At 39.7% G+C, this 464,961-nt stretch overlaps 14 protein-coding genes and 2 long non-coding RNA genes across 39 annotated transcripts in view; 12 read left to right on the top strand and 4 right to left on the bottom strand.

Moving 5' to 3' along the window:
* Positions 1–4,664: 4,664 nt before the first annotated feature.
* Positions 4,665–12,395, top strand: LOC139632160 (histamine N-methyltransferase-like). The gene is made up of 7 exons (XM_071496992.1): positions 4,665–4,784; positions 5,567–5,713; positions 7,413–7,465; positions 8,348–8,455; positions 10,396–10,526; positions 10,697–10,790; positions 11,558–12,395. The coding sequence occupies exons 2-7, from the start codon at positions 5,577–5,579 to the stop codon at positions 11,917–11,919; spliced, it is 885 nt and encodes a 294-aa protein (XP_071353093.1). The 5' UTR covers positions 4,665–4,784; positions 5,567–5,576; the 3' UTR covers positions 11,920–12,395.
* Positions 12,396–13,351: 956 nt separating this feature from the next.
* Positions 13,352–18,452, top strand: LOC139632242 (histamine N-methyltransferase A-like). The gene is made up of 7 exons (XM_071497105.1): positions 13,352–13,480; positions 13,648–13,790; positions 14,628–14,680; positions 15,152–15,259; positions 16,826–16,956; positions 17,365–17,458; positions 17,565–18,452. The coding sequence occupies exons 2-7, from the start codon at positions 13,657–13,659 to the stop codon at positions 17,915–17,917; spliced, it is 873 nt and encodes a 290-aa protein (XP_071353206.1). The 5' UTR covers positions 13,352–13,480; positions 13,648–13,656; the 3' UTR covers positions 17,918–18,452.
* Positions 18,453–48,582: 30,130 nt separating this feature from the next.
* On the top strand, positions 48,583–61,425 carry spopla (speckle type BTB/POZ protein like a). 3 transcript variants are annotated; one of them, XM_071496258.1, is made up of 12 exons: positions 48,583–48,741; positions 49,916–49,998; positions 52,454–52,571; positions 53,222–53,343; positions 53,739–53,890; positions 54,010–54,137; positions 55,457–55,634; positions 56,187–56,242; positions 56,452–56,574; positions 59,108–59,250; positions 59,360–59,413; positions 59,934–61,425. In XM_071496258.1, exons 3-12 carry the CDS (start codon positions 52,494–52,496, stop codon positions 60,076–60,078), a joined length of 1,179 nt encoding a protein of 392 aa, XP_071352359.1. In that variant the 5' UTR covers positions 48,583–48,741; positions 49,916–49,998; positions 52,454–52,493; the 3' UTR covers positions 60,079–61,425. The 3 variants fall into 3 exon arrangements, with proteins under 3 accessions (XP_071352359.1, XP_071352447.1, XP_071352533.1); XM_071496346.1 differs by lacking the exon at positions 48,583–48,741 and adding an exon at positions 48,973–49,012; XM_071496432.1 differs by lacking the exon at positions 48,583–48,741 and adding an exon at positions 49,645–49,663.
* A 1,495-nt stretch (positions 61,426–62,920) lies between these two features.
* Positions 62,921–83,591, bottom strand: nxph2a (neurexophilin 2a). Of its 2 annotated transcripts, none has more exons than XM_071496556.1 (3): positions 82,979–83,591; positions 82,679–82,828; positions 62,921–65,858 (listed from the first exon to the last, which is right to left on the bottom strand). In XM_071496556.1, the coding sequence occupies exons 2-3, from the start codon at positions 82,721–82,723 to the stop codon at positions 65,115–65,117; spliced, it is 789 nt and encodes a 262-aa protein (XP_071352657.1). In that variant the 5' UTR covers positions 82,724–82,828; positions 82,979–83,591; the 3' UTR covers positions 62,921–65,114. The 2 variants fall into 2 exon arrangements, with proteins under 2 accessions (XP_071352657.1, XP_071352739.1); XM_071496638.1 differs by having other exon boundaries at positions 63,804–65,858; positions 82,998–83,494.
* Positions 83,592–89,720: 6,129 nt separating this feature from the next.
* On the top strand, positions 89,721–95,258 carry LOC139631626 (UDP-glucuronosyltransferase-like). The gene is made up of 5 exons (XM_071495997.1): positions 89,721–90,667; positions 92,075–92,206; positions 92,445–92,532; positions 92,878–93,097; positions 94,702–95,258. The coding sequence occupies exons 1-5, from the start codon at positions 89,807–89,809 to the stop codon at positions 94,982–94,984; spliced, it is 1,584 nt and encodes a 527-aa protein (XP_071352098.1). The 5' UTR covers positions 89,721–89,806; the 3' UTR covers positions 94,985–95,258.
* Positions 95,259–99,093: 3,835 nt separating this feature from the next.
* Positions 99,094–101,464, top strand: LOC139632085 (granzyme B-like). Its single transcript, XM_071496871.1, has 5 exons — positions 99,094–99,238; positions 99,463–99,610; positions 99,844–99,982; positions 100,306–100,566; positions 100,747–101,464. Exons 1-5 carry the CDS (start codon positions 99,187–99,189, stop codon positions 100,897–100,899), a joined length of 753 nt encoding a protein of 250 aa, XP_071352972.1. The 5' UTR covers positions 99,094–99,186; the 3' UTR covers positions 100,900–101,464.
* Positions 100,658–104,842, bottom strand: rabl3 (RAB, member of RAS oncogene family-like 3). Its single transcript, XM_071496755.1, has 8 exons — positions 104,694–104,842; positions 103,540–103,631; positions 103,129–103,258; positions 102,923–103,037; positions 102,672–102,822; positions 102,054–102,125; positions 101,466–101,504; positions 100,658–101,276 (listed from the first exon to the last, which is right to left on the bottom strand). Exons 1-8 carry the CDS (start codon positions 104,737–104,739, stop codon positions 101,220–101,222), a joined length of 702 nt encoding a protein of 233 aa, XP_071352856.1. The 5' UTR covers positions 104,740–104,842; the 3' UTR covers positions 100,658–101,219.
* Positions 104,843–105,002: 160 nt separating this feature from the next.
* gtf2e1 (general transcription factor IIE, polypeptide 1, alpha) lies at positions 105,003–116,547 on the top strand. Its single transcript, XM_071496129.1, has 6 exons — positions 105,003–105,152; positions 105,674–105,970; positions 106,380–106,537; positions 112,986–113,181; positions 113,486–113,724; positions 114,907–116,547. The coding sequence occupies exons 2-6, from the start codon at positions 105,681–105,683 to the stop codon at positions 115,359–115,361; spliced, it is 1,338 nt and encodes a 445-aa protein (XP_071352230.1). The 5' UTR covers positions 105,003–105,152; positions 105,674–105,680; the 3' UTR covers positions 115,362–116,547.
* Positions 116,548–137,881: 21,334 nt separating this feature from the next.
* On the top strand, positions 137,882–268,987 carry stxbp5l (syntaxin binding protein 5L). 10 transcript variants are annotated; one of them, XM_071495173.1, is made up of 30 exons: positions 137,882–138,916; positions 158,878–158,975; positions 196,480–196,561; positions 202,030–202,130; positions 210,202–210,336; positions 218,012–218,075; positions 220,804–220,887; positions 224,434–224,557; positions 227,143–227,218; positions 228,550–228,704; positions 229,464–229,536; positions 230,472–230,619; positions 231,250–231,317; positions 232,261–232,301; positions 232,984–233,198; positions 233,494–233,669; positions 234,140–234,265; positions 236,922–237,073; positions 239,893–239,961; positions 241,248–241,313; positions 246,694–246,798; positions 250,135–250,188; positions 252,840–253,019; positions 259,656–259,757; positions 260,807–261,046; positions 263,291–263,654; positions 264,234–264,399; positions 265,212–265,323; positions 265,545–265,765; positions 266,105–268,987. In XM_071495173.1, exons 1-30 carry the CDS (start codon positions 138,749–138,751, stop codon positions 266,144–266,146), a joined length of 3,807 nt encoding a protein of 1,268 aa, XP_071351274.1. In that variant the 5' UTR covers positions 137,882–138,748; the 3' UTR covers positions 266,147–268,987. The 10 variants fall into 10 exon arrangements, with proteins under 10 accessions (XP_071351274.1, XP_071351435.1, XP_071351351.1 ...); XM_071495334.1 differs by lacking the exon at positions 239,893–239,961; XM_071495250.1 differs by lacking the exon at positions 250,135–250,188.
* A 2,485-nt stretch (positions 268,988–271,472) lies between these two features.
* poglut2 (protein O-glucosyltransferase 2) lies at positions 271,473–279,859 on the top strand. Its single transcript, XM_071494827.1, has 10 exons — positions 271,473–271,939; positions 273,745–273,950; positions 274,057–274,262; positions 275,051–275,128; positions 275,465–275,637; positions 276,831–277,068; positions 277,490–277,699; positions 277,901–277,990; positions 278,263–278,367; positions 279,711–279,859. The coding sequence occupies exons 1-10, from the start codon at positions 271,746–271,748 to the stop codon at positions 279,726–279,728; spliced, it is 1,518 nt and encodes a 505-aa protein (XP_071350928.1). The 5' UTR covers positions 271,473–271,745; the 3' UTR covers positions 279,729–279,859.
* A 183-nt stretch (positions 279,860–280,042) lies between these two features.
* Positions 280,043–282,001, top strand: tex30 (testis expressed 30). The gene is made up of 5 exons (XM_071495065.1): positions 280,043–280,195; positions 280,382–280,618; positions 280,729–280,780; positions 281,107–281,321; positions 281,762–282,001. Exons 1-5 carry the CDS (start codon positions 280,142–280,144, stop codon positions 281,921–281,923), a joined length of 720 nt encoding a protein of 239 aa, XP_071351166.1. The 5' UTR covers positions 280,043–280,141; the 3' UTR covers positions 281,924–282,001.
* A 1,387-nt stretch (positions 282,002–283,388) lies between these two features.
* On the top strand, positions 283,389–287,032 carry nepro (nucleolus and neural progenitor protein). Its single transcript, XM_071494949.1, has 9 exons — positions 283,389–283,533; positions 283,678–283,832; positions 284,047–284,135; positions 284,467–284,595; positions 284,779–284,856; positions 285,025–285,329; positions 285,718–285,776; positions 285,885–286,099; positions 286,184–287,032. Exons 1-9 carry the CDS (start codon positions 283,449–283,451, stop codon positions 286,509–286,511), a joined length of 1,443 nt encoding a protein of 480 aa, XP_071351050.1. The 5' UTR covers positions 283,389–283,448; the 3' UTR covers positions 286,512–287,032.
* A 4,167-nt stretch (positions 287,033–291,199) lies between these two features.
* ralba (v-ral simian leukemia viral oncogene homolog Ba (ras related)) lies at positions 291,200–307,137 on the top strand. 3 transcript variants are annotated; one of them, XM_071494534.1, is made up of 5 exons: positions 291,200–291,336; positions 302,881–303,070; positions 304,215–304,423; positions 305,060–305,237; positions 305,398–307,137. In XM_071494534.1, the coding sequence occupies exons 2-5, from the start codon at positions 302,957–302,959 to the stop codon at positions 305,518–305,520; spliced, it is 624 nt and encodes a 207-aa protein (XP_071350635.1). In that variant the 5' UTR covers positions 291,200–291,336; positions 302,881–302,956; the 3' UTR covers positions 305,521–307,137. The 3 variants fall into 3 exon arrangements, with proteins under 3 accessions (XP_071350635.1, XP_071350812.1, XP_071350720.1); XM_071494711.1 differs by lacking the exon at positions 291,200–291,336 and adding an exon at positions 291,383–291,488; XM_071494619.1 differs by lacking the exon at positions 291,200–291,336 and adding an exon at positions 291,596–291,611.
* A 64,233-nt stretch (positions 307,138–371,370) lies between these two features.
* On the top strand, positions 371,371–394,462 carry LOC139618389 (uncharacterized). Its single transcript, XR_011689754.1, has 3 exons — positions 371,371–371,638; positions 392,413–392,525; positions 393,772–394,462. It is a non-coding gene; the product is annotated as an uncharacterized lncRNA (long non-coding RNA).
* An 18,536-nt stretch (positions 394,463–412,998) lies between these two features.
* Positions 412,999–434,609, bottom strand: LOC139630733 (uncharacterized). The gene is made up of 3 exons (XR_011693217.1): positions 432,504–434,609; positions 415,943–416,035; positions 412,999–414,079 (listed from the first exon to the last, which is right to left on the bottom strand). It is a non-coding gene; the product is annotated as an uncharacterized lncRNA (long non-coding RNA).
* A 9,987-nt stretch (positions 434,610–444,596) lies between these two features.
* Positions 444,597–464,961, bottom strand: part of lrp1bb (low density lipoprotein receptor-related protein 1Bb) — a 247,003-nt gene continuing 226,638 nt past the window's right edge. For 7 of the 10 annotated variants that reach the window (XM_071493395.1, XM_071493567.1, XM_071493484.1 and 4 more), the window contains 10 exons: positions 464,902–464,961; positions 457,463–457,624; positions 456,730–456,904; positions 456,305–456,409; positions 452,606–452,719; positions 450,598–450,674; positions 449,912–450,002; positions 448,756–448,906; positions 446,829–446,903; positions 444,597–445,834 (listed from right to left, as the gene is read on the bottom strand). The exon at positions 464,902–464,961 is cut by the window's right edge and continues 105 nt beyond it. In XM_071493395.1, coding sequence (XP_071349496.1) covers positions 445,694–445,834; positions 446,829–446,903; positions 448,756–448,906; positions 449,912–450,002; positions 450,598–450,674; positions 452,606–452,719; positions 456,305–456,409; positions 456,730–456,904; positions 457,463–457,624; positions 464,902–464,961 — 1,151 coding nt within the window. In that variant the 3' untranslated portion in view covers positions 444,597–445,693. The remainder of the gene's footprint in view (positions 445,835–446,828; positions 446,904–448,755; positions 448,907–449,911; positions 450,003–450,597; positions 450,675–452,605; positions 452,720–456,304; positions 456,410–456,729; positions 456,905–457,462; positions 457,625–464,901) is intronic. The other 3 variants (XM_071493827.1, XM_071494254.1, XM_071493738.1) reach the window with 2 other exon arrangements.

Below are 464,961 nucleotides of genomic sequence, written 5' to 3'. Positions count from 1 at the left end.
TCAAACGCTTGTGTCATGGCCATCTGATCTGTGGCTTAGACGTGGGCTGATCTTGTCATGTCCAATTTATCTCATTTCAGCAGCTCTCAAGACATATTTGCAGGTTTCAATGAAGATGTGTGAACAGCTTGACAATGGCAGTGTCTAGTTTTAATCAGGATTCATCCATTACAACCAAGCTGGATCATTCTAATAAAATGCAGTGTGCTGTGGTTTGGCACAGCAGAACGAGAGCATAATGAATATTTTGTAGGAAGGATGCATAACCTTTTAAAGTAATGAATGTTTTTTTATCATTTATTACTAATTTACCATGTGCTTGTTTGCACCCCAGCAGAGTGATGAAAATAAACCTGTCACTGTATTTTCCCGAAAGATTGTTCTCTGATTTTTATGGTTGTATTTAACCGTATTTGTGGAGTTCAGACCTCGTCAGACGGTAGTTTCTGAGGCGAAGAGTGCAGCAGGATGACAGAGGAGGAAGCTGCTCAGCAGAAGACACCAGCTGGAGTTGAAGCAGAAATCAGCAGTCACATGTTGTTTGATGCTCCATAACATTATGACACATCAAGGTTTGAATACATCAAGGTTTAAATGCCTGGGTCTCCCCTCTAGCCTGTTAATCAATAGAGCTGAGGAAACCTCTTTGATGAAAGATGAAATGTCTTGAAGACCAAACGGCAAGTGTAGTTGCCTATGACTTAACTAACTTAGTACATAAGAAAAATATGTTTGAGGATGGAGGGTTGTTGTGAGTTTTGAGGTTTCCAGAAGATGAATCCCACTGACTGATTTTGATCCTGTAACTTAAGTTCCTGAGGTTGGTACAGATATCCATGTTCCCCTCAGGATGTATCAGATTTAACTTTGGTGATGCCTTAGCTGCTCATTTAACACCATCATCAGGTCAAGCCAATGCCATTTCCAACAGCCTCGGCTGCACTTTTTTGTGTTTAGTGCTAATTAGCAAATATTGGTATGCAAACCCATTAAACTGAGATATTGAGCATGGTAAACGTTATACCCAACCATTCAGCTAACATTAACATGTAAGGATTGCCATTGTGAGCATAGGAGCATCATTTATCTCAAAGCACCACTGTGCCTCAGTACAGCGTCACAGAGCTGTGAGCATGGCTGTAGGTGTTTGGTAAATATGAAGCACAGCGTTATATAATCATACAAACAAAGTAACACTGTTTAGCTGCTGTGTCCTGTATACATAGCAATAGCAGTGCATGTGTGTGTGATTGATAGAGAGAGAGAGAGAGAGAGAGAGAGAAAGGAACAGATGGTTGTTTACTTGTTTAAAATGATGAATATCTGATATTGAATTAGTCAGTGTTCGTCAGACTGTGTTTCTGCTTCATCAGCTGCAAGAGGGAGTTCATTCTAAAGATGTGAGCCTGATAGAAAAACACTTTTCCACCCTTTGACTTTATGTCTTATGTCTTTTTGTCCTCTTTTAGGTGCTATTTTCCTGACAATATGAAGAGCAGCACCCTGGGATCCAGAGCATGGAGGTGGCACATGGAGAACAGATAGATAAGCTTGTGCAAGCTCATGTAATCAATAAAAGGACTTGGACCTTCAGCCTGAACTCAGAGCTAATGAAAGGAGGACAAATTGATGTAATAAGGTTAAGCTTCCTACTTATAGTTCATATTCTATCAGCAGCCTCTCTTCAATATGCTGATGGATTAATGATTTACCATACTTTCTAAAGTACTACCATGAATTCTCTTGGATAGGCTTCAAGAATACATAATAACCACTGACAATCAGTTTGCTTTTAAAAACAAACACGGCACAGATTTGTGTACATACGCACTCAAGGAAGTTGTTAGTCAGTGCAGAAGGCAAAACACTGCAGTATTAATGTGTTTTCTTAAAGTGTCTGACCGAATTAACCGTGTAAATTATTTGTCAAACTACTGGAGGAGGTCCTCCATATTTGATAAGGATCCTTTTGGTATTTGCATCACACCATGCAAGTTAGATGGGGTAATAGTATATATATATATATATATATATATGGGGGGGTCTCATTAACCATCTGATGTATGCTGATAATTTAGTCATCCTATCTTCTTAAAGTGCTGGCTTAGAGCAGCTGTTCAGAGTAGGCCTATGCTCAAGTTATGGTGTGCAGTATGACATTAGATCTAACTCTAAAAAGAGTGTTATCATGTGTGTCATCATGTCATCATTCATTATGGCAGACCAGGTGCTAAATGTAGTGAACAAAGTAAGGTACTTCGATCACATCATCAGGAATGATCGATGCGGTGATGACGATGTGCAGTGCCAGTGTTGTGAACTGTACACAAGCCGACAGGCTGGCGAACGAATTTCATGTCAACAGATGATTTGAAAACAGCCCATTTTCAGAGCCCACTGCGCTCCACTCTACGCAGCCCATCTGTGGTGCAGTTATAGTACAGCAAAAAAGAAAAGGCCTCAGGTGGCATAATAATATAATAGTATATGTTCAAACAAGACTAGGTCAAAACCGTGGACCGCCTATTGTCAAATCCTCATTTTATAACCGTGACATCGTCTGACAAAAATACCAAACACATACATTAAAGACAAAGAGTGTGCTGTGATTTCAATTATATTTCCTTATAAAATGTTCACTCAGAGAAAAGGTTAGAACAGACAGACTATCTTTAATATTTACTCTCTCATACCACACACAGCCTCCTTCTGGAATCCACAATAGCTTATCCTCTATTCACCTCAACTCCACAACATAAAACTTTTCCTAGAGGCACGTCTTTATTTCTAACTCGCTCTGTTTGATATGTATAATTGGTCATAGCAGTATTTTAGTGGGAAGCCTCATTTTCAGACGCATTACGTGTTAATACAAACTCAAAACTTCCTGTAATTGTTTCAAATTAAAAACCCTCTAGCAATTTAGTGGATAGAAACCCTTTACTTCTTGACGGGGCTTTTATTGCTGTGCTGCAGGAGGCATATAGTCTCATCTCTGGTTGATGGTGTTTCTGTTGTTTACATGCTCTTCAGACCTGCTAGTTTCTTTAGCAGTTACCAATGACTTCTCTCTCTCCCTCCCACTCTCCAATTTCTCTTTTTCAGTGTATTTTATGTTCAGTCATTCCTCTGCCTCTTTTAGGGATAACAGTAGGCTATGTGTAAAGAAATACGTTTATTTGCTGTAATGGAGTGCTCCTCCCCTTCTCTGCAGTTCCCGAGCAGCTGGGAAACCAGAGCGGCTCGGCCTGCCCATAGCAGCCCTAAACTCCTGGGTGGCGTCCATATACGGTCCAGCTATGTACTGGGTTTATACCTAATCTTGTTTAAGAAAAGTGGTGGTCAGTCAGTCATTCAGTCAGTCAGTCAGTTACATTCCAGATTATAGGGCTGGCCCCACTGTTGCAGTTCAGCCAAAAAGGTCAGATAATAGTAATAATTTGTTTTCTTCGATTCAGAGAAATCGTTATGATCCCTATTTTCCTCAGTCAGGGATCCAGTAAACCAAAAACAAATTAAGATACAAATCCAACTGTCCCATGAAAAGCTGTGGTAATAGTCAAAGAGGATTCCTTGACTTGTTAAGGATTCAAAGAGGATTCCTACATGATTGAAGAAATGTGTTTATATAAAATAAAATGTTTTTGAATGTAAAGATGTGCCAAAGTACCAAAACAAGGTCAGTCTGTTTCTTGGGGTCAACAACTGGAGGAGTCACTGAGGTGCTTTAGAAATGTCTAAAAATGGACTGTAATTATCTTCTGTCCAAACAAAACATCCATGTATACCACTAGGCTACTAATTCATATCTGTCTAATCACTCTCCTCAGGATTCCCTCCCTGGATTAAAGTCTCTTCAGATGGGCTAAGTGTCCTAATTACAATCTAATTTGGGCTCTTGGCCTAGTTCCTGTCTATGTGACAGTATAACAAGTGGGAAATCTTGGTGTCACAGACACACTATAAGACAGCATTTATAGTCTCATTTTAATACCCAACTGTAGTCTTTTAATACACTTCACATTACTGCTGACTCTATGAAAGCATGCCAAAGTTTCTCCGATTTTAAAAAAGATCTTTCCAGATACAAGTCTCCATGCAATGAAAGAATCATCACGGTGAGACATGAAATAAATCATAATAGCTACTGCGTCTGTTTTTATTCTAGTCAAAGTTACATTTTCTTGGTGTAGTCGTGCAGAAGTGCAGGGTTGTACTGTGCTGATATACAACAATAATGTATCTTTGACAAAGGTAAAACTGGCTTGATGGTTTACTGAAGTCCAGCAAGTTTTCAGTATAGTTTCGTACAAAGGTGTAATGGAGACAATAAGCGTGCAAGTATACATTATCATTTCTGTCATTTTATATTGAATATTTCAGTCACCTCTGTTGAAGCTGTTGCTCTTATAGTCTTTTTTTTTTTTTGTATTTCTTATGATATCAAGGCACAGATTATAATCCAAATAGAAACTAAAGAGTTACCCAATCACCCAAGTTAAAGCGGACTGGAACCTGCTTTAACTCTCTGTTTTTCAAGTCAGACTTTTACATTTGTGAAGACGCAGTATGTCTTTCACCGACTGTACGGGTTTAAAAATGAATCACAGGTCAGCAAGTACAGAGGTTTCTAGTTTGTCTGTAGTGCTCGACGATTGGATTGATTTTTCTTGAGGATTTTTTTTTTTCCTGCCACCCTTTGACCCCACCGGCGGAGGAAGCTGTTACTCCGGTGGGAGGGTTTTCTTCCAGCCTGCAGCTCTCTACGGACGTGAGCCCCGCATGTAAGTGAAAAATGTCGCGTCATGTCTCGATCTGTCTGCAGCTTTCAACACCACATGCACGGGAGATTCACACCCAAACAGACGCCGTGGCATTTCACGGATCGGCTTCCGATCAGCTGTGCACATGCCGAGGGACGCGACAAGCTCTTTACCGCCGTGTGTGTGTGTGTGTGTGTGTGTGTGTGTGTGTGTGAGGGGGGGGGGGGGGGGGGCTGTCTCTGTTTCCGCTGCTGCCGCTGGAGACGTTTCTCTCACAGCTTCTCTTACAGCAGAGATTCAGCTCCAGCGCTCATACAGCAAACAATAATAATAATAATAATAATAATAATAATAATAATAATAATAATAATAGCAGCCCGGCAGCGTGAAGTGCGCTCTGCGATGGGAGTCGAGCTTGATGGTTATTCGCCTTTCGATTTCGAGGGAGGGGTCAATATGCAAATGGTGACTTCTTATTGGAGAAAGTGTTTGTTCGCTAATATAATACATTTACCAGATGTGCTTGTAAATGAAGTTAGGTTAGTGCAATGTACAGTATGACAAAAATCGTGGAATAAAAACCTCGCGGAGCGGATGTAAATAAATAGTTGGGTGTTCAACAGTGAGTTTGGCTTTGAACAGGTGATGGGAACTGATGTTCACCTGCAACAGCAACTGTCACTGAGCTAAAATAAAAAGAAAAAAATGAAGAGAAAAGTGCACTCGCATATTTTGCTCTTCGTTCTGACTTTCCTGCCTGTTGATGGTTATTTATTTATGTAGGTATGTATTTATTTTGCCAGACTATGTGCCATGGCATCTCCACTGATGAGTCTGGTAAATGATGATAGCAGATACCAGAAGTCCTTCCAGCTTTTTCTGGAGCGCTCCTCTGAGCATCAGTGTATGCAGGACTTCATCCACAATAGGCTGCCAGACATATTGGCCAGGTATTATAACACACACACACACACACACACACACACACACACATACACACACACACACACACCTGGTATGAGTGAATTCACACGACCACACTATTGACACAACAGAATATAATAAATCAGAGTGAAGCAGAATGTAATATATTAGAATAGAATTGTTAACAGCATTTAGATGATATACTGTACAAATAGTAGTATAGTAGAGCTCTATTCTTTGACCAGCACAGAAATAATCAAGATGAAGTAAGTATAACCCTTCATACAATATTTAACCACTCTACATTTGACAAAGCTGCAGTAATTTGTGAAAATTAGAGTTGGACCAATATAACTGGCTGATATTGGTTAAGATATTTTGGTATTTGCATAAATGGAAGCTACAAAAAAAAGTAGTACAAAAATAAAGCACCAGAGGCTGACAAGTTTATTTTTCATCTGTAGAAATGTTTATCTCAGTATGTCTTAAACAAGTTAAAGCAGATTGAAGTGTTACTTTTGTTTGCATACAGAATTTAATAATTGCCAGTATATGGTTACATCACCAGAACTCTCAAACATGCTCAACAATCTAGTACGGTTCAAACTGCGGTCAACATGTAACTTGTGATTGTTGCTGATTAACTAGGTGATCAGATGATGAGGCAGGAAGCCGTCTTCATATTTAAGCAGTGAAGAGGGGATACATGAAACAGCTTTTGTTGCAGGGCATGTGAATTTCAGGAATAATAAAAGGCAGTTAGGAAAAAAATAAATTAAGTAAATTAACTCCTGGAGTGTGATTAACACGACACATAATGCGAGAGTGTCTGTGAGAGGAACCACTTATTCGTACTGAAGAGGATCGTCCTCATACACCCCCTCTTACTGCAAAACAGACCTTTGTCAAACTTGTACATGTGTTGTTGTAACAAAATTATCCAGTGGTTGAAAATAAGTTTCTGCCTCGTTAGCCATTAGCTGGCAACTATCCAAAGCATGCAAACTTCAAAGAGAGCGCTACATGACCCAAATCCAAATGAAGGACGTACAGGTATTGCAGTGGACTTTTTAAGAATCTGTATATTTTACTTAACAGTGCAAACAAACAATCAAGTGACATAACTTGTGCAAATCCACCAACAAGCACTGCGTCCTAATTATTACTGCTGAAATCAGTCACCAGTTTTATAGGACTGAACTCAGTCCCAAAACAGAATATGTAAGTACTGTTACTGTTTGCCCCACAACACTAAATAATTGATTACCCAAATGTACATATATTAACCAGCTATACAGTGTGTGTGACCGCGAATGACAATTAGTGCATGTATATCTCCTCCTGCGTTGTTTATTTTCTATCTTTATATTAGCTTTAGGTGGAGAGTGTCATGCAGGAGAGAACCAAACTCTCTTCTCCGTGACTGTCCTCGAAGCAGATCACAGAGAAATCTGGAGAGCTGTGACTCACAACTAAATTAAAAAGTGTAATAGAGTTATTAAAATCAGGCGGTGAGTGACAGAACATGCCACGGCAACAATCAAAGTCCCGGTGTTTGGAGAAGCTTCAGACACAAGATCAGGACACCTCACATACCCAAGTGTCAGGAAGAAGTGACAGTTACAAGCCCAGAAGTGTGACCCACATTCGGCAGGTTGCAGGATGTGAATTCCAACACTTGACTGTTCTGAAGACTCAAAGTGTGTTTTCTTGCTCTCCCCTCAGCATTGGAGACGGAAAGTCCCATCTAAATGTCATTGGAGTTGGAAGTGGAGCTGGTGAGAACACACAATATAGGACACTTTCACTGCTGAACTTATCTTATGTTCTATGTGACACAGTAAATAGATGAGCGTCCTCCGCAGCAGACAGCTGAGGTGAGGAGGCGGCGTTGAGTCGGTGAATCAGCCTGCTCTAGCGGTTCCTGTTGCAGCGCTGTCATTTATGGCTGCAGCAGTAAAAACCTTTACCCTTATTATCACTGTCAAGGGTTTGTATGCATCTGTCTGGCTGTCAGATTAATCTTTAATGTCAGTCACAGACAAAGTGACCTCAACAGTCTGCAGCTTCACTGAACATTGTTTCTAGTGCTCATGACACAGCAAGGTTAATTTGTTCCTGAACAAACCCACTACTTGCCCATGAGTGCTGTTACACTTTCCCCTATGTCAAAGCCAATCCTTTCAATTTACCTGAGCTGTCATAGCAGTATCATAATGGAGCAATGATACAGATTCTCTAAAGGACTGTAAAATCCAATCAGATGACTACAAACTCCTCCGTAAGGCATCATTCGATCTAACCAGAAAGATTCAGCATCTGTCCACATCAGCTTCTTACTCCTTTTTACATGGTAACTTGTCAGCCTCAGAAAGACCTAGAACAAAACCATCTGCCTGTGGTTAAATGATATTGAAAGGAATATCATAGTGATAACTCACTCCCCTGGTATTGCAGCATAAAATGCATCATTTGCCAAACTGTCTAGAGCCATTAGCTATTTCCTGCTTAAATCTGCAGCATCATTTGGGCTGGAGCATCATGATGATCCGTTGGGTGACTGAATGTAGTCTTTATGTAGTCTATTTTTTTTCTCTTTCTTTTTTATTGACTTGTAAGAAATAGATGGCTTTTAAAATCAAAACTATTGGTGCCTGTAGGTAAGATTGACCTAGAGATGCTCTCCGAGCTCCGTACGAAGCACCCTGGGGTGACTGTGGATAACGAGGTGGTGGAGCCTAGCAGCCAGCAGCTGCATAACTACAAAGGTACGGCCTTTAGAGACACACACTCACAAACCACAGCTTTATATTGCATCTGTAGTGCAATAAAAAAGTATGTTTCAGCATTTAATTAAACCACAAAAAAGGTATCTTCCTACATTTAGTTATATTTTTTTAAGCTGAAAAGGCCTGAGTTATACTCGCTTGCAGAGATGTAGTCGTTTTCATTTATTCTCTTCTTGGAGGATGTGTTTCATACACGCGCCGTACATTGACGTCTACGTGTTGCGTGCACTCTGAATCAAAAAGATACAAAACACGTTTGGTTGCCATCCACACGTCCTCACACAGTCTGCTTGGAGAAAGTTTGTTTTCCTGCTCGTGCAACAGTTGGTACCTTTGTGGCTGTAGCTGATTTGTTGTGTCAGCGCAGATTGGTGAGTACACAGACGTCCACACCAGAGCCTTAAGTACAACCTAGGATGATGAAATTTACATCACGCAGACCCTAGCAGACCCTTGCAGACCCTTGCGTACTCGCATATGCGTAAAGTATAACACTGGCTGATGCATTAGTAATACAGTTATTCATGCATCAGTTGGAGGAGGTCCTTTAACAACCAGTCCCACACTCAAACCTTCTGAACTTTGAGTAAAACTCTGAATCCCTACAAGCTCCGAGTCTGCTGCCCTCCGACCAGTAGATTCACATACTTGTACTACTGTTACCACCAATTATTCACACGTACACATCATATATTCACACCTAATGAAAGTTGTAGTTAGAGTGGTGGTCCTCAGGTTCCTCATTTTTATCTTTTAGGTCCGTGTTCGATGCGCTGTGAGTGTTCATTATGTCCTCGCCCTGCCCCACTTCTCTTTAGATGTCTGTTGGTGTCTCTCACAGCGCAGAAACTGTTGACACACATCTGTGGGAGAATTCGTGCTGTATTGTTGAAATCTTTTGTGATTCCAATACTTGCTCATACTTGCCCACTTTGAATCAGCAGCTCACAGAAGGTCATAGCTGTAGAGCTGCAGTATTTAGTTTAGGTATTGTGTAGCTTGGATGGTATGACTCACTGCATTCAGTCTCATCCAGACAGGCAGACAGGGCACAGTTCATCAGGTGTACAATATCTTTCATTTATTGTGAAGTTTCAAATTTGTCATATGTCATACTTTTATCCTCCCTTTTCCTTGTGCTTTGAATGCCGGCTCTGTTGTAGCATGCACCATAGGTTACACAATAAATTAAAATTAAGCAACCCTGCACTGTCACGCACCTGGGGGCTGCCACTGGGAGGCCCATTAACGCAACGCAATGTCCTTGTATTAGTCAGAGCTCAGGCCCTAATGACTCCATGAAATATCTATAGGCTGAATCGCAGTTTTGTTGGAAAACAGTCGTAGATTATTTGTGTATTTGCACATGAAAAATGTATCTCACTCAAAACCTTGATCATATGCCGTCGTTGAAGATATACTGCAGCACGACCAAGAGTTTAAAGCACAGTTTTATCATTTTGAATTTCTTTCTCAATTTCTTTCTCTTCATAAGAGACTTAATAGAGGAGGGGGGGGGGGGGGGGGAGGCGCACACACACACACACACACATCCAGATGGTGGTGCCAAGTGGTATCAGTAGTAACGCAGCTGAGTTGTTTGTTTTGATAGCAGAGGTGCAAATTACAATGCGACAATGCAAAGTGTCAGTTGCAGATATTGTGGCCTGAAAACCTAAAAGTCGGTGTAGAGAGCAAAATCTCATAGTGTTCTATCTTTATGTTCTATCTGACTGTGTAATGCAGTCAGTTTTTCTGAGTTAAATAATTATGTTATACTTTCCCAAAATGTGTGATACGGTGACATGTCAGTTTACACAAAGCAACATGGAAGAACACAGATTCTGATTTTTGCCACTGTAACATTTGTGTGTAAATATGGTGACGTTTGAATTGCACCGTTTGTTGCCCGTGTGCAGTGTTAGTGTCGCAGGAACCAGGTTTAGATTACATCAAATTTACCTGGAACAAGATGACTGCCTCAGAGTTTGAGGAGCACTGGAAAGTGAAGAAGATGACAAAGAAAGCTGACTTCATTCACATGATACAGGTTGGTGTTGGCGACGCAGCGCTTGTGTATTTTTTGACACATCTAGGTCACATTCATTTGGTGGCGCTTCACAGCAATTAATCCCATTAGAACATCTGTCTAGCATAGCGTTATAATTAGGTGCTCCGTGAATCCAGTTACCAGCTCATTATCTGTGGTGAAATCGACAGATGCTGTACTATGTGAAAGATCCTGGAGCTACCATCAGCTTCTTCCGCAGTCTCCTCAACCAGAATGGGAAGCTTCTTATCATCCTCGTCTCTGGTAAGAGAATCTAATCTTCAGTCGAGAAATTTTATCTTTTTCTTTTCTCTGGTGTGTTGTGGTTGGTTATGCTGTATGAAGTCATTGTACTTACTGCTCATACATACACTGAAACCAGTTTAACAGTGTATCTCAGTAAAAATACTACTAACACAAACATGCATTCTGGTACATACAGTACACATTTCTCATAGAGGAGCATTTTATTTTAGTAATTAGAATAATTTCCCTTTGTTGATGTGGCTTTGTTTTCATTAGTAGTATCAGTAGACCATCATCCATTGCTTGCAGCATTTCTCAAGGGATGACAGTGTTGGTTGCTCCACCACGTTGGTCCAGACTGAAATCTACCAACAATTTTTAATCAGTTTTCATGACATTTGACACAGACATTCATGGTCCACAGTCACTGAATCCTACTGGCTTTGGTGATCATATAACTTTTCCTCTAGTGCCACCAACAGGTCAAAATTTGTACTTATTCAGCAAATATTTAAACATCCAGTGGATGGTAATTAGAAATTGTTACACAAGCTAACAAACTAAACTAAGACGGCAACAATGGTGAGCATTACCTGCTGAACATCTGCACATAAACATTGTTGTTGCATGTTGATGTTAGCATTTAGCTCAAAGCACCGCTGTTCCAACAGTACTAGTCAAAAGTTTGGACACACTTTCCCAGAATAGTGTGTCCAAACTTTTGCCTGGAACTGTAGGCACATGACTACAGACTCTAATTCATGTTTTCATGTCATCTATTCCAGGGGAGAGTGGCTGGGGAAAGCTGTGGCGGACATACAGGGCCCAGCTTTGTAACACAGAAATAAGTCAGTGTGTGACCACTGGAGACATCAAGAGCTTCCTGGACTCCAAGGGAGTGAGCTACCAGAGCTACGAGCTGCCGTCTCAACTGGATATCACCGAGTGTTTCACTGAAGGGGATGAGAAGGGAGAGCTGCTGCTGGATTTTCTCACAGAGGTGCTGGACTTCAGTAACACAGCCTCACCTGAGCTGAAAGCTGGCGTCATGGAGTTGCTTCGGCACCCAGACTGTAGTGTGGAGTCCAACGGCAAAGTGATCTTCAACAACAATCTTGGAGTGATAGTAATAGATCAGCTCTCTTAAAACCAGTTTGTTAGTACAGAGAATGTGAAATTTGCAGTATATTGGTAACATAGTTGTTGATTTTTTTTTTAACAGGTTGATTGATCATAATTGTATATTGTATATTGAGCTGTATATAATTAACAAGCTTTTAGCACATGTGGGAAATACCTTGTTTTATGACCTGATCTATTTCCAGGAATCTATTTTGATTTTGAAGTTTTATAAGAACACTTATTTTGGGTTTTTTCAGTATTATTTATTAATTGTGTATAATCTTCTATGCTTGTGCAAATAGAAAATAGCTTAATAGTAATTTTTTTGAAACACAGTTTGTTGTTGTCAGTATTAGTTTTAATCAGCTTCAGATTCTAACATCATAGAATTTTAATGGGCTACAGTTGGCAGGCTGTGCTGCCAACCCCATTACACTGCTGCTTCTCATCGGATCAAATTACTTTGGAAATATAAAAATAAATGTTAAATTGAACATTTAATGTTTTCCATGGGGGTTGAACTCTTAATTTTAGATAAGATGAACACTCCTGTGAGAGTGTATAAACCAACTAGTCAAGGACAATCTGGGTTTTACACAAAATGTGATAACTCTATACAACTCAAACGTAATTATACTCCAAAAACACCAGTGATACATACATGCAATATACAGTCAGGTCCAAAAGGCTGAGACCATATTGAGAAAGTGGTCTGGACTGTATTGCTTAGATAAACACGAGCATGACAGCAGCTGCTCCGAGTCTCTATCATCACCCAGGTCAGTTATTCCTGATTTAGCTGAAGTGCTGGCACCATCTTGAGGGCAGCATCAGTAACTGAACTGTAAAATACAGGAGCGGCCATATAAAGAGTCCAGAAACAAAAACACACAGGTATCTGCAGTAAATTGGGATTATCTGTGGCTGCTGCAGTTTATTCATTTTTTTTAGGTTGTGTTCAACTGCTCCACACTGACAACAAGCACTGGAGCTGAAACCCAGATCTTTCTAAGGGAATGTGGGTGACCAATGTACCTCCTGCAGGAACGTGTTCAGATTGTAGAGAGGCCTTGTGGTGTTGCTGTTATTCTTCTATCCGATAAGATAAACATACTGTCACTGTGTCCATAAATTAAATTTCTGTCCCACAGATTTGATCAGAAGGTTGAAGTTATCCATTGCTCCAGTAATTTCATCTTTTGGTTTTAGTTATTTCACTTCGTTTTTAACAGGCATATCACAGATTGTTGCATCCAAGCCATATTTACATTTAAAGGACCTGCCCATGACATTGCAGCTATCAATATTAGCTGATGTGTTTCATTTCCACTGCACTGCCTAAAATTCCATTTAAATATATTCTTATAAAGGACCAATGATAAGGCTGATCGGGTAATTGTCATGAGAGTCCAACAGGAATGTGGCTGCACAGCTGCAGTTGGCTCAGCCAAAGTTCATCTTTCAGGGGTTATGCAACACATTTGGGAAGGAGCCAGTCAGCCTGTGGGAGAGGAGTGTTGAAGCCCTGCAGCTTGTAAGAGTGGGAGAGCGATCGACTCAGTGTCCTTAGCCTCCATATATTCAAGGTAATTGTCAAATACTTACAATGTACAATTGGTGTTTACTTAAGTGATTTAAATTCAGCACAGCAACTTCTTAAAAACAGCATAACACATTTTAGACAGCTTTAGAAAATATGCTGTAACTATGCTTTACATTTAATTTCAAGCCTCTGTGTGTCAATACATTGCAGGGATCAGTCATGGCTGCAGAGGCAAAGCAGACGTGTTATGAGGGCAGTTCTGTCCAAAGCTTTCAGTTCTACTTGGAAAAGTCAGGAGAACACAAGGCCATTCTCGAGTGTGTTCAAAGCATCCTGCCAGGAGAATTTAAAAGGTACAACAAAAGAGGCTTTTATCATCTTTTTTACTATTTCACTACTCCCAGCAGAGGGGTCATGGGCGCCTTCTTTCTGTCTTTTTTGTGCTTTTTGAAGGAATGGATCACTTAGCTCATTATCTGAGGTCTCAGTTAATGACTTCTCTCAAAAGTTGGAGAATGTCAAATGGAGATGAAATTGCTCATGGTTTCATGCTGGCACGGAGCTGAGAGTATTGTGAACAAATTCGTGATGCCAGTTCAACTGGTCAAAAGCCCACTTTTTTCATGTTTGTGCAAATAACCCTGATGACGCAGAGGCCAGGAAGCACAGTGCAATTTTCTTACCATTTTGGCATGAAATATTTTTGTTTTTCAGTGGTAAATTTTCATAGAAATTTAAATGCAAATAAAAGTCCAACTTTAAATATGTTTATGGCAGAGATTTGTACCGGTAATGCCATCCACATCTTCTTGCAGGATTTATTCTTAAGTCCTTGTAAATTCGTGCCACCATAACCATATAGGCTTTCTATGTGAAGTCTGTAATTCTGTTTATGTTCTACCATGAATACACATTGTTTAATTAGAAGGGAATGTACGTAAATTTAATAAATATGACATAATTTGCACACACAAAGTCCACAAATGCATGTATTAAGAAATATTAGGAACCCTCTTAAAAGATTCAGTGAATAAATGCCAAGTTCTCTGTATTAATCAACAACCTAGTGACACAGATATTGGATAGTACAAGTGTTATGTGCTGTCGTGTAATTCACAGTTATTTATCTTATTATTTCTACTTTTAAATTTTTTTAAATTTGTTTTTCTTTTTTCTTGTGTTCGACATAGAACTGGAGCAGGTAAAAGCAGCCTGGATGTTCTTGGCATTGGAAGTGGTGGAGGTATGTGATGAAATACAACAACTGGTAATGGCTGCATGAACATATATTGTTGTAGTGGTTTGTTGTAGTAGTTTTGGCTTAGTTACCTTCTATAAACCAAAAGGGCTCCTGTTAAACCAATCATCATCCTCGTGATAAGGAGAATTCACAATAACACGCACTACTGAGCCCTATAGAGGTCAACACAGGTCCGAAGATACAATGATTATTGCACAGTGGCCTCATCAAAGTCATTACTCATGACAGAAATGAAAAGACTATTGAGCAAACACAAACTGTCTCTCTCTCTAACACACACTTGAGCTGCGTGAACTGTATTTGACATGTTGACCTTTCATTAGTTTTGATTGTTTCAGAAATGTTTGCAGTACTCAGTTCAAAAACTTTGGGGGATCGATGTTTTCACATTGAAGCAGCAGTACTCTGAGGCAGTGGGATTTCAAAATCTAAAGACTTCCTGGTTTATTCCAGGGGAGTTGGATGTCCAGATGCTCTCTGTACTGCAGTCTACATTCCCCGCTCTTCCTATCACTGCTGACATTGTGGAGGGCAGCTCTGTACTCTCAGATAACTTCAAAGGTATCAACGATTCAAAACACTATTTGTCGTTTTCTGTCTTCCTTGTCTTCCTTAGTAGAAGTAGTTTTAGCTGTTTTTTTTTTCTCAAAAATGCTTTAAAAAGCCTCTTCTGAAGAAACACAGTACAGAACAACACACAATTTGATCGACTGTTTGGATGTAAAATGGGTATAATTATAAAATCTGCTTGTACATCTGCATCTGCAGTAAGATAAAACTGCAACACTCAATAACTCATAATGACAAAATGAAAACATGTTTTTAGAATTTTTTATTAAAAATCCAAAAAAAGTATCTATACCTTTAGCTGTGACTCCAAATCGTGGTCAGTCGCATCCTGTTTGCTTTAGTTATTCTTGAGTTGTGTCTTGAACTTGACTAGACTTCACCAGTGGCAAACTGTATTGATTAGCCATAGTTTAGGTGTAAATCTTTGAGTGTCCGGACTGAGTAACCAGGCAAGAATAACACTGGTCAGAGAGGTGACCAAGAATCCAATGGTCACTCAGACAGAGCTTTAGAAGTCCCCTGCAGAGGTGGGCAACCTGCCAGGATGACCACCTCAGCAGCACTGCATCTATCAGACCTTTATTGTAGAGTGACGAGATGGAAACCTGTATAAGGCACATGACAGCCTGCTTGGAGTATGCCAAATGGCATTTAAAGGACTCTGTGGGCATGTGGAAAAATGTTTTTGACCTCTTTGGGCAGAGCTCCAAACACTATGGCTGGCTAACACCAGGCACTGGGAATCACATGGCTAAAACCAGGTAGGTGGGCTTCTCAGCAGCAGGGATGGGGAGACTGGTCAGAACTGAGGTCCTTAAAAGAAAACCTGTGCCAGAGTGCACGTGACCTGAGACTGAGCCGACAGTTCACCCCTCAGCACAACAGTGACCTGAAGCATACAGCCAAGAAAATGCTGGACTGGCTTTGGGACAAGTCTCAGACTGTCCTTGAGTGTCCCAGCCAAAGTCCAGACTTAAACCCCACACAACATCTGTGGAGAGACTTGGCAGTTCACAGATGCTTGAGAGGACCTGCCAGGACAAATGGGATAAACTGCCCACATCCAGATGTGCATAGCTTGTAGAGACTTACCCAAGACGACTGGAAAGTGTAATTGCTGTTAAAGGGGTACTGGATTTAGAGTCTGAACACTTTTGTACATTTTGATGAAAAGAAAAATTGCTTTAATTTCTAAAAACATGTTTCTCTTCATCATCATGGGCTATTGAGTGTAGATTGATGGGGAAAATGACCTTTTTATGGATTTGAAATTAAATCTATAACACATTAAAGTGTGCAATAAGCGAAGGGGTCTGAGCACTTTCTAACATAACACTAACTTTGGTACCCACAAAGCTTCGCAGGTCAGTTGTGGCGCTGCATGCTCCTAATGGATTGCAAGCAGCTAAACCTTGTATTAGTTATGTATTGATCATAATCTGTGCTTAGATCATTGCTTGTTGGATGAAATGGTTCAATGTACTGTACATACATTCTGATATACAGTATATCCGTGTTACTGACTGCTTTCTCTCCTTTTTTATGTCTAACTTTTAGCTCTGGTTGCAAAGACCACCAATCTTCAGAAGATCCAATTCGCTTGGCATGTCATGAACAGTGAGGACTATGAGAAGCAAGTGAAAGCAAAGACAGACATGAAGAAATTTGACTTCATCCACATGATTCAGGTGTCATTGCTTTGCTTTATGGACATTCAGTTTAAAAAATTATCTAATGTTAAGAAGATTGTGGGTTTGCTTGCCTGGGGAACCCCTACAAGTGAGGTGGACTAAAGTTTAAACAGTTGGTAGAATATCAGTTTCTCAATTTGTGCAAGCAGTTTAATTTATTCAGTTCCCTATAAATCCTTTGCTGCTCTTTGAATTCATCGGGGGAACATTTTGAGAGCAGAGCGCTTGCATACCAAACAGATGCATACAACTATTGCACCAACTAGTCAGACATCTTCTCCAACTTAAGTGTCCCTATCATCCCTACAGTGAGCGAAAACACTTCTGAATATGTGCTTGCATGTATTCAATCTTTCTTTAATTTGAAAATTCAAATTGAATGTTCCCCACAACTCTCCTGAACAGATGATCTACTATGTGGATAACCTCGCAGAAACTATCAAGTTCTACCACAGTCTTCTGAAAGACAATGGCAGACTTATGATCATCATTGAAACAGGTAAGTCGAACTGGATTTTAATTCACTTTATTTGTCTGCCATAAAACAATTTCGGTTTAGATTATTGCAATATATAATATATAATTTTGAATGTCATACTATCCAGCCAACGGTGGCTGGGACACCCTGTGGAAGACTTACAAGAAGGAGCTCTGCGTCGACGCCATCACTGAGTACCGCTCATCAGCAGAGGTGATCGCGTGCCTGAGGAGCCAAGGTCTGAAATATGAGGAGCACATCATTCACAACACGTTCGACATCACTGAGTGCTTCAACCCGAGCAGCACGACCGGAGAACGTCTGTTGAATTTCATGACAGCCAAAGATCACTTCTACCAGTCCTTCACCCCAGAGATCAGAGCAGGCATGTTAGACCTTCTCAGAAACAAGTGCAGCACTGAAAAAGATGGCAGGGTGTTCTTCAACAGCAGTTTGAGCTGCATACTCATTAATGATTGAGTATGACTCTTCTTGCATCCAATTATCCCTTATCCATTTGATCAGATGAACAGTATAGCTGTGTCTCACTTCAGAGGCTGCTTTTGAAGAACGGTTGCATCACAGCAGCACAACAAGGCTGTCGCGTTTCGAAAGCCCCTTTAAAGGAAGCTGAGAAGTGCGTCCATTGTTTTCCTAGTAATAAAGGATCCAACAGGTGGATCCCTTGTTGAATCCCAAGATTCATTGCCTGCCAGTGATGAATCACTATGGAATCACAAAAGGAGAACATGGCGGGTTCCACAAATGAAACAGCAGTCAGAGTAGACCAGACCGTCTCAGCCTTCGCAGTCTACAATGGCTAGAAAGCCTCCTTTGAAGGATGCAGCCCCTGAATTGAGACACAGCTTACATTAGCCTGTTGCTAAGATTAACTATGTGCAGTAGTTTTCAGTCTTTGCGGCCTATATTCACCAAACTTTTTATGTTTACTGAAATTATCAATGAAAACAATCCCGCCACTATTTTGTGATTAAAATGGCTTCCATTGACTGTTCACACTTTGCAAAGCTTTATATCTTTATTGACTGGCACACAATTTTAGCTATGCAGGAATATTGAATCAGCCCTCGGTTGGACTTCTTTCTAACATGTGAAGAAGTTTTCTTATTATGTCCTATAATATTAGAGCTATTATGATCTAGTTAATCATAGTCATCATCATAGTTAATCAGACCAGTTAATTTGCTTCTTTGAGTTGAGTTGAGTTGAGTTGAGTTGAGTTAAACTTTATTGTCTCCATGGGGAAATTTGGCTTGGGCACAGTGCATGGTTGCTACATAAAGCACTGCAAAACATAAAATGTTACATAACAGTAACACCAACAACAGCAGCAAAAGAGATATAAAAAAGGAAGATAAAGTGCAAGTGTTAGTTAGTGCTTAGGTGCGAACATTTATTGCACCTTGGTCTGTTGCCCCTTGTTCAGTAGCTTAATGGAGGCTGGTACAAACGGTTTGACGTGCACCTTGGTACCCGGAGTCTTTTACCTGATGATAGGAATTCATATTCAGGAAAGAGAGAGTTGAGGTTGAGAGTCTGAAATAATTTTTTTTTGCCTGTTTCATAACAGCCTGCTCGTACAGGCTTTGTATCGGCTTATGTTCTCTCTTCCCTAGGAGTTAGTGGCTAAAGACAGACAGGTTAGAGGCTAAAAACTGAGCTAGGGGTGAATATTAGACTTACATTTATCAGGTGTTCAGAAACACTGCTCCAAATGAAAACTTCCATCTGATACTTCTGTATCTGCTGTATGTGTAAGGAAGCAAGTCTGCAAAATCAACATTAAGGAGTGATTTGCTAGTTTTGTTTCACAGCTTGTTCCTACTGGTTATCAGTTAGAGGAAGTATAAGCACTTAAGTAAGTCACTGCTGTCAGGTACCTGACTAGCTAGGTGGCAGTTCGTGTCTCAGAAAACTTTTACTCACTTTTACATTGTGACAAAGCAAATCCAGAGTACAACACAAGCTTATCGAAAATTCATTATTTCCTGCTAATACACAGCTGCCAGACTAGTTTGTTTTCTTAGAAGATGAGAGCATCTGTGGCCTAAACTATACCCACTGTTTATAATTTCCCACAGTGAATATGGGTGAGAAATGAATTTAAAAGCAACACTAAGGAGGGTGCTGCAAATTTCTTTGTGACACGTATAATGCTAATAAATGTTCAGTTTCATTAGAGAGACCTGGATTAATTGTAAAAATGACAGACTTTTAAATCTAGAGTTTCCCTCTGATGCCGCTCACCATGAAGCCTGCAGGTGGTACTACATATCTGAATGTTCAGGGGACCCTGCAACTGTGCCGTGATGCAGTTTGTCCAGTAGATGGCACTCTTCCCTCACATTTAGATATGACAGTACAGCCAGGAGTGAGGACACCAACTTTTATTACACATAACCAAAAACAACATGTCTAATGTGTGGAAAATAATTCTCATGGAGTCATTTGTTATGTGACTACTGCTTTTGAAGCTCCCACTCAGCAGGCTCACACTGAGACATTTCCACGGTAACGGTCGCACCAACACCATGCTGTTTGCCGTGGCTGCGCGCACACACAAAATCACGTCAAACTGCTGAGGTCTTGTCTCAAGCCATCTAGCAAATGTATTCTGGCTGCTCATTTACCTCATTAGCTTTAATAGGTCAGTAATTGAAATTCATCAGAAATTCTTGTCAGTGCACTCCCCCCTGATGTCAGTGGGCTTTCAGCACCTGCTCAGGCTCCATTACCGGGGGTCCTCGCTGGGCCCTCTCATACCACAGAGTGACAGAGTATTAGTCACTGAGATAATCAACCTCAAGACAGTGTTTGCCGCTAATGCTCATCAAGAACTATTTACCTCGCATGCCAGTTGGTGGCTGATCAAAGAAGAAGTTCTCTGCTAGATAAATGTGATGAAATGTTAACAGATCACCTCGTTTTCCTGGTGATTGATTATGCAGAAGTGCCGAACAGCTGGATATCGTTTTTATTTACTGTCTGTGGCATGCTTATTCGCCGATGACACAATGACAAGCCATGTCTCCCCAGCGTGCCTGATACATACAGAGTACATTTACATCTCCCCGTGAACCTCGTCAGCATTATATGGTGCAGGCGATGCACCGTACTGAATCCATAAATACTTCCCCATCAAGATACGGGTCAGGCTCTGCAGCCGTGCCAAATGTCCACTTGGTTGTGAGAGCCGTCTTCTTCAGCACAGCTTTCTTCAGTCCATCTGGCCGACGATCAGGGCCGAAGCTCCGGCCCCTGGCTCTAAGGTGCTTGTTAGTGTACATTCACTCATCCTTAGTGTAATGAGGAAACAGGCCGTGTGTTCAAAGTGTGGATATTATTTTTATATCTTCACTTCAGCATGCTTTAGTTGCTTCGTTTGATGCAGTAACTTTTTCCCACAATATGGTCCATGTGTATAAGCTGTTCATTTTATAGTCTAATAGTAAGCTAGGTGTTATTTATAATGTAAGTATTATGTATTTTCTGAGAGTCTACTTGTTGCCTTTCAGTGCTGAGACTCCAGGTAAGCCAAGGCCGCCTTCATTCTCCAGGAATAAATTAAATGAATTAAAAGGTTCGGCATCAAAAGGACAAAAATTTTGCCATTAAAAAAATAAAACCTACACCATTTAAACACAAAACTAAAGCAAGATGTTTTGTAAACAACTGTTCAAAACATTTTTCTTCATAGCACTTAAGTGACTGGCTCTTTAACACCCACTGCACTTAACAAAAAAATTAGTAAAGCTTCTTGGTATTTTGTTGAAGATAACTTTGTGGCTAATGTTTTGACATCGACCGGATGTTGATAGCTGCGCAATGTGGTCAGTGTTGACAGAAATAACAACAGGAAAGTTGATATGACATCTTTTATTTTCCGTGTGTGGACCTGCTTGATTAAGAGTCATAATTTTGTAGAGTCACTTCCAAATGATTTTTCTGCTGATAGTTTCAGAAGCTTATTAAATTAATAATTACCAGACATAACATCAATTTGTGAGAAGATACAGGCATTAAACATAACCCTGGCTACCATCTGCATATTTATGACTCCACTGCCTACATCCCACTTACTTGTAAAGGCAAAACACTGATGGCATTTTGGTATTCTTTTCTGATATTCACAGTTTGGCCAAATTGACTCTTCAGATGTCTATCTTTTTTAATACAGCTCCTCTCCCCTGGTCCCCTCTGTACGGAGAGCCGATATCAGGCCAGAGGCGTCTTCTGTCAGCCATCTTGTCAGTGTTTAGACCCCTCTGAGACCAGAGCAGGACATAAACTGGCCCTAAAATACATCACATACTCTGTAATGGGCAGAGGCTGCGGCCAGGCCTTGAAATATAGCTGTGATACTGGTGCTGTAAATGGCTGCCCTCTGTGGCATATTTCATTCTGGAGAATTAGTCCTGTTTAGCAGCTGCTGTTATATAGCTGCTGTCCTCCATAGTCCGACAGAATGTGGCCCTTTGATTGATGATTCTGAGGATTTTGTCTCCTTTTTTAAATTCTGTCTAACATGAAATAAATCGGTCCCAAAAAAAAAGGGGGAGGATGGAAATTCCAGTTTTGGAATTGAGTCTTTTTCTCTTACAGATGTTGATTTGTGCTGCACAAAAAGTGACTCGCAGGCTTAAATCAATCCAATGTGATTAACCACAAATCAGAAATGGTGGAATAGGGTGACTCTGCTCTAATCAAGTTTACCTTTGTCTGTCTCATTAATCTAGTGATTCGAGGCCTTATAGTCTGATCTTCAGTTTCGTTCCTGTGGGTGTGAAAATGGAGGATTGCCACAGATAAACGATGGCACCATATTTATGCTGCATGCCACATATTGAACTGGAAGTATGAGAGATAAACCAGGCCAAAAAATGCCATTAATTGACCCCCTCGGTTCAGACAGTATCTTGACCAATTACAGATAACACATCGCATTTAGTGAATTCATAAATTATATATTTTGGGTTAAGCCTTTTGTTTTTTTGGTTTTTTTTGCTGCAAACTGTCAAACTTCTTAATGTGGAGAGGAGAAGTTGAAGTGAAAAATAGGCTGCTTCAGAAGAATTTTATATGTGCCTGACAAATGGTGATAACGATTTTGAGAAACAACTTGATATTGACTCTAAGCCATACTCTTTTAAGCCCATATTTGCTCATTTGATAAAAAGAGTCACTGTCACTTGTTCACTTTGTCAACCGGGAGAGTTCCTGAGGGTGTGATCCTCCTTAATTACACTCAGTGACATTTACCCTCACCAAACGCCCCAGTTCCCCTCACATGGTGCAGTGTTTGGGGGCGTGCTTGACGCTTACTGTTGTGCGATGTGGAAAAAAAAAAAAAAAAAAAAAAACCTTATAAAAAGCCAGTTGTCTTTCTCATGAAGTTTTAGCTGAGATGACTAAGCTTAGATCCTCCATGACCAAATCTACTGCTTAGATAATTTTTTTCAGTGGATTCAATAAATGAAAAAAAAAAAAAAAAAAAAAGTTTCAAGGTTTAGTGATGCTGCTGCAAATACAGACATCTGTGAACACTAAGAAATTCTGATTCTACCCTGACTTGAAATGGCCAAATTAAAGATATTGAACATTACCATACTGTCTATCGGTGGCTTCATTGTATCAGCAGAAGCCTTTAAAATCTATTATCAGGTGAACCCTGCTGTGTTTTATTACTCGTATTACTAAGGGTGATGTCTGTCTCTCCTGCTGCTCTGTTAGCGAACAGACTCAGAACTTGCACTAAAAACCGATCATGACAGAGCAATCCTGCCAGAAGTTAATACCGGTAGCAGGGATATTTGTACTTAATCCCTGTCATGAGAAAAAGAAAATAAGACCTTACATTTCCCTGCAGATCTGCTGTGGATGTTATTATTCTTCCGTGCATTAATCAGCCTATATCCCGTCTTTTGCTTTTATTAAACGCTCTTTCTGGCTCACATCAATTCATTGTCTCTTAAATATCCTCCTTCTCATGGGTGTGTGCGCTTGATGAAGTTGGAAACTTTTTGGAGCTCTATTTAAAGTGCGGGTCCCCCGAGCGACCCCTCTGCCTTAATAACTTACGATCAGGTTCCCCGGGTCCTTACGTTTTATTTGGCCTCGCCAGTCTTCACGACTAAACGGATTCTAATGAAATGTTCTGCTAAATTGTCAAACGGTTCTGTTTTCCATCCATAAACAAAGGTGTTTAGTCCTGGTGAGAACCCAAACACAATAAAGATGGTTGTTTAACTTGATAAATCATGGCGCAGGTGATTGGGCGTATTCGCTATCTCATTTAGGAGCTGGGAGTCATTCTGAAGCTAGCTCACTTCTAATGGAGACAGGGGCAGTTTGAGGAGTTTCCTTGCAACACTGATTACCAGTGGGAATCAATGCAAATTTGTGTTCAGTGTTTCTGATGCAAATTTTCTGTAGAATTCAGGCCCACAGATGGTGGCATTTCATTTTATTTCCGCAGAAAACAGGCAGAGGATTTTGCAGCAAGTTTATACGTCAGCTGCCACTCTACACCTGCTACATTTGTTGCAGCCATGATCAGATATTTGTGTGTGCAGCATTTTTTTTTTTTTTTTTTTTTTCCCCTTCTCAGTTCTCACAAGGTTCGATTCCACTTGCGAATCAATACAGGTATTGATGGGCGTCAGATAAAACCATTATGGCAACCAGCTGTAATTTTTCAGCAGAATTGATTTCATTTTAAATGATCCATGTACATCCAGTGGAGCACGCCACCACTGAGAGTGTGTTTTACCTTGACTTCATGCGAGAGAGACATTATTCATCACCAGGAGAATGTCCCATCTTCACACCCCAATAAAAAGCAGAGTAATGAAGCTTCTGTGGGCGCTGTCACCCCAACACTGCTTTATAAAGGATGACACAATTATATTTTACCAGCTCACCAAAAATGCTGACAAGCCTTGGTTCAATAAAATGCAATCTGTAGCGAGAGAAGTATGCTGGTTTCTTTGCTCTGGAGTCATAGCTCATGAACTACAAGGTGTCGTCGCCTTGGGAAGCTCCTCCGAGAACGTTTTCTCCTGGCAATTAAGCCAGAAAAAAGTGGGTGTGTTGGTATTGGGAATAAAGAGTGATATATCAGTATTTGTGATAGATCAGTTTTGTCATGCTGTCTCCTATTCTGCGCAACATATTTTTTCTTGCTGGGAAATAGCTTCACAGGTCTGTTCACAGGCAAATTTGATCTCAACATTTTCCCCTCTCAGAAATGCATAAACAGGAATGACATTTGCCTCTGAGCAAACAGAGGCTAATGCTGCATTACCGTCAATCAGTCAACTTGGTAAATGTTTGTCTAAAGTATGATGGATGATGTGTCGACAACATTAAAAGGCAACCGCTTCCTAAACCTGAAATCTTGCATATTCAGAGACAGCCAGCGTGATGCTCCAGACAGCCGACCGCCGACGCCCTGCTGCTTGACGCTTACCAGCGGCAGGATATGGCTGCTACTTAGCGGACGGCATGTTTTTTCCTTGGAGAGAGACACATCTGGCCTTGGATAATCTCTCCTTAGTCTTCTGCTGTGTAATACATGCAAAGCTCTGCTCCATGTAATTCCCCAACTGCTCTTTTTTTTTTTCCCCTTGACAAGGGTGAAAAGACCAGTAGTATGAAGTGTATTGCATGTTTTTTTCTAACCCACTCTCACTGTTGCCAGGGTTAGGGTTACATTATATAAACGTGAAAAAGAGTAAGAGTTATAAAAGTACAAATAAGACAGGATTTTTTTTGTGTGTGGATATTTTCTGATTTTACTCCTGATTCATAAAAAGCCAAGCCAAATCAGAGAAAAAAAAAGTGCTCTGGAGAGCAAAATACAGTAATCACTGGGAAAGTAATGGCAGCTGAAAATGGGGAGGAATTGTATATGCCAGTTATTCATTAGCATTCCTGATCGCATGCGAGTCATACATAAAAATGTCATAATTATGCTTTGTGAAAGGAAATCAGAACAAAATTGAGATTGTACATCATGCAATGTTAATGGTAATGAAATGAGCGGTGCGTGGCCAGATGCCTCGAGCCTGAGCAATATAATATGTACTAGCAGTGTCTCACTTGTTTATTTATTAACAGAGGAATTGTCTGCTTCACTTGCTATCACTGAGGCTTGACAGCTACAGAGTCCAGGTGATGCATGAGCCAATATGTGGACTGGAGAGAGCTCAACGTCGCACATCAATATGAAAATCAGTTTCTGGTAGAAATAGCCTGGGGCCGTACATCCAGCCTCAAAAAAGTGACTAATCTTAGGGTCATAAACCCTGCACAAGAAGCCCAGGGTCTTTTTAGAGAGACAGAACTCAGAAATGCCATCATTTTCCATCCCACAAGCCAAGGACCTCGCTCCTTGCATTAGCAGATTTCTTTTAATAGTGTGTGAAATAGCAGGGTTGTGAGAACTAAGCAAGAGCAAATAAAAGAGAGAGTGAAGGGGATTGTGAAAGGTGACCTTAGTCTCTGGAGCAGCAGATTAAAAACTTCAAATGCTCTGCCAGAGGCTGTCCTAAAGAAACAAAAAGACCACAGGCACGATGTTACAGTAGATGGAGGTGGCTGCCAAATATCATCTTCTTACAGAGAGGGATTATGAATTTCACAAGGCAATGGTGGTCCCATTGGTGAGGATATTAGTTCACATATTGTGGTTCAGATCTGCATATATTTCTGTTTATTTTTTCTTCCCCTGACTTTCAGAACTTGGTAGCAGTAGTTGGGTTCTGAAACAAACCACATTGTTCAAAGTGTCAATTTTCAGTTTTTATATGGAATCTTTTCATGATAAGCTGAACATGACTTACATGAGGAATCAACTCAACTGAAGTGAGTGATATGTAAAGTGAAATATAATGGTCCTGTTTAGTGTTAGCTAACAGAACTGACTCTATTGCTTATTGTTGCAGAATCAGCTTCTTTTTTTTCACATCTATCTTTGATTAAATAGGCACATATTTTAACAGGATTGTTGCCCTGTAGTTTGGACAATTGTAAGGATAAGAAGCAACACTGAAAATGTGTTGGGAAGGTACAGTTCAAATTGTTTTCAAGCAGAAGTTGTCTCACCCTGGTAGTTTAGCAACAGCTTTGTTATGAATGAGTGCACATTGCACTTTATAGGTGACCAGGCAGCACTTCTCCAGTCCTTCCAGTGGCTTGATGATAACTCCACTCTCTTAATTACAGACTTGGCTTCCCAGAGAAATAAAAAAGAAAAGCAAGAAAATGATTTTACTCGTGAGGAAAGTGAAACAATGGCTCTCCAAATCCTTGAATGGATTTCTATCTCAAAGCTCATGGTGGAGACGGTTTGAACTGTAGCATCGGCGGGTGCTTTAATTACTGTTCAATGACTTTACTCTGAGTCCTTGGCCTAGTTTAGATTCCTTATCAAAAAACAGCCATGCACTGAGAGAAGATTACTTTTTAAACTTTGGGAAGAGGGGAGCGCAGACAGAAAACAAGCTAATGCTGTTGCACAAATACATGGAAGGGGACACAGCCCAGAGCCATTTGGAAAGCAATAGCCCATTCCAAGATGTGGCATCGGGCTGGCATCCACACAGCTCTTAAATTCCTTTTCTCGAGCCAGATGGCTATGGAATTACACATTTTTTAATCTAAAGCATGAACCTCTCTAGGCTCGGGGAAATCTTCTTGGGATAGCCATTTTGGATTTATTTGCAGAGGAGACGGTCTCTTGCCCTGGGGGCCACATTTGATGGTAAACATGAAGTTTGACACTGAATGTCCTGACTCCTCTTGGTTATACTCTGAGTGATAAGTCAAACCCACAAACTTTCCCAGCATTCTGTAAATGGAGCCAAACAAACACCGTCTGGCTACTAAGTTTGAAATACACTTAATAGCCTATATATTGATATTTGAATATAAATAGGTCTTTAAAAACTCTCATGTTTAATTGATACAAAAACAAAGGGGTGTTATGTGGAGACTATTTCTTGACATGTTTGTGTTCTCAAGATAATCTGGCTTTTACAGTTTGGTTTTGTACAAATTAAACAAAGGAGACGAAGAACATATTATGAAATAATCATGTTCTTCAGTGAGCTTTAGAGGTGCTGGTAGGAAGAGGCTGTTACGGTTGGACAGAGCCAGGCTAATTTGCTAAGTTTAGCTAACTGACTGCTGGGTGGTTTCTTGCCAGGAGCAGGTAGTGGTAATTTTTGAGCTTCAGCCATCGTTGTGTTTACAAGACAAGAGGTTGTAATAATCTTAAAGTGATGATATGGGCTAGCTGGTTAGCAGGATGACCGGTAGAAGAAAAGACATGATGGAGACCAGAGTTAACATTGGCGTTGCTTTCCACCACTGGAGAAAGCTCTTTGTGAGTAAAGGAATGAAGTTTGATGCTGAACTTGTGATGTTTCTTCTAAACTGGTAAGTAAACAGCTGTTAATGCTAACTTTGGCTTTAAAGCAATAGCAAAACTTACAAATACAAGAGGTATCAATCTTCTTATCTAGATCTGCGAGGAAACAAATAGGCTTATTTCCCAAAATGCTGACAATTTCCCTTAAACTTTGTTTAAACATTTTAATCCCTGTTTATTTTGTTGTCTTGCTGATTTTATCACCACACATTACATATTTCATTGTTAAATCACTTTTCTATAACAAGTATTTGGAGCTGACAAGTGCTGAGTGGAGTGTTGTTTGACAGTGTTGCTTAAAGCACCTGTTCAAAATGTGTGTGAAACCACTCGAACTGGTGGAAACACTGGCGTAGTGTTGATTGCTACACTGACAGTTACACAGACAATCTAGATTTGTCATATCTACATCTCTCAATATACATGCTGAATCAATACTGCTTTTTTATTTTGCCCAAAAACCAAGATGATTTTTGTACAATGGGCTTACAGTGTGTTCATGCACACAAGCCCCTGACCTGCAGTCGCTGACACATGTAGTTGAGGGGCTAGTCTTTTTTTTATTTGAGGAGACATTTCTAATTTTGTCAACAAATGAAAAGTCTGTGAGGTTCTTGGGGGTCTTTCCACACCGCTCCACTCGCAACGTAGAGCAATGCACTTAAAGGTTAATTAGAAAAATTATCTGTTGAGCTGAAAAACAAACGGTACCATGGAGTCCCCCTGCTGGTAGACGAGTCAATCTATGGCAGGTCTCCTCACTGGTCCACCTGCGATCTGTCTCCGTCACTCTGCTGACAGTCCCTGCGGCCTGCTGAGAGGATATGCTCCATCGCACCGCTGTGACTAGCCTGCTAATGAATACAGAGGAGCCCAGGATGTTCAGACGCCCACAAAATGGCTGGGAAGACTCCTCTGGCTGCTCAGATCATTCTCCGGCCGGATGTCGGCTCAAATGAAGCGGAACATGGCTACCAGACTGAGAGTGCAGAGAGGAATGCCACTCTGCACGGACAGTGATTGCTCTTGATGTTTGAGATTTATTCAGTGAACCCCAATAGATCCCTAGGGCTGAGAGAATGGGTTGCACTTTATGGTTTATCCGATAGACGGGGTTTAATCTGTATGAAGATTATGCTGTAAAAAGGGAATATAGAGAATGGGTAAAGAAACAACTTTCACTGGAGGGTACCTTGCTCATGGCTGACTTCAGTCCAAATGAATGCATTTTCATGGTACATTAAAAGTTTATATTAGGATTTAGAAACTGGAAAGGATATCAAGATAGATAGAAAGACATTTACAGTAGTGCCTGATTTTGCAAAGCAGTGCAGGTAGCATTTTAACCTTGTCTCAGGCAATTGAATCAGCTCTGTTGGGTTCCTGCAGTAAAGCCTGCATGCAGAAACATAAGCTTATTATAATGAAAAAGGACTATCTTGTCACACAGCTCCTGTAAGACCTGAATTTCTCAAGAGGACTTGGTCATGTGTTTAGCCAAGACACAACAATAATGTTGAAAGATGAATATATCAAAGATCAACGAGTTAATGTGCACAAATTACTATGAAGCTGTTAGATGACTTCCACTTGATTGGAAAGCGGACTTGTTTGGGTCTGGGTGCTATGTCACAGCTTAATTTATTGTCCCCGCTGACATTCACAGTAAGCCATTAGAGACCCTGCTGCATCCCTCCTTTCATTAGCAAACCAACACCAGCATTTAAATATGACCTGACCTACTGTACCATCAACACAGGAAGAGCAGGGAAAGGGAATGAAGTGCAGGAAGCTCATAACTCAACACCACGTCATTTATTGTCAAATACTTCACAGCCTCCTCTTAAAAGTTTTTTGATATTTTTAAGAGGCACAGTCTGATGTTATTTCCCAGTTTTAGGTATAAGTGCAAACCAAAACTGAATAGTGGTGTGATGAAGCCTGGCCAGAGGGTCTGGGAAGATGATAGTAGTCTAAAGTGTGTGGTGCAAATGCATTTAGAGCATGTCCATATAGCTTTTGTTATTTTAACAGTGGAATAAATTGCACGAATCACAATGTTGGAATAGTTTATGTTATATTATGAGAAGCTTTCCTCAATATCAAATGTTAGCTGGGCACATCCTGCTTAGCACCGAGACTAATACCTGTTCTGAGAAGAATCAAGGTTGATTTCCTCATCTAAACTGCTACAGATAGTCAGGATTGTCCAGTCGCTCTCATTACCAGTTCAAGTGAGATCAGATTTCTTGGGGATGAGGCCATATGTTGGCATGGAGAGTCAGTGAAGTGATTGACAGCTGACCACAGGGAGCCTATTCCTCCAGGCGCCACAGGTACACTGATGCCTGTCACAGCAGAGACACACACCTTCACAAATACACACAGTCATGGCCGATATTATTAAATTTATTTTTATTAAATCTAAGGCAACAGGCAGTCTGTGTCATCTGCCTCAGACATGATAGATGTGACACAGATTTGCTTGATCATATTTGTGTATTGTAAAATTGTTCAATACTGCACTGGTTGTCTATGAGAACCTTTTACTTAATGTGTTCTCATAAGCTCTCAGGAATGTATATACTGTCTGTTTGGGTTTAAATTTCATATTTAAGTTCTCAATGAAACATTAATATATTCTGGCAGAAACACTAAATACTAATAAATGCTCATTTTTTCATATGAACAGAAAGTTTACACATACTTATACAAAATACTGGTTCAAAGTATATGCTAATACAATTCTACTGTGTGTGCTTGCTTAATGCTGCATTTAAGACTAACTTAATTTGAATCAATGTGGGTTATTGCAGATATAGCAAACTAAAAGCTCTGGACACTACACACCCAACAGATGTGTGTATGCACACATGTATGTGTGTATGTATGTATGTATGTATGTAATTGTATTTGTGGATGTAAGAGTTACCATACATCCAGAGAATATGAACATTTCAACAAATGGGAAGTATTAATCCCATTTACAGTGGCTGCTACAAAAATGGGTTAGGATTAGGTTGAATGCCACTTAGCAGCATTTGACAGCTAGCAGCAAATAGACCTGATATATGAGTTTTTAAAGCAATGTATAACATCTGAAAGAACTCCCAAGACACCAAATCATCTGTGCTCAAACTGCTGCAACATCAGTCAAAAACACAGCGCAGTTTGAAACTAACCAACAGGGATGTGACACATACTTATAATAAGGTTTTGAGTGAGATATAGGCTGTAACCTACTACTTTGTAGAGGTGTTCACTAACTGGGCATCTACTGGTTATTATAACATTATAATCACAGCTGTTGCTGACATATGGCAACAACAGTACCTTAATAAAAACATCAGGGCAGAAAACACAAGATGCTAAAACATGGTGTAAACAAAGCAATTTTGTTTAGCCAGATTATTTAAATGACTTATGTGAAAGTGAGTGTATCCATGACAGTAATACTAGCTCATTAAATAGGACAACTGTTTGTACACTCAAGTGTAAACATTTGTTTTCTCCTTCAATATTTAAAGCTCCACATTAGACGTCTTTTGAGGAATATAGTTATCAGAACCCAGGAATTCATTTGAAAGGTACAACTTTAGTATTATTTGTGTTTAATGTCCAAAACTATGAAACTAGGACCAAAGTTGTAATAAACCAATACTCTTAACGTTCTCTCATCATAAAGTTTTGGTTGTTTGAAAAAAAAAAAAAAAAGGATCAGACTTTTTTGATTATTTATACAGAAACCAGTATGTTGCAGTCCAGTCAGTTTTATACAGCCCAGTGTCACAAATCACTGATTTCCCTCAAGGGACTTCACAGCACACAACACCCTTTATCCTTGACACCCTAAATTCAAATAAGGAATCTGATGTGAGACAACATCAAGTTACTGTAAAACAAACCATGTAACTACCTTGAGCTTTTCCCCAGTAATCTGGGTTCGGGAGATTATTCAAAGTAATATTAGTAATATAATTGTAATATTATAGTCATATGTTGTTATGAGAGAGAGAGATTACCCTACACTTTTTTAAACCACTACCAGCTACTACAACTACAAATTACAACTACCAAGTAAAAAATCAATGTAAATACAGCTCCAAAAGTAATGACGAGACAATGTTCACGCTTAATGTACAGACTCATGCCATTTTAAAGAATCGGACCAGTTTAATACAGTTTGCCATCCCCTCAGTTACATACTTTCTAGGCTCCAAGCTACAGTCGTAATTCTCACACAAACTTTTAACAGTGCATACGGTAAGTACATGTTAAATCAGCAGGGTTGAAGTTGCAAATTGTCCCCAGAAGACCATAATAATAGTCCTATGAGCGACGACAACCACTTCATTTAGTTCTGCATTGACTATGATAGGGCTCATTCACTGCGATCCTCAAACGACATTATATTACGAGGAAGACGGCCATGTCTTGGGTGTGACAGCATGGGGGTGTAAAATCGTGTCCCCTTTCATCAAAAGAGTTATGATCAGTCAAGTTGGGCTCATAACAAATAGCAGGCTTTGCGCTTTTATCAGCAACGCCGTGACCCTCAACGCTGTGACCTCATCATTAATATGGGAAGGCCGGATGATAGATCAAAGCATGGTTCAGTGGAGCATCCCTGGGCCAGAGCTGGCCTTGAATCGTTCATCACACCATCCCTATGGGGACTTTACGAGGGTCTGGGGAGAAAGGACGCTCTCCAGGCTGTCACATTTGTTTTACCGCTTTTGATAATGGCTCCTTTTTAAAAGATGATGCACACAGGAATTTCTCATTAACACATAGCTGCAATTTTAGCTGTGACAACATCCTTTCATGTTAATGAAGTTGGACTGTGACAGAGTGGTTTCAGTGTTCATTGTTGGGACAGTTTGGCTCAGGCTTGAGTCTGTTATGCTGTACAATAGCAGGCTGGGAAGTCTAAAAAGCTAAAGATTGGCTAATGCAGCTGACTGGGGCATTAAAACATCCCAGCAGCTTGCCCAATGAGTGTCGGCATAGTGAGCAAGACATTTTTTATTTCTTGTCATGGATGACTCAAAAATGATTACATGAAAAGCCAAAGACACAGGGGGAAATGCCATCTATGAGTTGCCACCTATGTGAGTAAGCAATTTGAAAGCAAACACAGCTTATCTTTGTGTATGCATCATGTGCATCTGTCAGATGCAAACAATTTCAGTGAGCTTGCCACACCTAAACCTATACCATGCGGTAATGCCATGCACTAAGAGCTTGGAAGTAGAAACACATAGAGCTGGTTAAAAAGTGCTTGAGATGATTTTCCAAGAGTAATCTAGAAAATGCTGCCTCTCTTTAGCAGTGGGGGAAAAAAAACCTGCAAAGAGGAAACAGTTGTGCAGGCAGGTGTCAGGTCACAAGGGTGTTTAGGCTCTGAGCTGAAGCAGGAAAGTGGCCAGGGAGTCTGACCCTCTGTGTCACTCTGCATGCTCATGTGGTGCCACATCAGGTCCCATCCCAAACCAGTTAGTGACAGGGACTGGACTATTAAACCATTTAATACCAACGATAATATAAGTCAACTGCAGAGTGAGCCAGGCATCTCTGACAGATGTTTCCTGCTAAAGGTGGGGGGGGGGGAGTGCTGGGTGGATTGGGAACAATTTCAGTTTCAGTCGTAATTGAGTAAGACTGACCTGATTTCAAATTAAGTTTACTTTTACTTTTGCACACTCTTAGTTTTTTGTTGGTGACTCTGAGTCATGGATGCATACAATCATTTTAAAGAAATATCTATGGCTGCCATTAACAATGTGTCATTCATGCTACCTACACCTTTATGTGGAGCCAGGAGATAAATATCATTATACTGTATCAGTTCAAAATAGTTTCTAAAGTTGGATCACCTCCCTCAGTGTCAGTCATGTTGAAAAGGTTATGCATAGCCCAAGGGGCAACTTGATTTAACAATTATTGAGGAGATTCAGTGTTACGTTTCTGTTTTGAAAGAAACACAAAAGTGAAGAAAGACATTTTCACAGTTTTTTAATATTAAGTATGTTAGCCTGGTGCTGGGAGACACACTGGATCGATAAAATCAATATTATGATATGATACAAGATATTGCCAGGGATGACATTGTAGCATACAGAAGCTTAAATGTTACCTTGTCTTCCTCTTAAAGGCTGCATTATTATTATGTGATAACATTTGTGATTATATTCAGCTTTGAAAATGAATGCATCTGTCTGCTTGACTACATCACTCACACTTAGACTGACTACTCTTTAAGAGCAGCAACAATCATACCCATAATTTTCTGACATTAATTGACAATGAGGCACTGAGTCAAAACATTTTCTCAATATCACATATTTCTGTTTTAGCCTTCTATGCATCTATAGGTGATTAAGGGTCAGCTGCTGCAACAATAGATTCCCTCACAGCCTCACTTTAAGTTTAGATGAGACGATCATTGATCATTATTGTTTGCTTGGTGGTTTCCTCGTAACCACTAATAATCTTTCTCATCATTGTAAAGATTACAAATTAACAGTTTTTACGCAGTTACATCCACTTACATGTCGTTAAAATGTTTTACTGTTTCATGATGTGTTACACATGCATCTCTACATCTATCACATGGCTTTTACTACTGTATTTGTGCACTATAGTTCTTTAAAATATAACAGTTCATCTACAGGCTATATCAATAATATGTGTCACAGGTTATAAACAATAATTTTGTACACTGAAGAACATTAAAATACATTTTACCTAATAGTGTAAGTGTATAAGTACATATGAACACTGCTGAAATGCAATGTTTTATACTGCCTAGTGTCATAAATCACACATTTGCATTAAAGGCCTTGTGTTGTTTGACAATTTTAAATTGCTGAAGTTGCTTAAGCTTCTTTGTTTTTGATTTTCTGTTTCCACAGTGTTTTAATCTGTCATGGATAAAGGATTCATGAGTCTTTGACATAAAATGTTACTGTAACAGAAAGGGGAACTATTGAGGGCATTAAAAAAAACATCATTTGAAAATGATAAAGGGGATATGCAGACATATGTCAACTAAGCTGCAAGGTTGGAATATTAAAACAAACCTTGTATTTGTGGGGAGTGACAAAACATTGCACAGGATTGGTCACATTGTGGTTGTGTTTTCTGAGCTATTGTCACATCTTTTGCTCAGCCTCAGCAACTGTCAACCATAAACATTCAAGTGATTTAAATAGATACAACAACTTGATGAATTTACTCTATGTGATTTAATGTGACTTTAAAAACCTCTTCAGCACAGGTTTCTTCCAATTTCTGATTCTGTGTCTGGTTCTTCTAACATTTCATTGACTCTGTGTGATTATGGTTGTGACTGAAATATTCACATCTAAGATGCATGAGTGCAGCCTGACATATTGTGCGTAGTATATTAGTTCCGTGCTTAACTGTCTATAATACTTTGAATTATTCTCAGTGCACAAAATGCAGCTTCAGATGTTGTGATTCTTTCTTTCTCTGGGTTAAACTTGACTCACTGCTGATCAGTAGTCATTTAGATTTAAATGTTTTGTTTTAACAACAGCAAACTGAATGGTGTCTTGGCTATGAGCTATTTTGCAGAAAAAATAAATAAATAAATGAAAACTAAAGTAAAATGCCTTGTGGAGTTTACATGACTCAAAATACTTTTCCTGAAACTACTTTTGAAATCTGTTATAAGAGTCACCCAACATTTCTTCTCATTGGCCGACACGACTTTATGTTTTGTTAAAGTCCAGCCAGCCATATCCCTCAGGCTGCTTTTCACCTACGATAAGAGGGACAGTTTCTTTCAGCACAGACAGACATAGCTCAACTCCTACAGGTAGCAGCTGACATGACTATTAGTCTTTCTTCTGGTACTTGCAGGTGTCAGACTCGCCGGTGCTCACTTGTCAGAGCTGCTCTGTGTGCTGTCTGAGGTGATTCATCTTCTTGCCAGCATCATTAACTTCCTTGTGAAAGGACTGGCAGAAGGAGACTCACAGCAGAGCTCCAAAGAGTTTATGTGCCTTGTCAGGAGCTACTTTCCCTCCTCTATAATCAGATTGAAACTTCTCACTCTTTTATGTACTTTTTCCGCTTTTAATTGTTGTTCTCTGGCTTCCATATCTCAGGATGGAAGACCGTGTCCTGGAAAGCCTTCTGTGAGAGGTAGAAATGCAATATTTAGCTAATTGTTTAAAATGTTTTGTGAATGAAATAATCTCATCCGGACACCATTCAGTAATAGAACGAATATTGCAATTATGATTAAAGAGTTAAGAAAACAACTAAAAATACAAAGATTAAATGCAGTCATATTTTTTAATGCAGACACATTTATCATGAGTAAAAACTAACAAACAAATGGACAATAGCATAAACACCCTAGGCACTATTCTATTTTGTAATTTCCCCATTAAACTAATGGGTTTCTGTGTTTCACCATTAATTGCTTCATTTCTGCTGCAGATGTTTATTTCTGCAATGGCATATATTGACTGATTGTTTGCTTTGTTTAGGCTCCTAAATGAAACCATTTAATTAGTGATTGAAACGTAAAGACCTGTCAAATTAACCCCTTTTTCCAGTACATTACATTTCTGCATTAAAGCAAAAATGAATTCTTGCACAGGCACAAGACACTGGTATATAGGTCAGACTGGAAACAAATGATAAGTCTGGGCTTGATGAAGCTCTCAAAGATGTCATCATGTGCGACTGTGCACAAGAGCAATGGCCTGAAGTAATGATGATATATTTACAAAGCATATCTCCCGCTTTATTAAATGTAGCACAACACTCAGGAGTTTATGGGAGTCACTGAACCCGAATCTACTTTTCGTTATGCTTGTATTACTGCTGAAAATGGTCAGATGTTTTGTTGGGGGGTTTTGTCGTTGTTTTTAAGAGATTCTCAGCCTCTTGAAACCTTTATTAAACTTTTTTCTGAATTAACAGCAAATGAGATATGTTAGATCTCTGAGATTTTTTTCTTCAGGGAGAAAATAAAAGGAAGCTAACCCCCTGACCCTTTCCTTCAGAATGTACCTCTTTTTCAGGTGCTTGATAACAAGTTATTATCCAATATGGCAGCCTTTTCAGAGCCAGTGAGAAGTGGCAGAGGGTCTGTACCAAGGTGTTATTAAGCTGGAGTATGGACTTTTAAGGATTGCTATGGACTGTCCTTCAACCTCAGAGTGGTTTATTATGAAACCATACGGCTTCAGATTCAGTTTGTCTTCTTAGGTTATTTTGCAGGGGAAAGCCCCCACTTCCTAATCTTGCTGTCTGAGAGGAGATATAGATCTGAACTCTATAAATGTTTTACTGTCAGATATATTCATTTCATTTTTCCCATTATTGCCTATGGCTTTACCTGTATCAGTAGAATTTAATAATACCAGAAAGTACATGCATTTTTTTTTCTTTTTTTTGATCTGATGCAATTGCAGACTGGTTGCTGCAGAAGGAAATACACTCAGCTTTAATGGAGCTGTCACCAATAATAGCTGTAAGTTCATTCTATGCAATATTATACAGGTGGTACTATGTGTCAAGTGCAGGGGATGATGGTGAAACTGTTGTTCCCTGAGCACTGCAGATGATTCTCGCTCCTTGTTCAATAATGCAGCTCATAGAGAATACACGCCCATTTGTTTAGAGCCGTTGTTTGCTCTGTATATGTTGCAGACGATTGAGCCAGCAAACCTCCTCCTTGAATTTACTGTGTTCGTTAATAGGGTTATAGGAGGGGAGTGAGGGAGGGAGAGTGCTAATGGGGAAAACAGTGGATACAGGGGGAGTTTCATCTCTTGTGTCTCCACTTGATTAGTTTAACAGCTCCTTTGATCTTTAGCTGTGATTGAAGTGTTTAAGTGGAACATGGGGGGCAATGGCAGAGCCAGAGAGCAGGCGCCGAGTAATGTGCCACCAAATGCCTATGAGGCACAACATCTTAATGTCAGGGGGAAATTAAAACACTTTTCCATTACCAAGGCCCTTGAATCTTAATTCATTTGTCCACACACAATACAAAGTAGGTGACAAGGTCAGTAAATACTCAATGAATAAGATGTGAATGGTGACCTTTGAGAGAAGGGAGAATTGAGAATAATTTCAAAATATGTGAGAAGGAGAGTTCACGTATTTCGCAGTGACTAAAGCCGGCAGGGGCAGTTTCCATTAATTAAAGCCACTCCCGGCAACTTTTCACATTCACATCTACAAATGGCAGTGAGGGGAAACTTTTACAATTTTAACCTCAGTTTCCAGAAATCCTGGTGATGTCAGCAAACAGCACAGTCATGCTCACCAACCTTAGTGCTAGTAAAAGAGTGGCAAAGAGTGAGCCAGCGGAAGCACTGTTGTTGAGTCTGTTCATTGTTGGCAAGTACAGTGGTTCCTGACCTCTTTGGCTTATGTCCCCTTCAAATAAAAGAGTCTATAATTATGATCCACGACAGCTCCATGTCAATGTCTTCTCACCTGTTCATCCAAATAAGTCATTTTTTCCTTTGCTTTGTTTGAATACTTCTTGAATGCTTCTCAAAACCCTTTGTCATTTTTCAAACAGTGGGTCCTATATTTTGTTCAGAGGTAATCAAAAGCACGCTTCTTGTTTGCCGCCAACAACTGTCAATTTTTGTCAGCTGGAATGACAGCTGTTTCTGTTTACGAACAGCAGTTTGGTGGCTCCATGAGTGGCTTGAAAACAGCATTGCTCTTGTATTGCAGTGTAGAGATAGTTGATCCAAGTATAATCCTATGATTAGGAAACATATATGTATGTGTAATCTAGTTGTTCTCAAACTTTTTCAGGCATGCTCCCCTTATTGCAATATAAAATGCAGCATTTCACTGCACATCAGCTGCTAGCAAAGACACTATTTACCACTGGTAGTCATGACTGAGATGATGAGATGATGAGAAACAATCAGAAGGCGAGAGTGGATGTCTGTGTCATTGTTTCCAGAAGCCTCTGTCTCTGCCCGTCCAGACCACAGTGCAACCCCAGAGATGGCAAACTAAAACAGCATCAGCAACATTTCTAAAAGTCTGTTTTACTGGCTTGAAAACTCTGGGGTAATGTTGACGCCAGGCATAAATGTAACAAAAAGAGATGCGTTTTAAAACTAACACATATTAATGTGGACATCACCACCTCACAAGATTTCTCTTCCTTTGAAAAAGCTCCGTCCTCCAAGTTGGAAATTGCTGGTTTAGGATAAACTCCATAGTTGGTCAATAGAATTTCATTTGTATAAACAGTTTTATGAAGTTTATTTAACTGAGCAGAGAGTCTCTCCTCTGCTGGAGTATCTTAACAAACAGTAAAAATCTTGCAGTGGTTACTCAAACATCAGAGCAAATTTTGTCATTTGTCACGCCATTACCTTTTTGTGTGCTGACCAACCATGTGCCATCAACTCTTGAAAACCTGACACTGTCTGGAGCTGTACTAGTCATAAGCTTGAGGTATCTTCCAGACACACTTCACAACACAAACAATTTGGTACCTGTAATGTTATGTCAATACCACCGGACAGAAGACAGATGTTGTTATTACTTTGTCATTTCAACATTTTCGCAGCAGTTGGAGAACCTCAGAGATCCTGTTGCCCTGCACCAGAATGTCAACTAATGACCGGACAGTTGGAAAAGAGCAGCAGATTTGTTACTGCTGACAGAAAGCAGTGATGGATACAAGAACTGGTGAACATCCACAAAACAACAGCCTGCAGACAGCCTTAAAGGTCTAGTGACACAGTAGCTGCACAAGGTGTTACTGCAGATATAAATACATGCCTAATACCTGAAAGTAATAATAATAGAAGTAAAACATCACTTTAAATGAGTTCAAACATCACCATTAATAAATCAAACCAATTATATAGACAAAGATATTTTCATTGTTTTCTAAAATAATGTCATTCCTCACTACTGTTGGCACTGTTTTTACTTAAATACAAACACAGTATCACACACATATTAGTTCACACACTGGGATATTTAATTGAGTGTAAATCAGCAAAACATAATACGTTATATTAGATTGCTATCTTTGCCTGTTAATGTGATTTTCCTCATGTGGGAGCCACAGATGAAGCCTTCACTCTTCCATTCTGAGCAGCAAACAACAGACCCTGATTTATATCATTTAGGTTCCAGAAAATTCTCCAAGCAAGATTTTATCACAGCTGAGTGTAGAATCACAACATCCATGTTCATGTTAATAGCAAGAATAAGACAACTATCTAAAGGGCTGCAGATTCATAATACATCTATAATAGCACTGTTTTATGATGGACTTATCCTTTAAAAACCCTTAAACATTTCTCTAAAATTTTTCGGACATGTAGAGAGTATAATTTCCACTGTGGTCTCAGCTGGTCCCAACCGTAGCCAACCCACATGTCACCTTGAAAAAGAACACAATACAGTGTTAAATTGTGTATGTCACCTTGACCCAATACAGCATGAAGCACAAGGCTGCCAGACTGACTCTGACTTTTGTCTATTTCTTCAACAGTCCATGCTGTGCTGCCCATTGTTGAGCTTGTTGTCTGTTTTTGCACAAGCTTAAATCAGAGGAGATTATCCACAGATTCTTGTTAGAACTCCAATCACTCCAATTACATTTGCTCCAAAGTGACTTTTCCCAGTCATCCGGCCAGGGATTTCTTTAGCCATCAATTAGAAACGTCGCTTCTAATCTGAGCCTGCTTCCCAGACACTGGTCATTTCCCATTAGAGTCATTTTCCCCAGGATCCCGTGGAGCGATAGACATCTCCGCCGCTCAATAGAGGAGACGTGGAGGAGACCATAATTAAAGAGGTGGCATTTACTCTCAGTCAGGCTCTCTCAGAGATCTGAATCTGCAATTACCTTCCAGAAAATAGCATTGTCAGGACAGGACCCACGTTAATAATGGCCCCCAACTCTGGGGCAGGGTACAGAATGCAATCATTTCCACTGAAGCCGCACTTTGATTGTTTATCGCTTTACCCAGGGTTATCAGCCACTCTACTGTAGCGAATGTACACAGAAGGAAATAATCCTGCGGGCCACTAGCTGGGCCATTCAAGTATTTTGCTGAGCAGTGACTGTGCTCATAAAGGGTAACTTTAACACCATGCTCATAAAGGTTGTAATATCATGGCTAGGATTCACCAACCAGCCATCACCAAGTCTCACTATCTATATACTTGTATTGCTCTCTCTCTCTCTCTCTCTCTCTCTCTCTCTCTCTCTCTCTCTGCCTATCTCTCACACACACTTTCTATCTCACACACATACTGCAAGTGTACAGACTCCCTTAAGCCGCTACCAACCCGTGCCTGATGCCTGGCTTTCCAGATACTTTATCAAGTGCATAAGGACCATTTGCACAGAAGGCAATTAAAAGCTTTAGTGGTTCCTGCAGGCAGAGGGGTAGTTTGGGGGCCCCAGTCGACACATGAGCCAGCACCTTATTGGAGAGGGCTGGCTTTGTGCAGCAAAATGGCTTCAGTAATTTATACCAAATAGACTGCAGGTAGGGTATGAGAGCCAAGAGGAACGCATCTGCATTAATCAATATGAAATTATCCTGGACATAATTTGTGGAGGGCAGCCATGCACCTGCCTAGAAATGTGATCGGGGGAAGCCTGCACATAAACAAGTGACTAAACACTGCTGCAAGTCTGGTGGCCAGAACAAGAAAAGAGATCCAAAATCAGATCCAATTGTCTGTCAAATCCCAAAGAAACAGAGGACTGAAAGGGGAGAAATGATGAATGTACAACCATGTTGAAAGTACTGATTTATGAAAAACACTGGCTGCATCTGAAGTCATCAAGCTTTATTTGAGCTGAACAAATTTAAAGTATAATTCTCAGTCAGTTCAGTAAATGTGACTTTTAGATGTCCATCCAGAAACAAATGCAAATCTATTAGCGTGGTAAATTCTGGTGGCAGAGATAAGCGCGTCCTTAAAATGACCATATGCTAAGGTAGCGATAGTGAGGATGTCCAGCGGATTATCGCGTTTGCATATCTTCTAATCAATCCACTTGTGGCGTTCATGTGTAAAGGCCAAGATCACAGTGTCATGATTTTGAGTCAGTCATGTGTTCATTTGCCTCAGACTGCAGTTCTTTCTTTGTCCTAAAGATACTTCTTCCTTCTCCTGGTATGCTCCTCCACCGCAGGCTCCCAATGTGATTAGTGTCAGTAAATAGAGGAGAAGCCGAGGGTATTCTGGACATGGTCTGCCCCTTCTTTGGCAGCTGGTGACCTTCCTGGTCTATGCGCTCCATGACTCTCTCCAGCCTCTTTTTTCAGGTTTTAGACAGCCCAGCTCTCTTTATCACTCCCCAGGATCAGCAATTGCTCACCGACAGTCTCTCAGTAATGCATCCATGCTGGGTATCTCTTCAGTGCACAAGTGTGTGCTTTGCAAATGCAATATACAAGGGGTGAATACAAGAGAGAGAAAGAGTGGGGAGGAGAGAGTTCAGAGGATTTCAAGTACCATCCCAGACAGGAATATTTTAAGCTATAAAATGTTTCTTAAGGCAAGATTTAAATAGCATTTCACCTGCACTGAATTGTCAGTAGTAGAGAGTAACAGGAAAATACAAAGAGAGAGAGATGGCTCTAATGTGTCCGAAACTGCTGGGCGTCCATGATGTTTAAGATGGCAAGATTTCCATGTAATGTTGTAATGTTCAACAGACTATTAACTCTGACTATCTTATTTTGACAATGTAATGAAATTCTGGTGTTGAAATTAAATTCTAACAGGGAGCAGGCTTTTTTTTAAATCATCATAATGCAGACTATAACCTTGAGACTACAAAACAAGAGCCACAGTAAAACAACAGGTTGTGTTAAATTTCAACATTCAAGTTCTTGGTGACTCACAAGTGGTTTGCCAATTATGCAGAGTGAAATACTGGAAAACATCTAGAGCCCTTCCTGTGATACATGGTTCATAAGCATAGTAGCTCAGGCTTAATTGGTTGAATTCCTCTCTTGGCAGACAGGGAACTGTACCCCCAGGCATAGATAAAAAGACTTCTAAACTCTCTTTTGTGGAGCGAGGAGATGAAAGGGCAGAGAAGACAGGAGCTTGTGAGGAAGAAGCCGGTCCCAGCAGCCAGTTAGTGTGCAGGTGTAGCAGACCAGAAGAACGACAGGTTATCATGAGCTCCATGCCTGAGAAATGAGACGCCTCGTCAAGTCATGATGTCTTATTCCTCTCTCAACTCTCGCACCCAATCACCCTCACTCCTGACATGACAGACGGCATGTTGTTTACAAATATGAGACGCTGACTGTACAACGGTGCCTGCTCGGATTTAACAGCCTCGTTTTGCCACACTTAATTTTTTTTTTTGAAAACAGACACTTTTTTTTTACATGACATAATATTTGTGACTTTAGTTTTATCGTGCTTTTCCTCTAAAAAATGATTCATTGTAATGTGAATGCAAGCTTCCAATCTTATATTGTGCACAAATGACCACACCATCTATGGATGACAGAGAATGATAACATAACAATTACATTACAAAATGGGGGAACAGTATTGGACTCGTAGCATTTTATGCACAACCATTCAAATTTAATAGAGTGATCTTATATAGATCAACCTAGGATACTGCTGTAGTATAAAGAGTATAAAGATAATTTGTCTTTCATTTATTTTACCCTTCATCTGATGCGGCTGCAAACACCTTCAAATCTGAAGCTATTATTTAGCTCTTTAACTTTTTCATTGTTGTAAACTGAAACCAACAAAACATGTGTCATTGTCTGAATACTGTATGCACTGCACTAAAGCATATGGATAATATGACAGATACTGTGAATGCTGAACTGATGATTTTTTTTTCTAATGTTTTCTAATGTAATGTTAGATTTTCATTTAATATTTAGATTTATTATTGTCATTCAGATATTGCATTTTGAGTTAATTTCATCATCTGCTCTGGGGAAAAATTAACTAACTATTACACTAAATTTCACTATAAATAACAAAACAGTCAGTGTAATTTTGTGCTGTGTTTTTTTTTGAGCTCAAGTGTGGCAAAACTGAGCTGTGAAGAGCCACTGCCCTGTCAGAGTATGACTAACCAGATGCGGTTGTATTCTGCGGTTTGAGTAACATTCACAAACAAGCATGCACAGCTGGTTCAATACAAGACCCGGCTGTCAAATGCACAAAGAATCATGGACAAATGATCACATTAGGTTTGTTCTCTTTAATCAATTGAAATATGGAAGAATGTGGTTGAAATGTGTTCATCTTAAAACTAATAACTGTGGTTCAATTTCTCAAGAGTGTCATAGTTCATTTGATAATCAAACCAGGAAAAAAAAAATGTGCATTTTGGATAAATTAGTGTCTCATTTCCATACCAAGCGGCACTATTAATAACATGGAGCAAGTGTGCAATTTCTCTCACTGCTCCATGGGAAATGAGCTATGAAGAATAGCAATAATTGTCAATGGACATCTTGGTAACAGAGCATCTGCTTCATGCTGTATAATCAGCCCTGTCAAAATCCTGAAAAGGCTCAAAGATTGTTGGGAAAGAAAACAAGGAAACCACTTAATGAAGAAGAACGAAAATGGAAACAAGTGTAATTTAATCTTGTTTGGAGTTTCATTACACTCACCCTCATGCAGTCTCCTCACAGTTAATTTTCTGCCAACTCTGATGTTAAACTGTGCTGTTGTAACACTGGAGGTATTTGGCTCATCATACAAATGTAGCTTTGAATTGTCAGATTTTTTTAAATAGGTCTTGGTTTTCTGGCTGTGTCAGAATGTCTCACAGGGTGCAATTATAGGCAGAAAGACGGATAGAAACATTACAATGTAATTATACATGCTAAAAGCTGTTTTTTAGGCCTATTACTTGTTTTATTTTTCGAAGTATAATACATAGCAGTGCAGGAAACCCTATTATATGTATAACTGCCTGCTGAACAGCTCAGTTATCTGCTCTCTGAAGAAGGCAAAATTTCTTGTCATTTTAGGGAGGGTCAAGCAAATAAGGGGGAAAATGGTTTTAAACCCTTTTTCAGTGATTATATCTAAGTATAAGAGCTCTGGCTCAGTGCCCAGGCTCAATGGAGCTGCACATTTCAAATATGGGATGAGAGTGGTAATCTGTTCAAAATTCAGACACAGACCTTCATCGATGACATGCAGCAAGACTGAATTCATTTGATCTTATATAACAGAATATAAGCAACCTTCAGTCCAACTCTGGAATGTAGACTTTTGCATTTCAAAAAGGTGAATCTCCAGCATGACTATAGTCCTCTGTGTGACACTGCACTGCACATTCAACACAGTTGATACTGTAATCTAAAAGCTGTACGTGCAGTTGGTGAGGAGAAAATGGATTACGGTGGCTCAAGCTCATTATGTATTATAAAGTTATTCAGAAATCTGTCCATGGATTATGAACACTTCAACTCTAGGCAAGCAGCCCATCTCTGAAATTCAAAGTGCTGCAAGACACAGAAGTTGTGCTGGACTTCAGCTGCCACTGCAGCTGTATATTTGTTGATAAGATAATAGATAATAGTAGAGACTGGGATTCCATGAGGCAACATGTTGTCTGACTTTTCTCTTGCCAAGCTAAACCTTACAACAACCTCTCCCATCTGTGTATGTTTCGAACCAACTGATAATTAACATGTCACACGTGTTTCAGTGTCATTAACACAGGCAACATGAGAGGTGTGCATATTTCAGATACATCAAATTCTGATGCATGAGGTAAAGGACACCTTGGATGTTACAGAGGCAAAATTTATGCTCTTAGTCGAAGGAGATACTAATTTCCCACTTTGCATATTTTTCATGAAATATTCCATACATTTTCTGACAATCACTGTGATTAGTTTGGCAAGGAGATTCAAGGTGATCCAGTAGACAAAGTTAATGACAGCCTACAGAATTATTGGCATTTCATTACACTGGGATTAGATTCATCATGTTACATGGACATATTCAAATGAAAAGTCCACGACGAAGACATCTGTGGCTTATTTTGATGTTTGGTGCTGTATTTATCCTTATTTACATAGATAAGACATAGATAATAACAATAGTCACCCCAGTAATCACCAAATTCACCAGTGAATGTCACATTTTGATGTCTGTCCCTCAGACTCCAACATCAAAAAATTGCAGTTTTGTACCAAAATTCAACCATAATCCACAGAGAAAACAATCACAAGGGATATGTTTCATACATTTCATTTTCTGAGAGAAGCACTGAAAACACATAAGTGCAGATAGAGAAAACTGAACACATACTACCAAAACTAAAGTGCGAGCACTTCACAAAGTATTCATTCACTGCCTCAGAAGAAAAGAAGAAGAAAAGATGTATTCATCTTTCACAATAGGAAAAATATTGGGAATAAAGAATTTTCTTCAGGACTGCTGACAATCTGATCAACTAGTGGCTATTTTCCATATCCACCTTCTCAACAGTCGCGTATTACCATGTATTTTATTACTTAGATTTAATCAAATTAGATGAAACTGAAATCTCTGAGCTTTTCTATCATCTCCATTGTTCAGTATGATGACTTGATTTCCAAGACACTGAGAAAAAAAAGAGCGTGACCGATGTCACACTCCATTTTTCTCTCGACATGACCGTGTTCTGATAAGGTCACTGGGGCTCGTCTTGTCACTGTAGTTTTTTTCTTTCTGCTCATACGTTCTGTCTATATCAGTCTTCATCACTGAAGGCATTGAGCACTTGTCAGGAATAATATCGGGGGTATTTTGAAATCTTCTTAATTAGAACAGTATTGTAGATTGGAGGTGGAGGAATGTCACAGCCATTGTTTAAAGAGATACTCATGCAGGGGGCTATTCATACTTGAGGAACATATCAGAAAGAACAAAGACACAGAACAGGTATTCAGTGCCATTCATTCTGAAGCCAAACAGGCACTAAGAATAGAAACAAGACAATCAAACTGATGTGAAACTGATGAAAAAAACCCTCTGATTTATTTATTTTTTATTTTTTTCAAAGATGTAATTCTCCATGTGCACACACTGTGCCGCACACCCACTAATTCAGTGCTAGTGCTTTTAAAAGAATGGCAGATAAATACAATTAAATTATTATTCCTGGGCCTCACCATTCTTCAATTGCTGTACGATGTTGTCTGTGGACACATTCAGCAAGGCCTGTCTCCCTGCCCTTAAATTAAACCGATTTAAATTCCTGATAAGTATGTCTTTATCTCTTCGACTGTGATCTTATCATCCATCCCTTCTACTTCAAGATGGGTCACTGTATCATCGCTATGATATTAAAGACATTTGATGTGGGCCCCAGTATCAAAATGTGACATTTTGCTGCTGTGTTTACAGTATATTTGACCAAACCGAGACTGGCTTAGTTAGGTGTTTGTCATCACTCTGAAGTGCAAAAATTCAAAGATTGCACCGTACTTTGTCCATGAATGTAGACTGATTGGTGCTGAGGAGCCATTTATCGCTCATAGTGCTGAACAATGTCCATCCATCTGCGAGGGAATTAGTTATCACAGGCCTACAGGGAGTCTTTATGGCGTATTGTTTCAGAGAATGACTTACCCCAAGCTGCTTTGTGTTTGCTAGACGAGAAACATCAGAAGCAGACAGAAGAGACAGTGGCTGAGAATGAGCTGCATTTGGGGGTTTCATCTATCGAGACTCCTTTCTTTCTTTATTTTTTCAGTGTCTGTAGCCTATGAAGATGGGCTATTATAGGCATATAATAGGCAGATGATGAGCACACCTACTCCTTACATGCATTGTTTGCATTCCATATGAGGACCTTCGAGTGTCATGTGAATTAATAAATCTTAAAATCACTACTATATGTATGATATCAACCCTAACCAAAAACATGAACCTCTAACCCAAATCCTAATCTCAACAGCAAAAACAAACTCTATGCCTAAAATGGCCCTTTAAGGAAGAGAGGATCCACACAGAGAAACCACTTCCCAAAGTATCTACAGTCTGGGAGTCTAAAACTAAGGTTTTTATTCATTTGTTTTATTAATTCATCCCATTTATCTATTAATTATAGAGCGGGAGAGAGTGCAAAAGAAGGACACCCACTTACACTAGTCCTGATCAAGTGATGGAAAAATATAACAGTCTCTCATTTCCATGTTTTTTTTTTTTTTTTTTAGAGAAGAGGTAAGCAGTTACCTGTACTTAGAGATCAAAATAAAAGCACTTAATCTGTGGATTGTTCCCTTCTAAATGTATTGATCTTAAGGTTAATATGGAACTAGGTCAAACTACTGGATATATTTTTTGGTGTCTTGAAACAGCAGTGCACTAGTATCATATAATCTTTTTTTTTTTTTTTTTTTTTAATACAAAGTTTGGCTGAATAGAAACAAAAACATAGCCTAATAGTATCCTCACAAGGTGCTTCAATAGAGCTCTTGATTTAATGCACCCTATTACTTTCCTATTATCATCTTCATCATCATCATTATTATTATTATTATTATTATTATTATTATTATAGTGGTAGTAGCTGTAATACTAGAAGTGCTTGTCTGGATTAGTTGAAAAAAATTAGATGGACCAGGATGTTGTCCAAATTTCGCGCATGCGCAATATGTATATTTTCTAGCCTGTAAAGATACCAGCCAGCTAGACAGATGTAAGCTAGCACAGATATAAATTAGACAAAGAAGCCTTGTGAAGAGACTGAGTGAAAAAGAGTATAAAGTCACCGAGGGTGAAAGAAGCGAGTGTGACACAAAGCTATATGCGTTATCCGATATATATGGAAGTATGAAATTGAAAGGTACGCCGTCACCGTGTCTTTTTAAACTTTTTGTGAGCATCAGTGCAGAGATTAGCTTTGGCTAGCTGCTATTTAGCCACCGTTGTTTTCCCACCGGCAGACTGTACCAAAACGTGAGGTTTTACGTTAGCTTGGTTTGTTAGCATCTTGCCACAGGAATCAGTGAAGGCCCTTTGTTTTACACTGGGTAATGCGGGGTCTACACGGGACATTAACAATTTAAGTTGAGCTATCGTTAGCTAGTTTGTGTTGCAACAGGGGAGTAACTAACGTAAGTCTGGCCAGATAAATGAGGACGGGTTTATTGTTAACAAGCTAGCTCATCAGCGTTAGCTGTATTTGCGGTCCAAGGCTAAAGTGAAGTTAACATTAATCTTGCTAATGAGAACATTCATGTTAGCTTGGGTTAGCTAAATACGTATTGCACTCATAATTCACGGATTCGCGAAATCGAATTATTCTCCTTTTGTATTGTTAACATTATTCTTGGTTAAACTATCTTAAATGTTTAAAGAAGACATATCGTGATATAAAGCGATGTTGATGATGGTTTGGGAAATAGTGTTGACACTTTAGCCGATGTTACGCTAACATTGAGCTGTTGCTTTCTACTGATTTCGATTGTTTGTATTAAACGTAGTCACATCTGGTTGCATCTAGAATAGCGTATAACACTAGGCTGGAGTAAGATGTAAAGCTCAATAAAGATATGATCATTTAACTTTCAACTAATACAAACTAGCTAGATGCCTCTCCGGATAGCATCACTTCTGCTGTAGTAAATGCGAGGTGGCGCGACCCAGCTAACGTGTTAGCCAAACAAAGTTGCCGGTGAGTCTTGAGTTAGCTAATTTAACTGACTGGTTTATGGGCCGACCAATCAGTTACAGGCAACGCTTCAGTTAATACTGAACATGGCAAGGTATGTAAAGCCTACACTACCTGTGTGGGCTGACAATCTGGTTTCTGATCATCTTAATTTTTTTAATAACGTGGCTTGAATTCTTGAATGGTTTGAAAGCTTCTAATGGTGCCACTTGGATGATTTATATCCCCAGGTAGATGTGGCAGCTCTGGTTTATTGTGAGAACTGTGAGTTTATAGCCAGATGCTTCAGTAACGTAGCATCACTTTATTTCCATTTTCAAGGTCTAATCTCTTTCTTTATTTCTAGAGTGGAACATGGAGATGGGGCCATGAAGGATCCTGTGATAACTTAGAAAATCTCCATCATTACACATTTCAACTAGTCAAGAGGTGATGATATTTTTTAATTTCATTACTCATGTTGCATGATTCACATTTCATATTTAATCATTATAGCTAAAGGTGGCAGCAGTGTGCTGTGCTCAACTTGAGGGCTGTTTTCCCAAAATTATCCTGTTTCATAAATAACACATCAGGTTAGCACAGACTCTAGATATCCTTTTTGTATCCTTTTGTAGTCCCTGCTGGCATGGTTATAAGTGCACATTGTCTCACAATCAAAATACTTTTAGCCTCAAATGGAATATTGAAAATACAAAAGATGAATGAAATAGAATTTCATTGTAAACAAATTTAAAAGCTGGAAATGTGTGGCACCAAGGATACACACACATAAACAACCAGTCATGCTAGATAAGTATGCATGTATTTGTGTGTGTGCGTGCGTGTGTGTGTGCGTGTGTGTGTGCGTGCGTGTGTGTGTGTGTGTGTATACAGTTCAGTTTTACTCAAAGAAGCAGGAATTCTGTGATGTATATTGTAAATCACATTGTGGGACACTCAGGCAGAGGGAAATTGAACTAGAAGAACAGTAGTTCAGCACTGTCATCCTTTCTTTTGGCTTTGATCTCTTTGTGTCATCTTGCCACGGAGGCATCTCTGTTGTATGTAATTCTTGCATCAAGCAGTGTGTTTGTGTACAATATGTTAAAAGTTTATGCAAAGCATATTTTTAGAGATACAGTTGTGTTATATTTGTAGGTTTTTGCCTCTGTCCTCATTTGCCAGTTTTTGAAAATGTATTCAACCGTCTAGACCAAGTTATACCGGTTTTTAAGAGTTTTTAACAGGAAATACCTTCACTCTGAGATGGCTTGATCAGCGGGATGATAGGGGTTTAGAGGCTTTTACATCAAGTTTGTAAGAAAGGTGAAATGAAATGTGCAGACTCTCCCAATAGTGTCAGTTGAGAAGGGAATGTAAAACACTTTCAAATGCTTTACTGAACATGTACATTTCATGTTTGGGCATGAAAATGTATGACTAAAACAACATGCAACATTTTCTGTATCACCAGTATCTGCACAGGCTTGCTGACCAGGTGTTACTGAAAAAATGCTATTTAGTAACTAACCAATTCACCTCACCAGTGAGTCAAGAGCATTACATGAGGAGTTGTTTTTCCATTGCATGTTTTAAGTTGAATTATCTAGATTCCATTCATGTGTGTCTGTTGTCCTTTGTTTATTTATAAAATGAATCGGAAACTAATTCTCAATTCTCATAGAGACTATACTCAAGTTATGGGAAAATCTATGCACATGATTACAGAAGTGGCAACTAAAGACAAAGTGTAACAGAACGTCTCCCCGGTGTCACAGTTAATTTGCGATTAGCAGACTGCCCCATCTGGCATAATGTGCCATTTAAAAACTTACAGTTTAAGCTGCACCAAGCATACATACATTTAGCTGCACCACTGTAATTGACAACAGTCCAAATTTGTACAATGTTGTTTTTCTTTCTAGCATGCCACCAACAGAGGATTGTGTCACTTATTTTAAAGTCCCTTTTGTGTATTGTATATGTATGATGTGCATGCAATATTATGTGAACAGTTCTTCCTTGTGGATTTCTCCCTCATGAAAATGGATTATTACTAGTTGGTCAGAATTATGGTAAAATGCTTTCTGATACAATAAATGAAGGGGATGAATTTATGCTTTTCTGTTGTTTGCCATTTGTTGAGTGTTCCAGGAATTTTTTTAATAATTCTGGAAACTGTTAATGTAGTATATTTCCTCAGTGGTAAATGAGACATCAGTTTTTACTTCATCTTTACAAAGAGTGTCTGTCTCACTGTAGTGTGGTTCCTCTTTGGTTGCCTTTCAGAGGTTTCAAAGGCTATTGATTGATTTGAAATTGATTTGCAAGTTATGTCTACAACTCCCTCAGTATGAGGTGTTCAGAAAGTGATGAAATTAATGATTTTTCCCCCCACCTTCAAGGACATGAACATTGGTTGCGTTTCTCCACTGTTTGTGTCTTGTTGCCGTTTTTGTTTTTGGACAACCCCTACTGCCCAAACATGCTTTGTATGCATTATGTCAACACTGTGATTTGATAGCTGTGAGGATGTGTATTTATGTGGCCACAGACAGGAACTGCACATTTACAGAAGCTGTCAGTAATGCATTCTACATTTCAGTAGGTACTGATTTTACCACAGACCACACAACACACTAATCACTACACTTGTGCACTGAATTCACATTGTTTCACTTTGCAGTGAGACTGCAGACTTTTTTTTCCCCATCACAATCACAATGCAAGCTGATTAGAATTCCTAGGAAGGGTTTTGCCTTCTTGAGAATTTATTTTCCGGGCTTATTCTGTCCAGCCATATTGAACCATTGGTTTGAAAAAGTGAATTCATTTCATAATTGAAAGTTATGCTTTTAATTTGTGCAAAACTGATGACACTTACTTTTCTTGGAACAATTAGTGCTTTAAGGACGTGAGTGAGTGGTACTTCTAAGCCGGTGATGTCACGGGTTCCCACCCCTCCTCCTCCTGGGGAGATGTCAAGTGGACCTGTGGCAGAGAGCTGGTGTTACACACAGGTATGGGCATAATGGAACTAATTGTATCATGATATGTACACAAAGATGGCCGATTATGTTTGAGATTCAAATTAGATTGAGGTGCAGCTTTTTAAATAGTTTCAAACCATGTCACAGTGTTGAGCACTGTTTTTCCCTCCCAACTTACTCGGACTCATTTTTATTTTTCCTTCTCTTGTTAATATGCCTTTTCCCAGCTGACAGTTTGACATGTCCATAGCAATAGACCAGGTGTCACTAATAATATTAACAATAGCTCTGTTCTATTGAAGTCCCCTTGTAAATCATGAAAGTGTGACAGTGAGTCAGCATGAACTGAAGCAGCTAAAGGGAATTCAGCCATAATTAGTTTCATTATTTACACCTGTGCTCTTCTGACTGTGACATAAGAAAATAATTGGTATAATTCAAATTACTGTAGTTTCAGACCCAAAAGAAGACATGCTTTACTATAGTGTCAGAGCAGTAAGAAAGTCAAACATTTTAGTTATTTTGGGAGGTAAACTGTCCAAGCTGTCATAATTAATTTTTCAGTCCGAACTATGTTAACGGTGTGTTGACAAAGTGAAATGTTATTACTGTATTTGAAAAGTGGAATGGAAAGAAACAAAGGTCTGATGGTTCTGTGTGTTTCTTTTTCTGGTTCCAAGGTCAAAGTTGTGAAGTTTTCTTACATGTGGACCATAAACAACTTTAGTTTTTGCAGAGAAGAAATGGGCGAGGTGTTGAAAAGCTCAACCTTCTCCTCTGGTCCAAATGACAAAATGAAATGGTTCGTACTCAAATTAAAGTTCTCACTGAAGTTTATTTATTTGCAGGTATTCTGTGGCTGTGAAAGTCCTTGATTATGTGTGAATAAATGTAGGCCTTCGAAGTTTTGGAATTTCATATCCATACTTGAATGTATTTTTGAATTAATCTATATTGAGCAATTTTGTTACATCCAGTTTCACGTCTTGAATTTCCTCTAACAAATATGAAAGACTTCTGAAAAGTGTGAATATTGTATTTCAGTGTGGAAACACAAAAGTAAAAATAATTAGTTTTTCAAAACAAGAGAGACATTCCTGAAGCCTCGTTACAGTGTTGTTTTGGCAAAAGTGATAAAAGCGATTATGACTGTCTTCTCTAGTTTTTAAGATTACTAATGCGCAGTTTACTTTCCAGGTGTCTGCGAGTCAATCCGAAGGGACTTGATGATGAAAGCAAAGACTATCTGTCATTGTATTTACTACTTGTTAGTTGTCCAAAAAGTGAAGTCAGGGCAAAGTTCAAGTTTTCTTTGCTGAATGCTAAAAGAGAGGAGACAAAAGCGATGGGTGAGTGCAAGCAACCAGGAACGTCACCACATTTATATTTGGTGTTGCTTTTATGGCACCACCTCTGTTTATTATCAAAGGCAATAACAAGACTTTGCATTTTTTCCTTCTTGTTACAGAAAGCCAAAGAGCATATAGATTTGTCCAAGGTAAAGACTGGGGCTTCAAAAAGTTTATAAGGAGAGATTTCCTCCTCGATGAAGCCAATGGACTCTTACCAGATGACAAGCTCACCTTGTTCTGTGAGGTAATTGTTATACTGTTGCTTTCCTGTTTGCATAGAGCCACACTTTCCTCACTCCTACCCGTGGTGAAGGTGGAATGTGGAACTTTACAAAAATGCCCTATTGACATGTGAATGGGAGAGGAGTATTTTTAGTCTTTGTTTTCCCATTGAATCAGTCACTCATTTTGGAAGGTCATTGATTGGGCTGGAACACATTGCTCTTCTCATCTGTTCACAGAAAACGACAATCTCTCAATTCTGTCTCCTTTTTGGAGATACTTACCATCCTGTAAATATGCCCTGTTCTATGTTGTTCAATGACATAGAAAGGATTTGGAGTTTGGAGGTACATTATTAGTGAATTGACTGCAGTGTCAAGGATATGGCTTTGCTTAAAAGTAATTGTGTATAAATTATGGGAAGAAATGTGATTTACATCTCTATAAGGGCACAAAGAAGCTGTGTTGTCGGACATAGCTTGTGGCATCATTAGGTTATTGAAAAGACACTTCTCTTTGCTGACTGGCTGAATAAATATGATGATGCATCATAATGTCAAATAATTCTGTGCAGCTTCTGTTAGCTTCATTTTCCTGTGTACTAGTATCATGTTACTGACCTGCTGTTGTGTTGTATGTGGCATACAAATCATTGAATTGTTATATTGACTCTTTGCCATCAAAAGCAGATCATTGTTGTATTGAAGCATTTATACCAATATTGTTACCTTTTGTGAATTAAAACTAAAGTCTCTTAATTCTTGTCATTGTGCATTTACACCTGAGTGTAAACTGTAGTGCCATTTAACTCCAAACATATTGATGGCATTTGCTTCAAATTACATTAAAATCTTAGGAAGTGAAATGCTTCCTCCTTTTCCCATTATTTACAATGACACTTGTTCTGGAAATAATTGAATTCAGTCTGTCAAGAAGAATAAATGTCTCCTAAATTGCTCTCTTTAGGGACAAGTTAAATTAAGTTTCAATGAATTTTGATGTAAATGCAATTGGCTGAATACTGCCAGGACTAGACGGTGTGCCAAAGAGCAGTTCCAGAAAGATCCAGCAATTTCAGTGAAACTGCCGCTTTGAAAAATAAATTACATTCAAATTAAAGACAAATGCTTTTTCTCCTCAATAAGGTGTTTCAGCAAAGTGAATTAATTTTGGTTTCAAGTGGATGTGTTTTCACAAACGAGTTGCTTTCACTGTTGAGTCCTTGAAATTAAACACTCTCCAATGCCCTTAGACATATTTGCTGCTAAATTTGTTAATATGTTTAGCCTTGATGAGTCTGTTTCAGTGTGTGGTTCTCCCTGTGATGTTTCTCATGTACAGGTAAGCGTTGTGCAGGACTCTGTTAACATTTCGGGCCAGTCCAACATGAACATGCTGAAGGTACCTGAGTGCCAGCTGTCAGATGACCTGGGGAACCTATGGGAGTGTTCACGCTTCACAGACTGCAGCCTCTATGTGGGAGGGCAGGAGTTCAAAGCCCACAAATCCATCCTTGCAGGTAAGACTGTCCTTGGCCTCCACCACTAGCAGCAACTAGGAGAGAATCCCCCAAACTGGCTCCAGCAAGACATGTCTATGCGTTTTCTTAATACCCCTCTCGTGGAGCACCATAAGCACCTTGAAAGGCTACAGAGGGTCTGTGTTCCTGCTTGATTTGTAGCGGCCTAGTTCTGCAGTGGGCACTAATCCACCTCACTACCCCTGCTTGGCCCTGCTCGACCCAGATGATTGTAGGATCCAAGAGATTGAGAGGCTGGCTCTCCTCTCAGGCTTGTTTCCATTAGACACGGTGGCAGCTGCTGTAGTCAGGGGGAAATGCTGACAAAGTGGCAGCTTTACAGATTTTGCAACATTTTAGAGCTGTGATAGTTCAGTTGTAATAGTTTATGTTTTGTGCACTTCTTTTGTGTGAGACAACTCTGTCATTATATGCTGTTTTCTCAAGGCTTCTTTCTTCGTCACATGATTTGTTTTGGTTTGCTAACATGCTTGACATGAAGTCAACTGGCCTTTATATTTATTAGTGTCCAATTTATTTGTTTTATTGCAGCGAGGTCACCAGTCTTTAACGCTATGTTTGAACATGAAATGGAAGAAAGTAAAAAGGTAAGAATAACTGGTTCTAATAGCTTTTTGTTTGTTTGTACTTTCTTTCATTTATGACCATAATGGTACAATGCCACACAAATGTTTTGCCATGTATTTAATGAACACCATCCTAACAGTGGTAATGAAACTCATCACCCTCTGACATGGATGTTTTTCAGTTGCCAAGTTCTTGTGAGTGCTCAAGTAACCTTTGGTCATTTTTGCAGAACCGCGTTGACATCAGTGACGTTGACCCAGATGTCTTTAAGGAAATGATGGGCTTCATCTATACAGGAAAGGCCCCAAACCTGGAGAAGATGGCAGACAATTTGCTGGCAGCTGCAGATAAAGTAAGTACCCAAGAAACTGAAACTTTTGTTCAGATGCTTGGAAACATCTATCCCCCACTTCTTTTTAAAAGCAGGAAAAAACCATTTCCTTTATTTGTGGCGTAGTTTGGCCAATCATTGTGAATTAAAAGCATTGCAAAAATGTTGCCTGCTAAATCCATTGTTTAGTTCTGGTTTTCATACTCTGACATCTGATAATGGGGGTCTCTGTCCAATCATTTCTGAAACTTTTCGAAACCAGCAATCCAACTTCTCTCTAGCTCTCTTTTTTGTTACACAACTATTTGTGGTACTTTGCATGTGAAGAATCAAGTGTAACACTATCAATGTCTTCTAGCAGACACTGTTTGAAAATGTGCGCTGTTATACCTGCTGTATATTTAAACAATAACATGTTTCCCCTTGGTGACAGCTGACAGCTGACTTTTCACTCTACCTCTGAGTGTGACCGTTCGGATCATGTATAAACACTTGATTTCCGCCGTGGCCGGACATCATGTCACTGTGTTTATTTGGTAACCAAATATTGAGACCAATGTTTCTTTGTCTTGGCTGATAATATCAGAACACAACACTCTTACACATCAGCTCTTATCAAAATAATATGAAAGTTTGAGTACTTATTGAAAATGTATTCTTTCAGTTATGTATCGGCTTTTTTTATTTTATGGCTTCAGTTTCAGACTTGTATATCATCAGTAGGTATTATTATGCAGTTAGTATTAACATCAGGCCACTTAATCACTGAAACAGTCATGTTTAGATGTGATATAGTCAGGGACATGTACCTTGCTGTCTCTCTGTTTGCCTTCATCTAATGTGAAATCTTTTCAGGCCTGAAGTTAGAGAAATGTTGTTTACTTATTCCTTAATTTTCACCCATTTATATAACAAGAAAAAACATGTAACGTATAATTCAGTATAGCTCTTCAACAAATACTGATGTATGTTTTGATGCTTACAATCAACTTCTGTGGGGACTGTTAGATGTAGTCAACAGAGCTTATTGAAGATAGTTAGTGATGTTGTGTCTCTAATACGCAGGCGTGTGGCAGTAATGAAAATTTCTTGTCCATTATCTTATGAAAACATACTTGTCTTAAAACAAAAAAACTTCACTGAAGTTATTGTGCTGTTGTAAAATAACTTTGACATAAGACAGTTCAATACAACACAGTCAGATTGCATTGATGATCAGTACACTTTTACAGCTGATAAAGCAATGTCTCCCCTCTTTTAGGGCAAGTGTACTATGAATATCGTATTGATCATGGAGCAAGAACCTTAATTCCCCCTCCACTATCACCCTGATGCTAAATTGATAAATTTGCACCATGTGGTGAAATCTTGTAATTAATTTTTTTGGCTGGACCGAAACGGCAGGGCCAGCCCTATAAACACAAATTTCACTGACTTAGTGAGTGAGTGAGTGAGTGAGTGATGGTATTTCCACCACTGCTCAGCAGAGTGCCGAGCCGCAGTCTACCAAGCCACTCTGGTTACCCAGGTGCTCAGGAGCTACAGGGAAGTAAGGGAGCGTCTCCAATACACTGAGCCTCGCTTCCATTACAGCAAATACACTAGTTTAATTACATGTGTATATATATTATTAAAATAGGCAGAAGAATAACTAAAAACACCTATCAGAGAGAGAGAGAGAATATAGAAGTCATCGGTAACAAGGCTTCAAACTAACCGCTATGACCAACTCTGCATATCGAACAGGAGTTAGACATAAAGACCTGCCTCTAATAAAAGTCTGTTACGTTCTGGAGTTGGAAGTAAATAAAGACTAAACTATTGTGGATCCCAGATGGAGGCTGTGAGCTGTGTGAGAGACAAAATAAGCATAGTCTTTCTCAGAACTGGCACTCTGGTAGCTGACCTGGTAGAACGTGCTGTTTGGGCTAAGTCTTTGCCCCAGCAGCCCGGGTCCTAGTCTCCAGCCTGCGGCCCTTTGCTGCATCTCTCTCTCTCTCTCTCTCTCTCTCTCTCTCTCTCTCTCTCTCTCTCTCTCTCTCTCTCTCTCTCTCTCTCTCTCTCTCTCTCTCTCTCTCTCTCTCTCTCTCTCTCTCCCTCCCTCTCTCTCCCCCCCTCCCTCCCTCTCTCTCTCTCCCTCCCCCCAATTTTTCCATCTCTCTCTCTCACAATGACTTTAATAAAGTCAAAAGCTTCGAAAAAATAACTGAAAACTGCTCCATCTTACCTAACTTTCATTTTATAAGTGAGTAAATACAACTGAAATCACAGCTCAGTCTTTGTCTTTCGTTCATGTGTTTGGTGATTTTTGTCCAGCCACATACTAGGTTTTGACCTAGTCTTGTTTAATATTGCAGCATGTGTTACATGAGCTTGATGGTTGGTCATTTTGGATCCTGGTCATTTTTTCCTCATTCCTAGAGAAGGCAGCTTTTAATAAGAACAGTTGAGACAAAACCTCAAACCATGAGCATCCTCATTGAATCATTGATGTAACTGCTGCTGTATATGTGTGTCTGTGCGCGTATGTGTGTGTGTCCCACCGCCACCCCAGTACGCTTTGGAACGTTTAAAGGTCATGTGTGAAGAGGCCTTGTGCAACAGCCTTTCAGTGGAGAATGTGGCCGACACCCTCATCCTAGCAGACTTGCACAGTGCCGAGCAGCTCAAAGCACAAGCCATAGATTTTATCAACAGGCAAGTATTGCAAAAAAAAAAAAAAAAAAAAAAAACTCGAGTGATAAATTCCTGCTGCCATTTCTGTTTACCAGCCCTGAATGCTTACCTTTTTATCTCCTTGCCATAGGTGCAGTGTCCTGAGACAGCTGGGCTGTAAAGATGGAAAGAACTGGAATAGCAAGTATGTAATTAGCTGATATATGTGACACAAGATTAATAACACGCTCTTATCTCTTCCCCCAACCAGATGCATTAGAATTCATTGTTTTAGCCCAGGCAGACAGAGTGCTATTTGCCTTTTCAGTTTGAAGCTCCATATCTTTGTATCCATGTTATTAATAGACTCATACCTGCATAAACCCTTGAAATGGAAGATTTGTAGACTTTTAAAAAGAAGGGAGGTGGTCGCTATGGGAAGTTTTTCTTTCAGATCATGTAGTGTGTTATTAAAGGACACTTTGAAATGTTGAACTTAAGTCTGTCTCTGCTGTATTCAACATGTGACGACGTTGTAATCCCGCATTCATTTCAACCCATGCACATACATAAAGCACTAATGGCCCTTTTCAAGTTTCACTGTGAAATTCACAAATCAAGTCCTCTTTATTTGCTCTGCCATTACGATGTCATTTATGTTTATTGATTTTTAATGTGCACATTCTTATGTCTGAATGTTAACTTCATTCTGCCTGTGCTTACAGTCATGCTACAGATATAATGGAGACTGCAGGCTGGAAGTCAATGATCCAGTCCCATCCTCACTTGGTAGCCGAGGCCTTTCGAGCCCTGGCTTCAGCACAGTGCCCACCCTTTGGTCTTCCCAGGAAGCGTCTAAAACAGTCGTGACTGCCTGACTGTGCCCCAGGACTTTACTGGAGGTGTGAAGCATGGGTTTACAAAGGAAGGACTAGCAAGGGTACCACTCTTATTTCCACCAAAACTGAACACACTTGAAAAAAGAAGAGTGGAGCTTTCTGGCCAGGAATGTGGGGAGGCTGGCACGTGGACGACTGACATCAATGCATTGGGAAAAAATCGGTTCAGTCGGTGTTGCTTGCTTGCTTTGCTTCCCCAGCTGAATTCTGTTCAACCCGGGTAGCAAGTCAAGCTGTCTGCTACTGTTTTTTTCCCGTAATTTTAAAAATGGCCTTAATATATCTGCCATTGCTCTGGAGCTGCTCTAGAGTACTTTGTCTATTTTACTCTGTGCCTGCCTTGTCACAAAGACCAGGCCTCCTCCAGGTTGCACTAGTTCCCATGAATAGTCATTTTGATATGGAGTTCTATAGGAACGTAACAAAGGTTTAACTAAATGGGAAATATTATATATATTTGTAATGTTTAGCCCGTTTTGTGACTAGACATTAAAAAGCATGAACACTTTCAGTGCAAGGTCAGTTCTTTACACTTTTTAAAAGATGTGTATGCCCCATATTGATGGCACCATTTCTATGTAAATGACAGTTGAACCATCTTCAGAAGACTAGTGTACAAGAAAGTCTGTTCTATTGCATATTTGTGGGGAAAAATAATCTGCCATTATCAAGACCCAGTGTCAAACCTAATGATTCATGTAAGACAGAGAAGTGTCTGTACCTTGGCCCTAATATATGAAAACATTGGAAGTATATGGAAGTATTTACTCAGTCTCCCATTTGAACGACATATTCCAGATCATACGTCTGTGAACTGTTATAGATTAAATTTTAAGAATTTTTTTCCTTAGTATCGCCAACTTGCAAATATATATTCTCAATATATTGTGGTTAACTAAAAGTGGAGAGACTAATGCATGGTCATGTTATTGTCAAAGAAAGTGTCCAAGTACCAATTTTGTTTTTAACAATTTATTTTCTGCAATTATCTGACATATTTGTGCAGAATTAAATGAATTGAGTATGTGCAAAAACTTCCTCTAACATGCTTGGATATTTGTAGGATGCTGAGCATCACTTCTACTGGCAATGTTATTGTGTGTTCGAATGGGGGGGTTGTCATGTTTATTCAGTCCGTCTCGTATGTAGTGTGGTGTGACAGACACTTCAGAGGATTTTGTAAATTAAAAGAGTAGCATCATTTTTACATGATATTACTCATCATTCAGCGTCATGTTGAGATGTTGGAAGCAAAAAAGATGAAGTTGTTGTCTGCAAGAATGCCTGCATTAACCCATTAAAACATTTTCCAGCAGTATGAAGTGCCCCAGGTTTGTTTATTTATTTTTAACAGGAGATTGTTTAACTGCGATAAGAAATTCCATTATGAGAAAGAATTATTATTATCCACACTGTCTTTTTAATGACTATATTAATTGACGTGGTTGTCGGGCAGAGGCGATTTGTTTTCTTCTTCTACTGGTTTTCTTTTAATATATATATATAAATATATATATATATATATTCAAAAAAAATGCCTCAGTGATAATGAAAAGAAAATATGCTTCAACTGCATTAGCATGGAAACAAGTTTAATGTTGGACCTTTTACGACACATGAAAGACATTTTTTTCCCCTCATGTTTTATGCGTGAAGGTTCGGCAAAGCCTCTAATTAAAGTGAATGCGAGGCAGCTCTTTCCTGCTGGAACAGAGACGTCTTCATCAGCAGCTTGCTGATCCTCCTCCACCCCTCTCAGCACAGATCCTAGGAAAATACCTGATACCATCTCTGCTTTAGGACGCCTCTCCAGCCTTCTATCTTCCTCCTCCTTCACTGTCTGCAACCGACCGTAACACTTGAAAGTGAAGATGCCTGCAGTGGCGCTCTCAAAATTGAAAATTTGTTCTGTAATTTGGATCGTTAAATAAGCAGTGAACAATGACACTGGGTCAGAAGTTTAGATGCTTGAATATGAGCTTGTTAATATGAAAATGTCTCCGTTTTATGAGGCTATAAAGGGAGGCTGCAGCAGAGGACAGTGCTCTGGCTTGCATAAAGAAGTAACAGGTTGAGACAAATCAAACAATTCCTCTATGGTGCTCCCTGCATCCCTGGAGGTATTCTGTGATAAACTCTGTTTTTAACGACTACTTTTCCTCAGCCTTATTCTATTAAGTACTAACATGAACTGTAGCTGGAGAGGGGATGTGGCATCGTTGACAGATTTTGCAGTGAGGTGAAAAGGAGATTATTGCATTTTTAATGAATTTTCCCTGTGTAGTTATTGACTGTTAATCCAGTGTGCTTAACCAACAAAAACTGATGTTTACCACTGATGAGAAATTGTAGCTCTGCATTTGTAGATTACTGGTGTGTTAATTGTCAACAACGAACAAATTGAAAGTTGATCATTATGTGTTTAATAATTAATAATATTACCACTGAAAACCAGGAAAAATGAAATGTATGTAAACATTGCTCTTAGTTTTTCAAGGATTTGAATGTGTGCAGCAGGAAAAGCTGGTGTGACTTGATGCCTAAGGAGTGGGTGCCTCACCCTGATCAGATAAGAGTAATGGAAGCGAATGAAAAGACCCCTGTCCCTGATGGCCACAGCAAAATGGATGTGCTCCCTGAGGTGTACCTCTGGTATCATCCACGCCTGTGGACACAGATTTATTGCCCATTAAAAAGCTACACTGAAATGTACCTCTTAAAATGGTGTGTTTATCCTGTTGAGAAGTTGTTGTAGGAATGAAATGAGACAACCGCGAGCACCGACAGGCTGGAGCTGACTCAGTGTGACAATATGCTGTGAGCCAAGTTCAAATAAGGTTTAATGCCATAAAAACCTAAATTGATCTTTACATTTTCATTTTAACAAAAGTAACCCCCTATGAAATCAAATATTCCAAAATGAAAATTTGTACTTACACTATACACACAGCAGTGCTCTTATTCGTATTTTACAGGGGGAAACCGTTTAAACAAGATAAAGCTAGCAGAAATCAAAATAGGTACAATCTGCAAGGATTACAAAAATGGAAATCAAAGCAATCTATAACTAGCAATAAATATAACATCTATCTACATGATATCTCTGAACAAACACCAAAAAATAAGGACCAGTATACTCATTGATATATTTCTCTGGAAAAAATAAGAATAAATTGACATCATTTACTCTGAAGCCATAATTAAACACGTTTAGTTTTAGAGTTACACGATAATACACAGCATTTTCACAAAGGAGTAGAACTAAAACATCAACATAGATCAACTCGGATTTCGGTGTTTCCTTATCATACACCTCTCCACGTGTGTGATGTGACAGGATCATTTACAGTAGATGGGGAAAGACATGAGATTCAGCAAACAAAGGAACTGACAGAAATATCTGCCTCGCGATTAGTCAGTTGCACATGCCCCGGCCTTAAACTCCTGGGTATGTGCTAACAACACAGCGTATGGCAGTCAGTGTGTTGAATCTTTTTGAACACCGCCTTTAAAAAATGTTTTTGTGATTGCTAAGTCAAAACACATCACACCATTTATTATGAGACTGGATGTTATCCACTTTTACACAAAAGTTATTGGGTTTAAGCCTGCTGTACAACTGGGAAATGTCTGACATTTTCAAACTTTGTAGTCCCTCTTCTCATTAAAATTCCAGATGGATTCTGTAATTTTAACTTTCTTTTCTTTTTTTTTTTTTTTACTTTTGCTTTTGGTTCCTCCACTCTTGGTCTTAGGTAAATGAAATTTCCCAGGCTAATTAAAGCCTATTAAAGACAGGTAATGTCAGGGCTTGTGGCAGGACCATGACAAAGTGCTGATAATTGTCTGCCAGGCTCACTAAATCCACCTGTCCTGCAATTATCGCTCCCACCCCCCACCTCTCCTGACACATTAATCCACTGCGGGCGTTGCACGGCAGGCTGATGCCTCAAAGTGCATCCTGCAAACACAGATGTTGGATTTCAGGCTAGTTTAGCATACACATGCCTTATGATGATTGTAGCAGAAAACCAACACATTTTAAGGAGCAAACAAGGCAGCAGCCAGGTTATACATGGATGGGTACCTACATATGTATGCGTAATAATTTACGATCGTGCTGTCAGGTTGCTTTTGGATTAGATTTGTTGGATCGATTTATTTTGTCGTGGCCACTTACAGTTAGGTTCAATGAATCAATTCTCTTCATTTCAGTCCCCACAAGAGACAGATAGCAGATAAAAGATCGGTTGAAAGGCCATATTAATTATTCAGAGCTACTTGAAAAAAATGCCCATTAATCACACTAATCTGAAATAATAGAGACTGTCCTGCCTGTGTTCTGTTAACAGGTACAAATGGATGTTAGCTCCACTTTGAAGACAATGAGCAGACCATTTTGACTAATCAGTCAAAATGTAGTGACGTTTCAAATGGGGAATATCCAATTTTATGCCCTGTTGAATAACAATTCAAATGTCTTGGTATTGTAATTATTAACATGATTGGAAGCCTTGTCATTTTTCTTCCTATACCTGACTGTTTAAATTAGGTGAGGAAATTGTTTGATTATTCTAGCATCAATGCAGCGTTGGCAGAGAAGCCAGCTATACACTTCACACTGAGAGGCTGCTTGCCTATGGTCTAGCCTCGAAGAAAACATCTGGACAACATACTAATTATTCCTGTGGTTTACACAGAACATGTGCTGCTGTGATGGGAAGGAGTCACTCAGGGTTGGTAGCTAGCTCTGAATCCCAAGTCAACCCCTAACACCAAGTCCCTGGACACCTAACTAGCTGAAGTGTTAGAGCTGTGTACTTGTGCAGTACATACATAAGTTTTGTAATAATGTGCTGAATCTCTCCGGTGTGTGTCCCATTTTAAGTTGCACCTCACGCAACATGTCTCAGGTATTTAGGTATTTCGGGACAAGGAGCTTAGAAGTTGACATTTACATTATTTGAAGGTAAAACAAAAGGTTGATGCATGCCAACAACCGCTAGGTCATCCTGTGGAGGAGTAAGGTGTGTCACTATGGTAGTTGTAGTCAGGGCATACCTTCTGCACCAGTTTATAGTCTACACTGTAAAAGGCTATATAGATGCATATGACTTTAAAGGGTTTCGAGCACAGCCAGGACACGTGGCTCTGTGTATGCTCCTGAAAGCACGTTTTGGACGGGTCAAAGTTGCACAAGCCATTCTTCTTGTTGCGGTCCGTCTTCTCATACTCAATGCGACAGTTGAATGATTTGGTGTCTTTGGTCTCCAGCGTGGACTGCTGGGCGATCTCAAACTCCACCACCTTGGACGGCGGCACTAGGCTGACTGACACGTTCCCCAGGCCGGTGGAGTTGTGGCGGAAGTAAACGCTAAAAGTGCCGTTCCCGTGGTCCACAATCTTCCCTGTGATCAGCAGGTTGAGTTTGACAGTCTTGATGTTGGAGTGGAAGTCCCCCCACCCAAACATCTTTTTGAACTTGCCAGTCTTGACGATGGGCCTGCGTTTAGTTCTGGCCTGTGCACCCTGAACATCTGTCTGGTTAGATAACCAGTCCCAAAAGTCCTCCATGTTCTGTAAATATGTTATTTCCCTCATGTTGCTCTTGAACCCAGGGGAGCCCCTGGCAAACAAACGCAGGGGGTTGAGGATCCGTGGACTGGCTCCCGTGGGAGAAATCTTCTGTTCATTACTGTCTCCCCACTCAATGAGCTCTGTGACCCCTCCATGCACCTTCCTGCATGTGACCTTCAGAGAAAACAGAGCACAGGTACACAGAAAAAGAATAATAAGTGACACAACATATTTAGATCTTTGTAATTTCAAACAATTAAAGTTTGTTTGTTATTGTCAAGGAAGAAATAATCCACAGATACACAGGCCGTGTATCTGTGTACATACTGGAATACATTTGATGTTTCCAGTTTGTTCAGAAAAAGTCAAAAAAGCTCAGTGTATTTTGTGCAGGCAGTGATGCCTTTCACAGACGATAAATCTAACACAAAACAGCATTAAATTCAGCAAATCACAGCACTGTTCACGCTGACTGACAACTTATTTGCGGTAATTGCACTGTAAAAATGCCACAGCAGCAGCTCAGCAATAAAGAGGGAGAGGGAAAAAACACCATGAACATAGAGCACCATTTGTCAAACAACTTAAAAGATTAAAGAATTCATTTAAGGAAATTTAAAGCTTTACAAAAAGTTCTTCAAACAGATGCAGCACTTCAGTCAGACTGGTACAGTCGTGCTCAGTCTTTGAAAATATGATATTTTATTGAAAATACAAGGAGTTCAGGACAGCCACTTGATTTCCTGGCACAATAACATTGATTAAAGGAATCAAGTTGCCTTCCTGAACTTTCTGTACTTTAGAAAATGTAGTTAAAATAAAATTCACCACTGACAAGTGAAGATCGCCAACTTTCATTTTCATGCAGTGTCATCTCATGAGTGAGAACCTAGTCTACTAAATACTGGACACATGACATTGAGTGATTATTCACTCTGTGATAACAAAAACAGCATTCAGCTGTTTATCAGATGTGAATAAATAGTTATTATTGCCTAGTGCGTAGAACACCAATACTAATGTTTAGTTTTACAAATATATCTACAGCTCACAGAAAATAATGGAACATGGGTTCCTCCTAAATGAAAAAAAAATGTAAGATGTAATGTTCTCACTGACGTGAAAAGAATAGTTCCACGTTATGAGAAATATGCATATAGCTTCCTTGCTGAGAGTTAGATGAGAGGATCAGTACCCCTCTCGTGTCCGTATGGTGATGTAGCTTTAGCCAGCAGACACTTAGCTTAGCATAAAGAAAAAGAAGGAAGAGCTGGGTGGCTCTGTCCAAAGTAAAAAAATAAAAAATAAAATGCCTAACAACACAAATTTGCATGTTTTCTTTGGTCAGAGCCAGGCTAGCTATTGCATTGTTTCAAGTGTTTATGCTAAGCTAAGCTAACTGCTGGCTGGCTGCTGGCAACAAAGCATATTTCCCAAAATGTGAAACGTACTCCTGTAAACTCAAACACTAATTTGGATTTTTACAATTTCTTTCTTCACAATTTATTACACACATTCAAAACATTTTCAGCTTTCAACCTTTAAAGGTTTGACACCACCACAGCACCTACACAATGAGCCTGACTTGTCCGTCCTCTGGGATCTTTAATAAACCACAACTTCACCAACCAGCTTCATCAGCTTTTTCTACCACACAGTCTAAACAAATGGCCTTTTGTTTTAAACGTTAGTGGACATTCCCTTGTTCATACAATCTTTAAGATGCTTTTGTGTGTGTGTGTGTGTGGGTGGTGGCTATGAACGATGGCAGGCCTGCACAGCACAGTGTGAACAACGTTGCCTGGGCATCTACTTTACAGCAACCAGGATGAAAGAGAAAGAAGGTGCAGCTGGTCAGAGCAGTCTCAATGAAGACAGAGCAGGTTTAGTTCCAACAAGTGTAGCGGTATCTACACCAAATGGCATCAAATGTAATTGTGTAAACATACATACACTTGCAATGAAGCTACTCCTTAAAACTAGTAACACCAGAGAAGGGGACAAAAACAAGAAATTTGTACTGAAGTATAAGGGAAGCTTTTCGGATGCACTGATGAAATTCTGCAGAGCTCTTACTTGCATAAAGCTGCTAATATTTTAGGACGTCTTGTCAGATTACATGACAATAAAAATCCAACCTGAGCTGGTCTCAGATCAGTAATGCTATTCTTATAAAGTCTATGCATATGAACTTTGTCTTGTAGGGGTTCCCAACAATAAAATCAGCTTCCAAAGTAGTGTGGTAAAGTACGTTCCAAGTGCTAATCCCGAGGCAGCAATGAACTATGATCCCTGCTTGTGCCTTAAAGCCTTTTAGCTTCAGGAGCGATTCCTGGTCCACTTCAGATAAAGCTTTAATAATTCACGGCAATAAGCTTAGCTAGTTTTATTAGTAATTAGTAGTGCCGGCTTTCCCCAGGCCCGGTTGTAGGGATCACTGAGAGAAGCAGATGTTGAAAGCGCAGAGCAGCGGCTGTTTGAATTCTCACTGAGCTGCTGTGCGCTACTTCCAGACTAATTATAATTTTGCTGTAAGCCTAACTGAGGCACATGTGTACAAAGCTAACAAACTAGGTCTGTCTGCCACAATTTGTTTTGTTATGCTCACACTTATAAACCGTAGAGCCTTTACTTTATTACGTTGCTCATGTCCGGGACAGTAGTAACACTTTAATGTAGTAAGCAGAATTGAATGGTAATCTGGATATGCAATGTGGAATCAGTGTGTCTCCCAGTGAGCCCGGCTGATCTATTAGCCCTCACAATGCTTAAACAAGACAGTTGCTCCCTGTAAACACGGATGAATGAGGCAACGCAGTAATAATGTCCCTCTGCGTAGCTCATCACGTCCACAGTCATTTAATCAACCAATTCCAGTGTCAGTATTCCCCGCCGATGCTGCCACTTAGTAATACCTTGTGCGAGCTCGGCTGTTAATTTGATTAGACTATTAAAACATCACAATAACAGGCAAAGCTGAACATACAGTCTGCAGGACTGTGGGCTCCCAACGGGAACATTTCTGGCACTTGTCTTCCCACCAGCCCGAGCTGTTATATCCGTTTCACATTGGGTGTCATGCTGCGCAGCTTCAGAGGTGAAACTGAATTTTGTCTTTCAGTGTAAATCTCAGGTGAGCTTTGTATCGGGTGATTATAATGGAAATGAGAGAGGAGTTTAAGTATGATGAGCAACTGGGGAAATTGCTGTGACAACAAGGGGATCAGCAGAGGGATATCTAATACTTAAATGCCCCAAGAGAGATGAAGCACTGGGAACTTGAAAGCTTGCGCTGACACGCAGGCTTTGGTTTCTTTCTGTCTCGCTGTCTCCCTGCACACATGCAGCACCTACACACACACAAACACACTTCCTTCACTGAGGCGGAAGTGGTGTCTCTTAAAAACAGACTAAAGGAATCCAAGTTTTTTTTTTTTTTTTTTTTTTTTTTTTTTTTTATATAACAAGACGCTTTGGGAAAAAAAAAAAAGGAGGCAAGGTCTGATGAAGGAGAATCTACAAAAGCTTAATTAAGATTTCTTAATCGGTGCTGCTGTGCTAGAGGCATTTCAGGGCGACTTGAAACAAGACATTATTATGATAATAACTGCAGACTTATGGAGCTCAAAACACCAGACCTCATTTCAGCAGCAAAAGGGAGAGTGCTGCAGATATGTCTGTGTGGTTTCGCTTCTTCCTTTTCCTGTAAGTCCTAAGCAAAAACACAGAGATGTGCATGAACCTTACACACACCCCTCCCAGCAGAGATAGCACAGTAAATAGTCCCCTGCCGTCATTGGCAGACCTGCCTTATAAAAGAGTGTGCTTAGATATATAGTGGTAAGCATAAGGGTGGATGGATTATAACTGCTGTCAGTAATTTTAATGGCCACAAACAAAACAATGACACAGTTTTTTAAAAATGTTTTCTACTGTAGCTGCTTATGGTTCATGTTTCCAGTTTTCCACTTAATATTCAGTTATGTTGAATTATAAGGTCTCTGCATTTTACATTATGGCGACTAGTAATCTGAAATTTCTTACACTAAGTCATTATCACTTTGCAATATATCACTGTAATTTATACCTCTGTAACCTCAGGTGCAAAGGCTCTGCATTACATTGTCAGATTTGAAGCCAGTGTATAATTAAAGGAGAAGTTATAATTTGCGACCTGAGTTTACATTCTGATTCTTTTCATTCTGATTCTCAAAGAAATTGTCTGAAAGTAAAGATAGTGGACTATTGGTCAGATTTCTAAACTAAAGCTCAATCTATCATGATTATTTTGTATTCATCTATTGTTTAAGGCAAGCAGACCCACCGAATATAATCAGTTTAATTTTAAATATTAAACTCATTTGCACGAAATGTTAAAGAAAAGCTTGATTAATAAATAAAAAAATGCTATGAATAAAAACACTGTGTTTTGGCCCAGCATTGTCAATACTACATCAGGCCACATCTACTGATATATACTGTATGAGAGCAGGGCAGATATTATCTTCCAGTTTCATCTTATCACAGATTTAAGGGCATGAGCCTATACGTCAGCTGATAATCAATAACAAGAACTTGTAGTATGAAAATGCCTAAACTATGTCTGAAGTCACTTAGAAACCGTGTCAGCGTTACAATGTTTGTCCTCCAGAGAGCACAGAAAGGTTTATCTTTGAACTGTACAGTGACCCACGCACATATCTTAGCCGCAATTTCTTTAATAACCAACTTTAAAGACATTCTTGTTTACCTTATGCATTCATATAAATAAATAATATTGGCCACTATATCATGGTCAGAGTTTTTGTATATCATCATTTGCATCATTAATTTGTATAGTTGTTTGGGCACCTGTGGGCAAATTACCTATTTTGTTGATTTCTGAAGTGAAAAGAATTTAACACAACCCCTGAAGCAAACAGACGTTCAAAAATGAGCCTTTGAATGTTAATGCACTGCTACTTTTTATTTTATAGACTTGTGAATATTGAACAGTATTTGTGACATGTACAAACATTTGGGCGTTCTTCTGCTTATAAAGAACATATCTATCTCGTTGGGCCTCCATTGACTCATTAGGACTTGTAAGGCAGGTCGAGGGTTTCCATTAGGAATCATCAGCTAACGATAAATTCTCTGACTCTTCAAACTGATGCTACAGAGCAGGAGAGGATACAAAAAGATATCAAAGCTCTTCCAGCTTGAAATTTTCCACTGTCGGAAATGTCATTAAGAAATTGCAGTTAAGGGGGACTGTGGAGATCAAGAACAGAACTTTAAGTTAAAACTGCACATGAGCTGAGCAGACAGGCAAAGCAAAACCTCCATATGACTGCAAAGGAGCTGCAGAAGGGGAAACTTCACCTTCTGTCTCATCACAAACATCAACGTCTGAAATCTGCAAAGCCACGTCTGGATGAACCAGAGGCCAGTTTGGAAACAAGAATTAAGTTGAAGATGTGTTTTGAGAAAAATAGGAGCAGCATTTGATGAAAAGAAGTTAAGCCTGGGGTTGGAAATATGCTGCTGTGGGGCTGTGTGGCACAGATAGACAGAAGAATGGATTCCACTAGTTATCGGCGAAATCTGGATACAAATGTCCAGCAGTCAGTCCAGAAAGTGAAACAAGACAATGATTCAAAACCCACCATCAACTACTTCAAGAAAAGGAAGCTGAAGCTTTGGGAACGGCTCTCACAGTCCCCTGATTTGAACATAGTTGAAAATCTGTTGGTGTCTCTTAAACATGCTGCGAGAGCACAGAAGCCTAAAAATATTTCAGAACTTGAGGTGATCAAGAAATAAAGAGTCGAGAAACTCTTGGCTGCCACAAAAAGCGTTTGCAAGCTGCTATAGGGCATTACTACGTACTGACTCAGCAGGGTGCTCACACTTTTGGATATGCCACATTTCATTTATTGCTTAAGTTCATGAAATAAGAAGTAAGAGTGCATTAACATTTGAAGATGTCTATTTTTAAAATCTGGTTGCTGTGGGGGTTTGATTTACTTTTCACTTCAAAAATCAACAAAATGCAGAATTTGCTTGGTAGACTTGAGTTTTGGAAAGTTCATCCTCTACAACATCCTTAAAGTACACGCATTAGTCTGCCTGCCACTGACAGGCAGGTCTTTCTTAAATCATTATACTTTGGGCAGAGTTGCGTAAATTACCTTTAATCTCCAGCCTTTTTGTCTTATTTCACACGCAGTTATTCCTCTAGATCTTTTTGTCACATTCTTTTTTTGTACATGTGTCAAAAGTGCATTCACAGCTCAGTGAAACAACTCTACATCTGTGGACCTTGGTTGTAGGATTAACTGCAAAATTACAAAATAATTTCTGCAGACAGGCGCCCTTTACTTTTAATGTGTTTTCACAAACTACCTTGAAGAAAACCTGTTAATGTTAAAACATAAAATCTGACTTAAGGCTTTAAAGTGAGGTATTAAATTACATGGGCTGCATGTAGGCCGCTGTTCTCTTGTTTTCATGAGCACGTTTTTCATATTTCTGCTGTCATTTTTGCATCCTCTCCCTGGCTAAATGTAGGAAAGATAAAACCTACATGCCTTCAATGTCACCAGTAGAGTACGATCATTGGTCATTTGTAAAGGTTCCATCCTTGTGACACATGGACTGTATATTTGATTTAATGGTGTATAAATCAATACTAAACAGAGGTTTTAGTGGAACTTAAATACTGACAGTGGCCTGAGCAGCAGCAAGCTACACACTGAGTCAGGATGAATCTGCCTCGACATTCATCTGTAATGAGCATTATGGAGCTGGCTGTCTGCTTGTCCCGTGGGTAGACATATCTTTTAGAGGCCTGACATAAAGGTAATTGCCACGGTGACCAGAACTAGCCTCTAGAACGTTATTAAGAAGCCAGTGACATCTGGCTTCTGGATCATCTGAAGAGATGCTGTTAAAATGCATTTGCAGTGAGCAGCCGGCGACATTGTGCTCGGCAATGATGGGTTCTGGGCCGCGGGCAGGGCTGCAGTCCTGTGTTGATGGTGACGATGGAGTCTCTCTAAAACTGGCACAGTTGACTTGTGAGGCCCCCACCCATGATCTGCGATCTGCTACGTTGTCTCTGTCTGTTTCTTTCCTGGGTCTCTGTGAGAGCGTCTTCATTACCAAGTTCCTTGTATCAGTGAGCTAAAATGATCTGTTTTTCAGCTTCCCGTTGTTGATTTTTTTCCAGCACATAAGGTTGGGATATGCGTCTGGGGAGAATTGGTTTCAGGCATCTTTCTCACAATAAACAAAATGGGCAATTAACCTGCTCATCAGTGCAAGCAGAGCAGTTCCAATGATGCACTCCACTGTTCTTCATGGATTTATCTGTGCAAATTGACCTCACTTTGGTGGTGCAATTCATTTCTCTGCTAATTTTCTGTGTCTGAAGCTTCATTAACTTGATGCGCTCATACGTAGTAAAAATCTGGACGTCCCACGGAAATTACACCGGCTTCACCACTGCCTGCTGTATTACTTCCTCGGCACCATTGCAGCACAACACCTGCCATATTAGAGCTTCTCAGCCGGTGCTGCTAGCATTAGACCACAGATTGTTGCAGAGCTGGATTGACTGCGGCTCCTTGCTTTCAAGCATCTAACATGACAAGCCGCTCCACTCGCATTAAAACCACTCTCAGCCTGCAATCCCCTGCCCCACGTCCTTCCCCAGCCATCCACCTGATGTTACAGGGCATATCATTTGTAATGATTCACACCCAGAGCCGGTTCCAGGAGAGAAGGCCCTGGAGGCGCATAGGCAGCACAGAGCGAGAGTCTACACGCTGCTGAAGAATAGATTGGTGCTCTGATCGCTGGAACAGCTTCACGCTCCAGAGCCATCACTTTTAATCAGAGGCTGTCCAGGGAAACACATGGCAGGCACTTCAGCGCTGTGGTGGATCGCAACAGCAAATCCACACCAGGGGCACCTTACCAATCACAGAAGGCTATGGTTAGGGTGTGTGTGTGCATACAGCATATCTACTCCCCTCCAGTATAATCCTTGAGGCCATTACCCCCTGACCTCTGTGAGAATGAGACAGACTACAGCGTCTAATATCTCACTCCTGCTTAAGATCCCATATTGAATGTGTGGCTTAATTCATCATCTACATACTTGAGGTTATTTCTGGTGAATATCGAGAGCAGCCGGGATGTAATGATAATTGCATTTGGAGCCTACTACGGGCATAATGTGTTTCTTTGCTTGTTACATGTTTTGATACAATACATAATATATGAAAGACTATTTATGTATGTGGTTGTGTAGTGCGAAAGCCAACCTCCAAAGGCCTAAAAGCTCCTGTCACCACCTCCGTAAATTTACCGGCCTATGACTGCCTGAGTGTTAATGATGACAGGAGAGGTGTTGACATGCTGATGATTTCATGAGTGTAATCCCGGCAGTTTCACCAGTTCTGCACACTGCTACAACAACTTTGAGCACACACTGAATAATAATTGTGCAAATTTGGTCTATGCACTGAAATCTGTGGCCAAAATGATTTAATGTTAAGACAAAAGTAAAATGCATGTGACTGTGAAGATTTTCAAACAATATGCCGCTGCACCTGCTTAGCGCTGTTGCTGCCCTTTTTCTTGCTGCTCGATGCTGAGAGCTCAGTTATCCTACAGCACCACAAACGTACAGGCCAGCCACTTAGGGAACGTAGCCTAAACCTTCACACTCGTGGAGCTGTGTAATGTTTGTTACTGTCTAGTGCAAGCATCAAAATTAAATAGGCATATGGAAATATGTTGTGTAAATTAAAAACAGATATTACAACTTTACATAAAGACCTCCTATTTAGCGTTTTATGTAGTTCACAAACCAATTAATACATGCTTTGATAACACAGTATAACGTAGAAACATTTTTAAATGTAAAAGAATATTATATTATTTCAGCAGCATTAGCTGGGGATGAGTTCGATGCTTTGGATTTCAAGTATAATGACAACATCAGCCAGTATTCATTTTATGATTGTGTCCTTAAGCAAGACACTGTATCAGTATCACTTGTAGTGTGTTGATCTGATGCTGTCCCTGACCTCTGACCTCTCTTACGGAGCAATACAGAGAGCAGCTTTATCTCCTTTCCAAGAGATATGAAATATGAAGACTGCTGGAGTTCTCAATGGAGGGTCCCCGTCCACTTAATTCCTGTTTTATTCTGACACAAACAAATACATTCCTAATGAGCTCTTAAAGTTATAACAGTATCTTAAAGTGTACTAAACTAAAATGAGCCGTGTTTGGGAACTTGTTTTTGTACACTTGTTGTGGCAAAATATTATCTGATTGCTCATGATGTCACTCGAGGCTGCTTGCATATCATGATTAGCATAAATTATAGCACATAACATAACCCTCCCGTGGCTCGCATAAATCATATGATGTGAGTCATTAGTCATGTTTATACTGTCAGTGATTTTCTCCTCTTGCTCAATCACACAAGCTCCTGTTTTGCTCTGCTCCCAACGACTGGCACTGACTGAAACGATGGCTCACCTTGACGGACTTTTCTTTGTATTGCTGTTTGTATGAAGGTTTTCATACTGAAGCATATGGAAAAATCTGAGAGTATTTCCCTGCAGGAGCAATACACTGTGCAAATCACACACAATTGCCTCTCCTGCAGTGTGGACGCTGCCAACGCGGAATTGTAGAAACGTGCTTCAGTGTTTCCTGATAAATGGAACAAATTATGGCACAGTTAGCTCCGGTCTCGCTGGCACACTTTGTTTGGATTCTAATAAGTGGCCAGGTCTCCTGTTGGAGCTCTGAAACTGTCACATCTACTAAGTGGTCTGCCCTTTTAGTCTAAAGTCACCTACATGGTTACATGTAATCTGTATCATCTTTTTTTTCTCTTGATCAAAAATAAATGTCAGTGACTTTGTCAAATTGATTGACAACAGGAATCCATTAGACTCCAAATTTCCATCAGGGCAGCGCAGGTGTCAGGAATGTGATCTTTCAAGAAAACCAGTTCATCTCTCGTTAAACCAACTCACAGGGAACTGCGCTGGTAGCAGATGCAGCAAACCAGTGTCATTATCACACAACATGGCACATAACTGCTCTTGTATTATGGCTTTAGTGTTAAAGCCAGCTTGCCCCATATTCACTTTCAGGCCGCAGGAAATGAAAGATGATTGTAGTATTTCTTTATACAGTAATTGCTTCAAGCTCTTGAGTGTGTTTTATCATATTATTTGTCTTCAAAAATGAATAAAAACAACTTTTTTTTCCTTTGTTGAGGTAAAATGGTTTTTTGAAGGTGGATACCAGTTTTTATATTGAAGCTGCCAATAGTTGCGCTGCTGAAGTGCAGCATCTCTTAAATTAAATTCTAAATTGGACCACTCATGCACTCCCAAGATGTTTCCCCCATAGTCCACTTATCAGGACAGAAAAAGCCTTTAAAACAGCATCAAGCCTCAGGGACTCTAAAACTGTCAGTGTATTACTGAACAGCAATGAAGTTACATATTCATATCCTTTAATTATGCAAAAGTAGAATACTACACATTAAAAATACTTAAATTATAAGTTTACACAGCAGAACTGCCCCTCTCCATCTCTGCCCCTTTTTACTAATTTATTACTGAATTAATATTACAGATACATCAACATGTAAGCAGCTTTTTAAGAGGAAGCAAATTTACTGTTACCTATATGCGCTACTGGGCAGTTTCATCTATAGCCATGCATCACATTTTATAATAAGCCTACCAATTATTATGAAAATTGTAATTATAACTTACATTATGTTATAACCTGTGACTATAGTTTTCAAATAAAATTACTACAGAAAAAGTAAAATGCTTCATAGTGTCAAGTATGTGTAATTCCATTCCACAGCTGTTTGCAGCTATATCACAATATCTATTTAACAGTTGCATAAATTCTAAGATGCAATGACCTGTAAATGAAGAATTTATCTACACCCATCAGCAATAAAACAATGACTCAAATAAATCACAAATTGAAGGAAGAATGTTTTTTTTTTTTTTTTTGAATATTCACTGTTGATCCAAATCCTCCCCCTTGCATGAAAATCAATAAAAATCTAAATTGTATTGCTGCATTGACCTCGACCCAATTTGAAATAATCTCTGCCTCTTGTCAGTTTGTGAATTAACTGCGGGAGGTGACTGACATTCTACTTTTCACTTACATCGCCGGCAAGGCCCGGGAGGTGAAAGTGGGAAGTTAGTGAACGTGGCTCGGGGTGGGAAATTTAAATGCAGCGATGATGTCAGGTGTTCAGAAAGTGTTAACAAAGATCCCACCAGGAGAGAGGAAGCAGAGCAGATGGAGGCTCTGGGACAAGAGGCCTCCAGGTAATCTGGATACTTGTGTTATCTCAGCACCTGTCAACATGTGACAGCAGCAAAGCCCTGAACACTTCACTTTTAGGCAGGCGTTACCTTTCAACGCATCATCAGTTTCATAATCCCCTTACATGGTCAAAGCGCCATCTCTTGCGCTGGCTCCTGACACCTGCAGCGCACCTCACTGTGTCAGATAGCAGGGATTCAGGAGGATAATACCACAAACCATGGTGGACTGAGTGTAATTATCGTTCTCTTGACTAATTTCTAATACCTTCTACTTTGTATAACAATGGCGTATGTGCGTGTAAAACTCCTACTAGAAGAGGAATGGCATGTTATTCTTAAATTAATGCTTCAAGCTTCTGGTTTTAGTTTCTCTTCTTTCATCCCGGGAAGACGTGATCTAAATGTTCCTCTCACCAAGATTTTTTTTTTTATTGATGTTGTTGTATTGACAACGTTTTGTCAATTTTATGTTTTCGCCTCCTCAAATCCGTGCTGCATATGATGCGAGTGTTTTATTCAAAAATGTTTTCGCTTGATTTGCTCAAACACACGTCCATTAAATTTGACAGAGCAAATGTTTCTGTTCTGGAAGCAGATTGCGCTGCGGCTGATTTTACAGAAACAGCTCCCTTTGAAGAAGAAACAAGAGTTGGAAAGACGTTGCTTCCTTTTTCTCTGAGTAGCTCTGAAGACAGGTACTTCACAAGAAATATACAAAGACAGAGCGGAGCTGACAGTGCTTTGTTAGGGCTGAAAATGACAAGCTGAAAAGAGAGGCCTCAAAGCCCGGAGGCAGAGGAGGAAATGCAAAACTGAGAATAATCAGAAAGGAGATTTATTGTACTTATTCTAAAGCTGTCACACCTCGTCTTTTACAGGAAAGCAACGCCATTTTAATTAAAGAGGTCAATCATTCTCCTGCTCTCTGACATGTCTTGTGATTGCCTTTTCCATGAACCAACCAGGTGCTAATTAAGAACTTTGTATGTCAGAGTGTTTGGGAAATATGAAAGCGTTCAAAGGCAGAAACTTTGCTGCAGTGCCTGCTGGAGAGGTGGTTTCGTGTGATTACGGAGCTTATTATGAGTTTGGTAGTTCAAACATAAATGGGGAACTCACGGCTGTGACAGCAGCGAGACAACTGTTGCAATGTTTGATTGACTAAAAGAAAACGCGATAAAACAATTCCTCATTCATACACAATCTAGACAAAATAGGTGCCGCGTATGAGCTGATGTCCACGTTTTGCTTTGTTGCAGCTTAGCAGTTCAGAGCAGTGCAGAGCGCGTAAGAGCTGCTAAACATCGAGGTTGTGCATCAGAGAGTGTAGGATGCTTCTGACCCTGCAGAGTGGTAATCACAATGCTATAAGGCAGCAGAGCCTCCAGATCTAACTCCGCCTCGGGCTGCACATAGCCCATAAAAATTCATAGCTGTGGACCAAGATCAGGAGACTCAACATCGTATTAAACATAATGTTCCCTGCACCACAGCCACCAGAGTGGGTGCGACATCTTCTGAGAGAGCTGCTCAGCGCTTCACTCCATTCTCAACCGTTCACATCATATGAGAAGCTTGGGGAAAAGTAATCGTGCTGTTCATAACTGCTTGAGTTAAATCTTTAATGGTCCATCCAGCCGCCAGATTAGGGTTATTGTGAATGCAAAGGGCAATTGTGTCACACCTATCAATCATTAGAAGCTTCTTTCTCCTCATTTCAGGACCTTTATGGATTTATTGCCTATTACGTACAGAACTATGATCGATGATTAGAAAAGGAATAGGTTCCAGGGCTCAATACAGTCAACACCACTTGTAGTTGCTGCAAGCCACAATTGAGGAATTTAAAGCGAAGAAACAACAACCTTTCCCTCAGAGGTCTGAGACAACATACAGGCAGAGGACTTCAAATGCCACAGACGGTATTGTTTATGAGGGATTATCTAGTCAAGCCTTCTGGCTAGAAAGATTGTGACCCCAATACGAGCACCGATACACATCAGCACCATGTAAGCTCCAGAATGATTCCTGGAAGGCAGCACATGCATACAAGGCCCCTCCGCTCTGTCAATCCACGTTTAATCACTTCCACAGAAATTTCTACTGGTCTGCTTGACATTTTCTCTCATATTTTTCTCCCTCCCCACCCAATTTCTCTGGTGGGTTTTTGAAGACTTAAGTTCCACTCTTTTTTTTCCTCCCCCTCTCTTTCTTACAAGGCAAATCCTGGGCGAGGTTGATGTGAAGACCAGGCAGAGCAGGGATGTGAAGAATATAAACACAATTTTTTTTTTATTGTCCAGAGGAAAAGGGAGGGTGCAGGGGGTTGGGCGGTGGGGTCTGTAAAAGAGACGAGGACCTTATCACAGCCCAGCAGCTCTGTAATTCGCCGCCATGATAAAGTGGCAGCGCGGAAAACCTTACAAGGCTGGCACAATCCAAAGACGGATTAGGTTTTTCTGACATAAGCTTCCTGAAAAACTAATCAATCAGCCCATGCAGTATTATCAGAAGCGTGAGATTAAAGCGCTGCTCCTAATCCCCCCACTGTACATTTTATTACACTTCCCAGTGTTAGTTGCCTTTAAATACACATAAATAAATAATAAAACCAAACCTAATTGAGCATGGGGAAGGGGAAAAGGGTTAAAGAGCCCTTAGAGAGGGAATTTATGTAGAATTTGTGTTTTGTTATGAAGACAGGGATAAAACTGTTGTCCTTGCCACAGCCCTTTTTGACTTTGAATGGAGCCTCACTGTCTCACTCCAGCACTGCAGAGAAGAAAATACAAGTGGGAATAAAAATCCCTTACAACAATATTAGCAGCTAAAAAATGACCCAATTCAAATTCATATTCAAGCTCTCTTGTTCTAACTCTTTCTGCTGATGGGTGAACAGATACATTATGAAGTAACTACATGTTAATAAATACATAAATAACTTTTGAAATTTATGCCAAACCCTTTGAGAAATGACTTGTAATCCCTTAAATCAGTGCACATCAAAGTTGCAGAGATGAACTCAGAGCATATAGCAGACCCAGAGGACAAAGCACGTCTAGCTTACTGGAAACCAGCTAAGCTTTGTCTCTTTAATGCGTCACAGTCTTCCATCAGGACGCTTGCTCCTTCCCTGCACAGTCCGACCCTGGGCGGCGTTTACAGTAACAGAGAAGGTAGCGGTGCTTTTAATACCGAGCCTCTTGGCATGGGCCACGTAGATGTTTTGTCATGACATAATATTACCAGAGAGCTTTTACCCCGGCAATAAGACACAAAGGTGTAATAAACTTTGTCAATGTCTTCTCACACTTAATCCCAACCAACGTTGAAAAACCCACTTTCGCTGCAAGCAATCTGTGGAATAGAGGCAGGGCTCTCAAGTCATCTACATTGTTCTGCTGTCATTGCACAGAGGATAACTGCAGCAGATGTCATGAGGAAGAATGGATTCTCCCAGGATGGCTTTGACCCTCTTATTTGTCCCTGGGGTATGGCACAGATGCTGGGGCTGGGGTTTCATTTTCACCATTTGATTCATGCTTGGAGTGTCTTTTGTATGAGTGTGTGTAAAGATGTATGAGGGAGAAATGTGTTTGTGTTTTGGTTTCTTATTTTGGATGACCGCTCCAGACACTGAACCTCTGGTTAAAGCAGAATATATCCCTCCATATTAAAGGTTATCCTGGCAGTTCAGTTGGACCCTGTGACACCATGTGATGCCCTGGGTTGAAATGTGGCCTTGCAACTTTGTCCCATGTCATCCTTAAGAGACACTGGAAGGATGCTTAAATGACCCTATGAAGCAGCCATGCTGAGAAAAAACAAAGATTGGTCACAGCTGAAGGAGTTTTGGGCGGGCATATTTCACGCTTTCTCCGAGCGTCAGCCTGGTATTTTAGTGTTCTTTACCCTCAGAAAGGTGGAGGGATATTGATAAGGGCCAGAATGTCCCCAGTCAGACAGTGGTGGGTCTGCTGGGAGGGAAGCCACTGAGGCATATGAAGCGAGCCTCTCCAGGGAGGCAGCCTGTCCCCCTCTGTCCCTCTGGAGGCAGAGCTCCCAATGGGCACAAGGCTGATTACAACAGCAGCCAGAGCAGACAGCGGTTTGCCGCTTCATCTGCACAGTTCAAGGCTATCTTTAAAGAAGCCCTCTTTGAGGATAGCACAGATGTGAGGAACCTCTTCAGTCACATGGCATTTTCTGTTCAGGTCTGATCACGGCACGAGCCCGGAAAGCAAGGATGATCATGATAAACACCCCCCCACCCCACTGTTTTCAACGAGAGGACAACATGAGCAGCTGCTGGGAAAAAAGAAAATGAAAACTTTATATTTTCCTAAAGCTCCCAATCTTTCTTTGGAGAGCTTATTCCTGTAATAAAAACAGAATTAGACTGCAGAAAGATTATGTCCAGAAGCTTAAGACAATCAGTTTCTGGTGAATACTAAATAATTTCTCATGTGTTCACTGGGACTTATGATTCCATCACATTGTGTAAGTTATCAAGGAGGAAGAGCGCAGGCCTTGAAAACCTGTGAGTACTGCAATTTTCACCTATTATTCTCAGTCTTCATTTCGTTTCCTTTTAGTTATTTTTTTATACCCTGGCCTCAATTTCAGTACGGCAACAACACTTCACAGGTGTCGGGGCTTCAACACAGAGGTTAGAACTGGTTCGTGCTTGGACGCAAAATGGATTAGAATGATCCTTAACCACAAATATGCCTGAATGAGGGAGGGTGTATATTGTTGGTTTTGTTGAGCCATAAGTGACAGACGCAAAATACCAAGTCCAAAATATAAGATATAATATAAAAAAAAAAAACACCACCACAGAAATAAACTGTAAACTACAAGCTGGCACATCAATAAATACTGCTTCATATCCAGTGAATAGTAAATTGATGGATTAACCACATTACCTCAACTTCTCAATTAAGAAGTACTAAAGAAATGTTAATTATAAACTGTAATAATACTCATTACCTCCGAATGTAATGTAAATGTGTTGTACATTCTACAAATATACATGCAATTTTTTTTCTTAATCTGATCGAATGTCCTGAGAAAAGTCACAAAAAGGACAAATGGGAATAATTAGTTAATTCAGATGCTGCTAAAGAAGTTAACTGCATATTGTGTAATTAATATACCATGGCTGTTGGCAAAGCTCGAGTCTATTCTGAACAATAAATGCTGGCGGCTGTACTGAAAAATGTTATGTTTGTTTCTAAAATATTTTGAACAGGGTCCAGATGTGAAACACATCAGCCTAATGGTGGAGGTGCTGAGGAATGCTCTTTGAGTAAGAATTCAGGTTCATGGAGGTGAACAGCATTTCACTGAATAGACTGCAAGTTCAGATAAATTCAAAGCAAGCTCACCCCCCCCCCCCCCCCCAAAAAAAAAAAAACTGATTGAAGAGTGCTAACAAATTTGCTGCTGATGACTGCGTCAACTAATTACATGCCAGGAATTTATTCTATTGTCTTTTGGTATTAAGGCTATGTGGTGACTGATAAATCTGCTGTTGCATGAACGCCTCCTGAGCGCCTTTAGGCACACTTCCCCGGGTCTTATCTGCTGGCATTGAGTATCCTCAAACCTCACCTGGTGCAGGAGGAAAAGGAACAGGAACGTTTGCAGAGCACTCATCTTCAATGACTTCTCGACTTATTCAAGATGAGCGGCGCTTACACCCTCTCTGGAAGATTTGGGGAGAGGCAGACGCACATCCAGCTGAAACATCGCTGTGATCACCTGCGAGAAAGATCCACGACGTTAAATCACATAAAATAAAAAGAGAGAGAGAAAAAAAAAAGAAAACAATATGTGGTTAATTTTAGAGGGGGCCGCAGAAATGGGACATTTGAATCTAATCATATAAGAAAATGATGAACTTTTTCTTACCGTTTTGCAAAGGCAATACCTCAGTTAGTTGAGCAAGGAGACTGGAATCAGCATTGTTCAATCCACTTTCGGGCAAAGAGTCCTTAAATCCTCTCAAAACGTCTCCGCCTCTCAGGATGTTGAGTGAATTCTCCCTGAGCAGCTGGGACTCTCAGATCTCTCTACAAACAAGGTTCAGCGGCGCAGTTGAAAACAACACAACACTCCTCTAAGTTGCGAATCAAACCAAAACCGAGGTAAACTGAGGGCTTTATTTTCCCCTACTCACTCCGGAGCACTGTTTTTAATAAGATGTCGATGCAGGCGGCAAAGTGCGGCCAAGTGAGCCTGTATCCCGGTGACAGGACTGCAGCCGGTCAGACAGCTGTCCGCTCGCTGTGCGCTCTCCTCAGCTCGACTTCAGTGCGCAAAATCCTCCGCCGCGCGTCTGAAGACTCCAAGGTCGGCGCGCATCCGTGCAGAGAGTCAGCCCAGATCTACCTCTGAAGTCTTACTCTCCCCATGTTGGAGACAAGTAAGAGCCTTGATGTCACTGTTATCGGGTTTTGTTCAGCAACACGTCCACATGTTTAACCCTTTAAAGGCGTCGACGTGAAGCCACGACTAGTTTTTCTGGATGCTGATGAGCTGGTGATCGGGCCTACAAGTCCAGACACATTCAGGCAAATGTAACCATGGCTGCCCTGCACCCCTGTGGCCTGTTTTTGAATGTGTGTACCAATATATAAAACTTTGACCCAACGCTTTTTAGGATTTGAATCTATGCATTACTGACTTTACTTACACAGTCGTGTTTGAAAGGGCTGTTTGAGTCATGCAAGTAAAAACGCAGTGGTGAACAGTATTTATTCATCCGAGGACCAGCTGACACAGCAGCCCTGACCACACAGTGCAGACAGCAAAAAGGTCAAACACTGACTGTGGCTGTGCGAAGGAAACAGGGTTTTTTTTTTTTTTTTTTTACCGTGGACCGTGGACGAGACAAGTTATTTAGGGATCTACGTGACTTTGGCTCCACCATGTGGTCACAGTCAAAAGTGTCACTATACAGAAAAGACTAGGGTATTGGTTTTCATTTGTCTGAAATAATTTACACACACACACACACATCTATGTGCTTTTCTATATATATATCAAGTTTTACCCCACTCTGTAAATTATTCCAGACAAATGGGGCATGATATCTGAAGGCGGCCTTCCTAAGACCGGCATTTACTGCAGCAACGTCTAAAGTCAGCCAGGCCTGAGAGCGTGTGTTAAAAGTAGAATGTCTTGGGCACAGGAGTGACGATAAATGAGGTGATCATTTTTGGAGTAGCCCTTTATAAATGAATAGATAATCGTGTTGATCTGGGCCAGCCCATCTTGTGGTACAAGACGCAGTGATGGGTGCTATATGGTGGTAAATCCTAAACCGGAGTGATAGGCAGCATCCAGATGTTTCGGGTTTGAAATGGGAGCATGTCTTTAAATAACACCTCCATAATCCAATGCAGACAGAAAGGTCACCTCACAGTGGTGCGCAGGACCTGTTCCTACACAGACTGCCATGCTCCAGCCTTAATTTGTGATTCAAGCTGTCTATGTGAGTTTTTTAAAGCTTCAGTTTATACCTTGCCGTTTAAAGAGTCTTTTTATATCACGTGCTGATTGTTTGTCTAATCAGTGGGAACCTCTACATTTAAGCTTTAATGACAAAAGTCAGGCAGTGATGCATTACAGGCCAAGCACAAAGGTGAAACAGAAGCGTTCAGGGAAAAGTGTGGCAAAGTAAAATGCTGAGCCAGTATCAGTTTCTTTCTTTTCTATGCAAGAATAGACCTTTGGTGACAACACTCCCCCTGTTAAGCATTAATAAGCAGCACATAAATGTTTAATAAATGCTTTATAGCACAGTGAATCGTTATTGTAACTGTTTATAACAACTGTAACTCCTCTTATGGGGAAAACAAACTGGATGCCAGAGTATAAAATGCTAATGAATGACAATATAGTGAAACACAGTTGTAATAAAAAAAAAAAAAAAGACAAATGCTTGAAAGTTGTTTTCTGATTCGTCCTAGTTCCAGTCACGTCTCATCTTCTGGGAGCTGCCATGAATTTTATTTCATAAACTGTATATTAACTGTATGTGAGTTTATTTGTGTCACAGGCCCAATTAGTAGTTTTCTTTGACCGTATAAATTTGAGGTACATTTACATGCATTATCAAAAAAAGTTATCTTAGCCTATATGTAGCTTCATTTTACAGCCCAGAAAGCTTTACTTGGTAGTAGTAAGTGCTTTGATTGGCCCTTATTGAAGGTAGAAATCCAAACAGACAGACCAAAGCAAAGTGTTTCAGTGGAATGACCCTTCACTGTACTTATGACATGTTTGAGTCGAAGCAGGAGGAGAAAGAAAGGGAGGATGTGCACACTGCTTGTGTGTACACAATCATACTTATCACCTTTTAATCCATTTAGCTCAAATGTGAAAACCACACCATCTGAAAACAGCAGAGACTATCCCACAGTCTTTTACTTTACAGAAATGTGACATATATTTGCACAGTCAGGCTTACAACCGACAATGTGCGGAGCAACACCCACTGTCCTGAACTCTAAACACTGATATGAGGCTGCCGGTGACCTTACACATAAGCTGGATCTCAGCCAGTGGGAGTTAAACACTGCTGTAAGGACCCATGTGATGAAATCACTTGATAACATTGTGTAACTGATTAATACACACACCGGTTGTTTGCAGTCTGAACAACCCAGATGAAAAAACAAGTCAGTTTTTATAGTTCCACTCACCTAATAATCAACTAAGGCTATGAAACAGAAATAACAGGACTCGCTCTTTGAAATTTGGCATAAACAAAGAGAGGATATGAGATATTCGTCTGTTTATGTGACAGCATTACAGCGGCTTGTTGAAGAAACAACCACCCCCCCGTGTCCTCCCTGTCTCAACCCTGTTTTTGATTGAACAGTGCAGTGTTCAGTGCTTGAATGTTTAGTGTGTTTAGGCACATTGCAGCACGGGGAATGATAATGTAAGCCAAGTAAACCAACAGAAAAAAACATTTGCCAATATCTGCTCGGGGGTGTTTTTATGTCTTTAGCACCACCATCTGGTTGAATAGTACACTTCATAGTTTTTCAGCATCATCAAAACTACACTAGTTTCTCGTTAAAAGATTGTTGTTCTTGTTTTTTTTTCTCTCTTTCCACACGTCATCAAAGCAGTTAAGAAGTCAGATGTTCCTCCCGTTTAAACATTTTAATTAGAAATTGACTGTGAATGGAAATACTTTGTTCATAAAATGGTCAAAATATGAACACAGTGCACACAAACTGTGCAAGTAAATAGACAAAATCCCTAAAAGCGCTTTTAGCCGCATGATTGATCTGGAATTAATTATGTTTTTTATTTAGCCGTGTTGGTTGTCTGCAAACTGACAAATAACACAGTGTCTTCCTATTTTGCAAAATGTCACATGTCCTCGGGTTGTCAGCGGGTTGTCTGGCTGGATTGTCATCTTTTATGAGCACGTTAGTGTTTCTTTCATATTGAGATTTGTTTCATTTTTATGACAGCCTGTCTGTCAGCTACACACGATGATACTGCATGTTGTTTGAAGCCGAGAATGTTTATTACATGAGCTCTGTCTTGTGGTGATGGCATGAAAAGTTGAAAAATGTTACTTTAAAATATGTAAAAGATAAAGAAGTGCAGTTTTTTTTTTTATTCCATACTCTCAGTTAAAATAGTCAGACAAGATGTCTATATGTGATTTGATGTTTTCAAATCGCAACCCTTGCTATTGCAGAACACAAACATCACTCTACACACTGTGTTTACACAGGAAGCACCTTCGTGTTAGCCAGAGTGTGTTGTCCCAGAGAGGAGACACATGATGCAAGTTTAATCAAAGAAGCTGTCTACACTATTTCCCCATCTAGGTGCAACCCAAACCCATACAAAGTAATGCTATGATAGTGTTTTGGGCTATGAGTAATTTAACACGTCTTTGAAGTGCACAGCAGCACTTTGACTGGATAGACCCTCGTTGCTGCTGCTGTTGAGGTGTTGCTTTTGCTTTGTGGCCAGTGTACACAAGGTCATAGGCTGTGTGGAGTGATGCTCACCTACACACAGATATACCACAGCAGGAAACAGTACCCCCCCCCTACACCCGCCAGATGAAGTGTCAACAGAACAAATTGTAAAAAAAAAAAATAAACCTCATCCACGCAGGCGGCTGAGAAGTTGTCAAACGGCATTTTTGTGCGTGAAAACACTTCTGTGTTAGAAAAGCTCCTGCATGCGGGTGCCGCTGCAACATGAAGGTAATGTTTTTCATTTTGTATTCATATAATATCAACCCAAGCACAGCCCCTTTTTCTCTTATTTCCATGTCAGAACTGTTGAAATGTCCCCCCTCATTGCTCTGTGGGTTTCCTTTGTGGAAACAGAGCTGAGCAAAAGTGGGGGGACGACAGGAAAACTGGATATCTGTGTCACACTTCATGCCACAGGCATCAACCTTCAGGTGGTGCTATCACTGAAGTCAGTAGGGTTCATCCTCTGGGAGCCATGAAAGCCAGTGTAATGGCAGTTCATCCAATAGCTGCTGAAAAATTTCAGTCTTGTCCGAAGTAGTGGACTGGCTGACAAAATGACAGATGACAATGCAGTTTCTAGAATACAGCACTAGAGCGGCTAAAAACCTTTAATTTTATATGAGCCTTCAGATGCAGCATTCAGATTTGTAACCACTGCTAGGATTGTTTGTATTACAGCCTTTAGGTGCGCGCAAGGCTTATTTCATTTGTTTGCCACTCCTTCAGCCTCTTTCAGACATGCACCTTGCTTTGTTAATGTGCTGGAAATGTTTCAAGATGGTTTCATGTTTGAATTAGTCTCCTGGTCCTCACTTTCCTCGCTTTTCCCCACGCAGGAGCAGTCTGACCGTAGGGCCTAGTCAAACTTCCATAACACTTACCACGGCTTCAATATAAACAAAAAAGCCACAAGGTTAAATAGCCAGAGAGCTATAATATCACTGAAAAAAGGGGCTGAAAAAAGTTTTGCATGTCAAATGGATTGTTACAGGGATTTTTCAGTTTTGCTGCTTAATCGCAACAGTATGTGCAGTCATGACTTTTACTGCGAGCATGGAACTTGTCAAACCACTTAAGTTAATAAAAAAAAGATAAGGCAACAGATTGTAGACCAAATGAAAACACAAGTTATTACATTAAGCCTATGGCTAACATTACATACTGTAGTTGCCTCAGTGCAAAGATATCTATTTAGGTGTCCATATCCATTAGTCTATTTTCATGGAATTTCAGTGTTTTGTGAACAATAAATTCTAAGAAAAACAAAATATCTGCCACTTCGTATTCGGGTAAAGATTTGGGGCGTTGCATTACTTTTTTGGGGGGATTTCATAGTCCTTAGCCAACGTTTTTCCCACATCAAATTCATTTAAAAGGTCACTTAACTAAATAACAAAAAAGTAAATAAATGAATAAAAAAAATATAGAGACTAAAATGTTCTCACTTCCCCCATGCGGTCTCTCACCATGTTGGAGATGAATGGGATTTAGTTTGTGGTATTGTATTAAAAAAACAACACCTCTTTCTAGAGACAGTGCCATTGTTAATCTAGACAATCCACATCCACAGAACACACACTATGTCAACAATAATGTCTACGCTTTCATTGAAGCTACATGAAAAACCATACCCATTCCCCCAGCCTCATTGGGCTCCTCCTCCATCCTCCTCACATATTTTTTTATTTATTTATTTTTTTAACAGGAGAAGGTGGTTATTCAACTACATGTGTAAAAGCATGTGTGTTGATCTAGAGATAGTTTTTAACATGAAATGAAAACAAAGCAGGGCCAGCACTTTCCAGGACAGGAGAATTCAGTGTTGTTTATATCATGGCTCTATAAAGGTGAACCCCCGATGACCTTCTATCGTCTTGTTCTTTACTCATTTGAATGAATAATTCTTTTATTCAATCACACTACCGGTGTGGCAGCTATCCTAAACAGGAGTGTATAAAGGTGAACCAAGTTGTAACCGAGGGTGAAATTCCACACATTACAGAATTGGTTTGATGTTATCATCGCCCTCCAAAGAGGAGGGTGTCGGTTTCCTATTACAACTGGCTTCGCACGCCACCGCTCTCTCTACAACAGTTGTAGGTATACGTGTGTGCGTGTGACTAGAAAGAGAGGGGGGAGTAAAAGAGGTTAAAAGCAGACACACACAACAGCTCATTGCACGCATGTGTCTGTTTTTTCAGGAGTAAGATAGCAGGAACAGCCAAGATAAACAGAGAGGACTTTGCACAAATTAGTAGGCAGAAGGCAAGCTGCAAACATGCATGGCCACCATGACTTGCAGATCTTACTGACCGTGAGAGTCCACTGCTGAAGTGTGTTTAATGTTGGAGTCACACAAGACACTAAACCTCTCTGGTTACTTTTTTCATTGTTGGATAAGCATACTGTATTTCTTCATTGCGAGAGCTATATTATGTCACTTGTAAATGTTTGAAGTGTAAAAGAAAGACTAAAGTGAGAAAGACATAGGGAATGATTAACTGGAGACAAACTTTGAATGCTAGACCTCACCACAAAATCCACTGGGAATCTCCACTCTCTCTGTCTTTCCTGGTTACATAATAGCCCGCCTACAAACTCCTGCAGAATTTAAACACACACACACACCCACACATGCACACACATAAATGCACCTCTTAAAGACAGGCACCACTAGCTCTTACAACAAGTCGGCTTGCACAACTAAGAGGAGGCAATGAGCAGTGGGGTGTGGTTTCCTACTCTGGGACTGGTGGTCTGGATGTGCTGCCTCAGTCTGGGGCCCGTTCAGGGGGGGAAGGTGCTAGTTATCCCTGTGGACGGGAGCCACTGGCTTAGCATGAAGATACTGGTGAAGGAGCTCGACCGCAGGGGCCATGAGGTCTTGGTGTTGGTGCCAGAAACCAGCCTTTTGATCCACAGCTCAGAGAGTTTCAAGACTGAGATTTACTCAGTGTCATACACCAAAACAGAGCTTGATGGAAAATTCAGCCAACTGAAGGATGGAGTGTTCCTCGAGCCACCAGGAATCAAAGATTTGTTTGTCAATGTGGAGCGTTTGGTAAACTTTACTTCAATGCAGGTGAAAGGTTGTGAGAGTCTGCTTAACAACCAGCCTCTAATGAGTCAACTGAGGGGAGGGGACTTCGAACTTGTGCTTACGGACCCCTTCCTTCCCTGCGGCTCCATCCTGGCTCATGAGTTCTCCATTCCAGCCGTTTATTTCCTGCGGGGACTTCCATGTCAGCTGGATATGAAGGCGAACCACTGCCCCTCTCCTCCTTCCTATGTTCCTGTGTTTTTCTCTGACAATACAGACACTATGACCTTCCCACAGAGAGTCAAAAACCTGGTCATGTCTTTTGTGGAGTCCTATATGTGCAGAGTAATCTATGGCCACTTTGATGAATTGGTCAGCAGGTACTTTGGAGACAACATGACCTACAAGGATCTTCTTAGCCATGGTGCTGTCTGGCTTCTCAGATATGATTTTACTTTTGAATGGCCCAGACCTCTCATGCCAAACATGGTTTTAATTGGAGGTATCAACTGTGCAAAGAAAGCTCCTCTGCCAGCGGTGAGTATGTAAAAAATGTATGCCAGAATAAACAAGCATGCATCACATCTAGATTCACTTATGGCAAATCACATATATGTTCTTTGAGCTGAGTCAAACTAAAGCAATCCCCTTAATCTTCGATGTAATGAAAACTACAATGAAAATCAGAAAAGCTCCACCAATTAATAGTTATGTATTAATTAATTACTGATCAAGTGACAGTGCCCACCACGAAAAGGGCCACTCTTAGTGATGGCCCCATGAAGAATAATCATCCGATTCTGTAGTTCTATAAAGCATTTTAGTCCCTTGTAGTTCATTGTTTTGGTTGCACAGCCTGCAAATTTCTGATGTTATCATCCCTGTTTTCAGCTGCAACAGAATAAGCTTAAAGTATGTTAAGCAAAAAATTCTCTGACAGACAAAGTTAGCCGCTAATTATTGAAAACAATGGAGCATCTGGCAGGTGTAAAAAAGTGTAAAAGTAGATATTTTCACTGAAGTTAGCTGAGAAAAAAGTAGAGCTAAAATGTGTTGAAAATGGGATTTGGGACTTGGATTCACCGAGTGGACATCACTCCAAGTGAGTGCTAATTTTGCCCCATGTTTATCTCATATGTAAAAAGGTAACTGCTTTCTAACACACTGGCCAAAATAACTTCATGAGGTGACAATATGTCCACTGAATGTGTCATTTAGCTTCTTACAGACTTCAGGGCCATCAACTAATGTAGGTTTAAATCTTAGATCAATATCATTGTCAATGACGTAAAAGACTGAACATACTTGTTTTGCTTAGGTTTTCCTTATATCTCATATCTCTTTGCAATATGTTTTAAACCAATCAGCAGCTGTTCTGACCACAGTGGGTTTATATGCTCTTCATTTTAGAGACCTGCAAAATATTGCACTGAAAGATAAAAATGTTACAAGAATAATCTTTGATTCTGATTATAAGATCATTATTTTGAGTGCTAATCATGGGTTACCAACCTTTGGCACATAATACTGTGAAAGAACGGGTTTGTCTGCTCTTCTGAAAGATTCAGTGTTAAATCTGAGCCAAGGAAGGCTGATTTCTGGACTACAGCCAGTGTAATCTATGGAACTAAGAAAGGGAGAGGAGCCCTTATTAGCAGGTATCAAGTAGTCTACCAAAGCAAAAGATTTGTTGATACAAGCACAAATTAGATTGTGCTTTTAAGATTACTTACTTGGGTGGATCTTTCCTGAAACCATGTCAATCCAATGAATTCCCTTCGGTATGTTTGAAAATAATGTAGGACAGCAGATAAGATGGAAGTTCTATAATGGCTGGATCTTCAAATACTGAGGTTTGTGCACATTGATCTGTGCCCACTAGATCACCTTACCACACATCCGTGCATTCTACAAACTTTTGTGTTTTCTCCAAAATCCCTGCAGGACTTGAAGGAGTTTGTGGATGGCTCAGGAGACGATGGATTTATTGTCTTTACCCTGGGCTCAATGGTGTCCACCATGCCTGAGGAGAGGGCTAAACAGTTCTTTGATGCTTTTCGGCAAATTCCTCAAAGGGTAACTATTCCCTTCAGATAAAACATTAATATAACCTAAGTTTCTAACTACACAAGCATGGCAAATGTTAACACATGAGCCAGAGACTTTCACACTCAGCATAAAGCCTTAATCGGTCTGAGCTGTGGGACTTTGTCCCCTGCATTGCCTTGTTGTAAACATGCCAAACACTCTATTATTGCAACAAATTGTTTACACATCATGTGTTAAAAATGAAGAGGTATTTTCTATGTTTCAGGTGGTCTGGAGATACAGTGGAGTCACACCTGAGGATGTACCCAAGAACGTCAAGCTTTTGAAGTGGCTACCTCAGAACGACCTCCTAGGTGTGTTTAGTTTTATCCAGACAAATGTTGTGGTGCTATCTGTCACGTCATAAATTATAACAAAGGTTAAAAAATGGTTTGTTACAGGTATTGATATGCATAGTTATTTCAAAACTGATAAGTTGGCAAACTGTAAATATATTAATAAAATAATTGACAGAGCCGACTTTTCTTCAAATGTCACCCCACTAACCCTAACCCTAACCCTAACCCCACTGTTATTCAGTGATAATATTTTATCATTTTCAATTTCAAGATAACATTTGATCATTTAGAAATACTTTTAAGTGATTGTGTTGTATTAGGACCATGGCATTTACCTTGAACTTCAATGTAACTTCTCAGCCCATCCCAAGGCTAAAGTTTTCATCACTCACGGAGGTACCCACGGTATCTACGAGGGTATCTGTAATGCCGTGCCCATGTTGATGTTTCCACTGTTTGGGGACCAGGGAGACAATGTACATCGCTTGGTGGACCGTGGTGTTGCAGAGACGCTCAGTATTTATGATGTGACGACTGAAAAACTATTGACTGCGCTAAATAAGATCATCCATGATAAGAGGTAAGACAACGAGATGTTAATGAAAGAGAACAGTCTCTCAGTTGAGTATGGAAATCATAAAATTCACCATTAAACAAAAAAATACTATCAAGGCAGGTAAACAGGTAAACACCAGGAGGTGGCAAATTTTTCTTCTTATTTGTTAAAAAATGTCTGTCTGTCTATTTGATTATATTTCCAGGATTAGTTGTCAAATACCTGCACACCCACACAGGTATTTTTACACAGGTATGTTGCTTAATTAGATTCCTATCTGCACTGTGTACCTGACAAACACTGCTCCATAGCTCCACTAGTGGTACCTTTACGCATATTTCTGTCCAAACTTGACCTGAGCCCCATACACTGAGTGTAAGCTGAAGCTCTGAGTTTGTGTTACCCTGTTATATTGTTACCATGGGCACAGCTTCCCTGTTTAACACAATAACATGTGTGAGCACCTTTTTAAATGACCGTCAAAAGCCCAACCCGAACCAAAACATCATTTCTAAATTTTTGTCTGAAACCAACCCGACCCAGGTGTGTCCCTCCAGGCTCGGGTCCAGTGTCCACCCTCTATCACGAGTGCAGCACAGAACTTCATCTTCTGATTAATTCATGGAGGTTGGTGACCTCCCAGTATCAGTGTTGGGCAGTAACACGTTACTGAGTAACAAATCACAGAAATAGAATTACTTTCCCCAGTAACGTGAGGTGTAAGGGATTTCAATTTCTAAAACAGTAATAAAATTACTGTTACTAATCCTATCAGCATTGCGTTACCAGAACGCAATTTGCTTTTTGTCCTAGGTAGGCTATCTTATGATGACGTCAATTTGCTGATGACCTGATTAGCACAGATGCACCTCTTGCAGTTGCTAGTTGTCTGAAGTTCAGACTCCGGCAGCTGAGAGCTGGTGAGGGAGCTTCTGACAGAGAAGCGGCCTCCGTGTCCACTACGTCACTCAGCCATGATGAAATGGACTGTTATGCATTTGAGACGGAGTCCAGGGACACGTAGCTACTCGACAGAAAAAGAAGTAATGGACCACTTGAGGTTGAGGAGATTTGAGGCTGAGACTCTGAACAAGTTCTCAAATGTCAAAAACATTGACATGATGTAGCTACAACCTGAGCTACGACCCGAGGAGCGTTTTTTTAGTTTAGGAGGCTTGGTGCTCAGGAACAGGCTGTCTGATCAGAAGTTTGAGAAGCTACTGTGAGATATAATCATGATTTCTCTTCTGAACATCGGGACCTTGTTTAATATGTTGGGGCAGGACCCTAAATATGAAATGTTTCATATTTTTGGAAAATGGAAGTAGTGTAGTATGATGAGTAATGTAACTAATTACTTTTGATATGACTTAATAAGTAAACTGATATGATTACTTTTAAAGGAGTGATAGGCTAAGTAAAAAAGGAACTCATTACTCGTCCTGGGCAACTTGCCCAGCACAGCTCCACCCAGCATCAACATTAGCAGAGGGCTACTCGGCATGAATAAGTGAAAAGGCCTGTGTGGGTGTGCAGCTTTAAAAATCCAGTTATCAAAACCTTTGGTTCTACAAAAAATCACAAACCATTGATCATACTATTAACTTTTTATTTTGACTCCTCCGCAGTTACAAAGAGAAGATAGTGGAGCTGTCTCAGGTACACCTGGACCGTCCCGTTGAGCCTCTGGACCTGGCTGTTTTCTGGACCGAGTTCACCATGAGACACAAAGGAGCTACGCACCTGAGAGTAGCTGCACATGAGTTGAACTGGGTTCAGTACCACAGCCTGGATGTCATTTGCTTTCTTGTCATAATTCTCCTAACTGTTCTGTGGGTGACACTGAAATGCTGCTTGTTCTGCACCCGCAAGTGTTGCAGAAAGGGAACCGCAAAGAGAAAATCAGAGTAATATTTTTAATGCAACATTCTCTAAGGTTTATAAGTTCTGTGAAGAAGTGAATAATGGGGGTTGAAACACTGCAGTTAGATTCCACATTTAAGTACTGTATGTGTGTGTATATGTGTGTATTTATGTGATTTTGTAAAATTTCCCAAAGTGCCATTACTACATAGTCTTAAACATACACAAGATGATGCTGGAAATGATTGACTGAAGACATTTGGAATGAAGACAATTTGGAAAACAATCGTCCAAGTAAATAAATGTTTTAATTAATTGCTCACTGGCTTTAAATATTTTTGGAAGAGGAACTTTAAAGCTTCTCCGGGTAGTGATTGTGGGGATTGTCGGGAAAATGATTTTGCTGGCTACAGTAAAAAAAAAAAAAAAACTGAAGTTTTGGTTATTGTGTGGCTAATTGCTGTGTTTCTTACTTACAACACATGGTCTGATACATTATTCTGCCTCTACAGACTTTTCCTGTAACTTCAGCCAGTGGAACACACCCTTTCACAGCTATACTGGAGCCCTTGGCACAATTACCCTCAGAACAGATAATCACATGTCTGAACTTAAGCCATGAAAGTTGGTGTTTCACTCGCTGCAAAGAGACAAAGAATATCTGCCTTTAACTTGTACCTTAAATTCAAATAGTGCATTTAAATCATCAATTTGTTAGCTACCTAACAACTAGCTAACACAGTGTCTTATTGTTAATACATGTCACATATACAACTACAGGAGTCAGTGGCCTAATCCTTACATTATTGAGTTTAATTAACTGGCTGTGTTAAAGCTGCACTAACAAAAAAGAAGTATTGGAGGCACAATTAGCCGACATATACTGTATGTGACCCCCAAACCCCCACCCGTTCTTCTTGCTTTCCTTTGTTTTGCTTTCTGTTCTTACACTCTTTGAATTTTATCAGTTTTTTTTTTATTTTCATCAAATTGTTTTTAGGCTACAGGCACAGATATGCAGTACATGTACAGATGGATGTAAATGTACAGATATAGATATATATGTGACTTCAAGTGTATGTTTATATTAATGTACTTTAAATGAGTACATTAAGGAATAAGATGACAACCCATACTTCTTCATATCAACATCTTGTGGGATTATTTCCTGAATAATAATCCCCCATTTTTCTGGGGCACTCAGAGTCTGTTACTAGGGAAACAGGGGGCTGGTCATGGTTATTTACAAAGTGATGCAAGACTTTGAACTGGTGACCTTTCAGTCAGTTTTATTTGATACCCTCAGGCTGCTATGGGTTGGCTATCAGCCCAAGCTGTGTAGATTACCAAACAGTCAATTATCCTGCCCTTGAAGAATGGTTATTAAGACACTCTTGGCTTTTTTCCACCTCCTTGACTATAAGGGAAAAAAAAAAGTGAAGCTGTGTGGATGTATTGTCGCTTCACTTCTACCTTTTCAGCCTGCACTCCATCAGTATCGTGGTAGAACTACTAAGAAGGTCTCCAGTCAGTGAGGGAGGAGGAAATTATGTAATATTGGCTCTAACTTGGTTTGTATTCAATGAAACTTAAAATGCAGTCTATCAGAGTAAGATGTGCATGGTGATCTAGAAAACCACAAAACCTCACTGTTAAATGTGCTGGTAGACTGCATGAAGAGACATAAAATATGTTTTTCCAAGTTGTTCCTCATACATCAGAAAGGTTTATTGCTGAATGGATGAAAAATAATTATTATTCATGACACTTTTGGAACAAGACACATAAAAATTCAGGATGATGCCAGAACCCAGTGGAAGTTGGGACCTGCTCTATTTTAATTTGGACTGAAAAACTGTGAATTTTTTTGGTGAATCTCCTTTTCCTGGAGAAACATTATTAAAATGATCACACTTTGTGATACAATTCTCTTCAAATGTCACAGTGCCAGACCTGCCCTGTAAATGTTACACACTTTCAGTATTAACATCACAGCTGCCGGTGGCTCATTGTGATCATTACTGTGGAAATTCCACAGTAAAACAAGAGTTAAGTTCACATATCGGGCAACCCAAAGTGGGATGCAGTAGTTTGAATAATGCTGCCTTCTTACTAACTACTGAATTTATGCCCACCACTGTTTGTTAGGCTGTGGTTTGCACATGCTACAGAAGCTGCAGCTTTTGTTGTGTGGCTTTGCCTCTCTGCCTGCCTTGCAGAGGGTGGACTCATGCTGGTGCAAACCTCATAGTTCTAGTATCAGTATCATGTAAACACTTTCTGTTCTTACAGACGCTATTTATGCGTAAGGTCTTTACCTTACAATATAAATAAAACTGAATTGAACGTGTGTAGAATTTGCATTGTACAAACTGCACAGGTGGCCACTGAAAAAGTCTTAAAAGTTGCTATGTCTGTAAGTTGGATTTCTCTCCTGTTTAATTATACATTGATATATTCTAAATGTTTCCTCTTCACCATAAAACTGAACTTACATTTAACTACACTGCTATATTAAGCGTTGTTCATTTGACATCCAAATATGAGTTCGAACTCATTTACTCAAAATAAAACTACAACCAAATTAACAGAACGTACAGACAACCCAACTAGACAACTAGACAGCCATCTCCTCCAGATGGATGTCGACTGGTGCACTGAAACCAGAACTCTGTGTACAAATCCTCCTAAGATTCCCTGTTTTGTCGATGTCACTTTTATCTGTAAGTTATTGTGTACTGTATATTGTTCTGTTTGACTGCATGTAAGGGCCAAATAACTTTTCCTGAGGGTGCAAAAACATGAGAATTACTTGCATTGAGTTACAAGCCTGAAAGGACAATGAAGCACCAATATGGAAACTCTTACTAACCTTGCTAGCATGTTTTGTAAGTGCTAATTATTTTTACCGCTACTAAAAAAAAAAATGAATGTGAGTTTCTGTGACTCACTTCAGTTGTATTAAGTTCTTCTTCTCAGTGGTGAGCAATAACAGCAAACATCTGCAACTTCACAATAAAAGTCAAATGGACAGATTTTTTTTAACCTGCCTTCACGCCACTGTACCTGGTAACAGAGATCTCTGCACAGACCACTGCAACTTTTGTTACAGCCATAAATACTCAGAAGTTAAACAACTTACCAGATGAGGACTGGATGAATTTCATATGCACACTAAAATGATTCCATCTAGTGCACTGTTTGAGGCTTATCGCCGTCTTATGTTTAATACCTCTAAGGCCATGTTCAAAAAGACACTTGTGTGAAAGGTTAATCAGACATCATTCCTCAAAATTCCTCCAAAGTGTGTGGCCTAGTATTCTGAGGTATATAGAATCCCCACTAGAATTTTGTTTTCAGTAAATGCTTACTTATTGGTTGTGGAATTAAAAAAAAAAACATTAAATATGAAGAATTAATATTAATGGCTTAAATGGACTTCTAATCTACCCCTGAGGACAATTACAGTAAGTCCTGCAAATACCTCCAGCAGATGAGTCCTTAGCTTATCAGAGTGGGTACAGTGCTTAAATAGAATCAGTATGTACAGCCTGGATTTACAACCTGGGTTCAAAAACTGTACTTGTTTGCTAACATGCAAGTCTGTCTTTTGAAAAACGATCAAGTGGCAAGTGAAAATCACAAGGGTTAGAAATTACAGGGTTATTCGTGTGTGTAGTTTAGTGTGTAACGTTCCCATTGTGGTCAATGTGGCCTTGTCACAGTTTTCACTTGACCATTTCCTTCACACCTTAAACACCCTTCCTGTAGAGTAAAGTTATTCAATGGACAAGTTAGAAAAAAAAAAAAAAAAAAAAAAAAAAAACAGTCAAGCACGAGAATAAAAACTGTTGTTATCTAACAGTTCATACAAGCAGTAGATAGGACAATCAGTCAGGACCTAAACCTCTGGTCACAAATCTGATCTTTTCTTATTGTTTGTTTGTTTGTGTTTTGCCGGTAACACAACCATTCCCCACCTAACGGCAGAGTGAGGCGGTGTATAACACAGAGAAGTTACATATTTAGACTCGTGATGATTTAACGTCTGTGTAAGCGAGCCAATTCAGATGACAAGTTGACAGTTTAATCTGCTTTTGTGAAGGGGCCTCACACAACTCCTCTCAGCAAGAATGATTTTGACACTTGCCCACAAAGTTTCCGTTGTGGGTGTTTTAAGTTTGACTACAAAAGTAGCAGGGGGTGCGCACCCCCTCACCAGACTGTTCATCCTTTACTTCTGTACGACCATGATGCGCGCCGTCTGCATTATTCTTGTCTCTCAGCTGTTCTCCCTAACTGGTAAGATGATGAAATTCCTTTCAAAATTATTACTGGGAGAAGTGATTATTAATAATTCTATAATAATGGCGGTTTTTAAGAATCGTTGCTGATTTTTCTTTTACTGGCTACAGAGTAGGTTGCCTCTTTGCTTTTTTCATTCCTTAATTATAAAAATAATTTGGTGTCTGAGGACTTTGTATTTTCTCATCTGCGTATTAATTTACCTTCTCTCCTCATGTAAGGGGCTACTGAGAGTGGCATAGTAGGTGGGAAGGTTTCAAAGCCTCATTCTAGACCCTACATGGCATCCCTCCAGGTTAATGGACAACACTCCTGTGGTGGGATACTTATTCGGGAGGACTTCGTTCTAACTGTAGCACACTGCAAACAGTGAGTTCATTTTGCATCAGTACAAAATCATAGAGCTAATATGTGTGTATGTGTGTGTGTGTTTAACCTAAAATTTAGAACAAGACCAAATGGAATTTGCTTTTTATATGGTGATTTGAAGTTTTCAAACATATTTATATTAGACTTTATCATCAATGTTTTTAGTCTCTTTTAAAGTGATATGTTTTAAGTATAACTAAATATTTTATATTGTTTGTTCCCTGGTTTGTCAGAGTTCAGCATATGACAGTGGTATTAGGGGCACATGACATAAGTAAGAAAGAAAAAACTCAGCAATGGATCAACGTGGCTGAATACTATCCACATCCACAATTCACTGGAGAACAGGATTATGACATCATGCTACTTAAGGTAAAGTAAAACTGTGTAAAATTTCATATCAAACTTGAGCTTAAAGCTGAAATCTGTTGTTTTTGGTCTACAACGTAGCTGATGCTAGGATTTCCGTTCCATTGTTGTCTTATGTGGAGCTGAAGATGTAATATGTGATTTCACACATTAGCACTGAAGCAGGTGAAGATGCTTTACTTACTATGTTGCTTTATGAGGATATAAACACACACTATCATGTCTGACAGATGGGTAAACTGTTTCATGAAATATATATACTAAAATCACTAATGAGGTAAATACAACTGCTGTGACTTCCTGTTCTGCTCTGTTCTGTTTCACAGTTAAAAAACAATGCCACACTGAACAAGTATGTGAAGCCCATCGGTTTACCTAAGAAAAATGGGAAAATCCCTGCCAATGTTAACTGTGTCGTTGCTGGCTGGGGCAAAACTGGAGTCGGGAAGCCTTCCTCAAAAGTACTGAAGGAAGCCACGGAGAAGATTCAGTTCAGCTTTGAGTGCAAAAAGATATGGCAAGAACCCTTCAATACTGATCATATGATATGCACCAAGTTTAACAAAAAGAAGGGAGGAATTTGCCAGGTAATTAAACAGTATATGAAGTAAACCAGAAAATAAGCAACCAGTCATTACATACAACAAAACGCACCAATAATGCTGCTAACAATAGAAATGTTCACAAACTCTTTTCTTTTATTCATGGAAAAACAAATGTCATCTTTCCACAGACTAAATCAAGTCTTTCTTTTGCCTTTTTCCCAGGGTGATTCCGGCGGACCACTTATCTGCAACAGCAAGCCTCAGGGTCTAACAGCTTTTACTTTGCGAGATGATTGCAATAATCCCAAGTATCCCCATGTCTTCACTAAATTACATTTCTTTCTTCCCTGGATTAAGAAAATCATGCAGGCATAGTGGAATGTTGCATGAGACAATACGCTTTGTTTCCTTTTTACACAATTCCTGTGCAAGTTTTTTCAACTATATACATATTTTTTCTTTATTTTTTAAAACACATTTAAAAAATTCTACCTTTTGTGGCATAGGTTTGAGTCTTTGTAGAAAAGCAGATGAAGACGTGACTGAACAGCAGAAAGGAGAAACAAAAGTATAACAGTGGTGGGCAGAGGGAGGACAGGTATAGAAAGTGTTTCGGTGAGTGTGATGGTTGTGGTGTAAAAGCCCACACACATTAAGGCCAAACCCCAGACCACTGCTGTAGCATTCATGCCTTGTCAGTCATAGTGCAAACTTTTGAAATTGAACCGTTTTCTGTCTGTGAAACCCGTCATCTGCAGAGAAAATGAAACAAATGTGCTGTTTTACAGGAAATGCCTCCCTTAAAATTCAGTCCGCATCAGTCACAATTGAATTCTGATCTTTGCTTGAAAATTTCCTTTTACCAAAATCATTGTGACATTCTGGTTTGTTAATCTTTCTTTTCATGACAGGAATAAAGCCAAATGAAATGTGAAACTCACCTGACTTGGATCTCTTGTGAAATATCTCTTCTCTATTACCTGTTAAGAGATTGGTTGCAATGTTCTGAGTTTATCTTGATACAAAACACACAAAACCACACTGACTGAAAGAGATTCCAACTTGATTCTACACATTAGGTATAACGCAACAATCCAGGAAATTAACAAGAAACTTTAGATGGTTATTATTATGTCACTATTGTAAACTTCAAAATTAGGCCTATGTGGCAAAGTCAAAGTTGTTATTGAATGTTCTACACAGTGATATTCACTTTGACATTCAAGTCACCAACAAAAAATATTGTTCACCCCTTCCCTAAATATAGCACAATAATTTCAACAAGGCATAAAACACCAAATCATCATAAATTAAATAATCACTGCAATTGTCAGATGCTATTCATAGATCAAAGGAGGCCAAATGATTTTTGTCTAAATGCTAAATATCTGATAGTTTTATGCTCCCCTCAGTAAATCCACACCACAAAGATATAACAGCGTATGTATCAACTGTAGGTACTTTATTTACTGTAAAGACGATCAGAAACAGAAAATAACAGCATGTTGTCTCATTTCTGGATTTCTCACCTTGTCAAAGAACCTGCTAAGCTTCACTGCATTTGATGTGCCTGCGGCGAGGTATCTCGGGTTAGTGCAGTCCTTTGAAAACAAAACAGCACATCAGCCACAAACACCTTTCTCAGGTGAACTCTTACAGCTTTATGTGAAGAGCGTGTGCTTGATGACAGCTTTTTGCAAATTGTTCTGTTGGCATGCATTTTTGTCTGCAACATTTTTTCTACATTTGTGATGAAAATTTGGCATGTATTGCTTTCACCCATGGTGTCTTCTTTGAAAATACCACCAGGTGTCACCAAAGTCAGAGATTTTCAAATTATACACAGGGGCTACAGTGTTACTAAAGGGCTCTTTGATTTCCTATTTTTGTGACCAGTTATAATCCAGAGATTTCATTATTTTTCATTTTATTTTTTTATATTTTACTTTTTATTTACATTTTTACTGTCAGTTGATCAACCCAAAAAGGGAATTTCTTTTTTTTTTTTGGAACATTTCTGTAACAGGGACCCTTGAATGTCAAAAAGCTCTTTTTTTAGAGACACAGATGAAGCCAGCAGTGTCACAGACTCCATGACTGAAAGGGCCTTAAGGTCAGAGCTTGTAAGAATGAAAAAGCGAACCTACGAGATTGATCTCCTCTGCATTGAAGTCTTCAGACAGAAAGGCTGTTCGGGTGAGAACTTCATTGCGTTTGGTCTCTGGGATCTGGTCAAACTTGGTGCCAATTAGCAGCAAAGGCACTGGGTTCTCAGCAAACTGCTCTCTATCATAGTCACTGCAGGGAGAAAAAACATGACTGAACTCCCCAGTAACCAACATTTTCAGTGATTTATCAGCATCTTCAGTTTTGAGAACTGTGTTAGTGTGTTACTTACCCATTTGAGACAATGACTCCTGTTGGAGAGGAATCCTTGTTCAAAGCTTCTAGTGACCAGCGGTAAAGATTCTGAGAGGATTTCTTATTTGTCAAATCATGTACCAAGATAATTCCTAAAACAATCGAGAAAATGACAAAACATACCTGAATAACATATCTTGTGATTTCAGGTTGTTTACGTAATTATATGAAATTACCATTTACCATTAACCGAATTGTAGAAGACCGCTCTGGTGCTTTTGACACTGCTGGCACTGCCCACAGATCCTCCTACATCCCAGAGTTCAATGTAGTAGGTCTTCTCCTCTGGGGTTCCCTCCTTATAGTCTTGAACCTGTAGTTGAGTGATTATTTCAATCCTCTATAGCATCTGTAACATTTAAGTGCTGTACTCATTTATATCTAACTTGAATGTGCTGAATGATATATTTGGCTGACTTTAAGCATATATTGTCAAGTCAGTGTAATAAGTGTCTGATATTTATGTTATTATTCCTTTCACCAAGTATGGTTCCAACATTTTCAATCGTTACATATTTAATTTTGTTATTTAGCAGCAGCTTAAGTTTTATCCCAATCAAATTTTGTAAATTAGGAGGTGTCCAGCCTGCTTACCCGTACATCCACAGAGCAACCTACAGTCCATGATGGATTTCCTAAAACCTGATTCTGACATAGAAGATGGACCAAGGAGGATTTGCCCACCCCTGCAAAAAATGCAAGAAATATGGGTAGATGATTGACAATTTTGGTGGGATTAATATATACTATATATAATATATAATAGCTTTCAGTCACATTCACTCTCGATGTAATGGTATGATATTACTCCTACTACTGACTGCAAAACAATGAAGAAGTGGTTCACTTTTACAGTGGCAAGAAAAATATGTGAATGACCTTGTTTTTCAGAATGTATTGGTCATAAAATGTGATCTGATCTCTGATGATTTTAGAATATTTTAGTTAGTTTTGTAAACAAAAAATAAAGTTTCAGTTATTTAACTTTTTTTTTTTTTTGAAAGCCTATTTGTATTTCAGTTAATGATTTTTATTTATTTTTATTTTTTTACACATAGGACTGAACTAATGAATATCTAAACCGAAATCACTCCATAACCCTCCAATCACCTCCAATCTGGTTTCACTGACTGGACACCAGGTTTGACAACTCCTGATGGCAGCTGAAGGGTTCACATACTTTTTCCAACCTTCCCTGAATTTTTGATGGACGCCTACAATGCAGTGATTTTTATTATTCGTTAAAATAACACTCATTATCCATCATTGACGTAGATGAAGATCTGACCATATGTGAAGACAAAATCATATATAAATGAAGATAATTCCAAAGGGTTCACTTACTTTTTCTTACTACTGCATGAGATGATAATAAGCCTCCGTTAACTACTATTTAATTCGGCTGACATGTTTCTATATAATTTCAACTTTGGGGTGGATTCGTCTTATAGTAAGGCTAGTTCTTCCGCGCAGAAGCACTACTTAAATCAGCGGCGACCATGCGGTGAATTACAGGTGCAATGATTACACCTGTAATTCACCGGGATACATGGCAGTTTTGTTGCGTAAGGTATACAGGTTTACAGAGCCAGTGACACAGACAACTGACAAAAGGTTAGGTCCCTTAATTAAAGATCAATGGGGTTGCAAACCGGACAAAATCCATCCAAACCAAAGAAATGTTTTAATAAAATAAGCAAATATCTTTATATAAAGAGTATTAATTGCGAAAATGTCACTTAACTTACCAGAATCTCCTAAAACTAATACTTTGACTCTGTCAAGGGAAGCCATTTTTTTTTTTTTTTTTTTTTTTTTGGTGACAGCAGCGTCCCGGAAGAAAACAGTATAAGTCCCGCCTTCAATGTCTAATCTGATTGGTTCCTACAAATTATCGGTCTGACACAAAGCAGAACCATTGGTTAAAATTTACATCAGTCAACAGTATTTTGTTTCCGTTGGCTATTGAGGGAAAATTTACAGCTCGGCCAATTGAAATTTACGAAACCTTTCATTGCGGTTTTGTTTTTTCCTTCCGGGACTTTCTCCTGAAAATGAGGAAGTACATAAGCTAACCTCATAGCTTGAAGCATTTGCACACTGGGATGTGCAAATGTGTGAGTTTTAACTGAGTTTGTTTGAGACCCAGTCAGCCCGCACTCTGAAATGGTGGCTGTACACTAGCATATTGCTGGACCATAAATCTGGTAAGATACTGGTTAACTGGCTAACGTGTATTTTTTTTTTTTTGCAAACTACAGAAAATTAAAATAAAGTCAGACAATGGCTTATTGGTAAATCGACTACCGTTTTACTGTCATTAGCCGACCACAGCTTGCTGCTAGTCGCTGTTACTTGTCTTTGTCTTGGTTAGCTAGCGTTAAGCTACCGGTAAGTTACGTTACCGTTACCGTTAAGTTATGTTAATTTAAAGGTTTGTCAACCACTTAAGCAGAAATGTTGTGTGTAAGTAAACCCAAGATGGAGGGGGAAGGGACGTAATTCAAAAAATATGAATTTCTCTCCTTTCAGATTCCCCTCAGTGTATTGGTTCTGCTCAGAATATTTTTAATTTACATCAAAATTTTATTTAATCTATTTACCTATTTATTTTTGTTTAAAGTAGTCTCAGGCACTCATCTCCAGCATTGTCTCCCTAAAGTCCCTGCCCTCTGTCACATATCTTCACACATTTCAGCCTTTTCATAAGCTTCATTTCTCTCCACAGCGGAAAAATGATAGAACCAGAGCTACTGACCGAGGTCCCTGCAGCACTGAAGCGGCTAGCCAAGCAGGTTGTAAGGGGCTTCTATGGAGTGGAGCATGCCTTGGCTCTGGACGTGCTGATCCGTAATCCATGTGTACGTGAGGAGGACATGCTGGAGCTGCTCAAGTTTGACCGTAAACAGCTGCGCTCAGTGCTCAACACTTTGAAGGCAGACAAGTTTGTCAAGTGCCGTATGAGGGTGGAGACGGCTCCTGATGGCAAGACAACAAGACACAACTACTACTTCATCAACTACAGGTTTTTTGGTTAATTTCTAATTATTGCTTTTAACAGTGTCCACAGTGTCCAAAACACCCCCTGCAGACAGGTGGAGTTTTATTGCGGCTGAAGCCTTGGGGATAAGAGATGGGTGACACCACATATCCACCTTCCAGGCATTTGCATTATCAATCTGCACATCGTGTTAGCAATGTTTCAGCGATCTAAGCCCATAACACACTCAGAATGCTTGGTGAAGTTAATCTAGGCGCCATTGAATCTCCCCTATAGATGAAATGCACTCTTGGTGCAGAAAAGTGTACATTTAATATCATAGAAGCCTTCATTTTAATGTTGTTTTTCTTTCTAATGTCATCCACGTCAAAGACAGTTTATCCGACCATGTCCATTTGCTGCCATCAACAGTTTTGTCAATCTCATTTTATAGGGTGCTGGTCAATGTGGTCAAGTATAAATTGGATCACATGCGACGGCGCATCGAGACAGATGAGCGAGACTCCACCAACCGTGCTTCCTTCCGCTGCCCTTGCTGCTTCTCCACCTTCACTGACCTTGAGGCCAACCAGCTGTTTGACCCTATGACAGGTAAACCTTGAGAGAAGTACAAAGTATCGACAGTTCTATGGCACACGGTGGTGTTGATCTTCAGTATACTGGAATATGAGAAGGTACTTTGGCAGTTTTGAGGAAATTTTAGCTTACTCTGTTAATTTCCCTATTGGGATAAATAGAGTATTTCTTATCTTATTATTTACAATGTTGTGTTATGATTGGATGTACCTTTCCTAAGGGTGTCATATATTTGTACTGAAATGCAGTGTGCAAAAAGCTGATTTTTGTACATCCAGTTTTGGATACACAGATAAACTGCTTTCCAAAAACTCTTGCTAAAAATCCAAATAAACCAGGACCTAAATCCTGGTTCAAGACCTAAAGTAACTTCTCCACTCATAGCATACAAAGAAGCACGACCTGTAGATCTGATTCTCCATCATAAATACTAATGGTTATTTCTTAGGTCATTAAAAGTGTTTATTGCTGAATGAGTAGTTTGGGTTAGGTGCAGCAATTCAGATCAGCAATGCATACATAGAAACATATATAGCTCCTCTAAATTGGTTGTTGTCAAGGCAGAAATGTTACTAGAATCTCTTTTTGTGCCCTGAGCTTGTTTTACAATAATTAAAAAAAAATATAAACTGTCAGTAATCCATGTCCTTTGTGGTGTACAGAGCAGTACACCTCTAGATGGCAGTCAGTGCTCAGTTTAACTTCAGTGAAAATATGTACTCTAATGGATTCATTAATAACAGGTTCATTCAGTGCATCAAGTCCCTAATAAAAATGAAATTGCAGCACTTATTAAAAAAGATGGTTGAGCCACGAACAATTTTTTAAAGTTGCGTTGTCTCTTACTTGCATCTTCTTTCATTTCAGCTTTAAACAAAAGTCAAAAATATTTGCGTGTCTGCAAGCAATTTAATTGTTTGGTTTTTGTCTTTAATGTGTCCATGTGCGACGGCCATGACTTGCTGATGCCAGTGTACTTACAATTTTCTCCAGCCTGCTTTGTGAGTGGTGTTTTTAGAAATGGCAAAACAGGTCTGTGTTTGCTATTAGCAGTGGAGAGATGCAAACTGAAACCCATATTGGGTCTAATGATGTGTAAGTGGTCCAGTGTAAGATAGCAGGCATGTATTTTCTGCAAATTAACGGCAGTGTGTTCACTTTATATGTCTGTTAATCCAGCTCTATGACCTGTGTAAATTAGGATGTCTCATTAGTATTACACAGTCATATACTGTGTCTGGTGTCTTGCCAGTTACTGTGATTTATAGCTAAAACATGTAGGTGACTATTTAACCTTTTGGTATAGGTTTCAACATGTGCACTTAAAAAAACTAGATAATACAATTTGTTTATTTTATTTTTACATTTTAGATAATCAAAACTTAAATACTTCAAATAGTTACAGTAATCAGTCCATCACTAATTATTATTTTGCTGATGAATAACACTTAAGTACTGTATTTTGACATGCCATGATCTTTAACTCCTCATTGTGCATGTTTCCCTCAGCGATGTCTCTAACAGGGCAAATTCAACATAGTTTTACTCACAAAATGCATTAAGGAAAACCAAAGTGGGCATTGTCAGCTGACTCTGTTCCCCACCTGATGCTGAAATAGTTCAGTGTAAGTTTGACACATCGATCTACAATTTCATTTATATCCTGACTAATGTGCATGATTTGAAAAGGAAGACTTAAATAATCATTTTGTAATTCACTTTTTCCGTTACCTTTGAAATTGTATATCATTGAATGTAGCCGTTCCTAAGAGATGTGTTGTTTTCCTAAATTCCCGCCACGATACAGTACAAAAGAAAATGTTTATTTTCCATTGGATGAATTAGGCTTCCTCATCACAGCAGAAATGAACAAACAGCCTTTAGGCCTTAGGTCCTCTTTCAGCCTGCCAAGAAGTATTTTAATCAAGCTGCAGGGGTCCTTTTATGCCTTAGTTAAAAATAATAATCATACCTGACAATATGATGGGATTGGATTGGCCAGAGTGAGATCTGAGACATACAGGTTGGTTGACCATGTTAACAGATACAAACAGGGCTGATTCCCATATTGATTCATCTGCTGCTATCCATCATCTCAACCTACAGTACTGAAAATCACTCTTTGTTCCTCTCACCCGCCCCATCTTTGCATTTATACACTTTTTTTTTTTATCTCCGTCTGTCCTTGTCACAGTCCGATTCCCACCCTGTCTCAATATGGGCTGGCAGCTGTCCAAAACCTTGCTTCTAAATGGGCATCACATCGCTCACTTATCACTAGGAGTTATCCATTATGTTGTGTTAGTGCAAGTGTTTGACAGGTGAGCAACAGAAGCAACCAGAAAGTCTTAATCATCTTAGGCAGAGCGTGGGTGAGGATATGCAGAATTTAAAGGGAGGATGAAGCTAAATATAACCATGGCAGTATTGTAGATATAGTCTCCCACTTGCACTTTTTAAAATCATTAGTTGACTGACAGAGCGAAGGAATGACCACCTCACTGGAGTCACCAGAGCTTAGTCAATTGAATATTAAGTTCACTGAAATCTGTAAGGCTACTGTTCAATCATAAAAAACTTTTGCAGGCAGATGCATGTGGTATTCATGTTGTAATAGAAAAGCTTGTTTCAGGATTAATTTTCAAGGCCTGGGAAAGATAAGTTGCAAATGGTAAACTAGAGTCAGGCAGTTCTAAATGCATTTAGAAAAGTGTGAGGAAAACGTAATCCTCCTAACAGCTTTCATCTTAATTCAAATAACAGATTTCCTGATGGTGCAAAATTCCCTTTAAAGACTGAAACAAAGCTTTTTAACAGATAACAAATATCTAATGATACTGGTGGTTGTATGTGAGATGCTCAAAGACTGTGGCTTATCACTGTATTTATTTTTCTGCAAGTCATCCACCCAGAATTTCTAGGTGTGGATGGTGCTTTCCATTTCCGTGCATCACCAAGATATGCTGTCTGTCATCTGCTAAAAATGCACGAAAATGTGCATTTGATTGGAATGATACTGCTACAGAAGAACGTTGTGCTTGTGATGATGATTGTGTACGTTTGATACTGTGAGGAGAGCCCGTCCTCTAAACTGTGTTCATTCATGAACTGCATTCATTCTTGAGTCTGTCAGAATAAGGCACCAGCTTTAGACCGTCTGCCAATCCTAAGGTTGATTACTGATCAGCCAGCATTGTTGCTAGGATACACTGATAGGTGGTGCCACACAAGCGTTTAAAAGAAGATCTCAGATGTTCATGATTTAAATTTAAATCACTGTTTGCATCGGGTGAATAACAGTTGGAAATAGTTAATTTGATTTGGATGGGAATCAGAAAATTAGGGTTGTGTGTTGCTACCATTTTAATGGATATAAATCACACATTGACTTGAGCTGGAATTCTTTTTATTTATATAGTGTGTTTTCCAGTTGGGTCCATCACATATTTTCTGAACTATCGTACTTATTTGTTTTCATCATCATTTGGAAGTGAAATTACTATTTTCTTATATCTCAGCTCCAGCGCAGCTTGACAGGCAAAGAACATGTTTATAGAGATGTTACATAATGCACAGAAATCAATATCTGTGGTAACCTATTATACTACAGCCAGTATGCTAAAGCTTGGATGACTTTTTTCAGTCAATATAATGATTTGAAGTATAAGTAAGAATGAAAAAACAGAATTAGAGCAAGTTTTAAGCTGTGGAGGAAAGCAGCAGAATGTGGGCGTATCTTCTTAGTCAGGGATGAGTTGTAAAAACTTGTTGCCCAAAATGCTGCATATAACTACTTCAGGAAAGAAAATGCACCGTAATTTCACATTGAACAGCCGGTGTAAATTTCATGCCGCAAAGAATCCGCATCCCCTGCTTCCTGGTACTGTTCGAGAACAGTCAGCACCTTCGTGGTGATACATTAACAATCATCTTGCCAATTCCTTTGCGCTTGTCTCTCGTTTCGACATATCTCAACCGGTATCGAATGTTGCTGTGAAGGCAGTAACCCCACACCCAGACAGAGGCTGACAAAATGAGCGCCTGGAGCTCACACAGTGGTAGTCTGATGGACCGGCTGCTTCTGCAGGGCCAGCAACACTCACTGTGGCCTCACTGGGATAGGAAATGACATTACTGGTCTTCCAGCTCACTCTGACCCACAAAGGAGAGCCGAAAACCCCGCAGCTCTGAATTTTCACAGTGTGCTGTGTGAATGTTTAAGACATGCATTTTTGTACTCATTGCACCTGACGTGTTGTCTGCCCGGCTTTTGGTGGAAAAATGGCAGTTTTTTTTTTTTTTTGTTGTTGTTGTTCCTAAAATGTTACTTTCTTTTATCAGTGGGTGCCGTCTGTTTTAGACTTGTATGAATGCAATTATCAGCATGTTTAAGGTGGAACACAAACTCTGTGTGATTCAGAGCACCACTGGAAACGCTGGGCCTGTCTCATTACTGTATACGAGACCTCCTCCATGCTGGAGTGGTATGAAGTGAAGTGTTTGCATTCTTTCAGTTATTGCGATGGCGAGTCACAACAGTCAGAATGATTTGCAGTGATGATGTATTTGCTAAGACTGCTTTTATTTTCACAAATCTCTCTAGCATCAGAAAAAGCTCAATGTACCTCTAAAAATTAACTTAATCGTTTCCAGCAAGTTGCTTTATTCATAAATGCTGAGAATGTCCTCATATGGCACAGGCCTAGTGTTTTATTCTCTCGCTCTGTGGATGTCTTTCCTAATATTAGCACAGTACTATGGTACCATGGACAGTTTTCCTTCTCTTTCTGACACACACACACACACACACACACTCTCTCTCTCCTCCACACACACTTTTTTTCTCTATCTCTGTCACACACATAGACACAACGCAGATATGGGGTCTGTGCTAATGCTGGAACAGCTCCCATTACTGAAGCTGAAATCAGCCAGAGAAGCAGATGGCCAAACATGCCCTTGTCTTACTGGTAGGAAGCAAGGTGCGTGTGTGTGCGTGTGTGTGCACGTGTGTGTGTGTGTGTGTGTGTGTGTGTGTGTGTGTGTGCGCGTGTGTGTGTGTGTGTGTGTGTGTGTGTGTGTGTGTGTGTGTGTGTGTGTAGACAAGGTCCTATAGCACCCCCAAATATAATGCAATGTTTGTAAAAATTATCCTCAAAAGAGGTCAGGCCCAGAGCAGTTTGTCCTAACTGGTTTTGCCCTTAGGTCTATATTCCTCCTTAGTTATTAAGTCATGGTCCCCACACTTAAACGCTGAATTAGTTTTATGGCACAAAATGAAAACAAAATTAGACGCAGAACAATTCCGGCGTAAACAATACTTCAAAATTTAAGCGTCGTGACATAACATCTTACTCACCTCAAATATAGTTAGTTTGAACAAAGTTGATCCTCATCCTTGTCATAGAGTCCTGTAGTCCACTTTTGACTGTAAACAGTGTGTTTTGTTTCAGAAGTGTTGGGTGGTGGTTAAAATATTTTGGGGTGGCATCTTGTATATATGGTCAGGGATTTGACAGTCTTGACAATTTTCTGTTAACGTGCATTATTATAAAAGGGAGCGTGGAACTGAGGTATCATAGGATTCATAAACGTGGAACTGTGCAGAATCCTACAGTTCACAAAGCACAGCAGTTAGAATCGTGATTTATAGTGGCAAACATTTTGACCCCTTATACGATACTTATCTCCAAATGAAATTGGACACATACACAGTGATGTAGCACTCATGACTGTCAGTTTAGTCATGACCTTTGACAAAACAAAGCATGTACATTTGACGAGACACACCACAGTCCCAGCTACTTGTTTGTGTCAGTGGTTCTTTAAAAGTTAGCGTGTAATCTGGACTGAAACAGAATGCAGTGTCTGTAGGTTCAGTTTTGCAAATCTGCACCCACTGAGCTTGATGTCAAAACTGCCCTGTTATCCGCAACTATGAATATGAATAGGGCAACCTGGCCCATACCTACAATGTTAATTAAAATGCAGAGGCTTCACAGTCACTCACAAGATTGTATTCAGCCCCTGATGATGATACATAATGGCCGGTCTGAAGTCGTGTCATTTCATGTGATGTGCTGTCTCATCCAGCTCCCACTTGTTGTTGATGTAAAGTGCAAAGTGACACAAAAATAATAGGTTTTTGCTGTAATCATCAGTCCATATTCAAAGTGTGTCCTCGTTGCTATCAGTCAGCTGCATCCTCAGTTCTGGCTGAGAGTCCGTGTCGTGAGGCAGCACAGTGGTGCAGCGGTTAGCATGAAGCATGAAGGTTTGGGGTCCAACCCTGCTGGCCGGTGTCTTTCTGTGAGGGGTTTGAATGGGTAGCCCAAAGAGGCAACCCTAAACTGGCAACTCTGAACCCTGTACGCGTTGTTGGTAGCTGATATCTGCTTTGGCCAGATGGCTTACCTAAACATCCCCTCACTCATTTTAATCACAGTTCTTTCGTTACCCACAGGCACATTTCGCTGCACCTTCTGCCAGACGGAGGTAGAAGAGGACGAGTCTGTCTGTCCTGATGCCAGGACGCTGGTGGCACGCTTCAATGAGCAGATCGAACCTATCTATGTGCTGCTACGTGAGACTGAAGATGTCAACTTGTCCCATGACCTGCTGGAACCTGAGCCCGCTGAGATCCCTGCTCTCAAACAGAGGTCAGTTGTGGACAAGGCTCAGAAATGCACCGATTTATTCCCCTCAGTCAGCATCACGGAGGGGTGGGGGTCCTGCTGAGTCACATCCTGTACCAGTTTTGCTGACAACACATGGGAGTTCACCTCTGTTAACAGCAGTAATTGCTGCAGTGATACTGGCTCAACTTTACAACTGTGCCACTATGGAGTTCTATTCTATTAAGCCACTGTAGCAGTTTATAAATGACATTCTCACAATTATTCATGTTTCATTTAACTGATGAAGATCATTGTTTAAAGGACATTTGCTCAATCTCTCCTCTAGCCGTGAACGTGCAGCAGCATCCGGAGTGAACTCTGCAAGCGGCCCACACCGCGAAGCCTGGTCTAACAAAGGCTCAGCCTATGCCGACCTGTACACCCAGAATGTGGTTATCAGCATGGAGGAGCAGGAGGACCAACAGAAGCAGGCCAATGAGGGCAAGGCACCTAAGGAGAGGCCCGTGTGGTTGACCCAGAGCACCGTGCAGGGTGCTTACAACGACTCTGATCTCCTCAAGAACCGTAAGTTGTCCTTGCACTACGCTCAGCCACTATGCCACCGTAGAATTTATATACCTTTCACATTGTTCTGATGGCATACGTTTTTGTTTGTATAAAAATTAGACACGTTTTTGGAAGCCAGTCTAATTTTGTGAGTTGGAGAGAAAAATGGAAATAATTAATTTTGACTATATGAGTTTACAAGCCTCATAGACATTTAAATGTTCTTCATTCATTAAATAACAACTTGTCCTTAAAGAAACTCTGGATTAATGCGGAACCCAAAGCATTACACCCACACTGGTGTAATTGATGTTCCATTTTAAAGCAAATTCACTTCTACAATCTCAAGATCTGTGCATTAGAAGACATTAAATTCAACATTAAATTCCCTCCCACTCTCAGCTGCTGTTTTCACTGTCATTACTCCTAAATGTTATTTCCTGTCCACGGCACGGCTTGCTAAACACACAGGCTTTTTCAGAAAACGATAAGATGATGGACCACGACAAGCTCAGTCCAGACCCACACCTGTGGCTGCTCCTCTCTGACCTTTCATTTCAATCTCTGCTCTCTTTGTAGTTGAAACTGGCTATTACAGGTCAGCCCAGGTTATCTCCTGCTGTCAGAGTGCTCTTTCACCAAGCTATCTTATGCTGACATTGTTTCTTCACCCCAAGGGCATGCAGCAATCAGGCCTTGCCAGACGCCCATTGAAACATAATTGCTTAATTGAAATAATCAGACTTGATTAGTGCATGGATGAACAAGGATTGCTCATTAATAAAATCCATTCTTGTGGAAATTGCATGAATTACGCCTTCCGAATGTCCTATTTCAGAGGTGCATCTGTAATGGTCTTGTTGCCCTTTGGAGCCTGGAAACAGACAAGTCATCTGAGGGTGTCGAAGTTTAAATAAAGCTTTTATTCAGATAGTCACTTGCGATAAACAGGGATGTCTCAGTCAAGTTTTTTTTTAGGCCCCAATCCTTCCACACTGTGTATCTGCTGATTAAGAGTCTGGTTTTATATTTCAACTACACCAAAATATCGATTAAATGTTTCTGTCAGGGTGACATAACAGCTGTAGACTACTAAATTTGACACTTATTCTTCACAAGCTTCCAAAAACTGAAGGTTCTGTTTTAACACTATTAATCTGATTTAGTTGAAAATGTTTCTAATAATTGTTGTTTCCTCAGCTGGAGACATTGTATCCGAAACCCAGGACGGAGCAGCTGCTCATGGAATTAGTCAGGCTGATGAAAATGAGGAGGTGATGCGCGCTCTGCTCATCCATGAGAAGAGGGGTGCAGCGGCAGCAGGCGGAGGTGGAGCAAGCGCTGCTGCCAGGGGACTCGCCACGGCCACAGCTAATGCCAGCGACTCAGAGAGTGACACCAGCGAATCAGACGACGAGTTTCACTCAGGTCCCCCCCCTGCCGCGGCTGCTCAGCATCGAGCCAACGAGGAGGAGGAAGACGACGATGATGAGTTTGAGGAGGTGGGGGATGAGCCGGTGGTGATGGTGGGAGGTCGGCCGTTCTCATACCGAGAGGTGAGCCAGAGGCCAGAGCTGGTGGAGCAGATGTCTGCTCAGGAAAAAGAGGCTTACATTGAAATGGGACAAAACCTCTTCCAGGACATGTACTTCTGAACACACACATACACTTCCAAGCATACACTATTTCCTGAATACATACTTCTGCTGTTTCACACTGTCAGTGGTGTTATCAGAGAAAATGTTTGTGGACGCAAGTAATCAAGAGGAAACAAGACGCTGCTCAACAAGTATTGACAGTCAGCTTCATGCTCCTGCTTTGTAAGGACCAAGGGCCTGCTTTGACAGTGTTGCCTAAGTTAGTATTAGTTTCTGTCTGAAGTATTTTTGAAAGTTACCAAACCAAAAGGAAGCTGACCAGCTACAGTTTGTGCACAAGTGTCAACAAGTGTCAATTTGTTTTTTTGGGTTTTTTTCAGCTGTAAGTTTAACAGGATTTCTACGCCAGTCACGTTTTTAGCTGTGGTTTCAAGTTCAGTCGCTCACCTGATACATCAGGCAGAAGCAACAGTAGCATATTTTTCTCATGCTTTAAGTCCATTTTCACCTGTATTGGACTGAGTGCAAAGCAGTACTGTGGCTGAAGACACTGATGAAGGACTGAAGCAGCTACTGCTGATGTGTTGCTTTCTCTATGCTGCTGGTCTAGACATGGTCTAATATTTTGTCTTTTTCTGAAACATGTTACAGACAACAGCCAAAATTTAACAGCTCATCTCAGGCAAATATTGAATACAACAGAAAAAAGATATGGGTAAATTATTGTAGTCAACAGTTAAACAATTGTTATTTAGGGCAAAGCACTGCAGTACAGGCATCTGAACGGAAGTGTAACAAATGTGTTAACGTAGAGTATATAATTGGAAGAATTGAAACATTGTGTGCACACATTTAGACTTAGAAGCAATTCAGATTTATACGTGTGGGAGAACTGTGACATTTGTCTTCTCAGATTGTGGACTGACTCAAGTAAGAGTGCAGCTTTACATTATATCCCAACACAATTTACAGGTAAACCTCATATTCCGCAGTGTGCTCGTGTGTCTGGATACAACTTCATCCTACAACATGTTCCTACATTAAGACCTCTTAACACCTTGTGACGGCTAAAAAGGCAGATTTGTTACCATTTGAGATGATCAGTAATATTCAAAGATCTCAGCAGCAGAAGATATGAGACTATGATGACACAAGGTGTGAATATAAGTTTGAATTCAGCTTTTGATGATTTTGTTTTGTGTTCTCTTTGTAAAAATAAACCATTTTCTTTTCGTTTTCTCTCCTCCTTCTGTGAAATATCTGTTTGCTTGTATTCTCTACACAGTATAATGCCTCCTGCTAATATCAGGAGGCCAGTAGTCCCTCCACATTTCTCCCTCTAATGCACAAGTTAAACTAATGTGATGCTCTCATTACAGTCTGGCACCAAATCCACTTCTGCTCAGTGCTGTAAAAGAGTTTCAAACCCCTTAGGTTTTTGCACTATTTTTGTGTTTCTAAGTGACTTTTCAAGTTAAATTAATGTTTAACAATACAATGTCTTTATAAAATACATTAATTTAAAATGTAAAATTTTTTGAGTAGAACCTACTGCTGTCACTTAATAATAAAACTTAATAAAATAAAAACTGTGGGAAGTTTAACTGTTAAATATGAATCTAAATAACAACTTTCACTCTGTAGATAACACTGATGTCCAATTCATTTTTTAAAGGTGACAAAAGTAACATTTTAAAGGTTCTGTAAATGAGATTTTTAACAATAATAGAGCAGAAAACAAATATTTTCTGTGTAGAGATATAGTGGAGTAACGGAGCCATAAGCAGAGAATGAGCTTCTCTGTTCTTTGTCTTGGTGTCCCGTCTGGTGGTGCAGGCATGTTAGTGCCAAGCAGCAACCTCCGGGGCTGAAAAATGAAGCCAACACAGAGGTGCTAAAAACAGCTCTTCGACTGGCCGTTTGAGGCTGGCTCCAAGAGCGAGTCAATCCCCATAGACTCCTATGTTAAAATGCATCTTTACAGCTTGATGCAAAAAACGGTTTTGGTCACTATAGCTAATTTCCCCTTTCATGACAACTGCATACATGCATGTTCTCCCCGCGTCTGCGTGGGTTCCTTCGGGACATTCCAACTTCCCCCCACATGAATTATTATATAACTCACCTGTTCAAATTGCATATGCATCTTTATTTACAGTCTATGGTTAGTGCATGCTGTTAAACCGTTGCTCCTCCCACTGTCTATAAACACGCCCACAGGTGAGATGGCACCTTGCATTGCACAGCGACCTTCAAGAATTTCCTTCACTGACGAAATGTTTTCGTCTTTAAAAAAAAAAAAAAAAGGCCTCGGACAAAGAAAGAGATAAGACCAGAGCACAGGCAGACTGACCATGGGGACTACTGCCTCAAATCCTGGTCGGCTGGTGGAACAGTAAAAGATCCATAAAGTTTCATCAGTGTCATCCGTGCGATCAGTCCCAGCAGATGAGTCCCAGTCCAACCGTGGAGCCAACACTGACCTGCCCCATGAGCTGCTTAATGGCTCCAGTCTGACTCAGAACTGGCTGTACTACACCTCGGTGTGTAAGCAACTTGATCTTTTCATCAGTGACTGGCCACAGTAGCCATGTTAATGTTAACTAACTCTCTGTTACTAATATTAAGTGTTTGGCAAATGTTGCAGTGCTAGCATGGGCTAATGGTTGTAGCTGAACTGTTGTTTGTTGGCTCTCCTGTACACAACAGCTATTCAGTTGTGCTTCTTGGGTGTTTAGTGGTTTCCTCCACTTGGCTTGGTAACACCTCGCTGACTGAGAATGTGGGGGTGGGACGAAGCCTTTGTTTTGGTCTGAGATGCAGGTGGTTTAGTGCAACATTCAGTGACATTGTTATGGAATCCTTACAGTTATTTTTTAAAGGTAACATTTAAAAAACACTATATTGCAGTATTTACTCATTTTACTATACCTACATACTACCCATCATTAGAAATGTATATCCACTTTTTTTTAGGATCTACTCTGGCTTTTCATTGTTCTAGTGTAGTCATTATCAGAATTGGACAAAATCTTAAAATTTAAAAGAAAAGGAAGAGAACTCTGTGTTTTAATTTGACAAAGGTCACAAGGTCATCTTCCTGATGACACCTTTCCTGTCTTGCCAGGTCACATCCAGGTGACAATTATTTATTGAGGCATTGCCTGCCAGGCAAACCCACTCCCAGTACTCGTCCGGTTCTCTTCCAGCAGGGTGTTTTGCAATGCAGTTTTCCAAATAATGACAGCTTTGATGTAACCACAGTAACCTACAGCACCGGGTCACTCACTCATAATGGGGGCAATTTCACCTCAAAACATAAGTCTGAATACTGATGTTGGCCTGACATTTACAGAAAATAGGCCCTTTTCAAATAAAATGTTAAATGTTAAATCTGCCATAACACCCGCTGTAGTGAACGTGGCCCTCCCTGTATCTCTTCGTGGATCTTTAGATCATGACGCAGACTTATCTATCTATCTCGGAGCAATATTTACTGGAGTAAAAAAATCATTGGTTTTTACCAACCCAGGTCTTCAGGGTGTGATTTTATCTAATTTTCTTTTGACCTATTTTTTTAACAAAAAGGCTCTGATGAGCATGTATCCTGGCCAGTACCGAAGAGCAGACAGGCAAAGTAGTGAAGTGGGTTGTGACTGGTGAAAATCGTTATTCAAAAGAATGCTCATGTTGCTCTGTTTCTACTGTGCGAGTAGTGTGTAATGTGTAATTAGGCAACCGTTTGTCACCAAGTGAGCTATAGCTCTATTGTCTGCTCTACAGGCCCGAGATAAAAGCAGCTTCAAGCAGATCGGTGCCAGAGGAGCACCTGCTGGCTGAGTCTTCAAAAGGTCTTTAAACCCTTTTGTTTAGGTTTTTATCTTTGCATTACCCACTCCCTCGTGTACTGCACAAGCTGCTGATGTAGCAGACTGACGTACTTGGCATTATTCTTCTTTTTATCTTATGTCTTCATACATTGAAGTGTTTGCAATGCTGCTTTTGCACTTGACAAGCAGACACTCCAATACAACATTTACACAATTTTCAACGTGCTAAACATTACTAGAGTCAAACCCCACCAGTGTATTTTGAGCTCTACAAACTGAAATGGCTGACATGTGTGCACCTGGAAAATTGCTTGGTTTGGATGTGTGTTTCATACACTGTACATCACTCATACACTTTGGCGAATTGAATTCAGTTCAAAATGTCAACCTCTGTAGAGGAACTTGGTGAGGTCTGACACCTCTCAGGTAGCCCTACAAGCCCATACATTCCTTTTAAGTTAGAGGATGGACACCTGTAGGGCAGAGCATAAAGGTCAGGATGAAAACAGGACCTGGCCTCATTAAAACATCCCCCGCCCTTCAGGACAGCTCAATTAAAAAGCCAACTTCATGCTGTTCCATTGATCTGCCAAGGCAAGGCTGAGAGTGGGGAAGTAGGCTTGGTTATAGGGAGGGTGAACACAACTCAGTAGGGATTCCACAAAGCTGTAAAAAATCAGGGGACCTTGGAGATCAGGTGCAGCATCGTGACATGGTTGTTAATTAGTTTAATCATGAATACTGGAGATCATGATTACTGGAGATCGAGCACATTGCTAGTCAGCTCTCGACTGATGACATCTTTTAGTTTTTCCTCCCTGTAGTTGTCTATTGATTGGGACACAAATAGTCATACGTGCACATGAGCTCATTTGTTTGTGAAAGACTAATAAGAATAATTTAACAGAGAGGGAATTAAGGTTGCCGTCCAGGGAGCAGGCGGTTATTTCACTGGGACGGGGTTTGGGAAGGCATGGCGCACAGCTCTTTTTTCTGTGTAAGTGTGTGGGTGGGTGGAGACTCACAAAGGCAGATTGTAATGACTCACGCTTCACGAGGTTTGCCTCAGAAGATTACATAAGCTTTGATTGATTGGAGGTGTCTCTGTCACTCTTCATCCAATGAAGCCCGAAGAGTAATGACTTAGTGACTGACCCAGTTTGTCTGCCATTCAGCCTGCAATTCTCTCTCACCACCTGCTTTGAAATCTGAGAGCTCTTAAGAAGACTAAGAACATATCCTTTTATTCTTACATTTATCTTAATGTATCTTGGGAAGTGTAGGGAAGGAAATCGGATGACAGATTAAATCATGTACAAGCTGAAATTTCTCTTCAACACAATCAATTTCTAGCCACCACTTCATTAGAATAGTTGCAGCACTGTTAGATCTGGAAAACACATCCTCTACTTGTGCAAAATTGAACTTGGCTTAACAGCTAGAAATATTACAAAGCCTGCTCCACCTTGAACCGGGGTACTCAGCGCACTTTCACACCATCCTGGTGAAGCTTGCTACTTGGTAAAACGATTTTTGCAACTACTCCTTGTGCAGCATGGAAGGCGCTCTCCAGCCAGCAGAGGGAGTTTTCAGCAACAGCAGTGTGGAGAGATATCCATTCCAGACTGGGACATCTGGGACAGCTGCTCTCCCTTTTACACAAGCTTTTACACATTTTGCAGTGTGTTTGCACCTTTGGCCCGGCCATGAAAGACTGGATTTGTGGCAGTTTTTCTAGTTTAATTTTACTGATCATCCATTTGTCAAAACAAAACTAAGAGCTCTATGATGTCAGCAAGCTAATGTACTCACATTAACATTGCTAACATGCTAATGTTAAGCAGGTATAATGTTTATTGTGTTCACTCAACTATATTCAAGACAAGCTATCCAATAGTTGAGACGTCTCAATATCGAGTTCAACTGGGGACATTTGTTGTATGTCATTCTCTGTCACTCTCCCCTTATTTCTGACATCTGTTTGCTGTCAGATCCTCTAATAAAGGCATTAAAATGTCAAACAAAAAAAAAAAACAAAAATTGAAAAATCACAAATATCAACTCCATAGTGGCGCCAGAGGAAATGTCAGGGGATCATCGAAGTTTCCTGACATTTCATCAAAGTTGTCAGGATTCATCCCCTGGATACCATGGATACCTGTTCCTCATTTAATAGTAATTCATTGAATAGCTGTTGGGATATTTCAGCCTGGACCAAAGTGGTGGACCAGCAGACTGACTGACATAGCCATCTTTAAAGCCTTATTTTAGCTTGGCTAAAACTGTATCCTACAGATCAGATAAGAATGACATAAATTCATTCTATCAAACAGTTTACCACAAAAAACATGACATGCACATCTACTTCTGTTAAGTTTGAAAGTTGTAGACACACGTGCAGAACTCAGAGGTAGATTAAAAGTTCAAACACTACAAGTTTATTGTAAGATTTGGTGACTGAGTTCATCCATGATAGTGGAGCAGGCGCTAGTGAAAGGAAGGTATTGGCGTGGCCAAGGTCTAAGCTCGAGCTTGGCACAGGAGAGAGATTAAATCTGAGAGTGGCACAAACCAGGAAGTCCAGAGATGGCAAGGACACAACCCAGGTTAGAAGGAAGAACCTCTTGGAAAAACTAGGAGAATCACTGAACGATGGAGTGAAGGACCAGGGCTTATATGCTGCTGTTTCAGGTGTAGTTAATGAGCTGGTGAGTCAAAGAGAGGAAAAACAACAACACAGAGGAAGAGAAAAAATGGAAGGAAACGCTAGGGGTGAGGAAGAGGTCCTGGCCTAACCATGACAGCCCGCTGCAGGACCTGGGAACAAACAGCGTCTGGAACAAATGGCTGAACAAGAACTGGAGGGAAGGTGAAGAGGCACTTAACTGAGGTTATTAAAGGCCTGGTCTGCTTCCAGAGCCCAGGAAAATGGTATGGAGAAGGAGGTTAACTTAGTGCAGGGAGCTGCCACTCTGCTGAGATCCTTAATGAAATGACAGTAAAAGTTAACAATACCCAGAAATCTTTGAAGCTGCTGATGTTTGAATGGAGTAAATGACTCTACCACCACCTTGACCTTCTCTGGGTCGGTATTCATCTGCCCACTCTCAGTGATGCTGGATGTTGGAATGATGGAATTCGCATTTCTCTCCCTTGACAAACAGCAAAATCTTTAGTAAAATATTTGGAAAAAAAGTGAGAATATCATCCAGGTAAACAAAGACAAAACAGTCCAGAAAATCATTAACAAGAGCCAGAAAAAAATGTGGGTGGATTTGTGAGTCCATAAGGATGACCAAGTCTTCAAAATGGCCAAGGCGTGTGTTGAACACAGTTTTCCACTAGTCCCCCTCCTCACCAGGTGGTATGCGTTCCTCAAGTCCAATTTGGTAAAGATGGTGGCTCCCTGGAGTGGCTCAAAGGCAGAGGTTATCAAAGGTGAAGGATATTTGTGCATGGATGAGCGGATGTGCCTTTCTTGGACACAAAAAAGAACCCAGCACCAAGAGAAGAGGAACAGGGGCAGATAATACTTGCAGCCAACTAGAGGAAAGATGAGGTGGCTCAGGAGGAGCAGCAGCAGAGCCCTTTGTGGGTGACAATACAGACTCCAACTAACAGTCCTCTCAGCAAGCCAGTCAATGTGTGGGTTATGTGGAGTTTACCTGGGGTCGCCAAGAATCAGTTGGGTTTTAGGGGTGGACATGGAAATGAATTGAATGCTCTCTCTGTGATTTCCAGACATGACAAGAGTTACAGGAACTGTGCAGTGAGAACACACTAGGGATGAGGGAGAGATCCTTGTCCAACCATTTCAGCTTTTTAGGGAAATATCTAATATCTATCTATCTATCTATCTATTTTGTGTGAAAGGGATTGTGGAAATGAGTGGTTGTGTTGCTGCTGCTGGCCATGCTGAGCTGCCAATGCCGCAACCATGACAAATATCTGTCCTTCTTTAGAAGCTGTTAACCTTTTGTGGAAGCATCTCATATCCACTTTGAAAAGAACAACCATTATTCACTTTATTTATTCATGAGAGTCCCCACACTTTACCCACACCAGCCAAGGACAGTAATGCATCTGAGGGGGTGCATTCACTTCGGCCTGACATGCAGTATGACCCTCTTTACACACAGTATTAACAGTAGCTCTAATGTGACTAAATGACGGTTCCATTGCATCCTGTTATATGAACATTTGAGTGGTGGAGTCAAAGCAATGGAAACCTTTTCATTTTGTTTCTGTTCAAAGTGAATATGTGTGGAGAGATGAGCCTATTTTCATAATGACACATTGATATACTTATAATAATTAACTGTCTTTAACCGGTCTAAATAACTGAAGAATGCGGAATTTGCCTTGGGCATCATTACCAATGTGGAGCATGTATAAATTAGCTTAAGTCAATATTAAAGCTAACTACATGTGAAGGTCCACTGACTGTTAACAAATGCATTTTTACCCATTAGATGGGTTTTTGCTTCCAATCAGTTGCCCCTCAAAATGCTGAGAGCTCTCAGTACATCAAAGGATGAAGTAAAACACAGAACGACATAAAACACCACAACACACACGGACATGTTAAAATGTTTATTACAGACATGACCAAATCAAAAGCTGCACCTTGAAAGCAGCACAGAACTGATTACCTGTGCACACATAACGGTGTCAGTAGGACAACAGATACTACTAGTGCTACTATAACCAGTGGTGCTTATAACATTGTTAATTTATATCTCCGATGACATCCCAGAGCACCTTGCAGCCTGAGTAATGTGGAGGAGCCTAATCAATGAACACTGATGAAACAGCTGTGTCTCTAGTTCTTCACATGCCTTTGTTTGTGGGGAAGTGTCACTGCTTCTCCTTCAAGCGAAGGGACCCCTGAGAGTTGATTTGAGTGGACTATTGACCTCTGATCATTCCCCACTCCATAGGGAGCTGGGGCTATCACTCAGTCTTCTCATGGCTGATTAGCGTCTGAGTGATTTTCACTCTCTGCTCTGTTGTTCTGTACATTAGAAACAATCATACACGTGCTGTGCTGTGCTGTGCTATTAACAGGTGTTGTTAAACAGCATCCACAGCCTATTGTGGGAGGAGGAATAAAAAAAGCTGATCTACATCTTGTTTCCATAACAGCAGACCTTTTTGTTTCAGCATACCTATTGCTCGCTTGTTTCGAGGGTGGCCAGACGTCCCCACTAAATAAGAGGAGTTTCAGTTTACTAACATTAGTCCCAGTTGTTCCAGCAGGGAGATGCTTTGTCCTGATAATTAGACTCAATTTATGTCTTCTTTTGAATATATTGTTGCCGAGGCAGGCTAGAGGCTAGAGCAGAGCCATGAGCAGATTGGATTAGTGTTCTGAATGGACACTCTCTCTCTGTGTCTGTTCCCCTCCCTCTCACTGGTGTGGAGGACAGAGGCGTCATCTTAAAAGGAGGTTCACTGCCTTTATTCTTGTCTTGACCAATGTTTTTGAAACAAATTATTTTGCTTTTATCATCTGATCACCCACTAACATCTGATCTCAAAGTGTAATCTGCTGAGGATAATGGATCTTTCAACAATCAGAATCAGAATCAGGTTTATTGCCAAGTATGTTTTCACGTACAAGGAATTTTTTCTGGTGATTGGTGCAGAGCGCACCAAAACACCGAGGCAGCCATCTGCGGCGCCATTAAAATATTCAGTTCACAGTATTGTCATCAGTATTGTTGTGGGAACAAGCTGGCCTCCTGCAGAATATGTATCCCCCTCCTCCTCCATTATAGATGGTTTGCTGAGAAATAACTTGGTTCATAATTGGAATTGAGGTTTAAACTGTCCTCTGTCATGGAAACAAGTGTGTCATGTAGATTGAACTCAAAATGTACGCATAACCAGTCAGCTGAAGGACAGCTCAACAAAGCACCAGTCAGTCGTACACTTCAGTCATGATTTTTGTTGTCAAACCTGTCATCTCCTTGTAAATCATTTTGATGTACTGTACTGCAAATGCATCTGTATGACCTTACGTCATATATTAGAGTAAGAGCAGGAACTTGATGATAATGTATTTACACTTCTGTGGCACTGAAGGTACAATCAACATCATGATTTATCTATTCGAAATATGACACTGCTCTGTCCATTCATATACAGATATTTGTGGTGAAAACTCTTATTATTACATAGTCTGAGTAAATGTACAGTGTCACTTACATTCAAAGTCATAACACTTTTGAGTATCATTAATTATCCTGAATATACAGCATGTATAGGGCATGTAGGTTCAGTGTATTGAAAATGCCATGGGTCTATAAATAAAGGTTTTAACAAAGCAGTTGATGTATGACACAATCTGTTCCAATTAGCCACACACCTGCACAATCTCCTCTCTTCGGCCTCACCCTCACTCTGTCTATTCATTTTGCCAGAATATGTCCTGCTGCACCTCTCCACCAGTTGCCCTTACTGAGTTTCCTGCTCCATCTAGTTACCTGATCCAATCACCCACCTGCTCCACTGTTCCTGATTCTCTTATCAGCCTCCCGGTGTGTACCTGTTTGCCAAATTGTCTGGTGCCACAGCCTGTTATCTGTCTGACTCCTGTCTGTTGCCTGTGTCCGGACACTGCTGCCTGCCCTGCTTTATCACCTGCCTGTTGATCTTTGATTTAGTAAACTGCTTTTTTTCCTAAGTGCCGTTGTTAACCTGTTAACCCTTGTTCTGGTGTCACTACAGGCCAAAATATGCACTATGTGGGCAATGAGATCTAAATGCTACTTTGACACTTTGAATTCTACAGCGGTCCAAATCAAAACAACCCAATTTAGACAAACCATTTTTAATTTCATTCTCTAATTTGTCTAAAATTTTGACACAAAATTTGAAGCCTTATGTGTTAACCATGATATGATGTATGTGAAGGACTGAAACAGGAAGTGTAAAAGCACAAAAAAACCAAAAAAACAATTCCACTGACATGATCTACTTTGCCAGGAATTTGTTTCTCTCTCAATTCACTTGTTTCCTCTTCATTGTCTGATGTCAGTCTGGCTTCACACCTCCTATTCCACCCACCTCCGGGCCCTACGGGATGAGTCCCATGAGTCTGTGGCGTTGACGTCACCACCTCATTATGTCAGTGGTTGTCCAACAGGGGGGCTTGTTTCTGTGCCACCAAACAAGAGCCTCGTCTCTGTCTCCTGGCAAAATGAACCCGTCATTCCACAGAGGAAGCCATGTATTCATAAATGTGTGACTCATTCATCACTAGTGTCTTCACATTAACCCAGGTTGTTGGAAAAAAATGGAGCAGGGTGCACAATGATTCAACAATGAATTCAAAACATCCAGTCAGTCATGAAGGATGAAACATGATATGAGTAATATTGAGATACACTTTCACTCACAGTGAGTTAAATGTTTTATTTTGATCTCCAAGTCAAATCATTCTAGTCTAATTAAGGGTAGAGAAAAAGGCTTTTTTTTCTTCATCAAACTGTTTTAATGCAGACAAGGTAGAGTGAGTTTTAGAATGTTTTGCACTTCCATTGCCAATCTTATGCTGATATCCGATAAGACTGGACATACAATAAATTAGATTTCACTAACCATCAGCTTTTGATCAGCATCTCTATACAGCAGTTATCAAGATTTCAATTAAATCTAAAGAGATCACTTGACATTTACAAATGATCATGTACACAGAGAGACCAGCAGTTTGGTGGCACATCTTGTCAGTGATATATAATTTGCCAAGTGAAATGTTTCTATGTTTCTCACACTATTTCTTTTCCAGTTTGATGTCATTCTCTCGGACATTTTATCCTACTAGAAATCTGACAGGGCAAAACGAACACAACTCATGCATTATTTGGTTATGTACACATTAAACGCTTTGCGATTAACTACCACTCATTAGGCACCTTCAAAAAATGTAGTGTATCCCATAACCGAAAACACAGGTTTTGAAACTGTGATCATTCCCCAAATCATTGACAGTTTGTTAATTAAATGGATCTCAGTCAGAAGCAAAGCCTAATTTATTAAACCTTTCTGGGGAGTTTGAAGTTTCTCTACATCAATAATGGCTGTAACAGAACTCTTCTGAAGATAATTCAGTTGTGATCATTACAAAACACTCTGTAACTCCTTTCTTAGGGACCGTATGTATCTGTGCTTAGCGAGATCTCCAACAGAGATCCATCAGAACACACCTGATTTCTTGGAGATTTGAGATGTAACTCTCTGTAAGCATCTTACATAAGATGACAAAAATCCCCCAACTATTATTGAACCATTATTGAACTGGCTGTCCTGATGGGCTGATCTGACTGGAAACAAACTCTCCCCACCAGGCTGCCATATGGCTGCTCCAGCAAATCACACATGGACACATTCAACCAGCCATCGTCATTCAACAGGCAGGAGACCTCCAACTCAGGCCCGTTTGCACTCAGTGGTGGTTTAATAATGTGGTTTCTTGTTCAGGATTGTGAAATGTTAGTCATATGTTTGGTCATTACTGGCTACCATAGTCTTGTGGCTGTTGCATCCCCATAGGGCAGTAGAAGTCGATATAGGTCATACAGTCATTGACTCCTGTAAATCAATACAATCTCTCACTGAACATTTCTTTTATTGGTCTTACTGAAAAGTGAGGATGTGTCCCTGGGGTTCACGGTCCATATTTTAAGATAAACGAGCGTCTAACACAGCATTAGGCAGCTTTTGTTCCCTTATTATGTCTGAACCAGCCACAGCCGCTCAACTCACTATCAGACTCTCCTCATTCTGTCCAGCTCATTGAAAGCGGTGTTTGTTATATGCTACTAAAACAGAAATTTTAATAAACAATGACCATTTGTAAAATATTACCATTTCTCTCCTGACAAATCGTGATAAGCCAGTCTGAGAATGGTTATGCTTCAAGTCTGAGATTTTAGGTATTAGCATTATAAAGGATGTCAGTGTGATTTTGAATGAGTTTTTCCTCCTCGTGGAGCAGAACCCAGTGGCTTCGGTTTCATGCCAGATGTCTATATGCACTCATGCAGATAAGCTAACACATTAACGGGGCTGAGGAGCTGAAGTGAAGATCACCATAATAAAGTCAACGGTGCTTCAAATGGTTGCCCCCGTGATGTTGGTGTTTTACATTTTGATTGGCAGACATCAGGGAAACCTTTGGCAGCCACGGCTGTTAGCACCAGCTGTGTAGAACTATTCTTTAGCATGCACAACAGGTCACCGCTCAGCCCGCCTTCATTCTCATCAGGTTATATTTGAAGCATACACATGCAGTCTTATATTTATACTATCAGATTGTTTCCAGGCACTTGATTAGTTCAAATGATGTCTTGCTGTCTTGTTATCCTCAGAAATTATGGGAAAAAATGAAATACTAAGAGCTGAAAGGTGAGTCATCCTGTCTGAGAGGATTTAACATTTCAGCAGTGTCCCTTCATGTCGTGCTTTGCTCTTAAAATTTGTCATGTACTTGACTCTGTGTCACGTAACATTAGATTTATGATCAGTTATCTGATTTACAAGGGATGTTTGAGAGGTGACTGGGTAATGTGCTGCGATGGTGACACTGGATCAAGGTCACAGCTGGCTACTGCCTCCTCACTGTGTCCCCTACTGGTTTTTACAGGTCATGGGCTGTTTGTGGTGAGTCTAGTCAAGGTCACAGCTTTAAAAATCCAACCTGTAATCCATCCAAATGTGCCATACTGGATGCAAAAAACTGTTTGATGATAGAAGTGAGAAAATGAAACCATCCATTTGTAGCACCAGACACTTATTTATCCTATAGGTAAATCACACATCGTCATGTTGTATTTCAAAATGATAGGAGGCCAGTGGTCACCTCATATCAGAGGAAGAAGTAAGAATTTATGGAAGATTTAATACAATTTTTAAAACCTTTAAAAGTCCTTCATATCAAGATCAAATCAGGTTTTACCTCTAGACTGCTAGGGGGACTGTTGGGTTGTTTTGGGCGCTCATCTCAAAGAAAGAAAACCTCCAGTAGTGTGGATGTCAATGATTTATACTAAGTATAAAGAGATCATGGCACAGTGTGAGTTTATTCTGTTTTCTACTTCTCTGACTATAGACTGGGCAGGTAATGACATATAAAAAGCACCTAAGAAGAAAATAGTACAGTGAAAATGTATTACCATTATCCTTTTTCACATCATCCTCTGCAGATAGTGCCACCCAGCAGGATTAGATGAGCACAGTGGGGATGATCCTCTGCAGACGAAGAAAAAGAAGAGGGCCAGATCGATGGATCTTGTCCCTTTGTGTCCTTGCTATCATGCTGTCTGGCTTTCTGTGTTAGTTAAAAGTAGCATGAAAAAGTCTGCATGTATATTTGTGAAATGAAGGTGTTCACTGAAAAGGCTTGTATTAAATACACCAAAGAGTTATTGCAATGTCTTCTACATTAATTTGTGTAATTAGTCCCACAGTCTGTTCTAAATCTGCAGTTCTTTTAACAACAGAGAGATGTCAGTGAGACCTCTTGTTGTTTGTGATTGAAGAAAGAGAAGGACCATGACAACTAAATAGGGCTTTGTCAAAATGATGCAGATTACATTTCCAATTTATGTAAAATGTGCAATAAAATGATTGTTTTGTTGTCATTGTCAACACACTTGTACAGGCTGTTAACGGAGTGAGGAGAAAATAGGTCAATACACAACTTCCTGTGGGGAGCGCAGTGCACTGCACACCTGGTGCAGGTGGCGCTACCTGCTGTTCCCCAACGCTTACCCCGGAGACCTCCTGAAAACGTGTTGGGGACGTGAATAAATCAAACACCAAAACACCAAAGAATAGTCCCAAAACCTTGAATATTTCCGCATGTGAACGCCAATGCGCCGGTCTTTCACCACAGTCCTGACTGCGAGCTGAAGAGAGACAGCTGCTGCCTCCTGTCCTCTGTCCAGTTGAAAACCAGGTGAGTTGAAGCGCACATTATTTGCTTGTTCAGATACTTTCCATAAAAACAATTTGGGGTTATGAGAATGTTGTCTGATGTTTCCACTGCACTTTGGTGCGTATTTTATCATTGTTTTAATGTTCTGAAAGGAGCTAATCGCTAGCGCTAGCCTCGGTTAGTGGTGTGTCATAATAATAATAATAATAATAATAATAATAATAATAAAAATAAGCACCAACTGCTGGTGCGATTAGTCTGACAGCTCATGGCTGTGTTAAATACAACGACCATGTGTTTGTGGGATTAACTTTAGCCTTAATGTTCATAGTACAGCTGTATTGTTGAACTGAGCTGGATTGGTGAAGATGTATGTTGGAAAGTGATAATTAAATTCATATTCACGTTTAAGAGGAGTATATTCAAATGTGGGGTATAAAACAGTTAAAGTGGTTAAAAATAATGTATTTGTTCATACTAAAATGCACTTTGTATTGTGACCCAAAGTAATTCATGATAAATATCTAACTTGTCAATATTAAAATTCCAAAGGAGGTCACAATAAAGGGTAATTCATTTCATATTAAGTGAAGTATATCCTTAGTTATTGGTTTGTTGTTGGCTAATGAGGTCTAATGTCAGACACAGAGAACAGAGTAACTTATCGTTCTGCACTGTTTGTGTAGATCGGTCTGTGACAAATCTGTGATGGTGAGCATGGCCCGTGAGACTGTGGATGAAAGTGGAAACCGTGTGGCCAACCGTAGGATCAGTCCACAGAAGACATCTGACCAGCTTGATTTATTCACACAGACCCCAGATAAGGACGCGTGCACATTATTAACTCTACCCGGGGGTAGTAGTCTCAGTCAAAGGTGCAGAACATTCAACTCACACAGCTGCACGGGGACAAAGGGACTGAACTCTTGGTTTTCTGACTGCAAAGGAGTGCTGGAGTTGAGGATTTCAACTTGAGGGGGACTGAATATTTATTTTTGTACTAAATTGCGGTGCTGTGTAAATTGTATTGTTGCTGTAGAGCAATAAATCTATCAACTGTTCAACATCAGTCTAACTCCTTTTGTGAGTTTTTAAAGGCAGCCTGCTCCTTGAACCTAGGTAGATGTGAGCATAGATTAACCAAACAAACAGTTCTGTTTGTGCAGTGTTTCCTTAATAGGCACAGAGAGGAGGAAATGAAAAAGTGTCTTTCTTTTATGAGTATTGGCACTTATTTATGTGGCTAGTTATCACGAGGAAATGCCACTGGTTCCTTGGACTGAACGTGACTCCGGCTATCTCTTCCACTAAAGGTTTTTGTGTTCTTGGGGCTATTGAGTAACTGAAACATACCATGTACACTCGCTCTGAGAGAAATATCAAACATGGTTTTATCAGCGTTGAGATAAGAAATAAATCTTGACCCTAAAGTAAAAAAGGAAAGTGGTCATTACTTGTCTTCATCTTTTGGTCAATAATGAATCTCGAAAATCAGGTGTTCATTTACCAACTCATTTATATGGAAATGAACAGTCCCTGAAGGATCAGCCCCGCCTCTCATGCCCCTACTTCCTCCACCTTGACTCAATTACCAGTGATCCTATGGACAGCAGTGAATTCTTAATTGGAAATTGATTAAAAAACAACTTTTAGTGGCTTCACTTAGCTCCTAAACTCTGCTCCTATGTACTTTTATCAAATCACGCAGCAGGTATTAATTGGGCCCGAGTGACTTACAGATTGGTGGGTGGTCTGAGTCAGTGTTAATCACCTCAGTTAGCGGTGAGAGCTGGAGGTGGGGAGGTAAGGGGGGTCCATAGAGTGAATGGAAGTAATTATAAAAGTTCAAGCTTGAATGTATCTGATTCAGTGTGTGTTTTGATGTGGTCTTTTCCAACCGGTTTAGATGTTTCCCTTTTTTCATGAAAATTCATGGCACTTCACTCGCGGTGTGCACAGTGCAAGCTGGATATTATTCATTCTCAAATAACTTTACACAGGCTTCCACGTGGAATGGGCTCCGTGCTGAAATTTGCATGCAGCCTTCGGCATGATGCACCTGCTCTCAGCGCACCTGCTCCACTACCCCGACTGACACCTTCTCCGGTTAATGAAGTTGTAGACATTGGGAATGAAATTCAGAAACGAAAGATTTTAAAAGTATGAGTGAATAAAATGCAAGAAATTCTGAAGATGATTGATCGATTTTATCTTGTACATTTTGTTTACAACCACAAAATAACCCTAGAATAATTCGAAGCGAGTGGCAGAGCACTGAAGACTGATCACTTTCTGACACACTTCCTTTCCTACCTGTCTTGCCTTCTTTATTTGCTGTTGTCTCGTGTTTGATCTCTGTGAGAATCCCTTGAAGACTTTGCTGACTATTTTAAAATCTTCAAGAATGACATGCTACTAGGTAGAAAAGCTGCGTCTCGCTGCAGGGATGTACTCTGTTGTATGTGTAACCACACCCAACAGTAAAGTTGGGGGGGTTCTTTTCTAATCTAAAAGTAGTCAGATGTTCACATATTCAGTCAAGAACTACTGGAATAAGTACCCTCCATGTGTTAGTTCACTTTTAATTGCATGAGTTCACTTCCCCCAAAATACAGATAGATGTTCAGTTGCATATTCCCTGAGGTTACTTCTTGAATCAATATACATAAATTCTACAATGTGCATAAATGTACATAAATCCTATGTCTGACCTGCATTTTTGTAAACTTAAGTCTTATTTTTTTCACCATAGCATCAGTGATTATGATCTTCGATGAGATCACAGAAAAAAACATTTTTTGAATGCTCTGCATCTGCATCTTCACATCAGAGATGACGGGTTGATAAACAGTCGTAACTTCCTATGTGTTCAGTCAATAAAGAGACAGTCCTATACCGTCCTGTGAGAGGTGGATGAAATATTGATCACACATCTAGTGTACTGTGGACTGTTTGTTTTCTTTATTGCAGGATGGTGGATACTCAACCAGTTATGTGTGATTGATACTGATTTTCCAACACAGACTGTTACTGTTACCTTACAGAGTAATTTCATTCGATGCTGCTTTATACTGGTTTTTACAACATTTATCTGAAGCTTATAGGCAATGTTTACTTTGTAGATAAAGATTTTGCATTCAAAGCACACTACGAGCTTGGAAATACAATAAATTGCTACAGTAACAAACTACCCAATGATGTACTTTGACTTTAGCACCACCCAGACAACATTAAAATGCTGCACACAGGTTAAGACATCAATAATTTAAAACCACAATCTGTGATCCAAATGTAAACCAAAGGTCAGCCCTGCCCACCATCAAAAATTTAAAACAGAGAAGTGGAACATGCTCCCAAAGTGATTGACAGGTCTTTTGATACAGTAATGAACACTCACCAATGGCTAAATGTTTTATGATGCTGTTAAGGTTTTTTGTATAAGTTTTGTTCGTGAATGCAACAGGACAACAGGGTGTGTCTCTAGAAATATTAGGATAACCAGCTGTTATGATTATCATTATAAATGTTAAATAGTTGATGATATTGATGCCATATTCCTTTTTCTCAGTGGCTGGACCAAAGCGGACTGACTGACAGACCAACGTTGCTGTCCAATTGAAAAGACGAGGGTCCATTGTCAGAGGTCTTTGTATGTGGTTTACAGTTCTTTGCGCACTAAAGAAAAAAAATTGTCACTAACAATTTAGTTTTGCCTTGGTGCGCCAGGGAGCGAGGGGTCACAGGCAGTCCTGGCTGTCTGTCATTTACAATCACCTAACATGGCCTTAATCAATAGTCACTTAAACACTGCACTTGGCCTTGGTGTGTGTGTGTGTGTGTGTGTGTGTGTGTGTGGGGTGTGTGGGGTGTGTGGGGTGTGGGGGGGGGGGGGGTAAATTCATTCTGAGCTCAGTTTGGACAGGCTTTTAATTACATCTGTTCTTAAAAATTAATCAACCTCAGCAAATCATCTCTGAGATGAAGCTGACTGTACACGGGGTCAGTATTCCCATGATACAGAGGTCAATCATGGAACCATTGTTCAAACTTGCCATTTACCCTCAGTCAGTGGTGAATTGTAATTATCTTAGTGACCTTTAAAACATTCTTAAATTGTTCTTGATTACAGCCACACATCTTGTTAAAAAGGAAAAGAACAAGGAACAGTGTAGGAGATATTTTGTGAGGCGTGACAATGAAACTGCCAACAGCAGTTTAGGTTATTATCTGTCTCCTCCTTCACAAAATACTGAATATTGTCATGTCTTGTTTTTATTTCTGTTGTTTTTTTTATACTTCAATGGAAGCCACACATTATCCCTGGCCGTAGATTAACTAGCAGCTAAATTACCACGCACGATCCAAAACAAAGCTCTTTGTGGGTGCGTGTTTGTGTTGAGCACCATCGAACCAAACACAATATCAAGTTCATGTTCTGTATTTGTGTCTGCTCCCCCATCACTTCAGGTGTTGTAAACAGTACACGAACATGGTGCGCACACACAGACACAACCACCACCTTCATGTCTTTTTATCTCTTCAGCACAAAACATTAAATGATTATGATAGAACTGCTTTCGAGCACAGTTTAGTGTAGCAGTAAGTGGACAGCTCTGGACATCCTATGTGAAAAGCCCCCTGAGGTTGAGTCCTTGTGTATCGAGAAACAGCAAGTATCATAGCTAATGGGCTGTCGTGTTTTTTGTGTAGTCGTGCGAGCCCCTCTATTAACACTAATATTAATGATAAATAATAAATGTAATATTTTCAGCCATTCCCCTGCCTTGCCACTGGCAGGGAAGCCTACCGTGCATCTGAACAGAACACGTCTGATGTAAACCTAATGGACAGTAAATTGCAATGTCTGCACATCACGGTTCAAGGTCAATATTTTCTTTCAAACACTCTCCCAGCTCTATTTAATTTCCCTAGCTTAACGTCGCATAATAATGAAATGGACATAGTGTACTGCAAGGATGCATAATTTCTGGTAGAACTGATGCTAATAGGACCTTGATGTGAGGCCTATTCTCACTCTGAATTAAACCAGTTGTAATTGACTGCAGGGTACTCAACACAAACATGCACGCACAAAGAGCTTTTACTATATGGCCTAATTTAAGGCCTAATTTATATGGTTATATGGTTATATGGCCTAATTTAAGGCCATATAGTAAACCATCATATTACTGAGATTCACAATACAAATGTTCACAGCTATGAAAAATCTTTTTAGATATTGTGTCATACAGCCACTTTTCAGTTGCAGATCTTCTTTGGAACAAACAAAAGAGCTCTTTGGAGGATAATTTAGGTATCTGCAAAATGTGTGTTGGTGAAGAACTCGGCTTCACTTAGTAATATAACAGCTGAAAGACGGATTATTTTCTATTCATACTAGCAGCACTCCATACACAGTTGTATCAAACCTTTAAAGGACCATGCCAATAATTTTACATACTTATTGTATCGATAAAATCATAGTCTTACTTTACAGTTAGAGCACTTGTAATCATCCACGTTTTAAAACCCCATATTCACAATTCATTTGGTCTGTTTTCACATGGATCTCTCCATCAGCTGCAGCAGAGATCAGCAGAGAGAACCTCTGTGAACTTTGAAACTGTATGAAACTAAATACTGCATGACTTAGTCTCAATGCAGTCATGCCATGCTTCATGTGCAAATATAATCCAATACGTCAAGTTTTTACAGAAGGTTTAAAGTCTCCCCAGTCCCCACCGTAACTTAAAGTTGCTGTGCTTATGCCGTTTTCCCTGTCCAGGTTCCATGTTTGTCCCCTGTGGCACTCCAAAGGAATCTTGTACACCATGAACAGTCACTTATCAGGTACTGATCTTTTTAAATCTATAGTTTTTATTTTCTTTTTTTTTGGAAGAGTTTGGACGGTAGAAAACCTAACCAAAGATGAAAGAAAGACCCTAAAGTCTCAACACTCACCCACACTCTTGAATGAAACCAGTACACCTCTTTGGTAGTGTATTGACATCTGCAGAGCATGCAGTCTTGTCAGCACTCTGGCACAAACCACAAAGTGTAGTCCTCGTATCATTTTATCTTAGATTGAAGGATAGGACAGACCCACCATGTCTGCTGTGCTCCGACTCTGTAACATCAAGTATTGCCTAGGGACAGAAGCTGGTGATGTAAGTGCTTATGCAATATCACTGGTCCTGAACATTCGAATAAGGCAATTATAGATAGGATTTCTTATTATATGACAAATATTCTAGTAGGCCTACAGAGAATATTTGTTTTTTCAGTGTATGTCATTTTCTCTTTTTAATTGTCATACGTGCTAACATTGTTTCCATTATCAAGAGTGGGCTCATTAATGATAGCATTGTGCATCATCAACTTTATTTATTTACTTAACTGAAAATCATCATTTTCATCTCTGACTTCGGAGTCTTGCCGTCTGGGTAGCAAACAAAAATGTGAGAAATGGCCAAATTCATGTTATACTAAATTTTCTAGATTTGATTTTCTGATAACATAGTGCTGTTTGGTTGCTGACCCTCTCGGTTACTAAAACGGGCAATGTTGGCAACTGCACCACCAGACAACAATAAATTAACTTCAATAATTAAAGTAAGAAACAGGTGGAGGGAGTACCTGTGAAGCCAGTTTCAAGGCTCATCTAAATGGTTTCCGTACTGTTCTGAAATGAAGAGACATCAGAGGCTGTCTGGAAGGTAGGAAAGCAATCGACACACTTACGATAAGCTTTCAAAAATGGTTTGTGGTCTTGTGAAGCACATTTTCTTGGTGGTTAATGGACTAAAACATGTAAAACCATATTTTAGTGCAATGATGTATTGTGAAGAACTGCTCAAAACGTATGAATTGTTTGAAGCCAGCAATACTAGCAAGACATTTTGAGAACCACACTGGGATTCTCTTTGTCACTGAAAATGTCTGTAAAACCACCAGCAAAGGTTATTTCCTGCTAAATGAAAATTAATTCACTGCCTGTACTTATAGTAAAAAAAAATGTTACTGCTTTTCAACGCTTTATTTTATCATTTTTAAGTAAATTTCATGCAGGCAAATGATTTCCATTGTATTTCTCCAAACATCCGTGGTAAGTGATGTTGAATTTGAAATCTATGGGACCTAGGACCTGGGCCCCGAACAGAACCTAGCTGTGGCCTACATAGTGGAGGCAATTACGTGAATACATTGCAGCATCTCTGGAAACAGCAGTCATTTGTTTGTTACAAAAAGAGAGAGAATTGATTTTAAAAAGCCAGACTGCTCTCACAGTGGTGTGAGAGGTGAATAGCTGCACTGACCATGCTCAAAATCAAATACTAAAATCCAGTCGAGACAATGTGAAATGGGATCTGTATCTTGTTGTTTGTTTGTTTTTTTTTTTGTTTTGTTTTAAGAAGTTCAGACTTTGGCCCGATTGTGATATTGATAAATGAACTCACTTTGCAGACCCTGTTGATGGAGACTTTCTAGCAACCTGGCAGGACATTGACAGCTGCAAATGGATCCAGTTCACAAAAACCACAACACAGCATGCCACCCACAGCAGGACGTAGCTTAGATATTTTCTGTGCTTGATTGTCCACTCAGACCTCACTTTAGAGTGTTGTGGAGTTGTTTTTATTTATTTGTTTATTGTGTTGTTCTTCATTTTGTTTCTTTGAATTAGACCTTTCACCCAATCGTTGGAGAGGGAGGGCGGAGAGGAGAGAGAGAGAGAGAGAGAGAGAGAGAGAGAGAAGAGGGAGGGGGTAGTGAAGGGGAAGGGGGTGGGGGGCGGGGCTGGCTGGTTATGGTTTTTCAGCACCGCGGACAGCTCCTGTCTCCGGACTGCGGGGAAGCGGCAGCTGGCCAGTGGGCTTCAAAAACCCGGCTCTCCGCGATAGATAGATTAACCTCCGGTTCACGCCGCCAACGCACCGCGGTTCTTTTCTCCCCCTCTTCTCCTCCTCGATGCTTGAGGTCTCTCCTTTTTTCCCCCCCGGCCTGATTGTGGACTGCATTGCCTATGCGTCTTCAGTCTGTTTCCTCCTCCTGCTCTTCCTGTTCCTGGCAGCCACGGTGCAGTGAAAGTACTTTTTTTTGGGGAGGGGGAGTGGATCGACCTGCTCCAAGTTTGTTTTTGTTTTTGTTTTTTTCCTTTTCTTTTTTCTTTTTTTTTTTTTTCTCTGTCCATTTAAGTCTGTAGTTTGGTTCTTTTGATAATGTTGAGGTGTGGGATTTCTCTCAGAGCCCAGGCGTGGATGTTACTTTAGGATGCAGGAGGATGAAGTTGAGTGGTGTCAGTAGCCGTCGGTGCATGCTCTGAGATGAGATAGGCGACCTGCAGCTGCAACATCGGCTGTAACCCTCAGATCAGAGCGGGTCGGACGCGTTCATTTTTTTGTGGACAACAGCCAGAGAGCAAGATGAGGTGCGTCTGTGACTTTTTAAATTGCACCTAAGGGAGAGAAAGAGAGAGTGGGTCATTTCTAGCCTGCTGCCGCTGCTGCCGCCGCTGCCGCCGCTGCTGCTGCAGGGAGCGACGTTTTCTATCTTTAGCTGCCTAAACGAGTTGCATCCGAGAGGAGACCGGGAACTCTGGGAAAACAAAGGAAGCAGAGCGGTCTTTTATCTCTCCATCCTTTACGCGACACGCATAAAAGCAGAGGTAGAAAATGAAGAAGTTTCGGAAGGTGCTGGACGGCTTGACCACCTCCTCTCCGGGAGGGACGGTCGGGTCCCCGTCGTGCGGCAGCGCGGCAGGGACTCCCACCGCGGCGCCGACTCCCAAGGAAATCGACGTCCAAGAGACGCTGGTGTCGGAAAACTTTCAGCTGTGCAAGGTGGGTAAATGAAGAGCTTTGTTCAGTCTCAGGCGGAGGAGGGAGGTCCACAGTCAGTAACAGAACAGCTCACCGCATCTTTTTTTTTTTATTTTTTTTTTTACAACGCTTATAGACAAATGACATCTGCGGCCGTTTATAGAGACATTAATGACGGAGAAAGGGGTCGTAAAAGTTGGACCTGGACTGAGTTGAGCTGCTGCTGTAGATGTGTTGGCCTCATGCTGAAAGTTGAGCACCGTGGGCAGCTCGGCTGAGGATGGAGGCTGTTTTAGGCAAAGCTCCTGTTCTTATCAGCCTCAGTGGCTTTTTGTTTCAGGGGCCTGGACGGCGAAGAATTGCGGTTATTCCATTAGTCACCCATTGTTCATCTACATAAAGCTTTACCCCCGCGGACATGTGTGCACAGCTGGTGAAGCTGGCATATGTGTGTGTGTGTGTGTGTGTGTGTGTGTGTGTGTGTGTGTGCCCGCAGGTTTTGGGTGCACTCCAGCTCCCGCCGGTATGTGCAGCAGGCTGTGGCCACAGTGTCTGCGCCCCGTCATCAGCGCTGTACAGGCTGCAGCAGCCCACACACATGTGATACAAACAATCTAAAGGAAGTCAATGAATAGCAGCCTCCCCGTTGCATCAGCAAGCAGCACAAGTGATGTAGGAGCGATGACATAACTAGTATCCCTCCCTTGCATAAAAAAAAAAAAAAAGAAGTGCACAGCTAGCCAGCGGAGGGACCCTGCAGTGCTGTCCTAGCTGATGTGCTTTTCACTGAGGAGGGAGAGAATGAGGGAGGGATGTGGATGGGTGTTGGAGGTGTGTGTGTGTGTGGGGTGGGGGGGTATTTATAGCTGCCTCTGCCGCCCATTGCAGCCCTGGATGAATTTTGGAGCTGACTGCAGCGATTATTCCTCACTCAAAAAGAAACAGGGGTACATCATTTTGGATATGGCTGTGAATAATTCATTGAGAACCCAAGAGAAACCAGGATGTTTGAAGCTGTATTATTATTGGGTAGAGTGGCTTTTTCTTATATATATATATATATATATATATATATATAAATGCTGGGGGAGGAGGTGAGTGAGGAAGGAGGTTGATTCACAAGCTGAAAAGGATGCTGCAGAGCACCCTCAACAGGCAGTCAGGCAGGCAGGGAGGAGAAAGTGCTGGAAAAGAACAGCATGATTGCCTGGTCCCATGCAGGAAGCCGCTTCTCCTCAGCGAGTGGCTAAATGCACGGTTGTTTTTAAAGACACTGAATTGACTGAACTTCTCATGAAAAAGCCATGAATGTACAAATATGCTCTCCATCCCACCACCACATGTCTTCAGTGCTTTTTATTTGAGTATGTGCAGGTGCGGCTTGTATGTCTGTATTTGTGTGTGTATGTATGTGTACTGTATGTGTGCATGAAAGGAAGTGAGAGACAGCCACAGACGGAAAGGGAGGAAGAGGCGGTAAAGCTGCTTTTGCGTCTGTCAACTAATTTTCCTAGTGCAGACAGGGTTCAAGGTGGGATGGAGATGTTGTATGTGTGCCCAATATCCTGTCCCATTCTTTTCTACAGACAGATCTTAATCTCCCTGTGAACCACATGCCTGACAACAATATTCCCCTCAGAAAGAGCTTTAAAACCAAGCTAAAAACTTTGAAAACCTATTTGAAAGTAAAACTTGAACAAAGCCAGTATTTTCGATGGAAGTGTGAGTGTAGATTGTCTTTCTAACCATCTAATAAGGGATACTGCTCTATTATGTTATGCCAGGCGGAATGTGGGGGGTATATGTGCACGACAGGGGACCTTATAAGAACCATGTAATGAAAAAAAATCTGTCTCTTCTCACTTTCTTGCTCATTCACTGAGCAAGCTGTACACAGCAAAAACTGGTTTGTTCTCACTCAGGTTAAAATGAGATTTTGTGTAACTCTATAGTAGAAAAAACAAAGACGATTACTGTACATCTGTCTCTTTTATCTGCTGGATGAACATGAATTGGTGCATTTCCTGAATGCCAATCAAATGCATGGCAACATTTCTAACTCACTTCTAACTCAGACATGCATTTTCATCTTGAGTAAATACAGCAGAGGCGAATATGTGACAGTCATCTAAAGTGGCTATTTCCATTCATTGTCCCAAATATTTTTAGATAGGATCTGCACCTTCTAATAGGGACATAAATCTGTGAGCTGGTGCAGTATGTGTGGGAGTGTTTGGCATCCTGGCTAACTTTTCAAAGTTAGTCATGACTTCTGTCCTCGCCGTGCAGTGTGGGAAGATGCAACAACTCATATACAGTATTTTTTTGTGTTAATAGTCCAAACAAAGTGCAGTAGAACATGGTAGCTTAGTAAAAATGGTGAACCCTCCCTCAGAATCGGGGAATGTAAGGAACCCAGGTGGATGAGAGTCTCATTGAATCTATAGGTTAATTTCTGTTTACAGCATAGTGGGTTCATTTTGTGTTAGAGAGAGACAGCGGTGGAGACAGAGAGGAAATGGGAGAGGGAGAGAGATTGAATTAAACTGCATTTGTTGGATGTCAATTGAATTAATTGATCTGAATGATACACTAAAAATGTATTTATGAGAATGAATCAGGAACTTTTATATTTACACATAGACGTGTATGAATTTGTGTGACAGTAAAGCATGTAGACAATATATTGATGTACTCCATCCCACCATCAGTGCACTCGTGGCAATGTTAGTGTTGTGTTGGTGTTATGATGTAATGAAAGTAGAGAGGAGGACAGCAGAGAGCTAAATGACGGTTCAGGAGTAGGTTTTATATTTACTGACTTGCTTTTTCTCAACGCACTCAGACAAGAGTTCAGACCAAACTGAGTTGAGTTCACTCAAACACAGGAGAGGAAAAATGGGAGAATATTTAGATTGATACCCATCACCCAGTATCATCAGCAAGGAGTCTGATTGGTCCCAAAGCCATTTTGGAGCATGACAATGGCCCTGAACACACATCCAGAGTCATGAAAGAATACATGCAGGTGACAAGTCAAAGGAAACACCAATATAACATGTCTTAGTAAGGTGCTGGGCCACCAGAACAGTTTCAGTGCTCCTTGGCTTTGATTCTACAAGTCTCTGGACTCAGCTGGAGAGATGAACACCATTCTTCCAAAAGATATTCCCTCACTTGGTGTGGTGGAGAGTGCTGTCATGTCAGTGTAAAATTACCCATATCTGTTCAACTGGGTTGAGAGCTGGTGACTGTGAAGCATTTGACTCACATGAGTTCATACTAGTCAAACCATTCAGAGGCCCCTCGTGTCCTGTGGATTCATCATGTTGTTTCTCCACTCATTTGTCAAGTTCTTTTTTTCTTTAATGTGTCACCTGTCTGTAACTTGTCAGTGAAATGTCAGTAACACGAACAACAGAAAGTCCTGCAACTGATGGTCTGGCCCCCTACGTAGTCCTGAACCCATCATGGGGTCAGGCTGGGATTGCATGAAGAGACAGAAGACACTGAGACAGTCTAGATCCACGGAGGAACTGTGGCAACTTGATGATACTCAGAACAACCTACCGGCCATGTACCTTGAAACTGAGAACTGGTGCAGTTTTAAAGGCAAAGGGATCTCACATCAAATACTAGATTGGATTGATTTTTTTTCCTGTTTACTGCACTTTGTACAAAGTTAATAATAGTTGATAAATAAAAACTCTGCATGGCATTTTTTATGAAAGCATCCTCACTTCACTTTTAGCGAACGGTTCTGTATATTGATAGTGTGTGGCTGCAGTTTCAGTCTACAAAGCCTGGAAACAGGGTCAAAGGGGCAAGATTTATAGGTACATGCAGTGTTTGGAGATTGCAAAGAACAGACAAACAGAAACTGTCGCCAGTGAGAGAGGTCAGAGGGAATGACCAGACTTGTTCAAACTGACAGGAGGGCCAGAAATATTCAAATAATAGCTCAGAAAAAAACCATAAAGGTATCTCTGAAAACGTATCAAGCCTCGAAAGGGGTGGGCTAATCAGCAGAGGCCATATTGGGTTTGCTAAGAACAAAAAGAGAAAGCTAGTCATCAGAGCTGGATGACGGAACAGCACGAAAACATTCCACAATTCAACAAATCTTGATCACTGGTGTGACATGCTGATGACAGGATCAGGATTTGGTGTAAACAGCTTGAATCATGGATCAGTTCTGTCAAGTGTGAGTGCTACAAGCTGCTGGTAGTGGTGTAATAACATGGAGTGTTTGCTTGACATGCTTCATGACAGAGGAGCCTCGCTGCAGTGCCATTCATACCGTATGTAAATATTGCTGCCACCCAGGTGCCTGCCTCTCAGATGGGCACTCATCATCTCAGCATGAATCCAGGAACACAACAGTAAATTTGCTTTGTTGTCCTGCACACATTCCAGATGTCTGACTAGTGGAGCTTCTGGAAAGTGTTAGAAGACAAAGTATGTTGCATGTTTGCCTTTCTAAAACCTCTGCATGAACCCAGAGACCTCAGCAACTGGTTGAATTTATGCCTCATTCGTATAGGGAAGGGACAAAATACAAGAATGAAACAAGGGCTCATCATTTCTGTTCTGTTTCACTGACAGTTTCAAGTATTTTTTACAAGGAGTTGCTAAGTGAACCACAATGTTCTCACAGGCTTTTCTGTTCTTTCTGTTTAAAGTTCCTCTCCGGACATGTTTTAAACTATGTAAAATATACTTTGCTATGATTAATGTTTTATTTAACATGGTTGAAAACAAAAAAAGAAAACTGGGGGTGGAAGCACATCTAAGCTGACTTCCTCCTGTTGCTTGTGCTGGGTTGACAGGTGAAAGAGCAGTGCATATCAAGATGGTTAGTGGAGGAAACAAGAGACTCAGCCACATGTTTGTTCCCAAATGTCCGCTGTCCTCATCTGGCCAAAAAGTCAGTTATTGCAGGTTTTTTAAAAAACCTATAATGTACCCTAAACACAGTAGGCTACAAACTACAACAATAACACAAAATTAAGCCTCAAAAATGACCTTAAAATCAAATAATCACTTTTCCAAAACGGAGTTATCAAAAATACTTAATCATAGGCTTCGTATTAGTAGTAGGATTATTGCAGTGAATTCTTAAAATGCTGTATACAGCCTGTATATCTGAAAATAGAGACTCATACAGTTGGAAAACCACTAACAGTCACATGTTTGATTCTAATCATTGTCAGCGTCTGTTATAATGACTGTCATTTGCATTCTGTGAAGTCTTACCCTCGACTGACTTCATCCATATTCCATGTGCCACTTCTTTTTTCGAACTCCATCACCTTTCTGAAAGTTGAGCTCTGGCTGTCGACCTGAAAGCAAAGAAAAGTGATGGTTTCCAAGTGGTTTCTGTGATAAGCATGGTTTTAATCCCATTTCTTGTCATTTCTGAGTATACTTCCAGTCACAGATGTATGTAAGCTGATAAAAGATATAACTTATTCTGACAGATGAGCACGCACTTGAATGCATCTCTGGTTTGTGTAGTTTTAGCACATCAGGATCCTTCATTGCTCAGCGGTACAATATATAGAAAGGACCTTTGTGAACACACACTATTAAAGGTAGGGCTGCAACTCAGGTACAGCCTGGGCAAATCAAGGGTTACATCAGTAAAGCCACATGGCCACTCCAAACCTTACAAAAGGTTCCAGTGCAGTTCCCTAAGAGGTTTTGCAGTGCTTTATTGGCTTCTTAGAGAGAACAATCATTATACACGTGACATAAACATATGTTGTGTAAGAAGAGGCAGAGAAATAAACAATGTTCCTGGTCTCAGATCTCTGCAGTTGTAGATTCATGTCTGAACTCAGTGAGGTTTTAAGTATTTTTAATATTTTTGGATCTGGAGCTTGTTAAAAGGTGCACTGCTGAGACATCTTGACCCCATTCACATTTCTAATCTCCTTTAATAAATGATTAATCTCAAAAGGGGATGTATGATTACCCATAACACCAGAACAATCACATTTCAAATTAGATTTCCTTATAAAAACATCCTTTCTATGCTCATTAGGACAATCAGATATGACTCATTTTAGACTGTAGAAGAAAAGTTGCCTTGTGGCATATGTTGAAGCTAGCCATTCAGGAACACTAATGGGCACTTTGCTAATGCAATGAAAGACATTTTAGATTCTGTCAATCTAATGTCCATTTTTGGTGTGTAACGCTGCTCTGTAACAGTCTAATGTAGGGTTGTTCTTTCATGGGACTTTTAGCATTTGCTGGCACCATGTGTCCATGGTTTGCCAAGTGGGTTGGTTGGTCCACCATTTTGGCCCAGACTGAGATACCGCAATGACTTTCAGATAGATTGGAATTCAGACATCTATGGTGTGCCCCTGGTTTTTCTTGTAGTGCCACCAACAGTTCAAATTTTTCACTTGTCAGCGTGTAATAACTGGTATTGCCTTTTCTTCTGGTGCCATCATCATGTCAACATTTCAGTTTGTCTAATACTTTGGTTTATGACCATGTACTTGCCAAATTATGTTCCTATCAGCCTCAGCTGTACTACTGTGTTCAGTGCTAATTAGCAAATGTTAGTTTGCTAGCATGCTAAACTGAAATGAATATGAGTAAACTTTCTACCTAATACATCAGCATGTTCTTGTGAGAATCTTATCATGCGGATGAAAGCATCACTTTGCCTAAGTAAACCCACACAGATTTTTTTTTAATAGAATGAGATTTTTCTCATAATGGTAGCTTTGTCTTGTTATTCATCTGATACGTGCAGGACTCAGATGAATGTATTTGGGAGAATGAGGTGCTAATTAGTTACCTGCATTGATGAGGTCTTTTAACCAACACTATCCTATGTCTCAGCACATATAAACACACATATACTCCCACACATACAGTACTCTATACAATATATTGATTGCTGTAGACTTGTTAGTGTTGCATTGAAATATAGTGCTGTTATTTCACACATTTTCACCTGAGTGTTAGTCAATGGTAGGGAGTAAATGCTGAAACTGTCAGCAGTATGTACTTTATGTACATAGTATAAACTATGACCAAAATGGTTTTAGAGTAATAATTTAAAGGTGAGGTGCAACATTTTGCCGAAGAAAACATTTTCTTTTTATCAAACTTATGGTTGCAGTTCAGAGGTCAGGAACTTGGGCCCTCCCTCTGTCCCTCTCGTTCTTCTCATCTCATCACGGCATGACACGTGGGCTTGTTAAGATGACATCACCTCACTCCCTCTGCAGCGACCCCATGAGCTCTCCACGGGTGTGATGACTCAGTGGGTTGACTTCCAGCTTGTCTCACATTACCATGTGTCGGCTGCCTGTCAGAAGCCACAGTGTGTGATCAATTAAGGAGGAGTTGATGTCAGGCTGAGAAGAGAAGATGGGGGAAAAAGCAATAGCAAAGGAGACATGTTCAGTAAACTGTGTACAAGTGAGACACTTGTACACACAGTTTAAAGAAGAACTGTGTGTATGGCAGGGGTGTGTACTATTCAGTGTGTGTGAGAGAGCCAAAAGGAATAGCTTCTGTTTGATTGTGTGTGGGCTTTCATAATGCTTGGTCCATTCGGACAGACTGTCTGCCTCACCTCAAGCTGTGCAAATATAATCGAGTGAGCTTTTCAAACAGCCCTTCATTTCACTCGATTTCCCATCACTTCACTCTGATGAAGTCTGTTTTCATTTTGCAGTATTTGATCAACTACCGCAGTATTTCTCTTTTGTGTGACGTGTGGCTCCTACTGAGAAGAAAATGTTTGTTAAGAAAACCACCAAATCTTGTTTTCTTATGGGGAAAGACTGTATCATTATCATTACCAGTTAATGTACCAAGGTAAACCTCGAGGCAAGGCAACCTCGAGGCAGGGCCTCAGTTTTTCCTGAAAAATCAAATGCACATTGCCCTTTTTTTGTTGTTGTTTGTTTTTCATATCATAATGGCTTATGTTTCCATGGCTACATCAGTCTAGGGAGAACGGAGATGGTGGCAGATGGAAGGCAATCACCTTAAATCCACTGTTGACCCACAAGATCAGTTTTGTACAGAGTGTTCATAAAAGGAAATACATACATGATAACAACAGAGATGCACTTCTTCATGAGCAAAATTCACAGCTGAGGTTTTTTACCATCTGCTGTCGCTCCTCCATTCTTTAACTTTTATTCATCATGTGGCTTCTTGTAAAGAAACATCTATTTCAGTAATGCACATTTTCATAAATGTAATGCCCTTCTGTGCACTTACTGTGGGAGAAAATATGAGCAAAAACGATAGAAACACAGCGTTTTAGTGCATGACTAAGACTGCTGAGTTGAAACCTAATTATGGAAAGCAATCCACTTGGAACTGCAGTGCTGCAAAGCTTAAACCAACACTGGGGTCCCCTCCCTGCCTCCCTGAGTGGTTAGTGGATCCCTCTGCTCTGAAGAGCTCAAGCACTCGGCAAACCTCATCTACTTGAAGTCTCTCCTAAAGTATCTGAACAGTATATGTACAAACTGGAGTTGAGTTTCTTTTCTTTCAATCTATTTAGCAATTTTACAACAAGCACAGCTTTGTTCATCTTGTGAGTGCGTTTTAGTATAATAATATAATCAAAACATAGTATTAAAATGTTATCCACATGGGGAGACAGTACTGATGATTGGCAGCAAAAATCTGATGTTGTTAACTAATATACAGTCAACAAATGTGATTCATCTCATTTTTCATAGGCTACATACATTCTGCCTTGTGCAATATGAGAAAGGCATGCCTCCTGTGTGGCGCTCATCATCATTTTTAACATTTTAAAGATTTTGCTAATTGTTTTACACACGGAAAGTCAGGAGAAGGTTCATCATTTTTTGAGAAAGCTAAAAATGTCTTCTAAAACGGCTGCAATTTAAAACCCATTACTGCAGATACATTTGGTGAGACTTGAAGGACCAATTGGGAAGTTTTGCCATAGCTACATAGCCATTGTTAGCATTAACAGCGGTTTACTCAACAGCCTAGAAAAAACATTGCGAGTTCAGCGTCAGTGAACTTTATTCCTTTGCTGTCTCCAGCGATGCAAAGCCACACCAATGTTGACTCTTGTTTGGCTTCTATTTCTATCACTTCTTTTTTCTTCTGCTGAAGTTAGCATAATAACCAGCTAGCAGCAGGCCTCACTTTCCAACACTGAGTCACTGTATTGTCCAGTCTGCCTTGAAGAAGAAGCGCTGCTCAGAGGGTAGCTTCTTAAATCAAAATGCAGTATTATTACAAATAGCCTGTTACAGTGAACAGCTTGTGTTAATCTTCTTCACTTAGAAATGAAATTTAACTTAACTGACAAGGAAAATGCATTTTTAACCCACGAGTGGACTCAGTTTTAACATCTGACCCACAGTGCCATGACAGTGTCCAAGCTAATCATACAAGCTAACCATTAGCTTGAAGCCTATACAAAACTGATGACACGAGTTTCAAATTGTTTCAGGCAGTTATTCAAGCCATAAAAGAAATTACATTTTTAGTAAACATACTTGTTTGTATTGTTTTGAAAACCAAGCATGTGTGAATGGGAGTTCTTCTCAGTTATCACAAGGGGGAGTGACATGAGGCTACAGTGTTGTGGGTAGCATCATGTGACTAGTTTGTCCGCTCTCATGCCTGAGGCATGATGCTGATCACATGACTGATTCACTGACATGCCTGCCGTTGTTGTTAAAAGGTTAAACTACATATACAGAACATACACACGTGGCTGGTTACTGACTCCATGACTGCATAAGAAACACGGCATGAAGCCCCAGCATATAATCACAACAATCACCTCCACACACACACACACACACACACACACACACACAAACACACACAATTGCTTTATAGTTATATAATAGAAATTATGTAGATGCGGTTGACAAGCTCAGGCTTTCAGCATTCATCACATTTGTTAAGGGGTGGTGTCAAATGTTGCCCAATAAATACAACTGTATGCTGCAACCGTCTGTGCAGTATTTTCCTATGTCCTGGAGCATTTGTGTGGTTACATATACATAAACCTCACCACAGTCAAAAATAATCATACAGTACTTTAGATGTAATATAAATGCATAAAAATATGCACAGATACAGCAAGCACACAAATATACTCTGGCCACACACATAACAGTGTGTAGTCTGCCGCTCTCATACAAATGACCCCACTACACTCAGCAGGGAGGGAAGCTTATTAAGGCTCATTCATTTGTTTTCATACTTCCAAGCTCTCACACAGCTTTCTCACCCTGTGTGCATTTGTGTGCAATTCTGTGTGTGAGTGTGTGTGCATGTTTGTTTGCATTCATGCCATGAAAATCTTGAATCACTTTATTCATGGATAGCAACTCTGCAATAAACAGTGAGGCTAGTTTTTAAAATCAGAATCTGATCATAGCCATGCCTGCCTGCCGCAGCACACCCTGCTTTTGTTATAAATTTGCTCTCTCTTTTTTTGCTGCCAAGCCATCATTCCTGTTGTGGTTCAGACCACCTGTCAGTGAAACTATGTGGGTGTTTCTCGTGTTGTATTTCGTGTTTTTTGTGTACTTTCTGTTGATGAAGTGAGTTTACTTATTATATTATTATTTGCACCCCCTGCCATAGTGGCTGTCACTGTTTTTTTTAAACTCCTCCTTTTTTTGACAAACAGGTAATGTATATCTCATTACCTCCTTTGCCTGAGAAATTTTCACAGAATGTGTCAAGTAAATAACATCATCCTGGATTTGATCCCATTATTTCCTTATTATTGTTTCTTTATATTATATCTTAATCAGGTTTGGTACCTATGTGAACCACATTGTAATGTACTGTATTATGCAAGTGGTACAACCTCTCTCCATTATTCCATAACCAGTCTGTTAATTGGAGGTAGAACTATTTCTCCTTCCTTTCAATGTCTTGAATGGTATCTGTAATGAGAAAGGCCTTTGCGCATTTCAAGAGATCCAAAAAGTTTTTCTCAGGTCGCCCTTCTGCTTTTTCTGCTACTTACTGCTCAGGTCAGCTTTAAAACCTAGTGCTACCACAAAACACTATCCTCCATCTATTCATCCAATAATTTGTTTCACAATTACAACAAGGGCATGGTCTCTGTAGTTTATTGATTTCTATTTCAAGCCTCTTATGACTCTCTCCCAATAGATATGGTCTGGCAGTGAGATTTACCTCAACCTTTAATTTGATTGGGATGTTATGGAGAAACATTAAAGGCACATCTCATAATCCAGACCACCAGCAATTTCATTTTAAGCATTTCCACAGAAACTACTTTACACCTCCTAAGTTGTATCTAATTTGTATACTTAGAGACCACTTGTGCAGCCTTTGCTCTTTGAAGGCCTCTGGCACCTTTATTCACACGATGCGGAGCTGCCTGCCAGTGTTTTGCTTCTGAAACGAAGTAGCTCTAAAACTGTCCCAGCTCTTATCTCTAACAGAGCCCACAACCCTGTCTGTTCTTCTTTTTAATGCATTAGAGAAGGATCCTGTTAGCTGGTGTAACCGCTGCTAAGAAGACGGTTTCTAGTCGCTGCCAGACTCCTCATTCTCTCATTGTTACACAATGGATTCTTTCCTTCTTGTACATTATATATCTGGAGCTTTCCACTGCATGTGTGAATGGTGCTGCTTGAACGCATGGTCAGTGTTTGGTGTGCATCTTTTGTATCCATGTCCAACCTTTGTATCATGGCAGTGTTACGTACCTCGTATAATCCTCTCCTCATCTTTAGCTCATTCATTTCTTCATAATGATATAGGCCCACGCATAGTTTTTGACAATTGGTGAAAAAATGAGTTTAAATCTGGGTTGTTACATCATTCTTCAAACTACCTATAGCAGGTTCCATTAAAAAAACTGGTACATACACAAAGTCAATCAGCTGCCGAAGACACATTCCTTTTTTCCACTCTCGCAGGTTTGAATATTGTACACATATTGGATTTAACTGTAGCCAGAAATTGCATTTTGTCTTTCACTGGACAAAAAAAAAAAAAAAAAAAAATCACCCTGGACCTCACGTACACCTGATGCGCACCTAAACAATAAATGATAAACTCTTGGTTAGAAAATAAAGACAAGATTGTGTCTGATAAGAAATAAATGAGATTGTGATGTGTTGTGTAACCACCGTGTGTTTCCAACTCATTTCACACACCCCCTGATCTCCTCTCCCACTCCTCCCCTCAACATCTTCTCTCCTTCCCACGTTCTGATATGCCTCTTTTTTTTTTTTGTTATGGGCTGCTCCTGACCAGATCAAAGGAATTTTAGAGCAACCTCAAAATATCTTCCTTCAAACACTGGTAGGGGAAGCCACGTGTATCTCTGTTTGTTTGATGGGTGCTCTGAGTCTGTAAAGTAAATTGGAATGGATGAATGTGATGGGAATGCTCTACTTTTCTCAGCACTACTGTCTCTCATCCTGACATTCAGCCTTAGGGAGCAGGTGCTAAAACACCTGGGTAATGCAGAGGCAGAATTTGAATGCATACAGGAAACACGTAACTTACACAAAGACAAACTGTATGTATTGAAATCAATTGAAATTGCAGGAAAAACCAACACAAATTATTTTAATAAAGTGTTGGGCCATCACTTTGGTGCTCTTTAGCATTGACTCTACATGTCTCAAAATCTACTGGAGGGATAAACGCCATTCTTCAAAAAGACGTGCCCTCGTTTGGTGTTTTGATGATGGCAGAGCACTGTCTAACATGTCAGTCCAAAATCCCCCACAGATGTTCTACTGGGTTGAGATCTGGTGACGGTGAGCATACAACTCACATGATTTTCATACTCATCAAACCATTCAATGACCCCCTCGTGCCCTATCGATGGGGGCATTTTCATCATGGAAGAGACCACCCCCATCAGGATAGAATGTTTCATCTTATAATAAAGGTTATCACTCAGAACAACTTTGTATTGATTTACAGTGACCCTTTCCTTTAAAGAGACAAGTTGACCGAAACCATGCTGGCAAAATGCTTCCCACAGCCTGATACAGGCACCGGATCCCCTCGCTGTAGGGGTCAAACATTCAGCTCTGGACCATTCTCTTGGTGTTCGCAACACATGCACTTGTCCATGGTGATGGTGATGGTGATGGATGACTCACATCACTGTAGATCAGTGCCTATGGTTTTTGCACCACTGAGCGCTTTGTAATCAGGGGTTTATGCACTGCACCCGTACTATAAAATCCCTCTCTATGTGACTGTTGACAGACTGTTCTTGCTGTCAGTCTGATCAGGTCCTGGATTGTCACCTGAGGAAGAGTTGCTCATCTGTTTTTATTCATCACAGTCATCAAATGTGTGCTGTCGACCGCACTTTCCCCAGTTTACTGACGGCGTCTTTCCCATAGATCTGAATGTCACTTTAGTCACTGCTTCTACTGAAACAGGAGCCAGTTGTGAGCAGGTTTTGTGACTGAAGCTCCTGTCATCCATGCCCCAACAATGAACCCTCTTTCAAACTCACTTAGAGCTTTTCCTCTTGCCATCTTAATACAAAATCAGAATCAACTGTGCCTGCTCAGCATTTTTATACATGATGCCATGGAGCATGATTAGATGTTAATTGTTAAACTGTACCATGCACCGGGCCTGTGTGGAAGCGTCCTCATTCTTTTATGCTTCTCAGCTCATTCAGGTTTTTTCTTTAATTTCTCAACAGTCTGATTATGTACCGAGGACATAACCCAGTATATCTAGAAAGACCAGACTCCATTGTATTAAGTTGTGTTTTCTTGTGATCACGGAATTTATTTACTGCAACAGAACAGCATCAGTTTTTGTGGTCATGGTTCTCAGGTAGCATGTAATTTATATAACATATGATAATCATAGTACTAAGGAAATATCTAGTCACATAATATGATAAAGCCGTTTTCTCTCGTCAATATAATCGACCTACTGCAGCTTCAAATTAAAATGCATAATAACTGTAGGGAGGGATGGAGTGCTTGTGGCGGTTACTTTAGAGACTATTACTGGTGCTGTCAAAATATCAATTTCTTAATGCACATAAATTATGACAATGCAATACAGATTTTTTGCACTACAGATCCAATCCATATCACGTGTTTTCCAGCTCTATCATTCTTTTGAAATACAGTTATTGTAGGCAACAATTAGTGTTGTTAGTGAAGCCCAGGGGTTACTATAAGCCTGTCACTTTAAGAGAGTGCTGGGCTTGTGATTTTTGTTGCTTTTATCAGAAAGCAGTTTTTAGCCTGCTGCACGGTTCTCAGTCCGCAAACTTGTGAACCTGCATCTGCCCAACAACTAACCAGCGGGCTCAGGAGGAAGTGCATTCAAAGTATCTGCTGGTCAGAGTTTTCTTTGCCACGAAAATGGACCGGACAGAAAAGTTATGTAAATGTTTCGTAACTTCAAAGAGCTAGCCTCAAAAGTAGAGGCATCCAAACTGCAGTTGAAAGACCAGAATTCAGACAATGACTGACAGACCGAACTCTGCAAAAAAATCTAAAGGTCAATCACCACTCTCATTTCAATATCACTGAAAGATGTAATAATATGCCCAAGATGCAGCTGGCCACCAACCTTGTTATTTGTTTGTGACGTCGGAGGGGGGGGGGGGGGTCCAGACAGGGGGTTAGTGAAAAGTCAGTTTTATTATCTGCATTTCTCTCCATTGTTTGCATTTTGCATTTCTCTTGCCTTCCTCTGCTGGCCGCACATATGCAATTCTCACTATGCATTATTCACCATTTTTTATTGCTCTTGCTTCAAACTGCAAATCACAAATGGTCTCTTCATCCTTTCCTCCATGTATTCTTGGTCTGTGCGCACAGCACCTTTCTTGTGATTATGTTGTTGTGTAGATAAATGTATCAAAGAACTATCAAGGCCAGACTGCAGAGTCTGTTCAGTACATTACTCATGTGCCCCACTATCTACTGCTCCTGCCGTGATGTTGCAGTGTATTGCCATGTGCCATACTGAAGGGCGGAAGCAATGAATCAGTGACATCTCATTCTTCCTACCTGGTTAACAATCATCCTACACTGCTATAGATATGGACAAGAGGTGTAAAGTAAGTTCAGGTTCATTCAAGAGAGAACTACAAGCCATAAACAGCTGTTTCAATGTGTCCCCTGCTGCTGATTTTGAGTGAATATTATGAACACTCTGAACGCTTACAGGGTAATGTAAGCCCAGTGCAGTTTTTTTTTTTTAAGTTTGTGTCTGACATAGTGAAAACGTTTTGTTGATCTATTACATGAAGACTACTTGGTAGAGCAGTTAGTATTGCGTACCTGTAGGCTAGTGGGACTAAGAGGAGCATTTATTCTGTGATGTTATTTGGCTGTGACATCAACCACATGACCTCAAACTAGCCCTCTGAAATGCTGGCACTAATAGTGCTCACTGTTCTTGTCTTTCCACTGCAATGTCCAGCAATCACTTGTCAGTGTGTGAATATGACTTTTTTTTTTCAGTTGTGCACTTGGTGAAGTCTGGTTTTTAAATACCTACTCTATATCTGGCTGGTAAAGATTTTTTTTGTTTGTTTAGAAACAATGTTGATGCCTTTAAAAAGATACAATCAACTCAATTTCCTCAGGGTTGGTAGATTTATGGTTTATCAATCATTCATTTGTGCTGACATCATTCAGGAACAGCCAGTGCTGGCTAAGAATATGAAGCCTGCTCCCTGAGAATTATGTACTGGAGTATCTGACAACAAGAAAAGCATGAGGAGAGACTAAAGATTCTGTTACGGATTGGTTAACCTTGGAGCTTAGCAAATCTGGGCAGGACTCAGCACTTGTACTGTTACTTTTCCACCTTTGCACACTCACACACACGCACTTTGTGAGAAAAATGCACACACTGTGGAATGCTGAATCTCAGTAATAAATAGTGTTAGCAAATGTGAAAAAAAATCCATGATCTGTAGTCACATAAAGATAAGAGAATTTAAAGTCATATTTCCCTGTGTTGATCCGTGTTTGGAGGTATAGCTGCTCTATGCACAATTTACTGGCAGTGGTAGACGTGGGTTCTGCTTGCTATTTATAGAGCCAGGGGTCTAGACCAGCTCTGCAGCTGAATGCTGTGTGGAGAGAGAGGATGGTGGGTGACATGAGGTGGTATTAGCCTTTGGGGGTGCGGATGTCTGTTTGGGGTTATCTGATCGAACATCAGGCTTGTGCGCGTAAAGATTGTGTATGTGCGGAGGGGGGAAGACACAGCACAACAGAGAAACAGGGAAGGGGAGGAGGTGGATTGAGAGCGGAGTTGATGTAATGCAGCCTCTGGCAGCCATAACGCAGGTCCTTTGCAGCAGGTCAACATTTGCTGCACAGCTGACTGCATTTCTAAATGTACATCTTGGCTGCCTCAACTGCTGCATGAATGCACCTTTAGTAATTCCATAGTGTTTAGTTTTCCATTGTTAATCTTTGGGCTGTCTTTGACGGGGAATGATCACACAAGTTAGTAAGATATGTTGGTAAACAGCTGCCTAATCAATCTTAGGTAATTAGGTACCTCTATTTCAGGCAATGTAAAACTGCAGTGACATAAAGTTGTGTCTCTGCAGATAGATAAATAAAAGATAGGTAGAGGATGGAAGTATGGGTGAACCTGGTCACACACGTGTATTCACAAATACACACACTAAAAGAGGGAGAAAATAGCTTTATGGCTTTGACCTTAAAATATGTATGAGCAGCATGGAGATCCGGCAGAGTAAATGTATTTCTCATCCACTTCTCGGCTGTCTTGTATGTATATGGGGAGGGACTCTCCTGTATCCAAGCAACTGTGCACCAGAGTCAGGCCAGAGAACTTACTGAGGTCGGTGTCAAGATCTGGAGGATGAACGTGTTCTTCCTTCCATATTTGCAAAGACAAACAAAAGACCCACTCTTTGTAATTTGTAGTGTCTGACTCATTTGGTTAATAAAAATTCCCCTTTTGATCACAGTTGCAGTCAGATTAGTGCTTTTAAGTGTTGGTTTGAAACAGCATTGCCAGGATAATCTGAAGCTCTCTCCATTGCCTAAGTCTCAAACATTTATTGCCTGACAACTGGGATAAAGATTCGACCTTCTTTTTCTTTGGAGACGGGGAAGGGAAGTGATTCTTAACGATAGGATGAAAGCTTGTGTCAGCTCCCATTCTGCAAACTTTGTGCCACCTGCTTTTGAACCCCTTAAAATGTTGTAGTCACATCTGTCATTGAGTCCCACCCCAACACCCTGTTTCATGCGTGAATACACCAGATCTAGAACGAGCTTTGAGATTGTAATTCGCTTCGATTTTAAAATGGCTTAACTCTATAAAATGCATGTGGATGTGTGTTGAGGTTTTGATGCTGGGAGTTCATCTTGCGTATCTTAATGTTATAAGCCAATGCCTTTCAGAGGCATTAACTGAATTATTGTGATAGAATTACATACATACTCAATAAATGTATTCAGTGCTATTAAATAGCCACATGAGGGAAAGGATAATTATTTGGATAGTTTAACATTCAAGCCTTATTTAAAGAGAAGGAAAAAAAGTAGTACTTAAAAAGTACTAGTTCTGCTCATTCCACTTGAAAACTGCAGTGTGAAGAATGGTGGTGAAAGAGAAACAGATGAAGAAGCATTATAACATTTGCAATGCTATGGAAAAAAACAGCAATTCAATTCAAGAATTCTAGTTAGTCTTTGCTACTGTATCTAATCTGTAGTTAAAAAAAAAAAAATGACAACAAAAAAACATTATTGAAAATAAAAACTAACACTAGAACCCAGTAATTATTGCACTGTGCTCTGTGTGTGTGTTGCCTATACACTTTGAAATGTTTCATTTCATTCCCTATGAATTCAGTTTCAGATATATTCATCTCATTATTAGATGAGGCAAATGGACTGTATGATGCTAGGCTTCCTGTTTTTATCTCATACATAAAGGTTGTTTATATTATTGTTTACTGCTCCATTTGCATGCAAGGCACTCATTGGTCTAAATGTAGCAGTGGAACCCCGCTGCGTGTGTGTTAGTGATGTGACAGATATATGTGCTTCTGAAGGTCAGGTCCTCTTAATTGGTATGCTACAGCGCGCGCACACACACACACACACACACACACAAACCTTTTCACTCTAAATATAACATACACAATCTAAATAAAACATGTCATCTGTTAATAAACATTTAGCCCATGTAGACACACAGAAGCTCTTGTTTACTGTATATAAATGGGAAATTTGTGCAAGGCACGCACACACACAGCACATGAACACAGACACACAAAGGCCGACCCATCCTCTGGTTGTTGTGTGTTGTGTTCAGCGAGTGTCTGCGTTGTTTCTCATTTTCCTCTCTTGAGTGGGATCACCGCTGAGTGATTTCATTCTGTGTTCTAAACCATTTCATTCACCCGCAGACTCTCACATTATCTTTCCTGATTCGTGCCTTATGCTGTGTTAATGAGAGCGCAGACGATCCAGAAAGCCAAACAAAGGTGTTTGTCCCGGTGATAAGGTCGGGGGTGGGAGTCCTTATTGACCGACTTCTGTTCTATCCCTTTAAATCAGTGTAATTACACTCATGTTGAGCAAGGTTGATAAATACAGGGGCATATGATACGCTGTTAGTTTGCAGTAGTAAGTTACGTGTATTACTTTCATGAAAGACCCTGCACACCCACACTGGTGTTTTCAGTTGTGGCTGGTTAGACCGCTGCTCAGCTTGAAGGTGAGCAGTGCTCTGCTGGGAATTACATAATAATGATAAAGGTGTAAATCACTCTAACATGAACAATAAAGTTATAGGAACTCTCCTGTTAACCTACAGTACAAAGTCCCGACAAAAGGTCTTGATAACCAAAATAAGTAAAATCACCCATTACCATACTTCATGTGGGAGTCATTTTTTCAGTTTTTAAATGAAATTATGATCTAATATTTTGCCTTTTCTGTTCTTAGCTGTAACATTGTTACAGTGCTTAAATCAGTATGTTATCATACTGCACTTTGCTGGTAAACTGTAACACAACGTGGCAATGTTTCCATTCAACATTGCTGGTGTCCATGTCTCTACATCCCTGCAGAGCCGATTACTGTGAGTGATGCACTGCCGGGAAATGTAATATGACTAATTGCAGACAGCTGCAGTGCATCTCAAAAGTGTGAGCGTCAGACATTGTTGTTTTGTCTAGTCAGGCCTTGGAATATGAATATTGAGGCTGTTTCCCTTTCAGTTCAATCCAGATGCAACATGAAGAGAAGGTGCAGCTTCTTTGCTAATTACAGTGCGAAGTCTTCATGTTTTGATCTTAGAGGAATGTTAACCTTGTTAAGGTCTTTGAATTTTACTAAGCTTTCAGTTAATTGAAATTCTGTCGCATATTTGTTTTGTGATTATATTCATAAATGTTAAAAGGTCATGCAAATGTAACTATTAGTAGGAATGTGTGTTTACAATAATGTATATGGATGGATTTGTCATTTGTTTAGTGCCAGTTGTGGACTAAAGTAGCATAAGTAAACACATCAGTGCTTTACCTCTGCAGGTTCAAACAGGTAGCATTATTAAAATAGCAGACTGTCACCACAGCAAGCTTAAAAGCTTTTGTTTCATAGGTGGCCTAAATTAACAGACAGAGTGGCAGTGATACAAATATTTGTTGTTAATCACACCGTGCACGTCCCTGATGTTATTAGTCATCTAAAACCATTAAATCAGAAAAGAATAACATTTCAGAGCATATAGTCAACATTTTTTTCTTTTTACAAGAGCAAAAACTCCAGTTTTACAAAATGAGGAAGCTTCATCCGGACTCACCACAGCAGAATGTCGCAGGGGCAGGCAAAATCATTAAATGATAAAATCAGTTAATTACCATAAAAATTTTTCTAATGTTTTTTTTTTTTTTTTTCCGTGCAATTACAAGACTGTTCTGTGTTTATGTTTCCCTGCAGACGGTGCGTCATGGTTTCCCTTACCAGCCAACTGCTTTGGCCTTTGACCCCGTGCAGAAGATCCTGGCCGTCGGCTCAAGAACAGGTGGCGTACGGATGTATCCTTTACTCGTCATCTGCTCACTTCCTCCCTTCATCTAGTCTGGAGACACACTTGAAAACTGCACAGACTGTACATTGTATTGTACATTATACAAAACAATGAAACATAATCTATCATAGTAAACATAAAAGGTTCTGTAAATGACAGCTGTTGACTATGTAAAGATGTAGTGGAGTAACGTCGTTTATATTCCAAGCTTCTCTGTTCTTTGTTTTGGTGTCTGCTCCGGCAGCATGGGCATGTTAGTGCACGTGCGTCCCTCCCTGTTAAACTGTTGGCCCCCCCCTTTTATAAACACACAGGGACGTCCCACACATGAGATGGCACAGTGCAGTATGCAACGTTCAGGTGAAAGTAACCTTCCAGAATTTCCTCAGCTGAAGAAACTATGTTTTACATACAGAAAAACAGAAAGAGCCTCTGACAAAGACAGAGATTAGACCAAAGCCTAGGTGGAGTGGCTAAGGAGACGACTGGCTCAAATCCTGGTCGATCGGTGGACCGTCAAAACATCCATTAAGTTTTCTCGTTGTGTGTTTAGTGGCCAATTTCACTGGGCTTCGTAACACCTTGCTGACTGAGAACAAGAAGGGAGGGGGTAGTTGTGGCCAAAGGGAGGCCGTAGGTGTGGCCGTTGAAGCATTTGTTTTGGTCTGTGATGCTGGTGCTCCAGTGCGACATCTTTTCAAGAACATTATGCATAAAAATATTTCACCTTATAAAATGAATCATGGCGGTCCTTGTTGGTCTCACCTTGTCCGACACTGCTGTGTGTAAATAAGAGTACACTTAAAGAAGCAGACTTAACTAAGGCATATACAAATTAAATGAAAACAATATCAGGAGGAATTACAACATTATTCACAGAAATGGTGTCTACACAAACCTGTGGCACTGGTATACTGTCTCCAGGCAGGCGCCTCCCCTCCTCGACCCCTCCTCCAACTCCCCTAATTCTCATCCCTCTTTCCGCCCTGTCATTTCATGGTGCTCGGCTGTCATGTCGCAGGCTCAGAACTGTCCATCCAACAGCCCTTCCCCTGGGTCACCCGGTCACGGGGAGGGGAGAGGAAGTGTGAGTGCAACCCAGGTAGGAGATTACACTCTTATAAATACCCAGGCTTCCCAGTATCCCTTTAGGGAACTTAGGCAGCAAACAATTATTGATGCTGCTGCAGCTGCACTGCTGATCCTGCTGGGGTAATAGATTGACGGACTGAATGATGTCTGTGCTGAAAGAAATGGAGAAAAAAAGATAGTGACAGATGGAGATGTAACATTGTTTGAAGTATTTGAAAGACAGGGAAAAGAAATGGAGAGTAGGAGGCTGAATGTTGAGAAGAGAAGGGTAAAGGTACACAGATGTGTTTGATGACACAAGGAATAGCTGATGAAAAGAGACAAATGTGGCTTGGTTACAGATGAGCTCAGCCAAATGGAGATATTTGATATCCATTATGTCTCCCTCTCTCATAATCCATCCCTTTTCTCCACATCTCTCTAATGAATGCCTGACTGTAAAGCAAGGCTGAGATTTCAGCCGGATTGAAGCCCTTGAGTGACTTAGCTTTTGTATTGACATGCTGCACACACCTTCCTCTGCTCCCATGTGGCCTGTCAATGATTTTCTCTTTCAATTGCATGCTCTCACACACACAAACTACACAAATCTATTTTGCTGTTTCTTATTCTGCTCTTTCCTCCATCGCCTTTTCGAGGAGCGCCCCCTCACCATTTCTGCTTTTATTTATTCAATTCACCTTTCCTGTGTCCTTCACAGCCTGTCTTCCTTTTCTTCCCAGGGCTTTGAATGCCTGCCTGTCATCTTCTGTCATAATCTCTCCTAGTTTTTTTTTTTTTTTTCCTCTGTTCCTCTTTTTTAATTCATTTCTCCTATGCAGCTATATTAGTGCTGTACATAGTGGTAGCCACTGCAGGAATTTCTTATGCTCCATTCCTTCTTCAGAAGTGATACAAGAGCCTTTTTTGCTTTTATTCTGCTGCACACACAACCTACCACGGATATTTCACAATTTCACCACATTTTCTTTTTTTTTTTTTCACCTCGTATCTCCAGGGAGGAGCAACATGTAAAAACAAGCAATTTCAAACTAGCATCTTGTCTTTTCTGTTTGTCTGCTGTCACAGACCCTTCGATACTCTTTTCTATTGTAGCAGCACTCCAGTGTTTGGCAGAAATATATATTTTGTTGTTGTAAAGAAATTTGTTTTCATCTCCTGATGCTTAAACTTAAACATTGACACTATTGATTGACTGTGTGGGGCTTTTTCGAGTGTGTTGTGCGTAGGCTTGAGTGAAAGTATGTATGTGTCAGTATAGGCAAGAGAGTGATCAATATATCTGAGTTTCCATGGAGTCTGGTTGCTTTGTCAGAAAACATTTTGTTCCCTTCTTAACATGTAATTTAAAACTTAAATAAAATACATTTTCCTCAAGTGACATGAATAATAACCTGGACAATAGCTCCAATTGAAGTCTTATTTTGGAAGGGTTGTTGATCAGTGAATTAACATTTCCTACTGCAGTGATTCATTTAGTGAACTTGGCTCGTTTCAACTACTCTGAGCCCCTGTTCCGACCTGGCAGACGCATTGAGGACGCATTTGAGATCCAACCACTCAGACCACATTCAGAGGTGGTCTGGGCCACATGTAGGCCACATCCTTTAGTGGTGTGAATGCAAATGCATCTATATTAAAGGACCGCCTTCTCCACTGACATCGTCTGCCACAGTCTAATTAGTCCTGCCCACAGTTTCATAATGAACTGAAAGTATTTTATTTCAAATGGCTAAAACCCGTTTTCATTGTAGAGCAGTGCAATGATTTGCTCGACCCCTCCTTGTCTCAAAAACAGCAACTCATATGTCTTTGTTTGCATGTAGAGTGGGGAAGTGAGATTTGATCACAAGTTGTGACTTGAGACGTGGAGATGCATTTTGATGCCAGGTCTGAACAGCACCTGAGATAGACTATAGCCTGTCTGAACCATGTCTATGTCTTTTAGGCTGCCTGCTTTCCAAGGCTTCAAGGGTGGGGTTAACATGGCTTAATGCTTTGTCTGCAGTAGGACTCAAAGGACATTACAAGGCTTAAGCTTATTATGATCACAGTGAGTGCAGTGAGTTTAAGAAAAAGCTCATCCTCCTCATAATATAATCTTAGATTTACCATTATTACATGTAAAACTGAAAAATAAATGGCTTAGTGTTTAAAAGCTAGCTTAGTATCCCTGATGATGTTGTACCCAAGTGGTAGCCCACAGTGACGTCACCCGCTGGTTTGTGAACTGCTGTTTTGAAGCCTCGAGTTTGCAGTTTGGCTGTTGCCATCTTGGTTTTCTGAAACCAGAAGAAACCATATTTGGACGCGAAGGTGGAGCTGAGGAGGAGTGAGGGGTGTGTCTGATCTGCTCTGTACTCTATCCTGTATCATTGTGTATGATACAGTCTGTCAATCATGCGGTAGCCCCGCCCCAATGCATACCCTGCTTTATCATCTATTTTCCTCTAAATGGGACCATAAGTAAAAAAAATGAACATCATGTTGTATTAAAGAAGACTTGAAACAAGCGATTGTGACCACAAACTCATTATGAAAATGTTTACTGAGCTCATAAATCAAGTGAGAAGTAGGGCCATTTTCACATAGACTTCAGTACAGTCGGCATTATTGCAACCAGAGGAGTCGCACCCTGATGGTCATTGGATAGAATGCAGGTTTAAGTTTTCCACCTGGGCTTCACTTTTCAGTCTATGGTTGTGTCATTTACATTGTCCATGTTAAGAGTTAATGATATGTTTACTTAAATCCTGCTGCGGCACTAGCGAAACACTAGACCGAACAAAAAAACATCAACAATTATGTTTGTGCATTTGGTGAAGATTGCTCTATTTGATTGGCTATCTTTTGCATGCTGGTTTATCTGACAATGGAGTTAAGTCAAAGCAGTGTCAAGAATTAACCATACTGCAGAATTTCTAAAATCGCTGCTGATTTGCTTTTCAAGGACAGATCAAATTAGTAGAAAAAGCACTAAAGAAGGGAAGCAGGTAGAGAGCCCTTGAAAGAGACAAAGGAAACAGAACATTGAGGAGGCAGGCAGCAGGGTTTATTGTTGCATGATGTGATAAAAGGACATAGCAGAAGTGGTTGAAGATAGTAGTGTGGGCAGAAAAGCATCTGCTGCATGATAATGACATAAATAAAACATGCTTAGATTATGTGAAGTAAAAACTACACACCCACAAACCCAAATCCACAAATTATAGAACTTACATTTAGGGCTTCACAGTACAGAATACCCCTAACATTAGTATATTATGGGGAAAAGGCTATACTCATGTTTATATTTACTATATTCACTGTTCTGCTCATGATTATTTTAACTGCAGGATATTTTTGTAGTAATTTACACCCTTCTTGTTGTTAAGTCTAATGGTGCTGTGTTCTGTTGTTCAGGAATATAGCAAAAAAAAAAAAAAAATCCATATGACATCATAGGCTATCTGTATCACTGTATATGATATTCTACACTTAACAATATTAGCCTAATTGAAACAGCAGCAGAGCCAATCAGGTGGGATTTGTTAATTTTCCCATGATTCCCGTCCCTCCTCTAAACCTGTAGCCCCCTCCTCCTTCCCAGTTTTGTGTAGTACATTATCAATATTGTCATTGAAGACATTTTACATGTCTTCAATAATCATCATCAAGAAACGCTGAAGGTGCCACAATTACAGATTGTTGTTTCTTGTTTTTTTGACAGTATTGTTCAAGTGTAGTGTGTCTAAATGTCACATTTATCATGAACCAAAGAGGCAGTCACTGAAGGACTGGTCCTGCTCTGGTGAATGGTGCATATTGACGATGTCATCAGGGTTGGTGCAGTGGGTTGGCAATGAGGTTCTCTGCAGTGGGCTCCTAAGGACGCTCCTCCTTCTGCCTGGGACGAGATTACCCAGATATGCTGAGAAATTGGTTTATTGAGAGCAAACGGAGCAGAGAGGGCGTTTGACAAGTGTGTATGTCCATTTGTGTGTCTCCCTCCCCTTTTTCTGTGCCCACACCTGTGTGTCTGCTTGCTGAGTGTGCATCCGTGCTTGCCGTCTACCAGTGTCGGTATTGTCGCTGTGTCTGTGCACAAAATATGTACGTGTGTGTGTGCACGTGTTTGTCTGTTATTGGATTGTGTGTCGGCGCAGTGAAAGTGGATGTAGTTTCAATGAAGGGTTCAGATAATAGAATTGTCCAGCGTCTGATAGACAGTCGCTTCTCATAACAGTCAATCAGATCTGAGAACAGGAGAACAGGAATGAGGTGAGAGACAGAGAGAGAAATTGAAAACAATGGTGGGAGGGAGGAGGAGGACAGAAAGAGGGTTTCTGTTTGAGATCAACAGCTTGTTTATAACACATGTGACTGTTAACATTGATCACTTTTTTTTCTTTGGGTCTGGGTGAGTTAATGTTATATAATTTACATTTAGGTGTAATTCTAATTAGTGTAGTGTGTAACAGCAGAACACAGTTCGTTGGTTCAACATCAGTCTAATTATTTTCATTTACTGACATTCAGTAAATAGATATCTAAAAAATCTTACCAATATCATGATATTGATTAAAACCGTGTGATACACCACTACCCAGATAGCAAGATACATCTGGCCAATAATTAGGCCACATGCTTGTGTTTCTTCTGGCCCTGTATATGCCCCGGTTCCACAGCCCGAGTCTGGCCCATATACAGCATGATTTTCAGATGCCACTTCCACATCTGGACCAATTCTGGCACACACACAGAAAATCGTCCGGCTGTCAGCCAACACCAGAGGATAACAGCCAGGATCTACTGACATGTGGAAGTATATGGGCCAGACTTGGGCCGTGGAACCAGGGTGTATTCTGGGCCAGAAGTTTCGTTTTCCTATCCGGGTACATATCACTGCTATTTAACTATAAAAAGTGGGCAGATTGTCAGTTTGTTTCTGAGCTTACCTTGATATAAGACAAGTTAAGACACATTCAACTAAATTTGTCTGTGTCGGAATATACATTCAGTTGCCAGTTTATTAGTTAAATTGTTACAGTGACCATAAAGATGATCTTTAAAACCCTCGTTAAGGCAGGATTTACTCCAGGACTGTATTGCATTAGTCCTAACTAGGTGTACCTCATAAACTGGCCACTGAGTGTTAATAATAAGATGCTGTGTGGAAAAAATGTCTTTCATCCTGATTCATAATGTCTCTGGATGTGATATCAACACTGAGGATATCAATAGAATCAACTAAAGCTGATATTGCATGTCTTCCTCTATCAACTCAAGGCACTGCCAAGACTTTTGGCTGCCAGAAATTTGCTGACAGTGCTGAGCGATCCAGATAAGTTAGTCAGCGCTGACTCCTCCGCTTACTGCTCAGTAAAAAGGTGACTACAGATTTACTTTTAGGGACAAATTCTCTCTCCAGCGGACACATGTTGTTCAATGACCAGCAGCGAGCAATTAGTAAACCTAATTTGGCCAATGGACCATGAGCGGGTCGTGGGAGGAGGTGACTGTAAACACACAGCAACTGTTTCAGTGCATTATTAATCACTCAGTCTGACTGTGTGTGTGTGTGTGTGTGTGTGTGTGTGTGTGTGTGTGTGTGTGTGTGTGTGTGTGTGTGTGTGTGACAGCACAGCTTTGCAGTGCCAGTTTGACAAACAATAACATCAGATAGTCATCAATTAAGCATTCATTGTTGTCACACTGTGTCATTGGCTTTGCTGATTGTGTGAGCAGGCCTGCAAGCATAATAGCTGTTTTGCTATCAGTAACTGAGTTACTGCAGAAGGCTGGTGGTGCCATAATCAGATGCTACCCAGATTAAGAGTGTTGGTGCATTTGCCCACATCATGCTCTATTTACGTAATTTCTGTCACCAGTGTTACCATAAAATCTCCACACTTGAGCTCATTATCAACACCCCTGTTTCCATGGATATGAGCACATGAACACATAATCACAATGAGACAAGCACAGTCCTGCCTAGTGACTCAGTCTTTATTGAATTACATGAAATAGGATTTGCAGCCCATTATTTGTAAGCTAGAGTAATGGCAGTTTTTACTGGCACCAAAGGTGAGAAAGCCAAAGTGCTGCTCTAGTAGTCAGTGTAGAAAAGAGATGAAGAAGCAATTTTAAGCTATTCATAAGCACACACTGCACTCTGTCCTTACTTTACCTTTGTAGGGTGCACGATTATAGGCTTAATGGCTCTACCCTGTACTTTACCTCAGGATTAAGGGAAAAGTAATGTATGCAAGTATGTAAGCAGTTTATTTTGAATCAGAATGAGGTACAGAAAAGTACACTTTTTTTATCACTGTTTAATGAATGGAATTAGGACTGCAACTAATGATTATGATATTTTAGTTTATTATCATGTGAATATTAAATGGTTTGATTAATTGATTAATCGTGTTGTCAATACTACCTGAAAATAACAAATCATATTTAAAATAATTTGTAATGGGACCCAGGTACAAAGTTTGACAGCAGATGTGGCCATATAATTTAATAACATTTCTATATCTTGTACTTATCCTACATTGTACATCCTGCTATCAAAACCTCTACATGAAAATGCCCTTTGTAAAATGAAGATGGTAGCAGATAATATCCAGCTCGTGACCAGAGTTTATCTGTTTCATGTTACTCAAACTAAAGAACTGCTGTGTTCACCTCAAGTGTCTTCAGGGTGACTGAAAAGAAAAGAAAATTGTTGGCATTGGCAGATGAGTTTATAACACTTTTAAATAGGCTAATGCAGAGCAGCAGAGAACAGATGGGTTTCACCTTTACGCTTTTGTAAGCGTTTCTGAGACATATGTGGGTGTGACCCTTATGAAACGGCAGCCACAGACCTGCCTGTGTTACATACCCAGCCGGTGCAAATCACTGAAACCACATCCTCTTTAGACAAAATTATTAATGTAAAGAATTAATAAAAGATATGGTACAAAGAAAAAATAACAATAGCCATAAGAAGAAATGTATATTTCACATTATCACAAGATAAGTGAACAATAATGAAAGCCTAGAGCTGAAATGCATCTGTTTCTTTCTACTGCAGTACATTAGCCCATTAAAAGTGTTATATACTTAGCTGTGAGTTCTGATGACTTTTTTAATGTCATGTTGTCTTAACTTGTATTTGCTAATAGGCTGAATCCACAAGCTGGCAACCCTTTTTTTTTTATGCTCTCATTTTGTATTTTGTCCCTCCTTCTTTTAATTAGTTGCCGTCTTTCCTCGAGGTTCCATTAACACTGGTATTTTTGGTTTGGTTGGGAGACCGCTCATTTCCTTCTGGCTATATAATGATCTCATTTATAGTGCTGTACCATCCAGAGGGGGAAAGAAAAGCACCCAGTGCCCCATGATGCACTGCAGTTTGTTGGTCTCATTCTCTATGACAGTCTTTCACACTTTGTGTCCAATTGCTTGTGAATTCCTTAAGATTCCTTCAAATTTGGCATAAATGTCCATTTGGAATCAAAGACGAACCTGAGCTCACAAAACATGTTTTTGGCCTCCTGAATGTGATATCTTAAAGCGAAAGAATAGTGAAAGAAATATTCACTTGGACTCAAGGATCAATTGCTTTTAATTTGGTGGTCAGAGGTCAAGGTCACTTTGACCTCACAAAACACACTTCTGGCTTCACTTCTCACAAATTATGCCACAATTTACCACAAATGTCTAATAGGATAAAATAATGAAGTGATGACATTTTGTATCCAAAAGGTCAAAGGTCAACTTCACTGTGACATCATAATGTTCAGTAAAAACACTTGTCATTATTAAATGCTGTAACTCAGGAAGGGGAGATTGTGACCACATGTGCTTCAACTTGGCAACATAGCAATATTCTTATTTTTATAATATTCTTATTCTTTCTTTGTACAACTAAATGTGAAAATAAAATAGTGAAAAAAAATGTCAGTAGAGCTTGATTGGATTAATTTCATCTTTAGCCACTAAGGTGTCCTGATGCTAATTATGATCCTCTGTACAGAGAAATTTGTAGAAAATTGAACATTGTAACCTTCAAGATGGTTGGATTTTTTCCAGGATTGCTGAATTACTCAGCATTAGGTTTAGCTAGGTATACCAAAAAAAAAAGGTTGTGAATTTCCTGCACTCATCCTTCAAACAGTTATCTGTGTTCACGTTCTGAAATGGTCTCAGAAATGATTATACTACTCATCGTCTCCATCCTTCTCCTCTTTATCCTCATTGTCTTTGCTCTTTGGTGCTTTACTCTGCTCGGGATGACAAGGTAGACAAGTAATGAAAGGTCAGCTGACTATTAATAGCAGCATTGCGACTGGTCTAGGAAATGCCACTGGTATATGTTCACAGTTCACTAAATGATACATTGCAAAATGTAGACAAGATGACAGGAGACATTTTCAATTCCACTAGAGTTTCACACCAGAACATCAGTCAGCTGTAAGGCACTGAAGTCATGTTTTTCCATTTGTCTCTTAAAATCAAAGATCAAGGCCTTTTTTTTTTTTTAGATGTTTGTGGACACTATCCACTGACTCTTACTAATCATACACGGAGAAAATCATCACTGAAGAGCAAAAACAATTAGACAGGCTTGTCGCAACATGACTGACTGACTGAGCTACTTCAAGCCTCAGTCTGTACACAAATCTAGGTGCTTGTCTTTAAAATTCACTATCTACCACAAGCAGATGTGTACAACCATACTTACCACTCTTTGTTTGCTCTGTCTTGATTCACACTTTAGTACAGGTTTATGGAAACCTGTATATCGAAGCAGTGTACATAAAACAGAAATGTTTTTTCTCTAAAAATGCAAAAAATGGGAGTCACCTAGGTGAGATCTGGAAGGCTGACCTTTGATTTTATCTGATGTGTTAAGACTGCTTGCTAACCTTTACTGCAAAAAGGTCACAGAAGCCTTCTGTGATTGTTGCACTGTGTGATTAGTGACTGTTAAAAGTCAGAAAGTCAGAAAAGAGTGGGAATGGGAAAGGGAAAGGGGCAGAATGGTACATGAGTAACTGTTAGAAAATCACTGACCTGTACTCAATAGATAAGATAATATTTTCTCTCTGAACGGAGTAAGTAAGTAACAGTGTTGCTGAGATGTGTTACTCATCAGCCCCCTGGCTTATGAGGCTGTGAAAACTCGCATGTACCAGCACATAAACAAACAGAGAAAGTCTACTGATGTTTTCTGCAGGAAAAACACATGAGGGCCTCTGAGTAAGGTAGCATCCTATTGACTGTGCTGTACCCTTCAGCTGAGAGAAAGTTGAAATGGAAGCGAAAGGAGGTATAAAAAGAGTGTGTGTATGCATCAGCATGCCTGCATACATTTATGTGTGTGCGTGTTCATGCATATATCCGAGGGTCGGTGCCTTGAGTGGGTAGAAAGCACAAGGTGTGCGGAGAGAGAGATGGAGATGGATGGATGGATGTCGGGCTTTATTTTCCTGGTCCAAAAGCAATGGATTACTGCAGACAGCAACATTTAAGGAGGATAAAAGTAGCAAATGTGAATGTCCGTGGTTCTCACTAACACCCTCACCTATGATGTATGATAGTGATATTTTTTCCCACCCCTTATCTAAGGGCTGGGTTATGCTTGAAAAGAAGTACTTTGTATAGAGTGCTTTGCAACTGTCAGAAGACAAAAGTATTTACATCTGTTATGAACAGCCACATTCAAAGGCATAATATGGGGATAACACTGCACATTTTTTGAAACCATCTCTTTTGGAAGGTATTCATAAAGTTGAACACATTCATACACAATTTTCAAAAATGTCAAAATATCACAAATATTTAAGTGTGTCTCGTGCATCTGGCAACAAAAATACCAAGAGTACACCTGCATGGCCTCAGTGTAATGTATACAGCACTTGGACTATGCTTCAGGTTTCATGCTTTCATTTACAAAAACTGAGGTCTGCAACGTCAGGTAATCAGATTTCTGTTTGAAGACTCTTAAACCATTTAGAATTACTCCCACCCAGTAAACTCCAAGCCTTAGTTTTAATTACACGGTGTAGACCATCCTCAGTGTGGACTGTGTTGGTATTTACCACTGTGCCTTCATATCATCTCCGTTAGAATGAGTTTATGTTCATGTTCGCGTCCTCTTCCCTCTCTCACACACTATCACAGTTTACCACAGTTACAGTATGTTTTAGTGGGAACCATGCAAATGAAGCCAGGATCTGACTGGATGGTGGTCATGCTGTTATCATCACAAACCGCAAAGAAATTCTGTGAATGCAATTAGCTGTGCTGCCAATGCAATGGTTCATGTAATCTGTAAGTCTTTAATAAGATCAGATTACATGTCCCTTTGAATTATATGATTCGGCTTGTTGGACGATGCTTGGGATGTTTATTCCACGTGACTGTGAGGAGGCTCATCTCATCAGAGGCAGAGAAAGCAGAAGGAGTGAATGACGGGAAAAAAAGGATGTTGCTGCTGGAGTCTGTGGCAGATAGGAGACAAAGAGCTGCTCTGCATTCTTATCTCTGCACCCAGTGGTGTCACGTGTAAAACTGTGTGCTTTGCAACACAATGGAAAATTGGTCTGTTGGATCTATGTCTGTATTTCATTACAGTGGGACTGAAAAGTCAAGAAGTAATAAGAACGATAATGAGGGATAGCTTTTCAACAATTCTTCTCCATTTTAAGTAGTCTAACAAATTTTAGGAGATTGCCATGCTAGTCCCATTAAGTGATGCAAATGTAGAATCATCCGTGTGTCTCCAACATAGTGCTTTATTTCTCTCTTACACAGAATGTTTAATTTGGACATTTCAAGGCTGTAAACCAAACCATCGAGACTTCAAATATTAGGTTTTCTCTCACTTTTTTGAGTTTGACAAGTGTGGCTCGTAATGCTATAACAAAAGGTAGAGTTTTGTCTGGCTCTTATTACTTACTGCACATCCTGCAGTGATATGTTTTCTATTGACTTGCTGTTTGTTCATCTGAACATAAATACCTGTTAAATTCAAGGCATTCACGTGGACTGTTCCTGACTGGTGCAGAATGGATTACGGGATACTGAGGGCCTTCAGTGTCAGGTAAAAGCAGGTTGCACTCCCCTGTCTGGAGAAGCCATTTAATGCATTAGGCCTTGCTGGCTTGTTATAACTTATTTAGTCTAGAAATGGAGGATCCATCCCCTCATTTAGGTGTTGTCTGACACACTCACAGTATCTGAAGTGTGGCTGGGTGGGGACTGATTTGATATCTTAAGTCTTTGACCTAAGTTGTTCTCGCTTGCAGATATGTGCATGAGCAGCTGCGGACAACATGGATGTTTAGTTGTTTTCATTTGTACTTCACTCAAAAGACACACGGATCGCTATCTACATATTCCAGGCATGCACACTATGAATCAAATCAGTGCAAGCGGAAGAGCTGCTTCGTCTGATGTACATATTCTTTTCAAGATGAATTGTAGAGCTGAGGCTGGTGGCGTACCTCCTTACAAAGCCTCTCTTCAATCTCAGCGTCCAGCTTGTTTTCCAGTTCGTGAACAGTTGTTACCCAGTGGAGCACATGTGCAGCTGGTGCCCTTGTAATGTAGTGGACACGCAGACATGATCCCATCCACCAAAGATGTCTGACTAAATCAAATTAAATAAATAAATTAAGCTCTGTAATGATTTATAATATAAGGTAATTATAGTTGTGCACTTTATTTGCAGTAGTTTTGGAATAACAATCATTTGTTTTCTGAATAATATTACATTTTTCCAAGAAGATGGTGTGCCTCTTGAAAGTGTTTTGATACTGCCACTGACTATAAGATTCAATACATTATTTCCAGTTCAATACAGTTTTTACTTAATGGTCAAAGTCTAATGGTTTCTCTGTCTGCCTGTGTTTCTTTTGTCCCTATACTGGAGCACAGGGCCAGTATGTGGAGCTGTATGGAATTAGAGCAATAAATCATGTATGTATGTGATGATGACCACCTCTGTGATAGTGAAACACACACACACACACACACGCAGTACATTTATATTATACAAGCACATATAGAACCATTCTCTCACACTGCTCTTTCCATGGGAGTCTGGAAGGCACTTAATGTAAATGAATTAGCAGTGGCCTCCCTGTAAAAGGTGAATCACGTAGCAGAGATTGAAAGATATATGTACTGGAGATTTTGCCATAGATTTGATGGGTGCTATCTTTGGCTGTTTTGGGTCATTCATGGACAATCACTGAGCAGGATTTTTGCATTCATGTGATGAAGTACCTGACATTTCCAGGTGTTTAATTCAGTAGATTAGCTGAAAGAAAAAAAAAATCCCATCTTGTCATTTTTTTTTTTTAATTTTTTTTAAGAAATCATAAGTTATTTTGTATCAGGGGGCATTTTTATGCCTTTATATGATAGGACAGTGAAGATAGACAGGAAACATGGGGATAGAGAAGAGGGGAATGACATGCAGGCAAGAGTCGGGCCGGCCGGGAGTGGAGCTGGAGACTCGATGCTCAGTGCATTTGTGACCATTTGGTATATGAACTAACCACTTGGCTTTCAGGTTGGCCCCATCTCATTATTTGAAATCTCCTAAAAATACTTTACATAATACTGTATGTTGTTATTGTCATATAAAATCTCATATGTTGTGAAAGTAAATATTATTCATATCCAAACTGGCTTTTACCAAAGCTAGCTGCAGTTACAGTTAGTGTTTATCATCCCATCAGCCAAGGGGGAAAACGCTGGGCTCATTCTATATACTATTGTCCACGTGGTCAAATTGCCACAGGGTTTGGTCAGTGTATACTGATCTTGTGTTCTTACATTAGCTGCCAAAAGAGAACTGGAGACTGAAGGGGCACAGCTTGTTGCACTGATGCAGAAGCCATGTTCAGTGTTGTGTGAGAAGGTTGTAGGCCTTGAAGTACTATACAAAAGGAGACTTGGCCTTGTGATGTTGCTATGGACACATAAATGCTGTCTGTCATGGATAGCCCAGATGTACTTGTTTCATTTATCAGACAAAAGAGCACTGGAAATCACATCACTTCTAAATTTGGTAATAAACAACATGAGCAGACCTTACTGATAGACCATAATAACCTCAGAAATGTATGGTGTTAGTGCAGTGTGGTCTATGGGCCTAGCTGTTGTGTACATCCCTGTGACAAATGTCTCAAAAAAGACAAAAAGATCGATGAATCAATGGACCAAAGTAGAAAAGCGTGTTTGGCTTTGCTTTTCAAGGACAGTCGTCGAAACTTACTATACCTGTCAATGCTTAATAAGTAAAATAATAAGAATAATACTAATAATAAAACGTGTACTTGGTGAGCAAAAAAACGGTGTTGTGACTGTGTCATCACAGTGTCACAAGGTGAGACAGTGCTTCATAGCACATCATATCTCATTAATTCATCCTGTCTATCACCAAAACAACAGACCCTCGCCAAAGGGCTTTACCAGTGCCAGCTGCCTCCCTTCTTAATTTGATTCCTCACCTCATTGCCCGGGACTGGAGCAGTCAGTCATTGAGCTGTCCAGACGTTTTGTCTAGACATCTGCTTGTGAAGACAAAGGGACTTTTGTTGTTTTTCTGGTTTTCGGTCTCCACCACGAGTCTGTTTGTTTGTGAGATCTGGCCAAATTGACTGCAGGTGCAAGAGAAGGACACATTTTTGTCTTACTCACCTTTTGAAGGACTGATGAGAAGAAACAGGTGAGAAATTATGCAGCAGTGAAGGCCATTGTTGGAGAAGGTAGTGGAGGCTAAAGCTGAAAGACACAGGAATATTTATCATATTTATCATATTGGGGGAAAAAAAGGTGAAAAGTGAATGTCAGGAACATAGTCTCTGGCTTCAAGTTATAACTTTCTGTCGGATAGTAAATGGCTTCATTTTCTTGTAAGTTCCACGGGATACGGTGGATTGTTCTGAAGCTACCCAAATATTTTCATCTTTGCAATCTGTTTCATATGATATGGTTTTGACACATGGATACAGTATGTGGCATAAGTATTTTTAATTATTCTAAAGTGCCAGTAAAATGACATGTGGAGAATCTTCTGTAGGTTCTTTTGGTGCAGGATACCACCCACAGTACAGTTGCGCCGGACCGTTGGCCTTCACCCACACCTCCTCACCTCCTCACCTGCATCAGTGGGAGCAGGATGTGGGAGAGATAAATAAATAACAGAATGCTCTTTTGCGAATGTAAACAAAACTTTTTGACAGCTGACATCCAAACACACACGTCCATCCCATGCTATTGCTCTGCTCGGTATCACTGTGCGATGCACCAATGAATAAAGTCAAGTGTCGTTTTATATAATGGAGGGTGAGCTGCTCGCCCCAAACCACATTTGTTTGGATAATGCACTTGCATACATGTGATGATTTCTAAACACTGATTTCTGAACAAGATAGTTTACAAAGTGCAGTGGCCTAGCATATTAACACTAACAAATTCAAGGACATGAGTGAAGACGGTTAAAGGTTTTGGGTCCTGAGTTGTAAATGCCATTAGTGACACCTTTCATATGTGTGGTGGAATGGAGAGAACTCGCTGCAACACTTGAAGATTACTACCATGATAGTGACTGGTTCCTTTATTGCTTCCCAGCTTCTGTCACCTTGAGAGTCACTAAATTCCAGATATATGCAGCTCTGCTCCAAAACAAAAGCGCTATTGAAAGTAATTTTAATTTATCCTGTATATTAGAGGCTGTTAGCCATGAATTAAAGTCTTCTTCTTTACACTGTGTTGTCCTAAGCAAGCATACAAGTAAAATATGTACTGCCTTTTGAACAAGTGATTTTTCTGACTTTATACCAGGCCCTCTTTCTTGCCGGTCATGCTTCAGAGCAGAGTGTAGATTGGCGAGAACAAATGCCTATTGCCACTATTTCTGCTGGCTTCCATGTCTTGTGCTTGGGCCGGTAGGTAGCTCTTTAATCTGCTCTCCTGGCCCCTGAAAGATGAGGGGGAATGATTAAAAAGGGCAGATCAGGGAGAAACAAATTCCCAGAGACAGATGGGAGGACACTGCAGGGTCAGGCTGCGAGAGAGGGAGATGTGGAAAGGAAACAGTGGAGGATGTAATGGAGAGCAGGAGAGCGAAACAGAGTTGTGGCTGATGCAGAGCGGACTGAAAAGCAGGGGGGCTGTGGTCAGAGTCAATTCCCCGGAAATGGACATTTGTGTAGGCTGTGTTGTTGCCTCATTAGACTGGAGGTGATAATTCACAAAACACAGCAGCACAACAAGCACGCACACAATCACAGTGCAAACTATTGATCCACTTGAGGAGAAAAAAAATTAACCTTGTTTCTTGTGCGAATCAACCTCCTGTTTCCTGAATGTGTCTGACTCATTCTGGTTGTTAAACAAGTAACGAATATGAAATCAAGTTAAACTGTGCTTGGAGAAAGTGGAAGTGGAACTTGTTTAAAAGAAAAATAAGATCTTAAGACTTAATGTGAGGCTAAATGACAGGCTGAGGTTCTTTCAACCATTATCTGTTAATGTTGGAATCGAACTGAGGAATTTGGTTCACCTGCACCATGTGCGATGGTCTTTCTCCTTCACCGTGTGATTTAAAAGCTTTAAAAGTCAGTTTTGATTTGCTTGGGGTGTCATGACTTTAAACAGCGGGATCACAATGAACTGCTAGACTCTCTGTCTTTCCCATCTTCAATCAGTGTAGCTGTGTCTCAGTGTCAAGTGCTTTTGTGAAAGTTCCCCTTCTTTCTCCATTCCCTCCAATATTCCCTCCTCTCCTCCCGCTCCTTTCCATTGAAATGGGAGATTTGGTCTCAGTCTCTGGTCTCAAATGTCCTCAGATGGGGGGAATGAATCATGCCTCAAAACGGCAGCACTTCAGTCTCTCAGTGCTGCGTCTGTGCGTTCACGCTCCCCCAAACACGAACTGCGCGTGTACACTTCAGCGTGCCTACGAGTGAGAGCAAAAGCAAGAGAGGTTTGGAAGAGGTGTTTGTAGGCTCTTTAGAAAAGGATGCACGCCTCCAAGCGTAAGCAGGCGATTGGTGTAGGCGGATACGTGTGAACACAAGGGTGAACGCAGAGACACCTGCGAGGAAAGGAGGAGAGAAAGAGGTTGGAACAAGAGATGCGTTTTTGGCAGTGTCGCAGAGTTGGGCTGATTTATCATCCCACATTGTGACTCACCATTTGTCAACCGTACAGTTTATATTTCAAAGTAGCTACTGAAGAATAGAGAGAGAGAGAGAGAGAGAGAGAGAGAGAGAGAAGGGGGAGAATTGGGAAGGAGAAAGAGAAGAGGGAGTGAGAGAAAAGCTGCGAAAAAGATATTTTGAATTTGAGAGGAGAATGCAGAAAGTAGGGCATTAACTTTTGTGTTGCTGTTGCGTGCTAAACAAACAAAGCTGTATAATTTCAATAAAAATGATAGCTCAGGGTTTTTTAGTCTTAGATTAGTGGAATCCATTAGTTTGAGTGTATTGTACGCTGGCTTGATGTCTGGTGAAGGGTATCTGATCTCGCTGTGTCTGAATCCATTGTGTGATGATGATTATGATGATTATTATTTTGAAATCTTTCCAGATAAAGCTTTATCAGGTTGCACAAATCCCTGATATCAGGTGAAAGTCACGTAACAGTCTTCTTGATGCAATTTGATGAAGAACCCATTTACGCATCTTCCGCATCAGACTGTAGATCCGAGAGCAGAATGTGAGGATGGTACAGATAGTATATTATAACCTTGTTACACATGGTTGGTTGACAACGTGTGTGTGTGTGTGTGGGAGGGCTGCAGCGTTTGGGCGACTGCCTTAAGCAATCACCAACGTGTGAGCCAAGTAATAATGTGTCACTATTGGAAATGTGTACAGTAAATACCTGGCAAAGATTCCACTTGTTTTGTAGTATGGTTTGTTTGTACACTTCTCTGCGTGCTCATGTTGTGGTAAGTTTATTGTATATTGAAAACGTGTATAGTTCTAGATGACCGTTGCACACATGCACACTCGAACATAAGTGTGCACTTGTCTTCACGTGCCGGATGACTTTTCTGTTTCCCTCCACTCAGTGTCTCACATCTGACTCCTAAAAGCACTTGATGAGCGCCACAGAACACTTAATGGTCACCAAACAGAAAATGCTTTATGGGGTATTTATGATTGCGTCTCTCTCGGGGTGTTCCAACCCGGTCCCCCCTCCCACTGCTGCATGATTGCCTCCGACAGCTGTTCCATTTGCCTCACACGGGGCTGACATAGTTGTTGAGCTTATTTTGGTATGCAACATGTGATTCTTTCTTCAGGCATGATAAAAACTGAGGGCCACACAAAGGGAGCTGCGACGACAACCTGCAGCGTCTGATCAGCTAAACCTAACCAAATACACACCAAATGTCACTGAATGTTTAACAAAGGAAAAACCGCAGTGCAGAAACTCAATTAAAACTGCTTTTCTGCTTATAGACGGTGCACATCATTTGACTAAACCCTACACAAACAAGGCTAGACAGGTGCGCACACACTTTAAGGAAACAAAGACAGCATCACCTACAGGGGAGCAGCATCAAAGATTCAGCAATAGAGGCAGGACAAATACGCGTTACGTACATAATTGTACAGATGAAAATGGCGTCTGATTGGACAAGCTCAGTCACTGGTCAAGCTCTACCATCTGGCAACAAGCATTACTAACAGCATGAGCCACAGCTGAGTGCTACAGACAGCTGGATCTCTGCTGTGTAGCACCACAGTTAGCAGCGCCACAGTTAGCAGTCCTGACAAGTGCAAAGACACTGGAGATTCTCGCAGATACTCTGGAGCAAGACAGGAGTATTGACACCTAAAGAGAGGATCAGTGTGCACTAGAATAGGCTTGGCTCATCAGTGAACCAATCACAGGAAAATTGGATCCTTGACATAACAGGCCACATGGCAGGAATGGAGGATGCACGTGTATACACTTGTATTCAGAGGCAATGGCGGTTATCAACATTTTCTATACTGTCGGTCTTGTGTAGAATTGTAGTCCTTTTATTTATTCATTTTTTTGTTGTCATGTCTGGACAACTAAGAACTGCAACAATTTGTGGGTGGAAAGGACTTCAGTAAACCTCAGAAAAAGAAGAAGAAAGGAAATGAGAGATTCAAAACAACATCTTTTTTTTTTTCTTTCATTTTGAAGATAAATGTTTGTATCTCAACATGAGCAGTCCCTGTCACAACAGCATAATATCCCATCCAAAACAACCGATGTGTAGTATTGAATTGCAGACACTCATATTCTGCAGAGGATGAATCCTAATGACTTTGCTTATCCCTGGAAAAAAACAATACTTTTAAAATGGCACTGGTGCCTGAACCAACCTGAACAATCCTAAAAAAACAAACAAAAAAACCCCACAAAATCATGCTCATTGACGTCAAAGAACTGCTTTTTTTTTATTGCTAAGGCTAATTTGAGCTTGAAATAGAACAATTTTAATCAGAGATCCAATGTAATATACTGTATAATAATAATAATGTATTTGTATAGCACAAGTAACAAAGTGCTTCACATGAGTCAAATAGAAGGCATCCAAACAAATCAAATAAAACATCCAACAAATCAAGCAGAATATCCAAACAAATCAAGGTGAAGTACAAATGAAATTGAAAAGACATCATGGCGGTGCCCTGCTGGCGACATGGAGGAGGGATCTTAGAAAATATTAGCTGCTAACAGTTCACCTGAACACACAGTATGATATTCCCTCACTGTGTCACCAGGAACAAACTACATATGAAATACGCAGCATGGCAGCACGGCAGCACGGCAGCGTGGCTTTGGAAATGTTAAACATACATGTATCACTCCCCCGCACGTTTGCATGTGCACATCAGCTAATCTCAGTCCCCATGCACCAAGGATTATACTTGTATATTTACATTTTCAAAGTATAAGTAGCAGCAGGAAACCCCTAAGCTGTGCTGCGAATGGTCTTAAATACATTAATTTTCTGCTCTGAGGCAGAAAAGTGATTATGGGCGTGCTACCTCACATTAGGTTTTAAAACCTTGAGCCTTTTGTAATACCTCAGCACATCACAAAAGTAAATTTATGCAAGCTTCTGTATATACAAGCAGTAATAAGCAGTGCACTCGTTTGTTTTTGTTTCACTTAACATCCACCACTTCTCTCTTTCCCTCATCTTTTCTATTTTCTGTGAAGGCTAACAAGTCATGGTCCTTGTTTGCACATTTTAGCCTCTATACCCTCCTTCCTTCTTCAGCACATCTCTTTCCTTTATTATTTTTTCTTCTATCAGCCTTCTTTCCCTCGCCACCTCGTTTGCTGCAATGTCTGCCGTTTCTGTCTCTCCTCCCAGTCCCCTCCGTCCCATCTTTCTTTCTCTCCATTTCCCTTCATTTAACTATGTTTTCATTATCTTCCCCTCTCTACTCCTACTGTCACCCCCATTTCTCTTTCTCTACAGTGCCTCTGCCTAGATGGGGAGGCATTGAGGCAGGCAAAGAAGCAGTCTGGGCTGGGCTGTGGGTCATAATGATGGTGCTGGCTTCTATAAAAAGCCTGCAGGCAGCTGAATCGATATCTCCTGTTGTCAAATTGCACGTTACCCAGAGAGAGCGACAGAGGATCTTGAGTTTCTATTGGCTGCTGCTTCTGTGTCTGTGCTCCGCGTGTGCGAGCGTGGTTCTTGAATCCGTGTGATCGTGACTCTTGAGTGGTAGTGCATGTACTGTGGCGTGGCAGCCTTGGCCACAGCAGGACCTTGTATTAACCACACTTAATTCTTTGGAGCAGAAAATCTTTCTGGGCTTGTCGTGGTGGCGCTTGATAAACAGCTCTGCCCTGCATTTCACAGGCCTGAAACCTGCACACCTATGTGGCATATCATTTTTGAAATCATAAGAATTTTCTCCTTATTAAAATGTCTATGTACATGCGTAGCTGAGATTGTGACTGCTTGTATGAAAGGCTAAAGATGTTTTCCCCTGGGTTGGCTTTGTCGGGAGTAATGGTTGTAGCGAGTTCACACTGAGGGCAGCGAGCCATGTGTGATCATCTGTGCTCGATACAGCAGTTGATTTGTTGAGGATGTCTGGTGCTTTTATATGGAAAGGCAAATTTTGAGACTTATGGTTTTTCTCATTTGATAATCAGCAGCCAATGTAATAAACCCTCCTTTAGATAATAACTCTCTTGGGTCAACCAAGGTCTTTCAGTGCCTGTGCATTTTGTCTGTTGAATCTGTGTTGTCTGTGGAAGTGAAAAGCCACCACATTTATCAGACTTTGTCAAACCTGCTGAATTGAGACGGACATTAGATTTTCAACAGATTTCTTCTTTGTTTTATTTTATATTATTCTATTTTTAAATTATCATGAGGTGAGTTATTAACTCACTTAACTTAAATAGTTTTATTCCTTCAGCATCTCTAATAAGACAATTCCTTCCTGTCCTCATATTTCACTCTGGCTGGTTGAGGGCTCTGACTTGTTTAGGTAAGTTGAGTTTAAGAGATAAGGACTGGGTCTATGCAGTGTCTTCACAAATATATGATAAACCACTCTATGGGTTTTTTTTGTGTGTATATGTGTGTGTGTGTCAGATACATTATTCATCTACACAGTGATTCTGTTGGCTCATTTGCTGTTTCACTGTGATTTGATCGGGACTGACATGTATCCAAAGTCTAACTGCGCTGACACTGTAAATTTGTCTGAAGGTTTTTCCATTTTATCACCTGCTGTGTTCGAGCTAGTCAGCAGGTGTGGACGTCTGCATGTGACCATTTATTTTACATTAGCACACAGAATCCTCATTGGCTGTTCTGTCCTTTACTGTACATCTTGGCAGTAGGAAAATATTCCACTAATTAGAACCATATACTGTCTGATTATATTTTCACCAAACTGTGAATTGACTTATGCCTTTTAAGAAACAGAGAGATGTTAGGTTTCTTCATTTTTAGATGCAGGTTATTGTTTGGGGAAAGCCATAACTGATGCTCTTTGAAAGAATAAACATTTCTTTTGTGTTTTGTGACAATATAGAAGAAGTGATCTTCTTGGTCATTAACACGAATGTGCACGTTTGGAAATAATATTCAGATAAATAGAAAAGCAACACACACAATAATACAGGAATGTATTTTATTATCACATCCATGCATAGTTGACCACTCACTCTATCTGCTGTCATTACTGTCTTTAACAACTCTGGATACGTGAAAAATAGAATATCTGAATCATAAAAATGTGCTTGTATACTTGTCTGTGTTATCAACACTGAATGAGCCTCAGTACAATAATTTCATTTGGTTCCTGTACAGAAAACTATAACATGCACAGATTCAAAGCTGGACTTGGTTATGTACAGGGGCACTGATTGGTTAATGTAAGAAAAACAAAACACAAAAAGAGCTTTATATAATGAAAAAAACGAAAGTAACTTTGCCTTTCACCACATGCCTGTGTGCTGCTCTCTGCCACCATATCGAGTTGCCAGAAAATTCCATATGCAAATTCCACAAATTAGGTACTTTAAACAAACTTAATTTAAAAAGTGTCACTTTTTACATTGTTATTTTGTAGACAGAATTGCCCCAGGCTCATCCTGACTTTTCCCCACTTTCAGTCTGGGCCATTTGCAGTCCATTTCTTTGACCTGTCAAAATCTCTATAGTGGAGACATGTTTCCAGCTCCTGGAAGACCAGTTTTATTGCCTCAAAGCAGGTTATCTGCAGGTTAATTACTCACTGAGCTGCTCTCTGAGATGCAGCCAAGAGTGTACAAATGGTGTTCAACCCTGGGCACATGCGTGTAATTGCTTAGGCACAATAGTCATTTGTGCCAGCGATGTCATGCAGTGGCCCACGCAGTGCCACACCACTGGCATTATTATATACATTACATGTTTATAGGAATTAAATAGATTTGATCATAGTATTAAATACGTGTACTAAAGGCAATAATCTAAGGTTTTGGCAAATAAACATCCAGAAACAGCAGATTACTGTAGACACCAACAGTAACACCAACACTTGTTCTGTTTGAACATAATTTACAGGCTGAGCTAAAACCACAGAGAGGGGAAGGTTCTGTTGTTCTCAGCAAAGATTATAGTCCACATGTAAACCCCCCAGGACAAACCTTGATTTGGTAAAGGTGAAGCCATTTCCTACCCACCTCCTCAGATGAATATCTTCGCTTTCTTACTGTTTCAGGTCATGGTCAGTTACAGATCTGTTCCAGTAGACATCAATAGGTATGTCAAGGGGACTTGAACAGTGCAGGTGTTGCCACCAGCACAGGGTTCTTGCTGTTCCTCTTCAGTGATAAGAACTGTATTATCGTTCAGTCTCTTAGTTTTCTACTACATCCTCTCTTTTTAGGGCCATAATTGAAATCAGGACAAATTACTAGGCCTTGTATGCATGGACTACCAGTTTTTACACTGTGCACAGCAGCAAGATGTGAATACACAGCACCACAAACTGCAGCGACAAGCAGCTGGTTGCGTTTGGCTGTCCTGTCATGTTATCTGTTCTGAGCACAATGTTACTAGATGTTAATTTGCAATGCAGTGATCTACATAATAACGGAATAAACAGAAGCGATAACAGTTTAAGATGTTTATATGCTCACTCCAGCACTATTACACTAATAATTCTTCTTTATCACATCATAGTCACAATTAAAAATGCATTTTAAGAGCTAGAAGTATAACACCACATATGTCAGACAAGTTGAAACAGAGGTTAGATTTTAGATGAGACAATTTGTAGGAATGAGAAGAGCATTTTTGTTTTTTGTACATAGGTACATAGTAATGCTATTTTGCAGATGCCTAGTGTCATTTGTACAAGTCCTAATTGGCTTTGTGATGTTCACAGAGAGATAATTTTGGTGAAAATGGTGAATATTAATGATTTTTAGCATGCCAATGTTAAAACAAGGGCATGACAACTTTGTTATCTCAGGAACTTGTACAGAAGCAAATCAAAGTGTTTTACACAGAAAATACCTTGGAACAGCAGTTCAGGCATAAAGAAAAGGATGCTAAATTAGATGTTGTAAAAATAAAATGCAATAACAATGCTAAGGAATGAAATTAAGGCATTAAAGTTATGATATAGTTACAATGCAATAATATATTAAGAAGTGTAATAAAGGAAACAAAAGTGCAGTATGGGAAATAAATCCACCAAAGACACGAGAGCAGTTGGCCAATGGTAATCAGCTGAACTTTTATTCAACACAGATTGTGGCTCATGTGTCCTTGAAATGATAGAGGCGTTATGCAGAGCGCAGATGTGCTTCAGCATTTTAATCACAATGATGTGAAACAGTCAAGCAGCCAATTACATGCACACATCTTCAAATTATGAGGGTCTGAGCAAGACAAATGCCGTCTCTCACCGCTCCCACCACATCCGAGGGGAGCAGTGAGAAGAGGCAATATAGAGCATTATAAGATGTGTTCACAGGGTGATGTTTACACTATTCAAGGCCTTTTTTGTGAGTGAGTTATTCCTTTCCCAACAAACACCAGCGAACTGATTAATTGAACATTCTTCATGATAATTATATAGACATTAACAGAAAAAAAGAAAATCTTTTTTTTTTTTGATCCAGCAGTAAAAAAAAAATAAAGAGGTTTCAGCTGCTCTCTCCCTGTTTGACTTTGCAGTAGCTTCCAGCTAACACACGGGAAAAAAAATTCTCTCTGTGGCAGGCATGGAGCTGGGTACCATGGCAGTGAAGCAAAAGTAAAAGATGTTTCCATGCCACAGTAAACGCTCTTTCACATGGGTTGAAATTAAACCTTGGGGGAATACAAAATGTCAGTATGTTAGACAAGACTCCAGAAATAATAGGTTAGCTATGAAAGTAAGATTTGGTTCGAGACCAGCACAGCCACTCCCTCCGATGACTGATTGTACATACGGTATATATATTTACATGTACATATATTTGTCATCATGGGACATCTGTAACACCATGCTGAGAAGGTGTCTTTTTTTCCCCCTCAAAAACTGAAAACATGAGCACAATTGCATAAAATGGATTTAACATGGTGTGCTCTGTGGCACAGTCCTAATCCATGTACAAATTAACTGTTGTGCTGTGTGCATGGTGTATATTTGTGATTTTTGATTGTAAGCACTTGATTCTTGTATGTGCGAGTAATAGCAAACGTTACAGCCTCATTCACACAGGCATGATATGTACATTTGTCAACATACAGTATGAGCAGCTAACTACAGAAAGAGTCACCTGCAGGTCGGGGATTAAAGCTATAAATAACTTCTCCACATTGTCTAAAAATGACTAGATCCACAGGATGTTGTGTATTTTGTTGAGTTGTGTACTGACATCGTCCCAAAGGTTTCAAGCAATTTTCAAACTTACCAAAATCCTTGATTTTAATCAAGGTAACAGTCTGTTTCATTTGGTCACTGTCAATTGCATCATATCCCCTATGTGCATGCGTCATGGCTATTTATCCAGTTTTATGCCACATTTTTTTTAAAATACATTTTTTAGATCTTGATCATTTCCAACAATGTATTTTAGTCATCAGACGTCTGGATCTTAAATTGTCAGAGAAATAAGTCCATCAAACGTTAGCGGCAGCTCAGCTCTCAGCCCCTCCGGGACGTCCTGTGTCTGCCACACGTCAATGAAACTCTGAGTTTTAACGTGAAACTGCTTTATTCAGCGTGTTAACTGGTTACAATCACCTGGTCTGTTTGTTTTGGAGAGAAAGCAATGTAATGAGTGCTAATGCACAGAATCGAATACAATATGTACCACCCGCACAGATACACAGATAGACCCAAACTCACACACACACACACACACACACACACACATATGCTGTGCACACACCTTTTTCTGTATCCACTCGCTGTGAGATGTTGATGTTCAAATCTAAATTGCCCAGCTGTGTCCCCACTGCTCCACCAGCATTATTAAACACACTCGCAGTTATTATACACCCTCCTTTCACGATCTCACACGCACACGCAAACACACGCACACGAACAGAGGGAATAAGAAAGGCAGGCAGTGATGGAGGCAGGTTAAGCTTAACTGTGATTTATACAGGATGAAGTTTTTCGAGTGTGGATGGGGGAAATCAAGAGGATAGCAGATCAATTAGACTGAGAAACAAAGTCTCATATTGGGATTCATTTAAGAGAAAGCCACAGTGGTGTAATTTTGAGTTATTTGAGTCAACACTGAGTTTAAATGTCAGCACTTTGACTGACCAGGTATTATAACCACTGCTGGTTGTAGCATCTGTAATAACATCCAGAGGTTTCTGTAGTGTTTTGAAAGCTGAATTTTGGTTTTCCTCTTGCTCCCATCTCAGCTCTACCCAGTTGCGCTCACTTTGACTCTTATTCAGATTTTCTGGCTCTGAGGTGTGACAAGTAAGTGGCCGCCAACAGCAGTGCAGAGAGGCTGAGATGCCTGTCAATCAACAAAACAAAACATAATTCTCTTTAAGGATTGATAATGTAAACTCTTACTGGAACAGTGTTCTCAAAATAGTCTCCGACACCTCTTAAAAAGAATTCAAGTCTCTTGCAGCCGGAACCGTAGCTTAATGTGCCGCCACTTTGCCTTCACCACATGACCGTGGATGGCTATGGCCAAATGGATTGTGAACTATATTTAATGATAAGGTTAAGAGTGGACTTGCAGTACTTGAGTTTCAGTGCCACTTTGACCAAACCTGATTCTATAAATCCAAGAGAAACAGAGTATTTGCTCTCTATAATTGAATCCTGAATGCTCACTCTGAAATGCTGTAATAACTATGCCTGCTGTGTATGCCACAAGAGCCTAAACGTCATGTGGGTCCGGCCTAAAGCAACGTCAGTGATCTTTTCAAACTTCAAAACTCATCATGTATTATAAATTTTGTATGACTATCCTTTACTAAAAAATAAACTCTAATCTCACAGCACACAGCTCTGCTCAAATCAACAGCACAAAAATGTAGAAATATTGCACGTTTTGTCTTAGTTAATGATGAGTAAGTGAACTCCAATCATCTGATGCCTCTGTGTGACATGTAGCTGTGAGCTGCTGGTGACAGTATATAAAGTAGACAGAAATACAGAGATCTGAGAGTGGTTAGAACAAAATAGAGGCAGATATCAGATTTCAGGAAAGGTTAATCCAGTATTAACACTGAATCCGCGCTCATGTGGTTGACAGACAAACCTTTGAGCCATTGACAAAAAGCAACAATTAAGATGAATTATGCAATTTTCACTTAGTTAATTCCCAAACTCAGAAAACGTTATTCAGAAAAATACTCGTCTGAATGGTTAAAGATAAGGAATTACAGTTTGTCTCCGTGGAAACACATGAGGTCAAATAAGTCTCATCGCCTCACAGGCTTGATGCGATGACGGTGAACTGTATGTCACTGTATATATATGTGTACAGAGGGCGGAGATTTGGATTCAGCCTCAGTATAATTTCATGCATTATAGGGACTTGAATGCAGATCAATGAATGAAAAAATGGATTTGAGGATGTAACATAACAAAATGTGAAGAAATGAAAGGGGTCTGAACACTTTCAGGATGCACTGTACATCAATCTTTCTTTGAAAGTAGAAAAAAAAGCAGTAATCAGCAGTTCTCTAACAAAATAATGAGAGTTTGTGCCTACAATCACAATCACTGAATAATTCATTGTACCTGCTGTATTTTACCGCTACAAACACACACCTGTTGTATATTTGTTCATGTTATTCTGAAACAGTCATGATTTTTGTTTTTTCCACTGATTACAACAATGACAACAAAGTGGGGGCAGAACTGAGATCCATAGTGTTTCATGTTGATTGTGAGAGGATGCCACAAATAGGGGGCACCATTTCTCATGGTTTTCAGGAGAACTTTGATAAATGAATATCGGTTGATATGATCTGTGTGACTTCTCGATCCAATGGATCATAGCGGCGACAGATTGGCACGGAGCCAAGCTTGTAACCAAAAAAGCCAGACAGATTGGCACAGAGGCCAAAAAGCAACGTGTGACATGATCCCCTGAAGTTTTACCCCCTGGGGGCTGGTGCACATTTCAGGGGCGTTACCCATCCTCTCCTTTCGTTTCAGCTAGAGGAGCGAGTAACTTGACCATAAAACATTAAAGGACACAACATATAAACCCAATGGCACCAATAATGACGGAAACATGGATTTTATATTAGGCCCACATCCTTCAAAACCTTAAAGTAATTATAATACAAGTTTTTAACTGATCAAACTACATAATTAATGTCCCCTAATATTAAATAAGTGTGGGTTACACAGCTGCCATTTGACTATAATAGTAATAATAAGCACATTGTGGGTGTCTGTAGTGTCTGTTACCTTGTGTGAAGGATGTTGACAGTATGATAATATGAGAGACTGTTAGATTATCTTTCAATTGTGCTATGGGATGGAAATCTGGATTGATTTATTACATAAAACATCATATAGATTTACTCTGAAAGGAGTAAACTGCTGGTTATGCACCAGGGATGTGGCTTATCTAAAGAGGGACAGAAGAAGAGTAGGAAACCTTAGAGTGTGTGTGTGTGTGTGTGTATGTGTGTGAGATAGCGAGTCCAGGATTCACACCTTAGTGTTAATCACAGTCCTTTTGGATTTATTTTTCTTTAGAAATAACAATCAAATACCAATTCAGAGTCTTATTGTTAAAAAAAAAAAAAAATGGAGATTTTACTCCAGTCTTTTGTTGATCCTCTGGAGATGACCATTTGACAAGGTCAGTTTGTGAAAGAAAGGTCATGTCTCTGTTTCCTATCAGTTTGATAGTTTGATGGTGGGAAGAGTAAGAAGGAGTCCGCTTTGGGTCCATAACTCTGCAGGTCCTCATTATGAACTTCTTTTAATGCCTTGTGACTGATACCAGGCCCGGGCATGTTCGCTTAATGCGCCATGTGTTATCACACTGTTCAAGGTGTTAAATGAGGCTGTTGCTAACCAGCATATCACACTGCATATCCATAAGGTGTCTTCACATAAAAATGTTATTCATGCCTGCTCGCAGAATCATCTTGTAGGAACCTGGCATTAAAAGGCATCTTGTATTCAAATTATACTGGCATAAGATTTTAGCCTAATTATATTTACACTTAAGGTCCGATTGCTCTGTCACATCCTGCTCTTGTTCGTTTGCGTGGTCCAAACAAACAAACACAAAAAAAAAAAAAATAGAAGAAGAAAATGGTAGCCATCCGTTAAGCTGCGTTATTGTGTTTGCTTGCCTTTTGAAGCAGGGGAGGAAGACATCTTTGACAACTGGAATGCCAAAGACATAAACACAGACAAATGCTGTTTTAAGTAGCTGGGTCATGGCTGCCAGCTGCAACCTCACTGGTTTGAATCAGTCGGACATGATTATATGTGCCCACTGTTGTATGTGTATTGACAGCTCGATGACATTTACACTTGTGTTTAATGTGGTCACAATGAATACCTGACCATTTCCGGAGGTAGTTTTGGACGATCAGATAACCCATCCCCAATGTGTCTTTGGTGTATTTACACCTGTGCTTCTGTGTTGTCAGATTGCAAGCCGATCACCCAAAACACACTTTAATGCCCACTGTAAATGAGGTAATGGACATAGCTAATTTTGTGATTGTGCTGTTTTTTCATGGTGTGATATTTAAAGTTTTTACCCTAAACTATCCACACTGTTGTGGTTATTGTAAATAACAGGCATTCTAGTGTCCTTCCTCCACCAAATCTTCTATCCACCTTTGTTATTAAAATAAGACACAGGTGGTGTGGGGCTGACAGAACAGGAGGGAAATACCAGGTGACTGCAGAGAGGTCTGTCACAGTCTGTGATTCAGCTGTCAGCATGAGAGGAAACCAGACATGGCGGATTATACCTGACTGGCTACATGGTTCAGACACAGAGGCCAGAGCATTGTTGGTCTTTATGGATTCAGTGCTAATACTGAATCATAAATATTGAGACCTTAATTGTTGCCGTATTCTTGAGTCTGTCTGTCTGTTTGATACTGTTTTTAATCAGCTGCTATCTCTATAGGGTGTCCAGTGTAACTGCATGTCACTGACTCATTTATTCTGATTCAGTTAGTGCCGCCACAGTAATTAAATATTGCATGAAGGAGGTGTTGAATTTTTTTTTTTTTTTTTTAGTTTTTTCAATTTACTCACTTAGTCATCACTATCAGCGTCATCACATATTCTTAGCCTTTATATGCTTGCGAGGAAAGAGTCAGTAAGGATTATGGGCTGTGCTGGAAACATTCAGGGCTTGTTGGATACAAGAAGACGAGGATAAGTCTGGCTTCTAGTTTACAGTGATTACTGGGGTAGATTTACCCTCAAAATTCAGATTTTATCACTTGTACCTGGGTAACTCATTAACATACAATTTATACAGAGGTTAGATTGATGCTTTACTGTTTGTAACCACTGAATGTGTTTGAATGTAACGGTATCTCAGGTTAAATGTTTGACTCAGTTCACTGATTAACAAGTTTCAAGAGAACAGGCCCAACCCGTCTAAACTAGTCGAAACTGATAGGTTGTGTTGGAAATCTCTGCCTATTGACTATGTAATGCTCTATATCTACTTTGTGCCATTTCATTTGTGTTGAGTGTGAGAGTTATGCTCTATAGAGTTCCCTCATAAATTCCCACAGTGGAAGAAATTAGTGTTCATGGCATGAACACTGCTTTGTTAAGAAATGCCACCATGCAGAATGCCACATTTGATAGCTGTGAAAATGAACTGCATACTGTGGATGACGTTGAAGTCAAACAAGTTCAACTGCTCCGGAGGATAGAGGAAGAACATTGCAAGAGTCTGTGAAAGATTGCTGAGGTATTAAAGTGGACAACAAAGACAGGTCTGAGCTGAATTAAGGCTCTTATTGTGAGTTACAGGCAGGTTTGTCCCCTGCTTTGTCTTTGTGTTTGGCCAATTATCTACTGACTGGAAGTAAAGGGCTTTACATGATCCTTGTGTTTAGTTGCGTTGCTTGTTCATCAAACATCATGGAGATGAGAGCCTCCTGGTGTTGATTGGTCTTTTCTTACTGTATTCATTGCTGCCTTGAATGTTTATATAAGTAATTAACTTGTGGGCAATTTTAGTCAACCCTGCTGTGCAATTAAATTTTTCTCCTCCCTATCCTTTCCTCTGTTGTCTTTGCTTGTTGTCACTGCAAAACAAACACAAACATGTGCCATCTTTTCTAGCATGGGACTTACTATATGTGTTGCCTTCCCCGCTGAGATAAATACATGTTCGTGATTGGAGCCTATTGTGTGCCGCATGTTTCTTATTTTATAAAGTTTGCTGATAGTGGATCTGTGAGAGTGATTTATTTCTCGTGGCAGCACTTAATGCAACCATGATTTTTGTTAAGTGCATCTTGAACCCACTTTTACACTGTGTTTTATTTTCATTCTGGCTGATCAACGTAAAATGTAATGGCAAACAAAAAGGAAACACACACAATAAAAACAATGAAGTGCAATTACATGCTGCAGTACGTAGACCCGAGCTTGCAGCCAACTGTGTCACGTAACAAGAGCTGTTTGTTGGTTAAATGTTAATGCACGCTGTACCTGATTTTCCTCTTGCTTGGGCTTTGAAGCAGAAAATGAGCACAGATTTAGAAGTGATGCTTCTTACTGTGTGTCCTCCACTAAGAGGTGCACACAAAGAGGATAAAAAAGAGGATAAAGATGAGGAAAGCTGATCTATTCGATTCATAATACTGGACATCACATCACTAAGTTATTGAACATTTCTTCTGACAGGAAATTCATCCCCTCTCTGCCTTTCCTTAAAGATCTCACCACTGTGGTTGCAGCTACAGAAACTGTGTGTTTTATCTTCTGGGGATACATGTGCAGTTGTGCGTCTGACACAGCCGATCTGTGATCAGACATATTTTGCAGAAACGCCTCAGAAATGTGGATTTTACTGTATAACCATATTACTGTATAACCATATTAAGATGTTTTGTGGAAATAAGGCCCTGGTTTACCCACATCATCCGCTCACATCAGAGGCAGCTGTTAAACAGCACACGTTTTAATTTCAATTCACGACATTCATTTGCTGTCACTTATTGGTTTACCAAGCAGAAATCACCCAATAACAGCAGGCAGCCCCCACACTATCTTATTGGCATTCTTTACTGTCAGCTGGCAGCAATACAGTGTTTGTCTCCTGTACGGATGTAGGCGACTTCACCTTCACGTCAGCTTTGTGTTTTGACAGCATCTTATGCGTTTTGATGTGGTCCCAAGTGTGATGTGAATTTGAATGGGTTGTGTACAAAGACTTGCCTGTCAGGGAGACAATGATGCAGACTGAGAGGGAGATGATTGAAGTCAGTCGCGAACCGTTCCCTTTCAAGTCAGCCCTTGAATCTGACACATATGCACCAGTTCCTGCGGTTCCTCTTTGCTGGATGACTGGACTGAGCAGTGGTCATTGCATTGCAATGTATTACAAATTCTTTGCCCTAATCTGTGTGATATATCCACCACTTTACAGGCCCGAACATATTCAATTTCCTATGTGTGGATTTTTTGTGTCATCATTTTCCATCTTTCAAATAATTGTGATTGTGATAGTGAAAACTATTGTAATGTATCCAGAAAATTACAACCAGCGCAGGCTTATGTCACTTAAAACAAGCCTCAGTCACACTGCATAACACGCTCACAAGCAGGTACCTCTGCCCTGTTTTTATTTAAGCCTTTTGTGCAGCTGTGTGAATATTCAGAGCAGAAATACATATAGGCAGTGTGACTAAAAGGACAGACCTGATTTCCTTCAATTTGGTAGCTCAACATCGGTGCTTGAGCCTAAAAGGCTGATTTTTTTTTTTTTACTTTGTTTTTCTCACTGATGTAGTTCAGATGATTTAGATGAGAGGGAATGAAAAAGACGTGGCAGATGAAGCGACGGGGGAAGAAACCATTTGTTATATTCCTATTTGATGCTCTGTGCTCTTTAAAACCTCCTCCACATCTTCATGGAGTTTGGTCTTAGCCTGCAGTCTTCGTTCTGTTGGAATTTCATTACAGGGGATTGTGGTTTCCCAACAATCCGAAGTAAACATGTTAATTAATCTCAAAATCAATGGAGCCTCCACTGGCTGCAAACAGTAGTCAGTGTATCACTATAGCACAGCTAATGCATAGATGTGGTTGACTGTAATGTATTTAAGGGATTTCCTTTTTTCCCCCACTTCAGAGGAGGCAAAATATTTATGCAACACATGATGGGAATACAAAAATCTGAGATGGCATTGTATGAATAATGTATGGTAACCAAATGGTTACCAAAAAAGTGTGTGTGTGTGTGTGTGTGTGTGTGTGTGTGTGTGTGTGTGTGTGTGTGTGTGTGTGTGTGTGTGTGTGTGTCTCTGCTTTGACTATTATTTTGGGCATCCTTGCCCGAGCCGCAGATGTGCAGCACTCTGTAGCACATGCAGTACATGGAGGGTGCAAGCAGCACACACACACATACACACATACACAGGAGACAACTGTCTGGGTCACAGTTTTTTAGGAAGTGCCCTCCGCCTCATGATGTCTGCCGTCTGTCATGATGTCTCATTACATCATCAATTTGATCAAAAGTAGCAATGAAACAAATTAACATTTTACAAATCTCAATTCAAATGTAGTGGCTCGCACCTTATGAGAACTAAATCACGCAAACTGATTTCATGCATTTAACACAACCGCACAGGGTTATTAAGCTACCCTTGACCAAAGGTCCGGCCATTGTACTGTTTTTTTTTGTTTTTTTTTTTTAACGACAAATTTCACATCGTGCGGCACTGCCTGTTTCCTCTATGGAATAACAGTATAGCAATATAGTCTCATATTGTCAAAACTACACATAACATTTCTATAAAAATAGATGTAAATATATTGTTTTTTCTTGTTGAAGAATATTGTACATATTCATATATAATTTAAATGTATTGCAAATGTGGTGATATTTTTACCACAACTGTTAAATATTAATGATTATATTTTACAGTATATTGTAGATACAGAATCTAATACCATTCACAGGGTTACAGTGCTGCATGTGGTGTGTAGACATAGAACAGCAGGTTTACTGGACTTGGATGTGATTTAGATTCAACCCAAAATGTGTCCAGAAGTACGGCCAGAAGAAATACTTGTTGCCTACGTGTTTTTATGACAAATGTTTTACAAAAGTTAAGAATGATTTTGACATAAGACTGAAACATAGCCTTTGCCTACAGTCATGAGCATTGTGAACCGTGAACTGTCCGAGTCTTTCCTCCCCAGTGCATCTGAGATCAGCAGCCTGGTTCAGCAGTTCACTATATCAGAGTCCATGGACGCTGCTGCTGCTGCTGCTGCTGCTGATGTGATAAGTCAGTCTAGCAAGACAGTCTGGACGTTTCTGCCCTGCTGGTTTCAGCGTACATTGTGAAACTGAAATGAGATGTGCTGCATACCATCAGCCTGATCGAGTTCATGAACATATCTGCTATATGTACAACGTTACTGAACATATCTACTGTTGCATGTTTGAAATCCTAACTTTATGTTCGTTTATCATTTAGTAATGTTTTTTCTGATTTATGACTATAGTGCATACATTTAACATACAATATCACCTTTACAGATTTAAAAAAAACATCACTGCCTTTCTGCAACATTTGATACATTGTGTGTCCACACAGAAATACCTCTGCACTCTGCAGCAGGTTAAACCATCCTTCTGAAGCCTCCTACTCTCCATTCTTACTCAATTTCATATTCATATCGATCTACATTTTCACTGTCAGACAACAGAACAATTATTTGATTGTGGCTCATACATGTTAAACCTGCCCTGAGCTGTTTGCAATGTGCTGTGCGTAGCCATTGTTGCCAAGTGAGTTGGATGGAAATCTCTAGAAACTGTAAACATCATGAGTTTTATTTAGGAGCTTTATCATATTTTATACTCGCATACAATCATAAAATGTAGCATAAAAACTGTCCAGTTGAAGTAGGTGTTATCCCAGTGTTGATATAATAAAGTAAAATCCCATTCCCCGGATTCTTCAATAATAATAATAATAATGGAAAGTGCCATGTCATATGAGTAAAATGGCTTGAATTACAAATAATGGTATTGTTATTAGTTTTTTTATAATGTGAATAAACAAGAAGTGACATAGAAGGAAATTGAAAACAGACAAAACTGACAAACATACAGACTTTTTTGCCGTAGCTTATTTGGGGAAAACTTCTGTTCTTATTTTTTAATTCTTTAAGATGTTCTTTTGCTTTACAACAATAAACAAAGTTGCAGTTTTATACAGAGATATCCACTTACCTGTTATTAGCTCATACTAAGACAACAATTTCCCAACATCATGACTGAAATGAATAGATAAGGTGGTTCAAGATTACACACACACACAGAAAGATAAATTAAAAGCCAATAAATAAAAGCTAATTAATTGTGAGACTCGTCAGGGTTGTTTTGTTGATTGCAGATCTGCGCATATGTGGTCCTGTGCTTTACCTCGAGCAATTCTGAACAACCTGTAGTGGTTAAGTAAGTCCTGCTGTAGCAGGTCCAAATGGCTCTGTTTTCATGTTGTGTCATGTCCCCCTCCCGCAGAGCTCCACCTGCATTTAGGGATGTGCTTGGGGATTTTGCTTCCTCTGGTAACCGTCTCCTAAACAAATCACATGCAGATTTATTGGCTGTTGCTATTCCTGTACGCATTCAGTAAACACTGAATATTCAAGCATGGGTATAAAGTTAGAATGTGTTGTTTATTACAAATTTAGGGAAATGGCTCACTGAGAGGAAAAATAATTCAGGACACAAAATCAACCAGTGGTTAAATTGGCAGTTTTTGAGCGTGTGCAGTAAGATTAGTATTTATGCTGTTAGTTAACACTGTGTATTCACTGGACAGACTCAACATGAACAGTTGGTCCATGTTACCACCAATCACACATAAAAGCTCAGTGTTTAATTTTATTTATTCATTTTTATAATGAAAATCCTTCTAAGGTCTTCCAGGTCAAATTATATTTCAAAAATTTTAATTTGTAGTAGACTGAAGGTGTTTTCATGGGATAGTACACCCAAAGCAAATGTGTACTAATCTGGTGAAAACCTTGTATTGATGGTCTTCAGTGATATTACACATGTAAGATACTGATTGTGTCATTTGTTGGTGTGAACTTATTTAGTTATTAAGCTCCCCTGCTCTTGACAACAGTAAGAGGCACAGGCTACTAGTGTACTTAATGTTTGTTCTAAATTTGGTGAATTTGTTTTTTGTAATGCAAAGTGCCAGATTATTTATTGTGAAACAGGACTGGGCCTGGTATTTGGACACTATCTGGCCAGTTACTACATGGATTGCATGGCCATTAATGTTATTTGGCTTGTTTATACGCACTAAAACAAATACCTCTGTAAAGGTTATGGTGTCCAACTTTCGTGGAAACTGTTTCAGTAATGATGCTCACTTTGGAGGGTGTAGTTTGTGGTGCTGTTGTGTTGCAATACACTGAGAGGCTTTTTTCTTATATTTAGTTTAATGAAAAAGGATGACGGAAATAATACCATGTTTCCTATAAGGGAATCAAGTTTTAAATGGAATTAAATGAAGGGGGTTGACATTTAAAATACATCTATTTCTGTAAATTGGATGACATGAAACCTTTGCACTGGTGAGGTACACAGCCAGGCGCACACAGCTCCTCACCTGTGCTTATGTGGATGCGTGGATGTTCCGCTGTGAGCTTGACTGCCCTGAGGTGGGAGGAGAGGCACGGCTGGTGGTGTGTCAGCCATCATCAAACAGCACAATCCACTTGGTTTCGAATCCAGTCATCCTTTATGACTGGATTTGACGTGGCCTTTGACATTACCTGCCTGCTTATACGGGACCAATCGCACAAGTCACTGTTGCATTCTGTGCTATTTCAGCTGCTGCGCTATTACAGTTGGTGCATGTACACGCTCTCAAAATATTGTAAGATCATTTTCAGGTTCAAGGCTTGTTTCACATTGAGAGGTTGATGAACTGATGACACAGAAAGGACCTGGGTAAGTATTTAAACACAGGGACTACACAGGATGGCAGGTGAAGAAACTTGTCGTACGACCTCTGACCCTTTACCTTTTGTCGGAAAAGTTTATTAGTTCATGTATTACTCGTGTATCCATCACAGTGTAACAGTGTCAACAGTAAAATACTTAAAGTGTTGATTGGATGCCCCCCCCCGATACAGATATTTACTGTTTTTGACGAGTTGATATACCCATAGTGCACTTCTGTACACACTTCCTTGACTCTGTGATGCCATCAGACTGGGACGACCCGGGGTGGACTGCTTCTGTCAACATGAGAGCGGAGCCGCTGTTCTTCAACTGCAGTTCCTCATCAATGAGGTAAGACAGACTCCATTACAGTGCCGATGTCTTTAAGCTGTGATTTAAAAAAATCTGATTGGTTGAATCTGATCTTCTGGAGGCCTGAAGTGGAAGTGACAACCATTTACCCACAAATGATCATAACCATGTCACCAACAACCTTGGATCAGCCGTCGTCATCAAAGTATGGGGGGCCTTTTGTATTTTGCTGATTATCATAATAATGATGGCAATTACCCCATTACCCTTTTGAATGGCTTCCGGATGACAGTGGGGTTGTATTAATTGACCAGATAGTAGAGTGGAATTATGTCTCTGTATCTCTTCTTAGTAGCATTAATTCATTGTGCAATCATTATTTCTTATTATGGGATTATTATTATTAAGGGATTTTTTTATAATAAATACCCCCATGCACAAGACAGTTTCTTCTAATATCTGACACCTGGAATTCATTTTAGCAAATGAGGCAAATATAGCACCTCTTAAAAGGCTAAGACTTAAAAAATGCTGCAGATTGGCCTTATTACATTTCTATCTGTTTACCAGTGCAAAATTATGGTTATGGCTGCAGAGTTAGACAGTGAAATGGATGCCATGTCATGTCAACGCATGAATGATGCGTTCAATTTCACACTGTTGTTGACTGTTGAGGGTTTTGGTTTCAGATTTAGAGAATGGAAAGGGATGGATTTTTTCAGTTGCCTATGGAGTAAAATTTGAGAAGGAAATCCATGTCTTCAAAAGTGCATATTGATATATTATAGAGTTTTTAGCATCCAGTCCTATGGAGTGGTTTTCTAAATCAGCTCAAAACCTGGTTGTTTCAGGTGGAGGAGCTGATGTCAGAGAACGGCAGGAGAGTCAACACTATTATGAACCACTGAAGTTAAAGGATCATTATGATCACAATTTGCTCAAATACACAGAGTTCTTTCCTCTCAGTTTTCCCTCACTGTCTGCTTTTCTCCTGACAGACTCGTACTGTGTGGGCTGACACATGGCAGGGCTCTGCGTCAAGTGGTTCATTTTAAGACTTCAACAGCAGCTTTGTCAGTCCGCTGCAGTTTTGATGCTACATTTTGTTTACTAACGAATTACTGTAGGTGTATTATAGAAATACAAGGGTCCACATGTTAAAGAGCAGAAGCCAAGTCACATGGATCGGGAACAGAGCTGTCTCTCCCCTCTGTGTTAGGCTTTCTTGTTTCTCCTTTATTCTGCTCTAATCTGTGTGTTCCTCCGGCCTCTCTGCTTTTTTTTTTATTTTTTCTGTACCCACTCTATTTCTTTTTAAGCCCACTGGCTCTTTCAGCCCACTTCTCCATCACTCATTGGCCTACTTGTGATGTGTCTGAGGCAAATAGCTGTGGATGGGCCAGTGTGTGTGCGTGTGTGTTTGCGTGTGGGCTTGGACTTAGCGACTTGGTGTTTCTGTGTGTATGTGAACGTGTTTATGTGCCATTGACATAGTTTAGTTTGTGCATGTTTGCTTGTGGTATTTACAGATTATTTTAGCACTTTTCATGTTTAGTTTTTAACTTGCATGGGTTTCAACATATGTGTGTGTGTTTGCGTGCTACATGTGTGCATATACGCCCCTCACACTGACTATTATTGGTCTTCCCATCGTTTGACAGGTTGACTAATAGCAGTGCTCTGTGTCAGTGCCCTCTCTGGGATTCAGTGCGTGGGCTGTCAGCTGCCCTGCTAATGGTTGACTTGCATATTCAGACCAGCCTCTTGACAATCACTGAGGATTCGGTCACACGAGGCCACTTCTTGCAGGTACCTGTCACTGTTGAGCTTTGTCAGGCGTTAAGAGTATCTATCTTCTCTCACACAGAAGTCACGTAATTCACATGTAGTTGCCAGCCGCATGCAGTCATTATCTCATACCTTGTCATCCTTATCTCTAAGCCTCTCTCTTGCTATTTGATGTGATGAGAATTTTTTTCTCTGCCACAATGTGGAGGGTGTGAATAGACTAATTAATGTATTTGTTTGCCTATTCTGAATTCATAATTTTGATTGATGAATAATACATCTAAAGAGGCTGAAGGGGCTGTTGAAGGTTGGTGATGGGCAGTGGAGGGAGAGATGGATTGAATCGTGCTGAGGGAGGAAGGCTGGGTCGGCAGGAGCAATGTCAAGATGCAAATTTCTAAACAAGACATTAGGTTTATATCTTCAAACAAATTAAAAAATCTGCAGAACGGATGAGATACAGTTAATCGTTTTAGTTGTAGTTACCAAAAAGAGTTTTATCAGTCTATACAGTCCATATATGAGTCTACTACTACACTGACAGACTAACATCAAAAAGAATGAGTCATATTACTGTGGTAAAATTAATGAGGACAAGAAATGTTATTTTCTGATCACTTTGCCATCTGCTGCATTAATGATGTACGTAGAGACAGAGATCAGTGCGGGTAATTAATTCAAGGGACATTCAAACTTCCCAGTTCTCTGAACTGTTATGTTGATTAATAGTTTTTAACAATAGCGGCAAAATAAATTGCAGGGGAAAGTTTTTTGTTTTTTTTTTACATATTGTTAACAGTCTCCTTTCCTCACAGACACTTGAAATAAAGAGACTCCAAATTTTACTACCTCTGTAGCATAATGATTCATTTGTTTTGAAGAAAAATAGAAGTCTCCATCTTCAGCGTAAAATCTGATCTTCTCCATGTGCAGAGAGGTAGAGAGGGACAAGGAGGAGTCGCAGGAGAAAGACAGATGAAATACATGTTGAAACTTACAGGCAACACACAGACACACAGACCTGATCAATGCTTGGCCTGAGGTTGGAGAACTAAATTAGCTCACTGCAGCTAATGAACCAACACAAAGCTTTGATATCACAACTTGTGCTTTTAGACTTTTCAGGTATCGAAGGGGTAGACGTATTGTATGAACTGGAAGCTGTCAGGCAGGAACTGTTCCTTATCTGGCTTTTTCAGGTCAGGAGAACTTTGATCATTTCGGTTTTCATGCAACACCTCAGGCAGCTCTCTTAAGAAAGAATTGGCTTTGTATCAGGCCCTGTGTTGATTAATGCACATTGATTAACTAACCAAAAATAGATTATCTGATACACAGAGCATTTAATAAGAGACATAAACAGTGATTTCATTTGACCAGATGAACACAAACATGAAAATGTCCACATTTTAAGTCATAAAGTTTAAAGAAGGTTTACCAGACCACCAACGCTTTGTTATTTGAACGCAAATAAATGCACCTACAGCCGTTTTCCAGATGCTTTTGTGGTGCAGTTTTCTGTTGGGGCTGGTGACTGTCATTTTACCTGTTCTGTGCACTGTACTTGCATCTGATTGCCTGTGCTGCCATCAAGTTGTCAAGATAATTCTACCATAACAGAGTTTCAGACCCGGCTCTCACCCTGTTCGGCCCTCATGTTCTCTCTTCTCCACATCTGGTATGATTGCTTCATTAGCTGCTGCTCCACCTCCTCTGACTCCAGCTCACTCTCTGCTCCTATGCATGCTTCAGTCTTCAAAATGATCCTTTTATGTTTGTGAAGCGATTATTGGCTGTATAGAAGTGACAGAAAGGATTATGGAACTTGATGTTGAGTAATGCTTGCAATTCTGTGTTGAATCTCAGCTGAGTTATATCTGTTCATCTCCCCTCTATAATCCTCTATGTGTATTGTAAAATCTCTAACCAGGTAGAACACAGCTCAATAATTCATTAAATATCTTCAGTTACTTTGCTAGTGTAATCCAGTCTATAGCACTGGCATTTTTAATTACCAGTTAGGCAGATTAAATAAATAATAAGGTAGAAATAAGTATAAAAATAGAAATATCGTGAAGAAGTAGTAGAAATACATTTATTGCATCAATCGAAATAATAAGTAGAACAGTTGCAGCAACAGGTCAGTAAATACTCTTACTGAATATGTGCAAGGAATGTGATGTCTGGATAAATATGAGCTGCAGTAAGGCTAATTAAATGAAATGACAATAAAGATAAAGTGAAATTATAGGCCACCTATATACAAACTAAACTGTGTCAAGGTCAGATCAAGAAAAAAATGATTGAGAGCAAATACAAGAGCAAGAACCATTGGAAAAAAATAATGAGACAACATCACCTTGACACATTGTTAATAAAATGAGCTTCATCTTAGTAAGTGCCACCAGAAACAGAGAGACCAGCCCCCAAAAGTAAATGATCTTCCCCATGAATGTTTGCACATTTAGGGCCAAGTGGAGCAGAAATTAATGGGAACGTAATAATTCCACTAATGCAAAAATCATTTTAATCCCAGCAGGATGAAATTATATTATTAGATGGGGAAGAAGAAGAAGATAAGATTATGTAAAGAAAGAAAGAAAACCCAATCATATCCAATGTGAGGCAGGCAGTAAGGCAAGTAAGATAATCATCATCATCAACCCCCCATCAGTCAAATCTGACATGCGATTGGAGAGGGTACCAAACAAAATAGAGCGCAGCAGAAGATAGATGCTCAAATAATTGTCATTTATTATTTCTTGTCTGATGATTTGTTTAAGGAAGATTTATCTTGAACGAGCCTCCATTAATCACGTTCAAAATGCGGCACTGAAAAGTGAAGCTCATTCATTCTTATTTAGAACCTGGTAGACATATAAAGATTTTTTTTTTACCAGACTTTATTAATCTTTTTTTGCATCAAAGATATTATGTCTATGGCTAATTTTTGAACAGGTACAGAAAATAATGATAGAGAAGAATGTGTGTGTGTTCTTCAGTCTGGTTAACATCTACTACATCTCACTGTGCAATGTTTATCTAGTTTAATACTTACCTTTAAATAACTGAGAGATTGTGCACCAGATATTTTTTGCTATGGAGAGTGAGTGAAGGGAAAACATTCACTCATATGGAAAACAGTGGAAAGCAATGTTTTCATCCTCCCTGGCACTGTACAGCCTTTAATCCCATGATTAAATTTGTAATCTACAGCTAATTCTCCCTGGGCTCCAGTGTATAAAGTGATGCCCTGGTAGCAAAACTGCTTCGGGAATTACACTGAAATTACAATTTTCTGCCCTCAGAAGTAGGACTGAAACCAGATGTCATTTGAGAATGATTTGTCACTTTCTTCTCACAGTTTTTCATATGATGTCTGCATGTGCAGGCGGTTGGGCTTCAGAGTAAATGTAACATTAGTTATTTTCTGGGCCTCCTCCTTTTGGAAGAGCATATTCTTCTCCTAATTGTTTATTTTTTGCTTTTTCATCTCTTACATGTGTACTTGAGAGATGCTATAGCTACTGGCTAAATATTTGCTTTGTGTGTGTGTCTTTGGTGCCTTGCACCTCAAACCTACTGTGCAGTTAGTCTAATCTTTCACAGTCTTATCAATCAGCACTACAGGACTTGTGTTGAATCCAAAAGGCAAGGTTTCCTCTGTGTCCCTGAAATGATTCAGCACTGATATTCCCTTTTCTTCTTTTGTCCTTTAGGGAGCGTTGGTCACAGCCTGTGCAGACGACACGCTACACTTGTGGAATCTGCGTCAGAGGCGGCCGGCTATCCTCCACTCACTCAAATTCAACAGAGAGAGGTAAGCACAGATTCCACTAGATAAAACACACACACATTTGTTCAGACAGCCGCACTCTCTCATGCTGTATACAAAGACACACCGCACACCCTCCAATGAAAGATGGATGTGACTGCCATGGATCAGTATGTTTAATTGCTGGTACAGGACTATATAGCCTTAAACACCCATCTCACTGACATCACACAGTAAAATGTATATATACAGAGTCAGGTTGTCAGGGATGAGCTGCACACGATGTATTCTGCATCCCCTCATCTTCTGCATCTTGACTAGAGCAAGATCGGCTGGCAATTGGAATCAGCCGGTTTTCAGCTTGATTAGCCTTGATCGGTGACCGGCCGATCAGTCCCACATATATCCGATTCTGTGCCGGTCACACATTCCACTGCAATTCATGTTGTGCATACAGTGGCACAGGCACAGCCACACACACACACACACACACACACACACACACACCATGTTGTTGGCGTGGAAGTTCTTCTGGAACAACCATGAAAACATTCACAAAAAGAAAAGTTTGCAAAGGGCAAAGCGGCTAAAACTAGTGCCACACCACTTCCCTCACCTGTGCATGTGTGTCCACACTGCTGGAGTTGCTGCAGTGCCGTGGGTAATGGCCATCAATAATAATAATCATCCATTGTTGATGAGTTTGTGAAGTGAAGAGTTTTACAACTTTTCACCAGAAAACATGAACATGTGATTGAAGTCTCCATTAGAGGAAAGTTACAAACTGTTTGTGCCGCTGTCAATCATAGTTCTAAGAAAGAAAATCTGAGTCAGCCAAGAAAATTGAAATCGGTGCATCTCTAAACTTGACACAGTCACAGCTGTATTGAGGCTGTTAGCCCTTATGTAACACATTTATTCCCCAGAGAGCTCTGTCAGGAGTCGCTGGTGCCACAGGCAGTGTCCTCTGGCTCACACCACATCCCCGACCACCCTGCAGATATTGGCTGCTGGAAGCTAAGCTGCAGCATCGGCAGTGGTTGGAGCTCCTCCACCATTTTTTTTTTTGATTAAGTCTGGAATACAGCAGACAGAGTCGAGAAGCAGAGTGCTGAGAGGATGAGTCCAGCTCATCTGACTCTGAGCCTTTTTCACCATGCCTGATAAACCTGACAAAGAAGATCCACTGGCTGGAGTCTCCTGCCTCCATCTCAGCTGGCGACTCCATCTGACCCACCTCCAAACCCACCTCCTTTGACATGTTGCCACCTAAACCACTGAGCCACATCAGCCAGCTTTCACATAGTCACTACAAACTGCATCAGCAGAGAGAGCTAGTGAAATATTTTAATCAGATGTTGCTATGGCAACGCAGTCGGCCAGGACGTGATGGTTGATGGGTTGACTCTAATCTCGATTATTATGGGACAAATGAACAACTTCTGCAAAGGTGTTTGAAATGTCAGGAGTGTTCATTTTATTGTTGGGGTTTGGCAGATGTAGCTGAGTGTGATGGTCCAGCGGCGGCGACACAGAGAACTCCCGTCTTGGAGCCCTCCTCTCTATATCTGACTCCACCTGAGGGTCCCGGAGGTTAGAGGACACGTTGTTACTGTTATGTTGCTTTTCCCATAACAGCTAAGATGCAACGGGACAGAAGTGCTCAATGAACTGGGAAAAACATGACCACTGCAGAAATCTGCAGACCCAGTGTGTGTGAGTGAAGCTGAGAAGACCCTGAGTGTGTTGGGTAATTTGGCAAGTCCCTCCCTCTCTGTTATCAATTCCATGTCGAAATTGTAAAAATTGTTATGTTCTCTCCAACTAGGCAAAATTTCATCGACTCCCTGCACCCTCTACTTCCCTTTTCCTTTAAGCAGACGTGGTGTCCCCGATGTATCTCTCCTTCTTGATCTCTGCTCGCCGTCTCACTCTCTGCTTAATGCCCTCTCCTCTTCTGTAGAAGAGCAGTGTGTGGGATGTGGTTGTAAGCAAGGCCTTTGCTCTTTGCTTTTCCCCCAGCAGTGACAGCTTGGTCTCTGCTCTCCACCATTAAACTTTAATGGCGAACAGTGACTTCTAGATGCTGATGCGTGGTTTTTTAAACCTTTTCCCCCTCTCTCTGCCTGTGGAAACGCTCTGAACACTCACACATGTCACTCATGTCTGGCTATACACAGTAGTGACTCAGATGATAAAAACTACACCTGTGGTTATATTCTTAGAGCCCTGGCTGAGTTGTTTCAGAAACAGGTTGTTAATCCTGGGGAGTGGCCTTCCACCATTTCTGTTTACATGATAAAATAGCAGGTTAGGGGTGTGTGTTGGTGAAAGGAGCAAAGATCCATTTCACTCTGGTCAGCATTAATTGAGCTCTTGTTGTTTCTACTATGTCATGACAAGTGTTTGCCAAGTCTAAAATAGAACAGACTTTTTACATTGCACTTGCTCCAGTCCTAGGTAGAGCTCTCTAATTTTTTTTTTGTTGCTTTACCACTACATGCTCAACGCAAGTGCATGTACAGTGTCAAGGACCTTACAGAGGTTGGGTGTTTGGTGAGTTCATCCTTTAAGTAGGTTTATAGTTGCCACTGCAAAATGTGACCAAATATGTGACCAATATGCAGGGCCTCATATTCCAGTTTTGATGGAAACCAGAGCAGAAAACAAAGCCATATAAAATGATCCTGCTAAATAACCTTAGACAGTTTTATTCTGTAAAACCAGACCGGTGTTTGTATGGGACTTACTGGGAGCTGTGGTCTTGAACCCACTCCGCTGCTCTGCTCCTCCTGTCTGTTGTCTGCAGAACTTTTTACTTTGTTATTCATGTAAAATGAATCAGCAACAGTCCACTGCTGGCTGCCCCAGTGTATAAGAAACGATAAAGATATCAACACAAGAATGAACAGAACATCATTAAACGGTGAGCGAGACATGTGAGGGAGATGATGGCCACATAGGAGCAGAGTGGGCCCAGCAGCCTGCTCCACTGGGCCGAGCACCACAACACAGCCACAGCTATCTCACTCCCTCTTGGTCACTCTCTGTCTTTATCTGTCTCTGTTTCTCTCTGATGTTTTATTTCTTTCTTTCACATTGAACCAATTTGTGTAGCAGCCCAATGGGAAAACTTTCAGCTCTCCCAAAGGCCACTCTGACACTGCTTTGTTTGCAGGGAAGAAATGAGGCTTACAATACGCAACCTTCATTTGACCGTGCGCCTTGTTATGTCTCAAAGTTCATCTGAGAGATAATGGGACATTGCTCTCATCAGTACTTTTGAATGTGCGTGCACCAAAAATTTGCCCCTTCCCATACATTTTATAACAGACAAAAGCTATAGCTATATTGGTGATTAGTAATAACCACTAACTAACAACAAAGTAAAATTCTGTGGACTTAGAAATGCAGCTAGCTTCTTTTACAAAGAAAAGCTGACAGTCTCTTATCCATTGAGGCAAAGGAAGTTCAGACATGCAGGCAGAAATGAAGTGAAGCGACCTTCATACACAATGGAAGTATATTTGAAAAGATTTATTCACAGCCAAACACAAAAGACAGGACAATACAAAAATTAATGATAACACAAACTTTATAGTAATAAATCCCACATTCTTTTTTTTTAAATGCTCCCTCATATTTAAGCCAAACTCATATAACAGACACGATTAAGGTAGTTTGAGGGTTTTCTTTTCATTTTCCGTTTCTGTTCATATTTTCTGCCTTTCTATTCTTTTCAACTGAAAGTTTATTTCCACTGTGTGGCACCCGTGTCATGGGCAAGGAGGTTTAATGAAAATAACTGCATTCTGACTGAATGTGATGGAATATATTGCTTTTAAAAGGCACATTAAGTGCAGCACTTTCCCTACTAAGTTTTCTTTGTCAATACTTTACTGTGTAATTCTTTGTTACTTTTGATTAGTGCTCGTCATAGCAAACTTGCCCTGCTTCAGTCAAGGACTTTGTCTTAGTCACAGGACATGTTTTCTTTCTGCCGGGACTTTCTACCATTAGAGAGCAATATGTTTTTTTCCAAGAGACAGAAGAATCTCAGTCCTGCCATAAAACAACATCATAAAACTGGAGTCGGAGAAACAGAGCCTTAAAGGATAATGGACTGGAAGAGTTATTAAATGCATGTACTGTCTGGAAGTTGTTAAGGACAGAACTCAGTGTCTCTGTAGTCCAGGGACAGGCTTCCAGTCATTATGAGAAGTGTAGACTTTTTAAAGAATTTTATGAAATTCATTCTAACCTTGATAACTCTTAAACCTTTAAGGTCATTTCAGACAGCAAGCAGTTGCATCTGCTACCTTTATTGTTTCTAATGTAAACAGGTGGAGAGAAGGCAGCTGCTGCTCTACTATATATGGGTCATATTAATTATAATAATAACATTTGCTGGTAGCAAAAGTTGCAAAATAACAGATAAAAACAAAAAATGAATATATCGGTACAATTTTTTTTCATATCATTTCCAAGAAGTTACAGGGCATAGAAAGATAATTTAATGGTGCAGGAATGCACATTTACAAAGTAGATTTTACATTTTAAGGAAGTCACTGAGGCAGCAAAATGACTTTCAGTAGGAATGCTGTTCAAAAGGTTTTGAAGCTCTGGCAGGAAATGCACAGTTTTAAGTCCATATTTGGGGGATTGCCAGCAGAGTGTTGTGGACGTTTTTCTGGATGTAGCTGGCAGACAGCTCGCTGTGTGAAAGTCTCTGTTTTTAGAAATTGAACAACATACCCTCACACACCTTTACACTCTAACACTATGATTTTTGGCTCTTTTATTCATTCGATGATGATACTGGTCACTGTAAACCTGTCCACTTGAGATTTTCTGTTTTAGCTTCATAGCCTGGCACCTGTACCCGTCACTGTGTGATGCACATAGTATGCCCACACAAACACGGATGTGAGAGAGGTTAGGAAAACTGTTTTGCTTCAGAAGTGTAAAAAAAAAACAAACCTCCTTTCTACCTGTCTTGTGGTGCGATGAGGTAAGAGTCAGAACCACTCGCTCCCAGTTGCAGAGGAGTGAATCATGCTCTAAGATAGATGAGGAAAAAAGGGAATCATGAGTCATCCGTCAGAGGCTGGGCAGTGACTTTCTATTTAGCTCTGTGTCTCTAGGCTGAACCTCTGACAATTAGCACACTAACACCTCCTCAGAATCCCTTAAGAATAACCCATGAATCACTGGAATCACTTCCTTCGTTGACTGTCATGGCAAAAGGAACGTGAAGTCTTTCAGTCCAAATAAAATGTACCTAACAATGCACGAACCTGTGACGCTTCCTGTAGTTTTGAGCACAGTGAAAAGAGTCAGTGTAAACATGTGCGGTTTCGATGTATCACACATGACTTGTTCTTGACACACACGACTGTTCTTCGCTGGTACAGGTAGTAATTGTAGAATTGCTTAAGTAGTTGTGTCACATCTCATGCAGAGCAGATGGCAAGGTCGCCCGTTCCCCCAATGATGTCACCAATTCAATTCATCTCTGTGTCTGTTTACTTCATTAGGGGTATTTGCTTCTCAGCTGTTTTGGCAGTGGCTGGTCAGCTGGAGGCTAAACCCATGTCTCCTCCTGTCCTCTTTGATTGATAATTATAAGGCTTGATGATACAGCCTGGTCCGACTGTCTGAAGTCAAAAGCATGCTTTTGACTTTCCCTGTTTTGCCCTCTACATCTGTATTTGCCACTATTTACCTCTTTCCGCGTCCTTTCATCTTCTCATCGTTTTTTTCCATTGATTTTTTTTTCTTTTAAGCCTTGTCTTTTATTTGATATTTACTGTGACATTTCAAGGAGGTAATCAGTGCTAAAAGGCCTCTCTAAATATGCCTCATTCAAAAACCCTTTTTCACATGGAAAATATCAAGACTCACCGGGTTTACTGCCGATATGTTTTCTGAAACATGGCAATTTAGATGGAGCTTGTGAAAATGGTTAGACTGAATCTCATCTGTTGCTTTTTATGTTAAAAAATCAGATGTAATAATTCCGAAAGGTTGATCCCAAAGCATCTGTAAACAAAGAAATATGTGAATTTGGCTTGTTGAGGATAAATGCATGTTGCAAATACAGAAGACTGTATAAGCCTCTGTCCCCCCCCCCCCCCCCCCCCCCCACCTCACCAGTTTGGATATTGTCTTCGCCTCAAGCCCTTAAAATCCTTATTGAATTGTCTTCCATCTCATTTGTCTTCTATCTAATAATCCAGCCTCTTGCTGGGTAGGTGGCTTTGGGGCTGGAGCCCAATGATCCTCCACATCTTTCCAAGGTAATCAGCATGGACAGGAGTGACTTAGAGTGTGCTCGTCTTCGTTCCCTGGTTAAGGTGCTTACAAAGATGATGAGAGTAATAATGGTTTAAGCAGCTTGGTTTCATATCAAAATTATTTTGTATCCATAACCAGTGTCATGGAAAATTCCCAAAGGTTTTAGAGAAGCCATGGAGACTTCCTCTCTGCCTGTGATTGATGGGGACATATTGTATATGTATGCAGCCTCCTCTGTGTCACGGAGCCTTGATCCAGTGTACCATGCATCAGTGCGTTTTATCCCTAATGCAAAGTCTCTTATTCACCATTGCACTCTGCGAGCTGGTGGGCTAGACGTCACTGACCACTCACAGAAAACAGCTGTGGTATATTTTTATCTAAAAAGTGATAAACTTCCATCTTACCTCTGTACTCTCTACTGCCTCAGCTCGGGAAGCTATCAGCTCTCTAGATGGTTGCTTTTTAATGCACCGTGGGTTTTGACAGATCTGGGGAAAACTGAATTATTTTTATTATGCACCTTGGGCGTGAAATAATCTGCAGAAAGAAAAACAGAAAAAAATAGATAAACTTATATCCATTGACAACTTGAGGGGCATCATTGAGAAAGTGGTAAATGAGACATGTACTTGTTTTCCATTAGAAGACATCAAGCTTTTTTTCTTTTTTTTATCTCAATAGGACTCCCTGGTAAAGTCTAGGTTCATTTGAGAATTTATATTGTATATAAAAAAAGACTGTGTGGAATGATATTCTGCATTTAATAGTAAAGATTTTATGCTATTTGAAGCTTTGAACAGAGGACTAGTGATCATGTGTGAAATGGTGGACCAGTTTAGCCTGTGGTGCAGAAATGTAACAGAACAGAAAAAGTTCAAGCCTCTACTTACTTCAGGCAGTTGTTTTGAAAGGCTCTCCGAAACACTATTTATACCAGCAGGGAGTGAACTTACAGACTGAGTGCAAAAGTTTTCCGAGTGGAAACATAAAGGGCAGGAGGAGAGAATGTAGGCGATGGTACCTACACATAAGGTACTGTGGAAAGAAACAGATTTTCACCTTCCTGCCGAGTGCTAAATTAAATCTTGATTCAGAATGAGTCAGGCCGTCTCCACTGAGTGAGTCAGTGCAGGGCCTCTGTGAAGAGGGGCAGTTCTTACCATTGAGCATCATCTTAGGATTATGGTTCTGATGGTGACGTGATAGGTACAGTCTGTCAAGTGCCATGTACAGAACATACTGAAGGTTGGAGAACACAAACAACATTGCAAAGCAGGCAACAAGAACATTAGAATGCAGTTTTAATCCTCTTGTCTGTTTTCCAGCAGTTGTTTCTTTGAATAACTGTCTCCTTGCCCATGTTTGTTTTATCAGTGTTTGAGATTCACCAAAAGACAAATCTTAAAATAGGCAAAACAGGAACATGTCATTCCTGCAAAATGCCTCCAGGTTTAATTTTAGTTGTATTTTTGAAGGAATCACTTTGTTTTGAATTACAGTAACTGAACCGCTGATTGCACATGAATAAATACACATTAATAAAAGCTACACTGATTTATCCGAATCATATCCACACTATTATTTGCAAATTGACATGCACTTAGATTTTCTGAAAGTAGAATTGTACATAATGTTCAGAGGGATCAACTGCAGCCAGATCAATGTGAATATACACAAGAGTGAGAGGATACACTGTTTAACCATACTCCGTAGAAACACTCACATCCACCGACGACACGGCTGAAGGAGAGACCCCTTTATGACTGCTCTTATTCTAACACTAAGTCTCTTTCCTCCTCTGTTTCTTGTTCTCCAGGATCACGTTTTGCCACCTTCCCTTTCAGAGTAAATGGCTGTACGTGGGGACGGAGCGCGGCAACACACACATCGTCAACATCGAGTCCTTCATTTTGTCTGGATATGTCATCATGTGGAACAAGGCCATAGAGCTGTGAGTAGCTGCTGCTCCAATTGGTGGAGATGACAGAGACGATGACAGTTATTGTAATTACAGTGACAATGTAATGACCGTGGTGGTGGTGGTGGTGTGGATGGCTTTGGGTCAGGCAGCACATCGGTGGTGAAATAATGAGTGAGTTTTACTTGGGGAGCGGGGTATGTGTCAACAGTGCTGACATACAATAAGTGTAATTGTTTTATAAGCAATTACAGATGTCCCAAGAATCACATCTTTGGAAGCTAAACTCTGTTGTGAATTTGTAATGAAATAACTGGTAATTGTTTTGGTAGCCATGCAGCATGCAGCCCCATAAAATGCCATTCCTCATTATTTCCTGGGAAATCTTTAATTACAGACTCTAAAATTAGGACAACAACAGGTGTTAGTATGGAGAGAAGTGAACACCAGTAGCTTTAGGTGAATATGTAAGTGGTTCTTCAGATTGCACACACACACACACACACACAGAGTTAAATATAAGCTCTGTATTCAAAATTATTTGGTGTGTAATCATTTTTGTGTACTGTTAATGTTAGCCCATTTCTCATTTGTATTCAAATGCTAATATTCAGCCATATACAAGTGAACCATGCTGTTACTTGGTAGACTGAACCATTCTCAGTCATTCTGGACATGATGGTTATGTCGCTGTCTAAGAAGCAAATACAGCCATGAATTAATTCATATTTTACATAATATGAAAAACTTGAGAGTGAATCAACTTTCCTTCAACTTTGAGACACATTTCAACAGCTGGCTGGAGACTAAATGAGTCATTAAGATTAATACATTTCATAGTGCGTCACAGAAAAAAAAAAAAAAAGAAACACAACTGCATCATATCAGCAGCCTTTATCCTTCCATTGCGGTAATAATCCCAGCAATGGCCATTCACAATGCTGAATAACGGCCCATAAAGCCCATTTGGGCTTAATATTACTTACAATAGAAAACCTTAATAATTTTTTGATGTGCACTTTCCTTTGTTGCAAGTGTTGACTGTGTAGCTGAATTATGCTGCAGACTGACAGCACCATCAAGTATACAAATGATGCTCAGTTGTATTGTCTGCCCGTTTGTTTCTCTTGGTTTCACCCACCTACACGCCATTACCCTGACAAGTCCCCTGCTGCAGTGTCAGTCACAAGTCACTCTCATACCAAGCCATCTTGTTGCCTTTTGACAGCCCAAACTATGGTGAGCAGTCACAACACTGTTGTGTATGTGTGGGTGGGCTGTCCGCCAGTCATCACTGAAGTCTCTTATGTTTATTATTTTCATGTTCAATAAAATTGTGTTGTTATGTGCTGTTAAATGTTTTCTTGTTTGTTTGTTTTTTGTGTTTTTGACAATCAATTAGTTTATATTTATAAGTATTAGTATATATAGTATATTAGTATATATACATTTATAACATGAATAATTTGATTATTGTTTATAACTAGATCAAGGTTATAGTGTTATTGAAGCTTTTACATAGTCTACAGTAATCTTATGTCCTCAGCACTTGAGTTCATGTGATTTCTTTAACAGTTAACTTTGTATTTGCTTTATATTTATATTTGATAAACTCTACATGTCCTCACTATGTACTTCTTTGGTATCTTGTGACTGATGCCAGGCCAAAGATGTCTGCTAAAACATTTCTTGATATGTTGACATCTATGATTTTGAACAATTTGATGCAGATTCAGATAATAATCTGGACCAGATGACAGTAACTTCCAAAAATGTCAATAAGGGAAATAATGCAAATGTGAATGATTGCTATAGACACTACGGCTAGTACACTTGTAGTATGGCAGAGGATAAATGTAGCATACTATATGTTAAATATGAAGTGATTTCAAACACAGTGCAGATAATAATCTGGATCTGACAGACGTGTAGGACTGTTTGGCCTTGGCAGAGGTATCATTCTAGTTCTTTAAGTATCAGCGCTAATAAAATGTGGTGTAGTATCATTTTTAACAGCAGCGTGTTACAGTGCCTCTCTAGTACTGGTGCTGCCTGCACTGAAAAAAGACTGCCTCATTGACATCATAAGATATTATTACACATTTATGAAGTAGAACAATAAATATAATTAAATAAGAGCAGAGGCACCATATCAGACACCAAAGGCCACATATTTAGCGGGTGAACCCACTTTTTAAACATTGTAGTAACCAAATGAATTATGAGATTAAAGGCCTCAAAATCTGACAAAATGTGACAGTGACTGATCAATCATATTAAACATTAGCTTTCTGGTAATTAATAGATGAAGGACTGTGTCTGAAATTGCTCCTTATTTATTATATAGTGCACTATATTTATCCTCTGTCATACTGTCAGTGCACTAACCCACCAAACTGGCTGACAATAAATAAATGAGGAGCCAGCATTGCCAGATGCCCCAAACTATTTGTAGCCTTCAGTTCATATTAACCACGCATTTGTACAGAAGTGACTAAACAGGCAGAACTACTAAATGCCTTTTAGATTCTTAATAATCACATATCAGACAAAGACAGCAAAGTAAAAATAGCAGCAGAGCATAAAGTTGGGAGAGCGCACAACCATTTGAACACTGGGTATTTGTACTCTCTATATTGTGTTTGAGCATAGACGAAAAAGCATAATGTAATCTCCATTTTCTAACCGTCAGCACTCTGTACCTTTCTGAAGTGGAGTTCATGGGAAGTTGAACTAGCAGAGAGTGCATCTCTTCTCATCAACACATAGAGCGACTGGGGAGTTTCATAGTTTGGCTGGGGAGGTTTTCCACCAAACATGAATAGGGATGAGGGGGGACTTTCTGTTTTTTCTGCGGTGTAACACTGAGCAAGGGGGAAGTCATCCACTCTTTCCACTGTGTTCAAACAGCGGAGTGTGAGTCATATTAGGTGTGTGTGTCTTTGTGTGTGTTCACAATTGTGTGTGCATTTGTGTCATCGCAGTGTTTGTTTGTGTGATAGCCACTCACAGATGCATTAATTTATTACAAGCCAAAAGAATCTGTTATAGCAACAATTCAACTGGGGCCACTGTTCCCAAACAGGAGGGCTGGGCTCTCATTGAAATTCAAATAGGTTTGGAACATATTTAATGCACAATTTCATGAGATTCATTCCAAAATGAGATATAGAAATGAGATGCCGGGGGAATGGGGAAAACACAGCAGCCCAGTGCACGCTCTGCTGCAGTTCATAGATCCTACTGAGGAACAGATGAATGTTTATGCCTGGCATCATGCCTGCCATAATCCACATTGGCATGTTTGGCAGTATTAAGTAGTCTTAAAATGCAAATGCACTATACAGAAATATGTGAAAACAGAAATAGATGGCTACAACAATCCTGGTCCCTAAATATCACAATAAATTTGCAAATCTATTTGGAAAGAAATGTAATGCTTCCCGGTTTTATGTTTTGCTAGTGTTTTATAATGTTGACTGACACTGTATTGCATTTGCTTTCCTACAATATCCACTCATGGTAACTAAAGCATGGTCAACATTTATAGCTATGTCGAGGGAGTTCACAGCATATGTCTAAGCTTAGGGAAAGGTCATTGTCTTGGTTTTATATGGAAAACTTCAACACTGACATGAGATAAGACTTGTTTAGTTTTTTCTATAGTAAACCCATCATGTGAGGGACAATCCCATATTCCCCAGCCTTTACCATTTAAAGGGATACTTTGGGTTATTTGACGTGGTGTTGTGTGAGGTAGTTATACATAGTCAGTGCATTAATTGCAGTAGATTCGGATCAGCACCCTCCCAGTTTAGAGAAGCAGCTGGAAGCATCGGCACAGATGCTGAGTGATGTACTGCGTTGGACGAGGACACAAAAACGTGTGTACCCTACCAAAAAGGCCAAAATTGAACATAGAACATTTTTGTTGCCTTATCTTACCTTTTCTTTGCTTCTTCTCTAAACAGAGAGGGCGCCAATCTGAATCCACTGCAGGTAATACACTGACTATGTATAACTACCTCAAACAACCTCGCTTCAAATAATCCAAACTATCACTTTAAGTTCCAGGGCCTGACTGATGTGGCAGGTTGGGTGAAAGTCATCTGCATTTACAAGGTTTAAGGATCGGTAAGGGCATTGTCCGAAGTCGCCATAGAGACAAAGTCCTGAAAACATTATTTACTCCGCTTTTGTAGTTGGTGGATACCAGACCAAATATATTCATGATAATTGATGTGGTCTATATGATTCCTCTGTTACAGTTAATACAATTTTGAGATTTATTAGCAAAGAATTTGCCTCTAATACTACCACCATGGTGGCCCAGAACACAAACACCTGACAAAGTTGAGAGACACAGTCTTATTTAATTTTTTCCCTCTCTCTTTCTCTTCAGAAACAATGTCCTATAAGCCCAGTGCACAGCTAATCCTCAAAATAAAGTGATTTACTCTGGTAGAGGAGGGGATGAAATTCTTCTTTAGTAAATAACATATTCTCGGACAGATTAAAGGATTAATAAATAACGGAGGGGAACCACATCCTGAACTCTGTAGTGGTATATTGTTGACTGTCGACAAAAGAAAACATGAATACTATGTACTCGTTTATAACAACAGATACATGTGCAGGAAGGAATAATATAGGATGCTTGCTGGATGAAATGTGTTTGCTGGGTTTACTCCAGGTGAAAAGGCTTGTCAGCAGACTGTGAGCCGACTGAACATTTAGGGAAAGAGCAAATGAAAATGAAGAGGCGTCCAACTATTTCATCTCCCAGCAGTTGTGTTACTCATACATTTTCCTTCATGTCCTTCATATCTCTGGAGCTGACTTGCTACCTCTTGCAATGCCTCCCTCCTTTTTATCTGTCATGTTGATTATTTTTGTCTTTCCTGTGATGGGTTTCCTTGGCTCCGCCCGTCCTGCTGTCGCTCAAGGTCTATCTGCACTTATGTTTGTGATCTCAGCAGCCTTGCTAGTCAAGACTGAAAGAAAAACTAAAACATTCCTGTTTTCTTTTTGTTTTTCAGGCGCTGGTAACATACTGTATGAATTAATTTGGTCTGTCATTCCTTTATAACTGACTATGCCATTCATTCCATTTTCTGCTTCATACAAGTTATAATTAAAGATAGTTTAATTCTATCCATTTGGTGTCGTCACTGAATACTGTACGTACACCTCTTAATCTGTACAGTGTATGCTGGAGCCTGTCCCAGCACTCACTTGGCAGAAGGCAGTGAAATTAGCCTGGTTTTTTAAACACGCAGGATTGTTTGAGTGGGTTTTTGGCTTTTGAGATGATTGAGATCTTTGAGATGATTTGGTAACATCATTGATAAACAAGTGCCTGGACACTTGTGCATGTGATGAAGCTTTTAGACTGACTAATTTGCTCATCATGCTCTTAAACAACACCATTACATCTCTGAAGAGGGACAGAATCATCAAATTCAGCTTGCTGCCCTAAAACCTCACACTTCAACAGCACCAACATGTTCATTTCAGCTTGGTGTGTGGATGCTTGTTTAGCATACAACACCCCCACCACCACCTCCTTAGACTTGGAGAGTAAGGACCACAGAGACTGTAATCAGATCAAACCAGATAACTGAACTGCTTCCACTGATTTCATGAAATGTCTCGAGACATAAGAAAATGTTAAAAGAAATGTTCTGGGAAATCCTAATAAGACATTCCTTGGTAAGTTTTCTATTCTGAGTAGAACAACATTACAACACGAGTGATGTAATGTGTTCTTTTAAAATAACACACACCTCTAAAGGAGTATTATCATAGTCTAAAGCATTATCTAAGTATTAGTGAAGCAATCTGATATCAGGAATGGTAATACCGTCAGTTTATGGCTAAATCCCCTTTAATTCTTTGTAGCGGAGTCATTAATGTAAGAAACATGTTTTAAATAATTCAGCAGCACAGAGAGAGAGAGGGTCACAGGCCTTATTCTTATTCTGTTCATGACTTGAGATAAATTCTCCTAATTCCTGTTGTGAATAAAGGCCCCGTTAGTCTGAAATGGGACTTGTGCCACACCCTCGCCTCTACCCCTCAGTAGCTCGAGCAGCATGTGCATTAGTGTAATCTAATGGGAAAGCTTTATTAGGAGGTAGGATACTGTTTGATTTAAGCCATGTTTCACAAAGACCGGTCATATCCAGCTTATGCTGAGGAGTCAAGTCACTTATCAGTGATGTTTTAGTTAGACAGTGATCTGATGTTTAGAAAACCAAGTGTGGGGGTCTTGTTGAGGCTGGAGTTGTCCTGATGGAGTCCCTTATAACCAGTGTGCATTGTTAAACCTTGTCAGAGGAGGCAGAGGAGACTTTCAGTTTATCAGCGAATTAATTTTTTCTTCTGATTCGGTTTGTGAGCTTTTGAAAGACTGGCCTTGTTGGCTTAAAGGCAAACTTTATGAGGAGTCACTAAGTCAGTCCGTAACTCCCCTCTTGACTCCACAGTGTGAAGATTTTCTTCAGCAAAAGAAGAAAACGACCTTCAACATAGAATAGCAAGCCTTCGCCCTACTTCACGGCCGGCTGTATCCAAAATTCAATAACTGCTGTGAACATCTTCTCTCCCACAACTTCAGAACTTGTTTTTACACTAATAACCTCGAGAAATAACCCGGTGCCATCCACAGCTGTGTGTATGTGGTGTGTGTGTGTGAGAGAGAGTGCAATATGGGTTTGTTGATGTATAAAAAAGGCTCTGGGGTCAAAAGTACATATGTGTGTTATATCCGAAATAGTGCGTCAGCTTAGTGTATTATGTGTTGTGGGTGGCTGGTGTAGCAAGATGTGCTTTTGGCATTCACCCATTATGCCGCTGCTGCAGTTGGACAGGTGTTGTGTGTTTGCAGGTGGTTTGTTGCTTCTTACAGTGCTGAGTGAAACGTATGGAGAGCTTTCCATGGTTTCATGTTTTTATCAGCCTCTGCCAGCAGGCATGACTAAATGTCCCCTTCTGAACGTGTCAGTCACACTTCACCTGAGCACATTTCAGCCCCTGTGCTAAAATATCACGATGCTGCTGCAGTGAAGTCAGCTGGTGACCAAGTGCCCCCTGGAAGATTTTCTTTTTTCTACTGCAGCTTTTGGTTTGGTTGATCATCTAAACCATGACATCCTTTTCCTTTTGCATTTGTCTAATTTGCCCTGATCCCAATTTTGACAGGTAACGTGGCTCTGTTAGCTCAGTAAGGCAAAGTATTTGTCTTCTGAATCCCATTTCGAGGTAAATCCAGCTGCATGATATATTTTGCAGTGGTGGAAGAAGTACTCAGAAGATTTGCTTCAGTAAAAATAACAGTATAGAAATATACTATTATTAATAATCTTTGTTGCCTTATTTCTTAATATGCCATGTAATTTTTGCATGGCCACAACAGCAAAAACAAATAATAAAAATACCGTATATATAACTGCCAACCTGCCAGGGTCTGTATTTGGGGGGAGGGGGCAAAGAGCAGATTGTTGGAGGTCCATGTGGCTCCCTTCTGAAAGCCATTAATATATTTTCTTCTGTAGTGTGCCTATAGATGTTAGGGTTAGTAGACAGTGTGTTGTTGTGTGGGTAGAGTAAAACTGTGAGTTACTCATTACCCATTGCTCACATGTCGTCTCTAAACATGGTGTAAGAGTCTTCTTCACCTCTCTCTTATCTTTCCTTCTCATCACAGATCAACTAAAACTCATCCAGGACCCGTGGTTCATTTGAGCGATAGTCCTAAGGATGAAGGCAAGGTGAGTAGGCAGATAAAAAAAACACCAGCACACCTCCTGGTCCCTCAACACTAGGAGGCTCGCTCCTTTTTCCCACGTCTTTGTCTCTGTTAAATCTCGCCTGTAATTAAATCTCTGCCCTGTTTTTCTCACTTCCACATCTGTCCTCCGACCTCCCTCTCCTTTTTCTGTATTCTCGTCCTCTCTGTCTGTCTGTCTACCTTCCATTATTTTTTTCTAATTGCTCACCTCTCATTGTCTCGGCTTTTCTTTCCGGCTCACTGACAGAAAACTATTCTCGCTATAATGCCCGTCCTCTTGATGCTCTTCTGCTCTTTTTCTCTGTCCCCCGAGTTTTCACAAATACACACAGAAGAAAAGAAGTGTGAGGCACCTGTAGGTAATATCCTTTGGGGACTGAGGAGCTTTTCAGGGTCATGCTGCAGTCAAATTGGTAGGAAAAGTGGCAGGTGGAGGTTGCTGTAAAAGAGAGGTCATTGAAGAGCATATTGATTTTCCCAATGGATTTCACTGCCTCTGGGTCAAACCAGTCTTGACAACCTGTGAAGACATAAAAATGACACACAAGATTACAGCTGCTGTCACACACTGTAGTCACAGACTGCAGTTAAGGACAAAGTATTGCATGTAGTATCAAGACATAACAACAGAGGTATTAATGTTACTAACCTTAAAGCCTACACATGTTTTTATTTCTCAAAACCTTTGCATTTTGTGCTTAATATTCACTCTAAGTTCTGGCAAATAATTTGTTTTTAGTACGAGCTTCCTAATTAGGTCTAGAAAAGTGAATCTGACAGCAGGGAATAAAAAATACATAGAAAATTAATTTTAATACACAAGTAATGATAAACACACAGGCACTTAGCCTTATTAGACATAATCCAAACACAGGTCTGACTGGAACAGGAGAATTTCAGGATGTTGTTAAATGAAATGTAAGGTTGTGTTTTAAAACGGTGATTTCTTCACACATGGTTACACATCAATGACCACTCGCATACGCTAGGAATCCATCATTGTTGGCATCACAAATGTTCTTTTACATTATAGCAGAATTTTACATCGTGGAAGCAAAATAGAAAGAACGGTTTCTGAGGGCCAACTGTACTTACTAACTCTCTGGCCTGTTATGAATAACATTTGGTGCATATAAGGGTAAGTTTATCCAAAAAATACATAAATAAATGGAATAAATTGATTTAAAAAATAAGAAAGAGACGAGCTGGCCGCCCTAATTACATGATTTCTGTGGCCAAAAATATGACTGGGATGATAATGTTGCTTCATCTCTGCTGGATGTGTAGCTTCTCAAATATACATTAAATTATATTGTCATACATTGGAGTAAATTAAATATCTTTGGCATTTGGGTAGACAAAAAGAGATATTTGATGACATAGATCTTGGGATTTGTGATGGTTATTTTTCACCGTTTTCTTGTTTAATAGACCAAATTATGATTCAGTTAATCAAGACAATAACTGGAAGATTAATTGATAATAATTATAAGTTGCAGCCCTAAAAGGCTTTCTCTCAAAAGACCCAAGCAGCAGCAGAAAATGGTAGCTGATATGTAACTGATAACTGTAATGACTCCTGTACATTTAGGTGCCCTGATAAGTCCTGTGAGTGAGTCAGCATACAGTTATTTTGACATTAATGTTAATGATGCTAATACTTATGGTTTTCAGTGTACGAAAATGCTGCCAGTGCAGTGAGAATATCACCTTGACTCCATGGTATACTCGTTTGCTATCTCAGTCTGAACGCACACTAAAAGAATCAAAGCAACAGGAAGAACTAAAAGGAAAGAAAGACGAGAGACAGACGGTGAATCGATAAGTGATCTCTCCCCCGTCAAACAAAAAATACAAATTGAGGTTCCCCTTCGTTCAGCTCAAACCTGAATGTTCGATCGTTATCATTAAAATGAAAAGTGCTGTGAGAAGACATTTTTTGGGGTTCAGTACTGTTGTTGGGTCGGATGTGGTCCGCCAACATTTTTGAGATTTTCAACTGGGCTGTTGGTTGGGAACCACAGGTTTGTACAGCATGTGTTGTTCATGCTTTTTTTTTTTTTTTTTACAAGATATCTGAATTCCTCTTATCTGTTTGTTTACATCTGTGGCTGTTGGTGTTACTCATGTAAAGCTTTAGGGTTGCAGAGAGGCAGTTTTTCCTTTCCATTTCACCTGCCTTCTACTTTTCATCTCAGGTTTTAAGATGTCACACATCTTTCCTCTCAGCAGCCGTCTCCTCCGTTCTGCCTTACAGGCTGAGCTCCTTCAATATCACTCTTGATCACTCTCCTCTGATCTGTGATCAGATTGTTTCGCCTTTGCTCTCTCCTCCAATCCTACATGTGTGAGAGTGTGTGTGTGCAGCCATACTGTGTGGGTATGTTTGTGAGGTTGTTTTTTTTGCAAGTACACGTGGGAGTGTTTATGGGTGCCTGTTTTTGTTATATATAAATGTGTGACTAAGATGGGTGAGAAGGGATGTGCACAGGATTGTGTGTATGTGTACATACTTCTGTGCATGTTTACTGTGTAAATCAATAAACCTGTATCTGTTTAGCTGTGTCAATATCCAGTCTAAGTAGACACAGGCAAAATGGCTCCACTACATTACAGCAAAGAGTGCAATTACATAAATGATTGTTTGCTCTATTTCTATATTTTTCATCAAGTCTTTATTTTCCATTCCCTGTCATTCCCCTCCACAGCTGCTTATAGGATTTGAGAGTGGGACAATCGTACAGTGGGACCTCCGGGGCAAGAAGGCCGACTTCAGAATCTACTACGATGAGGTGAGCTCCATTGTGCACTTCTGCATCAAACATTTGTGTTTGAAACAGTCTCCTCTCTTATTGGCATCCTGATACTCTGACATTAAAGGGGGCATCTTCAGAAGCTTTCGGTCTTTGTTGGGTTATCATGATAATGAGTTTTCACTTTTTTTTCAGTGTTCTCAGTGGGTATGCCTTTTTCATAGTTGCAGGACATAGGATATATAGTATGTGGCATAATTTTGAGTGGTGGAAAACAGGAAATTGAGAGGGTGGTGCGTGATTGATGTGAGTAGAAATTTACAAACCTCCCATGACACCTAACCTTGCAAGGCAGCTGGATCTCTTGCTACGGAGAATCCATCCTGCCAAGCTCCAAGTTATTTGCTTGTGGCCGAGCCACAGTAGTTCGGACCAATCAGCGCCCTAAGAGGAACTAGTGGCAGCTACAGGTGGGTCTTAGGTTTGATGACAGCAAGAAGCTACTGCTCATTAACAACAATGGCAGCCCCTAAAGAGATTAGCATAGATGCTGCTATAGCATCAGTTATATCAGAACTGGTGAATGTTTCTTCATTCTTCATCCTTCACTGCAGGGTTTTCTCAATGGAAAAGATGTTTACGCTCTTTTCTCTGCTGGCTTTAGCAAGAGTGTGATTTACCAACTGGCTCCACTGTTAGTGAAGAAAAGGGGAAGGATGCAGAATCTAACTGGATGAAATTAGTGATCGATGATGACAGACAGATGGTATATCCAGTCATCCGCCAAGTATTTTTTGAAAGCACCTGCCCTTTTCCAAACAGTTTCCAACTAAGCCTTCCCACATGGTTCTGTGTAACTATCTGGCAGAGTCATGTGCAAATATGTAAAGAGCTGTTTCCATGCTGCCATTTCCAGGATACGATGGCAGACTTTGCAACTTTGTTGCTTGGTGGCCTCTAATTAATACAATAAATTTCATGCACAGATGTTACACACTCATTCATGCATGCAGTCATTAGCAAAACAGAAACTCCAGCATTTATCTTCAGACACTTGAAAAGTGTAGATCAGTTTAAAGAGGAGAGGAACAGGACTAGGTCCAAACCTAGTATATGTCTGGACTGTGTATGGTCAATGTGTGTACATAGTGGAAAACTATTGTGAAACTAGTGTCAGCCTTAATTTCACATGTACTTTCTGTGTACAAAATTTTAATACAGACGAATTTCCAATAAAGCTGTTCTCATGGGGTCCCTGTGGGTGTGTCTGTCTCGCTCTCTGTTCAGACTCTCAGATTTGTTTGCTTATTAAACGTATTAATCGCAGGTGCCGGAAAGTCATTCCGAGTCATTCCAGCCCACTTTAACCCCTGATGATGACTCTTTTCTTAGGAAAGTAGCTAAGATTTTTTGCAAGGTGCTTTTTTGAAAAAAGTCTCCCCACTATCAGAAACTGTTGGAAACTGCACCAGTTCGTTTTGAAAGCACAACGGCCAATGGGGAAACTCCGACACTCAGTCACATGGCATTCCGCTGACCAATGGCGTAACTCGATCGCTCAGTCTTGGACATTCATGTTTGTAGTGCTGAACCCCGCTGTTGTGGTCCATCTTACATGGACACATTTTGGGGCCTTAAGAGCCTCCTTCTGATCTTTTTGCCAATCTTTTGAATCTCAACAAATGTAGGACAAGGTGGCTTTGTCATCAAGTGCTGTATTTCACTGCCTGTTTGTCTGCATCCAGTTACTGCTATTTGAATAACAGGCACTAATCGGAGAACCTGGGCATGCTCATACCAGTCCAGGCTGCCCCTGACAGCTCACACAGAACTGTCAGCTGAAACAGATGAAGACCATATCGTCTGTTGTCATTCAGCAGTTAGCAGCGTAGCGTAAAATAAGAGGGTATCCTTTGTGTGTAGATGTTTGGTTTGTGTGCTCTGTTATCTCGCCATCTGACATAGTGTGTAGTATATTCCATTTATTTTCAGCTGTTGACAAAATTACAGGTGGGATGAAGATCAGCAAATGCCTCAATTGCCTGCTCTTCCCATTTCCAGGTATACAAGTATCTTAACTATGTGTGCACACGTACAAGCACATACACAAACGCTCTCTAACACATACATCAGTCTTATTTAATTAGTTTTTGTTAACCTCTGTGGCCTCAAGCCCAATTTGCCCCAGGGACATTTTCACCTCGTGGCACTGATTCTTGATATCCGCTGCCATCTCTCATCTCCTGTCCCATCTCCTGTGACGACTCACCTCCTGCTCACATTCATTAAGGTGGCCTCCTGAGCATCACTTCCAGCATCTCTGTCTCACACCTCTTCAGCTGGTTACAAAAAAAAAAAAAAAAACAGCAACACTTAGATCTCACAAAGACGAGGACAGAAGCACTGAATTACAGCTACTCTTGCGTAACTGTAAATTGTAGTTAAATCATGAATTACATTGTACATTACAGGCTTTACTTCATACATGCATCTTTTATGTCGTACAACTTTTATTTTCTTCAAAAGCGCTGCATCGAATCCACATCTACGCAGTATGTGAAGGAATCGAGCTGTAAGTAGAAACTGCTGCAGCTTAGTTATGGAAGCTTTAAGCAAGTTGTGACCTTTTTAAACTTATGTGAATGTTCCATGTACTTTAATTAACCCAAATAATAGTCCCATTTGTGCACGAAGAATTATTACTCTACTCTAGCTAATTAGAGCAAAGATCCAATGGAAATTTCTGCTGACCTTTAACCTAGTGTGGCAAAAAATGTGTGGGACAGATCAAAACCCTCCTGCTTTCTCGAGAAAATGTGACCTAGACTGCGTCCCATCGGCCAGATACTGCAAGCTGGCCCACACTGTGCAAATGAGAAAAGGTTAATTTGGATGATATGTGAGGTCACATCTCAAAAGAAATATCTTCCAAATAAGTTTCGACATTAGATTTCAGATCGCCAATGTTAAAAGGGCAGTAATTACACTGTTATCGTGTCAAAGATAATTTTGGTGAAATGACAATAATTTTGCACATTTTCTGTTAATGTTTTAATTAAATGGTAGAGAAGAGTAAAACGATCTAATGTTATCAGTAGGATGAGGTATAATCAATTTTATTCATATGATTGACTGAGTTCATTATACAGACACAAAGAAGCCATGCATTAATATTGTGCTGTTGGAACTCCATTTCCAAATGCTAATAGGTGCACATGTGGTTTCCATGCCTGTAGTGTGCTTCAGTGACGGTGAAGATCAGCACAGTTGTGTCTAGTTTGCTGCGTCACATCTCCACATAGATACATTGTCATGTTGTGTTACATGCAGTAAAAACATCCCTATCCACACAGAGCTGTCAGATGAACAACAGCTTTTTTAGCAGTGTGCTTAAGAATACTGTCAAGTGCATTTTTTTGTTCTTATATTTAGACGGAAGCATCAATTACAAAGATCCTCTGTAAGAATTTTTTTTTTTTTTTTTTAACCTTGGTAATAACTGAAATGAAGACAGACTCTGAAACACTGAAGACTAATATTTGACATGTTTGTAAAGTATCTGCTCCCTTTCTATCACTGGTGCAGGCTATCCACTCAGTCAGCTGGCATCATGAAGGGAAGCAGTTCATGTGCAGTCACTCTGACGGCAGCCTGACGCTCTGGAACCTCAGAAACACCACCAAGCCATTCCAGGTCACCTTCCCTCATGGTAAGATGCACACCCACACACATACTGTTTTTTTATTACTAAACAAAATTAGGCTTTGATATTCCCAAGCTGGGAAAACTGGGTCCTTGAGTTGTTACCTAATACAGCAGACAGAAATGCAACATACTGCAAATGAGGATAAACCTCTAATTTGATGGATTTATTGTAGAATCAATTAAACGGTTTACAGGTTGTCTGTGGGTTGAATTTCAAACAGTTATAGAGCATGTGGTCATAAAGGAGCCGTAGCTTTTTGTTTATTTCAGTTCTGAGTTTAGAATTGCAAATATTTGTGTTTTATTTGAGTATAAAAATGGTTATAGCTCTGAACTTTAATGTCAATTAAAACATCACATAGCAGTGTGTATTACAGTGTGCAAAAATATTCCAGCGATGGTTTTCAGACATAAAACACACACAGGTGATATACCTTTAAGTGCTATGTATAACTCTGCGAGTCAGTTGAATAGAATAGCAACAGAATCAGATTTGTCAGTTTGTATCATAATGTATATTTTAAACATTAGTAACATAGTGTTATCAATTTTCTGGGGCTACTCCTGGTTATCAAGGGCTTTAATATCCAATGCAACTGACTGTGTAGAGCATCAGCTCTGTATTATTCAAACCCAGCTCTTTGTCAAGTATCTGCACATTTACAAATGCGACAAAGCAAATCTGAAAATGACAATGTAATATGTGATGGGTGTCATTGCCAAGTCAGGGGAGAATACTGGGTTGAATGATTTCCACACCAGTTCTCTTCCTCTGACTAGTCTTTCTTCTGCTTCTTTCTTACTCTGATGTGGTTTGTGTACTGGCGGGGCACCCATATGTTGTCAGATGTCTGGTGACGAATAGTTCCTCACTGTGACTTGTTATCCGTGATCTCAGGCAAAAAAATCACAAAACAGGAAGGCGAGAGGGAAGGACGTGGGCGATGAATTTTGGGGACAGGGCAGCGGGCCTTAAGACACCAGCAGATTGTTTATGTGTCAGATATTTGGTACTACACAGAGCGAGAGTGAAAGGAACGGGAAAGAACAGGACAGAGGGAGCTGAAAATGAATAGAGGTGAATTATGGAAAACAGAAGAAGAGTGAACAGTGCTTGTGTCATCTCCTGGGAATGAAACACTCCCTCTGTTCTATTAATAAATAAATGAACTAATTCTGGCAGGACACTGCAAGTCAAGCATCACACCATGACACCCATCACATCTGTGCTCTAAATGCTTTCATGCTCACATCCTGCCTTATGCTTTGCACTGCTGTCACTGGTTGTGCTCAGATGTTGTGATGTAAACTAAAGGGAAGACTGGAGGTCTGCAGTCCAACATGCTGGAGGAGATCTTCACCGACAACATAAAATAACTGTATCTGTAAATTTGATAAATTATATCTCCTGTATTTTTGTCTTATTTGCTGCATAAAACAGGGAATAACAGGTCCGTTTTCATTGTCTTCGTTAATGTGATCGCTGCTGCTTGAATTAACATTATCTGGCTTTCACCTCTCCGGAGGAGGCGGTCGGTGATAGCCCATAACATCTAGGTCAAGAGTAGGCTTTTTAAGTGGAGGTTTAATTACTGCAACCTGAAAAGCCTGTGGTACATAACCTGTTAATAAAGATAAACTGAGACGTGTAGTTGGAAATGGGTCTTGAAGACAAGTCGATGGTGTGATGGTACATTATGAAATGTAATTCATTTGCTGTTTTCTGTGGCCGTAGGAGAGAGCATCACAGGAGTACAGCCAAATAAGTGGTATAACCGTCTCATGTTGCAGATGCATACCGAATGGAAGCGACAAATGCTTCACCAGAAAGAAATCCAGTTTGGGTAACTACCCTGTATGACAACAAATTATACTACAGGCACATGCACAGCTCAAGAACAGCTGGACATGTGCTCCCAGACCTGCAGTGTTTAAGGGAGCTACTAATCTGTCACATTAGTGCTGGGGTTTTGTTTGCAGCACTGTGTCCACGGTCCCAATGCCTTCCAGCTAAGGGACGTCCTCTTTATATCAGAGGCAAAATCATCTCATTATGTGAAGCAGGTAAAAAAAAAAAAAACTTTTTAATGCAGTAACTTCCACTCTGCCGTTCCATAAAGAAAAGAGTCAGAGGCAGCACGCAGAAATCAGCGGGAACAGGAACAAAAGTACAGTTGTTGTGGAACTATGTCATGGACAATTTAATAAAGAGACATAATAGTTGCTATTATTACTTTATGATTAGAGCTGTGGAGGACAGTGTTGTGAGCCTGGAGTGGTGCATTGGTCCTTTGAATGAAGCAGCTATTGAGGTAGTTATGCTGAATATAATGAGTAGCCTGAAATGGAGGAAAAAAACAGAGCAGACAATAACAGTTGGAGACTAATGAAAGCTTTTCCATTTTCTGCCTTTGATTTAGTAATTTGAATTGTCACACAGAAAAGAAACTCTAATCAAATACTGCAGAAAAAGGTAAGTGTGTATTGGTTTTGGTAGAACTGAGGATGGAAAAGACTTCAAGACTTTTTCTGTATATTGTAGTATTGTCTTTAAATATTGTGCACTTTTTGCTCTTTTCTCTAATTCAGGAAAGATACAGAAGGATGGGAGGAAGGAGTCATGTAAACCTATACTCAAAGTGGAGTACAAGACCTCAAGGAACAGGTGTGTGTTTTTTAAATAAACATTTAGATCCACATTTCCTGATTATATTCTGTCTTTCCGGTTACAATAAATGAACACAATTTTGTGAAGTAGAACGTTTCTTTTTACCCTTTGGTTATTTTATAATGTAGTGAAATTGTTGTTTATGGTACCCCAGTTAGTGATAATCATAAGCCACCAACACAAGCAGTCATGTTTTTGGAAAAGCATTTTTCTATGATTGCAGCCCCTTAAAATTTGCTTGTGGGGAGGGAGTGAGTGAAATTATCCAGGATACACTGTGCTTTTAAACTCTGGTATGTGGATAAAAACAGCCTACTAATCTCCAGCTGGTTGATTTTTTATTTTTTTTAACTCCTGGAGTACAATTACCAAGATAATGAAACATTTTAACATCTATGCATCTGTAGTTGATGCAGCTTCAGTTCACTTCACTGTGGATTTGCTTGATTCCAGCCCGAAGATGTTGTATTCAGTACAGTCAGTTTATGGATCAGGCTGGAGTAGTGGGAGGCAGCAGGGCAGACAGTGTACAGGGAGGAGAATCCAGGCTTGCAATGGTGGAGCGCTGGATAAGGTTGGAGCACAAGGAGGCAGGTGGCGATGAAGGGGAGGCTCAGGTAGACAGGGAATTAAACCGGGTTCAGGAAACAAATAGGAATTTACTCATGCCAGGACAATGAGAATATGGCTGCAGCGCTGTTACCACAAAGGTGAGGAGCCGGGGTCTATATACACTGCAGCAGCCTGTTGGAGTGATGAGGCATCGGTGTGTAGGGGAACAGCAGGAGGAGTAACCTGGAAGCCACACCTGTGCATCTACACACACACACACACACACACACAAACAGAGAGACAGACAAGCTGGCTACAAACAGGAAACACCAGTGAGGTGAACACAGTGGAAACACAAGGGAGTGAGGAGAAGGCAAAGCAGAAACCTAACAATCAAAGTATTTATGAATGTTACATATATTATTAAAATAAAAATGTCATCTTGTCATACATCTTACAGCTAAATTGTGTTGAATGACATGTAACATCTGAGATAAGAGTCAGACTCATTCAATCAGTTTCTTCATTAAGTTGGAAGGCCACCTCTCCATAGCTGTAAGAATGAACATTCATTTTTTCACAAATTTTATTTTGTCAGTGCCTTATCATAGGCATCTTATAAACAGATTGAAAGCCAAATACATGTCTTAGAAATGGTTAAACTGACTGATTATTTGATTTATTAATTCATTCATTCATTCATTTAATTATTGCCCTAGCAACTGATAGAGACTCTGAGAAACCCTTCTTAAAGTCCTGTTCTCCCTCCACAACAGCGAGCCTTTTGTTATCTTCTCTGGAGGTCTTTCGTATGACAAGGCAGGACGGCGACCAACCTTAACCATCATGCACGGCAAAGCGATCACTGTGCTCGAGATGGACTATCCTATTGTAGAGTTCATGGCGCTCTGTGAGACTCCCTACAACAACGGTAAATGCATACACTGACACTGACACTGACAAACCTGGTGTGACACATTTTTTTGGGTTCGGCTCAGTGGTTTAGGCAGAACGATTTGGTTTTATTTGTTTTATAAATTTTGACTTATCAACCTCTGAATTTTTTTGCTGCTATACCATGGAGGTGGGTGGAATTTTATTTGAAATTATATTAAAAGAATCAAAACACAAACCGAAGTCTAAAAAGTCACAAATCAGCAAAAAGGAAAAAAAGAACACCATCTCATACAATCTTTTGATCACACTGAAATCACAAATACAACACTGTTTCCTTAAAAGTTACAAATGAAACTCTTACTCTTATTTCTTTTCTTTTCTTTTCTTTTCTTTTTTAAGACATGTCTAAAGTCCTCAAAGACTCTTCTGCCCTCTTGAAAAAAAATATTCTGGCTACTAAACAGAAAGTAGATTTTTAAATGTTTTTTTTTTTGTTTTGCACTACTTCAGGATTGAGGGTTCTGTAAAAGTCTTCAAAACAAATAACCTCGCCTTTTCAAAATTTGTTTTCTACTTTTTTGTGAACTTCTTATATCTGTTTTTTTTTATATATATGAATGTATTCAATATAATCAACAGTCAAATGTAAAAATTATGATTCTATTAAAGGCACAATCTCTCTGCAAAAACTTTTGAATTAAATATTATCCAAAAAACCCTTCAAAGTGTGTTTGTAATTGATGTGCATATAGATTAAGCATTATCCTTTTCAGTTTGGCTTTGTGTCTTGCAGAGGTCCAGGAGCCTTATGCAGTGGTGGTGCTTCTGGAGAAGGACCTGATTGTGGTGGATCTGACACAAAGCAAGTATGTGTTTCACATATGGACTGAGCCATGTCATTGTTTTTACATGAGGGGATATGTCCTGGTATTACTTCAGGGGAAAACACAGTATACACCTTTCATCCACGAGACAAATCCCATCATAGTCAACAACAAAATTAAAAAGGGTGAACGGACCAATCAGTGTCTATACTTCAGGGAGAAACAGAGGTTAGATGTTGTCATCCCACTTTGCTATCGTGGTGCTAATGCTACCACTTCAGTTAAATTAACTAGTTATCACTACTGAAAGAAATGAAGATGGAGGTGAAAGGTGTTGATGTGGTGCAGGTTTGACAGATGAGCGCCTAAGGCTAGGGAATACATTTGAATAGCAGCAAAACTCTTGTGCATAAATGATGTCACCTAGTTAATTAGGTTACCTAATTAAAGCTATTAGATAAAAATGTCATCTGATAACATGTCCAGATTGTCCACAATGTCAGCTCATTGATTAGCTGTTAAATGTCTTCATTATATTGTGTTCGTTATTACCATCATAAATTAGCCTGCACCTAGAGCTGGTAGATTTGACAGTTCATAGAACTGCAGGTTTATAGTATGTATCCTCACCCTAACGTTTATTACAGTTTGTATTTGTAATGTAATTTAAATGATCAGAGTAGGTTTTGCACTAGCACCGCCATAGTTTCATGCAAGCTCATAGCTGCGCTATTTTTACCTCACCTGCAATCTCATGGTAATGCCAGAGACAATGTTACAAAGTGTCATACATTTTGGTCATGTAATTCAGTTTTTTAAAGTTTGGTGAATTTTACACCAAGAGATTTTAAAAGTCAAGGTCGATAAAAAGTATGTAAACCCAATGTAATTTTTTTTTTCAGGTTTTATCATGTACTCAGATATTCACTTATCTCTTTGTTATTTCATGATAACTTTTTTTCTGCCTCATCTGCCAGCTTCCCTGTTTTTGAGAACCCTTACCCCATGGACATCCATGAGTCTCCGGTTACCTGCACAGCTTATTTTGCAGACTGTCCACCCGACATTATCCCCATCCTCTACTCTATAGGGGCTAAACACAAGAAGACCGGCTACAGCCAAAAGGTAGGAAAGGGGAATTATAAGGGACAAATGCCATTCTATTCTTACACACATTATTGTGCATTTTATTATAACATATCATATTATATGCCTTTTTTGCCAGGTTCAGTCTGTTTGATAATTAATTTTCTTTAAGATGTTTGAGCATATTGCTCATTCAAAAGGTTTGAATGAAAATAAATCTACTTTTTTAGCAATGTAATCAAACAACTTCCCAGTACACCATTGACAGATATCATTAAAGAGGTATAATTGTACTCGTATAAAGGCCTGCCTGTGCACACCACTGCTTTGGTACTTTGATAAGAAAGAGAACATTTGCCTCTGGTCTCTCAACGTTATCAACATTAAACTGCACAGTAAATGCTATTTACTGTAGCATAAAACATAAACTGCATTTATTAAGAAAATCCAGCTTTAAAAAATAAATTGCAGCTAAAAGCAATTCATGGATTACCATTAACATGCATCATTTTAATCATTGCAGTTTTGTATCTGAGCATGTACTTTTTAAAACTGAAGCAAAAATAAATAAAATGAAATCTTACCAACAGGGCCCTGTAGGAGAAAAACAAAAGATGATGTGATTGGGTTTTCAAAATAATCACTAATCTCTGTCTGTAACCATATTAGGAGTGGCCAATCGCTGGAGGAACATGGACGTTAGGCTCTCACACCTACCCAGAGATCATTATCACGGGGTAAGGCAGAAATACTGACAGAAATATTTTGAAGGTACAGAAAGACCTTTTATAACAAGTCCAAACACGTGGGAACCATTAACCCATTAACCATTAAAGTTGCAGGAAATAAAATGTGCCAAGCATCCATCGCAATTCTGCAATTCTGCATGTATGTCTTCACTCACACTGTGACATGACCGGATGACTGTGATTTATATTTTATGTTTCTGGTGCTTTATGAGTGTGATTTGGGTCTGAGCCAACCTCAGCACAGGCAGCACAGAGCAGCCTGCGGCCATGCTGTAACGTATGGGGTGGGCTGAGATGTTAACCTGTTCTGAGACATGCACACTGAGAGGCTGCCTCTGGGTAACACTTACAGATATCAGCAGCAATCCAGCAATATAAGGCCTGCCTAAAGATATTTTCCCTGTAGTGCAGAGTATGAATTCTGGGCTCATAGTGTTTCTGTTGTCCAAGAGGAGACTAATCATTGCCAGACTTTTAAGATAACTTCTAAGATAGCTGTAATTTATGCCCACCTTTTCCCTTAACTTCCTGATCCACTCTGGTGGTGGTGGTTGCATTCTTTTATCAGTGAGAACACAAATGTGCCCTGGGCCACATTGAAGGACCACCTCTGCCATAGCCTAATTAGTCCCGTCACAGCTTCATCATCACTTAGAAATAGTAAAATATTCATTTTACTATTTCTAATGCCTAAAACCTTATTTCATTGTAGAGCTGTGCAGTGCAATGAGTCACTCAGCCCCTCCTTGCCCCTCCGGCACATGTGTTTATTTGCATTTTGAGTGGAGAAGTGAGATCCAATCACAAGTGGTCACTAGAGACATGTGGAGATGCATGTAAATGCCAGGTCTGAACAGGGCCCGTGAGTGATTGAATATACTAACTCTGCCTAAAAGACCAACACTATAAACTGTTCTCTTTCTTTGCTCAGACACGCTGACGGATCAATTAAGTTTTGGGACGCATCTGCAAGTGAGTCTACTCCCTAAACCTTTCAGTCGTTCTCTGTCTCTCGTTGTGTGTTAGCTATAATGAAGTGATTCATTTTGTTCAGTTCAGGCTTTTGTTACGCAGCATGCTCAAATACACAGTATATTTTCATAAATTCCATGTTGAGTCATTTTAGATTTGCTACGGGCTCCAAACTCAGAGCAAATGAATTGTACCATGGTGCCCCATGTTCCACAACAAATAAGGCACAATGTAAATAAGGCCTTTGTCATTTTCACAAATGGCTACACCCTAAAAACGTGTAGTGTCAATGTGTGATTTTTTTCAAAAGCTTTTGAGATATTTTATTTACACCTGTGGTCTGTGGATGGTATTTAGTTGGATTGCATCACATTTGGCGTTACTTTCTTGATGCAGATTAATTGCTATCCAGCACCTTTCGCTGCTTGGACCCTTAATTTATCCTATGATCTAGATCGCCAGGACATCATTCAATAAAGCTTATGCACTCATGCCACAGAACTCCACTCCACATTCAAAAATACTACAGTAATACCATACTGTTGCACTGGGCAACATATTTCTTCATTGTGTAGGTGTTTCCACTGGCGCTGTCAGTTGTCCTCTTTTCTCATTTTGCGCATGTTGCCAGTCATAGTATATTCGGCAGTAACAATATTTTCACCAAAGTTGCTTTAACCAGTCACACTGCAGATGTTATACAAGCTGAAGACCTCCAAAGTGTTTGAGAAGCCAAAGCCTGGTGAGGGTCGGGCTGCCGAGTTGGTGGAGGAGGACCCCTTTGCTGTTCAGATGGTCAGCTGGTGCCCTCAGAGTCGCATCTTCTGTGTGGTCGGCATCTCAGCCCACATCATCCTGTATCGATTCAGCAAATATGATGCCAACACTCAGATAGTGGTGAGTGAAATGCAAATCAAAAGGGGTTTTCCTCCTGGTGGTTTTGTGCATCACAGGGGAGTCTGATGTAACTTTTACAGTCTCCTGCTTTCGCATCTTAAGTGGATGTTTTTCACTTACACTTATGTTTTTTAGAGCAAACTGTACCTGTATGTGCATAACATTAACTCAATGGTAGTAGTTCATTGTAGTAATCACATTGTTAGAGGACTGACCATAGTCAATGTTATGGATTCCAGTTATGACAGACAGATGGATAGACAAATCCATATTTCTGTATCTGTGCCATCCCCAGTCGCTAGAGGTGCGCCTGCAGTGTGAGCAGGAGGATGTCATCTCGCCGTCGGAGAATGAGAACAATCCCTGCTTCTCAGAGCCCAGCCCCCACTCACCCCAGCCCCACCACCAGCACCCAGCAAGCCCCAGCAGTGGAACACCAGAGGGTCTCAAAGACAGCATCCCCTGCCTCAAGTAACACCTCTTCATATGCGTCATAGCTTCACTGCATCAGACAACAGCAAATCAGATGAATCACTGTGTCCTGTAGTGTGCCGATAATATTCAATGCGGCGCGAACTAACAGACTAACAGCAGAACAATGACCCACCACTTTTTAAAAAAATATTTTATAGTAGATAAAAAATAGATAAATATACAGACTGATGAAGATAAACAAGGACGTAACCTGAAACTAGTCTGAGTGGCGGAGGCATACGACCACAAAACGATAATTCTACCCTTGCCGTTGCTTGCTAGTGGGTCTAACAAATATATACATTAGTATTATATATATATAATTTATATATTGCACTAATTTTTCCAGTGAAATTTTGTTGTGGAAGTAAACATGTTTGATAGGATATTGGTGACACAACTTAACTTTCTCGCAATGTACTGTATGTCTACACCTTCCTCTAACCTCTACTGTATGTCTGTTCCAGGGTGAAGGACCGGGTGGTGCGGGTCCCCCCTGGCTACCAGGCAGAGCTGGTCATCCAGCTGCTGTGGGTCGATGGAGAACCTCCACAACAGATCACCAGCCTGGACATCAACTCTGCCTATGGCCTGTAAGTCACCAGATGCTTGACAGTCTGTCTGTCTGTCAGCTCGGTTACCTATCCATCTGTGTGATTACTCATTTGTCTATCAAGATTAGGAATGTGGAGCAGGGATTTCTCATATCCATCATGATAATCAGTTCCATATCTTTGGTAGTTGGCACCCAGGACGGCAATCCATTAATATTATTCCAATTCCAATATTAATCCAATAATAATTTTAACTGACAGGAGAAGCACTGTACATCATAGCTTTAGCCCAGATACGCACAGTATAGTTCTGTCCATGAGAGTTGTAATGGAGGAATTGCACGTTGGTGGTGCCAAACTGCAGCAAAAAGGGACGGTTTGACAGTGGTTCAAACTTGGACCTCCAGATGTCATTTTGTACACTGATGCTAAACTGCACACACAGCATGGTTGCTTGTATGCATTGTTCTTCCCATCTGGGTTGTGTGTCTCCATTGATCTGTGTCTTTAATTATATAAGGTGAGTATTCTGGAGTATTAGAGAAATACTTGGGGAAATAGGCTAACTAACTGTATCAGGCTGCAATATGGCTGCAGTTGTTTGAAACAGTTTTGTATACAAAAATGTTGTATAAGGCTGGAAGTGAAGAACACCACAAGAAGTCTATTTTTTTCTATATTAGGACACAGTGACTGCATTATACAGTATGCATATAGTTAATATACCCTGAACATGAGGTCAGAACAGTATTTGAGTGGTTTCCTGTGAATAGGTTTGAGTTTGAAAGAGACACAATTCTTTCTCAGACCATAGCTATAACATTGAATACACTAAGGGAAGGTCAGGGTGGTATCAACAGAACCATGAATTGAGCTTACTTTTAATACTTTTTAAACTAACTGATGTTGACTTGAGTAATGGTTGACATTTTTGTGTATTTCAGTTTTTAAAATTTGGGAATTATTGAAACATGTCGTACTGATGTGGAAGAGAAATTGAATGACTTCCTGAGCACAAGGATTTAAGACCACTTGTGTGGTTTTGTTGTGAATAGAAGCTCTGTTGACAGAAACCAATAAAATCACAGAACTTTTTTATAAAAGCTCTTTGTGTCGAGGCCTCTCTCCACTAAAGCTATTCACAGCTTGAATGAAAATGCAGACACTGATTTATTTTATTATATTCTTTTTCACTTCCCTCACACATTCTTATGACAACACACACACACACACACACACACACACACACACACACACACACACTCATTTTGACTCATATAAAAGAAAAAACTTTCTGTTTCTTTGTACTTCACTATATGACATACTTGATTCAAAATAAGGAAAAATTAACATCTGTTAAAGTGGTGACAGTCAGCATAGTATATAGACAAAAGAAAGATTACATTGTAGCACAGTAATGAACAGCAACATGGGAACTCTACATAATGACAGCAATAAATCATAAACCATATTAATTCCCTCTCATTACTGAAGTCACAATAAAGACAAGGCTGTCTCCTCTGGTCATCTTCACGGCATTAACATCTACACCAAAGGAAAAGTTTACTGTTGTTTATTCCAAGTCTTACTACATTTTTTTTACTATTTATAAATGTGCATAGTGCATAAAGAGACCTCGCTGACAGCTGAAATTAAAGAAATTTATCACTTTGCTGCAGCTTCTCACTGGGAATACCCTTGTTTCTGCATAATGTATCTCAAATTAATGGAGCTCTGCACAGCAGTAATGGTAGCAATACTGTTTGCATTGGGCTGATTATGCTCCTTTTGAACATTCTGAAATTGCAGGTTAAAAAGGGGCTAGGGGTGGTTAAAGTTGTTATTCTCTATATGACCGTTACATCAGAGATCACACACAGTATCGGGATGTTTTTTTTTTTCCACCATCATTTTTCTCCAGCTGTTGAGCCTCTAGTTTTGATCTGTGAATGTGTTTGTTTGTTCCCGGTAATGTCATCTTTATCTTTACTGCTTGTGTTGTAAGGCTCACACTATGTTTAAATGTCGCAAACACTGAAAGGTTGGTAATCATTGTCTTGGAATTGGTTTTTCATGGATGACATGAAAAGAACCCTGTCCTTTCACTTGGTAAAATGTCCTAATTGGAGACAACACTGCCGATGCCGTAGTCCCAACCTGAACCATCTGACCATGTGACAGGAATATAAACTGGGCCAGACATCTGCATGCTGGATGTGGGAGAGCAGTGATGGACTGGGCAGCATAAAACTGACTGACATTTTATGTTTTTGTTTCACTTACTTGATCTTTTTTTTCCAATTGCTGTATTGAAAGGCCACTGATGGAGTCATTTGTTGTAAAAAATAGTCTAATTCTGGTCAGTGCCTGATCAACTGGAACATCTTTTGCACAGAGACAAATAGAAAAACTACTGCCAGAGGCTCTAGAGCAGAGGGGGGCTCACTGGAAAGCTGGAATTCATTTTCAAAAACAGCAGCACTAGCACTGTGAGATAAAGGCACTCAATGTGAGATGAAGTAATTATAAGACAATGCTGCAGTTAATTTGACAGTGTTTGATTGTGCTACATGTTGCACCTTTAATGACAATGAGAATAACTTGGTGAAATAAATCTGCTAACAGTGTAAATGTCTTTCTCCTCCATGTAAATGTATATGTGTGTGTGTCTGTGTGTGTATTTGTGTGTGTCCAGTTTGGCGTTTGGGAACTGTAACGGCCTGGCGGTAGTGGACTACTTGCAGAAAACCATCTTGTTGTGTTTGTCGACACTGGATCTGTATGGAGCCGCAGACCCCTACCAGCGCCTTACCCGCTCCCCCCGCAGGAACAGACAGTCCACCTCAGGTAGCGCACACATCTCCGGGATCCCGCCACACACATGCACGTACGCAACTAATACTCACTGTGCATCCACACAAGAAGGTGCCAAAAATGTAGTCATTACTGGTTCTTTCATCTTGCTTTTCCTCTGTTTCCTTCCTCTGTATCTCTTCTATTTTCCAAGGCTTGACTGATCAGTCAGGCGAATCTCACTATGAATGATCTGAAATCAATGATGACGGTGGTGTAATTACATTCCCTGTATAAATTGATCACTGTTGATCACTGTTCTTAAGCCCTTAATTAAATCAAAGTTAGTGAAAAGTTACTGAGTACATTTACCTAAGTACAGTGCTTAGAGACATTTTCAGGTACTTGTAGTACAATTACCTCAGAAAGGTACTTCTAGTATTTCTGTTTTCTGAGAAATTATACTTGCAGAAAAAAATATTTTAGTTTTTAACCCAGTACATTGATCTGACGGCAATAGAAACTTGTTACTTTACAGAGTACATACACATTATTTTACATATAAAAATATAATGAGCCTATAAAATATGATGCATTGTTGCATGTATGATGCATACAGTAAACTTAACTGGCCAACAGTTGGCTTAGCTTAGCTTTATCCCAAACTTGAGCTAAAGCCAAGATAAACTAAGCCCAATGCTCCATGTTTAATGAAGCATGATTTTCTGATAATATTTACCAATTTATATTAATTTATGAACACAATACTCTGAGTACAATATAAAAGATCTAACAATAGAACTCAATGAAAGGGGCCACTCTGCATAACAGGTACTTTACTTTTGATATTTAAGTACATTATACCAGTCATACTTTTTGTCTTTTTCTCAAGTGAATTTTGAAATGCAGAAATTTTACTTTGAACAAAGTGTTTTTACTTGGTAGTATTTCTATTTTTACTCAAATAAAAGATGCTACAGCCCAAGTTTCAGTTTTATTGTCAGACATAAATTATGTATCAGAGGTTTTCTACTCTGAGTTACCATGAAAAGGGTGAGTGTAAGAGACATTGACTATTAGCACAAAATCCAGTTAGTAATCCCAAATATAGTGCAACAACATCTAGTTAAATCTAAGAATGGAGGTAATTGTATCAGCATTCAAAAGCCTGCATCAGCCCAACTCTGTCTCTTCCCTCTCTTTGCTCTGTTTCTGTCACACCATAACAAACAAAGACAAAAACACTTGTCCATCTCAGTATGCCTGTCACACATCTGCACTATGATATGAAGTGCATGTTAACAAGCTGTGTGTCATTCCACGTCAGCATTTTTATGCATGTTATCATTTGATTTCTCTGTCATTTCTGTTTTTCAGTCCTGCTTGAGCGTAGATCTGTAGTCAAAAGCCACAGAGGTCTCGTTGTACTTCCTGACCCCTGCCTCCCTTTTTCTGCTACTGATCTTGGCTGGTGACGGTCTCGCCGAAGGCAGCCTCTTATTTATACTAACTTACAGTAAAGATATTCACCCCCACCGCACAGAAATGATTGTGTATAACACAAGGCACACTTTAATTTGACCCCAACCTAACCTTTAGATTTGAGGGCACAGTGCTCCAGTGGTTTAGTATTTTTGATGTCTATGGCCCTTTAAGCTCTACATGTACACAAGATTTGTGTGAGGGCAGTATCAAGTTAGATGAAGGGATGGACAACTTTGGCCTTTACAGCCAACTCTTTTCATTTGCCGCTACATAAGTGCTTTTATTGACTACCACAGCACTTATTGTTCCCAACTTCCTCTTTTGAAGAAGTCTTTCTGTGTTAGGTCTTTAAAATCGATATTAAGATGGAAGGAAATATAAAAAACAGGCAAGCATGCCCTTTTTCTGTACCCCAGGTGGCGGTGTTATGATCTCGAGCGCTGAAGACAAAACTTCAAAAACACAGTTAAAGACGGAGAGAAATACAAAGCACTTACGTAACTGTTTTCAGCCGCTGGCCTCTTCAGTTTCTGTAATATTCCAACTTGTGCGAATATAGTTTTCTGTCCCTCCCACAACATTTTTAGCTGTTATCACCACACATATGTGTATGTGTATTCTATATATACATGTCAGTCAAATGCAGTGTATTCATTTGATCAAATGATGCTTAGTTATGGATCTTGTTAGGTGTGTTTCTCCAGTTGTAGTGTTGTACATTGTTACTACCAGCCTACATGTGTTAGGATAGTAGGTCTAAGGCAAGGGGCATATGAACGAAATGAAATGTAAATCAGTTATTTGATACAACCAGGGGATTACTTTGATGCTGCTTTGTAAGTCATTTCATGTTCCCTGCTATCAGTAGTTTACGTCTTGTGAAAATGACCAATCACATCAGCGTTTCCGGGGTTTGTAGGACTAGCTGGTATTTCTTGTCTGTCCTCCCCTGATACTAACTCGGTTGCTGCTTGCACTCACTTTCTTTTCCACTCTAAGCCTGTGTTCTTCTCTCTCCCCCTTCCCTCCGTTTTCCTCCCCTCCCTTCCCGACATCCTAAAATGCTATAACATCATTCCTTCCCCATCCATCCTTCCTCTCTTACTTAACTTCACCTTCTTTCCACTCTAACCTTGTTTCTTTCATTCCTCTCCTTTCTACTTTCTGCCCGCTTATACATCTATGCTACCTTTCTCTCTCTCTCTCCCACCTTCTCGTCCTCCCTCATCTCTCCTTGCCCTGAATCTCTACTTCCACTCCTCACTCTTTATTCCTACCTTCCATTCTTTCCACCACTCCTTCTTTCCCTCTCCACCTCCTCCTCCTCCTCCTCCCACCTTTTGGTGACTCTGTGGCTGCTGATGTGGGCATGTGGGCCTGCCTGACAGAGTTTTGCATGCGTGGCCTGTCTAACTTTTACTCAGATTCAAAGAAAAGGATCCGTACATCCTACCAGAGTAAGTCAGGCCTTCCTAAAGGCTGGGGGCCTCTGTGTGTGTGTGTGTGCGGGAGGGATGGGGTGATGGGGCGGTGTTTTGATGGAACATACTCAGACAACAGGGTTGAAAGAAATGGTGAGATTGGGAAGGGATGATGTGGACTAAAAGCAAAGGGACAAACCAAAGAGATGATTGGAATGAAAGTGGTTGTTTCTGATCTTACAGCAGAATATCATATTTGTATTTCTCCATATAAAACAACCCGGCCTACTCCAGTCATGTCCAGCGGTACGTCCTTTGCAGAAAGAGAGCCAATCCTTTGAGTCTGTTAAGTAAGGGCAGTTATAAATATTACATGATCCATGTGATGTATATTTTAACTGAAGCATAGTTAGTGGGGTGAATAAAGCCTTGCTCATCCACTGGGCCTCGCAGAACTATAAGGTGTACTTTGAGGCAAAGATTACAAAGGAATTCTTAATTTTCTTCTTCAGTAAAGGTTTAATCAGAGTCCCTTTTTAATGCCAGTCATCTCTAAGGCCATATGAAATGAAGAATTAGCATTAAGATGTTTTACTGGAAACTTTGAAAGAGAAATATTTTAATTAATCCAAATTTTCTGAACTGTGACAACTCAGCAAGACTGTTAATGAAGCCGTAATGAACACGGCTTAAACACCCCACATTTGTGTTCAGACTTAAAGGAACAAGAATTCGAAATTTTGGCATTTGTGATGTGTTGGGTTTGTTTTTCAAAAAGGATTAGGCATGACTTCTCATTATGGCCTGTGCTTGGTGCATGATCGGATTTGATGTTTGTTCTGTTTTGTATTTTGATCGTATATGCCACTTTATCTCAAGATTTGCACTACATTCTGTAGTTGCATAATTATGGGAATATTGACATTTTATTGCCAACCTGTTGGAAATTCAAAATAAACTAACTGGATAGATTGTAGTGCAGGTAACATCAGGATTCAGCCACTCAGATTCCAGAAGACAAAATAGATTCTACAAAAACCACTTGGGCAAATGTCAAATATCTGTGAAGACCTTGATCTACATAATATCGTACTTAAATACTTAAATAATAATGAAATACTGGGAAATAACCATGTAACTTATCAGAGATGATAGACCAAGGATTTCTAATAAACCGTTGTCTGAACTCTTTCTTGGGGCTCTGTGTGGCTGACATCAACCAAGCTGACGTCTGTTGAGTTTGTAGAACTGACAAGACGGAAATAATCTGACAGACTCTGTGTATTCTACTTCTTCCTCTTGGCTGCCATTGGCTGCGGCAGGCCTTACTGAACTCTCTGACAACCAGCAGTCCGTTGACATGGAGAGAAGCAAGTCGCCCACTTCAGGTAATCTACTCACACACACACACACACACACACACACACACACACATTCCAGCCACTACAAAGACCACCCTCCCTGTGTGGAAATGTCTCTTGTGATTTGCACTTTGAAGCTTCGCCTGTGGACACCTCACCCATCACCACAGCATCTTCACTTGATGAGAATGGCAGCTGTTTAACATGACAGCTGTTGTTCAATGTTCTTATATGTATTGAAGTGTTGTAGAATTGCTGAAAATCGGTTCAGTGGAAAGTTGTTTATGAAAAAATGTCATGTATGAGCAGACTGTTTGGTTGCAGTATATTGTGATCTCTCTGATGCATTTTATCACAGCCTCCAGCTGGTTTTCCTTTATTCCATTGCTGTATAATGATTATACGTTTTCACAAAGGTAAGCAAGAGAAAAGACTTCTCTTACACCTTTCATCTACTGTCCCTCTTTCTTAACTCTTCTTTTCTTGGACTTAGAGATAAGTCCTGTGACTGTTGTGAAGGAGCGAGCCAGCATCCTGTGTAGAGAGAGAGAGAATAAAAGATAAAGAGAGCGAAGGATGGGGATGGTAGTGTTGATCCAACAGCTGGCAGCAGTGCTGATAACCTGCACTTGATAAGAAGTGGCAGTAACCTGCATCATTTTATAAAATCAACACTTGTCTAGTCTGAGACTAGATCAGAACAGTTCTCAAAACCATTTAAATATTTATTTTTTTTCCATCCATAATTTATTATAAAAATCTAATTTGAGCTGCTGTAAGCTGAATATTTGCTGGCATGTTGTGTACCAGTGCCTGGCTGTAGCATTAGATGCTAGAGGATGTATAATGAAATAGACTTCCCTACTTAGTAGGGAATTATCTGATGAAGCATATAATTGTCCTTCATATTTGTTAGTACTATTATATTCATTTGCTTGCTTCAGGTTTCAGGATCACAGAGTGCAAGAGATAACCTTACGATATGAGAGGACTGGCTTGTAATGAATATCATAGACTGAATATAGTATTTAATCTTTGAGATTGTTTGTAGTATATTGAGGCGTGTGTGGCAGATGAAAAGACAGTTTGTGATTGCAAAGAATGAAACAGACACATAGCACAGGGAGACAGAGAGAGATGAGTCCAACACCTAGCAGGCGCTTTTGGATCTGTCATGGGAAACCACTTTATCTCAGTAAATTCAGAACTTTTTTCTGGTTTAAGGTTTAAAGGAGAGAGAAACTGTGTGTAAATCTGTGCTTTCACTGCCAAGCAGACATGCTGTGTCCTCAAAGCTCTGTCTGCCTTAGCTCAGAATATTTTGAGAATATTTTGCAACAGTTGATGCACTACTTTGGCAGGTGTATTTTCTCCCTAAAATGTGTTGTTCTTTCTACATAAAACCTGTGAAGTGTATGGGAGGAGCGAGTTTTAGCATCAGCACCAACACTGACCTGAAACATGTCTGTCATAGCATGTGGCGTTTCTACTATCAATTTACTTAATGACAAATTAACACTTCTAAGTCGTGCCAAAAGAACGAGGTTCATCTGAAACTTTGTGCTATTAAGTAATAGAATTTCTGTAAAATGTGATCCCAGGGAAGGAGTGGGAGATGTTAGAGTATTAAAAATATTATCTCCTAGAACTAAGCAGAGGTACAGTGAGCCGGTGTTTTCTCAGAAACAAGAGTAGGCCACAGATGATCTTTGAATAATAAGATGTCATTAGCTGCTGATGAATTCATACATTTACACACACATCTGTCAGTGCTGAAGCATGGTCATGGTGCCATAGTGTGTAAATATTCTATTAGTCTGATGTGTTTTCCAGAGAATCAAAGCTTTGAGGATTTTTGGCAACACTAAGACATTTTGTAAGCCTCTGAAAAAAAAAACAACAACAGTTTGACGGGGTTCAGGCCACCAGCACTGCTGTCGCTCCACGTTGCTTTGTCAGACTGTGGTGACACGGGCCTCGTGTGTCTAAGTCTTTGACTGACTCATACTCTGGCCGCTCATCTGAGACAGTGTCAATGTGAAATCCTCCCAGAGTCACAAGGGCACACAAATGCTTTCTCTCTGTTAAACTGGCAGCTCCTGGGGGGAGGAGTGCGTGTCCATTAGGCAGACGGGCAGCTCAGAATAGAACCATTATCTGATCAGGATGTCTAGGTGTCTGCAGGTGTGTCTGCAGGTGTTTAATTGTCTTTAAAGTGTAATTATTATTGATCATATCTGCTCACAACGTCGTTGTAAATGAGGGCAACTTCAACGAACTTCCAGAGTGTAAATAAAGGTTTGAATTAATGAAAAATGTCCAACCAGGAGGAGACCTAGAACTGACTGGAGGGATTATATGACGTATAGTGTCCCTAGTGGCCTGGGAACGCCTCAGGTTGACCCAGGAAGCGATGATGGAAGGATTTTTGGGTTGCTTTGCTTATCCTGCTGCTACTACAATCCTCAGCCAGATAAGTAGATGGATAGATGAACCTAGATATACATTTTACATTGCACCAACTTTTTCTTTGTCTCTACCGAACCCGGTGGTGCAGCAGAAAATCAGTCAATAGTGGACTGGTTTTTTAGAAGTTGAGTTTTGCCTTTGATCTGTCAGGTGAATTTGAACATGAAGCCTCAGCAAAATTTGTACAAACTGAAACTGTTCTTTAAGATCCAGGGCTCGTTGGCAGATATACCACAGAAGTAAACATCTTATTGACCAGTAGCATAGAAAGACCCATGTAGTTTATCTGCAGGAGGCTAAACAGAGTGACTCAACAATGACTCAGAAATTTTCACTTTCGTAACATTCAGCTGCTCCATGTCGGAGGACTGTGCTACAAGCATATGAACAGCGTTGCAGACTATGAAGACAAGAAGCTTCATTTTCAAGCCAAATAGTAGAAAGGCACTCACTGGAGCACATAGTGCCTTGCCAAGGCCAAACAATCCCACACATGTCTGTGAGTGCCAGATTTCTGCGTGGATCTGCACCAAATTGTACAAACTCATAGATGTCAGCACCATAAATATGTCTGATTTTTTTTACATCAAGATTCATACATTATTTCCTGAGAAACTGATGAAAGTGGTGAGAAATGCCTAATGTTAAGGACAGTGATAAAAAATTCTGGATCTGGCCCTTTAACCAGATAGGAACCAGACATTTAGAGTTCTTCCCTGGCCCACAGCCAATCCCTGCACCAGGCTGGTGCTAATTGCTTCTGTACTTTTTGTGTAATCCTGCTGACAAAGCAACGCTCTTACATGTTCAATAATTCACTATGAATACAGCTGTTTGATGTCTGTTGTTGTTAAAGATTTTTAAACATCAACGGCACTTCTGTGGTTTCCTTTTTCTGTATTGTCCAGGATACAGAAATTCGTTGTCTAACCCTTGAGCCCTTTGTCTTTTTTGTCTGTTCTCACACTTATACTCCCCAGCCTTGCTTTTGAGCCTCTTAAGCAGAGCATATGAACAGGACAAGATGTTCTTTACTGTCTTGGCAGGGAGTCTTTCAGCATTGTGATTTTGACTAGGTCATGGTCATTCTGTCCCAATACAGGCCTGTCACCTTCTAATTGGAGAGCTGGAATAAAGGAAGAGCTATGGAGAGATGGATAGGGAAAGATACGGTACAACACAGTGTGTTAAACTGTCTCATTCAGTGTAACATTTACACAGAGAAAGGAAAAAAGGCAGATTGGTGGGGCAGTTCTATTCAGCGAAGAACAATTTCAAAATTACAGTCTGCAATCAAGATCGAAGTGTTAACAGTGGTTCATAGCAGTATGACAGTTTAAGCCAGTCTGATTTAACAGGTTTTAGAGATTTTCTTTTACAGTTGAAAGTATCTTCAACATTAATGATAAGCATGATAAAAATACATTCAGAATACATATAAATTGGTTATGGCTGGAGACAAATGAGACAGCACAGCAGAGAGTTCATGGTTTGTTTCCTCCTGCTGAATATCAACTTCCACCCTTCTCTATGGCCATTAGAGGCTGTCTGGCCGTTCCCTGGCACACCAGGTGTTCTGCGTCTGTTCAAAGCCATATACAGTCTGTGGACAGCTTATTAAGGAAGCCAGCCATCGTGCTGATTCACCCTGTGTCAATAACTGCAGGCATCTCTCTCAACTCTTCTTTACACATCTTTCTCTCTCTCTTTTCCTGACCTTTTTCCTGTCTTCCTTTTGTCATTAGGCCAAGTAATTGGCCCTTCTCCTGCAGGAAAGCTGTCTCCCTCCACACCCTTCTGTTGTCCTCTTTTTTTTATGCCCTGACGACTGTTATTTTGGTTTGGGGTTATGAGTAACATTTCCTTCGAGGGCTCTATCCTATGTGTGGCTGTAGCAGGACTTACTTGACCAGGCCCAGCTGGGAGATGGACTAACCAGCTGAGATGCCAGTGATGAGTACCTGACCTGGCAGGATATATTTAGCAGTGGGCACATCACGGGAGAGTGGGTGGAGGTAGTAGCTGAAACTTTACATTGTGCTGAACTGATGCCACCCTCACAGGCTCCTGCAACTCATGGTGGTTTGATAAAACTTAGGCCCACTAATATGTTTTGAAATTACTGAAAGATATTACAGATGTATTAATTCAGTGTTCGGTTTTATTGTTGGTGACAGTTGTCTGTAAATCCTGCTGTTAGACAATATGTTGAAGCAGTCACAGTGTGTACAGTATGTCTGCAATAGCTCAAGAGGAATCTTTTTATGTTTGAATTGATATACAATATGTGCATAGGTCTGGTGCTAGCAGTCCTTATCTCATATGAATGGCCTCATAGACATAATGTTTACTTAGTTTTATAGGTGCTACAGTTGGGCTTCGTCACACTAACAGCCTGTCAGCAGTGCACATCCTCTGTCACTGTTCCCAGTGCTTCCAATCAGTGCTGGGTCACGAACGTCAGCACCAGGGAAAAAAAAGAAAATAATATTGGCACTCTGCTTTTGGTTTTGCTTCTTTTCTTGAGTTTCTATTATGATCATGACTGATGACAATTTAACCAACAACTGTCTTTATGAAACATCAGGTGAAAATGATCTTAACATTTCCTTAGAGATTAGAAACACAACTGGTGTTGTTAGAAATACTGGTGATTGGGTGTAGTAAAAGTAGATGTAGTAGTAGTAATGGTAGCAGTAGTAGTAGAAGTAGTACTAGTAGTAGCCCTGTTGTGTGTGATAGTAGAAGCTAAAAAACGGTTGAGTATCATATTGTGGTGATACTATAGTGTTGTTCTTAACCTTTTTGTTTTCATAACCTCTCAACTGTTTTCCTCCCTGTTACCTGCAAGACTCTCTTCTCCCCACTTCAGCCACCCTGTTTGTCTCTCCCCTGTTGCCCTGAAGTCTTGTCTCTTCTGTTGGATCTCCTATTCCAGTTCATTACCCAACCTCCCTTCACAATGAGCCCCGCGTCCTGCCAGAGCCTGTGGCCAGTCTGAGAGCCAGCCACTGCAGTCCAGTCTTTTACTTACTGGACAATGGTAAGAGGAGGGGATGTCTCACGGATCTCAGCCTCTTCATGGACATCTGCTTGTGGTTTTTATTTTATGGCAATGATGCAGCAAAGGAAGGAGAATGGATAATTGGGTTGTTTTTTGGACAGGTGGTTGGTTCGCTGTCGCACCTTGCATGCTAACTCCTCCTTCCACACTGTGAGCAACATTATGCGCAAGACACTAAAAGCCCTTTCATTCCTTACACAAACACAGAAGCGGGGAAGTAATTTAAAAAAGCTATTTAATTTGAAAAACCTGACTATGGTCATGAACCATCAAGAGCAAAGGCTATTTTTCACTCTATGTAGCTGGAGTAAAATGGAAGTTTATTGCTGCCATTTAAAAGTCCACCATTGGCGGTTGATAGAAAATTTGAACTCAACACTAACAACATGATATGACATTATTAAAAAAAATCCTATACATTGGGGCACACAGGTGGTGGATGGGAAGCGGGTTCTTGTCTTTGTTGCTGCACTGGTGGCACCTATTGGTTGGTTAGCAGTTAGCAGTAACAAGGACTGCAGTGTTTACGGACTCAAAACTACAAACTGGGAGAAACTGGTGAAGAAAATCTCACAATTGAGCAAGAAAATTCTGACAATGTCGCTGGATTTTTCAAAATACAATTAAACTTATACATTTCTCATAATCAGGATGTTGTAGGTGCCGTTCACCATCCAGATACAATCGGATCGTCTCGCATGACGATCGGTCACAACAGAATGACCCATCAACCAAGTTGCTTGCAGTGTAAACAAGCTGATGGGGGCTGTAAGGAGTAGACTGTCTGATGCTGCTTTGTCAATGTGTCCCATGCTTTTGTGCAGACGACTGCTGGTGTTGCACTGTCTCCCTGCCCCAGCTGCAGGGCAGTAGACATTGTGATGTTTGTTGTATGTGCCAGATCTGGGCCTTGGATCCTTCATCATTCGGTAATTCTGCAAGGCAGGCAGGCTTAGGAAGAGGAAGGGGTTGTATTCCAGCCGGGTACTTCTCCTCCTCGCTCATCAGAGCCACTAGTGCTTCATTCTCTGTGCTGTTAATCATTGTGCCTCCACCGGAGGACAACATGCAACTTCACCAGACTGTGGTGCTCTGGATGTCTCTAATTGTGTCTTTCTGACTGTGTGTCAATAAACCCACAATCTCATCTTGTTGTCCTCTCCACTAACATTCATCACTGTCTCATCTCTAACGGCATGGCGCACACTATGAGGCCGGCTGCAGTGCTGATAAAAATGACTTCAGCTTGCTTTGTACATTTATCAGTGTTGTGGCCTGATCAAGTACAACATCAGCCCCATTTCTGATCTCAGCATTCCATATGTTACTATGATTCTGTCAAATACGTAGACTTCTGGAAAAATAAAAACTCTTTTACTTCTCAGTCCAGCTGTGTTTTTTTATCTTCAAATGTATTTTCGTTATCTCTCTAGTGCCGTGTGTGTATTGTCTGTCAGAAAGGTAAAATTTTTGTCTGCCGTGGGCTGTAAAAGTGCAGAAAAAGAGCAAAACGGACACAGACCAAATGTTGGATTTTAACATTGGTTTTACTTGCAAATGCTTTGTCATTGGGGTAATAAAACACCTTTAAAGATGCCACCCACTTCACATCAGGAAAAAACGTTTTGATTTTGCTCTAGTTTTGAGTGAATACATCATGAAGTAACATACGGAGTGCTGAGGTCACAAATGGAGCTGGTCCATTATAAACTGTTGTCATACATGTGATATGATATTGTTATATAAACATCAAGAGACCAAACTTGGAGTAAAAAGTACTCCAACCATGTAAAGAATGCATATAAATTATAGTGATGATTTCATTTATCAACACAGACGTGGTGAAATGTTGCTCAACTGACCAAAATTAATATATACAGTAGGTACGGCGAGCATGTAGTTATAGAATCCCATGGTAATGAATGGTAATACATGCAGTGTTTTGTTGTTTATTCATATTCACAATAAACATTTTATGAACTGCTATGGCAGCCACTGAACTGTTAACCAGAGGGCCCATCTGTGTGAAACAGGTTTATTATGAGAACATTTTCTCTGTCATTGTATCCCTGCGCATTTCACATGGTTGCAGCAGCATCTGGTCCCCATGGTTTATTATGAAGAAAACACACACACACACATAGACAGAAACATGCAGAGCTCATCTTTTATCTCATTATTAAAGCTTAATTGAAAGGCTTTACTTGTTCCCTAGAAAAAATGGAAATAGAAATTCATTGATTGAGAAATTCAATTAGAACACACACCCACCATAATTTCCCCCCTTCAATAAAGGAAATCTATTTTTTCTCAAAATACTTCATAAAAAAATAAGCCTATAAGACTATAAAAAAGTCACCATTTCCTCCAGTAGGCCCCATGTCCTCTGCTGTACTCCTTTCTTTTTTGGTACTCTGTGCAGAAGGATTGAAACCTGAGTCAACATTTTTTCAAAGGAATCATGGCTGATTCCTTTGATGCATTTTCCAAATCTAAAGTACTGTTAAAATGTTCAAGATTAGAGAGAATGCAAATTCATTATCATGTTCTTTTTTCCACCTGGTCTTGAAGGTTATCAGGCGTCATGTAAACACCATCCTGTATCCTCCACATACCAAGTTACCGTAGAAACAATGAAATATCGCCTTCTTTTTGAGAGGGAAACTGACTCATAACATCTCAACTTTGACCTTTGCAGTTCTCTACTTACTGCAAAATGCTTGCAAAATGTTTAAACAAGTTATTTTGTTGCCTCCCGTGTCTGACTGTGGTCTCTGTATTGACGCCCTGTGGTGTCACTGTTTGATTGTGCTTCCATGTCAGACATCCCAGGCCTTAGCAAATGCACAACTGACATATTTCACCTTGGTCAAGGTCAATCAGATTTTAGACACATGCCCCAGTGTTTTACATCCAGAGTAAATTCAAGTGTGTTCTTCTTGCTTTGTTGCAACTCAGCAAGACAACAACCAGTAGTTGTAAGACATACGATGCTAAGTGGTGAAATAACAGACACAAGGTAACCCCTTTCATTACTGATCTTGTAGAAATAGCTGGGAACACTGGCCTGGGACAACAATGGAGCATGCATTTTGAAATATGCCTGCCATGTGCAACTGCACCAATGTGCATGTTCTGGTTCTTTGTTCATTTGAGTGAATTCTATTTCGTTTGGTTTGAGTTTTTTTTTTATCTTGTTTCGTTTGCACTTTTGTTTGTCATTCTTTGACTTAGATTACACTTTATTTCTTATTATTTCTTATTTTTTATTTGAAAGGATTAACTGGTGCTTTGTTTCCTATTCTTTTGTTTCAGTAAAGGGACCCGGCAGAAAGTTAAGTCTGCCAACAGATCTTAAGACTGATCTTGGTACGGTAGGCGAAAGCCAGCAGTTTTCACTTGATTTTCTTTGAGTCATTTAGTTTCTGTTTTTGTCATATTTTCTAGGCTTTTGTGTTGCTTTCGTAGATTTTATTCCCTCTCAAACTTTCTTCTTTCAGTTTACTTGTCACTCTCTCCTCCTGTTCAGCCAGCCCATGAGACTGTCAGCGTGGCATGTTCGTCCATGCCCCTTTAATCTATTTTGATTTAAATCTTCTGTATTCGTTTCTTCTACATTTTGCAAGTGTTTATAAAGGTGATTTGTAACTCATGCCCATGTTGAAAATTTGAGGCTTTCTACCGCTTTATCATGATTGGACCATCCTCTGATTTTACGCAACCTTTCCTCCATTGAAAGCCTTGCTCTACAGTGATTGGATCACACGCTACCTCTCTCATTTTAACTGAACCATTTCTCTCTTAAACAGCCTTCTTTTCATTGTAACTGGATCATCTGCATTACAGATACTGAGCTTTCCCACCATACATCTGCTGCATACACATCACAATCTCAGGTTTCTCTTTGCTCTGCTTCTGCAGTGTCACACATGCTGTCCCCTCTAAAAACACGATATGTGCCAGTGCTTATTTATTCCTGTGACTTGCCTCATTTAATAACTTTATTTTATGCGACAGATACAAAAACGTGCTTTTATTGTTTTATTTTTTGAAGACATTTTTGAAGCTGAATTTTAAAAAGAACTTTAATTTTGAAAAGACCAACCTTGTGTGCCTCAACGCACACTTGGGTCATCAACAACAGCACATTTGAGGCTCATTAAGTTTCCTGTGAGGTTCAAACATGCCTCTGAAGTGTCAGTCGGATGTGTGTTGTCAGTAACAGGGCTAAAATACTTGTTTATTAGTGTTGTCCCTTGTTAATAGCTACAATAGGAATATGTTTTTTCATTAAGTCTATTATAGAGAGAGCGACTGTGTGTGTGTGTGTGTGTGTGTGTGTGTGTGTGTGTGTGTGTGTGCGTGCGTGCGTGCACAGTCTTGATGATGTACAGTAATCTGTGTGTTGTTTGGGGAGTGTGCGTGTGAGGATACAGTGCCATTCTCTCTGCGATGTAGTTTCCTGCAGAATATTTCGAGGCAAATGACTCGTTGGCTGCAACTCTGTTTGAAATTTGCAATAGCAAAACAATAAGACTGAGACACAGTGGTGTCATGATGCAGGTCTCGCATTGGTTGACCTAATATTATCCTCAGTTTCAAATCCCTGCATTGCCTCGGCCTGTCCTGCTGTGAAGCTGTGTGAGTGTTGCACGCAGACTGGAGGGCTCCCTTTTGCTTTTCATCTTCACTTTGAAATTGAATCATTTGTGCATCAATGATCTGGCCAGGAGAATAAATTTGATATGACAGACATGTAATCAGTGCCAAATACTAAGAGGACATTGACAAGGGGTTGCTGTCTATTGTTTTTCCTGTTTAGCACAATGCTGTTCATCCTCATGCTTCATGAGTTTCTACACGGGAGAATTTAAGAGAGGAAAGGTCAAGAAAAATATGGAAAGCTTCAGTCACACCTTCCTGTCAACCCCAAATCAATCTAACTTTGTTTTTTCCTAAAACAGAGATGTCACGACAGAGGAGGGCACTTTTATTTACTTGTCAGAGCACTTAGGCATTTGGTATCATGAAGCTGTTATTTGTCTGTCTTGGCAGCTTCTTTGGGCTTGCCAACTAAATTGCAGGCAACAGAGAACCACAGAGTCCACTTAAGCCACACAGTATTGCTTTGCTCTTTTTTTTTTTGACTCATTAATAAGCTACATAATAAATAAACAAATTATTTTGGTCACACACTCACACACAAAAGCTCTGTACATTAAGTCCCCGAGGAAAAGCCATGTAATTCAACAGAGTAAGAAGTGTTTCCTGTCAGCACCATCGGTTAGCTGATTGTGTAGCCCAACCAACTTAACTGGAGTACTAATTTGCAGTAGAGTAAAAAAAAAGTTTTTATATTTTTTTCTATTCCTTTGATCTTCACTTGGCGTTTTTTGTTAAAGCCAGTAATGCAATAAAGCTCCTTAAATAAATAGATTCTACCAAAAACAAGGTTTTCTAACAAAGAATAAAAGGAACAAAGTGGAGATGAAACAAGCCTGTTGTCGTTTTGTTTGATTTTCATATCTCTTCCCTGGCACAAACTGGATGAAACCGCACTCACAATTTGCCTCTACATTCTACTCTCTTTTCTTTTGCCCCAGCATCTCTTTCTCCTCCTTGCTCATACTTACTTAAAACCAGTCTCACCCGCTCTTGCCTTCCCTTTCTCCCTCACCACTCTTTCTCTTTGACAATCTAATTTTTAACATTGGCTTGCTTCTCAACACTGCAAAAACTTCCGTCTTCAGAGGTCATGTAGTAAACAGCTGAACTGAAGTATTAAGCCTGCTTTGTTTTTTTTTTGATTGCAAAATCTTCCAATAGGGTGAGAAAACTCCAGCTATTTCCTTGACACAGAATTTTCTCCCCTCATTGGTAGATTCCTCCTTGTTTAAAAAAAAGATTCTCAGACTAAATGACTTGTGATGATGGATATTGCAGTAGTGGATTAGAATATGTTTGAAAGTTTCATTATTTCCCTCTTTGTATTGTTTGCTAATGCTTTGCCGTTGTTACAGATCATGTCAATGGACATTGCACTAGCCCCACCTCCCAGCCCTGCTCGGCGGGGAAGCCTCGCGTCCCAATGGGTCCTGAGGGACCACGGCTTACCCGTAGAGGCCCTGGCCGACCGCCCTTCCGCAAGGCCCAGTCTGCTGCTTGCATGGAGATCTCTTTGCCTGTGTCCCACACTGAAGGTGTGTGCTTGTCTTCCCAACTCCCATCCCTAAGCCTCTATAACATGCCCTCCTTCCCAACAAGTGCATGCCATCCTCTCACTCTGGGGTAAGTGGATTAAGGTTTGATACATAGTTAACACAAGGCAAGCATATGCTAATGCAAGTTAGCAGCATAAAAGCTGAAATGGTGCTGTAGTTGTCAGGAGTGGATGTCGTAGGGTAAGCAAATCAGTGGATAGTGAACAATTTGCAGATGCATTTGATAAAAACATTCATAACTGACAGTTCGATAAAAGCAGCATCAAAACTTAGCAACCCTAATGAGTCAGTGCGTTTGATTTCCCTTCACATTGAAGCAGTGTGTGTTGCTGTAGTAAGAGCAATAGTCTACTTTAGAGGGTCGAGTCTCTTTTATCCTTTCAACAACGTAAGACAAAAGAGCAAGCGTGAGGAAAGGAAACAGCGTTTTTGTCTCTCGTGTAAGCTGCATTTGTTAGCATGCCCAGCTAATTAGCTCACAGCCCACAGTAGTCAGCTGCTGTAGTAACAAGTGCATATTGAAAACCTCTTGAGAATGAGAATCAGATTCTCATATTAAAAGAAGTCAGCTAATGTCAATCAACGAATAGAGCTAACGATAGCTTAATTAGCTAGCATGGTTCGGCTACTAAAATCTGCCAGTGACGGCTGTCATTTCAGTCGGACCCTTTGTTTTAGGTTAGTCTGCCACCGTAATCACTGGGAACTGCACTATGCAATGCCGGCGTGAGGTGCAGCCGCAGTAAATAAGAGGAGTGAGGCTTTGTCCACGGTCAGTTTTTTCTGTCATCCTCCAAAACATAAGCATTATTGACACTTAAATGAATAAAAAATTCATAGGATGCCTTTGCACACTGTGGTAGCCGGGGATCAGCCAATAGGTCTTCAGTTACCAAGTGAACGTTGACTATTGCTGCCATACGTTCCCACCAACAGCAACTACTTCTTCATGTGCAGGTGTTTGTTTATCAGTGCTACATCGCTCCTTTAAACATGTCTCTGCAACTTGCATTAGCATCACCGTGCAACATTTGGACTATAGGATGCAAGAAACAGCTCTTGCATTGGGTCCCTTAAGACTGCTGCCTGTGTCAACCATGTCCCAGGCCTGAAGGTTGGTGCAATTTTAAGTGTTTTAACTAACTGTTTTTTTTTACCTCTTCAGTGCCTTTCTTTTGTTCTTTTTTTTGTTTTCCTGCACCAAATATTGCATCATTTAACTTTAAAAGCAGCACAAATGTGTTTGGAATTAATGTCACTGTATTTTCCATCCAGTTATAGTATGGTGAAATAGTTTTTGCCTTTCTTCTGTCATATTTCTTCTCACAGATTCTGCATGTGTTGTATTTTTGAAAATGAGCTAACAGAGCACACAGGAGGTTTTTGTAGCGTGGCCACACCTTCCGACTTTCTCATAATCCACAAAACTTTGAGCCTAGGGAGGCATTTCGTCGGTTTTTATTTAGTTTATGTGTTTGTGAGTGAGTATGTGAAATTTCTTTATATTGGTATTGCCAGAACATCTATTTTTTCAAGTTCCAAAAAGCCCTTTTAATTATGAACACAGATAAAAGAGGTGAATAAGTAGTACAAGACAACCATTCAAGCATGATTCGCACTCTGGCATTTTGACATTCTCATTGACAGATCTGACATTTATTTTCTTCTATTTGAACTCCTTTTGCTCACACCCTGACTGTGGCTGTGAGTTGGCTTCATATCCCCATGATCAGTGTGGAAACCTGTGTGTGTGTGTGTGTGTGTGTGTGTGTGTGTGTGTGTGTATACAGGTTTGTGTGTGATAAAAAGGAATGTATGCATTTGTGAGTGTGTAAATATGTCTGTCTCTATGTGTGCAATGCTGTTATAGCCACTGCATTTCTATACTGTCATCTGCTCATCTGAATAACTCCAAATAATAACTGAAGAAAGCATCTGTCTTAGTTTCAACATGTGATACATTGGCTCATGTTTAGGCTTGTGGTTGGGTAAACTTTGCTCTCTCAAAATAAGATAAAAGAATGTGGCGTCAAATGAGGACTTGAAATGATGCTCCCAGCTGTTTCATTTTAAGATATTGACCTGACACAGAAAAATGGCCTCTGCCAGGATTGTACAAGAACATTTAATTACACAGTATGTATGAAATCTGGCACTCAGTCTGTCACTGCCAGGCGGCAGACATCAAGACACCACTGCAAGACCTATATTGATTTTGAATCAACAATATCCTCCCTCTCAGACAAAAGTGAGACACATATCTTTCATCTTAATAGGAACCCTGACATTGTCCTGTAATGTTGAACATTTTATTTCTCTCTGCTGCTCTCAGATCTAGACATTTTCTTTTCCAGGCATGTCTGTGAGTTGAACTTTTCGTCTTTACAATGAAATAAAAGTGAGGATGGCAGACAGTGGCCAAAGCGACTGCAGGTTTAGGGAGTGGGTGATTCATTAAAACTGACAGACATGGTGATTTGCCCTGGAGGCAGGGAAGCTGTTTAATACATTTAAGTATGGAAAATGTGAATTTACATTGCTACCCCAAGCAGCAGATTCACGCAGATTTATAATGTTATTACAGAGACAAAACATTCTCCCATCAACAAGCACATGGTGACAGTGGCAGGGAAAATCTCAATTTTAACAGGTAGAAAACTTGGACAGAACTCAACTCATGGTGGGCAGGAGTCTCAACCGGTTGGGGCATGGGGGGGCAGAGAGCGAGACAGCAGGAGGAAAAAGAAAATAGCATAATGCAGGTTCCACATAAAGATGTATATTAATAATAATTATAATAAGACCAGTTAATAATAATAATAATAATAATAATAATAATAATAATAATACAAAAGACAATAATAGGACAGACAAACAGACAACAGCTACACATGATCCATGTTCATTCATTAGTTAAAGTCTTCGTGATCATAATATCATAGACACCACCGTCTACAAAACTGTTGCTGACTCAAATCTGGTACAAGACGAGCACAGCTTTCACATACTGTTATATAAACTCATGCCTCTAAGGAGAGTACACTTCTAGGAAGCTCTCGCTGGGCAGGTCACTCGCTCATGGTCCTGCCTGTATTTGCTTTCAGTTGGGACTCTGCCAGATTAGCAGAAAGTCTCTGTCAGGGCTCAACAGGCTAATCTCTCCATAGAAAACTCAACACTGTGACAGCGACTGAAATGTCACACTTAGTTCCCAGATCACTTCATCTACACGTCTGTGCTGTGCTATAAAGCTTTAAAGGTTTTTAATGTGGGCCAACATCTCCTATTGTGCAAACCTTAAAGGGTTTTAACAAACATGCTGGTGCAAAATATAGATGCTAAATAATAAACAGGATAGGTTCAGTGTCAACTTCATTATACGACACTGACCTGGAGCCAAGAGGGAAGCAATTTTTCATCAGCATGAGCTGAATGTTTTATTAAAGCAGCCCCAGCTGCTTTATAAACCACACCAGTGCAGATGATGGAAGAAATTCTTCTTTTTCACCGTTGTTTTAATGCATCTAACCTCTGAAGATATCCTTTAGAAACTGTTTGGCAGACTTCCAGAGTAATTTAACATGAAACTATATATTAACCATAGGCTGTATTGATCTAGCATTGTAATCTGTTGGCAAGAAACATAAGTTCAGTAGTATGGCACTATTTGTATAGTCATGTTACCTGGATATGCCAGTTTGTCAATTGTTTAATAACACACTGTGCTGACTTTGACTGAATAAGGGCTTTATTTATAACCAAAGGCAGAATTCAAAGAGTCATTGTTAGAAATTCAACAGTAAATAAAACATTTTTTAAAGTCTCATTTTGTCAATCTGCACTGCAGTATTTCACTTAGTCCTGCCTACAAGCCAGTCAAAGTCAAACACTGAGGGAGGGAGAGCAGTCCAGCTCCTGTCTGATACTTAAGAAGCTTGTCATGGACAGTCTAAGGGATAACTACCTCGCCTCCGTGTGTCTGTGTGGTCGAAAATATCCTCCCGCTCAAATAGTGCTGTAATAGCTCAGGGAAGGTGGCTCTGGCTTTAATCAATTTGCAGTAGTCATCTGTGTCCAACGTCTGATATGGTATGACAAGTATGACAAGAGGGTCCTTTGTCTTTTGCGGCAAGTGCATTTCAGTGCAAAGACGACGGTGTTAGACAGCCGCTCTGGAGTAGTTAAACAATGAAAGCTGCTCTGCCGTCTGCACACACCCCAGTGCGCTGAACCCATGACATTTCATTGGACCCAAGTGAAACTCTCCTGTATTTCAAAGGCATCTCTGGTTAATCAGTTGTGACACATCTGTCTCCTGAGTCATTTGGATGTCATTTCATAAATCTTTTCCAGTGTGAAGACATCACCAGCTTTCATCTTGACCAAGATGTCAACTTGGCAAACAAGATATTATATAATCAAATCAGCAGCTTGCCGTGAACTTTTTTGAGCATGCTATGCCTCTAACACTTTCATACTGTGGGATGCAATGAATACACATACCACTTCCAGGGCTTGAGAACAGTATTGAAGTTAATGTATGATACTGTTGGATTTGCATGTTAAACAGTATTGCATGCTCATATGACAGCATATACAGAAGTAACTCTTAGATTTCAACTTGTTTCTGTGTGTTGCTTTAAGCACTCAAAAGTTTCTTCTGACCTGAGTTAAATGTATTCTGTAGCTGTAGTTTGTAGCCTTTCGACTTTTGTAGTCAAATATACAAGAAAGGCATACAATCACATGTCAGATTCACAAGGACCATGTGAAAAGGATGAAAGAAGATGAAAAATCAACAATAGCCGCAGACCGCAGCAGCTTTAATGTGCGAACAGTCGCTTTTCTCGGGAGACAGTTGCATATTCACTGACTGTTCCCTACCTTTGGCACTGTGGTTTATCAGTTGCCCTGGGTTACCACAGTGAAGAGCCAGCGGGATCACTGGAATAATTAAAGGTCAACGAGAGGTGCGAGAGATGAGGCCGATCTTAATGAGGCCTGCATGCCAGCAGAGTAGACAGAGGAGGGAAATGGCAGGGGAAGCCAGGCTCAGCGTACAGTAAACAGGTCCCTGCCTCCAATCACGGTTAGGTAGCACAACTATGAAATATTGAAGATAGTTAGATTTGTTAATGGACGTGTTAACAAAGCTTATAGTGTCTGTTCACAAACATGAAAAGCTATAAGATCATGTGTGTTGTTATCAATTAATTTGTTAGTATAGAGGGAGGAGCTGTTGTTAAATTAAGTATAACTCACGTACAGTATTATAGTTTGCCATACTGTACACATTTCACAAGTTCAAGAGGCAATACTGATATGTATGTGTTACTGTGCCGTAGTGCAGCTAAGGTGACTCAGTAACTACCTGGGCAGAAGCTGAAGCGACTTTCAAAAGACACTCAGGTCTGCACCCACACACACCTATGTCCATGAAACCTGATTTAAAAAAAAACAAAAGCTGAGGCATGGACCTCTGCCATAAATAAACTTAATCATATTTATTGTTAAAATGTTACATTTTTAGGTCAAACACTGCTTAGCTCTCAATTAGGTACACAATTAAATCTTGGAAAATCCATCTTTTACATCTATCTATATTGGTTAATTAGTATTAAAGCAAAACTTGGCAGAAATCTCTATTCATGGTCCTTGGTGACGCATATATATGAACAGGCGTTAGACTCTAGCTGTCTGTCCTTGTCTTTCTAAAGTGTGTGTGGGTGTATGTGCATGTACCACTGTATAAACCTGGCGCTTTGTCTGTCTCACCCTTTGGATTGTCTGCCTTTCCTTATCGCTTCCCTGACACTGCCTCGCCTCCCTGTAAAGGTGCCCCAGGGGTCCCCATGTCCTGTCAGAGTATCACTGTGCCTGACTTTCATTAGCCAGCCCCCCACAGGCTCTGTCACACAGCGTAAACACAACCCAGCAACACACAGCTAAACTGAGCTGCTGCTGCCCAGACTCACAGCAAAAGGCTATTTTGTCATTGTGGCTGCCAGCAGCATTGTACAGCAGTGTTGTCACAATACCAGAATTTTGACTAACAACATCTAAATATATTGATGCTAAAAAAAACCAACAAACTAAAATTCCTTGAATTTATTGAGGTCTTCGCCTTTGTAGCACTATTTGTGCTGGAGTTATCATGTTTTCGTGCCATTTCTGTATTGAATGGATGGAATTGAATCATTTCTCTACTTGCAGCAGTGTCTGAGAAAGCAGTATTGACATTTTGGTTGTCGTACAACAGTGCTGTGCAGTAGCTCTTTATCGACCACACTGGACTACATGTAGGGCCAAACAGTGTTGAGATGTTGCCGAAAAGGTGTTCAGAGAGAAGATGGATATGCGAGCAAAGGTTGTGTGGCCACCATAAATATAGTCAAGCAGCTCAAGCACACGTCTTTCTCTGTCTCTGTATATATTTGAAGAAGTCTCTCCACGCTCAGTTGCATCTTTCTCTCTTTCCCTTTCTTTCATTCTCTGAACTGCTGTTCATCTGTCCATCTTGTCTGTTTCTTGGGTGCCCACGTCTGTGCATTTGTTTCTTTGGGTCATGGCGGGTGTGGTTTGATCTACGGGGTTCATGTTGTGGGGGATGAATAGGTTATGCATCCAGGAGGGCAATGCTTCAGCAGTTTCACGGAGTCACTATGTACTCCCACGACGAGCACCACACCACCAGCCCCTACTGCTGGAGTGAGAGAGGTAAGGGGGCTTCGGCCACAAACCCATCAACTGCTGTCCTGCTGACTAATATACGTTCGTCCGTCCGTCAGTCAGTATGTCAGTCCGTCCTGTGGCCCTGTTTCATCTAAAACATGCCCAGAAATGTCTGCTCCTGTCCCAAGGTGTAGGAGTGGGGTGATCCCATCTTTGGAGCAGTGCGTAGTGTATGTTTTGCAGTCAGCATTTTGGCAAACAGCACCCATTTGGAGTTGTTACATAAAGTCTGCACTCTCTGTAACATTTGGCTGGGAGTGCAGTACTGCACATTGCCTGGCTTTGAATAATTCAGAAATGCAGCAATACAGAAATGCTTTTCTGATGGAGGTTTAAAGTACACAATGGAGGAGCTGAATGGGTAGCACTCAAACACAGTTAAAGGAGTCTCTGAATTTGCTGCAACTGCCATTGTGTGCATGTGTGTGCATTCTTGTGTGTGTCCGTCTGTAAATATGTGAGAGTGTGTGTGTGTGTGTGTGTGTGTGTTTGTGTGCGCTGTGTATCTGAGTTTGTCACCAGGCTGCTGAATAGAATCTCATCAGTGAGTAAAACAAGTGCATTCTCAAATTAGCGCAGACACAAGTGTGAGTGTGCGTGCACAGATGTGAAAATAGGTTCCTGTCCAGGTGTCCCTTTGTAATGTTTGACCACTTTGCGTCTCAGTGTGTCACCTATATTCAGTGGCATTTTCCTATTGTTTGCAGTGTCTCACATGACACACGAGCTGCAGATAAACCATGTTTGACTTTTAGAGTATATGTCTTCTACACTCGTTACCACTCTCTCTCCTTATGGAACCTGTTTCTTTTTAACTCCTGCTCTCTCATACCGCCATTCTTTCTTCAATGTCCACATTCCCATCCCCTTCCACCACTCTATTACTGTTTCCACAAATATCTGTCCTCCAACACTATTATTCTCTTTTTTTTTTTTCTCTTGTCCTTCCTTATCTTGTCAACGCCTCATGCCTCTGTCCTCTTGCATTGTTTCCACCTGTGCTGTTTGTCTGTGTTTGGTGGCTGCGGCTACAGAGAGTCGTGAGAACTCCTTCAGCCGCTCACGCAGCTCCAGTGTGTCCAGCATCGACCGGGACACCAAAGAGGCTATCACCACACTGCAGTTTGGAGAGTCCTACGGGCGCAAGAGTGACGCCCTGCCCACCCCATGTTTGTGGGTGGGCACCAGCTTAGGCGTGGTCCTGCTCATCCCAATGTCCATTCCTACAGACCAGGAGGAGAGGATGGAGGAACCTGTCACCATTGGCCCCAGTGGTAAGTCCCAGTAAGACTGGGTCTCATAACAAAGGTGTCATATATCTTACAGAGGTTTTTAATAACCATAGTTGGACACACAGTTCTCCTTCACAAGCAGAGATTTTTTACTAACATTTTACGAACATTAGCTCACTTTTGGTTCTAATTTAATGCTTTAGATCTCACCGATACTTTGGTGAGTACAGTTTTATCACAAATACAGGTAGAAATAATGGCCAAAACTTTGAATTGGAATAGGTCAGAATTGCTCCAAAAGAAAATCCACTGTTCACCGTGAAATCACATGAATAAATCTGTGTCAGGGCTTAAAACTACTTGTACTCTTGTCAGCAACAAAATAAAGACAAAGACAAAATAAATCAGAAGTTGACAAGGAAGGCATGAAGAACCACAAAACAAAAATTCACATGTAATATCAATTTAATCATTATTTAATCTTACTGGTATTTTGAAACTATTCACTCACGAGTAAAAGAAAGCCATAACTATATCATGGAACTGAGATGTGGATCATAAAGTAGCCTCTTAAAACTAAACTTAAAACTATGATCAGTTTTATCGGAAAAGAATGTTTAGGCTACATTTGTTAGACTCATCTTTAAGTATTTCATTTATAACAAAGGTTCAGTCAAATTTTGACTCTGTTTAATGCATTGCCATAAGGGACCGAGTCAGTGCTACTTATGTTGTGGAGTCGTGTTTAGACCAGTGTTTAGGATTTAGTGGCAACTAGAGGTGAGGTTACAGATTGCAAATAACTCACCCCTCCCATTCCAAGTGTATAGGGGAACCTATGGTGGACGTCAGGTAATGTAAAAATGTGAAAGGTCCTCTTTATAGCCAGTGTTTGGTTTTGGTTTTGTCCAGTCTGGGCTACTGTAGAAACATGGTAGGCGGGAAGAGGACCTGCTCCTTATGTAGATATGTAGGGCTCATTCTAAGATAACGAAAACACAACAATTCTTCATTTCAGGTGATATATATATATACACTAATGAAAACATTATTATAAATATTCTATTTCTGCCAATAGTGCACCATAAATCCCACACACTGGTCCTTTAAAGTAAAGTCGCAGACTGGTAACCCGAAACAAAAAGCTGAAAGATGCTAAAATGCTGCATTGAGTGAAGGGAAATTGCAGAGTTTTCATCTATAATGTTGCTGTCAAACAGTAAAGATTACTTCCAGCAAACAGAACAGTGCTATACCAACATGATCCAGGTACAGTGATTAGCTTTTTGTTATTTTCCATATTACTGTGATGTGAATAAGTTATTCCACAATACTGTGTACACACACTTTGAAAACCCAGGACATTGATCTGAGTAAAGCATTAGCTTTTGTTTCAACTCCACTCGTATGTTTGACATAAAAACATCCAAAGAGACATTTGACAAAATGCAATATTAATGCAAACCAAGGCTTTTACAATAAGAGCAGCTAATTTCCTGAGGAATTAAGTGCACTGTGTTAAGCTGTGTGAGCAACATTTAAAAGCTCAACTCTCCCCTGGTCGTACTCATACTAAAGCTTCATTAGTTTCAATTAGAGGGAAATGTGTTGATCATAGGGAACTTTGATGGGCCTTTGTCAAGCACGATTTTGAACTGAATTCATTCTGTGCTCAAAAGCAAGGATTGTTTTCGCAGCCCCATTGTGTTGGCACTCTGACTAAACAAAACTGAGCCACTCAAACATGCATTACCAGTCCAGAAGCCCCACTGTGCGAGAGAAAAAGGTCTCCTTCTCAGCGTAAAAACATCAATTGAACCAAAAATCCAGACCCTTTGAAGCAGCAGTTGTTCTCTTGAGACTAAGCAAACAAGAAGCCAGCTTATTACTGGAAGGTCACAGATTCTGTTCCAAGGAAAAATTGGCGAACAGGAAAACAAGTATTGTTGAACCCTCCTTGTGTGTTTTTGCTCCTCTGGATTCCCTGTGGAGAGTGGATAGTTGATTGTGCAGTAAATGTTGTCTTTTAGAATAATGTCAGCATACAATAGTTTATGTGTAAATAATGGATCAGTTCGTAGCCAAGAGTAGATAACAAGTTATACTAAGCTTCCAAATGTGAAATCTTACATCATCCCTTTATACTAACGTTCTAAGCAAAGTTTATTTAAAGTCAGTGTCATGTGTGTACTCTGTGGTAGTGGTGGGCTGTAGCTTGGGAAATTTTTGTTTTAGATGTAATGTCTTCCCTGTTTTCCTCTGTTAACTCTACCCAAACACTCCCAGGAGCAGTCCTAATGCTGAAGGGCTCAGTGTTGCGCTTTGGCTTCTTGGACTGCATGGGAGCCCTCATTCAGAGCCCCCATGAGGTTTGGCGGGACCTCAATGCCCCCGAGGACCCTGACCGACCGCGGAGGCGCAAGCTGGTCAACTTTTCACCATCATCCTCCCAGGACGCCTGCGGAGAGGGACATCTGGCTGTGGTGTGCTCCGAGAGGCAGGCCAAAGTGTTCTTGATGCCGTCGCAGTCTTGCCTCTTTGTCCACAACATCACAGAGTCATCATTCGTACTGCGAGCTGACGTGGTATCTGTGTATAACAGTGTGTGCCTGGCCTGCTTCTGTGCCAACGGTCACGTCATGACACTTAGGTACATAGAAAGTCATGTGTTACTTTTGTCTCTTTAGATGTCTGTGCACAGAGTTTAAACTACAATTTAAATTCAAATTTCCATAATAGATTCTTTAGTTAATGGATTTGTTTTTCTGCCGCTTAGACTTAGACATTTTTGGCTCAATCTCAGGCTGTGCAATTAATCATGTAATGACTGAGATAATAATTTGGCCTTCACAATTATTTTAACTTGTGTGTTTGTGCTCCTTTGGATTCCCTGTGGAGAGTGGATAGTTGATTGTGCAGTAAATGTTGTCTTTTAGAATAATGTCAGCATACTATAGTTTATGTCTTAGAATACAATCTGACAGATGTTCACACATAGTTAACTACTATGTTGCCAAAATCAGAAGAGAAACAATCCTGAGATTAGATTAGATTAGATTAGATTAGATTATATTAATCATAATTATTATATTTCTGCAATCATGTAGCCCAAATTTGGCTCTGATGTGTGGTATGGTTTACTTTGCAGGGTACATATTTTATTATATAGATGTTCCTGGTACTGTATCTAATTTGTCTTTCTTTTTCCTCTGTCTTTCTTCTCATATAGTTTGCCCAGTCTAAGACCGCTGATGGATGTCAATTACCTGCCTCTGACAGACATGCGCATCGCAAGAACCTTTTGCTTCACCAATGGGGGGCAGGCACTATATCTTAGCTCCCCGACAGAGATCCAGAGAATTACATACAGCCAGGAGATGTGTGACAACTTGCAGGTCAGCACTGCAATCTGTCTATACAGTGTGACGTGCAACATCTCATCTGTTTGCTGTTTGATTTTATTAAAAGCATCCACGTATGTATTTATAGAGCATGCATTTATTATTAGAATGTATTTATTGTTTATGTATACATAAAGACCTTTCTATTTTTGCGTCTGTGTGTGTGTGGGGGTCTGCTTGACTGACAGTTTCTGTTGTTTGACATTTTGGGTTCAGAAAAGAATTGGTGCAGTAAGTAATAGGCAGGTGCCATTATCTCCACCTTTGGTGAAGCCCAGCGCTCACAGGAGCCACTGAAGTGAAATGTCACACTTGTCATATGTGGTCTGAACTCCAGTGGGTTGATTGTGTGAATATGTTTTTACAGTGTGTGCATGTACACATGGTTATAATCATGTTCGTAGACGGTTATTCTCCTGAGCCACCACTGCACTCTCATGAGATGTCAGTGGAGCTGGTAACATGATGTTGCCATAGTGCCACCTACAGGCAAACAGTGGTCTCTCAGCTTATTGTCTGATGTTCCCCAGTGATAGAGGATAAGTTGTCAGTATGCACTGAGTATATTATCATTCAGTTACACTGTATGTATGGGTGCTAAGGCAGTTTTCACAAAGGTGACAAAAGGGAGAGAAAACATATCAAGCTTTGGCACTTTGACCCCACCCTATCTCAGTGATGACCTTTGTATGATCAACATATTTTAGCAGAACATGCCTGGTACACCGTCAGGAAGAGCTGTTTTATAAAAACTGTGTTGATTGCAAACAGTGCTGTTTTTTTTTTTCCATTTACATCCATTGCAGGAAATGTTGGGGGAGCTCTTTACACCAATAGAAACACCAGAAGCCCAGAACAGAGGTTTTTTAAAGGGCTTCTTTGGAGGAAACGCCCATACCTTCGACAGAGAGGAACTCTGTACGTCATTTTGTCTTTCTTTCTTTCTGTAAATATGAAGTGCTTCTTTCCAGCATGTGCAAATTCACCTAAAAGAAACCATATGAAACTAATCAATCAATATATAAAAGTCATGAATGATTCAAATCTTCAAGGGGAATATTAATATTAACCAAGAATGTGCTTTACTTCTATATCACCATCTTCTTCTCTCTTTCGTTATTACCTGATGTTGTCGGCAGTTGGGGAGGCAGCAGCTGGGAAGGCATCCCGCAGTCTGGCGCAGCATATCCCTGGGCAGGGAGGGATGGAGGGCATGAAGGTGGCGGCTAGTGGAGCCGTGGGTGAGCTGGCCCGGGCCCGCATTGCTCTGGATGAGAGAGGCCAGAGACTGGGGGAGCTGGAGGAACGAACCGCACTCATGATGACCAGTGCAGAAACCTTCTCCAAACACGCTCATGAGGTATAAAACCAGAATATTACAATAGTGATTAATAAAGTAAATGTTCAGTAGGAACCAAAATTCATGATAAAACTGGTCTAAATTGAAACTGAAAAGTACATTAATGATTATATATTATTATATATATGATTATATATAGTGATGTTAGTAATTATTTATGATTTGTGCTGACACTCCTAAAAGAAACTGTTTGTTTCAGTTATACAGACAAGCTAAAGCATTTGTTTTTTGTTTTTTTCTTATAAATGTGGGGTTACTCCAAGGAAATACACTCCAGCAGGAAATGAAGCCATGATAACTTGTTAGTCAACTACAGTATATGATTTTGTCTTTTTACAGCTGATGCTGAAGTGCAAGGATAAGAAGTGGTACCAGTTCTAATAGCAGGACAGAAGCTGAGGCTGCCCTTGGACTGTTGAGAGCTTTATGCCGGGACAGGGACTTTCACTCTACAAATGAGAGCTATTAAAAGAGAGACTCAAGAGTGACTTTGTCTTTACGGCTTGTGGACTGGCTAATGTGGTACTGTCACATTGTTGAATAACAAGGACGGGCTAGCTCCTTGTCTAGATATGCAGTGATGAGGACAGAAAGAGGATGGCGGCATCTGAAGGACCGAAGAAACTGGAACTGGAAATATCCAACATGTCTGTTTGATTGTGTGTGTTTGATTGTGTGTGTGTGTGTGTGTGTTGTGTGTGTGTGTGTTGTGTGTATGTGTGTGTGTATGGTTGGGTTTTCTGGACCTCACTGTGTAGATACTCAAAAGTTAAGAAACCAACAACAAATGCATGAAACAAAAATGGATGACTATTAAAAATATCCAACTGCCATATTAAAAAGCAGCATGCTACTTTAACAGGAGATACAAAAAGTTTTATTTAATGATGTAAGCCAACAACAGAAACTATGAAAAACTTTATATTTTTTGAAATACTGACAAAAACTATATATAAAAAGGGAAATATATACCTGCATTGCTATTAAGCCAAAAGTTTTGTTCCTTTCCCTTTTTTTTTTTTCGTTTTTGGTTTGTTTAATTTTTTTCAGAGTCTCAGCTAATATTACTTAACACAGTATAAATGCACATAGTTAGCTTTCTCTACACACACCTAGAATAATACTAAAACTTTGTTCTTACCAATCACTCTGGGCTGCACAGTGCAAACACAAATCAATAAGTACTTACACTTAACTCTGCACAGTCTAATCACACAAACTTAATTTCACTTTCCGGCTGCTGCTACTTACAAAAGCATTAAATGATGATGACGAATATCTCACTCCCCAACTATAATTGTATGAAAACAGAAAACAGGTTAGTGTGACAGGTATGCAAAGGCCGAAAGAGTTAAAATTGTATTCTGGACACAGTGTGTTTATATCTACGGTCTGAATCTATATACTTTTCATGTGCCATAAAAAAACAACATGGGTAAATCCACTTAATGTAAACTAACAAAGAGCTAATGAGTAGTGAGTAGTAATCACATATTTCCTGTTGATCAGAACAGATGAGAAAAAGGACTTGGAGTTGGCCATCGAGGGCATTTATTAAAGTGAAATAAGCCAGTTTTCTTTTTGGAAAAAAACAAATATATGTGAGGGTGTTTCTTATTATTTTTTTGGTCGTCACTGGTTCACCATTTGAGTCTTTAGCTGCCTTTGTCAGATGTACAAGTTTAGTGAGCCATTAGGTTGTGTGTGTGTATGTAAGACAGAAAGTATGCCACAAATGTTAAAGTGGACTCTTTCTCAGCCAAAGCAATCAAAAATGAATGACACCCTCTCATTTCTCTCCACCTCAGTCTTTTGAAAGTCGTGGTTTGTGCATTTTCAGCGTTAAAACCAGTGTGGTCCTCTTTTCATAATGACAAGCGATACTTCTAATGGCTGTCACTGTTTGTGTGACAGGGATGCAAAGGAGTCGGGGTCACATCCATTTAAATGCTTGTGAGTTGTTTATCAGTAAAAGTTTCAGGAGAAGTAACAGTATTTTTTCAGTGATGTTCAGATGTTGAGTCAGTGAAGAAACTGTGTACATGTGTAAAACATTTGCAACAAGTTAAACTGAAGGCAAACATGTTTTGGGTTTTTTTTTTTCATTCAATATTGTTCTCGATGACTATGATATCCTCTTGTCGCAGTCCTATATTTGATGGTGAAGGCCTCTCTACCGAAGGCTTTTGTATGTTAAAAACAACAAATGTTTCATGATACATGGTCGTGTATCATATTGTGATTGTGTCGTACATGTCAATGGATAGCCACACGACATGGGAAAACAGCATTAACTGAGGGGGATATTTCGTACTTGTGCATTTGTCTGTATTTTGAATTGATCTGAAAAGCTAAACAGAGGATTGTTGATACATACATCAGGCCTTTACACACACAAGCATTAACACGTGTAACGCATTGTGTCTCGATCTTGTTGATGTTACTCCCACGTACAATACACACATATACTCAAAGCCTAAAAAAAATAACAGACAGACACAAGTGAATCTGCATTGGTAGTCCTTGCTGTCTACTTCCTGTCAGGTTGTCGAGCCTTAAACGGCCTTCAAACCCATTTGCATTAACCAAACTGAAGTTACCTGAAATCCAGAAGCAGAGCCACGTGGATTTCAAGAATCACACATGATTTGATTGAACGAGATGTCTTAAACATGACGAAAAATAAATGATTAAATTTCTCTTGTATCTCTGTACCGTCAATGAGATTTGTATTCAGTGCAGTTCTGTCAATGGCAGAGAAAACACAAAAAAACAAAGCTAAAAGAAAATTGCCAAAAAAAAAACAAACAAAAAAAAAAAAAACTGACTTCTACTGACAGGGTGTTTTGTTAGTATGTTTTTGGTTTTTATATTAACTGTACAGTTCAATCTTGGGTGAAAGGTGAAACAAAAAACAATAAAAGATAAAGACATTCTTGGGATATTTTTCTCTGTATATGTTGTACCTGTTACTGCTGGTACTGTATCTGGTATTCTGACTCTGTCTAAATCACTGGAACTCTGTAGTTCTTCACACTGTAGTATCCTGAAAAGGCGTTTCTCTGGTTTTCTCAATGATGGCAGCAAAGTTTGTCTTATTTAAATGGATTCTACCACTTTTTGTTCTTATTGATATTATACTAGTGTAATAGAAATTACTTGACAAAAAAACTGAAAATATGTTGATGCAAAAGCAAACTGAAATAAACATTGATTGATGTACACAGTTGAGAGCTCAGTTTCACTGGTCCCTAACCAGAATCATCCTCTGTCATTTTGCATGTATAAAAGTGCAGCATGGTGTTTCAACTGTGTGGCTTTTTTACCTTCTTGTTTCAGGACCTCTACATCAACGACCATTTCGACCTGCAGCACCCAGAGTGTGAAGCTTTCTAACATCAAGTAGGCTTGACAGCGCAGCATGGTTTTATTATTCTTATTACAGAGAATGTTAATTTTACCCTTTTAGGGTAACTTACCAGATTTATCACTGGGAGAAACATACAGTCAGCAAATTATCTCACATGAAAAATGCATTTTTGCATGTGTGCTAGCTCCTGTATGTATGTCGTCTATTAACACAAGAAATGTTAGTTTGTAATTTCATATCTTGACAATGAGAATTATAGGTGACATTTGTAGCATATATTTATGCAAGTAGTGTACTTATTCACACATTTGAGCTATTTAATCATACTTGATACGTCTGCTATAATTGGGTAATATTGTACTTTTTACTGCATTACATTTATCAAATGGCTATAGTTGCTAGTTACTTTACAAATTAATATTTTACATAGAAAACATACCAATAAAATGTTATCTATTGTAATAGATTAAATGCAACAATATATAAAATGATTAAAATTAGCTCCATCTTGACAAACTACAACAGTAAAATACTAACATGTGAATTCATCAGCATTAATAATCTAATGTCAGATCTAGCATCAGAATCAGAATCAGAATCAGAATCAGTTTTATTGCCAAGTATGCTTTCACATACAAGGAATTTTTTCTGGTGATTGGTGCAATTGATCAGCAACAGTGGGGCTCTCTAGCCTTGTTGATGAGGCTAATAGCAGATGGGAAGAAGCTATTTTTGTGGCGAGAGGTTTTGGTCCTGAAGGACCGCAGCCTCCTGCCAGAGGGGAGTGTCTCAAAGAGTTTGTGTCCAGGGTGGGAGGAGTCAGCTACAATCTTCCCTGCACGCCTCAGAGTCCTTGAGGCGTACAGGTCCTGGAGGGACGGAAGATTGCAGCCAATCACCTTCTCAGCAGAGTGGATGATACGCTGCAGTCTGTTATTGTCCCTCTCCGTGGCAGCAGCGTACCAGATGGTGATGGAGGAGGTGAGGATGGACTCAATGATGGAGGTGTAGAAGTTCACCATCATAGTCCTTGGCAGGTTGAACTTCTTCAATTGCCTCAGGAAATACATCCTCTGCTGAGCTTTTTTGATGAGGGAGCTGATGTTTAGCTCCCATTTGAGATCCTGTGTGATGGTGGTTCCCAAGAAGCGAAAATGCTCCACGGTAGCCACGGGGGAGTCACACAGGGAGATGGGGGTGGGTGGGGCTGGGCTCTTCCTGAAGTCCACTATCATTTCCACTGTCTTCAGAGCGTTTAGCTCTAGGTTGTTCTGCCTGCACCAGGTCACCAGACGCTCAGTCTCCCACCTGTAGGCAGACTCATCGCCATCAGAGATGAGTCCAATGAGAGTGGTGTCGTCTGCAAACTTCAGGAGCTTGACAGACTGATGGCTGGAGGTGCAGGTGTTAGTGTACAGGGAGAAGAGCAGAGGAGAAAGAACGCAGCCTTGCGGGGATCCAGTGCTGATGGTCTGGGAGTCAGACACGTGCTTTCCTAGCTTCACGTGCTGCCTCCTGTCAGACAGGAAGTCGGTGATCCACCTGCAGGTGGAGTCAGGCACGCTCAGCTGGGAGAGCTTGTCCTGCAGCAGAGCCGGGATGATGGTGTTGAAGGCAGAGCTAAAGTCCACAAACAGGATCCTGGCATAGGTCCCTGAGGAGTCCAGGTGCTGGAGGATGAAGTGGAGAGCCATGTTGACGGCGTCGTCTACAGACCTGTTGGCTCTGTAGGCGAACTGCAGGGGGTCCAGGAGTGGGTCAGTGATGGATTTGAGATGGGACAGGACAAGACGCTCAAATGATTTCATGACCACAGAGGTCAGGGCAATGGGTCTATAGTCATTTAGTCCTGTGGGCCTTGGTTTTTTGGGGACAGGGATGATGGTGGAGGATTTGATCATCATAACTCTAAAATGGTCCATTTACTTTTCTTTCATATTTGGGTTCTTTTCTAACATTCAATGCAGGACACCCACTTGTAAGGGAGTGTATTTTACAATGTGGTTTTGCTATTTCTATTTAATGATCAAAATACTCCAATACAGAGAACATTAAAAAGTGGCAACGTGAAAGTCAATTTACATTTGCTTTCAATGTTATTACAACAGAAGTGCCACTACATAAACCTGTATTAATAATAAACCTGTATTAATATCCACCCCATTCACTCAGCATCATGCTCAGTCGTGCCCAACATGTATCCAACATGTCTAGGAGTTTAACTTCCGGGTTCCCGTACAATCAGCTCACATAGCCAATCGAATCCAGCCAAGGTGGAGGGGCGACCAATAGGATTGCTCCATTGTGCGTCCTTCTCCTGCCCCCTGTCCATCCCGCAGACAGTTTACTGAACTGTACAACAATTTGGAAACAGCTAGCGGCTAGCGCTCTGTAACTCGACATGTATTAAAATAACACAATGTCAGCCAGTTTCAAGCCGTCGGCAGTCGTGTTGTGCCACGTTCAGACGACACAAACTAACTCACACGCCTCTGCTGATCTTGTGGCGATTTGGGTCGTTTTAAAGCAGCAATGACAAGTTTGGAGAGCGCAGCTCCGTAAGAAGAGAGGAGTCCCGGCTAACGTCAACACAGTCAACGCTGGACGGCGATGTCTGCTCGGCTGCTCTCATGGTTGCTGCTGCCCTGCTGTCTGGATGTGTTTCGGCACGGACTCCCAGGGGCTCAGGCGGGCTCGGTACTCAGTGCTGCAAAAACTTTGGTATGGGGACCCGGGCTGGAGGCAAAGGTTGTACTCCCAGCTCGATTTTTCTTCATACAGGCGGTGGACAGCTCAGGGAAAAAGTGAGTAACTTTGGCAAGCTATGGCGCCTTTGTTGTAGCTACATCGTTTTTCCCGTCGCAACAACATGCACAATTTAATTGGCCATCTGTGCTGCTTTCAAGTGCTCCACGTAGCATCATACTTTGGACATTGTGTGAGCAAAGTAAATAATGTATTGTTACCTCAAAGGAAATAATGGCTGTAACTTGTTTATTTGCAATAGTTAACAGGTAACTCTGCTTGAGCCAGAGGATATGAAGTTTGTGTTTGTTAATAATAATAATAATAATAAAACATAAAAGAAAAAAAGTACAGTACGTGATCCAATTAGCAAAGATTCATCCCACTTTAAGGTTAATTTTTGTCAATACTTTATTTTAAGTATTTGTTTTTCTAAGAAATTAGCATGTGGGATAAGGTGAAAGCCAACTTCTGGTTTTCCCATCACAAATTGAACTCAAATGTAGCATAACACCTACTTTTTCCAATGTAATTTCTATGGGGAAAAAGGATTTCATATTTGGGCCTGTGCTGTTTTGATGTCTTGGATGTAAAATGAAAGACGGGTGAAAACATAACCTAATTCCACTTTTGGCAAGGGCAGGACGTTGTTACTGTATCTGGCATGACTGCAAAGAAAGGACAACACAGTAAATCTTTCAACCACGTCTGGAGATAGTATGAAAGCTGAAATATTACACCAGTCAATAACGGGAGAGCAGACATGAAAGTTTACGCCAAAGGCTAAGAGTTGTTAGAGTACCTGCAATGACCCCTTTCATCCAAAAGCTCCCATGGGTCCAATGAAGGTATCCTACTCTGTGTGTAGTTACTCAGTGTCACTTTCACACATGCTTTGTGTCTCAAGATAGATATCAGCTTCTCAGTTCCATTCATGGCCATTATAAAAACTACATTGTTGTTGTCTGCACAGAAGGGGAGACAATAATACCAAGAAGCTGTGAATTTATATCAGCGACATACCTTGCGATCAGTTATAGTGTAGTCACAATGTAATGTTTTGGCACAGTCAATCTGAATTTAACCCAAGGTTGAAGTGCAGACTTTCAGCTTTAAGGGTGTTTTAGGGTGTTAACATACATGTTAAGTGACCAGCACAACCATGACCCTAAACATAAAGACAAGGCAAGGAATATTCTCAACTAGCAAAGTATACATGTATACACCTTCAAGCTTTATTTCGAATGGTCACGGAGTATTTCATTGTCCTAATACTTACTAAGTTAGTGGTGAGATCAAGCTCACAGAAGACCTTTACTGGACATACCTTTCCTTTGATCTCCTCAAGCTACAGTGTTGAACGAGTAATAAACACCAACAAAAATTCACATTCAGTTAAAGGAATTACACGTTCTCTGTGTCCACGACTTAAATGCTTGTGCTATTTACATTGTGGTCATTGTTATTTTACCTGGCTTTTGTGGAAGTAAAACCTACACCTGTGCAACTGTCAGAATAGTATCAGAGTAAATATATTATGGTGTTAAATAAGTTTTGAATACATAATTATGTTCAGATGTTCTGTCAAGTTTAAAAAGCTTAATGTGTATTGGTACTAATTTGAGTTCAAGTCTTTTACGCAAATGGAGACTTTTGAAAGGAATACCACAAAAATATAAAAGGTATATACTGTTGGATGGGGAAAAATCTTCACTTTTGCCCATATTTGCTTTGTAGATGGAGAACAAGGACTTTAATCTCTTGCTTTTTAAAATTAAAAATACATCATACAGTATAACACTTGTGATTTAAAGCTTTGTTCTTTCTTACAAGGAACACATTCTCTATGTTCTTCCCCTCACAGTTTAACAACATCACCTGGTGAGAATACCTTTGAAGTGAAGATTGTCTCTCCAGTGGAACAGTTCACCAGGATTTGGATCCAGGTCCTGGATCGTCAGGATGGGTCGTTCCTGGTTCGCTACAGAATGTACGCCACCTACACCGACCTTCATATCCACGTTCTGCTCAAGAGCAAGCATGTTGCCAAGTCACCATTCATTCTCAAAGGTAGAGCACAACCCAAGCTGCCTACAAATTGTGTTTTAGGATGTATTTTTCTGGATCCAGTGGCTCATAAAGATCTCAGTGATGTTTCTGTGTTTGTCTTCTGCAGGCCCAGTCTACCATGAGGGCTGTGACTGTCCCCAGCCCAGTGGTTCTGTATGGGAGACCGACATGCACTGCCCTCAGTTCTTCCCCCAGATAGAGAGGGACCTGTCCCTTTTCGCTAGTATCGACCCAGATCGTAACGCTCAGGAGATCCCTCAGCGCTTCGGACAGCGGCAAAGCCTCTGCCATTATACCGTCAAAAACAACAAGGTACACCAGACCTCTGAGACCAGAAGCACCACAAACAGATGAAATAAGCAAAGAGATAAGCAGTAAATATCAGAATCACCACATTAGGAACACTAAACATACAGTTATGCTGCAGCTAATGACATGACAGTTCACGGCCATAACAACGGCTTGTATCAACCTGATGTAAAAGCATATTGGTTTAACTGTAGTTAAAGAAACAGTGAAGAAGTCCAGCTTAAGCTGTCTCCACAATTCCCAGTTTGTCTTAAGTAACTAACTTAAGGGTAGTATATCAATAAAGGGTAGTATTTATTTAGTTTGACTAGCAATTAGGGTCATATAATAATGTGAAGTCGGCCAGGAGAGCCTGAGGCAATGTGACACACCTGTAAGAACAGTGTATGAGCCAGGTGTTCAAGGGTACAATCTTCTCAAAATACCACTGTGGACATCAATCCAGGTTGTTGTGATAGTGATATGTCTGAAGCCCTATTCGCACAGTGCTAGCATTACCTTGGAACATTCAGTAATTTATCAGTTGTGAATGATTTACAGTCCCATTGTAATTTATACATTATGTTTTCAGGCAGATTGAGTGTCCCCTTACAAAATTAGTTCCATGCAAAACACAAAACTCTGTGCCACACATTTTAGTAGTTGTAAATTGCCGAATAACAATTTACAAATTGCATATTTACTATTGTCTTCTAATATCTGTCTGGTGGTCTATGTGTGAATGTATGAAAGTTTATTCTTGAGCACCCTTGTGATGTTTCTATGATCTTACAGCTTTTTGTTCCCTTTAGGTCTATGTTAAAACTTTTGGAGAACATGTAGGTTTTAGAATCTTTATGGATGCCATCCTCCTGTCACTCACCAGAAAGGTAAGCTTTTCCTAAACTTCATGTAAAATTCAGAAATATGTGAACATTTTTACTCTTTAATGCACCTTATGATTAGTTACTTTTAGATGACTAGACATAGACTTGACAGAAAATTTTCACCTCTGTGCTTTGTTTATCCTTTCATTGGGAGGTTTCAATGCTTTATAAGGTTTCAAAGTCTTCAATAGTGAACAAAATGTTTATACATTTGCAAGCTGGAGTAGGCAGCAGTGTTTTTTCTATAATGTAATATTATTTTCTTAATATTTCTTAATGGATATCGCTTTCCTTACAAAGAACATACTTCATTTTCCTTCTCCGGTGTTGTGTGTCCAGGTGCAGCTCCCTGATATGGAGTTTTTTGTTAACCTGGGTGACTGGCCGTTGGAGAAGAGGAAACCCACTGACAATATTCATCCTATCTTTTCTTGGTGTGGCTCTAACAATACCAGAGATATTGTCATGCCAACTTATGACTTGACTGAGTCTGTCCTTGAGACCATGGGAAGGTAAGGCCTCCATCACCACATGTAAGCAAAGTGAGCCACCATTGTATAATTAGTCCACAAAAAACATCAATCACAACTGGGTACATTTAAAGGAATATTCCACTTAAATCAGTATCAGATAATCATTGCCTGAAGGCTTGAAAAGTGGCTCCAGAAAGGCACAGGCATTGTGCACTATGTGACATTATGATTTGAGAGGTTTCTCTTTTTTGGATACATTTTTAAGTCTTTTTGCCTCAGTACATTTAATTTGAAAGTTATGAATTAAGATAAAAAAAAATAAAAAAAAAAGTTGACTACTTAAGTTACAAGGTTTTATGTCACTGTCATAAAGACGTTTTAAAATGTGCCCAGCTTTCCTTAGCAGATGACAGTGTGGACAAGCTGTGTTCAGCTTGTACCCTGACACTGTCACAGGGTGGACAGAATAATGGAACTGAAATAAACCTGAGTCAGGATGCTCATTATTTTTTCATCATTCCTCTCTGCTTGTATAGAGCCTCATCTTCTGCCATGAGAGTCTGGCAGCCCCTAGAACCGTATGATAAAAAAATAAAAAAAATAATTAAAATTTGGCACACTGGGGTCCTCTAGCACCACCAGCAGGTGTTGGAGGTGCATTAACTCGTGTAACTTTTAAACCAAATGCCTGATTTTCAAAACTGAGGTATGAGGATGACATCAATTTCCATCATATTGGATCTTCCAACATTGGATTTTATGCAGTGTTTTTATGCTACACCTCAGACAAGCTTTGTCCAGTCTTTACTAAAACTGACACTGATGATCTTCAGACCAAGGTTCGCAAACTTATCACATGGATTTTTGATTGACCAAGCCTGACTTGAACCTGAACTTATTTGTTGGCTTTTTAATTTGCAAAAGCATTCACCCGTTAGGGCCAATCGAAATTGGAGCCAAACAAGAGTCAAATCTCAGCCAGTCTTTAATCAGCTGACATGTAACCTGGTGTGAGTGCTAACAACCATGCTCTTGACATAATGACATCATATTTTCATGGCATCTCCAGCCTGCTGTGCCGTTTAGCCCCTACATTGCTGCTTACAGCTATATTGTTTTTACTTTGTCACCCATCTGTATAAGAGGATATAACTTTGAAGTTCCTGATGCTGTGATTAATAACCAGACTGCACCGGATTTGACATTGAGCACTGTGTCCATCCAATAAACAGAGTAAGCCTGGACATGATGTCAGTTCAGGCCAACTCGGGGCCACCGTGGCCACAGAAGAATGCCACAGCCTTCTGGAGGGGGAGGGACAGTCGTCAGGAGCGACTGGAGCTGGTCAAGCTTTCTAGGGCTCACCCCGACATGATCGATGCAGCGTTTACTAACTTCTTTTTCTTCAAACACGACGAGAGCCTCTATGGGCCGCTGGTCAAACACGTCTCTTTCTTTGACTTTTTCAAGGTGAGTGCCCTATTAAAGCTGGTTAGTGATGTATTGTCTCAAAAAGATGTAATTATATTGTGCAGTGGGGGGTCTTACAAGCTTCATTAAGGGATATTCTGTTACTAACCTTAAAAAAAACAATACCATGTAATGGTTAAAATTGGTTAGAATTGCCAGGCCTGGGGAAGAATTAAGACTTTGTTGCTTTTAACTAATTGTTTTACAACCATAGGAAGGTATTTCCAGCAAACATGCTCAGACAAGCAAAGTGAACCCAGTGTCTAAGAGCAAAGTATCGAACAGGCTCAAGACCCAGACACTTTTCTCAATACATTTTCACGTTTTTAATTAGTTAAATTTCTCTCTTTTTTTTCCAACTAATAATTGATTTTGTAAAAAGTCAGTTGATTTTTTATTTCTGTTCCATGTCCACCACCAGTACAAGTACCAAATAAACATTGACGGCACTGTGGCAGCGTATCGACTGCCTTACCTGTTGGCAGGAGACAGTGTGGTCTTAAAGCAGGATTCTGGCTACTACGAGCATTTCTACAATGAGCTTCAACCGTGGGAGCACTACATACCAATCAGGGCGGACCTGGGAGACCTGCTGGAAAAGATCCAGTGGGCTCGTGACCATGATGAGGAGGTAATGACGACGATAACGGACACTGTGCATGACATTTGGCTGTAAATGCCATGATGTCTGCTCATTGTATTCATTGGAACTTTACTGACCTCTTTAAGAATAAACATAGCTTTGTAAAATTTTGTCAGTGTGGAGTAGAGTGATTAAATAAAAACATGAATAAATAAATAACCCGAGCTATGATTGTTTCTGATCTTTCAGGCAAAGAAAATTGCCCTGGCAGGTCAGCAGTTTGCCCGCAATCATCTCATGGGAGACAGCATATTTTGTTACTACTACAAACTTTTCCAGGTAACATGTCTGCAGTTGCAAAGTTAGATCAGTTGATATATTGAAAAAGTCAAGATACTACAAAAGGTAGTATCAGCAGTACGTTAAGGAAATATTACCTGACTCACTCATCATACAGGGCTCAAAGTAAATTGCATTATTTATGTTATTCTGGATAAAACGGTTTCACATCGTTCAGAAACGTGTTTTAATAGTGCAGGTGTTCTCAGGATGTACAACTCCTGCCTGTCATTGTTACATTTCTCTCTGTAAGCTCAGTGTTCTTGTTGTAGGAATATGCCAAACTCCAGGTCACAGAGCCTACGGTTCGTAAGGGCATGGAGCTTGTAGAGCAGCCCACTGACGACCTGTTTCCATGTTCCTGCCACAGGACGAGGGTAAGGGACACCAATAAGTTTCGTCTCACCTCAGCTTTTAGTATTACACTAGTAACCAGGATAACACCAGACCCACATTCAACTCAGATGAAATGATGCCTTTGTCTGACACTAAGTATCATTTTATACCATGGGCTGAGTGACTATTGCAGCAGGCTGAAGAACATCCATCAAAACGGTTCAGTACAGATATAGTACAACTTCATTTTTATTGCTGCTCCACATTGTTAATCAACCAGTGTAAATATCACAACATGCTGAAACACTAACATGCCCCATAAACAAACAGAAAGATGACTTTTTTTATTTGTTTTTTGGCAAGTGTTGAATATATCCTTTTTGTGGACTATTCCCTCATACTTCCTCATACTTTCCTAATGAAGAGGTACAACTCAAAGGTGAAATGAAAGCAGTTGTGAATATGGAACTTGCATAGTTTTGAGAGCCTTTTAATTACTTTATCTCCCAAGAACAATTGCACCTGCAGTTAGTCTAGAATGATAAAGTCAGCTTGTTGAAAATTGTCCTTTGTCAGAACAGTATGTACACAGTATGTACACAGTGTAACCTGTTTTCAGTGGTTACTTGAAAGTAATAGAAGCCTGTGAACATGAGAGTCAGAGCCACACAGTGCTCACTGACCTTCTTCTTCTTCTAACCAGTTTGATAGTGACAGAGACACAGAGGTTTATGGGTAAGTTTGGTATAATAATACCTGTTATGTAATGAGCTTTTTCACAGACATATAAACCTTGTCATAGAAGAAAAAGCACAGGTTTTATTAATAACATGAACTAAGGCCCTGTTCTGTTCAAGTGAGCCAGCATATACAAAAATCTTGAAAATGAAGCAGCTAAGGGGATTTCAGGCATTATTAATTTTTTATTTATACCTGTGCGTTCCTTTCCCTTAAACTTTGCTGCCACTCTCTGGGAAATAGCTCAACACGCTACACTGTGCCTCCCTCTGGTGTATGTAAGCTGTCACTGCACCTAAATAACCTCTTCCTAAAATTAGGAGGCGCACAAAGAAAAGTCGACCTCCACCAAGGCCAATGTCAAACAACATACATCCAAACTTCAGTGAAAAAAAAAAAAATTCTAATTCATAGTAAATGTAGATATAGAAAGTGAGATTGGATTCTGTTAAGTAAAGTCATTATTCAAATTCTATGTCTATACTAGTGCTATAGAAACATATACTGCTCTTTGTTAGTTGGTTTATATATATATATATATATATATATTTTTTTTTTTTTTTTTTTTTTTTTTTTTTTTTTTTCTCATGCTGCCACATTTGATTCTAATATCAATCTGTTGTTTGTGTTTTTTTTTTCTTTTCAGGCCAAAGATGAACTTTGACCTGTCACCCAGTTCCAGAACAATCCTTTGTATCTGATATATTGCCAAATAATTTGTCCAAATGTGGATTAATTGTATGATATGAATATCACCTTATGTAATTTTTTGAAATAAATACATTTCTTTTTGTATGTTGACAGTGATTGCTGCTATTACACTGTACACCGATACACATTCACTCAAACCCACAGTGGAAGCAGATATGCACATATACAAAACCTAAATGTATATTAACAGTAGAGATTTAAGCACATTAAGCTGCAGTCAATAAGCAGCTGACCTGCTGAATTGTGCTTGCACATGACAAACTGTAGTATAGAGCATCAGTACATCTATTCTTTGGAGTAGTTTGGAGTAGTTTGGTGAAGCTGTAACGACAACTCCCAAGCCCTAGATGTCACTCCTCTGCAGTCATGCAATGTTTGGTACCAGAGAAGAAGCATCTTGCAATGGACAAGTTTGACGAGGTAAATATCTAGCATTAGCATCTGTAGATTACCAAGATATGAGCTCAGTATAACATTAACCTATGCTATCAAGTTAAAGCTGCAACACCGTTCAGCCGGAAGCTTTTTTTTCCATTTGAAAGACGGGGCTGGAGATGTTTGTCATGGAGCTGCAGAGATGCTCAGCAGGTGTTCCCTCGCTTTCAGGACCCGGTGAAGGTTCCGTTCGGGACCAAACATCTGGAGGCCGCGGTGTGCGCCCCTTCCTCGGCGAAAGACGTTCACACAGCCGTCATACTCACACATGGCGCCGGTGGAGACATGAACCTCAAGCAGCTGCTCTCTCTGGCGCACGCCTTGGCCGCCAGTGGTTTTCTGTGTCTCCGTTTCACTTGCAGAGGTTTAAACTTGGGTTACAGAGTGAGGGCTTACCATGCTGTGTGGGTGAGCAGCTCCATTCATTCAGGGAGAGTCGCTTGGAAATCGTACTGTCACATTTATTGATTATTTATTTAACATGATTCAGCATCAACAAACTGCCTTTTCTTCCCTAGGAGTATTTGAAGTCACTACCCATGTACACCATCAAGCATGTATTCTTTGGAGGTGAGCTGCAATAGCCTTAATGTATCTCACATGAAATAGATCCATGGGTGTAACCTCCTTCTACGTGACTGTGAAGTGGGGTTTCTTTGTGTGCATGATCATGCATCACAATTAAACTGCATCCTTATTAGTTTTCATGCATCTTAATTAATTAAACCAGACAAGTTAATTAAATTAAAAATATCCATATAATTATTTTCTGTTTGGGGTTCAATTAACCCTAAAAAAAAAAAAAAAACAATATTGTGCATTCAAAATATAGACTACAAGATTAAATGCAGTACTCAGTGAGTGGGAGTTCTTGTCTCTGAAACGTGTGTCCACAGGCAGGTCAATGGGAAGTCGTGCTGCTGCAGCTTTAGCCAGGCAGCTGAGTGATCACACAGAGGACGCAGTGCAGGGTGTCATCTGTCTGGCTTTCCCACTGCATCCCCCGGGACAGACACACACCCATCTCCAGCGGAGTGAAGATCTCAGAGGGCTGCCTGAACACGTGTCTGTGCTGTTTGTGTCAGGCACTGAGGACAACATGTGTGATAGGGTGAGGGCGGCTGGGGGAGATTTACACTGGGCTGACTGCAATTTGATATGAAGAGTAAAATGATTTTAAATTTACATGCGTATGTGAGGAATTACAAATCTGTTTTCTTAATATTCCCTAACACCAAGTTGTAATATATAGTAAATCCTCTCCGGTCATATTATCTTATATATATCTTGCATATAATGTATGCAGTGTATTTTCTGTTAGTCTCACTATTTTATATGTATATTTTAATTCCCTTTATTGAAATTGCAGATAGCCTGTTTTGTTTTTTAATACAAAATCCAGTTCTCTACTATTTTGCATGATATTGGGAAAACTCTGCCATTTGAGATGTAAAGTATCATAATTAATTGATTATCTCAGCTTGTTCAATGTGTGACTTTCTGTTTTGATGAGGTTTCAGAACAATGACTTTGCTTTCTTTCTTTGCCTAGGTCCTTTTTGATGGGACAGTAACAGAAATGAAAGCTCAAACTGAGGTTTTATGGCTAGAAGGAGGCAGCCATGGACTGACAGTGAAGGGAAGGTCGGAAGAGTCTGTGATGGATGAAGTGAACTTAAAAGTCGTTACCTGGTTGAGTAAACAAGGAGCATAGATGAATTAATATCAGAATTGTTTTCGTTTATTTTTCTTTTGGTTTTGTTGAATAAAGTATATTTTTTTACGCAAGACAGTCAAATTGTGATGCCTTTTTTTTTTAGATTGATTTACAATGCAGACATTAAATACGTTTACATGTATCAACCAACATTAAGGATTTATGATCTGTGGAGTAGGAAAAAAGTTTTATCATTAGTTACTTAGAATTTGGACAGTTAGAAGACAGAGAGTGTGTATTTATGTTAGGCTGACATAACTGAACTATACGTACATGGTGGAAAATATATGTATATTTTTTAAATCTTTATTAAACATTTTCAAATGAAGTCATTATCATTGTTGAACACACTTAGGTGTACCTAATAAAGTGGCCAGTGAGTGTAGAAACTTCATTCAAACTTTAAAATGTTTACCTCAATTAGGACATTATTGGATGTATTTAGTTTTTTGATATATCTCATACTTTCTAGAATATTTTTAGAAAGATTTCTTGACATTTTTCCCACTCAGATGAATGGACAGAATGTTCAAAGTTTTCCACAACTTTTCATGTATTTTTCAACCCCTTCTACGCATTGATACTTTCAGCTAGAAACTCAGTTCAAAAGTCAAAATCTTCAAAACCTTACTTTATTTTTGGTTGTATTCAACTTTTAAATACCATCCATAGCTTTTACACATCGACAGTTCAAGTTTCATGAAAGTTTCTGGACCTTTCCAGATTTCCTACATTAGTGGTTATGTGGTGGAGCGTTACATGGTGAATGGTACCAAGGCAAAGGGACAAAATAAACCGAACACCGGTCAGTACACTGCAGTGCAGTGCAACAGACTCCATCCTCAGAATTACCTCACAGCTGAATCAATACTTCTTTTTAACAGAAGCTGAAAATTATAACCTTCCTGAATGAGGATTTATTGCTGGACTGTTGCATTAAACTGACTTAGTTTAGGTGTTCCCAATAAACTGTCTGTATGTAGGTGTCTACTATATACTTCACTGACTTAGTTTAGGTGTTCCCAATAAACTGACAACCAGTCTGTATGCTGGTATTGACTGTTTGTATTAGTTTTGTAAAATATGCTGCTTGGAATCATTAAGTGTGTTTAACAATGATGATGACTGTTCATTTGAAAATGTTTAATAAAGATTTTAAAATAAATATATATTTTCCACCATGTCAGCCTAATATTAATACACTCCCTCTCTTCTATCGAGATTCAAAGTAACTGAAGATAAAAGTTTTTTCAGAGATCATAAACCCTTAAAACCGGTTGAAATTTAAAGTGTTTTTTTTCGTTTGTTTTTTTTTGTTTGTTTTTTTATCCAGAAAAACTGTAGTTACAAAAACTTCCGTTCACTCATAATTTTTTATAGGCCAGGTCCAATCTGACGGTGACGTCTGAGCCAGCGCTGTGCCTGTGCCTTTAACGCGGATTGTGACGTCTCTGTGAACTTGAATACAATTGGCTGGCTGACTTCCGCATTTTTTTTTTCTTTTTTTGGTTTGTATGGCAGCATGGCAGGAGAACCGTGGAACCGGGTAAACATTCCCTTTCCAGGTGCTGTTTCCAGTGTCCGTCTCAAATTCAGCTCGACAACAGGTAAACTGATCATAAGATACATGATTATTTTGCTCCATGATATAACTCGCATGATATCATTGCACCTTCATGTCCACATGCCCAGCTTCATGTGGATATGAAACAGTGAGGTCCTGGTGTGTGCGTGTTGTTGCTGTTTTGCAGATGCAAACATTAAGACCCTGTTGGTGGAAAACCAGAAGGTCCTCAAATTAATCCGCAGTGAGATTCTTCAAACGGAGGTACGGCTTCTGTACGAGCTGCTGTACATCTTAAATAACAGCTTCAGAGGAAACAAGACGTTCAAGGGCTTAAAACAGGTGAGAGCCTCCACATCTGTAGGCCGATATAGGCTGTGTGATTTGCTTTACTCCTGCTGATGCCAGTCGTTCAGCATTTACTGTGTGATAAACAACCTTAAAGTAGTAGTAGAGCAGCAGGCCTAACCAACTGACTACTAACTAATTAACTAACTGTGTCCATGTCCTCTCAGCTGTACACATTTACACATTTTGTCTTTACATTTTGTCACAGGTTGAACAATGTGTGAACAGGCTGAAGAGCATGAAGCTGGATGTGGCTCTTGAGGAGCTGATCGATCTGTGTCCCAACAGCATTCAAAGGTCGGTAGTATTGAGTCAGAGTGATGTGGTGTTTTTGCCATCTGATTTTGACATGCATGCCGGGCCTGCCGTGCGTCAGCGTTAATGTAGGGGTTTGCTGCTGTGTGGAAGTTGGCATAGACCCAATAAAGTAGGTGGTAGTGAAGCAAATAGCTTCAAATAGTTGCTGCAGGATAGTTAAGATACAGCCACGAGTTCAGGCACGTTCACATATGCGCAAGACATCTCTAGTTGATTGTTACTATATGTTCAGAAGTTACCTAAATGCAACTAATGCAGCGAAAGAGAAAAACTTTGAGTAATTACGGGCGGTTTGTGTGTGTGTTTTTAGAGGACTCGGCATCAAGGCTGGTGAGTGCGATGTTCCCAGTCAACCCATGCTGGAGTGGCTCTGTCTGAAAGTGCTGGGAGCCGCCCAGCTGATGAGCTGCACATTGAATCGCTGCAGCAGAGCTTTCGTGTATCCTTTCCAGACCTGTCAGGAAACATCTGGACGATTTGTCCCGATGAGTCATGTCATCGATATCTCTGAAGATCTCGTATGTGTTTGCAAATGTGGATCTCTGTGTTTGAATGAAGCTGATCGCTCTCGACCCTCTTTATGTCACCTCACGGGTTTTTCCTTAACAGACATTTGTTTCAGACTCTCAAAGCAGCAGATGAAATGGGAGGAGTTTGTTATCTTGAATGTGGTGATAACCAGCATGCTCAGTCGTCTGTGGTGAGTGTGTTTCCTTGTTGTCACATCTGCAAGATACAGGTAACTCTGTATGTTGGTGGCTCTGAATTTGCGTTAGGATTTAGAAAAATCAGCATTTGAAATAAGATTTGTGTTTGTTTATAAAAAGAACTCCACAGTCTAAATCCACCTGACTTTGTGCCCCCTCAGGGTGATGTTCCGTGGTGTCCTGGTCAGCCTGTCCTCTCTGTACTGGCAGCTCCTCGAGTTCCTCAGAGAAGTAGCCCACGCCCAGCCCATGCCCTTCCTCACAGACTTCTCCCTGCCAGCAGACATGGCTCAGTTCCTGTGTACCTCTGGTGCATTTTTACCGACCAAGCAACCAAAGCCAGATTCCCATGCCAAACACTACAAGGAAAAGCAGCGGCAGAAGAAAAAGACATCTTCTGTTAAAGTCAAGAGCCAGGGGCGGAGAGGGAATGTTAAAGAAGACCTGGGCATTGCTGTTGAAAGAGGTGTGGAGCTTTATTCACTGTTGTGTGTTTTGTATTAGGCACTTGAAGCAGGGGAATGAGAGGAAACTGTCTTAAAGGATATGTGACCTTTTGACTGATTAATTCAGTCCACTTTTATTGACATACTGTAGATCAAATTGGCTCTGAATGGATATTTTTTCTGTGGAAATGCAAATTGACTTCTGTTTTTGTCGCATCTAGTGTTCATTACAGTTCACTTAATCTACTGACATGAAAAAAGGCTTAAATGACAGAAGTACATAAAGAAACAAATGTTGAAACAAACAAATTGTGTGAAATATTCTTTCAATCTCACAGGTTGGTATAGAGCTGTAACTGTGCAACAGTAGCTACATTACTGTGTGTTTTTATTTTTTATTTTTTCCAGGTAGAGTTCATGACACTGACCTGAAGCCTTTTCTCAAGGTTGTCAGGAACTTTACACAGGTATGTGACCAAACCATTCTTTATGTATTCTTTTATTGTTCACAGAACATTTAATTGCCAAGCGATGTGACCTAATTCTACTGTCTAATGATTACATTGGCACCCAAGGGCCAGTCCTTCCCACAGGAAACTCACAAGGCTGACAAGAGACACAAATTCATTAGACAAGTGAGAGAAGCCACTACCTTCACAGACATGGCAGCCCATCTAGAAGAAATGATCCAGTGGTGCAGATCCCAGAGGATGGAAAAGGAAAAACGCCTTTTAAACTTCCTGCGTTTGAAGTGCCACAAGATGACATGCCTCGAGGCTGCAGGCTACAAGTAAGAGCAACATCACAGAAAAACGACTTACTTTAGCATTCTGTGACAAATGTGCGTGTTAATGTAATTTATCCCCATCCTCAGTGTCCAGAGGAAGTTGCAGAGCTTCAGAAAGGAAGCTCGCTGGGCTGCATCTCCTAATGGGTCAGCACCAAGAACCTGCCGTTCACCCGTCACAGCGAGGAGGAGCGCTCGCCTGAGAACGCGATGTCAGTCACTCAGGAGTCGATTCAGGTCTTCAACAGTCAAAACCGGTGTGAAAAAGAGACGAAGGAGGAGGAGTGAGTCATCCGTGTCTGGACTGTCGAAGACCGGTCGAAGAAGCAGGACTACATTCAAGGCAACACCTCAGACCACTGACTGTGACAACCACGATGACATAGATGACATTTTTGCCTCCATAGGTTTGTGACACTTGGGAGTGCAAAGGAAAAAAAAATGACTGTGTGCAGCTGAGCTCAATTTACAGTACAGTGCCTTTCTCTGTTTTAAAAAGAGTAATGAATGGAATAGTGTTATGAGAACTAAGCAGAAAGTAAAGTTTAAGGTGATCAGATTTAACAGTTACCATTGTGTTCATACCAGCATAATGAATTTTGGACGTGTGTGGTAAAACGTTTTAGCCGTATTATTGACCCTGTGACTGTGAATTGGATGTTGCCAGGGACTGATTCAACTCTTAGTGTATTCAGTTTTGAATAACATAATAATTGAGTATTTAAGCATTTTAAAACGGGAAACTTCAGAGAAGATGTCTACTTTTTGCAGCGGCCGTTTTGGCTCAAGACGGTAAGCTCACTGAATGTTTTTGCCATAGGTGACCTCATAGCCCCCATTTAAGGTCCTATCTGCAAGAAAGTAGATTTTTCTGGTGTTTGACATTTCAATAAAAATGCACATCTTCCCAGACACTGTAAGTCCCTATTCACTGTACTGCAATATGTCTACAATTGCCTTGTATTTACATAAACCTGAATAATAATTTAAATCATTTAAGAATGTTTCAAATAAGGAAAAGCTTAATGATGAAGTTTGAAATTTAAGATGAAATTTGTACTGCCCCTTCAGACAGAAGCTGTATGTCCATGGTACAGCATATACAAGGTGAACTACATTTATCAGAGATGTTAATTGCACTTCTTGTTCTGCCCTGTTATGACACTGCTATGATGGCGTACCATTTCTGATGAACAAGGAAATAAAATCAGTTTAACAAACCATGAAATATGCAAATGGGCCAAGTTTAAGTGGTAGAGGAAGCTACATAAAGCTGAATTCCATGTCTGACAGGGGCTTTTGAGGTGACTTGACACCAGTTGTGGAAACTGGGCAGCTTGTCAAGGCTTTAGTGGTATTTCTGGCTCCATCTAGTGGTGGTGATAATGAATGCTCTGATTATGTCTGGACTGATAATAGTCCTCATGCAATACAGAATGACTCCCTCAACCATGTGAATTGTAATGCCTTTGGCAGGGGCAGTGTGAGAAAGCAGAGGTGTCAGTCTTTTCCTCTAGAATTTAATTTGTGCTAGTTTCATTGTGTGGTCTCAGCTGTAGGCCTTTGAAGGCTAAGAGCTGTGCAGGCAAAAGTGCTATCAAAATGAAACCATGCAGGTGTCTAGCACTCTATAGCGACCATGGCTGCTCAAGAGCGAAGGCTGTGCACCAGATTGGGAGCTGAAGGATTTTTTTTTTTTATGTTTTCTTTTTTTTTTTCTTGTATTTCTGCTGCCTACCATTTTATCATCCCATGCCAAAGGCAGCACAGCCCTCCCATCTGCACAAATACAACAGTGAAGTGTTTTGTTTTTTTGTTTTTTTTACCACTCGCTGAGCCTGACTGGGTTGAGTTCTGGTCTCATATCAGCCTGCAAGCTTCATTTGTGCATATGAGTCTGCAGATACCTGATTGCTGTGCTTTTTAGGTTTCATCTAAACCTGTTAGTCAAGGTCAACTCTTGCTCTCCGCTGTGGTGAAGTGAAGGAGCAGAGCTAACGTATTTAAGTCTGTATTCTGCATACATTGGCACACGGGAAGTCAGAACAGATTTTTTCTGTGCTGTACGTTGGAGTGGCTGCATGCAGATTTTTACACTTGATGGGAGGTACAGTGTGATGGACACAGAGGAGGATATAATGTAGGTCAGCAAACCTCATGGACACTTGTGTCAACTTGTCAGAGTGTGAGTATGTGTATCTCTGTGCTGCTGAGGTCATTAAGAGATGTTAATGGCCCCTAACCTTGGCCACTTTTTACTGAACATTAGCCACTTATAAATTGATAGGATAATACAGTTTGTTGCCAGTAAGCAGTAAGAAGATGTGAAATGTTGACATGTAGCTGACAGTAATTACTGCAAACTTGCAGGATAAAAATAATCTGTTGTACTAATGATAAAAACTGTACCCACTTACAGGATTGATGGATCTGGTAGATTGGTCTGCAGTGACTACACTGTGATTTATGTCTTTTCAGGTATACACTTTCAGCGCCTGCATCATTATCTGGCTGGAACAAGTCTTCAGCACTGTGCATTGTGACTAGTGAGACTCTCGGCTTCTGTCAGCCAAGAGATATTTAATAGGATATAATTGTGAATGGGTGGTTCCACAAAGTCTAGTTCAGTGCTGGAATTGTTCATAGTGTGGGGCCTGAAAGTGGGAGACCATTTTCTTAATTACTGGAGTGGGATTCAGCAAATGCATCAGTTGCAGTTTGTGGGCATAATGTGACCTAAAACAAGAGTAAGAATACAAAGGTCTGCTCTCCCAATTTGCTGTTCTTCAGTTTTTTCCCTCCCTTCTTCATAGCAGCAGGGAAACGGTGCACATAAACATTAGCTTTTTCATGGCATAGGACAAGGGGTTCTCAACATTTATACCCAGAGGTGTATTCAATCCTCATGCCATTACCTCCACACAGACAAGAAAAGCAAAGTGGATCAGTTGAGGCCAACCTGCTGAATCAAGCACATGTAGTGCCATTGCTTAATCAGCCTGGTCTCCAACAGCTCAGTGATTTAAAGCATAACATTATACCTAGGCTATGAATAAAGTGGCAACACAAGTATAGAAAAAGTGCAAGGTCAAAATCCTCATTAAGGCCAGAGGAAGACACTGAATAAATACTGTGCATCCAATGCAATATTTTTTTATATGTTGGGTGAGGGGGGCACACTAATCCTGGTACATTTGTACATTATGATTATGTTTAGAACAGCTAATGTCATATATTGTCACGATATACAGATTTTGATCTGACTAGGCCCTGGCTGTCGCCGGCACAGAGGTGTTATGTTTTCCAGGTGTCTGTCCGTCCATCTGTCCCATTCTCATGAACGTAATACCTCAGTAATGCCATGAGGGAATTTCTTCAAATTTGGTGCAAACATTCACTTGATCATCAAGGATGAACTGATTAGACTTTGGTGATCAAATGTCAAGATCACGGTGACCTCACAAAACACGTTTCTGGCCTTGTCAACACATTATTCTCAGTACAGTTTGGTACAAACCTGGACTCAAGAACCAACCGATTAGATTTTGGTGGTTAAAGGTCAAAGGTTAAGGTCATGGTGATAGTTTGCAGCCTTAATCTGATTGGTTGGTTTCTATCTGTGCACTGATTGGTTGGTTCATTTGCAGCCCTATTCTGATTGATTGGTTGATTTGTAGCTGTATTCTGATTTGTTGATTGGTTTCCAGCCATATTCTGATATGTTGATCCACAGCTCTATTCTGATTGGTTTGTTGGCTGAGGCATACAACCACAAGGCAGTAATTCTTGTTGACTTACAATTTTGTTTGTGTCTTGAGATTTCCTCCTGAAATGAAGTCTAACATAGGTTGTGCTCCTCCAAGTACAGATGTACAGATAAGGTTTTTTTGTATTTCACACCGGGTGCAGATATAACATAAATTCTTAACTACATGGTTAATCAAGAATGTGTTCTTTTCATGTCTGTCCCCAAGAATATATGTGAGAAAAACCTCTAGGGCATAAAAAACCAGCACAAAGTGCCCTTCAACAGTATCAAAATCCACAGGGATGAGACCTGAAATATACTGTATAGATGTGCACCATTCCCCTGCTGCAGTTAAGATGAAAAGAAGATAAAGTGAAGAAAAGCATGTGCATTTTCATGTTTAAGCCAATGGTCTTAAATAGGCTACCTGTGTTAACAAAATCTGCTGGGAGAGGACAGTGACAAGTTTTTACTCAAGTCTACAAATATGACCTAAAAAAGCCCCCAGTTGTACTATTACAATCTATCCATTTATTTTCTATACTCACTTATTCTCATTCAGGTCACAGCATTGCAATAAAAAAAATTAATCGCTCCCACTGTTAATATCCATTTTCATAGAACAGTGTCTTTGGCTTTTCAGTTGTCTTTAACTAAAACCCAAACCCGTCTTATTGTCATCTGTACAGCAGTGAAAGTTTAGGCAAATTAAAATCAGCTGAACACAATTTTCTGTCAAAATAATATTTGTGTCTTAGACAGATATTGTGCTGTATTCCTCCAGGAGCTGTCCTTCACCACTCTATTCAGATAATATTGTTGGATAACAGTTATCTTCTGATATATTTTGCTGTTAAAGGGTTTACAATTGCATATGCATTTATTACATGCTCACAAGCTATTGTACCATTGTAAGTATCCACTTATTTCCATTCATTTCTCTGCAATAATAAAATCTGTTAAGGACTACCAGAATGTATTTGTTGATTAAACAGTTAGTTGACTGAGAGAAAATTAATCAGCAACAATTCAACGGTTTAAGTATTTTTTTTAAGCAAAAGTTATCTATATTTTCTGGTTCCAGCTTCCAGCTTTAAGTAAATATAATCAGATTTTCTTAGTTTTCAATGATAAAACAAGAAAAGCAAAGCGGATCCAGCTATTTTAATAAGTCGTTTTAATGAATGTAGTTATTCATTTTAGCAGGATAAAGCTGTGTCCTTGATAGATCGAGTGAAGTTGGCCGGTAGATAGCATAATATAATAAAAAGTCATAAGACCTTTTTTTTTTTTTTTATAGTCTAAAATGTGACAGACTGAATGAGCGGCGATGATGTCGTCACTTCCTGTCATCGGTCGCTTTCGTATCCGGAAGGTGGGGCTTTTTGTTGCAGGAGCGGTTTGCATTTGGAGAGTCAATGCCTCGATATGCTCTATTAATGCAGTCATCAAGATAGCATCAGCCGAGGGCAGAAATACGACTCCTACTCTGGTAAGGCTTCAGACATGTCTGGATTGCGTGGAATAAGTGGGTTGGCTTTAGAGAGTTACAGAAATAAAATAAAATAAAAAGAAACCACACCTGTTTTAAGGAAGGACGAGCGACCGGTGGACCCAGAGGGGTGACCGCTTAAGATAAAATCGGTACAAATAAATTCTTACCATCTTGGTTTCAGCTGACTAGATTAAATGTCTGCTTGTGTTAGTGTTTTTGTGTAATTTATGCCTACGCTAGCATAACGCCAACAGTGGTCGTCACCGTTCATGGTAAGTTATCGTAAAGGTTAGCCACCAGTCGCCGCTCAACTAGCCTCAACTAATGTGGACTGTTGCGTTCATTTGTGACTCGGTTCAATGGATGATATCAATCCGATGTGTTTGAGTGTGTTTGTATTCGTGTGGCTAACGTTGCGGCGCTGCGGTGCGTTGTTTGGCAGTAGCGGTGGTCACACAGCCAAAGTCCGTGTTTGTGAGCCTTTGTGGTGATGGTCAGCTGCCGTTAGAAACCGTCGTTAGCTTACAACGCCTGCGCAAACTCAAGAGTTGAGCCACCCTTCGTGTTTCACGGTTGTAACTTCGGCGCTGTCCGAGGGTTTGGTTTTTGACATTGTTGCTCTCGGTTAGTTGTTGAAATTAACGGTTGCTGTCTGCATTTGTTGACAATTACTTCAACTGGTTTGTGCTGAAAAGTTTTCCTTTTTTTTTCCCCCCGACACGACACACCCAAGCTGGCTCACGGTTTCTTCAGCTAACGTTGGTGTAATCCTAACTGTCAGCAAAACGCCCAGTCTCCACAATAACAGTGCACACACTAGTAATAGCTTTCACCCTCCATTGCATTTAGCCATGTATCAGTTAATTTCGTGTGGGAATGGTTATATTACCAGATGTTATTCCCTCCATGTCTGATCTACTAAATTAACTTTGTAACTTTACTTTGATGGGACATCTGTTGGTGCCTGGATCCTGCTTTAGGTATGATTGACTATGTGGGCCCTGTGCCAAAACACAGAAAAGTCAAAGTAGTACGGATATGTGAACAAGGAGGCAATTCAGTCAATTGTCAGTGAGGAATGTTTTATACAGTGAACTGTAAGGGTGCTGGATGATACACATATTTTATGTTGAGTAATGACTCTTGTGTTTACTGATGCTACGTTGTGCAGATGGGTGTAACGTTTTTGGATCTTATCAGCTGTTTTGTTTGGAGACAGGTTGAGGATAGTAATGGAAAAGCACCCACATGTTCCATCTCATTAATACAAATAATAGTTTTTGGTATCAGGGGAAAGTGACAAATATAATTCATCATCCAACTTCACGAGTCTGCAGGGTGAAAAAGTCCTAGACTAAAACGACCTGAAAAAATAGTTCAACTTGCTGTTTTATGATCTTTTCTCCATAGTCTTCTTTACTGAATAAATACAGGATTTTAGGGTTTAGAGATGCATTAGGGATGTGCTCCACTCCAGTCTGATTTGTCATTTATTCGATAAGTGCTGTAAAAGGGTAATTGATTACTCAGTCAGTGCTTGTGGGCTTTCATCCGAGGGGTATACGTTGCATCCCTCAGGCAATGTTATCCATAACTGTTTGTTGTTGACGCATTTCACAGGACTGAGACATTAGCTTTGATAAGTTTGCCATAAGGCAATCACTTGTGGAACAGAAAAAATATATATCCCAAATAAAGGGTTGAAAGAAAGTCAAGAAAGACTCATCATTAAATCAGCTGTTAACACACATATGCTTGGTGATACCTTTCCAAGAATCTTGGTCTGTCTTGCCTCTCCCAAAACTCAGGGGGGATTACTTGATAACAAACAATAATTTACTCAGTTTATTGTACATGTGATCAACTCTGCTCATCAGAGAGTTTGGGTAAGTGCAATTGGAAATGCTTGTGAATGAAAATCAAATATATAGAGAAGCTCCACTTTATTAAAATGGCAAGATAAAGCTGTTATAAGTGTCCGGATTACTTATTTGGATATTCTCTAATTGTCTTGTATTATGAGGTTTGTAAAGATGAAACCACTGATCTGCTGGGGGCCTCTTGAAGACCTGCTGAGTGGGATCAAACATACTTGAATCAATCACAGTGTGTCTTGTGGTGGAATTCAAACATTGAATCTCAGACTACACCCGACATCAATAGCCAAGCTCCGCTACTGAATCTCAGACCCAGTGCAACTTGTTTGATTTATAACTTTATTCACTGGGCTGTAGACATGGCAGCTCAGCTGACATCAGAAATGTTGCCTCACACGTGGCAAACAACCATTGGCAGGTGCCATGCATGAGACCACAGTGTTGCTTACAGTAAGGTTGCTCTGCAAAACGTACAAGTTCATACACTAAAAAAGTGCATTTGAAAATTTCAAGGCAACAAACTTGAGTAACATTTTGAGTTAAGTGATTTAAATTCAATGTCTTCCTATTATCACAACTTTAACTTTAGTGAAGTAACTGAGATCTGTATGCTGTACTAAATTCTTGGTTTAAAAATGAGCAAGAATTCTTTTTGATTCATCATTTATTGTGTCCAGCTGTATCCCTGATGATAGCTGCTGCTGTGGTGACAGCAGTCACAACCAGCCCGGGCATAGTATTTGTCAATGTGACACCTATGTTTTCAAGTGCTGAAGTACCAATCTTCATCATGGTTTATATATTTTAATTTTGCTCAGAGAGAAGACATAATGGCCATGCAGTGCATGGTGGGAAGAACATGGGAATAAGTTAGCAGCATTTTTAAGTTATGTAAGTTAACTAAATAACCTACGGGACATTTAATTAACTGAACAAATAAGTTAACCTCTGAAAGTGATAATTAACCAATTTAAACTTAAAACTTATCTTATTTCACTGAGATAACAGGGAAAGAGAATAGATTTTCCCGAATTTCTCAACTGAGGAACACTTTGTAAAGTATCACAGTTTAAGATTTGACGTTAATAGGACTCTCATTTTTGTTGAAACAAGAGACAGGCTTGATTAGAGGTCACAATATCAATTTTTACTAGAATTGCTATTAATTTGAGTTTTAACAACTTGTAATTGTTATTTATAAGTTGCCATTTTTACAGTTTAACAGTTTTACAACCAATGAAAATGGCAGTTGTGTGTGACGTCTTCAACATTTCAGAATCTGAAAAACTCATCTTGTGTATCTCCAGCTTAAGTTTGTTGGATGGTTAAACCTGTGAGTCAGGTTCAAGTCAGTCATGTCACCATTAACACAACTGGAACGACATGCAGCCAGCTTCTCGTGATTAACTTGTCAACTAACAGTCACAACCTTTTTCAAGGGAAACAAATTCAGGAATTGTTTGTCTTATAGAACGCCAGGTTTTTAAAAGCTGATGCAGACAGGTTTTGTTTTGGAGCTATTAATGGGTGGTATTTTTTATCACTATATCATCTGAATATGTTTTCCCCATGGTGCCATATAATTATTTCTTTTAGAAAAACTGCTATTTCCAACTTTTCAAGAAAAAGCCCGGCTCATCGTTTTGACTATCGCAGGAATTAAAGACTGTCCACTAAAATCCAGACTAATACAATAGGTCAGTGCCTTAATTGGCATTGTCCAGTGTTGACAGCATTGTAGCTGCTTTGTGCAAACAACAACACAGCTGAATTGTCTCTAATTCTGACAAATACAGCTGTCTGCATAGTTGTAGACCCATAGCGAACAGTGACGTCAGAGGTCTTGTGAATGACAACATTCCTCCTCTGACTGTCTGGATGTTTATCCCTGTGCTCCAAACACGTCTTCATCTTCATTTGAATGATTTTTGGAACGCCATATCCTACTGGTCCTTCCTATTACCACAACTTACCAGAATATAACAAAAAAATTCTGCAAGGTTTTATTTCCCTTGTTTTGGACACAGCCTAGTTGGCTCACATGAAAGTGTTCCATCTGCTTTTCTAATCGGTTCTTCATTTTCTGATGAAGTTCCCGAATGACCTGGGTTCTTGGTGTGTAATAGCACTAGAGTCAGAAAGCCATTTGCTAATGATGTTGGCAGTGGAAGTGGAGGGCAAGGGCAAAAGACCAGTGTAAGGAGTTTTTTTTTTTTTTTTTTTTTTTTTTTTTTTTTACTGGACTTGTAAAGTGAATGATTATGTGCAGGAGATGGGGCTGTAGATAAGTGCATACCAAGCTGCCATCAATTGTCTGTTTTCTGTCAGCAGGGAGGAAAGGAGGTTTATATATTTTGTGTGACTGTCAGTTAATTACTTTATGAACTGTGCTTGAGGAGTTAAAAAACCCTTGTCCCTATGCAGAACCTGAAATACAAAGGCAACTGTCACACTATAGAAACTGCTTCTGTACATATTCGCAAATCCTGTGCTTGTTTGGCACTTACTTAGGAGAATTTTTTTTCCTTTTGTTTGCTAGTTAGATACAAAAAGGTTAAAAAATCTTGAAAATATGAATCTTGAAATAGTGAGAATAAAATCCTGTTGTCTTGTGCTCTTTAAAAGTTTGACCAAATGTTTTGCTAACTGCATTATTTTTGAGAATTCCCAACTCCTTTCCAAGATCTGTGAATCAAACAAATACACATTTTCCACTTATAAGCGACTTGATCATTTTAATGGTAGAGTGATTCTCTTTCGCCCAAGGCAGCCAAGTTGGCATATACTGCAGTTGTAACTGCTACGTGTATGGGACAGTATAGAGGAACAAGTTATGCAAATATTTATTTGCAGAACACTATGGTAACTCAACTTTGTTGATACATCAATTCCTCTCAACCCACTGCTGGCATCCAGTACACAGGAGCTTGTTCACATTGGTTAGACTCATAGTCAGGCTAGGAGGCTAAACGTGTAGGCTATGTTTGAATCCTTAAAAAAAACCCACAAGGGCCACAAATAAATTAATACACCATGAGACCATGAGAACTCTGGTTAGTTTAGTCAGTTTTAGGCTACTTGTCTTTTCACTGACATCTTAATTATGTAGGAAATTCATATGAAACAAAGAACATGAAGCAAGTTGATGCCATAACCATCTTAACCACATTATATCCATGTAGTGTGCTGTTCATTTACACAATGTTGCAGTGACCATAGATTGATGGACATTCAAAAGTCCGGCTAATTCCTTTGTGGTAGCAAAGCTGGTTGGTTAGCCGTAGTTAAATACTATTCCTGTGAAGCAGATACAGACCAGTGGCTAGCGTATCAACATACAGTGCATTCAGAAAATGTTCAGACCCCTCATTATTTTTTCATATTTTGTTTTGTTGCAGACAAAACAATAAATACATCCTTATCTTCCCTGGTGTGCGCTTTTCTAAATCATGTCTAATCAATTGAATTTACCACAGGTGGACTCTAATCAAGGTGTAGACACATTTCAAAGATGATTGAGGGAAATGTGAGGCAGCTGAGCTAAATTTCAAGAGTCATAAGCAAGGGACTGAATACTTATGTTAATGTGATATTTCAGTTTCTCCTTTTAAATACATTTGCAAACATTTCTGACATTCAGTTTTCACATTGGCATTATGGGGTATAGAATGTAGATTAATAAGGAAAAAGCTGCCGCACAACAAACATGAAAAAAAGTCAGGGGTTTGAACACTGTCCGAATGCACTGTGGCTTCTTTTACCTTGAAATGCAACCAAAACTTTAAAAGAGCTGTTTGTAAGTTCTGTTATTGCTACATAGCCAACATGAGCATTACCAGCTATTTACTCACCAGTCTTTCCAAGGGCTTTAGCCATTGCATTTTCCAATACAAGTGGTTATAATGCAGCCTTTGAGCAGCGCTTCTCCTGCAGGGCTGACTGGATGCTACAGTGACGAGACAGTCTGGCCAGTCCAGGGCTAGCTGGTTAGCATGCCAACTTCAGTAGAAAGGAAAAAATGATAGAAAATAAGCCAAAAAAGAGCTAACGTTAGCTTTTCACCTCTAGAGACAGCTCTTGGTGAGTTAAGTAATAGAGATTGATACTGATCTCAAAACTTGTCTGCTAGACTGGTGAAGAAACAGCTGTTAAAGCTAACTTTGACTATGTCACAATAGCAAAACTTACAAATAACTCCATCGATGATGAAGCAAAGTTTTGCAGTTGATGGATTTTAATCACCTGAATCATTTCATTTCCTTTGAGTAATAGTACTGTGATGAAGTGCTTATTTCAAGTTGAGATGTTTCACGTTTGAACAACTTGATTTCCATTATGAAATTATATGAGAGTAGTGGTGCCTTGAATGCAGGAAATCTGTGTTCACACCTGGCATGGTTGGAAAATGGTGAGCAATAGTTTATGCAGTGTTAGGTAAATAAGCTTGTCTGTCAATTCTCATTTGGCGCTGTCAACACCATGCTAACACAACTTTACTGTGTTAGTCTCTAGAGCTGGACAGACTGAGTTTGCCATGTGTGCCATACAGTCTCTGGTACATAATTCGGGTACGTAGAGGATTTACATGGAGTTGAGAGATTTTAAATACCTCTCATCACCACTTGCGCCTCTTCACTCAGCCTCTTTTCACTCTACACACCTGCAATCTTTATTATGTCTACTATGTTTAGCTTCAGGCTACAGTATGCTCTGTTGTTCCAGGATGGAAATATTGCATGGGAGAATGAGTTTGACTGCCCAGGCTTTTCAAAATGTTAGTACGCCAAGGAGTGAGGTTTACAGGCACCACAGGCCCATTGAACACATCTGAGCTCTGAGGGAGAGGGATAGCGGGGGATGTTAGGTAGAGTCTTCTATGGTACTGTTATGGTTACAACTCTGCCAGTTTTAAACAGCACCACAGGCTCCTAGCATGGTGTAGGTGGTATCTAACGCAACCTGTTGTGTTTCTTGTCAGGCAAATGAAGAAAAAAAAAAAAAAAAAAAAAAAAAAAGCAATTTCAAATGAGTAGTGGGCAGTTGGGAGTTACTCATGAGGAACAAATGGATTTGTCCGAGAATGCACACTCAGATCTGAACTCATATTTCCATCCACCCTGAATCAGTCCAGTGGAATGCATAGGTAATGAGAAAAACATGCATGTTTGGATTATACTGTATCTGCTGCAGGGAGGTTAGAAAATATATTCGATGTTTCAGTCTGAACTCAAAAAAACCATCTGCATTACAATGTCATTGTATAATAATGCATGTGCTGAAGACTGTACTACAGTTGCTCCTTAGTGATTTTTTCCACTTAAATAAGAAAGAAAAAAGGTGTAGAATAGAGATGTATGTGAAAAAGCTTCCCACTTAGTGTTGCTGAAGTAGAGGGGATTGTAGCACAGAGAGGATTTAGCTGCCCAGTTTCGTCAAAGGCTCCTCTGTGCACTCCGCTGGCCAAGAGTTGTTAGTATGCACTGTTGGGTGCTTTTTGAAAAATTCTTCCTTGCTCCTGTGTACTGTCTTTTTAGGATAAATCATTCCCCTATCTTCACTGGCAGTGACCATAATAACTGCTATGTCTTGACTAAACACATTTCTGCAATGCCTGTGCTGTTATTTGCTGTTAAATTATGCATTGTTTGTTGCTGTGTGATAAACAAACCATAGAATCTTGAATCCCAGTTGTTGTGTGTTACAAAAGAGCCTTTCTTACACATAGCTCCTGACTGGGGTGACTCATCTGGGATATATTGTTTTGACCACAGCAAGCTATAATTATGACTAGGTTGATAGGTAGCTGTTCAAAATAGAGGGCTCGGCTCTCCTTTCACATTTACTGGAAGAGAGAAACATTTTCAGTCTTGGAGTGGTAGAAAGTGGGTGGGACACAGCATAGTTTTGATTTGAGGCTGGGGCATTGGTGAGGGAGCTTTGCCATGCTGCTGTCACTGCTACATCATGGTGTTTTAGTTAAACCGCACCCACACTTGGCCACCTCAGAATGTTTTGGTTGACTCATTTGACTAGTACTGATAAGAGAAATAGCCTCAATGAGCTAATCTTCCTCTCGATTGGTGTAATTTGAAGATCCCTGTTTTTTTCCATCAGATGGGGAGAGGAAATGCCCTCACCCCTGTGACCTGTGGAATGCAGAGAGAGAGAGAGAGAGGGAAGAGTCATCAGGTTCTCTTTAGCTATGGCTCAGATAGCCTGAATTTCCACATGCACCAGAATTCACTTACTCTACTTCACTCAGAGTGGAATATAGTACCATAACAACCTAATATTTGACGATCACTATGCTCACATTTTTTTCGTTTGTACCAATCAAGCTCCTAGCGTTATACCTAAAGAAAGAGAGCTGCAGAACTTTGAACATGACGAGATTGAAGATATGTTCAGCATATATTCATCATGCAACATTTTCATGGCATTAGAATCAGCTGATTGAATGAAAAAATTATTTGTATTGGATGTCAGCTGATTTTGAGCAGTGCCTAATCAATCAAAGCATAGCTAGAAAAGAATGTGGACAATTGGTGGTCATGTACAAACTCAAGAAAGTTGCCTATTTGCAAGGCCTGGTAGCATCATCAGGGGTTCTTTGGCTCTATCTGTTTGCTGTAATCTTTTATTAGTGTCAGTGTGAGTCCTGGCGAACCTTGTCACATCCTTGCCAAAGCGTTAAGATGAGCAGGGAGGGAACACTAGCCCATTCTCCAAAGGGAATATTAATGAATTCCTGTAGCCCACACTGCACTGGTGTCATCAATATTTCAGGATCTTAGCAATCAGAGTGGTCTGTTAGGCTGTACCCCTTCTTCTTTATAATCCAACACCCCCTGAAAAGGACCAGTACCAAGCACACTGTAGATCCATATCTAGGTCAGGCCTAAATATTAATTCCTCTTTTGTCAGTGCTCCCCATTTTAACCCTGCATGCAACTTGTGTTGAACTGCAGCTGGTGGGGTGGAAATATGGCAGGGACAACCCCCACCCCCCCCACCCCCCCCCACCTCCCCCCCCCCCCCCCCCCGAAAAAATGTTTGAACTTCCTTTGGAAAGTCTGCACTAAGCACTTTCTTGTGGTTGGCCCTTTTTTAATCTTCAGTTTATGAAGTGTGATCACTTTATTCATAGCATTGGAATTTGTATGTACATGCGCACAGGGAAGTGGGTTGCAAGTGAATAATTTAAATAATGACCCCTATGCACACATGCTGAGTTTGGCAGAGTTTGTCAGTGTGTGTCTATGTTTGTGTCGATATCCTTCAAATGAGCCCTTTCACTGCCCTGGTTACTGATAACAAAGGCAGGAAGAACACAGGTCACACATCCTGGATACAGAGAGTGGAACCAAGTTGCCACATCCTCAGCATCCACAGTCATCATACTATAGCTTCTGCATACTGAAGTGGAGGCTAATTTGATGCAAATTACATGTTCTGCTTTCGGACAATGCAAGGAAATGTTGCAGCAAATGTTCACATCCACAACTGCACATTTATGTAGAAATTGATTCTCCTTATTTTCGTCAGAATTTTGCTGTGTGGAAATCTTGCGGTTTTACTTTTAGCTCCTTTAATGAACTTCTGTGGGGCTGTGACGCTTTCCTTACATTTTCACTTCCACACTGAAATCACCAGAGTTGGTGTATGATTTTTTTTTTTCTGTTTTCTCTCCTCAGTCATGTCTGGTGAACACAAGCTGAAATGAAATGTTTACTGTTAGGGAGAAGCGGATTATAAATAATGATAAGAATCAGCTTAGTGCTCCCATTAGTGCGACATCTCGAGGAGGCGAGGAGAGGAGAAATTTCTTTCTACAGATAGAATAACATGATAGGGGGACAGAAGGCAAAGGGAAATAAGTGGTTGCTTCCCATGATGTGACAACAAGAGTATTGAGTCATCTGACAGAGAGGGTCTCAAGATACCAAGTGAATGTGTCTGTCTCAACTCTGGCTCTATTGGCTCTCAGCTCAAGATGATATTAGATTGTATTTATACAACTAGGCATCTGTTCATCTGTGCATTTAACTGTACATAAAAGGTAGTGAGGTGAGAATACAGCTGGATGTTAGGTTACAGTGGTTGCTGATTTTTCACTTGCCAAGGATGGAGTCCAGATAGAAAAAGTGCGTGTTAACACTTAAAACTACAGACAGAAGGCAAAAGAATTGCAAGCCTGCAGGAAGTGATGGCCTCTGACTTCTGCTGCATTGTAAGAACCAAGGATATTGGCTGTTTGGTTGATCTTCTAGAGACTGTCTCATAGGGTCAGGATACAGCCTATGATGTAGAAGTACAGGATTTCAGTCTTGTCACATTTTCTGTCATTGACTTATAACTATCGACCATTACAATAAAAGGGAAAATGCCAGAGCATGTCTCTGAAGGATTAAACGCTCATTAAACAGCCATCAGTGGTTGGTTTAATGATCATTTTAATGCTGCATACTATTATATTTAAATGAGGGATGCTGGGTGTTGAAGTTTTTTGCCAGTATCCAATCATTTTTATGGTAATGTTAGCTAATACAGCTATAAATATTCTTCATTGCCTTGTAAAAATAATCATCCACATTCCACAGGTTGAGTTAACCTATTGTACAGACACTGATGGTCTACAGTCAGTGTAGATGTTTGCTACTTACAGCCTACATGCAGAAAACATTCTGTGTAACATACTGTTGCCTTAAATGACAGCAGGTTTTTGTAAATTGTCATAATGGGGTCCCTTCCAGCTGCTCCCCTCAGGCAACACACAAGTTTGTAGAAATAAACAGAAAAGTAAACCAAAAATTCATTTTTACATATACAAATGTATCAATAGCAACGTATGTAGTAAAGGTCACAATAATTTCAAAATAGCTTATTATGACTCAAAGGAAGTCATTACATAAAATAAGATGTGTTGATAATCAAACCAGTTATCCTATTGAGAAGATGACCAGCATGTCATACAAACCAATCTAATAGATGACTTCCCCTCTATGGTCAAAGAATAATAAATTTAGCACTTGGAGTCTTGGTTGCAATACATCCTTATCTTATAATGAAACCTGTGCACATGTGACACTCTTGATAAAAACACTTCCTGTCCGCACAAAGGCTATGCAAGTCAAGACAGGCCCGGGGCGCATTTACAGTGCTGTCAGTTTTCACTCTGTTGGAAGATATGTCCGACAGAGACAGAAGATATTGTGAAGTCAGTCGAAAGCAATTTAGTCTGAGCTTTCAGCCTCTGAGGGCAGGGCCATTAAAGAGCAGATAGATGACCAGTGACGTCTATCTTCTACTGAGGGAGTTTAGCACATGATGCCTTGTTTTAATGCATTCCTAAATGCCGTCGTGTAGTGGAGAATGATAGCTTCATTACTACTGATCAGCTGCAATGACCTTTTGATGGCGAACTTTATAAAGTTCTAGGTTTCATGAGCAGGCAATTTGGCACTTTAATGGGAAAGGTGGGGGTTAGGATTCAAGATTTGTTGGAGCAAAGCCTAGTGCCTTGGCACAGCAAGTTACTGTCACGGTGAAAGCTGTTAAGTAACAACTGCCATCTGTCCCTGCACTTGTCCACAGACTTCTATTCTCTATGTATGGGGTTTATTTACTGTAGGCACTGATCTGTTTCCACTTTTGTCCTTCACAGCTTGTGTCAGAGAGTGTTTGGGTGCAAGGAAGTGTATGCATGCGTGTGTGAGAGAGACACAAAGAAGAATCCAGTGATGGCTACCAGTAAGGGTAAAAACCAGAGCTCTCTGGCTCTGCACAAGGTGATAATGGTGGGCAGTGGAGGTGTGGGGAAGTCGGCCCTCACCCTGCAGTTCATGTATGATGAGGTGAGTCAACACATTCCCTGTCAACAATTTAAGAGTTCAAAGTGACCACCGCAGATAGAGGAGCAGGGGTTTCAACAGTAAGCATTAGTCACCTGCTCCTCTTTGTCTAACCAGTTAACTTTTTAATTATTAATCCAGTTTATCTAGATATTACTTACTTCACTGGCTCAATAAATTGGTGGTTGAATAAGACAGTACTTCTCTTTTCAGTGGTTTACCAACAGAAAGTTTTTATTATGACGCAACTGCGAGAAAGGTTCAGTATGAAAAGGTTCTGAAAACAGTGAAGCTGATATCTGTTACATGAAAGTAAGAACATGATTGCAGGAATAAAAGTGGCTCTTATAGTACAGAAATGCTATGAAAGTACTAAAAGGTTTACAACATAGGTATTATAAGGACACTTTTCTCCAGCCCATTGCTTCCTTGACCACAGTGATTTACAGTGACAACAGCACTCAGCACAAGTGAGGGCAGAGAGCTTACCTGCTACCCAGCAGCATATCGGCCGTGTTTTTATGCTTCCGTGCTGGCGACAGCCAGGGCTGGAGACAGATTGTTTCCTGGTTGTCCGTCCTTGTGTCCGTCCATCCATCCCTTTGTCCGTCCCATTCTTGTGGACATGATGTCTCAGTAACGCCTTGACAGAACTTCATTAAATTTGGCACAAACGTTCACTCAGACTCAAGGATGAACAAATTTGATTTTGGTGGTTAAAGGTCAAGGTCACAGTGACCACACAAAATGCGGCATCGATAGTTTGAAAGCAATTTATCTGTAATTGTTTGTTGTTGGTGGTTGTTTCGTTCCTTTGGTTCCAGAGTTTGTTGCAGTTTTTGTCATTATCATTATCATTATTATTAGTAGTAGTAGTAGTAGTAGTAGTAGTAGTAGTAGTAGTAGTAGGTGCATGAATGAACGTCGGAATTGGCCTTGCACACTTTCATTTGAGTAGTAGGTGTGATTAGTGAGTACTGTTGAATGAAGCTCAGTGCAACGAAGCTTTTGGTGAACTAATGGCCTGAGAAGCTTCATTTGGCCATCTGCATGTGTTTACTGCTCACACCTCACTGTAGCTTTATGCATGGAAATACTTGTAGAATCTTTTTAAGCTTTTAAGCAAACGCTCTCTTTTCATCCCCAGTTTGTGGAGGACTATGAGCCCACCAAGGCGGACAGCTACAGGAAGAAGGTGGTTCTTGATGGGGAGGAGGTCCAGATTGACATTCTGGACACAGCAGGCCAGGAGGACTACGCTGCAATCAGGGACAACTATTTTCGCAGTGGGGAAGGCTTTCTGCTGGTTTTCTCCATCACAGAGCATGAATCCTTCACTGCCACTGCTGAATTCAGGTACTGATGCAAGCATGTAAAATTGAGCACCTACTTCAGCTTCACTCCATGCCCTTTGAGAAGAGAATAACTACATCTAGACTGCTATGTTGACCATCACTGATATGATGGACGTCATTCTGATTGATTGATTACATTGTTGTTGTGGAATGTAACCATTGTAAGCATGCGCCCAATGCAGCCACTTAATAATAGGCATGTCCCTTTAATTTTTTTTCTTTTGCTTGCAATCTGTCTTTCAGTAGCAGATCCTAAATTAGTAATGCAAATCCAGGTAAGAAGATTGTTTAGGAGCTCTGCATTTAGAAAATAGAACCTGCACCTCAGCTTTAATGGTTTTGCTACAGTGTGTTATATAATATCTGTAAAGAGCAGATGTAAGTGTGGATCTGTTGTGGCAGGAAGGTTTTGATAGGATTTAGACAGCTTCTCTTCATCCTCAGCATGCACAGAATACTGAAACTCAAATATAAATTTAGTCAGCAGCACTGCAGAATCGTGTACACCACAAACACGTTGATGAACTAGAACTGTCACTGTACCTACCTATAAGCAACCATCAAAGATCACTCACTTATTAACATAAGTAAAAATGGTGAACGTACTAAAAATACACAATCTTTTCTGTGCCGGCAGGGAGCAGATCTTGCGGGTGAAGGCGGAGGAGGACAAGATCCCGCTCCTGCTGGTAGGGAACAAGTCAGACCTGGAGGAGCGCCGGCAGGTATCTGTGGACGAGGCCCGGGGGAAAGCTGAGGAGTGGGGCGTCCAGTATGTAGAGACATCGGCCAAAACCAGAGCCAACGTTGACAAGGTGCATCTACACTCACAAAATACTTGGTGACCTAAAAGTCATTTAGTATACCTGACTGTCAATTAATATATTTTGAAATTTAGGCTTTTATCATTTCTTTACCAGATTTACATGTTATGAAGTCTAAATGCTTAACAGAGTTCTCCTTTTTTCTCTAAAGGTATTCTTTGACCTGATGCGAGAAGTACGAGGCAAGAAAATGTCAGAAAACAAAGACAAAAATGGGAAAGGAAAGAACAAGAAGAACAAGAAGAGTTTCAAGGAGAGATGCTGTTTACTTTGAACACTTCATGGACCTTAACACCCAACAATACAACTGCAAAGTTGGGGAACAAAACAGAGCGTCTTTGCCATTGTCATTCAAATGAAATTTAATCTTTTTTAATAGCTGGTTATAGTTTAGTGTCTAGAACAGTCTCAACCAATTTTTTTGCCATTTTTAATTGATGAAATCTGAGTAGCTGTTTCATTGGAAAATAACCACTGTTGTGACTGTGACTTGGACTGCAGTGCTTGATGGCTCATAGTAAGCCCATGACCAAACTGCCACTGACACTAACTCTGCTGCTCAAGACAGTCTCCACTGTTAAACTCAGCGATTATACTGCCTTTGACTTTGGTTCAGTGTGTTTTACACCAGAATTGTTGAGTCTTTGTCGAGTCAACAGTGCTTTTAATTTCTTTACCTGCTCTTAATCTTAATCAGCATATTTTTTTGTCTCGGTGTAGACCCCTTGAGTCTATTTTCATCAATGTACAAGAACTCTAATGCTGCTGTCGGTCATATATGTAATCATTAATGATGACAGCGTCCTGTCTGTTGAAGATGTTGGCCTCATTCATTCATCTGTCCAGACTCCTGTTTGTTTTTCTGCGTGTTTGGAATGGCTGCTGAAACTAGAAGTTTCAAAAGTTTTCATTTTTGAGGCTGCCTTTACAAGGTTTTGTTTTCATTTTATCCAATTACCTTTGATCTTCTGATGACAGAAGAATCATTCAGTGCAATCAGAAGATTTGTTGCCAAACAGGGTTTTTTTTTTTTTAATTCCATTCCCAGGACTTACATGATTACTACAAATCAATCATGAGATGCTTAGCAGTTCTTGAGGAGGACTGTTGCAAAGTAAAATCTTTAGAGACTCTTAATCACAGAAAAACAAAAAGAATTCTAGTAGAGATTTTAAGGTGTTAGATATTTTGGGGCTGTGAAAAGAAGCCTGTAATGTTGCTACTGTTGTAGGTCAATGAGCAGCGAGAGGAGAGATTAGACCTGGTTTTCTTCATGGTGCTCTGCCATGTTCATGCAGTCTGGCCTTCTTCACTCGTCTTTACTTCCTGTTTTACATGACTGTTGAAGTTTGGAGTCTTTGTTGGGTCTATGCTGTGAGACAGGTGTTGACAATCCAGGAGGCCGTCATGCTTCTGGTCCACAATGCCGTTCTAATCAGTAGCTGCTTATTCACCTGAACAAGTCTGATGTTCTTTTTGTATTCCTGGGTCTTTATAATAATATGCACTACATTGCCATTACCTAAGAAGTGGACTTCATGCTGACTGGTGTCACGCTGGAGATTTTGAAACAATTTGTGCCAACAAAATCACAAAAAAATCAAACTACGTTTGTGGATGTACAGTGTGTATGTTAATTACCTGAGTGTATGTGCATTGACTAGAAAACCCCACCACCTTTCTGTGTCTGTGTGAGTGAAGCTTTGATGAGGGTGCCAACGTCTTAACTGTTGTTTAATCAAGTGCTACAGTGAACAAGATGTTTCTACCACTGCCTAAACCATTCTTTGTAACATGTCCTCCTTTTTTCTTTTACTTCTTACTACTGTGAGTATGCTTTGATCACTCTGAAGAGAGAGTGTTGCTGAATAAATGCTTTTTTCTTTGTAAATACTGGACATTAATTTGTCTGTGAAAACCCTCAAAACAAAACAAACAGATAGTGTCAAAGGTTCACAGTGAGAAATTTTTAACTATTAGGCTACACAGGTTCTGATTTTATATTGCAGCCATAGCAGCATATGATTTATATTTGATCCAAAACAGTTTAAAACCATGTCAAATAAAAGTGAATTGGCTCCCACCAGATGACTTAGTGCTATATATTGCCTTCCATTGGCTGGTGGAGGTAATTGAACTACTTAATGTATGGACACTGTGCAGTTACTTTGGCATTAACCAAAGAAGTCAAATGCTATGGTTGTCATTTCTCGTTCCCTTTGGGGCATTCTGTGCCCCAGTTTAGTCAAATAACACCAGTTACTCACTTTGCATTGATTGTTCCTCTGCCATCTAGAAAAGGGTGCCAACGGCCTGTTTTTCTTCAATCTGACAGTGATATACAACCACCATTTTTATTAACCTTACATGCTTATCTTGTATAGCAAGAATGATGTAACATCATCCTCAAGATGAACCAGTCGTGGGCTGTCATCGCTGAACCCTCAGGGGTGGCCCGGTCAGTGATGCTCATTTGACAACTTGAAAATAGGGTTGACTACATCAGCAGGCAAAGGCTGACCAGATATCACTTTAAAAATAGTTTCCCTGTGAATGATGAGAGGAAGTGTCTTCTCCTTGCGTTATGTAAAAGGAATGGGATACCACTGTAGCTAAGCATAAGAAAGCAGTTTGCAATCCACTCTGATATGCCGAAGACCACTGCCTTTGAGATCCAAATAGGAAGAGGACTAAAAATTGGCAAACATTCCTGCAGGGTACCTCCTCAAAAAAAAAGTTTTTAGTGACCTTATTCTGCTTGATTTTAAAATCTCCCATAGTAATCCTGCAGGGATGGAAGATTTGCAGTGATATTTCTATAACCTCCTGGGAACGGAAAGTCCATCTTTCCCAACACTATTTTAGCATTAAGTCCCTTTCGCTGTCAACACCCAAGTATCCCTCATGTCCTTAAATCAATTGGCCATTTGTTGGCACTGCAGTGGCTCCCGGCTGTGCATCTTAACAGCATCAGAGCTCAGACTGTTATTTCTCTGCTCTTTTGTGAAGAGAATTGTATATTTACAAGTATTGATCAGATGGGGCAACACCAGATGAATTCTTAAATTCAGCATTTGCCTTTAGAGCGGAAAGAGCAGAGAAAAAAAATCAGAAGGAATTTTAAGCTGTAACATTAACGGCAGCCTCTGTTCCACATTTACTGCATGCTTCACATAAATGCGCTAATCCCCAGCAATTTATATCACTGGTGAAACCCACCAGGTTTGAAAGCCTGTGGCAGCATTTCCACTAGAGAAGCTAAACATGTCACAGCTCTGATAAGCACATTTACCTGCCTGACACTCACCTCTCTGGATTTCCACTGTCCCCCTGTACCTCTAAGTAGGCAGATTAGGTGGTCTGTTAAACCCGCAGGAAGGCACTTATTTAGAAATATATGAAAGGGCAAAGTGAGTCAGGCTAATGACCGATGCAGTGTCACCGGCGCACTCTTGGGTCTTTTATCATTCTGCAGAGAGGGCCCCCGTCCTCTGAGTAACCCTCATTATATCAGAGCTAATGTTGGGGATGAGGATGTTCAAGTGATAAAGCACCATCACAGTCCTTCATTATACAGAAAGAGAAACAGACTCGGTGGAATTGTGCTCGACCTATAAGATAAATGCAATGGACAGAGAATAACTCCAATTTTAGCGACTGTGCCACATCCTGCTGTCTGCACGGCGTGTCTCAGAGGAGAGACATGTTCACTCTTTGACCATGGGATGGCAGTCTTGGTATGCTGTGGACCCAGTCCGCTGTTTGCTGCTCTCTGCATCATTAGTCCTCTCATCATGCCTCCACTACTACGAGGCTTCATTCAGTGGCGACTATTGACTAACTGAATGCCACTGAATGAATGCTGATATTTATCGGCCGTTATTAAACAATCAGTTCATGAAGAATGTTTTTCTATTAATTATAACAGCATTAGTAATACCATTAGTTACAGCTTTGTTTTTCATTTTCATAAATCAAGAGCAAGTTTACTTGGACAAAGATAACAGTAGCTGTCGGGCTCATACCGTACTGAAAAAAAGAAGACGAAGAATCCTTATCATTAATTTCTGAAACACATAGCATTTACTCCACACTCATACACAGTATGTTGAGTAAAATATTTACTGGCATTGACAGACAAAAACACAAAAGCAGTTACTGTCTGCTTTCAACACCAACAACTGCCTTCAACAGTGAACTGTGACACTGCATCACAAATATCAAGTGTGACCATAGTTGCAGTATCGCTGCTGTTGTCACCTTCAAAATGAGATAGCAAACATATCTGGGTCGTAATGAAAAATCAGCCCATACTTCTTCTGCTCTCCGCTGCATTGTGTGGCTATAATAGCAAAACTATCAACAGCTTCATACTACAGCACAAATGACTGTCAGTGGAAGACAGACAGCCTGTTTGAACCATTTCTTATTTTCTCTGCCTCGCTGGCCGTTTAAAAAGAGTGAGCCGCTCCATCAGCAAATCCTCAGTGCAGACGGTGTCTTCATATGTTCTCCTGCTGTTTCTGTTTCTGCCTGTGTGTGTGTGTGTGTGTGTGCGTGTGTATCTACTATACAAAAGACCACCGTGGTTCACGGTATAATGAAATCCAAAGTGTTAATGAACAAATCAGCATCGGTTCAATAGGAATAAAGGATACAGATGATGTTTGTACATCGTCATAAATAAATGAACTATCATGGATTAAAATAAAGTTAGAAGCTTTCCTTATTTTTGACTTAATTCTGTGACCATGTCTTGTGTGAATATTTCCTGTCGGTTTACCATCTTGTGATATCCTTTTATTTTGAAATGTCTATGTTGGGGTTCTAGCATCTGCTACATAAATTTGTGTTAATTTCTTGGACTGAATGTTTATGTTTATGGTGAAATACTTGATAGTTTTACATCTCTGAGCTTCAGTTGTTTAAATGAGAAGTTTAGAGGGGAAATTACTCTTTGGGGAAACTGCCAACAACTCATAAAATGTGACAAGGTGCCCAAGCCAGAAGTTGCTTTTATATAAGGGTTCACAAGCCAAATACATTGGGAAACACAGCCTGGTTTTACTGGACAATTGGTTTTATATATGTATGTATATATATACATATATCCTATAAAGCACAGTGAACATGCTTCCAGCTAGTATGGACACCTGGAACTCCATTTGCATATGCAGGTAAGGTTTTACAAGTCAGTTCTTGACTCATGACTTTAAATACAAAGGTTCAACTTTTGGTTTTACTAATGATAAGTTTGTGTCCTGAATGCCTTGGATGACTTTTATTATTATTATTTATTCAGTTATTATTATTTAAAAATGTATCATATATGTATTTATTATTATTTCCTTTGATCATTACAAATTGAGTCGAAAGAATTCATAATGTCAGAGCCAACACTGGGCCTAATTACGCCGGACTGATGTTTGTTAAAATGTAGAGTTGTTAAAACCGGAAAATCAGGTTGTGAAGCAGTGAAATCAAGATATAAAAGCTGGAGCAGCTACATAAACAAGCAACACTTTTTATGGACATGCAGCTCTTATTCCCACATATCACCGTGGAAGTTAATGGATTGTTGGAGCAGAGGCTGGCAGTATACACAAATTAGTGCTGTCCTGTAATCAGTAACACAGAGGACACAAACGCATTAGCAGGATCTGATGTAACTCTTCATTGCGCCTTAAATTAATGAAAGAACCAATCTAGCAAGACCGATTTGACGTTTAAGCAAACAGCTTGAATTAGGGTATGTCTTGCAATTCATTACATGGGCTTCTACAGTCGCAGGTGATGTGTTCGATAAAGCCCATCTCATCTCCAGCAGACCTGATCAAACCATCACTTGGATGAACAATAACAACGCCACTACTGAAACATCCTGGACAGAAACGTCCATTTAGCCTGTCAGAAACAACATTTTTTAATACTAAATGAGAAAATTGTTCAAGTAGCTATAATTACTATTGTTTGTGGTTTACAAAATAATTGGCATACTCTATACCTCTCCACCCAGTAATTCAGGAAAGGCTCACCAAACCTGTGTCATGTATTTAACTATGCCTCACATGCAGTGGCAAGTCGAATGTTGACTGCAGAGAGTAACAATCCCAACAATTTTCACATGAATATGTCCATTTGGCTGTTCTTTTTCAGACAGTGATTCAAGCTATATGCAATTTCTGAAGTCTTTGTTGTTGTATAGACTGCGTGGCGAGGCCTTTTCTTGGGAACAATGGTCTGATACACACTCACTTTGCACTGAACAGGCAAAAGAAAAGATCTGCTGACAATCACCATGAACCACACACAATGCAAATATGTCTGCTACCAGTTAAATAAATGGCTAAAATGGCAATGCTACAAAGTATTGTTGTATTTATCATTATATTAATATTTGGAATATACTTACTAAATGAATACATGAATACTACATTCCTTGACGTCTGTTTTTGTAGGAAAATGCTTAAATCTTTTTTTTTTTTTTCAAGGCCATCTTGTTATTTTGAAAGCAATATAACAGTGAGATTGCTCCGTATTTTTTTATTTTATTTTTTTTTAACAAACCACAAATCCCTTGCATTTAAATGAGGAGTTTTACACCTTGTGTGTTTCATCTTGAGCTTCAGTTGTCTCACCATCTGTGGCCATGTAGCTTCAAACAGGCTGCAGAATAAACAAAACACTGTTTCACTAGTTTTATGATGTGCTTATATTCATATTTACTCTTAAATTATTAGTCAGGGGAATAAACATGACATCTGCCTGCTAAGCGCATAAAGTGCACAGTGAAAAGATGTTTTTGTATGGGTGCAGGGCACAAAGGCTCATTTATAAAAAAAATTTAATTCTGTTTTTATCATTTGGTAAAGTACAGTAATTGTCAACAATTATGATTTCTCTTATGAAGGCATGTTTTATATGATTACATCTGTGTTTCACTATATTGTCATTCATGATCCATTTATACACCAGCCTCCAGTTATGGCTGCTCACAGGAGGGGTCATAGTTGTTGACAAATACGATTACATCTCCTTACAAATACATTGAATGTACATACTGCTTCTGAGTACTATATAATGGGGGTTAACTACAGTGTTATTATGTGGTGATGCCAGGAAGCCAGAGTAAAGATTAATGTCTTTACTGACACATTACCCACAACAGCATGAGAAGCCCTTCCCTCTCAGCCAATTAAGACCCTGCACAGCCATCAGGTATCTGCAGTGTCTAATTTGAGTGTCAGAGTGTAATTACTGATGCTCAATTCACCGTGGTTAGCTCGATTAAATCTTTTACAAACACGACCAACCTGTTGCAAAGTAACTAAACAAGCATATGTGCTCTACTGCACATTGAAAAGGTTGGTTGTGACTTTTGCACAGTCTGTTAATGTAATAAAAAATGATGAGGGGTGTAGGAGACACTCTATGGAAGCCCTGTCTCATACAAACAGGTCAGCTTAGGTCCTCACTCCGAGCAAAGCTATCACCCTGGCCACGTACAGTGAAGGTCTCAATAGATTTTGGAGGCTTTTTTAGTTAACCCTTATATTCATTCATAATGGCAGATGACAAGGCAGCTTCAAATACTTTCTTTCAAGGTTGGTGGACCTTATTAGCAGGCAGGATTGGAGAAATACCGCTGTTGATTCTCCGACAGTCTTCATCGGAGCCTGCCAAGTTTTCAGTTAATTATCCTTTTGATGTTGTCATGACACATTGGAATGACAGTATTATCTATGAACATTTTACACAACAAGCTATTCATCATTCTTATCAATATGTCTACAAATAGGACAAAGAGGCAACAGTATGTAGCACAGCCTTATTGCACAACCACTGTGGATGTAATTATGGTGGATCCACAATATGTTGTCACACAGGAGACAAATATTTGTTCTTTCAGTCAGGAGGCAAGAAGAGAATTCAAAGTAAGATTAAATTTACTGAGTTATTTTTTTGTCTGCTATGTATGAGTATTTTTTCCAAGGTCCAGGTTTTGTGCTGCAAATGGTATAAATCAAAGCCAGACTTTTGAAGCAATAAAATAGCATAGTGCACTAAAGAACATAAAACAAATATACATATGCAACACACAGTACATTACCAGTGTAATCATTTGGAAGCTGAATCCGATTCTCTCCACAGTGACTCAAAAAGCCTAGAAGTGTGAGTGTGAATAGAGGTGGATGGAGACTAAAACGTATCAAACTCTCAAACACCTCCACGCAATTTCAACATGAAGGGCTGTGGCCAGATTAAACTGAAAGAGGCAATAATTACTCCATCTGATGATTCCTGGAGGCATACCACACATAATTCATGTCAAAGGTGGATGTGCAAGATTGAAAGCAAAGGTTCATTAGCAGCTATTTATAATAGCAAACAGCGGGATACAGATGTACTGTTCACATTTATCTGCATGAGGTCTATGGGCAATGATTGCATCAAGAAATTATGTTGTTGTGTGTGTGGGTCATTAAAGAGGAATGAATTCAGGGGGCCAGAGGGGTGTGTTGTTAGGAAATGCAACACAGCAGGCCTCATTGTGCCGTGGGCGGACTGCTGTTACAGCTAGCTGACAGGTATGAGGAGATATGAGCAATGTGGCACAAGAGATGTCGTGCAAAGTCTTGCACCACCTTCAAAAAAACCTGTTTAAGGAAAAACTGAGATGTAGTCTGTGTTAGTGTATTTCTCGCAGGTGGGTGACAACACTTCAGGCTTTTTTTAGAATGTTCAATTATCTTGGAGGAAACATATTCACTATTTCATCCATTTTTTATGCGCTTTATTAAATGTGTGCACGGATGTTGTCCTGCTTCTCGCTAAGTGACCACTCATTGTGTTTGTTTGGGAGGTGCTGACCCAACCAGCCGCCGTGGGATTAGCTGAGGTTTGGTTCCACAGCTGCACTTTCAATCTCCATGCTAATCAGCAGGCTTTCCATTTCCCTATTGCTTTGCTGCTGGATGACCTTTTGTACACCTACATAGAAATCTCCCTCAGGTATTAGGGTGGACTGTAAGAAGCATAACATTTACATACCGTGTGCGCCAAGGCTGAAAAATTAGGTGGTCATTATGTAACCATGGGCCATGTGTATAACTAAGATATCAGACAGTAATTCAGATAAGATATTGGTCTTTCCCAGGTGAAATGCTACCCATCCAAGTCTCTTAGGACTCATAGGCAACCTTCTGTTCTAGCTTGTATTGTAATGTCCAAAGTGATTTATCTTTTCTGTTGTTAAGTACATCGGCTGTACGGTACTGTGGCATAAGAGACACACATTCAGAATAGTTAAAGATGCAGCAGTGATAGCAGCCTGCTGAGGAAGGCTTGATGCTCACTCTCAGCCAAAGCCTGGTCACTGCCAATCAAACAAAGCCAAAACCCGTGGCAACCTTCAGAAGAAAGAGATACCCAGCTACTACAATGTTGATCTCTTTCTGTCATTCTGCTACATGGTAACTAGGTAATGGATGCATCACATTTAATTCGCATGTCACATGTAAACACACACAGACTCCAGTGATGCATATCAATGACACATCACCATAAATGACAGATAGGAATCATCTAAGGTCCAGTTTTCACTTGCTCACTTCTGAGGAAAATAAAGCCACACCGACACACATGTCTGGTGATATGTACCTGTTACACAATTAGCAAAAATTTCTTTGTAAAGTTCACTGAAAGGTTGTTTTAATACGATCACAACTACTAAACATTTTCCTGTCACCACATACAGTCCGCTAATCACAGGAGGCAAAACCCTTTGCAACCCTTGTTTACTGTGGTGCTGGAAATGTCATTCTTTTGTCCTTCATTCTTTTACTACACATCTATTTCTTTTTGGAAACCTGTCTTTGGCAAAGAAAAAAAAACATTATTTACTGTAGTTTCACTAGTGGCACTGGCTCAAATTCACATGAATGTGGTTACCAAGCGCCGGAAGTTTTCCTTTCGAAATGCTCTCACACTGATTGGAAGGTTACCATAACAGATGAAAATATGTAAGAAAGAGGACCTTAGCAGAATACTGATTAGATAGGGGGATTAAGTTGGATTTATGGCAGGGATGAGCTCGTCATCTTCATCTTTATTCCTTGAACTACCTCCATCCTGTGTGTGTGTGTGCCTGTGTGTGTGTGTGTGTTGTATGGCTTAGAGCGTAGTTTTCACTTTGTCACCTGTGTGCTGGGTTTTTATTTTTTAGCCTTGCTAGTGGCATGGCTTTAAGGATGGTGATGTTGGTTTTTCAGTCCATCTGTTTTACAGCTTTTTTCTCAGTGCAACACTTTGCTTCAGAGTGAAAAATATTATTGGATGGACTGACATGAAAGACATCGAGGTTCCCCAGAGAAGGACTTTGATGAGCCTTCCTCTTTTCGTCCCGCACTAGAAACAGCTCAAAATGTCCACTTATCAAATACTTTTATGATAGTGTACCTCTGAAGGACATATAATTTAGCTCCCGTCAGCCTCATCTGCACTTAGCATACTAACATTATAAACACTGATCTGTCATAGATACCACTTAGATTATGACATTTACAGGATTTCCAAGTCAAAACTGAAGAAACACTATATGGAATGATTGTGAGCAGCTAAAATGAATTGTTTGACATTTTGGGAGATACACATCTTAAGTTTCTTGCAGAGAGTTAGATGAGAATATTGATACCTCTCTCATGTCTATCATATAGCATTGTGCATATATGCACGTGATGAAGCAGCCACCATCGATTGGTCTTGTGAATTTGAGCTCATTACTAACTGGACGAGTGCTCCCAAATTATGTATAAAACCTATTTGGAGTCAAACTAAGAACCTAGTGTTAGTGCACCCTTGTCAAAGTGCCCACAAGATGAAAGAAAGAATTTCAAAACCTTCAAGTCACTAAATGATAATGTGTTTTGCTGCTGTCGGAAAAGGAGAGGGACGCCAGGAACCCCATGAGTTCTGCCAAAAAACAAATCCCCTTTAGATGAAAGCTGTATTCTTCTGTTGAGCTTGCTCTACATCATGTCTGTCGATCTAATAACTGTGAGAGACGGAGTTCTGATTAGCAAAAGTGAGAAGAAGAAGCTCATTGTCACCTTGGGGGTCAGGGTAAGAGATGTGACTAAAGATTCTCAATACAGATGATAAAGAAAATAAGAAAGTACACAGCACAAAGAACTGGTGGTTCTTTATTAATCTTTTCTTCAGGTGTTCCTTTAGGCAGGGTCATCATTTGATGCAGAAGGAGTCTTAGAAGCACAGCCCAACATGCTGCTGTGCAATATTATATTCTTAAGGTGGGAGACTGGTAAAGAAGGCACGATGAGCAGTTTCTTTTCTTGTCTTTTTTTTTTTTTTTTTTTTTGAAGAGCACAAGAGGAAATAAACAACAAAAAAAAACAAACATCAGATGCAAAGCGTGTGCCAGGAAATGGATTTGGATTTTTCCTCCATTTAGCCTTCTAAAGTCCCTGATACACTCCAAAATGAACAAGGATAGTGAATGTGCATGTGCTTTTATATATATATATATATATATATATATATATATATATACATTTTGTGTCTGCTTGTTACTTGGATTCAGGAAGCACAATTTATGCTGAATTTCCTCCTTGACTACCTGTGGAGTCCCAAGTGCTCACAGTGAGGCCACGTGAAGTACTCAGCCCAGTATCTTAGAAATATTCTTATTGGATAGTTCTGCAACTTGCGATTCATGTCCAGTGCCAACACAAGCAGAAGTGTGCTCTTTATGTGCTGAGGCAGGAAGCGAGGGCTGGGCTGGTTGATGTGAGTGTAGTGAGTCTGACTTTCATGCAGTAGACTGGAGTTTTTTTTAGGAGTCTTTTCGGAACCATACCTTAACCATAGTTTTTTCACCACAACCACAGTCTTGCCTTTACTTCTATCATGTCGTGATTGCTATTTGCAGAAATTGTAGGAAGTAAGAATTTTTCAAGTGTGGGCACTGGACCTAGATCTAGATGCAGTCTGTTTTTCTGCAGAATCATCCAAGGTTTAAGGCTGAGATAGTTCTTTTGGCTGAATGATTCACTCCTCAGATTTTATTATTAGCGATTTAGGAAAATACTGAGCTTATACAATAGTTGCACTGAAACATTCCTCTGTATATGTAAAATTAACTTTCTTTTTTTTTACACAGAAGGAAGAAAGAAATGCACATAAAAATGACTATGATTTACCTGGAGAATTTTCCCAGGTAAATCCCATTTTCCCATGATTCACACTGCATGTCAGGACAGAAACCAAGACATGAAGTCCAGAACTCTATCTCATCAGGCACTGCCCATCACCTGACTAATACCAGGTGATGGCAGCATCATGCTATCAGGGGACTTCTGAGGGACTGGGAGAATGATCAGAATCCAGGGAGGGATGAAGGAAGCCAAATACAGAGAGGGCATTGAAAAAACCTGCACGTGTGCACGTGACCTGAGACTGGGGCAATGGTTTACTTTCCAGTACAACAATGACCCGAAGCATACAGCCAAAAAAATGCTGGAGTGATTTTAAGACAAGTTTCTGCCTGTCTTTGAGTGGCCCAGCCAAAGTCTGGACTTAAACCCCGTGGATCATCTGTGGAGACACCTGAAGATGGCTCTTTCCATCCAGTCTGACAGAGCTTGAGAGGATGTGCAGGAAAGTGTGTGATAAACTACCCAAATCTAGGTGTGCAAAACCCATAAAGACTTAACCAAGAGGACTCAAAGCTGTAATTGCTGGCAAAGGGGCCTCTATAAAGTCCTGAATTAAGGGTCTAAATGGGAGATTTCAGTTTTTTAATAAATTTGCAATCATGTTTTCAGTTTGTCATTAGAGGAGACTGGTGAGAGGAAAACGGCAAATTTATCCATTGAAAATTAAATCTTCAACACAATAAAGTGTGCAAAAACTGAAATGACATTACCAAATAATATTTGCCCCAGGTGAGCACAGCATCGAAGCAGTCAGAGGAGAGTCTGCTGGGTTATTTTTGACAGGCAACTATTTTATCGACTGGGCTTCACTGAGTAACACTTAACAATGGGTCCCTCGGGCCACTTTGGCATTTTAGAGCTCATTTTCTGTCTGAGTGCAGGTATGGATAAAGGTAAATCAGGAGTCATGATGAGGCTAAGCTCTGTCAAAGAGTTGCTGGAAAAAAGAGTGCAGTGTGGAAGATGGTCAGAAACGCAGCAGCTCCTCTTCGGAAACACCATTAGCCACCAGCTGTTTCCCTGTCTGTTATACCGCTGCCATGCAATCTGCACATCTTTCATGTGGAATAACCTTGTTTATCCCATCGCTAGCAATACGTTCACAACAGCTTGCCTAATGATTAAAAAAGGGCAGAGGAATCAGAGGGAAAAAAAATTGGAAATGTGGCATCTTGACTGGTTTGTGACCACATCCCCGTGTAAGTCTTTCATTAATCATACTGGTTGTCATTTTTGCAGCAGATGTGTTGCGCAACAGTCTTTAAAATTAGGACAGTGTCAAGAGAGCCACAGAGGGGGATTCATTAAACCCATTACATGATTGAGGGAGTGAAAAAAAAAAAGATTGGCAAGGGAAGTTTCTTCTTCTTCTTTATGAATGTCTGCTTAAATTGACTGCAAAGAAAGAAATTAACCCATGATTGGAGGATATTTTTGTGGACAAGTGGATTATTACGAGTATAATTGCTTTTGTAGGATAGAGCTAATGGAGCACATTTATCTACATGTCTACATGTCTAGTAATAAGGTGGTGCTTGACATATTAAAATAATTTCTGGGTGTCCTAGTTGAAGTTAGTACAATGAAATAATGATGATATCATTTAGGTAATGACCTGATGTATTGATTTAAAGGAAGTATTTTTGGAAATACGCCTCTGAGACTGGTCTGTAGTGTTGGGTCAGCCTTCATTTTGCTCACAGATTAGTCTAATGCAAGCAAGACCATTTCACAAAAATAGAGACTGACCAATTCTAAGACAGAAAGAAATTAGACACCTCATGCCCAGGCTAACGCAGGCCTAAGGACCAATGTTACCATGGTAAGAATCAGTAACACCTGCGCTGACCAGTACCACCAAAACACAGGAAAACATGGCTCATGAGTTGTGATTTGTTCACAGCGTTATGAAGAGAGAAATGAGAAGGGAAAGAGTTTCTAGAGACCACAACGTTTTTTTTCCAAATCAGACTTTTTGTTGTACCACTCTTTGCTGAATTTCCCGAGTTCAATGTCCTTGCGATTGTTGAATTCTTCCAATAAACAAACTGCTTCCTGCTGGGGTTAATTGAGCCTCCGTCAGCCATTTTTTTATTTTGAAAAAAGTCTTAATTTACCCAGAATTTATTGTGTGACAGTCCGGTTTAAGAATTAAACAGCTTTTTGAAACAAATGAATGTGGACATCTATCTGATATCTCACTATTTGTTACATCTAAGCCATAGTCAAAGTCTATCTTTGTGAAACCGGCCCCAAAAGACTGACACCACTCTCACACTTGTACATTGTACAGATCTAGAGCCATGAGGTGATTAGCTGAGCACAGAATTTGGAAAATATGCTTAAAGAGCACCTTTAAAGCTGACTACTTAGCATTTTGTATGTTTCTTTTATCAATACACACACAGAAATATAGGGGTGCTGGTAGGCAGCAGTGTTTCCCATATACTGATTTATTTGCGATGGCCTGCCAAAATATTGACTCTGACATATTCTTTTTTTTCTTTTTTCTTTTTCTTTTTAACTTCTTCTAATGGCTAAAATCTTTATTTCACTGCAGAACTATGTGCAGCATATTGATTTGCTCAGCCCCTCCTTGCCCCCATCTTTCTCTCTCTCTCTCTCTCTCTCTCTCTCTCTCTCTCTCACACACTCAAACACACACACACAAACACATTGACAGCGGACCCATATGTCATACTCGACTCGCCATCAGGGGGCATTGGGTGAAATCCTGCTGTGGGGTGGCTGTGGTTCATGAGGTGGAGTGGGTCATCCACTACTCAGAGGTTCAATCTCTGGCTCCTGTGGTCTGCGTGTCAAAGTGTCCTTGGGTGATACTGAACCCACAAATTTCCCCCGATGCGTTGTGACTATGTGTGTGATAGAAAGCCTCTGAATGCATAGAAAACAATGGGCTTCGTTTGTAATTTAAGGGGTTCTGAGTGGTAAATAAAACTAGAAAAGCTCAATGTAAGTGCGGTCCATTTACCATCATCAGATCATTAAAAAATCCATAAAGCTTTCACCATCCCTGTCTGTGTGCCTGTTTTTCAGGGTGTGCAGAGCAGGCTTGCGTGTGTGTCCTTCAACTGGGCTCACTGGCCAATCTCAATATGTAAGGTGAAGAAACTGAGCTGTATCAATATATATGTATTACTGTAGCACAAATAGTAGGAAAAAATACCTCATTTTGATTTATTATTTATCATTTCTTCCAACAAGTTCTGTAAGCCAAACAAGCGCTTTGATGTACATGTGTACATCACTGGGGTTAAAACAGAGACAGAATCCCCTTGATCAGCTGTTATGAAAAGCATTAGGAAAAGTTTGGATGATCAAAAGTATTTCTAGAACAACATTAAAAAAAAGAGAAAAAAGAAAAAAAAAATGTGTAAGAAAAAAAAAAAGGTTTGCTGTATGGAGGTGGAATTGAGGAGTCATCTCAAAGGACCATGGCAGAAAAGCAGGAACTCCTTATGTTGCTTGTGTCTTAGCTTGGCAGCACTCTCTCGTCTCTCCCAAAGCACAGAACAGAAGGGGGATAAGAGGGAGAAAGTCTTTAGCTGTGGAAGAGTTCTCTTTTTTTTTGTTTTGGTATGATGGATAGTGCAGACTGAGTGCCATGATGTGCGTCTCTGGGAGTGCTGTGTTGTGACCAGTGGGGTCGCTCATCGATTCCCAGCCATCTCTACTAAACCACTAATAAGACACTTGGCATTTTCCTTGGTGCTAGATTACTCCCTTTGTGAGGTTCCTCAACCCCTTTCAGTTATTGGAGTGTGTGTGAGTGCGTGTGTTTCTGTGTGTGCCTTAGTTGTGTATCTGTTTATGTCTGTATCTGTATTCCTGTGTCCATATGCGACTGTGTATGACATAGCATTAAGTGTGTTATGTTTCGCATCAAGTGTGTGCACATGTACACAGCTTTGTGTACGTGTCTCTGCATACATGTGTGCATATGTCAGGAAAAGATCATTTACATCACGTGAGGCTGGATTTGTGCACCAGTGCTGGTAACCATGCAGAAATCCTGATGGTGGGATGCGGGGTAAAAAAGAAGTCCACTGGGAGGAGAGGGCTCAGAGGAAAATGTCACCTTGAAGGGCGTTCAAGACTTGGTGAGGTTTGATTCCCTTGTTGAGACCCAGAATGTCATCTGACTTGGAAGAGAATCATCACTGAGTAGAGTCTGATGTCTAAGAAGGAGGATTAGATGCAGTGTTGGTGATGAGATCAGTGCAGACAGATGGAGTGTTTATTCAAGCGAGAAGTGAGAAACCAAGTCAAATTGACATGGAAGCTGACTGCACTGTGCGTAGTCATTCTTAACTTTGCTGCCAACTGTTCAAAAGCCGCTGCAAGCTGGAACTGCTGTAAAATCAAAGATATGAATAAATTAAGTACCATGTGTTTAATATATTCTGCAATGTTGTTAACTGGCACCCAGCAGTACTCACACTTTATGTTGATATTTGTCATACAGGCCACTTAGCTTTTTAACAGTTTGTCCAGTGTGTCATACACCACTTTGTTCTGCGCTGCCAAGTTTTTTTTAACACGGTTGTCAGGAAAGTTAACTGCTGCAATTATCTGTGTTATCACCAAATAACAAAACTGAGGGTACAACAGAGCCTTAGCAAGTTAAACAGGCAGAACATTGGTAAGTATGCTTCAGCTCACTTTTGTTCAACTGAGTGCCTACAAATACATTTGTATCTACAAAGTCCAAAGAGCCACTCACGTAAACATGAAAAAGATATACAGTAACCCGAGGCTAGGTGTCTCAAGGCCACCGCCATGGTAATAAATTTGTCTGAGGAAAAAACGATGACAAATAAAGGCCTTTAAATGTTCCTATTTTCTCTACATGTCAGAAAGAATTGATGTCTCACCACGCAGTGGCACAAATTACCCCAGAGAGAAAAACAACTCACTGCAGACAGCTGAGTGTGGGGGGATCCACTCCCTCAGGAGAAGTCATACTCAGACTGATAGGCTTGTGTGGAATTCAGTGAACCTGACTGCACCTTCCACCCACAGGGCTCGAGTCCTTCCTTACTGGTGCAATGCAGACACCTGAGGGGAATATTCCTCCCAAGATATCTTTGACGTTTTTTTGTTTTTTTTTCATGGTGGTCCTGCTGCCAGCTCAATTTCAGATGGCTTTTACTCTTAAGCAATATGCCTTCCTCGTGCCTCCCACGCTTGTGACATACAGTGACTCTTGGGGGAATATATTCTATTACCATGTTTAGGTTTCTCCATTTGGTATGTAGAGTCAAAGATAGTCTATATCAGATCATAAACTGAAGCTCTATGCCCTCAAGCTAAGTGCCTGTGAGTGTCTCTCTGTCCACACATCCCCTCCACTCCTCATTGTATGTCCTGCAGATTGGTTTATTGCTGCTCCATGCTCTAGACTGGGCTTCATTAACTGATAGCAGCAGAGATGGAGACATTATGGAGACATGAGTGTGGAGAGGGGGCAGCCTGATAGAAAATAGTTTATCTCCAGGGATACACTGCATTGGACCACCTTTGCTTACATGTCCTAACATTGAGTGACACATATTTCTCTTCCTCCCATGCCGAATGAAACCATGATGATTATTACAGAGACAGATATCCGGTGTAATGTCATTGGAAAAGGGGTTAATAGGGTTACTGATCAATACCACTGACTAAATTCTCTGGCCGAGTGTTGAATTTCTGTGTTCTCACTCACTCACTCACTCACTCACTCACTCACTCGTAACTTCATCCCGCTGGATGCCAACCCCCCCCCACAACATTGATAAAGCAGCGTTATTATTCAAGCATTTGGCATGGTGACATATTCATGACCTTTTCACCCTCACATTTGTTGAGTTCCTGCTCTAAGTATTGACATTTCTGCTGTTGGCATTTGAACGAATTGCTGAGTGATTTGAGCGCCTGTGTTCTGGCCCACATTATTGAGACAGTTCTTCATCCAAAAAGCTCAAACTCGCACAGTCATAAAGATTACAGGTGAAGATGCTTTCTAGCCTCTCATCTGACACTCAGGTAATTTCATTCTCTACTTGAAGGTCATTACTCAACAGCCACGTCACGTCACAAGAAAATACTGATACAGGAGTTCTTGAAGGATCTCTGAACCTCGATGTTTTCCACTCATTTTTGATGTTTACCCCCAGTGAAGAGGTTCCCCTGTGACTTAGATGTTTGAGGCGAAAGATGCATGTTGTAGTTGTTCTGACACATGTCGCTTTCAACCATCCTCAAAAAATGTCAAAGAAAGCAAACTCAGTGCTGAACTAGTTTCAGAAATCTGCAAGAATTCTGGGGGTGTTTTTCTTCTCTGAGGTTATATGACTGACTGTAGCTAATGTCATTAGTCAAAAAAACAAAAAACAAAAACAGTTTTAGAAATGTCGACAGTATTTACTATGATCTTTGGTTGCTCTTGCCCAAATATATATCTCGAATTGAATAAACATTAAAAATATTCCACATTACAAGGAAGACACTCTCCCCTCCCTGCAGCTCAACATACTTACATTATTCCACGTGTCCGTTATTTTTTGCCCTTGGGTATTCCTGTGATTCAGTCAGCCTGCTGGGCCATTAAAGATTATTATTGAGGATTACCTGTGGTGTCATTCAGCACTTACTTGCATTTAAATCAAGTATTCATACCATGCCCAGCCTGTTTGTAACAGTAACCATTCAGTGTTTTTTTGGAGGATACATTTCCAATTTCTGAAGTTGCTGTTTATTGATTGTTGCAGCCTGCAGGGTTCCAGGAGAGTAGCTGATGCAGGAGGCCAATATCAGGCAGAGAAAAGGCCTGGGGAGGCTCCATTATGTTCCCAGAACCTTGCTTGCAGTTTGGAAAGGGAGAGTTCAGTTTAATTAGAGAGGCTTAATGTTGCTTATTATGAGGCCTGCAGGGGCTGCTCTGTTCCTCTTCCTTCTGCATATTCAAAATTTCCAACATTTTTGTTGGAAGGAACAAAATAAAAAGCTTTTAATAATTGAGTTTCTTAAAAAAACGTCCAGTGGTAAAATGGAATAGTGTATTAATCGCAACAGACTAGAAAGTCATACTTACTGCAATAATGCCCACTATACTATAGATTTACTACATCACAGCTTTAAACACATTGTTGGGGAGTTAATTTCAGCCAAATGAACAACCCGGCATGCTGGGTTAAATTAGAAAATCCAGCACTTGGGTCAAATCAACCCAGTGTGTCTGGGCTTCACATAGTTACTCAGTGGTGGAGTTAAGGTTGGGTTATTTTTGAATCAGCAGTTTTTTGAGTGCTTTTACAAGGTCAGACATACATATTTACAGAATGACTGGTTCGACATAACTCAATAACTTGAAATTAAATGTTGCTGTAAAAGAAATGACCATAAAAAAATCTGAATAATGCAGACCATAAAAGCCAGCACCAAATGAAAGGTCATTCTTAATGGTTGCCAAACTATAGTTTGTGTCAGTCAAAGAGTCCATACATCATATAATGCTTCTTCTCTTTGAGGAAGCTCTCCAAGTATCAGAACGACCTGTGAGAACTAATACTCTCCTAATAAATACACACTAACATTAAATCTTAAACTTAACAAAACAATAAAAAGTTATAATAATAACTATAACTATATAATCTGCAGCAGCAAATAATATTGACATTAACTGCCTTGTACACCTGAATGACTATGATGGGGTGTTAATAGTCAGCTGGTAGCCAAGCAGCTGATAAGTGAACAAATAAGGCAAAAGCGTGGATGAAGATGCTAACACAAGCCAACAGAATGCTTCTTTTGCTTATTTTAGGCTAACATCTGTGCTATATTATCATCATTTTCTTTGTGAAACAGTGCAGTCAATGTTATATTCTAAACAATTTTCAGAACCACAGAGGAAATCAGGTGCTGCAACCATTTGGGGTGTTTCAGATTTAAACCAGGGTGAATGGACAGTGTCTCCAGTTAGTTTCTTATAGCAGCAATAATGAGGCCTCGCAGTGATGACACCACTATTAAAGAAAGATGCCGGTAAATCACTGGTTGCTGGTTGCCAGCATGTGTTATAACATGTCATGCAGATGACAGCCCAGAAATGATTCTAATGGATTCCAATGACTTTTTGGGATTTATTTTTAATCAACAACATAGTATTCAGGGACCCTCAGAAGGATGCAGATCTTTTCTCATAATCATCACTGTTGCGTATAATGGCGAGGTGTGACAGATTAAATGGGAGGTAGCGAGTCCTTGGGCCTGGCAAGAATGCTGCTTGAAAAGTGCCAATTTCATTTTCAGGCTGTGTGCAAGCATCTAGGCACTGACATTCATTAGCGACAGCATGTCATTTGAAGGCTGATTTTGCCCACTTTCAAGCACATTCTGTGGTGGGGGCTTTTCATACACACCACAGGAACAGTAACATTTATTGAACTAAAAAGGTAGAGGCCTACCAGGGAAGAATACTCTTCATCTAAGTTGTTTTTGGCTGGACTGCAACCAGCCCTATATTTGCAATTGTCCCTAACTGACTTGAGTGATGGCATTTCCGCCGTTACTCAGTGGAGTACCGAGCCACAGTCTACCAAGCCACTCTGGTTACCCTGCTTGGGAACTGCAGGGAAGTGGAGGAGCGCCTCCAATACACTGAGACTCAGAGCGGACACCCTGGTAGCACACATACCATTTGGGCTTAGTCTTTGCCCCGGAGGCCTGGCTTTGAGTCCAGCCTGTATCCCATTGCTGCGTGTCATTCTCCTTCTCTCTATCTCCAATTTTCCCATCTCTCTCTCTCACTATGACTGTAATAAAGGCAAAAGCTTAAGAAATAACTTAAAAAAGGAATACTATACATAGGGATACTATACATTTCTCAGGAGTTAGTGAAGACCTAAAAAGAACAAACAGCAGGGTGAATATTGATTACCAGACACATGATACCCAGGGACTCTTAATGTTACTCTGTGTCTGCTGGATGTTTAATCGTGAATTTGTTTTGCAGGTACACAAACATCTTTGTGGCCAAAAAATCAATTAATGCAGCTCAATAATTTTGCTTCCCAATGTCACATAAGCATTTTAATGGCCCTCTCCTAATACTTCCTGAATCATTTGCTGAAGGACTCTTGACATACTTTGCATCAGCTTGAAGGCCAGCGTGCAACAGATTTGTAATTCTGCAGTGCTGACGGTTAAACTATTACATATTTCAGTAGTTAATTTAAGAAAGTCAAACTCATGACCCACATTTGTTTTTGAAAATGAATATTTCATGGACAAAGAAATATGACGTTCAATAAATGTGGAAAACTTATGATGCATTTGGCAAATTATTGAAAAAAACATCCAACATACAGAATTTCTTAGAAGAAAGAAGAATTAAATATTCATATGTGGTACTTGCTGTTTCAACATGACCACTGTTACACAATTTGGTAAAATGGTTTGGTGTAAAAGTATTTATATATATTGACAGTGTGGCATTGATTGTTTGTAAATAGAGGTTTCCAAGCATGCATCCATCAGCTTTCTAAACCTGTAAGCCCGAAAACGTATATGAGTTCATTTACTCATTAATGTATGAACATTTATGTATGCATAATAATTACTGAGGGATAATTCAAGGACATTCCAATTCAATTCTCCTTCTCATTAAATGGAGATGAGATATTGTCCTCCACTGCAGACCCATTTTGTCATGTGGGCTAATATGTTGGACCTTTACATGAAAATCTTGGCTTAGAGCGAGACTGTCAGTTCTATTTTCGGATATAGAGCTGCCTTTATTAACGTGTATTATCACCAATAATTTTAGATTTTTATTACCGTGGACTGCTGACATACGTTGATTAATGGTTGTGTTTACTGCCTGTGTTGACACACTTTTGCAATATGGGCCACCAGGTGGGACAGCTTCCAAAAACTCCTACATTACACTTTTAATTACCACTTTGAGGCTGATGCAAATGTTTTTTTTTTCCACTCTCAGCTTGTGCACACATTGGATCCTCTGTGATGTCAATGTGGCAGAAGTCTGTGCATGGGGGTTAATTATAAACTTCATCAGCGCTTGAAAGAGTCTTTGAAAAGGTTTGGGACCCATTGCAGCAGTGTCTTTGTAGCATTTGCTAATGACCCCTCGTCAGGATGCTGGCATCTCTGTGATGGCATGCAAACTGATAACAAGGGGTTGATCTGCACACTGCACTGTGTCACGAGTCTTTATTAATATAGCAAAGTCCCCCAACAGACAACTGGGGACTTACAAACAGCATCACTGGGTCTCTGGGGAGGTCATTACAGTGGGGATGAATGGCGTCTCCTTGCTCTGTACAGTGCATCCATTGACAGGAGGAGAGGAGAGGAAGGTGAGGAGAAAGTGTGCAGAGAAGGAGCCAGGACCCAGGTAGGTCTCCCATAATTGGAGACACACACACAACAGCACTGAGTGAATTGGGGACACAACAATAAATAAACGAATTTTACCGGCATGCTAGCAGAGTTAGCTACAGCATTTAAGTGGGCATTCAGACAGAAAACATAATCGGCCGCTGGACATGGTGAATGCTGTGTTGCTATCTTAGCCCACTCTCTCTCTTTTATCTCCCAAGTTCATGCGTTGTTTTAAATTTCCCAAAAAAGAACATTGGATTCTTCTTCTAACTCGTCTGTCTTGAACTTAAGTGCCCATTGTTGTTTTTGTCCCATTTTTGTACATTTTTATTAGAAATCAAAAACACCTCACTGAGATGAGATGAGAAAAGTAGCGTTGGTTACTAGGAAACAGATGCAAAGGTTGGTAACCTATGTTGGACTGAATATTTAGTATTTCTTAACCTGGGATAAGATAGGATGAAGTAAGATAAGATAGGATTCCTAGAGTTACTTAGGATAAGTAATATCAGAAATATCCTATCTTATACCCCTCCTATTTTAAGATTTAAGACTAAAGTCTTAAGACTTATCTTAAGACTTAAGATAGGAGGTTTCTGTAATATGGTTCCAGACATCCAGTTTGATTTGACAGATTCATGAGTTTGCAACATCATTTTGCCGGATGATGTTTTGCAAAAATTGATGTAGCCAAAATTGAGCCTGGTTCAGCTTTTTTTTTTGTTGGATCACTCTGTGCTTTTATTTTGTCTGAGCCATTTTTGATGATATAACTGCTGCCTGTCGGACCAGTTTCATTGAGATGAATGAGAAGGTTGCATTGCTATTTCTTCTGAAAAGTCGGCCAAAGCACGGCCAAACGTGTACATATTTTCGCCCACTCTTGTTGTTCTCCATAGTCTGTAAAATTGTTCTGTTCTGACGGTGCCTGAACAGCCAGCTGCAATGACCTGTTGGATAATTTAAAAAATGAATCTGATATGAGGCAGCACTGACCTTATACTCCAACATAACTGTGGCATATTGGTTTCATTTCCTACTGTTGTTTGCATATTGAATATCTAATGAGAAATATGCTTTGAACTTGAAGTGTCAGTCCCATTTAATCTTTGTCATTTTTTAATGTATTATTCCAAAGATAATCTTACACCAGTTTTATTAATTTGCATGTGATAATTGGTTTGGAACAGTGAATGCAGTAGGTAATTGCCAGTTACGGAGCATTCAGGCTCCCCATCATCTAAGACACAGACAAATAAACTGATGGTGAAGTCGTCTGATGTGACTCAAGGTGAGCTTTCCACTTCACAGTTTGAGCATAATGCCTATATGTGAGGAGCCACAGCCACAGTCCTATCTGTGTGTGTCAGATGCAGATTCCCTGTTGAGACCTTAATTGTATCTCTCACAAATCCCGTCGCTTGTCACAAGGCTGCTGCCGCCGATGGTCCTTTGCAAAAGGATAATCAGCCAGGCTGATTGGGCACAACAGTGCACACCTGTCTCCCTTCCACTGCAGCGGCAGATTTATGAACATGTCCTGTGTAGCAAGAGCTTTGATGTCAGTTTGAATTCAGTTTATCTACCGAGTTAAAATAAACTGTTTAAGGGGCTGAAAGCCTGAAGTCAGATTCCAGAAGTAATAATCCTTGGCATTTGTCCCTCAGTAAAATGTAACATTGGCCAAAATGCTTTAACAGTGTGAGGTGAAACACTGAGTTTATTGTTGAATACAAAGAATAAATAAATAACTGTGTCTGTTTGATATGTGATATGTGAAATTCATCAGCTATGTTGGTGACAGTCAGATGCAATTTTTTAAAGGAGAGTAGAGAGTTTCTATTATTTCTTTTGTAATAGTCTGTGCTTACAAACTTGTGATTCGTCTTGTTGCTTCTTGGTTTTGCTCAAAGCCATGTCTAAGGAGATAGTGAATGGGAAATTTATTTTCTGTTGTTAGGGATTCTGAAAAAGTGGACTGGACCTGACTAAACTTTTTCATCCTTTTTACAAATCTTTTTTAGGTATTATGGGACCTGTTGTAATGGACCTGGAAGTGGATCCATCTATATTCTATGGGGTGACCTCTTACTATCTAATGTTAAGTGATTTTGAAATTGATGTTGATTTCAGCTCTAACCTGGATTTTAATATCTAGAAGTACTAATTCAAAAGAAAGTGGACTTGGTGGGCAGACTGTGGTCATCAGGAAGGCCCACCTGGTCTGGCTGTACCATATAAACTGGCGGCAGTCAACCAGTTACACTTTAATTCCTCCTTTCCACCTATGTAAACTAAACCTATTTTTAGTTATAGCTTGTGTGTGGTCTTCCTTCCTTTGTCAAGCCCTGAGCCAGGTTGTGACACTACATTGTCAAGAGGTGCTCATGTGCTTCTGACCCATCCATCTCTTCCCAGGGTTAACTGCCAGCATCCAGTCTTGGCCCCCAGGCAGATGAATCAGTCCTACAGCTGGTTCTTTACTACCACCATCCAAAGACTTGATCCAAAGGAACAAGAGTAGGTCAAAATCTAGTATATGGCTGGACCTATACAGATACAGGCAGTCATATTCCAGGTTTATACCCAGTCTATTTGAAAAACAGTCACTAAATGTAGCAACACTGCACTACGTTGGCAACACTGCAGGCTGCAAAACCCCCCTAATAAAACCTGTTTGCACCAGAAACTCCAACTCAGTGACGTGGTCAGTGGTGGAAATATGATCACTCAGTCAGTCAATCAGTCAGTCATGGACATTCAAGATTACAGTGCTGGCCCCGCTGTTGTGCTCCAAAACATATGCTCCAAAAACATATTGTTTGTCCAGTGTTGACATTAAAGATTTACATTACATTTGTCTGTGGAGTTTTGCTGTATATAAATATGCTATGGCTAGCTACAGCTAGGTGGTGGACTTAATTTCCTGATGGGACAACAGCCTGACAGTTACACCAGGCAAAAAATGCATTGTGAGTGCAAGTGAGCCATGGCAGGAAAACCAAGTGGATCATCCTCTGCAGTGAATATACAGTTTTTAATCAAAAAGTGTGTGATTGGTATTAATAATGTAATAAGTTTAATATTTAACTTTACTTATGTCCACCATGTTTCATATATTTATACACTGTCTATGGAGGTGACAAGAGCAGACAAGTGAAAGCAAAGTGAACCTTCTTTCTGGAGAAAGACTGTCGATAAACAGCTAAACAAATACACTCCTCCGTTCAGTGCTCGTGCTGAAGCTCCGTCCCCCAAATTCATGGACACACGCTCATAAAGCAACTAGACAGTGGCAGAATCCGGAGCGTCTTGCATGGCGTGGAAGTGGAATCACCTTCTCATAGCTGAAGCAAAACAAACCTTATATATAAAATGTCACCAAACAAATGACATGCACACAAACGCAGCATCAGAGACACTATGGAGTAAAAAATGGAGAGAGTAAACTGTTAATATTATTCTTAACAAAACTATAGTGACAGAAGAGAGGACTGTAGGTCTGGAGCTAATCTTACAAGAAAGCTAATGTTATCTGGCATAGTTTTTTTTTTAAGTTATGCACCAATCCAAATAAATGCACAGTGCTAGGAAACTTGTGTTTTTAGGTCTTCATGGCTATAAAACCCTGTGCACGTTGCAACAGAGCAAACATGACAGTAAACTGCTGCATAGTCAATCCCCTTAAAACTCCACACGGTCTGGCAGCAATGGAAAGGGTATACTGCTCCTCCTCCTTCCCTCAGTAATCCTCTATGGTTAGCATGTTTTGCTCTCGCTCTCTTCGCTTACGCTCCCACAGGCCCCTTTCATCTCTGCTCGTCTCTTCTTCTTTCCATTGTCCTACAATGCAACAAATACCAAAACACATACAAAAAGGGAAAACATGCAACAAGAATTGCTGCACCACAAGAGCTCTGGGGCACTGGAGGGAGTGATGGGTTTGAAGTGGATAAGCAGCAATGTTTCAGATACTTTTTTTTTTTTGGATACTTGCCGATTGGGATTTTATGTATGCGATGTAATTATTTATTATGTTGTGATATTTTTTCAGGCCAGAAACAAACCACCTAGATTTAAAAGATGTAGCCAGTTCATCCAATGTCTATTTGGAAATTTGCTCCAACATACTGCACTCTGAGATGTGAGGGGCTGGTCAGCGTGGCAACTTGCAGTCTGGCTCCCGAGATGACCGGCTGGTCAATGTCCATCCTCCCAGAGAAAACAGTCTTGTCTCATTAAGCCTTTTGTTAATTTATTGCGGGGTCTGTTAGAGTTAAAAAATATTTGTTGCTGCCTGTTCATCTGAAGGTAACGGTGAATCCACAAGCAATATACATTTTATTGGAGAGTTTAACAACTGCACTGTCTTTCTTTATGTACAGATGCACCACCACATTTCAATGAAATATTCTTTAATTTTTCCTCATTCACTCTCAATTAGATTTTTAGGTAAAGATTATATTGTAACAGTACAGAAAGCACGATGCTGAATGGCAATTACTGGAGCCCGGCTGAACTGTTAAGTCCAGACGCAGAGGATGTGAGGACTATTTGTAATTGGAACAGCAGTGTTCTTGCTGACATCAACAGCTCAGCTGGGGACTGGTAAACAGAGGTTTTCAGGAAATCTGATGCGTGCATGTAGTTCAAGAAACACATTTTATCTAATCTGTAATAGGATATAAATAAAAATAATATAGACTGCACTCTATTCATTTTCATTTATAGGTGATATACAGTGGAAACCTCTTGAACATGTCTGTCTGGGTCAAATTGATTAATATAAGTGGATGATTATTAGACTTTAACCAATATTTTTGGTCTTCATTTCTCATGCAGATCATCATCTAATTGACATTTGCATATTTATTACATGATTCTGAAGCAATGAACTGGACAACGTGGGTGTTCACTGATTTAAAGATAAAACAACATGAACCATGGCGCACTCCTGCTCCAGGCCTAGTCTGAATGGTCAGGGTAAAAACATTACTCTCCAATCACATCACATACCTGCTGCTGTGAGAGAGTAAGGATGAAAATTACGCACTGTAGAAGTCCCAAAACAGGAGCAGAGCAGGAGCAGGAGAGAAAAATACCTCACTGAGCCAAGGCAGGGAACACACACACACACACACACACACAGTGAACTTATGTTGTGAGAGCAGGCAGGGATGGTTGTTACCTGTCATTACACACAGTCCAAAAAACCTTGTACGGATAGAAGAGAGCCTAAGCATATGACAGCTTGCAGTAGAAGGCAACTACAGCTTTTTCTTTCTCTGTATGTGGTAACGTATGAAAAGACCCAAAATGAACATTGTAGGCGCACTACCTAATTAGTATAAGCAAATTAAATAGACAGCATTTGTCTTTCTCAAGCTTTTTGATCCTTGTAAATGGTTGATCACTGTAACTGTGATCACTACAGACAGTTTCCACTGTATTTACTTCTACTGAAATGTGGTGATATACAACATCTATACATATAAGAACCCAAAAAGTCCAAAGAGGAAGCTCTGTTGTTAAACTGTCAAATGAAATGAGACCAAATTTTATCGTCTTTCTATTCTTCTAATTTCCAAACAAAGACTACCTGGATGAACTGGCTGCATATTTGAAATCTAACTCAGGTTACTCTCTGGCATTGAAAACATCATAATATAATAAAGTGTTTAGGTACATAAAGCCTGATTGGGTACATACAGGTATCCATGATACTCAAGTTAAGCCCATCACTCCCTCTGGTGTTCTGGAGCACCTCAGGGGTAGTATGCATGCTTGCATGTGTTTTCCCGATTTGTATGTGTTTTGGTATTTGTAGCATTTTTGAATTTGGAGCGTGTTTCCCTTAATGTTTGTATGTTCACTCTTATATGACTAATTGTCCCCATATGCTGCTGTTTGCAGAGAAAATTGTGACAGCATGTTACTCCTTTAAGTAAATGAGATTCAATGTGCGGCAAACACTTGTGTGTTTACATGTTTACATATTTGTAAATTTTGGACAGAGCCAGGCCAGATGTTTCCTTCCACTTCCAGTCATTATGCTAACCTAAGCTAATAGCATTCTGATTCTAGCATTATATGAACTACACAGACACAGGTTGCTCTCACCAGCTATGTGTTTGACCTCAAGTGTCCACCTTGACGCTCAAAGTGTAATTATTTCCTGGCAGTTTGAGAAATACCTCCAACAGATGCTGGTGAAACATGGAGCCTCAGTGGAGTTTAAGCCAGTTACTTATGAATGTGACAAATTACCTTCTGAGACGTTTTGGTCCCTCCGCGTTGCTCAGTACATACAGAGGCAGCAGGTCGATACAAGACACACAGAGGTGGCACTGGCCATGACCTAGCTGTTTCTGCTTAATGGACATTTCAAAGGTCATGAGTCAAAGTTCACACACAGAAAAATTGTGACCTCTAAAAGGCCAAGTTGGTCAAAGTGAGTTTGGGCAAATTTTTTAATTTTCTAAAAAAAAAAAATGTCACATTATTGTTATGATGGTTTTTTGGGTTTTTTTTGCGCCTTAATCAGATCTTATGTTTGAACCCATGAGACCACTTCTGGACTGTAAATACTATCAGGATTGTATGTCTGTGTTGTGCCGGGTTCCCTTTCACCCTGGAGAAAAGGTTAACCGCCCCCCATTCTAATTGTATAATTCACATTCTGCCTGGAAAGATGTTACTTATTCCCCTAAGTCCCAGAGAACAAGAGCCAAACCACTATAGATTTGTGGCCAAATGCAATTAGGCTGAATAAAAGTGAGGTGCAGCAGAATGCAATATTTTTTCCACTCCACCAACATCAATAAGTATATCACAATCCAACAGCATTTGAATGGCAAGCAGCAGCCACCAAAATGACCATAAAGTTGAATAAACGTATCTTTAACGGTGTATGTCCACAGAGTGTTTTTTTTCTAGCAGGAACGTTCTGGCAGAGTGCTGCCTCGTCCCAGCCTTTTGTCAGAAAAAGCTCCACACATGGGTTTTATTCTTTGACAATGATATCTTGAAAACATATCGCCACTGCCATTCAGTGTGCGCCCGATCTTCTCCAACAAATGGTCTTTTCTGTCTCTGTTGTGGTAGTTTCTATCCAACATGTCATAAAGCTCAGGATAGACAGCAACGGCCAAAACACAGTCTATTTTCTCGGTTACAAGGGTGACCAGTCCAGTCCAGCCGCATCTGATTGGTTGCCTGAAAAAGAGCTACAATGATGACACCAGCGTCTTTCTGAAAAGTTCAGAGATCTTCAGCTGGAAGTGCTCAGAGCAGCTGCACCATAAAGGTGGAGCGCTCTGGGTGCAGCACTTTTTTCTTGGAGGCCGCTCTCTCCTCATTGTGAACAATTATTTGCTGAGCTAACCTTGCCTTATCTCTGGCTCATACAAAAATCTAACAGCATTAACTGTTGAACAGAGACAAAGATCAGAAGAAAGATCAAAAAAGATCAGTTGTTGCAAAAACGGCAAAGTGAACTCTAAAGTCTGTCATCATCTGATATTGGTGTAGAATTTGGACAAGAGCTCAAGCTGGAAATGTATCTGATGTGTGAAAACCAAAAGCACAGACAGGCTGTTTGTAATTTTAGTCACTGGCAGATATAAAGCGTTGGATAGAAAGCATCTGTAATCTTTATCTAGACAATCGCTTAGGAAATGAGTATCATGTTTTGTTTGAATATGAAAAATGAAAACATAATGAAATATAGAGAAAGATACTTGCCAAAGTATTATTTAAACCAATCACATATGTTTAAATTAATATTGGTTTTACAAACAGTAAGCAATAAATAAGTTATTTGTAAACTAGGTGCCTTTTTGAAGAATGTCTTCCCTTTGTTTAAGTAACATTTGCTGTATTTTATCCATGCAGTGTGCCACTGCTTTGTTGTTAATTCATGTCTTGTTTGTGATCATGGTTTTGAGTCATAAATAAATTAAATGAAGTGAAAATTTAAAAAATCACGCTCAGAAATGCTACATGGACACATACCCTAAGACAATTTCAACAAAAATTGAATGGGGTATAACATTGAAGGCTTCTGTGTTACATTGCATTAGTTTTAGTTAGGTGTGCTTAATGAACTGCCAACTGAGTGTGAAATGGTTATTGAATTCTTAAAAAATCTTGTGATTCGAGGTTGTGGTGGTTGGTTTTTTGGCTGATTACACTGAAGCATAATTGAAAAATCCTTATTTCTACATCAGGAACAGAGCCACCAATATTTGCTTGTATAATGGAGACGGCGATATGAGTTGGTGTCATTGTGTATGCTCAGTTCACTTTAGCCAGGGGCTAACCTAGATGTGGTGTACATTTTAGTGATAAGTAGACTGTATTTGCTGGGAATATGTGCCAGCATGTGTGTCTGTCATCAAAGCCCGATCTTCAAAGAATAAAGACACAACCCCATATCCCAGAGGCTCAGTGTCAGTTCTCTCGGACCCCATCAACCCATATGAAAATGCTTACAATGATATCATGTTTGTCTTGTTAGTCGAAAAAAAGAGAAAAAAAAAAGACTAAAGAAAAAGAAAGAATACCATTAATATGATGAAATACTCCAAAGATTCCAGTGCTGCTAAAGGGTGAAAGTGGAAAAGAGGTCCAGCAGAGATTTGATGTGGCAACACATGACATAAATGTCAAACATTTTCTGGTGCAGAATCTCTAGTGGCAATCGTGTATATTTTTAGGTGCAAGTGGCATCTTTTTTCCATGGCATCATTCCTTTTGCACATCTTATCAACTGGGTTGCCAGTCTTCATAAATTGTTACCTCAGCATCTCTCCTGAGAAGTTGCTCATGCTGTTTGATTGACACACTAAAATAAACGGCAAAAGCTCTGTGGCAGGACTGTCAACTCTTATGTTAATGGTAGCTCTTATGCTCTACTTACTGGAGACATCAAGTGGAGCACAGCAAAGTCTCAACAACAGATGAGCAATTTAAAGCTTCAGAGGAACAGAACAATTTTCCTGGCTCTTAATCACTGAAGCAAACAAGAGGAGTCTTAGGTATGAAACTTCACACATTGTGCTGTGTATTTTTTATTATCTTTTTCTGAAGGGGTGTGTTAGCTTTGTAATGGATCCATTGCAGCCAAATCCTGCTTAAAGCCTATGAGAAAATGCCAGAAGAACCAAACAATGCAGCAGCGTTTTGAGTAATGAGTCCTAGAGCATGCCAAGCGAGTTAATAAGTTGTCACAGTTTGTGGCTGCTGGTATTTCCTTTAAATGTTGTTATGGCCACTGCTCTCTGCACTCATCATGAGATAGCTGAATGAGAACAAAGAGAGCAGCATGAAAACATCGCTCAAGCCATGCCTCCTACATCTACAGCCTGGGGTTGTACAGCTGGGCGACTACACGAGTCATGAAACGCAGTCCTGGAATTTGCAGTCCCGAACCGTGCCACTGAACATGCACAGCTATAAATATTCTGTCTCATTGTAATTAGGCTTTGATTTTGTTAACAGAAAAGATGTGTGGTATTGTACGTACATCCCACCGCTTTCGCCATATATCTGTGAGAAGGGGTGACCTCTCCAGGGGAGCAAAGAGAGAAAGAGTGGATCTTATTTTTTCTTTCCATTTCCTGCATGAGTGGATCTGAGTGTTGGCTTTGGTCTGCTTTTGTCTCCTCTCTCTGCTGTTTCTCTCATCTGTTCTCTGCCTCACGCTTGACATTTCTTCTCCATATAGGTCAGTCTCCATAGGAGGTAAGGAGGAAAAAAAAAAAAAAAAGAAAGGACACCGGGGTAACAATGAGAAACAACTATTTAGGCAACCTGTGATGCTACCCACTGGCAAGGAAAAGGTGCTAATTGCCTCTACTGAGAAGACAATCTATGCCTCATTTTATTTTTTTCTCCTTCACAAGCCCCTGTGTTAGTTAATTAGGAAATGAGGGATCATGTTTTTGTCTGTTGAAGAAAAAAGAAATGAAAGACAGAAACACACAGAGGCTTCTTGATTACACAGAGGTATCTTTTAATAGAATAGGAACTGAAACGCAGACCAGATCAAATGTGATTAGCAGCATGTTCTATGAGAGCTGGCAAGTGAAGAAAAATACCTGTTTTGGAACTAATTGAAGGAAGCTTCATGAATTTTAAGTGTCTGCATGGAAAAAAAAATTACAACAGACAGAGAGGAAGAGTGCGAAGATCAGATCAGTTCTACACCCTCTCAATCATTCAGCTGTGAAGTCAAACACCAGCGCCTAGAGATAGAGTCATTTGTAAGATAAATAAAGCTAGATGCAGCACTCTGCTCTCCTGAACCAGACAAAGGAAGAGTGGCTGGGCCTCTCTCTCTGTCATCTGTCGCAGGGCCGAAGCTCAGCCTAGAAACTATCAGGAAGATGATGTGTCTCCAGAGACAAAGACGCCTGGGGAAAGAGGCAGCTCTTAATCATCTGAGACCCACTTCTCTGGCATTTCTCTCATTGTTACGGGACACTCTAGCTTATGCACACATACCGCGTCTCCTCATAATGCTATTTGCATACTTGCAAATCCTTACAAAATGCAATTCTGTGCTCTCATTTGTTTTGGACTTCAATGCAATGGCATCTCCAAATTGAGAGTGTTAGTTATTTCCTTTCTGGACTCTGAGCCGGCTGTTATTAGGCAGTATAATAGCTCTCTGAACAAGGCAAAGGCCTGTGTGGCTAATTAGAGCCATGGACTCAAACATGGCTCATCTCTTCAAATAGAGTCTGGCATGCTCGAGTGGAGAATGACAGAGGGAATCCATCTCCAGTCGGCCCCCCCCATTAGGTCTGTGTGGGAGCAGCAACCGGCCACTGTGGGCTGTTTCAGCGGGGCTGCAGAGAGCAGCCAGGTGGATGATCATTTGTTACCAATGAGGCTCCGGACCACACTGAGAGAGGAGGTGAGGTGGTATGACCTCAGGCAAATCTGACAGACACCCACTATGAGAGAAAATAGATGTGATATTGGATCAATAAGTAGAATGTTTGAACTGTCCATGTGCAACATGAGGCCATAATATCCACATGATTTCCTTTGGTAACATGATCATATCGAACCTGTCGAGGTGTTTAAGGTTCTTTACACTTCCTATGTGCTAGCACAGGGTTATTATTCGTATTTGAGTGTGAGTTGATGGACATACTGTACAGCTAACAACTAAAGTGTCAGGTGGAAAAAATGAGGTAGCTGCTATTCTCACAGGACACCTGGAGTGATGCAGGAGTTTCAACTGGCCTTTTTCACATCTTGTCATAGTATGAAAATCACTGGTGTGATACTTGTAATTGATGAAAGCTCTGTTCTGTTCAATTGTCTCAGTGCCATGCAGAATAGCAGGGTACTGTACCTGATGCAGTTAGTGTTACTGATTACACCTGTGCTTTTTCCTACTGTGACATTTCGAAAAGGTCTGTGAAAAAGACCTATTATTGTTATATTGTTTTTTAATATTTAAACATATTCATATTTAATATATTAACATCTTGTTGGCATTTTGTCTACAATCAATCAGTAGTAAATCCTGGATTAAATCATGCTAAATTAACATAGTCACTTAATATGATTTGGTATAGTTATATGTTGACAGTTATACCTGAATTATAGTTACAGTGTAATAATTATAGAGGCAAAGCAGATTAATGTGAATTAAATAGTGTAAGGCCACCAGCACCAATCAGTTATGTACAGTTTTACAGATAATTAGTTTTTACACCCTCATGCATATGCTATACACATTATACAGTATTCACCACTGTATTTAGAATATGTGTGTTTTTGCAGGTTATAGTCCAGTCCAGGGTCTGCATTTGTTTTAACTCCCAGAAAATATTTGCCCACTGCCTGTTTTTTCAAACACAGAATGAGCCAGGCAACAGCCCAGGTCCACTCTCGTTCATGTTTTGATTTTCACTATCATGGCCTATTGGGGGCAGTAAGCCACCAGAAACAGACCTCTATTCATTTAGTCCAAGGCAAGGATAAGCATAGGGCAACCAATCTTTCTCTCTCTGACACACACACACTTACATGAAGATGACTTGTATAAAAGAATGAAAAAAAAAAAAAAAAATCAGCATTCATTGTCAGTTTTGCAACTCAATTTCCAAATGCCTGAGAGCCCTGCTCAAATGCTAACCTGTTAAGTAAACAATCAATGGGTAAATGTGGGAAGAAAAAAAGCTGCCCTCATTTTGCCTTGTTTGGGAAAACAAGGGGATCCAATACAGGCCCCAGAAACAAGGTGGAACTGCAATTAATATTCCTGTGCTGGCTGAGAGGTGGGCTTGATTTTACGCCGTCATGAGGACCTGCTGGCGGCCTCTCTCTCCCTCTCTGCTTCACACAAGTCAGATAATTACCTATTTAGATTACACCCTGACAGCCTTTCTACTGTGAGTGAAGAGGAGCCTCAGTGTGTGAATGATAGAGAGTAATACTCAAAGGCAGTAATAAGCTCGGAAGAAATTAATATGCCATTGTTCAACACATGCAAGAAGCGATCTTCCCAGAGATGTCTTTATACAGGTAACTATGTTGCTGGGGAGATTAAATTTTAAGCTTGCCAGCGTTTTAGAGGACATTTGTTTTGCCACTAAAGACAACGAACAGATGTACTTTGATGAGAGGAGAGCGAGCCAGAACAATTGGATATTGATGTCCTTTGGCTGATTCATCTAAATCAGTGGTAAAAGAGGGGACATTTGTTTTCAGCAGAGAGGGATATTTATCAACAGTGATTGATATCCAGCAACACTGGATTGCCTCAGGCTGCACTCATCCATCCGGTGCCAATCACAGCACTTTGCCAGAGAAATTCACACTGCCTACAGCACTGGAGTCTGGCTGCTGTAACAGTCCAGCGCACACTGGAGCTTTACCCTTATACAATGGCGATATGCTTTTCATATACAGAGGTCTAATGTATTGGCATATATATTTAGATATATATTTGAAATTAATTGTGGCATATTGAATAATATATTTGCAATATGCTGTGCCAAACAACCATTAATCCTTGCAATTTGCATTACAAAAAGGCTAGCCGCCTTTTATTCCAGCATCAGTGCATGTGCTGTGAAAGAGCTAACACTGTCAACCATGAAATATTTTTACAAATCGATTGATAATTTCAGTCAAACCCAAGTCAAAGTCGTCCACTTCAAGGAAAGAATATGGTCTCTTTAAATCACAAACAATGAGTATTTCTGTGCTCACCATGCTGGCTGCCGCCTGGCATTAAATGAGAAGGAAAAAGAAGAAAAGGGCTTTGTCTCTCCTTTTGAGATTCAGTCTGTGTGTGCTCGGTTCTCCTGTGGCTAGTTGGTCTGATCCTTTTCAGTTTTGTTTGTTTTTCTCTTCTTGGAATAGGCCTAGGTAAGTGTGAAGTATCCTTGTTCTATTAAACTCGCCAGGTTTGAAGGTGAATAGCTTTACCAAATTGCAGATGATTTGTGAAAGCTATTATTGTTTCAGTAGTTAGTCACTGCCTCTTTCATTGGGTCACAGTATTGCTGTTTGATTAGTTTGGGGTCTATTATGTTCTTTAATTTAATCACATTTTCTATTCCCTTACAGCAATTATGCAAAGGAATTGGAAATACTTAAAAAATAAAATAAAATCTCTCTGTCACAAGTAGGCAGCCACCCACAGTTAATAAAAGAATTTCAGTTTGTTGTGCTGCTATTTCTGTCTTTGTATGCAAGTACTATGTGTAGTAGCGAATCTATAGATGCTAAGAAATGCTGCTGTTTTTTGTTCCCCAGAATATTTAAGAACAGAATATGTAAGAAACAGTGTTATGGAAACACAGTTGGATGCGGACTTAGCTTGGACCAAATGCAGCTGTGCTTGTTACATTGATTAGAGCTCAGGATAAGAAGGGATTACATCTCCAGGGGAATCCTGAATTGATTTCAGCCTTCATTGTGAGTGTTGTTAATGACTGAAAACTTTCAGCTTGTCAGTAAAATAGTATTGAGAGAGTTTACAAAATGAAACTGAAAATATTTTTGTTTTGACTTGAGAATGATTCATTTTTGTTTGAGATGTGATGTTTCAAAAAATGTTTTTGATAGTGATATAGCATACAAAGAGACATGCCGACACACACACACCTTTTTGTCTTCTGTCAACAGCAGCATTGTCATCATCGTTTTCACGGGTGCCTCAAAATAACATATATGCACATTCAAGTGACTAAGCCCTCTTGCAGCAATAATAATTATGATGGGAGCAAAGGGGTAAATAAAATGATGCTATTAAATAGCTATTATATGTCCAAATAGGCTGGAGGTTAGGTCAAGAAAATACTGGACTTTAACACAGGAGTTAACTGTTTGTTTTCCATTTCCATCTGCTCCACACAGAAAAACCATAGATGCCATTTCCCAGACATGTCAAAAAAGAATGATGGATAGTGAGAATTTGAGCATATTTGTGTAATCAACTTCCCATGTCAAAGTTCCATTGGAAGATATTTATTTATTTGACCACTAGGGAGCAGTAGAACTCCAAACCAAGCTGACAGATAAACTGAACTGACATATTACCACTTCATGAAGTTGTTATGGATAATACATGGGGAAACAATTACCGTTTACATCCATCCAGCAGACATATGCAACATTACTGTCATGTTTCTGGCCCTGCAGCAAATGCCAAAATCCACTCTCGTTTTAGCTCTGTTTTGGTCTCAACCAGTACCTGAGACATTTATTCTTTGGTCACTAGATACTTGACCCCTTCGTCAGGGATCTAGTAACTTTGTCTTTGGTGTAGGGCAGGTGGTCTTGAGAGAGTTTTTCAGAGGGTTCTTTTCCCCTGAAAACAGTTGCCTGTGAGGCTAAAAAGCTCTATAGATGGAGGAGACAGGAAATGATGAGAGAGGGAGCACAGCTGAAATGCAACAATAGCTCCCTAGCTGCACTCAGACTAGGAATGCGTGATTACTTGGCCTACGTAAAGCCATTTTTAAACCAATTTATAGTCATTTGATGTAATCATGGAGCAGTTCTTTGATCAGTGTTTTCTTTTTTTTAATTTCATTCTCACAGGTGATGTTGATCTGCACTTCTGCTGCTTGCAGGAAACCATCATGCAAGTGGTGTGGTGTAAAGAACCCATACTACACCACTGGTGAACAGCTGGTGGTGGGTATGTTGTAATGTTCCAAAAGACAGGAAAGAAGCTCAAAGCTAATTGTGTGCAGCTTTCAAACTGTGAAAAGGAAATTGAGGTATCCTGATAGCTTAGGGAGTTTAGATGTTGAACAGCCCTGGTTGGAGTTCTGGTGGGGATCTTTTCTGCATATCATAGCTCTACTCTCTCGGTGCATTATCTGTCCCCTGTCTAATATCACACACACACAGACCTGTTCTCAACATTTCAGGCAATCCAGACTGTTTCCTTCAAATGGTGTAATGCAGACAATGTAAACTGTACAGTTGAATAAATAAGAATATGAATATATTTTCTATTAACACATTAACATATTAAAACAATTCCCATGCAATTAATATGCAATAGGAAATGTAGATATTATATTCAAATAATACAAGCTCACTGCTTTTTAACAGATGTCTTGTTATACTCAGAATAAATATCATGGAACGATGACACATATTCAGTGTGGAGTACCTCAAGGTTCAATTCTGGGACCTCTCAAACTCCAAACGCTCCCTCCACAATAAAACTCACAGACCGCCTAACTCCCCAAACATCCCCAAAACCAGTAACGCTTATTACTTTGGTAATATTGCACCTTGACAACCTTTGTGCCTTGCAACTGCAACAGGTGATAATATTTAAGTTGCAACTAATGTATCAAACACATATGAACACTGGCCAGATGTTACCGAATGAACTACAAGTCTAACACTTGGCTGCTGCGTCTGTTGTAGCAGAGGTTTCATTTGATTTTCTTTTTAATTGACCCGGTCTAAAGCCACCGGTCCATCAATTTGTCCGTTCTCTGTGTTGGTAGTTAATAGGCTGCTAATAACTTGTGAGATTTACCACAATCTCAGCGCTAGTAACTGTGAGCTTCAGCCTCATTTTCTTCCAAATGTCATGCTCATCATTTTTGATGTTAATCATAAACTGGAGTAGCTATGTGAGCAGGCAGTGTTGCAAAACTGCTAATTAAAATAATAATGTTTGAATTTACATATGAGTTGATTTATTATTAAACCAGACACATATACACCTCTCATTAGAAGGCTTTGTGGTCACTCTGACAGTTTGAGAAACATTAAATTCACTACTCGCGGACCACCAGGGATCGCTTACGGACCACACTTTGAGAAAGGCTGCTCTAGGCCAAATTATGCATAAGGACAACTACAACTATGCAGACAACACTCAATTATGCACAGCTCAAAAAGTGCCTAAGCTCCAGTTGACTCACTGCATCTGTGCATTGACCATATTGAATGTGCCAAAATCTACTCCAACTAAACACAAACAAAAACTGTGATGTCTTTGGTGCTAAAAAAGGAGGCTGGGAGTCGGTAGTCGAGTGGTTAGGGCGCATACCATTTGAGCGCAAGACGCTCTTAGCAGGCCATCACCGGTTCGACTCCCGATCGGTCTGACTCTTTCCTGCATGTCATTCCCCTCTCTCTACCCCCTTTCCTGTCAGTCTCCACTGATCTCTAATAAAGGCATAAAAAGCCCAAAAAAATATAACTTTAAAAAAGGAGGCTGAAAGTTGGTGCCCATCTCGACTCCCTTTCTTTGAAGCCTAAAAACCAAGTCAGAAATCATGGTGTTAAATTTTGACACCCCAAGTTTATTACAAAATCAGCCTATTATCATCTTAAAAATGTAACAAGAATTAGAGGATATGTGTCTTAACAAGATTTAGAAAGATTAATTCACCTTTCCATTTCCAGTAAGTTAGACTGCTGTTATATTGTTTTCTCAGGCCTTTCCAAATAAAAGCACTTAGGCAGCTACAGCTCACAATGCTGCTGTATGAACAAAGACCAAGAAAGCTGAATGTAAAGTATTTCACCAGTTCTCAGATCTCTGCATTTGCTACCAGTGTCTCAAATGATTGACTTCAAAATATTGTTTCTTGTCTGTAAATCGCTTAATGGTTTAGGGCCTAAGTACATCTCTGACCAGCTTCCACACCAAGAACCCTGTCGACCTCTTAGGGACTAGTGTTCCTAGATTTAAAACAAAACAGGGTGAAGCTGCAGTCACTTATCCTTCTACACAAGCTGAAATAAACTTCAAGAAGATCTTAGATGTTCCCCAACACAGGCTAAAAACAGTCTAAACACTCTTGACTTCACCTCTGCCTTTAATTGTTGCTGATAATTGCACTCTTACTCTTAACACACTGTGCCTTTTCATAGATTTCTAATGTTTTATTCTTTTTATGTAATTTTTTACCTCTTACACTATTCTTTTATTTTTCTATGCTCTGCTGTTTTTTTTATTCAAAGAACTTTGAATTGTTTCTATGTATGAAATATGCTTATAAATGCTTTACCTACTAAGTAGATGCTAAGAAATGCTGTTGTTTTTTTCCCCAGAATATGTAAGAACAACCATGTACACAATGAACAGTGTTATGGAAACACAGTTGGATGCAGACTTAGCTTGGACCAAATGCAGCTGTGTGTGTTATCTACTAAGTTGATATGATAAAGCTCAATAGGAAATGAACAAATACAGTAACTCTAACTCAAAATTCTATTGCCTATGATTGCCTTTGTTTTCCTGCCTGTGCTGTTCCTTATGAAGCACTTTTCAGTTGATTTTGTGTAACAGACACAGAACTGTTGCAATAAAGGTTATATTGCAAGGGCTTGAGATCCTCTGGGCCTCTGAGCTGGAGAGTTAGCCATGCCAACTGCTCAGGAGACTCTCGCTGTCGTTTCCCAGTGTGTGTAAGTGATTCATGTAGCTTATTTTATGCATAAATTCAAATTTTAGCCCATCAGGTTTGTTTTCTGAAGAATGTTCAGAAGCTACCTACAGAGCCTTCAGGTTACAGAGGCATTGGAGCCTCAGAAAATATGGATAAACAAAGCTAAATGGTTGCCTGTGGAGTCGTACCATGACACTTCTCATATATGAATAGGTACCTAGGCAGCAGCAATTTTAAGTCCAAGCAGCCAAGGCAATTACCCAGAGCGGCAAGTGAGGGAGGAGGGGGTTGGGTGGCAGTCACCGAAGTATGTGAGCACAGCAGAACAACAACAGTTTCTGCTGTCCTCTACGTGCTCTCCACTCCATCCGAAAAAAATACCCTGCTGTCGAGTTGGACATAGCATTTTTATTAACCTTGAACAATGTGTTTACTCACACTACAGATCTTAATGTGCCTTTGTCAGTGGCCAGAGCCTGAAACTTTGATGCTTACACTGTGAGTGGATCACATACACCATTGAATGTTAGGCTTTCCACTATAGCTCATTCAAACAAGATGCTTGCATCCTCAATGTGACAAAAAGAGAGAATTATCATAATTATGTTTATGATTGGTCATTTAAGGTTTTGTGTAAATGTCACACACATCATGGACTCATGGTAGCACCGTTAAGCACCTTTGTGGAAGATGTGTGCATATATTTTCAGTGTGTATCTGCTATGAAGCATAGAGTTAAGCAGAGTTGGCTTTTGTTTTTTAAAAAAAAAAAAGAGTATGCAAACAAAGTTTATCCCTTGATAAAATGAGCCGGGCATTATCTGGGTAAAAAACAAACAATGAGCAGGTAATTCTCTTTGTATTGCCTACAACCAAACATAAAACCAACAAAGGAAGAGATTACCTGTCCAGAATCCACTCTCCACCCTCCTGTACCCATTACTGCTGTGGCATGTTATTTCTTGTCTGAAATGGACACTTTCATTTTCTATCACTTTGTTTACTCATTCTATCAGTAGGGTGCATGTTTAGTCTCCCGTGTTGATTTTGTCCTCATTCTTTACAAACACAAGCAATCAAAGAGTTACAGTATTTTTTTCCCAGGCCTTCAGCGAAAATCTTGAAGCAGTCTTGGTGCCCTTCAGGCAACTTTGTTTTTGAGCTGAAAATCAAAGAGCAAATATAGAAAAAGTAAACGATAAATTCAACATTGCTAATGACTCATTTATGAGAAAAAAAAAATTGTCTCATGTAACACTGAATGAATGCATGCATCAGTGGCCTATTTTTCACTATTTTTTCATTCAATTTAATAGTATAATAATCAACCCCGTGAATCTCTGTGTGAATATTATGGTCCATATAAAACTGAATATGATCCCACAAAATGATAAATACAAGCTCATATACTGATAGATGAATATTTAAAAGCTGGTTTTGGAAATAAATGTCAACCATGAGAATTTTCTCATGAAAAGTGAATTGCGTGATCACTGACTGTTTTACTGAGCATATAATTGAAGAGAAAGAAATGACAGCAGAACACTTTACCTGAGTTTCAGCACAGACCCAACAGTTATTGTTATGTCAGTGTGCTATATATGATATGGCTCTTTTCATTGGGCCATTGTTGTTATAAAACTGAATCATACTGTTGCACTAGGTGACATGTTCCTTCATTATGAGGTTTGAGGGATTTGTCCTGATAGAATAAATGTAACTATAAAGAAGGGCACTGGGTACACTGTCCTGCTGCCTTAAATACTGAAGAGCAGACCAACATGTGTATCAATCCACTGCTGGATGTACACAACAAATGTAATATTTACTGCTGCTCAACATTTGCTAAATTATGTAGCTTTAAAAAAAGTGATATTATACATTTGTGAACTGTTTTTAAACCTGTTTTTTTTCAGCTGAGTGATGCAGACAGTGAGAGATGAACTATCACATTGTTAGTTTTTTTTTTTTTTAAATGAGATTTGACAGTTTTATATTGAAAACATGGAAAATCAACAGCGATATCCTTTCAATAAACTTTCAAGAATGATTCAATCTCTTATTGTCATAATGAACAACATAATTAACAACCCAAAATAATGTGTTCAAAAATTTAAAAACGCTGATAAAAACCAAGTGAAAATAGCTGCTTGGAAACTTACATACACATCGATCACCCACAACATTAAAACTAGTGACCAGTTTTAATGTTGTGGCTGACTGTTTATATAGATGTATACACACATGTACTGTACATGTATGAGTTCCAGTGCATCTGATCTGTTTCTAACAGCCTTCATTCTACAAGCTTAAGCTGATTGTCATCGTATGAAGTTAGTCTCCAAGAAATACACCTTTCTGTGTTTCTGTGTGTTAAAAATAAATCAAAAACAACTGAGTAACTTCACTAGATCACGTGCTGTACTACATGTTGGGATGCTGACGTTGTATGTTGTCCATGAACTGCAGTGAACTGCCAGATCCTGGTGTAACTACAGCTTTTTCAGACAGGCAAGGTCATGTTACTCATTTTATCCATAATTAAAGATCTGCCAGGAAGTTATTTTGGAAGTCTCTCAGCAGTCTTATCAATTTTGTTTGGATACTTTCCGTTATCATATTTCCAACTATTAATCCATGTACAAATAGGAAACATCTGTTATAATTTTATTAAGAGCTTGTACGTAGTAACACACAATTTTTTATGGATCATTCAAACTGAATGACACTCACAAGCAACATCTGCGCGATTCTACATCTGCTCACATTTTTAATGGGCTAATAGATCCATTCAAGTCCACATTAGATTAGTTTATCACACTATGTGTCAAAGTCAATTGGACACACATGCACAAATGGAGTGTCATCTCAGGTAATGGCACATGTACAACACCTACAGCTCTCCACTAGTGTCCTTGGTGTGACATCTGCTTACTTCTGGCTCAGTATTGCATGGCTACACATAATAACAGTATAATTAACATGACAGGAAGGCATAACTGAAAGTCAATATATTTTATTCAGATATGTCAAAAGAAGAGGAGATTTCAAGGACTAGTGTTGTCCTTACATTATCAATTTATCACTGTGGAATTTGGTGCTGCTGTGCTCCTCGCATTGGTCCAACACTGATAATTCACTTGCTGAGAAAACTGAATTTCCATACAAGAGGCTAAATTTCTCTGGGTACATTATAATGACAGATCGCTTCTTTTTACTGCAGACTAGATTAATCTGAACTATGCACTCTCTGTGGAACACCTTACCTCACAGATCTTTCACAGTTTCTGTTTAAATTGGCCTTTATGCTTGACTTTGATGTAATGATGTTATCTCTCTATTCTTTCGCATACAGTGCAGTGCACCTTGCATGAACTCTGGTGGTGAATATGATAGTTTCTTCCACTTGTTAACGAGGAAAATAATTCTTAATACAAACACACACACATACACACACACACACACACACACACACACACACACACAAACAATACAAAGACACAAATCATGTTTTCAGAGACTACTTTAGGCTGGGTAACATTGCACTCTAGAAACTAACCCATGGGTAGTGTCTCCATGACCCAACATCCTCACTTTGATTCTGACTGGAGGATATTGGTTGCATGCCATCCCTGCTCCCTCCTGTTCTCTACTCTCTGTGGCTAATATTGATGCAATGCTAAATTTTCCAAAACCTATGATAGAAAAAATGGTGTTGGAGAAAATAAAAATATGATTGGCAATTTCTTATGATTCCTATGACTGTAAAATGTAAATGATCCTCACATGGACTGGCACCACACTAAGGAGTATAGGATACTTGTGTCTCCAGAAAACTACTTGCAGTATTAGCCTCTTTCATCATTGAAAAGGCATGAAACATGATGTGTTTTCTTTATGCTGTACTTTTCTTTTGTTGGGAAAAAAAAAAACAACTATGAAAATGAATCATCACTCACATATCTCATAATGTACATTAAATATATTCAGTCTATTAAATGCTATGATTTTGCATTATTCATATAGAAAAATCATAAATGGCTGATGAACCATACAATCTGGAAACTGGCTTTTTAATTGCCCTGCTGGGGATGAATAAAGTTATTAAGCTGAATATTGAATTGAAATAAGTTAATTCAAATGCAGCAGAAAATGGTTTTTGATAGATATAGCAGCTCCCAGTGACAGGTGGCGTGGGTACTGACAGGAAAGCCTGAAAAGAACAGACATGAAATACAGCTCCAGCTGTAAGATTTTCTCATCTGTTCTTCTGAAATGATGCTGCAGATGCTGTAAGCGAGAAACTGAATTGCTAATGAGCAGAGTCAATAGATTTTAGGATCCAATTCTCCTGGGAATAACCTTAGATTGTCCCTCTCAGATATTGAATTGAAAAGTGGGAAAGTTGTGATAGAGCTGAAACTGTAGTATCTACACCCACAGCCACAGCAGCAGACTAAGAAGCTTATAATATCATGCCACCATTACATTTTTACTTTAATTGTATCCTTTGCTCATTTAGTTCTATGTTTAGTTGCAACAACCTTTATACAGCCAACAGAGTTTTATTTTTGTGTTATTTTGACAGTCATACTTTCTATAGATAGGACACACATTTAATTAACTTTGTCAGGTCATAATCAGTTTTTCTGTTTTGAGTTACCATGCTGATGCTCCTGATTTGACCTCCACAATGCAAAAGATGTGACTGACGCAATAATCACTTTGTCAATGTGCCAATGACCTGTCTAATTCAGTTCTCACAGACTGATGTTGACAATATGCTAACTATGTAACTACCTTGACACCTACCTTGTACATGCACTAAAAAAGAAAAATGAGTACCTGCCAGTGCTTTATCAGAACAAGCTGTTCCAGGGAGGTTTTTCTGTAGTACTTTCTTTTCATGTTGCATTAATAACTGGCATACAAATCTTTTGAGTCATGTAACATCATTGAAAACTGATAAATAACAAGAAATAATTTAGAGATAGTCTTCATGTAAACAATCATTTTGCTCATATGGAACTATCCATGGTCCTGAAACAAGCAAGCCAATTAGCAGGCTTTCAGCCAGAAATTGTGTGTGATATGCAGAATATAGAAGACAAAACACTGGTCATGTTTCACTTTAAAAAAGTCAGGAGGTCAAAATACACATTTTTATCAAACAATGGGATCTGCATCAGCAAAACAGGTGGTTTAGCAAATAAGTTGAACTATACAGTATTTATTTTATATCCCTTCTAGAGAAACTTTAGTAAAGTGTCAGATCTTATGGGAGCTAAGAACAAAACCCATCGATGAGATAATGACTGAAAACTTTTGTGGCCTTTCACTTATTTGAACAGCTTAGAGTTTCAATTTTCAATTTCTGAAAAATTCTCAATTGATTTCAGGGAGAATGGTCCTTCCCTCAAAGCAGCGTGGGTGGAAAGAGTATTGATGCTGCCTTTCCTTGCTGAGGGAGAGAATCAAGAGGAGTCTTGCAGCAGGGTGGATATGTGCTGATTGAGAGCAGAGACAGCTCATGATAGCTTATCAAAAGGTGAGGTTCTTACCATCCAGCCACTCTTGGGAATGAGCTTCTTCCGCTGGGCTTTCTCCCCAGAGAAAGCGGCTGTATTGGGATTCAGCATTTTTTAATCTCACAGGGGTGAGATGAGAATGAGCCACCCCCCCCTCCCCCCTCTGATCCTCATTCCCCTCTGAATGAAGTGATAGTGAAAGGCAGCCGGGCGACATCGCCATCATCTCAGAACATTCTGAATTAAACAGAGCAGCCATTGTGAATTTCTGATTGTTCTCCCTGTTGTAGTATTATGAGGAAAACCTGAACAGTGATAGACAGAGGGAAGTGCATTATTGAGTCAGCCATCAGTTGGGTTTGGATTTAAGCACATAATGTATTTGTAAAAGGGCAGCAGCACAAGCAAGTAGTAGGAATTGCAAAAACATTGAGATCCGTTATCAGGAGATCTCTTAACCTTGACAAAAACAGTTTCCCAACTTTACTAAACCTACATTAATTGACTGCTTTTATCAGCAAACATGGTGCAACTTTAGCATTCATTTGGAGTTGTGTTTGTGTGCACCTGACCAATGCAAGTTCAGCATTCACACTCCCTCTAACTCCGTTTAGGTCTCCACCAACTCCTTAGGGAAATTTCTGGCTCTTTAGCCGCTAAATGGTCTGTGCTGGACCATTGGTCATCTTGGGATCTCTCTCCCTCCCGTAGCTGTCAGTGCCTCATTCCAGATGTCTTAGATCTGGATCTTCATCCTTCAAGAGTCCCAGCCTCTTCCGTGTCTTCTCTCTCTCCCTCTGTGTTTGCCTCCTTCTCCCAGACATGTGAATGATGTGCTTTGTTTTGTCTTTTGTGTTTTTGTGCAGTCTGTCCCTTTTCCAGGTCCAGGAGAGGTTCAGGCTCAGATCCTATCTGTTGACTGCACTTAGACGTTGCTTGATGTCCACCCAGAGCATGTTCTTAATTAATGTTTACAATCTGTAATGCTGCTGATTGTCCATTGTATGAATCTACTTTGTCACTCTATTTGGTACACAGGACATTTATTACATGCCGGCCCTGGAAGAGGGAGTCATCCTCTGTTGCTCTTCCTGAGGTTTATTCCATTATCTTTCCTGTTAAAGTTTTTTTGGGGTAGTTTTTCTTTTTCCTTGATTCCAGGGTCATAATACTGTACATATTGTTAAGACTTGAAATTAAAATTGGACTTGACTTAAACATTTCACTGTATTCATCAGTGGTCTTCTCCACTGTGCAGGTGGCTATTTTGATACCATTTAATTTTTTACTGATAAGCCATTTCACGTATATACATTGTGTTCTTACCCCTCTACAGTAGTTTTCATTGTTTCAGTGGAGCCCACCATTCCTGTAAAGGACTCAAATTGCTTATGTACACATTCACAGGCCACGAGGCATGCACGTAATCCAGGGCAATTATATCTCTTTGATAACACATTTGTTGCAGAGGTTAGCAGTAACAGCAATCATTAATCAAAAATGCATCTACAAAATGAGATTATTTTCAACATTTTTTGACTGGATATGTTTCAGATTGCAGGGAGTAACAGAACAGGAAGGAGCAGCAGATGAAGAGCTGCAGGTGACAGGCTGCAGACCTCCAACTCCTCAGCAAGCAAACAAACTCCTTTTACTGTGCTGTTGTTGGAAAACTGCTGGTGCCATGTGTTTGCATGACATGATGGAAGAATAATTGTTTACCGACTTTTTAAAAAATTAAAACAACATGAATTTGTTTGGCTGCATTGAAAAGAGATAGAAGAGTCACTCTTGTTGTATTTCTGACACATGCTTGCCGTCCTCTAGTAAACTACTCATTTTCACCACGTCTTTTTTGGAACAGAATTGTTTTAGCAGATACTGACTTTTGACTGGATTTTTGAGCAGTGGCTGTGAACAATGCTAATGAGAGAGGGGTCATAAAAGCTGAGCGATGTTGCTATAAAAGTATCGATTAGTGCGGTTTAAACCAACAACAGGGGTGAAAGATGAGAAAATGCTCATGAGTGTTTTCTGGAACAGAATCATTTTAGCAGGCACTGATGAATAAATCATTATGCTATTCAGGTATGAGATCGTTATGGTTGATGAAACAATATTCCTCTCAAGTGGAGACGCCCAAAATACATTAACTTTCGGAGTTTGGTTTGACCAGACAATGACTATTACCTGTGGCATCAACATAAAGTATGTCAGTAACAGGGCCTGTGTAAATGTAAAATGCATCCACTGATGTGCAAAGCCTGGACTCAGATGCACTTTGAAAGGCATTTATCATCTCTCCTTGTAGCATAAATATAAACAGCCAGGCCAAGGATGTTTTATGTTGTCTCCACTGCCAAGAATGTTATGTTTTCACCTGTATTTGTTTGTTTGTCAGCAGGATTTAGCAAAAAGTACTAACCTGATTTGCACCAAACTTGGTGGAGGAATGGCCTATGGGCTCGGGGAAAACCCATTCAATTTTGGTGCCCGTATGGTTAAAGGGCAGACTCACAAATTTTCTTTTTATCACTTTCCTTGATATTTTTGACATTGCCATCAATTTCTCAGGAAATAATGTATGGATCTTAATAATAGATAATCTGGATCTACATGTGTGTGTTTGTGGGATAAATTTATTGTCAGTGCTGTTTTCTTACAGAGATTTGTTGTTGATGATAGAAAGATACCAGCCTACTCTTCTGAATAATTACAATTATTGAATCATGCTGGCCAAGGGATTCTGAGAAAAGCTGCAAAAGTACAGCTGTTAAAACATTATATAGTGTCATTAAATTGTATATAGGATCATTGACCTATTCTAGTGCTAGAGGACATTTAAAGTAAAGTAAATCTCAAAAAATTAAACAATTTTCTTTATTCATGTACAGCTACACTTGCCAACTAACTGTAAAAATGTTGTAAAGCTGCTATGGACCTAGACTGCTGGGGGATTCCCATGATGCACTGATCTCTCTCTCTCTCTCTCTCTCTCTCTCTCTCTCTCTCTCCATTTATATCATACTACTTCATGTAATTAACTTTGTATTTTTTCTCTCCTGTAGTTTGTGCTTCTCCTCTCTGTCTCTCTCTCCGTGTCCTCATTCTGCAGGTGTCTTTGTTTCTGGAGCAGCAGGACCCAGACCTGCCACAACAACATTATTATTATTATTATTAATATTAATACCATTAATAACACATTCGCCTATAGGTATTAGCATTATTATTTCCACTATAACAATTAACAGTACATAAGATAAATATTACCTGTGAGTATGACTATTATTATTTTCACTGTTACAATTAACAATCACCAGTATATACAGCAGCTGTTCCTGGTCTCTCTCCTCCCTCCACCCTCCCTTTCTCCTCTCAAACCCCATAGGTGAAGGCTGCCCAGTTCTGTTGGAGGTTTCTTCCTGTTAAAAGGGGTTGTTTCCTTCCCATTGTCGCCAAATGCTTGGTCTTTGTGGGAGCTGTTGGGTTTCTCTCTATAATAAAGTAAGGTCTTGACCTTACCCATTAAAGTGCCTTGAGATAATATATATTATGAGTAGGCACTATACAAGTAAAATTGAATTGAAGATTATTAAGTGCCCCTCTGTGAGCTAGTGAAGTGAAAAGTACATTATGAAACTCTCCTATGAATGAGAAACCCTGGGAAAAAGGCAAAACAATAGCAGTATAAAATTCTGAATACATCTTGGAAAAGACAAAACTCTAACTCTATGCTAACAGCTATTATTTAAACTCCCAGGTCACACCTAGTTTATTTTGTGTTTCTGTGTTTTCATTTTAAAATTTTCTGCATGACATCTCTGGGGTATTGTGATGGTGTTACGTATTCAGAAGATGCTTTGCCTGAAGTACCTTACCCTTGATTATTTGAACAAGAAAATAATATAATTCCACTAGCAAAATGAAAAAGCAGAATGATTCCCTTTCAACATTCTGAAAAAAAAAACAAAGCCAACCTTTCAGGGATGAGGGAAGAAAGGAACTTTGGTGTTATTCGACATGGAAATTCTGCTTTACTCTGACTATGTGTGATGGTGGTTAATGTAGCACCAAAGGACATTGTACATTGAGTTAATGATGTCTCATGTTACAGAGATACCATCTCCAGCATCTACTGAAAAATTATGTTGCTATTTACAGACAAATAAATAAATATTACACCCACAATCACGGTGCTGACTTTGACTGAAGCATTTTGAAAGTTATCCAGAGCTAATAAGATGTTGCGGGTCTTTGAGTGAGAACTACTTTTTGATGAGGAGTTTTCCAAAGAATTTTTCAAAAATTTGTTGTTGTAACACAATGGCCAACAGATGATAGATGGCATTATACTTTAGTGTTTCAGCACTCTCAAACCCAGTCAGCAAAAATCAAGGGTGACCTCTGTATTAGTTTCAGCTCTGCCCTTAGCACTGAAACAAATGTTAAACAAAAGACTGATAGCAATACGATACAGAACACCCAGAGGCATCATTGATAGTACTAAATGGAATGTCTGGCTCCATCCCAAGACTCACACTTGTGGTCTGTGGATATTTTCCAGGTTCTTACTCTTATTACGGATTTCCGGTAATTACCAACAGTGCTCAAGTGCCCATTAAGACTGTGAGTGTGAGGTGTGGAGGATTTCCAGAACACATTGGAACACACTGGGTTAATGAGGTCATTCCATCTTTTGTGCGAAAACACAGGTCCTCAAATCTTCGGATCTGTTTTTCTTTCCCAGAGAAAAGTGCAATCAAGTAGGAACAATAATACAGATTTCTAGTGAAGGAAAAAAAAAAAGTCACTTGGGCCAGCATGTACAAGAAGTTAAGCAGGACTGAGAAACTCAGTCCTTCAGAAACTCTTTTTTTGGCACTGGAGACAACAGTAACATAATCATGACTGTGTGTGTGAACCACTAACAACAGTTGGCTAAAGTCATTGCCTAAAATCAATATCCTCTTCTCATTATATGTGTGGTGAATGCTCAGCTCTGCCTTGTCAAACCCCCCACCTAACCTACAATCTGCTTAAGGCATTGCTTTGCCTTTGCCCATCTCTTGGCCCAGTTAAAGCTGAAAGACTGTTCATCTACTGACCCTCCGTGCATGATGGTTAGATTTACTCTTTCTGAATCCATTAGAGATTAAAGCACGATTTTTTCTTCAGCCTTTAAAGGATGGACTGTTGTGAAGTAATTGCAGAGTTTCTAAGAGCCCTTATTAAAATGCAGGACTCTACGCGATGTGATTAGTTTCATTTAGGGTCAGGTTGATACTTTCTGCAGTGTCCACAACAGTGACACATTTACTGCATATTTCTCTCTCTATGTCACTGCTGCCCTGTGTCATCCAAAATCCTACTCTCCGTTGCACAGCTAATCTCTGCTGCTTTTTCTTTCATCTGTATTTTTTTTTTGGAAACATTACATTCACCTTATCAAACAAATGATGAGGATCGATGGTAGATAAGGCTCATATCTCCATCTCCTAGCCTTTAGCTTAGCCCCTTCCGCGGCACGTCACCCTCAGCTCATCCGGTATGGGATGTTAAACTCTATGTTTGGTAATACACTGCAAAAAAAAAACAAACTACAAGCTATGAGGACTTGCTGCCACTCTGTCAGCGCATCATTCAAAAAAAAAAGAAATCATACAAGCCAATTTCAAAATTGGTAAACATTTTGAAACTCCTGTAGTCTGATCTTGCCTTAACAGAACTCTTACTTTCAGTAGTTTTTATGTCCAGCAGCATTATATTCAAGGGACGTCTGATTGAATAAATTACATGGCCGGAAAAAGATGTCAGCAAGACCTTTGACCTTTCAAACATTTTCTGTGTATGTCTATTAGTTAACAAAGTGAATTTGGCTTCCATTTTAATGTCAGCTGGGGATGTTAGTGGGGATAACCTTTGACCCCAATTCTTTTTATTTTATCACGTATCTGTGGTTTGTCTTTGAATACAGACCCCAGTGTGTCACGCTCGATCACTAAGAGCCAGTGTTAGTTTCTCATTTTCAAAATATCTGTGGATTGATGTTTGAAAGTATAATACTTTTTTCAGCTAACAGCTGTGAACAAACAATGCTCAGACTACTTGTGAACAAGGGAGTCCTTGCAGAGAGCACATGTCTCTCACTGTTCACACAATCACGGAAGGCTGATTGCTCCTGATAACATATATTGCAAACACAATAAACCAGGCCACACACAATCTTACCTGAACAGCTGAAGATCGCAATCTTCAACAAAGTGAGACCTTTTCTTGATGCTGAGCGTGACTTGCAAACTGGAGACTTGTTTATTTGACTCCTTACTCACTTATTGCACTTTTTTTTCTGTGATTATTGAGAGTGAAAAATATTCTCTCAGGGATATTCTGAGTATTTGTTTGTGTAATTTTGGTCATGAGATACAGTCATGTTTCAATTACCTCCAGTGGGACCCACTGTAACCCAGAGAAAGACTCCTACTGCCAACACAATCTACAAAAACTTAAGCAAAGGACATGATTTTTCAAGTTAAATAGCCAAGACTCCAAAAAGAGACCAACATCCCTAAAGATCTTTTTCAATTCTATTTTCAAGATGCATAATTTTATGTTCCTTGTAAATCTGCAGTGTTCAGTGCTAAATGATTTTTACAATACCCATGGATGGCTGTGTGTGTGATGTATCATTTCTGTATTACCCTGTACAGCCATAAAATCTGCTGAGTGAACACAAAATTTAAACATTGTGCATTTGTAAAGCCTGTGAGGGTAGAGGATGAGATACATCGGTTCTTCAGCAATTAAGTATGAATCAAACTCCTTTTGTAATGAAGACTTGAGCCATTTCGTGCATGAGTTTGTGGGGAGGTGACAGCAGGGCCCAGTGCAAACCCGACTATTACAGACCTGTATGTATGTATACCTCCCTGTGAACACCTGTGTCTGTTGGTACAAATGCTGTACAAGTATTATTTAATAGTAGTAACTGTTAATGATGATGAAATGCACTTGTGTCAGCCTTGGAGAGCAGATGAGTTTGTCTTGTATTGGACCTCAGTTGGTTTCTTTGTAATTTCAGATGGTGCCTTTCTATTTTCATCGAAGATGTTGTGGAATGCAATGGAGAAAACACACAGCTCTTTTCAGATCTTAATTTGTAGCAAAAAATCTATTAGTGCTTTTATTGGAGACAACAGTCTGTTACTCTGTTATTCGCATCTCCTTTTCTTTCTAAATACTTTACTAAAAGCTTGTAGTGTTACTTTAAGTTTTCTCTGCTAAGACAGTTCTGTGCTCTGCGTGCTGAGTAAGTCGTCAACAAATATATTACTACACAAGTATATGTATCTGTGTGGTGACTTATAGACCATACTGCATATCTATATACTGCATATAAATGCTAAATAGGTTGACTTAAGTAGAAGTAAAGTTTTACCATATTTGGGTTTTGTAAGCTCATGTTTTTCATGTAATAACAGACTACAGCCCGCTTGTTCCTTTCAGGGTTTTAATTAAGTGTACATGACAATTCTGAAGCACATCTTGTAAGACCTAGGGGGGTCCGTGGTGTGAAAAATTGTGGTTTCAGTGGTGGTAAGTGGGGTCAGAAACACACGAAACAAAAGAAGAGGGAGAGAGACCAGGAACAGCTGGAAAACACAAAACAAAAGAGAGAACATTTTACGATTGTTTAGGTTGGTTGCCAAGACAACCACAGCATGTGGTGCTGGGGTTAATGAAAAGGGAGACTCTGGCAGCTTTTACCACTCTGTGTTTTTGTCTGTTCCTGAGGATTTATGAAATGTCATCCGTAATACAGCCCAAATACTCTTCAGTTTCAGTGTTTTCATGTAGCCAAGTACAGATCAAACAACCATAAGTGTTCTTGCTCCATCCATTTTATCAAGCGTACCTGGGGAGATGACTTGTGTGGGTGTGGGGTAGCCAAGTATCCCAGAATGCATTTCTTGCCAACCAGTGAAGATGGTGGAGACTCTGAGCGAGGCTCAAGATGTTATAATTGTTACTTTATTTGTACCCGTAGGTAAATTTGGTTTGGATTAAGTCTTGCACATAGACATGTAACACACAGCACAGACAATGTGCACAAAGATTACAATAAATAAATTGATTAAACATTGCTTCTAAGGAGTGTTACCACAGCATATTCATACTAGTGATGGCTATATGTCACCTCATTAAGTTTTGATACTTTTCAGAAAAGAACGTCAGTGGTCAGTGAATCCACTTAAATCCTCTTTTGAAATTTGCTTTAATGCATTCATAGGAGACTGCCCTCCTGTAAAAACCAACCCCTTCCATAATAATTAAGCAATTAAGCAAAAGAGACAAAGAGTGACAGAGTCTGTGTGAGGAGGAGGTGGGGCTGGGTGGGTAGCTGGTCCTATTGTTTCTGAGCTCAGCTCCAGAGATCACTTACTGTTATTATCTTCATGTTTTGATATATGATATAATCTCATATAAAACTGGGTCTAAGAGTTGGACAGTGCTATAGCACTGCCTCTGTGGACTTTGGTGTGCCTATATGTACAGATCACAGATGTGTACACAGGTCACCACATTACAATAATGGAGCAATTAGTGGTGGTGGGCAAGGCATAAGGCCTGATCCAGATTTTTCAATGAGGAGGTAAGTGTAGACATGCCTACAGCCACAGTTTTCCCCTGCACTGTTAATGTTGGAAAACAGTTATCATAGCAGAGTGTTTTTGTTTAAAACATGTCTGGCGACGAAGCGAAGAAGCACCTGTGTCCCCTGAGGTTTTGAAGTCAGCATTTGTCATTTCGAGGCTGCGTAGTGAGGGTGTCTTGTAAAACAGGTGTTGTGCTAAATGCCCTAAACTGTGTCATCCTGGTCTTGCTTTTAAATGACTGTTTAGGAAGTGTTTACTATTAAATCATTAACTAGCCGGAAAACTAGATTCTAGTTATTCCAGGAAATCCATTGAATAGAAAAACAAATCCGTGTTTGAATCATCTGTGATAAGACAGAGTTTCACAGGAATATTTATTATTTGGTCATGTTTCTGCTGTGCTTGCATTTGGTGACTGTACATCTCTCTGTAGATCCAGAGCACTTTCATGATCGGTTAATATGTAGCTAAAGCCAGATGTCCTTCTTATCCTGGCTCTGCTTGTTAAACAACTAAAGTATAAAGTGATCATTTAATGCACTTCAACGGTGCTGGTAGACAGACATACAAGCCGTTTCCCCTTAGCTTCTGTCTTCATGCTAAATTAACTAAGCTAACTGTCTGCATGCTCCAGCTGCATATTTACCATACAGCTGTGAGGGTGGTATTGATCTTCCCAATTCACTCTTACTCTTTCTTTTTTTTTCAAACTGTAGAACCTAAAAATGTTCCCTAGATTAACTCAAAAAACTTTATCAGTGCTTTTTTTTTGGTCTGCTAAATTGAGGCAGAGGTCATCCCAAAACCTCAGATAACTTTTCTTTTTTAAAGAAGCGAGAAAGAGTTTCTGTTGGCAGCTGCTTTTGCCTGTCACATCTATTTAATTTGATACTGAGGTAAACAGTTGATCTCTACTATTACATTTAGTCCTTGATTTGTCTAGGACATGAGCATTTGATTGATATTTGTCATTTAACTATATTTGCAGAAGCTTTTAGGCAAGTGGGTGAAGGATAAATTTGAGCCACTGCAATTAATACCCATTTTGAAAATAATCCTCAGTCTCCCTACCAGTTTGTAACATTCCCATGGGTGACCTTTAAATGCAAATGCAAACAGAGCTTTTGATAACATTTTTTAAAAAATATATAATTTCAACACAAGTGATGGCTACCGCTTCATCTCTAGATTCACAAATGTTAAATTCTTAATCACGCTAATTAAGTGCAATTAGACAGTGGGGATCTTAAATATTCATGCAGCACTTAACTTTGCCTTTCTTCTTCAACAAGATATAATTCACAAGTTCTTTAATGGAAACTGCTAAGTGGTTCTTGAGTCCAGACAATGTCTGAATGCCAAAATATCCCATTTGAAGTAGAAGAAATTTCTGCAAGACAGCCACATGTCTTCAAAGCCTGGATGTGGGGAGGGGGCATATGGTCATGTGCATTATTATAATAGTTACTGAGTGAGGTTTCTACATCATGTTCTCAATAGTAATCAAAAGACAACATGAGATACAAAGTGACAAGATGCCACTTGGCAATGGCAGAACACAGAATGTATCATTGTGTGTGCTGTCTTTTCTGCAAAGACCAAATCCCTTTTGAAAGGTGAAGTGGCCATCTGACAATTTTGGCTCAGTAAGCCCCTCAACAGTGATGTGATACTCTCCCAACACAGGCACAAAATGGATGAATCTGTTAATAGTGCTGTCCTCATATTGTAATACCATCTGTTCCATGGCAGGTTGCTGAGGGGTTTGCCATCAATTTGACTGTGCAGGATGAATTTTTATGCTCTCTCTTTTCTTTACAGCCTTAAAATCTGACTTTGTTGGATCTTGGGAAAGTAAGACTGAAGAAGAAAGAGACTCCTGAATGTGTGTCTGGCACATACAGGACTCCTCATCAGGCCACGTCCAATTATGAGTAGTCCACAGATGTGAAAAACAATATGACGTAAGGGCATGTCAATTTATATAAGTCAAAATAATCACATTATCATTGAGTTCAGTTTGTACCTGCATTATATTGTGCCTCCAATCTTGTCTTTGACCTTAGCTGTAGTTTTGAATGCATTGCAAATGGCTTTAAAACTTACACAGACACGCAAAAACCTTCAAAGAACAGTAATTTAATATCTCATATCACTGTTTGTATATTGTGTGTGAGTGCCTATGTTCTGTATTCTATTATGAGCCACTAAATGCTTATTATTGTGTCTGAAAGGGGTAGAGGTCAATTTCTCTCCTCTTCTGTATTGAATTGTGAACAGCCAGAAAATAGATTCTCTCCACACATTCCTATAAACATAATTTATCACCAAGAAAGCAAAAGAAATTAGATTTCTGCAGGGTGTGAGATAAACAAAAGGACTGGTATTATATGAATACCACACACATCAATAGGTCATCTGACCTCATCCTGGGAGGAAATACCAACAGATTTTGGTGCCTACAAAAACATCGAACACAGTCAGTCCTTTCATTGAAAATAGCCTCCAGCCTAACATTTGCTTTCCTAAAGCTATTGTGTGTAAAAAAAAAAAAAAAGTGCCTCCCTGCATGAGCAGTCCTCAGGAGGGGACTACTGATGGCTAAACTGTTGTCAAAGCCAACAGTGGAACAAACAGATGTACCCTAATGCAGACAGGCGGGTTCATTTCACCAAAACTGCTTGGGGAAATGGCCAAAGACTTTTTGGAAATAGATTAGAAGCCCCAAGCAAAGGGCCCACAATAATCAGACTTGTCAAGTTGTAAAAGCAAAGCACAGACGGCTGCCATGTAAAGATTGGTTAAAAAAAAAAACAACACAATTTTGGGGAAACTCTTTCAGTTCTCTTTACGGTCAGACAATTCGTGTGATAACCTTCAATTACCTTATTATTGTCTTTTATGGCTTTCATTTAATTCTCATGTAAGTGATGATTCGTTAAATGGTATCATTTTTGCTTCTGATTCCTGTCATGGATACAGGGGCAGCAGGGAACTGAATGAGGCAAGTCTCTGCCTGTAAGCATTAATCGTACAGACTCACAGTTTCCCTTGACATGAGGAGGAATATTGCGAGTGGGAGCAATGGACTGTGTCGCTTTAATGCCCAATTTCAGCTTCAGCTCAGACCTCCCGCCAACCAAATCAATTGCTTTTTTACTGCTGGGCCTTTGTTGATGAGTTATGTCAGACAGTAGAAGCAATAAGCTTTAATCAGGAGAACATTGTGTATTTATCTCTGACATATGAAGACATCTGGAAGTCTGAGTTAAAATCTGTAAGGTTAAAGTTTACTCATAAGGACCAAACACATCTCAAAAACACAACCATATTTTCCTCTGCTATAGCCAAATAGGCCATTTACACCTGCAGAACAAATTTCAGAAACATGCTTTGCTGTCATACGATGTTTAATGTACCAATCATAAGAATAGGTTGAGGGGTAACAATTGCAATGCAGGGGATGGGGATTTATTCTCAGAGCAGTCATGTCCTGCCTCACAGGCTAGAAAACAACTGCTTTTTCTGTGTTCACTAACTGGACAGCTGTAGCACCATTGCATCCTGTTTCATACATTTATGAGGCAACACCATCACAGCATAATGATCGCAAGGTTGATGAGACTGTGACCAAACATTTTGACGCACATTCGTGTGGCACCCAATTTTCTAAGGAAACAAAACCAATCAGATCCTCCAAAGCTGACTTCCAGCAGTGCAACCATAGCTCAGTCAGAGCTAAATAAACTCAAAAACTGTTTAATTCATTCATTTCAAGTTTGATACACAGTAAAGACACACAGAGGGCCAAGGCATAGATGGGGCAGATGGAAGGAATCATTTATTATGATCAATTGAGAATATGTGGTAACAACAACAACACTGAGAATACCTACAAACCAGAGCAGAGGGGGCACAAAGGTGCTGAACTACTCATAACAGGGTATTTGCAGCTCCTAGCCTAGTTGGATAAATTCATTTAATTTATCCTGTAATGGCCAGAAAACAAACACAGTAGCCTTGCATTGTATATGTTAAACTATGCTAGAGAGAAAAGTTGAGAATAAGAATACTGCAACACAAGGTTCAGTATATCAGCAAGAGACAAGTTTATTTGCTGGTATTTTAACTTAACAGTGGTAAATGAGGTAAATGAGGCTGCTGAAAGGTTATTTCAAAATATGACAGATTTCTCTGTATTAAAGAAATACCCCAATTACACTGGCCATTAAAAGTGGTCAGGGACACAGTGCGACCATATTGAACACAGGGGTCTTGGCTGCTTCCTGTCACCAATCAACATTAAGAAATTATGCAGCCTACCTGGCAGCACATGATTATTTTACCTTCCTAAACTGTTTTATAATGGTTCTAAGTTGAAAGGAAAAAAGTCCAATGCAAGCAGCCAAACCAAAGGCAAGGCTCTGTACAAGGAGGACATCATGTTCTTTCTTGATTTATTGGTGGAGCTGCACAGAGGGAGTATTCTATCAGCTAAAGTGAGTTTGATGCACAGTTTTGGGAGTTTCCTCAACTGAAGCTGAAAATTCGCCCAGGGAATAAGTCAGGACACACGGTGAAGTAAAAATGGAAACTACTGGAAGCCGTACCATCCTGTACAGAGAATGGACATTACCCATTAAGGTAATGGGTGCATGCTTTGTTAACAGCTAACTGAACATTTATGCAGGTATGCTGATTTGAATGTGAAATTGAACACCTTATTTCAGAGGGCCATCATTTCTTGGTGCATATCTGTTTTGTGTTGCACTGAAGCTTGGTTGAGTTTATCCACTGTCTTACTGTCAGTGGATCAATTAGTGCACTGGCTGGCACAGAGGTTAGTGAGGAGAGGAGATAGATTCAACAAGCTGGTTTATTAAGGTTAAGAGCCCTTGGCATTGGTTTTCTACATTATTATTATTATAGTCTCCACTGATAGCAATAAGTTTTGTTTGTGTTTTATAGTGTATACTGTTTTACTGTATTGTATAGAACCCATCGAAGGACTCGCTTAATGCTATTATTATATGGATTATTTTAATTGGCTTTGGCAATCAAAAATGATTACAGGAATCTTTTTTCAATTCAAATGTGTGGGATGAAAAATAAATGTTTTCTCTATAGTTAGTACATATCAGTCACAAACAGCCATCAGGTAGAAATTTAATGCGTATTTGGAGATAAGATAGTAAGCGTCACTGGTGATCACACTGAATCCAATGATTAAGCACAAGATAAAAGGGGTGAGCACCAAAATTCTGAAAATGCTTTTTCAGCTAATTAAAAGCAAGAAAATGACTCTGTGCTCTTATAGCAGCATATGAGGAGCTTTGCATTAAAAATGAAACTTTAACACAGTTTAATTAGGTTCAAAGAAAACTTCATATGACCCAGTGGAAGAGCTGATAAAATGCTAGTCGAACTTATTATGAAGAAAGAGCCATTAGTGCTATTAGAAAGGACTGAGGGAAGATGACTATGGATTCATTCTAAATAAATCATATACATTTGTTAATTGCTACAGTTCCATCAATGTAATTATTCTGAGAATACAGCCAACCACACAGTTTTTAAGTGATGGATTGGATATTCTGTGGGTTCTGACGATGAAAAAGCTTAAGACACAGAGGGACACCTAAATCCAGGGTGATCCAACAGTCTTCCAGATGACACTAAAATATTCATAATAACAGGCTCATTGCTAAATCAGCAAGGATACATTCCTTTCTCATTAAGCAATCCTGAATGCTCACTTATTCTAAAACAAGACATATCTAAAAGTAGTGTAGAAGAGAGTTTACCGAATTAATAAGATGATAAAAAGATTATTGCAAAGAACCCAAGTATGTTTATGTTTCCCTTTTTCAGTTCATGTTGTTGGTATTTGTAGTACAATGAGTCTCTAGAACCATCTTTCCATTGTCACTGATACTAAGACATAGTTGAATGACCTTAATTATTATATTACTTGCCTGTCTAGAGAGTACATTTGGATTTGAATGTGGTCTTTGTCTTTTGTTGTTTTACCACATAACTGTTTCTTGGTACCAATTTCACTATTTCCTTAAAATAGGTGAATTGAATCATCAGCTTGTCTTGTATGCAGATGATATTGTATTATTTCTTACTAGAAATCCAATAACACTCAGAAAACTAGAAAACTGACACAGACATTTACTTAGAACAGACAGATGACAAAATTAAAAAAGAAAGGAAAAAAACAAGAAAACACGGCAAAGTATACACAAGATAGCACAACATGGAAAAAGCATAGCGTGTAGTATTCTGTAAGGCCTATGTAGTAATTGTAAGACCAAACCACGCAAAGTGATATTTGTATATTAAACTTTAATATCTAAGCTGACGTATCTCTCCACTGTTTGCAATAAGGCAGGACTGGAATTTGTATAGATAAACTAAACATAAATGATATATTAGATTTATTAAACCTAAAAGTAACCTATGGGGAGTGAACACAATATTAGCAACAACTGACAATGAAATAACCTTTTTGTTCATTCCCCTTTAAGCACAGGACGAGGCAGACTGTTAAGAATGCTTCACAATACAATTCAGTTCAATAGCACAGGATTTTGTACGGCCCCAACATTATCATGGCAAATAAACAGCAATCTGACACAGTCTCTTCAAGTATCACAAGGTTGTGTTTGGTCTATGGCTTTTCTATTGTGTTATAGTGTGCTGGTGTATCTGCTTTTGTTTCCCCTGCTGTTGATTCTGGATATATACAAACATGAGGCTGGTGAAATTCCAGTGGTTGGGAAGTGCTTATTCCAAAATGCTGCATTGAAGCCATTAATAATGATTAACATTATATTAATACTAACAGTAAAACTTATACTTGGTCCTTTTTATATCTAAAATATATTTGCCATTATAATTGTAATATTAATTAAATAATAATAAGCTTACACAGATTTACATCATTTGGAAATGAGTTATGCGCAAACCTTAACTTTGTATTCAGCTTGCACTGTAGCTGGACCTTGTACAAGTCATACCCCACAGTGCATTAAATATGTGTCATGCTGATGTGAGAGCTTTAATTGGCAGTAGTGGTAACATCCTGTAGAAGCCAGTTATTACTGAAACGCATCAAGCCGCAGGGTGTTGGTTTTATACAACCGTGTTTTATTGGATCTGGCCCTAAGGTGCAGTACTGTTTCATTAGTCTCCAGTTCCTGACCAATGGCAAAGAATAGACAGACCTGTCAATTAAAATCTGATATCAGTCAGATCAGATATGTAAGCAGGGGTTACATTGGATTAATAGCCCTGGGACTTGAACGTTTTGAGATCCTCTGTGAGGTAAGGGATCAGACTTTCTAAATGTATGCCAACCCCTGCTTATAAGCTTAGCTGAGAACTGATAATAGCATTAGTCAACTAAACGTAAATGTGAAATTATGAAAATTAATTCATATTTCAGTCAAAAGAAAAGAAAACTTATTGAAAACTTTGCAGTAAAAAGGAACAGTTGAACTGTGGCTCTAAAATCAACAGCTCTGGCTCTGTCTGAGGACACTATCTCTTTTTCTGGCTTTTTAAATGTATAACTACAGTAAAACTACTTACGTAAATGGAAATAGTAGCAGATAAAATGATGAGGAGGCAGTGGACACCCTGCCCTAGGTTCAGTATTTATGAGCTGCCTATTATTTACATTTATTAATTTGGCAATGAGGTATAATCTGCTTCCTGGCTAGTTTAAAAAGTGCTTTTCTGAAGCAAAGTCTTGCAAAGGAACAAGTTTTTTTATTTGTGTATAAGTTTTTGACTTCAAGAACGGCCTCAAAGTTTGAATCAACCCTGTCTCCTAGACATTACATTTATATATAACTAAACAGCAACAGCAAATATGTTTTGAAGGTGATGTAATTGCAGGCTGGATTATGTTCAGAGACAATATTTTTCATTCTCTTTTCTTTTTTAATTAATGAAGGTGCATATTTATTAACAGCAGCAGCCACCAGGAGGTGGTGAAGGTTGATGGTGGGCGTACAAAGACTGCAGTGCACATCCAGAGTCCCATGTGTGGGAATAATGTTGTTGTCACTACAGGTGAATATTGTACTGCAAAATCAGATATTTTGGCAGAAAATAAAATACACTGTCAGTTAACACTTTACTGATTTTTTGTGTAACTTGAGAAAAGGGTAAATAAACAATATATCCTCATTACATTAAGAAAAAATGTAATCCAGTTGCAAGTAGGTTTCATACTTGGTATTGCAGTTTAGTTGTATAGAAACCTACTGATTTGAATGATGTTGAAAGTTGCGTCTTTTTGGCAGTGTGTAATGCCAGGAGCTCAAACCAAGGGAATACCACAGACTTTCAGGTGATACTGTGCTCATAATATGCCTAGTTTTATCTGCTCTCCAAGTTATTGAGGTAAGAGCATTTCCTTCAGCAAATCTCTACAAAAGATTCAGGCATGTAGGCCTCAATTTTCATCAGGTGAATAGGCAGGTAGCGGCTAATCCAGGTCCATCAGTTGAGGCCTGACAGATTTGACCCTCTTTGATAAGCAGCCGGCGAACCGTTGAAATGCTATTTTGTTTAGTTGTGCCCAGAAGATGGTTATATAAATCCTATACAAAGGGCATATGTTTGCAAACTCATATTTGAACATATTTAGTTTCTTAAGTTCAGCTGCTGGATGATTCCTTGTGTGTGGCCTTGCTTTTGCTTGTTAGCCATCTCCCGTATCAGCCCAAAGGCTTATAGTTTATCAGCCTGAGGTGTTATTAGTTGCAGGAAAATTAAGAGTGAATATATGAGGTGGTAAATAAATTGGTACTACATGGACAGGTGATCAGGTGGGTAGATATTATAGGTGTGCTATGCATATGTTTCTGTGTTAGATTTTTTTGGGTTGTTCTAAAAAAACTTGATGGAACCCTTCGAGCCATTTTCACTCATACACCATGCTGCAGTGCCTTTCACTGCTTTAAAGGCACCAGGGAATCAAACTGAGTGCTGTGTTTGGTCATGACTGATACTCTACTAGACCCTAACCCTCCTCTGATATGCCATAGAAGACAATGGATTCTGTCTAATCCCAACCTGTTTTCAAATTGGCTGCTGATGAAAATAACAAAGTCTTCACTGCATGTTTGATTGAGGCTTGTTTTATTGCCACAGAGAAAAGGCCCTCAGTGTTGAACTCTTATTCAATTTGATCTACGTGAAAACAAATATTATCCAAAAACACATGAAAAAAAAAATTATCAGCAAATTACTTTGCTTACTTCCCATTAGTGTTTCTTACTGGAGGGCATTGCTGCATAAAACATGAATTATTTGGATCTTCTCAGTTTCGTTCGAGCCTGACTTCCCACTCATCCCTTTGGTGCATTGTTTCAGTAATTTTTGACAGCACTTGTGTGTTCATAGACCAGGATCAGTAACACATGGCTGCTTTAACTGCTCAGAGCCCTCCTAAGGACATTAAAGAGATAGAAGTGGGAGTGTTGGGTTGGGGAGGGTAGGGGAATGGGTCAGGTGTTTGAGAAAAAACAGAGTCTGTGAACCTTTGTCGTGAAGAGTAGCTTATTGCTGGCAGGGAAAGACGACAACACACACACACACACACACACACAGCTCTCATACACACAGACACAGACTAACTGCACAGCTGCTTGTGTGTTTTCAGTGTTTTCACCTGCAGTATAAGGAGATTACACGTAGCGGTGAACATTTGGCTTTGAAAAACACCACTTCATTTTGAGGACTGATGTGGTTGGCTGCATCTTGCTCTGGGTGCATTCAAATGAGGAGTGAGTAGGTTGTAAGACACAGAGAAGTAGCTCATCATCACCAATTACCTACATTGACAGGCTGAAGAATGAATTTCGCTCCCTGAAGAACATGACATCTTTCATTCTTCTCTCACAATACAATTAGTTTGAATATAAGTGCGTTCAACATGTGAGTAGTTAGACCTACATTTTCTCAATGCCGCCGTAGTTTTACAATAAATCAGGTTTGACTGAAAACTGAATGAGAGTTCAGTAAGATGAAAAACTAATTAGAGTTTCCAGCTGATTCAGTGAAAAGGTATTAAAGGGATAGTCCACACGATCCTCATTAGTCCCATGATCTTGAACAATTTCGTGAGAATATGTCTCCACTAGATCCAGATAAAAGGGAATAGAAACTCCACACCATTAAGCAAAAGTCTCTTGAGGTGCTCATTTGTCAGTAAATGTGACTGTGAGCACACTGACAATAGGCCTGTAGCATTACTGGTCACTGTGGTAATAGAGCTAAACTAAGGCAGAGCTTATCCAGGTGTAGCAATACACCTGAAATTCATATTCTCAAGGCAATTAAGTAAGTCACACAGGCACTGCTGATACGGTAGTTAATTAACAAGAAGTTAGTTCTTCATTTGTTCCCTACACATCCATGAGTAACAGCTCAGGATTTTGTGCCAACATTTTATTTTGTATAGCCAGTTTATTGAGCTCTCATCAACAGCTACTTACATATATCATCTCCTCACTCTGACAACAAGCCTTTTGCTGCATCCTGGGTGGTATTCTCTAAAAGGTAGCCTATATAAACCTGTTGTTTTAATTCCATCAGCCTTGTTCTGAAGTGGTGTTGTTCAGGCTTTTTTGCAAGTTGGGTCTATTTTTGTGGTGTGGACATTATTCCAGTGAGTGATAATGACACCGACTCACCAGCTGAGGAGAACTGGAAACACCGCTATAAACACTACAAAGTCAGGCAGGACAAGAGACAGGAGCAGTCAGAGGATCAGACAGGTTGTAAACAAAACCCAGGTTAGCCAAAGTTATTTGGAGGGGAAAAGAACCATGAAATTATTAATCAAACTGTTTGTTAGTAAAATCTATCACAGTTTGTAGACCGTGGATCACTGTTGACTCACTGTACCTGCTGTAGTTGAGCCCTTACACAGTTTCCCTGGGTAACAGGCAACAATTACAGACATCTCAGGTGTTCAACCTCCAACCTTCAAATTCCACATTTGAAAACTACTTACATTCAAATAAGGGATTTCAGAGAGGTTTTTCTCTGCATCTGTGCATTAGTGCTGAGGGAGAGACTGTTGGGGGTAAAACCCCTCTTCTTTGTCTACTGCTCTCCATGACCATCTATTCTGAGTTTCAGTAGAGCTGAAAATGTAGGTGTTGTCACTGACACTACTTTTGTGTTTTGTATTGTCAGATGGTTGCATGAGTACAGAATACTTTCCAACTCACAACGGTGGCAAACAGTTCAACAGCTTTGCCCTGTCATACTGTACTTAACTTTATGCAACACAGTCTCTTTCGACAATTGAGGTCACTTCTCTCCCTTGCTTCTTAAACCTGCATTCACAACACATAGGCTACTGTATTACATATGCCCATTGTCATGATCTACTTTAATATTGTTCTTGCTCCATCGACTGCACAGCCTGACAGTACAAACTTTGCATCTAACCTCACAGGAGTCCCACGTCATATCTCCTACCACTTGCTGAAACTGATGCATATTCAAGGACTCTGATAAAAGATCGCACGTGCAGGTTATGAATCACTTTTGATGTTCTTCAGGTGACTCCTATGACCCCTCAAGCCCGGCCTAAAAGAGTCTGGTGTGGTGAAACATCAATATGGACTCATAAAGGTAATCTTTTTAATACTAATACTAATATAAATCAAAATATGTGCTAATGTGCTAATGTGAGATAGCAAGCTTGTCAGTTGTATTATTTCAGGCTTTGGATGTTCTCAGACACAGATCAGTGTACAGTATGTATATAGTGATACAGTGAACCCTGCAAGTACAGAGGAACTAGGATATCAAATCAGTGAAGTCTTTTTTTAAACCTTGTAGTTAGTGCATTCTGGGGAACCTAACAATAATTGGTTCTATTAAAAAAACGTTGTTAGTATAAACTATATCCCAAATTACTGAATAATTTAAAAGGTCTCGCTGGCCAAATGGTCAGTCTCAAAATGCACATTCAAACTGTATTGTAGCTAAGTAAGAGCCTTTGGAAGACTATGACACCACTGCATTTCAGAAAGGAAAATGACACCTCAACTACTTTAAAAGAGGTCTAATTTTCATGTGCATGAGATGTAATTTTGGAAAATGTGAGACAGATAAAAGAGCCTTGCAGCTGAACGTTTACAGGGAAGAACAAAGGGAAATGATATTGTGAGACATCTTGGCGGTAACCATGAGACCATGAAATGGAACCTCAGTGCTTGTGTGTCAGCTCGGCAATTTTCCACCATGTGAGGTCAGACAAATTCAAAGAGAGCTTCCTCTTGCCATTCACAGGAGAATGATTCCCCTGAAGATCACACAGGGTTGTTGTTGTTTATATATATATAAATATATATATATATATATATATATATATATATATTTATACACATGATAACCCTCAGTCTTTTTCCTTGTTCGAAACATGTTAATATTTATTTGTGTGTGTGTGTGTGTGTGTGTACCAGGTATTACTGATGTTGTGGGGACCTTAATCTGTTCATTAAGGTTAGGTTCAGATTAAGGTTAGGGGTTACGGTTAGGCAAGTAGTATTTATGGTTCAGTTTAGAGTAAGTTTCCAGGAAATGATTGTAAATCTATACGCAACATATGAAGTCATAGAGACACAATTGTGTGTGTGTGTGTGTGTGTGTGTGTGTGTGTGTGTATTGGCAGATACATATAGACCAATTCTAATCCTAATATTTGTAAAGAGACCATCTGTCCAATCCCTCTGTGTTGGATCCACTGTTTGAAAAGCATGTCTGTGGTTTTTTTCGTGTGACATGCAGTGTGAAGTGTATCACACCAATGGACCCTTGTAGCTCAGCTGCTCTTTCCTGACACTGATAAAGTAGACGGAAGAGTGAGCAGCTTAATAAACATGATACATTTAATTCTTGATGAAAGCATCAAAGCGTTTTGCTACTGCTCTTTGTTGAAAATTCATGTTGACACCGCTGGCTAGTGACTAGTCCAGCAGCTCATATAGATGATATATCATTGTGGTGTGGTTTAGGATCGAAGCAATGGAGGCTCTTCTGCCAAGAGGCAATAATATTTGTCAGGGTTGTTGATTGATTTCTCATTTTAATGCCTCTGTTTCATGCCCTAATCTCAAGGTAACATTTTGTGGTGGAGTGAAATGGTGGAAGAGAGCCAGGGCTGACATATTTGTGCTTTATCTTGGGGTAAATTACCATTTGTGTCATTACATTACTTTACCTAATGGTTTTACTGACAAGAAGCACACAATCCTGCCAGAAGAGATATGCAAGATGTTTTTTTGTATAGTAATGGTCTTTCAGTAAAATTAGCTGGAACTTTGATGTCACAAATCCAACCAATATTACTCTGAATCAAAGTGGAGCTTCGGGACAAATCCACGCAAACAAAGCTCTTGTAATGTCAAATGCTAAATTTGGCTCTATTTTGTCATGACAGCGGGGGCATATCTACAGTTCATACTTTACTACTAATCATACCTGTCAGGATCTGAATGCTGCACTCAGGGAAAAAGGCATGTAAGATGGCTTAAAAGCTAATTACACTCAGGATTTGTTACTTGAGTCATTTTGTGGCTGCCCAAGCCTGCAGACCCTTCCTGATTTATTGCACTAAGACTGACATCCATATTGTACAAAAAGGTTTTAACTGAGTTTCTTTTGAGGGCGAATCAGCACAATTGCAACCTATTAGACAACTTATAATTTTCCCATCACTCAAATGCCCCCTTTATGATTGTATAACCAGGGGTTAATAGGTTATTCTGTTGCAATATGATTTTTAGCGGTGGCTGTTCAGAGACATATTTTGTGTTTTCGCAACTTGTTTCTGCTGCTTCCTAGTGTTCAAAATATCAGTTATTGCAGGTTTTGCGGCAGTATGCAGCTCCAAAAAGAATCATGTCAGAATCAGTGCTGCAATCCATTGTTTGTGTGGAAGTTTTAGTTATGTGACCGCTAGCTGTGGCAGAGAGCAGGTGTTCAATACCGATCCTTCAAACACAAGAATGACAATATTTATTGGTACTGATTTCAAAATTGAATACTGAACAATTGAATTAACTTGGACCAGCATGTCATGGACCACTGAGTAGCTGGTTTGGACCACAAGGACCATATACTGGTTCATATACAGACAGTTAATAAAACTGTGTATATAGTGCAACAATATCTTCCGAGACTAATCAAAAACAGAGGATATTAAATAGCAACTATGCATCATAGTATTATGAACTCTGACAGCTATTCAGCTAACAGTGTTGCTAGCATGTCCAGAGAAGGGAGAAGATGGATTAGAAAAACAATGACCACTCCACAGACAATGCACTAACTGGTCTGGACCACTATCTTTAGCACCCCTCGTGGTATTAACCAGTAAAATGTTTTAGTAAACATGGTCAGTGGACAGACCACTGATGTGGCTACAACCCTTGCTGTGTTTGTGTAAAAGGAAGAGCCGCGGGACAGGGTGCCGATGCTATTGCATTACATGTCCCGCCTCTGATTCTGGAATGACAGCATGCTAATGCCACACAAAGCATTTTGCCAGATTTGTTTGGTTTAGTGTAAAGGCAGCACAGTGAGGGGTCTTCTTATCAGCAATATCAAGAGAAAGAGAAAGAGAGAGAGTGCACCAGAAAACTCCTGCCCTTCACCTAATGTTCTGTTGATTTATTGATATAAAATAATTATAGCCTACATTGGGTTTCTGCTATGACTATATAGTAGACATCACTTTTTAAAAATGAATGATATTTACATTTGAACATATTTTTTATGTTTATATCTGGATAACTTTCTTCCCTGATCATAGAGGCCAAATTTATAACTAGTGTGGGACCCATTACATCAACAAATAAGCAAAATTTGTGGTCTGATGGTTTGCATGAACAGAGTGGTCTAGGATAGAGTGAAATTCTGGTCTGAATTATTTGGATTTGTTATTGTATATTGTTGTTATATATGCACGTGTGTGTTTGAGTATTTATGTATCAGGGAGGCACCATACTTTAACCGGAAGTTACTACCACGAGGTGGTCAATCAACCGCCAATAAACTTTAAAGAAGGAGTAAAGACACAGGTGGAGGCAAAATGAATTATGGCTCTGTGTACTTAGATAAGAGATAGCTGGTTAGCAACAGGAATAGTTTAAAGGAAAGAGAGTCAAGAGACAGGTGGTGAATCGACAAGTGACCTCTGAGAAAAGAAGAGAGCTTCCTACATGTTCAGTTGTTATCATGGGAATAAAAAGTGCTCTGAGAACACCCTGTTTGGCCTGGCAGATGATAGAGCCTTGTACAACTATAATATCACTTTGAAGTGGATCTGTAGAAGACGAGAGTCCAACACAATGCAAGAAACATTTCTGAGGGTCAGGTTTCTGAAGATGAATCAAGTCAAGCACTTTGAAAATTAGTTAACACTGTGTATGTTAGTTCTGACATTCAGATACACAAGCGTTATTGTCCTCCAAAGAGTACAATTCAATATCACAGGAGGCCCGAGGTGTGGATAAAAAAATGATATACAAAACTGATGATGGCTGATATCCATTCAGCTGCTTCAGGTTCAGGGTCTTGGCATATGTGTATGGTGGCGCACCACCATTGTTAATGTTATGAGCAACAACCCGTGCTTTTCCCACTATGACATGTATGCTGTAAAATCAACTATTGTGTGTGACTTCTTAATTGCATCCCACTTGCAGCATTTCTCCGTATGCTTGTGTTTGCTGTATTTGCAGTACATTTCTTCATTGAATTACTGCTGCAAAAAATGCTAGAAGGGAAACTGTCCATTCTCCATCCTCCTATGACCGTCCAGATGGTTACAGCAAACTTCAAACATAGCATTAGCATTCATTTTAACTGTGTAAATTAACTTTATCCCAGCTCAAAACACAAATAGTTATTCATCTCATTGTGTCCTGAATCTCATGGGGTTCATTCATGTTATTCTCTGTAACACCTTAAAGTCTTTAAACAGGCCTTACTTCCTGGCGACCCAGTGTGTACAGAATTACTATCATCGAGCTGACAGCAGCAGCAGCTTTAAAACTGTCTTACTTTTTACTGCCCCTGCCTTCACATTTATTTCTATTCAGCTCGTGTCAGGCTGTAGCTTAGCTTAGGTTATCTAGGTTTTAGCTGGAGTAAGAAGTTGTTGACATGTCATACCAGCTTTATTTTCAACATTTGTTTTCATCTTTGAACTAAAAGAAGCAGGTGTTAACAGTCTGGGCAAACCTCAAACTTCCAATACACATAATGGAGAAGAGCAATGTTTTTTTTTTTCCCCAATCCGCTACTTCACCCATCACCAACCCCTGTTAAATACCACCTGAGCCTCAAGCTGAGCCCTTAAGAATCCCTAACTTATTTATGTGAAATTAGTTTCCATGGTGTTTATCTCCACATCCAGTCATGTTTGCTCAGAGCCCTCTTCACTGCTAAAATTATCTTCTAACCAGACTCTCCAGAGAGATTTGCAATAGGTAGTGAGATCTGAATCTAATGCGATAGGAACTTTTATTGTAAAAGGGAACAAATGTCAGGGTGATAACACAGCCATAACTGTCTTCATACATTATTGTGATAGGCTACCATAATCACACTCATCTCATTACTTTAAATATTAAAGAAACCCTAATTAGGTGTGGTGTTCTACCTTTTATGCACTTGTGTATGCTCGCTGTGATGCACTTACTAAAACTGCTACTGGCATATCCATCAACAGTTGCAGTCTTTTATGTTTTTATTTTTATTTGAAATTTAAGAAAACTGCATGTTTTATTTAAAATATATATATATATATATATATATATATTTATACCCAGCACTTATTTAATTTGGTTATTTTCTTCTCAAACTTGCACAGTAAGGCCTGCTGGGTAATCCCAGTTTTTCCAGTGAGGTTTCCTCTTGTCATTTCTGATAACTTGTGGGAGTGAACATAAATTTTTCTTCTCAGCCTTTTAGCAAGAAGCAAGTGCTCTTCAGCAGATGGACTATTCAGTTAGCAGCATAATGTTTAACAAACCCAAACAAACAAGCGACGCTCAGAAGAGGAAGGATAGAGGAGAACAGGAGGAGTTTACGGCTGGATAAGTTTTTACTCTGCATGCTTCAGGTTCATTGAATGCTAGCATAGTTGACGTGCAGCTGGAGGCTAACATTAGCAGGATTGGTTATTTTCTCAATAAAGCACAGCAGAGCAGGTATTTGGACTGGAGCAGTGTTGTTAATGACTTTGCTGAGTGTGAGACCCGGTGGATGAACTTCTACAGGTTCTTTATGGAGCGGGATCAGGGATTTTAATCTATAGCTTCATAATCATACGTTGGAAATGCACAGTAAGTTCTCAGTTGCTTTCTAATTAGCTTCTCTTGACTTTGTAGAGGGCAAAATCGGGTAAGTACCAAACAAGCACGCACAGTGTCTTTCCTGACCTTGACAGGCTCAACAGCCAAATTAAATATTGGTCTATGATCACATTACTTGCCAAGGGGTAGAGAAAGACAAAAGGATGACTTTCCACATATTATCATAGTTTCGCATTAAATTATTTTACCATCCAGAGGTTTGATTTCAATTATTAATAATGAATTTGCATGTAATGTATCTCTGGAGAGGCTCACGTTTTACAGTTAGATTTAAAGTCCCTGCACAAGCGTTAAATTTTATTCCTTAGGGAAATAAAGTGGCTAACATTGAAGTGATAAAGCACTTATTGTTGTTCATGTGCATTTATACACACAACTGCTTCTCAATCAAAATAATATGGCCTAAACCTGCAGGTTATATTAAATGATCAAAAGGATTAAAGGTTACAAAAATTTGGGAAGTGAGAATATCTGTGTACCTTCCTTTATATCTACCTACCTTCCCTTATATGTTAAGTCAATTATTTCTACAAATAACTGTCCAATTATCCATATGAAAGATGGTAGTAGAGGTGTGTGTGTGTGTGTGTGTGTGTGTGAGAGAGAGAGAGAGAGAGAGAGAGAGAGAGAGAGAGAGAGAGAATGATTTGGTGACTGTTTGTCTGATCCTTGATACTCCCAAATATACCACTAGCCTGAGGTCACACCAACAATGAACTAAGAATTCAATAAGGGACAGAAGAAACAAAGGTTTCTACACAAGGAGCAGTGCTGATTTATTGCTGGTTTAGAAGGTGGCCCCCTGAGTTAAACCATGGTAGGATAGAGGAATAAATCTCCACTGATCTGACTGAGCCTCCTGACTCAAATGTAACAGTTCGTTTGGCCCAGGAGGTCAAGTCTGCTGGCCCCAGGCCACTTGCAGTATTTAATCTTCAGCCCTTTGGCTAAGCTAAAGCATGGATAAGCCAAACCTACATGGACACATTCAGTCCCCTTGCAGATTCAGGAGGGGTATCACCAGACACCTGTGGGTCTTTCATAGCTTCTTTACAGTGGAAAGCATCATCTAACACTTTACAATGAGGCACACAAAAGCTTTTACACAGCAACAAGTAAGCAACCAACCACAGAACTAAATGCAAATGAATGAGCAGCTAACAAATAGCCCCCAAAATAACTGCTTGATACTTTGTTTGGGAACCAGTGACTAAATGAGTCTTGTCTATATATCTGTGATGGATTGTTTTTGATTTACACTGAATCAGATGCTAATCCTAAATGTCACGTTCACTAACAGTTAGATATAACTGAGTTGTTTTTGAATGCATCACTATGTACTGATAAGTGAGCAGTTAGTTCCTGATTTGTTCTTTACTTCAGCATTGTGTAATAATTAACTGGATTGTTCTACTGTATGTATACTGTATTCCTCTTGCAGGGGGAAGACCTCAATTTTAGACTTTTTATTGGAATAATTTGAAATCAGACAAAGTGTTTTATAATTTCAGTAACTAGCTAAAGGATGGACAATTCACAGGGGTTACATTTCATAAAAAAACTCACACTCCTCATGTAACACCCAGCTATTAAAACCTATAGATCCTATAGATCCATGCCTGACAGTGTAGTTATCCATAAGATATAGTGCTACTTGCTGTGAATTCACCATTTGCTGTTGAACTTTATTACAGTGCTGGAGGACTACTGATAATTCTGTTCAATATTTAACAGGAGAAGTCTGCAGCCATGCATGTGGCTATATTAGGTGTTATTATGCACAGCGGTGCATTGAGCAAAATGCTGCCATGTTCACCATCTTATTGTAGCATGTTATCATGCTAAGATTATTAGATTAATTAGCACCAAACAAAAACTACAGCTGAAGCTGCTGGCAACATCATCCGTTATATTATTATTAAGGCAGTTAAATAAGCATTGGACAAACTGAAGTTTTGACTTGATGCTGATGATGATGAAAAGTCAGGGGACTGCCAGACATTACAATGGTTACAAGGGGAAATTAATGTCTATTGCAAATTAATGATCCATCCAGTGGTTGTCAAGTTAATTCGCAGCATTTTTCACTTTTTTCATGAGTCATATCAGATCACTGTGACTGCATATGATCAATACCAGATTGAATAGATGGCAGGTGTGCCATTTATGTCAAAGAATATACCACATTAGACATGAACCTTTGAGAATTTATCGCAGCCCACTCTCCTCATTTCACCTCTACTGATAGAATATGAAGTACATTCATGCACCTGCCACCGAAAAACCACCTTGTAATATTTTCTTAATCACACAGTTATTTTGGCTTTGAAGTTTCCCTCTAATTGCCATTTCCTTTTGAAGTCAAGATCAATTAAATGCTCAGCTTAGATTTCAGTTGGAGTCATTTTATCTTTGGAGCAGTTGGTTATGGTAATCTGCCAACCTTGGCCCCACCTGAGAGGACAGGCCTTGGGGTTTAACACCTTCCCTCTTAAATTGTGTTCCTGTACATTATGCTAATAGAGGAATGCAAATATGGTGCCTGACAACAATTTCTGTCACAGTCCTCCCAGGTGTTACTCAGAGTCTATGATCCTTATCAAGGTGTGTGCATGTAAGTATGTGTGTGAAGACTGGGGCAGCATGAGGAGCAGGGCACACACTGGGAGAGTGAGGGTTTGTAATAGAATTAGAAGAGACTGAGTTCAGTGACAGGCACAATCCCAATCACCTTTCAGGTAAAAGACCCCTGAGTAATTGCTATGGTTTGCAACTGGGCAGATGGATAAACACTGTAGTCTCGGTAGGCTAAATGTCAAAGACAGACAGAAACCCCCAAAGCATTACACCCACACATACTCTGTTCTGACAGAAGGACAGTCAAGGACAAACTACACCAACGTATTTAATACCACACAAATTGTGTGTTATGTGTATTTAATACATAAAGTGTATGTAATGTATTTTATCAATCTACAAATAACATATCAGGCTACTTTTCCTTTGGTGCACACTTGTACTGTAACTGCTTTACTTCTCTCCATCATTTGCTTGCATTGTGTTACATCAGCTAAATTCTCCTGACATACTGCTGGAGCTGAGAGACAAAAAGTCATATTGCAAGTCTGCAAATGGGTTTGTTAATGACTACTAGTGTGAAATGCTGAATCTAGGGTAGGTATTGTGTCCTGAATTTTTAACCTTAACCCATCCCTGCTTGTTAAAATGCAGAGCATCTGCCTCTGCATACAAATATTCCCATGATTTGGTCTTTTTCACCACCTCCCACTCCTTCCACTAAGTCCCTGGTGAATTTTGATGCCTCTCTTTTAATTCGCCTGTGTACATATGATGGCGATCTCACTGATGATTAAAATTTGTATTAGTTGCTAGATTACCTTCACATAAAGGGTGCGCTTAAACATGAGTAATATCCCAAAAGAGCACTTTAAAGAGGCCTGATTATCAGCAGCTAAAAGCCCACGCTTTCCTCTTATTCCCTCTCCCAAGCATGACTTGGGAGCTCTAAAGGACAGGCAGAGCCATTATATTCATAAGGAACAAAGGAGAGGCAGAGGGCTCAGTTGCAGAACATGCTTTTTAACCACACAACCTTTCTGGAAAAGCCACTGTCTTAAAACCAAGGTTAAGAGCTTTGCAGAGTTACCAGCAAACAAGGCAAAAAGGGGATAAACATTCATGTTATAGGGAGAACAAAATGCTGTACTTATACAAAGAGAATGTATTTTAATACTTGAAATGTGGCATTTTGTAAGCAGTTTGCACTGATGTAATACCAAAACTGAATAATGCAATGCGCTGGAAGGTGGCCTCGACCAAAAGCTTTTTTGCTTTCCTGCAAGCAGCCTCATGTGGTTATGAAAGTAATTACAATCCTCTGTAGCAAAGGTGGACATGGTGGGACATTGCTTTACTTTGACAAAACATCCTAAGGGAAGATTGGGGTGGATGGCTGGGTAAACAAAGATTGCAAAGGGTGTTACTTGCGCCGACAGCCAATACTGATTTGCTGAGGTCCAAACTTCAGTCAGTCAGTCACTATAATCATTTCTCCTCTTCATACTGGCAGTGAAACAATACCTCCATAACACAACTACTCTGGGAGAGACAGGGGACAAAATCCACACTTTTTGTTCCGTGCAAAAATAAACTGTAAGATTCAGATGAAACTAATAAGAGGCTGCATCAGCCTGGACGAGTTAGCCTAATTGATGATTAAGCCAGTAGTTCTCAAACATTTTCTTCCAATAGCTCCTGTAATGGCTCAAGAGAGGGGCCAACCTTCAGAAACCACTGAGTTCACTAACCAATTTAACATATTAAACTTAACAAAAAGCATACACACAAAGAACAATGTTGTCCTAATTAATCCTCTTAAATTGGCTTGACCATGTACTTTAAATCTTGAGTGCTACACTTGTCAGATGAGAATTACACTGATGACAGGTATTAACCATAAATTAATAATGGCAAATGATATTTCACACATTTCATACGACACAAAGAGATTTCCACACTTCATAAACGCAGGCAGGTCTGACAGAAGTGTGAAGAGGGGAAGGGATGGGGTGGGAAATAAAGTCACTTATTACATGGCTAATGAACATTAAAACATTGAGTTAACTGGCTATGCATAGTTGAAGATGGGTTTTGTGCACTGCCACTGTTTTTGTTGCTCCAGTTGTGTAGAGAGGGAGATCTGCACTTAAAAAAATGAGTTGTCCATCAGGAAAGAAATGGACACCCCAACAGCCCTAGCTCAGAACACGAAGCTGTTTATAAAAAGGACGAGGAAACTCAATAATGTGGTGATATCTTGGAGATGCAGCATTAAAGACTTCACAGCTCTTATGGGTGAAGACCTGCTGGCCATGGTGCAGTGCAAGGAGATTTTGCGCCATGTTAATTATCACTGGAAAGCGAGTGAATCATTACTCAAGGCCTCGTGAGGAAGGAGGCAATATGGGATTGACTCACGGTATGAGAAAATGAAGAGGTCACAGGTTGAGAATTTTTAACTTTATGATAATAAGGGTGAGATTTGCTTGTAAGCTCCATACTTATTTGCCTACAGTAATGCAGTGGTGAGCCAGGAAGTTGCGACTTCACCAACTGTGGAAAACATCTGTGGAGGAGGAGATCATCATTGCACTTTCTGGGAGTCCTCTTTTCAAAGACCCTTCCCTCCAAGATTAGAGATTCAAAGAAAAGTGCAACTTGACACAAAGTTGTATAAAGTCTAAGAGAAAGTGGTAGGTTGTTTATTTACACATTGCTTGCTCACAAGCAATACTTGTTACAATTGCAAGCCTTGACATGGCTGCAATAACATGCGGGAAGTGCTGGAGACAGTGTGAAGTAATTTCTTTCACTTCAGGCTGGTGTGGGTGTTAAGAAAAAGTGATACACCACCCCAGCAAATCGGCATCAATGTCCACATGTAGCCTACTGTAGTCCACCTTTGCAACACACCCTACAACACCAAAGCAAGACAATATGAGAACCACATGCAATATTGCATGTCTATGAATGAGCACTGTCAAAAATATAGTACCAGCAGCCAGGCAAAGGCTGCTCATTACCTTTGATCTGTTAAAAATGAAAGTATCTAGTTAGACAATTCATTTTTGAAATCTCTATGGTTTTATCAATGTGGTTTTATCAATCAAATCCAACATAACAGTAATTTGATTGCTTGTTAGTTTAAAAACATTACTAAATGTAACTTTAAGCTTGACTATTCATTTTGTGATGTACAGTAGATAATTATCAAGCACAAGCCTTGTCAACCAGCCAGCTGATACATGCTGTACAGCACATGTCTGTTGCTACCTCTTTGAAAGCTTTTATGTTCATTAGCTCACCTTAACAACTCCAGGTACAGCCTGTACCTACAGTATATACTTAAAGTGCATCAGTTCTTTCATTATAATATAAGGTAACATCCCTACAGGTAGGCTATTTTAACTGCAATCATCTGTGGAGAGCACTGTACAAATTATTGATCATTAAATTTCCAGCAGTCCATGTATTCTCTTGACAGCCTGTACTTTATATGACTCACCTAACCACTGTCATTTCCAAGCTATTATCCTGACTGAAATGTACAGAGACATAGCAGGGTTGCTTTCCAAGTCTCCTCTGCCTCTAATTGGCAAGACGGCTTCAGCTGTGTCTGACAACAGAAGGCTGAGAGAGCAGAAGGTTTGTCAGTTAGGAGCAATGAAGTGAAACGTTGGAAATTTTGGGAATAACTGTGCAGTGTGAGGTAGATAAGGCACATATTAATCACCCTCCATTTGCTTTTACTGCTTCACATTTCCCCAAATTAGAAAACCCTCACCATTTTGTGAGGTATACTGTTTTGTTGCAATACTTATCTTTAGCTTTAATGGTGTCTGTGAGGATCATTGGCACAGCCATCCAGAAACTTCAAATTCACAGTAAGCTTCTTCAGCTCAGCGGGAATATACATTTTTACCACTCGATAGATGCTCGAATGTCGGTCACTGCAAAAAGCCCCAGAAGGTAAAAATACCAACTTCATGGTCCCATACTGTAACACCACATCTAGCCATAAAAGTGTTTATTTCATGTCTGGTGCAGCAAGCCCCTGCGGTGATTATGTATAGTGGTGTAACCTGAAGCATATGGAGCACAACCTATTTTGGGAGTTGACTTTTTTTGCTGATGGTGACAGATGCTCAGCCAGACTGGTGTTTAGGTTCAAAGGCCACCATATCTCTCCCTCTCCTGATACTGTATGTCTTGCATGTATTAAATAAGCTTCTTCTTTGACTGTGCGTCCTTATCACAGAATTGTGCTGTGCTTGCATCTGCTGCAGTAGCACCTTGCATTTAAGTGTAGCTATGGTATCACAGTTTCTAAAAAGCAGTAGGTGCTGAGGAATAACAGCGTTTTTTTCAGCGCTTATTGTCTGTCACGTCTAGGTAATACAGTGCTTGATGCCACTGTGAATTGACCCCGTCTCACTTGGTACATGCAGAACTGGATGATTCATTTTAATGTAGTGGGGTGAACTATATAGTGCTGCCTGTGAAGATTTTAATATCTAAAGTATGCAAGAATATTTAAGGATCCGAAGCAAATTAATGCTGTCATACATTCACTCCTGTGGATTTAGTATTGAACTGTTTGCGCTTTCCCTGTTGTTGAACACAAGCTGAACTCTTAAGGCCCCAGTAAATTGCTTCCCTCGGTAAATCCATCATCCACTGATTTAATCTAAATCCTGGCTTTTGGTCTAGTGTTAGGTCAGTTCATGCCCTTTTGTGTTGTTTTCCACAGTGCAGTTATTGCTCCATGGTGGATGATAATTGACACTGTTGTGGTGGGTGAGAAAAATAAATAATGGTTTAGAAATACTTTACATATCTACATGAAAAAGGATGTACCTGTTCTTAGCCTACAGCCTTTAAATTTGTCTAATTATACATAAAAGCTCATTTGCTTTATTAAATGTGTGATTTCTAAACCACAAAAATTACAGTTATATAAACATGTAATTCTAGATGTTTAACTTTCACTTGAATATACACTCACCGAGCACTTTTTCAGGAACATCTGCACAACTGCTTATTCATGTAATTATCCAGTCAGTGGCAGCAGTGCAGTGCATAAAATAGCCTCATTGATGAGAGATGAGAATGGGCAGACTGTTTGGAGCTGACAGAAAGGCTACGGTAACTCAGATAACCACTGACCACTAACACTGCGTTGAGCAGAAAAGCATCTCAGAATGCACAACTCACTGAAGCTTGAGACAGATGAGCCACAACAGCAGAAGGCCACGTCAGTTTCCACTCCTGTCAGCCAAGAACAGAAATCTGAGGCTGCAGTCCAAAACTGGACAGTTGAAGACTGGGAAAACAGGGCCTTGTAAGATGAATCTGGATTTCTGTCACACAGATGGTACGGTCAGAATTTGGCATCAACGTCACGAATCCATGGACCCAACCTGCTTAGTATCACCAGGCTGCTGGTGGTGTAATGGTGTGGGGGATGTTTCTAGGCATACTTTCAGCCCCTTAATACCAAACATTGTCAGGAATGAATGTGCAGCTGACAAATCTGCAGAAATGATGTGGTGCAACATGAACCAGAATCTCAAAGGAATGTTTCCAACTTCTTGTGAAATCCATGCCACGAAGAACTGAGGCTGCTTGGAGAGCAAGGGGAGATACAATCCAGCATTACTAGGTGTTCCTAATGAAATGCTTGCTCACTGTATACTGTACTTAAATGTCAGTGTTTAAAAACATTACTACTGTTGCTGAAAGCATTATAAACTCCACTGACCCGTGTACAGACCCACTCAGAAGGCTCTGAACGTGTTCTGTGAAAGTATTTTTTTCATAAAAGTTATGAGTTATGAGTATGGTCACAAGGTGTCCATATCCGATTTCCAAGCGATTGTTTACTTGCAGCACATTTCATTGTGTCGCTCCCTCCCGTTGCATCAGTGCCGTGTCAGTGGAGGTGTGTTTGTTCATTAGCTCTCTGTGTACAAAGTGGGAGCCTCCTTGTAAAGATCCAATCGGATTTCACTCCAGGAGAGCCAAGTCAATACAGCAAGTGTACCCGAGCGAAACCCTGATGGCGCAATTCTTTGCGCTGCTATTGTTTACTGCCTTTTTTCCCCACAGGTTTCCTTTTAGAGAGGTTTATAATCGCCTGTGAAAAAATGAACTAAAAAGCCCACTGCAACAACAATGTTAGGTCCAGAGGTGAAAATTTAGTTTCTGAGAAGATGTAGAAGTAATGTGAAGCTTTTCAAAGCTCTTGTATAAAGCATATCCTAGTTATTGCTATCAAATATATTTTCAGGTGATGACCAAAAAAAAAAAAAACCATGTATGAGCTGATGTAGTTTATGTTGGGTTTTAGTCACATGAAAGGATGTCTCATAAACACGTCTTAGCCTTACACTTTCTGAGTCCACTTACCAGCTTTCTCAAAGCTGTCAAGTGCAGCTCACATCATTGAATTGAACTAGCTCAGGTGTCACATGATCCAGACATGGACATGGGTCACATACCATGATTTGAATTATACATACACAATTCCAATGCTGATGAAGGCCAGAAGATGTGGTTGCAAGTAGGACAAAGGTTATAAATAGACTCTGCACTAAGATTCTTTAAATTATTTGAATAAAATGCTCAGAGGGTCATAACCTTCACTTACTTGTGTTAGACTGTGTAGTAAGAGGCAGATTGTAATTCTGTGTTTTGAATTTTGCTGGAGGGAGTAACCTTCTGGTTACATTTGGATCTTGAGTCATGTCTTTAAATAATCCACATTCACTGATGCTGTTATCTTAACTTAGCTTCATACCCAGGTCGACTCACCTCATCTACCCAACAGCAGCCTCTGCAGTTTTGTGTGATCAGAGATCTCCTGCAACAATGATGACAATATGGTAATGCTTTATTTTGCAGGCCTTATGAGTTACCAAGATATTTCCTGTAAAGAGCTGGTATTACCTATAGGAAAAATACCAATTCACGGTTTTACATATGCAGCTCACCTCCAGCTCAGCTTAAAGACTCGACTCAGTTTTTTTATAATTGGTAACTCACATAAAAGTCTTCACAGTCAGCACCGCAGCAGTCAGTGTGGACTAAACTGTGGATCACTTGTCTTTACTTTGAAAGATGTGGTGACTGTATGCATTTATTTCAAAGTGATGAAACATTTGGTCACTCACATTCAATGACCACCAAAACTCTGTATTTACACTACATTTTGCACATGTTTACATAACTTCTGTTCAAACACAAAACATAACACAAAATTACTGTAAACTAGACCACAAACTGCATCTCTCAAAATGACCTTGAGTTGAATCGACACCTCTCTAACAGTTTCACACAAAACTAAACATTATAACCTTCATGAAGGGGGATTTATTGGAGGTCTGCATTAGTTTTAGCTTGGTGTGCCTAATACTATAAACTGCCAACTGAGTGTATCTGCAGAAGACTGCCAGGAGTGGATTGTAATGCTACTGGTTAGGTTTTTTTTTAGGTCAGAGTGATCTGAGAGACAAAGTGTTCTTGTTGGGAGACAAATGTTGACAGATGTGTTCTGGTACTAGAGTTGATCTTGAAATATGGATGAAGTGTTTAGTTGCATTAGTGTATTTTGAATGTGAGATTAACTGTCATGCTGAGCTGCATGTCAGTAAAGAGAACTGTGTGAAGGGTTTTGCAAAAGTGAATATTTTCTGTACAGAAAAATGTGAGTTAGCAGTTGTAAAAAAACAAAAAAACAACTGTAATTGAAAGTGTACCGACCAAACATTTCCCATGCAACTTGAACCTACTGCAAATTTTCTTCTTTCTTCTGTCACAGGGGAAGAATATCTAAATGAGAAAACATCAAAACATGAAGCTAAATGGGAGTATTGTTTTTTTAACATCAGTAGCGGGAAGGATTATTCATTTTACCATCGTGTGTTTGGGTTTTGCTTTACAACATGTCATATTGTCCACTGAATGAGAAATAATTTTCCAGTGAGATACCTGTCTGATGTTTTGAACTGTATCTAACAGAAAATTGAACACTGAAATCCATGTGGTGGGTTTCTTCAAATTAAAGTCACCAAGATGAAAGCGAGCAGACATGATACCGGTATGGGGCTAGAATTTTAAAATGATCTCTTACTCTGTGCCTGTCAGAACAGAGATAACAGTGTTACACTAAAGCATACTGATGTATGTGTTTGTTTACACTTGCTGCAAAACACAATGACTTAATCCCTGTTTTGCACCTTTGCCATCTCAGGACAGCGAGCTGCCCAGATGCCAGCATCTGGCCATGTTTCATATCAGGTGATCTAGCATAGCTATGGTGTGTTTGCAAAGCCTGCCCTGTGAGAATGATAAATTGAAGCGATACATGTGTGGTCTCACCTGTACGGCTTAGAAGTCTCTTGGGTGAATAACTCCACTCTGTTTGTGTGTATATACCGAACCTATCTCCTCTCCTGGGGGGAGTTGGGGCGCCATGCTTGGTGGGGCCTCTGGGAAGACATTATCGCCCACCCATCTATCCCCATGGGTTGTAGCTCCCTATATCTCTGCCAGAGGGGCTTGAATGTCATTTGTTACTCCTATCATCTTATTACATTTCCTTCTGCAGATGTGGTTCTTACTGTATTATGTCCATTACAAATTTCAAATAAAATTCTAAACTATGAATAGAATTTTAAAAGCTAAGTTACTAAAAATTGCTTAGTTTTCACAGTTTCCTGTTAGCTGTACACTTTTGGTACATAATGTATGGTATTACATTTGCCAGCCTCTGTAGTCGAACGAATTGTGACAGATCGATGCCTGGTTCATACTGAGCAGCTAGATCACTGCAGTGAACTACACCGATCAGCCACAACATTAAAACCATGTTGTGGCTGATCAGTGTATTTATTTCAACTCTGTGAAGTGAACATGAGTTTAATGAGTTAATCTCATGAAATAATAGCTAAACCCTGCGCAAGGCCAACTGAGAGTACATGTTATTCCTGTTATTAATATTATTAGTAAGTATGACATGACCTTACTTTTTTTTTTTTTTTTTTCGATAGTCTGTATTTAAGCATTACTTAAATACTTAAATTCCTGTGGCACAAATCCAAAGTGTGCAAGCATAGGCTACAATGCACATACAATATTGGAAATTTGTGTAGCTAAAGGTTTAATAGATGATAATAATAATACTATTTAAAATTAAGAAAACTTAATTGACTGTCTTGCTAGTAGCTTGTGTATTAGCAGGTGTTAGCTAGCCAATGAGAAAACTGAACACTGATCAGGTGGAACTGCAACTCTTGTATTCTCTTTGTAGGGATATATTTCATTCTAACTTCATTATAAATGGGTAAATGTTTGTATAACGTAAATTTCAATGGGTAAATTAATGGTTTTCTAAATGGAAAAGGCTGCTTTGCTCGCTGGGATCTAATCCAGCACCAGCACATAGCATTCTTGAGCGAGTCTCAGACTCATCCTGTGTCATGATGCAGTAACCTTTCCCTTACATAGCAGGACAGTGATGTCCTAGAAGCTATTCACAAAGGACTTAAATCCACTAGCGACTTCACTGATATTTTGTCTGAAGAGAAATGCCTCACCAGCTTCTTTGTCCTCCTCTATGTTCAAGCTATGCAGGGAAAATGTGTTGGCTGTCTCAGACAAGGACATTCATTATTAACCAGGGACATAAAAAAACAAGCTGCAGGCTGTATACAATAATGTGGTGCACAAGCTGATGTGCAGTTGCGCTTCCTTGACCCTTGTACCATGGAGGATACAAGTCTGACGAAGATGGGGTCACAGGCGGAGATGGTGGAACCAGAGAGTCAACCAAAACCTGCAGCTGCAGGTCCGGTGGCCATCAGGCTGGAGGCGCAGGAGATGGTGGAGAGGTCGGTAACATATTACACATAGATATTTCCATGACCTAAATCCATGAAAAAAATAACTTTAATCAACTTGTAAGTGTACCACAGGCCATGTTCAAGCTGGATCATGGGAATATAGGTTTTTGGATTGAACTGATTTGTGACTTACATTGTGGTCAAAATTAAGGTTACTGGGTTTTGTGTTTAATGTTAATTAATTGTTTTTTGTTTTTGTTTTTTATGATGTTTTCAAAAGTGTGACAATGTTGCGAAATGTATATATGAAGAAACATCTTTATATTTTTTGTATATAATTATCCAATCAATACGCTGTGTCTTTCTGAACATCCAAAAGCTTAATGAAGGGTGGCAGCCATCTTATTGTGGAAAACAGTAGCATTACATTCCCTTGTGCAATCTGTCTTGACTGCCCAGAGGCCACCTCCATGAAACTATACAACAGAGGCTTTCTTTTTAAGTTTGGATATTCTCCTTAAAGTCAGCGATCTTTTGTTTGCTTTCTGAAGTAGCACAGCTCTCTGCCACTGCTACTGTCAGTCTAACTTAAAATCATTTTAAAATCCAGGTGTCCGATGACTAAAATTCTTTTGCTGGTTAAAGATAAAGTTAGAAACAACCACAGTCTAAATGAAATGTAACATGAAGTGTTGCTTAAAACTGGATAAAAGTCCATTTAAGACCATGTTTCTGACAGCATTTCTGGCAGGCAGCCACAACACTGACGCATTCACAATCAGTTGCATGCTAGGGTTTCTATACATCAACAACACCAACTACCTAACTAACAATTTTAAGAGGCAGAAATCTGAACACCACAGTTGTGAAAATCATGCTAACCAATTTCTCTATACATTTGACCTTAAACATATCCATCACATAGGCTTGGACACTTAAACTTGACAGAATAATGAGCACAGAGAGCACACCAGCAGCTATTAATCCTTCTGTATCATTCAGTGTCATGTAAAAAAGGGCTACTGATGTCTGCTTTTAGACAGCAGGGATTTTAACCAGTACAGAGGATTTAAATCAGAGCCTTGTTATTGAAGCCCATTGATTCACTGTCATCATAATCTCACCTCAGCAGAGAGTTGAGCTCCTGTTACAACACATTTGGACATGTTTACTCAGAGATTAGCCTTTTGGGTGCACAGATGACAAAGTAGTGGCCTAAACATTACTGTACATATCTCATGTGGAATCAGGTAAATTGGGCCATCAGCTAAAATGGGCCAGATAAAGTTGAAATATCATAACTCTTTAAATTTTATTAACCAATTCCTGTTAATAAATTGAAATTGTTGCCACAATAGTTCTTGATGTGTTTGATTTGATTGCTCCGAAGTTGGTAAGGTGGGTGGGGCAATTCCTTAAGGTAAAAACCCAAGTGGCAAACCCGGGCTGCAAAATGAAGCTGACGCTGAAGTGCCAAGAACTGCAGTTCTTTGAACGGCCACTTGAGGCTGGCTCCGAAAGTGGGTTAATCCCCTTAGACTCCCATAATGCCCCTAACTTTACAGCCTTTACAGCCTGGTGCAAAAACAGTTTTGTTCTCTATAGCTAATTTCCCCCTGGATGACACCTGTAACTGGAGGGAATTCTTATATAACTTACCAGTTTAAATTTTATTAATGCATAAAGTCATGCATAATTCAGTTGTTAAAACTAAAAATCATCAACTGGAAGCAATATCTCTCCTTACATCTGATATCTCACAACAGTGTTCCGTCCCATAAAGGATCTGAGGCCTGATTGCATTCATAAGGTAATTCACTGCTTTCTAGTGGTGGAAGCAGGGTATTGTCTCTGGAAGCTAGCTGGACTTCCAGCCGTTGTATCTATCATTTCTGTCAATTTCCGGGGTGTAACCGTGTCCCATTGACAAAGGTGTAAGATTGTCAAGCCAAGACAACAGCAGCCTTTTTTTGGATTTGCAGATGCACATTGAGGATAATCCTGGGATCTTTGACAGGTGACTAGTGATACCGTTCTGAGATCAGTTTTGATATTGCAGCATTATACGCATTTTGCAGACGTTTGGAAACTAAACTTGCACATGAAGTGTAAGAGGCAGTAGTAGAAGGTAAATGAGCAAATTACACTAATTTCTCACCTCTGTGCAAGATCTGCAGTAAATTTGAGAAGTCAGAGACAAAATATTGTTACAGGAGTAGAGCAGCTCCTTTCAGAATAGATCAGTATGTACGTTGTGTGTGTGGCAGGTGAGAGAGAGCTAGAAAGAGAAAGCAGTGACACTGCCAACTAGAGCAGAGAGTTAGCTAGTTGGTAAGTAGATAGCAGTATAGCTCTACACGTACAGTGGGATGTATGTGCATTTTAGACTGTTTGTGATACAACTAAAACTATGACTCCAAAATCTCCTATGAGACCAAAATTCATACGTCTCCCCTGTTCTTCCCAACAACAACCCAACACTAAGGCTGGAAAATGTAGCATTGATAGAAGTGATTTTTAGATATTTTTCCTCAATACTGCATGTTTAATATGTTAATACTCTAAATTCACAAGAATAATCCTAATACTTCTTCAGACAGGAAGGAGAAAGGTCAAGATGTCCAGGCAGAGAGCAGCAAGATGCACAGGAGAGCTTGCTCTGTAAAAGTCACCTAACGCCACTGGAAAGTTCAATAAATGGATTTAAGGGTAATTTAAATAACTTAATTGCAGAGAAAACTATGAGAAAAAAAATGAACAAGGAGGCGGAAGGATTAAGAAAAGAAAGGATTGGCGTAAAAACTATTTGGGTTCAAAACTTGCAGACAGAACTTCATGAGTTGGGATAACTTTCATTGTATAAAAGCTCTTTTATACCATTTACCACACCTTGTTTTCAGGGGTTTAGTTGCCTCCTGTTGCAAACTGGTTTTACATATATTTTTAGTAATCTGTGTAAAGCATTTTGTGCTTTACATAGACTACTAAGAATAATACTATCTTGCTATTGCATTTTAATGTTAGACAAACCCAAAATAGGTTCACATATAGAATAATCAATTTTCACATGAAATATGAAAAAAATGAAATTAACACTATTTGTTCTCCTTTTGTTCTAACGTAAGTCAAATAAAAATAGTGTGGCCGATTTTATGTGATCATGGCCTGATCAGTATCTGACAATTAAACCTCAAGAATGAGAAAAAAAAAAAAAAAGAATTTACACATTTTTGTCAACATAGAATAATAGAGGATAAGTGACTGCCCACTGGACATCTAGCATGCTGGAAATGCACAGACTTTCTATGCACAGTGGTTGCCTGGTCTAAATATTAATGGCTCCTTTTATTGCCAAGAGCTTCTGTGATACCACATTTATGACTGGAAGAATAAACGACTCAGTGTGTTGGTTTTAATAATGCTCTCTGCACTAATAGGGAATATGCAAATACTCATTTTGACTAATGTAATTCTTTTCTATGATTTATATCTGCTGACACAATAGTCTACAAGCAGTATGATGTAGAGTTTTACAAGACAAATCCATGACTTAGATAAATGCTGGCTTGTACAGAATCGGGTTAGGAACAGAGGGATAGCTTTAAAGATTGAGATACAGTGATGAAGCATGGCTATGCTTTGTGATATGCAGCCCCTAAAACACCCCCCACCTGTGTATACACACACACACCTCTCCAACTGCAGTGCATTTTTCATCTGTCCCTTGTGGATGGAAGTCCCACTGTGAACTACAGGGTGCTGTTCCTGTTTAAACACCATTTACGTCTCTTTGTCTGTCCCCCACCACACACACACACACACACACACACACATACCCACACACAAAAAAAAAAAAAAAAACATACACATTTCTTCCACAGTGTCACATCAAATCTTAGTCAACATGGTAAGACACAAAATTATCTTCAATCATTCTGACCTCTCTTTGATTCAGGTCTTGTCCAGGATGGCGTGTAGGCGGAGAGGGGGCTGATGAGTAGCAAGCAGCGTCAAAGTGTTCGGGTATGCGGCCTGAATGCATGAAGACAACATGCCTGCTCCATTACCCCCTCTGTCACATTCTGTTTCATATATCAAACTGATACTGAGGCGCGTTTGGCTATGAGACATGTAGGATTATGCACTTGGCAAAGATGGACAAATAGAGCAGACAGATCTGTTATGCTTGGTTATCAGGGGGCTTTGGTCCTGTCAAAACATTTCCTCATCTGTTCATGAACTCCTCCAGACTGCTGAAAGTTACTCTTATCTTGAGAATGTTGTTTAGTCTTAAAAAAATAAAAAAAAATAAAAAAATTAAAAAATAAGTCCTGATTTATCTCAAACTGCCCCTAACGCAGCCCCTTTGTGGAGCCTGTGAATAAAACAGGTAATATTAGCTTGGACCCTCATAAGAGGCCTCCTTAAAAGCCCACTTTCTTCTGACTGGCCAAACATAGCAGCACTATGGATGTATTATAACACCTAACATAGTCACTTATTACTCTTTGTATTGTATATTTTTAAGCACAGCTACACACAACCATGTTGTGTCTCTGGTACAAGGACCCTTGCTGGGTAACAGCAAACATTGTATGGATGTGAAAAAAATAAAGAGAAAACTGAACAATTAACATATATTTGAGTTAGCCCTTGTTTCCAACTTAACTGCTTTTTAATCAATTAGCCACATGAGCACTGGATTCACTGATATGATAACTGCATTCATTTATTTTATGTCTTAAATTGTCTCAGTGTGGCAAAATCATAACTCCACTTTGGCCTGGATGCCAGCCAAGTGGCAATGGCAATGGCCACCACATTTGTCTCGAATGCAGGCATTACTTTAACACATGTTTACCTCACTATTAGTAACTTTTGCCATGTTTAATATGCAGGTCCAAAATTGTAAGAACCGCATAATAGGCCCCTTTAATATTTGACCCAGTTAACATTTACCCTGAAGCAACGACACTCTTGGGCACTCCTGATTACTTGTCTAAGTTTTGAATTAACTTGCATTATTTTCTGTGTACTAGTTGAGACCTCCAGTCATTCTGGCATAGCCAAGTGTTTTCAGAAGTAATCCACCCTAATATAAGCACTGTGAATGGAAGCAGCATTTGAATATTTAAAATTCAACCGAAACAACAGCAGTCTGTGAACTGTTTTGCTTTCAGCAGCAGTCATTCATAGAAAATTCTGATGCATTAGTATTCTACATGAAAGTCACCCTTTACACAAAAAGACCTGTAGTCTCCTATCGAACCACAAGCCTTAATGATATATTATTCCGCCCCCACCCTGCATTGTGACAGAGAACACATTGAACAAGAGTGTGTGCATTACCATATGTTCACAGCATTAATCTCAGCTGCAATAAGGACTGAAACCACAGCTGTCCCAGAATGAGATGTACTCAATGGGTGCTTCCAAGTTCAAGTGTGTGATTGTCTCCATTCTCTAAATTAAATTACATTTCAATCAAATCACCCTATTTTTCAAAAAAAGTCACTGCTGTTGTTCTGCAGAGACAGTATAACATTGAGCAATGAATTAGCACTGTGATGTATTTTCAATTTTCATTTAACCTTGGCTGTTTTATCCACATCATTAAACACCAATCACAAATGATTCAGCCACTGTATGTTGGAGTATACTGTATACTAAGGATGCTTGTTCTCCTCAGGCCTACTAAAACTGTCTTAAAAGAACTCCAAGAGATTGAAGAGAGAGAGCGTGACATCCAGACCTGGAAGAGGATGTGGAACACCCAACTGTCTCCTTAGCTTTGATCTACAGGGGGTTTGAGAGTAGGCATGTTGGTCTGCCAGTTAGTCTAGTATGTCACTACAGAGGAATAAAAAATGGCTGAAAAGATGCCGTAAGTGTCTGCATATTCCCCTTGCATAAATTATTCTGGCAGCAAATTCTTCAAAAGATTGTTGAAGTGATTCCAGGATAGAGCTTGTCTTTTCAGTGCTTGAAAGAGCAGGTACAGTTTCAAACAGAGACAAAATCTCAAAAGTTCTCTCTGCTGCAGGGAACGTCACGGTTTTGTCTGCTGTGAGATGAAAGAAAAGCAGCAGGGGTTTCGATCCAGACTCAGCACGCCACCAGGAGTTAACCAGGCCATTCCTCCAAAGCTCATGTCACCAAAGAGATTAATTGGCCTGGGTATCTTCAGAGTATTACTGATTGGCTCTCACAAAAGCAGAGGCCTTTATCTCATTGGCTCAGGCACTGCTTTGGGTGGAATGAAAGACTGAGACCTTTCAGCAGCCCCAAAGTCCAACTTAATATCTGACTAGCCCTTTCACGAGTCTACTTTGTCTCTCGTCGCTCCTAGTGTTGTCTATTGCTTTGTTAATGTTTTTGAGGGGAAAGCACTGTTTTAGCCGTAATATTTACATGCTCTGCCATCTCATGCAACCATCTAGTTTTGTAACCTCACTGAAATGTTCACTAATAATGACTGTTTTTTTTAACATTCCTGGTTAATGTGTAAAACTTAATTAGTAAATGCATTAACAGCTTGGTTATTATACAGCTTGTAAGAGAGTGACAGCCAAGTAATATGTTCATTAATGTGTGAAGGCCCTTTTCCCCTGGTTGAAACCCACTAAGACCTGCTAACATTGCTTTTGTCAACAATCGAAAGGTGTACAATGAGCATTCACACCCATGTCAAATGACTCCTCAGCAGACACGAGTATTTATTGGCTCTGGCTCCGATCGGCTCCAATCAGCATCGATGTAAACACAACACCTGGGTGAACCTGCTAATTTTCACCCCTTTGCTGCTGTAACGTCTTTCAGAGCACGGTCAACAGACCTGTCACTTGTCCAGCATAGTGCTATTAAACCAGAAGCAGTGGCTACACTACGCACAGGGATGAAAGAGTTACTACAGCTTCAGAATAAGTTTTAAATACACACAATCATCAATCGAAGCATCTCACACCAAGGCCTTGACACTTTTACAGGAGCAACAACCTGGGGGTTAGATGTGACAGATCAGTTTTACCAGCTTGCACAGTGGCTAGCAGCTCACCCTCTCTCCACTGCTTCTGTGTGTCTGCTGTTTGGTCATATTACTTTACTTTACAGTCATATTGCTTTATCTATGACCATGTTCTGCAACCTTAACTGCATGTTTTATTTATTGTAACCAAGACTGTGAAGGTCTTCTAACCTAAAGAAAATACTTATTTTAGCCAAACCATGATTTTGTCCTAAACCTTAATCATTTCATAAGGTTAACTGCATGGGGAACACTTTGTACATTTTTTACAAGTACACAGAGGTTACAGTGGCCTGCAATGATCCAGAAAGGCATTCCAACACCTTTGATTAATAGGTAAATAAATCTAAGAGTGTAGACAGAGAGTGAGACAGACGATCAGAAACACATAGATAGAGAGGCAGGGGAGAAGCCCCTCCTGTCAGATCCTCACACAAGGCGATGGTCCTTTTAACTTCATTGTTGCAAAGAAAGCAACATCCCGCTGATCCAGGAACATGAAAAGCTCTATGTTACAAATTCATGAGGTTATTATACAGATCAGCTCAGTGTTTGATGAAGAAAGAGCAGAGGAGCCGAGTTGTTTGTTTACTGGAGGAGAGAAATGCTTCTGGTGACGACAGCCATAGTGCTGCTTGTGGGTCATAGAGTTGAACTGGCAAGACATATTCTTATTCCTAGAGACATATTCTTTTATTACTACTGTAGTACTTCTGTACTGAGTACTACATCATATTTAAGAGTCATAGTACTATGTATGGAATCTCCCCAGTTGGGAGAAAAGGAAAGGAATAGAAAACAAAACACACTCACACAAAATAATAAAATAATGTGGGAGCTCTGAAAGCAAAAGCACAGAACTGTGATGCTATTTTGACTGATTTTGCTCATATGGACAGTACACTCTATAGCTTATGACCTGTCCGTGACTAATTTTCTTATTTTCTATATTGATGTATATGTTTCACAAACACTATATGGCCAAAGGTATGTGGGCACACTTGGTTATACTAATGTCCATGACGTTGTATTATGATGTAAAATACATAAGGATGAAATTTTTAGATGTCCACATACTTGATACCGGAAGCTTGTCACTGCATTCCTGACAACTGACTTGGAAAAGAGATGAAGAACAATGAAAAAAAACAATCTTCCTCATGTAAATACTTGATGAGATTAATGACCAAGCATAACGCGTTATTTTTTTTTAAAATTGTGATAATCGTGTGCCGCCAAAGATTCTTTATTTTACACTGTCACTGATACTGTTACCAAAGATTCTAGCGCTACTTTCTAGAATCTTGGCTGCTACTATTTTGACCCTTTGACGCACCCTTACCTGTTGTCAAGCTGCCACAGACACTTCCTAGAAAGATTTTACATGGCAGAGCAAGATATTTCCTGGCAAGTCATGTCTATGGGAGCAAAATGGGGACGGTTCCAGTCTGCATAAAGGGGCATGTTGGGAGACCTAAAGTGTTTAAATCTGATGCCTGAATCGACCTGGTGAAGATGGAATGAGTTGGAAAGTAAAAATATAACTTAGCTAGAGCCGATAAATACGGATAAATAAATTATAAGACATCTTCATAATTACATGTCAGACATGCTATGTGTTGTTGAGCAAAAGAAAACAGGTCTGAAATGCAAAATAATAGAATTTTAATCATGTGATAAAACATGCAATTAATCATGATTGAGAAAAAATTAATCGTTTGACAGCCCTAGTAAAAAGTTAATTTGCTGCACAAAAACCCACTGTGTTCCTGCAGATCTTAAATAGCCTGGAAATCTGAAAATCAGAATTCCCTGGCTGCATGTTGATTGGATGATTGAAACTGCATGTAGATATGATTGATATGTAATTGATAGCCTTTCTTTGTTGGAACTGTCATTAAGTGGTTTGTGAGAGGGAATGAACCACACATTTCTATGTGCCAAGTTTCTCTTTTCAAAAGTGCAGCCTCGGGGATCTGTCAGGTATTGACCTCTACGTTGTGAAAGTCACAGTCTGAGAAAGAAATGTCAGCCCTCACCATCAGAGCTCGACAATAACCATAATGAAGACTTTGCTGCCACAGCCATTACAGGGTCATCAACTGATGGAGTATGCTCAAATTTTCCCTTGACAATAGAAGGTGGGGGCAGTGCTGATAAGAGCTGCATACAAGGATTGTTACTGTTGATCAGGCCCTGAATGAAAACCATCAAGCCTTCCATATGATGGGGCTTAGGCTTATTTGAATGGGCTGACACCATAAAAACACGCACACATCTCACCAAGACCTTCTTGCAATTACACCATGGTAAGAGACCAGAAATAATTCTAAGCTGAGCAGTTCTACCAACCTCACCAGTGCTGGCATGGAACTCATCTCTTAAAAGACTGAAACAATATATTACAGGGACAAATTAATTTAGATTGATTTGTAAAGGACTTTGTTGTAAAACGGTCTCTACTTTTCTGATTTGTGACACTGAAAAAAGGCATTTAAGTAAATTCAAAAAACAGCACACTCAACCATGTTTCTGGTGGGAAGCCAGTGAGGGATCTCATTGCTGGCTTGTTAGTTGGGGTGCCTGCACAGTGCGGGATGGGATTGGTGAGACTATGGGGATAGCATGACCCTCTCATGCATTACGCTTCCCCGTGAAGCTCATTGTTTGCAGGTAAAAAGAAGCAGCTGGTGACTCCTGTCACAGTGGTAGCACGTGTCTGTCTTCAGCCCACTTCAGGCCAAAAGTAGGGTTAGCAGTGACAAGGACTTGATTGCGTAAGGAACTGAGAATTCAAAAAAGAAACAACAAATAGAAAACATCAAAGCACACGCACAAAAAGGAAAGTGGGAGATCTGACAGCAAAAGCCCAAAGCTGTGAAGCTGTGTTGATTCCGTCCTTCAGTCACGACCATGAGCTAAAAGGAGCATCCTCACAATTGGAAGTGACTGTTCCATCAATTAAGACACGCAAGCATTTTTTTTCTGTTGTGCATTTTTAAATGTGCCATTTAGTAATGAATGTTAGAGCACCACATGTGACGACCTTGGTTAAATAATACAAGAGAAATTAGTCATAACAGGGGTTGACAAAAAGCTCAACCTCATTTTATCCGGTAACGATAGTGACAAAAAGATTCAAGTGTCTTTGGAGAGGCCTTAGCTCCTTGTCATTCACATCAAGTGCTCTGGGTGGAGGTGCCCTCTCTGCTGGGATGAGGTTATCTTGAATGGAAGAAATCCTGGGAGAGGCAGTATTGATCCAGCCCACAATTTCACACAAAGCTCTACATTCACCATAAAAATGTTGGGAGGAATATTGTCATTACTTTTCATTTGGGGCTTAACATAGAGTTCTCAGGAGAAACTGTACAATGACTTTACTTATTCCACATTCAGTCTCCCTTTAGGCCATATCATAAATGTCATCATATGCAAAGAAGGATTTCTGAATGCCAGGCTGTATAAATGGAGCTGAAGGGGCTGAACACTCTCCATCGCTAAAAATGGCCGCACCACCTGTACACCACTGACTTAAGTCTTTGATATAACCTTGACATTTCATTTATTATGCAATCAGTGACACTTAACCAGCTTGTTTTGCTGTCATGTCAAACAAGTGTCATCATTTCTGAAGACTGATAAGACAATTGACTGATTGCAATGAAGACCAACCATCTCTCCCGTGTTACATTTATAGGGTATTTCCACTGTGGGGTGGTTTGTCAAACAGGAACACAGGAGTGAAACTAAGCGACAGAGATTCAGAGGCTATGTGAGTACGAAGAGCTGAACACTGAGTGACTTTACAAGCAGAGTTCTCCCTATTTTCCAGTGTAGTGTAGCCACTGAGGATAGAAGGGGAAAGGGTCATGGCTGGACCACAACAGCTGTTAGGCTATAGTGGAAATGCATACCATGATGGCTTGGCACAGCTAAAGCAGACCAAGCAGGGCAGGTGGCAAAACCCTAACAGTCTAATTTTTTGCCACACCAGTGACATGGCTTTAAAGATGAGAATGTAGGTCTTTCACATGGTTCACCATTTTGGTCCCAACCCTGTCTCCTAGAAATTATGTTTTTATACAATTATACTGTCACAGCAAATACATTTAGTAGGAAGTGGAATTGCTGGTTGGATTACATTCCGAGTGAGATTTCTTTTTTGTATGAATGAATCAGCACATTCATTAATGGCATCCGATACACAAGAAGGTGGTAATGGGAGGTGGCAGGTGTACAAAGCCCAGGACTGTCACAGCAGAGATGGTTCTATATAACCGCAGTCCCATCTATGTTTAGGTTAGGCAATGAAAGCACTTTGGTTGAGGTTAGGGAAAGATCATAATTTTGGTTCAATGAGCACCTACACATAATCATTTAAAAGTGAATTAATGCAATAAAAGTGGATATATTGTACTGGAAGATATCTTGTTTGAAAACAAATACATTTTCTGTGAACATTTTATGTTCAGTATTAGCGTGTGTAATGTGAGTTTTCCTACAAAACACACTTGCTGTTGCTGTATAGTTGTATATAAACATTATTTCTAGGAGACAGGGCTGTTGTTTCAGGCTGTCTGATGGCTTTTCATGAAACTTTTACAAACATTCATGTTCCCTACATTCATGAAGCCTACAGACTTTGGTCATTCTCTAACCTTTCCTCTCGCACTATCAGGCTGACATGCAAAACTAATGAAATTCCCATCAGGAATAGAATAGACTGTATTGTCACTGCACAGTGTGGTACAATGAAATTGTGGGAGCTCTACCCGAAACAGTGCACAGAATAATAATTGAGCTTCAGATATACAGTACTTTTTGTTTAGTGCGAATTGGGAAATATTATGATATAAGCATTTCAACAATGTAATTGAGAGGGTGCTAATATGCTCATTAACATCTACAGATCTAAAAGCTCTATGGGTTTATTCCAGTCCTAGAAACAAATAGGATGATCAAAAAAAACACTTGACAAATACAACCCCAATAATAAAATGTTACAGTAAATCAAAGCTAGACCTTTACATCCCATGACATCATCATGTTTTCTTTGAAGATTATTCATGTAACATTCACTTCAGTTATACAATGAAATATGCATTATAAAAATGGAAATGTTAAAACTGTGGCAGAGTCCCATGAAAAAAAAAAAAAAAAAACACTGGGTTAGAACATCATAGTTGTATCTGTGAGGCAACACAGTGACATCTTATATTAAGAATGTATTTTTAAAAACCAAGACAACAGAGAAAAAGGCATCTGATCTGCCTTGCAAATTGGACAGCTGAGTCAAATCTGCATTTCTTATCTAGGAACCATAAAACAACGTGGCAACAAAGAATTTCATGGCATTTTAGGCCTTTAGTTTGGACTCTGCGTGACTGTCTGTCAGTGCAACCAAGCCACAGATCCCCAGATTATTTTTCAAGGATTTCCCCAAGGTGATGGATCAAAGACTCAAGAGAATTTCATATGGGAAGCTGTATTCCACCTGACCTTGAGAATCACAGTAATTTATTCAAAGCTTTCTGAGGAACTAGCACAGAGAATGATATTAACATCTGTTAGGTCACAGATCTCACCTAAGAGCATAATGCTGCCTGTGATTTCCTTGCATGAGATGTATTTAATTGAGATAATCTGATAGGGGTGTAAGACTAAGGTCACAAAGAACAAATTGAGGCTCAATCTCAATACTGCAGCACAGGGATGATAAATTCTTATATTTTTTTCATCATTTTAATCGCTGTAATTTTTCATGACACAGATTTCTAAAATTCAAACATTTAAGTATGCCCCATATCTTTATTTATTCTATTTATGATTAGAGCTTTAAAGGACCAGTGTTTAGGAAGAAGTGGCACCTAGAGGTGAGGTTACAGATTGAAACCAACTGAATACATTTGCCATCACCCATCCCCTTCCAAACATAGTAATGCAACTGGCAAATTATTTCACTCACTGCTAAAAACAAACAAAAAACCACACATTTTTAACTAATTTAATGATAAGAGAGACTCACCACTCATTTTGTGTTATTGCACAGCGAGGCAATCTTTGCTCATGCATAAATAGTTCAAAGTGAACCACAGGCTTACAAACATCCTAAAACTTTAATTTCGTAGTCTGGACAATCCATAGACATCAAAAGATAAAGATTAAATTTGTCAGTCATATCATTTTGATTGCCAAAATGTGTTACTATAGTAATCTACTTATGATTAAAACAGGTGCTTTTGTGATTTGAGTAGAATATAAATATAATAAAAATAAAACATATTACACCGAGTTACCAAGTCCTTCAGTCCTACTTTAAACAGTTCAGATCTGTATCTGTTTTCCACCAAGTCATGTGCAAGCTCTTTAATTTAACCACATTAACAACAAAGAGTGAGTGATGAAGTAATTTGAAGATAGTGTAGAGGATTAATTAATAATGCTAAATTTAATCAAGCATAAATAAGCATTCTTTCTTATCATTATCATTCTGTCTTCCAAGAGGGCGAAATACTCATGTAAGAAGAAATCATTTTATTTACTGCTCTTCAGGCTAGATCTTCAACTTTTTAAAACATAATTTCTTATCTTTATCATTGCCTGAGAAAAATGACATTTTTAATAGTATGCTTGTATCTGCACTAGCTCAGATGACCCAGCTGGCCACTCAAAGAACTTAATAAGTTGCTGTCTAATGAATAAAATATTCTGTCAACTCTAGACTGTTGCTGCAATGTCCTTTTTGGACGGGAACTATGAAGCTCATGAAAATTTATGTGACTGAAAACCCAAGTACACAACCCAGCAGGCACTGGCCATGACATATGGTACAACTGTGACCTCCACTCCTGAAAGAATTAGATGAGCCAAGGTTATGCTGTAAATCAGATGAGCTACATCAGACTATGTACTATTTGAAGTGTTTTCTAAAGGCTAATTTTGTTTCTCATTCCTCTACCATCAGTTCATGACTGCTCATCATAGATAAGTGTGAGCCAATTGAACTGTGTTTCCTAAGAAGCCAGTAAGCGTGCCTAATCCTATTTTAAAGAGCTCAACTGGGGGAAGCTGTCTGATATCCACTCCAGCCAGAACCAAAGCCCAGAGATGCTGGTGCTCCACTAGACCCTGCAGATCTGGACCAGAGAGACGAAGAGTTGCTGGATGGCAGGATGCAGATGGTCTCACGGGCTATTCAGTGGGTGCCACAGAGGAGCTTCACTGGAGGCATCAACAGTCTAGTTGTAAATACATTATGTGTGGTCAACACTGGAGGCGAGGATGGGATCATGGAAGGCACAGACGGGATGGAAAAAAAAAAAAAAAAAAAAAGATAAACTGCACTTAAGGCAGAAGAAGGAAAGAAAGGACAAACAGCCAAGGCCAATTAGACTAAGACAGCAGGGGTGGCTTGTGAGAAAGTTTGAGGGTGGTTCTGTTTACTATCATTGCAGTCACCATCCAAATCCTGTGTACTGCACAGTTCATATTCATATTCATTACAATGAAAAAGTAGTGAACAAAATATCACAAAAATTGCCATGGAAAAAAACAATACAGACACAATACTATTATACTCAGCTTATGTTAAAGCTGCACTGATCAACATTTTTCTATCAACCTCAAAAACATTCTTATAAAAACCACTGTACCCTACCTGTCCAGCACACAACAAACAGACAAAGTTAGCGTCTAACTGAACACAGCGAAGCATATAGCAGCAAATAAGCCAGACATTTTTCCTCAGGGGTTAGTGGAAACCAAAACAGATCTAAAAGGAGAGTGAATATTAGACTTTGATTTGTCAGGCAGCCAAAAACAACAACATTCTACATAAATGTTAATGTTACTCTGTGTCTGCTGGATGTGTACGTGCCTAACAGCTAACACGCTCAGCATAACAAATGTATAAGATGATTTGATAACGTTGGGTCTAAAACTTGTTTTGCTGCTGCCACAGGTGCAACAAACAACAGTAAGAATCTCAATTTGAACTAGAAACCCTGATCTCTGTGCTACAATAAGGTCACTTGGTTGTATTCATTAGGATGTATTAAGTAGGCAGGCTTACAGATCTGGTAGAAGGAAGGACAACTGAATGTCAGTTTGGAGCTCTCTCCATACACTGTGCAAAATAACCCATAATCTGAAGATGTAGTTGTCCTGACATTTCAAACTATGACCCATATGTGATGAAATCTGGACTGGACATGCTTCAATCTTGGTATTGTAAGACGTCATATAAAAAACTTCTCCAGATATGGTCCAGATTCTTACAAGAACCTAAAATCTCTGGATGCTTGGGGTTTTGGCACAGTGATAGTCAGACTGACCACTGGAATGAATCAGAGTGGTCCCAGTATGAAGAAAAAAAAATAAAAATGTGTAAAGTTCTTACTGGCCCTGTCAGTCTCTTTCCTGGCCCCCTCTCTGGTCCCAGCAGACGAGGCAGAATTTCTGTTCCAGTCCGACCATGGCTCTCTCCATCAAGGGAATGCCTGTTCATTCTTGTTTTACCTCAGTTACTGTCACTCTCCCTCTTCGCCTTCTTGCCTCCTCTGACAATGCAGCGTTTTCTTTAGTGTTTCCACAGTTACTCCAGTTGTTCCACCATCTGCCATTTCTGCTACCTTGCAAAACAAAAGCTCTGTGCTCTTTCTGTTTTGGTTGAGCAGTGGCAGTAGCACTTCCTCGCTATAAATCCAGCCTTCATTTTGCATTTGTAAAGTAAAACCAAGGCTTACTCATTTGTTACCCTTTATATCTCAGGTCCTGAATTACCCCTCCAGTTGTCTCCCTAAACGACCCTGCTCAAGAGTATCACTGGAGATGTAGAAATTTGTAGATAGACTACTGAATGGTTAAGATAACTGCAGGTTTGCACATCCATGAATCTGTGTAAGACAAAGTAGGTCCACCATATTTTCCTCTTTCTGTTAGAAATGTAAAGAAAACAACATTCAATGATGTTTAGAAAACAGGAACTAAGGCAAAAATATTTACAGACCTTGTCAGCATCTGAAATTCCACCACCATTTATAATGCCATGAGGAAAATTTCACTTTCTGCAGAGCACTCATCTCATAACCTAGTGCAAGGACTGCATTTGCATGTTTCAAGGGATGACAATGTCATTTGCATAAATTTAATGAGTCTTTCAAAGGGAAAAAAAAAAAAAAAAAAAAACGTGGACACCTGCGGAAACAAGCTGACATTGTTCAAAGGCCTTTTTTTCCCTTATTACTCACAATATTGGCCTTGGCTTGCAGACAAAGCACTGTTACACAGATAATCAGGAGGTTTGACATCGCCGTCACAGAGAGGTTGTTTTCTTTGGAGGAAAAATGTGCACAGGAGATGAAATTTCATCCCTTGCTAAATGGCTGACATAGATAGTTAGGACGATACCAGTATGAGGACTTGTTTCTCTGGGAGGGGCTGGCAATCAGCAGGCTGGTGTGTTATGGCTGGCAACACAAGGCTCCAAAGCCTGTGGTATTTTGATGAAAGCAGTTCAACTGTCAGCAACCAAATGGGCAAACTAATTACCAGTGTAAGCTGATTTCCTGGTTCAAACTCTCCACAGCGGTGACTCTCCCCAAGCACAGAGTATGATTGTTAAACTGAGAAAAGGTACATGTTCTGGGTAGATACACAAGAGACTGTTAAAATGAATGGGATTGAGTGTATGGAAATGAAGTAAATGCGCTCCTCTTATTGGAAAGCGCTCTGTGAATTCCAAAGACAAGAAGAACGTCTCTGTGCAAGACAGCAGGGATTTTACACCCCCTCCATCAATCAGGCTTCGAATGTGGATCTATGACATGATGTCATACAGGGTAGCACAGATATTTTGTTCACATCAGCAGATATGAGGTGAAAGTCTGTGCAAGGACTTCCAAGATGGCATTTGTGAAAACTGCAGCTATACTTTCTCATGGTCATTTACATTTCCAGAAGCTCCTCCAGTTTGCGTAGTTATAGTCAGCAGCTTATTGTTCTCTCTCCTGAGTCATTTATTAAATACTGATGAAACAATGGTGACACATAAGCTCTCCTTTGTCAGGCCCGAGCTAAGTTAATTAATTAGCAATCTACGCTGCAGTGCCAGGAGGTTGTTGATTGTATCGTTTTGAGCCGTCATCCTGTGTAAATTGACTGAGATTGAGATCTAACAAGGCTTTGACCTGGATCCCTCCCTAACAACCTGATGTGTGAAACATTGATGAGGGGATTTAGCTGAGGGAGACTAGAGGACATGTTATCTTTAGCCATGCCATCAGCTCCATTAGTTCAGAGAAGCAAATGCAGCAGGGGATAGACACCCACCAAGGTTTTTTTTTCCCTTTTACTTTAGGACTGGTGTGCAACCTTGAAAAATGTGTCCTTTTAGCTGCATTATTATGGTTTTAAACCTCATGTTAAAATCTCAGCACACCAATTCAAACACAGTTTCAGTCCAAACTTTGTCTTCCGCTTTGTCCTTTGTTTGAGTTTGTTCCCATGGTGATAACCTCATCCTGAAATAATTCTGACAGTTTTATAATGGCTTTGAGCTCTTTCAATTGTCATTCAGTTGCAGTATGCGAGCAACAATATTCAGGAAGTGTCTTGTGACCTGCTCATTCTTTTAATGAAAACACATGCACAAAAATGCATAGGGGCAATAGGTTCCATATCCTAAGCAGAAAAACTGACATTGGTAAGTGTTTTTTGAATGCATCACCACCTCCACGGGCCATCTGCAGCTGTAAGGCACAGTGACTGTTAAGTGCACAGGCCCCATGGGCTCCAGAGGGGGGTTAGGAGTCTCCCCATTCTCATTTCATATGCTCCTGGACAAAATGAAAAGCACAACAGCTCCCTTCAACATGCTGATACACTGTCAGGTTGAAGAAGGTGTTCAAGACATCACACAGCAATACAAACATTTAGTCTGAATCCCGGTTTTCATTGCCTGTGCATTTCTGCTGCAACCATAGGCTACATACCCTAGTCTACGGGTGTATACACAGACAAACCATAGCAGAAAAAATGTATGCAAGACCCCAGTAACAACTTTATCACATTTTCAATCAATGATAAAAATAAATAAATAAATGCATTACAGTGCAGTCAGAGGCAGTCTGAAAGGAGCTCTGGTATCATGTCATAGTTTCCACATGCACACCCTTCACCTCATATGATATTATAAAAATAATAATAATTCAACAAACAGTGAAAATGTTCAAAAAGCATATACTACAGAATCAGTTGCCTGTTTGCTGGGTACAGATTTAAAACTAATAAACAACAACAACCCCTCAATAACTCCTACTTTCACTTGGTTCTGGTTAAAAGTTTTTCAGAATTAAACCCAGATCACAATCTTTCTCTACCCTTTTTCTTAGCATTATGATTAAAAAATAATAATACTGTAGTTGTTATGAGCTGATATTATATTGCAAGATTATTTTGATGGAAAACAAATTAAATATGTTGTCATTTAATATTTTATTGATTGTTTGATTATCACTTGTACTTCCACTTTATAATAATATTTTTACAATGTTTTTTTCTTTACATTTTCTATTCTTTTATTTAAAGACAGTATTCCAGAGAGGCTTTTGTAAGATTTCAATTGGCTTTCATTTAATATGTCTCTGATTTACTTTACATTGAGGTTGCCGAGCAGGCTTCAGTCTCTTACCTTAAATGATATGCTTCACTCATTCATAATAGTGAAGTACATCTGAGTGATGAACAGTCGAAGAGACACTAATGAAGGTTTCTACTGTTATTATTTAATGGGCTTCGCTGCCTCGGTGAATGTGCTCGTATCGTATTATTTTAGTCAGTATGTGATTAGTCTCCCATAGGGCCTGGTTTCTAGCTGCGCTGAATAATCCCCTGTGCTTCCCACAGAGAGACATCAAACTGATCCAGGCCTGCTTAGACAGCCTGCTTGAAACTTCACAAAATAACTTCAACAGTTTAACCTCTGAGGAAGCTCCAGTGGTGATTAATTTTCTCCCCTTTACACTATTGTAATTGTTCACACCAGGGGGCACTTAACAGCACCAAAGGCCAGAAACTCATGACCCCCTTCAAATCAAAGTGATTACCATGCCTCAAGGAAAACTGGGCAATTATGTATAATTGCAGCTTCACAGCATTTGTTTGGCCTCTTGCAGAATAATGTATGTGGTTTGGTATGCATCAAATTTCATCTTCTCAAACAAAAAAAAGGTTTCAATTATGTAACTTTGACCTTTTACTCCAGCTGTATTAATAAACATATGGTTGCTTGTGAGTATGACAAGACAGAGGAGGTGGAGATGAGAAGATGAAAAAAGATGACGCCTGCATGGCTCAGTGTGAAGGCATTCTGTCCTTGGACCTTTGTGACCTTTGTTTATCTGTTTGAAACACCAGAACACCTTGTCAAAGACTAGAACCACGTTCTGGACTCCTTTACAGCTACAGTACTTTGACTGGACCGTTTCAGCAACTGGCAGCAGTTCGGCTTTAACAGAGTTGAGAGCTGGGGGCAAACTGAGTAGCATTGTAGCCCTGGCTTCATGCCATCCTTCACTAAAATCAACAGCCCATATGGTGGGGGCAGACAGTAAACAAAACCAGGGGTTCACAGGGCCACTTCTGACAAGGTGATTGTGGACAAACACTAAAGTCAAGACATCGCGCTGCAAGCATCCAGTGGACTCACTTCTGAAGAGATAATGTACAGACATCAAGAAAGCTACTGTTGGGGTCTGTCCTAAGGCATCACAGCACAAATAATAATAATCATCATCAAATTCTGAGAGTACTAACACCTTCACATCAAAAACAGACATTAGAATTAGTAGTAAAGGGACACAGATTCACTACATGAGTCCAATGTCAGCAGCAACATCAAAATAAAAAAAATTATATATAAAATACAAAAATAAATAAATAAATAAAAGTGCTTTTCAGATTGTCAAACAACATAGAGGGCCCTCCCCCAACACCTTTGTCAGACAGTGGAATTAAGCATCCAACATTTTTCTTTCTTTCTGAAACCAACAATCTGTGGAGAAAGTATGCACAATTTGAACTTCTCTCTCAAGCTCTTCTTTCAATCTGCAGACAGCTGCTCTGAAACTGAAACTGAGAGCTACAGCACGAATGAGTGTGCCGTTACCTCATTTGTATGATTCACTGCATCTTGCCACTTTCTATGATGGCAGGCTTTTCGAGCTGCCTCCAAGTGTGGAGGTTTACAACAACTATTTTGCCTTTGTTTGCATTCACTTCACCACACACCACACTCATTTGAAGCATAATGAACCCTTTAGCTGGGGTTTAATAAAACAAAAATGTGATAAATAATGTATTTACAAAATCTTTGTTGAAATTCTTGGCAAAATTTGCTACTCTAATGACGTGAAATAAATGTAGGCAGGATTATTCCTTATTTCCAGCGTGAAGAAAACATGAAGAAAAAGTGAAATAAACACACTTCTCTACGTGATGAACTTCATGTACAAATACCTGCAATCATATAATAATGAAGCAAATAAATTTAATGTAGGACAAGCTCAACCAGAAACCTCAAACCTTTTTAAGACTCATTTAAACTGAATTTTTACTTACCAACTTAATAAAATCTCAATCTCCTATCAAAATACATTCTTGGCTTGGAATTGGAAACTGAACTTGCAGATGGATAGAGCTCCTCTGATTTCAGTCTCCAGCACTGTGGTTTTGCCGTATTAGCAACAGGAGAGTGAGAATGAGAATGAGCTGCAGATTACACAGGCACTATCTGCATGTTGATGAGTCGCAGGTTACTGTAGTGCGAGGCAGATGAAGGTCTTCCAGCTGGATGCTGTCAACCAGCCTGGACTGTTAACACAGCGTGAATTCAAACACTAATCATATGTAAATAAACAGCACAATGTAGAGAAGAGCCCTGCAATTATCTGCCCTGTACCTCTAATCCACAAAAAATGCAGCGTATATACATCATACTGTTGGTGAAATCAACACAATAATGAATCAACAAATCCATATCATTATGATATATGCTAACATTATTTTTGAGATTCAGACTGTAGGAATTGTTGGTGAAATGAAGCCTCAAGGAAAGAGTCCACATTTTAAAAGGCCACGGAGAGAAAGAGCCCTCAAGCATTTGCTTATTTACAGACTTATCAGTAAAGTATGCTATAATCTGTGCTCTGTGGGGACCATAGGTGAGGACACACTTTACAGCTGGGTCCTAGTGACCTGTGCTGGATGCTAATGGGCAGCACTTCTGTGAGAGTGTGAACTCATGGGGTTCATGAAACAAGATTGGAGGTGTGGGTTTGACCTAGTTAGATTTATAACATTAAAACATTTTGAGTTTGCTATTCACAAGAAGCATCACAAAACCGAGATCTCAGAAGACTTACAATTAAGAATTGTTAATTTGCATAAAGCTGAAAGGTTTACACAGTAATCTCAAAGAGTTTAGATATGTATCAGTCCACAGTCTGACAAACGATGGAGATGATTTCCGTGGCTACTCTCAAAAGAGGTGAGTGTCTAGATGATTCCAAAGGCACAATGCAGAATAAACAACCAAGTAAAAATGAAGCTCAGACTAACAGCTAAAGTCTTTAAATAATCACTGGAACTGATTATCATCTTTGTTCATGAGTCTGCCATATGCAAATCATGGTGCATGGTGTCCATGGGCACCACAGAGGAAGCTGTTTCTCTCCAAAAAAACATCACTGCACTCCTGAAGTTGGCCAATGTGCAGCTTGACTGATGAAACTAAGGTTGAATTGTTTGGGAAGAACATGCAGCACCATGTATGGTGTGGAAATGCCACAGCATGCCAATATGAAAATATTATGCCAGAGGGAAGTACATTGGAGGGAACATCATGATCTGGGGCTTTGCTGCTTTCCTGCAGCTCAACATCACTGAGGGAAAATGAATTCTCAAATTTTTCAAGGTATCTTACAGAACTGAATTGTAGGACTGTAGAAAATTCCAATATAAGTAATGACACTTAATGGCATACCCTAATTATGCATTCTGTAACTGATTCACAGCTAATTCATGTGCACTTAGAAAATTATTTTTCCTTATTGTGTGCAACATGAATGCATATATGCAGTTTTTATTCACATATTTACAGTGTTAAAAAAATGTAAATCAGAGTTGCCCAGTAGTGGAGTGGTTAGGGTGCGTACCACATGAGCGCAAGGTGCTCTTAGCAGGCAGTCACCAGTTTGACTCCCGACTGGCCTGACTCTTTCCTGCATGTCATTCCCCTCTCTCAACCCCTTTCCTGTCAGTCTCCACTTTTGACTGCAAGCCCAATGCATTTTTAATTTAGTGACGAATGATGATAAATTTTACAGTGGCAATGGTCAAAAGTAACTAAATATAAATAACCAAGAGAAATATTGTACTTTTTACCCAACTACGTTTATTTGACAGCTGCAGCCAGTAGTTACAGTACTTTGCAAAGCAGAATGAACTAAACATACCACATATGATGCATTGTTATACATGTTACACATGCATAATTAAAAATTAATTTTAACTACAAATAATTACAGGCAGTTACATAAATTCACAATGTTTTTCACGCTACAGAGACGTGAGCCAGTCCAATAAAAACAGCACTGGTGTGTAAAGATGGTGGAGCAGTACATGATGTAGTCTATAGTCACTGGTGGTCAGAGCAAAGGTTTGGTGAGCAGGCATATGAATAATGGAGAAGCAGGGTTTTGTCAGACTGCACCGTGCACAAAAGGGACTGCAAATGGGTTGGTTTAAATTAAGAAGTAGATTCATTTGTTCTGATTTGACAGTAATCATCATCGCCTTTCTTTAATACCCATAACAAACACCAGATAGTAGGTCTGATTGTACACTCTGTCCCAAATCACTCACTACTCCCTGTATAGTCCACTGTGTAGTGAGTTTGTATAGTGCAGGGTTGGACATTGCAGAGATTTTAACAGTGGTACCACTTTTACCAGTACTGATTATCGATCCAATATTTTAATAAGATCTATATATATATATATATCTATATATATATATATATTACACACACACAAACGCGCACACACACACGCACACACACACACACACACACACACACACTTTAGCTTTTCTGTGGGGATATATTAAATTTAAATATCTCAGGGTATTCTTTATTAACCATAGATAACCATTTTACTTCCATCTTTCATAATGCATCATCTTCAGCAGAAGCATTTGTCAGGACAAATTTAAGGATATGTATGAAAGAACTCGATGTTCAGCAGTGGTGCTGACCTCGGGTTCAAAGATGAAACAGGCTCTGGCTAGTATAATTTAAACCTGCTGCCCTGGAGAGTCCATCCCTAAGTAGTCATTTGGAAGATTTTCAAATGGTCGGGAGATGACTTCAGTTAATTAAAAATTAATTACAGATGATTAATTGACACCCTTGATAGGAGGATCTGAACAGGCTGGTACGGTAGTTGAAGACTGGTATTTTGCTCACAGGAGCCAATAATGATATCCATCAAAATCTTTAAGTTTCAGGCTTACTACTTATTACTTATTTTAATTCCCTTTCTTGTCCATGATAAATCATCCACGGCTGCTTTTAATTGTGATCGGCATGACTGAAAGATTGTTCTATGGGTATGTAATACAAAAAAAAAAAATTAGTGACTGCATAAACATGACTTCAATTTCCCCGGACCCATCTCTAACCCTACCTTGGTGTTGAATTCTGTCTCCAGAAGTTGACTTAATAAGCATCATTAATATGATGAAATGAAGTTATAACAGCAGAAATATTATCTGCAGACGTCACAGAATCCATAACATGCAGTGTTAAACACCTTTTCACTGTTATTCTCCTTGATTAAACTACATTTAAAGCAGTATGTCCTCATCATCAAATCTAAAAATGTCAGTGGCAAATAGTGGCAAATATTTAACCAGTTCGCCTTCTTCCATCCTCTCACCACCTATCTTGTGTCATTACACTGTCACTTTAATTCATTCCATTCGGGTTGCTATATTTCTCCCTTTTCTTCTTTCCTCCTGGCGATATATCTCTACCACAAGATACATTTGTCCAAAAATGGGCTCCCATTCCACTGCTCACCTAAAGGTCCAGAGAGCCTCAGCACTGGAGATTTCTCACAAAGTAGGCTACAGGCTGCAGGGACTGCAACACTAGCTACCGTCCTATATGTTGCTGCTGCTGTGGAAGGAATGTTAAATGAGACACCAGTGAATATAATTTGTATTTTTTAGATTTCTTACAGCAGTAGTGTAACAGTCCCAGTATTTCAATCTTTGCACCCGCCAGCTGGCGGACCAAGATTGTCAGTTAAGCTGCTACTGAAGGATGGACACTTACAACTTTGAAGCCAGTGTGGTTAATCAAGAACCCCAAATCGTAAGTATACCACTAAAACATTTTTTCATTATGGCTTATCATCATCAACCTACACATAGATATTTTTTTAAACTGTGGTGGTGGGTTTCTGTTTACACTGAACTGTGCCCACAAAAATGATAGCCTGCTAATGCTAACTCCTGAGCTTGTTGAAAGTTTATGCATTTCACTCTTCACAAACTACTTCCAACATGTAGCTATAGGCTTTTATCAGCTCCTGTCAGTCTTTTTACAGTGTAAAACAGAGGTCGGTTAAAAAAGGAGACCTTTTTTTTGTTGCAACCAACAGAGAAAGTTTGCTGCACCAGTGATACAAATAAACAACAGATGCACAGACCACTCACTTAGATGAGCTGTGAAAAACAAAAAAAACAAATGCAAAAATCTCCTGTATACCTCTGCATTCATCCTCTACCTTCCATCAGTAGTGAAATCATCAATTATTACAGTCTGACAATTCCACTGGCAGCCACACATGCCCAAGCCACAACAGAGCCAGCTCTGTGTTTGACAGACGAGCTGGTGGCTCTGAGCCATGACCTGCTCCTTTTTTTTTTTTTCTTCACATTGTGACAGAGGTTGATTTGTGTTTCGTCAGCCTATAGAACTTTGTTCCAGAACTATACTGGTTTGTTTTTGTATGTTTTTGTGAACTGCAACATGCCCTTTCAGTGGTTTGCATCTTGTGGTGAATCCTCTGAGGATACAGCCATGAAGTCTTTTCCTGATTGTTCACAAGGAAATATCTACACCTACATCCTGATGGGTCATAATAGGCTTTTCTTGACCTCGCTAATGATTTTCCACTCTGTGGCTTGTTTGACATTGTCTTGTTTTCAACACCCGCATTTTTACACCAGCTGTCGATTCTGGCAGACCAGCTGCTTTTGATATCTCAGATTTTTGATTTTCATCTACCCTTATTATTATTATTAGCATTTTCTTCATTTACACGGTGACCTCTTCAGTCATTTTGACACAGAACTTCTCCTCAATCTAAATCTGAACACTCATCTGAACACTTAGCTCTGAGCCACATCAGCTCGTTTGTGCACAAACTAACGCGGAAACAACACACAGCTGCTCATGAAACATTTAGCAGCAAAGTGTCCAATAACTTTTTAAACCTTGCAATTTGGGGAATGTGTGTAATATATATATATATATATATATATATATATATATATATATATATATATATATATATATATTAATTAAAGGGAAATTATTGACAACATAGAGCCTGAAGATGTTTAACTGTCCAATTACTTCCTGTTAATTGATATATTGTATATTGTATATACCTGCCTTACCTGTGTGAACACAAGAATTTAATACATTTTGGTAATGTATTTGGTATGTAATATCAGCCACCAGAGACCAACAGAAGTAACTGCTCATCTGTGAATCATTATTTCTACACATTGTTTTGTTTTTTTTTGTTTTGTTTTTTTTCTTGTAAATCCCATAACAGAGTGATATTTTCTATTTTCAAAGCCATCAGCCTCTGTTGAACTTCAGTCACAACTAACTGGCAGATGTCACCCCCTGAACAGTCAGACATACACCTATCAATGTGGAAACATTGATCATAAAACCTGACTAACTGCTGCTCATCTCATTAAACCAACCATTAACACTCAGGAATATAGTGAGAACTCTTACCTTAAACCAGATGTTTCTTATTCCTCAGCAGTTTCGAGAGAAAGGCATGTCATTAAAATCCAGGGCTGTGAGCGGATGTCAGCTTCAGCTTTTCTGAAAGAGGAACAAAAATCTTTGTTCTCACCCCAAAGGTTCTGTTATATTCCTTCAAAACACATCTGATTCAAACAGAATCATACCCAAGAATATAGTGCTACACTTTTCAAATACCAGATTTTTTGTTTGTGCCATCATTTGCATCATTTAAAGGAAATGAATTTCTATAAACTGCTCAACACAAAGATTTTAAAGTTCTCAGCGCATATCAAAATACATTCTGGGTTATTAATTAGAAGCTAAACTCCCAAATGGACAAAGCTCCATAGTCCCCAGTGATGCAAACTTGTGGTTTAGCAACAGGAGAGTGAGAATGAGTCACTGATTACACAGGCACATTTGCACGTTGATGAGCGGCAGGTTACTGTAGTGTGAGGCAGATGAAGGCCTTCCAGCTGGAAGCTGTCACTCAGCCTGGACTGTTAACACAGTGTGAATTCAAAAACTAAAATATGAAAATAAACAACCCAATGGGATGCAGGACATTGTTTACCTGTAATCCACAAAAATGTATGTACAATACACTACTGGTCAAAAGTTTTAGAACTCCATTTTACCAGTTGTTACTAAAATCTACATTGTGTTATATCTCACTGTACTCTGAAATGAAAGCATAGAACAAATAATTAAGGAAAAAAAATAGATAGATAGATAGATAGATAGATAGATAGATAGATAGATAGATAGCTAGATAGCTAGATAGATAGATAGATAGATAGATAGATAGATAATATTAAAATCCTAAATTTATTTTAAAGTTTTGACTCATTCAGCAGGCAAACACACTCATGACCTACTTTCTACTATGGAAATGCTGCTGCAGAAGCAAGTGCACAAATCACCTTCTGTTCAGTTCATCCCAAACTGGCTTCATGGGGTTTAAGTCTGAAGACTGCACTGTGTTCATCATGTGAAGCCACCGTCTGGTTCTTTTCTCCTAAGGTTTTGGATCATTATCTTTCTGCAGGATGAACCACTGACCACAGACTGTCGTCCTTTGTTACTTGCCTTTTTCTCAGTAGTACTTTGTGCACCACAGTATTCTAATAATGCATTACAGGCTGTAGTAACACAGTTTGTTCCAACACTTGCCTTTGTACAGAGGGTTTGTAAGTTATCAACAAAAGTTATGGGCCCTGTGGGAAATGTTTGCAACACTGAGGAAAAGTAAAGTTAGTTTCTTAATTTTTCTACTTTAATTTTTCAGTTTTTGATGCCCTAAACTTTTTCTTTTTTTATTTTTTATTTTTTCTTTTAACCTTGGGCAGTTTCAGGCCATGCACTGGACTTTTAATTGCTGAAATTTCAATGAAAACTAGAAAAATGGTGATGTTGTAGAACTTTTGATGGGTGGTGTGGTAAATAATATTAGTAATGGTGAAATCAACACAATAATCAATAAAGAAGGCATCATAGCTTTATCATGTTTGCCATATGCATGTTAACTGCGAGCTCCTGCTGGGTCCATCTTTTTATTCATTTATTTATTGTGTGTACTTTTGTGAGTTGTGATTTCTGCTGCCATTATTTTTGAGAATCAAACTTTATGAATTGTGGGTAATTCCCTAAAGAGTCTGCATAAATGTAGCCTTAAGGAAAGTGCACAGAAAGAACTCACAAAACAAGCCCTTGCAAAAGAGCCCTCAAGCATTTTCCTGTTTACAAACTTATCAGTACAGCATGTTATAATGTGTGAGGACAAACATTGGAAGTGGGTCTGGAAGTGACGTGTGCTGGACACATATGGTCAGCACACCTGTGTTCCAGTGTAAACTCTGTGCCATCCTGAATGCTGTTATTTTGGGGAAAAAGCTGAGCTTGGGTTTTGGGTTTGAAAAATGTATGATAAACATGCATGTGCAATTTTGTGAATTTACTTTACAAAAAATGTGTTTGATGATGTGAAATGTGGCCCAGATTGTATCTAGATGCCTTGCTTTAATTCAACGAAGTGGAATTCTTCATTTTTGGTGGAATGTAAGAATAATTCCCACAGCTGTATTACTAACTGTATCCAAGATTTCATTTGGAGAAAATTTAATTTATGATTATTGGTCTAATAAATTCTTCATTTTGAGCTGGTACATTCTTTATGACCCTGAATTAATTTCTTGGAGTGTACTCCACACTGATTTAGCTGATTAGCAAAAGACTATCCAGGATGTGAGATATTTAAAATAGGACTCATTTTAGTTCATTGTATTTTTGTCTTTGTCTTCATTTCGATTTCTCAACTTTATAAATTATCATAAAAATGGTTGTTGTATGTTGCTGGTGTATAAAATTGTTGGTCAAACATTTTGGTTACCAAAATTTTTGAAGATTTTTCCTCAGAGACCTTGTAATTGATCTAAACCTTTCTATTATAAACTGAACACAAGTGATATATGTACCGATTCTGTAAAACAGCCATTTCATGTGCAATTTTTTTTTCTTCCATCGCCCATGTTCACATAGCAAATACACTTGCACCTATCTGAGCGCCTATGGGCAGTCTCATGTGACGTCAATGGTGCATTGTTTCACTGTTATTTCAAGGGCACATCATCAAGACAGTAATATTTGTCCACATAGGCAGGTGGACAAAGTGCATGCACTCTGCCTGTTAAGAGTCTGGTACAATACAACAGTACAATACAAGCCTCTGAAGGTCAGAGCATTATTTGTAGCAAATTGTGTTAAATGGCATACACATTGCCATGCGTCATGGATGTGTGTATATAAGGCTCTGCAGAGAAGCGTTCTGTCTTACTACCTGGTTGTACCTGGCTATAACTTAGACTACCAAACAGTTAAGTCTAAATTAGTTCACTTCCACAAAACATTGAAATGCCTTTTACATGAATCTATAATCATAATCAAATAATAGTCATACTACATAATTTTGTTTTTTATACTCATGCATATTTTGATAAAACTTCCACTTCTGAACATCTGACTTTCACTTCCATGCACGCTTCAGTGAAACTGAACACTTTTCCCACCATTGTAGAGCATTGGAAAGTGTGCCAATAATGATGAACTCAGGTTATAAATGTCATATTAACAAAAATGAAATAACACACTGTAGTCTCACCAGGGGATAACCATGAAGGGAAGCATTGGGCAAGCACTGGGGCTACACCCATACAGACACAAGTCTTGCACAGTGCTATGTGCGTGTGGATGGGTTTTGATTTGTTTGTTCTATTTGGATAAACAAGTACATGAAAATTTCAATGCACTGCTTTGATGGGGAGAGTGCTCAAGGCTACAAAATCTGAATGTCTGAAGATGAATAACATGCATAACAATCATTAGCCTTTACAGTGAAGGTCTTTGCAAAGGATGTTCAGTTAAAAAGAAAGGCTACCATCTTTCTAAGTTGATGAAACTTTTCAATAAAGCGTCTTATGTTCATCTAAGACTTAGGAATGCACTTTATTTTATGGCACACTAAAACGCTGTGACAAGCTATACTTTATATCAAATTAGAAATAATGTTCTTTATTAGACCGTAAACAAACAGTCCCTAATTACACCTAAATGATAATGTAGCTAACCACATAATTCTGTATTAGGTCCAAAATCAACTTTACTTAGGACACTATTACACCAAATTATACTAAATTTCGAAACCAAACAGGAGCCCCTGGTACACAATTAAACTAAATTTTACAAGATCATTATTTAATTAGAAATAAAATGCAATGTCATATCAGATCCAAAACATGCTACAGGTAGACACTATTCTAAGAATAATGCTGTAATAAACATAACATTTTATGCTACCAACATGGGCCTATGATAGCTTCATTAGACAACACAGGCTGACAGACACATGTGTTGCTATATTATATTGAGTATAGCCTTTATAATAATGACGTAGAGCACAGAGGTCAGAGGACAATATAATTATTTGGCCTTTATTTAAATAGTTTCACTTCCTCACTGGTCATTTGTTGCTCCTTAGAGGAAAATCCTAGAAGAAAACACCAGGGCACTCATTCACTCATCCCTTGTAGCCTGGATGATGAGTCTCATGAAACTGAGCTGGAATCCATGTTTATTTCCCACTCCCAGGGGTAGGTTTACACTGGGGACCACTAACAGTCGGAACAGTTGCTTTGGGAATACACAAAGTGAATGGCTATAACGTAGTATGACTGTGTTAGTTTAATGTAGGTCAGATCATTTTAACCATGGACAAGTTACAGCAGAGATTCTCTTTTTTTGTGGCTTTCTACTAGATTCCTGATTTTTCACAACAAGCAAAACTAATAACTCTTTTCACAGGTATTTCTGATGCCTGGAATGCAACGTAAACATGTCAATTTTTGCTTAAAATTCATTGATCACTTAGTATTACTTATAATTTAGTGTCAACTCCAACTGTCCTGTTGAGCCAAGTTTGCTAAATAGAAAATTGAGCATTTCAGATAACAGCAAGTGTGCTAATGTTAACTGATTTGTTTCCATGGTAAGATAGCATGATGCTAACTGCCAGTCATCTGTGATTATCTGTTATCTGCTGAAATGAAGCTTAGTCCGTTATGAGCTTGGGTTATTCATTTGTACTTTATTCTCACCAAAACATACCAAAACAAAGAACAGACACTCAAGTATTTTAGTATTGATAATAAAAAATAAATAAATAAAACCTGTTTTTTTAATCCATACCATGGTTCTTTAATCTGGCTGCCATTTTTTCTCCATCAGAGTTGTGTCTCAATTCAGAAGAAAGCATGGTGCCATGTAAGTGCCGTTTTAAATAGAGCAACCTTAGTTGATTTTCTTGACAACCGCTAGTCTGACTATAGTGAAGTGCTCTTTCGAAATGTACCTGTTGGTAGCCTGATGGTAATAATGGGTTCAATTTACAAACTCACAAAGCAAAGCATTCAGATGTAACAGTTTGTAAGGGTTAGGGTCTCGCTTGAAGTCGATCAGATGAGCGGAAAAATCGAAGGACAGAGACAGATTTCTTGATTTAGCAGAAGGAGGATATATTTGAAACCGAAACTTCTATTACATGAAACAAGATAAACACAATCAGAGCAGGGTGCTACAGGTAGGCTACAATACTGTGGAACTTCAATACCACGATTAGAAAATAGCCAAACACAATAGTATGAGAAAAAAAATAACATAAGCTGCTCTACTGTTTATGAGTTCTTGTGGGACAAGCTCGTGAAGATCAGTTCAGTAATTTCTCTAAATTGGTGGGAAAGTTGAACCTCTTTCTTTTGTGGCTTAGGAGGTAAAGTGGATTTCCATTGATCGCAGGGTTGGTTCAATCCCCAGTCTCTCCTGTCCACATGTGGACACTGAACTCCAAGTTCTAATGGGCAGGTCAGTGCCTTTCATGGCAGCTCTGTGCACTTTACCCATTAGGTGCAATATGAATGCAGTCCATTTACCATTTATTACTGAAAGAACAGAGCAAACATGAGGTCACTGACATTCTACAGGGTCATTAAGTTACTACATTTCTAGGTAGGGTCAGAAATTACTGGACTAACAGGTGCCAACTCTGTGGCTGTGTCTGACTCCATTTCCTTTCACTGAAAGAAAACTTGGGAAAGAGTATAAGAGAAGAAAACCTTTTAAAACACTGGACAAAGTTGGGAAAACTGTTTGTTGCTTATTAAATGCTGGAATTGTACACACATCTATAATTTTCACTTGATAACTAACAATGGTAACTTCACAGCTGCAGTTGATGCTGTAGCTTGTGCATTTCATGGCAACCCTAATTTGATCAGCTGCAGTCAATCAATAAATTGATCAGTGGTTTCAGAGGTAGTGCAAATATTTTACTCATTCAAAACAAAACATGCTTTCAGTTCTTAGACAAAGATGCCATTTACAAATGGTTGAGGGAGTTTTGTGTCCAGTGTGTATTTGCTTTGTGTGGGACTTAGTGCACTTTATAGAGGAGTCACACAGTACACAGTGTTAGTCCTCACAATGTGTAATTCCCAAATAAAATAAAATAAAAAAAACCCATCCTGTGATAATTAGAGGTTATTTTCATAGATTTGACAAAGCTCCTTCAAAGCCACTTTACTTTATGTGTTAAATTGGCAGAGTGGTCTTTTAGGTTTCAAAAGCTTTATTGTTAAATGTTACAATTCAAAAAAAGAAAATTGGGTAAAAGGTGCACTTTTAGTAAGACCCACACTGCACATCAGGAGAATCTATGGAATTGTTCTTATTGGCAAGAAAAACTTTCTTTACTGTACTTTTTGTCAGGTTGGGATACGCAGACTTGTCATTTGTGAAGCAACATCAAAATTGAGCTTACTGAAACTAAGTGACTACAGAGAATGGAGGTTTTAAATAGTGGATACTGTGGAGACCTGTGTCTATTGCTTGTTGTTGTCAATTTGTTGTTTAAATGTGTTTGATTGTCTTTGTTAAACCATTTGAATTCATCAAAACTCCAACAGACAAGTATCAAAGTAAAAGGGTACAGTAAAGGTAAAGTAAAAAAAGTATAATTTATGTATGAGGGTTTGCAAAAATTACTGCAGTTTATAATTCCCTACTTTGTGACATTGGACCACTCTGATTATTTCCCAGAAGCAAAAAACACAACATTACATTATTTCCCATAATAATAACATTGTAATCTTTTTTTTTTTAATGCAAGAGAGTTTGAGAGACTGATTTACTAATAATACAAAAAAAACAAGCATACAAACAAGTATATTAAATTGAGCAGGATCCTTCAGGCAAGTGAGTTTACTCAGTGACTTGTAGTGATATAATAAACCACATGCTTTTTCTTTTTCTATGGAAGGGAAGCACATAGGTTCATGGCATTTGTATAAGAAGAAACATCAGACATTTTGTCAGGTTTACAACTTCTGTATTGCGTGATCAAAGTTACTATTCACCACTATTTCACCGCGACCCATGCATTTGTTATGGGGACATTCACTCCAAATCAAAAATGTCAACCTGCTAGTGGTGCTAGAGATCAGGAGATCACCAAAGTCATTATGGTACATCCTGTGGAGGTCATGAATTTCTGTACAAAATTTCAACACAGTCCATCAAAATTTTGCTGAGGTACTTCAGTCTGGACCAAAGTGGTGGACTTACAGGAAACTAACAGACAGACTGAATGACTGGCATTGCCATTGCAGTCAGGCTTTCATCTTTGGCATGCACAGCAAAAACATCAAGCTTGAAAAGCTGCAACTTAGTAATTCATATTTACTCATATGTGAGCAGAACTACATGACCAGGCCTGATCTGACTGATACATTTTAGATGTGACACTTATTAAAAAATGAAAATAAATAAATAAATAAAACAGACTGCATAAATTGTAGTAATTATTCTACAAATCCATCAGAATAATTGCAACCATGCTGCAGTTATGTAAAAGTTGTGTAAAAGTTATGTGGAGCTTCAAAGCCAGTCATTGGCCACACACACAAACAGTTGAGCATAATGTGCTCTAATCATATCAAATTATGAAGAAATACTTCAAGTAAATGGTAAAACGCGAGATGATTAGCATTAGCACTATTTAAATTTAAAGCTTTGCATTATGCAAATTTAGTTAATTTGCTATTACTGAAGTTGACTGTATTAGTCCTCTCTTCCTCTGCAGACTTTGTTAGATAATGGTCAAATAGAAAACAGTGCTTACTGGCATGAAGATATTCAGACATTTTTTCAAACACTAATTGGTTCGATGCTGATTAAATGTAGCTAGCTGGAGGCAATCATGCATTTGGCGATTTAACGTAAAGTCAAGACCACAGTACCATCACTGTGATGCCCACAAAGCACAGGAAAGCCACCATCTTTATTTGAAAAGAGGTTTTAGAAGTCTAAACCTGTCTCCCCACCAAACACTGAAGTTAGTAATGTTGAACTCTGAACTTGAGCAGAAATTCAATTATAAAATTTATTTATGCCTTATACCTCACCGTATAGGCAATGTAGACAGTAAGGTGTACATGAGGTTTTTTGGTTTTTTTTAAAGATAATGTCTGAAAGATAATGTTATATAGCTCTGTTTTCTGCTGCTATCAGAAATTAGTTAGCAACCAAAATACGTACGAAAAGAATAAAAGATAAAGATTTTGATAATAATGTGAATGCTGACTCAGTATTCACAGTAATAGATCTAAAAATGTTACTCTAGCAAACAGTAAAGCAGTTTAACAATGAAACAACTGATGCATTAGCTTAGCACAATAGAAATGTTTTGGAAAGTATCTACAGCCCTCTAGCCAAAGGTTCCTACTCAAGGCACAACTAGCAGATCACTTCCTGAATGTCTAAGGGATTTGTGCATTTCTATTCTTCAAACATATCAGAAATGTTTTGGGCCCTTGACTGTTAAGGCATTTATATATAAAATATCATACACTTGATTGGAAGCCAGTGTACAGAATTACAAGTAGAAGTAACGTGTTCTACTCTTGTGCTGCTGAAAGCAGCATTTTGGTTGCGCTGCAGTTGTCACATGCTCTTTTTTCCCCCCTCTTTTCTGAGTAATGTAATGGTGTTCCTGTTTGAATAACACTCCTTGATTCATTTCAATCAATCAATGACAGTCATTCATCAAAAAGACAATTGGGCTATCAATTTCAGTAAAGCAATGACTTATGGCAATTTTATGTTTTTCAATATGGCTCCATACAACATTTGCATGGTTTTCATAATGGGGAGCTTTACTAAAACCCTCCAAAGATACAGAGTAAAGCAAAGTTAAGAATGACCTAATTCTAACCAAATAGGACACACTGAGGTGCTTTGACTCAAACCAAGAGATTGGAAATCTCCCCAGGAGTAACTGCCAAACATAGAAAAATATGCAATTTCACAAAAAAATACTTTGAAAACAAAAAACCAAAATCCATTTCCAATGATGTTAAGATTTGAAATGGATGGCGGTGGCAAATAACAGCAAAATTGGTCAGTGATAGCTATCCAGGTTTCCTAACTCAGTAGAGGATACAGTGCAGTTAATTTACTGCGAGTTCTGTCATGGTCTGTGGTCTTTTTCCCTTTTCTCAGATACCCCTGCTGTTCACTATACATTCTCTCAGATCAAATCATAGTAACACAAGGGGTTTTGCCTTCAGTAGCATATGACAGTGTACAAATGTTCACACTGCACACACGCATGCGCGCACGCGCGCACACACACACACACACACACACACTATAAAGCATACAGCATATGGCTGATATGATTTTGCTTAAGTTTCAAGTATGCTGCCACCTTAAACCATTACTAGGGTACATTTGCTAAGTGTTAAATATGTTTTAGTCTACTATCCTGCAAACATGTTGTAGAATCAAATATTTTCATTGCATCAAACCAATGTGATGAATGTCTTTCTGCTTCTTTCCTCACCTGTTGGTCTTTGTCAAAATGTGCTGGTGTTGGTTTCACAACCATAACCTAAAAGTAATCTTGACTGTAAACCTTTAACATTAACACTGACTAAAACACATCAAGTTTCTTAAATGAAAAACTGTAGTCAAGGAAGTGATTAGAAAGAAAGGGACTGCATACAATTTTCACCTTCTACTACTCACATGTAGCGCTATGTCTAAGAAGATTTTTGTTACAGTGAAGTGACAATGAAATTCAACCGCAGCCCCCTTCCCCTTGAGAAATGCATCTATGAACTTTTATTTTTAGTATGAGTTATTCTCCTGTCTTGAAATCTGAAATGTGTAAATTGACATCATTTTTCTTCCTCTGCTTACTCAATATTAACAAGGTGGTGTACTGATCCTCAAAGGATGGTGAGATGAGATATATCTATTTTACCAAGAACTTAATTTTCAAAGTTATTGGCACATAACATTATGATCCAGCCGAACTCTACAACTGTGCACTTTCAGGATAGTCATTTCCTTCCTGCAAATTAATGCCATCCAAGCATACTGTAGTTTCTCAGTGCTTTGCCCTCAGAGGCACTGAATGCCCTTGACAATTAGTCTCCTTTTCAGACAGAGCATTTTCACCGGGTTGGGACCGGTATCCTAAATACTAATGGGCTTTTAGGATTTAGCTTTATTACCTGGCTAGCAGATTCAGAAGTGGGCTGATGTGTGAATGGGATATGAAGTCTTAATACTCAAAGGAGAATCTGCCCTAAATCTTAAGGTTGTTTACTGAAACTGTTGCCTTTGCTTTGTTTCAAGCGACAACCACCAGTGTTCAAACCACTGTCGAAGTAACACTGGTGCCAAAATCTGCAATTTCTTTGATGGTCACTTTTCCAGCCACCGCTTTAATCTGCATTTTCAATTTGAACAGGAAAAAAAAACAAACAAACAAAAAAAAAAAAAACACAAAAAATGAAGATGCAGATGGCAGGTCAAAACATCCAGAAAGTTTTTAAGATTTTTCCAGCTTCGTCAGTACCCACTGCCAAAGTCAGTGTCTTTGCCTACCAGGAACATCAGTGTCTTTACCATCAGCCGTCAAAGTCTAAGGCAGAATATCTTTCCCAGTCCAACCATGGAGCCAATACTGCTGTCTGTCCTGAGATGGAGAATTCTACAAGCTGTGAAAGGGCTGCAGCTCGACTCAGAACTGTTTTTCTCTTTTCCATATGTAAGTAACTTAATGCTATATAATGTTACATGTCTGCTTTCAGCGATGACTACAGTAGCATGAAAACATTAGCTGACTTGCTGTTACCAATATTATGAATTTGTGTGGCAAATATTGTTATCACTAGCTGGCTAACTGTGGCCCTGAATTACGGGTAGTCACCCAGCTGCCCTGGTTTCCCAGCTGCTCAGGAACTGCAGGGAAGCGGAGGAGCGCTTCTAGTTCACCAAGGCCTGAGCCTCACCTCTGTTATGGCAAATAACTACTTTAATTATGTGCACCATTATTACTAAAGGTGGCAGGGGAGTAATTAAACATAAGACACACTAAAGCAAGAGAGTAACCACCAGTGTTCAAACCACTGTCGAAGTAACACTGGTGCCAAAATCTGCATCTACTGTACTACAGTAGTAGTATAGTAAATAAATAGTAGAGTAAAAATTATGAATCCCAGAGGGAGGCTGTGCACTGAGAGAGAGACAAAAATACTCTGTCACTTCTCGCTTTCTCTCTGAGTGATCATATTATAAGTAAATATAGCCAAAATCACAGCACAGTCTTTGTCTTTAATTTATGTATTTGGTGATTTTGTCAGATGACCTCAATTATAAAAATGTTAGGATTTTACCAGACACGGTCCAGCCATATACTGGCTTTTGACTTTTTCTTGTTCATCTATTACTCAGTCTCTAATACTTCAAATTTAAATCAACTATTGGTTGTCCCGACTCCTAGTTTTTGTCATCTTGCGTACATGAGTTGCTTTGTTCTGCACTGTAAACATGCCAGAGTCTCAAAATTAATGAATGCCTGCTAGATTAATAATCTAAACCAGCAAACATTACAGTGCCCCCCCTTTACCAGTGTGAGCACTTTGCTGGCACAGAGACAGAGTACTATGTATCATTCAATAAGATATCAAAAATCTGTGTGACAATGTAAGATTCATTTCTTTGAGGCACACAAAGAAAAAGATGCAAAGGAATCATATGAAATTAGCACTGAAGAGAAATGTGTTTGTTTATTCCTTTGTTTCCTCAGATCATTTGGCTGAGAAAGACTGGTTACAAGAATACTAAGCACCCTGATCCATGACAGTCAATGTGCCTTTCTGCAAGACATTTAACTCCTAATCCTTCCAATGACTCAGCAGAGGTTGGCAGAGCAGGACCAGTTTTACACTCTGTGTAAGTAGACCACCTTTCTTATTTGCAGACAAATTAACAGGCCAAGTGCCTAATGGTCTTAGAAATACATGGTGGTATGGTTCACTGGAAGGCAGCTGGAAATCCCAAAGGGCTCATTATCCTAGTAATCTAGTCTTGAAGAATTTCACTATAGTATTCTCCTGATGAATGTTTAATTCTGTGATTTAAACAAAACCCCTCCTCAGGCAAATAACTCAACTCTCCACAATCTATTACCAAACTTGCAGAGTCAGTTAAGTCCAGATGAAGTTGTTATTGATTCGATGTTTGATAAAAAGGTTCTTATTAAGTGCAATGAAATTACTGACTCAACTCTCTCACGCCGTAACTCCCCGTATTTGAAAATAAAATGCAATTTGTCCCGTATTTTTGTATATGTTATTTTGTTTATAAACTATGTCCTAAAAAGTCCTGTGAATAATTTAATGTTGCGTAAAACCAAACCAGTTATAGCCTATAAGTGGCCTGGAGAAGTTTATCAGAGAGCAGTAGACTGACAAGCTCTGTGTGCTGTGAGAAAACACGTCAGCACCAGCAGTCGCCTGCTACAGGTAAAGAGAGCAATACGGCTGACCTGTGGCCTTTTGCTGCATGTCATTCCCTCCCTCTTCGACTTTACCGTCTCTCAGTGCGGCAATCAGAATAAAGACAAAGGCTGTCGAGATAAAAGAGCTGGCTGGGAGACAATGTTGGTGAGTCAGCTCTGTCCCTGGCAACGTAGACAGCTTTTTCAGTCGCCCATGGAGGGACGTCTGATCTTAAACAGCACGCTGCAGGTGCTACCAATGTCCAAGCAGCTAAAGAGCAGACTACACATTGTGAGTGGAATCGTTCAATTCCTTACACCCCAGGGGGCAGCCTTTATTTCTTCACACAGAAGGTGGCAACCCTAACTTGGACTAGCGGAAATGAATTGTGACAAAATGACATGAACACAATGGCAAAAAAAAAAAAAAAAAAAGACTGAACGTAGTGCATCAACAATTTGTTTTGCAGGTATTCATAAACCATAGCATTAGCTGTATTAGAAAGTTTACCAGACGATGGACATACATTAAGAAAAAAAAAAAAAAGTTAAGGGATCACCGAAGTTAGTCAGCTTGAGGGAACCTCAATGTTTGTACAAAATGTGATGGGAATTTTATCAAAACATTGATTTGAAGGAGATTTGGACCAAAGTGGTGGATTGAGTGAGGGATCATCCAACATTTTCATCACAGGAACAAGGCAGCAAGTACAGCTGAAATATGACAGAATTTTGATGAACCTTGTTTATTATTCTAGTCATCTACAGCATCAGAGTTACATTTAATAAACAGAGGGCTACATTATTTGTTTTTTTATCCATACTGTGATGAAGTTTCACACACACCCTTTGGATCAGATTTAAACAGCAGTTCTCAGTTTAATATATAGTTTGACTGCAGACTCTGAACAATATTTTCCTTATGGATGTGTCTATATTAGTTTTTGTCCCAGTGGAGGACAACTTCACTTGCTGGAGATGATTTGTTTGGTATTGCCTTTGTCTCTTGCTTCCCTTTAACTCAACACAAAGTCAGTGTTATTCAACAAACGGCACGTTGTATAATGATATAGGTATAGGTATGAGCAAACTCAAGGTGTATTCATTCATTGTGATTATTTTGGAATCCTCATTAGATCAATGTTAAAAAGGTGTTGAAAAGAGCGTGATTGCAAGTTGCAGTGCTTGTATTAAAATTCCAAGATCATGTGTGTTAGACAACATTGACAAAAAAAAAGACATACTCGGATGCCACTGTGAGGAATCCATAAAGTAGCTATGGTCTGTGTATAAACTGTCATAATTATGCTATTTGGTAATTAAAATCTAGCTGGACGCAGCAGAGCATCTGCCCTGGATGTTAACTGTTCTCATGATTAATGCTTTTACATAGACTGAGGAAATGTGCGATAAGAGAAACTTTTAATATTCATGTCCCTTGAAGCTGATGTTTACATCACTCATTTCAGCTCAAATTCCAGCCAAAGGGTTCTGATTCAAATCCAGAGTCTTAATCCTACTCACTTGTGCTAAATGTGAGTAAAATAGAGAGCCAAATCAAATGCAACTACACAACAAAAAACACATTCATGTTTTTCTCCTCTGTCTTAAGCATTTGAAAAAGGCATGTCCCATATGGCAGGTGCTGTGTGATGAAATATGCTATTGATCCAGATGAATGCTAAATATCTCTTTGCTGCCATATGTCTTGTTTGTCATGGTTGCTGAATTAATTGCAGTAAGTCCTGTCTGTGTTCCCTGTGGGCTATGGTGGTGGTATTAAGTTAGGTTTTAACAGATGAATCTTTGGGCTCTGAGGTGCAGCTGTAAATTGGTGCTTATTGTGATTAATTAGGGAGTTAAAAGTTAAATTCAAATATAATTAAAGGTTAAAGTCATCTTCCTGGAAAGAAGTTCCTTTGACCTTCAACAGATGTTTGCTCCTGGTTAAAGCCCCCGCTTAGAAAACTATTCTTTTTTTTTTTTTTTGCCCTATCAAATTAACTTGTCATAATGACTGATGAATCATCCTGAAAATTTCAATAATTATAGCAGACCTTGATGCATCTTCAGTTAACCTGGATTGTAACTGCACAGTAGTCATCAACAGGAGAAACTGGGTTTCAATGTCCAGCCTAAACACACTCAGGGCTCTATACAATCAAAGCACATGGTTTAAAGCGCAGTACACTAGTCCACTTTTGCTAGTGTTTTTGGCGTATTTCCCTTTAAAATTCCCTTTAAAAGCCAGGAAGTAAGACAGAACTCTTCCCTGCAGGGAAATGGATCTGTCAGAGCAGGGGAGGTGTGCATGAACAGTTTATGGTTTGCAGCTCGCTCTCTCCCTCTTGTTGACTGTCCCTTTTTCTCCAAGTTCCCCATTACCTGGGTAAAATGGAATAAGGGTCAAAAGTTCTTTTTTTTTTTTTTTTTAACAAAAACAAAAAGCAAGCAGGCTAAGAAACCCACATACTCTGTCTATGATCTCCTCTACTCCACTTCAGTAACATCTGGGCACCTACAAACAGCTAACAGCACAGTTGGAGTTGCACTGGTCTGTGTGGGTTTCCTATGCAGTTCAGCATGTTGTGCACACGCCTACAAGTGCAAATTGCCATCTTGATAATGTGCTCTTAAAATAACAGTGAAATACTGCACAAATGTTTGCTGGTCAATTGCATAAACATTTTCTGCTGCCTGAAAATACTGTGCCAACAGTGTGCCTGACCACACCTCATTTTAGGACCCACATGCCCATGGGTTGCCACTTCACCCATATCATACAAAACGCAATTTGTCCCATATTTTTGTACACATCACTTCATTTATAAACTATGTCCTCAAAGTGGTGTAAATAATGTAATGTTTATTCCTCTACGTAGAAGGTGGCAACCCTAGCGGTTGACAGAACAAATGCATCTTCTAACAACGTGAGCTCTGGACAGGAAAATGACAGCTGCATTCGTCTGAAACTAGCAAAGCCATCAGCACTGCACTTGGTATTGCTTTGCACTGGGTTTAAGATAGGGCCCTCAGACTTTTACATGCAGAAGATATACAGTACAGTAACATTTTATTATTAAACACTGCTTGTAGCAAAATGCTCTTTCACTGTGCACACTGAGCTTTGGACATGATCTGTTCTGTTAGGATTCTAAAACTTACTAAGCACAGTGGGACTGTAGTACAGGAAGACATAACAGCGCCTCTTCTATCTCAGGCGACTGAGAAAGTGTGGTCTGAGACTCCCATCCTCATATCAAGATTAAGAGTTCACTGCATGGTCTGGGAACCAAACTGCCGGCTCAGCATATCACTGAGGACATTTACACCATGAAGACCCAGAGGACCAAAAGCCCAAGTAATACTGTTTCTGCGGCTTCATGTCCTGAACAGGCAGACTTCAGGACAGTCTCTTTCATCAGACCATCAGAGGTACCAAAAACGCCTGTGGGAAAAATTGTCTGTGGGAAAAATTGATTCTACATGTAATTGAATTTGTTAATTTGGCCCACTTCCCATCCGCCAACATGAAGGGGGCAGGGTTTATGACCTGTACTGCAACCAGCCCCCAGGTTCTGATAGAGAGGTTTCGGCTTCACTTTTGGAGAGTCGTGACATCGTCCATCTTTATATGCAGGCATTGACTTTCACTCAAAGTTTTCAATCATTCCTTCTGTTGACATTCTGCATTTTTATCTGAGGGTAAATTTAGACCAGATCAAAAAAATCCCCAATAATGCTGTTGCCTTGGCAGCACAGACTATTAAATCTGCAATATTTTATACATCACTGCTTCCTCTGATTTTCACTTTGGGAACATTTTCTGACCAGCAGCGAAGAGAGACCAAACACACTTCAAGAACTCCTCCTGTTGTGAGCCGATGGGAGGAAATGTATGATTGAATCAAAGTCATTTTGGTAAATATTTCTGAAGCGAACGCAGCACACTCTGCCTGTGGTGCTGATTTTGTCACTAAAACTGTACTGGGGAGGAGACGTGAGGATAAAACCACTGAAACAGCATAAAACGTAAATAAAAAGGAAAAGGTTTAAAACACATATAAAACCTTTGTTTAAAACAGAGTGTCACAAATATTTCTATGGGACAGTAAATTAGCTGAGGGGGGGGGGGGTGGGGGGGGATACCTGAGTCTCAGTGGGCAAAGTGAATGGGGGGCTCCTGCGGCCGCCGGCTCCTCGGCTCCGGCTCTGCTGCTCCGTGCCGAGGCCTCTTCCCGCAGTTTTCTCCTCCTGCTGGTCAGATAGAAGCGTTGACCCGAGCTTTCTCTGCGTTTTTTTCTGGCTCATCGATCCGGCCGTTGCCTCCACCAGACCTCACCCCCGCAGCCCACCGCCTGGCTCCTTCCGCCAGACGCTGCTGATGAATCTGCGCCTGCGCTAAACCCCGAACTTGTGTTTGCGGAAATGGTCCGAGCTCTTGCTCCTCGCCCCGCTCACCTGTCCACAGCCACCTGATCGAGTCCTGAGCTCCGTCCCCGGCTGAAGGGGTGTGCTGCAATCAGCCCCAGCCGCTGTCATAGAGTTCATTCATTTGATCCCCCATCGAAAACAACCGTAAAACCAATATAAAATACAACAGCACACAATATAAAACAGGTAAATAAAACCAATAAACCTAATAAATACACACACACATACACACGTAGAAATATAAAAGCCACATTAAAATAATAACATGTTAACAAATAATGACATGTGCTTCAGTGTTATTGAGCAATACCTTGTGTCAAACAAAAATAACAGAAAATAAAAACAATTTGAGCTGCTGACCCTACGTCTTACCTGCTTTTAACTTGTGATTGTTTCATCTTATCTTACCAACCATCCTATCTAACTTCTCTCTCATCCCAACTTGTCTGCCATCTGCACAGTTTGGGCGACGGACACTCTCAGGCAGCTGTGACAGTGCCGAGCCCCACTGAGCTCAGATTAAAGCACAGAGGTTGTGCTCTCCCTGGGGGGTAAAACAAAAGGTTTGGAAACTGACATTACTTTGTCATCAGAATGTGTTTCACGGAAAAGGAAGAAATTTAAGGCGACAGGGCAAATGTCTTTGAAAGGGATTATGAATCAGCTGCGAAGAATTCTTCTCCATGGTCACGGATGTATTAACACAATCACATTCATTTTTGTTTTTCAGTGTTCTTTTAAGTGTATGCAGATGCACGTTTTCCTGATCTGACCACCCACAGGTGCTTTAATCTTTCTTTACTCCTTCTGTCTTCCTCATGGAAAAAACACAAAAATTGAATAAACGGAGTGAAGCGAAGTCATTAAATACTACTGGTCAAAGACAGAGATTAAGTGTCCTCCCTCTTTCTGTTCAGAAAGCTATTGTGCAGGAAAAATACACTTGCAGTCTTTCATTAGGCTACACGCAGTGTAAATCAATAAGATGATGATGATGATGCAACACACTATCTGATTAATTATTTACCACCTGGTTTCAGCTGTAATTTTCTTGATTGTTCTGATTGTCATTGTCCAATGCAAAATATCAAACCATGCACACTAAGCTGTGTTAGCAAGGCTAAGAAGACCTCATGCTAAATGCATTGTGTCTGAGTGGCTCTCCAGAAAGGATGTCATAGGTGCATTACACAGATGACAAAAATAAAACATGAAAATGGGAAGTTTTATTTTGTGTTTGCTGTTTGTTTCCAGGGATACAAAATGTGTATAGGGGACAACAACACCAGACATGCACACATGCAAATTAAAGAAAAAGTAGATGGCATCTTAAGATTTAATATATTTGAAAAGGCATATAATTACTATGTTATTAAAAATTTAATAACAATTGCTGTATGTGTACTGCTGAGAAATGACTTCACATTTATTTGTATTTTCCATATATTAACCAGTGGATTGAAAATACTGCTAGAATATCCCACATCTTTACAATATCAATTATAACTGCACAGCACTGTTCCTTTTATTACCTGCAAAGGTACTGTGGTTCTTTTAAAGACTATATTGACATTTACTCAGCAGTTCGTTGATATTACGTTGTGAGGAAAAGCAAGCATTTTATCAGTAAAAAGGAAGAACGGTAGCCTGGAAGAAGAAAATACAGGCCATCATTTTGAAAAGATGCTTTCTCTATGTGTATTTATGTATTGCCCATACTCTATATATGAATAGTAAAGTGTCATGTATTGGCTGATTTCAATTTTCTTAAAATATCTGATGTAGCTTATACAAGAAAAAGTGAAAAGTGTCAGGAAAATAAGCTCTATAGTTCTAAAACTAACTGCAACATGGAGTTTCATGAGGTTTATTCTCAGAAAGTAGCAAGCGACATTTTTACAATTTCTACCTATAAATAAAATTAAACCTACATGCACCCATGGACCCTTTGGAACCAGAAGCTGAAGAATGGATAAAATATTTGGAGATAGCAGGAGAAACACAGAGTGAGAAGAAGTGAAAGGAGAGGAACTGAGGGGGGGAAAGTGCAGCTAAATGCTGAAAAAAATCTCAATTTTCAGTTTTCATATTTTTAAAGTTAAGTATTGCTACTTTTACTTAGGTAAAGGATCTGGAGTTGGGGATCGAGGGTGACTCATATCACACAAACAGGCATAATGTCAAAATGGCCCCATTACTGCTCAGCCCCAGTGGACAGAGTGAAAATAAATAGGCATGCTACAGTACAACTGGATGGCTAAAAGGGGAAAATAGTGGGTGGCCTTTTCAGAATGTTATCCTCTGGTTGTTTGGAACATTTTGGAAAAACAGTTGAATACTGGTGACTTAAATCTTGTTTTGTGGTTGTGTGTGTCTGCAATTATCCCAAGTTGTTGTCCCTCACCACACACGATAAATCAAACCACACCAAGTCTCACTCAACTAAAGCTGCAACCTCCTGGGTAGGTTGCAATGCTGGAAGAAAAGCCCAGGTGAGCTTTTATCTTCTCTGCTCATTGCCTGCGTCCTAGTGTTAGAACCTCCTTCTCCGTCACATCTTTCTTTCTTTCTTTCTTTCTTTCTTTTGTTCTTTCTTTCTTTATTTCTTGAATTAAGGCAGCACACAGAAAGCTACAGAGTGAATAACCCAGAACAAGACAGTTATCTAAACTCATAGGGATTTAAAATGAAAATGTTCACATTCACATTGACAGGTCCCAAAAGATCAGAAGCAGAATATAGAGTTTTGCCTGTTCATTTAAGCACGCAGCTCCAGAGGCAGATACATGCATCAAGTCCTATGGATTTGCGGAATCATGGGTAGGAATTACGATTACTTGGTGTTCATTCTGCCAGGGCATGGACCTGAACTTAACTACCTCTGACCGTCATTCCTCATTCCCCTTACAGCGGAAACGGTCAGGAGCTCTGGTGCTTCCTACCATGCTGCGGGGCTCAAATAACACGGAGGCTCCATGAGAAAAAGACTAACATATCATTTCCTCGACATCTGCTACAACAGCAGGTTTTTGCCTCCTGTAAGCTGGCAGGGTCTTGTGCTACTGAAATGATGTGGATTTAGACCAGTGGCACAATTATTGCTGCAGCCAGGCAGAGCACGGACTTGCCAGTTGTGACTAAGGCAGATTGCTGTTTATTATCTGTCAGACCCTTCCAATGTTTTCTAACTTTAGGCCACCTTAAAAGGTTCCAGATCAGGCCACAGTCAGACAGATAGCAAAAGGCCAATTTGGCACTGAGGAAAGGAGAGATAAAAGTGAGCCCTGAGCTACTTTTGGAATGTTAACATTATTTTTTTTCTTGCTTGGATGAATACTTTTTCAGAGAGGAGTACACCACCCTGTTGACTTGGCACACACCATCCTATGTTAGTATATCCATCATGTGTAATGGTCCATGGAGGTAGTCAGTCTGTGACTAATAGGTCAGATGTGTCCACTCTGTTTACAGTCCTTCCAGCCATGCATATCTGGCTATATCAGAACAAATAAGGTACACTGACACCTCTGTTCCAGTCCACCTCTTTCATTTCCCACTCATAGACTATATTGCTGAGGTAGGGAACAATTGTTGTGTTACATACCCCGCCCTCCTCCCTCTACTTCCCTTCTCTAATTCAGTTCAGCTGAGAGTAAGTCTATGGGGAGGAAGATAATAAAAGGAGAGGTGGAGACAGTGGCTATTTTCAAATGTTTACTATGGCTAATGACTGCAGTTCATATCTTATTGGGTTTAAGTTGGTAACACAAACCATTAATATCTTTGATGCCATAAATAAATTGTATGCATAACATCTGTGAGGTTTTTTGATCAGGTGGAGGCGACATACTATGTATGAACGCACTTCTGAGTTAATTATTCTATTCACACCAAGGCCACTCACTCTATCACAGAAAAATTGGTATAGCTGTGTTCAAACTGTCTTTGATTTCTAAAGTTTCTTTGTTGCCAGTTCAATCCATGGCAAGTTTAATTACAACAGTAAAGGTTAACTGGCAATATAGGGAAGACAGAAGTATAGTTGCTATGCTTACCTGCAGTTTTTTTTTTTATATGTTGCACACCGATTTAAAGTTGTTAAACTGTTGACAAAAGAAACTAGAATTACCATCTTTTGGGTTACCTCTTGTGAGGTGTTTTTGCATGACATTATGATGTCACAGTGAAGTTCACCTATGACCATTTGGATATAAAATTGTATCATAATGTAGTATAGTATATGAATTTGTGAGTTATGGCCAGAAACATTTTTTGTGAGGGCACAGTGACTTTGACCTTTAACCTTTCACCACCAAAATCCTTGAATCCAAGTGAATGCTTGTGCCAAGTTTGAAGAAGTTTCGTCAAAGTGCTACTGAGATATTCCATTCACAAGAATGCAACAAACATACAGAAACATAATGAATAAAAATAGATTGAAAACAAAATTTTCATGGATCTGTGGATGTACAAACTTTCCAATAATCTGAGCACTTGTGAGAACTCACTGAAAACCTCTCAGTTGACAAAGCAAATCTCCACTCAAGGGCCATTTATTGGCTTGTTCTGTTCTTGCTTGAAATGGTAGAAAGTTCCAGAACTGCTGTTTCCAATGACATGAATTGTGAAGATGGACCTATGACACATGACCATTTGGTTTTGTGCAAATAATGAATCTTCTTTCAGAAACAAAAGTACAGTTTTCAGTTGACATGGTAACACCTTTCTTTTTTTGTCTCCTGCTTTGTAAAATGCATTGGACCAGTTACTTAATAGACAGCTAATGTGTAGGATTATGATCTATATGTAAAATGAGAGAATGGAATAACTTCTCTAACTGCAATAACTTATCACCAGTTTGGTTTATTCATTCAAATTTGTTGACCTACCAAACCTGCCTGGGAAACACTAGTAACTAAGAAGTTCCTGCCCCAGAAACCATTTCCAACAGAGGAGCTAGCCAATGTGGGAATGCAAAACAGGATCATTATTTTTGGATCCAGTACTTCGATTCCCTCTGGTAAATTGTTTTGTTTACATTTACATTTACAGATTTGGGAGACACTTTTATCCAAAGCAACTTACAAGTGAGGGACAACACTAAAGCTTCACTGCAGTAGAGGACCTTGGTGTAAATACTAGGTACTACATCTGTTCCATAAGTACAAGACGATCAGGAAAGAAGTGCACCCAAAGTGCTAGTTAAGCATGTTGGGGTGTTAGAGATTTTAGGAGAGGAGGTGGTCTTGGCAGAGATGAGTCTTCAAGATACTCTTGAAGATAGAGAGGGACGCCCATGCTTTGATAGCGTTTGGTAGCTTGTTCCAATATCATGGAACCAAAAAGTAGTTTGTTGCAGACTGAGAAGTCACTCTGAAGGTAAGCATTAGTGACTTGAATTTGATTCGGGATAACCATGAGTAACCAGTGGTGAATTAGCAATGGATTGACATTTGTCCTTTTAGGGTGACTGAGGACCAGACAGACTGCTGCATTCTGGACCACCTGTAAGGGTTTCACTGTGCGTGAAGGGAGGCCCACCAGAAGGGCATTGCAGGAGTCAAGACGAGAGATAACCATAACCATGGCCTGGACTAAGAGTTGGGTGGCGTATTCAGTCAGGTTAGGCCTGATTTTGTATAGAGTTGTATACCCTAAGCAGTATGACCAGGAGACGGATGCAACAGATTAATACACTCATAACAGTTGCAGGAACTGAAAATATATGTGTTGTTTATATGGGTACTGACACCGGGTATGTATTGATGCTTCATGTCAATTCTAAATGTATTATGTATTGTGCATTCTCTGCATCAATCCTTTCAGATCAACTTTTTTATGCCCTCATGTCCCCAGCAAATGAAATAGATGTGTCATATGTTTTTGTTATGATCCTTTTTATGTTTGTTTATTTGTATTTTTTTTTCACACAAAAATACTATATATCTATAATGCTGTAACCCCCCCAACAGTATCAGTAAAATATGGGAGTTACACAATATATCAGTGAGGGTCCACATAATCAACTATGTTTATGCAAATGTAGTATTTTATTATTACCCTGACATTTATGTGTTGAGCTAGGTGACTGGAGTGAATGCATCATGTATGTAAATGAAGTTGGTGGGAAGTGGGGTATGAGTATCTTGTTGATTTAGAACAATCTTGTCTTTTTTGTCTTCTGCTCTCTTATCTTTTGTTCCTTTTCATTTGTTCTCTAAGAAGCAGTTCGTAATCTGTTTTTAGAAGCGTCCTATCGTCAACACAGGTGCGAAAGTGTCAGTTCAGGGGATAAAAAGTGCAGTAACCAATCAGCATGAGGTCTTTAGTGCTGCACGCTGCTGTGATCAAGGGCCAAGAGTAGAATTGTAGCAGAAACATAAAAGCTGCCAAAGAGAGTGGACCCTCCCACAGATTTGTTGGCCAAGCTTACTGCAAGTGCAGCTTTCACAGTTGGGATTACAATTCAGCCCCATTTCCCCCCTTAATCCGCTCATTACTCAGGGTTTGCGGGGACACAGAGCATCCTCCACTTCGGTCTGTCCCTGCTGCATGTAAATACAGTGACTTGTTGACCAACATTTTTACAACAAAAGATCCATTCTTCGGTGAACATTCTTGAGAAATTGAATACATGGGTGTGGGTAGGAAAGCTCCAGAATGCATTTTACAGGTCTTTTTAGGGCAGAGCAGGCGTTCTAAAACACTTTGTAATAAAACTGATTCACGAACCCTCTCAGTGATATAGTTTGGTACCTGAGATCTCCAAACCGTTTCTGCAAGGTCAGGAAGTTTACTCTCCACCAGCAACCTTCAGATATATAATAATGGTTATTCTCTGTTTGCTGTGTATTTTAGTATTGGAAATTATGAAAGATATAATGGCAACATTTGCAGCCCTATGAAAATTGGGCTCATAATTATATATCTTTTTTGTATGACATTTGGAGTACTCCCTACATGATTACACTAAATTCCTGTGGGGGAAAAAATGGGCATGTTAGGTGTGCCATGTTACTAGGTGAGTTTATTGATGAGTCCAACCAAAGAAATAATGATGGTTCTTTGAAATGTAACAATTTACAAGTCTATTTTCAAGACACAGAAGGCAACTCCAAGATGATCTTTTTCTTTTTTTTTTACTAATCCAGTTGTGTACACACAAGTCTTCCATACATGGGCACTAGCAGTGTGGTTGTATGGATGGCAAAGTTGGTTTGTTAGTTGGTCCACTGCTTTGGACAGAGCTGAAACACCTTGTCAGCTACTGATGGGATTAATATTTTGTACATATATTCATGTCCCACAGAGGAAGTATCCCGATGACTTTCTTCATCATCACTGTGTCAAAATTTTTATTTGTCTTATTTTTTTTTTATATTTAGTCTTTTGAATTTTCAGATTTTTATCTGATTTCTTGTCATGCAGCTACTATGTGCTGTTGTCAGTCAGGTAAGATGTGATTGTGATGTGATGTGGCTCATGTAATTTCCCAATATAGCAATGGTAAAGTCAAAATTTGCAGCTGTCTCCATCACACCATTCTTCCCCTCTTCGTTACTCTTACAGTCTCTCTCCCGCTCACTGCACATTGACCGATAAGCAGCTTTCCTTGGCACAGGCTGTAGGATGAGTATGCAGGACCTGTTGTTTATAATGTGAATACGACTCCTGCTGTTATTGATTCTGTCCGAGAGATGAGCCCTCTGGGTTTTTCTGATGTTTATGCAGGAGAATGGTGATGCTTGCTAAGTGGAAAAGAGACAAAAAATCAATAGGCAAGGTGAGGGGAGGGGAGTGCCATCCATCTCTTAGTTCAGTACTTGTTTTCAAAATATCTGTTTTTCTCTTCTTTTCATGCACTTTAGGGGCAGAGTGAGTGGGCCAGCAGCTGTTTCCTCAGTATTTTTTCCCCAAGTGCCGCTGATTTCTATCACTACTGAGCTGGAGATCTCCATCAGGTGAGAACTTATGTATAGAGGGAACATGGACTGTACATGTGTTTCTTTACAATGACCTCAACATCCCAGAACATTTTCTCTCCATCACACAACATATACTGTGTTAACTGGCTTATCCATTATCAGATAACACTACCAGTGTCAAAATTTAATTCTGTCAAAATACAAAGCTGATGATTGAAGAATAATTTCTGGGTCATGTGAAATTTTATGATCCAGTACAGTTTCCCACAATGGATTGAATCCAGTGACAAAACTGTCGCATGACAGTTTGTTCTTGTCCTCATTTCAATCAGGAGAGACTTTTGTGAACAAAATAAACTGTTATTGCCATGTGGAAAACAAGAGAGGAAAAGTGAGAGATGTGAGTCTTTGGTGATTAGATTAGATCACTATGTCATCATATGGTGATGCTTTGCAAAGTACAGAAACCCCCCCTGGGTCTAAATACTGGTGGAGGCCCTGTTGATGGGAAGAAGAGAAGCTGGAGATCTGAATGTGATAAGGAGTGATGATGAGCTTGGCCTGCACTGGAGATGAAGACTGGAGTGGGGTGGAGGAGGGTCAAAGCAAATCACAATTTATACCACTTTATAGCTTTTACTGAGCTTTTTCTCCTCAGCTGCTGATATTTATTGGTAATTTCAGTACAATTGCAGTTGAAGTTGAGATTATTTTGGTCACAGCAAGACTGGAAAATACTTCAGACACTACTGGAAATGATGACATTTGATGGCATCATGCAAGAACATTTTTGGACCTCATCCTAAAGCTCTCTTATATTGTCATCTAAGGTTTATTCTTTGAGTGTTTGATTATTAGCATAATCAACTGCCCTAAAACTGCTACATAAGGCTACCTGTTCATCTCTGTGTCAAATTACCACGTTCACAAGAATGGGATAGACAGAAGACATAGTGCCTCTGCCTCTGCCATCGCCGGCATGAAGCCATAACATTGTGGCCAAATAGGAAAAAAAGTAACATTACACTTTGGAGCTTCATGTCCTGCTGTTGGAAATCAGCAGCGGGAAAAAACAAGCAGATTCAGCAGTGTCAGTGGGTGTATAAGAGGACCCAAAACAATTCGAAAACAGTAATAAAGTGGCCAGCGACCTGTCATCAGAACTGAGCTGTATTACAAATGAATTAATGCTTTCAGTTGAATTACTTTGTAATGATTTTATAGAAGAACAAAAGTGACTGCCAAAAAGGTAAGGTATTCATCATCATAAAATTACATGCTATTAAAGTGGTCAGCAGTTTGTGTAATTACAGTAACTAGGGCTGAAATGTGCAAATCATTATTATATTGTCCTTAAATGGATTCTAAGAACTGGCTCATCAGCACATAAACCCATACAGTTCCTATGATCTTCAGGTCATAGGTATAAAACTTGTTTTCATGTATCCTCCTTTGCTGCTGGTGAACAAAGCTCAAACATTTCAAACTCACTGGTGGAATGCTCTAGTAGTCAGCCCCTATATCAGTGGGCACTTGTGTTTACATCATCAAAGTATAGAGTTGCTAGTTTTGAGTAGCACCTGCTTTCAAAGGTATTGTTCTTTCAAATTTCAAACTTTTTATGCCCCCGTGCTGGCGACAGCCAGAGCCAGCATTATGCTTTCGGGCTGTCTGGTCATCCATCCTATCCTTGTGAATGCAATATTTCAGTAACGCCTTGATGGAACTTCTTCAAATGTAGCACAAACATTCACTTGGACTCAATGATGAACTGATAGGATTTTGGTGATCAATGGTGTATGTCATGATGACCTCACAAAACATGGTTTTGGGCTTGTAATGCAATGTATCAGTCTTAAGGGATTTTCTTCAAATTTAGGACAAATGTTGATTCAAAGATGAACTGATTAGTTTTTGGTGGACAAAGTATAAAGTTTAAATTCACAGTGAACTCATGTTCCTGTGAATGCAATGTATCAGTTACGCCCAGAGGGAATTTCATTCATTCATTCCCTCTGGCACACTGTGAACTCATAAAACTATTTTTTGGCCATCAGTCACAAATTCATGCAGTAATTATAACACAACTTAACTCAAATATTTATAAGGATAAAATGAAGTGATGACATTATATTTCCAAATGGTCAAAGGTCAACTTCACTTTGACATCATAATGTTCTGCAAAAACACTACTGGCCATTATTCAATGCTGTAACTTAGGAAGGGGGAGATTGTGGCCAAAATTCCTGCAACTTGTCTGGCTGGCAGAGGCATACAACCACAGGATGGTAATTCTAGTTGTTGTTTTTTTTTTTTAATATACTCAATATTCCTCAATGTAGAAATACTGGAGGCTTCCAGATAATTTGTTGTTTGAACATCATCTGCTGACCAAACTGATGACAGCAGCCATGCCTACTGCCATCAGTTCAGTATGGCAGATGTCACTAACTACTACAATAACCATGAGCCTCAGAGAAGAAGAATGTGGATGTGTGGATCAGAGAGACAAACAAAACACTGTGTTGGATTCATCCAATATTGAGGCAGAGTCAGAATGCGAATAAACCACTGAAAGTGTCATCACATCTGTAAGCATGAGCAGTAGAAATTGAATTTGAAGCTCAGCGAAATACTTTTGAGGAGTTGTCGTGGATTTTTCTCCTTGTTTTTGTGAACAGAGGCTTTACCTATTTATTTTTTTTTACCAAAGAACCAAATTATTTTATTAATGGAGGTACTCATCTTTTGTGCAGACAATTCACCCAGTAGGGTTTTGTGTCTATCCAATAATTGGACATGCTCCATATGTCAGTGACCTTGAATTGCTTGTTCTGAAAAGGAGGAAGAACCCTGAATACCTGTGCTGCCAAAGAATGATGATAATAATAATAATAATAACAATAAATTACAATTACCATGAAATGTTACATGACAACTAAATGTTGACATGTTAAAACAGAAGCAACCTTGAACAGAACAGCATCAGTTTATTGTTTTCAGCACACTGTCTAACAACCACTACTTTTACTGCTCTATGTGGCAAAGAAGAGGTACAGATTTCCAAACGTTACATTTGCACTCTTTCTTAAGACGTCCACAGCTGAAGCTCTCATTAAGACATGGAATGCCTGAAGCATGTTAGCATTTTTGGTGTATTCATTCAGTAAAATTTTAAATGAATTGTAAAGAGATGAATGCTGGCTTATAAAATAATCAGTCCTTCATAGATATTTTTATAGTATTACTGTATTTTGGAACTGTTCTGTTGTCACAGAGGATTGATGACTTGCACCCTCAATGCAACACGGTTTACTGAGGACATTTCAGGAGGCTGGAAACTGTGACATCTATTTGTACATCATCAAAATGCAGTGGGCTGGCTGTGCTGGCAGACCCAGCCACTCGCACAGACAGATGGAGAAAGGGGAGGAGTGCTGCTGCCTCCTCTGGTTGCCATGGTGAGGGAGGAGGTGAAGTGTGTGGAGAAACAGCCACTGAAGGTAAAGTGAAAGAGACTGAATTACCATTCAGCAGGTGGCACTGACGCCTTGTCCCCACCACCAGGTAACAAATGGCGCTGGCCTTCCAACACACACAGGGAGGGCAATAATCTCCTATCAGCCACCTTCCTCGACGCAGCAGGTGAGAGACGTCACACTGCTGATTGACTTGTCAGGTCAGTGGCCATGTGGAACAACTCTGTCAGTTTGATGACTGGTTGAATAGGCTGACAGGACTGCACGCATACTAATACTTCTATGTCATATCGTACTCAAAACTTTTCTTAGAGCACATATAATGCAAACTACTTTAAAGGGCTATTGAATGGCCTTTTGTGGGTGTGTTGTGTTCCGCTGTAGCTTGAGAAAGGGACACAAAGTGGAAATAAGCCCCCTTTATTCAATATCGATTTACATTTTATATAAAAATTACTTACATTTAGTACAGTTCTTCAAAATACAAGCAGCCAAACAACATACAAATCAAATACAAAATTATAAAATCTTATATTTATCATCTTCCTTCTCTGAAGTAACAGATGTGTTTTATAATAACTCTTATAACCTTTTCTGTAGCTGTGGTAAATCTCTTCCTTGCCTAGATCTTTAATCCATCTGTTGACATATGACCTAGAAAAATATGGTATTCAGTATCTGTCTTTTCAGTGTACAGTACAGGACCTGGGAATCTGATTGCAGAACATTCAAGGTGGGCTTCAATCTCTTTCACCAAAAGATAAGTTCATATGGTATATTACTGTGGAAACAGGGTGAATGGAGCTTGAAATCCGTGGAAATTGAAAAGACAGAGGACCAATGCAATAACAACAGTGTGGAAAAAAAAAATCTTGATATTATGTCCTTCAATGGAAATCCGGCCAGTAGATATGTCAGGTATCGTGGACCAAAAAAAAAAAAAAAAAAAAGATCGTAGAAATATCAAGCTTCACTGCTCATTTGTGAAGCTCTGTGGTCCGTATGTAACATGACATGAAACAACAAAACAAAACAAAAAAAAAAAAGCCTTCGAAACAAACCATGTAAATCTTCTCTACGATGCTTAAATTTGTCCAGAAAAATTGAGCCAAACCTGCCTTCATTACCTTCACAAAACGACTGTGTCCATATTCCACTTAAACTAGAAACAGATATGGATACAAATTTTAGCATTGCATTTTAAGGTTTAAACTGTGCACAAGTGTGGCTTATGGTGTTAATAAAGTTTTTGCAAATCAGCAGCTTTACTTCAGTGTCATACAGTATACAGTATAGCGCTGTATAACTTATGTTTGACAAACATTTGAAAGCAAACAGTAAATGGAAAATAAAACTCTTCAGCACACCAACAAGGACATTATGCTGATGCTAAACCAGTAAAACCTAAGAGCCTCATAGGAAATAGAAAAATTCTTGTTTCCTCCTTCATATTATACATTTTACACTGTGGTAAAAAAGAAGTACAAAGTTTAAAGTTAGGCTATGCGGCGGTTTCATGAATTGTCCCCTCTAGTTTCTTTGGGAGTAGCTCTCTCCTCTCATCGATACTGATGACTGGCTTCCTGCAGTTTTGCCCATCGATATAAATCTTTGCATACACGGGGTTGGAGTAGTTCATGGGCTGCATAGGAAGGGAAGAAGATGAAGCCAAGAAAAAATGGTAAATATTTATTTATATAGAGTACTTTCAACATTGAAAGCCCTTAAAGCTGCATTAATAGATTTGTTTTTCTTTTTTTGGCTAGAACAAGCTGACAACACAACATGTGACATATTATCACCTTACAAAGCTGTTAAAGCAAACAGTTGCCTATTTCAGTGAAATCCAGCAAACATTGATCATCATTTATCATTCATCTAGTGTGCTTTGTTCTTTTGACTCCATCTGGTCATCACCAACTCTTGAGAACAACATCTGGTTCTAGCTCCTAAATTCTCCACCAGGACAGTTGGTTTATCAGAGCTTGTTTGAGGAATGCAGCTGCCTGCTGTGTCTGAAAACCAGGATGGGAGAGCAGAGTTTGCAGACCAGTTTGTAGAAAACCAAAGCAGAATAAAATCCTCTGTGTGTTTGTAAATCTAAGTGACTGTTTCAAATTACAAAGGTATTTAATCCATTGTTAATAATAATGGAGAAAAAAAGATTAGTGCAGCTTTAAGGAAATTCCACTATGATTATCAAGTTTTGAGTGAGTTGTAAAAACATTTAAGTTGTGATCTATGTAAAGTGATGCAAAGAAATGCACAAGACTCACACTGAGCAAGCATATTCAGTTGACAGATGGCAACATGCTTCAACACAAAGCCATGCAGGTTCAATTTTCTACCAAAATAGCTTTAGAAGCTGACTTGATTTGACATTAGGAGGATGTCACTACCGATTTCACAGAATGATGCAGGAAACAGCTTTGGATGACTGTGGATGTTACCTTGTCTCACTTTTGTCTGATTTACAATTTATACAAGTTTCGACATGAACATAAATTTGGTACAGGTAAACGTATCGACTTGTTTACAATATTTTCCAGGTAACTGCACAGTGCATACTGCTGGCCTACAGTCTATATGAGGATGAACCTTTTCCTCAAACATGAAGTGTAATTTGTGAAATTCACCTGTCCAGGGATTACCTCCTTGGGCACATTGTTCATGCCCAAGGTGCGAGGGTCACTGGATTTTACACACCAGCCCTGTAACACAACAAGCACCGTCTGTGTTTATGTGTTAAATTCACACAGCTGTCACAGTCTACTGGTTATCTACATGTGCAATAATCAGCCCAGTTGTGGATTATAAGACGTTTCAAGACTGGTCAAATCAAAAATAAAACTCTACTGAATTAAACAAGTATGGAATTATAGAGGGACAGATAGAGTGTAGTGGAATACAGAAGCTAGTTGAGATTCCAGCCAGCATGGCTCCATTCAAAATACAGCCAGATTGGACTGACAATAGCAGATGACAGAGTTGGCAGAGCAAGAAGCAATAGCATTAGGCTTGAAGCTCTAGCAGGTGAGCTGGAGAACAACATCAGTGAAGGTGTTATGATTCATTTGCTTTGCTGAGTGTTAGAGTGGGGCTGAGGGCCATGAACAGACTAAATCACCAGCCAGAAGAAAAGTCCTATTGGTTCATGGCACCTGTACATTCCTGCACACAAGCCAGCTTTTACAAAATCCTTTCAAAGCCTAATGTAATTCAGCTTCATGGATTCCAGTGCTAGATATCACATTATACTACCACTATACTGGAACAGAGAGAAAAACACAACACAGAACTCTTTTAGAAAGCTGGAAGATCGTTTGGAATTGGTGGTTGGTGTCTTTGCTCCTTCAAACCATTAAACACAACTTTTGTAAAAATTAGTTGAGTTAGATACAGAGGTTCGCTGCTCTCACATTCATAGATCCTTATTTTCTTAACTGAATAGACAGATAAAATACTGCACAGCAAATTGGGCAGGTGCAGTTGGGTGTGACCGTCAGGTTATCAGTTTTCTACCAGTAATACCCCTGCAACAACTTTTATAATTAGCAGGGGAGACGAGGATTAGCACCAGTCAAGGCCACTTACCTCCTGTCTTTCCATTTATAAAGAATGTGTTAAAAGACATGAATGCAAATACCAAATACTAGTAGAAAACAGATGCCTTAATATGAATATACGGCAGCTCAAAAACATATTTGGCTTAATTAAATTCATATTTCTGGACACAATGAATTCTGAGTGTATGGACAGATTCACAACAGCTGCATACACTCTAGCTCCAATTAATGTCTGTCATTAACTTAGTCCAAAGAAATTTAACTTGACTTAAAATGATTTTCATTTTAATTAGATCCATTTCACAAGCTGATTTTCATATTTTCTTGTTACTGCTAAATACCAAATTATTTTATTCCTATTATGCGAATGACTCATTTTACCTTGTTATATCATTAAACCTTCACATTATTAGAAGAGAAATATGTTCCTAAACCAGGACACATGATAAAGCATAGCATGATAGATCATGATGTTGCTAAAACAGTTGAGAAGAAGCTCCAGCCAGTGGTTAAGAAATCATATAGCCTGGATCAATCATTGCCATATGACATTGACTGAGACATGTGGAATGTAATGTATTATACATGTGAAATGCTCTCACATTGCTTTAGGTATAATCGTGTTTGGATTTGGTTTCAGAGTCAGTTAGTGATTGGACATGATCAGGCAATAGTTCAGAAGGTTTTGTGATATAACATAAAATTATATGTTGTTATAAAAAATACAGTTTCTTCTTAAAATTGAGAAATTAGGGTTGTAGAAATAATGAAAACATGTCATTATAAAGTGAATTAAAAAGATTTTGTTAGATGACAAACTTTCCTGGTAAAAAGAGAAACACTTTTTTGTGATGGTGGAGACAGTACTTCCGTTAATTTTGCACTGCATAACCACAGAACTAAGACAAAACTCTTGAGTTTGCTTTTCAGACATATGAGGAGCTTTAGTCTGCTGTCCATGTGCTGGTTAGTTTAATATCTAATTCTGCAAGCCAACCTTGTGAGGGTCCAGAGTGAAGTTGGGTCGCAGGAGGCTGCCTGCATCAGCGTGGTTGTCGTGATCCACTTCATACATGTTGTATGACGGGTTCCCAATCTCCACGTTTATCCCGCCGTTTGTCATGGGCTGTCTCTGTACGCGTTTTCCCCTGAGGTGTGTAGAGGCAACAATCATTAACATGACACACAACACGCAGGGCAACACACTGTACAACGCCTCACAATTACAACACTTGGCCCACTCTGATTAGGGATGCCTCGGCCGCCGTTCATTATTGGCCGATTTTCGTTAAAATACGTGATAGGTAGGTATAACGGAATTAATGCTTCTTGTCATCGGTGGCTAATACTCTGGTGTCTGTGACTGAGAGAAGTATTGTGTGCTGCGTTTGTAGTCCCGCCTTCCACGCAACAGGCCACCGAAACCAAACATCATGTCAGCCATGTGACCTTTTACAGAGTGTTACAGAGTGCATTATGTCAATGAAGGATTTAGATATTGGCGACATCAGTGCGATCCGTGTTCTATCACTCATTTACACACCACGTCAATGATGTGTTGTCCTCTTTCTAGTTTGTGCTTCTACTGCGACAGTCTCCCCTCTCACCCTCAAAGGTGGTGGGAGATGGGGCGGGGGGTAGTTCGACCCCAGGTCTCCCCACTGGAGCAGGGGAATCAAATAGTGCACTTCTATCTCTGCACAGTGTCAGTACTAACTGTGCAATTGCTGGGAAGATTTCATGAGGATGTAATTGATGGCTTCGCATCAAGGAAAGCAGGAAAGATCAGGCTTTAGATGGCAGCTGTGCAATTTAAAATGTGTGTGTCTTGTTTGAAGTGTGCTGCTATTACAAAACGCAAAAATGGATCTCACTCATAGATGATCGGTATCAATATCAGTGGCAAAAAAACCAAACGGGATCAGGGCATCCCTACACTGAGTACACATGTTTGCTGGTTTGCTGATTTCTAAGCAGGGACTCAGGAGTCAAGTCTTCTGCAGAACATACTGAAACAAGCAAACAAACTTTTCATTTATAAATCAAAGATCTATTCATCTTTGAAGCTATGTGCTTTTGGATCTCTCATCATCTGTTGCTGCTTAGAAGGTTCTTATTTTATTCATATTTCATTTCTTTATTTATTTACTTACCTTTGCCTCCGTCTGCAGATGTAAACACCTCCTACCACCATTACAATCAAGATTACCAGCAGGACCAGAGGCACAATGATAGCTATGCTCCCTATGGAATAGACAGAGGAGAGATGTGACTGAAAAGAACTGAGACAAGTTCAGGTAGTGACACTGGCTGCAAAAATGGCCATCTTAGAAAGTGTGCTTTCTTTTCATAGGGCTAAGCTGAAAGAACAGTTGTAGTCATTCTTATATGTGAATATATAAGGAATTATGTAGTCATTCTTATATGTGAATATATAAGGAATATATGCTCTGTTCTCTTTACTTGAGAGACTTCATCGTTTTCCTCAAATGAATTTGAAGACAAAACATATCACTGAGCCTTGGGCCGGCAACAGCAGCTCCTCCAATTCAAACGAGATAAACCTGTGAAGGCTTTTCTCTTCAAATAATGCAAACTGGCTAGGTTGGATGGAGTTCAGTAATTCTTTAGCTAGGCTGCCAATCAGGGCCAAGTTTTACAGTGGTGCATGAGTTGCACATATAAACTTGTTGGTAAAAATGTATGGATGATTAAAAATGTGATAATTTCACACGATCAAGTAATCCTTCCACTGGAATGTATAAATGGTATATACATTTATTGATGAGGGAAATTTTAAGGTTTTATATGAAGGCTTCTTGAAATTCATAGTTCTCACCTCCGCTGGTATTGTCTGATCTGCTGCTCTTAGGGGCGGGTCTTTCACACTGTGTTCCTGCCCAATTAGCTGAGCATCTGAAGGAGGTCAAAAGAGAGTATAAATAATTCCTCATTAGCATACTTTTCATAGTAGAAAGACTGCTGAGAAAACACCTTTGCAAAATGGACTACATATGATGTGACTGTGGCTTACATATACAACACATTATGATTCAGACTTGCTATGAAGTGCTTTGATCCGACACAAACAAAACACCACCTGCAGAGAGAGCACTATATATATATATATATATATATGTAAATGTTGTGTCCATACACTTTGTGTAAATTTATTCATTGTAGGAAATAAAATCAAAGGATGACAGTGGGGCAACAAGTCGTCATCTCATTTGTGCTCCAATGGGTTCCGATGGGTGTGATGTATGACCCTTGTTAGAGGAGGTGATATCTAATTTCACACGACTGACGCAGATGGGTCTGTAAAGCATGAGTGATCTGGTGGGTGTCACTGGATGATGACAGAATAAAATTACTCTAAATTACATGCACTCTAACAATCAGAACATCAGGCTATCAAAAATAAGAATGCAGCCCCATACACATAGGAAATGAATCACGGCTTCGTAGAACAAAATGTCACAGCAACATGAATTTTAATGGGAAATTTGGGGCAATGGGGAGTTTGATCTGCTTCGGGAAGCGTAAACCATGAAAAGACTAATTCCCTATGAAATGAATATTCTCTTAACCTGTGTTGAAGGCGTTAAAGATAAACATTAATTACTGATGAGATGCTTGGCCTACTAAGGTATACGGTACTTATACGTCATGACTGGTCAATAACGAACATATTCAACTTGCCACCATGCACAGGTTGCAAATGACTGATGCCCACATCACAAAGACAGTGTCACGTTTCAGTCCCATCCCATCCCCCCACCCCCCCCCACCCCCCCGGTTTCGGTGTGCTGTGTGAGGACTGCATGACATGGGTGAATGGGTGGCAGTGAGGGGCAGCAAGGGTACAGAGTCATGCAGCAACTTATAATGTAATAAGTGCCAAATGGGCCATACCTGCTCAAAATACATGAATATTTATAATAAAGAGTTGCTCTCTAAGTAAAGGATGTTAGTTTCATCGGAAAACAATTGAAATGTCTCAATCCACTGTCTTTCACTGCTGCAGGTACTACCACTGCTTCCAGAACAGAACACAAATGTACAGTTAATCGATCTTCTCATGTAACTCTATGCAAAAGAGCAAATATGCATATTTCTCAAAATGTCAAACTATTCCTTTACAGGATATAATATTTAATTAGTGTCTATTCTAAAGAAGCTGTGATATACTTTCTTTGCCATTTGGGCCAAGTCTTTCTTATAAAAGAGACACAATATCTCAGAGACTTTCTGTTTAAATGATGGTAAAAGAACAATAGGCAATGCAATAATAGTTATAAAAGATCAGCTACTAAACACCAGTTAATTAAGTCATCCTAAGGTAAAACGTACATTTAACTATTGTTCAAATGAAAGTCATTTTCTCTCTTAATACCATACTTTTGCTGGTGTCAAGGTGCGCAAAAGCACAAAGGCAACACAGTGTTTGATAACGTACTGTAGGTCTAAGTCACATAGTAATAATTTACCAGGCCATTTGATTGAATGTATCAATCAAAAACTACTTGAATAAAGATGCAGATCTGTCCAAAAAAAAAAAAAAAAAAAAAAAAAAAAAGGTGAAATCTAGCGAAATACAATTCCCAGAGCAACATAATGTCATTAAATTATCTTTCAGTTCAGCCTGTTTATGAATAATTATTTTGACAAGTTGTTACTTAAATCATCACTTATTATATAATAAGTTGCTACAAGGCAGCACTGTGACAAGGAGCCCATGTACTGGACTGAGGCTGAAATGAAGCCAGATGGAGTTGAGGGTGTGGGTGTGGACAAAAGGGGGTGAGTGGGCTCTGAATACAGCTGGAGAGGTGAGAGGGACCTACTTGCAGCGTGGTTTGTTAAGAGCTGTTAATGTGCACATCCCCTCATTCTGACAGAAGTAATCGCAGGGGTTGGCCAGCTCATCACAACGTTGGTTCTTGAACCCTGACGTGCAGCTGCAAAACATTGTGTTGGGAGTGATAAAAGGGCCCAGAGAATGTATACTGTTGAACTGTTGGCTGCTTGATGAATGGAGACTTCAGCAGCTTCAGTTATAAGATGGAGTAAGTCAATGTTGTGTCTGTATTAAGCAAATTAGCAAATAAATAATATGAAGACAAATCAACTTCATTGCTCACCAAGTGAGGGGGACATCTGCAAGGGAAGAGGGTGTTACAGTGCTCTCACCTCTGAGATGTGTATTTGCTTCAGAAATAAGGTATATGGTTGTAAGAAGAAGACTAATAAAGATTTGTTGATTTGTTGATTACCAAAAAACAAACAAAACAAAGTTAAAAACAAAAAAGAAACCAACACAAAAACAAAATGTTATTTTTAACTTCATTCCATATGGTTGTCAATGGCAAAAAATGTTCAAAATATCAAAATGTAAAAGATGCTTTAAAAATACAATCATTGTAGAAGATATTTTACTGTGAATATCATATCCTACAACAAACAGAAAAACACAAAACACAATCATACTATGATGCTGACAGTCAGTCAACAGTCTTTTACTACCTCATACTTAAAGTGATCCATACACATAACCAGGAGCAATTTGCAATTATAAATAAAAAGTGTGTTCATATAGAGAGCTGAAGTTAAACCTGAACTTCTGAGTTCTGTTCCCTAAACAGTCTGTCATGTGACTTACTTCATATGTTTAGGTATGGGTGATTGTTTTTCAAAAAACAATCTAATATCGTTGTTTATTTGACATTTCATATTTTCCCGTTCAGGCACTAAACATCAAAGCTCAACAAAAGAGATTAAGGAGTTGTGGTTAGTTCATATAATTTGGAAAACTGGCTTTAGAAAAGAGTGATAGTGAATTATAGGAACATGGAGGAAACCAAGTTATGATAGTGCCCACTGCTGCTGCGTTTCTTTCATTACAGCTATAGTTTTTACTGCGGCCAAAACGTATGTTGAAGGTTTCAGTTTGTAAGAGATATAGTGGATGCTGATTTGTCCAAAAACATGGAAAGTAAACTGAAAAGCTTTTTAGACAAACTGATAAAATAAATGCTGAATGAATTATCGCATTGAGTTACAGAAGCTGGTGGAACAGAGGCTAGCCCAGAGCTGACGTTATGACTTCGGCTCTCTATAATTATTTTATGTTTTGACAACCAGCCCTGAATTTTCCTCTGACTTGTTGAATGGATTCAACCCTTTGAAAACACATCTATGTAGAAAGGATTTACAATATAAAAGTGGTGAACTGTCAAACTGTCATGTTGAATAGGAATCTTTAGACCCACACCTTACTGTAGTATGTTGACTTTACAGCAAAATAATCCATACTGTATAGGAGTGAGCAAAATCCTTGTATCTGGATATCTTAACTACACTTTAACAATACAACCACATTATGTCCATTCATTTGAGGGAAACACGGGATCTGTTCAAACTGAGGTCCATTGGATAGAAGGTCATTTAGGGATAGAATAACAGAAAAAGTCAAAGTGACATAAAAATGTTGGCTCATCAAGAACATATTTTCTCAGAAAAAAAAAATGCCCTTGTGTGCACAGTGCAATTGCAAAGTCAATGAGATTTTCTTGTAGATAAAGGGAAGCCTCAGAACAGTGTGGTCAGTGTTTTTTCTTTTTGTGATATTTTTTTCGATTTGTCCTAACTAACAAAAGGTTTTGTTTTTTTTAACTATATCCTTGGCTCAGTGTGAGTGTGCCTGAGGTAAGCCCTGAGGCTTCCCTTTGTCTACAGTTGACCAGTTTAACTTCTAGAGCACCTTGCAGTCACCTGCAGTTTACTACTTCATGACCATGAGCACCCAGTAATTCTCATTTTCCACGTGTCTCATAAGCCACTGAGAGGAAAAAAAAGCTAATATACAGTTGAACTGTGTTTCAAGAAGAATATTTAAAGGGGACCTATTATCTTTTTCTTTATGTCCTGTCACATGTATATAATGTTGCAATGACAGATGTTCATAGTGAATTTGGCCAAAGTTTCAATTAATGAGGTTAAAGTGTTGTAAAAGGAATCCCTGTGAGACAAAGGCTCAGACATCACACTGCCCTAAATGCTTGGTTTAACTGGAATTTTCTACTCACACAACAAGCTCAGCTCACTCTCCTACCACAGTCTACTTGAATAGTATTATAGGCATTTAATGTACTCAAGCATACAAATAATCAGTGGTGCAGGTTCACTATACAGTCGCTTGGCTACAGCAGAAGAACATCACTGATAGTAGATGTTTTTAACTTCAGTCAATTATATTAATTGTTATTTAAATTATATATTAAACAAACGTACAACTATTTACAATGGCTTATATAGAAAAATGTTAATTTTGTGACTAAATCCATGTTTATGTTACACAATATATGTGTAGTATTTACCAAAGGAAGACATCCTGGTACTGTAGTGGAGTCACAGAATAAAAATATAGAGCTGGAAAAGACTATAACAGGTCCCCTTTAAATAATTCTCAGTGAATGACAGTGAAGGCTCGGATGTTTACCATAGTTGTCTTTACTACTAATGTGTTCTGAAAATCTCTAACATTTTTAGCTGTTTAATGCAAGAATTATCATTGCAATTTTAAGCATCTCTGCCCTGCAAAGCTTAAACTTTGGGAAGACTTGATGAGATATACATTTACACAGAGTATTAAGGTCAAACATTATGATTTCTTGACACAGACATATCCATCATCTCACATAATCTCTGTTCTTTGCAGCAAATGATAAACCACATTATCAGGATCAGTTAACCCCATTGAATAAGATGGGATCATTTGCATAGAAATTGATTCTATCCCCTGGAATTTGTGAGTGAGGACCGCCAATTTCAACATAACTACAGTGGACAATGGGCAGTTAAAAAATACAGAGTTGGCTTTTGAAATGGATTTCCAATTTGCTCCTTGGAGAGAGTTTAACACAGCAATGCATGTGATTATATCTGATATGGTATTAATCTATGGGCTGCCCTTTCACAGTGATTTCCTCATGTCTGCCAGTCATACTATTGTCTGCTACAAGTTTTTGCCATTGAGTTTCATGGCATATTCAACCACTGACATACCTCAGCTTCATTTTTCAGAGAGCAAACCTCTAAAACCCTACTACTGAAGAGAGTCAGAGGCCTGACATCAGCTCTTAACTGCAAGGAGGAACAGTATGATATGTTCAGAATGGTAAGCTTTGAAGGGGTTTGAAATCTTTTTTTTATTTTTTATCTGCCTAAAAACCTTAAGCCGCAGTGAGGTGTCACACAGCATAAGATGATGTACTGGCACTCAGACCCCTGCTGTGCCTTGGCCTCCACATAGTGACACCAAACCCTCCCTCAACTTAGAGATTTCTTTCCAGAGGAAGACATCTATCTCGTACTGTTCTTAAAGCAGGAAAGTTGCATCCCGTGATGATTTTCAGTTCTGCTTCTAAGGCCAGGCTTTCTGGGGCACAGAGCCAGCATGTGAATGTAAACAGTAACAGTGAATAATAGTGGAGAACATTCAATTTTTTTTTTCCACTTTCCTTACCCATTAAGGAATGACTTACTGACAGAAAGGCAGGTTGGTGTCAGGGTCCAGGTGACAGGTGCCTCCATTGTAGCAATATCCGTCACACAGCTGACAGCTCGGTGCTATTCTGCCATTTGTGCAACTAGGGGGTGAAGAAATTATGGATGTCAGTGACAAGCAGAAGGCTACACTTTTTACAAGAAGCAAAAATGAGTCATTGGTGATTTTGTGAAACAGACGCATAATCCATATAAGGAGGGAGAGTTTATCTGGCTTCTAATTCACTGACATTACCAAAACCTAAATTGCTGTAGGGTATGTGGCCCAATACATTTTTGAGATTTAATCAAATCAGTCCATCCAGCCAGCAGCCTTTTCCATAAATGAAGAGGACTATAAAGCCTTAGCGTTATAACAAAAGGGATGAAAGACAAGAATAGCCAGTAGGAACCGAGGACTCACTTGCAAACCACATCTCCTGTCTCCTCATTTATGAGGCAGGGCGCTCCGTGGCATCGAAGACACTTGTCCACCTCGCACTTGTTTCCCTCAAACCTGGCAGGACACACACACTCCACATAGCCACTACTGGATAATGTGCAGGCTTTGGAGTTCACACAGTAGTGATGACAGATGTCTGTTCCACATTCAGAGAGATAAGAGAAAGGGGGTAATGTGTAATGAGAAACTGGGAACATAGTTTAAGCTGTTTTGATTGGAATTGTACAGGGCTTTAATGGGACTTAATTATCCACATCAAATGACATCTTAGCCACAGATGAAAACATATTACCCCTTGGGCGAGCAAGAGTAGGAAAATACTAATGATGTGCAGTTGAAATTGTTTCCCTACAACCCATTATGTCAAAGCAGTGCAAAAGAAAATGCATTATCACTTCAGCACAGAAACACCCAAAGGTTGTTTGATGGTAGTTTTTTGATTTTGTTTATCTGTAAATAGAGGCAAATGTGGTGTTTGTGGAAAGAAAATACTTTCAGGGGTTGTTTTTGTTCCACACTCCCTGTGAACTTTTGAATGCTTAGTTCTATAGAATTAATGCAGAATAACTGAATTCAAATCAGAGCTTCTTTGTTGTGGTTTCTCTTGTGGCTAGGCTTGAAAGGCTAATTATTATATTATTATAATAATCACCACTTATGTGCACTGCAACCAAGTACTGAGTGCAGGACTCACGGTAGAGACAACGGTCCCCGGTATATTCTGCCATACAGCGACACACCGGCTGGTTCCCCTCAGTGACGTCACATGTTCCCCCATTTAAACAGTAGTTGTCACAAATTCTTCTCTCACAGAAAGGCCCTGAGAAGCCAACATTACAGCGGCATGTAGGCTTACCTGGACAAAAAAAAAAAGAAAAGAACAACAGATTAAGACAAAAAAAGCATGAAAAGACAAAAACAATTCATTAATCCTGCTCACAGGTATTGTTTGATTAGCCAAATCCTGATATAGCTCATTCCTCTGTGCCATAGCGCTCGACTGCTGTCCAGAAACTTAAAAAATACATTAATGAGCCACACTGTTGCACTGGGCAACATGTTCATGACATGCCCAGCTATCTTGTGAAATAACAGACTCCTTTTAAAAAATAAAATTACCTAGTTGTGACCCCACATTTTTTCTTAGGGGGTCAGATCTGTCAAACAGTTACATGTTGTATGGAAATAATACTCCCACAGTCACCAAGACAGGGGCAGTACCTCAGAAGCAGTATAATAAATCCAGCACTTTCGTGAGACTAAAGGCAAGGATCCATTCTTCCATCCATCATTTTTAGAAACATATTCAAGTGTGGGTCAAGGTGACCACAGATTGGCACCTGTGGAGAGTAGTTAAGGTGGCCTTTTTTCAGTTATATCCTTCAGGTCCATCTAGGGGATCAGAAATTGTTCCAGGCAAGACACAAGATGCATATAATTTCTGCAGTGTGCTCTGGGTTTTCCCATGGTTTCCTTACTTGTCTGACATGTCTGGAATATCTCTAACAGGGAGGTGTTCAGGACGCATCCTAATCAGATGTCCAATGACCTCAACTGGATTCAAAATGGGAGAGGTGGTTCTACCCAGTCTTTTTTCTATATCTTTTTAAAAATCTTAATTTTTTTTAATATATTTTCAATTTTCCAACAAGTTTTTTCCAGCTTTCTTTTTAAATCTTAAATCTTGTTTTACATTCGATACTTGAGAAGACAGGCCACCTCTTTACCACAAGGGTACCTCTTCATAATTACAACTACAACTTCAGCTGACTGAATCAACTGACTGCCTCTCTAGCCATTTCATAGGTTTAAAACCACAGAACCATTTCATAAAATTATTTCTGATCATGTATGATTTATGTGTGATGACTCTTTTTCTGCTGTTTAAGCGTGCACTTTGTAAATGTTTGATGATCTTGATGACACCCACATGCCAAAAAAATGTTTTGCAATCAAGGTTTTGCTGGTTAACCTGCAAAAGAATCTTGTTCCGGTGATTTGTATGCACTGCCAAAGTTGGTGTCTGGCTGGGGATCATTGCTGAGTGTTTCTGGCCTTTCTCACCTCCCTCATTTTCTGTCATCTGCCCGTTCTCTCACCTCCCCTCATTTTCTGTCATCTATCCCTTCTGTCAGCCTTCAAATGACGGCACAGTAGGCTTCTATAAACAGCCCCTTATTAACCAACCTAGTAGATACACAGCAACAATGTTCATTAACGTTTCAGGACACTCGCTGCTCTTGCTTCACTCTGGCTCTGTTTTGGTCTCCACCAACTCCTGAGGAAAACATCTGGCACATTAGCTTCTAAACCCTCCACTGTTCACCAGCTAGTCACTAACCTTGTCAGTGTGCAGTGCCATGGTGGGGCTGAACAAGAAGGTCACAGTTTTTTTCACTGAAAACAGCTGTTTGTTTGCTGCAGCTGGAAACAAGGCTGATGAGAGCAGTAGGTGTGAACCAAAACAATAAAGTAAAAACTGAAACAATCAGCTGAAAGTCACTGCTCAAAGACAATGCTCTACAGAGCTCAGGGGAACTGCAGTCAGATGATAATTCTCTGTGGGTTCACATACACAGTTATTAGATCCACTGTTAATATAAAAATATATGTCTCAGTCACTGAGCTCATGCCTATAGGCACCAGTCAGAACACAGACTGAAATAGATCAGTATGTAAATAGAGAGCTTTAGTTTTCAGCTCAGCTCTATATTCACCACAATGGTCAGATACAAAATCTAGTAGCAGCTGAAATCCTCTTTCCATCTCATGCTTCATTTGTTGTGAACATGACCCTGACATGTAAGTGCAAACATGGGTGCACACAGGTGTGTCCCACTTGTTATTACAGTTTTGGTGATTGGAGTCATGAACACTATAGAAACAGTACCCCACTGTTGGTGTAGAATTAGTGTGATTTATTGTTGGTAGGAGTAACAAAGTATCAGCAGGTGAATTAGGTTCTTCACATTTCTTTTACCAGTGCACTCCCCACCTTGATATACACCGTGTCCTTGTGGACAGGCAGGAGCATCAAGATTGGTTTAAGGGGTGTTCAGAAAAAGCGGCAATAGTCACTTCACAGACATGACGACTGGCATAGTAGACAACCAAGTTGCCATGGATACAGGTCTCACCATGTTGGTCATACTGCACTACTTGATAATTTCACATTTAAACTTGCAGGGATAATCTGAGTCTGAAATGTCCAGGAGACAATCATTCTTCCTCCAGCCACTGATCGCATTGTGTGGACTTAGATGGTGGTGTGTAGCAATGCAGCAGCTTCTCTAGCTCCCGGTGAAAGTCTCCTTTGTTAACTCAATGACTGCTGAAGTAATAATCTTTGTAAACAGGCAGTGCCAGACTAGCCTAAGCTTCAGTTTGTGAGGAAAAAAAAAATCAATACTGATTTGGACTTTGTTGGAGAGTTAAGCAACCTACAATGTAGTTAGTGTTAGGTACTGTATACTAGCTAATGCGTCTTGTTGATACAACACTGCAAATATCAGCCACAGAGTTTACATTCAGTACCACTTTACAAAAATGCTCTAGTACCTGCATTAAACCTTAAATGTGAGGCAAAAAGTCCAGGCTTTACTTTTACCACTTAACCTGAGTCAGGCCTGTGGAGGTGGGGATTCACCACTGTCAGATTATGTAAAAATTGTTATGATATGTGGCCTTAGGCTTTCTTTTTAAAATCAGTTACCTATCAAGTGGTAGGTTTAAAAATTCAAATTCAACAGAATATAACAAGACTAGGTGAAAACCTAGTATATGGCTGGACTTCACATGGTCAAGGTGCAAAATTGAGGATGTAGTTGAAAACTTTTTATGGAACCGCTGTAAACAACAGACATCATTGCATCCTATTGGCATCCTGCCTAGTGTCAGCAGGTTTCAGCCCTTTACCTGTTTGCTTCTCTCTTACTCGCTCTCCTCTTCCAGATAAAGTAAAATAGATGCTACACTTTCTGCACTTACTAGGGTTACGTAGAACATTTGCATTTATATGCAATAAGGGGAACTGTAGAAAATTATAAGTGAGGAGAAAGGTTTTTTACTTTAGAACATCTTCCAAGTTCTTCTATAAAATAAAGAATTCTGTTATCACATCAGCCAGCAGAGTACAAATTAAATACAGCTGGCTTCAGTGAGGACTTCAGCATGCCCCTTATTAACTTCATGGCCAATTAGGATGGGTGTGCTGTGTGACACTGCAGAAATACAGTTGGTAAGGTGGATTAGGCATGTACCGAGAATCCCTTGATCAAATATTCCCAGAGTTGCCCTCGAGGAAGAAGAGTTCCATGGGAGAGGACAATTGAGAGTGAAATAAAGAGTTACAGGTGCCCTGAAGTGAAGCAGACAGTGACTGTGCTGGATAGAGAAATCTTGCACAGGTCTTAGGCTCCAGAGGCAGCTACACAGTACTGTACTGTATGGTTTATATGGTGTATTGTACTCCAATGTTACTTGCTTGCTAAGTTAAGCAACCCAGCTATTTGCAAAATAAAATAGCATAGACTGAAAAGATGAAAGGCATCTTGTCAAATGAGGACAAACAATACCTAAAACTCATGTCTTGTGTGACAAGCATTATGTCCTTGTTATGTCATCAACATGTTAGTGCCGATGAGCTGGATTTCAGGGTATGATTTTGGGGGATATACCAAGTTTGTTAGCCATTAAGAGATGGCAACTGCATCACACATGTTCTCAAAATCCTTTGATTAATGGTATCACTAGTTTTCCACAACAACTTTTCACATGTGACTAGCTTAAGCCAAAATAAAAAATAAGTAAAAGAAACACATACTGAAAAAAAGGTGGGCTCCAACCAGCCTTTAGCATTCACATCTTTGTTTTGGCTTCATCATACATTTGTGGATGGTTGCACAAGGTACATACACACCACAGGGAAAAAAAAAGAAAACAAACACAGAAAAAATATTAATATGGAATTAGGTTTTTCACCTGTACTGCACATTGAAAGTATGCCATGGTTTAGAGGCACACACACATCTTGAATGTAAATAAACCTTACACAATTATAGCCTCTGATTTCAACCGAGCAGAAACACAGTGGACTTTTGCTCTTGTGACCTATACGTTTTTTTATTTAATTTATGCATGGCTTTCTCTGTGCTTCATAACTTCACAAAGTATAAAAATGTTTTTGTCGCCCATTAATGTCATGAAAACATAGGAAAACGAGAACAGTTGTAACTCCTCTGGGGTTTGAATGCGTGAGTTTTGCTGCCAAAAGTTCCATTTAAGTGCTGCTAACCCAACCAAAGGCACGAGAGCAGAAATTCAATGACACCTTACGTTTTTATAGATAAAACTGGAAAAATTCCAGCCTCTGATTGATTGTGAGGTTGCCTTCAGTCCCTTTTTATCACCAAAGTGGGGACTTGGGGAAAGTCGTTTGACTATAATCCCTCCCTTGCTCATTTTTGGCCGTTCATTTAGGCTGATATTCTTCTGCCTCAAAGGCATGTGCTCAAATGCAGCAAATGCTCTTACTACAGTGCATCCGGAAAGTATTCACAGCGCTTCACTTTTTCCACATTTTGTTATTTTACAGCCTTATTCCAAAATGGATTAAATTCATTTTTTAACTCACAATTCTATACACAATACCCCATAATGACAAAGTGAAAAAAGTTTGCTTGAACTTTTAGCAAATATATTAAAAATAAAAAACAAAAAAAAAAAAAATCACATGTACATAAGTATTCACAGCCTTTGCCGTGACACTCAAAGTTGAGCTCAGGTGCCTCCTGTTTCCACTGATCATCCTTCAGATCTTTCTACCACTTGATTGGAGTCCACCTGTGGTAAATTCAGTTGATTGGACATGATTTGGAAAGGCACACACCTGTCTATATAAGGTCCCATAGTTGACAGTGCATGTCAGAGCACAAACCAAGCCATGAAGTCCAAGGAATTGTCTGTAGACCTCCGAGACAGGATCGTAACGAGGCACAGATCTGGGGAAGGGTACAGAAAAATTTCTGCAGCATTGAAGGTCCCAGTGAGCACAGTGGCCTCCATCATCCGTAAATGGAAGAAGTTTGGAACCACCAGGACTCTTCCTAGAGCTGGCCGCTCGGCCAATCTGAGTGATCGGGGCAAAAAGGCCTTAATCAGGGAGGTGACCAAGAACCCAATGGTCACTCTGACAGTGCTCCAGCGTTGCTCTGTGAAGAGAGGAGAACTTTCCAGAAAGACAACCATTTCTGCAGCACTCCACCAATCAGGCCTGTATGGTGGAGTGGCCAGACGGAAGCCACTCCTCAGTAAAAGGCACATGACAGCCTGCCTGGAGATTGAAAATGGCTGTGCACTGACACTGCCCATCCAATCTGATGGAGCTTGAGAGGTCCTGCAAAGAAGTATGGGAGAAACTGCCCAGAAATAGGTGTGCCAAGCTTACAGCATCATACTTAAAAAAGACTTGAGGCTGTAATTGCTGCCAAAGGTGCTTCAACGAAGTATTGAGCAAAGGCTGTGAATACTTATGTACATGTTATATTTTAGTTTTTTATTTTTAATAAATTTGCAAAAGTTTCAAGCAAACTTTTTTCGCTTTGGCATTATGGGGTATTGTGTGTATTTTTTTTTTTTTTTTTTTAATATATAGTAGTATTATAAGTAATAATGAATTAAAGCCATTTTGGAATAAGGCTGTAACATAGCAAAATGTGGAAAAAGTGAAGCGCTGTGGATACTTTCCGGATGCACTATATATGAAAAAAAGTCAAGTATGAATGACATATGAATGTTGTACAATCCCCTACCGTACATTTCCTCTGAGCTCTTCAGCGTGAACATACAATTCATCATCCAGTACATCATTTTGGACGTGAATTAGCACAAAGACTGACTGTCATCAACAGGAGCTCAGCCTTTTCTTATCTATTGCTGAAGCCCTACTGCAGTGAGCCAGCAGCATGTAATACAATTATTTTTCCATCCTGATAGACTCCACTTTGTTTAATCAGAAGTGATTATCCTGGGTTCCCTATATGTCATGTAGAGCTGTTTTAAAAATCTAAAATAATAAACACTGAAAATATCAGTTTACGTCCTGCTTGGCGGGCGTGTTTCCAGGAGGCTGGAGGAAAATAAACAGATGTTATTCTATGCTTTAAAAAGACCAGCTGAGAGTAAAAGGTTGGAGGAAATAAACATGTAACCAAAAACATTCACATTGAAAATCAAAAGCTCACATTTTTATCTCACCAATTGTTAGTTTAAAGGCTATGACTCCTGCAAGCAGGAACATACTATTCAAACCCTATGAATGGATGTCATTCAATGAATACACCTTTAATCAATTCAAAACACTTGAATAAGGTACTGGCATTACAAACATTTATGTGGGAATACAAGCCACACAATCTGTATCAGGGCATTGCTCTGGTGAATCTTTTTTTATAACAAATGGAACTGAAGATGTTGTGGGTAAAGGCTACGATGGGATGATGATGTACAGTCAAGGATCCCATATTTAAGAAGGGTGTATATCCTGATTCAATTCCATCACTGACATCTGAGCACAGTTATATGCATTCACTAAACTGTGGGGTAAAACTGGTTGTTCCTGGAATCATGAGAGCATGAAAGGAGACCTTGACTTGAAAGGAGGTTGATATTTGGGGCTTGTTTGACAGGAGCATCGATGACAAAACTGCTCAACTGGCAGATGTAATGTGGCAAATTTGAGCTGAAGTGAGGAAGGCATGAAAGTTTAAAGGAAGACAAATGTGGTGAATGTAATCATGTTCTGGGTCAGTGTGCAGGAGGAAATGGGCAGGTAACTCCGAATTGAAAATTGTCTACCTGTGGCAGTGACGGCTTTTCTCAGCAAGTTTGGTCTGCCCAGACCTGAATTCAAAGGATTCTGCAGCAGGATCACGGCTGAGTTTGCATTTAGCGATGAGAATATTTCAAATAACTGACAAATAAATGTGAACATGAACGTAAATGAACAATGGGTGGACACAAAAACAGGAAGAAATGTGAAATACAGTATATTGTAGTGCCTATAGCTCTGCAAGGGATGCAGAGAGGAATCATGTTTCAGTTGATGTTTGATACTGTCTTTCAAAGTAGTCTTACCCAAAGGTGAACCCATGCATGTGCCTCCATTTAGGCAGTAGTCTGTACAGTGGTTGACCT

Source organism: Trachinotus anak, unplaced genomic scaffold, assembly GCF_046630095.1.
Source record: "Trachinotus anak isolate AG129_WGS33_773 ecotype Australia unplaced genomic scaffold, CSIRO_AGI_Tana_v1 ptg000001l, whole genome shotgun sequence".
NCBI lineage: Eukaryota > Metazoa > Chordata > Actinopteri > Carangiformes > Carangidae > Trachinotus > Trachinotus anak.
This window is presented reverse-complemented; position numbering and strand designations above follow the sequence as displayed.

Coding starts and splice junctions, on each gene's coding strand:
- LOC139632160 (XM_071496992.1), top strand. CDS start 5,577: ATGGCATCTCCACTGATGAGTCTGGTAAATGATGATAGCAGATACCAG. Junction 5,714..7,412: donor CTGCCAGACATATTGGCCAG/GTATTATAACAC, acceptor CTCTCCCCTCAG/CATTGGAGACGGAAAGTCCC. Junction 10,527..10,696: donor ACTTCATTCACATGATACAG/GTTGGTGTTGGC, acceptor TGAAATCGACAG/ATGCTGTACTATGTGAAAGA.
- LOC139632242 (XM_071497105.1), top strand. CDS start 13,657: ATGGCTGCAGAGGCAAAGCAGACGTGTTATGAGGGCAGTTCTGTCCAA. Junction 15,260..16,825: donor ACTCTCAGATAACTTCAAAG/GTATCAACGATT, acceptor TCTAACTTTTAG/CTCTGGTTGCAAAGACCACC. Junction 16,957..17,364: donor ACTTCATCCACATGATTCAG/GTGTCATTGCTT, acceptor TCTCCTGAACAG/ATGATCTACTATGTGGATAA.
- spopla (XM_071496258.1), top strand. CDS start 52,494: ATGTCACGGGTTCCCACCCCTCCTCCTCCTGGGGAGATGTCAAGTGGA. Junction 56,243..56,451: donor AAATGGAAGAAAGTAAAAAG/GTAAGAATAACT, acceptor TCATTTTTGCAG/AACCGCGTTGACATCAGTGA. Junction 59,251..59,359: donor GCCATAGATTTTATCAACAG/GCAAGTATTGCA, acceptor TCCTTGCCATAG/GTGCAGTGTCCTGAGACAGC.
- nxph2a (XM_071496556.1), bottom strand. CDS start 82,723: ATGAGTGCTCTGCAAACGTTCCTGTTCCTTTTCCTCCTGCACCAG. Junction 65,859..82,678: donor TCCTTTTCCTCCTGCACCAG/GTGAGGTTTGAG, acceptor TTTTCTCTGAAG/GTCACATGCAGGAAGGTGCA.
- LOC139631626 (XM_071495997.1), top strand. CDS start 89,807: ATGAGCAGTGGGGTGTGGTTTCCTACTCTGGGACTGGTGGTCTGGATG. Junction 90,668..92,074: donor AGAAAGCTCCTCTGCCAGCG/GTGAGTATGTAA, acceptor AAATCCCTGCAG/GACTTGAAGGAGTTTGTGGA. Junction 93,098..94,701: donor AAGATCATCCATGATAAGAG/GTAAGACAACGA, acceptor ACTCCTCCGCAG/TTACAAAGAGAAGATAGTGG.
- LOC139632085 (XM_071496871.1), top strand. CDS start 99,187: ATGATGCGCGCCGTCTGCATTATTCTTGTCTCTCAGCTGTTCTCCCTA. Junction 99,611..99,843: donor ACTGTAGCACACTGCAAACA/GTGAGTTCATTT, acceptor CTGGTTTGTCAG/AGTTCAGCATATGACAGTGG. Junction 100,567..100,746: donor AGAAGGGAGGAATTTGCCAG/GTAATTAAACAG, acceptor CCTTTTTCCCAG/GGTGATTCCGGCGGACCACT.
- rabl3 (XM_071496755.1), bottom strand. CDS start 104,739: ATGGCTTCCCTTGACAGAGTCAAAGTATTAGTTTTAGGAGATTCTG. Junction 103,259..103,539: donor GTTGCTCTGTGGATGTACGG/GTAAGCAGGCTG, acceptor ACTCAACTACAG/GTTCAAGACTATAAGGAGGG. Junction 103,038..103,128: donor CTTCTACAATTCGGTTAATG/GTAAATGGTAAT, acceptor CGATTGTTTTAG/GAATTATCTTGGTACATGAT.
- gtf2e1 (XM_071496129.1), top strand. CDS start 105,681: ATGATAGAACCAGAGCTACTGACCGAGGTCCCTGCAGCACTGAAGCGG. Junction 113,182..113,485: donor ATCCCTGCTCTCAAACAGAG/GTCAGTTGTGGA, acceptor TCTCTCCTCTAG/CCGTGAACGTGCAGCAGCAT. Junction 113,725..114,906: donor CTCTGATCTCCTCAAGAACC/GTAAGTTGTCCT, acceptor TTGTTTCCTCAG/CTGGAGACATTGTATCCGAA.
- stxbp5l (XM_071495173.1), top strand. CDS start 138,749: ATGAAGAAGTTTCGGAAGGTGCTGGACGGCTTGACCACCTCCTCTCCG. Junction 230,620..231,249: donor AGACCGGCTACAGCCAAAAG/GTAGGAAAGGGG, acceptor TAACCATATTAG/GAGTGGCCAATCGCTGGAGG. Junction 250,189..252,839: donor AGATCTTAAGACTGATCTTG/GTACGGTAGGCG, acceptor CCGTTGTTACAG/ATCATGTCAATGGACATTGC.
- poglut2 (XM_071494827.1), top strand. CDS start 271,746: ATGTCTGCTCGGCTGCTCTCATGGTTGCTGCTGCCCTGCTGTCTGGAT. Junction 277,700..277,900: donor CTCGTGACCATGATGAGGAG/GTAATGACGACG, acceptor CTGATCTTTCAG/GCAAAGAAAATTGCCCTGGC. Junction 277,991..278,262: donor ACTACTACAAACTTTTCCAG/GTAACATGTCTG, acceptor TTCTTGTTGTAG/GAATATGCCAAACTCCAGGT.
- tex30 (XM_071495065.1), top strand. CDS start 280,142: ATGCAATGTTTGGTACCAGAGAAGAAGCATCTTGCAATGGACAAGTTT. Junction 280,619..280,728: donor GGGCTTACCATGCTGTGTGG/GTGAGCAGCTCC, acceptor TTTCTTCCCTAG/GAGTATTTGAAGTCACTACC. Junction 281,322..281,761: donor AGGACAACATGTGTGATAGG/GTGAGGGCGGCT, acceptor TTCTTTGCCTAG/GTCCTTTTTGATGGGACAGT.
- nepro (XM_071494949.1), top strand. CDS start 283,449: ATGGCAGGAGAACCGTGGAACCGGGTAAACATTCCCTTTCCAGGTGCT. Junction 283,833..284,046: donor CGTTCAAGGGCTTAAAACAG/GTGAGAGCCTCC, acceptor ATTTTGTCACAG/GTTGAACAATGTGTGAACAG. Junction 286,100..286,183: donor CTCGAGGCTGCAGGCTACAA/GTAAGAGCAACA, acceptor CCCCATCCTCAG/TGTCCAGAGGAAGTTGCAGA.
- ralba (XM_071494534.1), top strand. CDS start 302,957: ATGGCTACCAGTAAGGGTAAAAACCAGAGCTCTCTGGCTCTGCACAAG. Junction 303,071..304,214: donor TGCAGTTCATGTATGATGAG/GTGAGTCAACAC, acceptor TTTCATCCCCAG/TTTGTGGAGGACTATGAGCC. Junction 305,238..305,397: donor CCAGAGCCAACGTTGACAAG/GTGCATCTACAC, acceptor TTTTCTCTAAAG/GTATTCTTTGACCTGATGCG.